Genomic DNA, 576,716 nt, shown 5'->3' on the forward strand with positions numbered 1-576,716 from the left:
TTACTCTGTTGAATATATACGCACCCCCGGGAAGTGATATTGGTTTCTTTCAGAAAATTACTGATATTATGGTAACAGAAACAGAAGGTCTCCTGATATGTGGGGGAGACTTAAATTTACAATTACAACCAAACTTAGACTCTTCCAATAGAAAAACCTATGAAACAAAATCTTTACATAAGAAAGTCAATACACTTTTTGAGGATGTTGGTTTAATTGATATATGGAGAGACCTTTTCCCTGACAGAAGGGATTACACTTATTATTCTGCTCCACATTCTGTATATACAAGAATAAACTATTTCATAACATTTGGAAAAGACAAAGACAAAATAAACACCTGTGGAACTGGGACAATAGATGTAAGTGACCATGCACCTATATATTGAACTGTTGATTTTGACCTACAACCAAAGAATACTATTTGGAAACTAAATTCAAGTCTACTCAATGATCCGTACTTTAAGGAACAAATTAAAAAAGAAATTGGTCTCTACTTAGAACTTAATGATAATGGAGAGGTTTCACCTCCCATTTTATGGGATACTCTGAAGGCGGTCTTAAGAGGGAAAATTATAGCGATATCTTCATGTAAGAAAAAAATAAGGAATAAAACATTAGAGGAATTACAAAATAGGCTGAAGGAACTAGAGAAAAAACACAAATTCAATTTGGCACAGGATACATTAGGGGAAATTAAAAGAATTAGGAATGAAATAAATAATTTGGCTACGCAAGAAATCAGGAAAAACTTACTGTTTCTGAAACAGAGACATTATGAAAGTGGATTGAAATCTATGAAAATACTGGCATGGAAACTGAAAAAAAAATAGCAGAAAATACAATTCATAGAATTAGGGACCCAAGAACAAAAATGATAAAAAAAATAAGCTAAGTGAAATTCAAGAAGCTTTTGAAGTGTTTTACAAAACTCTATATGCCAAAGTTCCAGGGGGAAGCATAACCCAAATTGACACCTTCTTGAATTCTCTAGAGTTACCCACTTTAAGCAAAGAACAAAATAGAATGATGAATGCTGATATAACTGAAGTTGAATTAAAAGCTGCAATTAGTAGGCTTAAATTAAGCAAGTCACCAGGATCAGATGGGTATATGGCAGAGTGGTACAAAGAATTTAAAAATGAGTTAATTCCTGTTTTAATCCCCACACTGAACTGGGCTCTAAAAAGGCACAAATGCCACCCAGTTGGAAGGAAGCGATAATCTCAGTTATACCAAAGGAAGACAAGGATAAAATGGAATGCGGGTCATTTAGACCAATATCCGTTCTTAATGTAGATTATAGGTTACTTACCTCCATCATGGCCAAATGATTAGAGGAGTTTCTACCCATACTGATACGTAATGATCAGACAGGTTTTATACGACAACGCCAGACTCAAGACAATATACGAAGGACACTTCACATTATAGATCATATACAAAAAAATAAAATCGAAGCAATAGTGATAAGCGTGGACCCTGAAAAAGCATTTGATTTGGTTAATTGGAATTTTCTTTACAGAGTTTTACATAGATTTGGTTTCCAAGATACAATTATTAAAACTATACAGACACTATGTGACAATCCTACTGCTAGGATTAAAATCAATGGATATTTATCAAATAGTCTTACCCTAGAAAGGGGCACGAGACAGGGTTGTGCATGGTCACCACTACTCTTCACGTTATATCTGGAACCATTAGCTCAATACATCAGACAAAATGAAGATATCAGGGGAATTACTATTAAAGGGACAGAGCATAAATTGGCTTGTTATGCAGATGACATTTTGATCTATCTAGGGCAACCAACATACTCTTTACATATATTGATGCAATCCTTTGAACAATATGGTCAATTATCAGGAAACAAGATCAACATAGATAAAACCCAGTTACTTTCATATTACTATAGCCCACCAAGAGAAATTGAAAGTCGATACCCCTGGGCATGGCACACAGAGTCTTTCAAATATTTGGGCATCATTATGCCAAAAGATTTGGCAAAATTATCAGAATGTAATTATCAGCCTTTATATAAAAAAAAATTAAGGAAGATGTGCCAAGATGGAGCCTGATTCCTTTTTTCAGTCTCAGTTCAAGGATTGAGTCTATTAAAATGAATATACTGCCCAGACTGTTATATCTCTTTCAGACCCTACCAATAGAGATTAATCAAAATCAATTCAATGAATGGAACAAGATGCTATCAAGGTATATTTGGCAGGGTAAAAGGCCTAGAGTTCATCTCAAAACTTTGCAATTAGCAAAGGAAAAGGGGGGATGGGGATGGGGCTTGCCTTCTCTTAGAGATTATTATTTTGCAGCACAGTTGAGAGCTGTGATATGTTGGTGCAACCCATCATATGACGCTCAATGGAAAAACATTGAGGAGCAGGTACTTCCTATCCCCATACAAGCAATGTTGGCTGATAACAACCTGCAAAGGTACATAAATACTATTGATAACCCATGGGTGAAATTGACTCTTAAAATATGGACAACTATTATAAAAGAATATAATCTAGAGGGAGATATTTCAATTCTTAAATGGTGTGCATATGACTCTGATTTTACACCAAATAAATTGGATGCTAGATTTAAGGACTGGACAGCTAAAGGAATAACAGTTCTTTGCAATATAATGCAAGAAGGAACACTGTTCAGTTTTGAAATGCTTAAAGAGAAGCACTTATTAGAAAAACAAGATTTTTATCAGTATTTACAGATGCGACAATATGTTAATAAGATGCTTAAAAATGTAACCAAGGCAAATACATGCTTGATAGAGCTCTTTAGAAAAGCATATAGTTCAGATAATGGTAGTAGAATCATTTCAAGCATGTATAAGGGATTGTCAAATCTTAAAACACATTTGACTTCATACATTAAAACAAAGTGGGAGAAGGAAGGAGGGATAATTATATCTGAGGAAGAATGGACAACAATATGGAGATATCAATGGAAGTGTACCAATTCACAGAAATGGAGGGAGTTTGGATGGAAAAACTTGATAAGATATTTTATTACACCCTTTCAGAAATCCCATTATAATGGTAACCTCCCTGTTCGCTGGAGAAATTGTGGAAAACAAATTGCAAATCATTATCATATTTTTTGGGACTGCCCGTTTATCAAAAACTATTGGAAGGGGATACACAATGCCCTACAAGACATCCTAAAATGTGAAATACCCTTGGAGAGTAAGACCATATATTTTGGATATATACCTCAAGAATGGTTGAAAAGAGATAAATATTTAATGAATATACTGTTGGTAGCTGGTAAAAAGACTCTTACTAGGATATGGTTATCACAGGAGAGCCCAACTTTAAATACATGGATGGAGATTACAATGGACATTTACAAAATGGAGAAGATAACAGCAGCTGTTAATCATAAGCTGGAACAATTTGATTCATACTGGGAAAAAATGGTTTAACTACATAATGCCTCATAGGCCTGATTTTATTCTCACAAATCAATGAATCTGTTGTAAAAAAAATCACTCCCTACTTGTACATAGTTCTTTCCTTTTGCTTGTTTTTTCTTTCCACTCTTTTCTATAAGTGTATACCCCGGATAAATACTTTGTGGAGATTTTGTGATATATATGATTATATGATATATATGTACAATGTCTGAAATACATCTTATGGAAATGTTTGTTTGATGAACTTCAATAAAAAAATAAATAACAATTTTTTTTTCCAAATATGTTAAAAATAAAAGGGAAATGAGATTGGATATAGGACTGCTAGAAAATGAGGCAGGAGAAATAATAACGGGGGACAAGGAGATAGCTGATGAACTAAATGAGTATTTTTGCATCAGTCTTCACTGTGGAAGACACTAGTAGTATGCCTGATGTTGTAGTGTATGAAGGAAGAGAAGTGGGTGCAGTTTCTATTACAAGAGAGAAGGTCCTCAAAAAGTTGAAAGACCTAAAGGTATACAAGTCACCTGGACCAGATGAACTGCACACTAGGTTTCTGAAAGAGGTAGCGTGAAAGATTGTGGTGGCATTAGAAATGAACTTTCAGAAATCATTGGTCTCTGGCATGATGTCAGAGGACTGGAAAATTGCAAATGTCACTCCACTCTTTAAGAAAGGAGGAAGGCAGCAGAAAGGAAATTATAGACCAGTTAGTCTGACCTCAGTGGTTGGGAGGATGTTAGAGTCAATTGTTAAGGATGAGGTGATGGAGTCCTTGGTGACGCAGGACAAGATAGTACATAGTCAGCATGGTTTTCTTCATGGAAAATCCTGCCTGATGAACCTCTTGAAATTCTTTGAGGAGATTACAAGTAGGATAGATAAAGGAGATGCAGTGGATGTTGTATATTTGGACTTTCAGAAGGCCTTTGACAAGGTGCCACACATGAGGCTGCTTACCAAGTTAAGAGCCCATCGTATTACAGGAAAGTTTCTAACATGGTTAGAGCATTAGCTGATTGGAAGAAGGCAGCGAATGAGAATAAAAGGATCCTTCTCTGGCTGGCTGCCAGTGACTAGTGGTGTTCCGCAGGGGTCAGTGTTGGGACCACTTCATTTTATGCTGTATATAAATGAATGAGATGATGAAATAAATAACTTTGTTGCCAGGTTTGCAGATGATACAAAGATTGGTGGAGGGGCCGGTAGTGTTGAGGAAACAGATAGCATTGAGAAGGACTTAAGACAGATTAGGAGAATGGGCAAGAAGTGGCAAATGAAATACAATGCTCAAAAATGCACGGTCATGCACTTTGGTAGTAGAAATAAATGTGTGGAATATTTTCTAAACGGAGAGAAAATCCAGGAATCCAGGAAATGAAGAGGGACTTAGGAGTCCCTGTGCGTAAAACCCTGAAGGTTAACTTGCAGGTTGAGTCGGTGGTGAGGAAGGCAATTGCCATGTTAGCATTCATTTCAAAAGGTCTAGAATACAAGAGCAAGGATGTGATACTGAGGCTTTATAAGGCACTGCTGAGGCCTCACCTTGAGTATTGTGAACAGTTTTGGGCCTCTCATCTTGGAAAAGATGTGCTGGCATTGGAGAGTGTCCAGAGGAGGATCACAAGGATGATTCCAGGAATGAAAGGGTATTCATACGAGGAATGTTTGATGGTTCTGGGTCTGTACTCGCTGGAATTCAGAAGGATGAGAAGGGATCTCATTGAAACCTTTTGAATGTTGAAAGGCCTAGACAGAGTAGATGTGGAAGGAATGTTTCCCATGGTGGGAGAATCTAGGACAGGAGGGCACAGCCTCAGGATAGAGGTGCACCCTTTCAAAACAGAGATGCGGAGAAATTTCTTTAGCCAAAGGTTGGTGAATTTGTCGAATTTGCAGCTGTGGAGGCCGGGTCATTGGGTGTATTTAAGGCAGAGATTGATAGGTTCTTGATTGGACATGGCATCAAAAGTTACAGGGAAAAGGCCAGGAACTGGGGTTGAGGAGGAGAAAGTAAAGGATCAGCCACTATTGAACGGTGAAGCAGATTCAATGGGTCAGATGGCCTGATTCTGCTCCTATGTCTTATGGTCTTATAGACAAAGGGATCTAGGAATACAGATCCATAATCCTTTAAAAGTGGCATCACAGGCAGATAGGATCATAAAGAGATCTTTTGGCACATTGGCCATCATAGAGCATTGAGTACAGGAGATGGAATGTTATGTTGAAGTTGTATAAAATATTGGTGTGGCTGAATTTGGAACATTGCATGCAGTTCTGGTCACCTACCTACAGGAAATACGTCAATAAGTTTAAAAGAGTGCAAGGAAAATTTACAAGGATGTTGTCAGGTCCCTTTGTTCTACCACGCACATCATTGCCCTACCATTCACAGTGTAAGACCTACCCTAGTTGGTCCTACCGAAGTGCAATACCTCACACTTGTCTGCATTGAATTCCATCTGCCATTTTTCCAGTTGATTCAGATGTCTCTGCAAGCCATGGTAGTCTTTCTCGCTGTCCACTACACCCCAATCTTAGTGCCATCTGCAAATTTTCTGAACCAGTTCACCACATTGTCATCTATATCAATGATCTGGATGCTAAACAACAATGGACCCAGCACTGATTGCTGTGGCACTCCACTAGTCACAGGCCTCCAGTCAGAGAGGCAACCATCCACTACCACTCTTTGGCTTCTCCTACAAAGCCAATGTCAATTGCCATTCATCTTGAATGCCAAGTGACTGAACCTTCCTAACCAACCTCCTACATGGGACCTTGTCAAATGCCTTGCTAAAGTCTGTATAGACAACATCCACTGCCTTCCCTTCATCCACTTTCCAAGTAACTTCCTCCAAAAACTCTATAATATTGGTTAGATATGACCTATCAAGGATGAAGCCACGTTAACTATTTTTAATCAGTCCATATCTATCCAAATATTATATACCCAATCCCTTAGAATACCTTACAATAACTAAATTTCAGTATATTCTGAAATTTATCCACAATACCTGTAAATGCATTTGTTACGCTGCAGACATCCTTTTGAATACCAAACCTTAAATATTATGATCAACTCACAGCTTTAGCTAACACTGACTATCTTTTTGCCTTCAATATATGATTCCTGGCCACTCATGGTCAGGATGTCACTTAATACACTATGTTTGATTTCAATATGTACTCCTCCTTTTAGCACATATGTTCTTCCTTAATCTGTTGATGAGGCATATTTAAGAGTATAGATAAAGAAAGGGAGAAACTATTATTAAACAGCATTGGTAAATTCTATATCAAACAAAATATTTAATCTACATAGTTAGAAACAAGAGAAAATATGCAGATGCTAGAAATCCAAGCAATACACACGAAATGCTAGAGGAACTCAGCAGGACAGGCAGCATCAATGGAAAAGAATACGGTCGATCTACCTGGCTAAAACTATCACCTTGTGTTTCTCCCTCCCCTCCCCTGCCCCCACCTTTTAAATCTACTCCTTATCTTTTTTTTTCTTCCAGTCCTGCTGTAGGGTCTTGGCCTAAAACGTTGACTGTACTTTTTTGCATAGATGCTGCCTGGCCTGATGAGTTATTTTTTATGTTATGAGCTTTTTTTTCAATAGACAATAAACAATAGGTGCAGAAGTAGACCATTCGGCCCTTCAAGCCTGCACCGCCATTTTGAGATCATGGCTGATCAACTACTATCAATACCCGGTTCCTGCCTTGTCCCCATATCCCTTGATTCCCCTATCCATAAGATACCTATCTAGCTCCTTCTTGAAAGCATCCAGAGAATTGACCTCCACTACCTTCCGAGGCAGTGCATTCCAGACCCCCACAACTCTCTGGGAGAAGAAGTTTTTCCTTAACTCTGTCCTAAATGACCTACCCCTTATTCTCAAACCATGCCCTCTGGTACTGGACTCTCCCAGCATCTGGAATATATTTCCTGCCTCTATCTTGTCCAATCCCTTAATAATCTTATATGTTTCAATCAGATCCCCTTTCAATCTCCTTAATTCCAGCATGTACAAGCCCAGTCTCTCTAACCTCTCTGCGTAAGACAGTCCAGACATCCCAGGAATTAACCTCGTGAATCTACGCTGCACTTCCTCTACAGCCAGGATGTCCTTCCTTAACCCTGGAGACCAAAACTGTACACAATACTCCAGGTGTGGTCTCACCAGGGCTCTGTACAAATGCAAGAGGATTTCCTTGCTCTTGTACTCAATTCCCTTTGTAATAAAGGCCAACATTCCATTAGCCTTCTTCACTGCCTGCTGCACTTGCTCATTCACCTTCAGTGACTGATGAACAAGGACTCCTAGATCTCTTTGTATTTCTCCCTTACCTAACTCTACACCGTTCAGATAATAATCTGCCTTCCTGTTTTTACTCCCAAAGTGGATAACCTCACACTTATTCACATTAAACGTCTTCTGCCAAGTATCTGCCCACTCACCCAGCCTATCCAAGTCACCCTGAATTCTCCTAACATCCTTATCGCATGTCACACTGCCACCCAGCTTAGTATCATCAGCAAATTTGCTGATGTTATTTTCAATGCCTTCATCCAAATCGTTGACGTAAATTGTAAACAGCTGTGGTCCCAATACCGAGCCCTGTGGCACCCCACTAGTCACCACCTGCGATTCCGAGAAACACCCATTCACCGCTACCCTTTGCTTTCTATCTGCCAACCAGTTTTCTATCCATGTCAATGTCTTCCCCCCGATGCCCTGAGCTTTGATTTTACCCACCAATCTCCTATGTGGGACCTTATCAAATGCCTTCTGAAAATAGTTCAAAGTAATTTTGATTATTAAAGTACATATATGTCACCATATACAACCGTGAGATTTATTTTCCTGTGGGCATATTCGGCAAAGAAAGAAAGAAAGAGAAGAAAGTAGAAAGGGTGAAATATACAATTGCTAATCTGTAGAATGTAAACATTTCCACCAGCAGCAGTGCAGATGGAGGCCCACAAAGACCTTTTTTTCCCAGTTTCATGCTAATCTTAACAGCCATCTGGTGCATGTCACATAGCAATAAATTGAAACTTTAAAGAAACAGGATTCTTAAAATTAATTCATTTCTCAAGAACTGCATTTCACTGACAAGACCAGTATTTATCGTTCATTCCTTATTACACTTTAGAAAGTGATAGTGAACCCCTGGAGTAGTATAGCTTATTGTTTACAACTGAATGGTTTGATAGACATTGCAGAGGTAAGTTTAGAGTCAAATTCATTGTCATTGGCTTGGAGTCACTTAAAAGCTGGACCAGGCAAAGATAACACATTTCTTCCCCTGAAGGACAATATGGAATGAGATGGTAATACCAGCTAGAAATGAAGAAATATTTGAAAAACAATTTCCCTTAATGACCATGCTGTGGATAAAAGGGTTGTGACAATTGCTCAGTAATTTATAAATATTTTAAGAAACTAAGCAGATGGTCTTTCACAGAAGGAAGACAGGTATTGAATTGTTTCCTCTTAATTTGAATAAGTTGTACAGGCTGTATATTGAAGTCAAAGGTTTCTGCTGATAAAAATAATCTCTGTGACCTTTGAAAAAGAAACAATTAATATATAATCCCATTACCTCCCTCTGGTTCTCCTCCTCCTTCCCTTTCTTCTATTGTCTACTCTCCTATTAGAACCCGAAATGGCGAGATGCTGTGTTGAAGCACAGCAACATGTTCAAGTTAAAACAACAGCGCAGCAGAAATGGTCAAGTTAAAAAAAAAACAGCACAGCATGTGCTTCTTTAGAAAAGGAAAGGTGATACAGTTTAAAAAGGCAGAAAATGGACAAATTTATGGATTCATAAACGGTGAGTACTGGGTGATAATCATAAATTAAAAAGAAGTGGAAATGGCTGGCTACATTGGAAAGATTGACATGTTCAATTGCCCAACAGATAACTAGCTCATGTATACTGAGCAAATTGAGTGGTATTTTGAAGCAAATTGAATAACCAATGAACAAAGAGCACAATGAGTACATTGCATTTAAAGACATACAATTTGCCTAGAAGTTTAATGCCTCCAACCAAACCTGCTGAAATGAACTTTGCTGATATTTTGAAAGTAATGCAGGAACATTTAGAGCTGAAATCATTGTTGATTGCAGAACAATTTAGGTTTTATAAGCAGAATCAAATGGAAGGAGAATCCATTTCAGCATACGTAGCTGAATTGAAGAAGTTCTCTGAGCATTGTCAGTTCAGTAATGGGCTTAATGATGCACTGAGAGATTGTTTAGTTTGTGGAATCTTGCAAGAAAGTATTCAAATATGGCCCTAACTGAACCACAACTTACATTCAAAAGAACACTTGAAGTAGCTGTATCAACGGAAACAGCAGACAGAGACACAATTAAATTAATATCAGGTATGAAAGTGAGCATAAACAAAATTGCATCATCTAAACAAATTGTGTTACCATTGTAGCACATACACCAGGGCAATGCAGATTTAAAAGCAAAACTTTCAGAAATGCAACCAAGTAGGACACATACAAAGAACATGATGGGAAGACAAATTGAGATTTACAACCTGAAAACTAGCAATTGACAAGAAATATGACTTACATCACAGGTAAATGGCAAATTAACTAAAATGGAATTGGACACTGGCTCTGCTGTTTCATCATTCCACAAAATGAGTTTGAATAGCATTTCAAAGATACTAAACTGAAGCCTGCAGAAATCCAGCAATCAGAATCAGGTTTAATATCGCTGGTATATTTAATAAAATTTGTTGATTTTGCAGCAGCAATACAATGCAATACATAATAATAGAAAAATCATGAATTACAGTATATATTTAATCAATAAATTAAGTAAGTATTGCAAAAATAAAAATGAAAATGTAGTGAGGTAGTGTTCATGTGTTCAGTTTTCCATTCAGAAATCAGGTGGTAAAGAGGAATAAGTTGTTTCACACTCCTGTCCCTCCTTCCTGACAGTAGCAATGAGAACAGGGCATGTCCTGGGTGATGAGGGCCTTAATGATGGATGCCACCTTTTTCAGGCATTGGTCCTTGAAGATATCTTGAATATTATAGAGGCTGGTGGTGCCCATCATGGAGCTGACTAAATTTACGACTTGCTGCAGCTTATTTCAGCCCTGTGCAGTAGCCCCCCTCCACCCCCCATCCTCCTGCCAGACAGTGATATAGCCAGAAAGAATGCTCTCCTTGATATATCTCTAGAAATTTGCAAGGGTCTTTGCTAACATATGAAATCTCCTCAGACTCGTAATGAGCTATAGCCGTTGTTGCTCCTTCTTTGATATATTGGGCCTGGGATAGATCCTCAAGAGATATTGACGCCCAACAATTTGAAATTGCTCACTCTTTCCACTTCTGTTCCTTCTATGAGGACCGGTGTGTGTTCCTTCGTCTTACCCCTTCCGAAATCCACAATCAGTTCTTAGGTCTTAGGTAATGTTGAGTGCAAGGTGTTTGCTGCAATACCACTCAACTAAGTGATATATCTTGCTCCTATGTGCCCTCTCACCACCATCTGAAATTCTGCCATCAAGACTTGTCACCAAACTTACTACTGGCATTTGAGCTGTGCCCAGCCAGGCAATCATGGGTGTAGAGGGAGTAGAGCAGTGGTCTGAGCCCACGGAAGGCTGCTGGACCAGACAACATCCCTGGTAGAGTGCTCAGAGGATGTGCAGACCAGCTAGCAGATGTTCTCACTGACATCTTCAACATCTCCCTGAGCAGCGCCACCATTCCAACGTGCTTCAAGGCCGCCACCATCGTCCCCGTGTCGAAGAAGTCTTCAGTGTCCTGCCTAAATGACTACCGTCCCGTTGCACACACATCCATCATCATGAAGTGTTTCGAGAGGCTCGTCATGAGGCATATCAAGACCCAGCTGCCCCCCTCACCGGACCCCCTGAAGTTTGCGTACCATCCCTACTGCTCAACAGATGACGCCATTGCCACCACCCTCCACCTGGTCCAAACCCACCTGGACAAAAAAGACACATACGTTCAGATGCTGTTCATAGACTTCAGTTCAGCATTCAACACAATCATCCCTCAGAAACTGATTGGAAAGCTGAGCCTATTGGGGCTGAACACCTCCCTCTGCAACTGGATCCTAGACTTCCTGACTGGGAGATCTCAGTCAGTCCGGATCGGGAGCAGCATCTCCAATACCATCACACTGAGCACGGGGGCTCCCCAGGGTTGTGTGCTCAGTCCACTGCTGTTCACTCTGCTGACCCACGACTGTGCTGCAACACACAGCTCGAACCATATCATTAAGTTCACCGATGACACGACCATGGTGGGTCTCATCAGCAAGAATGACGAGTCAGCTTACAGAGAGGAGGTACAGCGGCTAACGGACTGGTGCAGAGCCAACAACCTGTCTCTTAATGTGAACAAAACAAAAGAGATGGTTGTTGACTTCAGGAGGGCATGGAGCGATCACTCCCCGCTGAACATCAACGGCTCCTCGGTAGAGATCGTAAAGAGCACCAAATTTCTTGGTGTTCACCTGACGGAGAATCTCACCTGGTCCCTCAACACCTGCTCCATAGCAAAGAAAGCCCAGCAGTGTTTCTACTTTTTGTGAAGGCTGAGGAAAGTCCATCTCCCACCCCCCATCCTCATCACACTCTACAGGGGTTGTATTGAGAGCATCCTGAGCAGCTGCATCACTGCCTGGTTGGGAAATTGCACCATCTCGGATCGCAAGACCCTGCAGCGGATAGTGAGGTCAGCTGAGAAGATCATCGGGGTCTCTCTTCCCGCCATCACGGATGTTTACACTACACACTGCATCCGCAAAGGAAACAGCATTATGAAGGACCCAAATGCACCCCTCATACAATCTCCTCCCTCCTGCCGTCTGGGAAAAGGCTCCGAAGCATTTGGGCTCTCACGACCAGACTATGTAACAGTTTCTTCCCCCAAGCTATCAGACTCCTCAATACCTGAAGCCTGGACTGACACCTTGCCCTGTGTCCTATTTATTATTTATTGTAATGCCTGCACTGTTTTTGTGCACTTTATGCAGTCCTGTGTAGGTCTGTAGTCTAGTGTAGCTTTCTCTGTGTTGTTTTTTAAAATTATTACGTAATTCAGTCTAGTTTTTTGTACTGTGTCATGTAACACCATGGCCCTGAAAAATGTTGTCTCATTTTTACTATGCACTGTACCAGCAGTTATGGTCCAAATGACAATAAAAGTTGACTTGACTTGATATCCCTGAGGTGCACCAGTATTGATTGTCAGTGAGGTGGAGCTGTTATTTCAATCCACAAAGATTGTGGGTTTCTGGTTAGGAAGTCGAGGATCCAGTTGCAGAGGGGATGTACAGAGGCCCAAGTTTTGGAGCATTTTGATCAGAAGTGTAGGAATGATTGTGTTAACTGCTAAGTTGTCATCAATAATTAGTAATGTAATTAGTTTTGCTACAACAAGTGTATGGGACATTGGAAAAAAGTTGAATTTCCCCATGGGGATGAATAAAGTATCTATCTATCTATCTATCTCTATCTAAACAGCATCCTGACATAAGTATTTGTATAATTCAGGTGATCCAAGGTCACACGAAGAACCAATGAGATCGCATCCACCATAGATATAGTGTGGGGATGGGCAAATTACAGTGGGTCCAGGGTCCTTGCTGAGACAGGAGTTAATTTTAGCCATAGCCAACCTTTCAAAACACTTCATCACTGTAAATGTGTGTGCTACTGGACAATAGTTGTTAGGGCAGCTCACTCTGCTTTTCTTGGGCACTGACAAGATTGTTGCCCTATTAGGAACTTATACCGGAGAATAGATAACTCCCGTGGGAATGACATTCATACCAGTGAAATACAACATTCAAAAAGTCACATTGAACTTGTACATGGTAAAAACAGGAGGGCCAGCATTGTGGGGACGTGAGTGGCTGAGACAACTACAACTTGATTGTGGATTCATCCACCATCTGCTTGCCACATCCTCTGCAACAGAGTCAACTGGAAGTGAATTAAGGACGGTATTGGATGATGCAACAGCAGTGTCAGGGATGGAATTGGAAAACTCAAACATATCAAGGGTAAAATTGTGTTAAATGAAAATGCTGCACCCAAGTTTTACAAAGCCCATCTGGGTTCCTTAATCTATCTCTGATAAAATAGCCAGTGAGCTAAATCGCATGGAGGCTGAAGGAATTCTTTCCAAGGTTGAATGGAGCCTATGGGCAATACCAGTGGTCCCAATAGTCAAGAAGAATCTGTCTGTCAAGATCTGTGGTGATTTTAAGGTCACCATCAACCCAGTACTGAAAGTAGATCAATACCCTCTGCCCAGGATAGAGGATATCTCTGAAAACCTCTCTGGAGGAAAACACCTCAGCAAAGTGGACCTCAATGAGGCCTACCTACAGTTAGAGATGGCAGAAGTCGAAAGCTTTTCTCACTATAGATACTCACAAAGGGCTTTATCACTATAACAGGCTTAATTTGGAGTCGCATCTGCATCTGCACTCTGGCAGAAAGCTATGGACCAGGTTCTGCAAGACTGGCCTGTCACTCAGTGTTACCTAGATGATGTCATTGTTACCAGTAATGATGACAAGTGTCATCTCCAAAATCATAAGACAGTGTTAAAAAAATTATAAGATTATAGGCTCAGAGCACAATGTGACAAGTGTGCTGAGAATATTCAGGTTGTGGTTGATGCCCCAAAGCTGAAGCACATGTCACAGTTGCAGTGTCTTTTTTAGGGTTTGTCAATTACTATATCAGGTTCCTGCCAAACCTAGTTACTGTTTCCCACCCCTTGAAATCGTTACTGCAGATTGACAGAAGGACAAAGCAGCGTGAGGTGGCTTTCCAAAAGCTAAAGGAAATGGTGACATTAGACACCATACTCACACTCACAATGTCATGTGTGCACTTTTCTCTAAAGTAAAAACTGAACTAAATCCCGCTCACCTGGACTCCTGTCTTTTTCCTGCAGTTAGTTTTATAGCTTGGAGTTACAAAACATAACACCCACCTTCCTGCTCACCTGATCTCACCTGCCAGCTTGTGCTCCTTCCCCTCCCCCAACCTTCTTATTCTGGCTTCTGCCCCCTTCTTTTCTTGTCCCGATGAAGGGTCACGGCCCAAAAACATCCACTGGTTATTCCTCTTCATTGTGACTGCCTGACTTGCTGAGTTCCTCCAGCACTTTCTGTGTATTGCTCAAGAGTTACATCTAGAGAATCTCTTATTTTTATAATTAACATACTGTATAATTTGTTCATAACACAAAGGCAGTTATTTTCAATATTTTAAAAAAATCAGTAGCAAAGATTGTGGAAAACTTACATTTCAACTCAAAGACTGTGGATAATTGACATTTCCCATGCAACCCTTAGAAGTTAAAATTACTGCTCTGTAAAATATTGAAAGGGATTCATAAGCTTCCATTTTATTTATTCTTATCTGGCATGCAAAAAAGGTGAAAGAGCTGTATTTATTGCACTTTTTGTTGGTCCCATGTACTTTTTTTCCAGTTGGTCAAATCTGTGCCATCTTGCACAAGATCATATTGAACCCACCATGTGATTTTCAAACTCTATCAAAAACATTAGGTTTAATGTGTTTACGTTCTAAACTGAAAGGCGAGTAACCTATTAGCAAGGACTGTTCATATCTGGAACCCCTACTGAAATTATTTAAGTTTCTACTGAATTTAGATATGTGGATAGTCATTATTTTTGAATTTCCCAAAGTGCCCAGTCACATGGTTTCTGTTGCTCTATCATTCTAGTTGTGATATCTGAATGGAGAACCCTAAGACAATTCTAGGTAGGACTTTTACCTTTTGACTTGAGATACTTACTTACTGCCTATAATGCCACTGGTGTTTAGGGCAGCAATGAAAGTATTCCTTCTCTGGTGATGTTCAGGGCTTCCTTCATCATGTCAGTAGCTTCCTTTCAGTTTTCACTTCTGTCAGTCACGCAAGTCCTGAGTGGAGACTCAGGAATACCGTCACACTCAGATGTAGAAGGATTCTTCATTGCTGTTTCCTTAACGATTTTGCTTTACCAGTCGAGGTTGTTAGCCCTGATCTGAACCCCTGAACCTGGAGGGCCAATGGACCACTCTTAATCTGCTCTCTACCCTTTGACCTCTTTGGCATGGGTGACCCTAGCAAGAGTTGAAGCATAAAATCCTGACTCCAGCCAAAATAGCTCTCCGGGTCATTGAGGCACAGAGGCCTCCAAACCATGACAAGGTTGTGGTCCTCTTGAAGGCTTTGACTTGAGAAATACCAGATAAAATGGGCTTTGTAGATGAAGCAAGTAATTTTCACTTCAAATTTTAAAAAGGGAGTTCTAAATTCAACTGCCTTGGGCAAACAGCAAGATTAGTTTATCTGGGGAAGTAACAGGTAAGAGTGGGAAGATTTATTTTCTACTAGTTATGATGTAGATTTTTTAGGCTTTAGATTCATTATATTACAAATTGATTGCAAGGAAATCTGATTATCATGCGGTAACCTCCTTCAGCTGATGAATCAGTGTTCCTCAATGTTGAGCAACACTTGGAAAAAGCACTGAGAGTAGCAAGAACATAGAATGTCCTCAGAGTGGGGTACTCACCAAGGGAAGTTTGGTATCCATTAACCAATCAGGACAAGTCTTTAAGGACAAAGCTGTAAGATTATGTATGGGGCAGGTAACAAGTCAATCAACATGAGGGACAAAGCTGCATGATCTTGTACTCACCAGATATCCTTTCAGCAATCCCATTAACAGTGGGGTAAAGGCTATCCTTGAGCATGGTGGCACATATTCTAAATTTTTTCTATCTTCTACACAATGGAAGGGTCTTTACACCATGCTACCAGGCTCTCTATCTCCTTCTTGTACGCCATCTCATTGTTGTCTGAGATTCAACCTACTATGGTGGTGACATCTGAAAACTTGTGGATAGTGTTACAGCTTCACCTACTGCAAGGAACAAAGACAGCTGATGGATGGAAAATGCTGCTTCCAAGGCATACGCCATATTGACATGGAAATGTATTGCTGCTGCTTCATCATCACTGGACCTAAATCTTGGAATTCCCTCTCCAATAATATTATGAAAGGTCCTTCACAGAAGAACTACTGTGGTTCAAGATAATGGCTCACCATCATCTTATCAGGGGATAAGCAATAAATGCTGTCATCGACAACGAGTTTTGAGGGAAGAGGTCATAACTTGGCCGTGAAGTAAAATACTGGTGTTCAACCATTCTAAGGCAAGATTCTAGTCACACAAACTCAAGTGAAAGATAGTGCCATGGTAAGAAACTTCGAATAAATAGTTTAATACTTCCAGTAATTTCTAAGGATCGATGTATTTTGAATATTTTTTTCTGAAATGTTTAAAACAATTAAAATCACTTACATTTTGACAGCAATAAAAGGTCCATCATGGCATTATGTTCTGTGAAAGACTGTCAGGGTACTACAGAGCAGAGGCAATTGTACTGCAGTACACTGCCTGAGGACTTCCCATCTTTCCATCATTGCCTGACTCCAGGCTGCACCGAGTAAGTAAGATTGACTATTTTTACTAAAGCTAGATGAGTGAGAACATTTAGGGGTTATGAAAGCTTCTTTAGTTGAGCTGACCCAAATTTTGAAGGGGCTGCTCCCCAATTCCTGGGTTAACATCATCCACTTCTCCCAACATCTGGACATCTACGGTGGAATAAGTCTGAGTAACTTGGAGGAAGTCCTTATACCTCTGTGCAATATGCTATTTTATAGGTCCATTTTGGATATACAGCACCTCATGGTCATTCTGATGGCTGGTCTCTTTTCCTTGGATTTGTCCTCATCTGACAGTCTGTGAAGGAGGAGCATGTAGTATCTCCTAGAATTACATATTTTATTAATTAATGGGAAGCATGATTTGCTGGCAAGGATGATAGTTTTTGCTCTTGTGAAGATGCTGGTGAACAAACTTCTTGAACTTCTGCAGACAATGTTTGCAAATATATTAGGGAGAACCAAGATTTTGATTCAAAATACAAGTGATATAAATGCATACAGGATGGTCTGTGATTTGCACTAGGACATGTTGATGGAAGCTGCTGTTCTGGAGATGCTATTTCAGAAGTCCTGATGAGTTACTGCAGTACACCATGTAAATAGTACATGTTGCAGCTATGGTGTAAGCATAGCAGAGGGAATGTGAACACTTGCCAGTCAAGTAATGGTGATCTGTACTGGATGCTGTTGAGTTTTTTTCTTGTATGTTATAGCTATACTTACTTAAGGAAGTGGAGAATATTTCACAGCACTTTGATGTGTAATGTAGATGGTAGAAAGGGTTTGGGAAAATCAGAAGGTAAGTCACGCAGCATAGGATACCTTTGCCTTTCTTTCTTGGACACTGTGTTTATATCAAAGTTCAACATAAATTTATTATCAAAGTATGCATATGTCAGCATATACTACTCTAAGATTCTTTTTCTTGTGGACATTCACAGTAGAACAAAGAAATAAAGCAGAATCAATAAAAAACTACACACAAAGACTGACAAAAACAACCAAAATGCAAAAGAAGATAAACTGTGTAAATACAAAATAATAAATAATAATAATAAAGAGTAAATAAATAATACTGTGAACATGAGTTGTAGAATCTTTGAAAGTGAATTGATAGGTTGTAGGGTCAGTTCATTGTCGAGGTGATTGATGTTATCCATACGGGTTCAGGAGCGTGATGGTTGAAGGGTAGTATCTGTTCCTGAACCTGGTGGTGTGGAACCGAAGTCTCCTGTACCCCCTTCCTGATGGCAACAGCAAGGAGAGAGCATGGCCTTGATGGAGGGGATCCTTGATGATCAATACTCCTTTCCCGTAGTCTTTTATCTGGCCAGGTAAACATTCTGCTCAGTGCTATTCCCTAGGATGCGAATGCAGGAAGATTTGCTGATAGTAATCTCACTGAATCTCAAGAGGTTGGACGCTCTCTTGTTGGAATTGGTCATTAGCTGGCATTTGTTTGCCCACAATTTAACATATCATAGACATATCATTGAAGCCCCAATGTTGTCTAAACTTTCTCCTTGGGAGATGTTATCTGAGAAGTTGTGCATGGATACAAACCATCTTCAACCATGAGTAAATATCTCAACTTCTGTCCTCATGATGATGATCAACTGAAGCAGGTTAGGCTAGCGCCTATAACTGAGAAATTGCAATAATGTCCTGCAGCCGTAAGTAACAATTGACCGCTAAAAACCTTAGTTATCTTACTTTGTCTAAGGAAAGGTGTTTTCCAGGATCAGTGAGCATCACAGAGACTAGAGTATATTAAAAATATTGAATCTTTGGAAATACCCATTTCAAAAATCTATGGTTTGTAGTAGTCTTTGAATATATTCAAGACAGAGATTGACACACATTTTAACAAATAAGAGTTCAAGTAATAGGGGAGAGAGTTAAAAAATGATATTGATGACAAGAGTGAATCAGCCATAATCATGGAGAATGGAGGAGCAGGCTTAAGGAGATGACATGTCTGTTCAAAGTTCAAGGTATATTTATCATAAAAGTACATATACGATATACAATGTTGAGACTTGTCTTCTTGTAGGTAGCCACAAAACAAAGAAACACAATATAACCCATTAAAAAACCTCTCACAACGGAGACCATCAAACACCCAAAGTGCAAAAGAAATGAACAAATTTGTGTAAACAATAAAAAAGTAAACAAATAAAAAGCAAAACATTACCTGCAGAGTCTCTGAAAGTGAGACCACAGCCACGTAGCCAGTTCAGCACTGAGGCAAGTGAAAATGGAAGAAGGAGCCCGATGGCTGCAGGCCACAGCTGCAGAGTCAGTTCAGTGCTGAGTCGAGTGTCGATGGTTGTAGGCCACAGCCATGAAGTCAGTTCAGTGCTGAGTCGAGTGTCGATGGTCACAGGCCACAGCTGCAGAGTCAGTTCAGTGCTGAGTCGAGTGTCGATGGTCACAGGCCACAGCTGCAGAGTCAGTTCAGTGCTGAGTCGAGTGTCGATGGTTGTAGGCCACAGCTGCAGAGTCAGTTCAGTGCTGAGTCGAGTGTCGATGGTCACAGGCCACAGCCATGAAGTCAGTTCAGTGCTGAGTCGAGTGTCGATGGATGTAGGCCACAGCTGCAGAGTCAGTTCAGTGCTGAGTCGAGTGTCGATGGTTGTAGGCCACAGCTGCAGAGTCAGTTCAGTGCTGAGTCGAGTGTCGATGGTCACAGGCCACTGCCATGAAGTCAGTACAGTGCTGAGTCGAGTGTCGATGGTTGTAGGTCACAGCCATGAAGTAAGTTCAGTGCTGAGTCGAGTGTCGATGGTCACAGGCCACAGCTGCAGAGTCAGTTTAGTGCTGAGTCGAGTGTCGATGGTTGTAGGCCACAGCCATGAAGTCAGTTCAGTGCTGAGTCGAGTGTCGATGGTCACAGGCCACAGCTGCAGAGTCAGTTCAGTGCTGAGTCGAGTGTCGATGGTCACAGGCCACAGCTGCAGAGTCAGTTCAGTGCTGAATCGAGTGTCGATGGTTGTAGGCCACAGCCATGAAGTCAGTTCAGTGCTGAGTCGAGTGTCGATGGTTGTAGGCCACAGCTGCAGAGTCAGTTCAGTGCTGAGTCGAGTGTCGATGGTTGTAGGCCACAGCCATGAAGTCAGTTCAGTGCTGAGTCGAGTGTCGATGGTCACAGGCCACAGCTGCAGAGTCAGTTCAGAGCTGAGTCGAGTGTCGATGGTCACAGGCCACAGCTGCAGAGTCAGTTCAGTGCTGAGTCGAGTGTCGATGGTTGTAGGCCACAGCCATGAAGTCAGTTCAGTGCTGAGTCGAGTGTCGATGGTTGTAGGCCACAGCTGCAGAGTCAGTTCAGTGCTGAGTCGAGTGTCGATGGTCACAGGCCACAGCCATGAAGTCAGTTCAGTGCTGAGTCGAGTGTTGATGGTCACAGGCCACAGCTGCAGAGTCAGTTCAGTGCTGAGTCGAGTGTCGATGGTCACAGGCCACAGCTGCAGAGTCAGTTCAGTGCTGAGTCGAGTGTCGATGGTCACAGGCCACAGCTGCAGAGTCAGTTCAGTGCTGAGTCGAGTGTCGATGGTCACAGGCCACAGCCATGAAGTCAGTTCAGTGCTGAGTCGAGTGTCGATGGATGTAGGCCACAGCTGCAGAGTCAGTTCAGTGCTGAGTCGAGTGTCGATGGTTGTAGGCCACAGCTGTAGAGTCAGTTCAGCGCTGAGTCGAGTGTCGATGGTCACAGGCCACAGCTGCAGAGTCAGTTCAGTGCTGAGTCGAGTGTCGATGGTTGTAGGCCACAGCCATGAAGTCAGTTCAGTGCTGAGTCGAGTGTCGATGGTCACAGGCCACAGCTGCAGAGTCAGTTCAGTGCTGAGTCGAGTGTCGATGGTCACAGGCCACAGCTGCAGAGTCAGTTCAGTGCTGAATCGAGTGTCGATGGTTGTAGGCCACAGCCATGAAGTCAGTTCAGTGCTGAGTCGAGTGTCGATGGTTGTAGGCCACAGCTGCAGAGTCAGTTCAGTGCTGAGTCGAGTGTCGATGGTTGTAGGCCACAGCCATGAAGTCAGTTCAGTGCTGAGTCGAGTGTCGATGGTCACAGGCCACAGCTGCAGAGTCAGTTCAGTGCTGAATCGAGTGTCGATGGTTGTAGGCCACAGCCATGAAGTCAGTTCAGTGCTGAGTCGAGTGTCGATGGTTGTAGGCCACAGCTGCAGAGTCAGTTCAGAGCTGAGTCGAGTGTCGATGGTCGCAGGCCACAGCTGCAGAGTCAGTTCAGTGCTGAGTCGAGTGTCGATGGTTGTAGGCCACAGCCATGAAGTCAGTTCAGTGCTGAGTCGAGTGTCGATGGTTGTAGGCCACAGCTGCAGAGTCAGTTCAGTGCTGAGTCGAGTGTCGATGGTCACAGGCCACAGCTGCAGAGTCAGTTCAGTGCTGAGTCGAGTGTCGATGGTCACAGGCCACAGCTGCAGAGTCAGTTCAGTGCTGAGTCGAGTGTCGATGGTCACAGGCCACAGCTGCAGAGTCAGTTCAGTGCTGAGTCGAGTGTCGATAGTTGTAGGCCACAGCCATGAAGTCAGTTCAGTGCTGAGTCGAGTGTCGATGGTTGTAGGCCACAGCCATGAAGTCAGTTCAGTGCTGAGTCGAGTGTCGATGGTCACAGGCCACAGCTGCAGAGTCAGTTCAGTGCTGAGTCGAGTGTCAATGGTCACAGGCCACAGCCATGAAGTCAGTTCAGTGCTGAGTCGAGTGTCGATGGTTGTAGGCCACAGCTGCAGAGTCAGTGCAGAGCTGCGTCGAGTGTCGATGGTTGTAGGCCACAGCTGCAGAGTCAGTTCAGTGCTGAGTCGAGTGTCGATGGTTGTAGTCCACAGCCATGAAGTCAGTTCAGTGCTGAGTCGAGTGTCGATGGTTGTAGGCCACAGCTGCAGAGTCAGTTCAGTGCTGAGTCGAGTGTCGATGGTTGTAGGCCACAGCCATGAAGTCAGTTCAGTGCTGAGTCGAGTGTTGATGGTCACAGGCCACAGCTGCAGAGTCAGTTCAGTGCTGAGTCGAGAGTCGATGGTCACAGGCCACAGCTGCAGAGTCAGTTCAGTGCTGAGTCGAGTGTCGATGGTCACAGGCCACAGCTGCAGAGTCAGTTCAGTGCTGAGTCGAGTGTCGATGGTCACAGGCCACAGCCATGAAGTCAGTTCAGTGCTGAGTCGAGTGTCGATGGATGTAGGCCACAGCAGCAGAGTCAGTTCTGTGCTGAGTCGAGTGTCGATGGTCACAGGCCACAGCTGCAGAGTCAGTTCAGTGCTGAGTCGAGTGTCGATGGTTGTAGGCCACAGCCATGAAGTCAGTTCAGTGCTGAGTCGAGTGTCGATGGTCACAGGCCACAGCTGCAGAGTCAGTTCAGTGCTGAGTCGAGTGTCGATGGTCACAGGCCACAGCTGCAGAGTCAGTTCAGTGCTGAGTCGAGTGTCGATGGTCACAGGCCACAGCTGCAGAGTCAGTTCAGTGCTGAATCGAGTGTCGATGGTTGGAGGCCACAGCCATGAAGTCAGTTCAGTGCTGAGTCGAGTGTCGATGGTTGTAGGCCACAGCTGCAGAGTCAGTTCAGTGCTGAGTCGAGTGTTGATGGTTGTAGGCCACAGCCATGAAGTCAGTTCAGTGCTGAGTCGAGTGTCGATGGTCACAGGCCACAGCTGCAGAGTCAGTTCAGTGCTGAATCGAGTGTCGATGGTTGTAGGCCACAGCCATGAAGTCAGTTCAGTGCTGAGTCGAGTGTCGATGGTTGTAGGCCACAGCTGCAGAGTCAGTTCAGAGCTGAGTCGAGTGTCGATGGTCGCAGGCCACAGCTGCAGAGTCAGTTCAGTGCTGAGTCGAGTGTCGATGGTTGTAGGCCACAGCCATGAAGTCAGTTCAGTGCTGAGTTGAGTGTCGATGGTCACAGGCCACAGCTGCAGAGTCAGTTCAGTGCTGAATCGAGTGTCGATAGTTGTAGGCCACAGCCATGAAGTCAGTTCAGTGCTGAGTCGAGTGTCGATGGTTGTAGGCCACAGCTGCAGAGTCAGTTCAGAGCTGAGTCGAGTGTCGATGGTCGCAGGCCACAGCTGCAGAGTCAGTTCAGTGCTGAGTCGAGTGTCGATGGTTGTAGGCCACAGCCATGAAGTCAGTTCAGTGCTGAGTCGAGTGTCGATGGTTGTAGGCCACAGCTGCAGAGTCAGTTCAGTGCTGAGTCGAGTGTCGATGGTTGTAGGCCACAGCCATGAAGTCAGTTCAGTGCTGAGTCGAGTGTCGATGGTTGTAGGCCACAGCCATGAAGTCAGTTCAGTGCTGAGTCGAGTGTCGATGGTCACAGGCCACAGCTGCAGAGTCAGTTCAGTGCTGAGTCGAGTGTCGATGGTCACAGGCCACAGCTGCAGAGTCAGTTCAGTGCTGAATCGAGTGTCGATGGTTGTAGGCCACAGCCATGAAGTCAGTTCAGTGCTGAGTCGAGTGTCGATGGTTGTAGGCCACAGCTGCAGAGTCAGTTCAGAGCTGAGTCGAGTGTCGATGGTCGCAGGCCACAGCTGCAGAGTCAGTTCAGTGCTGAGTCGAGTGTCGATGGTTGTAGGCCACAGCCATGAAGTCAGTTCAGTGCTGAGTCGAGTGTCGATGGTTGTAGGCCACAGCTGCAGAGTCAGTTCAGTGCTGAGTCGAGTGTCGATGGTTGTAGGCCACAGCCATGAAGTCAGTTCAGTGCTGAGTCGAGTGTCGATGGTTGTAGGCCACAGCCATGAAGTCAGTTCAGTGCTGAGTCGAGTGTCGATGGTCACAGGCCACAGCTGCAGAGTCAGTTCAGTGCTGAGTCGAGTGTCGATGGTCACAGGCCACAGCTGCAGAGTCAGTTCAGTGCTGAATCGAGTGTCGATGGTTGTAGGCCACAGCCATGAAGTCAGTTCAGTGCTGAGTCGAGTGTCGATGGTTGTAGGCCACAGCTGCAGAGTCAGTTCAGAGCTGAGTCGAGTGTCGATGGTCGCAGGCCACAGCTGCAGAGTCAGTTCAGTGCTGAGTCGAGTGTCGATGGTTGTAGGCCACAGCCATGAAGTCAGTTCAGTGCTGAGTCGAGTGTCGATGGTCACAGGCCACAGCTGCAGAGTCAGTTCAGTGCTGAATCGAGTGTCGATAGTTGTAGGCCACAGCCATGAAGTCAGTTCAGTGCTGAGTCGAGTGTCGATGGTTGTAAGCCACAGCTGCAGAGTCAGTTCAGAGCTGAGTCGAGTGTCGATGGTCGCAGGCCACAGCTGCAGAGTCAGTTCAGTGCTGAGTCGAGTGTCGATGGTTGTAGGCCACAGCCATGAAGTCAGTTCAGTGCTGAGTCGAGTGTCGATGGTTGTAGGCCACAGCCATGAAGTCAGTTCAGTGCTGAGTCGAGTGTCGATGGTCACAGGCCACAGCTGCAGAGTCAGTTCAGTGCTGAGTCGAGTGTCGATGGTCACAGGCCACAGCTGCAGAGTCAGTTCAGTGCTGAATCGAGTGTCGATGGTTGTAGGCCACAGCCATGAAGTCAGTTCAGTGCTGAGTCGAGTGTCGATGGTTGTAGGCCACAGCTGCAGAGTCAGTTCAGAGCTGAGTCGAGTGTCGATGGTCGCAGGCCACAGCTGCAGAGTCAGTTCAGTGCTGAGTCGAGTGTCGATGGTTGTAGGCCACAGCCATGAAGTCAGTTCAGTGCTGAGTCGAGTGTCGATGGTCACAGGCCACAGCTGCAGAGTCAGTTCAGTGCTGAATCGAGTGTCGATAGTTGTAGGCCACAGCCATGAAGTCAGTTCAGTGCTGAGTCGAGTGTCGATGGTTGTAAGCCACAGCTGCAGAGTCAGTTCAGAGCTGAGTCGAGTGTCGATGGTCGCAGGCCACAGCTGCAGAGTCAGTTCAGTGCTGAGTCGAGTGTCGATGGTTGTAGGCCACAGCCATGAAGTCAGTTCAGTGCTGAGTCGAGTGTCGATGGTCACAGGCCACAGCTGCAGAGTCAGTTCAGTGCTGAATCGAGTGTCGATAGTTGTAGGCCACAGCCATGAAGTCAGTTCAGTGCTGAGTCGAGTGTCGATGGTTGTAAGCCACAGCTGCAGAGTCAGTTCAGAGCTGAGTCGAGTGTCGATGGTCGCAGGCCACAGCTGCAGAGTCAGTTCAGTGCTGAGTCGAGTGTCGATGGTTGTAGGCCACAGCCATGAAGTCAGTTCAGTGCTGAGTCGAGTGTCGATGGTTGTAGGCCACAGCTGCAGTCAGTTCAGTGCTGAGTCGAGTGTCGATGGTCACAGGCCACAGCTGCAGAGTCAGTTCAGTGCTGAGTCGAGTGTCGATGGTCACAGGCCACAGCTGCAGAGTCAGTTCAGTGCTGAATCGAGTGTCGATGGTTGTAGGCCACAGCTGCAGAGTCAGTTCAGTGCTGAGTCGAGTGTCGATGGTCACAGGCCACAGCTGCAGAGTCAGTTCAGTGCTGAGTCGAGTGTCGATGGTTGTAGTCCACAGCCATGAAGTCAGTTCAGTGCTGAGTCGAGTGTCGATGGTTGTAGGCCACAGCTGCAGAGTCAGTTCAGTGCTGAGTCGAGTGTCGATGGTTGTAGGCCACAGCCATGAAGTCAGTTCAGTGCTGAGTCGAGTGTTGATGGTCACAGGCCACAGCTGCAGAGTCAGTTCAGTGCTGAGTCGAGTGTCGATGGTCACAGGCCACAGCTGCAGAGTCAGTTCAGTGCTGAGTCGAGTGTCGATGGTTGTAGTCCACAGCCATGAAGTCAGTTCAGTGCTGAGTCGAGTGTCGATGGTTGTAGGCCACAGCTGCAGAGTCAGTTCAGTGCTGAGTCGAGTGTCGATGGTTGTAGGCCACAGCCATGAAGTCAGTTCAGTGCTGAGTCGAGTGTTGATGGTCACAGGCCACAGCTGCAGAGTCAGTTCAGTGCTGAGTCGAGTGTCAATGGTCACAGGCCACAGCCATGAAGTCAGTTCAGTGCTGAGTCGAGTGTCGATGGTTGTAGGCCACAGCTGCAGAGTCAGTTCAGTGCTGAGTCGAGTGTCGATGGTCGTAGGCCACAGCCATGAAGTCAGTTCAGTGCTGAGTCGAGTGTCGATGGTTGTAGGCCACAGCTGCAGAGTCAGTTCAGTGCTGAGTCGAGTGTCGATGGTCACAGGCCACAGCTGCAGAGTCAGTTCAGTGCTGAATCGAGTGTCGAAGGTCACAGGCCACAGCCATGAAGTCAGTTCAGTGCTGAGTCGAGTGTCGATGGTTGTAGGCCACAGCTGCAGAGTCAGTTCAGTGTTGAGTCGAGTGTCGATGGTCGCAGGCCACAGCTGCAGAGTCAGTTCAGTGCTGAGTCGAGTGTCGATGGTTGTAGGCCACAGCCATGAAGTCAGTTCAGTGCTGAGTCGAGTGTCGATGGTCACAGACCACAGCTGCAGAGTCAGTTCAGTGCTGAGTCGAGTGTCGATGGTTGTAGGCCACAGCCATGAAGTCAGTTCAGTGCTGAGTCGAGTGTCGATGGTTGTAGGCCACAGCTGCAGAGTCAGTTCAGTGCTGAGTCGAGTGTCGATGGTTGTAGGCCACAGCTGCAGAGTCAGTTCAGTGCTGAGTCGAGTGTCGATGGTCACAGACCACAGCCATGAAGTCAGTTCAGTGCTGAGTCGAGTGTCGATGGTTGTAGGCCACAGCCATAGAGCCAGTTAGGAGCTGAGTCGAGTGTCGATGGTCACAGGCCACAGCCATGAAGTCAGTTCAGTGCTGAGTCGAGTGTCGATGGTCACAGGCCACATCTGCAGAGTCAGTTCAGAGCTGAGTCGAGTGTCGATGGTTGTAGGCCACAGCCATGAAGTCAGTTCAGTGCTGAGTCGAGTGCCAATGGTTGTAGTCCACAGCCATGAAGTCAGTTCAGTGCTGAATCGAGTGTCGATGGTCACAGGCCACAGCCATGAAGTCAGTTCAGTGCTGAGTCGAGTGTCGATGGTTGTAGGCCACAGCTGCAGTGTCAGTTCAGTGCTGAGTCGAGTGTCGATGGTTGTAGGCCACAGCCATGAAGTCAGTTCAGTGCTGAGTCGAGTGTCGATGGTTGTAGGCCACAGCCATGAAGTCAGTTCAGTGCTGAGTCGAGTGTCGATGGTTACAGGCCACAGCCATGAAGTCAGTTCAGTGCTGAGTCGAGTGTCGATGGTCACAGGCCACATCTGCAGAGTCAGTTCAGAGCTGAGTCGAGTGTCGATGGTTGTAGGCCACAGCCATGAAGTCAGTTCAGTGCTGAGTCGAGTGTCAATGGTTGTAGGCCACAGCCATGAAGTCAGTTCAGTGCTGAATCGAGTGTCGATGGTCACAGGCCACAGCCATGAAGTCAGTTCAGTGCTGAGTCGAGTGTCGATGGTTGTAGGCCACAGCCATGAATCCAGTTCAGTGCTGAGTCGAGTGTCGATGGTTGTAGGCCACAGCCATGAAGTCAGTTCAGTGCTGAGTCGAGTGTCGATGGTTGTAGGCCACAGCTGCAGTGTCAGTTCAGTGCTGAGTCGAGTGTCGATGGTTGTAGGCCACAGCCATGAAGTCAGTTCAGTGCTGAGTCGAGTGTCGATGGTTGTAGGCCACAGCCATGAAGTCAGTTCAGTACTGAGTCGAGTGTCGATGGTCACAGGCCACAGCTGCAGAGTCAGTTCAGTGCTGAGTCGAGTGTCGATGGTCACAGGCCACAGCCATGAAGTCAGTTCAGTGCTGAGTCGAGTGTCGATGGTCACAGGCCACAGCTGCAGAGTCAGTTCAGTGCTGAGTCGAGTGTCGATGGTCACAGGCCACAGCTGCAGAGTCAGTTCAGTGCTGAATCGAGTGTCGAAGGTCACAGGCCACAGCCATGAAGTCAGTTCAGTGCTGAGTCGAGTGTCGATGGTCACAGGCCACAGCTGCAGAGTCAGTTCAGTGCTGAATCGAGTGTCGATGGTCACAGGCCACAGCCATGAAGTCAGTTCAGTGCTGAGTCGAGTGTCGATGGTTGTAGGCCACAGCTGCAGTGTCAGTTCAGTGCTGAGTCGAGTGTCGATGGTCACAGGCCACTGCCATGAAGTCAGTTCAGTGCTGAGTCGAGTGTCGATGGTTGTAGGTCACAGCCATGAAGTAAGTTCAGTGCTGAGTCGAGTGTCGATGGTCACAGGCCACAGCTGCAGAGTCAGTTCAGTGCTGAGTCGAGTGTCGATGGTTGTAGGCCACAGCCATGAAGTCAGTTCAGTGCTGAGTCGAGTGTCGATGGTCACAGGCCACAGCTGCAGAGTCAGTTCAGTGCTGAATCGAGTGTCGATGGTTGTAGGCCACAGCCATGAAGTCAGTTCAGTGCTGAGTCGAGTGTCGATGGTCACAGGCCACAGCTGCAGAGTCAGTTCAGTGCTGAGTCGAGTGTCGATAGTTGTAGGCCTCAGCCATGAAGTCAGTTCAGTGCTGAGTCGAGTGTCGATGGTTGTAGGCCACAGCCATGAAGTCAGTTCAGTGCTGAGTCGAGTGTCGATGGTCACAGGCCACAGCTGCAGAGTCAGTTCAGTGCTGAGTCGAGTGTCGATGGTCACAGGCCACAGCCATGAAGTCAGTTCAGTGCTGAGTCGAGTGTCGATGGTCACAGGCCACAGCTGCAGAGTCAGTTCAGTGCTGAGTCGAGTGTCAATGGTCACAGGCCACAGCCATGAAGTCAGTTCAGTGCTGAGTCGAGTGTCGATGGTTGTAGGCCACAGCTGCAGAGTCAGTTCAGAGCTGAGTCGAGTGTCGATGGTTGTAGGCCACAGCCATGAAGTCAGTTCAGTGCTGAGTCGAGTGTCGATGGTCACAGGCCACAGCTGCAGAGTCAGTTCAGTGCTGAGTCGAGTGTCAATGGTCACAGGCCACAGCCATGAAGTCAGTTCAGTGCTGAGTCGAGTGTCGATGGTCACAGGCCACAGCTGCAGAGTCAGTTCAGTGCTGAGTCGAGTGTCGATGGTCACAGGCCACAGCTGCAGAGTCAGTTCAGTGCTGAGTCGAGTGTCGATGGTTGTAGGCCACAGCTGCAGAGTCAGTTCAGTGCTGAGTCGAGTGTCGATGGTTGTAGGCCACAGCCATGAAGTCAGTTCAGTGCTGAGTCGAGTGTCGATGGTTGTAGGCCACAGCCATGAAGTCAGTTCAGTGCTGAGTCGAGTGTCGATGGTCACAGGCCACAGCTGCAGAGTCAGTTCAGTGCTGAGTCGAGTGTCGATGGTCACAGGCCACAGCTGCAGAGTCAGTTCAGTGCTGAATCGAGTGTCGATGGTTGTAGGCCACAGCCATGAAGTCAGTTCAGTGCTGAGTTGAGTGTCGATGGTCACAGGCCACAGCTGCAGAGTCAGTTCAGTGCTGAGTCGAGTGTCGATGGTTGTAGGCCACAGCCATGAAGTCAGTTCAGTGCTGAGTCGAGTGTCGATGTTTGTAGGCCACAGCCATGAAGTCAGTTCAGTGCAGAGTCGAGTGTCAATGGTCACAGGCCACAGCCATGAAGTCAGTTCAGTGCTGAGTCGAGTGTCGATGGTTGTAGGCCACAGCTGCAGAGTCAGTTCAGTGCTGAGTCGAGTGTCAATGGTCACAGGCCACAGCCATGAAGTCAGTTCAGTGCTGAGTCGAGTGTCGATGGTTGTAGGCCACAGCTGCAGAGTCAGTTCAGTGCTGAGTCGAGTGTCGATGGTTGTAGGCCACAGCCATGAAGTCAGTTCAGTGCTGAGTCGAGTGTCGATGGTCACAGGCCACAGCTGCAGAGTCAGTTCAGTGCTGAGTCGAGTGTCGATGGTCACAGGCCACAGCTGCAGAGTCAGTTCAGTGCTGAATCGAGTGTCGATGGTTGTAGGCCACAGCCATGAAGTCAGTTCAGTGCTGAGTTGAGTGTCGATGGTCACAGGTCACAGCTGCAGAGTCAGTTCAGTGCTGAGTCGAGTGTCGATGGTTGTAGGCCACAGCCATGAAGTCAGTTCAGTGCTGAGTCGAGTGTCGATGTTTGTAGGCCACAGCCATGAAGTCAGTTCAGTGCAGAGTCGAGTGTCAATGGTCACAGGCCACAGCCATGAAGTCAGTTCAGTGCAGAGTCGAGTGTCGATGGTTGTAGGCCACAGCTGCAGAGTCAGTTCAGTGCTGAGTCGAGTGTCAATGGTCACAGGCCACAGCCATGAAGTCAGTTCAGTGCTGAGTCGAGTGTCGATGGTTGTAGGCCACAGCTGCAGAGTCAGTTCAGTGCTGAGTCGAGTGTCGATGGTTGTAGGCCACAGCCATGAAGTCAGTTCAGTGCTGAGTCGAGTGTCGATGGTTGTAGGCCACAGCTGCAGAGTCAGTTCAGTGCTGAGTCGAGTGTCGATGGTTGTAGGCCACAGCCATGAAGTCAGTTCAGTGCTGAGTCGAGTGTCGATGGTCACAGGCCACAGCTGCAGAGTCAGTTCAGTGCTGAGTCGAGTGTCGATGGTCACAGGCCACAGCTGCAGAGTCAGTTCAGTGCTGAATCAAGTGTCGATGGTTGTAGGCCACAGCCATGAAGTCAGTTCAGTGCTGAGTCGAGTGTCGATGGTCACAGGCCACAGCTGCAGAGTCAGTTCAGTGCTGAGTCGAGTGTCGATGGTCACAGGCCACAGCTGCAGAGTCAGTTCAGTGCTGAATCGAGTGTCGATGGTTGTAGGCCACAGCCATGAAGTCAGTTCAGTGCTGAGTTGAGTGTCGATGGTCACAGGCCACAGCTGCAGAGTCAGTTCAGTGCTGAGTCGAGTGTCGATGGTTGTAGGCCACAGCCATGAAGTCAGTTCAGTGCTGAGTCGAGTGTCGATGTTTGTAGGCCACAGCCATGAAGTCAGTTCAGTGCAGAGTCGAGTGTCAATGGTCACAGGCCACAGCCATGAAGTCAGTTCAGTGCTGAGTCGAGTGTCGATGGTTGTAGGCCACAGCTGCAGAGTCAGTTCAGTGCTGAGTCGAGTGTCAATGGTCACAGGCCACAGCCATGAAGTCAGTTCAGTGCTGAGTCGAGTGTCGATGGTTGTAGGCCACAGCTGCAGAGTCAGTTCAGTGCTGAGTCGAGTGTCGATGGTTGTAGGCCACAGCCATGAAGTCAGTTCAGTGCTGAGTCGAGTGTCGATGGTTGTAGGCCACAGCTGCAGAGTCAGTTCAGTGCTGAGTCGAGTGTCGATGGTTGTAGGCCACAGCCATGAAGTCAGTTCAGTGCTGAGTCGAGTGTCGATGGTCACAGGCCACAGCTGCAGAGTCAGTTCAGTGCTGAGTCGAGTGTCGATGGTCACAGGCCACAGCTGCAGAGTCAGTTCAGTGCTGAATCAAGTGTCGATGGTTGTAGGCCACAGCCATGAAGTCAGTTCAGTGCTGAGTCGAGTGTCGATGGTCACAGGCCACAGCTGCAGAGTCAGTTCAGTGCTGAGTCGAGTGTCGATGGTTGTAGGCCACAGCCATGAAGTCAGTTCAGTGCTGAGTCGAGTGTCGATGTTTGTAGGCCACAGCCATGAAGTCAGTTCAGTGCAGAGTCGAGTGTCGATGGTCACAGGCCACAGCTGCAGAGTCAGTTCAGTGCTGAGTCGAGTGTCGATAGTTGTAGGCCACAGCCATGAAGTCAGTTCAGTGCTGAGTCGAGTGTCGATGGTTGTAGGCTACAGCCATGAAGTCAGTTCAGTGCTGAGTCGAGTGTCGATGGTTGTAGGCCACAGCTGCAGAGTCAGTTCAGTGCTGAGTCGAGTGTCGATGGTCACAGGCCACAGCTGCAGAGTCAGTTCAGTGCTGAGTCGAGTGTCGATGGTTGTAGGCCACAGCCATGAAGTCAGTTCAGTGCTGAGTCGAGTGTCGATGGTTGTACGCCACAGCTGCAGAGTCAGTTCAGTGCTGAGTCGAGTGTCGATGGTTGTAGGCCACAGCTGCAGAGTCAGTTCAGTGCTGAGTCGAGTGTCGATGGTTGTAGGCCACAGCTGCAGAGTCAGTTCAGTGTTGAGTCGAGTGTCGATGGTCGCAGGCCACAGCTGCAAAGTCAGTTCAGTGCTGAGTCGAGTGTCGATGGTTGTAGGCCACAGCCATGAAGTCAGTTCAGTGCTGAGTCGAGTGTCGATGGTCACAGACCACAGCTGCAGAGTCAGTTCAGTGCTGAGTCGTGTGTCGATGGTCACAGGCCACAGCCATGAAGTCAGTTCAGTGCTGAGTCGAGTGTCGATGGTTGTAGGCCAGAGCCATAGAGCCAGTTAGGAGCTGAGTCGAATGTCGATGGTCACAGGCCACATCTGCAGAGTCAGTTCAGAGCTGCGTCGAGTGTCGATGGTTGTAGGCCACAGCTGCAGAGTCAGTTCAGTGCTGAATCGAGTGTCGATGGTTGTAGGCCACAGCCATGAAGTCAGTTCAGTGCTGAGTCGAGTGTCGATGGTTGTAGGCCACAGCTGCAGAGTCAGTTCAGAGCTGAGTCGAGTGTCGATGGTCGCAGGCCACAGCTGCAGAGTCAGTTCAGTGCTGAGTCGAGTGTCGATGGTTGTAGGCCACAGCCATGAAGTCAGTTCAGTGCTGAGTCGAGTGTCGATGGTCACAGGCCACAGCTGCAGAGTCAGTTCAGTGCTGAATCGAGTGTCGATAGTTGTAGGCCACAGCCATGAAGTCAGTTCAGTGCTGAGTCGAGTGTCGATGGTTGTAAGCCACAGCTGCAGAGTCAGTTCAGAGCTGAGTCGAGTGTCGATGGTCGCAGGCCACAGCTGCAGAGTCAGTTCAGTGCTGAGTCGAGTGTCGATGGTTGTAGGCCACAGCCATGAAGTCAGTTCAGTGCTGAGTCGAGTGTCGATGGTCACAGGCCACAGCTGCAGAGTCAGTTCAGTGCTGAATCGAGTGTCGATAGTTGTAGGCCACAGCCATGAAGTCAGTTCAGTGCTGAGTCGAGTGTCGATGGTTGTAAGCCACAGCTGCAGAGTCAGTTCAGAGCTGAGTCGAGTGTCGATGGTCGCAGGCCACAGCTGCAGAGTCAGTTCAGTGCTGAGTCGAGTGTCGATGGTTGTAGGCCACAGCCATGAAGTCAGTTCAGTGCTGAGTCGAGTGTCGATGGTTGTAGGCCACAGCTGCAGAGTCAGTTCAGTGCTGAGTCGAGTGTCGATGGTCACAGGCCACTGCTGCAGAGTCAGTTCAGTGCTGAGTCGAGTGTCGATGGTCACAGGCCACAGCTGCAGAGTCAGTTCAGTGCTGAATCGAGTGTCGATGGTTGTAGGCCACAGCTGCAGAGTCAGTTCAGTGCTGAGTCGAGTGTCGATGGTCACAGGCCACAGCTGCAGAGTCAGTTCAGTGCTGAGTCGAGTGTCGATGGTTGTAGTCCACAGCCATGAAGTCAGTTCAGTGCTGAGTCGAGTGTCGATGGTTGTAGGCCACAGCTGCAGAGTCAGTTCAGTGCTGAGTCGAGTGTCGATGGTTGTAGGCCACAGCCATGAAGTCAGTTCAGTGCTGAGTCGAGTGTTGATGGTCACAGGCCACAGCTGCAGAGTCAGTTCAGTGCTGAGTCGAGTGTCGATGGTCACAGGCCACAGCTGCAGAGTCAGTTCAGTGCTGAGTCGAGTGTCGATGGTTGTAGTCCACAGCCATGAAGTCAGTTCAGTGCTGAGTCGAGTGTCGATGGTTGTAGGCCACAGCTGCAGAGTCAGTTCAGTGCTGAGTCGAGTGTCGATGGTTGTAGGCCACAGCCATGAAGTCAGTTCAGTGCTGAGTCGAGTGTTGATGGTCACAGGCCACAGCTGCAGAGTCAGTTCAGTGCTGAGTCGAGTGTCGATGGTCGTAGCCCACAGCCATGAAGTCAGTTCAGTGCTGAGTCGAGTGTCGATGGTTGTAGGCCACAGCTGCAGAGTCAGTTCAGTGCTGAGTCGAGTGTCGATGGTCACAGGCCACAGCTGCAGAGTCAGTTCAGTGCTGAATCGAGTGTCGAAGGTCACAGGCCACAGCCATGAAGTCAGTTCAGTGCTGAGTCGAGTGTCGATGGTTGTAGGCCACAGCTGCAGAGTCAGTTCAGTGTTGAGTCGAGTGTCGATGGTCGCAGGCCACAGCTGCAGAGTCAGTTCAGTGCTGAGTCGAGTGTCGATGGTTGTAGGCCACAGCCATGAAGTCAGTTCAGTGCTGAGTCGAGTGTCGATGGTCACAGACCACAGCTGCAGAGTCAGTTCAGTGCTGAGTCGAGTGTCGATGGTTGTAGGCCACAGCCATGAAGTCAGTTCAGTGCTGAGTCGAGTGTCGATGGTTGTAGGCCACAGCTGCAGAGTCAGTTCAGTGCTGAGTCGAGTGTCGATGGTTGTAGGCCACAGCTGCAGAGTCAGTTCAGTGCTGAGTCGAGTGTCGATGGTCACAGACCACAGCCATGAAGTCAGTTCAGAGCTGAGTCGAGTGTCGATGGTTGTAGGCCACAGCCATAGAGCCAGTTAGGAGCTGAGTCGAGTGTCGATGGTCACAGGCCACAGCCATGAAGTCAGTTCAGTGCTGAGTCGAGTGTCGATGGTCACAGGCCACATCTGCAGAGTCAGTTCAGAGCTGAGTCGAGTGTCGATGGTTGTAGGCCACAGCCATGAAGTCAGTTCAGTGCTGAGTCGAGTGCCAATGGTTGTAGTCCACAGCCATGAAGTCAGTTCAGTGCTGAATCGAGTGTCGATGGTCACAGGCCACAGCCATGAAGTCAGTTCAGTGCTGAGTCGAGTGTCGATGGTTGTAGGCCACAGCTGCAGTGTCAGTTCAGTGCTGAGTCGAGTGTCGATGGTTGTAGGCCACAGCCATGAAGTCAGTTCAGTGCTGAGTCGAGTGTCGATGGTTGTAGGCCACAGCCATGAAGTCAGTTCAGTGCTGAGTCGAGTGTCGATGGTCACAGGCCACAGCCATGAAGTCAGTTCAGTGCTGAGTCGAGTGTCGATGGTCACAGGCCACATCTGCAGAGTCAGTTCAGAGCTGAGTCGAGTGTCGATGGTTGTAGGCCACAGCCATGAAGTCAGTTCAGTGCTGAGTCGAGTGTCAATGGTTGTAGGCCACAGCCATGAAGTCAGTTCAGTGCTGAATCGAGTGTCGATGGTCACAGGCCACAGCCATGAAGTCAGTTCAGTGCTGAGTCGAGTGTCGATGGTTGTAGGCCACAGCCATGAATCCAGTTCAGTGCTGAGTCGAGTGTCGATGGTTGTAGGCCACAGCCATGAAGTCAGTTCAGTGCTGAGTCGAGTGTCGATGGTTGTAGGCCACAGCTGCAGTGTCAGTTCAGTGCTGAGTCGAGTGTCGATGGTTGTAGGCCACAGCCATGAAGTCAGTTCAGTGCTGAGTCGAGTGTCGATGGTTGTAGGCCACAGCCATGAAGTCAGTTCAGTACTGAGTCGAGTGTCGATGGTCACAGGCCACAGCTGCAGAGTCAGTTCAGTGCTGAGTCGAGTGTCGATGGTCACAGGCCACAGCCATGAAGTCAGTTCAGTGCTGAGTCGAGTGTCGATGGTCACAGGCCACAGCTGCAGAGTCAGTTCAGTGCTGAGTCGAGTGTCGATGGTCACAGGCCACAGCTGCAGAGTCAGTTCAGTGCTGAATCGAGTGTCGAAGGTCACAGGCCACAGCCATGAAGTCAGTTCAGTGCTGAGTCGAGTGTCGATGGTTGTAGGCCACAGCTGCAGAGTCAGTTCAGTGCTGAGTCGAGTGTCGATGGTCACAGGCCACAGCTGCAGAATCAGTTCAGTGCTGAGTCGAGTGTCGATGGTCACAGGCCACAGCTGCAGAGTCAGTTCAGTGCTGAATCGAGTGTCGATGGTCACAGGCCACAGCCATGAAGTCAGTTCAGTGCTGAGTCGAGTGTCGATGGTTGTAGGCCACAGCTGCAGAGTCAGTTCAGTGCTGAGTCGAGTGTCGATGGTCACAGGCCACTGCCATGAAGTCAGTTCAGTGCTGAGTCGAGTGTCGATGGTTGTAGGTCACAGCCATGAAGTAAGTTCAGTGCTGAGTCGAGTGTCGATGGTCACAGGCCACAGCTGCAGAGTCAGTTCAGTGCTGAGTCGAGTGTCGATGGTTGTAGGCCACAGCCATGAAGTCAGTTCAGTGCTGAGTCGAGTGTCGATGGTCACAGGCCACAGCTGCAGAGTCAGTTCAGTGCTGAATCGAGTGTCGATGGTTGTAGGCCACAGCCATGAAGTCAGTTCAGTGCTGAGTCGAGTGTCGATGGTCACAGGCCACAGCTGCAGAGTCAGTTCAGTGCTGAGTCGAGTGTCGATAGTTGTAGGCCTCAGCCATGAAGTCAGTTCAGTGCTGAGTCGAGTGTCGATGGTTGTAGGCCACAGCCATGAAGTCAGTTCAGTGCTGAGTCGAGTGTCGATGGTCACAGGCCACAGCTGCAGAGTCAGTTCAGTGCTGAGTCGAGTGTCGATGGTCACAGGCCACAGCCATGAAGTCAGTTCAGTGCTGAGTCGAGTGTCGATGGTCACAGGCCACAGCTGCAGAGTCAGTTCAGTGCTGAGTACGAGTGTCAATGGTCACAGGCCACAGCCATGAAGTCAGTTCAGTGCTGAGTCGAGTGTCGATGGTTGTAGGCCACAGCTGCAGAGTCAGTTCAGAGCTGAGTCGAGTGTCGATGGTTGTAGGCCACAGCCATGAAGTCAGTTCAGTGCTGAGTCGAGTGTCGATGGTCACAGGCCACAGCTGCAGAGTCAGTTCAGTGCTGAGTCGAGTGTCAATGGTCACAGGCCACAGCCATGAAGTCAGTTCAGTGCTGAGTCGAGTGTCGATGGTCACAGGCCACAGCTGCAGAGTCAGTTCAGTGCTGAGTCGAGTGTCGATGGTCACAGGCCACAGCTGCAGAGTCAGTTCAGTGCTGAGTCGAGTGTCGATGGTTGTAGGCCACAGCTGCAGAGTCAGTTCAGTGCTGAGTCGAGTGTCGATGGTTGTAGGCCACAGCCATGAAGTCAGTTCAGTGCTGAGTCGAGTGTCGATGGTTGTAGGCCACAGCTGCAGAGTCAGTTCAGTGCTGAGTCGAGTGTCGATGTTTGTAGGCCACAGCCATGAAGTCAGTTCAGTGCTGAGTCGAGTGTCGATGGTCACAGGCCACAGCTGCAGAGTCAGTTCAGTGCTGAGTCGAGTGTCGATGGTCACAGGCCACAGCTGCAGAGTCAGTTCAGTGCTGAATCGAGTGTCGATGGTTGTAGGCCACAGCCATGAAGTCAGTTCAGTGCTGAGTTGAGTGTCGATGGTCACAGGCCACAGCTGCAGAGTCAGTTCAGTGCTGAGTCGAGTGTCGATGGTTGTAGGCCACAGCCATGAAGTCAGTTCAGTGCTGAGTCGAGTGTCGATGTTTGTAGGCCACAGCCATGAAGTCAGTTCAGTGCAGAGTCGAGTGTCAATGGTCACAGGCCACAGCCATGAAGTCAGTTCAGTGCTGAGTCGAGTGTCGATGGTTGTAGGCCACAGCTGCAGAGTCAGTTCAGTGCTGAGTCGAGTGTCAATGGTCACAGGCCACAGCCATGAAGTCAGTTCAGTGCTGAGTCGAGTGTCGATGGTTGTAGGCCACAGCTGCAGAGTCAGTTCAGTGCTGAGTCGAGTGTCGATGGTTGTAGGCCACAGCCATGAAGTCAGTTCAGTGCTGAGTCGAGTGTCGATGGTCACAGGCCACAGCTGCAGAGTCAGTTCAGTGCTGAGTCGAGTGTCGATGGTCACAGGCCACAGCTGCAGAGTCAGTTCAGTGCTGAATCGAGTGTCGATGGTTGTAGGCCACAGCCATGAAGTCAGTTCAGTGCTGAGTTGAGTGTCGATGGTCACAGGCCACAGCTGCAGAGTCAGTTCAGTGCTGAGTCGAGTGTCGATGGTTGTAGGCCACAGCCATGAAGTCAGTTCAGTGCTGAGTCGAGTGTCGATGTTTGTAGGCCACAGCCATGAAGTCAGTTCAGTGCAGAGTCGAGTGTCAATGGTCACAGGCCACAGCCATGAAGTCAGTTCAGTGCTGAGTCGAGTGTCGATGGTTGTAGGCCACAGCTGCAGAGTCAGTTCAGTGCTGAGTCGAGTGTCAATGGTCACAGGCCACAGCCATGAAGTCAGTTCAGTGCTGAGTCGAGTGTCGATGGTTGTAGGCCACAGCTGCAGAGTCAGTTCAGTGCTGAGTCGAGTGTCGATGGTTGTAGGCCACAGCCATGAAGTCAGTTCAGTGCTGAGTCGAGTGTCGATGGTTGTAGGCCACAGCTGCAGAGTCAGTTCAGTGCTGAGTCGAGTGTCGATGGTTGTAGGCCACAGCCATGAAGTCAGTTCAGTGCTGAGTCGAGTGTCGATGGTCACAGGCCACAGCTGCAGAGTCAGTTCAGTGCTGAGTCGAGTGTCGATGGTCACAGGCCACAGCTGCAGAGTCAGTTCAGTGCTGAATCAAGTGTCGATGGTTGTAGGCCACAGCCATGAAGTCAGTTCAGTGCTGAGTCGAGTGTCGATGGTCACAGGCCACAGCTGCAGAGTCAGTTCAGTGCTGAGTCGAGTGTCGATGGTCACAGGCCACAGCTGCAGAGTCAGTTCAGTGCTGAATCGAGTGTCGATGGTTGTAGGCCACAGCCATGAAGTCAGTTCAGTGCTGAGTTGAGTGTCGATGGTCACAGGCCACAGCTGCAGAGTCAGTTCAGTGCTGAGTCGAGTGTCGATGGTTGTAGGCCACAGCCATGAAGTCAGTTCAGTGCTGAGTCGAGTGTCGATGTTTGTAGGCCACAGCCATGAAGTCAGTTCAGTGCAGAGTCGAGTGTCAATGGTCACAGGCCACAGCCATGAAGTCAGTTCAGTGCTGAGTCGAGTGTCGATGGTTGTAGGCCACAGCTGCAGAGTCAGTTCAGTGCTGAGTCGAGTGTCAATGGTCACAGGCCACAGCCATGAAGTCAGTTCAGTGCTGAGTCGAGTGTCGATGGTTGTAGGCCACAGCTGCAGAGTCAGTTCAGTGCTGAGTCGAGTGTCGATGGTTGTAGGCCACAGCCATGAAGTCAGTTCAGTGCTGAGTCGAGTGTCGATGGTTGTAGGCCACAGCTGCAGAGTCAGTTCAGTGCTGAGTCGAGTGTCGATGGTTGTAGGCCACAGCCATGAAGTCAGTTCAGTGCTGAGTCGAGTGTCGATGGTCACAGGCCACAGCTGCAGAGTCAGTTCAGTGCTGAGTCGAGTGTCGATGGTCACAGGCCACAGCTGCAGAGTCAGTTCAGTGCTGAATCAAGTGTCGATGGTTGTAGGCCACAGCCATGAAGTCAGTTCAGTGCTGAGTCGAGTGTCGATGGTCACAGGCCACAGCTGCAGAGTCAGTTCAGTGCTGAGTCGAGTGTCGATGGTTGTAGGCCACAGCCATGAAGTCAGTTCAGTGCTGAGTCGAGTGTCGATGTTTGTAGGCCACAGCCATGAAGTCAGTTCAGTGCAGAGTCGAGTGTCGATGGTCACAGGCCACAGCTGCAGAGTCAGTTCAGTGCTGAGTCGAGTGTCGATAGTTGTAGGCCACAGCCATGAAGTCAGTTCAGTGCTGAGTCGAGTGTCGATGGTTGTAGGCTACAGCCATGAAGTCAGTTCAGTGCTGAGTCGAGTGTCGATGGTTGTAGGCCACAGCTGCAGAGTCAGTTCAGTGCTGAGTCGAGTGTCGATGGTCACAGGCCACAGCTGCAGAGTCAGTTCAGTGCTGAGTCGAGTGTCGATGGTTGTAGGCCACAGCCATGAAGTCAGTTCAGTGCTGAGTCGAGTGTCGATGGTTGTACGCCACAGCTGCAGAGTCAGTTCAGTGCTGAGTCGAGTGTCGATGGTTGTAGGCCACAGCTGCAGAGTCAGTTCAGTGCTGAGTCGAGTGTCGATGGTTGTAGGCCACAGCTGCAGAGTCAGTTCAGTGTTGAGTCGAGTGTCGATGGTCGCAGGCCACAGCTGCAAAGTCAGTTCAGTGCTGAGTCGAGTGTCGATGGTTGTAGGCCACAGCCATGAAGTCAGTTCAGTGCTGAGTCGAGTGTCGATGGTCACAGACCACAGCTGCAGAGTCAGTTCAGTGCTGAGTCGTGTGTCGATGGTCACAGGCCACAGCCATGAAGTCAGTTCAGTGCTGAGTCGAGTGTCGATGGTCACAGACCACAGCCATGAAGTCAGTTCAGTGCTGAGTCGAGTGTCGATGGTTGTAGGCCAGAGCCATAGAGCCAGTTAGGAGCTGAGTCGAATGTCGATGGTCACAGGCCACATCTGCAGAGTCAGTTCAGAGCTGCGTCGAGTGTCGATGGTTGTAGGCCACAGCCATGAAGTCAGTTCAGTGCTGAGTCGAGTGTCAATGGTTGTAGTCCACAGCCATGAAGTCAGTTCAGTGCTGAATCGAGTGTCGATGGTCACAGGCCACAGCCATGAAGTCAGTTCAGTGCTGAGTCGAGTGTCGATGGTTGTAGGCCACAGCTGCAGAGTCAGTTCAGTGCTGAGTCGAGTGTCGATGGTTGTAGGCCACAGCCATGAAGTCAGTTCAGTGCTGAGTCGAGTGTCGATGGTTGTAGGCCACAGCTGCAGAGTCAGTTCAGTGCTGAGTCGAGTGTCGATGGTTGTAGGCCACAGCCATGACGTCAGTTCAGTGCTGAGTCGAGTGTCGATGGTTGTAGGCCACAGCTGCAGAGTCAGTTCAGTGCTGAGTCGAGTGTCGATGGTTGTAGGCCACAGTTGCCGAGTCAGTTCAGTGCTGAAGTGAGTGAACTTCTTGGAGTAGTGAGCTGATCACCAGTTCATCCTTTGCTCTCGGCCTTTACACCTTGATCAAATCACACAAATAGTAAGAAAAAGTAAACCAAAGCACGTGGAAGATGAGCTGCAGAGTTCCCGAAAGTGAATCCACAGCTGCGGAGCCCGTTCAGTGCTGAGGTGAGTGAAGCCCGTCCAGGAGCCCAATGGCCGCTGTGCATCTACTGCTCCTGAACCTGCTGGTGTGGGACCCAAGACTCCTGCACCTCCCACCTGACAGTGGCAATAAGAAGACAGGGAGACGAGTCAAACGCAGGTGGGCAGTGCTGAGCACCTGTTTGTTTTCCACTCTTGTCCTCGACGATTTTAGTCTTGCTTGACACTTTAATCGTTGCGGAGTAATGGAGCCAGGCACGGGTTTGTCTTCCACCATCAGGCCTTGGTGCAGCATCCACTCCCAGTGATGGCTGCACTCGGGAGAGTCTAGTTTGCTGAATCCCCCGAGAGATCGGAAAAGTGCCAGGTCATTTAGTCAGTGAAAAGAACATCCTTTTTAGGCCAGCTATAGGCAGCAGACTGCAATGATTGGAGTTCAGAAGAGTGTCTAGAAGTTTTGTGAGCAGTCTACAAGACATCAACGTTGGTCACTGGTGCCATCTTGCCACCATCATATATTGTAAATGTAAGGGATTTTATTTAATTTGCTAAATTTTCCTTTTTTATGATACAGGTATTATTGGTTGTGGCATTTTATAAATTATACTTAATTTGATAACGTTAAGGAAATCATGTGATTCCTAAGGGTTATTTTACTACAACTGAAGGGCAGTGGTGGGTCCTATCTCCTATTGTCCTACCCTCTATGTACAGGTGTTTCAGCACCCAGATTCTCAGCTGTAACATACAATATTCAGTAAACTATATGTACTTTGGTAGTTGGAGAGATCTTGGTGGATAGGCACTAGATAGTGCAATATAAGAGGATTTTGTTCAATATCATTGATACACTGACAGATGTTCTAACCTATTACATTGCAAAAGGGTTTATTTAATTTTGCATAGAGGAATATTTGTTCATGACATTAAAATTCTTTTTTTTTAGTGAGAAAGTTGTCATTGTTTGATTTGAATGGACTAGGGCAAGGTATCTATGCCCACTACAAAGGGTGCCTTATTTTCAGTTCTAGAGTGGCAGACACAAGGACCAGTTATCATATGCAAGAATCCTTTGTTCAGTTTCAGAGCTGGGAAGGCAAACAATAGAATCTTCTGCAGTGCACAAGGAGACATCAGTTCATTTTCAGAGTAGTATGTACTTCCAGAGGACCACGATCACTATGAAAGAGGAGTGCTGAGCAATGGGTCTTTGTTCCGATTCAAGGTGGGGCCGTATGTATAGCACTAGGACCCTGTGAAATTTGGGAAATTTGCCCAGAACAAGAAGAGAAGTAGGGCAAATTTTGTTCAATTTCATGCTGGGGAAATGTTAGGATTAGGATCCCGCCTATTGGGGAGGAGTCGTTGGTTCCTCTTTAGAAAGAGCGGATTATAAAGCAAATTGTAGTCCGGATGCAAAGTGTCAGAAGAGCCTTTGTTCAGTTTTGGATTGGGGCGGGCAAAGTGCTGGCACTAGGACCCGTCGCAGGGAAGGAGGAGCCTTTGTTCAGTTTCAGAGTCGGGCGGATACCATCCCAGGCACTAGGACCCGGCGCAGTGCGGGGGGAGTCTTTGTTCAGTTTCAGAGCGAGCGCAGCTGCAGCTTCAGAGCCGGAAAGATCTCAATGGGAGCAGGGACCATGGCGCTCAATCTTAGTAATAACAGACTCGCTTTACTCACAGCCTATGAGGATGTCATCAACGAGAAGACCTCCACCGACTGGTAAGGGGATCTCGGCACAGAGCCGTCGGGATATAGTAGGACCAGGGGCAAGCAGTGGAACGGGAGTTGGGGATGGAGATGGAGAGGGATGCAGACGGTAAATCATAGCAGATTCCGGCTTTGGGGATTACCTCCTATTGCAGACTTGGGAAATGCACCAGCGCCTCGCTCCGGGCGAACAATAGGCCACAGCTGCAGAGTCAGTTCAGTGCTGAGTCGAGTGTCGATGGTTGTAGGCCACAGCCATGAAGTCAGTTCAGTGCTGAGTCGAGTGTCGATGGTTGTAGGCCACAGCTGCAGAGTCAGTTCAGTGCTGAGTCGAGTGTCGATGGTTGTAGGCCACAGCCATGAAGTCAGTTCAGTGCTGAGTCGAGTGTCGATGGTCACAGGCCACAGCTGCAGAGTCAGTTCAGTGCTGAGTCGAGTGTCGATGGTCACAGGCCACAGCTGCAGAGTCAGTTCAGTGCTGAATCAAGTGTCGATGGTTGTAGGCCACAGCCATGAAGTCAGTTCAGTGCTGAGTCGAGTGTCGATGGTCACAGGCCACAGCTGCAGAGTCAGTTCAGTGCTGAGTCGAGTGTCGATGGTTGTAGGCCACAGCCATGAAGTCAGTTCAGTGCTGAGTCGAGTGTCGATGTTTGTAGGCCACAGCCATGAAGTCAGTTCAGTGCAGAGTCGAGTGTCGATGGTCACAGGCCACAGCTGCAGAGTCAGTTCAGTGCTGAGTCGAGTGTCGATAGTTGTAGGCCACAGCCATGAAGTCAGTTCAGTGCTGAGTCGAGTGTCGATGGTTGTAGGCTACAGCCATGAAGTCAGTTCAGTGCTGAGTCGAGTGTCGATGGTTGTAGGCCACAGCTGCAGAGTCAGTTCAGTGCTGAGTCGAGTGTCGATGGTCACAGGCCACAGCTGCAGAGTCAGTTCAGTGCTGAGTCGAGTGTCGATGGTTGTAGGCCACAGCCATGAAGTCAGTTCAGTGCTGAGTCGAGTGTCGATGGTTGTACGCCACAGCTGCAGAGTCAGTTCAGTGCTGAGTCGAGTGTCGATGGTTGTAGGCCACAGCTGCAGAGTCAGTTCAGTGCTGAGTCGAGTGTCGATGGTTGTAGGCCACAGCTGCAGAGTCAGTTCAGTGTTGAGTCGAGTGTCGATGGTCGCAGGCCACAGCTGCAAAGTCAGTTCAGTGCTGAGTCGAGTGTCGATGGTTGTAGGCCACAGCCATGAAGTCAGTTCAGTGCTGAGTCGAGTGTCGATGGTCACAGACCACAGCTGCAGAGTCAGTTCAGTGCTGAGTCGTGTGTCGATGGTCACAGGCCACAGCCATGAAGTCAGTTCAGTGCTGAGTCGAGTGTCGATGGTCACAGACCACAGCCATGAAGTCAGTTCAGTGCTGAGTCGAGTGTCGATGGTTGTAGGCCAGAGCCATAGAGCCAGTTAGGAGCTGAGTCGAATGTCGATGGTCACAGGCCACATCTGCAGAGTCAGTTCAGAGCTGCGTCGAGTGTCGATGGTTGTAGGCCACAGCCATGAAGTCAGTTCAGTGCTGAGTCGAGTGTCAATGGTTGTAGTCCACAGCCATGAAGTCAGTTCAGTGCTGAATCGAGTGTCGATGGTCACAGGCCACAGCCATGAAGTCAGTTCAGTGCTGAGTCGAGTGTCGATGGTTGTAGGCCACAGCTGCAGAGTCAGTTCAGTGCTGAGTCGAGTGTCGATGGTTGTAGGCCACAGCCATGAAGTCAGTTCAGTGCTGAGTCGAGTGTCGATGGTTGTAGGCCACAGCTGCAGAGTCAGTTCAGTGCTGAGTCGAGTGTCGATGGTTGTAGGCCACAGCCATGACGTCAGTTCAGTGCTGAGTCGAGTGTCGATGGTTGTAGGCCACAGCTGCAGAGTCAGTTCAGTGCTGAGTCGAGTGTCGATGGTTGTAGGCCACAGTTGCCGAGTCAGTTCAGTGCTGAAGTGAGTGAACTTCTTGGAGTAGTGAGCTGATCACCAGTTCATCCTTTGCTCTCGGCCTTTACACCTTGATCAAATCACACAAATAGTAAGAAAAAGTAAACCAAAGCACGTGGAAGATGAGCTGCAGAGTTCCCGAAAGTGAATCCACAGCTGCGGAGCCCGTTCAGTGCTGAGGTGAGTGAAGCCCGTCCAGGAGCCCAATGGCCGCTGTGCATCTACTGCTCCTGAACCTGCTGGTGTGGGACCCAAGACTCCTGCACCTCCCACCTGACAGTGGCAATAAGAAGACAGGGAGACGAGTCAAACGCAGGTGGGCAGTGCTGAGCACCTGTTTGTTTTCCACTCTTGTCCTCGACGATTTTAGTCTTGCTTGACACTTTAATCGTTGCGGAGTAATGGAGCCAGGCACGGGTTTGTCTTCCACCATCAGGCCTTGGTGCAGCATCCACTCCCAGTGATGGCTGCACTCGGGAGAGTCTAGTTTGCTGAATCCCCCGAGAGATCGGAAAAGTGCCAGGTCATTTAGTCAGTGAAAAGAACATCCTTTTTAGGCCAGCTATAGGCAGCAGACTGCAATGATTGGAGTTCAGAAGAGTGTCTAGAAGTTTTGTGAGCAGTCTACAAGACATCAACGTTGGTCACTGGTGCCATCTTGCCACCATCATATATTGTAAATGTAAGGGATTTTATTTAATTTGCTAAATTTTCCTTTTTTATGATACAGGTATTATTGGTTGTGGCATTTTATAAATTATACTTAATTTGATAACGTTAAGGAAATCATGTGATTCCTAAGGGTTATTTTACTACAACTGAAGGGCAGTGGTGGGTCCTATCTCCTATTGTCCTACCCTCTATGTACAGGTGTTTCAGCACCCAGATTCTCAGCTGTAACATACAATATTCAGTAAACTATATGTACTTTGGTAGTTGGAGAGATCTTGGTGGATAGGCACTAGATAGTGCAATATAAGAGGATTTTGTTCAATATCATTGATACACTGACAGATGTTCTAACCTATTACATTGCAAAAGGGTTTATTTAATTTTGCATAGAGGAATATTTGTTCATGACATTAAAATTCTTTTTTTTTAGTGAGAAAGTTGTCATTGTTTGATTTGAATGGACTAGGGCAAGGTATCTATGCCCACTACAAAGGGTGCCTTATTTTCAGTTCTAGAGTGGCAGACACAAGGACCAGTTATCATATGCAAGAATCCTTTGTTCAGTTTCAGAGCTGGGAAGGCAAACAATAGAATCTTCTGCAGTGCACAAGGAGACATCAGTTCATTTTCAGAGTAGTATGTACTTCCAGAGGACCACGATCACTATGAAAGAGGAGTGCTGAGCAATGGGTCTTTGTTCCGATTCAAGGTGGGGCCGTATGTATAGCACTAGGACCCTGTGAAATTTGGGAAATTTGCCCAGAACAAGAAGAGAAGTAGGGCAAATTTTGTTCAATTTCATGCTGGGGAAATGTTAGGATTAGGATCCCGCCTATTGGGGAGGAGTCGTTGGTTCCTCTTTAGAAAGAGCGGATTATAAAGCAAATTGTAGTCCGGATGCAAAGTGTCAGAAGAGCCTTTGTTCAGTTTTGGATTGGGGCGGGCAAAGTGCTGGCACTAGGACCCGTCGCAGGGAAGGAGGAGCCTTTGTTCAGTTTCAGAGTCGGGCGGATACCATCCCAGGCACTAGGACCCGGCGCAGTGCGGGGGGAGTCTTTGTTCAGTTTCAGAGCGAGCGCAGCTGCAGCTTCAGAGCCGGAAAGATCTCAATGGGAGCAGGGACCATGGCGCTCAATCTTAGTAATAACAGACTCGCTTTACTCACAGCCTATGAGGATGTCATCAACGAGAAGACCTCCACCGACTGGTAAGGGGATCTCGGCACAGAGCCGTCGGGATATAGTAGGACCAGGGGCAAGCAGTGGAACGGGAGTTGGGGATGGAGATGGAGAGGGATGCAGACGGTAAATCATAGCAGATTCCGGCTTTGGGGATTACCTCCTATTGCAGACTTGGGAAATGCACCAGCGCCTCGCTCCGGGCGAACAATAGGGCATCATCGGATGCGAGGAAATATCATGATACAACATATAAATACAAATTTAATTAGTAGCAAGTTGTATATGCTGTATGTGTTATGAAATAAATATTTGAATTAACTCACTATAGTAATTTTATAACTGATTAAATATTGAGTTGTCTTAATTAATGGTATGCCTATTTAGGAATCGTCCTCGATACCCTTGAAATAACTTTGCTTAATATAACCGTGAAAAACCTGCAGTTAGTCATGCTTCTTAAAGTGCGATTTGTGATTTATTTATATTTACTGAAATATTTTTTATAGATAACCTTTAATTGTTTCAGTTGTGAAATATAAAATGCTGCTTGCAATGAACTAGGTAATCACTGGTGGTAATAGAGGGCGACGCCAGTACCTGCGGCGCCTGATTCGCTCTGCTTCTGGTCGGAAGTTGCTGTGTCGAAGAATATGAGCCTTAAGGCTGTTGTGTGATGGACAAATCTCTTCTTCCACCGCCCTGTGATTACCGATAGGTGACAGTCAGTGAAGCGCAAATCTTTTTCTTTGTTACATTGTAACGCAGACTGAAAGGATCACGTAGCTGATCAGATGCAAATCAGACCGCAATTTATGTCTCTGCCCGCCCACCGCCTTTCAACACTACCACCCACGCGCACTTTTATTAGGGCTCATTTCGGTACCTCAATATCTCTGCAGTGTGACCGATGCTTTGTGCGCCTTATCTATTCGCCATGTGCAACGTCTATTGCAATTGTTCATTTTAACGGAGTTATGAGACTATAATGGTTATTCCATTGACCCGCGTCTTCCGTGATTTATGACAGATAATGCAGTTGGTATGACTAATTATAATAGGACATGGAGATAAGATTGTGTGATTAGCAAATGATTTTTGAACTGCATTTCAAGCCTTCTCAGCAAAAGTAATCAATTTTATTTTTAAAACACGGAAAAACGTAGAAGTATTTGCATCACTCGTTGCCTAGGCAACCTAGTCAGTCTGTAGGGAATGTTATAAAAATTATGGCATTGTGTGTTGTACATGTGGTTTTCAGTAATGGTTAAATAATATGGAAATTGCTTTAGCAGCAAAGTGGATTACAGTCTTTTCCTGGGGCCCATGGTTTGTGTTTAAATGAAAACCACACAGAAGTACTTCAGTATTAAAGCTTCAAATGATTTGTCTGCATATTCTTAATCTCTGGATTAATAAGACCTTTATTCTATCTCATCAAAGTCACATCCATTTTGGAGAACTTTCCCATAAAAGGACTGGACAAGGACCTTCATATGGCAGAAGATCGGATGTGCATAACACATTGCTTGCTCAGCCCAGATTTTATGCCATTAAATTATATCCTATGGACCTAGTGCACAGACCTCTCCACCTGGTGCCAAATTTGGTTTTTGCAATTTTGCTCACTCTTAACTGGGGAATCATTTCTAATCAGCCTGTGTTACTAAGGCAAATATAATCAAGCTAAAATATGTTAATCACTTGAAAATTCAGAATAACAGAATTTGTACAAAAGTTCCTTCTATGTAAGTTCTTGTCATGTTTGCATCTCTTTATTTTTAATGCTTTCATGCTTTGGTCATTATTCTCACATTCCCTCACTGTCCTTACTCTTTACACTTTTAAATGTTGCTAAGCTGTCCACCTCAACAACTATTTTGAGCAGCTCGTTTGAAATGTGCACCATCCAGTTCATGCCTCCGAGATCCTTTCTCAGTTCCTCAGCTGGAACAGGTTCCAACATAGTGTTAGAATCAGTCAGATTTTTATGGAGAAAAGTTACAATGCACTTCTGTGTTTTTTTTTGAAAAGCTGATGAAAATGTGCAACTGATTTCCACCTAAAGCAGTAGGCTTTTCCATTAGAGAGCCATCATTTTTGTTAGTTGTTTATTGGTCTCTCCTGTTACTATTTCCCCTTGTCTACTTGTGTACTCATTCCCTGCCTTTTATCTTGTATTTCAGATTTTTTTTCTGAAAATCTTATTCATTCTATTCTCTGGTTGAATCTCAGGGTTGTACATATGTACTTTGATAATTTACTTTGAACTGTAATAGTAGCTTGTGTTTGTTTAGACCACCTTATTTGGTCAGGCCTTTCTTTGGCAAACATGATTTTAATTCTGAATCAATGATATTATTCATTATCAGCAATGTCTGCTTCATAGATCTTTTCTTGTACCTTCACCTGGATCTGCCGAGTCTGTGTAGCTTTCATTTCATTGACAAGCATATCCTTGCAAACTGCCTTAATATAAACTAACCTGATCTCTTCCATTTTACTTGATTGATTGGTATTTTGTGATTGATTCCTGTGATATATTGAAGTTTTTGAGTCTGCACTTGCTGTGGTGATTCCAGTATGGTTTGATCTTGGCTAAGTCCTGGGAGGTATTAGTGCATAAGGAAACTCTGGTTAGGCCTTTATATTAAAAAAAAATTGTACTTTGATCATATATTATAAAAATATACTCTGTCCTTACATGTGGACTTCGATTTTTTTAAAAATGTACAAAGACACGGCTTTTTTAAAATCGCAAGATTTTGTTTGTGTTTAATCATCTTCCTGTGCAACATTTTAACCATCATTTTGAAAATTCCTTAAATGAGAGTATTTGACCAAGATGTGTATCCTGTCATTATTTAGGAAATTGACTCTTTTATCAGAGACAGTCATCTTCCTGATGTGTAATATTTTAATGAAATATCATCTGTTCTGTATTTCACATTTAGAAATCAGATGCTTTTATGTATTTTGTAATGCAAGGGCATTCTCATTTAGATCTTTAGTAACTGACCTTGTGCATTATCCTTCAGCTTTCTTGGTCTCTGAGGCATTTAATACAGCATAATGGACAATCCTCCAATGCTGTCTTCCACAATCCAGCTGAGTATGACTTCCCTTTCTTAGTTATTAACTGCTCATACATACAGTAATCAGAGAATTTCCTTCAGTCATTTTCATTCTGTTGCTCCTTACAATTGCCTCTGTGTTGTCAAACTGCATTTCTGATATCCAGTCTTGAATGAGGCAGAGTTTTCTCATGCTAGTAACTGGGAGGACAAAAGCTTTTGTTATCTATCTTTTTATCTCCTTTCTGAACATCATTAGACAGGACCAGCTGGTTTAGGACTTCAGCATCATATTTGACATCTGAACTGACCTTATAACTATGATATCACCTTCATTCCTCTTAATCTCTCAGGGCTGAGGATGATTTATTTCCCCTCCAATTCTATGGGTTCTGAGGTGATAAGGCTCTTGACATGAGATCAATTACAGAGTCAAAGTTTTTTTATGAAGTCAGATAAGTATCAGATGATTCTGCTCACTGCAACTTCGAGTGTTGAGAGAAATCTCGGCTCAGATGGATGGAATTAACACGGAGAAAAGTTCTTTAATTACTCAAAAAAATTTGTTTAGTCGGACCCTTGTATTGACTTGCTCTTTTAGCCAACTGCAAGGAGTTCCTTCTGTAGTAATTGCATACAAATCTGTTCCCTGGGATGTCCTTCTCTTCAAAAGTATGCAAAATGTGAATTTGCATCGGCCTCTTGCCAAATTTTCGATGTTCGTGGATACAAAGGCCTTCTTGCTTTTCTATTGACGTATAGCCTTATCAACATTTTGTTGGTCTGGGGTGATCACTGTTCCCTCTAAGCTGTGCAGGTGCACAGCTGCGCAGTAACTGAAATGCTCCCACTCACGTAGCCTTTGTTGCAGTGTAACTGGAATTTTTTTAATGTAATGTTAACATAATTTTGAAATTATGCTAATATAATTTAAAAATTTGTTAATATAATATGTTACTGAATAATATGGCCTTGTGGCTATACCCACTCATGGGAAAGGCTTTGGGATTAAACCCTGAGGACAAATCTGGAGCTGGAGTTCCTAAGGCAGTCTGACATTGCCTTCAACCTCATTCTGGCAAATCCTGTGACGACACTGGTGCCAAGCTGTATCGGCCCTTGCCCTTCCCTTGGACAACATTGGTGTCGTGGAGAGGGGAGACTTGCTGCATGGGCAGCTGCTGGTGTTCCATACAACCTTGCCCAGGCCTGCGCCCTGGAAACTATTCCAGGTCTCGTGAGACTAACGGATGCCACCACCAAAGAATAATAAATGTACTACATCCTTGGAAACATTTTAGAGCAATATATTTAAATTATTAGTATTTCAAGTTGCAATACTGTTACAAATTGTAACAATAAACACAGAATGGAAGTGGGTAGCTCATTGTTAAACGGCTGGCCACTGAATGCCGTGCCATTCAGTCAAACCATTTTACTTTTGCTATTGTGCCTGTTAGTTATTTTGACTGCCCTTCATCGTTTGCTTGTGTTGTGAGTCATGGTTTGTATCTGCCTGTGCAGTTTTCAGACTGTTTTTTTAAAAATACATTCCTGCTCAGATCAATGTTTGCAAGCAGCTGTTTTAAAAAGAAGAGAGAACTTTGGGGGTAATAGTTACTGGACCAGATGGGATGTGTAGGATAGAGTCAAGCACTGAGTCTCTGGAGATGTTCTTTGAAGTGCTAATTCCTGCAGGCACTGATTCTAGCTTTATTTGTGATAAATTTACTTGTATGCTTTTCAATTCTTTTCCCTGAAATCAGTTTTCATTTTTATTAGATTCAAAGTATCTTTTTGGACATTTTATAAACTAGTAACTCAGTACTTACTTTTGCCATAATCTGGATAGTTTAGGAGCTGATGGGATGTATATCTGAATGCAGGAGATACAATTACTTGGCTGGTTGCCCGAGATTATATCATAGGGTTGCTTAGGTAATTTCTGTAACGTGCTCTGATTATTGCAGTGTGATTACATCATGAAACTAGGTGACTAACTAGAGTAATGGCATGTTTAAAACAAAAAATCCATAAAACTGACCTAGGAATGATTATTGGGGTTTGAGGATCTGATGGTATTACTATTATTAATCCAGTTATTTATCATGGTGGATAATACAAGGAAGGAGTATGGTGACAAGATAACCCTGATTAATTGCCGTAATGGTGTTGATAATGACAGGTAGAGAGATGACAGGTCAGTGGCTGAATATGCACTCTGCTAGTTTGAGTATTATAGCAAGTATTCACTGGTCCAGTCAGATAAGTATCTCATTTTGTTTATGACTTCAGATTCAGATTGTCATAAAATGATCCACTTGTCAAGAGTACCCAGCATTTGCCCTTCCCTTGCAGTCACAGTGCTTTGCTGTGTAATTAAACCTAGGGGAATGGGTGACAAAAGTATCCATGTCCTGCAACTTAAGTGATGTGACTATAAGTTGCTTAAGTGTTCTAATTGTTATCCATGACTTAAAAACGCAATAATTCCATAAATAAAACAAAAGGAGCAAAATTTGACTTTGCTTGTTGGAAGTCAGTGGAACTAAATATGCAAAATGCATATCTTTAGTGGTTACTAGTTCTGAAGTGTTTATGTTAGAAGATTAAGACAGGTTTTGATTCAGAGTTACATAGGCCCTTTGGCCTAACTTGTCCATGTTGATCACCATGCCTCTCAATGATAATCCATTTGCCTGTGTTTGTCCATGTTCCTCTAAACATTTCCTATCATCCGTAGTATCCAGGCCATCTTCAAGGAGCGATTCCTCAAAAAGGCAGCATCCATTAATAGGTCCCCCATCACCCAGGACATGGCCTCTTCTCATTGCTACTATCAGGAAGGAGATACAGAATTGTGAAAGTACACACGCAGTGATTTATGAACAACTTCTTCCCCTCTGCCATCTGATTTCTGAATGGACATTGAACCCATGAGTACTACTTCACTACTTATTTGGTAAGGGGTGGAAAGTTCAAGGGGGATTATTAGAGGAAGGTTTTTCACTCAGAGTGGTTGGTGCATGGAATGCACTGCCTGAGTCAGTGGTGGAGGCAGATACACTAGAGAAATTTAAGAGACTACTAGACAGGTATATGGAGGAATTTAAGGTGGAGGTTATATGGGAGGCAGGGTTTGAGGGTCGGCACAGCGTTGTGAGCTAAAGGGCCTGTACTGTGCTGTATTGTTCTATGTTCTACTGCTTCTACCTCTGTGGCAGCTGGTACCATATACTGTACCCACCATCTATTGTGTGTCTAGGGGGGGGGGAGGGGATCTTGCCCCTTCAAATTCCTTTTAAATCTACCCTGCCTGGACTTTAAATCTATGTTGCCTTGTTTAAGATTCCCCTACTCTGGGTGGGGGGAGAGCTTATACATGTTTACATATTATATCAATTTGTGGGAGGAAATTAAAATTGCCTATTTATGAAATTTCACTACGATCTAATCAAAAACCTGAAAAGTTAAAGTGTGCCATCCAATAGCGACTTTTGTACGTCCTCCTAATTAAAGTAGCGGAAATCTGCATCGGAGCTCACAATAGCCTGGTACTGAAATAAGTGGTAAAAGGATATTCTTTGACATTGTTTTTGCTACCTCCTTATTCACTCATCTTCACAGACATTGGAAGCTAATTAGTTGATCAGCTGATTCAAACTTTGATCAAATTTTATAATTGGATGTTATCTGCAGTTCAAAAAGTGTTTACTTGCACTTTTTGGCAGCTGAGGTCATGAAGCAATTGCTTTATTCAGACTGAAGCTTGGAGTTAGAAAAAAATGCCAAATACAAAAATGCCAAATACAAAGAATTCTTTTAAAGTCAAAAGACTGTTTGACTGCCTTAATTCTCCCATCCAGCAGACCCATCTAGTCCATACTGGTCTTCTGCCTAGTTCTATCTTGCCTGTACCTGGACCATAGCCCTCTAATCCAGGTATCAATCTAAACTAAATGGCTTGGCATTAGTCATGTAACTTTCCTCTTGTGCCAATGTTTGTTGAATGGTGTTTAATCTGTTGCCTACTGAACTTGGTGTTTTCAGCATGATTGTTGAGCACTGCATGTTGTAGCCACAGCAACAGGGTAAGTGAGAGGTGGGTGTTAGGTTAGATGATCCTGTGGATGTGGGTTGGTGTCAAAGGAATGGAGAATTGCAAATTCTACATCCATACTGGAAAAAGTAGTGCAAGAAGAAACCCAGCTACAATTTTGCTATTGGGAAGCTCTTGGAAACCACACTCAGAAACAGAATTAGGACTGATACGGACATGTGTGTTCTGATCAGATTTGTAAAATTAACATGTATTAAAAAAATATTTTTGTAAAAATAGTTTGTAGTGTTTGTAATTTATTATTAAGTTTAGATTCAGAGAATATATATGAAGCATACAGAATCTTTGACATTATGAACAGAAGCATAGAGTGCAAAAACCAGGAAGTCTCAATAAACCTTTTTAAAAAAAAAAGATTTACCCTCAACTGGTGTTATGAACGTAATACTTAGGAAAACTGTCAAGGCTTTAAAGAGGTCACAGAGTGAGTTGTACTGTGATTCCTTTGACTAAATCCCTCCTGTGCCTTTTCTAGAGGACTTTAGCTATGTGGATAGTTTGGAAAAGTTGTGTTCTTTATTGAACAGAGGAGCTTATGAATAATTTGGAATGCAGCAAGTTTGGGAGGAAGTGGATAAAAAGGGAAAAAAAAAATCCCATTGGTAAACAATCAGGAACCAGAGAGGGTAGAATGAGGTTAACTGGCCAAAGAATCAAATGTGACATGACAAATTTTCTTATGCAGTAAGTAGTTAGGATCCAGTATGCATTGCCATCAAAATAGTGGGGGCAAATTCTTTGTGCTGTTGAAAATAAATTGTTAAGTACTTGAATCAAAAGTTGGTTTTGAGGAGAACATGGATAAGGTAAGGCTAGCTGGAGTGATGTGTCCTTTGTGTTAATTTCAACAGTGCTGTCATTTTGCCATTTCTTGCCTTACAAATGTGCTGCATTACAGTTGGCCATGCTGCAATTCATCTGGTACAATTAAATCCATCGGTCCATTATATCAAGCTATTTTATGGTTCCAAGTTGGCTTCTTCAAATCTAACTGCACTTTCTCATTTAGAATTTTTTTTTATACAAGCTGCTGAATTATGTTGGTTCCAAAAAGTGATGGAATATCCAATATGCTTGTTATCGAGCAAGCTAGAGCTGTAAGGATTTTTAAAGCATTTGGATATCTGCCCTAATATTTACCTGTCAGTCATTTTTTATATATAATGCTGTTTAACATGTTGGGATGTTAGATGTTATTGCTGTTCTTGAGTGAAGTTCCAATGAAGTGGGTGTTTTGGTCAATTTAGTGTCAGTCCCTCAAGAGAACCAAACTGTGATGGTTTGTCATTTTCAATATTTAAGATGAGTGAGAGTTGGGATTCCATGCATTCTGAAAAATAAGAATTAATTTCAGTGCTACGTCTTTGAAGATGAGAAGGAATGGGTAGACCACAATGCTTGAAGGTTGGGAGGAGCAAAAGAGGAAAGTGCAGAAGTGATAGATTTACAAATTGGAAAAATGCCAAGATAGCAATCTTTCAGCTTACAGTTATACAGATATAACTTTATCAGATATACATTTATAATTTAAAAAGTTATATATTTGTAGAGCACATAAAAAGGTTTAGAAGTCTGTGTAAACTGGGAAGCTGTATTCTGAGCAGAGGGTAAATGAGCATCTAACAGGAAGATATAATGGTGGTGGGAGCAAAGCCGATATTCCAAAGGCAGTGGTAAAGTAACAGTGGAAAATAAACATTGCCTGGGTCATATTGGCATTACAATTGGCATTGTAAAACTATATTCAACAAAGTCACTATTGTATAGGTAGTAAAATATCAGTTTGATAATTCATGAGTGCATGTCACAATTATAATCTGATAACTCTTTTCAATTGTGTCCAGTCCTGGTCATTGAGGCTTAAAAAAGAGGTATTTAAACCTGGAAGTGGTGTAAAAACAAGCCATAAAATGATATTAAAATATAGAAATTTCACTGATCAAAGCAGTCTTGAAAATCTTTTTAGCTCTGAGAAAGTATTCTATTGTGTTTTATTTATCTTTAATCCAGGTAAAAAAGATAAATCTGTATAAGTAATTGTTAAAGTAGAAGACTGATATTTTCTGATCAAAGCTTGTAATGGGCCTGGACCAGGCTAGCAAAGACAAGCACTTGAATTATACAGCAGCCATATTTATGCTGCTGTTGGCCACTTGACAGCTAAGCTACAATAGACTGAATTGCTGACTGTATCTATTTTGTGATCTTGTGAGTCCTTTCAGACTGAATTGTTTTTCTCTGAGGTATGATTGTGTATCTATTTCATTTGATTGCTGTGAATTAACACCCTTCATTCACATTGCATTAATATTTTGAATGTTACATTCAGATATTGGAATTCCTACCGTTCTCAATTTAGGCCTTAAAGATACACGTGCAATATTTCATGTTGAGAACATTGAACAGTACAAGGCCTTTGGCTCACGACATTGAATTGACCTTTTAATTTACTCTAAAATTAATCTAACCCTTCCTTTCCACATAGCCCTTCATTTTTGTTTCATCTGTGTACCTATCAATGGGTCTCCTAAAGTCACTAACGTATCTGCATCTATCACCACCCCAGCAGTGCATTCCATGCACTAACCACTCTGTCTGGGGGGAGAAAAAAGCCTACCAGTGACATCCTCCCTATACTTCCCTCAGATAACGTAAAAATTGTTCCCTCTCATATTAGCAATTGCTGCCTGGATGAAAGATGCTGGCTGTCTATTCTATCTGGGCCTCTTATTATATACACCTCTATCAAGTCACCTCTTGTCCTACTTTGCACCAAAGAGAAAAATCCTGGCTCACTCATCCTTTCCTCATAAGACATGCACTCTCTTAACAAGGCAATATCCTGGTAAATCTCCACTCTACCCTCTCTCAAGCCTCCAAATACTTCCTATAATGTGGTCTTAAAAGCCATCCATCATGGCTTTTGAACTCCGTGTCCCAACTAATGAAGGTCAATGCATCTTGCATCTTCTTAACCACCCTATCAACTCGTGCAGCAACTTTGAGGAATCTATGGATGTGGAGCCCCAGGATCCTTCGGCTCCTCCACACTGCTAAGAATCTTGCCATGAACCTATTACTCTGCCTTCAAGGTCAACCTTCTAAAGTGCATCACATTTTTTTTTCTGGATTGAACTCCATCTGCCACTTCTCAGCCCAGCTCTGCATCCTGACTTTGTCCTGTTGTAAACAGTCTTCTTCACCATCCACAACACCACCAGCCTTCATATCATCTGCAGAGGTATTAACCCATTCTTCCATTTCCTCATTAAAGTCAATTTATGGAAGTCACAAAGAGCAGAGATCCCAGAATGGATCCAAGCAGAACACCACGAGCCACGGATCTCCAGGCAAAATATGCTGCATCTGCTACTACCATCCTCTGCATTTTAAGGGCAAACCAACTCCAAATCCATGCAGTCAGGTTTCCCAGGATCCCATGCCTCTTGACTTTCTGAATGAGCTCATCATGGGGAACCTTGTTACTAAAATCCTTGTACACCCCATCTACCACTTGACCATCATCACTTTGTTTTGTCCCTTGTAAAAGTCAGTGGGGCTCATGAGGTATGATCAGCCCCTCACAATGTAATGCTGACTATCCCAGATCAGGCTATGCTTCTCCACATGCTCATATTTCTTGTCTCTAAGAATACTCATTGGTCTATAATTCCCAGGATTATACCTATTACCTTTCTTGAACAAAGGAGTAACATTTGTCACCCTCTAATCTTTTAGTACTACTCCTATGGTCATTGAGGACTCAAAGACTCTTCCCTTACTAACCTGGGGTATATCATGTCTAGCCCTGAGGATTTGTAATGTTTTCAAACATTCAGCACATCCTTTTTCTTAACCTCGAGATCTAGAATTCCTTCTGTGCAGTTCTGAGTTGAATGTTCAATTCCCAGGTATTTCATGAGTTAATATTCTTGTTTTTTAAATTTTTTGTTAATTTTTTAAAAATTGCTCTTTGGTTTGGGACTTGCAATTGAAGTTTTTGGTGCTTTATATCAACCTTTATACCAAGGCTGAACATAAATTGATTGTACCTAAACACTTCAAGGGTAAATCATTGCTACCTGCACTGGTTATCCACTGACATTTTTTAGATATTCAATTTACAGATAACAGAAATTTTTGTAGCATTAGGTTACTTTACTGTTTGTTCATCCATGAATTTACTTATTCAAAAACAAGTGGCTGAAAGGATGTTAGTCTGCCAAGGAATGGATAAATATCTAGAACTAAAGTTGAGGGGGGAAAATGGCATTGTAGGAGGTGCAGAGGTGAGTGGTGCCAAGATGTGAACAACACAAGAAATGCTGAAGATGGGAGAGGAAAGGAGTGAGGACAGTCAATTGCCAATGTTTTCAATGATTTAATAATAGCTTTGATGTACTCTTTCTTTTTTAAGAACTGTGTAATAATGAAGTTACTGAGGGTGCAAAGTTGCCATGGAAACAATCCCCAGACTTCTGGTTTTGCATAGCTTCAGTGATGTCTTGGTTCTTGGGGATGTGGTAAAGGAGCAAATATTTGCATTTGCTATAGTGCTTTGTGGTCTATGAAGTGCATTTTGAATGCAGTCACTATTGTGATGTATGTACAGTATCTGTGGCCATCAATATGTATTTAGCAAGCTCTTAAAATTGTGATAGTAATCTGTTTCAGTCATCTTGATTAAAGTATAACTATTGGTCAGGAAATAGAGGATAATGCCCATACTATTTGAATTATTCCAATGGAACCTTTTAAAACATTTTCATTAAGCAATGTGCTGTAGAACATTTTTGATAGTGTACCAGAGTGTCAATCTAGGTTTTTCTGTTCAGAATCTGTGGAGTGGAATTTGAACCCAGGACTTGTGAATCAGCTGTGACTGCTGCAAACTGAAGCACAGCTGACACCCAGGTGCTTGGGGGGGAGTTTTTATTCAGTTTTTAAAATATTAATAAGGGCCAGAAGAGACCAGTCGTTTAGAATCTCTGTAATTACCAATTAATTGTTGTTTCCAAGGGCTTCCGTTGGATGAGTGCTTTAATTGGCCAAGCAGTGTGTTTTTTGCATGTTGATCATCATCACTTTCTGCATCAGGGGATGAACGTAATGCTCTACTACCGCATAATCTTTGATTTGAAATCTCATCATCTTCACCCATACTTTTCCTAATCCATTTAAAACAGTTAACTGTGTGAGATCTTCACCTTACATTCATCGAACAATTGCAGCAAATTCTCAGTGTAAGAAATATCTAAAGCAGAGTGCAGATATATGCATGCTGTGGTGTTGATGAAATCTGAGTCACATGGCCCACTGGTACCATGTGTTTAGCATAGTCAAGAAAAGGCATTTATCAGTATGCTTGGAGAAACTGCATCTGAGTAGCCTTTTATTTTCTTGCAACATGATGCATATTTCATGGTGACAATACACATTTTAGTATTAGGAATGAGGAAAAAATTAACCCTTAAATCTAATTAGCTTGTTTTGTAATTGTTTATATTTTCTGCTATTGGCACTTGTACAGTTAATCTGGATTGAATTGCCTTTGGAATTGCTGCTAGGGCAGTGGCTCATGTAAATCAATATTTCATCTGCTTTGATGGTGTGACTGAAAATCCTGATGGGACGACTTCCAAATATGAAAGAAGGTCATTAGGACATTGTGCAACTGCAGATCTAAAACTAATAACACCGCCACATATGAGGAACCAGATTCCAACTGTGCACAATGCTCATCTTGCTATTTCTTACGTAAAATAGAGGTGAAAGTACTGCATATTCTAACAGCTGGATAATGCTGTCAGTGTCCATTGTGAATAATGACAATGTGATGCTGTTGTCAATTTAACTGTAAATTGATTTCTTCAACCTGTAAATCTGACCTAGGTATGCTTTTGCATATTTTAAGATTTAGATGTGCAATAGTAATGTTTTGTGAAAGTACTTTATACATCTTGATTATTTTCAATGATATATTTAATAAATTATATCATATAACTGCCAGAACCCTAACCATGTTTTTTCAGTAGAGTGTTGCAGATACCATCTCCTGTTGTATCATTTGGAGTTAAATACCTTTTAACTTGCCTTTTTATTAGAGAATTTAAAAAAATTGTATTTTGTTTTGCTATTCAATGCTTGTATTAGTAATAGAATCAAAGGGACGGGCCCTTTGCTCTACTGAATACATTTTGATCATTGCTGGTCCCATTTTATTCTCCCAATATTCTTATCAACTGTTCTTAGGTTCTAAACATTGCCTGCAGGCTATATGCAAATTACAGAGCTAAGTTGGCCTATACACTAGTACATTTTTGGGAGGTGGGGGGAACACACATAGTCACAAGGAGAATATGCAAACTCCAGAGAACACTGGAGGTTAGGATTGAACCTAGTCTGTTAGAACTGTAAGGCAGCAGCTCTGCTAGATGTGCAACTGTGCTAAGTATCAGTTCTGTATGTTTAGAAAAAGACTATTTTCATGGTTCACGGTTAAACATGGGTCAAGGGAAAGGCCTGGAATAACACTGCCTTGCTCACTTCCTCCTTTCAACTTCATTTTCTATATGTTTGAAAACTGATTATTTTTGATACATTAAACCTTGCTTTAGATACCCCTGTTAGAGTCGTATACTTTAATATTTTCTTCTCACCAGTTCCTTTCCCAACCCATTCATCTGCTCAGATTCAGAAAAGGGTAAAGCATCTGGTCATTGATGATCATGAACTGGTGAGCTAAATAACGGGTCCACAGGTGTCATTATCTTTCCCTCTACTGGGGGATTGTTTTGTAAATTGTGATTATCTGAGCGCAAAGGATGCCTTTTGGCTATGTTATTTGCTGGTCCATCTTACTGGGTTCCAATTTGGAATTGTCTATGGTATTAAACTATTCCAATGCTAAACTTTGCCGACTGGTGCAATAATTATATCACCTGATACATTATTTAAACAATGGTCAAAAACCCAGACTTGTTATAGTAATTAATATAATGTAATATCTTAACAGGAAATACATTGTATTTGGCATCTACCCCCTTCCTTCTCAGTCCTGAAGAAGGGTCTCTACCTGAAATGTTGACTGCCTACTCACTTTCATAGATGCTGCCTGACCTGTAGAGTTCCTCCAGCATTTCGTGTGTGTTGCTTTACATTGTCTTGAGTGGTTTTGTTCAGTTTCATCTCCCATGAACAAGCAGCAATATTGAAGTGCATGCTCTGTTCCAAGAATAGTACAAATATTTTGGAGAAAGTCCAGAACAAGTGATTCCTTTTTATAACTCATTTCACTAAGTTGTAACAGAATTAGAGACTTTTGGGGAAAATAGAAAATCAATTTTCTGAATACTAAAGCTGTATACTCTACACAATATGTACAATGAGGTTCAGCCATCTTGGGTCAAAATGGATATAAGAAAAAGAAAGCAAGCAAGGCCTATGAATTAGTTCTTACTTTCAAGCACTTCGATTTTGCTTTTAATTTTTCAGAAAAGTTTAAAAGACACATTTATTAAAATTAAGCTCTCCAGTCTTTCCAAAGCTTAGCAGGTAGCCTTTTTAGCAGAACCCCAACGAAGAATAACATCACAAGTACCTGATCCAGGAACAGACAAAAAAACTATCTGAATAATGTATTCCCACAGAAGAGGTCAATTCAGCCTTTTCCTCCTGGTGGAGGAATTATATCAATTCTGTTGCAAACAGTAGCTCTTACTGGTTAAACATCTTTCTTTAGGCACTCTGTCTCGAATGAGAAGAGGACTGTCTGAATCACTGTGTCAACGGGTGATTTAATACACATTCACAGGCCAGGCTCACAAAATGAGGTTTTTTAACAAAGTAGCTTTGTTTATTTCAGATATTCTAAACTTGCCAGAAGTATTAAATATATTTAGATCTGGAACCAGCTGAACAAGGACCTGGAAGTGAACACAATTATCTGTCTGTATTGTAAATGTCAAACAATCTGCTTCATCAGGGCAAAAATATTTGAGACATGCAGAATGATGCTGAGTTCTGTGATGTGAGAATTAGGATGTTGTAGAAGTCTTTAGTCATTTCTTGCAATACTTTGTATGCTGAAGTTTATCACTGCAAAGAATCATAGATGTTTATGGAAGTGAAGGAAGTCATTTAGCCAGTTAAGTCTGTGGCCACAAAAGAGTGATTCAGAATCATTTCACTTCTAAACTGTCATAGGTTGCAACATGTGACATGTCACCCCTGTTCTTGCTAAATGAAATGAAGACTCCTGCTTTCATTTTTGTTTTAGTAAGCTATGGAATTCGTCCTTTGGGGTAAAAGATTTCTGTAACAAATCCTTTCACTAATTACACCCAAGTAGAAGATGTATTTACACATATCAGGTGTTTCGGCCTTTCAACATCAGATACTGTCGCCCAGGCAACCCAGCCAGGGTGGATCAGGCCCTGGCTTGTGTCCCAGCAGCTTTGGTCCACGGGTCACACCTCTTGATCGATAGCCATCTGGAGGCTCACTCTGCAGCTACTGTGACTGTTGTGATGGCTCTTTTCATTGCAGCCCTCCGTAATGCTGAGGAGAGAGTAGGTTCTACACACCACCTCTATACGCTCACATTGTACCCTCCACCCCTGTCTCTGGCACTGCTCTACCAGCTCCTGCTATTTTGACTTTCTTAAATAACCTATGCAGGACACTAACTTTAAACAATTTGATTAATCTCCCTGTAGATTCCAAACCAGCTAATCTTTTCCCCTTGATTAAAATTTTTCTTAGTCCTGGCAACCTTGTCATAAATCTCTGCTTCACCCTCAAGCTATCGCATTACTTGTACAGGACAGCTGACTTGTCCTTAACTAGTGTTCCACAATTCCAGTACAATTTACCATTTTATGAATTCTGTGCCTTGTTCAATAAATGGAATGATATTGATTAGTTGGAAAGATGGTCAAAGCAATGGATTTATGTCTGCAAAAAAGAGTGAGGTGATGTGTTTTGGGAATCCGAATAAGGATCCTAGTGAAAGTTGGGAAGAGAGGGTCCTTTGGTGTATGTGCCTAAGAATTGATAAAGGGCAGCAACACTTGTGCTTTACTTGTGATACTTGCCTTAATTAGGCAAGGCATAAATGTAAGAGCAGGTAGTCCATGATACCACTACATAAGATATTAGTTGGATCACAATGTGCATTTCTGGTGGCCACATGATAGGAGGGCCATGACTGAACTGGAAGGACACAGAAGAAATTCACCAGGCATGGAGCGTTTTGGTTATAAAGAGAGACTGGATAAACCTGGTTTCATTTTCCTTGGAGCAGAGAAAACCAAGGGGGAAACCTGTTAGAGGTATACAAAATTATCCACAAATTGTTTTCTTATTGGGGCATGTACTGAGGTACAGTGCAAAAACTTTGTTTTGCATGCCATCCATTCTAATCTTTTCATCAAATTAGGATATCAAGGTAATACGGCAGACTAGCAACAGCAGAATGCTCCATTTCCTGCACTTTGGCCCTCACCCCATCCTCCTGTCACCACAACATGGACCGAGTTCCCCTTGTCCTCACCTACCACCCCACCAGCCTCTGGATCCAGCATATTATCCTCGGCAACTTCCGCCACCTTCAACAGGACCCCACCACTTTTCCTTCGCTACATTGACGATTACATTGGTGCTGCTTCCTGCACCCATGCTGAGCTCATCAATTTCATCGACTTTGCCTCTAACTTTCACCCAGCCCTCAAATTCACTTGGTCCATCTCGGACATTTCTCTCCCCTTTCTCGATCTCTCGGTCTCCATCTCTGAAGATAGACTGAAGATAGTGCTAGACCTGTCCCTACACCTCCTCTCTTACCACCATTCAGGGCCCCAAACAGTCCTTCCAGGTGAGGCAACACTTCACTTGGAGTCTGCTGGGGTCATCTATTGCTCCCGGTGCGGCCTCCTCTATATCGGCGAGATTCAACGCAGATTGGGGAACCGCTTCGTTGAGCACCTCCGCTCCGTCCGCCACAACAGACAGGATCTCCCGGTTGCCACCCACTTCAACTCTGCTTCACATCCCATTTAGATATGTCCATACATGGCCTCCTCTACTGCCATGATGAGGCCAAACTCAAGTTGGAGGAACAGCACCTCATACACCGTCTGGGTAGTCTCCAGCCCTTTGGTATGAACATCAAATTCTCCAACTTCCGGTTAATCCCTCCCTCTCCCTTCTCCCTTCCCAGTTTCACCTCTGCCTCCTCCTCCAGCTGCCTATCACCTCTCTCATGATTCTGCCTTCTTCTACTACCCATAGTGCTTTCCCCTTACATTCCTTCTTCACCTCTCCTGCTTATCCCCTTCCTGCTTCCCCTGCCCCACTCCTTGATCTTTCCTCTTACTGGTTTTTCACCTGGCACCTACCAGCCTTCTGCCCACCCTGCCCTCTCCCTCTCGGCCCGAAACGTTGATTGCTCATTTCCACAGCTGCTGCCCGACCTGTTGAGTTCCTCCAGCGTGTTGTACGTGTTGCAGTAGAATGCAGAGTACAGCGCTACCGAGAATGCGGTGTAGTCTTAGAATTTGGAATGAATGATTGTATAGAAGTAATAAGGCTTAGAAAAGGAATGACTATAATAGAATAAGTTGATCTGCAAGGGTAACTTGCAACATGTTGTCATGTTACAGCGCTATGTTGCAATGTTTGTGAATTATAGATGGTGAGAGTTTTCTTCCCCTTTAGATTTAGAAAGGATGTTTTCATCAAGGTAGTATAGGTTTGAGGTAAAGAGTAGGATACTCAGAGAGACAATTAAGGAAGAATTGTTTTCACCCTGAGAGTGGTTGAAACCTGGATACACTAGGTGGATGGTGAAGACAGGTGCATTAACAACTTTTAACAAGTCTTTAGGTGAGTACTTATGAATTCTATAGTTTAAAAAAAAGACTGTGTTGCAAAATGGGATTGGCATGGATGGATACTTGATGGCTGACATGGAAACAGTGGGCCAAAAGGCCTGTTTCCCTGCTGTATGTCTCCTTAGTGAAATTTCTTAATCTATAATCTGCCTTTGGCCGTTGTTCTGCTACGTAATACAAATGTGCATGAAGGAATCAAGCCAAAGTAAATCTGTTATCAAAGTATGTATTGTATATGTCACCAGAGATGCATTTCTTTGTAGGCATTTACAGGAAAATAAAGAAATACATATTAAAACTGTACATAAAGACTGACAAACAACCGATGTCCTTTGAATTTTTGCACTGAAAAACGTGGAAGTATTTCCATCACAGTGTCATTAGTTTATGATGCCCATCAGTTGGAACAGGTACAAGAGATGTTTGGGAACTTTTAGTCTTTTGAAATATGGCTGTTTTATCTAATATTCCACATATGAAAAATAGAATGAGCATTCACCCCTCTCTGTAGAGTGAATAGGGTTGGATGGAGGGGGAGGTTCAGGGGGAAATAGTTTCTGCAAAATATCCAGGGTAAAGTGAATGTAATTACAGTGGAAATACCCTGCCAAAATCCCCTTTCACTAAAACAGAGTTGTGTAGTGAAGTGATTTGCAGAACTGGGTTTAGTTTGATATGAAAGCCAGGACTTGTACAAAAATAGCTCTGCAGTTTTTCTTTTTCTAATAAACTAACCTTAAGTTTGCCTCTATCCCATAGTCTAACTCATCTATTGTTTGTGTGCAATTCTAACCAGCGCTGATTTTTCAGGGGAGGAATTGAGGTCTGACCCAGGCATCAGGTCCTCACAGAGTATGAACAGTACTCCACATAATCCAGTTTGAACTGATACTGGGTCATTAGGCAGTCTTTCCAACAAGAGTTACAAAGACTTTCCTGCTGCCATCCTTTTTCCAAAGAGGTTGCTTCATTTATTAAAAAAATTATCTCAACACATTGGCCATTATATTTGGATTTACAGGGCAAGCAATGGGACAACCTACCAACTTGGTGTGATCAGGGGAAAGACAGTAATCCCAATCTTATTGAAGGTACCTTTTTCCAATAACATTTAAGTTTTGCTTTTTCTCTGGGTCCCCAGCAATCAGGAGAGTATTTAAACACAAAGTATACTGCAGATGCTGTGGTCAAATCAAAACATACAAACAAGCTGGATGAACTCAGCAGGTCGGGCAGCATCTGTTGAAATGAGCAGTCAACGTTTCAGGCCGAGACCCTTCGTCAGGACTGAAGGAGGAGGGGGCAGGGGCCCCATAAAGAAGGTGGGGGGAGGGTGGAAAATCAATCAGAGGAAAGATCAAGGGGTGGAGGAGGGGAAGCAGGGAGGGAATAGGCAGGAGAGGTGAAGAAGGAATGTAAGGGGAAAGCACTATGGGTAGTAGAAGAAGGCAGAATCATGAGAGAAGTGATAGGCAGCTAGAAGAGGAGGCAGAGTGAAAGTGGGAAGGGGGAAGGGAGTGGAAGGGAATTACCGGAAGTTGGAGAATTTGATGTTCATACCAAGGGGCTCGAGACTACCCAGACGGTATATGAGGTGTTGCTCCTGCAACCTGAGTTTGGCCTCATCATGGCAGTAGAGGAGGCCATGTATGGACATATCCGAATGGGAATGTGAAGCAGAGTTGAAGTGGGTGGCAACCGGGAGATCCTGTCTGTTGTTGTCAACGAAGTGGTCCCCCAATCTGCGTCGGGTCTCGCCGATGTAGAGGAGGCCGCACCGGGAGCACCGGATGCAATAGATTACCCCAACAGACTCACAAGTGAAGTGTTGCCTCACCTGGAAGGACTGTTTGGGGCCCTGAATGGTGGTAAGAGAGGAGGTGTAGGGACAGGTGTAGCACTTACGCTTACAGGGATAAGTACCAGGTGGGCGATCTGTGGGGAGGGACATGTGGATCAGGCAGTTGCGGCGGGAACAATCTCTACGAAAGGTAGAGAGGGAAAGATGTGCTTAGTGGTGGGGTCCTGTTGAAGGTGGCAGAAGTTGCGGAGGATAATATGCTGGATCCGGAGGCTGGTGGGGTGGTAGGTGAGGACAAGGGGGACACGGTCCCTGTTGTGGTGACTGGAAGATGGGGTAGGGCTGAAGTGCGGGAAATGGAGGAGATGCGGGTGAGGGCATCGTTGATGACGGCAGAAGGGAAACCATGATTCTCAAAGAAAGAAGACATTTGGGATGTCCTGGAACGGAAAGCCTCATCCTGGGAGCAGATGCGGCGGAGACAGAGGAACTGGGAATAGGGAATAGCATTTTTACATTTGGCAGGGTGTGAGGAGGTATAATCAAGGTAGTTATGGGAGTCAGTGGGTTTAAAGAAGATGTCAGTGGACAGTCTGTCTCCAGAGATGGAGACCGAGAGATCGAGAAAGGGGAGCGAAGTGTCCGAGATGGACCAAGTGAATTTGAGGGCTGGGTGAAAGTTAGAAGCAAAGTCAATGAAATTGACAAGCTCTGCAAGGGTGCAGAAAGTAGCACCAATGTAGTCGTCAATGTAGCGAAGGAAAAGTTCGGGAGCAGTACCAGTATAGATTTGGAGCACAGACTGTTCCACATAACCCACCAAGAGGCAGGCATAGCTGGGGCCCATGCGATTGCCCATAGCTACACCCTTGGTCTGAAGAAAGTGGGAAGAGCCAAAAGAGAGGTTATTAAGTGTGAGTACCAGTTCCTCCAACCTGAGGAGTGTGGTGGTGTTGGGGAACTGGTGAGGTCTATTGTCAAGAAAGTAGCAGAGGGTTTTAAGGCCTTCTTGATGGGGAATTGAAGTGTATAAGGATTGGACATCCATGGTGAAAATGAAGTGGTCGGAACCGGGGAACTGGAAGTTATTGAAGAGGTGGAGGGCATGGGATGTATTCCGGATGTAGGTAGGCAGCGACTGAACTATGAGTGACAAAATGGAGTCCAGGTAGGCAGATACAAGTTCAGTGGGGCAGGGGCAGGCTGAAACTATGGGCCTACCAGGACAGTCAGTCTTATGAATCTTGGGGAGGAGGTAAAACCGAGCTGTGCGGGGTGTGGAAATTGTGAGTTTTTTGGCTGAGGATGGAAGATCTCTGGAGTTGATAAGGGGAGACAATGGTTTGATGTTTTTTGGTGGGGTCATGTTCCAGGGGTAAGTAAGAGGTGTCAGAGAGCTGCCGTTTGGCCTCAGTGAGGTACAGGTCCGTCCGCCAGACCACTACAGCACCACCTTTGTCTGCAGGTTTGATGGTGAGGTTAAGATTAGTGCAGAGAGAGTGGAGGGCAGTGCGTTCAGAGGGAGTGAGGTTGGAAAAGGAGAGAGGAGTGGTGAAGTTGAGATGGTTGATGTTTCGGCGACAGTTGGAGTTGAAAAGATTGAGTGCAGGTAGAAGGCCTGGTGGGCGTGTGCAGGAGCAGGAAGAGGGTTGAAGGCGGGAGAAGGGGTCATCAATAGGGGGAGGGGAATCCTTGTTAAAGTAGTACCCTCGGAGACGTAGGTGATGGAAGAAGAGTTCAGCGTCATGCTGGGCACGGACTCACTGAGGTGTGGACGGAACGGGACAAAAGTGAGGCCCTTGCTAAGCACAGAACGCTCTGCCTCAGAGAGGGGAAGGTTGGAGGGGATGGTGAAGACATGGCAAGGGTTGGGGCTGGGGTCAGAGGAGGGTAAAGAGTAGGAGGTCTCAGGAGGGAGAGGGGGGTTAGGATGTTCAGGGAGAGCGGGCTGAGGGGAGGGTGAGGGATCAGAGGGGTGGAGGGAAGGTTGGGAGTCACGGGGAGGATGGGGCTAGTAGAGGAATAAGACGAGCGGTAGGACCAAGCGGCAGTAAGAGCGGTCCCGGTCTGGATGGGGTCAGGAGCTCAGTACGAGCTGGATCTAGAGCTGGGGGTGGCCGAGCCTGTGGCATGCAGGTTGCAGAACTGAGGTCTGAATCAGAAGCGAGTGAGTCCATGGCACGCTGGGGGCTGATTGCCCATGTTTGGGAGGCCGTGGTTACCAAATCTATACTGGTACTGCTCCCCAACTTTTCCTTCGCTACAGTGACGACTACATTGGTGTTGCTTCTTGCACCCATGCAGAGCTTGTCAATTTCATTGACTTTGCCTCTAACTTTCACCCAGCCCTCAAATTCACTTGGTCCATCTCGGACACTTCTCTCCCCTTTCTCGATCTCTCGGTCTCCATCTCTGGAGATAGACTGTCCACTGACATCTTCTATAAACACACTGACTCTCATAACTACCCTGATTATACCTCTTCACACCCTGCCAAATGTAAAAATACTATTCCCTATTCCCAGTTCCTCTGTCTCCGCCGCATCTGTTCCCAGGATGAGGCTTTCTGTTCCAGGACATCCCAAATGTCTTCTTTCTTTGAGAATCATGGTATCCCTTCTGCCATCATCAAAGATGCCCTCACCCGCATCTCCTCCATTTCCCGCACTTCAGCCCTCACCCCATCTTCCCGTCACCACAACAGGGACCGTGTCCCCCTTGTCCTCACCTACCACCCCACCAGCCTCCGGATCCAGCATATTATCCTCCGCAACTTCTGCCACCTTCAACAGGACCCCACCACTAAGCACATCTTTCCCTCTCTACCCCTCTCTGCTTTTCGCAGGGATCGTTCCCTCCGCGACTACCTGGTCCACACGTCCCTCCCCACAGATCTTCCACCTGGTACTTATCCCTGTAAGCACAAGTGCTAGACCTGTCCCTACACCTCCTCTCTTACCACCATTCAGGGCCCCAAACAGTCCTTCCAGGTGAGGCAACACTTCACTTGGAGTCTGCTGGGGTCATCTATTGCATTCGGTGCTCCCGGTGCGGCCTCCTCTATATCTGCGAGACCCGACGCAGATTGGGGGACAGCTTCATCGAGCACCTCCGCTCCGTCTGCCACAACAAACAGGATCTCCTGGTTGCCACTCACTTCAACTCTGCTTCACATTCCCATTCGGATATGTCCATACATGGCCTCCTCTACTGCCATGATGAGGCCAAACTCAGGTTGGAGGAACAGCACCTCATATACCGTCTGGGTAGTCTCCAGCCCTTTGGTATGAACATCAAATTCTCCAACTTCCGGTTAATCCCTCCCTCTCCCTTCTCCCTTCCCAGTTTCACCTCTGCCTCCTCCTCCAGCTGCCTATCACCTCTCTCATGATTCTGCCTTCTTCTACTACCCATAGTGCTTTCCCCTTACATTCCTTCTTCACCTCTCCTGCCTATCCCCTCCCCCACCCCTTGATCTTTCCACTGATTGGTTTTCCACCCTCGCCCCACCTTCTTTATGGGGCCCCTGCCCCCTCCTCCTTCAGTCCTGACGAAGGGTCTTGGCCCGAAACGTTGACTGCTCGTTTCAACGGATGCTGCCCGACCTGCTGAGTTCGTCCAGCTTTTGTATGTGTTGAGGAGAGTGTTTAACTCTTGGAGTGGGGCAGAGAGACCAGCATACTTTAAAAAAAATGTTTGTTGAGGGACTGCGTGGGCAGTGTTGGAAAGAACAAACCTCCAAAACTGCATGCTTTCTGAGAACCCGCCATTTCATAAGCAGTGCTAAGATGATCACTTAACCTGGGGTACCTTCCAGCTTCCGCCTGAGTTTCATGTGTCTTTTGTGTAGGGAAAAAGCGGTAAGTTAGAATTATGAGGGGTGCTTTGATGCAATTATTGAGTGAATGAATGAATGTGCATGTGTAGATGTAAGGGTCGGATTGTGTCTGTAAAATGGGAGTACTTTGTGGGGTCTCGGCCGCCACTGAAATCTACTGGAGTGCACAAACTTGTGTATATGAAACATAAGGAATTCCAACAAAGTACATGTCGTTTATTCACGGGCTCATCACAGGCTATTTCTGGAACTCTGTGCAAGGTGTTGTTGCAACCCAGAGAACAGTTATTCATAAGCTACAGTGCATAAGTGGGTGATAATCTTAAAGAGATAATTTTCATGTATTATACCTAATATTGCATGTGCTAGTGTTTAAGTACCTACTTTTAGTTACACTAATCCCTCCAGTACCTTTTGAAATTTCTCAGAGGGATTTTCTGCAGTTTTGAGCTAAGCTGACTTAAGAACATTTATAGGTTTGCATAAGGGGGACGGGTACAGTACAAGTAAGCATTTAAAGTAATAATACACTAAATTTGATTAGTTATCAAGTATTTTATTGCATATATTACATTTTCTTTTCATTTCATTCTGAAAAATTGGGTGGGAGGCAGCAGCCATTATCATTCTTGTGCTTACCCTTGCCCAACCAGCAAGTGCTGGAAGGTGTGTCGGGGCAGCCTGGATAACACCTGGAGTCAGACTCTTACCCCCTCCTTTCCCGCTCACTGCCTCATCCTTTGCACCATGTGATGAATCACAATTCTGTAAGGTGATAGAATTGCGTCATTCACATCATATATTTCACACAACTATTACCCTCCAGATTCCCTTTCTCTTATGTTAGATTCCTTCTTCTCCAGCAGTTGACCTTTCCCACCCACCTGGCTTCACCAAACACTTTCTAGGTAGCCTCCTTCCCCTCCGCCTACCTTTTTATTCTGGCATCTTCCCCCTCTTTCTCAGTCTCGATGAAGGGTTTTGTTACGAAACATTGACTATTTATTCATGTCCATAGATGCTGCCTGACCTGCTGAGTTCCTCCAGCATTTTGTGTATGCTGCTATAGTGTCTGTTTTTGTAGCCAAGAAGCAGAAATTCTAATTGGGGACCTTTTAATGTAATTATAAAGTAAAATTTGTTATCCACTACATGCAGAAACAGTAAGGTTGAAGAGGTATGTTTTAAGGGGCATCTTAAGGAAAGAAATAAATGAAGGTTAAAGGCCTGGCAGCTGAAAGCACACCTGCTGCTGGCAGACTGGTTAAAATGAAGGGTAAGCTGTGGTACTATCAACATCACTGAGCTGTCTGACCAGGTAACACCTTTTCTTGATGAAAACGCTGGAAGACAACTTTGCTCCTTGTTCACTTATTTGTAGATCTTTACCTCTATCTGGACCAGTATTTTGATTATATTGTTAAAAGTAGCTACCAGTCCCATTGCAGGAGCAGCACCCAACCTACAAACTAAAAACATTTCTCCTGAAGTTTCAAATTAAAAACTACCAGAAAATGGGGAAAAAAAATCTGCACCTGTCAGCAGAAGGCTAAAATATGAACAATCTTAGCAGGTATCTGGCCTACTGCACGTATCACAGTGCCACACTGTGTGGTAAACTTAAACACTCAAAAATAATTTCATGTTAAATGGACTTTAGCTGGAGATGAAGAGCAAATTGAACTGCAGGCCAATTATGTGGAATCATTAAGTTGGAAAACGGGAAGCTTTAGGTGGAATCTTACAAAGTCAGTGACTTGAGTAGTAATATGCTGCAGCAGGTATTGGCAGCTTTCCAGTAGGGCACTCATGGTTATTTTAATGTAGGAGATTGTTTGTTGAGTGTTGCTGAGTTAATTGACCATAAGGGACATTATTAATTCTGTCCTTGCCGAAATGCCACATTCCAGTGGGAGTTAACGGTTTCATTTCCCAGTTTTATGTACGAGGTCAGTGAAGAAAGTTATATAATAGCTAAGGAAAAACCAACCCTCTGCATGCATTTCAGAGCAACAGCACAGCCTAGAAATTGAATGACTCTGGTAGAGATGCACAAGTGTTTCCTGCTACTGAATACACTTGGCACATACAAATGCTTCTGTTTGGTGAATGTTGCCATTCTGGGCATAAAGTCAAGATAGATCTTGATGTGGGGTGCGTTGGCAAGAGTGGGAGTGCTGTGGACGGGGGGGGGGGGGGGGCGGGTTACTGAGGGAAAGAGAAGGGTTTGGAATTTATAAGGCAGTCTGGGATTGGTAAGGAAAGTTGACAGATGATTTGAGAGCCAAGGTGAGTATTTATGGACAGTAAGAAATGTTTTGGGATTCAGAAGGGCTGGGTCTGATCAATAAGTTGTGGTTCTGTCATTTGATGGCGTATAGGTGTTGAATAAAATGGACAATTGGTGGCCAGGGATGTGGTGTTAGTAGAAGATCTGAAGATGGTGGGGATGGAATGCAGTGTGGGCCTGAGGGAGAGCTGGACAAATGTTACTTCAAGGAAATCTAGGGATGCTTAGTGCTGTATCAAAATTGGTCATTGGGTAGCGGCATAAAATTGAAATTGATATTTCATTTGTTGAAGAAAGTATGTATTTTCCCTCTCAGTCCCATTCTCCTACCTTCTCCCATAATCTTTGACACTCTTGCTAATTATGAACCTATCAGCCCCCAGTTTAAATAAACCTAATGAATTGGTCTCTGCAGCTGCTTGTGGCAATGAGTTCCACAGATACACCACCCTCTGGCCAAAGAAATTCCTCCTCATCTCTGTTCTAAAGGGACATCTTTCTATTCTGAGACTGTGCCATCTGGTCCTAGACTCACCCAGTATTGGAAACATCCTCTAGGCCTTTCAATATTAACTTCCAATGAGATTCTGTCACTCGCCCCACCCATTCTTCTAAACTCCAGCAAGTACAGGTCCAGAGCCATCAAACACTCATACATTAACTCTTTTCATTTCCAGGATCAGTATTGTAAACCATCTCTGGACCCTCTTCAATGACAGCACATCTTTTCTTAGATACGGGGCCTAAAACTGCTCACAATATTCCAAATGTGATCTGACCAACTCCTTATAACTCCTCAGCATTATATCCTTGCTTATATGTTCTAATCTTTTAGGAATAAATGCTAACATTACATTTCCCTTCCTTGCTCTCAAGTCAAACCTGCAAGTTAACTCAGGGAATCCTGCATTAGGACTCCTAAGTCCCTTTGCACCTCCATTTTCTGAATTTGCCTTTATTCCATCTGCCAGGGAAGAACTATGGTATTGATAGTTGGTTATGAGTGTAATCTGATTGTGCTAGTATTGATTTGGTTTTATAATTTCCCTTTAATAGTGCCAAGTTCCTCAAATCTCTTAATTCCCCAGAGAATTGCTCTCAGTCTAGTATATATAATAGTTTATTTACAGTAATTACAAGTGCAACCTTGAAGGATTATGTGATGTGACTAGCAGCTGTCGAGTTGCAATTATGTGTAGACATCCACATACAATGCACTCTATTGGAAGTCAGGAATGTACTAAACACATTTTTTACATGGGCAACAAATAACCTACTTGAAGAACTCAACTGGTCTAGGAGCATCTGCAGGAACAAAAGGAATTGTTGTCCGGGGTTGAAATCTTGCTTCAGCATCAGGATAACGATGTAGGATTTCAACTGGCAATTTCTTCACCCTGAAGTGCGTCATAGTAGCATAGTGGTTAGCGAGACACTATTAAAGCTGGGGCGTTCTGGAGTTTGGAGTTTGATTTCAGCGCCGTTCTGTAAGGAGTTTGTACGGCTTCCCTGTGGAGTGCGAGTGTTTTCCCTGGGTGCCCGAGTTTCCTCCCACCGTCCAAAGACTCATCCTGAGGGTTAATTGGTCATTGTAAATTGTCCTATGATCATGTTGGGGTTAATCGGGGTTGTCAGGGATTGCAGGGACAGCGTGGGCCGAAGGGCTTACTCCCTGCTGTATCACTAAATAAACAAAATGTTGCTTGACCCACTGACTTTTTCCAGCAGATTGTTGTCCAGGTTCTAGCAATGCAATCTCTTGTGTCTCTGTTTACATGCTACTCAGTTTCTCATGTTCCTAGTGATTCCTGTGTTTTTTTTTGTAAATTCCTGAATAATAGCTACTGCTTCGAACTACAAACAGGCATTCTGAACTCCAGAGACCCAACCTTTGTTGTAGTAAATGTAATAGACTTACTCCAGGAACCTCTCGAGCCAGTGAAGTTAATCCTATGAACTAAGTTTGTAGGATCTAATAAATATGGTGCCTGTCTGTACTTTCTGTTTCCTAACTCTCTGCTGTTGCTGCTTCTATTATGAATGGCTGTAAGGAAATGCTGCACCTGCTTCTTATTACCCCTCACTCCTAGATGGAATTGAGGAAGTGGGGGAAGAGGATGTTGAAAACCTTTACAGCCTCCGAAATTCTAAGAACCATTTTGTGTGTAGGCAACATGCCAACAAAAATTGCTCCAAGTAGAACTAATTTCCAACTGAGAAAACTAGGCACAGAAAAGCACCATCCTCCTCAGGGCTAAAAATTTGTCACCTTCAGTAGCCTTTAATTGAGTCTGGCAACAGCTACAAATTTTAAGTTGGCCTAATTTATCCTGAGTGATTGTGGATGTACAAGACACCATTGTGAATGAAGTATGTCCGTTACCACTGGCAGGACATGGCAGCATTCACAAGAAAGGTGATCAAAATCTGTTTAGGGCTGTTATATTCTCCATTTATTTAATAGCAAATTTTTCAAGCAGTTTGGGTCACAAAGAATTTAATAGTTTGAAACACAATGCAGGGATTATATTAAAAAAACAATCAAAACTGCTGTTTAGATTTAAAAGTGTGGTGCCATTGGTGATGGGCCATAGTAGAAATAGAAATTTGATGTTGGGATAGTTTTCATATGTTACAAGCAGATTAAGGGAGAGCTTCAAGATTCTTATTATTTAAGTAAGGTAACAATTGATTATTTGCAGTGTTGAGTGTCATAGAAATAGGGCCACAAATTTAACATCATTGACGAGTTAGAGGACATTAAAATATTCTTTATATAGAAGATTACAATGTTGAAAATATTGTGATAGAATCAATAAATTAACAATAGCTGTGGAAAATCCTTGAAGAAAAACTGAAATGGATGAGGTAAATGGCACTATTCCATGCAATGATATGGGTTGTTAGAGGACACTGCTTGAAAATATAATCTTTTTTAAAGTTCCAGTGTGGGGTTTTGTTCAGATACATCTAGGTCTTGCTTGTTCAAAATTTGCAGTCATTCATATTTCTGTATGTTGAACACTTGCTGTTTTCTGTTCTGGGGAAATCTGTTTTGCAACAATTCATTAATAGTGTGAAACCATTTGGTTTTGTCTCGATTTGCAAATTCACTCATGGAATCAACTGCATTTCTCGCTTTCATTGGAGTAGTATTTCCACCCTCATCTCTGGTATGCCACTGTCCAATTAAAATGGCCTGAAGCAAGTGGCATTTCTTTTCCTGGAAATAGTTGGTCACCTTCTCATTCAGAGGATTGTTCAAGACATTCCCTTGAACTGGTACAAGTATTAATGAAAAGACTGATAGAAGAGGTTTGTTTTATTGAGAGTCACAAATATCCTTTCCTCAATTCACTCCCATCAGCAATAATGAGGGCTAATAATAATTCAGGTAAGAGCAACTATCCTACTCTTTAAGCCTAGTAGACTTTCTTTGCCAGCTCAATTTAGAAAATTTAATCCTATTGCAGCTGATGGTTAATTTCCATGGCTGCACCTGAAGTCAATGCCATTTCTCCACAGAATGTTAGACGTGCTTTAGAAGTGAGAGTGAAGAAATCCCTGGAGACCTTATTAACACAGTGGTTCCTGTCATTCACCGAAATGATCATTACAGTGTTGGGCAGCAGCTGCCACTCAACTCCTATTCCAGTCTTGCTGTGTAGAAATAATGTTAACCCATACTCTTTTATGTATGTTCCAGACCAAATGCACATATGGTTACTTGGGAACGAAGGCTTCTCTCACTGGGGCCATTCTGTTAATTGACGCCCTAACAAGAAAAGCTAAGCTAAAATTAATTCTCTTCACAGCTGCTCTATAGCAGGAAATGTGAAAACTGAAAATGCCACAGTTGGAAAACGGTTGTCTGGACAGCACAGAATTTGGATGGAATGGGTTTGTTTTGCAGAATAAATGTTTAAATCAGGTTTTTAGCCAGGGAAGATTAAGTTGGAGGTTGGATGACCTGAGAGATTTTTTTTTTGGAATTGATTATATTGCCTTATTTTGAATTACCTTTTTCCTTCATTCAATCCAATAATACTATTTGAATTAGAAATCTATTTTCTTTTTGAAATTTGGGCACTGGGAAATTGAGATGTATAATGGTAAGAATTTAATTAAATCTTTTAGAAATATGAAAGTAATATAACTAGTTATCAGCTACTACAATATACGCAAATTATTTTGACAAACAGTGAGAATAGATTGCCACCCGGTTTTGGCAGATGTCCATCCTCTTCGTATTTATTAAAGATGGCTTGCAGAGCAGCTGCCGCTGTCACGGAAACAGCATTCTTTGCAAGTGAAATTGTGCCTCTGCAGTAATCCCAGGAGTTTAGAAGCCATTACAGGATATTCAGATGTAAGAAAAAGTATTGCCTACCTTCAAAATGTTGTGGGAAATAGATTATTTCTTCTACTGATATTTATTAATACCATAATGAGGGGGAAAAGCCCCAACATATAGAATGAGCTACAGTCATGGATGAAGCTTGTGTGACTACGTTGTATATGCAAAGTGCTTACTTGCAGTGCAGAAATGTAAAAGAATGACACTGATCAGCAGGCAGGACAGTATCCAAGAGAGAAACAGATGCAACATTTCAGGATGATGAGTCGAACTGGGAGAAACTAAAGGTTTTGGGCTGCCAAGAAAAGGGAAGAAGAGCTGAGAACAAAAGGAAATATCTGAGATTGGAGAGAAAGCAGGAGGGAGTAATCAACATGAAAGAAAATATGGTCTGAAATGTTAACTTTGTCTCTCTATATACAGATGCCACCTGACCAGCTGAGTATTTCTCACACTTTCTGTTTTTATTTTAGATTTTCAGCATTAGCAATGTTTATCTTTTGATTCACAGGCAATTCAATTCAACAGGCCCCAGTTTCCTCCCACCCTTCTTATTTCACCCTTTCCACCTTGTCACTTTTTGTTCGGTTTATGAAGGTAAAAGGAAAATTATTTAATGAACAGTTTAATAGCTGTGATTGATAAATGGGGAAGCAATAAAAGGTTCAGTTTATTAAATTATTCGTGTACAATACAACTCTGATACTCATCTTCTCTAGATAGCCATGAAATACAGGAAAACCATGGGTGTTGTTAAAGGAAAAGACATCAACTCCCCTTTCCCCCTGGCATGAAAAAGAAACAGAAGCAAAGCTTGCAAGCCCCAAAACCCCCCACACCCTCCCCTGCACAGAAAACTAACAGACAGCCCACATGGAAAACAGCAGGTGAAACACCAAAAATCCCAATGCCCTTCCTCGCAAAAAAACAGCGACGATAACATCAAACCCCTGACCCACTCCCTTGCCAAAAAGAACTGCGACAATGGCATCAAAACTCCCACCCACCCCCCACCCTCACACACAAAAAACTAACAGATCACCCACAAAAAAATGCCAATAAGGACATTAGACCCCCAAATCCCCAGCTCCTCCCTCTCACAAAGTTTGAATGTCACCCACCTGCCAATCGGCTATAAGAAAGAAAATGCCAAAAACTGACGGAGACCAATATAAAGTGCGGTCAAATAATCAAATCTTAGAATATCAAAAACATCCTCCCATCAACAGTCAGAGTGTGGCCGCATGAATTCAGTTCTTCTGTGAAGAGTAACTGCCATACCGGATCTGAACGCTGCTGACCTGGCTACTGCCCGCCGTTACCCCCATGGCTTCTGAGAGTGACCTCTGACCTCCCCTGCATTCACCTCTGCTTCAATCTTCCTCGATGCTTTGAAATGGAACTGTTCATGACCCTGTGACGCACCTCTGGTCTTTTCCACGAGCCTCTGTCCTCTTATGGACCCCGTTTCTGATTATCAAATGAACCTGGATGGTGGAAAAGAGGTTTCCTAAATTCACTGGAAGGACTTGCTTATTTCCTGTTACACTGCTGATGTATAGGGCAGTGATGAAGTCCTCTGTCTGTCTGTAGCCATCTTCTCTATTGCGTCCCAGATATGATTCAGAGTTCTCAGTTGCACACAGATATAATAGGGTTCTTCATTGTTGTCTCCATAACAATTTTTTTTTTTGACCATCAGGGTTTTTAGCCCTGAGCTGAACCCGTGAACCTGGTCAGGTGGGCCACTATTATTCTGGCTTCCAGTCTTTGACCTGTTGGGTGTGGGTGGCACTACTAGGAGTCAAAGCATAATACACTGACTCCAGCCAACATAGCTCTCCGGGTCATTGAGGCACACAAGCCATCAAACCCTACGACAAGGTTGTGGTCCTCCTGAAGGACTGGAAGGACAAGCAAACCAATCTCAGCATCCTTGCTTTGGCTAGGATCTGCAATACTAAAGACTTCGATACTAAGCTAGTTCGTGAGGCCATATCAATTACATGCCAGACACGTATCTTGTTTCTTGCACTGTCATGGGAAGGGATTACCTGCCTGTCAGGTGGGAAAACAATCTTAGGATATCCTCAAAACTGTCTTGATTAAATGCAACATCATCAAAGACTCGTATGAATTACTGATCCTAACCCCTCGGTGTAGAAGAAGCAATTGGGATGGTGATGAGAACTTCAAGACCATGGATCAGGAGTGCAAGTTACTGAAGGAATGAAGCGGCTCAGAAGTTGTCCATCTGCCTGTTCCACCTGTAACTACCTGTCCCATCCAACTTGGAGTGGAAGTCTGCCATCCTTGATCCTGAGACACTACCCAAGATGTCACTATAATAAACACTCTGGGAAGGTCAGTTCAGGGAAATGATGCAAAGTGGTTGCTATCACAAAGCAATTCATTTGCAAACTTGGCTAGAATATTGTTGTAGCAAAAAGCGTGTTCAATTAGGAGTTTGAGTAGAGATTTGAGAAAACAACAATATCAAAAATTAGATGAGATTTTTGTGTAAAGCACTTTTCAAAGATTTGTCAGTGGAAAGTTAAAAATGAGGGGAGTGATGCCTAATTGCAGGGCTGTACGAATGAGGTAATGTTAAGAGCTCTGGGTGGGGGAGCAGTTGTTCTCCGTCCCAGTGACTAAGAAATTGACACTTGATTAATGTTTGAAACAGAGAAGAGTTTAGAAAAGGGCTGTCTGGAGACGGTTAGCCCTGGCAAAAGAATCAGTGTGCACAAACTGTACGTTAGTTTTAAAGAGGCAGCAGCTTGATGATAAGATAATGCCCCAGGGGTGCAAGGAGAAAGCAAACTAGAAATGTTTGCAGAGGGAAGAATCTGAGGAGATCCAACTTTAAAACGTCTAAGGTGATAACCAATCTTGGTAAATTGAATCTGAATATTAATTGAGAAAACCACAAACTCTGTTGCTGGGAAGAACAGAAGGTATGTAAGTGTAGCCAGAATGTGGGGTACAAATTACAAAGGGAGTTGCAATAATTACAGATGTATTGGTATCACACTGGAGTGAACGGACTTACAGAGGTATGCAAGAGGTGCTGGCCTCTTTGATTGGAAGGGGATACTAGAAGGGATGATGGCAAAGCAGCAATGGCTGGAGTTTCTGGAAGTAATTCAGAAGACACAGGATTGGTTCATCCTAAAGAAGAAGAATTATTCAAAGAAAGATAATACAACTGTAATTAACAAGTGATTATAACATGGTTAAAAAGAAAATTAGTGGAAAGCTGGGGGTTTGGGAAGATTTAAAAAAACAACAAAAGACAAATTTTAAAAAACTATAATGAGAAATAAGATTAAATATGAAAGTAAGCTGGCCAATAACATAAAAGAAGATAGCAAAAAGTTTTTTTTCAGATATATAAAGAGTAAGAGGGGCAAGAGTGGATGGGATATTGGACTGCTGGAGGAGCAATAATGTGGGATAAAGAAATGGCAGACAAACTAAATAAGTATTTTAAGTCAGTCTTCACTGTGAAAGCAGTCAGCAGTAATGCAGAAATTTGAGAGTGTAAAGGCACAGAAGTGAGTGCAGTTGTTATTACCTAAGGGAAAGTGCTTGGAAAGCTGAGCAGGCTGAATGTAAGTAAGTCACAGGGACCAGATGGACTATGTAAGACTCTGAAAGAAGTACTTGAAGAGAATGTACTGGTATTAGTTGTGATCTTTCTGGAGGACTGGAAAATTGTAAATGTCAGTCCACTCTTTAACGAGGGAGGCAAAAGAAAGGCAATTATACAGTAGGCCAGTTAGCCTGATTTTCAGCGGTTGGGAAGATGTTGAGTCCATTATTAAGGATGCAGTTTCAGGGCACTTGGAGGCACATGATAAAATAGTGTTGAGGAAACAGGGAGTCTGCAGAAGGATTTGGTCAGATTACGAAAATGGGCAGAGAAGTGGCAGATAAATTATAGTATAGGGAAGTGTATTGTCATGCACTTTGGTGGAAGGAATTTTCAAAAGGAGAGAGCAAATTCAGAAATCAGAGATGCAAAGGGACTTGGGAGTCTTCTTGCAAGAGTCCCTAAAGGTTAATTTGCAGGTTGAAATAGTAATAAGAAAGGCAAATGCAATGTCAGCGTTCATTTTGAAAGGACAAGTATACAATAGCAAGAATGTAAAGCTGAGGCTTTAGATAGATAGATAGATACTTTATTCATCCCCATGGGGAAATTCAACATTTTTTCAAATTTATCAAAAATTGTTCAGGCCACATTTGGAGTTTTGGGCCCCATATCTAAGAAAGGATGTGCTGGCATTGGAGAAAGTCCAGAGGTGTTTTATGAGAAATATTCTGGGAACAAAAGGGTTAATATTCAGTGGAAGGAGTGTTTGATTGCTCTAGGCCTGTATTTACTGGCGTTTAGAAGAATAAGGAGATCTCATTAAAGCCTATTGAATATTGAAAGACCCAAATTGAGTAGCTATTGACAGGATATTTCTATTGTGAAGGAATCTAGGACGTGGGGGCACAGTATCACAACACAAGGATGTCCCTTTGGAACAGAGATGAGGTGGAATTTCTTTAGCCAGAGGGTGGTGAATCTGCAGAATTTTTTTGCTACAGATGGCTGTAGAGGCAAGTCATTCAGTATATTTAAAGTGGAAGTTAATGGGTTCTTGATTAGTGAGGGTGTTAAAGGTTATGGGGAGAAGGCAGGAGAATGGGGTTAAGAGGGATAATACATTAATCAAGATCAATGTCAGAAAAGACTTGATAGGCCAAAATGACCTAATTTTGCTGCTATGTTTTTATGGTCTTATATGAGGAACTGCCTGGGGTGCATTGAGAGAGTACTAAAGGTCTGTATAATGTACATTGGGTTAAACGCTGGGATTTGGCTGATGGACTGCCCTGGTCCTTTCAAATTTTATAAGTCCTTCTTTGCCTTTGAATTATAATTAAGCACATGCCATTCTGTGTCTGAACATCTGGGATGGTGTATGTATTTGTTACCTTAACCTAAAATGAATAACTTTATTTTTGTGACAGATCGGATTTCTGCATTCCTAGTTATTTTCTTAAATTGACTGAGTGTAGTAATTAGGTCCTGTTGATGAGTTTGTTTTACAATGCAGTGGTAGTAACCATTTCAACTTTGTTGCAGCACGTATCGTAGTCAGGGGATTTAAAGCCTTCTGTGAGAGTTGAATGCATAGATTGGGCTGACAATTCAGTACAGTAATGTGGGAATGCAGTGTTGTCTGAGGTATTGTCTTTCAGATCAAGCATTAAACTTCAGGTCCATCTGTTCTCCTGGATGGTCATGAGAATAGGAGAAGGGTCTATTCTTCGATCAATCACATCAGTGGCATTTACAACAGTAACTTGAATGTAAAATACTTCAGAATTTCTTGAAGCCTTGAAGGTAGAAATAAGCTCTCTCTCTTTCAGATTCAACAATGAACTGAGTTAATATGCACTTATTTTATTTGTTGGGGGAAAGTATATTGACTGAGTGAACTCTGGCCTTATTTTACTAATGCCATGGGATATTTAATGACTCTTGGAATTGACAGACTCTAATTAATATTTCATTTGAACAGCTGTGCAATGCTCCATCTATGGTCCTCTTGAAAAATTTGCTTAAATTGCGCAATCAAATTATGGAGCAATGCCGAAATCAGTCTCTGACAGAGTCACTGAATGAGTCAAAGCATCATGCTGTTATTACATGTACTTGCACCTGGTGTTTCTCTACATGTGCTTCTGACCTCAGCAGTTGTTAAGGAAGAGGAGATCAGCCAAGAGGGAACACCAGGTGGTTCAGCTCTAGAATACATTAATGTGCAGTGATACTTCAAATCTTTAATTAATGATAAATATTTACACAAGTAAAATTGAAAGTCTTTTTTATTTTAGGAAGTACATCTGTGGAGATTTGAAAGCACTTGGCCAGTTAAATGAGTGATAATTTTGGACCCGTGTCAGAGTGGGAATAAGGTGAAGTAGGTGAGACTGCTAATTTTTAAGACACAGTGTACTGGTGCAGAATATGTTAATCATTTTAAGGTACTTGAAACAAATTTGAGGTTCTTCAGGTGTGTCCATTTCCTAGTCAAATAATATAGTTGGTTACTGAAGCTCCCAATTTATACTGTGCTGTATCTTTATCCAAAGGCAGAATTCTTTTCTACAGATTTCATTGAACTTCGAAATCCAAATGGTCTGTTTTTTTTGTGTAAATTTGACATGGTGATCGATAAGTATGACATTTCCAGTTAAAACCATAAAGATGAACTTAGCAATATATGTGACATATCCCTTTATAAAACAACTTGGACAAATGATATTTAAAATATGGGAAGACAAATTTAGCTGCTCAAGGTTAAGCTTGAATTTTGCCTTCAATGATTCCATTTAATATCAGAGTATAAAGTATACAACTTGAAATTCTTACTCTTCAAAGTCATCCACGAAACAAAAGAAGAACTCCAAAGAATGAATGACAGAAAAATGTTAGAACCCCAAAGCCCCCTTCCCCTCCCACAAAAGCAGCAGCAGCACAGCATCAACCCTGCCCCCTCCCCACCTGCCTCGGTAAAAGCATCAGCCCCCCCACCACCCACAATGTAAGTAATGGCAAAGCCCCCAAAGAGATCATGATTTAGAGTCCATCAAAGAAAAAACACTGGACATCCCAATACTTCGACACCTCACAGGCTCTCTCTGCCACTGATGAGGGAAAGAGGGGTATCACTCCTGCCACAGCGAAAGGGGAGGACAACAGCTTGCTATTTTGATGTTACGATTTGCAGCATTGTTTATTTCAACAGCAGCGTGCATTGCTGTCTCAATGCTCTGATCTCCCGCGACGCCTCAGTCAGCGACACCAGCCTTAGAACAAGTATGAAAATGTAGGACTCAATAGATGAAGTAAGGAAGAATTTGTAGATTAGGCAGAGAATTTTATATCATTGGGGAAGGAGAGCCAATGCAAGGTGGGAGGACAAATGTCCAACAGGAGAGCATTCTGCTTCAGACAGAATTCAGTCTGTACGGAAAATGACAATAATTAGTGATGAGCTGGGGTGATTTCATCAGGAGTAGTGAATGATTTTGGTTGAAGCTGTACATTATTTATGAGTGTAGATAAATAGCGACCTATCAAAGAGCAAAGATCAATTAAACCCACAAGTTTTCTGGTTTTGCCCTGTCTTATCCTGTGACCTGTTCAGTGCAGAATAGTTGTAAGGGGCATTGTCATGATGAAATTCTATTCACAGATGTTTCACACTTTGTGGAATGGCTTCTCCTCCTCCCTACACGGTCATGCTTAGACTTCTTCAAAGGCACTTTCCATGACCGGTGTCAGATGCAGCACATTTGGCAGAATTCTCCCCACCAAGAAGGATGTGGATTTAAGTTTCATTCCAGATGCTTGTGCACAAAAATTTAAGCAAGTACTCTAAGCAGTGCTGAATTGTTGGAGCTATTGTCTTTTCATTGAGCCGCTACACAAAGGCCATTTTGACTATCTCAGGTGTGATTTGATAGGCAAATTAGCTGATTTGTCTTTTCTGTTGTAATGGTGACTACATTCTACTTAAACAATATTTCGCATGTTCTGAGGCACATTGAAGTGTCCAGAATGCAGGAAATGTATTATATTAATGAGTTTTTTGCATTTATTTTGGTATCAGTCAGCACTATATCACATTAGCACTTAGCACTTAAAGCACTTGATATCACATACTTTACCAGCTTTAGCCTGACTATCCAAGATAGTAGGAGAGGCGCTGAAGCTGTCCTTGCCAGATACATCTGGATCCTGAAAAACTAAGTCATGGACAATACTGATAGTTGTTATTAAAAGATTTTTTTTTGAGGAGTAAAGGAACAAGTGAAGTTGTGAGAGAAAGTAATTTGGAAGGAATTCTGAAATTTGGGAATTTATTGCAGAAAGCACACTGTAAATTGTGCCATAGTAATTGTTTTAAATTTGGAGATGCCCAGGAATGTAGTTATACCCACAGAGCGTGGCAGGATGATCATTTGAAATTCTAGTTGTAGCTTCACCTAGAGCCCATGTTGGTCAACAGACACAGTGGCCATGTGAACATTACTTGCTGTGAGTTTGGATACTAGCAGTAAAATCTTGAATCAGAGCATGTTTATGGAGAATAGAGTGAGGAATCATCAATGGGAGCTTTGAATTCATTTGTATCCAAAGCTAACAAAAGCACAGGGAACTCAAGGCAAGGCCCCTATTATTTCCATTCTGATTTCTTGATAGCTTTAATCTTGGTTTCTCCAGTGTCTAATTCACTACAGAATGGAAAGTTTTATTCCTCTATTTTGGTCCATTTAAGCTCCAGTTGACCATATCTTTATGAAAGTACAGTGGCTTCAACACATTTCATTTTAAATCCTGGATTCAGTTCCTTCCATAACTCCAAACCTCCAGATCTGCAGAGAACCTATTTTGTCCTTCAACTCCAGCCTCTTGCATGTCACCTCCAAAAAAAAAAAAATTCTGGTATTTCAGCCTCACAGTGAGCAACCAATCCCCATAGAGGGATCAGAAGTGGAGAGAGGGGGCAATTCCCAGTTCCTGGGTGTCAATATCTCTGAGGACCTAACCTGGATGCAACATATTGATACAGCCATAAAGAAGGCAAGACTGCGGCTATATTTCATTAGGAGTTTGAGGGGATTTGGTTTGTCAACTAAAATACTCAAACTTTTACAAATCTACCATGGAGAGCATTCTGACCGGCTGCATCGCTGTCTAGTATGGGGAAGGGGCTACTGCACAAGACTGAAATAAGTTGCAGAAACTTGTAAAATTAGTCAGCTCTATCATGGGTACCAGCCTCCTTAGCATCCAAGGCATCTTCAAGGAGCAGTGCCTCGGAAGATGGCATTCGTCACTAAGGATCCCCAGCACCCAGGACATGTCCTCTTCACAATGTTACCATTGGGACGGAGGTACAGAAGTCTGAAGGCACACACTTAATGATTCATGAACAGCTTCTTCCCCTCTGCTATCAGATTTCTAAATAGCCATTGAACCTATGAACACTACCCCACTACTTTTTCATTTCTGTTTTTTTGCACTACTTATTTTAGCTTAACAATTTAATAAACATTATATTAGACTTAACTATTTAATAGACATTAATGTAACAGATTTTTCTCTATATATTTATCATGTATTTCATTGTACTGCTGCTGTAAAGTAAACACATTTCATTACATATGCTGGTGATATTTTGATTCTTTCCTTAAAAGTTTTCACTTCCAAATTCCTCTATTATTTAAAAATTCCCTGAAAATCAAGCTATTTGAGTAACCCTTCAATTAAATCAATATCCCCCCCCCATATGCATTTATTCCCCTTTTCTTAAATACTTGGGATATTTTATTGAACACTACACATAAGTTGTTTCCAATGTTAACTATCTTTGTGTTTTATGTAGAGTGATGCTGTAAGAGTTTACTGCAGTATTTCAAGGAGGAGCTAGTTGTATGACCTCCCATGAATATGGGTGATCTAAAGTTGTTGGATGCAAGTAACTTCTGAATAAGTTATGGAGAATTGCTTGATTGCATAAAGAAATTACAGCCTCCCTAAATTTGGATTTTAATTTGTATGGTTATCTGAGCAGTTGGGTGAAAAGAGGAGAATATTGGTCTATGTAACTAGTCTTTAAAGTGGACAGACAAGCCTCAATATTGTCTTTGTGTGTTTGCTCATTGATTGCACACTCACCTCCAAATTAGTTTAGACCATAAGACAAAGGAGCAGAAGTCAGCCATTCGGCCCATCAAGTCTGCTCCACCATTTTATCATGAACTGATCCATTCTCCCATTTAGTCCCATTCCCCCGCCTTCTCACCATAACCTTTGATGTCCTGGGTACTCAGATACCTATCAATCTCTGCCTTAAAATACCCAAATGACTTGACTTCCACTGCCACCTGTGGCAACAAATTCCACAGATTCACCACCCTCTGGCTAAAAAAATTTCTTCGCATCTCTGTTCTAAATGGGCGCCCTTCAATCCTTAATTCATGCCCTCTTGTACTAGACTCCCCCACCATGGGAAACAACTTTACTACATCCACTCTATCCATGCCTTTCAACATTCGAAATGTTTCTATGAGGTCCCCCTCATTCTTCTAAACTCCAAGGAGTACAGTCCAAGAGCGGTCAAACATTCCTCATATGTTAACCCTCTCATTCCCGGAATCATTCTAGTGAATCTTCTCTGAACCTTTTCCAACGTCAGCACATCTTTTCTTAAATAAGGAGCCCAAAACTGCACACAGTACTCCAAGTGAGGTCTTACCAGTGCCTTATAGAGCCTCAACATCACATCGCTGCTCCTATACTCTATTCCTCTAGAAATGAATGCCAACATTGCATTCGCCTTCTTCACCACCGACTCAACCTGGAGGTTAACCTTAAGGGTATCCTGCATGAGGACTGTCAAGTCCCACTGCATGTCAGAACTTTAAATTCTCTCCCCATTTAAGTAATAGTTTTCCTGTTTATTTCTTCTACCAAAATGCATGACTATACACTTTCCAACATTGTATTTCATTTGCCACTTCTTTGCCCATTCCCCCAATCTATCCAAGTCTCTCTGCAGACTCTCCATTTCCTCAGCACTACCAGCCCCTCTACCTATCTTTGTATCATTAGCAAATTTAGCCACAAATCCATATATTCCATAATCCAAATTATTGATATACAACATAAAAAGAAGCAGCCCCAACACGGACACCTGTGGAACACCACTGGTAACCAGCAGCCAACCAGAATGGGAACCCTTTATTCCCACTCTCTGTTTCCTGCCAATCAACCAATGCTCTATCCACATATGTAACTTTCCCGAAATTCCATGGGCTCTTATCCTGTTTAGCAGCCTCCTGTGCGGCACCTTGTCAAAGGCCTTCTGAAAATCCAAATACACAACATCCACTGCATCTCCCTTGTTTAGCCTACTTGTAATTTCCTCAAAAAATTTCAACAGGTTTGTCAGACAGGATTTTCCTTTAAGGAAACCATGCTGAGTTCTGCCCATCTTGTCGTATGCCTCCAGGTACTCCGTAACCTCATCCTTGACAATTGACTCCAACAACTTCCCAACCACCGATGTCAAGCTAATAGGTCTATAATTTCCTTTTTGCTTCCTTGCCCCCTTCTTAAATAGTGGAGTGACATTTGCAATCTTCCAGTCCTCTGGAACCAGGCCAGAATCTATCGACTTTTGAGAGATCATTGCTAATGCCTCCACAATCTCCACTGTTACTTCCTTCAGAATACGAGGGTGCATTCCATCTGGTCCAGGAGATTTATCTACCCTTCGACTATTCAGCTTCCTGAGTACTTCCTCTGTTGTAATTGTGACTGCGCATGCTTCTTTTCCCTGACACCCTTGAGTGTCTGGTATACGGTGATGTCTTCCTTAGTGAAGACTGATGCAAAATACTTGTTCAGTTCCTCCGCCATCTCCTTATCTCCCATTACAATTTCTCCAGCATCATTTTCTATTGGTCCTATATATACTCTCACCTGTCTTTTACACCTTATATACTTGAAAAAGCTTTTAGTATCCTCTTTGATATTATTTGCAAGCTTCCTTTCATAGTTCTTCTTTTCCCTCTTAATGGCCTTCTTAGTTTCCTTTTGTAAGCTTTTAAGAACTTCCCAATCCTCTGTTTTCACACTAATTTTTGCGTCCCTGTATGCCCTCTGCTTTGCTTTTACTTTGGCTTTGACTTCTCTTGTCAGCCACGGTTGCATCCTTTTTCCATTTGAAAATTTCTTCTTCTTTGGAATATATCTGTTTTGCACCTTCCTCACTTCTCGCATGAACTCCAGCCACTGCTGCTCTGCCTCCTTCCCGCTGGTGCCCCTTTCCAGTCAACCTTGGCCAGTTCCTCTCTCATGCTACTGTAATTTCCTTTACTTCACTGAAGTACCGACACATCGGATTTCGGCTTCTCTTTCTCAAATTTCACAGTGAACTCAATCATGTTATGATCACTGCCTCCTAAGGATTCCTTCACCACAATCTCTCTAATCACCTCTGGTTCATTACACAATACCCAATCCAGTACAGCCGATCCCCTAGTGGGCTCAACAACAAGCTGTTCTAAAAAGCCATCTCGTAGATATGCTACAAATTCTCTCTCTTGAGATCCAGTGCCGACCTGATTTTCCCAATCCACTTGCATGTTAAACTCCCCTACAATTATCATAACACTGCCCTTCTGGCAAGCCTTTTCTATTTCCTGTTGTAATTTGTAGTCCACATCACAGCAGCTGTTAGGAGGCCTGTATATAACTGCCATCAGGGTCCTTTTACCCTTGTGATTTCTTGGCTCAACCCATAAAGATTCAGCACCTTCTGATCCTATGTCACCTCTTCCTAATGATTTAATATCATTTCTTACCATTTAAGCCACGCCACCCCCTCTGCCTACCTCCCTATCCTTCCGAAACACCGCGTATCCTTGGACGTTCAGCTCCCAGAGACATGCATCCTTTAGCCACATCTCAGTGACGGCCACAATATCATACCTGCCAATCTGTAACTGTACAACAAGATCATCCACCTTATTCCTTATGCTGTGTACATTTAAGTATAACACCTTAAGTCCAGTATTTGGTACTTTTTGCTTTGATTGCACTGCAACTCATCCCAATGGCTGCAAATTTGCCCCATCACCTGCCTGTCCTTCCTGACATCTTTACTGCTCACTATCTTAGATTTATTTCTGTTTTCCCTCTCCTCCGCTCTATCATTCCGGTTCCCATCCCCCTGCCAAATTAGTTTAAACCCTCCCTAACAGCTCTGTTAAACCTTCCCACCAGGATATTGGTTCCCTTCAGGTTCAGGTGTAATCCATCCTTTTTAACCCTTCCCCCAAAAGAGATCCCAATGATCCAAGAATCTGAAGCCCTGCCCCTTGCACCAGTCTCTCAGCCACGCATTCATCTACCTGATCCTATTCTTGCCCTCGCTAGCACGTGGTACAGGTAGCAATCCTGAGATTACTACCCTGGAGGTCCTGCTTCTCAGCTTCTTTCCTAACTCCCGGAAATCTCTCTTCAGGACCTCCTCCCTTTTCCTCTCTATGTCATTGGTACCAACATGTACCAAGACAGCTGGCTGCTCGCCCTCTCCCTTCAGAATATTCTGGACCCGATCCGAGACCACCCATACCCTGGCACCTGGGAGGCAACACACCATGCGTGTATCTCTATCAGGCTCACAGAATCTCCTGTCTGTTCCCCTGACTATGGAATCCCCTATGACTACTGCATTCCTCTTCTCCCTCCTTCCCTCCTGCACAACAGTGCCAGAGACCCGGTCACTGTGGCCGTCCCCGTCAGGTCATCCCCCTCAACAGCATCCAAAACAATATACCTGTTGCTGAGGGGGGCAGCCACAGGAGTGCTCTCCACTATCTGGGCATTTCCCTTCCCTCTCCTGACAGTCACCCAGTTTTCTGACACCTGTAGCCTAGGGATGATTACCTCTGTGTAGCTCCTGTCTATCACCTCTTCACTTACCCTAATAAGCTGTAGGTCATCAAGCTGCAGCTCCAGATCCCTAACATGGTCTTTGAGGAGCTGAATCTCGGTGCACCGGGTGCAGATGTGGCCACCAGGGAGGCTGGAGGTCTCCCAGGATTCCCACATCTGACACCCTGAACAAAGCACTAACCTTGCAGACATGCTACCTAATCCTACAGGAATGAAACAAGGAAAAATAAGTCTACTCACCCACTTACCTTGCCAAACACATGAACTTTTTAAACCGTTACCTGTGTGAGCCCTGCTGTTCCTCCATCTGTCCGGGCTGATACGCCAGGGGAAAGAAAGAGTTGGTGCCTTGCTCTCATCTCTTCCCATTACCACTTAAGCCAGTTGAGCCAAAGCCCTACACTCTGCTGCCCGCTGTATAGTGTGCCGCGCTGTCCTGTCTACGTCATGCTCCTGCGCAGTCTCACCCTTCTTGTACTCGAAGAAGTCTTTTTAAAAACTGCTTTCAGAATTTAGCTCTCACGCTGCCCTTCTTGTCCCAATCCAAAAAAAGTTTATGGGTTCATGACCCAAACTGGATCACAAGTTCATAATCTAGTCTGATGTTTTAATGTTGTGCAAGGAGTGAACTGCATTGGTGTTAGGATTACTGCTGTGCTTGTCTGCTCAGAGATACTGGTTAGAAATTTGACCTTGGTGATTGCCTATTGTATATTATTCTCAAATTCCATTGCTTTGTTTTCTGTTGAAACAACCTGCCACATCAATTCAACTTCCTATCCAGGTGGCTTTCAAAGGAGACTTTGACAAGACAACATTGGTTCAGGCTGATACTAAAACTTCCATGCTCTCTATGAAATATACTCTGGCTGGATTTCCTCCCTGAATATAATCACTGAAACAATGCCAGGAATTGGTTATTTGTTTACCTGTCTTTTTCAGGATAATGGCAGGTGATTTTTTTTTTCCTTTCCTTCCTACTCAAAGCCTCTTCAGTTAATAGTGTTGATGCCAATTCATCCCATGAGCCCTTTGCTTTCCAGCAGCTTACTCAGAAGATCAAACCTCCAAGATCCTGTCTCTATAGAATATCAAACTGATAACTCATGCACCCTCTTTTATGATTTGCAGTAAAGCAGCGAAAGAGGCTTATGGGCAAATGTGGTTCAATAAGAAAAGAAACAACAAGCCACTTAAGAAAACCAGTTAAAGTTCCAATTTAGTAAAGTATATAGAACATAGAACAATACAGCACAGTACAGGCCCTTTGGCCCACAATGTTGTGCCGACCCTTAAACCCTGCCTCCTACATAACCCCCCATCTTAAATTCCTCCATATACCTGTCTAGTCGTCTCTTAAATTTCACTAGTGTATCTGCCTCCACCACTGACTCAGGCAGTGCATTCCACACACCAACCACTCTCTGAGTAAAAAACCTTCCTCTAATATCCCCCTTGAACTTTTCACCCTTTGCCTTAAAGCCATGTCCTCTTGTATTGAGCAGTGGTGCCCTGGGGAAGAGGTGCTGGCTGTCCACTCTATCTGTTCCTCTTAATATCTTATATACCTCTATCATGTCTCCTCTCATCCTCCTCTCCAGAGAGTAAAGCCCTAGCTCCCTTAATCTCTGATCATAATGCATACTCTCTAAACCAGGCAGCATCCTGGTAAATCTCCTCTGTACCCTTTCTAATGCTTCCACATCCTTCCTATAGTGAGGCGACCAAAACTGGACACAGTACTCCAAGTGTGGCCTAACCAGAGTTTTATAGAACTGCATCATTACCCCGCGACTCTTAAACTCTATCCCTCGACTTATGAAAGCTAACACCCCATAAATTTTCTTAACTACCCTATCTACGTGTGAGGCAACTTTCAGGGATCTGTGGACATGTACTCCCAGATCCCTCTGCTCCTCCACCCTCCCAAGTATCCTGCCATTTACTTTGTACTCTGCCTTGGAGTTTGTCCTTCCAAAGTGTACCACCTCACACTTCATCGTGTGGAACTCCATCTGCCACTTCTCAGCCCACTGCTGCATCCTATCAATGTCTCTCTGCAATCTTTGACAATCCTCAACACTATCCACAACACCACCAACTTTTGTGTCATCTGCAAACTTGCTAACCCACCCTTCTACCCCTACATCCAGGTCGTTTAAAAAAAAATCACGAAAAGTAGAGGTCCCAGAACCGATCCTTGTGGGACACCACTAGTCACAACCCTCCAATCCGAATGTACGCCCTCCGCCACGACCCTCTGCTTTCTGCAGGCAAGCCAATTCTGAATCCGCCTGGCCAAACTTCTCTGGATCCCATGCCTACTGACTTTCTGAATAAGCCTACCGTGTGGTACCTTGTCAAATGCCTTACTAAAATCCATGTAGATCACATCCACTGCAATACCCTGATCTACATGCCTGGTCACCACCTCAAAGAACTCTATCTTTAACATGCTAGCTAATAATTGAAGCAGATTATAGTCACACAGGGTGGACCAATCTGGAGCCTGTATATATTCAGCTACTTCAGTGTTATGGAATCTATTTTGAACAAAGACACTAAATGCAATGCACCATGAAGTGTATTGCTCTCTTTACATTATAAGAATTATTACTCTTGTGTGATTCTGCATATTATGTATGCCATGGAATGAGAAATCTTCATAGTATGCATCCTGGCATTATGCAGAGTACAGCACTGCAGTGATTTTTTATAGTAAAATTAGCAGAGGTTTAACATAGATCCGGCTGATTAATTATTGTTTATGTCCAATCCATTGGCTTTCTAGAAAAGTCCCTCAAGCTAGCAATATGTTATTGTTTTGTGTTGGTTAACTCTACTGTTCACTACACAGCATCTTTTGTTGTTAGAGTTCAGCTTATTGTGATTCAACGGTTCACATGTATACTGCCAAACAAAACAATATTCCTCTGGGCCGATGAGCACAACACAGTACTTGTAACTCACAAACATAACACAAAGTAATATTACCACTAGTAAATTAACAAACAACAAAGTGCATCTACAACACAAGTTTAAAAAAAACCCAATATGTTACTGGCGCTTCATGTGCGATGAGTTCTGGGTGGTGTCATGGAGTTCAGTAATCCTGTGGCCTGAGGGAAGAAGCAACTTCACATCCTAACAGTTTTTATCCTAATGTTACAGTATGTCAACTTCATTAACAGTTAACAAATAAGCATTGGTTCCAGTTTAAAAATAAATGCTAAATGTATTTTCTGTTTAGTTGGTCAAACAATTTACACATTGTAAAATCATAGCATTGACATCTGAGCCAAGTCTCAATATTACTGTGCAGCAAATCAAGCTAGCTTTTTGTGCCTACCTGCATGTGACTGCTTTGCCATCTGGTGCTCTGTCATGTTTGATAAGTTAATACTCAAGTGTTTTCTCTTCCATTTTATTAATATTATTGGACGTAATAGATGATTCCAGTTCAGGAAACTCTGTACCAGTGAAGGAATTATGTGGCTGATATTTCAGGCCAGTTCAGTACAATTCTGCTCACCTGTACTTGGTGATGACCTCATAGCAACTATTGTAACTTAATAGGTATATTTATGTTAAGGAGCAGAATATTAATTTGGATGTCCTGTAATTAAAATCATTACAGAGCCTTGGAAAAACTATTCAGCCCACAACCTTTTTGTTCACAAGAATGAGATTATGACCGGGGACTTTGATCAATTTAATACAGAATTTTTATCTATGAGTTGCATGCTCTCTTTTTCACAGTAGAGCCCAAAAAAAGGAATATTTAAAAGCATGAAAAACAAAAAAATTCAAAACTGAAATATCAGCAGTTCAAAAGCATTCATCCACATTTGCTCCGCACCTAGTTGTACCACTATGTACCCATAGTATTTTTGGGTAAGTCTTTATCAGCTTTGCAGAATGTGATGGAGAAAGATTTGCTCATTCCACCTTGCAAAATTGCTCAAGCTGTGCCAGATTAGTTGGGGAGCAGTGGTAGACAGCAAACTTGAGGTCTTGCCAGAGATGTTCAATCAGGATAGGTGCAGACTCTGACTCGGCCATTCAAGGGCAACATATTTCTTCATTTGAAGTCGTTGCATGGTTGCTCTGACAGTCCGCTTTGGGTTGCTGTCCAGCTAGAATACAAACTTACTCCCCAGTCTAAGCTTTCCGGCAGAGGCCAGCAGGTTTTTGTCCAGGAACTCTCTGTATTTTGCAGCCTCCATCTTCCTATTTATCCTGCCCAGATTTCCAGTCCCTGCTGCTGAAAAGCATCTCCATAGCATGATCCTGCTTTCACCATACTTTACTGTAGGGATGGTGTTACCTGACTGATGCACAGTATTAGATTTACGCCACAGGTACCACTTTTTGAAAAAAAACATGCCCTTGGCCATAAAGACTTCGCAAATTGTCACGTAAACTGTAAAGATGTGGAAGAACGTTGTGTGGTCGGATGAAACTAAAGTGAAATATTTTGGTCTCAACACTCAATGGTACATGTGATGTGAATATAATGCTGTTGATCAATGAGAGAACATGTCCTTGAAGGCAGAAAGTGTGGGCAATATCCTAAATGAGAACTTTGTTTCAGTATTTGCCAAAGAGAAGAATATTGAAAATGGTGAGATCAATAATGTTGGGTCTCTTGAAGGATGTTAATTTGGATAAATTCCCAGGGCCAAATGAGATTGTTGGGGTCTTGACCAAGATATTTATGTCCTTTCCAGCCACAAGTGAGATTCCAGGGGAATGGCAAGTAACTAATGTTATTTCATTACTGGTGTAGGGTAATGCAATTGGGAGAAAAGTACGTAATTCACAACCACTGACATTGAGTTGGGCTTTCACTTTAAGAGGCTGGTCTGACATGATGATGTTTTATGTAAAGAGCTTTAGCACATTTTTGTGTGTAGGTTCAATAAAAGTCACCAAATGTAAAGTGCCTTACTTTGTTTTATTTGCGAAAACCTACACTGATAACTATAGACTTGAGTTTCACATCAGTGGCAGGGGAGTGAACTATTGGAGAGAGTTTGTAGGTATATAATTTATGAGCATTTGGAATTGTCAAATTAGGGACAATTGGTGGTCTTTCTAGCTTGATTGAGTTTTTCGGGGAGGTGACAAAACTGATTGATGAAGGTAAAGCTGTTAATGTTGCCTACTTGGCATTTGATACGGTAGGAAGGGTTTAATATGAGATTCAAAGTTGGCTTGCCCACAGAAGACAGAGTAATGGTCGATGGGATTTATTCTGGCTTGAGGTCAGTGATTATTTTCCATGTAGATCTATACAAGGGGCCCTACAGTTTGTGATCGGTGGGTTAGTAGGTTTGCTGATGACACAAAATTGGTGGTGTTGTAGCTAGTGTAGAAGGTTATCCGAACGATACGGCAGGATATAAATAATTTGTAGATACAGGTAATTGGAGAAATGGCAAGTGTGTAATGTATTGCACTATCAGAGATCAAACAAACATAAAGGACTGTACACTGTTAATGCAAAGACCTTTAACATTATTGATATATAGAGGGATCTTGAGTCTAGGCCTAGAGCTCCCTGAAAGCGACTGCACTGGTAAGGCTTGCTTCACTTTATTAGTTAAGGCACTGAGCTTGAGTTAAGTTATGTTGCAGTTTTATAGACTTCTGGTTAGGCCACATTTGGAGTATTCAATTGAGTTGTGATCACCCCAAAAAAGAAAGGGTTTGGAGTCTTTGAAGAGAATGCATAAGTGGTTTACTGACTTGCTGCCCAGATTAGAGGGCATGTGCAATAAAGAGAGGTTGCACAAACTTGGGTTGTTTTCTCTAGAAGTGGTAGAGGCTGAGGGGTGTTCTAATAGAAGTTGATAAAATTATGAGGGGCCATAGAGTAGATAGCAAATGCCTTTGTCCGGAGCGTGAGATGTTTAATACTAGCAGGCATGCATTTAAGATGAGAGGAGGTATATTCAAAGGAGATATGCAGAGGTTTTTTTTCATACAGACTTGTGGGTGCCTGCAATGTGCTGCTAGGGGTGGTAGTGGAGGCCAATCAGATGGGGGTGTTTAAGATGCTCTTGTATGTGTAAAGAATGCCGGTATATGAACCTGAGTAGCCAGAAGTGACTAATTTAATTAGGCATATAATTACTAGTTTAATTAGGAACAATATTGTGGGCTGAAGAGCCTGTTTCTCTACAATACTGTTCTATGTGTGAGAGAAGCAAGAGTAACTGAAGGAAATCATTATTAGTAAAGAAATATTGCCAAGGAAATTTAATGGCTGACAAACACCCAAGGTACATCCCAGATTATTAAAAGAAGTGGCTAGCGTTTAAAGGTTTAAAATTTAACTAGTTTAAAATTCTTGAAAAAGATAGACTTCATTGAAAAATAGAACAAACATCCAGGAGAAAAGTCATCCATCTGTAACTGAAGGAAGTTAAGGATGGGATTAAATGGAAAGATGATTCTTAAAATGGTGACAAAGGTGCAGCAAACCTGAAGGTTGTGAGATTTTAAACACACAGTACTGAATGATTGAAAATTGATAAAAGTGGAAAAATAAAGTAAGAATAACATTTTGAAGTTGTAAGAGGCATCATTTGAAGAGTTTCTGTCACCATGGAGATAAAAATAGTGTCTCAGTGGGACCTGTGTTTATTTTTGACAATGGCAGAAGAAATTATAGTGTGGAATAAAGAAGATGGCTGAGGCATTAAACATTTTAAATCCGTCTTCATTGCAGGTTATATAATTATAGAAATGGAAGGAAACTTGGGTTGAATGACACCAAGAAACCAAAAGGTATTTAATGTCACCACCAAAGGAAAGACGATTGGGGAAATTAAAGGGAATGACTCTAGAAAATCCTGATGACTGGCTCTTGAGGTTTGGAAAGGAGGTAGTTGCACAAATAATTGTCTAATCTAGAGTTGACAATTTCTTTGCTTCTTAATCAGTGCCAGCAGATTGTAAGGAAGCAAATATTACCCTCTGAAGGTAGAAAAGAAGTATATAGGTTTAGCCTGACTTGCTGACACGTTGAAAAAAATCATTGTAGTTATGTAGATATATACAGTGAATTTCTGTTCATTGGTTCACATTGGGATCAGTACATTTTGCCCCAATTAATCACCAGGTCACTGGACAGCATCTACGGAGAGAGAAACAATGGATGGTCAACAACCTTGTATTTTAACTCTATTTTTCTCCCCATACCTATTGTCTGACCTGTGAGGACTTCCAGAATTTTCTCATTTGTATTTCATGGTCCCCATGGTATTAGATCTGAGCAGAATAACCACTGAAAGTATTGAAAATTGGCTCGATTAAAATACAGTGGATTCTGATTAATTGGGACAAACTGGGAACAGTATATTTTGGCCCAATTGAGTGGTTGCACCGATTAACTGAATGTGTATTAATACTGTGCATTAGTTCCTAATATTATTGATTGAGAAGCTCATCTGCCACATTCTTTGTTAGAATGTAAATGAACAAAATTAGTGGAAGTGCCTAGAGTAGATAATCAACTTATTTCATACAATGCCATTGATGATTTCCTCTTCCATATCTTCATTTTCATTGTAACATTGAAGGTGATTGTTGATTCCTTCAAATTCATTGTAGTTCCTAACTTGAAGTAGTGAAAGTGTTTCATTTTTACTCCTGGCTGTTTCTGGCAAGGGGTAAAGGTGGGTTACTTGTACCTTAAAACCAGTTGTTTCAGGCAGATTGGGTTCGGCCATAGTTGGCAGCTCATCTAGGAAAAGGAAAATTCTGACCTCAAACATCTTGCTTGCGGATAGATCTGGGAAAAGCTTCAGGAGTAATCCCCAAGGGAAAAAATCTAGAACTGGAGTCCTTAAGGCAGTCCTGTCTGGCAATTCCTGTAATACTGCTGATGCCAAAATGTATCAGTTTCTGCAATTCCTTTGGATTCATCAGCTGCATGGAGAGGGTGAGCCTGATGCATGGACAACAGTTTGCTCTCCATATTGTACTGCCCTTCCTTGCATATTATGTCGATAGCTTGGATGCAGCATCCATGGTCAACCCCAACCATCAGAGGTCCTCCAAGTGCCAAAGAAATTGAACATTAAATACAAATTGGTGTCCTTTAAATTTCAATTCATCTATGATTTTTTTTGCATATTGAAGTAAATTAGAAATATCTTCACTGAAAATATTTTAGCACAAGTTGAAAGAAGCAATTGGGAGCTTGGGTTGTATTTCATTTCCTGTGTTTCACTTCTGTTTTATTGAGTTACAGGGAAGTGGGTAGATGATCTCATCTGGTTGCTCCCACTGAGAAGTTTGTGAATATATTTCCTAATCCAGTGAAAAATATGATCAGTCGCAGCTGTGGTAGAAAAGTTGAGTCACTTGCTAAAAGTTGAGTTTGTGATTTTTGTTTATCTTGAAGTTGTTCAGTTTTCATTGTGTTTTGGACTTTGGATTTCCATTTGTTCTCCTGTTGGTAAGTGGAAGAAAAGGAGAAAAAAGGAATAAAACTTTTATTCCTGGCTCTCTTGCTGCTACACATATTCTTCAAAACATTCCAAATTCCAACAATTACTGTCTCCTGTGTCTCCTCAGCTTCCTGGAAAATGCACTAACAGAGACATTACGTTATTCTGAAAATTATAATGAATGCATTCACTTACTGTTGTCATGAGTTTGACCTCAATTTCAAGAATCAATATAAACCAACACTCATCCTTTTTGTTTGCTTTGGGATATCTTTAAGGCAAGTGTAGTATCTTCTCTGATTAATGTGCCACCCTCATTGTTCTGAGCATTTTCTGATGATGGTATTTCATCTACCAGTTAGTTCAAATTCAAAAATTTGTTGATATCACTTGAGAAGTTATAGCAAATAAGTGACTGCATTGCATGCTCCTACAAGGTTTTGTCACTGAGGGTTTTGGTGGGCATCAGCTTCTGTAGAGAAATCCAGAATAGGAAATGGTGCTTTGCACATTACAAATTCTTTTATTAAACAAATTTTATTCATTTAAGTTACCAGTTATCATCTAGTACCATAAGGAGTGTTTTTTTTTCAAAAAAAAAGATAAAATTTCTAATTTCAGCTGAGACCTGGAACTCGTCTGAAGATTTCCCCTAAATCACTTCTGTATTTTCTGTGATATACATGGAAGCTATTCACCATAACTTGTACTAAATCTCTGATAGACACATCAATCCCCGTCTCCCATTTTTTTTCTCTTCCTGGTTGGTTACTTTGTCTCAGTTCCTTCAATTTCCCCTGATTGTCCAGCCATCTATTTATACTCTGGGCAATTCACATTAACACACTTTCAACTGTTGTGCAATCTTATTTATTTGTATTTATGACACTATCTCTCATTCTGGCCACTATCTAAAGTTGCATCAAAATTTCTATTTTCATAATTGTAAGTATATCAGGCTAATTACCTTGTCCAACTGCAGGATGACTACAGGTACACGTTCCCTTCCCGTTCACAATATAGCACTTACAGCACGTAGCCTTTCTGGCTTCCTGCAAAAACTCGACTTTACCAAAATAGAATGACGCTCAGCATTTAAAGGTTTGTATTGATCAACCTTATTGAAGAAGTGAGAGTGTTTGGTTAATTGACAGATGGTAATGGAACTGTCTTCCCCTTTTCTCACCAGTTTTGGTCCTTGTGGTTGGAGTTCGTCAAACTTCCTCAGTTTTGCTTAATAATGTCTGTTAATTTGCTGCTGCTGTTCCTAAATATTGTGACTCGAATGAAAACAGTTCAACTTGTTTAGTAATATAATTGTACCTAAGATCTGGGGCTTGAACTGATTGCAACAAATTCAGCTGTTGTGCAGTGTTATTTCTTTGCTTTGCAACACTCTCTCTTCCTGGTCATTGCCTAAGGCTGAATCAAATTTGAGCCTAAAATGAGCTTTCATCCATCCATCTAACCTTGTATTCATGATGTTTCCTGTCTCAGTTTGAATAATACTGAACCAATCACCAATCTGTTTAATCCCTCTTAAAACATACCATTTTTAAATATTGACTATGTATTTCTTCCAAAATACTATCTCTATTGTGTTTCTCTTTGAGCTCAATTTGTTCATTGGCCTGCCAGATTTTTTAAAAAAATCTTGTTTTTAAATTCCTCCTTCACTTCTCCAGTCATCCAAGTTCCCAAGGGCACTGACTCTGGAAGAACTTCTGTAATACAAAGGAACATTGCATTAAGTTACTTGATTCACAGTCCGGAAAACCAAATTCAAGGTTTAAGACTATGTAATTTCCTGTACACAAGTGTAAGGAGAATGAAATAGTTGCTACTCTGGATCTGATACAGCACAAAAAACCCCCCACAAAAGATAAAGAACACTATAATAATATAAACAATAAATATAAATAGACAAGATTGTGTGTGTATGTATATGCATGTGCAGATATATAAAGTGATGCTAGACTGTACATAAGGTGACTGACAGGGAAAATAAAGTAGCGGTGGTGTTACTGGCTGCAGGTATTGATCAGCCTTACTGCTTGGAGAAAGTAACTATGTTTGAGTTTGGAGTGGATGCTATGTGGCCTCCTCCCTGATGGGAGTGGGACAAACAGTATGAGCAGGGTGGGTGGCATCCTTCAAGATGTTACGGACCCTTTTCCGGCACCCTTCTGAATATCTGCCTTGATGATAGGTAGCTGGTGCCAGTGATGTGTTTCGCAGTTTTTCACTACCTATTGTGGAGCCCTCCTGTCTGCCGCAGTTTCTATATCAAACAGTGACGCAGCTTGTTAGGATGCTCTCTACTGAGCATCTGTAGAATGAGACGAGATAGATTCTATTAATATTCCACTGCGTCGCCTTAGAATTGACCATAAAGAGAAGCTACTGATGTGGTAAATCCCATGATGATCCTTGTAGGAAATGTGACCTCCTTACCCGGTTTTGATCTGTGCTGGGGTTTCATTTTTGTGATTGACTCTGCAATGGCCTGGTGAGCCACTTGTTCAGGGAAATAAGGGATGGGCAGTACATGCTGGCAACAATCTGGAAAGTGGGAAACCTCATCATTCGGCAAAACTTTGTCACCTATCTAATTTTATTGTTTGTGGCTCAGTTCAATTTTTATGTCATGCTTTGTCATTATTAATTGATTAAAGATGCAGTGAATTGATGAAGTGTTTTCAGAACTAAACTACTCTGGTCTTGATGTTGCTTGCATTAGTGCTGAGCTCTAGGCATTGCTTAGATAACCCATCACGATCTGATAGCAGGTAGTCTAGTTGTCCTGAACTAGAAATAAGAGGTGGAAGATGGAAAACACAGGAGAGGAGAGAAATTAGCTGTCATCATGTCTTTTGACGTTATGTAACTGTATTTTTTTAAACATTGACATTTCTTTTTCCTCACGTACCAGATTTTGTTTTTAGATTTAGCATCTCAAATTGCTCCATTGGATTAGCCATCACTTTCTGTAAATTAGAGTGTGCCTCTTGGATTGCCAATTTCTAGATATTTTATAGTGATCTCCGAGATTTGGAACACATTTTTCACAATGCAAAAGTGAATTTCAAAAGGTGATAGAATAAACATTCAATTAGATTATGTCTTAAACTATAAACTGTTAATTGAATTTTGTTAATAACTGGAGAATTAGCCTGTGACAAAGGGTTGGAATAAAATTGGAATTGGTTTTAACTATTAAAAATTCAAGGTACATTTATTATCAAGGAATGTGTGCAGTATACAGACCTGAGATTCATCTTCCCCATAGACAGCCACGAAACAAAGGAAACCATGGAACCCGTTCAAAGAGAAACAACAAACCCCCAATCCTTGCAAAAAATCATGCAACTGGCAACAAAAAAGGTGTGAAAAACACAGAATATAAAACACAAAATTGAAAGAGTTTTAGGCATATTACTGCTTGGAATAGTGGATTGAAACAGTTATATATCTGCCATGTTAAATAGACTCAAGTTCCTGGATTTGCTCCCCTAGTGGTTCATTTTGAGAGATGATGCATTGTCAATAACATTTAAACACTTCCAATGGACTCATCAAATGTTATTCTGGCTGAGATAAATATTCACATTTTAGCTAACAAACTAAATTAATTTTAAGTCAAATAGATTTGCCAATCAAGCTTGCATCTAAGCAAAATCTGCAAAATGTTTGTATTTTAATTGAATGATTGTTCACTCTCATTTAGCTATCTGGCACAGCTTTTCTACTTATAATCCAGCAAATCTTTCCTTCTGCCACCCACCACACCAAGACATCCTGCTAGTATGGAATTCAGTGCACCTCCACCCGTTTCATTCCTTTCTCTAAATCACTGTAAAATAAGAACTAACAATTAGTGAAATGTATGCCTTGCTATTTCTGTTGCAGGATATTTTTTTCATGTCTGCTAGGTATGAACACAGATTTTAGCCACTGGTAGGTTGGAGGGATCTAAACTCGGAGCAGGCTCTGTCATTAAATCACTAATTTGGCGATTGATGAGTGAGTTTCATTGATATGCAAGATGAATATGACATAATTTGACTATAATAAAGCGATCTCTTATTTTCTAATAAAGATTAATCTAAATGTTGAGACTTAACACCTTTCTTTCCCAAATTTCACAAGTTTACAATTTGCATTCACGAATTTTAAAAATAAATCACAAGCTAATGAAATGTTTTAAATTGTACATTTAGTTCCCTTCTTGTAAATACAATTGCAGGTTTAGCATTGTTTGGTATGTAGTGTTGTTTTTTTATATATGTATGTATACACACACACATGCATAAACACTGGAGTACAATGCAATAGGCTTCACATTATTGCTGGTTCATTCAACTACTACCCCATAGTTACCTCAAACTTAATAAATTACTTGGTATGTAATTGTTTGCTCAGCAGAAATACAATCCCATTTCAAGGGCAGTAGGAGTGCCAAATTGATTCTTTCTAAGCTAATCAGTAGCTTCCCTCAATGTCATATTGAGATTTATTACTCTGCATTGTGCTGATGCAGTTTAAAGATGTAGTACTGAGAGAATACTGCATAAGCCTGCTCACTGCCCATTGTCTCTATTATACAAGGTACATTTTTTTTGCCTTTTTTCCCCATTTGTTTCTTTGAACTTGTTTAGATATTTGTATTCACTGATATGAGCTCTGAGTTTGCAAGTGAAAGTAACCTTAAGTACTTTGTACAAGAGACCAATTGGTGATTTGGCAGAAGCCATTGACAGAATTACACCTACAAGTGTGATTATCATCTGAAATTGTTAACACACAATTTATTCAATGGATCATTGAAATATAACAAGGAGGTAAGTGTGGTGTATTTAATATTCCAGTAATATTTGAGTGATATTGTAAATACATTGTTTGATTAAGCATGCTTTGTTATTTACATAATTCATTAAAGGTTATATGTAAAAGTATGTGAATGGCATACGTCACTATGCCACCAAGTCATACTTACTCACTAAAGAGAAACTAAGTACACAAGTATCTCTGGCTTCTGTGCTTTACTTTGGATTACATTTCTGGAGTTACAAAACATAACAGCAGCAACGAGGAAGTTTTAAAGCGAACCCCAGACAACTACCTACCTGCTGAAACACAGCATGTTTTTTATCTTTGGAGGGTGTTATATTTGCTCTTAATAAAGACAAACAGTTTTGATAAAGGCTAGAACATTTTATTACTGAACACTGTACAACACTGATTGCATGTGACTAGGTCTCCTTTGAAGCTTCCAGTTCTGGGTGAACTGCCTGCATTGCACACATAGCAAAAAGAAGGGCAGAGAGATGTTTGTGTTTTTTAAAAATAGTGTAGCACATATTTATTTGGAAGGGGAGAGATTCCTTGAGTTTTTTAAAAATAGGGCAGAAAACAAATGAAATTCATGGGTTCATGGTTGAGTACTGGGTGACAATAAATTTAAAAACAAAAGCAGAAATGACTGGCTACTTCATAAAGATAGATGCATCAATTTCACAATAGATAACTGGATGATGTACAAACATATATTGAATGTGTTCAACAGTATTGTGAAATGAATGAAATAGCCAATGAGAGATGAATGCCAGTTTTGCTGAGTACAGTAGGTGAAAATGAATATAATTTGCTTAGAAGTTTAACTACTCCAAACCAACCAATCAAAATGAGCTTCTCTGATATCATGAAAGCAGTGCAGAAACCATTGTTGAATGCAGAATGCAGGTTTAAAGGTAGGACACGTACAAAGAGCGTGTTGGGAAGACAAAAAATGGGCACAGAGAAGAGATGAAGATAAAAATCAAGTTGCAGTTTCAAAGAGAGCACTAATCTGTATGCTGTTGATGGAAAAATCTGATGATGATGAGAGTGACACTGGACTGAGTAGCTTTGAGATTTGCAATGTGAAACCTAACAATGGATGAGCAATATGGCTTACTCCAGAAGTGAATGACAAATTAATTGAAATGGAATTAGACACTGGCTCACTGTTTCAGTCATTCCACAAAATGAGTTTGAATGGCATTTCAAAAATACTGAACTGAAGCCTGCAGATATCCAACTAAGAACTTGAACCAGAGAAAAGATAACTCCTGCAGGAATGACATTTGTAACAGTGAAATACAACAACCAACAAGCCACATTGTGCTTGTATATGGTAAAAGCAAGGAGGGCCAATATTGTGGGGCATGATTGGCTGGGATAATTACAACTTGATTGGAAATCCATCCACCATTTGCATGCCACGTCACCTGCAACAGAGGTAGCTTAAGGCTAATTAAGAAAGGTACTGGTTGATGCCACAGCGGTATTCAAGGATGGCAGTGGAAAACTCAAACATGTCAAGGGTAAAATGGTGTTAAATGAAAATGTCACAAACAAATTTTACAAAGCTTTCCTGTTCCTCATACCATCCATCATAAAATAGCCACTGAGCTAGATTGCATGGAGGCTGAAGGAAGTCCTTCGAAGTTTGTGTGGAGCCAATGGTCTCAGTAGCCACGGAAAGTGGGTCTGTCAGAATTTTAAGGTCACCATTAACCCAATACTGAAAGTAGATCAATACCCTCTGCCAAGGATAAAGGATATCTTTGCTAACGTTTCTGGAGGAAAACACTTCAGCAAAGTGGACTTAGCTGAGGGCCACCTACAGATGGAGCTGGAACAAGAGGGAAAAGTGGTTCTCACCATTACGAAGGGCTTTATCACTACAATAGGTATTTTTGGAGTAGTATCTGCACTCTGGCAGACAACTACGGACCAGGTGCTGCAAGGCTGTCCAGGCACTGTGTTACTGAGATGACATCACCGTTACCGATGAGGATGACAAGGAACATTGCCAAAATCACAAGACAGGACTAAAAATATTAGAAGATTATGAACTCAGAGCACGATGTGACAAGTGTGAATGCTTTAAACCAAGCTTCACCTACTACGATCACACTATTGACCCAGAAGAATTGCATAAGTCAAACAGTGGTGGATGCCCCAAGGCCAAAAAGACGTGTCACACTGGTGGTCCTTTACAGGATTTTACAATTAGCATAAAAAGATCCTGCAAAACCTGGCTACTGTGCTCCACTCTTTCAACACGTTACTAGAGATCGGGAAGATATGGCAATGGACAAAACAGTGTGAGGTGGCTTTCCAAAAGATATAGTAAATGGTGACATCAGACTCTGTACTCACAAATTATGACCCACATTGTCCACAGAAGCTTGCCTGTGACGTATAGGTGCAGCATGTCACATGTTATGAGCGATGGAAGTAAACACCCCAAAGCCTTTGCATCATGTTCCTTTACCACTGTAGAATAAAAAAAATGCACTGATTAACAGAGAGGCTGTCAGTCTGGTTTGAAGTGTAAAATGTTTCAACCATTGTATGGAAGAGAATTTACCCTCATTACTGATAATCAACCACTAGTGTCCATTTTCAATCCATAGAAGGTTGTTCCATGACAGCCACAGCATAAACACAGATATGGGCTCTTTTTTTTTTGGAGGATACAATTACAAGATTGAATTCAAGAGGATGACTAATTGTGGAAGTGCTGATGGCTTGTCCCAATTACCCTTGTAAAAGGAAATAGCTGAAAAATTTACAAAAGAGGACACTCCTCTTGACATATGCTCCCTAACACAAATCAACAGCCTTCCTATTCCTATTCCTATCCAAAGTGAAACCAGAAAGATCCCACACTCTCAAGTCTATCTGGCATCCCAAACTGACTGGAATGTGCAGCAGAAATCCCAGCTCCCCAATTTTTACCAGGGCTGTGATGAACTCGCCCTTGACAGGGATTGCTTTGTTTGGGGATTGAGAATTGTTGCACCATCCAAACTGAGAGCTAAAGTGTTGGAGGAGCTACATGCTGGTCATCAAGGTGTGGTCAAAATGAAAGCTTTGACTTGAAGCTTAGTCTGATGGCCTTGGCTAGATCAGTAGATGGAGCACACTGTTGATAGGTGGAGAAACCTCTTCTCAAGGTCTGGTGTTCCAGGACACTTAGTGACAATGGACCACAGTTTGTTGTGTAACAGTTTCAGTCATTTCTGAAAATGAATGGGATAAGACATATTACATCTGCACTGTACTTCCCAGCTACAAATTGCTTGGTGGAAAGGTGTTTCCAGACTTTGAAGAACACACCTGCAAGCAATGTCAGCAGAACACATTACACAAACATTGAATCAGAAGCTCTCAAATTTTCTCCTTGCACCTCGCAATGCAGCCCACTCCATTACCAACAACTCACCAGCTGTGCTGTTCCTGCTTCATTCCTTGCACTCACACTTGGATCTCCTCAACCCCAGTCTCTGAAGGAGTGTGTAGGACAAACAGCTGAGACAAACTGAGGGCTTCTCAAACAAGGAGCTTCAGCGTTTCACTCCTGGACAAGTAGTCCTGCCAAGGGACTGCAGAGCTGATCAAAGTGGGTATGTAGAAAGATTAAGGACAGAACTGGACCACTCTGCTACACAGTGCAGATTGCATCTGCTATCATCTGGTGAGGACACATTGATCAGTTAAGACCAGAGTCAATTGTTAGAGAAAAAAAGGTGTCCAGAGCTGTCAGAACTTCCTGCAGTCCCAAAGTTAACACCTACAACCACCACTGAGAAGGTTCCAGAACCTGAGATTGTTTCACAGCCACAGGGTCACTCTGCTTGGCGGGTAAGAACCCCTTGTCAGGAAAGAAGTTAACCAATAAGAATAAGCAATCCTCCACAGTGATTAAATCTTTAGACCTCAATAGAACAATTTAAAATTTACAATGCTGTGAATATCTATATTGTAGTTGTGTTGTGTGATATACTGCGTGAGAGAGCAATATGTTAAATATTTCAGTTGAGTTTCATTCCACCTTGACTTGGAGTTTATAGCTAAGCAGAGAGAAGTATGGTGTATTTAATAATTCAGTGATATTGTAAATGTTTGATTAAGCATTCTTTGTTTACATAATTCATTATGCGTTATATGTAAGAAGTATATAAATGGCGTACGTTATTTGACCACCACATCATGTATGTGCACTTCACTAAAGAGGAAGTAAGCACACTAGTAACGAAAGGTTGTAGAGAATTTTTGCTGTTCTGCATGAAGCTAGCTTTCTTACTGTATTAAAAATAAATTAAGATATTCCAACTGAGACAGCATGCTCATTACTATGTTTAGTATCGTACTCAACATCAGTGCCTTTGGGGAGACTGGCATGCTTTGTTTTTGGCAGTGTATATCCTGCTCAATTGGACTGGTGATCAGATGAAAGCTAATGATTAGTTGTATCTTTTCAATATCAACTTTAAAGATAACATACAATAATAGAGAATTTTGTATTGCAAGCTGCAATTGTATTGGATAGAACTCTGCAAGTGGACTTTGCTGTTGACATTTACAAAAGACTGAATAAAATTCTGCCCATTTCCCCAGGTCAGTTGACATAACTCTCAATTTCTGGCAATTTTCCTGCTTTGCATATGTTAAGCATGCAAGTTATAATAGCACAACAAGGGTACAAAAAAACTTTTTTTTTAAATCTAAAATTTCCAGCTGCTATATATTTATTTATTGAGATACAACACTGAGTAGGCCCTTCCAGCCTTTCTTGCCATGCTGCCCAGCAACCCAAGCCTAATCACAATTAGCCTACGAATGGGTATGCCTTTGACTGGGGTAGGAAACTAGAGCACTTGGAGGAAACTCATGCGGTCATGGGAAGAATGTGCATGCTCCTTACAGGCAGCGGTGGTATATGAACCCAGGTCGCTGGTACTGTAGAGTGTTGTGCTAACCATTACACTACCGTGCCACCCAATTTATGCACTTGGTTTAATGTGGATTAGAAATTATACAGTATCTAAAGGTGTGTTAATCTGAGAATGGAGACCATATCCATTTCAGGTGAAATACATAAAAAGTGAATGTTTATCATGCACAAGATACATCGTGTGATAAAATGTCTGGTACTGACTTTCTAACTCAGAAGTGGGTGGGGGTAGAGGGAGGGATGAACTAGATTAGCGAGACCAGGATGCTATAATTCAATGAGGTAACTTGACCAAGCATTTCCCAAACAAGTGTCCACTCACACCACAAGAGCAGCGTGAATTTCAGGGTAGTATGTGGTGACATATTGTATATGTACTTGGAACTTTGAAAGCAATTATTGATAGGTAATAAACGATGACCTTTCTGTGATGCCCAGGTTATGCAAAGTCAATAGATAAAACAAAAGATCCCGATTAAGGAGAAGATGTGCAGGCACTGGTTCGAGGTGGATGGGTAGAATGATTTTGGAACTGGGATTGGAGCTCAAGTTAGAGAGGAGAATTGGGGTCAGAGAGGGGAGGAAGGTAGAGGATTAGGTTAAGTAGTACTGGAGTGAAGGTTTTGGTCCGTGGAGGAGTAGGACATAGTACTGGAGTCACAATGCCACTTGTGAGTAGGGATGCAGTCCATGAGAATAGAAGCAGAATGTGGATGTTTGGCCCATCAGGTCTGCTATGTCATTTGATCATGGATGATTTATTTTCCCTCTCAACTCCATTCTCCTACCGTCCTAATCAAGGACACTCTTACTAATCGAGAACCTATCAACGTCCACTTTAAATATACCCATTGACATGACCTCCACAGCTGTCTGTGGCAATGAATTCAACAGATTCACCACCTTCTGCCTAAAGAAACTCCTCCTCATGTCTGTTCTGGAGGGACATCCTTCTATTCTGAGGTTGTGCCCTCTGGTCCTAGACTTCCCCACTATTGAAAATATTCTCCCTGTGTCTATCCAGACCTTACAGTATTTTGTAGGTTTCAATGAGTAATCCTTAATTCTTCTAAATTTCAGTGAGTGCACACCCCGAGACATTGAACGCTCATCATGTGTAACTCTTTCATTCCCAGTTTAATTTTTGCAAACATCCTTGGCACCCTCTCCAATGCCAGCACATCCTTTCTTGGACATGGGGCTGAAAACTGCTCATAGAATTCAAAATGTGGTCTGATCAACGTCTACTAAAACCACAGCATCGCATCCTTGCTTTTATATTCTCGTCCTTTCAAAATGAATGCTAACATTGCATTTGCGTTCCTTACTAATGACTCAACCTGCAAGTTAACATTTAGGGACTCCAAGTCCTTTTGCACTTCCAATTTCTAAATTTACTCCCCATAGTAGAAAATAGTCTACGCCTTTATTCTTTCTACCAAAGTGCATTATCGTACAATTCCCTGCAGTATATTGTATCTGCTACTTCTTTGCCCATTCTCCTAATCTGTCTAAATCCTTCTGCAGACTCCCTGATTCCTCAACAGTACTTGCCCCTCCACCTTTCTTTGTATAGTTTGCGAACTATACAAATTCTGTCATTCAAATAACTAACATAATACATGAAATGTAGCAGACCCAATACTGACTCCTGCGGAACACTAGCGGTCACTGGCAGCCAACCAGAATGGGTAACTTTATTTCCACTCTGATTTCTGCCAATCAGACAATCTTCTATCCATGCTAATATCTTTCCTATAATATAATGAGCTCTTGTTTAGCAACCTCATCTTTAATAATGGATTCTAACATCTTGCCAACTACTGAAGTCAGTCTAACCGCCTATAAATTCCTGTATTTTACCTCCCTCCCTCCTTAAAGGCTGAATGACATTATGATACTTCAGTCCTCTAGAACCATTCCAAAATCTAGAGATTCGAGAAAGATCACTACTATTGCCCCCACAATTGCTTCAGCAACCTCTTTCAGAACAGTGTGTGGTGTAGTCCATTTAGTCCAGATGACATATATTTTCAGACATTTCAGTTTTCCAAGCTCTTTTCATTAGTAATAGTGACTGTACTCAGCTCGGCCCCTGACACTCTGGAATTTCTGGAGTACTGCTAGGGAATTTCTGGTGCACTCCTCAGTAAAGACATGAACAAAACATTGTTGAGTTCATCTGCTATTTATTTGTCCTCCATTACTATCTCTCCAACATAATTTTCCAGAGGGCTAATGTCCATTCTTGTCTCGCTTTTACTCTTTATATAACTGTTAAAAACTATTTTTTGTTACTGGATATTTCATATTTTCTCTCATTATTGTTTTTTGTTGGTTTTTTAAAAGCTTCCCACTAATTTTTGCTATATTTTACACCCTCTATTTGCTTTTATACTGTCTTTGACTCCCCTTGTTAACCACAGTTGCCTCATCCTCCTTATAGAATTCCTCCTGTTCTTTGCGATGATCAATCCTGCATCTTCCCTGTTATTCCCTGAAACTCCAGCCATTGCTGTTCTTCTGTCATCCCTACTAGTGTCCCTTTACAGTCACCTTTGGCCAGCTCTTCTCTCATGCCTACATTGTTACCTTTACTCAACTGTAAATACAATACTTCCAATTTTAGCATCTTCCTCTGAAACTGCAGGATGATTTCTGTCAAATTATGTTCACTGCTACCTAAGGGTTACTTTACCCTAATCTTCCTGAACAAATCTGGTTCCATATGCAAAATTTTGTATGGAATTGCAGTACAGAATTGTCTTTTTAGTTGGCTCAGCCACAAGCTGGTCTAAAACGCTATCTCATAGGCATTCTGTAAATTCCTTCACAGCGTTTACCTCACTTTCCTAATTTACCTGAGTGAATTGCTGCAATCTGGGGTTAGTAGTGGATTAAAAATTGAGAATGGCTTGGTTGAATAGTTGGGATTTGCAGGGAAGATGTGACAAAGTGGTCAATTGAATCGGCATTCAAAATCATCAGCACTAGCAGGCTATAGTCAAACTAGATTCAATAAGGGGGCATTTGGATGGCTGTAGTTCTGATTAGTTGCCCTATAAGTATTGGCAGTGAGGGGGTGCAACGAGAGTTGACCTGAGGCAACACCTTACAGACATATGTCAGATTTTGTCATCATTAAGACTGGCTATATTCTTCCAGATAATGCCAGCTTCAGTGTTAGTAGCCCCATCCCCCACACACTCAGCTCCAAAAGGTGAAAGTTGCAAGAAGAAGAGGAGATAAAAGAATTTTGAACACAATGGAGAGGAAAGCTCACCAATATCGAATAGTTGTGCTGAGCACTTTTGCTGCAATGTTATTAGTGATCCTTACCAGACTGTCCCAATGCAGTGATAACTCTGTCGCAGCAGAAAAGAAATTGTCAAGGTACGCAGGGCAAGTCTAGCCAATTACTTCTCCAGTAAGCTTACTCAATCATCAATAAAGCAGAAGATGTTCTTTTTTTAAAAATTAAGCTGCTCATATTCACCAGTAAAATTCTTCTAATGATTGCCTTGTCTTCCTTTCGGACTACTTGGCTCCAGGCAATTCTGGTCCAGTTTTAGATATAATATTTGAATTGCAGAGGAGAAATGAGAGAGCCATGTGTTACATACCTCGTAACTGGGTCACTTACCAGCAAAGATAGAGAGGTCCGTTGAAGTCTTATGGTACTATTTTTAACAGTATTTATTGGTAAAAATACACTAAAATAATATCAATGCAAACATACAGATAATATATGTTGTCAATACTAACTCTAAAAGTGCAGGTATAATAATAATCAATAAGAAATAAGCTCTATCGTTGTCTAGGGGATAATGTATTGTCCGATGGAAATATAAAAGTCATTCAGCTCATGCAGGCTGCAGCCTTTGGTTGGAGTCAAGAGAGAGATGTTTGAAACTTGCCAGCTTTTCCTTTTTATGATGTCGATCCTTCGAAATTTCGTTGGTGTCCATTTCTTTAGCTGAGCCGTTCTTCCGTGGTAGGGCCCCAATCCCGGCAACGGGAAAGGACGCACGTGGGCCCTCCACCGGCTGTCGCTATTAAACGCTGTCACGGGATTTCTAGCGTTTCTCCTGGTGCGTCTGAAGGGGTTGTTCCCCAGACCCTCTTTTATCCTTACTCACGGGGTCTCAGATGTCAATCAGGTTGGGATGATGCAATCCCTCAACCAGCCCACTCTGGTCATTCCCTGAGGGCTTCAATGAATAGTACAGTGCTCAATACACAATTCCGTCTCCAAGAGACAATGGCCGTTATCCGTGGCTTTGTATCGCTGAGGGGCCAGGACACATTCCAAAAACCTTGAGAATTCTCTCTCATTTCCTGGGTCCCAGACCCGGATTAATAGCGATCTTGCGATACTCAAGAAGGAGGGGGCTACTTTGTACCCTTCGGCCCCTCAGAGTTGTGGCACATTCGTAACACCCCCTTCAAAGCGTTTTTACCATCGGTGAAAACGAAGTAATACAGAGTCTTACAGGATTTTAGAATCTAACACAATACAAAAGTTTTTTTTTCACTACAGAGTAATACAGTTATACATTCAATTCAGCATCTAAACAGTTAACAATTACATTGTCACTTCCTTTAATATCGTAACATCTTGTACCTTACTAAAGTCTTGTAGCATCAGACTCCAATTTAATAACCATCTATTTTTATTCCTTCAGCAAACAAAAAACTAAAGAGTTGTGATCTTAGCTTACGTGTATACTACAAAAGTTCATGCAAATACTAATCTTTATGTTACTTTCAAACTTAACAGTCAGTCTTCCATGGGGGTTGTCTTTATTATTCACATGCTTTGTCAAAATCCCTTAGAACTGGATTCTGCTATTTAAAAATGGCATCCCATCAACCCTCGCCCCTTTTCCATTTAACTCCCACGTGGTGAGCTTGTGCACCATGGCGAAATAGGCTTTTGCCCGCTCCTTTCATAGGAGTTATTTTATCAACAATGTGTTCCAAACTTAGACCATTTTCCGAATTTCCACACGATTCTTTAATTTTAAGCAAGTTGCTAGTTTTCTCTTCAGGACCCTTCAGGCTATTAGTTCTCAATTTAAGATCTGAAAGCGATCCCCCTTTGTTCAAACAGCATTTCAAATTCTGCTTTTTCACACCACACTCTTGAATAACAATAGCATGTGGGGCACCTTTACATTCCAACTCAACCTGTAATTGATTCGCAGGCACCGCGCACTGCGTGACCAAGCCATTGTCTCTGTAGCCTGGTTGCTGCTTCTGACATCAATCCAGACTTTAAAATTTCTTCATTCAATTTAGGAACTACACTTTTCCCTTTTCCTTCCATAATAAGATTCACATCACCACCTTTTATCTCCTCACTAACTTTTAACACACCTTCGAACACAAACAACTGGGAATTCTCATTTCCCACTATTACCAAGGTTAACCCTTTCTTCACTGAACCAAGTCCATCTGACCCACAAGGACTGCATTCCTTTTCAACTGAATCAAATACCTCAGACTTTTTCTGAGCTCCATTACTAGGTTCAGTACCACGTGCATCCACATCTTGAACACACTCAAATGGGACATTTGCCTCTTCCAGGCTTTCAATACCCGTACCCTTTTCAAATTCTAAATTCCCCTGATCCTCCCAGCTACTCTCTGGGCAACTCCCTTCCGGAGTAAACTCAACCCCGCGGGCTGAAACAACCTTATCTGCCAACCCAGCAGACTTCTTCAAGGTAAGGGCATCCTTTTCATCTAGGACTGCCCTCATTTCATTATTGGGAACACCTTTAGAATTTTCAACTTCTTCAAACAGTTCTGCCAAACCAGACAGATCATCCATGTCCAACCCTGGACCTTCTAACAGCTTTATCTGTTTCTCATCTTTACTTCGTGCCTCTATAAATTTTCTCCTGGCTAAGGGAAGGACTACGTCCTCTCCCTTACTCTCTTTCACTTTTCCATTCTCCGTTTTACCACCCTTTAAACCCTCGTGGTATAGGGTCGGTAAAAATGTCTCAGCCAAATCGATACTGGCCGGATTTAAACTGCTCTCATTCTCAGCTGCCTTTCTCGACATGCTGCGAATGATCGCGCATACGGGATAGATCTTGGAATCTAGGGGCGGGACTGGCTCGTCAGCTTCATTGCTGACCAAACCTTACCACCGGCTAAATCGTTACCAAGAAGGACGTCCGCGTCAGTTCTCGGGAATTCTGATCGCACCCCTATATCAACTGGTCCAGATACCAGCTCACAATTCAGAATGATCCTATGCAAGGGCACCACTTCAGTCCCTTTTCCTATTCCTTTCAAAGCTACCATTCCCGTCTTGCGACCAAAATCCAGTACCTTACTGCTAATCAATGACAGTTCAGCTCCCGTGTCTCTCCAGATCCGCACTGGAACTGGTGTGTTTCCGTCTCTCACAGACACGGTTCCTTTTGACATACATGTCTCAGACCCTTCTCGTACTCTGTCTACCTGGGGCTCTCTCGTCGATTTACTGACTACCACGGCACATCCTATAGGGACTGCTGCTTTCCATTTTCCTGTCTCCTTCCTCGGAGCAAGGCACCTAGATGCAATATGTCCCCCCTTTCCACAATTAAAACAGGTCAAGCCAGGAAATCTCCTGCCGTCTTGCCTCTCCTCCTCAATTTTACTACTAGCTCCCGGTGGAACCTCTGCCTCAGCTGGCGGACTTTCTCTGCCATTCCCACGGACTCCCTGGTAACTTTTATTCGAGGAAAACTTTGTCTTGTGGGTTAGGGCATATTCATCTGCGAACCTAGCAAATTCGGAGATGGACTTATTCGGCTTCTCATTCAAATACATCCGGATATCATCCAAAACACAACCTTTAAATTCCTCAATCAGAATTAACTCCCTGAGACGCCAAAAATCCTCTTCCACTATTTCTGTTGCACACCAACGATCCAAGAGCACAACCTTCTCATAGGCAAACTCGGTATACGTCTGATTCCACCCTTTTTTTTAAATTTCTGAACTTTTGTCTATACGCTTCAGGTACTAATTCGTAGGTCCGGAGAATGGCCTCCTTTACTTTTTCATAATTCTCCGCCTCTTCCTTCTCCATGGACAACGCCGCATATGCCCGTTGTGCCTTCCCTTTTAACACACTTTGTAACAACGCCACCCACAGCTCTTTGGGCCACTTCTGATTCACTGCCACCTTTTCAAAAAGCAAGAAATAACTATCAACATTCGTCTCCTCGAACGGAGGTACTACCCTCAACTCCCGACTAACATTAAACCGCTCCTCTCGGTCTGACCCTTGAGCTCTTCGCTCTTGCCTTAAATTCTCCATATCCAAGTCATGTTGCCTCTGTTTCTCTGCCTCCCTCTCCTTCTCGGCTCTTTCCTTTTCTTTCTCAGCTCTCTCCCTCTCTTTTTCAGCTGCTTCCAGCTGTTTTAACTGAATTTCATGCTCCCTTTGTTTCTCAGCCCTGTCCTGCTCTTTTTCAGCTCTTTCCTGCTCCCTTTTCACCTCTAACTCTTTTAGCTGGAGCTCATGCTCCCGTTGCTTTTCGGCTCTTTGCTGCTCTTTTTCCTTTTCGGCTCTCTCCTTTTCTCTCTCGGCCCTTTCTTTCTCTTTCTCGGCTCTGTCCTTTTCCTTTTCAGCTGCTTCCAGCTGTTTTAACTTAATTTCATGTTCCAACCTTAATTTCTCCAACTCTAACTGAGCCGTCCCACTGGCTGGTGCCTTTTCAGGGATATTTTCCAATACCTCAGCAGAAAACACATTCTTCACAATATAATACTGAGTTATGGCCCTCCACACCTCCCGCTTTTTCATCGACAACCTCACCTCTGCAAGGTTTAGTCCTTTTGCAATATTTATTAATTCCGACTTTGTGGCCGCCCCTAGCGCCTCCAGAGTCGGGTTTTCTCTAAATTCACCCACGTCCATCTTTGCTGGTTTCCCGTCTGGCTACCTGCGCAACCAGATCCAAGTTTGGACTTACAAGCCCGATTCACTGGACCCCCCAATTTGGTATCAAATCCCGAGACGAGAACCCCAAGTTGTTACGTACCCCGTAACTGGGTCACTTACCAGCAAAGATAGAGAGGTCCATTGAAGTCTGATGGTACTATTTTTAACAGTATTTATTGGTAAAAATACACTAAAATAATATCAATGCAAACATACAGATAATATACGTTGTCAATACTAACTCTAAAAGTGCGGGTATAATAATAATCAATAAGAAATAAGCTCTATCGTTGTCTAGGGGATAATGTATTGTCCGATGGAAATATAAAAGTCATTCAGCTCATGCAGGCTGCAGCCTTTGGTTGGAGTCAAGAGAGAGATGTTTGAAACTTGCCAGCTTTTCCTTTTTATGATGTCGATCCTTCGAAATTTTTGTTGGTGTCCTTTTCTTTAGCTGAGCCGTTCTTCTGTGGTAAGGCCCCAATCCCGGCAACGGGAAAGGACGCACGTGGGCCCTCCACCGGCTGTCGCTATTAAACGCTGTCACGGGATTTCTAGCGTTTCTCCTGGTGCGTCTGAAGGGGTTGTTCCCCAGACCCTCTTTTATCCTTACTCACGGGGTCTCAGATGTCAATCAGGTTGGGATGATGCAATCCCTCAACCAGCCCACTCTGGTCATTCCCTGAGGGCTTCAATGAATAGTACAGTACTCAATACACAATTCCGTCTCCAAGAGACAATGGCCGTTATCCGTGGCTTTGTATCGCTGAGGGGCCAGGACACATTCCAAAAACCTTGAGGATTCTCTCTCATTTCCTGGGTCCCAGACCCGGATTAATAGCGATCTTGCGATACTCAAGAAGGAGGGGGCTACTTTGTACCCTTCGGCCCCTCAGAGTTGTGGCACATTCGTAACACATGAAACAGTATTTTTGTGTATAACTTAGAAGACCCCCCCCAAAAAAATATTTGATGTGAATGGAAGTTACATTTTATAAATGTCCAACAATGACCATCTCCTTCACGCTACCTTGACTTCTTATGACATAGGAGGCAATTTCACCCATTAGGTCCTTGCTGGCTCCCAGGGAAACAATCTTATCAGTCCTATTGCCTATCACGAATTCGTTGGAACAACTCTGATATGCTCATCAAGTCCTCTTTTGAGTCTTTTGCCTTTTATCTACATTGAGGGGTAATTTATAGTGTCCTGTTAGTCTACTAGAGCATCTTTACGATGTGTGATGAAACTGAAGCAAACTCTCAGACAACATTGGAAGTTGAGATTGAACCCAGTTCCTGGTGTTTTGAAGCAGCAAAATTAACTGTGTCACTATACCAGTATCCTGGGAGTTTTTTCTTTCCATGAGCTCCAGCAGTTCACATATAAAACTTAGTTAACTTGAAATGGTGATGAATACTAGACTTTCCCACAATTCCCAAGCCTTGTGCATTTTCTTCTCTTCAATGGCTTTGATAACTTCTGATGGCATTTACTTTATTCCAGAATTGCCTTTGGGGCATATACAGTACAGAGGAAATCCTCCCCTGTGGTCTTAACAGCTTTATTATTCCACATCCATCTGTTTAGAAGCTCTTGCTTAATTCATTATTTCCTCCTCCCCTCTCCTAAGTATAGGATTAAATGTTACTTCATGTTGAATTAATGTTAGTGTGTATAAAAGGAGGATCATTATGTATATGCACGTGCATACGTGTGTCTAACAATGAATCCTATCCTGTGTGTTCATTGGGTCATCTGAAGGTCAGCAATCCAGATTTTTAGAGTACTCGCTCTCATTCCCATTTCAGCAGTCTTGTTTATAATGAACTCAGTCATGCAGATATTGAACCTTTCCCCACAGATATTATTATTTCAACGATAACCGAAGCTGCCATCCCTTTCTCTAATTAATTTAAAATGTTTAAAAAATTTTGCAGTAAGATTTTCTACAGGTTTAACACAAGCTAGTTTAAAGAATGAGGGAATGAATTGGAGTAGTTGATATTTGTGAACTATCTTTGCATATCTAATTCAATCATCAACTTCAACAGAACTCCCTTGATAAGTAATTTAAGGAACTGACCTTTTTTTAAAAAATAAATTTCTGACTAACTTCCCATCCCTTCAAGCTGGAAATCATGGTAAATGACGGAAATTCCTATAAATACTGACAGGAGTTGTGGTTCTAGGTTCTTGGAATTACTTTAGTGGGAAAAGCAAGATTGTGAAAGGAAGCTTAAAAGCTTTCATATGTGATCTTATGGAATACTCCTGCACCAGGTATAAAGTTTAAATTAATAAAATGTTCAGAAATTCAATCAGGACATGTTTTTCCCCCTTTCCAACTGAAGTCCATCAAACCAGACCTGGATTACTGTATACAGTTTTGCTCTCCTTGGTTAGAGGAAAATTACTTGCAGTGGAAGTTCAGGGAAAGTCCATTAGAATGAAGAGATTTTATGGAGAAAGATGAGGTGCCTGGTCTTATTGAAACATGCAAAATATTGAGGAAGCTTGATAGCAGAAATACTGAAAAGATTTTTCATTTCACATGGGATTAGTAAATAAAAGGATGTGATTTCAGAATACAAGTTTGTCTCTTTAAAATTGATAGGGGAGAATTTCTTTCAATGATTATGAATCTTTTAGAACTTTCAACTCTATTGAGCAGTGAGCATTGAATATAATCAACTGACTTATAGACATTGTCCAAGATAGCATCAATCATGATCTTATTGAATAGCAGAATCTATGACCTAATCATCTTGGTCTTCCTTATGTCCTAATAGTGCAGGAAATCTGCAAGGATGTAGTAATTGTGATGACTACATCTTCTTTGTTTTAATTTCCAGAAGACCAGCTTGCTGCATGCCGCATATGTTTTCTCTCTAAACCTGATAACTTGGTCAGTAGCTCCAAGCTTACCCCATCAGAAAATTCTCCTTTGTCCTATTTGTCCTTGCCTCACCCTCTTTGCAACTTGAAATTCTTTCTTTTTCACTTGTTTACCACTGACTATGATCTCAAATATTAATTTGTTTTCTTCCATAGATGCTGCTGTGTCTACTGGATGTTTCCAGTGTTGTCTGTTTCTATTTCAGATTTTCAGCACCAATGTTTTTCCATTGATTTTCTTGAACTCTCCTCATCTCTTTGGTGTGCACTGTAAACTGTTGCTAGACTGAAGGAAGCCACAGACTCTCAATGTCAGACAATCTTTGGCTGTCCATTATATTTCTATTTTTCTCATGGATCTTATAGTATTTCCATTCAGTTGTTGAATGTTTAAGTATTTGGGCATAAGGAGCAAATGATGTAGAGAATAGCTCCTATCCTCCTCAATCCATCTCTCTGAGTACTGCTAGGCACTGAATGTGTTAAGTTTATTTTTCTGAAATGTGTTGTCAGCATAATGAGCATGTTTTGATTTACAATGACCTTTGAATAGAGGGAATGGAAGCCTTTCCTGACTGAATTTGGGTTTTTTTTAAAGGATGTGCTTATGGTGTGCAGTTAATGGCTGCCAGCACTTGTGAGAAGTCAATGTTCAAGATGGCACCTGTTCACTGAAATCAAAGTAGTGGAGGACTAGGATATTCCCTGCAGATGGGTGAATTGGTTGATATCTCTAATGAAGTAGTGAGCAGTAAGTTGAAAGACGATGGAGAGATCTGTTGCGGCCACTTGGATTGATCCTGTGGTGAAAGAGTTGAGGGTTAAATATTACTTGACAGCTGTGGAGAGAATAGTTGAAACATGAGAGCATGGCCCATAAGATATCTTAATGATTGCATATTTGGAAAACCTGAACCTGCCTTCAGGTTGCTCATCTCACAGGTTCCAGTAGGGGATGAAGACTCTTCTGTGAGTAGGGTTGTTGTTCATGCGCAGGTTCCAAAGACAAGCCCTGTTGTCCTCGGGTTAAAAATGGTACCTCCTGTAAAAAAAAAAGTGCTACACTAACAAAATCACTACTAAGGCCCTAACTGATTCATTATCACAGAAGTTAAATACTGGAGAAAATGAACTCTCCCTGTTGGTTGCAGCATATTCTGTGCTTGACCAGTCTGCAGCCCCTTTTGGAGCTGCCCAGTCAAATCCTTCAATATTAGCAGAGTTTTCCACTGAATTCTGTAACAAACAAGCAAAATATAGTCCTTTTCAAACAAGGAGCATTACATGATAGCTGTAGCGTGGAGTTTTCTCATGATTAATATCAATGTAAGCAAGATTAGCATTAGGTGATGACTATTGTTTGGCACGGTGCACACTGCTTCTGGCATCATATTGCTTGGAGATGATCTCCAGGGTGATCATCTCACAGGGAAGTTAAAATTGACTACATTGTCCCTAAAAATAAGTGTTACATAATCCAATACCATGGTTACAAATTCTTTGCATTCTGCTGAATCAAAAGTAATATTTCCGGGTTCTTTAGCAAACATTCATGCCATTGCTCACGTAATGTGGTTCTGCATAAACTGACCATATACATCCACTGTACAAATTTTCCTTCCTTTAGATCATAAAAGCATAAGATATAGGAGCAGAATTAGGCCTTTCGGCCTGTCGAGTCTGCTCCACCATTTCATCAGGGCTGCTCCATTTTCCCTCTCAGCCCTAAACTCTTGCATTCTCCCTGATAAGACGATAAGATATCAGTGCAGAATTATTTATTTTTGTTAACTTGGCTCTTATTTTCCCTTCCTCTTTTTGATTCACTGACTTGATCTCTTTTTTTGGGCCTGTTAATACAAAGTGTTTCCACTCTCAACTAGACACTTCACAGTCTTACTTCTGCCTTCTCCAGTTTCCCACTCTAAACAAAATGACCAGTGCTGGGATTCCACATTTTTTTCCTGTTTTTTCTGTATCCTTGCTTATGACATTAACTCTTGGAACTAAAAAACTGCTTTGCTGATGGATTTTTTTTCCCACTTGATTTTTCTGTCAGACAATGGACCACCCTGCTGTTGGCAACGTAATCTCTAGCTCTTGTGATTTGGATCAAATCCAATTTCATCATGTACTGAAGGGATGTGGTCAATATTTATTTTACTTGTGTAGAATATAACAAGGGAGTAGGAATCTGTTGAAATACATTTGTAGCTCAATAGCAGCCAATCTGATAGAAGGGTCCAGAACGTCAGGAAATAGTAATTATTGTTTGATTGCTAGCCTCCTGTGACTCTGGCAGATGCTGTGGTTTAATTTGGCATCTGGCTGTTTGGCTGCCGTTGGTTGCTTCTGGCATTTAAACAGGCACAATGAGATGTGAAGGAAGCCTCCACAGTGAATCATTTCTATTAGCACAGACCTTATGAGTACATTTTGATGCAGCCTGTTCAGACTTTAGGCTGAAAGCTAGGCAGTGATCATTTCAGCCCTCACCAGAAAATAACTGAGCATTGATCACAGCTGCAAACCATTATTCTTTATCATTTAAATTACACTTAAAACAAATGCACCAAAATCTTTACTATTATATTTCTGCAGATACTCTGAATTAATCATGTCAATGACTCCCACCACTATCACCTTGCACATAGTATTGATGGCCTTATGATTTAAAATTGTCCTTACTTACACAAGAATTAATTTTGTTGCAAAGTGTTTTTCCATTGCACAGGAAATTCACATCAATCATTGATAAAATCACAGCCACAACATAATGCAGACTGCCTTGTACTCATTGTTGATCACCTACTCTGTAAATGCTCCCTTACTTTGTATATGCTCTATAGAATGAACTTTCTCAAGCTACAAATTTAAATTGTTTCATTGTCTTTGTTAGTCCTGTGAAGAATTCAAGTCCAGAGGCCCAATAATATACGGAATTATTAGTGCTAGGAGGAAGTGAAATGTGTTCCTGCACACATGGGTTGTTCTGAAAATGTTTGGAATTATTAACATTGCTACAAAGTAGCAGAGAAAATTTTGGTTTAGCTCTGTGAGCAGCTTTGAAGTGGTGTTAAAATAAGTCTGCAAATGGTTTTGCAGATTACTGAGATGCTGATATTTTCATTATCTTCACTTGCTAGCTATCTGTCCTAGAAAAGTGATTTCTTTTTCAATATTCACACTGTTTTAATAAATGTTATTCAATAATACTACTGAATTCACATACAAGCCAGAACAACATCTTATGGCAGGCCATCTGTACTAAATGAAAGTGAAAAATAGGATGCCAGCATTAGAAGCAGTCGATACCACAGTTAACGCGATACTATTACAGCTTGGGGCATCAGAGTTCATCAGGTGCTGCCTGTAAGGAGTTTGCCCATGACTGTGTACGTTTCCCCTGGGTGCTCCAGTTTCCTCCCACAGTCCAAAGACGAACCAGTTTGTAGGTTAATTGGTTATTGTAAATTGTCTTGTGATTAGGCTAGTGTTAAATAGATGATTAGACCATAAGACATAGCAGCATCGAGACCCATCGAGGCTGCTCCACCATTCAATCATGGTGGATCATTTTCTCTATCTCCTCCTCAACCCCAGTTTCTGGACTACTGCTCATAACCTCTATGCCATGTCCAGTCACGAACCTATCAATCTCTGCCTTAAATACACCCAATGACCTGACCTCAACAGCTGCATGTGGCAACAAATTCCACAAATTCACCACCCTTTGGCTAAAGAACTTTCACCATATTTCTGTTCTGAAAGGGCGCCCTTCTATCCTGACACTGTGCCCTCCTGTCCTAGATCCTCCCACAATGGGAAACATCTACTCTGTCTAGGCCTTTCAACATTAGAAAGGTTTCAATGAGATCCCCACTCATCCATCTGAATTCCAGCGAGTACAGACCCAGAACCATCAGATGTTCCTTGCATGATAACCCTTTCATTCCTGGAATCATCCTTGTGAACCTTCTCTGGACACTCTCCAATGCCAGCACATCTTTTCTAAGATGTGAGGCCCAAAACTGTTTACAATACTCAAGGTGAGGCCTGAGCAGTGCCTTATAAAGCCTTAGTATCACATCCTAGCTCTTGTATTCTAGACCTCTTGAAATGAATGCTCACATGGCATTTGCCTTCCTCACCACCAACTCAACCTGCAAGTTAACCTTCAGTGTGTTCTGCACAAGGACTCCCAAGTCCCTCTGCATCTCCTGGATTCCTGGATTTTCTCCCCGTTTAGAAAATATTCAACACATTTATTTCTCCTACCAAAATGCAAGACAATGCATTTTCCAACATTGTATTTTAACATTGTATTTCATTTGCCACTTATTGTCTATTCTCCTAATCTGTCTTAAGTTCTTCTCAATGCTACCTGTTTCCTCAACACTACCGGCCCCTCCACCAATCTTTGTATCATCTACAAACTTGGCAACAAAGCCATCTATTCCATCATCTAAATCATTTATATACAGCATAAAAAGAAGCAGTCCCAACTCCGATTCCTGTGGAACACCACTAGTCACTGGCAGCCAACCAGAAAAGGATCCTTTTATTCCCGATGGCTGCCTCCTTCCAATCAGCCAATGCTCTAACCATGTTAGTAACTTTCCTGTAATACGATGGGCTCTTAACTTGGTAAGCAGCCTCATGTGTGTCACCTTGTCAAAGGCCTTCTGAAAGTCCAAATATGCAACATTCATTGCATCCCCTTTATCTATCCTACTTGAAATCTCCTCAAATAATTCCAACAGGTTCGTCAGGCAGAATTTTCTCTGAAGGAAACCATGCCACCTTTGTACTATCTTGTCCTCTGTCACCAAGAACTCCATCACCTCATCCTTAACAATTGACCCTAACATCTTCCCAACCACTGAGGTCAGGCTATCTGGTTTATAATATCCTTTCTGCTGCATTCCTCCTTTCTTAAACATGTGGCCATTGTAGTTCTTCAGGGATCTCATCCGCTCTGGCCAGTGACTTCATCTATGAGGTCCTTCGCCCGGTGGTGCCCTGTTGACACCACAGCCTCGCATCATTTAGTTCGCTAACTGAAGTGGTGTACCAGGGTGTGCCACTAGGAGGTACATGTGAGAGATTTAGGAGATGGATGAAGACCAGAGATCCCTGTCCACCCTACCAGGTAGAGTGCAGCTGTCAGACATCAAAACTACAACCTCTGGGTGTCAAGATCTTTGAGGACCTAACTAGGGCCCAATATATCAATGCAGCTATAAAGCAGGCAACTATACTTCGTTTGGAGTTTAAAGAGATTTGGCATGTCAACAAAAACTTCTATAAGTGTACCATGGAGAGCATTCTGACAAGCTGCATCACTGTCTGGTATGAGGAGGGTACTGTAAATGATTTTCTTGTTTATTATTATCATTTTTTCTTCTATATTATTTATTGCATTGAACTGCTGCTACTAAGTTAACAAATTTCATGACACATGCCGGTGATAATAAACCTGATCCTGATTCTATCCAGAGTTCCCTACACCAAGAGTATGAATCTTTTATCATGATTATACATGGTCAGTTTGCACACTGCACAAATGTACTTTATCTTCTTCATGCAAAATACTGTATGGTCTGTTGTACTTTCAGTAAGTCTTGTTTACCAGCAGAATGAAACTGTCTTGTCTCCTGTGCTGATACCTCACTTCCGAAGTTCAGTCAACAAGGATTGGGTCTGATAGTGTTATTTTTCACTTCAGGCTGCTACTGAAGCACTTGCAACTTCATAAGATTTTGGTTATTTTGCAGCTAACTAACTGTATGCAGTCAGTTTGCCACACTAAAGAGGGATCTACAATGGACAAGACTATAGAGGAGATGGACCAAGGTGTTAAGTGGTATGGGTCTTTCAATGATGAGGAGAATCTTTTTTGCCCCATATTTGTTTTATTTTGGAGCAGTTTAGAGGAAGATTTTTTTTTTCACCCATAAGATTGTTTTTCAATCCTCTTGGGTGGAGTCTTTCATTGACTCGATTATATTTCTTAGATTTACTGAGTATGCTGCAAGAAAACAAATCTCAGGGCTGTAAATGGTGACATACACAGTATTGTGCAAAGGTTTGCACTGTGCTGCTGCTGCCAAATCAAAAACACATTTCACGTTGTACGTGATTCTGATTCTGCAGTGTGGACTGAAAGTGAAAAGGGGTTAGGAAGAGGGGAATCATGGTTGAGAAAAGGGGAAGGGAGGAGGAGGGAAGGGAAGCACCAGAGAAACATTCTGTAATAATTAATAAACCAATTGTTCAGAATCAAATGACCTTGCCTGGTGTCTCAAGGCTGGGTGTGTCTGCACCCACACCATTCCTACCCTGGCACTCCTCCTCCTCTGCCATCTGTCCCACACCCTCTCCATGGCGCCCCACCCTTGCCATTCCCAGAACCTTTTGCTTTTGCAGACTTACAAACTCACTCTCCACTCCATGTTGTCAAATACAGTACTGTGCAAAAGTCTTTGGCACCCTAGCTATATACTGTATATGTGCCTAAGACTTTTGCAAAATACTGTATTACAGTACTTTGATAATAAATTTACTTTGATCTTTGGTGTATTTGCCTGCCTTCGATAAGGAATATTTTAAAAATAATTGTTCATTGGCAATCTGAATTGTGCCATGCCAAACCTGATTGGTAGATTATTAAAAAAGCAATCTGTTTAATCTCCAGTCAGGATTTATTCTCCCATTCCGTCTATTCCTATTTGTTTGTGTTTCATACGCTGACCCTGAAGAGGATGTACCTTCAAATTGCGTTGTCAAACACTGACTCCGGGAGGATTTGTTTCTATTTCTTTTCACAGATTAAACATATCCATCCAAAGTAATTGTACAGTATTTGAAAAGAACTGAAACTGTGTGGTGTTTGAGGCAGGAAGAGTTAAATCATTAAGGTGATCATGTAAGCAGGAGGGGGATGGAATGCATCTGAGTTCTTTTCAGAAGAAACTGGATTTCCCTGTTTAATCAAGTACTCGTGGGAGGGGGGTCACAATAATGAAAGATGCATATTTCAAGTTGTTGTGGTTTTAAGGAGCAATAGGTACTGCAAAATATTTAGACTTCAATAAGAGTCTGCAAAATCACATATCACAGTCAGAACAACAATGCACCCACCACAATTCATTTCGATATTTTTAGCCAGGGGAGGAGAAGACTCCTGCTGCTGATTGTTAATCAGACTATGAGTGACACATTTGTAGTTAGTCATGATGTTCCAGTTAGACTTGGTTGTGCCTTCCTACAGGTCTAAATGGCCAGCTGACATTTGACTTGGGTTTAAGATCAAGTTTGTGATGGCCTGCAATGGGACGATGGCACATTTTGATCTGTGTTCCATTAAAGGAGATTCTTGAGGTGGATAACTGATCAGTGTAGCGACAATGATGTTGGCTGAACTTGACATTGGATATTGAATGAGGGTAATATGGTACTCCATTCCCATTGGATAAATCAGACCATAGCCAAGGCTACACACGTGCAGATAAATGTGCAAACAGAAGAATAATAATGGGAAGGATGGTTGTTCAAGTCTTTATGGTCTGCATTTGTAAAGAAGGTCTAGAGAAGAATGCTAAATGCCTTGTCACAGCCCCGTGATTGACAAATTCTTATTCAGTTTGTCCTCCATTTCTTTGTTCCCTCATTACTACCTCTCCAGCATCACTTTCCAGTGGTCCACTCCACCCTTTCTTTTAATCTTAAAGAACTTCAAGTATCCTCTTTTATTGGCTAGCTTACCTTCACATTTCATCTTTTCTCTCCTTACTGTTTTTTTAATTGTTTTTTTTAAATTTCCTACTCCTCTAGCTTTCTAATGAATTTTGCTATATTACATGGCCTTCAGACACAGTTACCTCATTCTTCCTTTAGAATGCTGTTATTCTTTGCAATCGGCCAACCTTGTAACTTCCGATTTACCTGCAGAAATTCTCGTCATTGCTTCTCTACAGTCATCCCTGCTTGTGTCCCCCTCCCATCAACTTTGACCAGCTTTTCTCTCAAGCCTCTGTAGTGACCTTTACTCAATTGTGATGCCGATGACATTGTCAGCATGAAGAATGTCATGCATCTCTATTGACCATAATTAATGGTTGAATGTGTTTAATCTGTAGAAAATTTTCAACTTATCCTCTCCAACCTTCTGAGGGAAGCCCCCTAATAACCATCAGATTATCTTCATGTATGCATTAATCTGAATGCATGTTGATAGATGAAATTTGCATACACAGTGGATTCTGGTTAACTGGAGCAGCTGCTTATTTGGAAAAACTCTTAAAGAACAAAAACTAATCACGAAACTAACTGGGATTCCATTTGTTTGTTGAGGATACTATACCTCTTAATTGGGACAGGAAATGAAACAGCCAGGAGTGAAACTGAAACAATTTCACTACATCAAGTTGGGTACTACGAAGAATTTGAAGGAACCAACAATCATCTTAAATGCTACAATGAAAATGAATATTTTGAGGATATGATTATTGTAAACATTTTGAAAGCATTATATGAAGGCAGTTCATTATTTGCATTAATCGTTTGCATTGAATTCATTCACTTACCGTTGATCAAAAGAACTTGGCAGCGTACACTGGATGAACTCCTCCATTGATAACTATTAAGAACTAATAAACAGTTTTATCGTTCTGCAGTAGTATTGGTAGTGTTCTCATTTGTTCTCTGTTTCATGTAAATACATAACATTTTACTTAGTTAAATGGTAGCTTGTCCTTTTATACCTTTTTATCGATTTCCATGAAACTTTGGTTGTGCTTAATAGGGATAAAATGCACTGGTCCCAATGTATCCCAATGAGCCGGAATCCACTATATATGATTTTATAGCAATTAGATCAGTAGTTATCTGTGGTCTTCTCCTGGCTTTCTATCATTCCTGGATAGAAACTCTATTCCAGCTTCAAAAAAAGATGTGATCATTGTTGATGTAGTAAAACAGTTCTTTTATTATATAAATTTAAAATGCTAGTAATAATTAGACTGTATTAATATTCAAAAAGTGGGTCACCTTAGGCCAGAGCATTCCTCAGATACTCTGACATCAATGAACTCCTATTTTAAAACCTATGCTGAAGATAGGTTATAGTTATTAGATGATTTAGCTTTAAGGTGAGAGGGGAAAGTTGAAAGGAGATTTACCCAAGTTTTGTTTTATGTAGAGAGTGGTAGGTGTCTGGAATGCATTGCCAAGGAAAGTATTTGAGGCATTTAGACAGGCGTGTGAATAGGCAGCGAATTGAAGGATATGGACTATGTTTAGGCAGATGTGCAGTTTAAATTGTCAACACAGACCTGATGGGCCAAAGGGCCGGCTCCTGTGTTGTATTGTTTTATATGTAACTATACCACTGACTTTTTAAAGATGGCTTTGTTGCTTTTTTTGGTTGGTGCAGCAGCAATTTTATTAATTTTTAGATTCATGCTGACGATGGTCCTTTTATTTTGTAAGTACATCATGGAGTGAGTTGAAATATGGAACATATCCAAGTTTGCCTAATTGAAGGATTTTGCTAAAGTTCTTTAAGATGTATAAATTATGTATGTGCTATATTAATAGACCCATCTCCAAATCTCTGAGCTGTCAGGGTGTTCAGTATTTTGTGCAGACCTTACTGCCTGCCTATTACTTCACAAAATCCAACCACTTGAAATATTGTATTAAGTACATCCTACTTGCTGCTGGAAGGATTGGTCTTTTTAATTAGAGGCTTAAAAAATGAACGGGATAGCAAAGGTTTCTTCAGAGCTAATTGGTCAATCTATTTCAAGGTAACTGATGCTTTAAAGAAACAGTTGGAGACTATATTGTACAAGTACCGTTAGACCCTTATGAGTTGGCTACAGAAGCAAAGACAAAATAGGCAGATTTGCTACTGGTAAGACCAAAAGATGAAGAAGGCTTGTAAATTCCTGAATCACCTACTTTTAACATACCTTAATGCCAGCACCCTGACCCAATACCAAATTGTTGACATTTTATTTATGATGCCACGTGGTTCTATGTCCTGCAAACCATTTTCCTCTGTTTGGGGAAGGAAAGATTGGACCACTGACCAAGATATTGTTCACATCAGTATGTAAATATATTTTCATTGTACACTTAGTATGATGTTCTTGATCCTTAATATACACTACCAATTCAGCTAGTTCTTGGTTGGTCAAAAAGTGTCACTCAGAAACCTTGCATTTTCATAAAAGGTCATAAATGTTAACGTTATTTCACTCTCCACTGAGCTGAGTATTTCCAATATCTTCTGTTTAATTTTAATTTTGTTTGTGATTTTCCTATAACATGTCGGTAGCAAGTTATTTTTTACCTTCGGCCAGGTGTTTGTTTAGTTTAAAAAAAACAATGATCAGCTTACCCTGGAGCAGACTAAATTTGTGATGTCTATATGTGATTATCACCCATCAGGAGGTTTACATATCTCATTTATCTGCAGCAGTTTCATTTTTCCTAGTATATTATTTCTAGCATGAAACTTCCTCCAAATGTTGTCAGCTTGAGCACAGTCCAGGATGCAGAGATATTTTCAATCATGCTGGTTGGAAATGAAAACAGCTAGACCATATAACATAGGAGCAGAATTAGGCAATTTAGCCCTTTGAGTCAACTCTCCCGTTCGATCATGGCTGAGTTAATTTTCCTTTCAATCCATTTCTCTTGCCTTCTCTGTAATCAATGCCGGTAGTAATCAAAGACCTGTCAACCCAATGATGTGGCCTCCACAGCTGTCTGTGGCAATGAATTCCACAGATCCACCACCCTCTGGCTAAAGAAATTCCTCCTTACCTTTGATCTAAAATGTTGCTGTCACAAAACAAGCATCTTGTACTTAATCATCCTCTAAAAGACCAGTCTGCCCACACTGAGATCTCTGACCACAAATGCAGCATCGCACGTGACTATTAATTGGCAAGATGCAAGATTGTTAATGTCATTTCCTGTACACGAGTGTAAGGAGAATTAAATAATTTTTACTCCAGATTTGATGCAGCATTAAAAAAAAACCCACAAAGATGAACACAATAATACTACTAAAAAATACAGTAAATATAAATACATAAGATAGCTTATGCGCATTGATTGTCTGTCCATAAAGTTGCGGTAGACTGTACATAAGGTGACTGATGGGAGATAATAAAGTAGTGGTGGAGTTAGTGGGTGGAGGTGTTGCTCAGTCTTTCTGTTTGGGGAAAGTAGGCAGGTGGTCTTGGTATGGATACTACGTCGCCTCTTCCCTGATGGAATGGGACAAGCAGTTCATGAGTAGGGTGTGTGGGATCCTTTATAATGTCCTGGCCCTTTTCTGGCATCCTTCTGTATATATGTCTGAAGGCTGATGCCAGTGATACGTTGACCGTTTTGACTACTTGTTGTGGAGGCCTCCTGTCCACTGCAGTGCAGTTTCTGAACCTAGCAGCGATGTTGGGATGCTCTCTACTACACATCTGTAGAATGATGTGAGCATAGATGTGCAAGTTCCAGCTCTCTTCAGCTTTCTCAGAAAGTCAAGACGTTGATGAGGTTTTGTGATTGTGTCGGACGTGTTCTGGGACCAAGAGGGTTTGTGCAATACGTGCACTCCCAGGAGTTTGAAACTGCTTACAGTTTCCACTGCTACACGGTCGAAGTAAGGACAGGTGCATGTTGTACGAGTTTTCCCAAAGTTGATAACCATCTCCTTTGTCTTGCTGATGTGAAGGAAGAAGTTATTTGCCTGGCAACTACCTCCTCTGTGTAGACCATCTCATTGTTGTCTGTGATGAGCCCCACCACTGTGAAATTGTCAATGAACTTGACAATGTAGTCATGTGTGAGCAGAGTGTACAGCGATGGGCTCAGTGCACAGCCCTGGGGGCACCCGTTTTGAGGATGATGTGAATGGAGAAACGGCTGTGCGTCCTGACTATCTGAAATCTGTTCATTAAGAAATCCAAAGCCCAATTGCGCAGTGGTGAATGAGGAGTAGGAGTTTGTTCACCAAGGTCTGTGGGACAATATTGCTGAATGCCAAAATGAAATCCAGAAACAGCATTCTGACATGTATCCTTGTTTTCTACGTGTGTCAGAGCCAGGTAAATGACAGATGCTGTGACATCTGTTGTAGGGTGGTTCTGCCGGTAAGCATATTGGTGAGAGTCCAATGTGGCAGGAATGGAGAATTTTGTTATGTGCCATTATCAACCATTAGGAACGAGCATTATCATTCTCCAAACTCTGGAAGTTCAAAGAATGCAGTTGTACCTTTACAGAGGCATCCCTGTCACTATCCTGGGCTCTAGACCAGTCTGGTCTCTAGCACCCTGAAGGGACGGTTTTCACCGGTAACTTGAAGTCCCTCCGACCCCTGCAAACACTCCCACCTAACAGTGTAGCATTCCTTCATTCAGTAGCAATGCTCCCCAATACCCGAGTGAACAGGCAGTAAGATCTAGGAGCAGAATTAGGCCATTTGGTCCATCGAGTCTGTTCCATCATTTCTTCATGGCTGATCCAATTTTCCTCTCAGCCTCAATCTCCTGCCTTCTCCCTGTATCCCTTCATGCCCTGACCGATCAAGAATCTACCAACTTCTGCCTTAAATATCCATAAAGACTTGTCCTCCAAGGCTGCCTGTGGCAAAGAATTCCACAGATTCACCACTCTGGCTATAGAAATTCTTCCTCATCTGCATTGTAAAGGGACACCCCTCTATTCTAAGGCTGTCTTCTGGTCTTAGACTCCCCCACCACGTGAAATATCCTCTCCACACCCACTCAATCAAGACCTTTCTCCATTCAATAGGTTTCAGTGAGGTCAACCTTCAGTCTTCTGAATATTGCTTGCATTGTACAATGTCCCTTTAAGAACTGCCTGTAACAGTAACGTCTGTTGTGGTTCGTGTTGAGGGCAAACAGGACTTGCAATACATAAACAGGGAACACTCCACTAAGCCAATAATGCTCATTTCAGTGCATCGTTACACAGAGAAACACAATATCATCGCTCTGTGAACCTCAAATTTAAATCCCCTTTCTTAATGTGACTTTCACAGACAGCATTAAGGCTTTAATCCCGAAACAAAATGATTTCAAGTCTTGTTAAGGGTGAAGTGAAGCAGTAAATCTTCTATCTGTAGGTAGCTGCACCTTGATATTGCTTTTCCATTAGGCATAAACCTGTCAGCCTGTGGATGTATTTTAATTGTAGTCTGTAGCCATGGAGGTCACAGCTTTTCATGCAGTGAATTTGTTTTAAATGCTTGAGGATCTCAGGCAGTGTATTCTAGAGCTCCAGCCACCTCTGGATGAGATGAGCTGTCCTCGTCACCCCTTCTACCAGTTACTTTAACTCAACACCATTTTTTTGCCCCTGCTAAGGGTGTGCTAAGCAAGTCAAATGAATCAAAGTGCCTTATAATTATATACCCCCTCAATTAAGTATCACTTTGGTCTCATTTATTACAAAGAATACAACATCATCTTATCCAATCTGTTAAAATAGCTGTAAATTCCTTGTACTGGCATAAGATTTTATTCAAAAATCTCCTCTGTGGCCTCTCCAAGCTAATAACATTTTCCAAAAGTGTATGTACAGAACTCAAATTAATGACCTACTAGACTTGAATATGGTTTCGCTGTAACCTTCTTGTTCACATGTTCTGCAACTTGGCAGAAAGTACCCTGCAAGTGTTTTTAACTGCTTTCTTTCCCTATCCAGGTAGAATTTTGAAAGATCTGTATATTTATCATATTCCAAAGTCCCTTTCTTTCCCGCACCACTCAATATCCTGTCATTTCCATTAAACTCTGTTAATCCGGCTCACTCAGAACTTCAGTGGTGCTGGATTTGCAGATTTACTGGAGAGCTGGATGTTATTCCCTTTAATAACTCAACACACATTTAATTTGTTTTTTTGTTAGATATTACATAGTAATCATAGTAATATGGTCTATTTTCTAAGAACCTGGGAAGTTTAAAATGAGATGGGAAATAGCGTCACAGTTAAATTATGTAGAGCATGGGAAACATTGCCTGGTGAACCAGTCACTAAACAATCAGGATTTCCAAGTGACCAGGCAATTTATATCTTCTGAAGTCTAAGGACTTGCCAACCACAGCCATTTTTTGTATCAGTTGCAAAATTCTTTATCCCAAATAAATAGTATAAAAAGCAGGAAATTAAATACTATGCCCCCTGGAACCCCACCAGCAATAACTTGCTGTTACAAAAAGATACTTCAGCCACTACCATTTATTTCCCGTGACTCAGCAGATATTTGATCCATTATTTCACTCTTTCATGGGCTTTGTTTTTTGATTAAGCTTTGCCAAAAATCCATGTAGGTGAAATCAAATGCACTGTCCACATGTATATTCCTTTTAACCCAGATGAAAGGTTTTGACTGGAAATCCTGCCACAGCTGCTGCCTGATCTGCTGGGTTCTTCTTGTTTATTGCTTTAGACTCCAGTATCCGTCTCTCGCGCATCTCCTTCCTACCTTAAAAGGCTGGCAGGTCAGGAGAGCATTGGAATTGTTGAGTTGAGGTAGAAAAGAAACGCATGAGGTATTCAGCAGCAGAGGGGCTGAGGCGGAGCCAGTGTTGGACTTTCCATTGGAGCTCCCCTCAGCAATGGCACAGATGTGTGGCCAACATAGAGTTAAGCATAACAAATGAGATGCTGGAACAACTCGATGAGTCGGGCAGAAACTGTGGAGGGAGATGCATGGTTGGTTTTTCTAATTAAGACTCTTTCTCTGTCCTCATCTTGCCCTCAGTAGATGCTGCCTGACCTGCTGCGTTCCTTCAGTGCCATATTTCCCCAAATTCCAGCACTTGCAGCCTATTGTTACTTTATGGAGAGACAGTTTGGTTACAAGCATCCGTTCTACTTTGATACACATTCCAGTAATTGAGCAGAAGGCATAACTACTTCGTAAAAATGTGATGATGTACTTACAAATGTCATGAAGTGTGTTAAAATCTGGATTGAGGCACATTTTTTAATAGTACAAGCAATTATAAGAATATTTACAGCCAATAACAAGAGTTGCTTCAGCTGCATACCATGGAGAGCTGTGAATTATTTCTCTTTGTTATTTATTTTCTGTCATTTTAATCTCCCTTCATTCAGTGGGATTCTTGCATGATTATGTAATAGCTTTTTATCATTGGACAAAACAATTTGTGTCATGGGAATGGCATGTCCTATTTTAGCTTTACTGTGTTTGGAAGTGCTAATTTGACCTTTTTCAATTAGCATCGTGCTATCTTGAATTCAGGGTTTGCAAAGAAAGTAGGAAGAGTGAGTATGTCATAAAAAGCAGTGTGTCAGGCAGCATCTATGGTGTGAAATGGACAGTCGATGTTTTAGGTACAGACCCTTCATCTGGATGGGGCTATGAACTGCTGAGGTCCTCCAGCACCTTGGCTTCAGATTCCAGCATCTGCATCTTTTGTCTCCATCTGTCTCTCGTTTTGTTTACTCTTCACCTTCCCCTGTCCTCAGAGGACCTTTCAATATCAATTTACTAATTAACCATCTCATTACACAAGGGGAATTCTAAGAAAGCATGTTCCCAAATTAATAATGAATATACTGTTACAGAATAGTTTGGAATGCATTCTATGACCTCTTCCTCCAAACTACTGTTAATTTTATTTTCCCTGGTGTATATGGATTAAAATCTCCCATGATTATTGTGTTTCCTTTGCTACAACAATTTATCATTTCCTAATTAATTCTTCTTTTCTGTAATTGCAATGCTGATGTTAGGATGTTTGTAAACTAATCTAACCAAGTTGTCAAAAGCTCTGGATTTCTAGCATCTGCAGAATCTTTTGTGTTTATAAGTTGTCAAGTGACCATCTATTGTTGGGCTCGCCTGGGCACTTAGTTTTAATCCTGTAATACTGATTTCAGAGGCCAGCAATTAGCAAAAGAGGATAACTGAGGAGAGGATAGGTCCAGTCGAGGATAAAGGAAGGAATTTATACTTGAAGTCAGAACAAATGAATGCGGTAATACGTGAGTACTTTGTGTCAGTATTTACTGAGGAGGATGATTTAGAGGATGGTTGTAACAGTGGAGCATTTTGAAATGGTGGACGTAATGCTACTTCTTCTGAAAAGCATTAAGGTGGATAAATCCCAAAGCCTGATAGCATATATCCCAGAACATTGAAAAAAAACAACTGATTGTTTTGCTGGGCTTTGACAAAGATAATTTGTGTCCTCATTAACAACAAGTGAGGTCCCAGATGATTGGAGAGTAGTAAATGTTGTGCCTTTGTTCGAGAAAGGAAAGAGATAATTATTGTTATGTTTTGTAATTCCAAAAGCTAATCGAAAGGAAAACATGGGAGCCCAGAATACTTACGTACTGAGTTTTTCTTTTTCTTTTGTGAGACATGCATATATGACATGGTGGCATAATGAATTATGTAAATGAATAAAGAATGCTTAATCAAACATATTTGCACTATTACTGAAATATTAAATACGCTACAATTATAAGCCAGTAAGCACATCAGTGGTAGGTAAGATATTGGAGAGGATACTGCAGAGTAGGATATACACATATTTGGAAATCATGGCCTACTTGGGTGACAATCAACATGGTTTTGTATGAGGCAGGTCAAGCCTTGTAAACTTGATTTTTTTGAGGAGTAGAGATAAAGGAGGTTGATGAGGGTAAGTCAGTGGTTATTATCTGCATGGACTTCAGTAAGGAATTTGATAAGGCCCCTCATTGTACGATGATCCAGAAGACAAAAATGTATAGGATCTGGGGTGAATTGCAAGTTTGGGTTCAGATTGGTTTCCCCATAGAAGACAGCGAGTACAGGTGGAATGCTTTTACTCTGGCGTGAGGTCTGTGATCAGTGGTGTTCCTCAAGGATCAGTGCTGGGATTTCTGTTGTTTGTGACACATATTCAAAGATTTGATTAAGATCTGAGAAACTGCTGGAGGAACTCGGCTGACCAGGCAGCATCTAGTACATTTGATGTTTCAGGCCGAGTGCCTCCAGCGTTTTCTGTGTACGTTACTCAGACTGGATGAAAATGTAGATAAGTGGATTAGTAAATTCACAGACATTGTAAAAGATTATCAATAAATACAATGGAATATAGATCAGTTAAGATATTGGCAGAGAAGTGGCAGATGGACTTTAATTCCAGCAAGTATGGTTGCATTTTGGGAGGTCAAATGAAAGGGGAAAATAGACATTAATGATAGACATTAATGGTAGACCCCTTAATAATGTGGAATTACAGAGTGATCATGGGGTCCAGGTCAATAGCTCACTGAAAGAAGACAATGGTCTTGCCCTCATTGGTAGGAGTGCTGACAAGAGTAAGGAAGCCATGCTGCAGTTATACAGAATAGTTAGATGGAATTTGGAGTATTGCATGCAGTGTGATTACCCCATGATAGGAAGGAAGTGGAGAGGGTGCAGAGGAAGTTTACCAGGATAGAGGCTATGAGCTGTAAGACTAGATCTGACAAACTTGGGTTGCTGTCCCTTAGCATCAGAAACTAAGGGGAAACCTGATGGAGATTTTTTATAATGATCAAAGCCATAGATAAGCAGCCATCCAGAATCTATTCCCCTAAGTTGAAATGTTAAACAGTAGAGGACATGACTTTAAGGTTAAAGTGGTGGTGGTGGGATTGGGGTGGGGGTGGAGTTTAAAATTGGCATGAGGGGTAAGTTCTTTACAGAGAGAATGCTTTATACCCGCAGCGGGTTACCATAGGTCATGAATCAGACAGTTTAGTGCAGGGTTTCTCGACTGGGGTTCTGTGGAACCCTAGGATTCCACAAGATATAGTGATTTTAAAAAAAAAACATCATTTTTTGAACTTCACACAGTGGTGGTCAGAGACCGACCAGCCCTGTTAGCAATCTTGTTAGAGGTCCCTCAATCCAGTAGGACTGTGTTATTTGGTTGATTCCATTCTCAGTTTTTGACATGAGAGAGGGGAGGCCATTGATAATTAGTGAGCGCTGTATTGCACAGAGGGGAGGACAGTACGTTGATGGAGGAATGTGAAGTGTGGCTTCTGAGCATTGAATGGACTCGCCCAACTTGGGCTGTGGTGTCAGCCTCTCCCTCCTGAATTAGCTCTCCCAACTTCCCCTTGCACGCCACTGACTGACCTGTGGGAGTGAGCAAACTCTACAGGTGCAGTAGACAATTGCAGGGAAATTTTCATTCTAAACGAACTCTTGAGGCTTTCTGAAAACCACCTAGAGGAACTGCAGAACAAAGCTGAACAGTATTTTCCTCCCTTTCAAGTATCTGACGGTGTGAGGGACCATTTGTCTGAATCTTGTGCTCAGCCTGAGAACTGGACTTTGAGAGAAAAAGAACTTTGTGAGCTGCAGTCTGATCATGCACTCGAGATGAAATTTACTGACTTGCCCCTGGACATGTTCTGAATCTTCATACCAAGCCCAAACAGATTAAATTTGACAGGTCATCATTCTCTTCGTACTGCTGCTGTTAATATCTACAGAAGCATGGCATGATGGTGTTAAATTGTACAGGAGATTGAAGACACACTCTGAGTGTTGTGGTAGCTCATACCCATACCAATCCAGCCAACACGATCTCATGTGACAAGCACCATTGGGGTCATCAATATTGGCCTGGCTGAGATGGCTGTCAGATTTAACCTGCTTGGGCTTGGTAAGAGGATTCACTTCCACTGTGTTGAATGTTCAGACTAAAGGGTGATGTGTTTTCAAGCACAAGGCCTTTCTCCATTTTGAAAAGAGGAAATTATCCCTTTAATGACTAACACTGTTAACTGGAATTAATTTAATTTTCTTGATATTAAGTGGAATTGCCATTGCCCATTTTCCCACCATAAAGATCCCGAGACTTTCAATTGACAGAAACCGGCCTGATCATTTATATACTGTAGGTCCGAAGGCTAGACTGTGGGAATGTAAGACCTCTCACCATTTACATATCAAAACTAATGAAAGTCCTCAGCAGAGCCAAAAACTCATGAGTGGAGAGCCAGAATAAGGAAATTTTAACTCATTTCTGCAAAAAAAGCCCCAGAAACCCTCCAATCTGTTAATATAGACTGAACGTTTCTGTTTTTAATTATATATAATTTAGATTATGGATAAAAATTATTGATTTGTTTTTATTTCTTTAAGGGTTATGCTATGTGATTCAACATTTATCGGTGTCTAACAGAAGAGGTCTATGATGAACTCTTTAATAAGGAGGATAAGCTTTGTTATGATGCACAACCATTTGTTTCTACAACGAATGGACTTCATTGGATATTTGTGATCTACAGAAAACATGTATCCCACATATTCGGAAGCTTTTCAAGTAGCATTAGCACAGGTGATGTGCTAGGGGAGGTAATTTATTTGTGCTCAGCAGGTATGCACTGAATCCAGTGAACTGCATTATCTTCATCAGTTTTCTGTGACTAGCAGTACTTGATAGGGTGATAGAAATTGGCTTGTACAAGTTATTTTTAGCCTCGTGGAAGCAGTGCGGGTGGTTGAGAGGTATTATTTCCTGTAGTGATACAATCCTATGGTGGCTGACGTTATATAGGATGAATAGGTTAAAACTGAATAGCTCTTGACAAAGGCTGTTCTTGAAACTCTAAAATGGAAGGGCAGACGCTTTTGTTTCTCTAGAGAGGTGGTTTTCATCAAATTCATTCATGACTGTTACATTCCAATTTCTGATTTATCGTCTGCTGTGCAGCTGCATGACACGCAGTGTTGACTCTCAGATTTTTATGGTAATATTTAGAATTGCATTATCTGTTTTTGTTTGATAATAGTATACATTCTGGAGATATTTTTGTCATTCACAAGATTTCATCTGACACCATCAACCTTAACTGATAATGCATGCGATCGGTGGAAGCCAAAATACAACTGTGTGACGGTGCCTAAAAATACCATATTACGGCTTAGAAACCTGATCAAAGATGATTTGAAGCAGCAAGAGTTACTGAGACCAGAACTAGATGTTGCCATTCTTATACTTTGAAAAGGATACCATACATTATTAAATATTGCCAATTCTTATTGCAGTTTGACAAATAGTGATCAGATTTTGATTAACATATCATTAGTACGTAAAAGCATAAAATTTACTTATTTGGTCTGATACTTCACAACTGGAAGGTTTCAGATTCATTCCTTGGGGCTTTTTTTTTGCAGCTCTAGGTTTTGGAAGTGGAAACATGAATATATTTTCTCTGTAGACATCAGATGGAACCTAACCCATACCATTGTCAAGAGTCAAATGGCATGGTTCGGTGAAGGCCCTAGCATCTAAATCCATCTATCCCGAGAGCCCAACTCAGTCTGTGTGATCCAGTTGCCATATTTAGAGTGTCTAATCCATCTGCAGAAGCAAAAGTAAATATCAGCACTGGCTACCAAGATTCAGTAAACTGAGACCGACACTAAAATGTTTTGGAATGAATTATCAGGCAGATTTCAGAGGATGGATTTTGGACTGTCAGGGTGCAAAGGAATGGAGGGAAGGAGTGATAGGAGAGGCCAGGTTGATGGGACGGTGAATGTGGGGTGGAGTGAGGAAGAAATGTTACTTTGATGGGTTGGGACTAATTGTTTGAAGAAGGTGGAAGTAAGGAAATGCTCATCCTATTAGTGCACTGGAAATGCTGGAAAAGTACTTGACTTTTGGGTTCTGCCGTTCCAACCTACTCTCGGTTGTGAGGTTTCCTGAATTTTCGTGCCATTGATAGAAACATAGAAAACCTACAGCACAATACAGGCCCTTCGGCGCACAAAGTTGTGCTCAACATGTCCCTACCTCAGAAATTAATAGGCTTACCTATAGCTCTCTATTTTTCTAAGGTCCATGTACCTATCTAAAAGTCTCTTAAAAGACCCTATCATATCCACCTCCACCACTGTTGCCAGCAGCCCATACTTTGCACTCACCACTCTCTGAGTAAAAAAACTTACCCCTGACATTTCCTCTGTATCTACTCCCCAGCACCTTAAACCTGTGTCCTCTTGTGACAACCATTTCAGCCCTGGGAAAAAGCTTCTGACTATCCACACGATCAATGCCTCTCATCATCTTATACACCATATCAGGTCACCTCTCATCCTCCGTCACTCCAAGGAGAAAAGGCTGAGTTCACTCAACCTGTTTTCATAAGGTATGCTTCCCAATCCAGGCAACATCCTTGTAAATCTCCTCTGCACCCTTTCCATGGCTTCCACATCCTTCCTGTAGTGAGGTGACCAGAACTGAGCACAGTACTCCAAGTGGGGTCTGACCAGGGTCCTATATAGCTGCAGCATTAACTTTTGGCTCCTAAGTTCAATTCCACAATTAATGAAGGCCAATACACCGTATACCTCCTTAACCACAGAGTCAACCTGCGCAGCTGCTTTGAGCATCCTATGGACTCGGACCCCAAGATCCCTCTGATCGTCCGCACTGCCAAGAGTCTTACCATTAATACTATATTCTGCCATCATATTTGACCTACCAAAATGAACCACCTCACACTTATCTGGGTTGAACTCCATCTCCATCTGCTACTTTTCAGCCCAGTTTTCGCAAAAAAAAACAAAGTGAGGTGTTTTATGGTTAATGAAACCTGTAACTCCAAAGCCTAAGCACAAAATTGCACTCAAAATCTTTATGTAAGAATGTCATCATGTCAGATCCGCCTCTTAAAGTGATGCCCCAACTCAATGTCAGTGGTTGTGAATTACCTGCATTTCTCCCAACTACGTTACCTACACAGGCCCTCCCCAGATTCACTAAAACCGGCATTGTGAGCTTGGATGAGCCACCTGGCTCGGGTCCTGTGTTCCATGCGTGGAGAAACAACAGGTGCTCTGGCTCGTCCACAGGTGGGTTGACACATTCATGGCCATATTGTGACGCCAGGGGCACGGCAGCGGAATACTCCAAATCCTGGTGGTGATCTACCAAAACACGTACAGGTTTAATGTTCTTGCGTATGATAAAAGTCTTTTCTCCCCATTCCAAAACATGGAACAGGTGAGGGGAACTCAGGGGGTGTCGGTGGGTGTCATGGCGGATGAAAACAAACGAGGTGGAATGTAGGTCAACAGGAATCCAAGATTGTTGTACGCCATCATGGGAAGTAGGAATAGGGGAAAAGGAATTAAGTTTACTGAGGAGGGTGGAATGCTGTTGAAAGGCTGACCAGATGGACATGGCGTCAGGAATGAAATCACCTGGCTATCCATATACCAACTCAGCCATGGACAAATGCAGATCCTATTTTCAATTAGTTCTGAGCTCTAGAGGACCCATGGGGGACAATCATGCCAACACTCATTGGTCAGGGAAGCCCTCAGAGCAGCCTTTAAGGAGCAGTGAGACCACTCACATAGGCCATTGGACTGTGGGTGATACACCATGGTATGATTATAGCCTAATGCCCAGGTTCTAAGCTATTGCATCCCAGAGGTCTGAAATGAATTAGGGACCACGATCTGAGGAAATATCAGATGAATTGTGAAACCTAGCAACCGAGTTGCTGATGAATACCCACGCTACATCTGTGGCCATTGTCAATGCTAGAGGGATAACCTTTGACTACCTGGTGGTACAGTCCAACATGGTAAGGAGATGCGTGAAACCGCAGGAGGGGAGAAGAGCACCAGCAAGGTCCACAGTGACGTGGTCAAACCATCACTCAGGAACCTCAAAAGGTGCCAATGATACTGGTTAACTTTTGCCTTCCAGCACTCCATGCAGTCTGTAGTCCAATCATGCATGTCCTTTCTGAGGCCGTGCCGCACAAAATTCAGTGCAACCAGTTTCTGTGAGGCCTTCTGGCCCAGATGCGAGAGGCTATGTATAGAGCGAAAAACAGTCTGCCTCCAATTTGCAGGCACGATGGGGTGAGGGCAACCGGTTGAGACATCGCACAGGAGAGCAACCCCAGCTCCCCTGAACTTAATGTCAGCCAACTTCAGTCCGTGACCGCTGTGCGGTAAGCTCGGACCTCTGGGTCAGTAGTTTGGTTGGCTGCCATGCTGGCATTGTAAACCCCTATGTGTACGGCCTCAACGGCTGGCTGCGAGAGGCAATCGGCCATGGCATTATTTTCCCCCTTGATACATTGTATATCAGTTGTGAACTTGGATGTCTAGGCCAGATGGCGTTGCTACTGTGCCGACCAAGAGTCTGATATTTTGCCCATCATATGCACGAGGGGTCTGTGGTAAATGAATGCTTGAAATAGCGGCCCTCTAGAAGAAATCTAAAATGACAGATAGCCAGATAGAGACAGAGAAGCACACAGTCAAACATGCTGTACTTCCTCGTGGCTGAGGAAAGAGAGCGGCTGCCACACGCCTCCGACTAACTGTCCATGCTCAACACCCACAACGTAGTCTGAAGCTTCAGACGTAATACCTATGGGTGCGTGGAGTGTGGCTGTGCCAGTAAGGTTATGTTAGAAAGAGCTCATTTGCTATCATCCAATGCGCTAGTCATGTCCCCTGACCAGTCAAGTAGTTGATTAGGGGTTTTGCCTTTAAGGAGCATAAATTCAGCAGCTTGCAGAATGAAGTAGTGTTAGAAATTCACCATACCTGAAAACCCTTGTAGTTTTCAGTAGTGCGGGGTATTGGAAAATCCATAATAGCAGATACTTTTGATGGGAGGGGGTTTCACACCTTCTGCAGAGATGTGATGGCCAAAAAGTCAATGGTTGATAACCAAAACTGGCATTTAGCAGAGTTAATAATCAATCTGTGCTTGCTGAAGTGTTCAAAGAGTGTGCAGAGAAGAGACATGCTCCAATTTGGACACACTGGCAACAAGTATGTCACCCAGGTAAACAAAGAGAAAATCTAAGGCTTTTATTGCAAAGTCCATCAGCCATTGGAAGGTCTGTGCTGCATTTTTCAGTCCAAACGGCATGTGCAGAAACTCAAAAAGGCCAAACAGCATTATCACAGCTATTTTGGGAATGTCCTTCAAGCACATTGGCAACTGATTAGCCCCTGACTAGATATTCTTTGGAAAAAATGAACTTTCTGGCTAAACATGCTGAAAAGTCTTGAATGTGTGGGACTGAGTACTGATTGAGGGTGGTGGTCTCCTTAAGGCATCGCTAACCACCACCTGGGCAGCAACCATCATCGGACTTGGGGACTATATGGAGGGCAAAGCCCGGGGCTATTCAACTGGCTTACAATCCTGAGTCTTTCCACGTTGGTAAACTTGGCCTTCACAGTCGCTAGCTTTTCTGGATCCAGTCTATGCGCGCAAGCATGGACGGACGAGCTAGTGTGGGAATCTGGTGCCCAACATGTTTTGTGATTTCAGTGGAGAATGTGGACTTGGTGAGGTTTGGGAATTGGCCCAGCGGTCGAGTAAACTCCCATGCGGTGGTGCACACGCTTGGGAGTCATTGTAGTGAACTTACATGGGGCAGCAGGGTAATGACCAAAGACTCTGGAATCCAGATCTTAAGATCAACTCAGTCTTTTGACGCACAGGAAATCTGCACCAAGCAGAAGTCTAGCCACTTTAGCAAGGATGGAGCCCCATGTGTAATTTTGCCCACTGAAGCAGAGCATCACCGTTGTGTCCCATAAAACTGGATTCTGCTGCCGTTGGCAACCTTCAACGAGATTTAGCTCCTCATTAATAGGCAATGCTTGCAGTACACTCACTTGAGCACCCTTGTCACACAGAAATCGTCGCCCTGAAAGAGTGTCCGTAATGAACAGTAGACGACCCTGGCAGCTGGATCCCACGGTGTTCACTGACCTCTGAAGTCCCGACGTGATGGCACTTTAGAAGCTGCAAGGGGGGGTCAGCACTTTCTAGCATTCATACCAATGGTAGGTACCAGTCATCTACTTCACAGCCACGTGCATCCTTTTATTGAGGGCCTTGTAACTGGGCTTATTGAGGTAGAGAAAGGAGGAATGATGCTCCACTGCCTGGCTGAGTGTAGACCATTAGCCATTTTAGCAAGCTCCCTATAGTCCCTCGTGGGTGCATTACCAGGGCTATGTGAACTTGATCAGGCATTTGCTGCACCAAGGGCTCTTTAAAACTCAAACAAGGATGGTCATTTCCTTGACAGCATGTGGTCCATTAGCTCTGAAGGCCTAGCATCGCCAAGACTGGGTAATGAGAGTAACTGCTTGGCCCGCTCAGACTCCGATAGCCCTAAAGTCTGTAAAAGGTGAGTTTTTAGTGATCAGTGTTTATTGTGCTCAGGCAAGTGTTCTAGTAGACTCACCACTCTCACAGCCGTGGAGTTGCTGAGCAATGCTACTACATAGTAATATATGCTGTTGTCAGTGGTGATTTCTCAGCTGGGCCTCAGCTTGTACAAACCAAGTGATGGCACTTTGCTCCCAAAATTCTAGTAGTTTCAAAGCGACTGTGTTCGCCAACATGTTCAATAACTCTGGAATCATCCTAGAGCATCAGGGTCACCAGTGTAGGTTTCACAATTAAAATGAAGTGAGGCATTTTATTTTAATGAAACCGTAACATTTTTTTATTGAACTCCAAAACCTAAACACAAAATCACGCGAAAAAGCTTTACATAATAAAGTCATCATGTCAGACTGCCTTCTTAAAGTGAAGCCACAACTCAGTGTGGGTGGGTATGAATTATGTACATTTTTCCCAATTACATTATCCTACACCATCTTAAATTACTGGTGGCAGTGGGTTAAATCCAGACTTAAGCCAAGTCAGGTCAGAGCAGAGGGTAAAGTCTGCCCATGGCCCACCTTGAATCACACGTACACATGTATGGTTTCAACTTTGGTCAGTCCAAGCCTCAGGTCAGCTTTTTACTAAAATACGCACCAGAATCTTAAATACATGCATCATTATAATATTCAAATAATTTCCACTGAAAGGAGGGTTGGGTTAGTTGAGATTTATTAGTGGTTATAGTGACAGAAAACACACAGATGTGGTGTTTAAATGCTTTTCCATTCCCCTACTTGAAATCTACTTTCCCCATCCATATTTGAATTCAACAGTGTTAACCTGGGCCCAAATACTTCCAGGCCCAGAGATTCCTGCTAATCCACTAGGCCCCATAGTCAGGTTAGCTGGCAGGAAATGCTAACTGAGCATATCAAATCTGGCAAGTGTATGGTGGATAATTTATGGTTGTGTGAGATCTACATCCCCAAAGCCACTGCTCTGAATTTATAAGAACAATAAACAGTAGCTTCTCTCCATTTTAAGTGTGTTGACATGTGACTTTGTTATTGAAATGAAGCAGCAGGCTGCAGGATTCCAAACCTCCCGTTCAATTCCTCCAGATCACAGTCTCTCCTTGCATCCCTGCACCCTCCACTAACCTGTTCAGACAATAATTTAAGATTCAGATTCAGATTCGAGGTTGTTTCATGTCATTTGCTGAACACAAGTATAAGGAGAATGAAATAATTGTTACTCCAGGCCTAATGCCGCACCAAACAAAACCCTCGAAGGATGAAGATCACAATAATCATAATAAATATAAATACATAAGATGGCTTATACACATTGATTGTATGTCCATTAAGTGACACAAGGTCACTGGTAGGAAATAATAAAGTAGTGGTGGAGTTAGTGGATGGAAGTGTTGATTAGCCTGACTGCTTAGGAAAAGTAACTGTTTTTGAGTCTGGTAGTCCTGGTGTGATTGCTACATATCCTCTCTGATGGGAGTGGAGCCACGAGTACATGAGCAGAGTATGTGGGAGGTTACTGGCCCTTTTCTGGCACTTCATTGTATAGATGTCCTTGATGGTGGGTATGCTGGTGCCAGTGATGTGCTGGGCAGTTTTGAATACCGGTTGTAGAGCCTTCCTGTCCACTACCGTGCATTTTCCTTACCAACCAGTGATTCCTTTTGTCAGGATGCTCTCTACTGCACATCTGCAGAATGACACGAGTATGGATGTGCATAGTCCAGCTCTCTTCAGCCTCCTCAGAAAGCATGGGTGTTAGTGAGCTTTTTTGACTGTCAAGGATATGTTCTGGGACCATGAGAGATTGTGTGAAATGTATACTCCCAGGAGATTGAAAGCTCCACAGCAAAGAATTGTCATTTATAGATTAGTCTCCGAAGACATCATTGTGATATTATTACTGTTCCATAATTCAATGCACCAGACAGGATCTTTATAAGCTCCACAGAAAGGGTGATATGTTGGCAACAAGTACACTTCTAGCTTCAACACATGGAAACACAAACTGTACAAAAGGTCAGCCACCAACAATAGACTCGAGAAGCCAGGTATTTCAGCTTTCTGTGAATACACTACTGGCTTTGTAGAGAATAGTATATTGTACAACTCCGCCTGTCTTTAGTAGGCCTTTGTACATCTGATGGAGAACGAAAGCAATCTATTCCACAGTGACTTGCTGAATCATGAACAAATTTGCAGTGCTACAGAAGCCACATGAGGCCCACACTTCCAATGGCAAATGTTCCCCTTATTAAATGATATTCCAATGGGACAACTCTGGCAAGCTTGTATAAATATAGCCAGAGAAGTAAAGTTGACTTGGGTGATTTTTAGCGCACTCTCTACCTGTGTGATGGTATTGGATTTACTGACCGTGTAATTCTAGACGAAAACAAAGACCTTACCCTGTTTCCCAAAGAGCCTGAACTGCTCTCTACATTTATACAGTTTCTCTTCCACTTCGGTGACTTCACACGAATATGATATTTTCTCAGATACCCTTCTAACACAAAAGGTCTAAAAGTTCTTGGAAACATAGATTTCAGCTTTCCACCATTAATGCTGTAAAGCTAATTTCCTTGAGCACATAAAACTGTCAACATTATCAGATCAATTATTTATATAATATGCTATTTCTCTCTATCCACCTTCTCTGTGCACGTTTTTTTTGAACTGAGTAACTTAGAGTCAACCACGAGGGGGGAAAGATAGTGGTTGGTTATGTTCTTCCTATGGGAGTGAACACCCATTGGTCGCTCTAACTTAACATTCTGATACCAATCATACCACCTGCATAATTTTCTTCCCATTTTAGTGATTCAGGACTCTGGGTATAATTGTTCAGATTTTTCCCCTTTGTTAAAAATTGCACCTAACTGAGAAGAACTGACACATCTTCCCAACTTTTGTGTTTTCCCAGAAAACTGTAACTAAACAAGGCTATTCAGTCAGTCCTGTCAAACCAAGGGATTTTATCAACCAAGTATACAAATTGTTCTAGTAACATAAAGTAGGACATGAAGAGCAGTATTAAAAAGTCTAATGGTCCCACGTGTTGCATTGTAGAAGTACCACATATGCAATATATTCTTATACCCAGATAGTAAGTAAAGCACATGCAAATAGTTTAACTTTGTGAAGCATTAGGATTACTTCACTGCTTCTGAAGAAATTGCAACAAAATAGATTTTTAATAAGTTATCAGGGGTATAGGGCTCTTCAGGGGTAGCTACCTTTCTCCTCTGGGTAAGTCTTTACCCAGAAAAACTATAGTAAGTTGGATGGTTTATAAGTGAAAGGTGTAAACCATGATAGAATAATGCCACCCTTAGCAGTGGACAACACATTTACAAAGTATATTATATAAAATCTTGAGAAATATAGATGGTTCTTAAGATTTTACATAATGTACCTTGTAATTATAAAGTTGCCCATGTTAAAAAAGTAAATAAGTAACATCCAAATAGGCAAGTGAAAAATAACATTTGCTATCTCATTATTCTCTGGGTTTGTGTTATTAGCCCAATTATTCATGACAGACACATCTCAGCACCCTTCACAACGAGGAGAGAAACATGCATCCCTTATGCAGTGTTAATGATCAGGACTAGGAAAAGGAGAGGGGCAGTCCCTGCTCTTCACTTTTCCAGCATTGATGATGCACCAGAGGAATAGGTAAAGAGATGAATACAAGCAAACCAGACACAGTCACATGAGAGATACCTTCTCTACTATAGGTTTAGATATTGGAGTTAATGGAGTCTTAGGAGTGCACCGTTATATGAAAAGCAGGAGTCAAACTTCCAACCTTGCAAGCTTCAACACCAGTAAAAAGAGCACTACAAAAACAGTAATTCTAATGGCTAGGGGAATTGTCCATCAGAAAACTGAAAAAAAATCCTTCAACGCAATTTAAAGTAGTGTCAGCACCCCCGGAAACTGTATTTACTACTGCGGAAGTTATATTTGCAACAGCTGGAAAGGTCTTAGCCATTGTTTCAGCTGGAGCATTAAGCTAGTCAGGGGCTTAGTATGAGTCTGCAGAGGAAACTTGTGAAAGAATTGATTTGTGTCAGTTCAGTTACTCTCAATGTACAGAAAAATGTGTTTTTCATTTGTATTTCTTCTAGCCATTGATGAATATAAAGTCCTTCTAGAATATTCTTTGTTGTATCTATCATAAATCATTCCTTAAGACTGGGCTTGTGTTTCTGTCTTGAGATACACAACATAGATTAAATCATCAAATTACTCCGAGTCATTTCCTCTATAAACCTTACAAATGTCAGACATCCTCTTGATAGTAGTACAGTATGTCTGATCAGCTTTTGTCATCAGAAATATCTACCCTCCAACTGAACTAAAGGATTATGTCAGTGCTATTATGAGAGTGAGCACTGTTGACGCATGACTGTACAGGCAATTTTATTCCAATTATTTTTATATCATGTAAATTGTTTAGAGCTGAATCATGTTTTATTCCGCCTGTTGATAACACCATGCAACTGAATCCATAGCAATAATTGAAAGATTGTTTATGTGTGTAACATTATCTATTTAAGGGTAATGTTATCAGTGTAACCCCAAACTTTGGCATTCTCAATTGATCTCCCACAGTAAAATATGTCATGGGCACGTTTCCTTGTTTTTCAACCTGTAGTAGAAGTCTATCTGATATATAATTGAATTCGTAAGGACACCAATAGTTCTGAAGTAATTTTCGTTGCCAGATATTATTTGCACTATAGTGTGAACTATTCATGACTGTTTGATTAAGGGCAAATAGGAAATCTGAGTAAATCTCTAAAAAGGTTACTAAACTTATCAATTTCAGTTGACCAGGGAGGAAAACATTTTCATTTTATCTTGGCTTCTGCTTCAGTACATCTTTCCATTTTCTCTTGCAAAAACCTGGAACAAGTGCTTCTCTGAACCATTTAGAATATAACCCAGAGATGCAGAAAATTGCCATGTTACCCCGACGTTTAACAATGGAGTGGAACTGTGGCCACAACTAGAGAAATGGAAATGTCTTACATCTTTGTAGTAAGTATGTTCATAGATTCATAGATTGTTATCCAGAAAGGGAAAGTACAATAGGGTATCTGTCTAATGAAGACAATTAAAATGGTAACAATGTTCTATCTAGTCTAACAGTTTTGATATCTTCCTATGAGTGGCACCATTCAATGACGTAGCAGTGTCTATACTTCAAGTCTAGTGGGATCCATGTCAAGGGATTCCTCTATTAGTTTACCTTCAGTAACTGGGCTGGTATCTTTCAGTTTTGTTAGGGTGTTACCAATCATTGCTGTGTGATTCTTTGGCTTGCTGTGTGTCCATGTTCATTTCATCTGCAATGCTATCAGAGTGTTTGTGTAAGTGGACAGGAAGAATCAATTTGCTAGAAGCAAAGATTTAGGGTTTCAGTGTATTAGTTCACATATGACCAAAAGATAAGGGCCATTTAAGTAGTATCCAACCTCATGACATGAATATCGATTTTTACTTCTGGGTTAAAAATAATCCCTCCCCCTCCCCTTTTCTTCTACTCCCCACATTGGCCTCTTATCTCTTCTTACCTACCCATCTCCTCCTCCTGGTGCCTTTTCCCATACAGTCCACTCTCCTCTCCTATCAGATTTCCTCTTCTCCAGCCCTTTACCTTTCCCACCCACCTGGCTTCACCTGTCATCTTCTAGCTAGTGCTCCTTCCCCTCCCCCCACATTTTATTCTGGCATCTTCCCCCTTCCTTTCCAGTTCTAAAGAGTGATCTTGATCCAAAACAGCAACTATTTGTTTATTTCCATAGATGCTGCCTGACCTGCTAAGTTCCTCCAACATTTTGCGTGTGTTGTTCCGGCCATCGATGCTGCATGACCTGCTGAGTCCCTCTAGCATTCTGTGTGTGTTGCTTTGGGATTGCAGCATCTGCAGAATTTCTTTGTGTTTAAGATCTAACATCCCTGTGTACTCCTATTTTCACAATTGGCACTTTTTTTTTTAACAGACAGTTGCACTTCAGGGAGAAGTTTAGTCTACTTTGCCTCTGGAGTAGACTAGTTTTGCCAGGCCTCCTCAATCTCTCAATTCCTTTGCCCCACGATGCCACTCATTTGTAGCTGGAATGCAGCTGGTGTGCTCCACTTGTATGCCTCTTTGTTCACACATGGCTTGAAAGCCTTTACCACTGAAGGAAACCCCTCAGTCAGCATGTATATAGGCAGGCATGTAGCAAATGGGAATGTGGACTTTTGGAGTGCTAGAACCGATGCAGTCTCACTACATGAGGTTGGTATGGGATATACTGTGTATCAATTAGCACAAGGATATACTTAATAGATTTCCAATAAGATGGGATGCCAGAAATAGACCTATTTAATCAATTTGCCATACCTGCATTGGTGCATTTAGTTTTATTTATCTTATAGGAGGTGGGTTTATGACTGCTTCTTTATCATAGGCCAGGCACTCTTCGCTATTTGTAACAAATCGCGTACAATTACTCAAGGTGTAAGGCCGCCACATAACCTGGTTAAATTCACAGCTGGCTTGTCCACCACCATGATTGTGTCTGAATCCTTGGTGGGCTTCTTGGATCAGTGCTTCCTGTTTGTGGCAGGAGGTATTTGTTCATAGCTTTTTTTGCTAGAGCAGCACACCACACAACCACATCTTACCTCCTTCATCAGCTTGTATTGTGTTGAAGATCCTTTGGAATTGGGTTTGTTAGTATCTAGGAGAATACTTCAGACATCATTCTGGTTATTTTTATTTGTGACTATCAAAACCCGGGCCTCCCTTACTGTATTAACATCCATCCTGACAGCTTGTTTGTGCTTGTTTTTACATTTTGTTTATTGCCATAGCTCTGTAAGAGGCCTGCAGTATATCCCAGGATGTGTAACACCTGTACTGATGATCTAGTCAATAAAAATTCATAAATATTCTTCCATGTGGACAAATGTGGAAACAGTTTATCTCTATGCTCTCCATCTGGTAGCTGATCAGGTGGGAAGATTTCTTTCTCTGCATTCCCAACATTATTAGAGTCAGTTCATATCAAGGCTGGTTCTGTTGTATTTGCTTGTTTTAGCTTCTGCACATTGAGCTGTATGATTCTCTAAAGAATGTGCTTGCAACTTGTCATTCCAATTCAGTTTCCGATAACCATTTTCCCCTTATAATCAGGAATTGTCTGAATTCTCACTGCTGATCCATCACGGTACCAGATTTGAGAACGGCGCTATAAAATACGTAGTGCTATAATTAGGTTGTAGAGAAGATGAGTCTGCACCCTCCATGCCAGGTGCACATAGTTCTCAGGAACATATTCCCACTTTAAGGTGTTGTATTGTAAAAGTATTTGCTATTCGAATTATAGGAGCGCTCCATTCATTTGTTGGTAATTTTCAAACTGCAAGCTGTGTTTGTGTAATAATTGGTTTGCCCCCTTGCTTTGGTCTTACTGCAGTAAGTGCGCAGAATACCATAGTAAGACATCGTTCGAAAGCAGCAAGTTTCTGTTCTGTTGGGGGAGGTTATATGAGGCGTAGTGCATGGGGGCTTGTATTTCTTCTCCCTCAGTATAGTAGATGGCTACAGTGGTTTTTGGAGAAACAGGAATTCACAGAACAAGAGATTTCGTTTGGTCTCTTGTCTGGAGGTCTATTGCTTCCTAAACTGCATTAATCAATTTCTCTAGTGCTTCATATTCTTCTGTGGGTAAAAACAAAAGGCTTTACATTTTTCTGGTTAATGTCTGTCATACAGTGGTTTTAACAATTGAGCGTAGTCAGATATGAAAGCTCTAGCATAATTCAGTAGGCCTAGGGTTGATTGTAAGGCTTTTGTGATTTTTTGGTATCCTACTTGAACAACTTTTTGTCTAAATTCTGGAGTTAAACTATGTCCCTGACTGGTTATAGTCATATCTAGGAAATGTATTTTTGTACAATAAAGCTGAGATTTTTTCTATGTTAATTATATGGCCTCTGTCACTTTCAAGAAGTGAGTGTGACCAGAAGACATTAGCCAGATCCATGCAAAACTTATACTTTTTTAGTCGACCCTTGTAACACTTGTAATAACTGTTGCTGTATCAAAAAGGCAGGGGTGAATTTTGCCAAAGATATGAGCTTTGGCATATGGAAAGGTGAGACCAGATATACCTATATCCAGTTCGTCAGATAGAGCATTTTGATTAGAGTTGTTCCTGAAAACCTCCTGTGCTATTTCTGTTACATTAACATTGAGCTTCTTGTTCTTTATAGTTTGTTTTCTCTGAGATGCAGAGGAGGGAGTGGACAGTTTGGATGGGCCCTGTCCCTCCGTATATTTAGAGCATGAAGGATAAGTCAGGCCTTGTGGTGTGTGCTCAGTTTCATACTCTTCTCTGTAATCTCAATGGGGCCTCTAACTGTTCTCTCCGTCCAGCAAAGAGTATTTTGGTCTAAGATTTTGTTCCACAAAGGAAGGGGGTCACGGACTAGTCCTAGTGTCTAGCCATCTAGGTTGTGGGTGACTATCTCTTCCCAAGGCAGGAGGTCCCCAGGGAACTTGTTAGGTTTATTGATTCCATCTTCCCTGCAGGAGAATATTGTGAACGTAATCAACTGGATGAATGAGGTTAGATTGAGGACTTCGCTGCTGAGCCTACATGCTCTGTAGAGGGGAAAATGGAGGACAGGCCAGCACCTCATTGCCCTTGTATGGGAACGAGTGGTAACCTTGCTACCACTCTGTGGGTGGGCAGGATCTCTTCAACAGCCTGAAATCATTCATGTGTCAGTGATGAATAAGGACGATTGCACACAAGCTGCGGAGGTTTTCACTAGGGTATAGGGATAACATTATAGAATGAACTATGTTCAAGGCTACCCTTGCCATTTGTTCACCAGACTTTTAAGCTATTATTAAGTCCGGGATTTTCAGTACTTTACTCAACACAATACTATATCCTCCACGTACATCTCCACCGTTTATTTGTTTTTCAATCTACGCATAAATTCAATATGGATTTCCACACTCATGTGAAGATGGTATCAAGGCTATGGGAAATTCCATTAATAAGAATTGCTGAATATGTTGGGGAGCTTGACTGGCCCAGAAGTCTTTAACCTCCTGGCATTCTGAATTAGCCTCTTCAGAATCAGCTAGAAACATTGCACATACCGCCTGCAAACTTTGAATAGGCATTGGTCCAAAAACTTGATGAGATGTTTGTACTGGGGAAGCTGCAGCAGCTCCCTGTACAGGAACCTGTCCCTGCATGCGTCTTTTACTGGTTATAGTCAATCTTTTTGGTAATTCTAGTGCATATTCCTAAGCATCTTTAGTACATCTTCCCCTTCCCTTTCCCTCTTCTTTTTATTCTGACATCATCCCCCTTCCATTTCAGTCTTGAATAAGGGTCGTGGCCTAAAATACTGACATTTCATTCATTTCCATTGATGCCTGCCCTGCTGAGTTCCTCCAACATTTTGTGTACGCGGCTTTGGAATTCCAGCATTTGTAGACTTTCTTGTGATGATTAGTACGGCTAGTTTTTACTGGTGTGGGTGCTACCTCGTGGGCTTGGAAAGAATACACAATATCCCTATGCATCAGGATTAAGTGAGTCATCGAGTTCTATCATGTTAAACGTGTGGTTTCCAACCCAGTGCTTGGTTTCTATCTAAAAAGGAGCTGATTTGTTGTCTCAAATTGTTGCCAAATTGCTGGGATCTGTACAAATTGTGCTGCTCTGAATCCAGCAGGTCATACCATTGGGTTTGGTCTGTCTAATCTGCATCCAACTGTATGTTCTATCCTTTCATCCTTCCAGCTTATGACCCGAAGAATAAAATATTCATCACCTTCAATTTGAGGAGCAGTCGAGGTATTATCCCATATTTCTGCTACATCATTAACACATTCATGATATCAACCAGCGTTTGCCTGGATATCAAATGTCGGTCATTTTATAGTCTTCGGAGGGATGTTATAGAACTTATCAAGAGCTCTCTGAGTTGGACTACTGTTAAATAATTATTTCTAAAATAATATTTTTGGTATAACGTGAATACATTGGGCACCAAACGTGGTGTTATGTTTGCAAAGCTCTAAACTTAAATGCCTTATCGAATATAAATAGCTCCACTAAAGAGAGATTGTACTGTAACTACCCAATCTTCAAAGACTAGTTTACTCTCCACAGCAAGTTCAGCTGCCAATTTCTAGTATTCAAGTGGTGGTCTATTTTATCATGTGCCTTCAAGTACCCTGAGACCTTATCCTTAATAATCAACTCCAACACCTTCCCAACTACTGAGGTCAGACTAACTGGCCTATAGTTTCCTTTCTTCTCCCTCTCTTCCTTCTTGAAGAGTGGAGTGACATTTGCAGTTTTCCACTCTTTTGGAACCGTTCCAGAATCTAGTGTTTCTTGAAAGGTCATTACTAATGCCTCCAAGATCTCTGTCAGAACTCTGGGGTGTACACCATCTGGTCCAGGTGACTTATCTACCTTCAGACCTTTCAGTTTCCCACGATCCTTCTCCCTCGTAATGGTAACTTCACACACTTCATGCCCCCTGACACCTGGAACTTTCACCATATTGCTAGTGTCTTCCTCAGTTAGACTGATGCAAAATACTTAATTATTTTGTCCACCATTTCGTTGTCCCCATTACTACCTCTCCGGCATCATTTTCCAGCAGTCCAGTATCACTCTCGCCTCTCTTTCACACTTTATGTATGTGAAGAAACTTTTGGTATCCTCTTCAATATTATTGGCCAGCTTACTTTCATATTCCATTTGACCTTCTTAATGACTTTTTTTAGTTGCCTGTTGGTTTTTAAAAGCTTCCCAATCCTCCAACTTCCCACTAATTTTTGCTCTATTATATGCCCTCTCTTTGGCTTTTATGCTGGCTTTGACTTCTCTCGTTAGCCATGATTGTGTCCTCTTTCCTTCAGAATACTTCTTCCTCTTTGGGATGTATTCTGGCAATTGCGTGCCTTTCCAATTGCTTCCAGAAATTCCATCCATTGCTGCTCTGCCGTTATCCCTACCAGTGTTCTTTTCGAATCAATTTTGGCTAACTCCTCTCTCATGCCTCTGTAATTCCCTTTACTCTACTGTAATACTGATACATCTGACTTTATAGCTTCTCCTTCTCAGATTTCAGGGAGAATTCAATCATATTATGATCACTTTCCTGTAATGGATCTTTTGCTTTAAGCTGTCTAATGAATTCTGATTCATTGCACAATACTCAGTCCAGAATAGCTGATCCTCTAGTGGGCTCAACCATGAGCTGCTCATAAAAAGCCAAACACGAGGAAATCTGCAGATGCTGGAAATTCAAGCAGCACACACAAAATGCCGGTGGAACGCAGCAGGCCAGGCAGCATCTATAGGGAGAAGCACTGTCGACGTTTCGGGCCGAGACCATTCGTATAGGTAGAAGCACTGTCGACGTTTCGGGCCAAGACCCTTCGTATAGGGAGAAGCACTGTCGACGTTTCGGGCAGAGACCCTTCGTATAGGAAGAAGTGCTGTCGACGTTTCGGGCCGAGACCCTTCGTATAGGGAGAAGCACTGTCGACGTTTCGGGCCGAGACCCTTCGTATAGGGAGAAGCACTGTCGACGTTTCGGGACATCTTGTAGGCACTCTAGAAATTCCCCCTCCTGTAATCCAGCACCAACCTGATTTTCCCAATCTACCTGGATATTGAAGTCCCTCATGACTATTGTAACATTGCTCTTTTGGCATGGATTTCCTATCTCCCATTGTAATTTGTAGACCACATCCTTACTACTGTATGAGGGTTTGTATACAAATCCTGTCAGAGTGTTTTTACCCTTGAAATTCCTTAGCTCTATCCACAATGATTCAACACCTTCGAACCCTATGTCACCCCTTTCTAATGATTTGATTTCTTTTTTACCAATAGAACAACACAATCCCCTCTGACTTCCTGCCTATCCATTCAATACAGTGTGTCTCCTTGGACATTCAGCTCCCAGTTATAATCTTTCGGCTATGATTCAGTGATGTCTACAACATCATACCTGCCAATCTGCAAATGTGCTTCAAGTTCATCTACCATATTCTATATACCGAGTGCACTCAGATACAATGCCTTCAGTCCTGTATTCAACCTTTTTGATTTTGTCGCACCCTGCTCAACCTTTTCATTCCTAACTTTATCTGAGGTCTTACCATCTGTCTCCACAACCTCTTCACTAACTGTTCTGGCATTTTGGTTCCCATCCCCCTGCAGCTCTTGTTTAAACCCCACCGTGCAGCGTTAACAAACTTTCCCACTAGGATATTAGTTCCCCCTCCAGTTCAGGTGCAAACCGTCCCTTCTGTACAGATCCCACCTTCCCTGGAAGAGAGCCCAATGATCGAAAACTTTTAAGCCCTTCCTCCTACACCAACTCCTTAGCCACATATTAAACTGTATAATCTTCCTAGTTCTGGCCTCACGAAATTGTGGCACAGGTAGCAATCCTGAGATCACAACCCTGGAGGACCTGCCCTTTAACTTGGCACCTAACTCCCTGACCTTCCTATGCAGAATCTCATCACTCGTCCATGTCATTGGTACCTACATGGACCACAACTTCTGGCTGTTCATCCTCCCACTTAGGAATGCTGAGGACTCTATCTGTGATATCCCAGATCATGGCACCCGGGAGGCAACGTATCAACTGGAATCTTATTCTCACCTGCATAACCTCCAATCTCTAGCTAACGATTCCCTTATCACCACAGTGTGTCTCTTCCCCCTTCCCTTCTGAGTCACAGAGGCAGGCTCGGTGCCAGAGACCAAACCACTGTGATTTTCCTCTGTTAGGTTATCCCCCCCGATAGTATCCAAAGTGATCTACCTGATGAGGGGGTGGCTACAGGGGTACTGTGCACTGGCTCCTAGACCCCTTCCCCCTTCCTGACTGTCACCCAGTTTCCTGTGTCCTGCATCTATCTATCACCCCCTCAGCCTCCCAAATGATCGGGTGTTTTTTTTATTATAAATTTTTTTTTTATTGAATTTTCAAATAGGTTACAGAAGGAAAAAAAATTGTAAAAAAAATTATCAACCCTTCCCCCTCCCCTTAACCCCTCCCCCCCAACATATCCCTGTAGAAAGAGAAGAAAAAGAAAGAAAGAAAGAGTGCCTGGATATCGGAAGATCCCCACATGCTCCATGGAGTTCATAATAGCTTTAGTATATATATTTATTTATTTCCCCAGATAACCAATAATTTTATCTTCGGAGCACTACTTGGTCTTGTTGTAAAATTCAACCTTTTTGGACAAATTTAAGAGTTTTACTGGAACAAATTATTGGAATACAACTTCCACATAATCCAACATTATTTTTACTAGGCGATATTGAAGGGATAAAATCGAAATCCAAATTGAATAAATAGCAGAAAGAATTCATAAAAATTGCATTGGCAGTAGCCAAAAAGGCTATTGCAGTTACTTGGAAATTGGATTCATACTTAAGTATAGATCGTTGGAAGAATGAAATTTTTAGCTGCATTCCACTTGAAAAAATTACTTATAATTTAAGAGATAAATATGAAATATTTCTGAAAATTTGGCGCCTTTATTTACAAAAGATAGGATTAAATGATCTGGTGTTAATCCAGTTCCCACTCCATCTCCTTAATGCAGTTAGAAGCTGCAGCTGAGTGTACTCCTCGTAGTTGCAGTGGTCAGGGATACTGGAGGTCTTCCTGCTTTCCTACACCCTGCAAGAGGAGCATTGCACTATCCTACCTGAGCAGATATAAAGAAGCTTTTCTTTCCTTTGCTTTCACCGAGTGATGCCTCTCTTTGCTGAAGCCTCGAAGAACCCCACTCTGACTACGTCCACTCAAACGGTGGCTGCTGCGATGATGGCTGCTGTGCTTACCCCCGCCTTCCTTTAATTTGCTCTTACTAATCAATCCCAAATGCTGATTGGCCACTAATCGGAGCTCTATTACACTGCCACAACCCGCTCCTGCCTTTTATCCTCGGGCAATGGACCTGATTGTCTCCAAACCTCTGATTCGGATTGGCTGCTGGTCAAAGCTTCTGTCCTTTGAGAAATGTATATAGTAGTGCATGATTTGCAGTCTGGAGAGAACAAGAATAATCTCAAGGAAAGAGCTGTTATTGGGTAAAAAAGAACTGGCATATTACAAAGAAGATGTATCACTGCACTGCTGAGAGAGGCCATTTGCCCCATCAGGTCCATTCGAGCTCTCAGCAGGTCAGTGCTCCCTCCAACTTTCCTATAGCTACCCCTTCTTTGCCTCAAGCTGATCAACTCCCCTTTGATGCTTTTACTGCTTACCTACAGTATTCAAAGGGGTAAGTCACAGTGGCCACTTAACCTATTAGCCCATAGAACATGCAAACTCCATACTTCCATATACGGCACTAGAGGTTAAGGCCGTGTACAGTTTGCTTGAGTTGTGAAGCAGCAGCATTACCTGTTGTGCCACAAGGCAGTCCTGGCGTGGATTCGATATACTCTCTATTGTTGGTAACTTCACATTATCACGGGTCCTTATCTTAACAGGCATGTGTTTCTCATTGTTAAACATGGAATTATAAAAATTATCTTTTTTAAATTCCATTGCGCAGGCACAGATACGTGTGCTTTCTCTCCACCAGCATACGTGCACCCGAACAATGGATTTTACATGGTAAATGACACCTGAGTGGCAAATAAAATGAAAATTGTTGGAAACACTCATCAGGTCATGCATAATCTATGGAAAGAGAAGACTTTGACTTTCTTGGAATCACACGTTCGTTGCCATTTTTGTTATTATCTGCGTTTCTTGGTTCATATTTGTTCAGGGAGTAGATCAATTAAGTTTTATTCTAATTTCAATGGTACATTGACAGATAAATACAGATGTCTAAGGACAAGGTAAAATTCATTTCTTTTAATGTCAATGGGCTATTAAATCCAATCAAACCTAAGAGAATTTTATCCAATTTGGAACAATTTGATTCATACTGGGAAAAATGGTTTAACTAAATAATGCCTCATAGGCCTGATTTTATTCTCACAAATCAATGAATCTGTTATTAAAAAAAAAATCACTCCCTACTTGTACATAGTTCTTCCCTTTTGCTTGTTTTTTCTTTCCACTCTTTTCTATGTGTATACCTCAGATAAATACTTTGTGGAGATTTGTGATATATATGATTATATGATATATGTGTACAATGTCTGAAATACATCTTATGGAAATGTTTGTTTGATGATGAACTTCAATAAAAAAAATTACAAATATTAACCCGATTTGTCTTTCCAAAGTTACTGCCTGACCAGCTTACTGAGTGTTTCCAACATCTAAGAACTTTTATTATTTAAGACTCACAATGTCTGTATTTATTCCCACCTGTCTGAAGCCTGCATTACTGTTAGATGAATGGAACATTTAGCTGAGGGTTTGGAAATGCAGGATTAAGCTGGGACTCACAAATCATTCAGGTCCAATATGATAGAGAATTTGTGCTTTCACCTTAGTGGTGAATTTGGGATTTCAGAGAACGATTGTGATGCAATTAACTGACTCTCAAATAATTTCAAAAAGGTATTTGGCTGAGCAAGCTCTTAAATGAGTGTCACCTTATTTCCACCTTTTAAAGAGGGGACTGGTGAACCTCCCACAGTATTCTCAGAATCAATGAATATATTCAAAACTTTAAAATCACACGATGTATAATTGTTTCTCTCTTGAATCATAAAGACCATCTTTCAGATGTGCATACTATTTAGAGTAATTTTCATGAGAAAATCTGCCTAATCAGAAATGGGATATTAAAGTGGTGGATGTTGTGGAAAGTAAAAGACCACCAGTCAGAATGGCTTCATTATCTAGTTTGCAGAAACAATTGTGATGTTTTCAGTGCAAGCTTGCTGAATGATAGTTAACAATTGACAACTGATTGTTGTTTTTTGATATATTACACAGTCATCACTATATATCACCTGGAGGATGTTGTATAGATTAGCTTTTAGAAATCAAGATTCAGATGCATAACTTCATGTGATAGAACTATACATTCTGAATTGGATTCCACTGGCTTAAATTCTCACATTCCCGATGAACTACAGTAGATTCTGGTTAATTGGGACACATCAGGACCAGTATATTTTGGCCCAATTAAGCACCTGCCCCAATTAGCCAAAGGTTCGTGGAAATAGTGAAAAAGTTATAAAACAAAGACAAACTAACATTAAACTGAGTAACAATTTATGTATTTAAATGAAATGAGATTGCTACCTACTATCATTGTACTCTAAAACTGTGTATTAGTTCCTACTAGTTATTGACAGAGGAATTCATCCAGTGTACACTGCCATGCCCTTTTGATTGACTATAAATGAACGAAATCTGTGCAGACACCCAGTGCAGATAACGGACTGACTGTATTCTTCAAACCACAAGCTTCCCTCCCCCCATCTTCTTACTCTGACTTCTCATCTTTTTTCCAATCCTGATGACGGGTCTCAGCCGAAACATGGACTGCTTATTCCCTTCCATCAATGCTGCCTGGTCTGCTAAGTTCCTCTAGCATTTGGTGTGTGTTGCCTTGGATTTCTTGTATCTGCAGATTTTCTCACATCCTTCAAATATTCATTTTCATTGTATTTTAATTCAAGCTGATCGTTAATTCCTTCAAGTTCTTAATAGTTCCTAACTTGCTGAGGTAGTGAAATTGTTTAATTTTCATTCCTGCCTGTTTCTAGCACCTCCAAGCCTGAATGCTTGAAGCTATGGTGAGCAAAAGGGTTCCAAATTGTCTTATGACTTATTTCTGGCCAACCATCAGTGAAAAAATCACTGCTTTTTGAACCTCTTAAAATTGGAACAGTAGCTGGCATGATGAGAACTGTAGTAGCTCTTTATATGTGATTCTGCAGTCAGCAGTACAATTAGGATTTAGCAATTAAACCTTGAGCATATTTTATATAGAATTCTTGTAAACATGAAAAGAAGTTATAAAGTGGGAAATGACGCAACTCAGGAACTGTGTTCCAATCCTTCAATGTTTTATATTTCATGGGGACATTATGCCCTAAACTCCACAGCCAACTGTGCTTTCAATGTTTCCATTTTTTCTTTCAGTTTTCAGGTACAAGTACTCCTTTTACTCCTTTGTTTTCCTCTTAATTTAAGTGAAATTATTTTGGGTGGTGCTTAAGAATGCTCCTGTAAACTAAATTTCACTTGTCAATGGCTTAATGTTGCAACAAGTCCACACTCTGGTTGCAGGAGCAATACCATATATTTTGTGTGGATAGCCTCCAACCTGATGGCATGAACATCGATTTCTCGAACTTCTGGTAATGCCCCCCCAACCATTCCCCATTCCCATTTTCCTCTCTCACCTCATCTCTTACCTGCCCATCACCTCCCTGTGGTGCTCCTCCCGGTTACCTTTCTTTCATGGCCTTCAGTCCTCTGCTATCAGATTCCCCCTTCTTCAGCCCTGTATCTCTTTCACCAATCAACTTCCCATTTCTTTACTTCAGCCCTCCCGGTTTCATGTTTCGTCCTCACCTTCCCCCACTTTCTTACTCTGACTCCTCATCTTTTTTGTCCAGTCCTGATGAAGTGTCTCGGCCCGAAATGTTAACTGTACTCTTTCCATGGATGCTGCCTGGCCTGCTGATTTCCTTCAGCATTTTGTGTGTATGGCTTATAATCAGGCTGTTTTTGGGTGGCAGGGTGGTGATATGTCTCTACAAAGGACATGTAAGGTACTCCTTCCCTCCACTATCCTGCAGGTCACACTTGGGCAAGGTGTAGCACCACTTAGTCCCCCACACCCCCCCACCTGATCAGGGTCACGTGAAGTCATGGGAGCAGCTGGTGCATACCACAAGTCCCGGTTATGTGACCACTGATGCCAGGCAGACAATCTCTGAAAAATGTTGCAATTGGTTGGGGTCAGCCATTTTTGGAAAGACACCGCCCAGAAGAAGGCAATGGCAAGTCACTTCCAAAGAAAAATTTGCCAAGAACAGTCATGGTCCAAAGACCATGATCACCTACGTCATACAGCACAGCACACGATGATGATGATGTTTTTGACTTGCCATTTACTAGTTTTTTTACCATAGCATATATAATTTAGCTGCCTAATGATCTGTGAGAATATATGCCTGAGTTTTGCCGGCATGGCTAATTTTCTGTCTGTGATAAAATGCTGCCCTATCAACTAGAGCCAAGCTTTGGCCTGTTCTCCCCCACTGCAACACTAATTCATCTTATGGGGACCTTCATGTTGTTAGGGCCTTCATGATGGTATTCAATATTCTGATGGAATAATCTTGCTTTACTAGATGGGGTCAGTAGTTTTCTGCTTTCAATAGTTGGAATATCCTGGACCAGAACAAATGTGGTGAGCTAGTGGAGCTGCTGCCTCACCGCTCGAGCAGCCTGAGATCAATCCCGACCTCTGGCGTCCGTGTGCAGTTTCTCTCTTCTCCCTGTGATACGTGTGTTTCCTACGGGTCTTCCAGTCTCATTCCACATTGCAAAATATGTTGCTCAGTAGTTTAATTGGTAATTGTAAACAGCCCCTACCATGTAGGAAAGCGGTGGAATCTGGAGGGAATTGATGTGAACAGGAGAAGAATAAATTAGGAATGGTACAGGTTTGTTGTAAATGGATAGTCAATTTTTATCTGTTTATTTATTCATTGTGATATAGTGTGGATAGGCCCTTCTGGCGCTTCGAGTCGCACTGCCCAGCAAACCCCTCTAGCCTAATCACAGGAAAAATTACAATGATCAATTAACCTACCAATTGATTCCATGATACCATTAGGACCATGGAAGGAAGCTGGAGCATGTTGTGAAAACCCATGTAATGATGGGAAGAACGTACAAACCCCTTACCGGCAGTGGTGGGAATTGAACCCAGGTCACCTGTACTGTAAAGCATTGTGCTAACCATGCTACTGTGCTGTCCCACTAACAGCTGGTTAGTGTGGAGTTAGTAGGCAGAACAGCATTTTTTTTTTTGCACTATGGTCTAAATTGACTTTTCTGTTGAATACTTGAAATTAAAGAGGTGAAACAGTGTTTTGTGAAAAAAGACATCTTCTGTCTCTATATTACAATGAATGCTAATTTTATATCATTGTGTTAAAGGATGGAAATCTGATATCAAATCACATCAGCTTTGTGCACTTAGCTGACCCAAGAGATTGTTTTCATGAGTGTTGCTGACTTGAGCTTGGCTGCTTTTATAGTATCATTGGCCTCTTCTACTTCTGGATTCAATTGTGATAAAACAGAACCTTTGGCAAGGCAGTGTAAAGGAACACTTCTACAATGCGCACATATTTATTAATCAGATAAAGTCAATCTAAGCAGTAGTTTTATTAATTATTGATCATGTATATTTGATGCACCATCAATAACCCTCGGAGACGGGAGGCGAACGATAGGCTTTTATTAGCAGCAAAACGGAGCACAGCATCTCGGAGACTGAGGGGGGGAGCAGTGCCTCCAATTGCCTTTATACAGGGGTCTGTGGGAGGAGCCACAGGAGCAGTCAGCAGAGGGGCGTGTCCAGACAGGTATACATAGTTTACCACAATATTTTTGTTTGCAGGGGAATAACAGAGTATGGTTAGGTAACTAGACCAGAAGCCAGAACCTGGGTCATTAATTCATAGGATATTGACTCCCACCTTGGCAGCTTGTGAATATAAATTTAAATAATTAAATCTGGAGCTTTTGTCCCAATGATGATGACCAGGAAACAGCTGGATTGTTGTAAAACTCCTTTCAGTTCACTAATATCCTTAAGGAAGGAAATCTGCTATCCTTACTTCTGGGCTGTATGCAACTCCACAGACACCAATGTTTTTGATTTGTTTTTGATTTCAAATCAGCATTTGGTAAGAATAGACAATGAATAGTGGCATTACTGGAGATACCCACCTTGCAAAACAATATTTTGTTTATTTTCTACCCTGTGCCTGTAGTCTAAAAAAATTGACCTTGCCCTTTGGCAATTTGCAAGAAGATTCACACCAAGCTAAGTATAGTTTTCCTTCCTGACATTACTCCAGTTTTGTACCACCTCTTTCTGGTAACAGCTGACACCAGGAGCTCAATGTCAATGATAGTTTGGGTGTGAACCTGGGTTATGCTTCTCAATAGTATTGGAGACTAATTTGGAGGAGTTTCCTAGTTCTCAATAGAGTGTTTCTGTTGTAACAACAACCTTGCACTCAATGTCAGTAAGACCAAGGAACTGATTGTGGACTTGAAGAAGGGGAAGTCTAGGGAACACACACCACTCCTCATCAAGGGATGAGCAGTTCCAAGTTCCAGGGTGTCAACATCTCTGAACATCTATCCTGGGTTAAAAATATTGAACAATTACAAAGAAAGCATGTCAATGGCTATACTCCATTAGGAGCTTGAGGAATCACCGAAGACTCTTTCAGATTCCTACAGGTATACTATTCTAACTTGCTGCATCACCATCTAGTGTGGAGAGGCCATTGCACTGCACAGGATTGGAAAAAAACTGCAGGAAGTTGTAAATGCAGCCAGCTCCATATGTTCATGAGTTTCCCCAGCATCAGGGACACCTTCAAAAGGTGATGCCTCAAGAAGGCAGCATCTGTCACTAAGGACCCCCACCACCCAGGACACGCCCTCTTCTCATTGCTACTATCAAGGAGAAGGTACAGGAGCCTGAAGACACACACTCAATGATTCAGGAACAGCTTCTTCCCCTCCTCCATCAGATTTCTGAATGGACATTGAACTCGGAAACACTGCCTCAGTATTTTCCCTCTCTTTTTGCACTACTTATTTAATAAAGACTATCAATTACAATAAGTACTAATTATAAAAAAAGAAAGTTAAATTAAATAGTATTTGATTGGAGTTTTCATTGCATTTCTTCTGCTTTTCATGTGGGTTACAATGACACAGCAGATAAAGTCATGTCACTGCTGAAGGAATTGAGTATGAACCTGCCCGTGTGGAGCTTGTACATTCTCCGTGTGCTCTGCTACCTCCTGAGAGGTTTCTTTCCATATCTTAAAAATGAATTGCCTGGCTGTTTCAAATGAACTCTTTGTGCAGGTGGGTAGCAAAAGAATTGGAGGTGGGGGGTAAGCGTGTGATAAAGAATTGGTATTAGTGATATTCAAGAGCGAAATGGGGCTCGCAGAAATGCTTTGCTGGGAGCTGGCATGATCCCAATCGACTGAATAATCTTTTGTGTTGTAATAAGTGAGAATATCTGCTGTCTTACAACTTGCTTCTGAATGCCTCAATTATCCTGCCATATTTACCTCCAGCATTGCTGAGTGGCTGTCTTTCTGTGCCTTGCTCAGGGAGCCTATCTTGAAAGTGTGAAGACAAAGAAGGTCGCAGGCACTGTAATCTGGAATGAAGCCAGAATGCTACAGAATCTCAACATGTCAAGCAGATGCTGCTTGACCTGCTGAGCTCTTCCAGTGTTATGCTGTTATTCTACCTGAAAGCAAGGCTAATACAAATGGAATCATCCTGACAAGGGCAACTATATGATTAGCAATGCAATTTTCTGGGATCTGATCTTGCGGAAGGTATTCCACAATGCTGTACTAATGGTGCATGGTGCCAAGGTAAATCAAACTTTGGAAGTATAGTTAGCATACATTCAGTATAAGTGAGGTATCATCAAATTTTCATTTGACATCCTAGAAAAGATACCAATTCAACTGTGACTAGACCCTTTCTTTTATTTTTACTGCAGTACAAACTCATTTACTGGTAATCCTCACTTATTCTAAAGTTTCCTGGAAGAGGTTTTTTAAGAGCACCAGCTACTACTCCTGAGAAAGACTAAGGAGACTATAAGTAGCCTATCTAGCTCTGCATTACTTACCGTTCTTAAAAATTCTGAGAGCACTGTAAAAGGTAAACATAAACAGGTTATATAACCTCGATTCTGAATGTAAAATTAGAATATACAATACAAAATTGGCAAATTCCCAAGAATAAAAGTTGCCTTTTCCTTTCCACAGAACAATAGATTACAGCCACTGCCTGTAAGGAGTTTGCACGTTCTCCCTGTGACTGCATGAGTTTCCTCTGGGTGCTCTGCTTTCCTCCCACAGTCCAAAGACATACTGGTTGGTTGGTTAATTGGTCATAGTAAATTGTCCTGTGATTATGTGAAGGTTAAATCAGGGGTTAATGGGCCAGAGGGCCTATTCCACACTGTATCGCAATAAGTAAATAAATGGACTTGCAAGTATTTGCTCCTGCTTTTTGATTAAATGTTAAACAAACTGAATAATTACCTGATTAGGAACAGGATGAAAGATGGTAATTATAAGCACAGAGTGAAATGATAAAACACGCGATAGACTGCAATAATTCTTCAGCAGCTGATGCAATCAATGGAAATGTCAAATATTGCCAAATGTTTAGTCAATCGTAATTAAGGTTGGATGGATACTCTGGAGTTTCACTGAATGATCCTGGAAGAGACTTGATAGAAAATTCTTCCAGGAAATTAAACAAATTAAACCCAGATTGCCCATCTCTTGGTCTTCATTTCTTAAACCCCTTTATGTTCATTGACTGCATGGCCTTGGATCAAAGAGGTTTTATTTGATATAACCCAGATCATTCCCACTTCTCTCCTTCCAAAGTTTGGTGAAAGTCTCTTCATCATTTACTGAATTCAACAATACAATCTTTTCTTTCTATATCTTTGGTTCTCTGATTATTTCATGAAATGTTTTGAGATGTTTGATTTTACGAAGGCTTTAAAATTTAAAATAACGTTATTGTTTTATCCTTGTTGTTCATTGCACACTACCTAAAATTAATAGACCAGTTCACGCTCTATCCGCCAGAGAAAGCAGGATCTCCCAGTGCCCACACATTTTAATTCCATGGCCCATTCCCATTCCTATATGTCAATCCATGGCTGCCTCTACTGTCAAGTTGAAGCCACACTCGAGGTTGGAGGAACAACACCTTATATTCCATCTGGGTAGCTTCCAACCTGATGGCATGAGCATTGATTTCTCTAACTTCCATTAATGCCCTTCCTCCCCTTCTTACCCCATCCCTTATTTATCTATCTACCTACCTATCTATTTATTTATTTGTTATTTCCCTTTTTTATTCTCCCTCTCTCTCTCCCTCTCACAATCACTCCTTGCCTGCTCTCCATCTTCCTCTGCTGCTCCCCTCCGCCTTTCTTTCTCCTAGGCCTCCCGTCCCATGATCCTCTCCCTTCTCTAGCCTTGTATCCCTTTTGCCAATCAACTTTCCAGCTCTTAGCTTCATCCCTCCCCCTCCTGTCTTCTCCTATCATTTCAGATCTCCCCCTCCCCCTCCCACTTTCAAATCTCTTACAATCTCTTCTTTCAGTTAGTCCTGACGAAGAGTCTCGGCCTGAAACGTCAACTGTACTTCTCCCTATAGATGCTGCCTGGCCTGCTGTGATCCATCAGCATTTTGTGTGTGTTGCTTGAATTTCCAGCATCTGTAGATTTTCTCATGTTCCAGTTCATGTTCAAAGCTTTCGGATATTTGAGTTTATTTGAGCATCAATATGAAACAGTTGCACATCAGATTGAACTTCCACTGGTTTGAAAGCCTTGGCTTCAATCAAAACACTTTGTTCTTAACCTATTTCCTCTGCCTTTATCTTTGAAAAACAACAGATCAGGGAATTTGGAACAAAGTGTTAGAAGAACATTTGTAAAGAGCACATGGTGTTGATTTGTCAGTAACTTATTGCACCAAATTTTATAATTATTCTTTGATTTGAATGGGCTCCATGTATTGAGATGGCAAAGCTGATTAAGTGGTCTGAATTCTTTTTCTCCACAGGGCCCTGTACACTTATGAAGATAACACTGACAACCTGAAATTAGCGGATTCAGGAGGTATGTGACTAATGTAGGCTAGATTTATGCCTCTTGTTAACATTAGACTATTCCAACTGGATTTGATCCAGACTTGCCATCATTTGTAAGTTAAAATTGCAGTATAGTCTGCAGTAAAGCAATTAATAACACTGTTGTAAAGAACTGTGTGCCTGCCTAATCTACAGAAGGCTTCAAGCACTTGCACTCCATGAATTCTTGCTATTGATCTGCAGAAGATGTAGATAATGACAGTCTTGAAATAATCTACACCTTTAATTTCAAGCTGTTGCATTGCTGAGATGCGTGATGCATTGGCAGATAGGTAATTTTAAGAGTCCACAATCTTCTAACATCCTTTTTAATGCATCAGTGTTTTGTTATATGTCATTTTGTCCACAGATGAACTCAACACGTAGATGGTTAAATAAAGTAAGAATATGGAAAAAAGTAGATTAGGTGAGCATATGTGATGAAGAGTACCTCTCACATGGGAAAATAAATGCTAACAGTGTAGTTTCTTTACTGTACCTGCTTCCACAATTTGATGTCAGCAGTTTCATAGTTATAAATAATCTGCTTTTTTAAAAAAGAAAATCAGTTAACTCTTCTACACTGAATGTTACATTGCCTGAGGTGTATTTTCCAGTCTTTAACAGATTCAACATTCTTTATACCAGGAAAATATTTTTAGCCTTGGATAAGTCCCTTGAATGCCCTGAGAGGTGAGGTCATAAAGTTTGTGGCCACTTTTGCAAACTTGAAAGCAGTGAAGCTCAGTAAAGTACTCGAACTGTCCATTCTTTCAAAAGAGAATAGCGAGGAAATTTGATAGTACTGAAATGAGTGTTGATCAATTGCAGTGAAGAAGTGAGAGTTCCAAAGGTTAGAATGTGGAGAGGTAAGTTAGCACGAGAAATGTAGAAGATGAAGATGTTTATGTTTGATGAAAATAAGGGTATTCATTGTTTCTTCAAAAAGGAAAAAAGTAAAATACAGGGCATAAACAGAGGGGAAAATAATTACAAACAGATGTGATATTAGCTCAGTTCAAAATTCAAAGTAAATTTATTACTGTATCAAAGTACATGTATGTTACCTTATATAATACTGAGATTTGTTTTCTTGTGGGCATACTCAGTAAATCCAAGAAACAATAGAATCAATGAAAGACTGCATCCAACAGGACAGACAAGCAGCCAATGTGCAAAAGACAATAACCTGTGCAAATACAAAAGAAGAAATAATAAATAAATAAATAAATAAATAAATAAGCATTGGGAACATGTTATCAAAGCTGAGTCCATAGGTTGTGGGAACAGTTCAGTAATGGGGTGAATGAAGTTATTTCTTCTAGTTCAAGAGCCTGATGGTTGAGGGGTAATAACTATTCCAAACCCTGTGGTGTGGGCCGCCAGCATCCTGTACCGCTTCCTGATGGCAGCAGTGACAAAAAAAGCATGATCTCGGTGGTGGGGGTCCTTGGTGATGGACGCTGCTTTCCTGCGACAGTGCTCTGTGTAGATGTGCTCAATAGTGGGGAGGGCTTTACCTGTGATGCGTTGGGCCGTTTCCACTACTTTTTGTGGGACTTTTCCACCCAAAGGCATTGGTGTTTCCATACCAGGCTGTGATGTACCAGTCTAGCCACTTTACATCTTAATGACTTTGTTCTGAATTACTTTCGCAGTGATAGTCCACGGACTCGGAGTTAATTCAGGAGGACATTTGTATTTTCAATAATAAGTAAATCAAATATTTTTTATTCTTTTGCATTTAATGTTCATTTATATAGCACTTATAAATGTTCCAGGGCAAATCGTGGCAGCATTTCAATCAGAAATATTGATGTTTTGACATAAGGATAAATTACAGCAGTCGAAGCCTGGGGTGGAAATTTCAGAGATTGGTAGATTGCAATGATGACTGAGTAAATATGGGGATGCTGGAGAGACAAGAACTGAAGGGATGTAGATTTCTTGAGATTATAGAGCTAGGGGAAATTGTAGAACCAGGGAGGGCAAAATCAGGAATCAATTTTATAAACAAGAATGAATATTTAACTATTGCACTGTTTTGTCAGGATCCAGTGTGGTTTATAATAGAAAGGTTTCAGAGTGAACAGAGCTTGGAATGAATAAGTGTTTGGGCAGCAGAATCAAGAGCTCTGGAGGTACAGATCCATAAGTGAAAATTTCAGCTACAAACAGCCAAAGATGAGGCGATCTTACAGAGGAGAGAAGTGTAGATCATGCTTTTGGCTTCAGTACAAGGTCTGGAATACATTTTAGGCCAAATATGATATAGAGAATGTGAACAGGTGGGTGCAGGTTCAGACATTTGCCATGGAAAGGGATGGGCATTTGAAAGAAAAAAATTTCTAAACATGAGCAAGTCTGCAGATGCTGGAAACCCAAAGCAACACACACAAAATGCTAGAAGAACTCAGCAGGCCAGGTAGCATCCATGGAAATGAATAAACAGTCGAGGTTTTGGGCCAAGACCCTTCGTAGGACTCTGTTGCAAAGGGAGTGCCTGGTCTACTGAGTTCGTCCAGCGTTTTGATTGTGTGTTACTAATGTTTCATGGCAGCTACTTTTCATAAAATAGGAATGGAACTGGGCAAGTACGGTGCCATCCAACTTGAAAGATGTTGTCATATTTTCCATTTCATTATTCTTTATTGTGAATGCCTTAGATTTTAAGCAGATGTGCCAATCTTCTGTTCTTTGTTAACTTGGGTCTCATTCTTGTGCCTTTTATTCTGCCAATAATTGTTGTTTTCCATAATGGCGTTGAATTGTCCTTTTTTTTTGGAAGGGAGTGGGTGTCTGCTTTTAAATCATCAATTGCAAATTCTCCACCTGACTGCCTTTCTGCTGCCTAAGAATGGTAGTTTTGCAACTTGGATGCAAGCCTCAGACACGCCTAAGATGGCTTCATTACCTTTTACCTTTTCACTTAGTTCCAATTTTTCAAGCTAATCACTTTGTATCTGCAACAAGATAAATTTATTGTTACACAGAATACAGTTTATTGCCTGTAAATGTCATTAAACATAGCATTTCAATGGCTGGATTTATCATGTAATTATAAAATTAAGATTAATTGCTTGACAAAACAACAAATTAATTGGTGTCTTCTATCTGAGGCAAGTATAGTAAGGCTAACTTGATTGAATCAGAACAATAGAATTATTACAAAACAGAAGGAGGGTATTTGACGTATCAAGCCCTTGGTAAGAAAATCCAAACACTCTCATTTCCTGAAGGAAGATCTCAGCCCAAAATGCCAACTGTTTGTTTGTTTCCATGACCTGCTGAGTTCTTCCCGCATTTTGTGTATGTTCTTTTGGGTTTCCAGCATCTTGTATTCCTGTTCCCTAACCTTTTTCCATCATCACCCAATAATACCTCTATATTCAGTTTCCCCTGGGAAGCTGGAATTCTGTTGACACAGTGAATACAGATCATAACTGCAAACAGCGTGAAAAGATGTCTCCCTTCCCCATCTCACTTGGTTCTCTTTCTGGTTAACATTAAACTGCATCCTCTGATTCTGGACTCTCCTACCAATGGAGACAACTTCTCTTTGTTCTCTATCGTTAGAGTTGTTAATTTGCACTCCTTAAAAAATGCTTCTCAACATGAAATTGAAAAGCCCATCTTCTCTAATCTATCCATATAACCGAAGCCTATCATTCCTCAGTCCTACTGCTGTGAAATTGAATCCATTAGTACTCTCATAATGCCCATGCCTGGCCTCTGTTCTCTTCCTTGCTCTACAATCCTGTCCATTTATGGTCTTGTGTCCTTTTTTTTATCTCTGAATCCCCTTGGCTTTTACAGTATTTTGCCTGATCTTCACTTCACACATCATTTAATCCTTTCTATTCCTACTCTTTTCTCATCTACTGAGGTGTTGTCCTATATTTACCCCAGGTAGTTTTGTATCTACAAGGTTCCAAAATCATTCTTTCCACTTCACCAGATTTTGTTTCCATTTTCAGTGAAATGAATCTGCCCTTTTTCCAAGTGCGTATTTTTACCTGCAGTTGCACGATGTTACTTTTCATTCTGAAATAAACCTGATAATGATACATAATCATTATTCACACAGTCATACCTGCTCCACTTAAACCATCTTGTATCTCGGAACTAATGCAGCAGTGCCACCGTTTATTGATTGTTTTACCCTCTCCATTAGCACGCCTGGCTTGCTGGCCATTTGATGCAGCCCTGGATTTAAACAATTAAGAGTGCACAAAGGTTCATTAAATACCCTTGACATGAGATTAAGAGGTAACATTTCGCAATTCTCTTTAGCTTTCATTTTACGTTTTCTGCCTTTTCTCCCAGAATGCCAACCGACTTTAACTGTGTTTCCAAGTTTTACATCATCTGCAGATTTTGATTTTTTGTTTCGTGTATCTTTGCCCAAATATTACCTGGCGAATGCCCCTATGCTGCTGTCAATAATTAGCTGCTCACCTCTCCTCCCTGTTTCCCTCTCTTGAGCAAGTTTACTATTGACATTGCCTCTGCCCCTGTTGTTCCATGGGCTTAAGTTTTACTCAAAAATCTGCCATCTAACCTTACCAAGCAACATTTTTTAAAGCCCACATTTCCCGATTCATTCCTTTGTTACTTCATCAATAAAATTCAATCAAGGTGGTGAAACAAAGCTTTTAACAAAATAGCAGTGTTTTGCTTGCATTGGTCAATGCATGTCCAAATGACTGTTCATTTACTTACTGCCCATTATGCCACTGGTGTTTAGGACAACAATGAAGGTCCTCCATCTCTGGCTGTGTTCATGGCTTCCTTCATCATGTCAGTAGCTCGGTTTTCAGTAGTCAGTCATGCAAGTCCCGGCTAGAGACTCAGGAATACCATCAAACTTGGATGTAGAAGGATTCTTCATTGCTCTTCCTGTAACAATTTTGTTTTACCTGTCAGGATTGTTAGGACTGAGCTGAACCCCCAAACCTGGAGGACCAGTAGACCACTCTTAGTCTGTCCTATATCCTTTGATCTGTTTTGCATGAGTGACCCTACCAAGAGCTAAAGTATAAAGCCCTGACTCCAGCCGTTGGGTCACTGAGGCATGTAAGCCTGCAACCACGACAAAGTTGTGGTCCTCTTGGAGGACAATTAATTTAGTTCTATATCATTTCTTATTCCTGCTCCATCACTGAAGTTAATGATGGGCCAGTAGCTAAGGTGTTTATATTGCTTTCTTGATTCTATGAAGTTGGAACATTTGTAGTTTTCAGAATCAGAATCAGGTTTATTATCACCAGCATGTGTTGTGAAATTTGTTAACTTCGCAGCAGCAGTTCAGTGAAATAGCAGCAGCTCCTTATCATCATCCCTGTGTCCAAATACTGGAGAATAATGTGCAGGTTTGCACTCCTGGTTCACTGAGCAATCTAGCATGCATTCCATCTGGCTTTGGCAAAGATTTTCAGTACCACCTTTCTATTAAGTTTTGCTCCATCCATCCATTTTTGCAGCTCTCTGCATCCTTTTTTTAAAATTATGAATTCAGTAGCATCTTACTTTATGCAGTTAGATGGAAAGAACTGGATATAAGATGTTTTTAGAACCTCTTTTGCTTTGTTGTTGTCATTTTTCATTCTTCCTTTGATTGCCCTTTATTTAAGCTTTCATGTATTCTCATCCAGATATTGGTAATATTGCCCTTATGTTTGTTTCATCTCACTCTTGATCTCTTTTGTCACAAAGATGCACTAGCCATGTCTCGTTCCCTCTTGAAAAATGCATCCTGAATAATTTGCTTTATAAATTATTGAAAATGATGGCCAAAACAAGAATGCAATTTTTACAAAAAACGTTGGTGTGATCAGGAACTTTGTAAAAGGGTATCGTGCATGAATCCAAGGAATTACATTGGGCAGTCTCCAAGAGACAAGCTGATTACTATGTCCGGTTATAAGGTAAAGATCTGTAAGCCTTGGAGAGGGTGCAGAAAAGATTTGCTGAAATATTCCTCAAGGTCAGAGACTGCCATTGCCCATTCAAACTTGTTCTTGGAGCAGAGGAAGGTGAGCAAGTATCTTGATACAAGTAATCAAAGTCATCAAGTATCCAGACAGAGTAAATAAAGAGAGACTGCTTCTATTAGGACAAGGTTGAAACCCAAAACCCTATCAAAAGCAACAGCAGTGACAGAGAGAAAGCTTTTTTTGCATGGTGAGTAAACATGATTTGGAATACAGTGCAAAACTGTACTAAGAAAATAAATTCAGCTGTCGCTTTTGGAAAGAAATTGGTTATGTGCTTGAGGGAAGAAAATTGCATGGCTTTGAGAAAGATGTGGAGAATGGGAATAACCAGATTGTTCCTGCAGTGAGTGAACAAATTCCTGGTGGGCCAAAAGGTTTTTGTTATTCTTGTTGCCCCCCTGAATCAATTTCCCAACCCTTTGAAATCCACCATTGTCCACTTAAATACTTTACTCTGCATTTCTCCTGCACCCTTCCTCTTTGTAGATTCTAGACTAAACCTCTTATCCACTTCTTCAAGGTGCACCATGGCCTTGCCCTCTACATCTCTGAAAGCTCTTCCAGGCCTACGTATGAGAATCTGATCCCCCATCCTGCTTCATCATTAGCAAGTTTGACCTTGGTCATCTGCAATTCCTTTCCTAAACACCTCAACTTCATCTTTTATAGTCGCCTGCTTCAAAGTTTTCCCCTCAAAAATGTAATAAACTTTCAAATACACCCTTTGGCAGCATGGCAACGAATTGTGCCAAATTCTGTTCTTTGAATCACCTGGAAATGTACTGCCGTTTAATTGCAAGCTACTATTAAAAAGAAAATGCTGTCCAGGCACACAACTAACATTAATAAAGTAACATTTTGAGAGTTTCTTTCAGGCCCGGTGATTTATGTGACTCTGAACTGATTTCTACAGGAATGTAATCTAGTCTGATGTACACCATCTGCCATGAAAGTCCAAGCTGTCAAACAGCATCTCACACTGACTTCAGTTTGTATTTTGAGCACAGTCCCTCTCTTTCCTACCAGCCTCCTACTGCTGTCGACACAACCTCAGTCTCTGTAGCGTGGCAAGAAAACAATTTTGTGTGACAGAGAGGATTTATTCTGTTAGATTAATGTAATTTTAGAAGGCAATGGTTGTTCTTTTAAGACGGGTGCTAAACTGCTGTGTTTCTTGGAAGCCTTTAAAGTAACTGTACTTTGATCTGTACTTCAATTAGCACTCCACAGGCTATTTTATGTGACCCGTTGAAATGTAAATTGCCTTCAACACATTGTTTTAAAATGTTTTCAGTATTTGTCTGTGGTCCTTAGTCAGTTGAAACTGAATTGCAAACTCATTATGCTGTGTGGATGCCTGAGTCTGTATTGCTGAATGTATGATCTAATATTTCTGGTATTGTTGCCCGGAGGTGCATTTAGCAAGAATAAATTATCTGTCTGAAATACTGAGCTCTTTGATCTCAAGCTAGCTGAGCAAGTGAAGTTCCATTGAAAGAGAACTTTATTTGGACTGTTTGCTGCTGGCACAATTAGCGTAGTAACAGAAATCGGGAAGACATTTTGTTTAAGCACGGGGAAAAGATCATTGACATTGTTTTGCAGGTCCAAACCAGCACTGGCAAACTTGCTGATCAATGGCAAGTGACATTCTTCCCTAGACAATGTACATTACCAATAAGTGAGATTATAAACCAATTGTTACTGACGTTCAATAGGAATGCCGTCACAAACTGTACCATCAAAGCATTGGGAGTCAGAATTAAGCAGAAAGTTAACTGCGCCAGGCAGATCAGAGCACGGCTATCTTGTACCCTTGACTCAGTTTCAGCATCCTAAAGTTTTTTTTTATCAAACAAGAAGGCATAAATTAAGGGTTGATTATTTCCTACTTCTCTGGATAAGTGCAGTTGCAACTAGAATAAAGTCCTTGCATTACCCTGCCCCAATCCCATTGATCATTGATTCCTTCCACCATTGGAATGTGGCTGAATTGTAGACAACCTACTGAGTGTGCCACAATTACATACCCGTGCTACTCTGGTAACTCCAAATCCTGCAGCCTTTATCACCAAGAAGCACAAAGGCAGCATGCAAATGTTGTTCTCCAAGTGTTTCTGACATTCTGTGAGCCACAGTCCCCTAGAAGACATTGGATTGTGTAGCGGGAGAGAGAGAGAGTTCAAATAAAGTGAGCAGGGGCAGGTCAGGTCACTTGGATTGCATTGCTTGAGAATGAATTCAAAAGAAGTGAGCAGAGTAGTTGGGGCATTCTGCATTCCACTGTTCCCGAGGAGGGGTTTGGTTATGTACAATTAGGCACTTGGCAAGGGCCAGTAAAAAGGAAGTTAGGTTTAAGCGGAGTGGCCATTGTGGGAGTAGGCCAGTGTGGGAGTAGGCCAGTGTAAGGGTGGGGATTTCAAGCTTTAGCTCCGGGAGGCTTCAGTGAGGACAAGTGAAATCTGTAAGTAGATTTACTTTTTGTCATTTAATTTTTCTTTCCCTCTTTCTTGCACAGTTAGAGCAGTGGGGATGCCAGGCAGGATAATGGAATGCTCCTCCTGTAGGGTCTGGGAAGGTAGGGAGATCTACAGTGTCCATGAAAGACTACAGCTGCAAGAAGTGGATCGTGTTAGAAAACGTGTTAAGGAACTGGATGAACTCCAGATCATTCAGGAGGCTGAGGGGTTAATTGAAAGGACATGCAGGGAGGTACTTACACCCAGGGTGTGGGTCGCTAGTAACTAGTTGATTGTCAGGAGAGAGAAAGCAGATAGACATCCATTGCAGAGTACCCGTGTGGCTGTTCCATTCATCGACACTTTGATACTGTTGGGTGGGGGAGAGAGGAATGACCGAGCAAAGGAAAGTCATGGTGGTCCGGTCTCTGGCACTGAGTCTGGCTCTGTGACTCAGAAGGGAAGGGGGAACAAGAGCCAAACTCTAGTGATAGGGGAACAAAAAGGATGTTCTGTGGATGAGAATATGATTTCCAGATAGTATGTTGCCCCCAGGTGCCCGAGTCACGGACATCAGGGATTGAGTCCACAGCATTCTTAATTCAAGGGTGAGCAACTAGAAGTCATGGTCCACGTCGGTACCAATGACATGGGTAGGAAGGGTGACAAAGTCCTGTAAAGTGAGTTTGGGGAATTGGGTGCTAAGTTAATGGACAAGGCCCTAAGAGTTGTGATCTCCGGATTGCTACCTGTGCCATGTGTTAGTGAGGCCAGAAATAGTAAGATCATACAGTTTAGTATGTGGCTAAGGAGATGGTGCAGGAGGGAGGACTTAAGAATTTTGGATAGTTGGACTTTATTCCAGGGAAGGTAGGACCTGTACAGAATGGATAGTTTGTACCTGAACGGGAGGGAGACTAATATGCTTGCAGACTGTTTTCTAGGGTTATGGGGACATTGGGGTTTAAACTAGACTTGCAGAGGGATGGGAGTCAAGGTGCCAGTGCAGATAGTGGAGTGGTTGTGGAGAAAGCCTACATAGAAAGTCAGGAATCAAAAGGTTGAGCATGGTGGGACTAATATTCTGAGTTGTGTACATGTCAATGCAAGAAGTATTATAGAAAAGGTGGATGAGCTTAGGGAATGGATCAGCACTTGGAATTATGACATCTATTGTTTTAGACATGGTAGAGGGAGGGGGTTGGCATTACTAGTCAGGGAAAATGTAATGGCAGTGCTCAGGCAGGATGCACAGGAGACCCTCATCTACTGAGGCTGTATGGATAGAACTGAGAAATAAGAAAGGGATGACCACGTTAATGGGATTATATTATAGACCACCCAACAGACCACAGGATTTAGAGGAGAAATTTGTAGGGAGATTGCAAGACTGCTGCAAAAAAAAGGTTATGATAGGTGATTTTAATTTTCCATATTTTGCTGGGGTTTCCCATTCTGAAAAAGGGTCGATGGGATAGAGTTTGTCAAAATTGCTCAGGAAATTTTCCTGTATATAGAAGTCCCAACTAGAGCGAGTGTGATACTAGAGTTCCTATTAGGGAATGAGACAGGGCAGGTGACAGAAGTTTGTGTAGAGGAACACTTTACGTTGACTGATCATAATGCCATTAGTTTCAAGATAATTTTGGAGAAGGATAGATCTAGTCCTCGGGTGAGATACTAAATTGGAGAAAGGCCCATTTTGATGTTATCAGAAAGGATCTGACAAGTGTGGATTGGGCCAGGTTGTTTTCTGGCAAAGGTGTACCTGATAAATGGGAGGCCTTCAACAGTGAACTTTTGAGAGCACAGACTTGTATGTTCCTTTTCGAATAAAAGGCATAGATAACAGGTTTAGGGAACTTTAGTTTTCAAAAGATATTGAGGCTTTTAAGGGAAAAAAATGGAAGAGGATAGCACATACAGACATGAAGGAGCAAATAAGGTACTTGCAGAGTATAAGAAATGTAAAAGAACATTTGAGAAGGGAATCAGGAATGTTAAAATATAAGACATGAGGTTGCTCTAGCAGACAAGGTGAAGGAGAATTCTAAGGGCTTCTACAGATAAATTAAGAGGACAAAGATGGCAAGGGACATAATTGGTCCTCCTGGAAGATCGAAGTTGTCACCTATGCATGGAGCCAAAAGAGATGGGGGGAAATCTTAAATAGACACAGTCTGTAGAATTGAGGCAAAGCAGCTATGAGGTCATGGACCCTCTACAGATTGCTGACGAGGACGTGCATACTGTCTTGAGGCAAATTAGGGTGGATAAATCCCCAGGGCCTGATGAGGTGTTCCCTCAGACCCTGTGGGAGGCAAGTGCAGAAATTGAATGGCCCTAGTACAGATATTTGAAATGTCCTTAGCTATGGGTGAGGTGCTGGAGGATTGGAGGATAGCTAATGTGGTTCTGCTGATTAGGCATAGTGGACGTGGCTTTGTGCGTGGTAGGTCTTGTCTAACCGAACTTATGGGGTCTCTTGAGGAAGTTACCAGGAAAGTTGTTAAAGGCAAGTAGTGGATATTGTCTACATGGACTTTAGCAAGGCCTTTGACAAGGTCCTGCATGGGAGGTTGGTCATGAAGGTTCAGTTGCTTGGCATTCAAGAAGAGGTAGTACATTGGATTTGACATTGGCTTTTCAGAAGAAGCCAGAGAGTGGTAGTAGATAGTTGCTTCTCTGAGTGGAGGCCTGTGACTGGTGGTGTGCTGCAGGGATCAGTGCTGGGTCTGTTGTTGTTTATCATCTATATCAATGATCTGGATAATAATGCGGAAAACTAGTTTGGCAAATTTGCAGATGACACCAAATTTGAGGGTACAGTGCACAGTGAAGAGGACTATCAAAGCTTGCAATAGGATCTGGACAAGCTGGAAAAAAGAGCTGAAAATGGCAGATGGTAAATGGCATGAGGTGGCACTTTGGGCAGACAAACCAGGGTAGAACTTGCACGGTGAGTAGTAGGGCACTGAGGAGTACAGTAGAACAGGGATCTGGGAATAAAGATCCATAATTCCTTGGAAGTGGCATCACTGTTACGTAGGGTCATAAAGAAAGCTTTTGTCACATTGGCCTTCATTAATCAAAGTATTGAGTACAGGAGTTGGGATGTTATGTTGAAATTGTAAAAGACATTGGTGAGGCTTAATTTGGAGTATTGTGTGCAGTTTTGATCGCCTGCCTACAGGAAAGATTTAAATAAGTTTGAAAGAGTGCAGAGAAATTTACAAGGATGTTGCTGGGACTTGAGGTTTTGTGTTATAGGGAGAGGTTAAATAGGTTAGGACTCTGTTCCCTAGAACATAGAAATTTGAGAGGAGATTTGATAGAGGTTACAAAATTGTGAGGGGTATAGATAGGGTAAATGCAAGGAGGCTTTCTCCACTGAGGTTGGGTGAGACTACGACTAGAGATCAAGGTTTAAGAGTAAAATGTGAAATGTTTAAGGGGAACATGAGGGAGATCTTCACTCAGAGAGTGGTCGAGTGTGGAACGAGCTGCCAGTGGAAGTGGTAGATGCAGGTTTGATTTTAATATTTAAGAGAAATCTGGATAGATATGTGGGAGGGGGTTATGGAAGGTTGTGGTTTGGGTAAGGGTTGATGGGACTAGGCAGATTAATAGCTTGGCTCAGACTAGCAGGGCCTGTTTCTGTGCTGTAGTGTTCTATGACTCTAAGTAATGTATCACCTTGATTTGGAAATATATCTTCCATCTTTCACTATCATTGGATGTTCAACAGCATCAAACAGTTACCTTCACTAGAGAATTGTTATGGCTCAGAATATAGCTTTCTCAAGGGCAATAAGGAACGGGTAATATACTGTCTACTGCCCTGGCAGTGCCTATGTTCAAAGCTATGCAGTGAGTAAAGCACCTTCTCAAATATCACTTGAACTGGAAACTTTCTTCCGGATTTCTAGTGAGATCTTACTTGTGAAACTGCAGAATGTTAAGTGAAGTGCGTATTAAATTGAATATTGAATTGCCCCATGCCTGACTATACGAATACTGTTGATTATTCTCACAGTTGATGTTAACCAAGGTAATACATACACACAACACTCCATAACTGTGCTGTATAAATAAGAGCAAAGTCGGGGCGCAATTAACAATAAACATAATACAGTCAATTCCGGTTAATTAGGACACATCAGGACCAGTACATTTTGGCTCAGTTATGAATACCCCAATTAGCCATGTTTCAGGAGCATAATTAATAAGATACAAAAAAGAGAAACTACTGTTTATTGAGTAACAAATTGTGTAACGTCGACTGTGCTCTTTTTCTACATGCTGCCTGGCCTGCTGAGTTCCTCCAGCATTTTGTGTGTGTTGCTCAGATTTCCAGCAGCTGCAGAATTTTCTCTTGTTTGTAACAAATTATGTATTTAAATGAAACACAGAATAAATTAGAACACTTATCAATACTACTACAGTACTTTAAAGCTGTCTATTGGTTCCTAATAATTATTGACAGAGGAATTGCTGTTACGTTCCTTTGATTGACTGTGATTGAACAAAATCAGTGCAGACATCTGGTGGAGATAGTGGACTGCCTCCATGCAATGCCTCCGACGATTCCAACCTCCAAATCTCCATTTTCATTGTAACATTCAAGACGATTGTCAATATCTTCAAATTCTTTGTAGTTCCCAAGTAGTGAAATTGTTTCATTTTCCCTCCTAACCGTTTCTGGCATCCCCAAGCCTGAATTCTTGAAGTAGTTTTGAATTGTCTTCCTGCTTATTTCTCGCCAACTATCAACAACAAAAATCACTGCTTTTTGAACACAAGCACACACAACTGACGCTATTTAAAAACTGTTCACTCTAAACACAGTGTATTGTGTCCAACGGCCACACAAGTACAGGCAAAAGTTTCCAGCCAAAATTAAGTGGTGTAATGCCCCAAATAAATGAAGGGAATCTTAGCTATTTTCTTGAATTATTTTTGTTAAAAGTTGTCTCAAATAAGAGTTTGGCCTGATTAACTACTAGCCCAATTAATCGGAATCCACTGTACTTCCTTCAAAATATATCTACTATATGTTTACCAATATTAACAAAAACTTAAGACTCGCATATTTTGCTGTTTCAAGGTCAAAATAAGAGAGGATGGAGATGGATGACTGTCACCGGGTGCTTCAAATTGAATCCAAGTTAACCCATACAAGGAATAATACAAAAACAGCTTGCATACAGGAAGTGATGTTCATAGAAAACAAACTGCCTCTAGAGGCCAGAAAATACTGTTTATGTTAGTTACGTCACCAACGGCCATGTTCCATACATGGAAAAAGAACTTGGGAATAAGATCATATTTTTCATGTTAATTTCAAAACACTAGTTTATTAGAGGCTTTAAGAAGTTTGAGAAAAGAAAAGCCCATCTTCAGTATAGCAGTGGCATTACTAATCCTATCTCTGAATTGAAATTGGGAGGAGAAATACTGCAAAATCCACTGCCTAGAGTTAATCCAAAATAGAGAATTTGTTACCTCAAAATGTAGTTCTATTTGAGGATAGTATAGTCAGGAGAATAGACACAATTCTCTTTTGCAAAGTTGCAGAGTCTTGAAGGCTGTGTTGTCTGTCTGGAGACTGGGTCTGTGATATCTCATGTGACTTGCAGAGGAATTTATACAGGAAGGAGAAGGGTCCAGTTCTGGTGATTCACATGGGTGCCAATGGCAGAGGAAAAACAAGGAACGAGGTTCTGCTGACAGAATTTGGGCAACTAGTGACTAAGCTAAACTGCAGAATGAAAAAGGTAAAATCTCTAGATTGTTACCCAAGTAAAGAGCAAATTGGCAAAGTGTTGCTAAGCTCAGTGAACTAAGTTCACTGTTTGGTCAAAGTTTGGTGTGGGAGGAGTGGGTTTGAATTTGTCAGACTTTAGCACCAGTGTTGGAGAAGGAGGAAGCTGTTCTGATAGGGTGGGTTCCACCGGAAGCGTGCTGGGACCAATATCCTGGCAAATCGTCCAACTAGGGTTGTGGATAGGGCTTTAAAAGTAAACAGTGGGGGAGTGGGTTCAACAGGTTGGAAAAGTAAAGAGTGAAAGGGAAGGAAAGTGTAGGAGAGGTTACGGAAGTTTCTAGCATAATGAATAAGAACAAGTTTAGAAAGAGATAAGAATTTAACTTAAGACAATATGGAGACAAAATTCAAAAGAAGGATGAATAATATTCAAGTGTTATACTTGAATATACACAGTATACAAAGTAAGATAGTTGATCTTGTAGTGCAGTTAGAAATTGGCTGGTATGATGTGGTGGGCAATCACAGAGGCATCACTGAATGAAGTTCCGAGCTGGAGCTTAATATCCAAGGATGCATGTTATAGTGAAAGGACAGGCTGGTGGGTTAAGGGGGTGGGATGGCTTTGTCAATTTAAAAAAAGGAAATGAAATCCTTAGAAAAAATGACACAAGCTCAGAAGGTGTGGAATCCTTGTGGATAGAGTTAAGAAGTTAAGAAGCATGGGTAAGAAAGACCCTGACTGGAGTAGTATACGGGCCTTTGAACAGTAGTCACGATGTGGGGTAGTAATAGCATTTTGGAGCACCTTTTGGTCGAGCCCTCTAGAGAAACGACATTTCTGGATTGAGTGTTGATCAGATTTGATTAGGGAGTGTAAGATAAAGGAACATAGGAGGCAATGATCATAATATGATAGAATTCTCCCTACAGTTTGAGAGGGCGAAGCTAAAATTTGATGTATCAGTGTTTCATTGGAGTAAAGGTAACTACAGAGGCATTAGTAACAAGCTGGCCAAAGTTGGTATGAACTCCCAAATCCTCAAGACCTTCTACAGGGGCACCACTGAGAGCATCCTGACTGGCTGTATCTCTGCCCAATACAGGAACTGCACCAACGTTGATTGCAGGGCACAGCAGAGAGTGGTACAGACAATGCATCTGTGGATGCAAATTTCCCTCCAATGAGGTCATTTACAGCAGCAGGTGCAGAGAGAAGGCCTGGAAGATCATCAGGGACACCAGTCACCTCGACCACAAACTGTTTCAGCTGCTTCTGTCTGGCAAATGGTGCCACAGCATTAAGGCCAGGACCAACAGGCTACGGGACAGCTTCTTTCTACAAGCCATTAGACCTTTAAATTCCACATGTCTGTACATTGCGACAGAGTCATAACACAAAGATATTTACTCCTCATGTTGTGGGATGGATGTAAGATTTAAATAAATTCATAGTTGATTAGAAGGGGACACCAGCAGGGATAACTATAGTGCAGCAATAGCTGGAGTTGTTTCAGAGTAATTCAGAAGAAGCAGAATTGGTTTATACCAAAGAAGTAGTATTTTAATGGGAGAATGAGGCAATTGTGGCTGACGAGGGACGTCAAAGATAGCATATAAGCAAATGAGATGGCATAGAATATACCAAGAATCACTGGGAAGCTAGAGGACTGAGAAGCTTTTAAAAATGAACAGAAGACAACTAAAAATTGAGAGAAAAGATGAATATGAAGGTAAGCTAGCCAATAGTATGAAACAGAATACAAAAAAAAATTCAGATGTGTAAAAAGTAAGAGGTAAGAGTGGACATCAGATTGCTGTAAAATGATGTTGGAGTTGGAGTAATAGACAAGAAAGAAACAAAGGATGAACTGAGTTAAGTATTTTGTGTCACACTTCACTATGGAAGACATCAACAGCATGCAGAAATTCGAGATTGTCAGGGGTCGGAATTGAGTGCAGTTGCTATTACTATAAAGAAGATGCTTCAGAAAGCAGATAAGTCACCTGAACCTGGTAGACTACACCCTAGGGTTCTGAAAGAGGTAGCTGAAGAAACTGTGGAGATTAGTAGTGATCTTTCAAGATGCACTAGATTCTGGAATCATTCCAGAGGACTCAAAGATCGCAATGTCATTCCACTCTTCAGGAAGGGAGGGAGGTTCCTTCGTTCCTTTGTCCCTAACACATCTATTCCCAGGATGATGCTTTCCTTTCCAGAATATCAGTGATGTCTTCATTCTTCAAAGAACAGGGTTTCCACCATTGATACTGCCCTCACCTACATCACCTCCATTTCCCAGACATCTGCCCTCACCCCATCACCCTACTGCCTTAACTGGGTTAGAATTTGTCTTGTCCTAACCTGCCACCCCACAAGCCTCCACATCCAGTGCACCATTCTCCACAATTTCCACCATATTCAATGGGATCCTACAACCAAACACATCGTTACCTCCTTCCCACACTCCACTTTATGTAGGAATATCTGCTTCTGTGATTTACTTGTCTATTTCTCCCTTCTGGCACTTACCCCTGCATGCAGAAGTACTTGACCTGCCTGCTCACCTCCTCCCTCACGTCCATTCAAGGCCCCAAACAGTCCAGCCATGTGAGGCAGCACTTCACCTGCAAATCTGTTGGGGTTATCTACTGTATCTGATGCTCCTGATGTGGCCTCTTCATCATCGGTGAGAACCGACGTAGATTGGGGGACCGTTTTGTCAAGTACCTTTGCTCCATTCCCAACAAGCAGGACTTTTCTGTGGGAACCATTTCCCACTCCCATTCCAACATGTCAGTTCCTGGTCTCCTGTACTGCCGCAATGAGGCCACCTTATTCGGACTGCTTCCCCTTTCAGTTCTGATGAAAGGTCTTGGCCTGAAACATCAACGATTTATTCCTTTCCATAGATGCTGCCTGACCTGCGGTGTTCCTCCATTATTTTGAACATGTTCCTCTAGATTTATAGCATGTTCAGCATCTGGTGTTTGAGGGAGTCAGAAAGCTAGAAAGATGTTAGAGTTCATTATTTAAGGATGAGGTTCTGGGTGACTTGAATGAACATAGTTAAATAGGCTGAAGTCAGCATGGTTTTTTTAAGGTGAAATATTGCCTGACAAATTAGTAGGATAGACAAAGGACGGTCAGTGGATGGTGTTTACTTGAATTTTCAAAAGTCCTTTAATAAGGTGCCACACATGAGGCTGCTGAACAAGATAAAGCCCATGATATCATTGGAAAGATACTAGCACAGAAAGAAGACTGGCTGACCGGTAATGTTCTGTCTAAGGTGTGCATGTGCACACATCTTTTGCTACTAGTGCACAAAGGAATTTAAATTGTGCACAAAGGGTTGTCATCTTTTTGGCATCTTAAGTGTATTTCATGATCATAAACAATCACGTTTCCTTTTTCTGGTTTCTGATGTGGACGATGTTGACCTTGTGGAGTTTGCAATGATTTGCCTGCAGATTTTAGCTTATTTATACAGATTTTTATTGAAGAAGTTATTGAATCACTATGTCAAATTCCAAAGAAGCAAAGGGCAAGAGGTGCAGAGGAACTGCTAGTTCATTTAAAGTGGACTGGCTTAATGAAAGTGGACTGGGTTGTTTATTATCCTTAGAATACCTTCAACTTTATTTCTACTTAAAAACTCAGTGTACACATGTTGTTGGCACTGCACAAAAAGATTGCACAGCACAAGATTTTTGCACTCGCTAGTCACTACAGAATAGAGCAAACGTTGCTGACTGGCAGAAGACCGTGGAAATAAAGGGAGCCTTTCTGCTTGGCTGCCGGTGTCTAGTGATGATTCACAGGGGTCTCTGTTGGGTCTGCTACTGTTCACATTATATGTCAAATGATCTTTGGCCAAATTTGTGAATAGTGCAAAGATAGGTGGAGGGGCAGGTAGTGTTGAGGAAGTAAGGAATCTTCAGAAGGATTTGGATAGATTAGGAAAATAGGCAAAGTGGCAGATGGAATATACTGGTGGGATGTATATGGTCATGCACTGGTAGAAGGAATAGAAGTATAGACTATTTTCGAAAGGAAGCAAATTTAAAAATCCAAGATGCAAAAGGGCTTGGGAGTCCTAGAACAGGATTCCCTGAAGATTAACTTGCAGATTGAGTTGGTAGTAAGGAAGTCCAATGCAATATTAGCATTCATTCCAAGAGGACGAGAATATAAAAGCAAGGGTGTAATGTGCTAAGGTGTTATAAGGTGTTAGTCAGACCACATTTGGAATGTTGTGAGCGTTTTTTTTTTGTTGCCCATATCTGAGAAAGGATGTGCTGGCAATAGAGATGATCCAGAGGAAGTTTACAAGCATGATGTTCCTTCTACCAGAGTGCAAGTTTTAATGTATAAAGAATGGTTGTCTCTGGGCCTGTATGCAATGGGGTTTTGATGAATGGTGGGAGGGGATCTCATTGAAACCCATCAAGTATTGGATAGAGTGGACATGGAGAGAATGTTCCAATAGTGCGACAGTCTCAGAATAGACAGATTTCCCTTTAGAACAGGGATAAGGAGATAAGATATCTATGCACATGGTTTGTTTCATCATCATTTCATTTATACACACATTCTTACAAGGCTTGATGGGGTTAATCTAAGGTTTCTTTCCTCTAGATGTGATGTCTGAATCCATGGCTCATAGTGTCAAAATAAGTGGGCTTCCATTCAGGACTAAGGTGAAAAGAAATGTCTTCAGCCAGAGGGTGGTAAATCTTTTAATTCACCACCCAGGAGAACAGTAGAGGCTAGGCCCACCATTTGTATATTTTTAGACATTAAAGAAATCAAGGATAAGTACATTAAGACTATGAAATCTAGTTTACTGAAGTGAAGCCGGGTAAGCCTGTGCAAACAGTGATGTGAAGTCTCCGATCCCAGCGACCTCCTGCCTTTCATGTGGTAAATGTCCCATTTACCACTGTTTTATTTAGCTGAGAGTTGAGCTATGCCAACAGTTCCTGGTTTTTCTTTAACTCTGTGAGCCCATGAATTAAACAGGGAGGTTGGGGAGTGATCGGTTCATTCCACAGATGTGTAATGACTAACTTGCTGGCTGTATTATTTCAAAGTGGGATCCAGCTCCGTGGAAAGGCTAAGGTTTCAATTATAAACAGCATTCATTATGTGCTCTTAAACTCTGACAAGTTTTTCCTTCTCATTGTTCAGCGGGTGGTCTGCAGGAAATCGCCACAAAGTTTGACAATCAAAGTGTGATGTATGGATTCTGTAGCATCAAGGACTCTGGTTCTGGTCTGCCCAAATATGTCCTGATAAACTGGGTAAGCAATTTTTCATGTCAGTTGCACTGTTTTTAAAGGGTTCAAATCACCAAAAATTAGTGTCCCAGATAACGTTGAGTACGGACAACCCTGCAAGTGTTCTTGCTGAAACTGAAAGCCGCAGGGACTGTTATGCTTGTGTTGGCAATCCCAAAGCTGGGGCTGGGTGAACCAGCGTGAATATGCAGACTGTTCTATTTGGAGCATTTGACTGTAAACTGAAGGAAATCACGTCCATTTCATATACTTCCAGAAAAAAAATTAACACTTAGTTATGTTAGGTCAAGCAAGTTTTAAGATAATAATTATTGCTAATGACCTATGTGCTCTAAAAATATAATTACTAGCAAGTTCTTAGCATCATCAGTGATGCATAGCCTGCTGTTAATGATGACCTACAAAAAGGCTTCAGATCTGCCTTGTGCAATCACCTGGCTGAAAGGCGGTGCTGCCCACTGCAGCTTGTTTAGGGGTGGTACCGCACTTATCGGTAAGTACTGCTGCATGCCAACTCCAGGATTCAATCCTGACCTCTGACCTTCTATGTGCAGAGGTTACATGTTCTTCCCGATTGATGGATATTCACTTCCCAGGGCCCAAAAAGATTAATGCTAACCTCAGCTTTTTAAAACAACAGAAAAACCTTTCCAAAGGGGCAGAGTTGTTCATAGCAAAGTTGAACTTCTAACCCTGGAATTCCCAACCTTGAGGTCCATGGACCCCAGGTTGGGAACACCTATTTCAACCAATATTCCTTGCTCAGTAAACAACCAAACAATTAGTTCTTGTAGGCTCAGGTTTAAGAGAATAGCCTTATGTTAATTGGCCTGCATCAAACCGGACAACACTAAGTGTGACTGACTTCAAGGAAGCTTGCAGACCAGATTGATTTTGTCACTTTGTACATCAGATATGGTCACAGGTAGAGTTGAACAATCAATAGTTGGGATATTTATGTATTCAGAGGGATAGCCCCCACAACATTAATTTTGGGTGTCTGTGATCTCTATCACTAGAAGTTTTAAGATCACCTATATGAATTACTTTGTCCCGGCAAAGGTATCTGAAAAATATCGCAATGCAGATGATGTCAACTGGTAGCAAATCAGTGTTAGAAAGTTTGTGAGGAATAACAGAAAGACATGGCAACAGAAAGAATGTCTAAAATTTATTCTTTAAACTTCAGTTTCTGCGACGGATGACTCATTCATCTGCAATGCTTTGTACATACTTTTAGTTCATAAGAATAGCACCTTTCTTTGTAGTTTCTAAATCTTTTGTAATTCAGAAATCTTTTATAAATCGGAAATCCCCAATGTTTTAAATGCGTGTTAAGAACTATTTGTCTAAATTTAAATGTGAATTATTAAAAAGAAACTAAACTATATTTAAACAACTTAATTTGCCGGAAGCATCTCCTCCTTGGTAGAGAGATGGAGCCCAGCACTCAAATAGTGGATATTGGCAGCTGAACCTTATTGCAGAGATTAGACAGGGATGGAAGGTAAACTTTGAAGAGTGGGTTAACACAATATAACCTCTCTATAATGAAGGTACCCATAGATACCTATATTGGATAGGGCTTAAAATCTCCTTTTGAGTTTAGGCTTTGCAGATGGTGAACCCTGATGCTGTGTAGCTTTTATCCCACACCCCAAGACTGCGCTGGTAAATTACTGTAAATTGCCTTGGAGTGGTATTAAGTGGCAAAAGAATTAAAGAGGAGATCATGAGCATGTGAAAGGGAACAATTTGCTATATGGACAGTGGATAGACGGGGCCTACGCACAAAAAGATGGAAAGTTACTGTTAAAAACTTTGCACAGCTTTTTAAAAGACTTAAGTAACTGAAAAGTTGGTCTAAAGCATTAACATTAAAACATAAGATATATGAATACGAGAGCTTGATTTGGTTGCCTGCGAATAAAATATGCCAGGTCCGATCCCTGGTTGTTCATGAAGAAGTTTCACTGTAATGTTGGCACAGTGGATTCCACTGTTGGGACGTAAAGAAAGAAACACTGATGAACAGGAGTGCTGCAGATTTTGGGCTTCCTCATTCATAGACATAGGCAGGAACTGTCCGTGTGCTGTAATGTTCTGTGTTCTAAGTGTGCTCTTATGTGGGCAATTGGATGCAGAGCCATTGGCAAAATACCAAAACATTATTTCAAATTTTTACTCTATTAATTATGTGCCTTTATTTTCCCTAACAGCATGTGACAGCAGTAGTTTTAAGGGAAATTATTTGTTACAGGGATGACTTGAGTTTGTGGGACATTTCCAAACCAGCCCTTAAACATTTCTGTACCTACCCCAGAGCTGGCCCCTTGGTAACTGAGGCTATGGCTGCTTGCTGCCCCTCTCTCAACATCCTCTGAAAGACTCACCAGACCTCATTCCATCATTCTTCTTCTTTCACCAGTCTCCTAAATTAATTTCCAATCTTACCGATTAATTTCACCAATCACCTAAAGGCTAATTTACCTTTCTCCTTTATGGTCAATGTGGACAATTGATTGATGTGAGAGTGGCCAGGGAGATTAATTCCCTATAAACTGCTGCAAAGGAAATTGTGTAGTTGTTTATCCGCTGCTTTGGCGCAGCTTTCACCTTTTAAATTTCTTTTCCTTAGGTGGGTGAAGATGTGGATGATCATCGAAAATGCACATGTGCTAGTCATGTTCCCACAATTGCAGACTTCTTCCAGGCAAGTGTGCTTCTCTGCATTTTTCAAATTACCCTTCATTTTGCTTAAGTAAACTGCCCGAAATACAGTTCAGTCACTGACAATGCCTAGTGAGATCAGGGAAATGATCTCCTTCACAGTTATTCAATTCATCAAGGTAAGGCACTTTACCTTGATGATGAGGCACATTATCCCTTTTTGCTCCTCACCAACTGTTCACTGGCTACTTGTTTAATTGTAGTCTGCTGCAGATTGATGAACTAAATGATTAAAATGAGAGAAACAAATTAAAATATATTTCAGTCATCTTGATCATTGGGAGCTGCTGTAATTGCAATCGTTAAGAAGCAAACCATCAAATCAATAATTAAAAGGTTTAGAAACTTTTTAACTGCTGGTTAAAGTGTATGCCTTTAAAGACCCAGGATCTAACGCTATCTGTTTGTGATGCTGCTGCAATTAAGTTTTTCATTGCACTGTACTTATGCAAATATCAATAAAGCTCAACTTCAACTTTGATTTTAAAATCTTCTGGTAATTGCTGACATAAGCTGGGATGTATAGAGTTGGTGGAGGAGTTAGTCTAGTTAGAGATTTAGTTTTATTTATGGGATGGATTTGTTTTGGGAAGATGGATGCAAGCACTCAGCTGCAGTACAATACTTGTGAAATATCTGATACTTTCAATGCTCGTTCATGAAGAGTAACTACTTGTGCAAGTAAAAAGAAAGCAGTAATAGGTTATTTGGTTGTAAAAGCAGAAATTGCTAATCATTTAAATCCTGGGCAATATTCTGCTTTGTTATTGTGATATAAAAGGAAGGTATTTATCCAATGTTGTCTCTACTGGCTCTCCTTTCCTTTACTATTTCCTTGTAGCATATTCACACTTGAATGTGTGTTGCTCCCTGATTCTCCTATTTTTCACCTGCATTTATAGTAATCAATTAACCCTATTTTTACAATAAGCAAAGAAATGTGAACTCCTGGGAGAAACTCACACATTAAGAGAATGTATAAACTTCATGGAGATGACACTCAAAACTAGAATCAGACTTGGGGTCATGGGTGTTTTTATGACAGGAGCACTTACTAGCTGTGCCAATGTATTTTGGCTCCATGTCCCTTAAATTATTCAGTATCCAAGAATGTATTGGTCTTGTTATGAAAAATGAAGCAGCTTCTCATTTAATTTTAATCTTAAATTCTCGACTATGTATTTTGAGCTGGTGATCCTAGTTTAAGTCATCTTATCTAGGGGAAATATCTATCATTTTAGGATATGCATGATTGCAAAATATCATCCTTGTAAACTCTAGAAAATATGGATATGGTCCAATCAATTTCTCCACTTAGTACAGTAGTCTGATTTGAGAAATTGATTCCAGTCAAGCTACAGTGCACTATCTAAGTTCTTCCTTGGATATGCAAGTTAAATTACACACACTACTTCAACTCACAGTCTGTAAGCTCATATCCAGTTTTAATAAAAACTACATTAAAAGGCTAAAATTCCTGCACAAGGACTTTTTGATATTAGTATCAATATCGAAAAGTCTCCATCCACTTAAAAATATTTTACTACTCCTTATCTGAAATTCTATTTCCAAAAACCTCTGAAATTTTTTTGTGTGCTGACTTGACATCACAAATGGAAAATTCCACAAGATGCTGGGGAAGTTCCCAGGCAACGTGCAGGTCTCTGCACACCACAGACAGTTCTGAGGAGTGAACTCACATATGTCATGAACTTCTGTTCATTATAAACTGTAACAAAACAGAAAATTCTGCATAATTTGAGAAAACCATCTCAATCATGTATTGTCAGCATCGGAGAGAACATATGCTGCGTAACAATAAGCTGATCATGAAACAAGCAAAGATCTATCACGATGAACTGCAAATTGAAAGTAATTGTGAATATTCAGCAGGCTGTTTGCTGAAATTTTAGAAAAGACATGGCATTATTTTTTAAGGCATCTGCTTATCACAAAAATCTAGCATCAGTAGAAGTCTACAATGCTGATTGGTTTTTATACCTTACATAATGGCATAAATTTTTAAAGCATTGCTGATAAAAATCTAGCATCAGAGCAAGTCTATGATGCTGATTGTTTTTATACCAAACATAAAACCGTAAAAAAAAAAGTAAAATACAGTATAATCAAAACACAACGTTGTAGGTGGTGACTGAAAGCTCGTTGCTGTTTGTTGTTGTTCAATAGTTGATTCAGGTATTCTCCTACTGCTGCTGTGCTCCCATTGTTACCCTGCATGCTTTATATTTTCATTACATTAATGGTGTGTAGTAATTTTTACTGTTTACATATGTTTGATGAACAAGTGTAAGACAAAGTCTGTTCACTGGTAGCACATAAATTCAGAGTTAGAAATGATGGTATGATTATTTATATCAAAATCTGAAAAATCCGAAACACTTCTGGCCCCAAGCATTTTAGATAAGGGGTCCTCAATCTGTACTTTATTTTTCCTTTGAAAATTCATATTTCTCCACATTTAATTTCATTTAATCTGTGTATGCTTTAGAACATAGAACAGTACAGCACATTACAGGCCCTTCGGCCCACAATGTTGTGCCGACCTTCAAACCCTGCCTCCCATATAACCCCCCACCTTAAATTCCTCCATATACCTGTCTAGTAGTCTCTTAAACTAGTGTATCTGCCTCCACCACTGATTCAGGCAGTGCATTCCATGCACCAACCACTCTCTGAGTGAAAAACCTTCCTCTGATATCCCCCTTGAACTTCCCTCCCCTTACCTTAAAGCCATGTCCTCTTGTACTGAACAGTGGTGCCCTGGGGAAGAGGTGCTGGCTGTCCACTCTGTCTATTCCTCTTAATATCTTGTACACCTCTATCATGTCTCCTCTCATCCTCCTTCTCTCCAAAGAGTAAAGCCCTAGCTCCCTTAATCTCTGATCATAATCCATACTCTCTAAACCAGGCAGCATCCTGGTAAATCTCCTCTGTACCCTTTCCAATGCTTCCACATCCTTCCTATGGTGAGGCGACCAGAACTAGACACAGTACTCCAAGTGTGGCTTAACCAGAGTTTTATAGAGCTGCATCATTACATCGCAACTCTTAAACTCTATCCCTCGACTTATGAAAGCTAACACCCCATAAGCTTTCTTAACTACCCTATTTACCTGTGAGGCAACTTTCAGGGATCTGTGGACGTGTACCCCCAGATCCCTCTGCTCCTCCACACTACCAAGTATCCTGCCATTTACTTTGTACTCTGCCTTGGAGTTTGTCCTTCCAAAGTGTACCACCTCACACTTCTCTGGGTTGAACTCCATCTGCCACTTCTCAGCCCACTTCTGCATCCTATCAATGTCTCTCTGCAATCTTTGACAATCCTCTACACTATCTACAACACCACCAACCTTTGTGTTGTCTGCAAACTTGCCAACCCACCCTTCTACCCCAATATCCAGATTGTTAATAAAAATCACAAAAAGTAGAGGTCCCAGAACAGATCCTTTTGGGACACCACTAATCACAACCCTCCAATCTGAATGTACTCCCTCCACCACGACCCTCTGCCTTCTGCAGGCAAGCCAATTCTGAATCCACCTGGCCAAACTTCCCTGGATCCCATGCCTTTTGACTTTCTGAGTAAGTCTACCATGTGGAACCTTGTCAAATGACTTACTAAAATCCATGTAGATCACATCCACTGCACTACCCTCATCTATATGCCTGGTCACCTCCTCAAAGAACTCTATCAGGCTTGTTAGGCACGATCTGCCCTTCACAAAGCCATGCTGACTGTCCCTGATCAGACCATGATTCTCTAAATGCCCATAGATCCTATCTCTAAGAATCTTTTCCAACAGCTTTCCCACCACAGATGTAAGGCTCACTGGTCTATAATTACCTGGACTATCCCTACTACCTTTTTTGAACAAGGGGACAACATTCGCCTCCCTCCAATCCTCCGGTACCATTCCCGTGGACAACGAGGACATAAAGATCCTAGCCAGAGGTTCAGCAATCTCTTCCCTTGCCTCGTGGAGCAGCCTGTGGAATATTCCATCAGGCCCCGGGGACTTATCCATCCTAATGTATTTTAACAACTCCAACACCTCCTCTCCCTTAATATTAACATGCTCTAGAACATCAACCTCACTCATATTGTCCTCACTGTCATCAAGTTCCCTCTCAGTGGTGAATACCGAAGAGAAGTATTCATTGAGGACCTCGCTCACTTCCACAGCCTCCAGGCAGATCTTCCCACTTTTATCTCTAATCAGTCCTACCTTCACTCCTGTAATCCTTTTGTTCTTCACATAATTGAAGAATGCCTTGGGGTTTTCCTTTACCCTACTCGCCAAGGCCTTCTCATGCCCCCTTCTTGCTCTTCTCAGCCCCTTCTTAAGCTTCTTTCTTGCTACCCTATATTCCTCCATAGACCCATCTGATCCTTGCTTCCTAAACCTCATGTATGCTGCCTTCTTCCACCTGACTAGATATTCCACCTTACTTGTCACCCATGGTTCCTTCACCCTACCATACTTTATCTTCCTCATCGGGACAAATTTATCCCTAACATCCTGCAAGAGATCCTTAAACATCGACCACATGTCCATAGTACATTTCCCTGCAAAAACATCATCCCAATTCACACCCGCAAGTTCTAGCCTTATATAGCCTCATAATTTGCCCTTCCCCAATTAAAAATTTTCCTGTCCTCTCTGATTCTATCCTTTTCCATGATAATGCTAAAGGTCAGGGAGTGGTGATCACTGTCCCCCAGATGCTCACCCACTGACAGATCTGTGACCTGACCAGGTTCGTTACCTAATACTAGATCTAGTATGGCATTTCCCCCTAGTCGGCCTGTCAACATACTGTGACAGGAATCCATCCTGGACACACTTAACAAACTCTGTCCCATCTAAACCCTTGGAACTAATCAAGTACCAATCAATATTAGGGAAGTTAAAGTCACCCATGATTACAACCCTGTTATTTTTGCACCTTTCCAAAATCTGCCTCCCAATCTGCTCCTCGGTATCTCTGCTGCTACCAGGGGGCCTATAGAATACTCCCAGTAGAGTAACTGCTCCCTTCCTGTTCCTGACTTCCACCCATACTGACTCAAAAGAGGATCCTGCTACATTACCCACCCTTTCTGCAGCTGTAATAGTATCCTTAACCAGTAATGACACCCCTCCTCCCCTTTCCCCCCTCTCTATCCCTTTTAAAGCACTGAAATCCAGGAATATTGAGAATCCATTCCTGCCCTGGTGCCAGCCAAGTCTCCGTAATGGCCACTACATCATAATTCCATGTATGTATCCAAGCTCTCAGTTCATCACCTTTGTTCCTGATGCTTCTTGCATTGAAGTACAAACACTTTAGCCCTTCTACCTTACTACTTTTACACCCTTTATTCTGCTTCTCTTTCCCCAAAGCCTCTCTATATGTTAGATCTGACTTTACTCCATGCACTTCTTTCACTGCTCTATCGCTCCGGGTCCCATCCCCCTTGCAAATTAGCTTAAACCCTCCCGAACCATGCTATCAAACCTACCTGCAAGGATATTGCTCCTCCTTAAGTTCAGGTGCAACCCATCCAATCTGTACAGGTCCCACCTTCCCCAGAAGAGATCCCAATGGTCCAAAAATCTAAAACCCTGCCCCCTGCACCAACTCCTCAGTCACACATTCAACTGCCATCTCCTCCAATTCTTACCTTCACTATCACGTAGCACTGGCAGCAATCCTGAGAACGCCACCCTTGAGGTCCTGTTCTTCAGTCTTCTGCCTAGTTCCCGAAACTCACACTTCAGGACCTCATCCCTCTTCCTGCCTATGTCGTTGGTACCAACATGTATCACGACTTCTGGTTGCTTTCCCTCTCGTACCAGGATGTCATGCACCCGGTCAGAGACATCCCGGACCCTGGCACCCGGGAGGCAACAAACCATGCGGGTGTCCTTCTCATGTCCACAAAATCCCCTGTCTGCTCCCCTGACTATAGAGTCTCCAATGACGACAGCTCTCCTCTTCTCCGTCCCACCCTTCTGCATCACAGAGTCAGACTCAGTGCCAGAGACCCTGCCACCGTGGCTCACACCTGGTCGGTTATCCTTGCCAACAGCATCCAGGACGGTAAACTTATTATTCAGGGAAATGGCTAAGGGGGTGCTCTGCACTACCTGTCTACTCTCCTTCGCTTTCCCCCCTTGGTCTGTCACCCAACGACCTGCTTCCGGCAGCCTAGGTGTGACTACCTCCCTGTAGCTCTCATCTATGACTGCCTCATTCTCCCTTATGAGTCGAAGGTCATCCAGCTGCTGCTCCAGATTCCTCACACAGTCTTCCAGATCGCCCAGCCGCATACACTTCCGGCAGATGTGACTCTGCGGGAGAAGGGAGTTCCCCCAAGACTGCCACATCTCACAGGAGAGGCACATCATCGTCTCAAGAGGCATTGTAAAGACGAACTGGGAGCAAGCACGTCCTCCGCCTCTTCTCGTCGAAGCCTCTCGAGTCAAAGCCTCAAATCTCCACTCCTTCACTGGTCGCTTTCCCTTTACAGACCCCTTGTGTTCCCCTGACACCGTCACTTTCCAACCTGGCCACCCACCATATTTTTTAAAATTCATTTTTGGGGGATCTTGACATTGTTAGCAAAGCCAACATTTAATGCCAATCCCTCCATGGCTTTCAGAAGGTGATAGTAATCCATCCTTTTGAATGACTGAAGGTGTTCCTACGTTGCCATTGTTTAGGATTTGAACCCTGTGATGATGAAGAACCAGAAATGTATTCCCAAAATCACAATGGTCTGCAACTGGAAGGAGAAACTGCAAGAGGTTTTGCTCTCGTGAGGTGGCCTTGTCCTTATTGGTGGTTGAGATCCCAGTTTTGAGAGATATAATTTAGATAATTTATACACAGTACCTTCATTTAATAAATTTAAGTAGGTGAGCCTCAATTGCTGATCCTTGCAGAATCCCAAAAATATTTATTCCAATCTGTTTGCCAGTTAACCAATGACAAACTCTTGACTGCTAAGTTAGTGTCTACTTGTGCACTACCTTACTGAATGTTTTATGGGAAGTATTGGGTTGCCCTTAATACCACTCAAAAATTTCTTCACAATCTTGCTTTCATAAATCTGTGGTTATTTGGTCAGTCATATTTGCAGATGTCCTACTCAAAAGAGATCCCTAGCATTTGTCCTGCTATTAATGTCAATGTAAAGTAAATGAAGTTTAGCAACATCCTCAAGCAAGAATCAAGTCTTTCAAGGTGTGGAGATAATGAAAGACAATCGGCGGGAAGAAGTTTTATTCAGTACTTTCCAACTTCCTTCAAAAGTTTCTACCTGATATTTACCCTCTTTACCTACTCTTTTCCCAATTCCAATCAGGGGGCAAATGTTATTGTTAATGCCAGCAGTCCTGAGGATGTGGATTCCACCGCTATCCGGCAGAAGTTGACTAATGGCACGATGCATGTTTCAAGCCCAGTCTTGCGCCGACTCCACCTTAAAGAGGATGAAGACTTGTTGGGTCCAGTGGTGAGTAAAAGACAGTATCTGACGATAGCCAAGGCATAAGGTGCTGGAGACTGCCAGTGGAGCTTTCGAAGTGCAGGTTTTCGGTTAATAAAAGTTATTAGCTTGAATGTTAAATAAATATCCTGCATTCAAAAGCAAGCAACCATGGCATATATTCAAAGATAATAGAGCCTGAGTGAAAAATGTTCCATTTACTGTTTGACTGTATTTAACTAAAGTGTATTGGGAATGGGAAAGGTTGAATAACCAGTTTATAGAAACAACTGGATTTTACTTTGAACTTTGAAAAACTAAGCACCTTGGGAGCAGGTGTGCTATTAGTGCTGAATTGTCTCAGTATTATTTGTGTAAGGGGATAGCTAAGGGGTCACTGATTTGGAAAATTTAGTCTTTAAATTTTAATTCTTTAAAGTGTGATGATTGTGATTGTGATACATTTATCAGTCTCGAGGTATTCAACAATGTACGAATTAGGATTCCTAGTACCTGACTTCAATAATAGAAGTCTATCAAAGTCTAAATAGGAGGTGTGTAGAACCAGAGATATTTAATTTCAACTTATTTCTATATATCGAATGCCTGTAGATTAAATAATTAAATTTGAAAGTCCCACTATTTCCTGCAAACAATTTGTCTTTCAGTGACAGTAATCTGCATCTTTCAATGACAGTTGGGTTTTTTTCCTTCCTTTAATATATGTTCCCTGTTGTAGGGAACAACATACCAAAAGACCAATGCTGCAATTGAAATGAAACGAATCAACAGAGAATTATTCTGGGCACAAGCAAAGGTACAACTCATCATAATCTTTAGACATTTACCAACTGAGAGAAATTTCATTTTAGTAAAGTTCAGATTCTTTATTACCTTTCTGCTACATAATGTTGTTTCATTAAAATTCTTGTCTAAGGAATATAAGGATTTTATTAAAGTCTGGTCGAAAGAATTAGCACTTTCTTTAGTAACTTTTGCTGACTGGATTTTCTGCATTTGCCATGATTAGTTGTTTGTCGCAGATCTGATTTAAGCTTTTTGCACTTGTTCCAAATATGTTCATAAATTCAGGCACATAATCAATCGTTTTACTTTATGACTTTATATAAGGATGAACTTTCAAAATGATTGCAAAACACAACTAGCCATTGGCACCAGTGTGGTAGATTAATTTCATCTGTGAAACTTTGTGTCTAATAATTCTTATCGACTTGAATAACAATTTCCTTAAGAGCCAGAGCGGATCCCATATCACTGCATTTATTTAGAAGTGTGCACTAGATTAAAGATTGACTTTAAAGATAAGTGATTGGAAATTGTAAAGTCACTGTGACAATGTGTGGCATAAGTGTAAAGTACGCTGTTATTATTTGGAGAGGCTGATTAACACAACAATCAGAGTGACAGTGCTTAGCAATGTATTTAAACCATTTTAAAGTTGGAAAGGATACCCATATAATTTATTTGATGACAGTAGAAACCATGATATTTGTCTCCTCCTTTATCTCCCAACCCTCACTGGAAAACTTGCAATGTTTTCTCGAATCTAGTTTCTGGAACTACTGCTGTATCAGTCCAATTCACACTTGCTCTTTTTGTTTTCTGAAAATGCTGGATTGTCATTAGAATACATGGAAGCATTTCGGTAATGTCAAATGGACCCCACAAGCATACGGCACAAGCTATAAAAATGTCCTCACCATGTTTGACATCTTCCCTTATGTTTTTCACTAAATTTTCCCTTCACCAGTACATTTGGGATATCAGATGAATCTCTAACCTGATTGGTGAAAGTTAATAATTAGAACAGAAACAATCAACCTAAAATTTAAATATAAAAATGCTGTTAACAGTCAACAGGCCAGGCAGCATTTGTGGGGGTAAAAGAACAGAATTGATGCCCCAGATTGGGGCTCTCTCTCTCTGTGGAGCTAGTGGGATCATTGTTGTCTAGTGGAGCAAGGTTTGAAAGCCAAATGCCCTCCACCTATTTTTGTCTCTCTGTGAAAGTCAATTTTAAAACTGCAGATGCTGGAAATCTGAAATAAAAGCAGAAAATACAAGAAAAACTCAGCAGGTCAGGCAACTTCTGTGGAAAGAGAAACAGTTAACATTACATACGTTGGGCCCTTCAGTGGAGGTGTACCAGATCTGAAACACTGTGCTATATGCTCTGCCAGGTTCTCTAGAATCTTCTGATTTTATTTCTGTTTGGTCTGTCAATGCAAATCATTTTCCTTCCATTAAGTATGAAGTAACTTCTATTCTGTCTTGAAAAGTGCACCATCCATATATCGTTGGCCCTTTTCTCTTGAACTACTGCACATTTCACTTCCAATCTCACATGTTTTTGCTATTTTCCCTCTCTCTAGAGAGAGGAGGAGCTGAGAAAAGAAGAGGAGCGCAAGAAAGTGATTGAAGAAAGAGAAAAATTTGAGAGAGAGAGAATGGAGCAAGAGAAGAAAGAGCAAGAAGATAGAGAACAAAGATACAGAGAACGAGAGAAACAGATTGAGGAAGAAAGGTATGGTTTATATTTGGAATGCATGTTCTAGACATATGGATAATTGTCTTGAAGTCAGTGCTGTGAGTTTCTGAAATCTTGATGTCTGTTTCCCAGAGTTAATCATCTCTGTGCAGTAAAGCTACTTTGAGATGGCTGATAATAGTTCAGTGATTCTGAAGAGAGAGGGGATAACAGCATGGAATGATTATAGGCTGGTCTACTTTGCTTGAAAGGGTGCTGAGATCTTGTGACTTTTCTGACATCATCCAATGACAAATAGAAATACTTTTTCTAAGCTGTTGTAATCTTTTAAATTGCTGCCAATAGTTATTTGTGATTCAAACACAAAAACACTTTTTCCTCTGTTTTGCTTAAATGTCCTTGTGCAAAGTATGTCAGACACGTAGGAAATTAACTGATGGTCCCTCAGGAATAGGAGTATCCAATCAGCCCATGGCTATGTGCTGCCTGCAGATAAGCCTGATCACTCTATGTAATTAGTTCCAAAGTAAGTCATCGTTAGCTGCACACATCAGGAAGCCGAAGATCATAACATGTTGGCATTACTTCAAGTTAGGAAATGTGTATTGTACCTCAGGAGGTGCAGGAAGTGAATCCAACCCAAAAAGCAGTGAAGAATGATACCTCATGAGAGATTTATGGAAAAAGGAGATGCCCGATAGCTACGTGGGTAGGTGATACTTCCAACCCACAGTTCTTGGCTACTATGAGTTAATAGCTGTGGAATTCAATGGCAGAAGTCTAGCCCTGAGACCTGGATGTGTGCTAACCTTTGGGTATTTTAGTCCCTTTTAAACAGTATTGGTGATGGTTTCTTTGTGAGGCCATGAGAAGGGTATAGCTGGCGAGTTGATTTCCAGAATTGTGGAATTGGTGCCAAATCAGCACATTCGCTAATCAATATGATCTGTCTAATATGTAAATATTCTATTCTCATTAGCTTTATGCGCACTTGTGCTTCCACCCTTAAGGCATGTGGCAGGATATGTTCTGTACATGGTTTTCACAAGTACGTATGTGTAATTGACCAGCACCTATAGTACCAATCATCAGGCACTGCCAAGTTCGATTTTGACCCACTGGAATGTACAGCTAGACAGTCGAGCTGGTGGTTAATACAACTTGCCAGGCAGGACTGAGTTATCTCTAGGTCTGAGAGGAAGTTGTTATTGTATATCAAGTCATAAAACAGGGCCTTCAGCCCAAAGTCCAGGCCAAACATGGTGCCCACCCATCTAGTGCCAATTTCTGGCAGTCGGCCCATAGCCTCTGAGCCCCACCCCTCCATGTACCTGTCCAAATGCTTCTTAAATGATACTTGCCTCAACCCCTTCATCTGGCAGCTTGTTCCACATACTCGCCATCCTCCGTGTGGGGAAATGTTGTCCCTCAAATCCATTTTAAATCTTTCCCCTCTCATCCTATATCTATGCCCCTTTGTTACGAATGACAAAGATCCCAACACCATTCCCTGCGGCACACCACTTGTCACTGGCCTGTGTTCCGAGAAACGGTCTTCAACGACTGCCCTCTGCCTCCTGCCTCTGAGCCCTTTTTTGATATCTGAATGCTTGACACCGTGCGAGTTTATTCCCCAGCATTACACTTTATTCATTCATCATTCTGTTCACGTTTTCTCTTATTGTGTATTCACGTGGGGCGGCGCGGTAGCATAGTGGTTAACACGATGCTTCGCAGTACCAGCAACCCAGGTTCAATTCCTGCCACTGCCTGTAAGGAGTCTGTACGTTCTACATTGCATGCATTTCTTCTGGGTGCTCTGGTTTCCTCCCACAATCCAGTTGATAGGTTGATTGATCATTTTGGGAGAATGCCGGACGGCGTGACTTGAAGGGCCTAATCTAAATAAATAAAAATATCTACTTCAAGTTCTTATAAAGACTAAATGCTTGAAACTTGTTATGGTTCTTAAAATCTAACTGCTTCTCTCCCTCTGATCGAAAACCAGTGATTTACTCCTATTGCCCAGAACCCAATTAGACATGCAATTCCTTTGATTTTAATAGTATTCTGAATTAATGTATGATTTCTTAAAGAATTTGATTGAATTTGTGCTATGAAAACAGATATTTATCTTATCATATGGTTGAAGCAGGGAAGTTTCTTACACCTGTCTGGAATATTATATTAACGTAATGGATTTATTATTAGATAAGGAGAGGCAGAAATGTTTATCATCATGACACTTGTCTGATCTGTACTTACTGTCCACTATGCCACTGGCATTTAGGGCAGCAATGAAGGTTCTCCATTTCTGACAGTATTCAGGGCTTCCTTCATGTCAGTAGCTTCCTCTTGGCTTTCAGTGCAGTCAGTCACGCAAGTCCCAGGTAGAGACTAAGGAACACTGTCGCACTCAGACGTAGAAGGATTCTTCATTGCTGTTTCCATAACAATCTTGTTTAGCCCTGAGCTAAACCCCCAAACCTGGAGGACCGGTAGACCACTCTTAGTCTGTCTTCTACCCTTTGATATATTTGGCATGGGTGACCCTACCAAGAGCCAAAGCATAAAGCCCTGACTCCAGACAACATAGCTCTCCGGGTCATTGAGGCACACAAGCCTGCAAACCACAAGAAGGTTGAGGTCCTCTTAGAGGTGACTGGGTTCACTGAGGAAAGGGCCACTGGAATCGGCTGAGGTGGGAATCAAAATGAGAGCTTGAAGTATCTGTAGTCTAAGTATGCAAGTGTATTACTGCAAGTATAGCCCATGAAAGACCAAGTAGGGAATGTGAGTATTTGTCTGTTGTGGAACATCAAAAACACAAGTTTATGAATCCATAAATCCAAACCAATTTGTATTTTAGCATATAAATGTCATGTATTAGAGATTTAATGCAGAGAAACGATGGAATAGAAAAGATAATCCGGCTTCTAAATTGGAAGGAAACAAGGGAGGAGGAAGACAGAAACTATGTTGGAATGAAAGAGTTAACAGTCAGAAGTACTGCATATCTGCAGTATTGTTGGTGATAGATCATCATGGAATGAATTGACTAGACATTTCCTTGTGCAACTCCACAAAAGAAACCTTTGCTCTTCTGTTACAAATCAGCTCAATCCAAGGAGAGCAATATTGCACACATTTCTTAGTGTCTAACCACCTATCGGGAAATTTAACTCCTGACCTCTCAGTGGGATTTTCAGTTGTCCTTTGACCTTTTCTCTGGTGTAAGCTGTAGTACAACATCTAAAACATGTGTCCATTGTCATTTTACTGCCATAGTGATCTGCAAAACAATATTTTTTATTTACTCACTGAAAAACTACATTTTACTTACCCCATTCTTCCTGAAAACATGGTTATTAAAAGGACCAAGACCTAAGCTGCATCTTTGTTCTGACTGAGTGTGGTGCATTCCTTTCAGATTTCCCTATAGAGATCTTGGTTCCTAGGCCAAATGCTGGCAGATGAGGGAAATTGTAATAGGTAAGCAGAGTAGGCCACTCTAAAGCAGGCATAATATGGTCTTACATAGGAAAGCCTACTCTCTCTATTACTGTGAATATCTCAGTTGAAGATCTTAATCAGTAGAGACGTATGACATTGATTTAAAAATATTAAATGGTTTTAAGTCATTTCTGGACAAGTTGGTCCATTGGCTTCTAGGGGATCAAAGTTCAAAGTAAATTTATTCTTCAAGTACATGTATGTCAAAGCACAGGTTTGCAGGCATATTCAATAAATACAAAAAAAAATAGAATCATTGTAAGACCACACTCAACAGTACTGACAAACAACTAATGTGCAAAAGACATCAAACTGTGCATATACAAAAAGAAATAACAATAATAAACAAATGTAATAAATATCAAGAACATGACATGAAGAGTCCTTCAAAGTTAAGTCCATAGGTTGTGGGAACGGTTTGGTGATGGGGCGAGTGAAGCTATCTTCTGTGGTTCAAAAAGCCTGATGGTTGAGGAGTAATACCGTAGATTCCGGACTACAGAGTGCACCTCATTAAAAGCCGCAGGCTCTAATTTTAGAAATAAAATCAATTTTTTAATTGTAAAGGCCGCACCGGATTTTAGGCCGCACCGCTACTTTTAAATATACATACGTATCGGTAACACAAATTACGTTGCATATACTTTTTTACTGAACAGCACGAACAACATTCCAATATCTCCTAGCGACTGGTAAAAATATATATACTGCAGCCTACCAGGAAAAGTTATTGATCGACTTTAACTTAAAAGCAGCGTTTTCGCTCGGGTCTAATCGGGTCTGACGCGCTTGCGCAACGCGATCGGGTCTAATCGGGTCTGACGCGCTTGCGTAACGCGATCGGGTCCAATCGGGTCTGACGCGCTTGCGTAACGCGATCGGGTCCAATCGGGTCTGACGCGCTTGCGTAACGCGATCGGGTCCAATCGGGTCTGACGCGCTTGCGTAACGCGATCGGGTCCCATCGGGTCTGACGCGCTTGCGTAACGCGATCGGGTCCAATCGGGTCTGACGCGCTTGCGTACGCAATCGGGTCTGACGCGCTTGCGTAACGCGATCGGGTCCAATCGGGTCTGACGCGCTTGCGTAACGCGATCGGGTCCAATCGGGTCTGACGCGCTTGCGTAACGCGATCGGGTCCAATCGGGTCTGACGCGCTTGCGTAACGCGATCGGGTCCCATCGGGTCTGACGCGCTTGCGTAACGCGATCGGGTCCAATCGGGTCTGACGCGCTTGCGTACGCAATCGGGTCTGACGCGCTTGCGTAACGCGATCGGGTCTGACGCGCTTGCGTAACGCGATCGGGTCTGACGCGCTTGCGTAACGCGATCGAGTCTAATCGGGTCTGACGCGCTTGCGTAACGCGATCGGGTCTAATCGGGTCTGACGCGCTCGGGTCTTGCTTTTCTTCGAGTATTTTCCATGTTGATGAGGATGAGTACAAATGACTGATTTACAATAATTTAATTGTGAAAGTGCGCTTGATTTATCGTACAATTTCATTGGACCTCTGTGAACTACTCATCAATTTTATTGGTCTACTGTTACGAGGCAAAATGTTTATGAGGCGGCATGAAAAAAAACCATGTATTAGCCGCTCTGGATTATAGGCCGCAGAGTTCAAAGCTGTTCAAAATGTGGGAAAAAAGTAGCGGCTTATAATCCGGAATCTACGGTAATTGTTCCAGGAGATGATTCTGATTCAATGATCTTAGAGGCTGCAAATTATGCCACATCAGCATAATAGATGGCTTTTTACATGTTGAATTAACTGTTTCTTGTATGTGTTTTTTTTTAATTTTAGGAAAAAACTACAAGGCCTGGAAGTCAATGAAATCAAAGACGTATTGAGCCAGAACAGCAACAGGGTCAGTGAGGTTTCTGGTTCTCATTACTGTATTATTACTAACTGCATGCTGCAAAACAATTCACCTCTTCATTGTGGCTTGAAACTAAAGAGAGGGATGAGCCAGTTTAGTGAGATTTCACACTGGCCACAGGCATTTGCTCACTCTGCAGAACAAATAACGAAAGCCAGGACCCATCCCACTGCTCCCTGCCCCCTTGCCCTTAACACATGCACATACAAATGAATTGAGAATAGTATAAGGTTATGTTGTATCATCACAACAAATGGCATTCACTGACCTGCTAATCTGTCTATTGCCTTCTGATAGCTTCAACCCTTTGCAGTGTAGTTATCTTGCATTCTAGCTGCAGTCAACATAATTTCCTAGTACCATCACTTTTTATGAGTTGTGCATGATGCTGTTATGGCAAGTTCATGTTCAGATTTATTGTTGTCATGGGCACAGATACACAGGGGTATAAATGGCATGAAAATTAGATTTTACAACAACAGCAGACTACATTACAGGGGCAAACATATCAACATAAACTTAAATTGACATATTATACAAGACTTAGACATGTGCAAAATTAATTACAATGAGTGACACTCATGCAAGATATTTTGCAGCTGGCTCCCAAGCGAATACCAAAATATTCCCATTCTTATCATTTAAATAAATCCATGGACTGAGAAGGGAGTTAAGAATCAGCCACCTTGGTGGGCCAAAAGTTGCATGAAGTCCAGATGACAGATTTCTTTTCCTCAAGGAGGTTAGTGAACCAGATGTTTTATTTAACAGCAATCCTTTTTTTTGTAGTTGAATTTGAAATTCCCTATTTGCCATTGCAGAACTTGAATGATCCTGAACACTAAGTACCAATCCAGTAATTTAATTGTAGAATGGTGTTCTGCAGATAATAACTTTAATATTTTTATTGTGTATGTCACTTAGTCTTAAAGCAACAGGTTAAGCTAGTGCAGAAGCTGAATAGAACAGCTTCTAGTTTTTTTCTATATAAATACCCTTCATTCTTAGTGAATTTCACAAAGATTTAATGTTAAGTTTTGCATGCTAATTGTCTGGTCTGTTAAAAAATATTGCCTTCACAACTAAGGTATTTTGAATAGATTTCAACCCTAGTTACTTACTTTCAGTATTTTTAATATTTCAAACATCAGTTTTAAAGAACAGTGTATTTGCGAGGTGGAGCTAGCAAAGTGGGGGCATCAGGTGGTAAATTCCCTCATAGTTATCCATGGTCCAGGGAAAAATTATACCAGGACAAAAGGTTAGCCATTGAGAAACTACTTTGCAAGAGAAAATCTGCAGATGCTGGAAATCCAAGCAGCACACTCAAAATGCTGGAAGAACTCAGCAGGCCAGGCAGCATCTACGTAGGAACAGTACAGTCAATGTTTCGGGCCAAAAGCAGGACAGGAGGGGAAAAAATGAGGAGATTTAAAAGATGGGGGGATGGGAGAGAGAAACACAAGGTGATAGATGAAACTGGGAGAGGGAAGGATGAAGTAAAGAGCTGGGGAGCTGATTGGTAAAAGAGATACAGGGCTGGAGAAGGGGGGAGTCTGACAGGAAAGAACAGAAGGCCATGGAAGAAAGTAAAGGGGGGATGAGCACCAGAGGGGGGTGTTGGGCACGCAAAGACATGAAGTGAGAGAGGGAAAGGGGGATGGGGACTGGTGAAGGAGAGGGTGGGGGGGCATTACCGGAAGTTGGAGAAATCTATGTTCATGCCATCAGGTTGGAGGCTACCCAGACGGAATATAAAGTGTTGTTTCTCCAGCCTGAGTGTGGCCTCATCACAACAGTAGAGGAGCCCATTGATTGACATATCAGAATGGGGATTGGAAGTGGAATTAAAATGGGTGACCGCTGGGAGATCCCTCTTCTTCTGATGGAGAGAGCGTAGGTACTCAGTGAAATGGTCTCCCAATCTATGTCAGGTCTCATTGATGTGCAGGAGGCCACACCGGGGGCACTGGATACAGTAGATGACCCCAACAGACTCACGGGTGAAGTGTTGCCTCACCTGGAAGGACTGTTTGGAGCCCTGAATGGTAGTGAGGGAGGAGGTGTAGGGGCAGGTGTGGCAATTACTTTCATTTACAGATAATACTTATGGCTGAAACTCCCTAAGAATATTTTTATCAGATAAATAAAACTGCCAGTGATCACGTCTCACTATACCTAGTCGCAGGAGTGAAGTGGAATGTACTTCTGCCTTGCTCCAGATATCTTTTACACAATTTACTGATAATGCCACAATTGAGTACTTTGTGCCTAGCTTCTAAACTTCATATCTTGTTCATCCTGCACACTCCTTCTACACTGCATCTGCCTCTGAAATAACAGCTGAAAAACGTTAAAAAATGATGACAATGTAGTCTGTAGATAGACTTCATTCTTCATAGTTTAAACATTGGTGTACTTGATGTTAAGCACTTTAGATTCAAACTGTGGTCAGTCAACTGATGGGAAACTTGATAAATAATTCCTTCCCTCCGCCCCGAATGATCCCATGAAGAAATACTGCTAGCGAACTCTGTGGTGTATTTACTATCCAGAGTAGAGGATTCAAGTCACTGCTGTCAGCCTTTATCTCATATCAGAATAGATAAACAATATCACTGCTATCACCTCAGCTACTTGCTTTGCATCAAGTCAGCTGACTATTTGGACACTTTTAAGAATGTGGCGATATTGACCTTACATCTGATTTGATGTGGTTAAGCTGTAGATTTCACCTCTATAACTAACATCCCCTCCTCTTATTTCCCCCATAATGACCATTTCTCCATGCTCCAGCTCACTCTCTGAAGAAATGCTCATCCAAGGCTTTGTCACAACTAAATGTGACTATTCCAATGGTTTTCTCTGCTCCATTCTTCACAAACTGAGTCCATACAAAGCTCTGCTGCCTTCATCCTGACTCGCATCCAGTCCTGTTCCTTCATCGTACAGTGCACGCTGATGTTTGTTAGTTCCAAGTTCAAAGTAAATCTTATTATCAAAGTCACCATATACAACCCTGAGATTCATTTTCTTGTGGGCATACTCCGCAAATCTATAGAATAGTAACTCTAACAGGACTGATGAAAGATCTACCAGAGTGCAGAAGGCCAATGTACTGTATAAGTAAATAGCAATAAATAACAAGAACATGAGATAAAGAGTCCTTGAAAGTGAGATCATTGGTTGTAGGAATATTTCAATGATGGGGCAAGTGAGTGTTGTTATCCTTCCTGTTTAAAAGCCTGATGGTTGAGGGGTAGTAACTGTTCTTGAATCTGCTTCTCTGTTTTACAACATTTCAGCTTTGAAAGCCTCACCTTGCTGGCCTTTCGGAAACGTGGGTAATTCATTGTACTAGACCGTATAAATGCAGGTTATTGGAATGTGTCCACACATCAGTCTAATGCTTTCAGATTATGATCTCTGCTGTAATCCCGTGCTGATCTAATATGTTTAATTTGATATATTTTAGCATTTTGTTTTGCATTTCTTAATGATGATAATTATTACCTTGCTGCACCTACACGTGCCCACCCAGATTTAACGTGGCAACAGATGATAGCAGAATTGCTGCTGAATAAATTATTGCTGCAACATTCAAATGGCTATCAACCTGTTCATTTTGAAACAGGAAGCACAGAGGGAGGGAATGGAAGAGGATGAAGAGAACAGAGGACCCAAGATCAGTGATTCAGCAGAGAAAGCAGCAGTGAGTAATTAATAGGGATCAAAATGTGAAGCATTCAGCATTTTAAAACTGGTCTGTGTACGGATACCAAAACGAAAGGCATCATAGATGCTTTAATCGCTAAGCCTTATATAGTGACATAATGGTGTTGAAAGGTGCTGAACCAGAAAACATGAGATCTGACAGCAATTTGTGAGGATTTAGCCAGTGGCTGAGATGAGTTCATAATACAGCCTATTTCTGTCAGACTTTCAGTCTCTCATTTTAATTTTTACTGGTTTTTCTTGCACATGGTTTTCTTGTGCAGACTACGGTATTAGCTCTGAATGTGGCATGATTGGATGAGTGATGACAGTTATTCAAACCTCAACAAATTCTAAATCAGTTGACCCTGGTTCTGTTAAGCGGGTGTGCTATGACAAGGTGGGCAAAACACAGCCAACCTCTTCTCAAATAGCTGCCTCCCGGCTGTAACGTTAGAGAAGTGTGAAGATTGAATTCCAGGACCTAAAGCCCATATTCTCAGGCTGCATGAAGCAATTTGCCAAAGCATTAAACTCGTCACACTGGAATACAGACCTAAAACAGGATCAGAATCTAAACAACGGCTTGGCGAAAATTCCATCTCATTATCGACATAACCCCCCCCTCCCCCCACAGTGCAACCTGCATTCCCAGCAATGTTTCGAAGTTTGCAGAATGTTTCTGAGAGGTTTCAAATGTGTGATCTCTGTTCATTGAGGAGGTAGCCTTGGTGAGAATGATCAAATAATGTAAAGATGCCTTGAAATGGTCGTAAGGTTCTCCTTTATGATTAAAAATCTCTGATTTAAAAACATGATTTAATGTTCTAGCTCACCTCCATGATCCCCTAAAAGGGATTAAGCTGAGGATTTAAGTGAGATAAAGCAAGCTGCAATTATGTCACTGAATGTTTTTTTCCCATTTGGTTGAGATTGCTAAACAATCTGTGCACAGAGTACAGGAAAATATGGGAATTGTATCCTATATTGCAACAGTTTTGTACATCATCCCTGTAGTTGACTTGACAAAAAATATTAGAAAGGTGATTAATGAAGTGGTATCAATGAAGAGTTTTCTTTTTGGATTGCTTACCTTTTACAACCATAGAACATTACAGCACAGGAAAAGGCTTTTTGGCCCTTCTTGGTTGTGCTGAACCATTTTTCTGCCTAGTCCCACTGACCTGCACCTGGGCCATATCCCTCCAAACCCCTCTCATCCATATACCTGTCCAAGATTTTCTTAAGTGTTAAAAGTGAGCCCGCATTTACAACTTCATCTGGCAGCTCATTCCACACTCCTACCACTTTCTGTGTGAAGAAGCCACCCCCCCCAATATTCCCTTTAAACTTTACCCCCTTCACCTTTAACCCATGTCCTCTGGTTTTTTTCTCCCCTAGCATCAGTGGAAAAAGCCTGCTTGCATTCACTCTATCTATGCCCATCATAATTTTATATACCTCTATCAAGTCTCCCCTCATTCTTCTACGCTCCAGGGAATAAAGTCCTAACCTATTCAACCTTTCTCTGTAACTCAGTTTCTCAAGTCCCAGCAACATCCTCGTAAACCTTCTCTGCACTCTTTCAACCTTATTAATATCCTTCCTGTAATTAGGTGACCAAAACTGCACACAATACTCCAAATTTGGTCTCACCAATGTCTTATACAACCTCACCATAACATTCCAACTCTTATACTCAATACTTTGATTTATAAAGGCTAATGTACCAAAACCTCTCTTTACAACCCTATCTACTTGTGACACCACTTTTAGGGAATTTTGTATCTGTATTCCCAGATTCCCCTGTTCTACTGCACTCCTCAGTGCCCTACCATTTAACTTGTATGTTCTACCTTGGTTTGTCCTTCCAAAGTGCAATACCTCACACTTGTCTGTATTAAACTCCATCTGTCATTTTTCAGTCCATTTTTCCAGCTGGTCCAGATCCCTCTGCAAGCTTTGAAAACCTTCCTCATTGTCCAAAACACCTCCAATCTTTGTATCATCAGCAAATTTGCTGATTCAATTTACCACATTATCATCCAGATCATTGATATAGATGACAAATAATAATGGACCCAGCACTGATCCCTGTGGCACACCACTAGTCACAGGCCTCCACTCAGAGAAGCAATCCTGCACTACCACTCTCTGGCTTCTCCCATTGAGCCAATGTCTAACCCAATTTACTACCTCACCATGTATACCTAGCGACTGAATCTTCCTAACTAACCTCCTATGCGGGACCTTGTCAAAGGCCTCACTGAAGTCCATATAGACAACATCCACTGCCTTCATCCATTTTCCTAGTAACCTCCTCAAAAAACTCTAACGGATTTGTTAAACATGACCTACCACGCACAAAGCCGTGTTGACTCTCTAAGTCCCTGACCATCCAAATACTTGTAGATCCTATTTTTTAGTACTCCTTCCAATAATTTACCTACTACTGATGTCAAACCTACCGGCCTATTATTTCCCAGATTACTTTTTGAGCCTTTTTGAACAATGGAACAACATGAGCTATCCTCCAATCCTCCAGCACCTCACCCATAGATACCGACATTTTAAATATATCTGCCAGGGCCCCTGCAATTTCAACACTAGTCTCCTTCAAGGTCAGAGGGAATACCCTGTCAGGTCCTGGGGATTTATCTACTCTGATTTGCCTCAAGGTAGCAAGCACCTCCTCCTCTTTAATCTGTATAGGTTCCATGACCTCACTACTTGTTTGACTCATTTCCATTGACTCCATTCCAGTTTCCTTAGTAAATACAGATGCAAAAAAACCCATTTAAGATTTCCCCCATTTCTTTTGGTTCCATACATAGCCGACCACTCTGATCTTCAAGAGGACCAATTTTATCCCTTACTATCCTTTTGCTCTTAATATACCTGTAGAAGCTCTTTGGATTATCCTTCACCTTGACTGCCAATGCTACCTCATATCTTCTTTTAGCCCTCCTGATTTCTTTCTTAAGTATTTTTTTGTACTTTTTATACTCCTCAAGCACTTTATTTGCTCCTTGTTGCCTATACATGTCATACATCTCTCTCTTCTTCTTTATCAGAGTTCCAATATCCCGAGAGAACCAAGGTTCCTTATTCTTATTCACTTTGCCTTTAATCCTGACAGGAACATATAAACTGTGCACTCTCAAAATTTCTCCTTTGAAGGCCTCCCATTTACCAATCACATCCTTGCCGGAGAACAACCTGTCCCACTCCATGCTTTTTACATCCTTTCTCATTTCTTCAAATTTGGCCTTTTTCCAGCTTAGAACCTCAACCCGAGGACCAAATCTATCTTTATCCATGATCAAGTTGAAACTAATGGTGTAACTGGAACCAAAGTGTTCCCCTACACACACTTCTGTCACTTGTCCTAACTCGTTTCCTAATAGGAGATCTAATATTGCATCCTCTCTAGTTGGTACCTCTATACTATATATTGATTTAGAAAACTTTCCTGAACACATTTTACAAACTCTAACCTGTCTAGACCTTTAACAGTATGGGAGTCCCAATCAATATGCGGAAAATTAAAATCCCCTACTATCACAACTTTATGTTTCCTGCAGTTGTCTGCTGTCTCTCTGCAGATTTGCTCCTCTAATTCTCACTGACTATTGGGTGGTCTATAATACAAACCCATTAATGTGGTCATACCTTTCCTGCTTCTCAGCTCCACCCATACGGCCTCAGTAGACAAGCCCTCTAATCTGTCCTGCCTGAGTACTGCTGTAACATTTTCCCTGTCTAGCAATGCCACCTCCCCACCCCCCCCCCCCACCCTTCATCCCTCTGCCTCCATCACATCTGAAACATCGGAACCCTGAAACATTAAGCTGCCAGTCCTGCCCCTCCTGTAGCCAAGTTTCACTAATGGCTACAATGTCATAATTCCATGTGTCAATCCACACCCTCAGCTCGTCTGCCTTCCCCACACTACTCCTCGCATTGAAATAGACGCACCTCAGAAGATTATTACCACCACACACAACCCTTCTATTTCTGACTTTGCATGAAACTTTAACATCATTTATTTTCACCCCCGCTCCACTATCTACTCTGTCACTCTGGTTCCCATCCCCTGCAAATCTAGTTTAACCCCCCCCCCATTGCACTAACAAACCTCCCTGAAAGGGTATTGGTCCCCCTGTAGTTCAGGTGTAACCTGTCTCTCTTGTACAGGTCCCACCTGCCCCAGAAGAGGTCCCAATGATCCTGAAATCTGAAACCCTGCCCCCTACACCAGTTCCTCAGCCATGTGTTCATCCTTCAGAGCATCCTATTCTTACCCTCACTGGCACGTGGCACAGGTAGCAATCCTGAGATTACCAACCTCGAGGTCCTGCATTTTAACTTCCTACCAAGCTCTCTATACTCACTCTTCAGGACCTCCTCACTCTTTCTTCCTGCATCATTGGTGCCGATGTGTACCATGACATCTGGCTGCTCACCCTCCCACTTCAAACTGCTGTGCACGCGATCAGAGACATCCCTGACCCTGGCACCCAGGAGGCAACAAACCATCCAGGAGTCTCTGTCGCGACCACAGAACCTCCTGTTTGTACCTCTAACTATCGAGACCCCTATCACTACCGCTCTCCTCTTCTTTCCCTCTCCCTTCTGCACTGCAGAACCAGACTCAGTGCCAGAGATCCGGCTGCCACAGCTTGTCCCAGGTACGTCATCCCCCCCCCCCCCAACAGTATCCAAATCGGTATGCTTGTTGTTGAGGGGAATGGCCACAGGGGAGCCCTGCTCTGTCTGCCCTTTCCCCTTCCCTCGCCTGACGGTAACCCAATTACCCGTGCACCACTCCTTTGGCGTAACTACCTCTCTGAAGCTACTATCTATAAACTTCTCATTCTCCCGAATGATCCGGAGGTCATCCAGCTCCTGCTCCAGTTCCCTAACGCAATTTGTTAGGAGCTGCAGCTGGGTGCACTTCCTGCAGGTGTCGTCATCAGGGACACCGGAGGTCTCCCTGACCTCCTACATCCTGAAAACAAAACTTACTGGAACCTACCCTCGCCTCTGCCGGTTCACGCCGAAGCCTGTCGAGCCAAAGCCGTCCCACTCCGATTCAGTCCGCTCTGACTATGGCTGCTGTATATGGCGGTCTTTTTAACCTACGTCACACGCCTGCGCAGTCTAGCCTCTTTGCCCTGATCAGTTAAAAAAAATGGCTTCTGTCCGCATCAGAAGCTTCTGTTACTTTTTCACTCTTCACCTATTTTATCAAAACTATGATTTTGATTGAAATAAGTATTCAAAGCTGTACACAAAGAAGGGAGCTGGAAGGAAAGAATAAAAGGAGGTTCTGTGTTATGGTAAAGGGAATGAGAGATTAAGTAACAAGAGGTAATAGAATAAAGGGAAAGGTAGTGCTAGTATGGCACATCAGATTAGCCTTAAGGAAGACCAAATGAAGAATATGTATTTAAAATTATTGGTGTGGTGACTGCTGAAAATCTAAAGTAAACATACGAGAGAAGGTCTGCAATTTTTGAGTCCTGCAGTATTCAGAGGATGTGCCTGTAGGAAGGTGAGGTGCTGCTTATCGAGCTTGTGTTGAACTTTGTTGGAACAGTGTCAGAGGCCGCAGAGAAGGGGGTATGGTGGTGGGATTGTGGTGAGGTGAGACAACAATGTCTGTGCTGGTGGCATCAGATTGGAGGCGTTCAAAAATGGAGAATTCTTTAATAGATGGGAAAGTTGAATGGATGGAAAGTGAAGACAAGGTGAAACCTATTCTGAAATTGGCGGGGAGGAGTAAAGGAATATTAGAAGAAATGCAATCCAGTTAAACCTGTAGTGGATATTGGTTGCTAAGCTATTGCCTGGAGCAAGTAGAGAAAAAGCGAAGATGGGACTGGGCTCCGAAGGGGACCAATGTGAAGGTGGAGATCAGCAGCAGAGTTGATGAAGTTTTCTACTTCAGGACAACAGCAGAAAGCAGTGCAGATAGAGTCATCAATGAATTAAATAAAGAGGTAAGGGAGTGGACTGGAGTGGGACTGATACAATAGATGTTCCAGGTAGAGCACACCACAAAGAATGGGATTGCTGAGGCAATCAAGAACAGATCTGACAGAAACTTAGCTAGGAACTGCAGCTGAATTTGGAATGAAGCTTAGCTCTGTGATGCACCCTGCTTCTCATTTTGACTGGTACAAATTGCCATCGAAAAACTGCTGTTACATACAGGTTCCCATAACAACACCTTTAATTTGCAGAACTTGAGTGGTATCGAAGATTTTTTTCTGTGTGAGACTGATTCAACCCAGCAGAGAAGGATAGGGATGGAAGAGGAGAAGATGAACCTCTGATTAAGGGAAGAACTATTCCTCCCAGAATGCTTTGGTTCATTGTTCATCTCCACCAGTACCGAATGCCTCTTTCAGGTCAACTGCGTACAGAATTACAGGAGATACAACAGCTTCCCTTCTACATCCTTGTTTTCCACCTGGGCTGAAAAAACCTTTTCAGATGAAGCAGTGATTTGTACTGCTTCCAATGTAGTGTTCTGTATTCGATAAAGTTGACTTTTCAGTGGGGAAACCAAATAGAATCTAGCTGACCACTTCATGGATCTAAGTTAACAAATTTCACAATACATGCCGGTGATAATAAACCTGATTCTGAACTCCATTAATTCTGCAAATGTGATCCAGAGCCTCCAGTCACCTGCCACCTTTTCCATCCAATTCCTACTCCCAAGCTCTACACTCTTCCAGTAAAGTTCAGTGCAAACCCTGCGAACAGCACCTCGTCTTCCATTAATGCATATGGCGTGAAAGGTGATTAGCCAAAGTTTCACAACCAAGCGTATAAAAATGGCAGAAATGTATTAAGATAGCCATTCTCTGTTCAGTAGGCACTCTGCTTCTCACCTCTTACAGGAAGCTGCCGCCCTTATTGCACTGAGAGATGGAAATCCGAGGGAATTTTTTAAGCAGCGAGAAAGAGCTATGACAACGAGTTTTGAGACTTCACATATTTCAGGCCAAAGACCAGGTATGAAACTATCTCTGTGTTCCCATTGCACATCTTCAACCCCTCATTCCCTTGGGCCTCTCATTCTCCATGAAAATTCCTTCCCTCGAAATGGCAGAGTTAATGGTTCTGTCGGTTCTGTTATCATCAAATCCTATTTCAAGATCAGTAAAATTAAGATGGCTGTTCACATTGCAACCTACTTAGATGTTTTTTGAAATTATTGTGATGAGGTGATCAACATCAAGATATAAGCTCTACAACATAACAAAACCATCTGCCACTCACAAACCACTAAATATGTGTAATTAATATTTTTGTCTTGATACTTGATTGCTGCAGACAACATCAATGATTCACTTGGACTATAATCACATCAGCCAAATGAGAGTGGCATGCAGTAATATCTGATTGTTTTTCAATCAACTAAATAGTTTGGACGGCCAGTGAAGTAACCTATGTAAGGAATGGAATTAATCATGTTGAATGACTTGGTCTGGAATTATGCAGAGTGCTGTGATTGATGATAGGTAGAACATTTAAAATTGGCGATTGAATCGAGTGATTCAGCTGAAAAAGCTGAGGGAAAACCAGAAGGACATAAAGGGAAGAAGAACACTGTTATCTCAAGTGAAGTAATAAAACATGGGGTGATGATGTAATCAGCTGGACCAACTGATGTAACTGAGGCTGGGATGACTCGTGCATAGATATGTGATGGTTAGTTTAACTGGTTAAAGTTGAGCCATTTGTGGACAAGGTGAACCATGTTTGGAAAAGTTTTAATGTTAATTGAGCAACCCAAAATGTTCTCGCACAGTGTGCACTTTGGGCCATTTTTCATGGTACAATTAACAAGTGAAATTGCGATTCCAAGTTCTGATGAACAGGGCTCCACTGTATTAAATATCTTCCTGATGTAAAGGTTTATGGTTGGAGCAGAAGCAGCACTCAGTCAGCTCTTGTTGAAGTTGCTGCCCATTACTCTACACCTGAGTTTATAACAAGGTCATAGTACTGTATTTTTTTAAATAACAGAGAGGTACTTTGAGGGAGGAAGATGCCAACAAGAGGCAAACTATTAATAAGTGTAAATAATATAAAATAATGAAACCCATCCTTCTGTGCTTTTCTTCAGCACTGTATGTACGGTTTGGTTTTATGATACATCTCAAACTGAAAATGAAGGAAACTGATGTTTAAATGTATCAATGTCTGATAACGTAACAAACCTTCTGGTGATGTAAACTGTTTTGACATACTTGGTTGAAGTATGTCAAACCTTTGGAAGGAGAAGTATCTTGGACCATTCTTTTAATAGCAGGAAAAGAATCCTTATCGCCCCCATTCATCAGTGGTAGCTTCAACCCTACTTTACATCACTTGTCTTGACTTTTTCTCTTCATAGTGATGCTGTCAATGGAGTGAGACTCTAAATATGCAACAAACACAACTTTCCCAAAGCTGTACTCAACGATGAGACATCCCTATATTTAGTCTGGGACCCGTTTCCCAATACTACTCAGCTATTTAGGACTCTCTCATTAACATAAGGCCTTCTCCACATCTTATCTATAGTTAGAGTGTGGGTTTCACCTATAATTAGTATGTGGGTTATCCATGCTATTTACTGTCCTGTGATGGAGCATGATTTTCTTGATGATGTAATATGTGAATACTGGAAAAATGCTTTAAACTTTGGGCTATTTTACTGTTGGTTCTCACTTAAAGTTACATTAAGAATCATATCCACAATTCCATGCTGTTTTCCTATCATGGAAATTAGTAATCTGATTATTGTATAATTTTCAATCTTATCCTTTTTGGTATGTTGCATAACTACCTATTCTGTCAGATTTTTGTGCCACTCAATGGTCTTCTGCAGCCAAAACCCACTCCTCAAATCCACAATCAATCTTATTTTCTTAGGCAGTCTCTTGGAACTAAGGGTGACTTGCGTTCACTCAGGTTTAGTGGGTTCTGAAGTGGGGACCACAGTCTCTTCCACATGTGGGAAGATATGGTGTCTGACTGCGGGTTGCTGCGTGGTTTGTCACATGCTGCTCTGCTTTTGCCACTTACATTGGATATTTTTGGGCTTCAAGGTTCCGGGGTCAGGGTTTCCTGAGAATCAGTAGGGATGTTACATTTTTCAAGGAGGATCGGAACACACCTTTGAATCATTTCACTTCTGTCCACCTAATGATCTTTTCCTTTCCTAGAGATTGTAATGAATGTTAGTGTCCATCGTCTGACATTGGGCAAACAAAGGTATAACCTGACCAAGAAAGCTGACAGGGTACAACTAGGGCCTCAGTGCCAAGTATGCTGACTTTGGTTCACATATTCTTCTGGTAAACTTGGGGAATTTTGCAGAGATGATTTTGGTATTTTCCCTCGAGGTACCATCAGCAGTGTGTAGGAGAACAGAAATCAATCCTGCCCAGCAGACTACGTTGCTGCCAGGGTTTATCCCAGCCAGGGTAATAGAAAGTCTGATGATGGCAGTCTATATTTATGATGCTGGATGTTTGTCAACTTCAACAGATTGTATTCATTACTATACATGACAGCATATCCAGCTAAGTCTACAAGGGATACTCTCGTTAGCTAATTCCATTAGCTAATATTGTGACCAAGTGATTTTTTTTATTCTCTGGGCATTGTTTTGTTGGGCACACCCTCTGCTATGGACCTCTGCTATGGACTGTCTACTGCTCTGATCATACTGTGCAGGAAGGATCAAAAGGATGGAAGTGAAAATTCAATATCTTCCCTCAATCTCATTGACAGTGATTTTCTTTTGTTTATATTTTGAAAAGCTCTTTAACAAGTGCAGCCCAAACAATTCAAAAATTGTGCAGTAACTTCTTGAAAGCAGAACACTTTTCTCGCAGTGGTGAACAGGCATTCACACGTTACCTAGAGGGATATAATGATTTCTAGTACAGTGGAGCAGTGTTATTATCATACCTGGCTTAGAATGGTTGGAACTGACTTTATAAACTAATAATAGAAATATTGGAAAGCCAAAAACTGTGAAAGTGATTGCATCAGAATGTGAGTGGGGAGTTGAGGAAATTAGAGGGTGAAAGTAAATGAGATAATGAAAGGGGAACTAAAGTAGCTAAGAAAAGGGGATTTAAAAAATTTAACAGTAGAAAATGGATATGGGAAAAATATGGTAAAAGAGGAAACCGATGGGTAAGGGGAAGCCATGAAAAGTGTATATACAAGGAAGGGGAGAGTATTAAAACACGTAATTTCTAAGACTGTGATGGTTTGGAACAATTTTGGTGCAAAAGATATTAAGTAATTCTTTAGTAAGTGGTAGCAGCTCAGATTTAATGTTGTTCCAAGATAAGGTGACTGGTGAATTAAGCAGCTTTAAGGGAATAGCCAAAACGTTTTCAGTAACAGCAATAGTAATGCATGAAAAGTGTCATCATCTTTTAATTATATACTGTCTTTGGAATGGTATGACAATAAATGAGTTACACTGTATTAGTTGCATTAACCACCTCATCAATCCCTTTTGCTACTCCTTAACTCTCTTATTTGCTGTTGTGTGTTACTGACTGATGTGACACATTCTCCCCACAGGTCGAGTGAACAGCCCTTTCCTTAAGAATCAGAACAGTCTGCCCGAGCGATCATGGTCCCCTCCAAGATCCCCTTGCCCTCGAATTGCTGCTAGCCATAGCCCCTTCCAGTCTTACCCCTCATGTATGTATATACTTTCTAATTAAATATAGAGTATCATGTTTCTTTGAATAGAAGCATGCACGTTCTACAGTATGGAGACTCTTATGGGCTTCCATACACTGTGCAGCTTCTAGTTTACTAAATAGCTTTGCATTTAAGAAATGATGCTTCAGTTTTAAATCAAATTCTAATGCCCCTGACTCGGAGCCATAGGAAAACAGAGAGTGGTCTACTATTGAAACAAGATGAATTATAAGGAGAAAATTAAGCAAGCAGATTTGGCTATTTTTTTTAAATACTGAAGATACAGCACATAGCTCTGTTCCCAATGTCCTCTTGTCAGAGAAAGTCACTGATCTTCCACAATGCTGCAGGTGCAGAAGGAGGAGAGGATCTATGTCAGGAGCAGTAAACACTAGTCAGTATGGACTGAAGTTATTGTTCTGATGATGTTGCAAGATTTGGATTACCCTTTGCTTTTATCTGTGACAAAGGACCATGTCTGTCCCTTCTGGTGGATGGAAAAGGTCTCTGAGCAGGTAGATGTATTCTCTTACAGATAATTGATATTAATCTTTCACTCAACAGCACCAAAACTGCTTGGTGTCCTCCATTTCTGTGCCTGAGTGCACTCATCTGATTTACTGCAAATACACAACTTAAAAGATCAGAGCTTTGAAAAGAATTGAATATGTGCATACCTTTGATATGGCCATGTCTTCTTGTCCTCATGCTTTTTGTTCATCAAGCCTTCTGTCTCAATTAATCTCTGCCAATGAAACCACCCATGCTTCTCACACTCGTGCACAAGCTCCCTCCAACTGTAATGAGTATATGTGGCTTTGTACTCTACTACTCCTTGTGCAATTTGTGATAATGTATAAATCACACTGATAATTGAAATGGTTCTCTGAAATGGTTCTTAAATTACCCACTGGATTGTTGTAGGTTAATAATGATTGAATGAATTCTATTTAGAATTTTCAAAAGTTAAATTGTCGGTTGAAATATAATAGTGTGGGTTTGACTTTTCCTTATGTACAATGTTTATTGATGGCCATTTGAACCCATTTAAATTTGGACATATTCTTTTGAGAAGTGGGCATTATTTGACACTGGAAACTTGTGTGTAATTCTGCAATATCTAAGTAAAATTGTAGCAAACCTAACAAGAAGCAGCATCAGGAAAAAAAGTCAATGGATTTTCTACTACCATTTCCCATTCCGTGTCTATTTTAATGATTAATTTCCTTCTCATTTGGACAATGAGGTTTGATCATGTCAATGCCACTGTTATTTCTCATGAGGTGTTGCTGTGTTTCACTCCACTGCAATAGTATTGGCAATTTAAAAAGTACATAATTGGTTTTAAAGAGCATTTGAAAGTTCAGGGTTCTTGAAAGACACTATACAATCTGGCTTGCTTTGGTCCTTGTTAGTCTTTTGGTCACAAATTGTTATTTGCTACTGTATGAAATTTGCTTTTAATGAATTAGTGCTTTGTCAGCAACAAATGCACACCAACAACAACTCTCGTGTACAGGATATTAATAAGAAAATGTCATTATAGTTTTTCAGCTTGATAAACACCTTATTGTAGGTAACTCACTCAATTATAGATCCAACCTTCTGCTCCAAAAGACTGAACATTGCTAACATGTCCAGGAGCTAGGCAAAAATTTAGCCAGAACAAAGGTTTTCTGTCTTTGTTATAGTTAAATAATTTCAGATTATTCCAAACTATTGCAATTTAATTTTTAAGTAGCTAGTCTCTAAAAGGTTCCTATAAATTGAAGATCATAAGGGTTCTATAAAATTTAAATAGGGATTTGTTATGTATTCAGACAATGTAGCTGGTACGTGATTTTTGTAATGTTTTCTATTGTACATACATAGTAAAGAGCAAAACTGCGAGATGTTCCCTCTCACACCCCTCTGTGCTTAGTCTGCCATAAAATCACAAGATGTTGCACAGCAAAGACAAAATATTAGCTTTAGCCTTCAAAATGATATTTGCCTTATTTATTAAGCTGGGGAATTCTACTGAATAAAAGATGATGCAGCATCATAAGCAGAGTTGTATTGAATTTAACAGAGCAACATCAAACAAAAATATGGAATTTCTACTTCTATTTGTCGTAGCTTCCATTTTTACAAGTTGTATCCTTCTCATTTGGATAGTAAGACCAACCTATGACATATTGTCTTGCACAAGAGGGTTCAATGAATTTACCTGGTATTTTAATGCCATTGTACCAGTAAGAAAGAAGTGGGCTTTTTATTTATTCATATTTCAGGAGACGGATGTCAATTAGGCAAGGCCAGCATTTATTGTCCATCCCTAATTGCTTTTGCTTTTATTTTTCTTGAACCACCATAATCCTTCTGGTGAAAGTTCTCCCACAATGCTGTTGGGGCATAATCTTTCAAGATTTAGATCCAGGGACAGTGATGGAATGGCAATGTAGTTCCTTCTCAAGATGCTGTTCAACTCAAAGAAACAGCAAATGGTGGTGTTCCCATGTGCCTGAATTTCTTGCCCTTGTGGTAGATGTCATGAATTCAGGAGGGATGTAGTTTGGTATAGCATGAGCAATTAAATGTGGTCCATTTGTAGAAGCTTAGTTAATTAAAACCTCACCAACTACCTACTACACACTGCAAAAGGCAACCACGGTAATGGATGAGATATTAATCAAGTGGGCTTCTTTTGTTCTGGGTGGTATCATTTTTCTTTGGTGTTTTTGGGTCACAAGCATCCATGCCAGTCTCAGATGCTCTATGATGGCTGCTTAGTGTCAGATATTGGCAAAAGTCTATAATCCTGAAAGTTGTCCACTTGCTTGGTAGGGGACTTGTGCAAATCCCAAAACGCTCTGCAAGACAGAAGGAAAGTTAGTCATTTTTAAAAGTTATTTAGATAGCTACAAAGGCATTTTAATTCTAATCTGCATTAAAAAAAACTTGCATGTATTGAATTGTGTTGAAAAAGGTGTTAAAGTGAGAGAGTAATAACAGACAGGGTGGGTGCAATAATGAAAGTGGGGCTTAGGAGATATTGCTTTATCTTTCCTTGGGCCAGCGCTCTTTCAGATTAAAACTCATGTACATGACATAAAGGGTCTCAGCCTGAAACATCGACTACTTGTTCCCCTCCGTAGACCTGCCGAATTCCTCCAGTTTTTGTGTGTTGCTCCGGATTTCCAGCATCTGCAGAAGCTCTTATGTTTATCATAAACATGTGTAAGGTTGCATTTTTTAAAAAAAACTTGTTTAAAGCATTTGCTCTGTTTCTTATGGTATTTCAGCTCTTGTTATTTGCACACTTCACCACCATCTCTCAGTCAGTACCACACTACTGCTTTCATTCAAGGCTCCATCCTATCACAGGCCTTCCATTTTTGCTTTCATTGTCTTTGACTTAAAAATAGTTTCATTTCTAATTTGTCTGTTTTGACAAAAAGTCATCAACTTGAAATGTTATGTCTGTTTGCTTCCAATTTATAGATTAACCGATGCAAATCAAATTCCATCCATCACATTAGTGGTGCTGCATAGCTATGGTGTGTCCATCTATAACATGCATTGGAGCAATTTACCAAAACCTGTTCATCAGCAATTCCAAACTTTTAACTGTCTGCCAGTGGATGTGTGAGACCACCACCACCTGCTGTTTGCCCTCCAGAGTGCCTACCATCCTGACTTGATAATGTTTTAGCAATCCTTCACTGATACTGGCTTCCTCTAACAGCACTGTGGGAGTATGTTCAATACAAGAGCAATTCAAGGTAGCAGCTCACCATCACCTGCTCAAGAATAATAAGAGATGGATAATGAATTCTAGCTTTGCCAGTAAAATCCTGTATTCCACAGAAGAGTTAATGTCCATGTTTTAAACTTTAAGACGGTGCAGGAGTACTCAGGCTAAACCTTGAGCTTCAATTCTGAAATATGGTTGCTGATCAGGCAGCTTTAAAAACATCTAATGAAATAGTTTCCATGATTCTTTCCCAGTTTCACAACTAAGGCCCGTGGAATGTCACGAGAAATGCTCCAGAGAGATGCTAATGTGTTTAATTGTGGATTCCACTAAAGCATTGACTGCAGTCAGTCACAAAGTACATTGTGTTTGGAAAGAAACACATACATTTAATAAAGAAAATGTTGGGGTTGATAAAATAAGTTGTTTCTGTATTTTGAACAGAAATGCATAATGTAACCAAGATTTCTTTGGTGCAAAAAGGGGTCTAATGTTTGGAGAGGTTCTATGGGTAGCATCATGTTCAGGTACTTTACCATCTAACTTTTCTCAGTACACAAACCTGCATAGTAAGTTTGGATGATTTACTCATTTTTTGGAAGCATCATAGGCCAACCTCTCTCTTGAATCCTAGCTTCCAACAGAAAATATGGAAGAATGGCCAGAAATAACGCTTCTGATTAATTCTCTTCCTGACATGGGTAAAGCTGTCCTAGTCAAGAGCATGTAACTCAAGGACAAAACTTGCGGAATTTCATGCTTCAGTTCTCCTCTTTTATTAGTGCATTTTTTACTAAACCATTCAAGACCACCTCTAATATTTCTAATACATCAAGCCACTGTTTTGCATACAGTTATTGCTGTTTTTACAGCCACCTCGTAAGTCAAACACTGCAGGGAAAATCTTGAGGTGACAAACAATATTAAATGCTACTTTGAAATGTGTCAGGGAGAAAAATGTGGAGAGGTTGGGTGAACTGGTTCAGGTATGTGACAAAAATGTCTTTCAGAGCATCTATCATCGCTCATATCTGAGCTTCCAAATTAAATACCGTCTTGTGAAGAGAAATTGAATGTGGGAGGATTTATCCAAATTAATACATACTTTGAATCTTCTAAGGAGATACAACCTGTGTTTGATGTTAATCATGGTTAAAATGATTGGAAAGAACAACTGAGTTAAAATTATGGTAAATATGTATGCATACTACTTTCACTTAGTCCCTCAAAGTGGAAAATGTTCATTTATGGAATATTAATGGCTGGTAAGTTAGAAATTTCTAAAAACAAAATAACTTTGTTGTGGAAGTTCCAGTGATGCAATCTTCATTTCATCATCAATCCTACTGTTCCATGGTACAATCTGTTGGCTCTAGGAGTATCTATGTATGTACATGTGGCTCACTTGAAGCTTGCCCCCATCCCTCATTATCTCTCTCAGCTGCTCCAGTGATTCTGCTTTTTGTATGTGTTAGTGCTTCATTCAGCTGTCCTGCAGTCCGTGATGTTTCCAAGAAGCTTTGCATTTCCACTTTTCTTGTCTCTAGAAAGTACTTTCATATTCCTATGATACACATATGTGGAAACCAGTTGCATTTTCCTCTCCTGCATGCTACAGGAAGTGAGTTCCATCTTCCTGTTTTTGTTTACTTCAAAGTAAGTTTCATCTTCTCTGTGAGCCAGAAATGCAGCTCCATCTTTGTCTTCTGTTTGTGCATTAGAAGGTAAGGTCCATTTCACTAACTTTCTGAAAAGTACCTCTCCCCACATTCTCTCTCGAGTTCTGTTCTGTTCTCTCGAGTGCCCCTAAAGGTAAGCTGTCATGTGCCTCAAAAGCAACTTGAACACCGATCTGGCCAGTAATTTTATATTACAAGTTTCACTTGATTATCATCCTTGCATGTTGTTTGTGTCCAAACTTTTATCTTTCAAGATGAATTTGGATTCTGACAATGCAAGAAGAGATGTTCATGAATCAATTCCCTGATATTGAACAAGGCAAAAGCAGTCTTTTATAATCTTTAGTCCAGGCTGCACTAGAAGAATTATTCTGCATCATCTTCTATAATGGGTGCAAAGTAATTCATTTTTATCTTTTTAATCAATCCTTTAATTAAAGGCAAAACCATACAAGAATAAGGTATTTCAGTCCTTAATTATTACTCTTTTAAAAAGAAAAATCCTCTGGCATTCTCCAAAGAAAATTTTGATGACTGCTTTCAGAAAATTAAATCCTTCTTTGTATGTAAACATGAATAAATAGTGGCTGGGAAATATGCTGCTAGGTTGTTATTTTAAAAACAATTGCTCATTTAATCACAGCTCATTCAAAATATCATTTTGAATTCTACCAGTTGTGGGTGACAGCATGACCATGTTTAACTACAAAATATTCCACTGCTAAAGCCCCCTTATTGGGTGAATTGATCATTTACTGATCCTTTTGAGATCAGTCAGTCCCACGAGTTTTCTATGGTTGCATTATCAAAAGTCTAATTCACATTTTCTGCATAATTGACAAAGCAGTGTCTAGATTTTAAAAACATTAAATTATGTTTCATAGTTTTTTCTCTTAAGTTTGAGATTTGGTAGTTACTCGAGTTTTAAATGAATTTTTACATTCAACTCTTTACAGACTACCAGACGCAGTTTGAATCCACAAGACAGGAAGATGTAACATCCTTCAGTACTCCAGATCCAAGTATTGTTGCAACACCGATATATGAGGAGAATGAAGAGTCTGTAGAGGAAGAAGTTCCAAACTTAATTCCGGATGCAGGTATTGTTGAAGCATGGATCATATTATGAAAGGCATGCAAAAGAAGCAACGTTATGATGGTCATGGAGAATTTCAATATGCAGGTAGATTGGGAAAATCAGGCTGGTGCTGGATCCCAAGAGAAAGAATGTGTTGAATGCCCAAGGCGTGGCTTTTTAGAGCAGTTTGTGGTTGAGCCCACTATTGGAAAGGAAATACGTACTGGATTTTGTGATGTAAATAAAACAGATTTGATTAGGGAACTTAAGATAAAGGAACCTAAGGGAGAACCTAACGGAACCTTAGGAGAAGGTGATCATAATATGATAGAATTCATCTTGTACTTTGAGAGGAAGAAGCTAAAATTGGATTATCAGAATTACTGTGGAGTAAAGGGAACTACAGAGGCATGAGAGAGGAGCTGGCCAATGTTGACTGGAAATGAACATAAACAGGGATGACAGCAGAGCAGCAATGTCTGGAGTTTCTGCAAGTAATTCAAAAGGCAAAGGACTGGTTCACCTCAAGGAAGAGGAAGGATGAGGCAAACATGACTGAGAAAGGAAGTCAAAGACAACAAAAAAAGCAAAACAGAGAGCATACAATATAGCAAAGATTAGTGGGAAGCTTTTATAAACAAACTGGAGACAGCTAAAAAAAGTCAATAAGGAGAGAAAAGATTAAATATGAAGGTAAGCTAACTAATAATATTGAAGAAATTTCTTCACATATAAAGAGTAAAATAGAGGGAAGACTGGATATTGAACCACTAGAAAATGATGCTGTAGAGTTAGTAATGGAGAACAAAGAAGTGGCAGGTGAATTTATTAAGAATTTTGCATGACTCTTCATTGTGTAAGATCCCAGCAGTATGCCAAAAGTTTGAGAATATCAGGGGCAGAAGTGAGTGCAGCTACTTTCCTAAGGATAAGATGCTTGGGAAGCTGAAAGGTCTGAAGGTAGATAAGTTGCCTGGATGAGATGGACTACATCCCAAGTTTCTGAAGAGATTGTGGAGGCATTAGAAGTGTTTTTTTTTTTCAAGAACTACCAAATACTGGAGTGGTTCCAGAGGACTGGAAAATTGCAAATGTCACTTCACTGTTGAAGTAGGGGAGGGGAGCAAAATAGATGAAATTTTATGCCAGTTAGCCTGACTTCTGTGGTGGCAAGATGCTAGAGTTCATTATTAAAGATGAGATTTTGGGGTACTTGGAGACGTATGATAAAAATAGGTCAAAGTCAGTTTGATTTCCTTAACGGGAAATACTGCTTCATTATCTGTTGGAATTCTTTGAAGAAATAACAGTCAGGAGCAACAAAGGAGAGTCAGTGGATGTTGCTTACTTGGATTTTCAGAAGGCCTTTGAAAAGGTGCTGCACATGAGGCTGCTTAACAAGATGAGAGCCCAAGAAATTACAGGAAAGCTACTAGCATGGACAGAAGATTGACTGACTGGCAGGAAGCAAAGAATGGGATTAAAGGGAGCCTTTTCTGTTTGGCTGCTGGTAACTAGTGATATTCTACAGGGGTTTATGTTGAGACAGGTGCTTTTCAACATTTTTTAAAATTATGTTAATAATTTGAAAGATGAAATTGATAGCTTTGTGACCAAATTTGCAGATGATACAAAGATAGGTGGGGGCATGCAGTGGTGAAGAAGCACAGAACCTGTAGAAAGATTTGGACAGATCAAGAGAATGGGCAAAGAAGTGGCAGATGGAATACAGTGCAGGGGAGTGTATGGTCATGCACTTTAATAGAAGGAATAAAGATTTAGACTATTTTCTAAATGGAAAACGCATCCAAAAATCAGAGGTGCAAATTGACTTGGAGTCCTAGTCTAGGACTCCCTGTAGTTTAACTTGCTAGTTGAGTTGGTAGAAAGAAATGCAAATTTAATGTTAGCATTCTTTTTGAAAGAATTGGAATATCAAAGTAAGGATATAATGCTGAGGCTTTATAAAGCATTGGTCAGATCACATTCGGAATACTGCAAGAAGTTTTGGTCCCATATCTAAAGATGTGCTGACATTGGAGAGGGTCCAGAAAAGTCTACAAAAATGGTCCAGAGGAGGTTTACAAAAATGATCCTGGGAATGAAAACGTTAATGAATGAGGAACATTTGATGGTGCAGGGGTTGTACTCACTGGTGCTTAGAAGAAAGAGGAGGGATCTCATTGAAAGCTCTTAAATATTGAAAGGACTAGATAGAATGAAGTTCAGAGGATGTTTCCTATAGTAGGTGTGCTCAGTCTCAGAATACAAGGACGTTCCTATAGAACAGAGGTGAGGAATATCTCTAGATAGAGGGTGGTGGATCAATGTCACAGATGGATTCACACAGGCCAAGTCATGCGTATATTTAAAGTGGAGGTTGATGGTTCTTGATTATTTAAGAGTGTCACTGGTTATCAGGAGAAGGCAGACAATTGGGGTTGAGAGCCACGATCGATTGGCAGAGCAGACTCAATAGGCCAGCTGGCCCAATTCTACCCCTGTCTTATGGTCTTTGAAAAATATGGATAGTTTAAACACCAATGTTTGTTTGTAAATTTGGATTCCTGCCTGATGTGAATCTATCAAACAAAGCTTACAGAATGATAGAGAAGTTTTCTCTGTTTCATCTAATAATAGCCTTTTCTCCTTTTGTTCTGCTGTAACTCTGCCAAACATTCTGCAATCTGTTTAAATTCCTTTACAGTTAAAGAGGACTCAGAAACTCAATGAAAACACAACATGGAAACTAATAACAAATTAAGTCATTGGCAATCTAGTATGGCTATTAATGGATGTCACAGTATCATAGTGATCAGCACAACACTATTTCAGCTCAGGCAGTCAGAGTTCGGAGATCAATCCCGGCGTCATCTGTAAAGGGGTCTGTACCTCCTCCCTGTTAAATATGCAGGTTTTCCCGGGAGCTCCGGTTTCCTCCCACAGTCCAAAGATGTATAATTGGGCATTGTAAATTGTCCGGTGATTAGGTGAGGGTTAAATCAGTGTTGCTGGGATGGTGGGGCTCGAAGGCTCGAGGGGCCTACTGCATATTATATCACTAAATAAATAAATGTAATCCAAAATCTGTGTCATATAAAGGATGGCACACTGCCATGAGTAGTGGCATCTTTATCGGCCATTGCTTTGGAAGTCCTTCTCATAATTTATTTAAACTCATAAACATTGAGGCTGTAAATTTTAGCAATTGCACTGATTTTCTCTGTGAAGCATGCCATTCTAGTAAGTTGATGAAATCTTAGAGAAGAAATCTGAAAAGAATCCTCAAATGTATGTGAGGGTTGTCATCATTCTTGCTCAAAGTGACATGCTATCACTTATCTTCATACATGTAAACTCTAATTTGTTTTCTGGAAAAACGTTTAAGTATTCAACTAGGAAAAAACTCGCTTAACCTCAGCAGGTAGGGACTTTGTTTCAGGAGTAGTAACACGACTCAGAAGGACTGGGAGGATAACAGCTCATTGAGAACCATAGCTGGATTAGTTCAAAGTTAAAAGTATATTTATTATCAAAGTATGTATACATTATACAACCTTGAGATTCATCTCCTAACAGGCAGCCACGAAACAAAGACACCAAAAGGAACCCATTAAAAAAACCAAAGACTGTCAGAACCTAATATGCAGAGAAAGAAGACGAATCATGCAAGCAGCAACGCAAGCATGTAGTGCTCTGAACTGAAGTCCATAAAGAGAAAGACCGGCCACAAACCCTTTGTTCAGTACAGAGCAGAGCAGCAATCCGAAATGGCCCGTCCCTCACCTCAGGCCCTAATACCTTGACCTTTCCCATTCAGTCCGGTGCTTAAATCATTATCGGAACATTGGTTTCAGTCCCTTCAGTACGCTCTGGGCTCTGGTACCCCACCACCTTGGTTCAGTGTGTACCCGACCTTTCCAATTCGGCCTAGCACTTCAGTCGATCAAATCTTGGGTCTTCCTCGCTCTCGGCGATGGGCCCAGTTCTGGCACATCGAATTTCCTCCAAGTCCAAAGGGAAGTTACAGGCTAATGTCTGTGGTGATCATTTGCCAGAAAGAAAGATTAATGAAGTATTTATTTGTTTTATTTTAAATTTCATTGGCCACCAGCCAGAAGTCACTGAGATTCACCAGCGCCATCTGAAATCAAACCTTTCTAACAGATTATGGTTACAGCAAACCTACTGTATTGCTCTCGTATGTTTAACAAGCATAGCAGTTTTCAGTGGAATGTGTAGCTTATTGAGTCTGGCTATAAATGGGGGGAATGTGAATCTCTCTATTTAAAAAAAGTTCATCAGTGCACAACTAAATCCAAAAGTAAGAATATTAACTAACTTTTAACAAATCAAATGTTTAGACTCAGCTATAACATTGCATTACGTTCTAGGTACCAAACAGATGAAACCAGGTCTGAGGAGGAGATTTACCAGAATAACTTTCAGAGTCAGAGAGTTCATTCTTAAGAGAAAACTAGAGAAACTAGAGTTGTTCTAATTAAAAGCAAATAAATATGATTAATATGATTAAGTGTTAAAAATATAGGGTTTTAATATTGAGGACAAGTAGCAATATCAAATACAAGGGAAGAAGTTTATGGTGACTTAGGCTTACGGGCATCTTAAGGGTAAAACTTCTGCACAGAGATTGCTACCAACGTGCTGCCACTGAAGGTGGTGGAATCATATACAATCCCCATGCTTAAAAGGACGTCCTGATATAGGCATACAAAGATACAGTCCTAATGTGGACAAATGGGATTAATATAGATGAGCGAAAAAACAAAACTGGCGTAATTGTGACATACTGAAAGGCTCGTTTCAGTGCTTTGTGCATGACAGTCAGTCACTGTTTGCACCGTCAGGTACTGGTAACCAGATCATTTAACAACATAACTAGAGTGAGCACTCCGAGAATTTATACACAATTTAGCACAATCAGCAATGTTTTGCTCATAAGACAAGGGAGAGATGAATTTAGTTGTAAATTTCTAAAGGGAATAGTATAAAAATTTCACGGAAAAGATCAATGTTATGTTAATAGCTCAGGGGAATGAGATCAACTGAAGAGCTCTAAGAGCTGGCAGAGACATGGTGAGCCAGATAGCCTTCCTCTGTGCTGGAAGATTCTGTGAGAGGGTCAGAAGAAAGGTTAGCATTTAATTCTTAAGATACAGAGAAAAGAACCAGAGTACAGTTGTGAGCCAGGCAGGAAGGCCAGTACATGGCCTTCTTGTTGGTGGGCAGAAAGAATGGTGTAGAACATGTAGTTTCATTAAACTAGACCTCACAGTGTTGTTGCATGTCCTCCTTCAAAGAATGAAGAAGTGTTCGGATACAGGTGACCTATGAATTCAAACCCCTGTGCTTTTTAAGTTTTCTTTGCCTATGCGATCAAGTCTACAATCTATTTTAGTATGATGTATTCTAATGGGTGGAGAGTGGCAAGAAATTCAATACAGCAAAGGTGGAATAAGTAAGTGGTGGACCTGTACCCAAAGAGTCAATGGTGTTATCAGGAAAATGTAAATTGGGGAATACCCTGCATTTAATATCATGATTCTCTTTATTTGTGGTCAATCTAGACAAGGCTGCACCTAGCTTTCAAGAAAAGCCACCCATTCTCTGTGAAGAGCCGCTGCCAGCACAGATTGTGCCAAGCTATACTGATGAAGCTGGTCTGGTAGATGTGGATGCTCCAAATCCAGTATGGCCTGAGGCACCCAGCTTTGTACATACTGAAGAGTCGGTGCACGTTGAGCAGGGAACTTTCACAAGTACTAAGGAACAAAGCCTTGTGGACATTGGGAAGCCACAAACAAATGATAATTTACCAGAAATGAATGAGAACTTACTGGACCTTTTGGAGGCCAATGGAATAGATCAGCTGCCATCAGAATCACACAGTGAGATAGCAGAGAAGCCACTGATCAATACCAGTACTGATGAAATGGAATTGATTTTGGATATGAAAAGGCCACCACTGGATGAGACACTTGCAGACATTGATGCAAATAGCCAGCCACTTGTGAACTTGCAGGAGTCGGGGCAGTATGCGGAATTAGAGCCCATTGAACGAGGGAAACAGCAGCAGCCACTGAACAGCAAAGGCAATGACGAAGACAACTTGCTGTGTTTTGATAACAATGAAGGGTTACCAGCGCCACCTCCAGACTGCCTTGATTCACAGAATTGGGAGAATATTCCAAGCCTCATAGAGCTCGAAGGCTCACAACAGATGAGTGAAGACTTTTGCTTTGGGATGCAGGAATTGCCCAAGCCCCAGGATGTAGAGGTAAGCTGGGGTTAAAAGGATAGTTGCAGTGCCAAAGGACCCATTGTTGTGTTTGAAAGAAGAAGGAGGACATTTTATATTTTGCTTTAAGCTGCAGCAAGTGTATGGAGTTCAGCTTCTTGATTTCCTATTTCTGGCTCAATGATATTAATCAAGATATGCCACAGTGTCAGATTTACATTAAGATACAACATAATTGGACAGCGCCTCATACCAACAGAAAAGCAGTTTGCAAATAGTAAGGTTATAGTAAGCAAATCTCTTTCCCTAAGATTGAGCCTTGAGCATCATCATCCTGTACCCTTTCATTTCTTGATTGGTAGGGATCATATCTGAAATGACTGAAGATTTCTACAGGGTGTGAGCCGAGAGTGTACATCTGTATGATTCAACACTGCACTGTCATTTATTCAGATTAGACATTTATCTTGTGTTAGGAATAGAAAATATTATGCAGTACATCATACGGTTCTAAAGATTAGACAAATTGTTGAGGCAGAATAAACTGTGGTGCTGAAAATACCATAACCCTACGTGAGTGCATCCAACACTAGCACTGTCTGTACAGAGCAAACATTCTATGAAAACATCAACTTGCATAAATAAACCTAGAATAAACAAACCCTTCTGCCTCAAGATGTGACCTGATACAATCTAGTTCACTAATACCTGTACTCATTTTGTCCATTTGTTTGAGGGAAGAGCTTTCTGAACCCTATATCTGTGCATCTATATCCAAATGGGACTAAATAAAATGTAGAAATTTTGGCAGTATCTAAGCCAGAATCTGTTCTCAGTGCTTCCAACTATAATACAAATATAAAATTAATTGCAAAATTGATGGCTGAAATCTAGAATGTCCTGCTTGAAAGATTGCTAGCAGCAGCTTTAATAGTAGCTTTCAACAGGGAATTTCCTATAGATTCGAGCTTTGGAGATTAATTAGAACACCACAAATTGGAGCATGATGCATTGGCACACTATTAACAATACTTCAAAGAGCCACTACTGGCAAAATGAACCAGCAGCTGTCTCCTGTGATTCTATTTCAAATCAGAGGAGGGTGGAAGTGGTAGGGAGGCAGGTGCTCTATGCCGAGTCACAGATGGGGACAGGAAGGGTGCTAAATTTCTATATTTTTCTCATTTTTAAAATCTCACCCATTTGATCTGTTTCTTTTCTTTCCTCAGGGATATATTTTTGACGGCGCAAATTGCATTAACGAATAAAAAATAAATTAAAACCACAGTTAGAAAATTTGCTTCCAAGTTAAATAATCCTATAAAGCACTGTTTTTATCTGAATAATTTTAGACACACTTCAGTCTAATATCTTGCTGCATCTTCTAACTTAAATTTTATGGTTTATATTCTATAGGCAGTTGAAGATTTTTTTAATCCACCACAAGATGAATATATTAAATTCCAATCACATGTAGAGGAAACTGGCAGTAAAATCCCAGGTGAGAAGCTGGCTTTGTTTCATTAGCAATATTGCTTTGTATATTTTGAATGTCCCAAAAGCCCTTGGATTACCATGCTACTTTACACATTTTTCTCAATCATCTCAAACATTCCATTTTCTTGAAGTCCAAAGAAGACTGATTAGGGTGTCTAGGATATTTTTTGGCTTCCCACCTCCTCAGTCAAGATATTCAGATTTTTTGGATGATTTGGAGAAGATGCCAGACTAATTTTGAGTCCAAGCCAAATTTGTAAACCACCACACCCCTAATTATGCTTCTATTATGAAATTCAAAGCACAAGGAATTTTGTCCGGATGGAAACTGATTATTCAGATGCTCCCTCGATAATTTGGGATCTTCCCTGTCCTACATTTGTACCTGCACTTTTCACCTTTGTTTCAACCTTTCCCTATCCTCTTATTGTTTTTGAGACTTGCCTCCTCTTCCTTTCACACCATTTTCACTCGATGGTTCCCTGGCCTGGTGCTGCAAGTGGCTCCATTTCATCATCTTTGTCCTGCCACCCCTCTGCTGAACCACCTCTTCAGGAACAGTTATGACCTTTCACTCGCCAGACTCCTGAACCAGTGTGGATAATTTCACTCACCTAAACTCAGAATTGATTTCATAACCTCTGAATTCACTTTCAAGGACTCTACAACTCATGTCCCAAGTATTATTTATTTAATTATTTTTAAAATTTGCACAGCTTATCTTTTGCACATTGGTTGTTTATCAGTTTTCTATTGATTCGATTGCAGGTCTCTCTGGCTCAGATAGGAATGGGGGAGAGGCCGAGTGCAGTAGTGATACAGGCTCAATAATTAGAGGAGCAGAAAGCAGATGCTGTTGATGTGAAAAAGACACCCAGCTGATCTGTTGCCAGGGTCAGGGGTATCTTGGACGAGGTCCATGGAATTCTAAAGGGGGAGGGTTAACAGCCAGAATTCATGGTACAAATTGGTACCAATGACATGGGCAGGAAAATGGAGGAGATGCTGAAGAGAGATTGTAGACGGTTAAGCAGAAAGCTGAACTGCAGGACCTCCGGAGTAATAATTTCTGGCATACTATCTGTACCAGTGAAGGTAAGAATAGGATGATTTGGCAAATTAATGCATGGCTGAAGAATTAGTGCAAGGGGAATGGTTTCAGATTTCTGAATCATTGGGATCTCTTGTAGGGAAAGTATGACTTGTACAACAAGGATGGGTTATACCTGAACCCAAGGGGAACCAATATCCTTGTGGGCAGGTGGGTTTAAACTAATTTGGCAGGGGGATGGGAACTGGATTGTTACGGCTGAGGATGGGGAAATTGGTATGCAACTAGATGTAATATATAGTGAGACTGTGAGGAAGGAGAGGCAGATAATAAAGCAAAATTGCAGTCAGTGAGTTTAAGGTTAACAGGCAGCCAAAATCAGAAAGGGTGATAAATGCAGGACTGCAAGTGTTATATTTGAATGCATGCAGTACGTGGAATAAGGTAGATGATCTTGTGGTGCAGTTGGAGATTGGCAAGTATGATGTTGTGGGCGTCTCCAAGTCATGGTTGAAAAAAGAAAATAGTTGAGAGCAGATCACCCAAGATCACACATTGTATCAAAAGGACTGGCAGGGAGATGGAGAGGGTGGAGTGGCTCTATTGCTAAAAAATGAAATCATATCCATAGAATGAGGTAACATAAGACTGAAAGACGTAGAGTCCTTGTGGGTGGATTTAAGAAACTGCAAGGGTAGAAGATCCTGAAGGGAGTTGTATACTGACCTCTGAACAGTAACCAGGATGTGGACTACAAATTACAACAGCAGGTAGAAAAGGCATGTGTTGTGAAAATCACATGGGATTTCAATAGGCAGGTAGCTCGGGAAAATTCAGTTTTTACTAGATCCCAAGAGAGGGAATGTGTAGAATGCCTATGAGGTGGCTTTTTAGAGCAGCTTGTGGTTGAGACCACTAGGGGAAAGGCAATTCTGGATTAGGTAATGACCCAGATTTGATTTGGAAGCTTAAGGTAAGGGAAGCCTTAGGAGGCAGTGATCATCGTAATATGATAGAATTCCCCCTGCAGTTTGAGAAGGTGAAGTTAAAATCAGATGTATCAGTATTACAGTGGAGTAAAGGGGATTACTGAGGCATGAGAGAGGAGCTAGCCAGAGTTGATTGGACAGGGACACAAATAGGGATGACGGCTGAACAGTAATGGCTGCTGTTACTCTAAAGGGAAGATGAACTGTTAAGGAAACAGTAACAGGGCATTTGGATAAACATAGCTTAATAGGACAAAGTCAGCATAGCTTTACAAAAGGGAAGTCATGTTTGACAAATTTGTTGGAGTTCTTTGAGGACATAACATATAGGGTAGATAAAGGGGAACCAGTGGATGTGGTGTATTTGGACTTCCAAAAGGCATTTGACAAGGTGCCACACCAAAGATTATTACTTAAAGTAAAAAATCATGGGATTGGGGATAATATTCTGGCATGGGTGGAGAATTGGCTTTCTAACAGAAAACAGAGAGTTGGGATAAATGGTTTATTCTCAGACTGGCAGTTGGTGACTAGTGGTGTTCCGCAGGGGTCGGTGTTGGGACCCCAACTCTTTACAATCTATATTAATGATTTGGAGAAAGGGACTAAGTGCAACGTATCGAAGTTTGCTGATGACACAAAGATGGGAGGGAGTGTAATGAGTGCGGAGGACATTGAAACCCTGCAGGGGGACATAGATAGGCTGAGTGATTGGGCAGACATTTGGCAGATGAAATATAATACTGACAAGTGTGAGGTCTTGCACTTTGGCAGGAAAAATAATAGAGCAAGTTATTATCTAAATGGAGAGAAACTGGAAAGTGCTTCTGTACAAAGGGATCTGGGGGTCTTGGTGCAGGAAACACAAAAAGTTAGTATGCAAGTGCAGCAGGTGGTCAAGGTGGTCAAGAAGGCCAATGGAATGCTGTCTTTTATTGCTAGGGGGATGGAGTATAAGAACAGGGAGGTCTTACTGCAGTTGTACCGGGTATTGGTGAGACCACACCTGGAGTACTGCGTGCAGTTCTGGTGTCCATATTTAAGAAAGGACATACTGGCTCTCGAAGCAGTGCAGAGAAGGTTCACTAGGTTAATTCCGGGGATGGGTGGGTTGATGTATGATGAGAGGTTGAGTAGATTGGGACTCTACTCATTGGAGTTCCGAAGAATGAGAGGCGATCTTATTGAAACATATAAGATTGTGAAGGGGCTTGATCGGGTGGATGCGGGGAGAATGTTCCCAATGATGGGTGAAACTAGGACTAGAGGGCATAATCTTAAAATAAGGGGATGCCGTTCCAGGACTGAGGTGCGGAGAAATTTCTTCACTCAGAGGGTAGTGGGGCTGTGGAATTTACTGCCCCAGAGAGCTGTGGAAGCTACTACACTCAATAAATTCAAAACAGAGATAGACATTTTCCTGGATAAAAATGGCATTAGGGGATACGGTGAGCGAGCAGGTAAGTGGACATGAGGCTAGGTTTAGATCAGCCATGTGATCTCCTGGACCAGTTTTCGATAGACTGGATGGGTCGGAGAGGAATTTTCCAGATTTTTTCTCCTCAATTGGCAACTCGGTTTTTTTCCCCGGGTGATCACATGGGTTTGGGCGGGATGAATAATAAAATAAAATGGGCGGCATGGTGCCCTGTTGGTTGGCACTGTTGCCTTGTGGGATTCGGTGAAAACTAGAGTTAAGATTGGATCAGCCATGATCTTGTTGAATGGCGGAGCAGGCTTGAGGGGCCCATTGGCTTACTCCTGCTCCTATCTCTTATGTTCTGAGGCAACCGTGGCTGACAAGGGAGGTCAAAGACAGCATAAAAGCAAAAGAGCGGGCATATAATAGAGCAATAATTAATGTGAAGTTAGAGGACTGGGAAGCTTTTAAAAGCGAACACAAGGCATCTAAAACAGCCATAAAGAGAGAAAAGATGAAATACAAAGGTAAGCTAGCCAATAATATAGAAGAGGATATAAAACATTTTTTTCAGATATATGGTAGAAGGAGTAAAAGAGAGACAAGAGTAGATGTTAGACTACTAGTAATGGGGGAGGAACTGAATAAGTATTTTACATCAGTTTTCACTGTAAAAGACACTAGCAGAATGCCAGAAACGTGAAAGTGTTAGGGGGGCAAAAGTGAAAGTTGTTGCTATTACTAAGGAGAAGGTGCTTCAGAAGCTGAAAGGTCTGAAAGTTGACAATTCACATGGACCAGATGGACTATACCCCAGGATTCTGGGAGAGGCAACTGAAGAGATACATGGAGGCATTAGTTAATGATCTTTCAGTAATCAATAGATTCTGGCATGGTAAATGTCACTCCACTATTTATAAAGGGAAGGAGGCGGAAGGAAGGAAATTTTAGGCTAGTTAGTCTGACTTCAGTGGTTGGGAAGATGTTGGAGTCAATTATTAAGGATGAGGTTTCAGGGTACTTGGAGGTGCAGGATAAAATAGGGCAAAGTGAGCATTGTTTTCAAGAAATCTAGCCTGACAAATCCGTTGGAATTCTTTGAGGATATAACAGATGAGAAAGACAAAGGAGAGTCAGTGGATGTTGTTTATTTGGATTTACAGTAGGCGTTTGACGAAGTATCATATGTGAGCCTGCTTAACAAAATAAGTTTCCATGATATTATGGGAAGGTTCTAGCATGGATAGAAGATTGGCTCACTGACAGAAGTAAAAGTGGGAATGAAGGGGCCTTTTCTGGTTGACTGCCAGAGACTAGAGGTGTGCCGCAGGGCCAGTGTTGGGACTGATTCTTGCCGTATTGTGTGTCAATGATTTGGTTGAAGGAATTGATTGCATTGTGGCCAGGTTAATGGATGATACTAAGATGGGTAGAAAGCGGGTAGTGTGCAGAAAGGGTATCTGCAAAAGGACGTAGACAGATTGGACAAAGAAGTGGCAATGGAATATAGTGTTGGGAACTGCATGGTCGTGCACTTTGTTAGAAAGAATAAATGCATAGATTATTTTATAAATGGAGAGAAAATTAAAAAATTAGAGGTGCAGAGGGAATGGGGAATCCTTATGCAAGATTCCCTGAAAGTTAATCTCCAGGCTGAGTCAGTTGTCGGAAAGGCAAATGTAAAGTTAGCATTCATGAAATACAAAAGCAAGGATGTAATGCTGAGGCATTTGTCAGACTATACTTGATGTATTGTGAGCAGAAAGGATGTGCTGGCATTGGGGAGAATCTAGAGGAGATTAGAGTCATAGAAAAGCATAGCACAGAAACAGGCCCTTTGGCCCATCTAGTGAGTGCTCAGCCATTTAAACTGCCTACTCCCACCGACCCTCTATTCTGAGGCTCTGTTCCCTGGTCCTAGACTTACCCACTATAGGAAACTGCCTCCTGACACTTGAATTTCTGGCATACAACTGGTATCTTCCAGAGTGAACACTGACACAAACTATTTATTGAGTTCGTACCTATTCAAATAAAATACTTATTCAGTTCGTCCAAAATTTCTTGGTTCCCCATTACTACCTCTCCAGTGTAATTTTTCAGCAGCCTGATCCACTCTCACCTCTCACATCTGAAGGAACTTTTGGTATCCTCTTTTATATTATTGTCTAGCTGACCTTCATATTTCATTGATTTTCTCCTTACTGCTTTTTCAGTTGTCTTCTGTTGGTTTTGAAAAGCTTTGCAATCCTTCAGCTTCTCAGATTTTTGCCACATTATCTGCCTCACTTTTGCTTTAATGCTGTGTTTGACTTCCCTTGCCAGCCACGGTTCTTCATCCTCCCTTTAGAATGCTTCCTCTTCCTTGAGATGAATCTATACAGTGGCTTCTGAATTGCTCCTAGAAACTCCTGCCACTGCTGTTCTGCTATCTTTCCTGCTAGTGTCCTATTCCACTCAGCTTTGGACAGCTCCTCTCTCATGCCCCTGCTGTTCCTTTTACTCCACCACATTATTGATACATCTGAATTTAATTTCTCTCAAACTACAGGGTGAATTCTACCATATCATGATTATTGCCTCCTTCAGCCCCTATTTATCAAATCTGGTTAATTCCACAAAAACCCAATCAGGAGTTGCCTTTTCCCTAGTGGGCTCGACCACAAACTGCTTATAAAGCCATCTCGTAGACATTCTACAAACTCCTTCTCTTGGGATCCAGCACCAACCTGATTTTCCCAATCTATCTGCTTTTTGAAATCTCTGACTATCATCACATTACCCTTTTGACATGCCTTTTCTATCTCCCATTGTAATTTGTTCTCCACATCCAGACTACTGTTTAAAGGCTTGTATAAACCTCCCATCAGGGTCCTTTTACCCTTGGAGTTTCTTAACTCTATCCACAAGAATTCTACATCTTCTGATCCTATGTCACCTCTTTCCAAGGTTTTGATTTCATTTTTTACTAACAGAACGACCCCATCTCCTCTGCCAACCTGCCTGTCCTTTCAAAACAATATTCACCTTGGATGTTAAGCTGCCAACTATGATCTTCTTTCAGCCGTGACTCAGTAATGCCCACGATGTTATACCTGTCAGTTTCTAACTGTGGTACAAGTTCATCTATCTTATTCTGTATACTGTGAGCATTCAAATACAACACCTTCAGTCGTGTATTCATCACCCTTTTCAATTTTACTGGAAGTTAAATTCTTAATCTTTTCTAAACCTTTTACCTTTATTTAGTCTGGAAACCTTTGTAACCTCTCCCTCCCTTTTACTTTTTTCTCATTTTTCCAAACTTTTGAACCTACTATTCAGCTTAAAGACACACTTTAACCCATCCTACGCACAACAATTTTGCCCTATCAACTGCTTATCCTACCTCACAGTCTCACTATACACTGCATCTACTTGTATACCAACTACCCCATCCTCATCTTATCACTCTGGTTTCCTTCCCCCTGCCAAATTAGTCTACATCTTCTTCAACAGCACTAGTAAACCTGCCGACAAGGCCTTTGGTCCCTTTCAAGTACAAGTGTACCCCATCCTTTTTGTACATGTCATACCTCCCTAGAAGAGATGCCAGCTGTCCAGCATGCTGTGGTCCTGATCCAAGACAATCTTGACCCAGGCATCAGGGAGGCAACATACCATATAGGTGTCTCTTTCCAAATACAGAATCTTCTGTCTGCTCCTCTTAAATATTAGATACCCGTAACACCACTGTACCCCTCTACTCCCCCTTCCATTCTGAGCCACAGAGCCAAACTCAGTGCCACTGCCAGAGACCTGTTTGCTATAGCTTAGACCTAGAAGGTTCCCTTGCCCCAACAGTATCCAAATTGGTATACTTAATATCGAGGAGAATGGCCATAGAGCTACTCTGCACTATCTGCCTATTCCCCTTCCCTCCTTCAACAGTCACCTAGCTACCTGCCTACTGCAACTGAGCAGTGAATACCTCTGTGTAGCTCCTATCTGTCACCTCCCCATTCTCCAGTATGAGCCGAAGGTATTCCAGCTGCGGCTGCAGCTCCCTAATATGTTTGTGAGGAGCAGCAGCTGGATGATCCCGTGCAGGTATAGTTATCAAGGAGACTGGAGGTCTAACAGGGTCCCCACATCTCACATGAAGTACACACCGCTATCCCTGGACCCATTCTCTCTGCACTCGCTATGTACTAATAGACAAAGAAAGTAAGAAACTTACCATAAGTTTCCCTTGGCCTTCATCTCTTCTCACCTAAAGCTCTTGAGCTGAAGCCTAATCACACTAACACTGGTCCACTCACACAACAGCTGCTCCACTTAAATCTAACTTCTTTTTTATTTTTAACCTCCGCTCCATCTTCTACAAGTGGAACTTCCCAGTGGACAAGTATTTTAATTCCATTTCCCATTCCTGTTCTGCCATATCAGTCCATGGCCTCCTCTTGTGCCAAGATGAGGCTATCCTCAGGGGTGGAGGAGCAACACCTTATATAATATTATAGCACTATACTATGGTGTTGGTGCATGGCCTAGTGGATAAGGCATTGGTCTAGTGATCTGAAGGTCACTGGTTCGAGCCTCAGCTGAGGCAGCGTGTTGTGTCCTTGAGAAAGGCACTTAACATCACATTGCTCTGCGATGACACCGGTGCCAAGCTGCTTGGGTCCTAGTGCCCTTCCCTTGGACAACATCGGTGGCGTGGAGAGGGGAAGGCTTGCAGCTTGGGCAACTGCCGGTCTCCCATACAACCCTGCCCAGGCCTGCGCCCTGGAAATCTTCCAAGGTGCAAATCCATGATTTCACGAGACTAATGGATACCTATAAAAAATTATAGCTCCAATGAATATAAATTTCTCCTCTTGGTAAAAAATTCCCCCCTTCCTCTCTTCCCAACTGAGCTTTTACCTCTTCTCACCTGCCTATTACTTTCCCTGAGTCCCCTCCTTCCCTTTCTCCTATGATCCGCTCTGCTCTCCTACCAGATTCCTTCCTCTCCAACCCTTGACTTTTCCTACCCACCTGGCTTCACCTAACACCTTCCAGCTAGCTCCCCCTCCGCCTTTTCATTTTTACGTCTTCCCCATTCCTTCTCAGTCCTGTGGAATGGTCTCAACCCAAAAAGTCAACTGTTTATTCATTTCCAAAGATGTTGCCTGACTTGCTGAGTTCCTCCAGTGTGTGTTGCCCCTTTTATTGACCTTTGCCGAGAGCCTAGTTAACAGCAGTGACTGAAGCCCGTGGAGAAGTCCCAAAACGCCCTGAGCCCTTAAAATCTCACACTGCCTCACCAAAGCAAGCAACTGCTCACAATGATTGAAGCCTGCTGGTTTGCTAGAGGATCTATTTAAAAATTGCCTGTTGGTGGGGAACAACCCAGAAATTATTATGATGGTATTTCACTCAGGGGGAAAGAGTCCATTTTTAATTGCACATAGCAGAAATAAACATTGCCACCTACACCTTGAACCAGATGATGGGAATGAAAATCATGAAATCATTAGATAATTTTTGCAAACGTGATTAGCAATTTGTTACTGTTGATCCAAACTGCTTTAGTCTTCATTTATCTGCTCTCCCTTGTTGTAGATTAACTGCTGCCCTCTCTGTTCCTGGATTGAAAAATACTCTTTCCAACCATTCCTCCTCACCCCCCACGCACTTTGTTTTAATCCTCTCTCCCACTGCCTTTCCTTTTCTCTCTTTCAAAAATCACGTCTCCTCAGTGTCTATGAGCATTCAGCCATTCTAGCATCATATCTGAGACCTGGTGATTTTTCCTGACTACAGACTGTTATAAATAAGCTATTTGCATAGCTGCAGTGTAACCATGGAAACATCTTACTGTTTCTCCTTTTGTTTTTAGAAATTGATATTACCTATTGCGACAATGATACTGATACAGACCCGGATCACTCCCCTGCAGACTGAGTTCATCCTGTGAAGCTCTTCACTATGACAATTATGCTTCAAGTAAATTAAAATGACAAAAACTGCTAAGTTTTAATTTTAGTCTGTGTTTACTATTTTTAATTGTAATAATTTGAATGTATTATTTTCTACATTAACCTTATTGTATATTAATTCCACTCACAGCTGCTAGGTATAGTCTGCTGAAGCTGATATTATGTGACTAGCAGTGTTAACTATCACCAATTGCTTTTCAAGTACCATTTTCAAAAGCACAAATTTTGTGAAATGCTGATTGCTGTTGTATGAAAATAAACAGTTTCCGAAAATCCAGTATTTCAAACAATAACTCATTTGTACTGACCTCACAATCCACCCTTATTGTTCTTTTCCTGTACTATTTCTTCTCCAATTGGTGAGGTGTGTGGAAAAAAATACAAGATGTAAGCTGTCCATTGAGTATTTTCACTTGTTCTGGGTTCCAGATAAACACTTGTAGCTTACAATACAACAACAAGATAACCACTTCTGAGTGCTTTAATGTTAGTTCAATCCTTGCCTTAACTCAGCTTATTCTCATGTAATAGCAGAATAGAATAAATAAGAAACAATTTCCAGAAGGAAGAAAGATTGGGAAGCAAGAAAAATTTGCACCTTTTTCAATGTGTCACCATAACATGAAGGTACTGGCTGTTGAGGAATCAAATTTGTTAGTAAATTTAAAAGGGAATTGAATACAATTGACAGAATATTGCCTGCATAGCAATGAGAAAAGAACAAAGCTTAAGAATGCTCCTAGAGCCAGTTGACTTGCTATTTCGAACAAGAGTACATTGTTATTTGTCTTGGATTTAACTTCTTTGGTACTGTTTAATAATTAACAAAATAAAGCAATAATAACATACTTCACTACTTGTTAACCTCATTAGATCTTTGAAGAGAAACTTGTCACTAGTCACACAATCCAAAGTACTCAGTACCTCTTTTAAATTCTTTTAATTATTTTGAATTTAAATGGCAAATGATGAGATCAAATTGCACAAATGAGTAGAAATCTCTCACTGGCTGCAAGCACTGGAACTAAATTTCAGATTTGGAGTTAAATGAATGTACACTAATATAATTGCTCATTTGGCAGTTGTGATAGAAAAATTTTCATCTTTGATCAATTAAATCTGATACAATCACTTGCTGCTTTGTTTACTGCAATTCCAATAAGCCAAGGTCCAATTCTTGCTGACACCCTTCATAAGCATGTCTTTGTTGATGGTCCCAAGGCTCTGTGGAGATTACAATTTGTTGTGCAATCCCTTTCACTCTGTCTCATCATTTGGAAGATCTTGTGATCTGGCAGGTTATGCAAAGCACATGAAACAACTGGGTGAGTAGAGCTTGTTCCATGGTCCAGAGTGTGTGGGGAACATCTGCAGAACAAGCACAGAGATCTTGAAGAAAGCTCATAGTTATGGAAATTCACAAATACTTCAAGTTGGGAGCAGAATCTGATAAATATTCTATATGTCAATTTTTAACAATTTAAACTTTGATATCTGAATTGATTACAAAAGCAAAGTAGTTGCATTTTGTGACAACGTGCATGTCTCTAGACATAAATGACACCACAAGCCAGAAGAAGCACAGCCTATGGGAAAGCTTTGACAGGAGGTCAAATCATGTCACTAGCTTAGCTGGTTATCCAGGAAATACCCTGTTTGTAAGGGTTTTTGTTCTCACTACAAGTGCCTTCTCCAAGTGGCATACACTCCAGTGGGGCTCAGATGGCAGACATAACTCTGCTGACGACTGGATCACAGCCAAGCTACTTAGTCCTTTGCATGACAATCCAGAAATGAGAGCATTAGTAAAGCAATCCAGAGCATTGCCACTGCATTCTGCCTCTCAGGAATTAGTTATACAGCGATCTCCTTGTTGCAACTAAAGCTGCACTAGATGTGCGGTCAGTTCAGTTCAACATTTAACGTGAAGGGACCAAAAAAAATCTCAAGGAACAAATACAGAAAATGTAAGAAACAGGGAAAAAAATGAGATTTTGTACGTTTTTTACCTTTATTTTGATATTCCATTGATATTCTTGGCTATTTAAAAGACCCAATGATTGCAGTGTGGAGGTGGATGCATGGATTGACACAGATGATGAGTAATGATGTACTTCAGGCAGAATTTATTCAAGAGAAAGATCACCTCTGTGCCTTTACATCCCTGCTATGGTTTCCTCCCCCTGGGCTTGCTGCCAAGCTGTAAAACTGAACTACATAACCATGTGGCAAATTCACTCAGGATATTACAACAGCTCCTCCCCATTGATGCAATAAAAGTAACTGTAAGAAACGAATAGTACCAGCTCAATGGTCTATAGTCCTCCTTCGCTTTATGTTCTTAAGATATGCCAAAAGTCTCCAACAAGTTAAAATAACTATTCAGAGTGTCATGTTCAAAGGTGGCATTGAGCCCTGCAAACTGCCATTGTTTGTGGCATGTTTTCCAAATGATCTTCAGAATGATTGATGTTATTGCTAGTTTCCTGAAAGGATCCCATTCAAACACAGGACTTTCACGTACATATTTCAATGGTGTTTCAAGTATTGCAAAAGGGAGATGGCCTAACAAGTGCCTTAAACAATATAGCAGTGACTACATTTCAGCAGTACTCCCGGCATAGAGTTCCAACATGACACTGGTGTACCCAATGTCAAATCAGAGCCCAAATTCGAACAGGACCACGATGGGGCTTCCGACAAGTTAAACTGAAGTGTTATGTTCTTAAGTAAGGCTCATGTAATCTGTATTTTTTAAAAAAGCTCAATCTTTGTTTATGACGGATTTGAGATGTAATTTTAGAATATATGCATCATTGTCCATAAGCTCTGGAGGCGAGTGCTTCCTGCTATGGGATAACACAGCATGTAGGATGGAGGGGGAAGTAATGACCGCAAAGCTGACTTTTAGAAGCATAAACTATATCAAAAATCTCTTGCAGAAATCATTCTAGAAGTAAATTTCAAGGAAATGTGGCATACGTGAATTAATAAAAATAATTTATTCAGTGATATAGAAACTCAGAAAACCTACAGGACAGTACAGGCCCTTTGGCCCACAAACCTGTGCCGAACATGTCCTTACCTTAGAAATTACCTAGAGTTACCCATAGCCCTCTAGTTTTCTGAGCTCCATGTACCTGTCCAGGAGTCTCTTAAAAGACCCTATGGTATCTGCCTCCACCACTGTCGCCGACAGCCCATAACATGCACTCACCACTTTCTGTGTAAAAATCTTAACCCTGTCATCTCCTCTGTACCTACTTCCAAGCACCTTAAAACTGTGCCCTCTCGTGCTAGCCATTTCAGCCCTAGGAAAAAGCCCGACTATCCACACAATCAATGCCTCTCATCATCTTACAGACCTCTATCAGGTCACCTCTCATCCTCCGTCACTCCAAGGAAAAAAGGCCGAATTCACTCAACCTATTCTCATAAGGCATGCTCCCCAATCCAGGCAACATCCTTGTAAATCTCCTCTGCACCCTTCCTATGGTTTCCACATCCTTCCTGTAGTGAGGCGACCAGAACTGAGCACAGTACTCCAAGTGGGGTCTGACCAGGGTCCTATATAGCGGCGACCTTATCTCTCGGCTGAAACGCAATCCCATGATTGATGAAGGCCAATGTACTGTATGCTTTCTTAACCACAGAGTTAACCTGCACAGCAGCTTTGAGTATCCTATGGTCTTGAGCCACAAGATCCCTCTGATCCTCCACACTGCCAAGAGTCTTACCATTAAAACTATATTTAGCTATCATATTTCACCTACCAAAAGAACCATCTCACACTTATCTGGGCTGAGCTCCATCTGCCACTTCTTAGCCCAGTTTTGTATCCTATCAACATCTTGCTGTAAACTCTGACAGCCCTCCACACTATCCACAACACCCCCAACCTTTGTGTCACAGCAAATTTACTCCACTTCCTTTTACTTCCCCATCCAGATTATTTCTAAAAATCACAAAGAGTAGGGGTCCCAGAACAGATCCCTGAGGCACACCACTGGTCACCATGCAGAATATGACCCGTCTACAACCACACTTTGCCTTCTGTGGGCAAGCCAGTTCTGGATCCACAAAGCAATGTTCCCTTGGATCCCATGCCTCCTTACTTTCTCAATAAGCCTTGCATGGGGTACCTTGTCAACTGTCTTGCTGAAATCCATATGCATTACATCTACTGTTCTACCTTCATCAATGTGTTTAGTCACATCCTCGAAAAATTCAATCAGGCTCGTAAGGCATGACCTGCCTTTCACAAAGCCATGCTGACTATTCCTTATCATATTATACCTCTCCAAATGTTCATAAATCTTGCCTCTCAGGATCTTCTCCATCAACTTACCAACCACTGAAGTAAGGCTCACTGGTCTATAATTTCCTAGGTTATCTCTACTCACTTTCTTGAATAATGCAACAAAAACCCTCCAATCCAATGGAACGTCTCCTGTCCCCACTGATGATGCAAAGATCATCATCAGAGACTCAGCAATCTCCTCCCTTGCCTCCCAAAATAGCCTGGGGTACATCTCGTCCGGTCCCAGTGACTTATCCAACTTGATGCTTTCCAAAAGCTCCAGCACCACCTCTTTCTTAATATCTACATGCTCAAGCTTTTCAGTCCACTGTAAGTCATTCCTACAATCGCCAAGATCCTTTTCCGTAGTGAATACTGAAGTACTCATTAAGTACTAATTAAGTACTTCTGCTATCTCCTCCAGTTCCAGACACACTTTTCCACTGTTACACTTGATTGGTTCTATTTTCTCACGTCTTATCCTCTTGCTCTTCACATACTTGTAGAATGGGGTTTTCCTTAATCCTGTCCAACAAGGCCGTCTCATGGCCCCTTCTGGCTCTCCTAATTTCTTCCTTAGGTTCCTTCCTGCTGGCCTTATAATTTTCTAGATCTCTATCATTACCTAGTTTTTTGAACCTTTCATATGCTCGTCTTTTCTTCTCGACCAGATTTACAACAGCCATTGTACACCACAGATCCTGTACTCTACCATCCTTTCCCTGTCTCACTGGAACGTACCTATGTAGAACTCCACGCAAATATCCCCTGGACATTTGCCGCATTTCTTCCCTACATTTCCCTGAGAACATCTGTTTCCAATTTATGCTTCCAAGTTTCTGATAGCCTCACATTTCTCCTTACCCCAATTAAACGCTTTCCCAACTTGTCTGTTCCTATCCTTCTCCAATGCTATGGTAAAAGAGATAGCATAGTGATCACTATCTCCAAAATGCTCTCCCACTGAGATCTGACACCTGACCAGGTTCATTGTCCAATACCAGATCAAGTACAACCTCTCCTCATGTAGGTTTATCTACATGTTGTGTCAAGAAACCTTCCTGAACACACCTAACAAACTCCACCTCATCTAAACCCTAAGCTTTAGGGACATGCCAATCCATATTTTGGAAATTAAAATCTCCCAACACAACAACTCTTATTATTACACCTTTCCAGAATCTGTCTCCCTACTTGTTCCTTGATGTCCCTGTTACTATTGGGTGGTCTATAAAAAAAACACCCAGTAGATTTATTGACCCTTTCATGTTCCTAACCTCCACCCACAGAGACTCCGTAGACAATTCCTCCATGACTTCCTCCTTTACTGCAGCCATGACACCATCTCTGATCAGCAGTGCCACATCCCCACCTCTTTTGCCTCCCTCCGTCCTTTCTGAAACACCTAAAGACTGGCACTTGAAGTAACCATTCCTGTCCCTGAGCCATCCAAGTCTCTGTAATGGCCACAACATCATAGCTCCAAGTGCTGATCCAGGCTCTAAGCTCATCCGCTTTGTTCCTGATACTCCTTGCATTAAAATGGACACATCTCAAACCATCCGTCTGAGCGTGTCCCTTTTCTATCACCTGCCTATCCTCCCTCTCACACTGTCTCCAAGCTTTCTCGATCACCTGAGAATATTGACTGGAAGGCATGCACCGAATATTCCTTATGTACTTGAAATAACACAAAATTTATTCAACTGCTGGAAAGAGGTACCTTGGTTTATTAGTGTTCTCCTCTCATGACTGGTTGATGCCTGTTTCCCTTTGTTTAGAATACCTTTATTTTACTGTTTGCTGGACTGCTGATTTCAGAAAGATCGCTTCAAGATTCAGAAGGAGCCTGCTGGGCACAAATTGGTTTATAAAACATAGGAGCAGAATTAGATCATTTGTCCCATCGAGTCTGATCCACAATTCCATCATGGCTGATCCATTATCCCTCTGAACCCCACTCTCCTTCCCTCTCCCTGTAACCTTTGCACCCTGCAAAGAACCGATCACTCTCCGCTCTAAATAACCTGACCTCGACAGCTATCTATGGCATTGAAATCCACAGATTCACCACCTTCTGATTAAAGAAATGCCTCCTCATCTCTGTTCTAAATAGATGTCCTTATATTCTGATTCTGGTTCCCTGGTCCGAGGCTCCCCCACTACTGGAAACATCCTCTCCATGCTCACTCTATCTAGACCTTTTGATATTCAATAGGTTTCAATGTTTCCGCCTCATTCTCCTAAATTCCGGTAAGTATAGGCCCAGAGCCGCCAAATGCTCCTCATAGGTTGGAGTGGCACAGCCAGACTCACATCTGTGCCCTCTCTTGGCAGAGCTGCAAATGCTTTTTCTTTTCAGATACCTAAGTAGGCTTTTTGTTTTACATTAGACGTGACTGTGCATTCCAGGCCATAACCATTCACATGGAATAAAAATAATACTCATGCTATGTGTGCTTGTACCATTTGCCTTCATCCCACATCCTCTTGGCCTTGTGCTGCCACAATGGGAACAGCTTCTCTTTGTGCCCGTCGTGATGTTAAATACTTTTATCTGATTTATTCAACTCCTCACTGCGGGGACAACAACCACAGCTTCTCCATTCTACCTGCACCCTCATCCTTCAAATTTCTCCTGCATTCTTCTTAAAGTCTTTACCTCTTTCCCGAAGTACAACACTCAGAACTGGACAATATCCTAAATGAAGTATACATTGGAAATTTTATTTATTTATTGACATACAGCAGGGATTAGGCCCTTCTGGACCTTCGAGTTGCTTTGCCCAGCGACCCCCCAATTTAACCCTAGCCTATTCACAGGACAATTTACAATGACCAATTAACCTAACAACCGGTAAATGTGGGAGGAAACTGGAGCACCCGGAGGAAATCCACGCAGTTACGGGGAGAACATACAAACTCCTCACAGACAGTCACTGCTACTGCAAAGCATTATGCTGACCACTTCGCTATTGTGACGTCCCTTTTTCTAAAATTTCTCCTTTACTTTCCCCAGCTATCGGGCATCCATTCCCATGGGACCAGGTGTTCAATGCACCTTAAATGCAGGTAGTTTCTAGCCCATCCTCAATCTCAACCTTACTTTCCTTTCTGAGGCTCCTAATTGAAGACCAACGTCAAACATTAGACCATTACTTTTTCTTCATGCAGGTATTTCCTTATTAGTCACTGATCAGCCCATTTCCTTCATGCATCTTTCTGTTCAATCCAAGAATAAGCATACTTCTTCAATTCCTTCAGGACGTTCCACTATTCTACTTAATCAACTAATAATACCACTCTTTACCTCTTCATTTCTATACACTAGGAAAGTAAAAAGTTGTTTGAAATTCCTTCCAACACAATCTTGACAAGAGTGTCTTGCCTAGAAGAAATAATGCAAATTCAGGACTGGCAAAATTTGGAAAGTTTAACATGTGGCTAGTTATATATAGTTCAATGGCAGACCGCATTATACTTTGTAACTTCAAAACATTAAACTAATTCAAAGGTAGACACGGGAGTCTGAAATGTCTAACTTCAATCACATATATAATACAATCACTATGTACAGACATCCACACTATAGTAAATTTTAAACTGTCCCATTCAGGCCTAAAGATTTAATCGCTCTGGAGGATTTCTTACTCTTGTGGGATAGCATCTGTCCTGACAAGGGGGATCTCTTTGTTTGGGAGGAGAGACTTGTGGCTATGAAACAATCTCAGGTTCTGGAGTCTCCACCATGGAATTTGTAGGAATTGTCTCTGGGACTGCGGGAAGTGGTTCCGACAGCTCTGGCCACCTCCTTTCTCCAACAATTGACTCTCCTCTCCTCAGATGATTGATGTGTCATCTCCAGGTGACATCAAACACAATCTCCACTGTGTAGAAGTGCAGTCCTGTTCTGTCCTTAATCTTTCTGAGTACCCACTTTTGATCACCACTGTAGTCCTTTGGCAGGACTGCTTGTCCGGCAGTGAAACATGAAGTGTCCTTGTTTGAGGAGCCTGGCATTGCACAGTGTCTTCTTTAGACTCTGGACAAGCTATTTGTAGCTGAGTGGACCATACTTACTCTATCCTCGAGTTCATATCCAGTTTTACACAACATGACTTGAGATGTAAAATCAAAACATAAAATTCTGCAAATTCTCAGCAGGCCAGGCCGCTTCTATGCGCCAAGCTGAAGACCTTTCATCAGAACTGAGGAGACAAGGAAGCTTGTTAGGCTGCAGGGAGAATTTACCTGATGGCGCACAACTGAACTATCACATTGGTGATGGTCTCCCCTACTTCAGAGGCACCAAACGCAGACTGGGTGACTGCCAGGCAGGTTCTTGTGTCAGTCCTCAGTGTGACCCTGAGCGCTCTCTTTCCCACAACTCCAATTCCCTAATGGCCTGTGGCCTCCTGCACCGTTACAGTGAGGCCCAACACAAACTTACCGAACAACACGCCACCTTCCATTTGGGGACCTTGCGGCTTACTAGACTCAAAACTGAATTCCATAGCATCAGTCAGCTCCATGTTAGTTGTGATGTGGGGTCAGATTGTTGTTTATTTTCTCCCATTTTTTTCCCCTCTGGAATGAGGACTTGACCTACCAGGTATGTTTTCCTACTCTGTATTTCATAACCACTACATACTTTTGTTCTGTTCTTATTCTCTGTTGCCATACACATTGACTGGAAAACTTTGTTTACAGCTCATTCCTACGTTCACCCCAATTTTACCCTATCAGAGTCACTTGTCCCCACAATTTCACAAGCTTCTTTGTTGCCCTCCCAGTTCCGATAAAGGGTCTTTAACCTGAAATGTTTTGTCTGTTCCCCTCCCAACAGATGTTGCCTGACTTGAGGGGCTGTGGTGAACTACATATACCTGTCTGGACACGCCCCCCCCCCCCCCCCCCCGCTGACTGCTCCTGTGGCTCCTCCCACGGACCCCGGTATAAAGGCGATTGGGGACACCGCCCCGGCCTCAGTCTCCAGGATGCAGTGTGGTGGTCAATTGCTGCTTGTTCTTTCTTCCAGCCAATAAAAGCCTATAGCTCGCCTCACGTCTCCAAGAGTTATTGATGGTGCATCAGGGGCATTTCCAGTTAAAAAAAAAATTTTTAATTGAAAATTTCTTCAGTGAGAATTCTTTTGGTATCTACAAGGACAGTGGTTTGGTTAATTCAAATAAAGCTGTTGGAGACCACTCCACCAGAACAAACTAGACAAAGTAGTTCCTCCAAGCTTCATGGACTTTCTGAAATTTGATGTTCATGGGTTTTCACTCGACAAGTATCAAGTATTTGCCATGAGTAATTGAAAAGCTTTCTCTTACATTCCCCACTAGAGATTTCTTAAAGTAACACCTTTGAGATGCCAAGATCTTGGGGAAGGCTGACTGAGCATTGTGTTCCAGCAAAAATTATTTGCCAATTCGGAAGCTGATCTGACATTGCAATTGCAGAGTAGAAATGCAATCAACACGCTAACTACATGATAGAACCATGTGAGGTGAAGTCTTCTACTGGGAAGCTGCGTACTGCTTGGATAATGAATCGCGTAGGGTGGGAGAGTAAAGGGAACATGGATACACAAATCACTTAAGTAGAAATGGAGGGCAACTTGGCTATAAAATTTAAACCATGTCTGTGGGTTAAATGGAGAAGTTCTATTTAATTTGTGCTGAAGCAGACCCATCTTAGAGCATTGTGTGCAATTCAGACATTTACTTTATGCAAAGGTAGGAGGAGAAGCAGCAAAACGAATTGTGGGGGTGATACCAGAATGGAGAAGGATAGACTGGAGGAAGCTCTGATCTATCAGAAACAAAGCATGGGCTTCACTGAAGTTTTTAAGGCTATGAATCCTGATGAAAGGCCTCAGCCTGAAACACTATTTATCCCTTTTCAAAGATGCTGCCTAAACTGCGGAGTTTCTCCAGCATTTAGTGTTTTACACTGGCTTTCCAACATCTGCAGAAGACCTTTGGGTTTGAGACGATGAAATGTTTTGATAGGGCTGATGTTCAAAAGAACTTAGAAGGAATTTCTTTACTTAACAGGAGATTACCAGCATAACAGCACAGCCGGTAAAAATTCTGGGCACAGTGCACTGCAGAAGAGAAATGTAATCAATGATTGGCCATTTAATTAAAGCTTCATCCATCAGAAGACTGAGAACAGTCTGCCCTCTGGTGGACAACTACAAGTTAAACTGATGATCCACGGGGAGACTTTTCAGTTCACAGGGGATAAATATACTGGCGGTAGATTGCTAGTTAACCTTGGGCATTGCACTGTGAATCATAAAAAATAAATTGTGCTGGAGGGTGGGAAGGAGAAAGCTGCTGCCAATTGGATCTTTTCACTAAAGGGGCAGACTCTAGCTGCCAAAATTTGAACTGAGGGCCGCTAGGTGGCAATGCATGTGCAACCATTTGTAAAGAATACCTTGAACCATTCAAATCAGAGGAACCTTTGAAGTTTCCCCACCACCACTCAGTCTGCACTGGCGTGCATTTACTGAACCAAAATATGCTAAGACGGTAACAAGTTTCAGGCTCACACTAGCATTGCCATATAATAAATCCAAGAAGTTCGGAGGAGTTGCGTGTTTTATGAACCACATGAATTTATCAATTTACCAATAATCTCACAGATCATGCCATCATGTTCTCAGAAGTATCAAGAAATTACTGGGGTTACGCTATCATTAGAATCATCACAAAGTGAAGGCGGCCTTGCAGTGGACCACATCAATCTCCTGGTCTCGGCAACCTATAAATACAAATCTCTCTCTCTCACTCACTCATTGGTTTCCAACTCACCCCATTTGTTTATCCTTACTTGCTAATGTTTTATTTCCTCCATTCTTAAATTTTATTGGTTCAGGTCTATTGCTTTCATTGTTCGCCAAGCAGCTTGTTATCACGTTGCACTTTGAACAGCTCACTGCACAAAATTAATTTGATCCGAAGGGGGAGGAATGAAGTGTAACTTGTGCAGCCTAACTGCACAAGATTCAAGGCCTTTCTTTGAAGAGTCCATGCAATAGCTGACATTTTACTTCTCGTCTGATGTAGTGGAAGCTCCAATATAACTGACATCATCTAAACTGTTACTGATAATGACAAGCGCAGCTTTTAGAAATGTCAGGCAATAGCCATCTCCAATGAGAGAGAACATTTAACCATCAATCGTTCGGCATTCTACCTGAGCACCACTGAGAGGCACAGTCCTCCTCTTATAATCCGATCAAAACTGCGTGTTCCCCACTTATCAACAAACCAGATAACACAGTGTGGTGAACTACATATACCTGTCTGGACACGCCCCTCTGCTGACTGCAGACCCCACAGACCCCTGTATAAAGGCGATTGGAGGCATTGCTCCCCCCCCCCCCCAGTCTCCAGGATGTTGTGTGGTGGCCTCTTGCTGCTAATCGTGGTCTCTTGCAGCTAATAAAGCCTATCGTTCGCCTCCCGTCTCCAAGAGTTATTGATGGTGCATCACACAGACAGAAGGATAAATTACAAGTGTATCTCTGTAATCCAAAAGGAGGAATAAACTAAAAAGTAGGACCACAAAGGTAATAATCTCTGGATTACTACCAGTGCCACGTGCTAGTCAGAGTAGAAATAGGAGGATATTTCAGATGAATACGTGACTTGAAAAATGGTGCAAAGGGGAGGGATTCAAATTTCTGGGGCATTGGAACCAGTTCTGGGGGAGGTGGGACCGGTATAAACAGGACGGTCTGCACCTGGGCTGGACTGGAACCAATGTCCTAGGGGGAGCGTTTGCTACTGCTGTTCAAGAGGCTTTAAACTAATGTGGCAGGGGGATGGGAACAAGTGCAGAGAGACAGAGGAGTGTAAAATGAGGGTAGAAGCAAAAAGTAGTAAGGTGAAAAGTAAAAGTGGCAGGCAGGCAAATCCAGGGCAAAAAGCAAAAAGAGCCACTGTTCAACATAATTGTATAAGGGCTAAGAGTGTTGTAAAAACAAGCCTGAAGGCTTTGTGTGTCAATGCGAGGAGCATTCGTAACAAGGTGGATGAATTGAATGTGCAGATAGTTATTAATGAATATGATATAGTTGGGATCACAGAGACATGGCTCCAGGGTGACCAAGGATGGGAGCTCAACATCCAGGGATATTCAATATTCAGGAGGGATAGACAGGAAAGAAAAGGAGGTGGGGTAGCATTGCTGGTTAGAGAGGAGATTAATGCAATAGAAAGGAAGGACATTAGCCTGGAGGATGTGGAATTGATATGGGTAGAGCTACATAACACTAAGGGGCAGAAAACGCTGGTGGGAGTTGTGTACAGGCCACCTAACAGTAGTAGTGAGGTTGGGGATGGCATTAAACAGGAAATTAGAAATGTGTGCAATAAAGGAACAGTAGTTATAATGGGTGACTTCAATCTACATATAGATTGGGTGAACCAAATTGGTAAGGGTGCTGAGGAAGAGGATTTCTTGGAATGTATGCGGGATGGTTTTCTGAACCAACATGTCGAGGAACCAACTAGAGAGCAGGCCATTCTAGACTGGGTATTGAGCAATGAGGAAGGGTTAGTTAGCAATCTTGTCGTGCGAGGCCCCTTGGGTAAGAGTGACCATAATATGGTGGAATTCTTCATTAAGATGGAGAGTGATATAGTTAATTCAGAAACAAAGGTTCTGAACTTAAAGAAGGGTAACTTTAAAGGTATGAGATCTGAATTAGCTAAGATAGACTGGCAAATGATACTTAAAGGGTTAACGGTGGATATGCAATGGCAAGCATTTAAAGATCGCATGGATGAACTACAACAATTGTTCATCCCAGTTTGGCAAAAGAATAAACCAGGGAAGGTAGTGCACCCGTGGCTGACAAGGGAAATTAGGGATAGTATCAAGTCCAAAGAAGAAACATATAAATTAGCCAGAAAAAGCGGCACACCTGAGGACTGGGAGAAATTCAGAGACCAGCAGAGGAGGACAAAGGGCTTAATTAGGAAAGGGAAAAAAGATTATGAGAGAAAGCTGGCAGGGAACATAAAAACTGACTGTAAAAGCTTTTGTAGATACTTGAAAAGAAAAAGATTGGTCAAAACAAATGTAGGTCCTTTACAGTCAGAAACAGGTGAATTGATCACAGGGAGGTTCTACTGCAGTTGTACAAGGCCTTGGTGAGACCGCACCTAGAATATTGTGCGCAGTTTTGGTCCCCTATCTGAGGAAAGACATTCTTGCCATAGAGGGAGTACAGAGAAGGTTCACCAGATTGATTCCTGGGATGGCAGAACTTTCATATGAAGAAAGACTGGATCGACTAGGCTTATACTCACTGGAATTTAGAAGATTGAGGGGGGATCTTATTGAAACGTATAAAATTCTAAAGGGATTGGACAGGCTAGATGCAGGAAGATTGTTTCCAATGTTGGGGAAGTCCAGAACGAGGGGCCACAGTTTAAGGATAAAGGGGAAGCCTTTTCGGACCGAGATGAGGAAAAACTTCTTCACACAGAGAGTGGTGAATCTGTGGAATTCTCTGCCAGAGGAAACAGTTGAGGCCGGTTCATTGGCTATATTTAGGAGGAAGTTAGATATGGCCCTTGTGGCTAAAGGGATCAGGGGGTATGGAGAGAAAGCAGGTACAGGGTTCTGAGTTGGATGATCAGCCATGATCATACGGAATGGTGGTGCAGGCTCGAAGGGCCGAATGGCCTACTCCTGCACCTATTTTCTATGTTTCTATGAATGTTAACCATCACCAAAGAATTAGAAATTAGCCTGTCAACTCTCAAAGTAACAAGAACATTGAATAATTCTGTAATAGTATTATAACTCAGCGTATTTATTTTGTTTAAACACTGATTACAGTTTGCTACCATTTAGAGTAAATAATACTTCACAGTATCACGCGTCTAAATAAACTAAAAGTAAATGCAAATTAAATCTGGTAATTTGAGTGCAAGTCAGCTAGCAGTTTTTAGGGCTGCTTTATTGGCATTATATTCCCAACTATTTTGCTCTAATACTTGTCCCCAGCTGCTATTTTACCTTTTGAATAAATACCAATCCACTGTGAGGGATTCAATTACATTCCATTGTCTTTCAGTCCCTGGTGTATTGTAGTTAATGTAATTAATAGTAAAGCATTAAAAAATTCTACTAATATTTCATAGTATTGTGCACCTACTTAAAATCACAAGTGTAACATTATTTGACACAGCACATTATGTGACACTTTTCTTTCCAATTATTTGTCAAAAGCAAGTTATCTTGAATAAGAGGGGAAATCAGAGGGGATCTATAGGATAAATTATTCCAGACTGACAAGACAACAAACTGCATATTATTTTAAATATGAATTATACTGGAAACTGTCAGTCATACAATATGAAACAGGTCCCTCAGCCCACAGTTTCATGTCAAACGCAGCTTTTTCTCCCCCCCAAACTGCTACAATTTTTATCAACTTCACCAGGATTCTATTACTTCTCTCCACCCTAAGAAAAATTTACAATGGCCAATTAACTTGCCAGCCCACACCCTGAGTCACAGAACTCTACAGCACAGAAACAGGCCTTCAGGCCTATCTAGTCCACACCGAACCATTAATCTCCCTAGTGTCATTGACCTGAACCTGGACCATACCTCTTCAATACCTCTCCCATTCATGTACCTATCCCAATTTCTCTTGAATGTTGAACTCAAATCTGCATGGACCACTTGAGCTAACAGCTCTGAATGAAGTACCCCCTCACATTCCGCTTAAACATTTCACTTTTCACCCCTAACCCATGACCTCTATGTTGTAGTCTCACCCAACCCTCAGTGGGAAAAGTCTGCTCACATTTACCCCATCTATACCGCTAATAATTTTGTATACTCCCATCAAATTTCCCATCAATCTTCCACATTCCAAGGAAAACAGTGCTAACCTATTCCATCTTTCCCTATAACTGTATTCCCAGATCACTCTTCAGTGCCCTACTGTTCACTGTGTTAGACCTACCTTGGTTGGTCCACTCAAAAGTGCAACTCCTCACACTTAGAAACATAAAAACATGGAAAACCTACAGCACAATACAGGCCCTTCAGCCCACAAAGTTGTGTCGAACATATCCTTACCTTAGAAATTACCTATGGTTACCCATAGCCCTCTATTTTTCTAAGCTCCATGTACCCATACAGGAGTTTCTTAAAAGATCCTATTGTATCCACCTCCACCAATGTCACCGGCAGCCCATTCCACGCACTCACCACTATCTGTGTAAAAAACTTAACCCTGACATCTCCTCTGTACCTACTTCCAAGTACCTTAAAACTGAGCTCCCTAATGCTAGCCATTTCAGCCTCAGGAAAAAGCCTCTGACTATCCACACAATCAATGCCTCTCTGCCTCTCATCATCTCACACATCTCTATCATATCACCTCTCATCCTGCGTTGCTCCAAGGAGAAAAGGCCAGGTTCACCCAACCTATTCTCATAAGGCACACCCCCCAATCCAGTCAACATCCCTATAAATCTCCTCTGCACCCTTTCTATATTTTCTACATCCTTCCCGTAGTGAGGTGACAAGAATTGAGCATAGTACTCCAAGTGGGTCTGACCAGGATCCTGCAACATTACCTCTCGGCTCCTGTACTTAATCCCACGACTGATGAAGGCCAATGCACTGTATGATTTCTTAACCACAGAGTCAACCTGTGCAGCAGCAGCTTTGAGCATCCTATGGACTCGGACTCCAAGATCCCTCTGATCCTCCATGCGGCCAAGAGTCTTATCATTAATACTATATTCTACCATCATATTTCACCTAACAAAATGAACCACCTCATACTTATCTGGGTGAAACTCCATCTGACACTTCTCAGGCCACTTTTGCATCCTATCAATGTCCCACTGTAACCTCTGACAACTATCCACAACAGCCCTAACCTTTGTGTCATCAGCAAATTTACTAACCCATCCCTCCACTTCCTCATCCAGGTCATTTATAAAAATAACTAAGAGCAAGGGTCCCAGAACAGATCCCCGAGGCACACCACTGGTCACCGATCTCCTTGCAGAATATGACCCGTCCATATCCGCTCTTTGCCTTCTGTAGGCAAGCCAGTTCTGGATCCACAAGGCAATGTCCCCTTGCATCCCATGCCTCCTTACTTTCTCAATAAGCCTTGCATGGGGTACCTTATCAAATGCCTTGATGAAATCAATATACACTACATCTACTGCTCTTCCTTCATCAATGTGTTTAGTCACATCCTCAAAAAATTCAATCAGGCTCGTAAGGCACGGCCTGCCCTTGACAAAGCCATACTGACTTACTTACTTAACTTTATTGTCACCAAACAATTGATACTAGAGCTTACAATCATCACAGTGATATTTGTTTCTGTGCTTTGCACTCCCTGAAGTACAAATCAAATACAATAAAAATTTAAATTATAAATCATAATTAGAAAATAGAAAAGGGAAAGTAAGGTAGTGCAAGTCAGGTCCAGATATTTGGAAGGTATGGCCCAGATCCGGGTCAGGATCCGTTCAGCAGTCTTATCACAGTTGGAAAGAAGCTGTTCCCAAATCTGGCCGTACAAATCTTCATGCTCCTGAACCTTCTCCTGAAGGGAAGTGGGACAAAAAGTGTGTTGGCTGGGTGGGACTTATCCTTGATTATCCTGGCAGCACTGCTCCGACAGCGTGCAGTGTAAAGTGAGTCCAAGGATGGAAGATTGGTTTGTGTGATGTGCTGGGCTATGTTCACGATCTTCTGCAGCTTCTTCCGGTCTTGGACAGGACAACTTCCATACCAGGTTGTGATGCACCCTAGAAGAATGCTTTCTACGGTGCATCTATAAAAATTAGTGAGGGTTTTAAGGGACAGGCCAAATTTCTTCAGCTTTCTCAGGAAGTAAAGGCGCTGGTGGGCCTTCTTGGCAGTGGACTCTGCTTGGTTAGATCAAGTCAGGTCATTTGTGATATTCACCCCGAGGAACTTAAAGCTTTTGACCTGTTCCACCTGCGCACCACCGATGTAGATGGGGTCGTGCGTTCCGCTACTCCTTCTAAAGTCAACAACCAATTCCTTCATCTTGCTGACGTTGAGGGATAGGTTATTGTCTTCGCACCATGCCACCAAGTTCTTAATTTCCTCTCTGTACTCAAGACTCATCATTACCCAAGATTCGGCCTACAATTGCGGTGTCATCAGCAAACTCATATATTGAGTTTGATGGAAGCTTGGCTACACAATCATGGGTGTACAGCGAGTACAGCAGGGGTCTGAGTACACAGCCTTGTGGGGCACCGGTGCTCAGAGTGATTGTAGAGGAGAGCTGGTCCCCTATTTTTACAGCCTGGGTCCTATCTGTGAGGAAGTTGAAGATCCAGCTGCAGATCTGGGTGTTAAGACCCAGGTTCCTAATCATATTATGCTTCTCCAAATGTTCATAAACCCTGCCTCTCCGGATCTTCTCCATCAACTTACCAACCACTGAAGTAAGACTCACTGGTCTATAATTTCCTGAGTTATCTCTACTCCCTTCCATGAACAATGGAACAACATCCGCAACCCTCCGAAACCTTTCCTGTCCCCATTGATGATGCAAAGGTCATCGCCAGAGGCTCAGCAATCTCCTCCCTCACCTCCCGCAGTAGCCTGGGGTACATCTCCTCTGATCCCGGTGACTTATTCAACTTGATGCTTTCCTAAAGCTCCAGCACATCCTCTTCCTTCATATCTCATGCTCAAGCTTTTCAGTCCGCTGCAAGTCATCCCCGTAATCGCCAAGATCCTTTTCCGTAGTGAATACTGAAGTATTCATTAAGTACCTCTGCTATCTCCTCCAGTTCCGTACACACTTTTCCACTGTCACACTTGATTGGCCCATTTATCGCACATCTTATCCTCTTGCTCTTCACATACTTGCAGAATACCTTGGGGTTTTCCTTAATTCTGTCCACCAAGGCCTTCTCATGGCCCCTTCTGACTCTCCTAATTTCATTCTTCAGCTTCTTCCTGCTAGCCTTATAATCTTCCAGAACTCTATCATTACCTACTTGTTTTGAACCTTTCATAAGCTCTTCTTCTTGACTAGATTTACAACTGCCTTTGTACACCACAGTTCCTGTACCCTACCATCCTTCCCGTCTCATTGGAACGCATCTATGCAGAACTCCACGCAAATATCCCCTGAACATTTGCTACATTCTTCTGTACGGTTCCCTGAGAATATCTGTTCCCAATTTATGCTTCCAAGTTCCTGCCTGATAGCCTCATATTTGCCCCCTTACTCCAATTAAATGCTTTCCTAACTTGTCTGTTCCTATCCCTCTCCAAAGCTATGGTAAAGGAGATAGCATTGTGATCACTATCTCCAAAATGTTCTTCCACTGAGAGATCTGACACCTGACCAAATTCATTTCCCAATACCAGATCAAGTACAGCCTCACCTCTTAGGGCCCCTGCCCCCTCCTTCTTCAGTCCTGACAAAGGATCTCAGCCCAGAAAGTTGACTGCTCGTTTCAACGAATGCTGCCTGACCTGCTGAGTTCCTCCAGCTTGTTTATACAGCCTCTCCTCTTGTAGGCTTATCTACATACTGTGTCAAGAAACCTTCCTGAACACGCTTAACAAATTCCACCACGTCTAAACCCCTCACTCTAGGGAGATGCCAATCGCTATTTGGGAAATTAAAATCTCCCACCATGGCAACCCTGTTACTATTATACCTTTCCAGAATCTGTTTCCCTATCTGCTCCTCGATGTCCCTGTTCCTACTGGGTGGTATATAAAAAAAGCACCCAGTAGAGTTATTGATCCCTTCCTATTCCTAACTTCCACCCACAGAGACTCCGTAGACGATCCCTCCATGTCTTCCTCCTTTACTGCAGCCGTGACACTATCTCTGATCAACAGTGCCACACCCCCACCTCTTTTGCCTCCCTCCCTGTCCTTTCTGAAACATCTAAAGCCTGGCACTCGAAGTAACCATTCCTGCCCCTGAGCCATCCAAGTCTCTGTAATGGCCACCACATCATAACTCCAAGTACTGATCCACGCTCTAAGCTCATCCACTTTGCTCATAATACTTGCATTAAAATAGACACATTTCAAATCATCTGTCTAAGCATGTCCCTTCTCTATCACCTGCCTATCCTCACTCTCGCACTGTCTCCAAGCTTCCTCTATTTGTGAGCCAACCGCCTCTTCCTCCGTCTCTTCAGTTCGGTTCCCACCCCCCAAACAATTCTAGTTTAAACTCTCCCCAGCAGGCTTAGCAAACCTCCCCATCAGGATATTGGCCCCCCTGAGATTCAAGCGCAACCTGTCCTTTTTGTACAGGTCACACCTGCCCCAAAAGAGGTCCCAATGATCCAGAAATCTGAATCCCTGCCCCCTGCTCCAATCTCTCAGTGACATATTTATCCTCCACTTCATTCTATTCCTATTCTCACTATCACGTGGTACAGCCAGTAATCCTGAGATTACAACTTTTGTGCTCCTGCTTCTCAACTTCCTTCCTAGCTCCTTGTAGTTGGTTTTCAGGACCTCCTCCTTTTTCCTACCTATGTTGTTGGTACCAATATGTACCACAACCTCTGGCTGTTTTCCCTCCCACCTCAGGACATCATGGATGTGGTCAGAAACATCCCAGACCCTGGCACCTGGGGGGCAAACTACCATCCGTGTTTCTTTCCTGCATCCACAGAATCGCCTGTCTGACCCTCTAACTATAGAGTTCCCTATTATTGCCACCATCCTCTTCCTTTCCCTACCCTTCTGAGCCACAGGGCTGGACTCTGTGCCAGAGGCGCAGCCACTTTTTCTGCCCCCAAGTAGGCAGCCCCCCCCCCAACAGTACTCAAACAGGCATACTTATTGTTACGGGGGACAGCCACAGGGGTACTCTCTAGTCTCTGACTCCTGCCTTTCCCACTCCTGTTACCCGCTTACCTGTCTCCTGAGGCCACGGTGTGACTACCTGCCCATAGCTCCTATCACTTGTCTGCATTAAATTCCATTTCTGATTTTTCAGCCCATTTTTTCCATCTGGTCCATCTCCTGCTGCAAGCTATAAGTCTACCTTGCTTGTCCACTACACCCCCAATCTTGAAAACCTCTGCAAAGCTTGCTGACCCAGTTTACCACAGTGTCACCTATATCAATAATCTGGATGATAAGCAATGGACCCAGCACCGATTCCTGCAGCACACCGCTACTCACAGGCCTTCAGAGAGGCAACCATCTACAACCACTCTCTGGCTTCTCCTGTATCTATATCTAATATCTAACCCAATTTAGTACCTCATCTTGAATACCAAGTGACTGGTCCTCTGTACTTCAGCAATCACTTCCTCTCAGTGGTGGGGAGAGTCTGCTGCTGATTCTCAAGTTGGAGACTCTCAGAAGAAAAAGCAACCCAGCAGAGCAGACTGCAACATAACAGCAACTGTTTCTCAGTCTCCCCTTCCCTCGTGAAATGGGTGACATCTCTGTGCCCCTTGTTAGTGAGAGAGCGAGCCTGTGGCACATGCAACTCTCAGGTAAACAATAGTTTTTCTTGACTGAAGATCATGGTATCTTCTTGGGGGCTTTGCTGTTGCTTGAAGGGTGGTGGGCGCTTATGCTTCCTACTGAAATGGGTGTTGGGGGGAGGGAGGCTGATGCTCTGCTGCTATTTGTGAACAGGAGGGGAAGGGGGGGTTTTGGGGTTCTAATGTTTGTCTGTCACTCAGTCTTTTGGGGTTCTGTTTTCATGGATGTCTGTGAAGAACAAGAATTTCAGGTTGTATACTGTATACATTCTCTGATATTAAAAGGAACCCTTTGAACATCTCATGCCAGACCACGTCAAAGGCTTGCTAAAGTTCACATAGACAACCTCCACTACCTTGCCTTTATCAACTTTCCTGGTAACATCCTGAAAACTCTTAAGATTGGTTGGAGATGAGCTTCCATGCAAAGGCCCTGTTAACGATCCCTAATTAGCCTTGTCAATGGCTGCTGATGGCTGATCAGGTTATTGAGACGTCTTCCTCCTGGTTTCGCTGCTCACCCAGCCCAGGAGCAGAGCTTGTGTGTCTGGAAGTCTGGAAGGCCATGCTTATCATAGTAGTTGGTGGAATGCAGGAGGCAAGTGTTTATGCCATTGGCAACTGGGCGAATCGGAAGAGTGTAGGGTGGGGGAAAAGTTTGAGATCTCTAATGACGTTGCTGCTGGCCACAAAGTCCACAAGTGGTGCATCCATAATGTCCAACACTCTTCAGTTGAGGTCTGGGTGGCGAAGGCTGATGTTGGAACTGCACCTGACTTCCCCCCCACCCCACAGCTTTTCTGGGTTGTTGGTGCGAATTATGTGTCACCTACTGCAGCAAGAGAGAGTTGAAATTGGGAGGGGCATCATGTGAGATATCTCTGTTATTTGCCTACCAGAGCCAATGAGCTGGCACTGGTCAGAACTCATGAGATGTGGGACTTTAAATGCTATAAACAGGGACATTTTAAAGTTATAAACAGAGAGAAGTTATTGGTAATGGAGTGATGGAAGTGCATAGCAGAAAGGTGGTTATGAGTGTGATCAAGCATTTAATGGGACATTGTGTACATTTACAAAGTTGTTAAACACCCAAAAGCGCTGCATCCAAATTCTGCTACAGTTCCTCACGTTGACCTCCACCTAATACCACACGATTATGGCTGGAGGACCTTCTGTTCTTCTAAAGGAGACACCCTTCTCGCCTCTCCGCCTACCAAATCTCATTACCCTCTCCAGCCATGATCAGCAACATCAATGTTCAAGCCCCAGAGACCCCACACAAAGCACCTCCCCTTTAATTGGCATCGGCTGGCTGTATAATCAGTAATAGCCAGTTGATGCTCACGTTTACCACCTAATTTTTTCTAACAGTACCTGATTTACCTCAGGTCTCAAAGCTGCTGTGATTCCCCAGGATACATTATTATCACAGTACGATCTAAGTGCAAGTATTTGTCAGATCCCAGAGGTCAGGTCTCCTCTTGCACAGTTTATGCAGATCAAACACAAATCTGGTTAACAATTTTCCCAGCTAGGAAGGATGAACATCAAAAGATAACTATGTGGGACAGCCAGAGTGTGTGGCAACCATTAAAGACATAACTGAAATACAGGATCTTCAAAGCAAACAGTTTGTGGTCTTAAACAGCCATAGGAGCATTAAATGGCATAATATTTCTGTTATTACATAATAGCTATTATGTGAGTCAACATGTAATGTCAAGTCTAATCATAAATAAACGTTTAAAAATTAGTGTTATTTTCTCTTTCAACAGTCAGCTGTTCAGACTCCCTTCTCCAGCTTGACTCCAGTATTTAGATCAGAACAGTCAAATAGTTCAGGAGATAATGGTACAAAAATTCCACAAATATCTTTGAGTAGCTTTACACTTCAACTGGAGGAAGTAACAATACAACCATATTCCTAAACAGGGCAGAGGTTGGTTTGTGAAATACGTACAACTCCCTTCTCAAAACACAAGCCAAGTTAGTTGACTATTTGGATGCCATTGCAGTCCCATTCTTACCCGATATGCGGTGCGGGAGGGCGAGTGGAAAACAGAATAAACGGCCACGAGGAAAACCAGCAATTTGCAGATCTCACAGCAAGTTGGATGGAATTGCAGAATTACCAATACACATTCCAACTCAAAACACAGTGGAAGTCGCAGAAAACCCCACAGTATATTATCAAGATAGTCGCTTACTTGCGCTCATTGTGAGCCAAGGAATGACAAATGGGCAGATAAAAGAACACCAGGCCTCAGGGTGGAGATACACACACACAGGAACTTCAACAAAGGAGGTCTTGATTTAAATCTTTAGAAAACAATACACAATGAAATGAGGAAATGTATATCTGCAATAAATCTCTCCCATATTCAGTACAATAATAGTGCCATTATTGGGCAGGTCAGATAATTCTCCACGGAAATTAAGAGACAAGGGAGAAAGAAATAGATTATTATGCTTTCCAAAACTTCTGGATTTTACAATCAATAAGCCAAAGAAAAGCATAGCCAAATCTGTAATGTCAGAAATCAACTGTCAATTTACACACAAGCTCTCATGGAAGTGGTCATGATTTGTTTCGTGATGTTGAGGACAAGAATCATACAGGAAAAACAAACTCTTCAACCTTTTCAAAGCAGTGTTTTGTGATTATTTACTCATTTTATTCCAATGTAGCAAGGCAGTTGCCCAGCTAAACCTGTGCTGGTTGACAGAACAATCCCATCGGTCCCATAATCCCTCTTTTTCTCTTCCACAAGCCGTAAAGTCCAGTAATCACATACACCAGGGGTAATTTGCAGTGGCCAATTAACCTGCCATCCACCACATCCTTTAGTGTGGGAGGAAACTCAGCCACACAGAGCCCAGAGACCGTGCAAACTGCACACAGATTGGAGCAGAGCCCAGGTCTCTGGAACTGAGACCGCTTCCGTTTGTGGGAATGCACTGCAAGCGTATCCCCGGTAGACACAAGTGTCAGTAATGAAACAAGTAGCTGAAGTTTGGCCTGGTCCTGTAAGATTGCTGCTCAGATCCTCAAGATACCAAAAGCAATGACAGCATGTGTTGCCCAGACCACAGTCTGTGCAGTTCAGAAATAACATCTCCACCCTCGCTGACAATCAACACTGGTGCACCTCAGGGATGTGTGTGCTTACCCCACTGCTCTACTCCCACGACTATGTGCCTAGGCACAGCTGAAACACCATCAATAAATCTGCTGACAACACAACTGCTGTTGGCATGATTTCAGATGGTGACAAGAGGGCGTACTGGACTGAGATTTACCAGCTGGTTGAGTGGTTTTGCAGCAACAACCTTGCACTCAGTAAGACCAAATAACTGATTGTGGACTTCAGGAAGGGTAAGACGAGGGAACACGCACCAGTCCGCGGAGGGATCAGAAGTGGAAAGAGTGAGCAATTTCAAGATCCGGGTGTCAATATCTCTGAGTAACTATCCTGGGCCCAACATTGAGGCAGCTACAAGGAAGGCACGACAATGGCTATATTTCATTAGGAGTTTGAGTAGAGCTGGTATGTCACCAAAGACACTTGCAAATTCGTATAGATGTACCGTGGAGAGCATTCTAACTGGCTGAATCACCACCTGATATGGGGCGGAAGGGGGCTATTGCAGAGGATTCAAATAAACAGAGTTGTAAACTTAGTTAGCTCCATCATGGGGCCTAGTCTCCGTAGCATCGAGAATACCTTCAAGGAGTGATTACAAAACACAAGGAACAGAATTAGGCCATTTGGCCCATTAAGTCTGCTCAGTCATTCAATCCTGGCCAATCCTTTTCTCCCCCTCCTCAGCCCCACTCCCCGTAACCTTTGACGCTGAGGCCACTAAAGAACCAATCAATGTCCGTCTTAATACACCCAAAAACCTGGCCTCCACAGCTGCCTGTGGAACAAATTCCTCTGGCTAAACAAATTTCTCCGAATGCTTTAAACAGATGCTCCTCTATCCTGAGGCTATGCTCTCTTGTCCAAGAATCCCCCACCATCCTTTCCACATCTACTCTGTCTAGGCCTTTCAACATTTCAGATTTCAATGAGATCACCCTCATCCTTCTAAATACCAGCGAGTACAGGCTCTTGAGCCATCGAATGTTCCTCGTATGGTAATCCTTTCATTCCTGGAATCATCCTTGTGAACCTCCTCTGGACCCTCTCCAATGCCAGCACATCTTTCCTTACATGAGGAGTCCAAAACTGTTCACAATACTCAAGGTGAGGCCTCACCAGTGTGTTATAAAGCCTCAGCATCACATTCCTCCTCTTATATTTAAGACCTCTTGAAATGAATGCTAACATTGCATTTGCCTTCCTCACCACCCACTCAACCGGCAAGTTAACCTTTAACTTGAGTGATGCCTGCAAAACCTGCATTGATCATTAAGGGATCCAAGACATGCCCATTTCTCATTGCTACCATCAGCAAGGAGTTACACTGATACTCATTTTTTTTCTATTATGTATTGTACTGCTGCTGCAAAGACAATAAATTTCATGATATATGCCAGTATATTAAACCCGATTCTGATTTTAAGTAGCAGTGTGTAAAATGGCGTTAACACCCTTTATAGTAAAACAGCTGTCATGTGACTCACAGCAGACATTAGCACTATTCTATAATAAAAGGATATTTTTCTTTCAATTATTAACTGTAGCAGAAGCTCTTCAAAACAAAAGGCAACAGAGCACCTAAATAACTTGACATGCCCCACAAATCTCCCATAGTTTTTTTGAGATGTTTAAACTCTTCAATACAAGGAAGTAAAATTTTAACCGCATACCAAAATGACAAAATGGTTTGTTTATTTAAATCCTAAGATTTTCTCACTCTCATTTTAACCATATAACAATTACAGCACGGAAACAGACCATCTCGGCCCTTCTAGTCCGTGTCGACGCTTACACTCATCTAGTCCCACTGGCCTGCACTCAGCCCATAACCCTCCATTCCTTTCCTGTCCAATATACCTATCCAATTTTACTTTAAATGACAATACCGAACCTGCCTCTACCACTTCTACTGGAAGCTCATTTCACACAGCTACCACTCTGAGTAAAGAAATTCCCCCTCGTGTTACCCTTAAACTCTTGCCCCCTAACTCTTAAATCATGTCCTCTTGTTTGAATCTCCCCTACTCTCAATGGAAAAAGCCTATCCACGTCAACTCAATCTCTCCCCCTCATTATTTTAAATACCTCTATCAAGTCCCCCCTCAACCTTCTACGCTCCAAAGAATAAAGACCTAACTGGTTCAACCTTTCCCTGTAACTTAGGTGCTGAAACCCAGGTAACATTCCAGTAAATCTTCTCTGCACTCTATTTTGTTGATATCTTTCCTATAATTCGGGGACCAGAACTGTACACAATACTCCAAATTTGGCCTTACCAATGCCTTGTACAATTTTAACATTACATCCCAACTCCTATACTCAATGCTCTGATTTATAAAGGCCAGCATACCAAAAGCTTTCTTCACCACCCTATCCACATGAGATTCCACCTTCAGTGAACTATGCACCATTATTCCTAGATCACTCTGTTCTACTGCATTCTTCAATGCCCTATCATTTACCATGTATTAGAAAATGTATTTGATTGCATTCTTGAAAACCACTAATTAAAAAAAGAGCCTGATGTGGGTAGAGACTGGGCAAGCCATTACATATACTAAAGTATCATAATTATGGAATTTTTACTGAAATAAAGAGCAGAGTGACAGGTAACACACCTCTCTCCCCATCTAACATGCTCACCACCATTTTCAACCCAGTCTCACAATCCCATACAATGAAGCAGGATTTGATCTACTCCGTTACTGTAAAGCAAGGCCAATTATAAACCAGAGAAAATCTGCATATGCAGGAAATCCAAGTCTCTCTCTCTCTCTCTGACTCTCACACACATACACACCCCCCCTCCCCCAGCAGGCCAGGCAGCATCTAAGAAGAAGAGTAAACAGTCAGTGTTTTGGATTGAGACCCTTTATCAGGACTGGAGAAAAAGAAAAGATGAGGAGTTAGAGTAAGAATTATAAATGGGCAGAATCCTCTAGAGAGATGTTATATATCCAGGAGTCCTCTCACTAAAAAGATGGGCTTGACTCAAAGCTCTATAAAATAAGGAGCCCTCAAAGCCAACATGAGATTGCAACCAATAGTCGCTGCACAGAGAACATCGCAATGTCCTCAAGGTGTGAATTATATAACAAAATGAAAAGCTACGGAAAGGAAGAATTTGTATGCTTAGAAGTGTCATTTCACTAACTGACACTTTACAGTTGTTTTGAAGCGTGGTCTTGTTTGACATTTAGCAAAGCAACAGTTAATCTAGACAGCAAGCTCAGATGCGATAATATTTAGATATACCGATTCTAAGTGATTAATATTTGATGGATAAATATTGGGCAGAAAACCAAAAGGGAGTTCCCCCACTCTTCTTTGAAACAATGCCATCTGATCAGTAACATCCACCTGAGGCAGTAGGAATGTTCCCGTTTTAGCACTTCAGCTAAATCACAGTCGGTATTCCCCCTCCATTGATACAGTACTGGTCTTGATTTTGTGTTGTTTTCCAGTGCAGGACACGAGTTCAGTATAGAGAGAGGTGCCACCATCAGTCCACAGCTTGGGATAACACACTGATACTCACTCACCATTTCTGGGACTGATCAAATCCATGGAGTCGTTAGAGTAGTACCCTGCCATTAAGTTGAAGTCATCTCACAATTTAAAGCTTATGTGGAGGGATACTGACCCTGTTTTACAATTTGCAATAGGATGAGGTGCAACTTGATCCAATTTTCAAGTGAGCGCAACGCACACAAAATATTTGAGGGACCCAGCAGGCCAGGTGGCATCTATGGAAAAGATACAGTTGATGTTTCGGCAGAGTCCTGATAAAAGGTCTTGGCCTGAGACGTTAAATGTTTACTCTTTTCCATAGATACTGTCTAGCCTGCTGAGATCCTGCTGCATTTTGGGAGAGTTGCGTTGGAATTTTCTGCATCTGCAGATTTTCTTGTGTTTCTAATTTTCCAATGTGCACAACTTCAACAAAAGTAAAGCCCAAAACACTTCAAAATGTGGCCAGACTGCATATTATGTTCTGTGAATGAATTTTTAAAAAAATCAGGCACTAACTATTTTCCTCTTTATACTAGTGGGACACATCCATCCTTGCATAATCAAGCCTCCAAACAACTGATAACACTGATCACTCACTAACAAAAGATTGCTGTCAATTCCACAGATAGCAAAACCGCTTTTGGAGAAAGTTTCCAATGAGCTGCTATAGAAGGACAAAGAATCAATTGAAAAGGCATGAAAATATCTTTATAATTTTTAATACGATTACATTATACTGGAAAAGAAGAAATCATACAAAAAGAAATCAGTTAGTAATCGAACCGTAAATATTTTTTATCAAAGTTATCTGTATAATGTAGTGTGAAAATATAAGCAACACATCTTACAAACTATAAGAATATTATACAAAAATACTTTGAAGATTCGCACAGTTCCTAAGGAAGTATTCCAAAGGATACTGTCCTCCATACATGCTCCCATTATATACAGTACATTTCTTTATCTGAAAGTCGAGGAAAGACAAGTGTCAAGATTTCAGAAGCAGTGCATTTGACAGCATTTAGTGAAAACAGCATTTATCAATCCACAGTATTCCCCAATCCAGTATGAACAAAAGGTTAATTCACATGTCTTACAGTAGCATGCAAAAGTCTGGGCACCCCGGTCAAAATTTCTGTTACTGTGAATAGCTAAGTAAAATATGACCTGATTTCCAAAAGGCATAAAGTTAAAGATGACACATTTCTTTAATATTTTAAGCAAGATTACTTTATTTCCATCTTTTACAGTTTTAAAACAACAAAAAGGAAAAGGGGCCCAAAGCAAAAATTTGGGCACCTTGCATAGTCAGCAATTAGTAACACCCCCCTTTGGCAAGTATCACAGCTTGTAAACGCTTTCTGTAGCCAGCTGAGAGTCTTTCAATTCACGTTTGGGGGTTTTCACCCATTTTTCCTTGCAAAAAAGCTTCTAGTTCTGTGAGATTCTTGGGTCGTCTTGCATGCACTGCTCTTTTGAGGTCTATACAAAGATTTTCGATGATATTTATATTGTATCATCTGGCCTTTCCTAACGATGACTGTGAACAAGCCATAGCCCTAACAAGCTAATTAAGGTCTGAGACCTTGGTAAAAGTTATCTGAGAGCTCAAATCTCTTGAGGTGCCCAAACTTTTGCATGGTGCTCCTTTCCTTTTTTTTCCCCCACTCTAAAATTGTACAAAACAAAAATAATACACTAATCTTGCTTAAAATGTTGAAGAGTGTTTCATCTTTAACTTTATGATGTTTGGAGATCAGTTCTCTTCTACTCACTTAACTATTCACAGTAACAGAAATTTTGACCGAAGTGCCCAAACTTTTGCATGCCACTGTATAAATATTGTTAACTAGTTTTTAGAAATGCAGAGCCATGGCTACATGTGATGCAGGCCACATATTTTTCATTCTAATTATCTGCTCGTTCTATTATCTATGGCTTCACTATTTGGAAAATCAGAATGACTAAAGGAGGATTCCCAGAAGCTACAGGTCCTTACTACTTAATGGGCTTCAAATAATCCCATGAATTAACAGTGTTGTAACAAAAACAACCTGTATTTGTACCTGAAACAGATGCACTGGATAAAAGTGGTGACCTCAGAGCCCATGGCACTCGGGGAGTGATAGAAATAGAACACTTCAGTTGCTCAATGGTCACCCTATCAAAGTTCCAGCCAAAACTGGAAACTTACCTACAACACTTGAGAAATAGTGAAGGGCAGGAAGAGGAAGAAATGAATGACTGGATTCCTGTGCATCTTCTCTAACTTCATTCAAATCTAACAGGGCTCTTCCATTGTACGACATGAAAAACTGGGTGAGCTGCCCGAAATTATACTGAATAAAGTGAGAAATAAAGTCAGCTGTAAAGTGGTTTGAGATCGCAATGTTTGAACATATGTGAATGTCCAGACCAGCCTTTGTAAGATACTATGGACAAGCATTTAGCAGCAGAACAATGCAAACAGATTTTTAATCAAGGTCATTTGTTAGTCATACACAAACTTTCACCAGGCCGGATTAAAGCACTTCATTGAAAACTATTGCCAGGAGGCTGCTAATTTCCCAATCAACTGAAATTGGGGAGGGAGTAAGGACGAGTGACGGGAATGGTGCGCGTTATTGCGATAGTTCACAGCAGCTGGTTTTGGCAAACAATCATGGTTGGTTTTGATGAAGTGAGTTTGAGCTATGTGACATTCAATTTCATTGTGTTGATCACTCTAACATAAAAGAACATTTATCCATATTTCTCAAGTCAAGTGAGGCAAAACACAACAAGTTTCAATCTGTCAATCACAGCAAAAACTCCTAATGACTCAGTTTCTGATCCGTCAATTCAAACAATTGAGATTCTGGTTGGGCTTGTATGTCTTGTTAAACTGTATGCATTATTTTAAGCCAGGAATTTACCATTTAACAGCACAAGTAGACAAGTACATTAGCAATTCTTGTGCCTATAGCACCTGGCAGTTTAAAGCAAACCTGCACCTAAAAGTTAACTCTGTTTTTCTTTTCAATGTACTGTACCACAAGCAAGTACAAAATTAGAATCACGCAATTATCACACCAACAGAATGGAGGACAACTTGCATCCAATGGAATAGATTAGTGCAAAAGAGCACAACGTACCTGTATGTCTAATTCAACACATTTGCTCTCCCTCCCTTGCACTTGACAGAATAATTCAATGGCCAGCAAAATACTGTATAATAAATAACTGATAGATCATTGTTATAATATTTTACATAATTTGGATAATTAGTTGAGCAGAGCTGCAACACAACTTAAAACAAGGGTTGGAATAGAATCCACTGGTAGATAATACTGGCCAGCTTACTGTGCATTTTGTTCTGAGTAAGAACAGAGATCTGCCTGATGGCAGCAAGGCTGGAAAATATGAAATTTCAGTTTGCCCTCAGAGCACAGAGATCTATTTAATTTGGGAAAAGAACAAGGTTCAAGATTTAAGAGGTTAGTTTTGGAACCATTCATTACACACAAGGGTTCAAAAGCAATTTTGGAAATCTATTGACTCAACATGTACCATGAAGAAATCTGTGGTCAAACATCTAAATTATCTGCACCTCAGTGAGAGGGGACATTTGCATTTGTGTACTCATTTTATTCACAACTTACTGTGTGACAGAGCATGTTGAAACGTGGTTTCACAACTCCAATTCTGCCACTGTGCTAATTCCTGCCAAATAGCTACACCTGAGAATATTAGAACAAAGCCTTTTCCTACTGAACGCAGCCAGGAATAATTATAAATTTGTAAAAAAAAAAAGTGGAATATGACAAACTCCATCATATAAATATAGGCCTTAGACTGCTTGGCTGTCTGCACCAAAAGTGTTAGCAACAATAAAATTTGAGTTTTAAAACTGTTGCCTATAGTGTGGTTTGATCATAACAATTCATCTAGTTAACAAAGGTAAGGAGCTAAACCTACTTTGCACACTTTTCTAAATTACTAAACCCTTTTTTGTGCAATTTTCAATTCTGTTTGGGATTGAAAGAATGAAAAAGGGCATCAGGAATGTGAGTGTTTGGATTACAATCACCACAAATCAAGACTTTTGATAGTTCTAAGACTGGTTCTTTAAAAAAAACTTTTCAGTCCAATGTAAAATAAAATTCGATGATTATTCAGTGGAGAGGATTTCTAAATCTGAAGGCAAAAAAATGTAACCACTTCACAAATAATAGTTAACCTTTTAAAACAGAACTTGGGGTGGGGGGGGGGGGGAGGGAGTTATTGCTAAATAAATAATGATAATGTTAGTGACCATTTTGAAGTCTTTCTTCTTTTCAGCATCTCAGTCCAAATTTGTAACTGAGTAACATGCCTAGTGAACTCTTAAAAATGTAACTATGTACACTTCAATTCTTTGAAAAAGTAACCAGCAGAGGAGGGACAACTAACATAAACTGCAAGCAAATCCTAGTGTCATTTGTACATGAGAATGAAATCTATATCTTATATTATTATCTTTGATCCACAACTCCTTAACAGAGAGTAGCTGGGCAAACAAGATCCACACAAGATAGCTGACTATTTTCAGCTATACATACAGTACTTGTATCTAGAAATATCCCAGAGGATGGCAGACACATTGCTAAGCAGTTTACACAAAGTATCTTATCCTTTTAGTTGCTTCTTTCCAAAATTTCCCAGAGTATATCTGTATTTTTGCTTTGATAATTTTAATAGGTGCAATGAGCTGCAAGTACCTGAGGGAATCATTACTGTACCTCTATTGCCAGAGTAATGCAGAAAGTAATTTAAATTCAGCTCTGCAAATTAAACATTTAGATACTGAAGTTAGATGAAGTTAGTATTTAAATGGGATTTGTATTGAATTAAAAAAGTAAAATCTGGTGCACAAGGCCAACTCTGAAAGTAAAAGGCAGTGTCCTAATGGTTCAAGAGTCCAAATTCTGGTTTCCCAATAGCTTGAAGAGGTGGTATCAGATGATTTGTGTTGGAAAAAATATCAAATCTGACAAGACCTCCATACTGTTTCTTTGATGCTTTGTTCAAATTGACCCAGTGCATTTTTCTGTCCTGCAAGTCCTGAGGTCACTTTTTTAATGTGATGATTCAGTTTCATTTTACACACTCTGCTACACCAATACATTGGACAACTTTTTCTAGAAAAAGGTTCAATGTCATTTGCACACCATCTATAACATATATTCCAGGAACAGGCGTATTCCCTTTCCAATGGGCAAAGCACATCTTAAAACTTTGGAAAAATGCTCTAGACAAACCAAGAGAAACCTTTCTCTCTTTTTTCCTTTCTCTCCATGGGTGTCTACCCCATGTACAATCAATAAACAAGGAAATTCCACAAAGCAAAGGACATACAGAATTGAACAAGTATCCCTGATAAGATCAGTTTCTGGTTTAAGGTCAAGTTGTCTTCTTTGGCAAATCTAAGTTGACCTAGTCAGAGATCCACAGTATATAGTTAGTCATGTGTGTGTGCAACAGCAGGCACGTCAACGATACAAAAAATCCACACCAAACTTTCTGTAATCTGGGACCACAACAAGGGTACACAGAAGGATTGAAAGAGGCTGGCCCTTGCAAAAGGGATTCCTTCTTACTGAGAGCAGGTCTGAGGGTTTCCTACTCTCAAATCCTTGAGCAGCACCTTGGACCATAAACGTGTGTTTACTTCACAGTATCTTTTCAGAAGATTCGTCCCATTGTTCACACATAGGCAAAATACTCCATCACAGTGGTGACAAATTGCAATGTTTTAACACTTCCAACCCTAGGGCACTCAAGGACCATGGAACAGTGAAGTTTATAATTCCATTCGATCAGGCCTGTGAGAGCAGGTTATTCTACAAATCCCTCCCCTGAGTACAACTCCCCATTTTTCTCTCCGCCAAATATGTATTAACAGTAGTATTATTTGTATTTTTTCTCTTTAAAGGAAGCATTTTCGTGTTCAAAGTCTGACAGTCTTGAGGAGACTGGACAATCAATGCCAGATCAGTTGCTCCTACAAGGGCCACCCAGGACTCAAACTCCCACAGGCTTCAACGCCAGCAGCACAACGGGACCGTCAGATGTCCTCGACAGAGCCGCAAGGTAGGACTCGCTCTTCCCCACAAAGTGAGAGGGCAGGAAAAATAAATCAGAACGTCACCAGATCATTTCATGTAGCCTCTCACCGCTAGTTCAGAGTGGCCAGGATGCAAGGCTGAAGGTTGCTTAACGTCCTTTCCCTCTCAGACAGAAGATTTGTTGCTTAAAGAAATTTGGAGAGGTAGGAAAGGAAATAATTTTAACACTACTTTATTTCACCAAATAAAAAGGTAAAGTATACCAAGTGCAGGTGCAGTCCTGTATATTGGAAGACAGCATTTGAGAGCTATATGACAGATGGACGTTGGACAAAGCCCGATCACATTCGCTTCTCGGGGTAAAACAGTAGACAGGTGAGAGGGAGAGAGAGCTGACGGGCTGGAAGGACAGTCTGCGCATTACCCACCTCATCGTAAGGCAGCACCGAGGTTCGCAGGAGGTGGCTGTACGTTTTGCTGTGAGTGGGAAGACAGCAGCTGTCGATGCTGCACAGAGCCTGGAACCATAAACGCGCGAAAACAGGTAGGCCCGAGGATAATACTGGCATCACAACCGAATCAGACTTGCCCTTCCTCCCTCAGCGTTTTTTATTCAAATCAACCAAACTGAAAAATGGGCTCCAAATTTTTTCCGCCACGTTCTGAAGGTCTGGGCAAGAGGTTCCATTCAGGTAGGAGCCCGGGAGTGCCCCTTTCTTGTTATCCTCGTCACCACTCGAGGGACAAATCCTGATGATTGGGACAGAATCTGATTCTTGGTACTTCAGAGGCCTTTTTTATCTTGGCCGACTTTGGGCCAAGTTAGGGACATTAGTGGCTTCTTTTCTCGGTGGCTCTTCGTTCTCTTTCCTCGGCTCTTCCAGGCGGTCTAGAGGGCAGCTTTGCTCAAGCTGGTATCATGCTGCTGAAAGAGAACTGTCCTCCTTTCAGTGTTGTTTGGAGATGCCATCTTGGACAGCTCTTTGCTTGGTCTAAAATTCAGGGATGTTCCAGAAGGCACATGAAGATCACTCTTTGCCGGAGCTCTCCAAATGCCATCCAGGGGAAGTGGGTTGCTTCCGATACAGCAGGAAAATGAAGGCAATTTAGGTGGATCAGTCAAGTGTTTTCCCTTTTGCCTCAGAGTCAAAACTAGCTCTTTTGTCCTGAGGGCTCTCGTTATTGACTGCAGAATGATCTGGCTTCTGGGTCTTTAGGGTATTTGTTTTTTGGTAGACTTAAGTCTGGTGGGCATATCATCAGACCGTAACTCAGAAACCTAGGCCTCAGGGGCGATGAACTAAGTGACTCCACACCAGAGCTATGATCTGAGTGAGTAGAGTCCCTCTTCCCTGGCCAATCCCCTCGGTGTAACAGGAATCTAGTCGCAGCTTCTTGATTGGTTGCTCGTTTTTTCTTATGGCTTTCCCTGTTCTCACAAAGATTTTGCCGAAAACTGGGGAACTGGATAAACAGAAGTACCCTTCTGTGATATGCAGGACTGATGCATCCATGAATTCAGCAATTCTCTTTCCGGATGAGCCCTTATTTGGACTTGCTGAGGTTCAGTGGAGAGGACTGCTCCCTGTACCGTATAGAAGGCTCACACTTTGGTGGTAAACTGTTTGTTAGACAAATTCTGAGGTAAAATCTCATACAGTTGCCCATTAGGATCATATATAGCTGCAGTCCTTGGATTTGCTCAAAATTCAAAACCTTCTTCTACCAAACCCAACTTCATCGGGTTGACCCAGCAAAGCTCCCACTGCCATTACCTACACGTAGAACCCAATGGTCTCAAGTTCAGTTCATGCTCTGCTTTGGAATGTTTGACTGTACTTGAATTATTTATTGAGGGTGGCGTAGATGAATTTCCCTTCACCGGTCGAATTTCCATTCAGTTGTTTCGAAACTAAGCCTCTTTGCTGGCTGAGGGACACCTTTAGATTTCTTTTTGCACAAAGTCCTGCCACATGCTGCACTCCAGGCTCTCGCAGAGACGTGGTTGCAGACTTTGATCTTTTGACCATTTGATGCAATACCCTGAGGCTGTTCTGCCTTGAGGTGCCTGTGCAAAGTAGGTTTGGATAGATCCTTGGAGGTGGCCAAACCAAGCCGGCTTTTGAGAACATCAAGAGGCGAAAAATGCCCTCCGGCAACTGGGAAGTTCAATATTCCAGAGGGAAGATGTTGGAATATTGCAGACTGAAAGATGGGTTTTACTGCCCTCTGTGCCCACGTGCAGATTCTGTTTAACACTGGGGCCACCGGACAAAGTCCTGAGGGGTGGAGGGGTGACTTCTGTTTCTTCCCCACATTTGGACACCTCTCGATTTTCCTGGTTTTTTTATTTTGTGTTCGTGTGTTTCGAAATGTTTTGGCCTCCGGTTTCTCACTTGCGTTCTGTCCTGTGGGAGGGCAAGTCTTGCTTCCAGAACATTCCTCTACATTCGACGCAACATTGTCCTTCCCTTTTTACATTTTTAGTGTTTGCATCTGTTTGTCTTTGGGAGTTGTCCTGAGTATTTAAGTGTTGAGCAGTGATAGTCCCTTTGTCTGTTCTCCTGGCATTTCTCACCCCTTGGTTGCTTATCCTGGAAAAAAAATGGAGAGAGTGAATCAGAAATCAAGTTTATTATCACTGACATACGTCAGGAATTCATTTTTGGTGGTAGCAGAACAGAACAAGATATTACCAAGGGGAATAGTGAGGAAGTGTTCATGGACTATTCAGCCACCCTCTCCAGTACAATAATACAAATCGTCTGCTTAAGCACCAATTCTTACTACAGTATAGTGGGCTGAAACAGCAATAGTTATCACGGAACCTCATTAGAAAGCTTTACAATTCAGGTGCCCATCATTCCCAGCTGTGGGAGATGTTCCAGCGGATTCCAAAAACTACTACAGTCAATTGTTTGACAGCTTTGAGTTTTCCAACTAAGATTAACCAAAAAGCAGGGATTGGACAGATGTGGAGACAGAGCAAATACCACTTTTTTTTTAAAAAAAAAAAAGCAGCTACAGCAAAATATGTCACTAAAACTGGTATTATGCTTAAGAAATGTGAGAAAAATAGCATGCAAGAAAAAGTTAGCATAAACTGGACCAAAGTCCACATAGTTTTTTTTCAGAATCTACACAAGTCCAGACTACAAGGCAAAGCTCACCTCCTTCTCTAACATCTGAGTCACATCTTGACCTTTCTTCACTTTTCATGTTCAGCTCCCCATTTTTAGTTTTTAACATCTTTCTCAGAGTCCTCAGACGTGCTCGTAGTGTGCTTGCGCGGCTTGGCTGGCGGCAGTGGTTTGTGCTCCTCCCCTTTGAGGTAGCGTTCGTACGGAAGGATAAGCCTGCAGGTAAACAGCACCAGCTCTCTCTTATCACACTGCCAAGGATCAACTTCAAACATTACTTACTCGCCGCCCAGCTTTCCCCAGCTGCCGTAGCGCACAAGCTTCTCCACGCCCAGAAAAGAATTTGAGACTGAATTTTAATTATAACCAAAGTCCACTTTTTACACCGGAAAACTGCCTCCAATATCTGACTTTATTGTAAAGGTAAAATGTTTTGAACATCTTGACTAAACTAGCTAACATGTGATTAACAAGGCATTCAACTTTCTTTTAAATAGCTTTGCCCATCTACAATGTTCAAAAGGAAGAGATGCTTAATAATAAAGGTATACAGAGCAATATTTTATTCACACACACACACACGCACGCACACAGGAATAGCTTTTCCCTACAAAAAATAATCGTCTTCGTCTCCTGTTGGACCCTGTACTCAGAAGCCAAACCATTGCAAAATTACACGAAACAGGATTTGTACTGCAGAACGTCATTTTCATCTTGAACTCTTCTACAGAAGAGAACAGTGATTTTGTGTGTTAAGTTCTCACAGGAGGAGGAAAGGATTCAGTTCACTAATGAAAACAGAGAGCCTTCACCATACCCATTTTTAGTTGATGTGTTCCAAAGTTGAAACAGAATGACTGAAAAATTCTTTCCATCAACCCCGCATCACCCCCTTACATTCAGAAACATGCAGGACTGTTGCTGAAGTAGTTACAGGCTTTGGTGCTGGTTAGAGTTCCAGGAGTTGAGGCCGCCAGTGAGCTGCAATGTACCTACCTCTCGTAGTGTCTCCCTGGTACAAGTGGCAGCACTAGTGCTCCCTGGGTTACCACCCAGCTCATCATAAATATGTTTCCACAGGCCTGCGAGCGGTTACCTGCAACAGGCAAATTGAAACGTTTCATAGACGTTCCAGGAAATGCTGGGATAGCACAACAGTAAAATTTAAGTTTAATGTTATTTGTTATTTTAAACAATGTCTTTTTTCCACAAAAGATCCAAGCGATCAAACTGTGGATCAACAGCATTCTAGTACATATGGACTAAGTCTGTCAGGAAAACCAGCGTTATCTTTATATGTAATTAGGTCAGTGCACATGGAGCTCCTAAGCACAACAATAATAAACTGTTTCCTATAGTTAGTGGCGACTTATTGGGGGAAGAGGGTCCCAGAGGGTGGGCTTCTTTGAGTTCACCCGCAAAAAACAGCTTTATTTCTTCATTTTTGTCTCTTTTCTCCCCCTTTTCAAGGGTGGGATGGGGTTCTGTTGGAGTCCTGTGATCTACAGCTGCACTCAAAACTGTGGGCTTCTTTATGGCTGTGGGTCCTGGTCCTGCTCCTCGGGCTCACCGACCGTCTGTTTTTTCCAATATGCCAAGGACATGGCCCTGGAAGACGAGCACCTCTGGGGCAAGGTCCTGCAGCCCTGTGGACAGGCCGGTGTCAGTGACTCACACCGTGAGAGAAAACTGAACATTGCCAACAGCGGATCAGCTGTTGGAGGCCTCTGTTACTCAGAGAATCACTCTTTACTCTTTGGGTGTGGGGAGAGTCTGCTGCCACTTGAGTTGGGAGGACCTCAAAATATAAGTGGCATGGTAGACCTTCAACATCGTAATCAGCGAGTTGCTTTGTTTCTGGCCTCCCCTCTCGCTGTGGGAAGCCCCTTCATTAGGGAGTGAGGGAGTCTGTGTCAAATTGCAGGGGGGAGAGAGGGGGGGAGAGAGGGGGGGAGAGAGGGGGGGAGAGAGGGGGGGAGAGAGGGGGGGGAGAGAGGGGGGGAGAGAGGGGGGGAGAGAGGGGGGGAGAGGAGGGGGGGAGAGAGGGGGGGGAGAGAGGGGGGGAGAGAGGGGGGGGGAGAGGGGGGGGAGAGAGGGGGGGAGAGAGGGGGGGGAGAGAGGGGGGGGAGAGAGGGGGGGGAGAGAGGGGGGAGAGAGGGGGGGAGAGAGGGGGGGAGAGGGGGGGAGAGAGGGGGGGAGAGGGGAGGGGGGGGGAGAGAGGGGGGGAGAGAGGGGGGGGAGAGAGGGGGGGAGGGGAGAGAGGGGGGGAGAGAGGGGGGGAGGAGAGGGGGGGGGAGAGAGGGGGGGAGAGAGGGGGGGAGAGAGGGGGGGGAGAGAGGGGGGGGAGAGAGGGGGGGAGAGAGGGGGGGGAGAGAGGGGGGGAGGAGAGGGGGGGAGAGAGGGGGGGGAGAGAGGGGGGGAGAGAGGGGGGGAGAGAGGGGGGGAGAGAGGGGGGGAGAGAGGGGGGGAGAGAGGGGGGGAGAGAGGGGGGGAGAGAGGGGGGGAGAGAGGGGGGGGAGAGAGGGGGGGGAGAGGGGGGGGAGAGAGGGGGGGAGGAGAGGGGGGGGAGAGAGGGGGGAGAGAGGGGGGGAGAGAGGGGGGGAGAGAGGGGGGGGAGAGAGGGGGGGAGAGAGGGGGGGAGAGAGGGGGGGAGAGAGGGGGGGGAGAGAGGGGGGGGAGAGAGGGGGGGAGAGAGGGGGGGAGAGAGGGGGGGAGAGAGGGAGAGAGAGAGAGAGAGAGAGAGAGAGAGAGAGTGTGTTCGTTCTAATATTTTACTGTCATTCATTCTTTGGGGTCCTCTTGTTTTCCTGGGTGTCTGTAAAGAGTAAGAATTTCAGGCTGTTTACTGTATACATTCTCTGATATTAAATGGAACCACCAAAAGGCAAAGGATGATTGTTTATTTTGGCGACTCCGATGAATATGTAAAAATGGCAAACTGAACAAAGACAACACTAGGAATGTAGATTCAAGTCAAAAGAGACAGTGCGTGGGCAGGAGGGGTGGGGTGGGAAGAGAAAGGTAATATGGCAGTTTATTCTGAGATTTATCTTTATCGCGCACTGCAGTTCACAGAAGATGCATTCCTAGACAACTTTTCACATGACTCTCCATAACATGAACTCTTGACAAAATTTAAAGCAACCATGTCATTACCTCTTCCCTCCCCTCTGCAAATAAATTCTGAAAGAAAAAAGCACTTTTCCCTGCATCTCAAATTTTTTTTGGCAGTAATTTGTGAATCACAATATTTCAAAAATGGGTTGTGACCAATTACGTATGCGTAGGTTAACAGTTCAGTGCAATCAAGGAGGAAACTCACCGCATCATATCCTCCCAGGCGCTGTGTTACAGTGAACATTACAAACAGATCAACTGCAGAAAAGGGAAACAAACCAAGTTACAGTGGGTGAGCAACAGCTTGAGGAAAGAAAACCCAATCACCATACTCGGAGACAGAATCCTTCATCTGGAAGCCTATTCGATACCTATTTGAGTGTGTATGCCAAGTAAAAGATAAAGGATGGTGAACACGGTACATTCCTCACTTTAATCATCCATATATCAAGAATCACTTCCTTTAAGAGGTGTCAAAACTACTGCACAAATCACCCTCAGTGTACACGCAAGATAATATTTGTAAACGATTCCCTGGAAATGGTTTAGCAGGGTTAAATGGCTGTCTGCACAGCAAATCGTGTGCCCCAGAGCTACAGAACTGTAGGAAAGAGGCGGAGGGTCAAGTGCTGTGACGAAGCACGGGACAGCTCAGGGACACAATCGTACCCCGTGTGTTGGGTAGTGTTTTTAAAGTAATACGCATGATAAAGACAGTGTGGGAATTTACAGTGATTGCCTTAAAATAAAGCTGCAAAACCTGAATGAAATTCAGAAATGCAGGACAAACAGATCTGATTAAGGATCTCTGACTTGAAGCATTATTTTATTGTTCTGTATTAGATGCTGACTGACCTGCTGAACGTTTCCTGCACTTTGTGTTTTATTCCTTTACAGTGCACCATGTAGTTTTCAATACTTTCAGTGTAACATTCTCCTTATAAACTTAAAAACAAATTATGGAGGTCACAGATCATGATATTCCAACTCAATTTATGTTATTTAGTAATTAAATGTTGTGACCGTCAATGTCATCGTGAGGTCATAAGATACAGGAGCACAATTAGGCCATTTTGGCTCATTAATTTCACTCCACCATTTCATCAGGGGTGGTTCATTTTCCCTCTCAGCACCAGTCTCCTGCCTTCTCCCTGTATCCCTTCATGCCCTGACTAATCAATAATCTGCCAACCTCTGCCTTACATATATCCAATGACTTGGCCTCCAGAGTCACCTGTAGCAATGAATTCCACAGATTCATCATTCTTCGGCTAAAGAAATTCCTCATCTCAATTTTAAAAGGACTTCTCTCCCCATTCTGAGGCTGTGTCCTCTGGTCTTAGACTCCCCCACCATAGGAAACATCCTCTTCTCATCTATCAATGCCTTTCACCATTCGATAGGTTTCAATGGGGTCACTTTTCTTTCTTCTGAACTCCAGTGAGTAGAAGCCCAGAGTCGTCAAATTCTCTTCATGTGATAAGCTTGTCATTCCAGAATAATTTTGTGAACCTCCTTTGAACCCTCTCTAGTGTCAGCACATCCTTTCTCAGATAAGAGACCCAAAATTGCTCAAAGTACTCCGCGAGGCCTCACCGGTGCCTTATAAAGCCTGAACATTACATCCTTGAGTTTATATTCTAGTCCTCTTGAAATGAAGGCTAACACTGCACCTCCTTTCCTCCACACAGACTCAAACTGGAAATTAACCTTTAGGGAATCCTGCACAAGGACCACCAAGTCCCTTTGCACCTCAGATTTTTGAATTTTCTCTGTCATCGCAGACAGAGAAATAGCACAGGCAAATGAATTTGTAACAGGAGGCATCCACTTTAATTTTTTCAGTGGTGGGACATCTGCTGTCAATGCAGTATTTAAACACTGTCTGCACTAGAAGTTGGCAATGAAACGTATCAACTCCTGCCCGAGAAGGGACTTAGATCCACTCCAATTCACCTACTGGCACAACAGCTGCCATCTCTTTGGCTCTTCACTTAACCCTTGAATATCTGGACAGAAAAACATGCATAAATCAGGATAACACACACAAAATGCTGGTGGAACACAGCAGGCCAGGCAGCATCTATAGGGAGAAGCGCTGTCGACGTTTCAGGCCGAGACCCTTCGTCAGGACTAACCGAAAGGAAAGATAGTAAGAGATTTGAAAGTAGTGGGGGGAGGGGGAAATGTGAAAAGATAGGAGAAGACCGGAGGGGGTGGGATGAAGCTAAGAGCTGGAAAGGTGATTGGCGAAAGTGATACAGAGCTGGAGAAGGGAAAGGATCATGGGATGGGAGGCCTCAGGAGAAAGAAAGGAGGTGGGGGGAGCACCAGAGGGAGATGGAGAACAGGCCAACAACTAAATATGTCAGGGATGGGGTAAGAAGGGGAGGAGGGGCATTAACGGAAGTTAGAGAAGTCAATGTTCATGCCATCAGGTTGGAGGCTATCCAGCCGGTATATAAGGTGTTGTTCCTCCAACCCGAGTTTGAATTCATTTTGACAATAGAGGAGGCCATGGATAGACATATCAGAATGGGAATGGGACGTGGAATTAAAACGTGTGGCCACTGGGAGATCCTGCTTTTTCTGGCGGACCGAGCGAAGGTGTTCCACGAATCAGTCTCCCAGTCTGCGTCAGGTCTCGCCAATATATAAAAGGCCACACCGGGAGCACCGGACGCAGTACACCACACCAGTCGACTCACAGGTGAAAATCATAAATCAGGATGCTTTTTATTGACCAGAGCTCAGCATTCAATACAATCATCCTCTCAAGACTAATCAATAAGCTTCAAGAGCTGGGTCTCAATTCCTCATTGTGCGATTAGATCCGCGGTTTCCTCACTTGCACACCCCAGTCAGTTCGGATTGGCAACATCTCCTACACAATCTCCATCAACAGAGTTGCACCACAAGCATGTGCTTAGCCCCCTGCTCTACTCACTTCACACTTCTGAATTTCACGCCACATACCGGTGATAATAAACCTGATTCTGAAAGTGCGGCTAAGCACAGCTCCAATGCCATCTTTAAGTTTGCTGACAACACCGTTGCCGTAGGCCAAATCAAAAGTGGTGACAAATCAGCACATAGGAGGGAGATTAAAAAAATCTGGCTGAGTGGAGCCACAGTAACCATCTCTTATTCAATGTCAGCAAGATCACGCAGTCTCATTGGCTTTAGGAAGAGGAAAGCAGAGGTCCACGTGTCAGTTTCATTGAGGAAAACAGACGTGGAGAGGGTCAGCAATGTTAATCTCCCAGCTGTTATTTCAGAGGGCCTGTACTGGGCTCAGCACACAAACACAACTATAAAGAAAGCACAGCAGCACCTCTGTTTCCTTAGGAGTTTGCATACATTCAGCATGACATCTAAAACTTTGACCAATTTCTACATCTGTGCGGTGGAGAGTATATTGACTGGCTTGCATCACAGCGTGGTATGTGAGCACCAATGCCCTTGAACAGAAAATCCTACAGAAAGTAGTGGATACGGCCCGGTCCATTACGGGTAAAGGTCTCCCCACCATTGATCACATCTACATGAAACACTGTTGCAGAAAAGCAGCATCCATCATCAGGGACCCCCACCACCCAGGACATGCTCTCTTCTCACTATTGCCACCAGGAAGGTACAGGAGCCTCAGGACCCACACCACCAGGTTCAGTAACAGTTATTACCTCTCAGCCACCTGGCTCTTGAACCAGAGGGGATAACTCAACTTCACTTGCTCTATTATTGAACTGTTCCCACAACCTATGGTCTTAACTTTCAAGGACTCTATCACACGTTCTCAATATTATTTATTTCCCTCTTTCTGTATTTGCACAATTTATTGCCTTTTCCACATTTGTTATCCACCCTGTTGGGTGCAGTCTTTCATCAATTCTTTTATGGTAATTGGCTTTATTGAGTATGTCAATATAAAAATGAGTCTCAGGGTTATATATGGCGACTTATGTACTTCAATAATAAATTTACTTTGGGGTGGGGGGGGAGGGAAGGAGCAAAAAAGATCTGATTTCTGTTCATCCCAGGCACTTAAATTTAAGTACTAATACAATATTTTAATACCAAGGAGAGGTTTACCTACAAGTGACCTGGTACAATTGCAGCACAAAACCAAACCCAGCCTTTACAAAATTAGTGTTGATGGAACTCCAAAAGAGCAACAGTCATTGTCAAGAATTCTAGGAATAATGTGGGAGAAGTGTTTGTGGGTAGAACATCAGTTAAGAGTAGCCTGGCTGAGAGAGGGTTAAGGCGGGAACAGACCAAGATCTATAGCCCTGACTGGATTTCACAATCAAGTCAAAAAAAATGTTGCAGTGCTGAAAACTAATTATATCTATAGATATCTATAGATATATAGATAGATAGATATAGATATATATACCGTAGATTCCGGACTACAGAGCGCACCTGATTTTTAGCCGCTGGCACTAATTTTAGAAATAAAATCATTTTTTTAAATGTAAAGGCCGCACCGGATTTTAGGCCGCAGGTGTCCCACGTTGTAATATGAGATATTTACACAGAAAGATATTACACGTGAGGATTTTTTTAACTTTTAATTAAATCCATATGGTAACAAAAACAAATACATATTGCAAATGCTTTTTTTCGAACCGTGCCCGTACGCGGCTACTTTTAAATATACGTTGCGTATACTTCTTTACTGAACAACATTCCAATATCTCCTAACGACTGGTAAAAAATATATATACTGCAGCCTACCAGGAAAAGTTATTGATACCTTTAACTTAAAAGCAGATTTCGCTCGGATCCAAAGCCGCTCGCGGAATCCGCTCCCCCCTCCTTTCCGTTTCATCGCAAACGGCATTTAAAAGCAGATTTCGCTCGGATCCAAAGCCGCTCGCGGAATCCGCTCCCCCCTCCTTTCCGTTTCATCGCAAACGGCATTTAAAAGCAGAGTTCGCTCGGATCCAAAGCCGCTCGCGGAATCCGCTCCCCCCTCCTTTCCGTTTCATCGCAAACGGCATTTAAAAGCAGATTTCGCTCAGATCCAAAGCCGCTCCGCCGCTCGACCCCCTCCGTCCCGTTTCATCGCAAACGGCATTTTCCCACAAGACGCCGCGAAACCGGGTGTGTCGTCATAGCATCCCGCGATGTAGTACAGAAAACAAATATAGTTAAAACTAAGAGGGTAGGTAGCACAATGCTTCGAGTGTTTTCCATGTTGATGAGGGTGAGTACAAATGACTGATTTACAATAATTTAATTGTGAAAGTGCGCTTGATTTATCGTACAATTTCATTGGACCTCTGTGAACTACTCATCAATTTTATTGGTCTACTGTTACGAGGCAAAATGTTTACGAGGCGGCATGAAAAAAACTTTGCATTAGCCGCTCCGGATTATTGGCCGCAAAGTTCAAAGCTGTTCAAAATGTGGGAAAAAAGTAGCGGCTTAAAATCCGGAATCTACGGTATATAAAAAATTTAAAAAAAGGAAAATAAAATCCTTGGATGCCAACAATTTTTATAATGGGATGACATATGAAGTAATGACTTTCATATGTCATCCCATTAAACTCCTATTCAAAACTTCACAACTTTCCACCATGCTAGGGGAAGCACATACAGTATAACAGGGTTCAGTCAGCACACAGAGTGCAAACTTTTTTAGCATATTCAATGAATTTTGTTTAATCAAAACAATATTTCCTCAGGGGTCAATATTGCCTCAGGAATCCTGTGCACCAAAGTCAGACAGTGGTAAGTCACAGAAATTCTAATTTTACCAGCCCTGTGGGAAAGATTTTCATGATGCTAAGTTGCTCTCTAATGGAATGCACAAAATAAGCAACACACACCAAATGTTGGTGGAAAGCAGCAGGCCAGGCAGCATCTATAGGAAGAAGTACAGTCGACGTTTCGGGCCAACTCTGTATCTCTTTTGCCAATCAACTTTCGAGCTCTTAGCTTCATCCCTCTCCCTCCTCTCTTCTCTATCACTTCTGATCTCCCCCTCCAACTTTCAAATCTCATACTGTCTCTTCTTTCAGTTGGTCCTGACGAAGGGTCTCGGCCCGAAACGCCGACTGTACTTCTTCCTATAGATGCTGCCTGGCCTGCTGTGTTACACCAGCATTTTGGGTGTGTTGCTTGAATTTCCAGCATCTGCAGATTTCGTGTCTGCACAAAGTAAGAATAGATTTCTCTTCATCCCTCAACAGTATCGCCTCTAGTCTTCATTTTAATTCTGAATTAACAGTGTTTTGGCATTCACCAGAGAGGACATGATAATGATACTGGTCTGCATGCCTTAAATATTCCACTTGAAAGTTTATGAAAAGGTCTAATTAACCCTACTTACAATTGGTGAAGGTTTAAAGTTCTCAACCAGTGCTTCAGCAGTTCCCTCCTGCTACAACCTGGAATAAATCCTATCTGGGCCTTGGAATTTATCCACTTTTAAGCCTGCTGGCTCATCAAGAACCTCCTCTTTATTACTGAAGACCTGCACTAGTTTTTCACCCACTCCTTCACTGAGTTCCTGAATTATAAAGTCTGCTTCCTTTCTGAATACTAAGGAAAAGTATTTAAGATCTCACCTATACCTTCCAGTTCACACACAAATTTTCCCCGTTGACCTTAATGGGTCAGACATTCTTTCCTAGTTTTTTTTTTGCTTTTAATATACTTGAAGAATGCTGTCAGATTTACCTTAGTCTTATCTACCAGAGCTATGTTCAATGCTCTTTAAAAAAAGTGGGTAGAATCAGAATTTGGGCTAATCCTTCATAAAAGAATTTGGAATGTACCCAACATTCCAAATACTGGGGTAAGTACGGGTACTCACATAGGTTAACAAAGCCAAGAAAAAAATCTTCAATTCAAGAATGAAAGAAATCCATATTCTGCTACTTTAATCCTGAAATCAGTAACATTCATTTGTGAAAGGGACTTATGGATATACCAAGCCAGGGAATGAAGCTGCGTACAATTCAATTGAGCTATCACAGAATGGTATACATTTGCTTCTATGGAACAGCTGCAGTACTATGCTACCAGTGCAAAGACACGACATACTTAAAGGCTTAGAAAAGGTGGTGGTGAGGGACAAAGTGAAAAACCAAAACTGAAAAAAAATTGAAGCAGCACTGCTAAACAAAGATGGTTCCATTAACCATGTGCCCATTTTTAAATTTTACTGCACAGAATAGGCCTATCCAGCCCAGCCAACCCCTGATTTAATCCTGGCCTAATCATAGGACAATTTACAAAACCAATTTACCTACTAACTGGTATATCTTTGGACGGTGGGAGGGAACTGGAGCACCCGGAGGAAACCCAACTAGTCACAGTGAGATTGTACAAACTCCTTACAGGCACCGGTGGGAATTGAACTACCTTCGCCTGTACAGTAAAGTGCTGTGCTAACCACTATGCTACCGTGCCAGCCCCATTCCATTCTATTCTGAAAGGACTAAATAGTCGAAAGCAAGGCTGTATCAACGTACAAAGGAATTGGTGAAAAAAATGCATTTCCAGTAAGTGTTTACATTGCATTAAAATCAAATGGGTTTTTAGTATATTATTTTTAAATCAGCCTAGTTAACCATCTGGCATCCAAATTGGGAGGGTTGCTGCAGACTTCCTAACTACAGAATTATACTTAAAGGCAAAGTCTTGCATTGCAATTCTTGTGCGTGTCCTGTCTGGCTGGATATACTCCGAAGGGCAGTGGTGTGGTGGTACACAGGCAGGAGTGGATACTCCAAACTCAATGGCATTCCTTAGACTGCACAGTGAAAAAAAAGGAAAATTGCTGGGGAGTGCACAATATTCAGTCCCACTTTCAGCACCTCAGCAAATTAACTTGTCCATCCCCACATGCAGTAAGACCTAAACAGTCAAGTCTGGGCTGATAAGTGGCAGACATCATTCAGACCAAAGTACCACACAATAACCTTATATCCAGCAAGAGAAAATCAACCATTAAAAATCAATAGCATTGCTATTGCCGAGTCTCCTTGCATTAAACTAGGTTGACAAACAACCAGGGACTCGCGTGGACCAGCCATATAAATAGTGGCCACAACAGCCAGTTAGAAACTTGCCTTCTAAACAGCAAGAGACCTTTCCACCATTTACAAGTCACAGATCAAGATGAAGATGGAAAGTTTTTACTTGTCTAGATGAGAACTACTTCCACAACACTCAAAATCAATAGCATCCAGGACAACTCAACTGGTTGGCACCTCATCCATCATTCTAAACATCCACTCTCTCATTACCTGCACACAGTGGCTACAACTGCAGTTCCTTGCCCAGACTACTCCAACCTCTCCGAATCCCATGATTTCTGCCATCAACAGTCCCAGAGAACAGCACTACTTCAACCTGCACACATTCAGATTTGCAAATGTATCATCGAGTCTAGGTCCTGGATGATGTGGGATTATTCCCAACAGAAGGACTGCAGAGCTTCACAAAGACACTTCAAGACCCAATAGGGATGCAATGAACATTGGCCTTGTTCAAGATACTCATTCCAAAAGATGATTTTTTAAAATTACAAGATAGATGAAGATATTTATCCTCCTTGTTGTCTGTATATCACATTGAACTACATTAAAAACTTGCATTTTAATCCAACACAGGAAAAATAATTTGAAAAAGCCATAGAAATGGAATACAAGGCCCCTCAGAATAAAGGCAGGACAATATGAAGCAAACAGAACTCTTAGATAATCTGCCTGACTCAAGGCATCAGTGCAGGATAAAAGAGGAGCAAATTTCTGCCAGTGTCAGAAATCTTTCATTCAACAGAGTTCCCAAAGATATGAAACTACTTTTGTTTAAGAATGATCCAATTCCGGATTATACCAAGTGATTTCACATTCTGCCCAAAAAAATCTGTTTAGGAAAATTGATTTGAGGCCTATTGCAGTGGTCTCATAGAGTCAAGAGAAATACATTCTTTTTTACTGGTTCAGGGATCCTTTGAAAATCGTGTCATCCTAATGTTCATTAACCAAGTGCTGACCACAATTACACAAGAGTGTTGACCACAAACACACTGTGCATGCGGAGATGTGAAGCCTCCCTCTTTTGATGTATTAAGTAACAGGGCAACATCCACATTTGCTGACAGAAGTAATTACCAACTTGTCTGGGAGTTTGGGGTGGGGGTGGGGAAGGCTTTCTCATAGGATTTAATGTTAGAGAATTAATTTAATTTGAATTACTAACTGAGCAAAGCCAAGCCAGTAGGGTAACAGTGAATAGAGCTGCTGTTTGACAGCACCAGCAACCCAGGTTTAGTCCTGACCTTGGATGCTGCCTTCGCGCAGTAGGCATAAGACCACTCCATCCACAGTCAAAGATATGCAGGTTGAAACTTTATTATCAAAGTACACATATGTCACCATATACAACCCTGAGATTCATTTTCCTGTGAGCATACTCAGCAAATCTATAGAACAGTAACTATAACAGGATCAGTGAAAGATCGACCAGAGTGCAGAAAACAAACTCTGCAAATGCAAATATAAATGCATATCAATAAATAACGAGAACATCAGATAGTGAGATAAGGAGTCCTTGAAAGTGAGATCATTGGTTGTAGGAACATTTCAATGATGGGATAATTGGGTGCAGTTATCCCCTTTTATTCAAGAGCCTGATGGTTAAAAGGTAGTAACTGTTCTTGAATCTGCTAGTACGAGTCCTGAGACTCTTGTACCTACTTCTTAATTGCAGCAGCGAGATAAATGCATGACCTGGGTGGTGGGGATCTCTGATGGTGGATGCTGCTTTCCTAGGACAGATGTACATGTGCTTAATGGTTGGGTTTACTTGTGATACTGGGCTGAAACCTCTATCTTTTGTAGGATTTACCAAAGGGATTTATGTTTCCATACCAGGCCGTGATGCAGTCAAGTTAATTGGACACCTTAAATTTTGCCTCATGTCCTAATGTGAAGGCAGATTCAGCAGGGGTCATTGACAAATATTGGAAAATGAAAAAAATGGGATTAATTAGGATTACTGTAAAAGGGTGCCAAATGGTAGGGCTCAGGAGAGAACTATTTCCATGCTATGTGATTATGAATCCAAAGGGAAATATTTTCAATGGATAATAGGTATTTTCCCAATCAATTTTTAAATCAAAATAAAAATAAGCATAAAGCAATAGTTACCTACTTGCTTCTGTGTCACACCAAATCATTAACTCTCATGATAATATTAATATCTCAAACCCTTTAAACCTTAACACTCCATCTTCTATCATAATATTAACAAGAGGGTTAATGACATGGAAGTGAGTAGGTAGCCATTTCTACCAAACAAATCAGAATCACTTCCATAACTTTGTCATTGGTTACGGTCATTTCCATAAACAATGAGACATTTACCAAGACACAAACCCATGGCATCCCATTATCATGACTACTTTCAAACATCCATTTTTCTGCCATCTTTGATATTGCAGAAATGTTCTGACTACTCTACGGCATTTTAAGGCACAAGCACCACTGGCTAAGCTACTATATTCAGGATTAGAGGCCAGGATTAGAGTGTAGCTAGTAAGGGTATGGCTGGAGGAAAGTACACTGATAGGGAGGGCTCTTGGAGAGAATTGAAAGAAGAATTTAAAATTTGATTTGTTGCTCAATTTGGGGACAGTGCAGATCTGCAACCCAGGGATGTTGTGTGAACATCACTTTGTGCAAGTTCGGACTGAGACAATTAACTTGAAGTATTTCAAATCTTAATGAAAAGCAGAACTTGTGGGAGAGTCACGAACAGGGCAACATTGCTGCAGTAAAAGAGGCTGGTCATTTACCACCAGGTATGGAGATGTTTCTATGGGTTTTGGGTTTACAGATAGGGATAGAGCCAGAGCAGTCCAGACCCAGATGAATGACGACAGAGGTGTTGAAGATACATACCATGGGCAATCATGTTAGATCACACCTTGATCAGGCATTCTATGAACTTGTCACAGAAGGGTAACTATGAAGAATTCCACCAGATTCATTTCCCTTATGACATTTCATTGGAACAGGTGAGGGTTAGAGATATACAGACACATGGGATTAGTGATCACGGTCATCATTGACATGGTGGGCTGAGGGCCTGTTTCTGTACTGCACTGCTCTATGTTCTAACAATGCACAGAAGGGTACATCTTTCAGACAGCACTGATGAATCTGGTTAGTGAAGGAGGAGACACAATTTCAAACTCCTGACTACCTGGCTTGGTGCAAGAGTGACTAATGGCAAAGATTCATCTCTACATTTACCACTTACATTACATTTACAACTTGGCATAATTTACCTATTATTATTTAATTATTTATGGTTTTATATTGCTGTATTTCTACACTATTCTTGGTTGGTGTGACTGTAACGAAACCCAATTTCCCTCCGGATCAATAAAATATGTCTGTCTGTCTGTATTTAATTGGTCTTTATGACTCTAGAAATGTCCTTTGCTCTCCACAGGTCTTGGTATGCTTCTAAAGCTAACAAACTGGAATCTTTGGATATCACAAAAATTTTTCAACAGCAGAAGGAACTGCACAATTTTGTAATGCAGGAGCCCAAGGTAACATAGTATTATCAATAATGAGGAAACATATTATCATATATACTACATTATCCCCAAGCCTGTATCAGTAAAGCTGTTTAATAATTCTTCAAAAGTTTGTTATTGTTAAAATATATCACTGGGATTAGCTAGCTTGTTTTAGGCAATGCATGTAGCATTCTCTGAAAAAAGCAAATCAGAATCATTTATGGTCAAAGTTCCAAAGGTTACAGTAGGGTTTAACTATTAATCTGAACAAATATGCATTAAGTCAAAGGTTATGCATTTGGTAATAAGCTGATGAAACCTGCAATATCCAAGACACAGGAAACAAAAAAAAAAATTCTGGACCCCATCACCAGGAAACAGCTGCAAAACTGCGTCTGTGAAAGCTCTTGCCTACATTTCAATCAGAGATTTCTATACAAAAAAATCCACACATTATCCTTGCAAGCCCACGTTCAGTGATGGGGGCGTGCAGAGTTAAAGCCTTGAAGTGCACTTTGAGAAGACATTTTTAGTTTGGGCACAGGAAGAAATTTACTCACCCAAGTGTGCAGCCCATCTAAATTTTGCTTCGCACTGAAAAGGGAGCAGATGTGAAAGGTTTCCGTAGACACCACGGGGGTGCCCATTCCCATCTTGGCAGCAGTTTTATTATATTACAACGTACACCAAGGCGTCTAAAAATGGCTCACTAATCCTAGTGATATGCTTCATCAATAGCAAACCACCACAGCTTGACTTCTGAAGAATTATTAAACAGCTTTACTAATGCAAACTTGCAGCCTCCACCTTAATTGGCAGCTCTTCTAATGTGGAAAAGACAATCATCTTGTTGTCCATTGAGAAAAGCAATGGCATTTGTTTAGATAATGGTTAAACCTGTCTCTCCTAACAAAGTCAGAACAGAACCCTCAAGATATTACTCAGCAAAATTAATTGCCTGATTTATTTTCCACTTTAAAAAAATAACCAACTGAAATGTTACTTTAGGATGAGGTCAATTGTAAATTAATTCTTGTGATTTCACTGACTACACGCAGAGCAACACAGAAGGGGCTCCTCAGGTTTTCGCCAGCATTTTCTGTTTATATTTCAGATTTCCAGCACTTGCATTTTTGTTTTTTATTGTTAAAGGCTGATTAGTCAATATCTAGAAAGAATGGCAAATAATGAAATTTAACCTCAATCAATATAATAAATTGACTATAGGAGAGAGTCAGCAACTTAAAATTCCTCAGTACTGTCATTTCAAAGGAGCTGATGTGGGCCCAGCACAAGTGCAATTATGAAGAAAGCACTTCTGCTTCGTTAGAAGTCTGCAAAGATTTGGCGTGTCATCTAAGACTTCTATAGAGATGTGGTGCAGACTATATTGACTGATTGAATCAGAGCCTGGTGTCGAAACACCAATACCTTTGAATGGAAGAATGCTACAAAAAGTGGATATGGTCCAGTTTGTCCCCAATAAATCCCTCGGCACCACTGAGCACATCTACATGGAGCCCTGTCATAGGAAAGCAGCTTCCATCATCAAAGACGCCCACTACCCAGATATGCTCTCTTCTCATGACTACCATCAGGACCTCAGGATCCACACCGCCAGGTTCAGGGACAGTTATTACCCCTCCACCATCAAGCTCCTGAACCAGAGGGGACAACATCACCAGCCCCATCACTGATCTGTTCCTGCAACCTATGGACTCGCTTTCAAGGAAGGAATCTTCATCTCATGTTCTCGATACTTATCACTTATTTATTTTTTCTTTTGTATTTGCATAGTTTGTCTTTTGCTCACTGGTTGTTTGCCTGCTTGTTGGGTGCGGTCTTTTACTGATTCTATGGTCTTTATTGTATTTACTGTGAATACCTGCAAGAAAATGAATCTCAGGGTTGTATGTGGTGATATATATGAACTTTGAACTATAACTCTGGCTCATATTAGGGTAAACAACATTTTGGGCATTATAGGCAAAGTCCCAATTTAAAGTGACACAAGTAATGCTTCATGCAAACTAACGATGTTGAACCCAAGAAAATATTCAAGCTGTAAGCCTGACCTAATATTTGTACAAATACCAAAAATTCCCCAGTAAGCATTCTCGTAACAGACAACACCATATAAAATATGCAGAGAATCATTTCAACTAAAGTTGGGAGCAACATTAAAAGGAGCACGCATTAGAGCCCTTTCTCTCTAATGTGCAGAAGCTATAGGTGACACATGGTAAAAATCTGAAGCACTCATTTTAAACAGGACCACCATCTGGCTTTCCTCGCAATGACTGCTTGCCTTTTGCCTCCTGCTGGACCGTCCCTTATATGGAATAAACAGACGCTGGAAGAATTTATTGGTCAAGCAGCTTTCATGAAAGCAGAAGAGGCAAATCTCCACAGATACTGCTTGATCCACTGAGTTCTTCTAGAGATTTTTTTGTTCCAGATTCCATCTGCAGTGTCTTTTGTGTCAAGTATCCAATACTGTTTGGTCATATTCTTCAGATGGCCCTCCCTGTATATCCATGACTGTATCGCCAGCCACAGCTCCAATCTGCTAATTAAATTTGTCGACGACACTACATTGATTGGGCTCATCTCAAACGATAATGAGGTGGCCTACAGGGAAGGAAGTCACCTCTCTGACACAGTGGTGTCAAGAAAATAACCTCTCCCTCAACGTTGCAACAACAAAGGAGCTGGTTGTGGATTACAGGAGGAATGGAGACGGGCTAAGTCCCATTAACATCAATGGATCTGGGGTTGAGAGGGTGAATAGATTCAAATTCCTCAGCATCCACATCACTGAAGAACTCATGTGGTCTGTACACACCAGCTGTGTGGTGAAAAATGGACAAGTGACTCTTTCACCTCAGACAGTTCAGGAAGTTTGGTACGGGCCCCAAAATCCTAAGAACTTTCTACAGGAGCACAATTGAGAGCATCCTGACTGGCTGCATCACTGCCTGGTATGGGAACTGTACCTCCCTTAATCTTAGGACTCTGCAGAGAGTGGTGTGGACAGTCCAGTGCATCTGTAGTTGTGAACTTCCCATGATTCAGGACATTTACAAGGACAAATGTGTAAAAAGGACCCATAGTATCATTGGGGACCCAAGTCACCCCAACCACAATCTACTCCAGCTGCTACCATCCAGGAAGTGGTACCGCAGCACAAAAGCCAGGACCAACAGGCTCAGGGACAGCTTCTTCCACCAGGCCATCAGAGCGATGAACTCACGCTGATTTGTGTGTACTCTATATTACACTGACTGTTCTACTTATTATAAATTACAATGATTGCATACGGTACATTTAGATGGAGACGTAACATAAAAGATTTTTACTCCTCATGTATGTGAAGGATATAAGAAATAAAGTCAATTCAGTTTAAGTTCTCACCAGGGCGAGGCACTGGAGGAGCAGTTTGTTGCTGCACCAAGCACCTCTTTCACATAGTCACTAAAATAGGTGGCCGACTCTTGAAAGATTAGCTTACTGACCAGCAATAATTAACACAGCTGTCTGCTGATGGGAGTTCCCATAAACTTAATCCGTTAAAAATACAATTAAATACCCTTCAATAAAGCCATCCCTTCTGACTTGTCTGGGTCTATTTTTCAATTTTGCATATCAATCATAAGAACAATTATTTTGTCATGGCAAATATTCTGCAATTTACCCCAGGGAATACCACTTTCCCTTTCATTCCCTGCATAATTTTACTCAGCGGAATGTTCTAAAGGAGCAGTATCAGCTTGTTCAGGAACCATGTCCATTTACATTTGATTACATTAACATAATTGATCCCCTTCATTCATCCCTTATAAAAGCAGTGAAAAGTCAATATGCACTGACTGCACAAAGTAACTTTTAAAATGACCCACAGGGATTACAAATTAAATTATACAATACTGAGACATCTTTTAGTTTTACCAATGAGCAAGCAATTACAAATTTTATGATCACTTAGAAAATTACTCCACCCCTCAAGTGTACCAAAAAGCAGAACACTTACATTTAAGCATGCAACAAATTAAACTTAACATGCCACCAGAGGTAGAAAATCTGTTAATGATGCCAAAAAAATCCTACAAGTTTTAAGCTTTCTTTTGGTTTTCATCACATCCAATCATTTCCTTATTCAAAAGTACCCAGGCATTTCCCCAGGCAGAAGACAACAAAATTTAATACTAAGATTAGTTTTAACTACACATCCAAGGACCTAACCAAACAGGGTCAGCACAGACAGCCATTTCTTTGGTGCAAGTAACAAAACAGCAATAACTTTGGGAATAATCTAATGGTGGAGGGCTAAATTCAGACAACAAACATATTCTCATCCATCAAATGCGAACCCATCAACCATGATGCATTTACCAAATAGTGCAAGATTAAATTCATAGCATCGTGCCTTACTTTTCTTGAAGCCCAGGTGTGGTATTCTGGCAATGGGAGTATTGCGATCACACATGAAGCTGTGCAAAGCCTTTAGGAAGTGTTGCTCTGCAGAAAGCAGCTCACTTGGATTGTCAGGCTGATACGCTTGACCATTTCCAGCTGCCATATTTTCTGATTCAACTTTATCCTAAAAAGAAATTGTGTCACAAAAATCAGAAATTAAAAAGCAGAACCATCCCGTAACAATATTGATGTATTTACCAGTACGTTGAACCCTGGAACGTGCCTATTGGAAGTTCACTAAATCTCATGTGTATTGGGGACCTGGAGCCTCGCATTGTGGTGGAGAAAGCAGGTAGCTTTTGTATTTTTGGTGCAGTAGTGGCTAACTGGACGGGGAGGGGTGAAAAGGAACGTGAAAGGAAGGTGAGAAGGTGATACTTCAGTAGTGGGGAGGATGCAGCAAGCTCTTAACTTACCTGGTTCATTGCCCAGTCTGCTGTTATACTGGGAAGACTTAGAATTGTCCCAACTACAGTGACCTCTTAGGACAATGTGGTCAAAATTCGCTGAAATGCTCCAGAACAAGGAGCGATCTCATTGTGTACCTCCAAAGCAGAACTTTCACCAGGGAAGCAAGGGTGAAGAGGCTGATGAAACTTGAAAATCAGCATATGGTAACCCAAGGTGGCAATTTCAATCAGGAAAAATAATAAACTGCACAACACTGGCAGGAAAAAATGCCTTCTGCAATTGAATTTCTGGACTAATACATATTATGAATGTAAAACAAATCAGGAAGCAAAATTCCAAACACATGTTCAGTGAGTTCATTAAAACGCAACTGAGGAAATCTTAATTACTTGTAGAGTTACCAGTCAATCAAGAATGGTAACGTAGTAGTTATCATTCAACCAGATTGGAATATAGCCAAACAAAACTGTTTCTCTGGCACCAAGGTGCAACACACATTACTAAGAGCTCACAGCCCACTATATAGTACATAGCACAAATGGTTACGGATTTAGAAAAACATCTCAAACTCAGGTCCAGCTTATTCTTTCACCGAACAAGCAGGGAGGACCGCATCAGCAGGATGGGCCAGCCGCCAATCCAGAACGGATTCCAGCGCACCAACGGAAGCCTCTCCCATACCACTTCAGCATCTCCTCCCCTGGGTAACTGCAACAGGTGACCTCATGGTTTAGACCTAATCCTCGCCATAGCCAAAGCAACATGGCTCCCCCGTCATCAGCCTTGAAAATGAACCAGTGAACTAGACTTACAGCATTCTACGTCACCAAAGACAGCAGGGTGTTGCAATCACAATAACAATGCCCAGGATTCACTCGCTCCTCTTTTTGGACCACGCACCGTCCAATGGTACACGGCAAGTCGAGGCTACAACATTACAACGGTATACAGTAAGCCCAGCTCTATCTCTGTCGAGCTGATGTGAGGGTCCTGCAGTACCCGATGTTCTCAGTACCCAGCAGCCACTTGCGATCGTAAAAAAGGCACAGAAGACGAAGATGATCACCTCTGATTGGACCTGGAGTGGCCAGAGTCCAAATGTGCCACCATCTCATCCGATGTTCAACCAACACTGTCTGAAGTAAGTCTGCATATTTGACTTTACTCCAGGCATTTCCTCCCAGAGTTTAAAAGAAACAGTTAAAGTCAGTAAGTTGTGGCCATACTATGTTTGCCCTGGAAGTGTGGCAAACTTGTGGGCTGCCCCAGCATAATCTTCTGTGTTTGCTGATGCAACCAACGCTTTTCACTATATGTTTTGACAAATAAACATGTGACAAATAAAGCTAATCTTTGATACTTGCTGAAGCTGACTACTGCTTCAGTATTATTTTGAGGTGTGTGATTTTTGTCCTCCATGAAATGCACTAAGGAAGTGTTAAACAAATCAGGTTTAATAACTGTCCCACCAACATATACTTCACAGGCCAGCTCATCAGCTGAGGTAACACAAGGACGCGAGGCTTCAGACAGCAGCACCACAGCAGCAGAGCGGAGTGGGGTGAAAGGGTTGGCCAGTACCGAGTTTCACCTCAGTACAAGCAGCACAAGAAACTAAAGAATGGGAGATGTGTTGAGCCAAATCAGATTGAAATAATTATCAGCAGCAGACGGCTGTCAAATATGCCAACAGAGACCTTAAAGCCATTCATTGTTCTTTCAAGAGACACTATATACATAATTTTTTATGAAAGAGAAATACTTAACTAAGCAACTTGGAACAACAGGGAGTGAAAACTATGCCATTCAAGTAGCTGATTATCACTCAGGGCTCAGTATCATGACTAACATTGCAGGATATCAGGCTGAAATTTTAACTCTCTTCACTGCTGATCCTCCGATGATTACTGGCTCATGAACCTGTGGTTCCCCACTCCTGAAGTTCCTTGGTCTTACTGATATTCAGTAAGAGGTTGTTGTTATTGTTACGCCACTCAGCCAGATTTTCAATCTCCCTCTTGTACGTTGATTCATCACCACCTTTGATACGGCCCACAACAGTGGTGTTATCAGCAAACTTGTATATGGTGTTGGAGCTGTACTTAGCCACACAGTCATAGATGTAAAGTGAGTAGAGCAGGGGGCTAAGCACACAGCCCTGTGGCGCTCCTGTGCTGATGGAGATTGTGGACAAGATGTTTTTGCCAATTCAAACTGACTGGGGTCTATAAGTGAGCAAATCAAACATCCAATTGCACAAGAGGCCCAGGTCTTGGGAGTTCACCGATTAATTTTGAGGGAATGATGGTATTAAAAGCTGAGGTGTAATTGATGCTGTAAGCCACTTTGCTGTCCAGATGCTCCAGGGTTGTGTGAAGAGCCAATGAGATGGCATCCACTGCAGATCTGTTGCTTCGGTAGGCAAACTGGAGGGGATGCAAGTCATCGCTCAAACAGGAGGTGATGTGCTTCAACACCAGCCTCTCAAAACACTCCATGACTGTGGCCGTAAGCGGCACTGAGCAATAGTCACTGAGGCAGATTACCATGCTCTTCTTTGGCACCAGTACGATTGAAGCCTGCTTGAAGCAGGTGGGTACCACACACTGCCGGAGTGAGACATTGAAGATATCCCTGAACAGCAGCCAGTTGGCCAGCACAGATCTTCAGTATTCGGCTCGGTACTCTGTCTGGATTCACTCTGTCAAAGGCAGCCCGCGTGTCATCCTCAGATACTGGAGACTGAAGTACCATTGGGAGGCATGGAGGGCGTGCGACAGTTCCTCCCTATACTCATGGTCAAAGCGAGCATAGAAGGTATTGAGCTCTTTCACAAGCGAAGCTCTGCTGTCTCCAATGTCACAAGACTTAACTTTGTAGGAGGTTATGGCATTCAAACCCTACCACAGCTGTCAAGAATCCCTCATTGATTCCAGTCTAGTCCAGAATCTCCACTTCACCTGTGAGTTGGCTTTCCAGAAATCAAACATTCACCTCTTGTAGCATTCTTGATCTCCAGATTGAATGCCTCTGATCTGGCTGTCAACAAATTCCAGATTTCACGGTTCATCTAGGGTTTCTGATTGAGGTAAACCCTGAATGATTTCGTGAAGACATATGAAAGAAGAGAGGAAGATGATAAATAGGATAAAGGAAGGAACATGTGCCTCAAGATGGAAGACACGGGTGAGGCCCTAAATGCGTACTTTCCATCAGTATCTTCCGAGGAGAAGGACATGGAGGGTAGGGAGATCAGTGTGGAGTATGTGAATATCTTATGGCATTTTGAGAAAAGGGAGGTAGCGCTGAGTTTCTTAAAGAACATTAAAGGTGGGTAAGTCTCCAGGGCCTGATAGAATATACCCCAGGTTATTGACGGAAGCAAGAAACAAGACAGGGAGAGCCTGTCGCTGCGCCCAGAGTGTGCTGCCCAGGTTTTTACTGTGCTTTGGATGTGGACGTGGACTGTAGACTCTTTTTTCCTATAGTTTTTATAGTTTTTATATTGTGCTTTGCTGCCTGGTCTTCTTGGCATTTTTTGTGCAGGGAGGAGGATTTATGGGTCGATGTGCCTGATCCGTTTCGTTCTTTTTTCTGCGTGTGAAGAGGGATTTGGAGGTCGATGAATGCGGCAAGAAAGACGCACACAGACACACTGGGGCGGTAGTGGAGGCAAATATGATAAGAGGTATTCAAAATACTCTTAGATGTGCACGTGTTGTGCAGGAAGTGGAACAGTCCAGACATTGTGTAGGAAGAAGGGATTAGTTTAGGTTTACATTTGATTACTCAGTTTCACACAACACCACGGGTTGTTGTGAGGCTGTACAGATCTATGTTCGATTTCTCCTTACATGGTGTTGCTGAATATGTCCTGCACTGTTTGTTTTTATTTCAAGTTTTTATGCAGTCACATGATTTGGCTTTTGTATTAGTTCTGCAAAAGTAACTGATCAAACCAGTTTATCCATCCCTGATGGTTTCTAACTCATTAAATTACTGTGGAAAAAAATAGTCAACCACAAAAATTAAGGTATACACACTGAAACAATCATTTAACTTCCTGAAATAGCCTATTTACAAACAGGTGCTCATTCATTCAATAAAGTGGAGACTTTACTGTGATATTTTTAGAAACAATGTACAGAAATGCCACAGGCTGGTCTCACAAACACAATCAGCTTTTCACTATGTAATGGTTTAGAAATTGATTTGAGCATGCATAAGCATGACTTAGCAATAGCATGAATGATTTTAATTGAGCCTTTGGAGTGTGAGTATCGCGAGGGCAGAAAGGAGGGGTAATTAGAATCTAGATCGCTACATCTGCCAGAACCAAACAATAAACAAAAACAGAAGTTAATCCCAATCCCAGAGCAAACTTGTAATCCAATGATGCACAATGTGTGCAGGTCTTCCCCCCACCTCCCCCAAGTTTATTTAAGTAGAAATTGAAGAAGTTTTAGTTTGAAAAGTTAACAAGTCTTTGAACCCATTTAACAGACTGCCACAACGCATTTACTGATTGAGATACAGTGCAGAATAGGTTCTTCCACTAAGCAACCCCCGATTAAACTCTAGCCTAATCACGGGACAAGTAACAAATACTACCTAACTGGTACTTCTTCGGACTGTCGGAAAACCTATGCATTCCCAGGAAGATATACAGGCTCCTTACAGGTGACGGTGGAATTGAACTCTGATGCCCCAAGCTGTAATAGAGTCACGCTAGTCACTTTGCTACTGTGCCACATTTATTCTAGAATGGAGGTCTTTGCAGCAGAGAAACCACGGGACTTGCCCGGAAATGTATAAAGCCTCCTGTTTCTTACACGTGTTCTATCTGTACCTTAGGAATACCTTATAAAAATCCATCAGGTTTCAGACACACACATATTAATGAGGCAGAAGTGTTCTCCTCTAACCTTTAGAATTTGCCAGGATTCTAATATTGTTACTACTGACCTGGGCTGGTGGACCAAAACCAGTACCCTTTACCATCTTGCTGGGCTAACAGATCAAACCACTACCCCACCATCGCCAGGGCCTGATCTAGTTATCTAGGCTGGTGTGGTCAAGCCTGTCAAACAGGGACGAAACCTACCAATAACATTTTCACAGCACACAGGAAGACATCTATAAGACTCCTGTACTTCCTAAGCAACAGGCACAAAAAGCTGGAGGAACTCAGCAGGCCAGGCAGCATCTATGGAAAAGAGTACCGTCGACGTTTCCGGCTGAGACCCTTCTTCAGGACAGGAAAGGAAGGGATAAGTCAGTAAGGTGGGGGGAGGGGAGGAAGTAATCTTGTTTGAATTCCCATCTCCATCACCTATTTTCATCCCTCTCATTAAACACTGAACCTGAAAAGTGAACTTTTGAACCCTTGCCGTCATGTTGTATTTGACTGCAATGAATTTCTGGCCACATCTCTCCAGCATCTAAATTCAAAACAGACATCAAGTTCCTCGCACTAGCTACAATTGGTTAAAAACCTAATCACTATGCTCACAGTTCATCAAGTTTGAAATTTGCATCTTTGCTTTCAAGTTGGTCAATGGAGCTGCCTATGCTGACCTCCAGGACCTCAGGCATCTTAGATTTCTCAGCTCTTCCCTTCAGCAATTTAAAAAAATCACTCAACCATTGATACCCATACTTCCAGCTATTTTTGTCATCAAGTTTGGAATTTGCCCCCTGAACACACATCTTTCTTCTTCTAAAATCCTACTGACAAGAACACATTATCAGACACCCACAAATACCTTCTAAAGCTCACTGTGGAGTTTATTAGCAACTGTCCTGATTGCTATGTTGCAAGCTCCTCTTACATGAATGCCATCTTGCTGATAATAAGTGTTCAGATACGTTTGCCAGGAACTGGGAATGTTTTTACTTTGTACCAGAGAACTCTGGAAAGAGCCCTCCTTAACAACTGGCCAGTGATGGTAAGTTCTTACTTTCTGAAAGATTACACAACAAACTCTCTCCAGATATTAGCAATCACCAAACTGGTATCTACATAGCTTAAATAAACAGTCCACGGCAGGAAAAGATGGTTGGAAGGTTCATGCACCTGTCCCAAGCTCTCAGTACTTATGAAGGACCCCATGCACCCCTCTTACAATCTCTTCTCCCTCCTGCCATCTGGGAAAAGGCTCTGAAGCATTCGGGCTCTCACGACCAGACTATGTAACAGTTTCTTCCCCCAAGCTATCAGACTCCTCAATACCCGAAGCCTGGACTGACACCTTGCCCTACTGTCCTGTTTATTATTTATTGTAAATGCCTGCACTTTTTTTGTGCACTTTAAGCAGTCCTGCGTAGGTCTGCAGTCTAGTGTAGCTTTCTCTGTGTTGTTTTTTTATTACGTAGTTCAGTCTAGTTTTTTGTACCGTGTCATGTAACACCATGGTCCTGAAAAACATTGTCTCATTTTTACTATGCACTGTACCAGCAGTTATGGTCCAAATGACAATAGAAGTGACTTGACTTGACATAACCTACAAGGGATGAGAATGAAATTTCTATTGCTGAACAGAAATTCTACAAATGTTTGTTTTTGCTGAAGTTTGGGTTCAGAGACCAAACATACCATCTGTGGTTTGATGGCAATATTTTTGCCTTTTAACTGGGCCCATGTGACTATAACAAACACATTCACTAGTAAGCCAGGAGTATCATCCTTCCCATCTGTCCACCTGTGATACTTGAGAGAGTGCCTTGCACTCGAAATCAAGCCTTCCTAATATCCTGACTCAATCTCTCAAAATACCTGTTCAGGTAACATCAAACCACCAAATCAAATTAAATGCCAAATCTGAAATAGAAACAAAAAACACCACACTGCATTGTATAGTTTACTGATGCTTTCCCCCACAGATGCCAGGAGAGTACTTCCAGCATTTTCAATGCTTATTGTCCTTTGTGTGAGCTTGTTCTGCATAAACTGATGGACTCCCTCACAACACAGACAACTCACTTCAAACTGAGTCAGAGCCTCCCCAAGATTTTGAAAAGCACGTATAAATATTATTTACCCACAATTGCCTAAACCCCCTGAAATTCAAACCACCTGTTGTGACTGAATAACATTTAAGTCCTCTTTTTATATATAACATTGAAAAATGAAATCTAATAGCATAAAGTTCAGTTACAATAAGAGATATTCAGTTGTAAGGCCAAGCAGGAAACCAGCCTGCACAATCCCACCGGGTTTGGGGAGTGCTGTAACTGGAGTTTCAGTTGCCAGTTTGTGCAGAAGGGCTTGTAAGGGACAAAATGTCCAGGGCCGCGGGGAAATGCTCAATGCAAACGGCATAACAAACCTTTTCTTCCTTGGCATCCGACTGGCTGGGCTGTCGGCTTTCTCGCGAGGGGCTCTCGTCGCCCTTTGTAATCCTGGGCTTCTTCTTTCGACTTCGCCCTTTGAGGTCGGTTGCTGGAAGGATAAAACCAAGAAAAGCGTCAGTAGAACAAGTCGCTGTACCTGTACATCGTGTCTCGGAGCGTAACCCGGGTTTCTCATTGTTTTTAAATTGATGCTTTCCGCCCCGAACACACAGAAAAAAAAATATAATGGGTTCGGCTCCAGACAAAATATCGCCTGCAACCGTTGATACTTGCATGCAGTTAGTTCCCTTTAAATGTTTTCTTTCTCTCTGCCTGCCCCGAGTTGCCTCCGGGAATTTCAATAAGGGAGGAGCACAGTTTAGCCAGGCATTCTCGAATAATTTAGACAGGAATAGAGCAACAAATAACGAGAGTATTACAGGCAGCACAACTGTTCCTCATTCCACGCTTAATATTGAACCCGAGCCTTTAAGATCCATCCCACGTGCTGACATTAAGTTTGCGGCACTCGGCCGCGTAGTTCAACGTTACTCTCCGAATTACATTGATAAACTAATTAACTTTACCAACTGAACAAAAACATGCCATGAAGTTTTGCTGCAGGGATCGGTAGGCGAAACCTCCTTCCTGCTGCCTAATCGATTCTAATTACAACGCTGAAATGTAAAAAAAATCTACAAGCGAATGTTGGTCCTTATCTCCACTGCCGTCAATATGAGCTTGTCGACACATGCCTGTGACCAACCCCCCACTTGCTTTGTTCCACACTGACCGACTGCACGCAGTACATTTAACAAGGGACGTTTTGTGCACAAGTATTTCAATGCAAATGACAAGTCCGCCAAAACAATCGCAACACCGAGTCACGCCACTTAAATAAAGCGGCGCGTAACGTAAACAAACCGTACGTTAATCTATACCAATCCCTGAACACTAACGCTCCCCCTAAAATATGTGCACTTCCAACTACCTATCTACATATCAATCTATTTCCATCTAGTTATCCTCCCATCTCCCATTCCAATCCCATTAAAAGAGCACACGGGCCAACAGTAATTACAATCGTTGCACAATCCTTCCCGGACTGTAAACTGATTTATAATTAGTTTAACAGCGCTTCCCGTCTCTTTGCAATAATATTGTATGACTATTGTTTTGTTGTTTATCAGTTAACTTTCCCGTTTTATTTGTTATTATAATTGCTTTGCTCAACTCCTTTGTAAGTCTTCAAAAACAATATTTAAAATTTAAAATTCCTGGAAGGAATGGTTATTTCCTGTTCATCTCCAGTTCTGTCGACGTTTTGGAATTAATTTGCATTGTTTGTATAATTACTTTCTGGCATGACTGTTGGTTGATACGCACATGTTTTTACATTTTCCCGGCCATTACTGGTTCGGAGTCCACTGGCTGGTGGATCAAAAGTGCAAATTCCATTCCGTCCCCAAGAGTGCAGTTCGACCCGGGATTGGGGGTCTGCTGTGGTTGCAGCGACTATACTAGAAAGGTCAAATTAAAGCGGCTACTGAAAGTTCCTAGCCCTCGGCCTGTTCTTTATTGTCTCGTAAAGGTACCACCCTGCCCTTGGACGCGATCACTAATGCTCTCCCGAGATATATACACGCACACATTAAAATCAGCCAGTTCAAATCGCGTCCGAACCAGCAATGTATCGAATAAAACAATCAATTTACTGAACACACCGAAGCTGCACTTACACCTCCCGCCCAATGAGAACAGTTAGGGGTTTCCCCCGGCTCCTTGACCAAAATTGTGCATTAACCCAACCAGCGGTTTCATCTTAAAATAATCAGATCATCTTCAGTCAAAAGTCTAATTTCAGGAATGTTTACCGACCGTCAGCGCCGCTAAATCTACTTGATTTGCATAGCCTACTGGGCTGCATGAGTACTAACAGAGCCACTTGGCCTTATTAGCCTTCCTATAATAAAATGAGCCAGCACCAACCCAGCTCCCTTTATTTCTAATCTGAACAAATAACTACTTAAGCAATGAATTCGGAGTCATAAACAAGAGGAAATCTGCAGATGCTGGAAATCAAAGCAACACAAACACAATGCTGGAGGAACTCAGCAGGCCGGGCAGCATCTATGGAAATAAGCCCAGTCCTGGTGAAGGGTCTCGGCCGGAAACATCGAATGGTCACTCTTTTCCATAGATGCCGCCTGACCTGCTGAGCTTCTCCAGCATTTTGTGTGTGTTGATTAGATCAGAAAGATGTTTAAAGATATGTTTTATTTGTCACATCAAAACATACAGTGAGATGTGTCATTTGTATCAAGGATCAATAATCTGAGGGTGTGGTGGAGGCAACCTGCCATTGTTGGCATGCCTCCAATGCCAACGTAGCATGCCCACAACTCACTGACCCTAACCCTTTCGAATGTGGGAGAAAGCTTGGGGAAAGCCCACATGGTCACGGGGAGAAAGTACAAACTCCTTACAGACAAGCAGCAGGAATTGAGCCCCAATTGCTGATCACCAGTGCTGTAAAGTGTTCCATTCTACCATGCCACCCCTAAGAGTGATGTCATCAAGACTACGCATTGCCCAAAAAGGACATTTGGCTAATGGCTTCCAGGGCAATCCTGTTCCACAAATTATTTGCATCCTATTCTCTCATACATATCCAAGCACTAGCTCACATGGCCTCTGCTCCCTAGGGGTGATTTACATTTGCCATTTGACCTAATAGCTAGCACATCCTTAGGCTACAGGAGGAAACCACAGCACCCAAGAGAAACCCACATAGTTTCTGGGAAACGTGCAAAGTCACACAGAGAGCAGCAGAGATCAGAACAGAATGCAGGGTGCTGGAATTATGAGAAAATGGCACCACCAGACTGAACCCCAAAACCCTCTCCAAACACAAGGTCTGTCTCCCTCTCCTACTCTGATGAGGGTCATGGTTATCTTTCCAAATGTCACCTTGGTAATGCTTTCGATTATACATTTGCCAGGGAAAACTGCTGTAACTGACGTCCTGGGGTTCAACTGCAACAACTAGATATTTGTCCTGCTGCATCTAATTTAGTGCATCTTAACTGCTACACTAGGGAATATTCAGATAACGGTAGTAGAATCATTTAATGTATAAGGGTTTGTCAAATCTTAAAACACATTCGACTTCATACATTATAACAAAATGGGAGAAGGAAGGAGGGATAATTATATCTGAGGAAGAATGGACGACAATATGGAGCTATCAATGGAAGTGTACCAGTTCACAGAAATGGAGTGAGTTTGGATGGAAAAACTTGATAAGATATTTTATTACACCCTCTCAGAAATCCCATTATGATAGTTACCTCCCTGTTTGCTGGAGAAACAGTGGAAATCAAAATGCAAATCATTATCATATTTTTTGGGACTACCCTGTTATCAAAAACTATTGGAGGGGGATACACAATCTTTAATCTTTAAATGTGAAATACCCTTAGAGAGTAAGACCATATATTTTGGATATATACCTCAAGAATGGTTGAAAAGAGATAAATATTTAATGAATATACTGTTGGTGGCTGGTAAAAAGACTCTTACTAGGAAATGGTTATCACAGGAGAGCCCAACTTGGATGGAAATTACAATGAACATTTACAAAATAGAGAAGATAACAGCATCTGTTAATCATAAGCTGGAACAATTTGATTCATACTGGGGAAAATGGTTTAACTACATAATGCCTCATAGGCCTGATTTTATTCTCACAAATCAATGAATCTGTTGTTAAAAAAAAAATCACTCCCTACTTGTACATAGTTCTTTCCTTTTGCTTGTTTTTTTCTTTCCACTCTTTTCTATAAGTGTATACCTCAGATAAATACTTGGTGGAGATTTGTGATATATATGATTATATGATGTATATGTACAATGTCTGAAATATATCTTATGGAAATGTTTGTTTGATGATGAACTTCAATAAAAAAAATAAATTACAAAAAAAAGAAATATGTCCTCATATTTCATATCACAGTAAGTGTCTTCGTTCTGAGATATTTGACCACTCTTTTCCCCCATAGATGCCGCTTGCTCTGTCTTTCCGGCTTATTTATTATATAATTTTAAACACTCTTGAGATTACAAGAGGCTCATTGTTTCCCCTGGGTCCCAACCACAATTACTGACTGAATTGAGGGGGAGGAGGTGGTTATTTAAGGCAGTTCTGTCTTCCGTGATAAAGATCCAGTCTAAAGTTCAAAGTAAATTTTTTTATTATCAAAGTACAGATGCAAGAAGTTTGTGAACCCTTTGCAATTACCTGGTTTTCTGCATTAATTACTCATAAAATGTGGTCTGATCTTCATCTATTGCACATACACGTCATCATATACAATCCTGAGATTTATTTTCCTGGGGGCATACTCAGCAAAGTTATAGAATAGAAACTATAACAGGATCACCCAGAGCGCAGAAGACAAAAAAATGTGCAAATGCAAATATAAATAAATAGCAATAAATAATGAGAACATGAGATAATGAGTCCTTTAAGTACCTTAAAACTAGTTGTGGAACCTTCCAATGATGGAGCGAGTGTAGTTATCCCTTTTCATTCAAGAGCCTGATGGTTGGGGGTTAGTAACTGTATTTGAACCTGGTGATGCAAGTCCTGAGGCTCTTGTACCTCCCACCTGATGGCAGCAGCAAAAAGAGAGCATGACCTGGATGGTGGGATCTCTGATGGTGCATGCTGCTTTCCTAGGACAGCATTTCACGTAGATGTGCTCAACGGCTGGGAAGGCTTTACCTGTGACGTACTGGGCCGACCGAACCCACTACCTTTTGTAGTGTAGCACTGGTGTCCATTGCAGATTCCACACAACCCTGAAGGGGCTGTAGCAATGGTGGTGATGGGGGTCAGGGGAAGATTGCACATTGAATGATTTAGTTCAACAAGAATGATTAACCTGATTGCTAGCAGAGTTCAGGGACAGAGATGTGAACAATAAAGCTTTCTGACAGTAACCTGTTTACATGTGTTGATTGGCAAATAAAACTCAAAAATATATTTTAAGATCTGGCTTGCAGTTCTAGTGATCAGATAGATGCAGAACATGTAATTTGGCTTGGTAGCACGTGTCTTTTTTTGGGTGATAGGTGTGTTTTGGAAATGGCAACGAAATACACCTCTGCTGCAACATAGAATCATAGAAATTTACTGCACATTACAGGCCCTTCGGCCCACCACGTTGTGCTGACCATGTAACCATGAAACTGCCTAGAATTACAATTACCCTACCGCATAGCCCTCTATTTTTTCCAAGCGCACCAAACTCCATATTCATGAATGCATTGGTACAAGGTGCAGAGATCGCAAAAGAGAAAGATTCTTTGGACAGTTCTGGTCTGAAAAATAACTGTTCCTCTGTCCACAGATGTTGCCAGATTTCAAATACACAGATGAGTTGCCTTGAATTGAAGGCCAGGGCCCATCTCTAAGCCTTCCACTGATTTTCCAGTCAGCAAAAAAATTGGTGTGCCAGGTAGCAATGGACTTCTTCTTGACTTTAGGTCCTCTGTGCAAATCTGTTGCTCCGGGATGCAGATGCGTTACACATTCCAAACAGAGTGGGTGCAAGGAAAAGGGCTTTCGTAGGGTGGTGGAGGGGGGGGGGGGAAGGAGAAAAAACAAAAGTATCATTTGGTAGAGAATAAAGCTCTCAGCAGGGGATGAGGTCTTCCCAGTGTGTTCGGTTCAGGTAACGGCACCCTCCATCAACATCAGCAAAGAACAATATACTAGACAACAGTGCTTCAGTAAGGACTTCAGTTCACAAAGGCCCTGGATACATAGGCCAGGTGTGGTGGTAGAGACAGATACATTAGGGGCATCTAGAAATTCTTAAATAGGCACATGGATGATAGATACATCGAGGGCTATGTAGTATGGAAGGGTTACACTAATTAGTAGGGAAGGGTAACATTGATTACAAGAGTGCATCATCAAAGGGTATTTAGTGTGTTGTAATTTTCTATTTATGTTCTACTTGCTCCAATATTAAAGCTCATATCATGACTCTGGCACAAAATTCCTCTATGCATACAAGGCCCATAAGAGCAGTAAGCAGGTCTTAAGCAGACCTGCACCATCTACTATAGCACTAAGTTTACTGGCTGCACCCTACCTGGACAATCCAAATCTTTCATCTTCCTCCAAGCAGATGTTTCCATTAGATGATTATAGATTACCCCCAGCTGTCAACTGGTCCTCAGCACTCACTTCCACCACTTACCCCATCATCATCCTCAATCAACTACAGAATTCACTCTCCAGACCATTACCCAGTCATCTGCCCAACATGTCGCATGGTCCCAGAACACATCCTACAAAGTCAGGAAAGCTCACCAACACCTACACTTTGAGGAGGCTGAAAAGCGCTGGACTATACACAGATGTACTCGCGTCCTTCTGCAGGTGTTTAGTAGAAAGCATTCTAGCATGCTACCGCTCTGCAGCAGACAGGAAGGCTCTGCAACGGGTTGCCAAAATTGCCCAACACACCATTGGCACCAGCCTTCCCAACAAAGGATACGCACATATACAGAAGGGTGCTTTGGCAGGACCACCAGCCTTAAAACCAGTTGGTATGATGGCTGATGTTCTAAGCTTCCATGGAAACACATGCAATAATTACCCAACGCCTCAATGTGGAGATGGAAGCTAGGAATGGTGTGCTGCAGGGTCATCTTCTAGATCAAGGGTTCCCAACCTGGGGACCACAGACCACTAAGGGTAAAGGTAAATGGTAGGGCACTGAGGAGTGCAGTAGAACAGAGGGATCTAGGAATACAGATACAAAATTCCCTAAGAGTGGGGTTACAGGTAGATAGGGTAGTGAAGAGAGCTTTTGGTACATTGGCCTTTATAATTCAAAGTATTGAGTATAAGAGTTGGAATGTTATGGTGAGGTTGTATAAGGCATTGGTGAAGTGAATTTGGAGTATTGTGTACAGTTTTGGTTACCAATTTACAGGAAGGATATTAATAAGGTTGAAAGAGTGCAGAGAAGTTTTACAAGGATGTTGCTGGGACTTGAGAAACTGGGCTACAGAGAAAGGTTGAATAGCTTAGGACTTTATTCACTGGAGTGTAGAAGAATGAGGGGAGACTTGATAGAGGTATATAAAATTATGATGGGTATAGATAGAGTGAATGCAAGCAGGCTTTTTCCACTGGGGTTAGGGGAGAAAGAAAAGAGGTCATGGGTTAAGGGTGAAAAATTTAAAGGGAACATGGGGGGGGGGGGACTTCTTCACACAGAGAGTGGTGGGAGTGTGGAATGAGCTGCCAGATGAAGTGGTGAATGCAGGCTCACTTTTAACATTTAAGAAAAACTTGGACAGGTACATGGATGAGAGGTGTATGGAGGGATATGGCCCAGGTGCAGGTCAGTTGGACTAGGCAGAAAAACGGTTCGGCACAGCCAAGAAGGGCCAAAAGGCCTGTTTCTGTGCTGTAATGTTCTATGGTTCAATGGTCCATGGCATAAAAAGGTTGGGAACCCTTGTCCTGGCTATTGGATTATGGGGGTTTAGTGGTTTGTTTCTATAATAAATCTACAAATGACCTTCAGCACATTACTGGGTTCAATGAGACCACTCTCCAGAGCACGAGAGCTGCTCCTGAGAGCACAAATCGGTCAGTCTCAGAAGGACAACATTCTTCCTGCAGCTCTGCTGTCCCATCCTTGCTGATGCCCGAGAAGCAGCTCGCCCAGCTCTCGGCTGTCCATGATGGTTTAGTCCACACTCTGCACTTCTTGACCCAGGGTTGCTTGAGAAGGCCTTCTACTGCCATCTATCTGTAGGCTTCTGCACTGAATGATGGCAGCCACCAAGGTAAAATTGCATTGAAGAACTAGGACTGATGAAAGCACACAAAAAGGTGAACAGTGAAGAATTGCACATTGGCTCCAATAGGTCCTGGTTTGATTTGATTAGTATTTGAAGGTGTCTGAGGAAAAGAAAGAGTTCTTTGCCTACAGAAGTAACTGGAATAGAATACCTGTTAAATTGACCTCGGTAATTGCCATCTCCCAGTCACCAGAAGCCTCACTGCTTCTCTTCCCACTGCAGCTGTTCATCATCTTACCAATAATCTGAATATAAACACCAGCACTAAATAGATACAAAGGTTCTTCAGTGATCTCTGCCACTTGGTAGTTTGCCTCCCCTCCCCCCACCTTCTAATTCTGGCTTCTTCCCACTTCCTTTCCAGTCCTGATGAAAGGTCTCAGCCCGAAACGTCAACTGTTTATTCCCTTTCATAGATGCTGTCTGAGCTACTGAGCTCCTCCAGCACATTGTGTGCTTTGCTCTAGATTTACAACATCTGCAGTACCTCGTGTCTTTTCAAATGCTCGGGCCTCTTTCTGTCAAAGTCCTGCCCATTGGGTAAATGGACATATGGATCTCCCCGATGTGATTTATCCCAACTTTTATGTCATTTCCTGGTCACATTTTGCAAAGAATGATGATGTCAGTGATAATCATGGCCCTCGGTAATTCTTACTGACGGAAAGTGGACCAAAATGTCACAACTTATAACCCTTTCAGTGAACTCAAAATTCAGTGAATTTACTGAATACTGAATAATAATGAAAGTAAGAAACTATGCTCGATTTAATACTTTCCATGATCTTGTCGTTCAAAGTTAAAGAATTGTCCTTATTTTGACTGGTATAAAAAGTTGTTGCTAGATTGCCTTGGTGATCAAGGCTTCTGCGAACTGATGGCCTGAATTTGTGACTTGGGTTTTGCATTCATTCATGCTTGGGTGGGTAGGGGGTTCTGTCCAAGGAGACCCTTGCACCATTACTCTACATTCCCACCTTCCCAAATATGTCTATTCTCACCATCCGAAATCTTTGTGGCAGCTTCAAACTACCATGGAATGATTGATTTAACAGCATGACCCTTTACCCAGTACACCAACAGTATATGCCTATGTGGCAAGCAATTCTGTGTGCAAAATACACAGTTCAACTTTTAGTGCTTCATAAATGGAATAATAACAATTTCTTAAAGCAATATTGTGATTCTTGGCAACTTCCTAAATGGCATTAGTACTACATGAAGGGTCTATTTAGTACACCTAATTAAAGGGAAATAAATTTTTTGACATACATTTCATGTAGTCACATTCTATACAATTTGTGATACTCTAAAACAGCCCAAAATATGTGTGTAATCTGAAAGCCAAATTATTCACAGACGAGCACTGTTAAAGATATATAGAAGACTGTACAATCTTGCTTACTTGACCACTATTCATCAGGAACCTAACTGGATTAACCATGCAGATGTTAAAATTCCAACAGCAGCTTTGACTTAGTGGACTGCTGGAGCAAAACATTGACACACAACTCAAATCCAATCCTTTTATGGAATATCTTATCCTATCCCAAGCATATTTTTAAGCCCTGCTTAAAAAAAACTGTCACTGTAAATGTAACAAACCTCAGGCATGCCACAAGACTAAGTAAATCACCCTGACCTGGATAAAATACTGTGCCAAATCTGAATGTCTTATCCATCACATGTAGTTAGGTGTAATACAATTAAAAACCAGGTGTAATACAATTAAAAACCAACAAGGTACCCAGGTAACACCCAGGAGGGGATCACAATCATGTAGACATTTGTACATAACTAGTCAGTAAAAGCTCCTTATAAAACCACACACATTTGGTGAAAGTCAAGCAGCTTATGAGAAGGTCCTTCAGTGGCACACACGCACGATGAAGCTTCTTGGTTGCACCGAGCTACGGTCAAGTACTGTAGGTTTCAAGCAGCTAAAAAAAAAAAATCTGAATTCTGTTTCAGAGTCAATGCTATCATAATGATAAGGAGAAATTCCTTTCTTGCAACGCCCTGCCTTTTCCAGTTGCATAGCCTCTCCAGTCACATCCTCCATTTGATATCTGCCTTATGAGAACAGCAGATTCAGCAGTGAAACAATGCACGAGGGCATTCAGATCAGCGAGAGATACCAGGCAAAGAAAAGGTAAAATTGAAGTTACGATCAGCACAGAGTGAGAGTTATGTAAGTACTTTACAGACTAATCATTAAAAACATTTGTATTTTCGACATTTAGAATTAATGGTTAGTGCTATTTTAACTGGACATAATTATAGTGAAAAGAAAGCTTTTAAACAGCCTCAAATCTTATATAAATTTAGTTAACCGTCAACCATTTTTATGTAGTTCCTATACCACATAGGAACACAAAATACTTTGTACCTTGGAAAACTAAATATGGTAGAATGCTACCCACTGCTCAGGTTTGAGGCCTGAAGCACAGTTGGTATCTCCACAGTAACACTGTGGATTCTACAGATTTCCTTCAATGGCTTGTGGTGGAGGAATCTTCCTTTTCCACATGGGCCTCATTCACTACCTCAGAACACACATTAACAGAATGGATGCCAGGCAGCCTCCATCCTGAAGGACTCCATAGGAAGGAAGTCCTACGTTGCTGCAGAAGTTCTGACCACAATCTTTCAATTGCTCTTGCTGTTATAAAGTAGACTAGGACTGAAAATGGTATATTTCTGTTTAAAAAGGAACAGAGTTCATGTTTTCCAATCTTTTCTAATGAAAATTTCTAGCTGTGCAGAAGATTAATTTTGTTTCTCCTTCATATTCTGCCGGAATCAGAATCAATATCACGGTATACGTTGTGGAATTTGTTAACTTTGTGGCAGCAGTGCAAAGCATTACATGATAGAGAGAAAAAGAAAACTGAATTAAAAAGAAAAAAATGATATAATATATAATTATAATGCATATAAAATTATACTATATACACATACACACATATATATATATTAAAAATAGTTAAATGAGTAGTATGAAAATAAAGATACATAGTGAGATGGCATTCATGGGTTCAATTTGCATTCAGAAATCAGATGGCAGAGGGGGATGAAGCTTTTCCTGAATCAGTAAGCATGTGTCTTCAGGCTCCTGTACCTCCTTCCTGATAGAAGCAATGAGAAGAGGGCATGTCCTGGGTGATGGGGGTCCTTAATGATGGATGCCCCCTTTTTGAGGCATTGGTCCTTGAAGATGTCCTGGATAATACAAAGGCTAGTGTCCATGATGGAGATGACCAAGTTTACAACTCTCCGCAGCTTATTTTGAGTAATTCTAACATTTCTTTTACACAGAAGGTGGAGAATCTACAAAACATTAATTTCAAGGAAAACATTACCTGGTATTTAGAAAAGAATGGATTAACAAGGGACAGCAGTCACAAATGTTAAATGGCAAAGTGTGGCTGACTAAGTTTGGAAAAGGCAAATGAAGGTCCAAGTTACCATCATTGGTAAAATAGGTCAGGAACCAGATTAAGTGGCCACAAACTAAAAGGAAAGGAGGGGCAATGTTTTCATAGAGAACTATAATGATTATGAAGGAGGATACAAATTCAGGAGGAAATTGGGAAGCATACATGAAGAGAGCTCATTTTCACGTTTTGTGGGGAAGTTGAGCGTGGGATGAAATGGACAGTTTATTATAGAAGCCAACACAAACATGATGCTGATTCCATGCCATTAGACTCTGTGTTCCATCTATCACCCAATTGCAGCAGTGGCCTACATACAAAATTAGCAAACCAAATCTCATCCCATCACAACCCATTTTGCAGTGACAAGAAATGCGAATGGTCACTGGAGAGTCAAAAATGCCATTTCTTATCCCAGGACTACCTGAAACCCAAATTATACCCTTCACGCCTTGCTACCCTGTGCATTTTATTCCATACAGCATTAAAATACGTAACTCAATACTTTTTGCACGCAAAAGTGTCAACTTACTGCCTCAGGTTTCCCTCAGCTTGATCACTCCAGTCTCTGACAAAGTTGTTTTAGCAGCTGCACTCATTGGGAATGAGAGCCCAGTCTTTATAACAAATTGGATAAGCTTCATTACCACTACATGCATTTTCATGGAAAGCTAACAACTGTTTCAATCAGGAGGCCCTGCTGCACAGGGTGGTGGAAGGATGAGGGGACTGGTGACTGTACATTCATTTTAGGGTTAGGCTTTCCTTTCTTGTCAGACAGCATCCAAAATGGAATTAATATATTTCATCAGAACTGGAAAAAGTTAGAAAGCAGGTATGTTTTAAGTAGTAGAAGAGGAGCAGAGGGAACAGGGGAAATTTCATTCAGGGTGTAGAAACTCTGAGCTAAACACCAAGTTAAACCATAGCCAATGAGGACAGGATCGCAGTAAGATTAACCGTTTACTGTTCACTCTTCCACATTAACGTATTGTGAAAACTGTTGATAAAACAATACAAAATATATACAGAAAAACACAAAATGCTGGCAGAACTCAGCAGGCAAGACAGCATCTATGGGAGGAGGTAGTGACGACGTTTCAGGCCGAAACCCCACTCGTGATTAAGGGTTTCGGGCTGAAACGTTGTCACTACCTCCCCTCATAGATGCTGTCTGGCCTGCTGAGTTCTGCCAGCATTTTGTGTTTTTATTTATTTCCAGCATCTGCAGATTCACTCGTGTTGCCAAAATATATACAGTATCTGTTTCCTTCTTGGCATCACATTTACATCATAAATACTTGTAAAAGTAAAACTACAACAAACTATATTACATTAAAGTCTCATTAAAGTACAACATACAGTCAGAATCTACCTACACCATCAACAACTTTAAATACACTTCAACACAAACTTTCCAGCAACACTTTCAATAGCACAAGAAAAAAAAACTTTATCAACTGTCATTTCTTTTAACAGAATCAGCGTTAAAATTTTTACTTCAACGTATCAACTGTCATATGAACTTACGGCGTTGCTTCATTGCTTCTATGACGTTTCTTAGTGCGTAGAAATGGAATTTTTCTCACACTGATCCTGCATACACAAGCCCCCGCCTTCCCGTTTCTCCAAACCTGGTATTTACCCACAAGACAGGGCAAAACCGGGAGTGACGTCATTACATGCCACGATACATCACAGATAATGAACAACTGTTCAACAACTACAATGTAGTTATCAACCTTAACTGTAACTAGAAAATAATTACAAACAAATTATTAAAGCGAAAATGCAATAAAGCTAAATAAATGCCTTAAGGGCAACACAGCAGGTATGTTTTAAGTAGAAGAGGAGCAGAAGGAACAGGGGAAATATCTGTGATGGATGGAGAACAGGATGAAATAGCTGATGCAGGTTTGTTGCAGCTGAATGAGGATGGTGAAGACTAACTGAACACAGACCATCCATACGAGAACGAGGCAGAGAGTGGAAGAACAGATTCTGAAAAGTTGAACTAAAAAAGTGCTGAGAAAGCCAAGCTGGTCAGGCAGCTGAGGCAGATTGGAAAGCTTGGTTATCGGAAACTTGAATTCAGTATTAACAAAACCCCTTGCCAAAAGATGAGCTACCGATCCTCAAGATTCCAATGCATATCATTAGAACAGTGTAAAATGGTCAAGACAGTGTCTAGATTGGGATGAAGAATTTAAACAGTCTCCATTTAATTATCCACTTGATGACTAAAACTCTCATTTTCCATCCCCTCTCAGTCTGCAAATCAAACAAGTGTGCAGATGCTAGAAAACTGAAGCAAACACAGAACATGATAGATACACGGGAGTCAAGCACCATTTGTTGGAAGTGATCTTTTTAGGTTTGTGATCTTTCATCAGGACCGGGAAAGAGAAAAACTAATTGGCTTTCCAGGGGGGAGGTGGGTAGAAGGGATGGCTAGAACAGAAGGAATTATCTCTGAGAGCAGGACCTAAGGGTTTCATGAGAGCAGTTAGATTAAAGATTAGCTTTATTTGTCACATACACATCTAAACACAGCGAAATGCATCATTTACATCAATAAACAACAAAGATGTGCTGGGGGCTGCCTACAAGATTTGCCATGCTTCCAATGCCAAAATAACATGCCCACAACTTATTAACACTAACCCGTACATCTTTGTAATGTAGGAGGAAATGATGTACCTGGAGAGATCCAACAGGTTTACAGAGAGAACATACAAACTCCTTACAGACAGCAGCAGAGCTGGACCCCATTTAATGTTTGTTGGCACTGACTGCTACCATGTTATTCCAATTAGAACAGAATTAATGGGAAGCACATTCTGCTTCTTTGTCTGACAGGTTGCAAAGTGAGGCTATTGCACATGTCAGCAGGCTGGACCATACTAAAAGGAAAATAGTTGTGTCTGCTGGGTATATGTTTACCACAAGTCGATGTGCTTGTTACAGCAGATGCAGGCAACGTAAAACTTACAGCAGAGTCCCTTGGGCTAACTGGTCTATGAGAATGGTTCTGTCCTACTGAAGCATCTCACTCAACTTCACAGTTCAAAGTAAATTTTATTATCAAAGTACATATACGTCACGGTATACAACCCTGAGATTCATTTTCTTGCGGGCATACCCAACAAATCTATATGGAATAATAACCATAACAGAATCAAAGAGAGACCAGCCGACTAGAGCATTCAAACAGGGTGCAGAAGACAACAAACTAAGCAAATGCAAATACAAATAAATAGCAGTAGATTATGAGACCATGAGATGAATAGCCCGGGACAGTGATAACATTTCAAGTGGAGTGAAGTTATCTCTTTTGTTCAAGGGCCTGATGGCTGAGGGATGGTAACTGTTCCTGAACCTGGTAGCTCTGGCAACTGATGGAAGCAGCGAGAAGAGAGCATGACCTGGGTGGTGGGGATCTCTGATGGATGCCTCTTTCCTGCAACAACACTTCATGTAGATGTGCTCAGTGGTTGGGAGGGCTTTATACGTGAGGGTCTGGGCTGAATCCACTACTTCTTGACCTTATGTAGAATCTTGAACACAATTTTAGTCAGCTCTTCTGTCTTTTCCAATACGTTATATTACACACCCTATATGGTCATCTGTACTGAAAAAGAATCATTAAATTATTTCCAAATGTGCGCATCACCAAACAAAGAAAATCCTTTCATGATATTTAAACCAAAGAACAGTCTGGCTCACTCTGTGATACACTTCATGTAAATTCATCCAGTCACAAGTAAGGCCCAATGAGACACAGTCAGTGTACATGGGTGCAATAATGATGTCACTACATACTTGCTAACATTTTGAAAGATAAAATAAAGGATATGCAGCAAACAAATGAATAACAGGAACTTATGCAGAACAGGGCAGAGACAGGATTTCTAATTACCTTAACCCCATGGTTTTAAGCAAATTGTTGTGTAGAAACTGCCCCTGGCATCAGGGCAACATTTTTTCAATCTTACTCACATTCCTCTTAATAAGTACCTCGATGTTGCTGCTTGCTATCGACAAACTGATGAAATCTCAAGTGACTGTTGAGCAATGTGGATTAGACGGGCAAGGCCAGCAGAGAAATACTTTCAAGTCCATTTTTATCTTCAGTCAGCTTCTATCATCAGCCAATTCCTCTTCTGATGCAGCCATTGTGCTATTGAAAGTCTATCAATGCTTTGCATCTTACACTTAGGAGACCTCTGAATTTGTACACATGCACCTCTCGTTGTCTGTGCCTGGGTATGGTGGCTAGAGGGTGAAGTGTACTGGTATGACGAGCCAAGGAAGCACAAGGATTCACTTGCTGGTAAATGCAGACTTCTGACAGAGCGCTTCGACGTGAACTCTCTCAGGATGCACAGGTCATACGTACTTCATGAAAACATGGCAGTCACCATGAGGAAACTGTCCTCATCACTCAAAATGACTTGCAATTTGAGGGGTTGCAAACCCTTCTTGCTCAGAAAACAAAGTTATTTGGGAAGAATCTTTATTTGCATATAGGCTTAGCTATTCCATTGCAATTCTGTTTGCAATGAAGGAAAATCCCAGTGTCCAAAACAGTGTTCAAAGAAATCAAAATAGAGCCTACAGACATATTCTGCCAGAATAACCTCTGTGACCCTACATCAAACAGCAAGTAGGAAGACATCGTAGAAATCTGGAAAGATCATTTACTGAGAAGCTAAGAGGCATTGTGACTTTAATCTCCTCTGTGGAGAGCAGTCTAGTCATGATGGGGTGTCTGAGGTTCTTCCCGTTGAACGCCAGTCAGCACAGAGATGCATCTTAGAAAACGCAAAACTACATGCATTGTCAGAGGTGCAAGTGGAATGGTGTCCCTAAAGGCATGCTGATGGGAATGTTTGTATCTCCTCTCCCAATCATCCTGATCCCCAAAATGGCCAGATATACTATAATGATGTTTCCTTTAAAAGAACACTGCTTGCAGCGTCACCACTGAGGTATCCACAAAATTAGTATTGCAAAATACAAGTGCCTGGAGAGACACAGCAACTTGATGGGCCAAATGGACTTGTGCATGTTGATGATTCAGTTTACAAGCACACTACATGACAGAGTCCTAAGATCCAAATCTGCACCCAAGATAAACTGACTTCAAACTATCCTGGAGATTGCCAAGAATAGAGCTGGCCGAGGGAGATCATGGGAAAATCATTTCAGCTAACTTCTTGGACTGTCATCTGGCTTCTCAGTACTCATCTCAATTTCCAGCTTCAGCCCCAATAACTTATGAAGTCTCAAGCTCTAATTTCTGAATTCTTGCTCCATCCTGGATTTGTGTCGCTCCATAATTAGCAGCTCTGTTTTTAGTTACTCAAGTCCCGCTCTCTGAAACTCTCCTTAAACATCTTTTGCCTTCCTTAAAACATTAAAAATCTACCAGTTGCCTTAACATCTCTTGAAGATGTTCATGAAGTGCCATGTGTATTTCTCTATCCTGGAGGTGCTATAGAAAGTTATCGGCATTCCACATTTATTTCAATTTGTTAATTGATCCTGTTACTTACCCTCAATGGAGAGCAAGAGAAGGAAAATAAACAGCAGAATCCCAGATCAGGTTACGTGGGGTGATTGATAAGTTCGCGGCCTAACGTAGAAGGAGATGAGTTATACAGCTCTCATTACATGCATGTGCAGTTCAACTCTTTGAGTGATTATGCAGAAAGTTTGAAGTTAATAGTTCATCTCCTTCTACCTTAGGTCACGAACTTATCAATCACCCCGATGAGTTATTAACTTCAACCTTTCTGCATAGTCAAAGAGTTGAACTGCGTATGCATGTAACGAGAGCTGTATAACTCATCTCCTTCTACCTTGGGCCACAAACTTACCAATCACCCCTGCTGTGGACACTTTCTGGAGGTCCAAGATCCGTATGCTCCATGACCGCTGGACTAAGTGTGTAAACTATATTGAAAAATAAATGTGCTAGGTTTTCTAAAATTGACTCCTTCTACCTTAGGCCACAAACTTATACCCCTCGTATACTGCACAGTTCTTGTGGTGTCCAAACGAGAGTCATACGTTGGTTAAGAGCCATTGTTAAAAGGGAAACAGATCATACATGGTCCCTGGGTCAAAGTATGAGATCAGTGGGTCACGATCATCTTCTATTACCAGCTAGATGTACCTTCGGTATTGGGGATTTAAAAAAAATAATTTCACCAATTTCAATTGTGAGACAAAGTCTCAAGTGAAGATAAAGCATGTTTTGTAACAGAGAAGGAAAAGAAATGTCAGATTGTCAACACAACCGAGATGATAACCTTACCTCCTGTCAGCTGATAATGCAGTAACGTGAGTGACTGTGGCCGTGCAGTGATTTGCAGTCTCGTGCGCACCACCCTCCCGGCTGAAGTACGTGTCAAAACACGAGGTGCTGAAATGGACACACAGAACAGGTTACTTAAATACAGGCCTACAGTTACACTGGGATTTAGTGTAATAAGGTAGCGAGAGATTTCCAAACCCTTTATCAAACTTAGTGAAAGAACGGTGAAAAGTCAAAAAGGCCTGAAGCATTTCTTCAACATTTCAACTGAACTTGCCATGCTCCAAGAAAATTCCACTTCTTAAAGTTTATATTAAAAATGTTATTTTTAGAGTTTTATCACAAATGAGAAATTTGCAGATGCTGCAAATCCAAGCAACACACACAAAATGCTGGAGGAACTCAGCAGGCAAAGAGGCATCTATGGAGAAGAGTTCAGTTGATGTTTTGGGCCAGAAGCTTTTTAAGAGTTATGATTTCTTTTAGAGCTGTAGGACAGGTGAAATTTACAGGAAGGCAGATTGGATACAAACTGTAGCGACACCAATTTCCTTGCCTGGAGGTTTGCTAGTGCTTCTCAGAAGGGTTTAAATTAGCATGGCAGAAAATAAGGAACAGAGCAGTATGTCACCAAGTGGAGGGAATGAGAAGGTAGGGGTTAGATCAGATAGGTCTGAACAGAAAGGCAGAGCCATGTTAATTAACACAGTGGGTTGATGAGTTAACATGTCTAAGTGTCTTTATTTCATTTTAGAAAGTATTAGAGGTAAAGCAGATAAACTTGTGGTCTGGTTTAGTACATGGAACTACAATGTTGTAGCCATTACAGAGACTTGGTTGAGAAAAGGGCAGGGATGGCAGCTCAATGGTCCAGGATACAGATGTGAAAGAGCAGGATGTAAAGGACATGGGGAAATTTGACTTCTCACCAGGGAAAACATTACAGTGGCAATTAGAGAGGGCATTCTGGAGGAGTCATGCAGTGAGGCAATATGGATACTTTACTTCAGTATTCACTATGGAAAAGGATCTTGGTGATTGTAGTGGTGACTTGCAGCAGACTGAAAAGCTTGAGCATGTAGTTATTAAGAAAGAGGATGTGCTGGAGCTTTTGGAAAGCATCAAGTTGGATAAGTCGCCGGGACCGGATGAGATGTACCCCAGGCTACTGTGGGAGGTGAGGGAGGAGATTGCTGAGCCTCTGGTGATGATCTGTGCATCATCAATGGGGATGGGAGAGGTTCTGGAGAATTGGAGGGTTGCGGATGTTGTTCCCTTATTCAGGAAAGGGAATAGAGATAGCCTTGGAAATTATAGACCAGTGAGTCTTACTTCAGTGGTTGGTTAGCCAATGGAGAAAATCCTGAGAGGCAGGATTTATTAACATTTAGAGAGGTATAATACGATTAGGAATAGTCAGCATGGCTTTGTCAAAGGCAGGTCGTGCTTTACGAGCCTGATTGAATTTTTTGAGGATATGGCTAAATACATTGATGAAGGAAGAGCAGTAGATGTAGTGTATATGGATTTCAGCAAGGCATTTGATAACGTACCCCATACAAGGCTTATTGAGAAGGTAAGGAGGCATGGGATTCAAGGGGACATTGCTTTGTGGATCCAGAACTGACTTTGTAGACGGGTCATATTCTGCATGGAGTTTGATGACCAGTGGTGTGCCTCAGGGATCTGTTCTGGGACCCTTACTCTTCGTGATTTTTATAAATGACCTGGATGAGGAAGTGGAGGGATGGGTTATTAAGTTTGCTGATGACATAAAGGTTGGAAGTGTTATGGATAGTGTGGAGAGCTGTCAGAGGTCACAGTGGGACATTGATAGGATGCAGAACTGGGCTGAGAAGAAACCCAGATAAGTGTGAAGTGGTTTATTGTGGTAGGTCAAATATGATGGCAGAATATAGTATTAATGGTAAGACTCTTGGCACTGTGGACGATCAGAGGGATCTTGGGGTCCGAGTCTGTAGGACGCTCAAAGCAGCTGCGCAAGTTGACTCTGTGGTTAAAAAGGCGTACGGTGTATTGACCTTCATCAATCATGGAATTGAATTTAGGAGCCGAGAAGTAATGTTGCAGCTATATAGGAACCTGGTCAGACCCCACTTGGAGTACTGTGCTCAGTTCTGGTTACCTCACTACAGGAAGGATGTGGAAGCCATAGAAAGGGTGCAGAGGAGATTTACAAGGATGGTGCCTGGATTGGGGAGCATGCCTTATGAGAACAGGTTGAGTGAACTCAGCCTTTTCTCCTTGGAGCGACGGAGGATGAGAAGTGACCTGATAGATGTGTATAAGATGATGAGAGGCATTGATTGTGTGGATAGTCAGAGGGTTTTTCCCCAGGGCTGAAATGGTTGCTACAAGAGGACACAGGTTTAAGGTGCTGGGGAGTAGGTACAGAGGAGATGTCAGGGGTAAGTTTTTTTTAAATATAAACACAGAGAGTGGTGAGTGCGCGGAATGAGCTGCCGGCAATGGTGCTGGAGGCGGATATGATAGGGTCTTTTAAGAGACTTTTGGATAGGTACATGGAGCTTTAAAAAAATAAAGGGCTATGGGTAAGCCTAGTAATTTCTAAGGCAGGACATGTTTGGTACAACTTTGTGGGTCAAAGGGCCTGTACTGTGCCGTAGGTTTTCTATGGATAGAGCTCAGGAAAGGTGCAACCTTAATAACTATAGAGCTCCTGATACCTAGCAGGAAAGAGGAACACATCTTTGCTCTAATAACATGAAGGAAACATCTACAAGTAACAGGGTAGCTTCAGTGAGTGCCTTTAACGCCCTCAATACTGACTGGGATTCATTTAGTTCCAGGACGCTTAAATAGGGCAGAATTTATTCAAGGTATCCAAGAAGGTTTCTTGACACACTATGCAGATAATCCCACCAGGGAAGAGGCCATATTAAATAATTAAACTTCATAAGTTTTCAGACTGTTATGGATAAGGATAAGCCTGGACCTTGGGGAGAAGGTACTAAATTGGGGATAAGCTAGTTATAACAATATTATTAGACAGGAGCTGGCACAAATAGATTGGAAGCAGTTGCTTTTGGCAAGTCACATTGATACTTAGAGATCATTCAGGACCAGTTGGAGGAAGGAGGGCCAAGGACGGCACAATTCTGTACTTTAAATAACAAGAGAAGTTACTAATTTAAAGCTAGCAGGAGAGAACTTGAACAGAGATTCAGAGGGCTAAAAGGTACCATGAAATATCCTTAGCAAATAGAACTAAAGAAAAACCGAAGGCATTTTATAATTATATTGATAACAAGAAGATTACCAGAACCACCCAAAGACAAGGGAAGGAATTTAATCCTGAAACCAAAGGAAGTGGGGGAGGTACTGAATGAGCACTTGTATTGAAATTCACTAAGGAGAAGGACTTGGAGCATTGAGATATTAGAGAAGGGTATGATATCAAGGTAGTGGTGTTGGGAGTCTTGAAGAACAGGGCATGATAGTATATATATCCCAGCTTACAGAGAAAGGCCGGTGGTTGCTTAGGCTCTGACTAAGATTTATAAACCATAGGCAAGTTCCCAGTGGACTGGAGAATAGCTAGCGATGTTCCTTTATTTATGAAGGCCAATAAAGACATACCAGAAAATCATAAGCCAGTGAGCCTTACATCAGTGGGAGCATGTTCTTCAGGATTGGATCTACTTGCATACTGGCAGTCAGCATGGCTTTCTGTAAGGGAGATCCTGTCTTGATTGATTTTTAAAAATTTTTTGTGCTCAGCATAACAGAACTTTCAATTTCCAGATACATTTACATTTCTTCCCCTCACAGATATCAGCTATCAGAACAATATAGATGTCACCACAACATCCTATACAAAAGCCTTTATTAGTACAGCAGACATGTTTGATTGATTTTTTTTTAAAGGAAAGGTTAAATATGATCAGTGGGGATTGAACAGTAATGTTATATACTTGGACTTAAGTAAGGCTTTCAAAAAGGTTCTTCAGGATATGCTGATCCAAAAGAGTAAGGCACATGGAATCCAATAAGTCTTGATGATAGGATTCAAATCGGCTTGGCCATAGAAGACAGAGTAATGGAGGATGGGTGTTATTCTGACTGGAAGTTTGTGACCAGTGGCATTCTCCAAAGATCCACACTGGGACCTCTATTGGCTGTGATGATTTGGATGAAAATGTAAATGGACGGGTAAGGCTGCAGATGATTCAAAAAATTGTTGGCGAATCGGGCAGTGAGGACAGTTGTCAAAAGATTCAGCCGGACACAGGCCAGTTGGAAGTGTTGGCTAGATGGAGTTCTATCTGAAAAGTTGTGAGATATTCACCCTGCGAAGTCAAATGCAAGATTTATATAAATACATGGGGCCCTTAAGAGCACTGATGTACAGAGGGATCTTGGGATACTACTCCAAAGCTCCCTGAAAGTGGCAACACAAGTAGATTATAGTGGTAAAGGTGGTGTATGGTATACTTGTCTTCATCAGTCAGGGCAATGAATACAAAGGTTGCCAAGACATATTGTAACTATGTACAGCTCTGGTTGCTGATTACAGGAAGGATGTGGGGGCTTTGGAGAAGATGGACAAAAAAGAAAGAAAGAAAGAAAGGAAGATTCGCCAGGATGTTTCATGGATTAGAAAGTATTAGGTATAAGGAGAGGTTGGACAAACTTAGATTGCTTTCTCTGGAGAGGCTAAGAGACTAGAAAAATTTATAAAGTATGAAAGGTTAAATGAGGTAGACAGAATCTTTTCCCCAGGGTAGAGTTGTCAAATACTAGAGAGTATACTTCAAGGCAAGGAGAAAAGGGGGATTAAAGATTTATGAGGCAACTTTTTAAAGAAAGGGATGACAGTATATGGTTGGAACGTGGTGTCAGGTGAGTGGTGGAAACAGGTGGGGGTGGAGGGATAGAAGCCACATGCAGGCAGATGCAAATAGTTTGAATTGTCATCATGGTCAATGTAAGCATTAACTGGCTGAGGGGTCTATTTCTGTGCTGTATTGTTCCAGGTTCTACACTAAAATCTCTTTTCACGCAGTTTCACACATGATCAAAAGAATACAGGAAAAGTCGCTTGGCCCAGGCTCTCTAGAAACATGAGACATTACATGCCCACCAAATCTGCAAAGACCATAACTGTTGCACAGATCTGAAAGGAGAATGATCAAGCGCAGTGTGTGCAGTCTTGATCAACTGTTCTAGTATTTCTTCCCCTGCCCCTTAATTCTTAGAGACCCTGCTCAAAACTGTGCAACCATTCCACTCTAGAGCATCTCAACAGGAGCAATTCCAAACCTGGGCAAAGGAGATTAACTCTCATCATGGAATAAGAGCTGTTAGTTAAATAAATCTGGAAAACATATTCTCACAGGAATAAAGTCATGAACTTCCAGCACTCACCAAACTCATCACAAATAGACTTGTTATTTCCCAGCGTCGGGTGTTCAAATGTTTCTCGACAATAAAGAATCTTGGTATTCTGATTCATCAAAAGGATGCCTCCGAGGGCCAGCAACTGTGCTTCATCGACACACCTGGCTGAAGCTTTCTGAATTCTCTTTCGAATGGCCCGATAACGGCAATACTGGGGGTAGCTCAGTATTTTAACTTGTGGTAGATCATCTTTATACCCTTAAAGACAAATGGGTGGCTTAGTATCATATACTCAGCAGTCCCAATTCATTTTGTGTTATAAATCCCAAATTCAGCCCGATTAGATACAGTCAATAAATGCTCAGCTCTTTTTGGAATATCTAAATCAGCAGATTCTTGTATCATTCAAACAAAAGTGGAAATGTCTCCCACATGAACCTTACATGATACTCAAATGCACTGGTAGAATTGGCAATTAAACTGTTTGGTTTAAAGAAACAAAAAGTTATTTTATAAGCAAAATAGACAACTTAAACATTATCTCATTGATATTGTGGGAGCTTGCTGTGTACAAATTGGTTGTTATATTTACAACAGTATTTTTCAAAAGAGCTTCATTGGCTAAAAAAACACCTCATGAAGGGATATATTCAAGCAAAAAGTCAAACAAAATAGCTCCAATAACTTGCTGAAAAGTGAAGAGTTAATAAGTTGAAATGAGAGTCATAAAATGCTGTGAACATTCAGTGGCCAGACAGCATCTGTGGAGAAGGAAGTAAGTTAAAGTCTCAGATCAGTGATCCTGTTCTGATTACTGATCGATTGAAACAGTAACACCAAAAGGTGCAATGGTCCACCCTCAATCTGTGATGCTAATAAATCTTATGAAGGATTGAAGTCATTGGTACAAGTTGATTCTAATATTGAAGTGCTGGGTGGGGGGTGGGGGGAGGAAGAGAAATGCTAGATTCACCAATCCTGACAGCTATCAGTATGCTTGGCTGGAAGGTGTTAGTTCATAACAAAGGCAAAATTATGCTCTATCTCAGCTCTCATCAACCCCAAATAACTTTCCAACACTCACACAAGCAAAATTTTAACCACATTCTGAAGAGAGCAAATTAAAATAATAACTTGGAAAAAAACAAAAAGAGAGGACCATGGAATGGATTTAAATGAATAAAGTTACTGCTATTGTGATAAAGTTACTTCAGAAACCTGTGCAACTTTAATTTTTGTTAAACCAGTATAAAGATATAACTGATAACAGCAGGAGCGGAAACAAAGCAACATGATTACATGTATTAAAGCCAATAAAAGGACAGCTGTAATATTAAAATGAACAAGAGATGGTGCTAGCAGGTGTGGATTATCTCAAGACATAGGTGTGATATTGTGAAGGGTGCATTTCAAAGAACAAAAGGGAGGGAAAAGCTGAAGCAATAAGGGCAAGTATTAATAACAAGGTCTGTAAGTGATGCCTGTCATATTTTTGACTGCTGGCTCAAGATGTACAGATAATATGTTGTTTGAGCACGCAAAAGGCTCCAGGAGTTATGATGTGATTATCACAAGAATTTTACTATCCCCAGAGGTAAATTATTGATTCAAGAGAAAGCAATTTCATGAAATGAGTCACTGCTTAAAGGGGAATGCTGCACTACATTCATTGTCAGTTGGCTATGTTCCAAAATTGTACCAGTTAAAATTGTATTAAGTGTATTTACTGCACAGATTATTGGATTTACTAATAAAAGAATGAAAGTCAAAATGGTGTTGAAATACTGGAATCTGAAATTGCATTGGAAACAAATCACACAGCCAATCAGGAGCAAATTGGTATGTTTTTCTAAGTGTGCTATCTAGTCTAATTCTGCTTGTGTGCTCAATCACCTGATTAATGATTGTATAGTTTTACACTGAGAAGTAGCCCATTCAGCACATCTCTATCCTGCTAAAGAAATACATCTGCACTTACTCAAAATTCCTTGCCCATTTAAACTTTTCTTTTATGCTTAGCTCTTCCAGCAATATAGCTGCTTCAGAATCTTGGTCAACTGTAGGATCTGGTAAAGAATGCCAAGATCAAATACCTGTGTTTAAAAGCACACACACACATGCACGCCATTTCTCTTTAATATATTCATGGAGTTATTTACTTCTCTTTGAAAAGCTAGACAATATTGTAACTCTTTCAATCATCATTTTAATTATCTGTATAACCAATGTATATTCACTCCACTCCTTTGAATCAAACTGGAAAAAACAGGACATAAAAAATTGCACAGTTCCTCTCTTCTGCTCCATACAGTTTGGCTACCACTGACAAAGAATTAAACTCAAAAGAAAATTATTCTGGATAAAAGGTCATTTTTCTTCAGTGAAATTAATTGTGGAGAAGAAGTGTTATTACCACTCTATACATGCTTATTCATCTGACAAGATTTTTCACAGAAAAATTAAAGATGACCCAGAACTGTGTGTCCTTGGCATACAGAAGTGTAATTGAGATGCTTTGTAAATGAAACCCAAAGCGTGCCTTGATTTAATTCTTTCAGAACCAGTCAAAATTACTATACACAAGGACATGACTACATTCAAGAATTTGAAAAGGGTAAACCTGCTGAAAACAAACATGACATCCATAGATCACAACAGCCTATTTGTCTTCAATTTCCCCCAAAGTGCATGCCTGGTGGCCACAGCAGCAGCCCACTCTACCCTAGAAAGGCCATTATTAGACTGATGGACAACTGGGGAGGGTGAAGATATGCAAGGGTATCACAATCAGATACATGACTGCAAATGGACTTGGGATGGAAATCAGAGTTGGTGGACAGAGAGGATGAGTGCATTGGAGAGGTAAGTAGATGAGGTGACCCATATTGGAATGGTTGTAAAAGACATCAATTTGTTTTGCAGGAGAACGTGGTCAGTGCCAACCAGTGAGCTAGAAGGATATGGTGATTGGGTTGTGGAGGTCTAGAGTAAAAGCTAGGAGTTGATCTTACTTTGCTGGTTACAGTTCAGTACTATACTGTGACCTACCCAGGAACTAGCGATAATGGGCCGTCCCAGGCAGCATTTTTAAATTTCGTTGACAATGTTCCAAACTGAGAGTTGCAGGGAGAGTACCATAACCTGACCTGCATCCAACAGGGAAGCAGAATTCCTCGAGGATTGCCAGTGTCACAACAAGTTGGAAAATGGTAATCATTGTGCTTCATTTCTAGTTATGTATATTTTTAGTAATTCAACTGCATGATCTAATTTCTACATTCTTAGCCCAAATCTAGAGATCTAAGGCACATGCTAACTACAGAAAATTTCTGGGGCCAGCAGCTTCACACAGGAATTTGGCTAAAGTTCCAGCAGCTACGTCCAGGAAAGTCAATCACCAATGTTCCAGTCCTGCTGTAGATCATTCTTGCCTTCATTGATGAGACCAAAAATCAATCTGCTGACTTCTTTCCTCCGGTGACTGAGAGTGCACTCGAGTATGCTTGGACGCATGAGCTTGAGTTGTATAGTTAGCAAGATTTGACCAACTGAGATGAGCATTTTGAAAGAGTAAGAAAAGCCATGGTAAGGAGTAACACAGAATTCTTTGTCATTTATCCAGCTTTTGCAACACAACAATAGAATAAGTTAGAGGATCCAAAGAGAGGTTTCTCTCTGTGACGAACTGAAGTGATTCACAAGATGGCTACCTTTACCTTAAACTGATCCTGAATAAACCAAGTGCCAGCACTCCCTTTAAATTTAATTGACTCCCTAGAAAATGTATATTATGCAGCATCTAAAATGTAATTAATAGTGTGCTGGGGGTATTAATAAATGTAACATCTAATAGTTGAACAATTAGACCAGTCCAGCACCAACATCCCCAGTATGATGGATTATCAGTTTCATGTACTTCCATTAAATATCAGAGTGCAGAGAATCTTGTGTGTAGTCAAAGCATGCTGTATTAAAGGAGGAAGTCTTGTTCATTACCTCAATCTGATCCCATAAGCATTAGTTACATACCAGTATCCACCAGATGATCAAGGAATTTGAGACATTTTACAGTCAAAGTTTCAAGAGAAAAACAGAATCAATGATGTATGGTTTTCACATATAGCCTGGACAGCAGGTTACAGGCACATCTCATAAAAAATAGAGCTATACCCAGCATTTCAATTGCTTTTCCTACCAAGCAAACTAAGCCTATGCTCCTTAGAGTTTAAAAAGAACGTGAGGTGTACTCACCAAGACATACAAACTTCTTTTGGATATTGACAGAATAGATGCAGGGATGAAGTTTCCCTTGACAGACGTAGCAAAAGCCAAGGGTTACAATCTTAAAGTAAGGAATTTAAGATTGAGACAAGAAGAAATTTCTATACAGAGAGCACCAGTTCTACGGAATTCTGAACCCAGTAGGCGCTGAGGCTCAAGTGAGCACATTCAAGATAAAAAAAATTGAAATATTTTTAGATATTAAGGTAATCAAGGGATATGGAGTGAACTCAGGAAAAGTGAGATAATTGAATGGTGCACAAGAAGCCAAGCTGCCCAAATCTGTTCCTATTTCTTAAGTTCTTGTACATTGGTGCATGCATAAGTGCTTGGTCAACACATCTTGAGAAAGGGTATTTCATCCTGAAAGCAAGTGTTAAAAACCACATTAACTCAAAGACAGAACTGATCAGTGCAGCTTTCTTAAGACCACTACCAAAAATTGGTAATTCACACTGCAGTGTCTCCAATGTTTCACTGGAAAGTAATCACAGATAAAATCAAAGTGCTAAGTTTCAGAAAAGTGCATGCAATCTAACAGGAAGGTAATTCTTTGTACCTAATACAATATTCCATATAAAGGACTGGAACCACCATATTACAACTTGCGCCTGACACAAAATTCCCCAAGAAAGAATGAAGAACTGGTTACATAACGTTGAGCTGTCCCACAGTCTTTCCCATTTGCTGGGTAAGCAAGGTTCAGGGACAGTTAAATCCAGGGTCCACACATATTAGTTCTATGATTCAATATTCCTGAATGTTTCTTTGTTTAATGACAAGACTGACCAGGTCTCCCTTTAAAACTTGCTGCTGGTATCTATGCTTTGCCCATGTTAACCAAATGTGCAAGAAATGCTGCAACATTTTTTTTTTAAAGTACTTTATTACTCCAAGGATTGTCAAAGTGTCAATTACAAGCCCCTTGATCAAGTAATGGAGCCCTGCATCAAATTCCAAGTCATGTCCATAGGATTCAGTAAACTATTATGGAAATATACAATGCTTGATAAGCGTTACCAACCAATCTTCTGGACAGAAGACTTCACTTAACTTCAAAAGATCTCACTTTTGACTTTGCTGTTACGCAACTTGTATAATCTAAGACGACGAAGGTTGGTTATCTGTAATGATTTTTTTCAATTACTTCTGAACACTGCATTCCAAATAAATTAGTAGTGAGTAAGACTCAGCATATTGATGTGAAAGGCAGTCTGTAATTGGGCATATGTGCCCGACTGGCTGAGTCAGAGATAAGTTCAATGAAGACATCCACTCATGAGGATAAACATTCCTGCATTATTTGTCACATTTTGACCAACAGCCTTATTAGGCAAAAACCCAGCATCGCTACCCTAATGCTATAGAAACTGTCTGGCCAAAATAGATGAACTTTAACCTATTTTTGGAAATCTGCAATGGAAGATTCACAGGATTGAGAAAGGGAAGGAGGGCATTCTCATATGGCTAGTTAATCGTTGACTCAGCTAGTTTATATTCAGCTCACATACTATCCAGAACACTCCTTACCTGAATGTTCACATTCATTTCCCACATTTGAGGTGAGGTGGCAGTCTGATGGTGGGCTGGCGTGCAGTTCAGAATCCTCATTGTCTTCACTGCTGTCCAAGTTCATAGTGTCAGGTTTGGATTCCTGTGCATTTGTAGCCCATTGTGAAGTCTTGGTACAGACCCATTTCGCCAGATCTTGCAGCCGGATAATTACCTTTTTGGAAACTGCAATTACCTCATCCTAACACAAAAAGAAATGGTAAAACACACTCAACCTTTACTAAGCTTCAACTGGATATTTATTAACAAGTAAACTCCTTGTCAGGACTTCACACGCTTGACATTAAACAAACGATTTTTGAAGTGTGGGGTATTGTTTGACTGAACATTGTACACTAAATCTTGTAAGCAGTAAAATGAACTGCCAGATGCAAAGCTGGACAGAAATCTACAGAATAAAGCCTTAAAAAAGCACCTATTTTGAAGGATGACATCTTCAAAAACGAAGGGCCTATTCAATACTCTTCTGGAGTACTGTCTTTACTGGGTGGTGTGTTCCCAGGCTCCTGATTCAGATGTAACAATGGCACCAAATAGAAACCAATTTTAGAAACTGGATATGCATTGTAGTCTTTCAATCAGTGCTTCTCTGAAAAGGTCTGCTATTATAAACTTTGGCTGCTCTCAAAGCATCACCAATAATGACAGCATGAAGCACAGGCAATTGTTATTTGGTAAAATCATAATCTCGGCCGAGTCAGCCAATCTCATCATCAACCCACACTGATGTAGAACAGAGAAAATAATCCTGATCAGATTTTGTTTTGATCGTTATCCTGTGACTCCTGTCACAAAACAATAATAGCCAATGTCAATATAAATTCATTATTTCCTTGCAACAAGATACCCTCATTACATTCAATATTCAGGTTTGCTCATAAAATATATGTTTTATTAAAGCAGGAAAAATTTGTGATCACAGGTCAAGAAATAAAGATACAAAAAATATTCTAACAGATCAAGACTTCTTTTCCACTACACATGCTGAATGAGGAGCCTTACATACTGACAAATTCCAATAGCTGCATTGTGATACGAAGGGAACATTAAAATTGGAATTGAGAAGACAAGAATCACTTAACTGGTCGCCAGCTTTGAAGATTTAATAGTTTCAATCTTATAGGAAGAATTGTTAAAAATGCCTTTTCCAGTATTTCATGGAATTTGGATGATAATCTCATCTTAATGTTGTTCTCTATAACAAAACCTCATTCCATTTTCTATGTGTCACTTTTTTTTTGCACTTTGGGATACTGCAGTTCATTTCATTACCAATCTCACTTCATTCTTTCCCACCTTCTCTTTTCAAATTCCTAACATTTTTGTTCAAACAGACTCCCCGCTTTACATCAGTCTAATTGTCAAATGCATGTGCTGTGTTTTCACTGTGTTCTTCCATCAAACTCTACCAAAGGACTAAGCAAGAATCACTAGAATGCTAGATTCACAAGCTTAAATGCTAACTAAACATTGACAAAGCAAACTTTGGAATTGGCAATATGCCTGGACTCTTTTGATTTTGTGTTTTATATTCTGTTTTTGTCCTTTTTTTAACAACTCATTTTGGGTTTTTTTTATTCGCGGGGGGGTTGATGATTTTCTTTGAATTGGTTCCTTTGTTTTGTGGTTGGCTGTGGGGAAGACGAATTTCAGGGTTGTGTACTGCATACGTACATTGATAATAAATCTACTTTGAATCACTGAAGAATATAGCTATGTTTGAGATGCCATTTTACAACATCCTTATCAGGTCTTAAAATCACAAGACATAGGGGCAGGACCAAGCCATTCAGCCCGTTGAGTTCACGGCTGATCTATTTCTCTCTCAACCCCATTCTCCTGCCTTCTCCACGCAACCATTCATGCGCCTCCAAGTACCCCGAAACTTCATCCTTAACAATCGACTCCAACATCTTCCTAACCACTTAGCTCAGGCTAACTGGCCTATAATTTCCTTTCCTCCGCCTCCCTTTCTTCTTCAAGAGTGAATGACATTTGCAATTTTTCTGCCCTCCGGAACCATGCCAGAATCCAGTGATTCTTAAAGATCATTACTAAAGCCTCCACAATCTCTTCAGCTACCTCTTTCAGAACCCTGGGGTGTAGTCCATCTGGTCCCTGTGACTTACCTACCTTCAGATATTTCAGCTTCCCAGCACCTTCTCCCTGGTAGCAGCAACTGCATTCACTTCTGCCCTGTGACACTCTTGAACTTGTGGCATTCTGCTAAAGTCTTCCACCAAAAAACCTTTGGTATGCTCTTTGATATTATTGGCAAGCTTACTTTCATAATTCATCTTTTCCCTCTTTGAGGTTTTTTAGTTACCTTCTGTTAGTTTTTAAAAAGCTTCCCAATCAAATTTCCCATTAATCTTTGCTCTATTATACACCCTCTCTTTTGCTTTTATGTGGTTTTGACTTTGCTTCTCAGCCAAAGTTTTGTCGTCTTACATTTAGAATACTACTACTTCTTTGGAATGTATCTATCCTACACCTTCCAAATTGCTTCCTAAAACACCACCCATTGCCTCAGTGCTGTTATCCCTGCTAGTATCCCCTTCCAATCAATTTTGGTCAGCTTCCCACTCTGTAATTCTCTTTATTACAGTGATACTGATACATTCTGCCTTCATTTTCTTCCTCTTAAATGGTGGGGTGAATTTTATCAGGCTATAATCAATGCCTTCTAAGGGTTCCTTAGGAAGTGGAACAGAGTGATGATGTTACTAAACGGAGACACCTTTGCTTGCATCTTCGGAAACAGCTCTATTTCCATTGCTAGTATCTCTATTTTTTCCCTTTTGGGTTCTTTGAAAACCCTGACCTGGAGTTACACGCTGATTACAGTTCTTTGCGGGAATGGGACCCGCTTTCGGGGTTTCATATCTGGCCATTGTTCGGCATGCTGAGGGCTCGGCTCTGGAGGCCTGGGATCTCGGGGCTCTGGAAATGGGCGGATCGAGGGTCGGTGTCACGGCAGAGGACCCGTGTGTCTTCAGGGGAGTCGGAATATGTATCTGCGGCTGTGTGCCCAGAGACTCAAGATCTTTGCTCGAGAAAAGCGACGCAATGGACTTTTAACATCGTGAACCAGCGGGATGTTTGTTATGTCTTCCCGCTCGCTGTGAAGATGGAGACATCTCTTTCTCCCTTATTAGGGAGTGAGAGACCCTGTGGTACGACGAATGCTGTAAACAACGTAGCCTCTGCGGGTAACTGCAAGTCTGTGTCTTTATCGTTGCTTTGCTCACGCTTGAGTGCTCGGTGGCGGGTGCCGATGCTTTTTTTGCCAGTGGGGGGGGGGGGGGGGAAGGGGTGATTGTTGCTTGTTGCCGCTTACACGCGGGAGGGAGGGAAGCTGGGGATTTTGGGGTTCTAACATCTAACTGTCGTTCATTCTTTGGGGCACTCCTCTGTTTTCGTGGATGGATGTGAAGAAAAAGCATTTCAGGATGTAAGAAGAAAGCCCTCAACTCCGAGTGGAGTCATCGGGACACAGTCGTGACGGTATTTTTTTTTAGCAGGCTTTCTTGTTTTTATGAGGCTAAGTTGCTAGCTCAATGCTCAACCCAGCACGGATGGAAAGTGGGGCCGGCTGGATTCGAACTTGGGAGCCTTCGCTCCGAAGTCCGGCACTAAAGCCACTACGCCACCAGCCGGCTGATCTCAGTATGTATATTGCATACATTCTCTGATGTTAAATGTACCTTTGCAACCTTCAGTTCCCTAATCAAATCCAGTTCTTTACACAACACCACTGATCCCCTAGTAGCCTCACACCATAAGCTGCTCTAAAAAGCCACATCGTACGCATTCTACAAATTACCTCTTTGTATACAAAATCAGCATCAGCCTGATTTTCCCAGTCTACCTGCATATTGAAATCCCTTATGACTATCTCAACATTGCCCTTTTAACATGCATTTTCTATCTCCTGTTGTAATTTGTAGCCCACCTCCTCCCTTCTGTACTAAGGCCTGTATATTACCCCCATCAGGGTCTTGCTAACCTTGCACTTCCTTAACTCTACACAACAACTCTACATCTTAATCTCTTAAAAAGTCATCCATGATTCAGTTGATAGCAAGATAGCAAGATTGCCCCAATTCGGAGTGTTGTAGGTTTAAGTCCTCCCATTCAGTGTTAAAGACGTAGAAAGACAGAAAGATATGGCTGAAATCCATGATTACTTCCTTTTAGATGAGCTTTTACAATAAAGGTCTGTCTGCTCCCGTAAATTAATGTAAAAAGCCAAAGTCGAGTTTATTGTCATACGCACAACTGTAGATCTGCACAGGTACAGTGGGAAACAGCATCACCAGCACGTAGCATGACATAAACCCCATTCAGAACAAAAACGTTATACACAATTTTTACAATGAAGAATACAATTGGAACAAAAATAGAAATTGTTGTTTGATCGGTTGCCTTACATAGATAATTCCTTGGTAAATGGCAAAGCAATCAGAAGAGAGTTGATGAACAGGTAAATAGGTTTAGGTTGCCTGGGATATATAGAAAACACATGAAGGGACTGATGTGATTGCTCTGCCTGGAGCTGGTGTGTACCAAAAGAGCTGATTGGCCACTCTGTGACGGAATAAATCAAAGATTCCATTATTTTTAAAAAGCATAGGATTAAATTTTGAAAAGAACTAACTGAAAGTGAAAAATAGCAAGTTGAGACAGGTACACACCTGTCTTCATTTAGAACACATTACATGACAGCAAAAGTCAAAAAGGAGATTATTGATGAAGTTAAAGGGTTTCTTTTTGTCCTGGACAATGACACAAATCAATGAATGATCATGTTGCAGTTTGTAGGAAAATCCTAAATTCATTAACCCACAAAGATCAAAAATAATGTAGATGCTGCCTGGCCTGCTGACTCCCTCCAGCATTTTTTTGCGTGTTGCTGGCAGTATTGTTCTTTATGTCACTTGCCTAAGGTTGAATCTGACATGATCAAATCTAATGTAATTTTGAACTAAAAGTAAGGTTCATACTACATCGCGTCATACAGCATGGAAGTAAGCCTACTGTAGTCACTCCGAGTTGATTATCCTGTACCCATTTTCACTAATGCCCTCTGAGAACCTGTCACCCTCCTGTACACCAGGGGCAAATGACAACTGCTGAACTGTATGTCATTGGGAGTGCAATAAGAAACTGAAAGACCAGAAGGAAACCCATACAGTCAACAGGATAATGTGCACTCCACACAGGATGCACCAGAGGTTAGGATGGAGACCAAATTTCTGCAAGTATGAGGCAGCAGTTCTGCAAACTGTATTGGTCTGTCAATATCTATACCATCCCCAAGTCATTCATTTCCACCACCAACTGTTCCTTAAAAAAGCTCCTCATTTGGCAGGGGGTGCTACACTCTTATTAAATGTAGACATGAGCACTGTGTGGGTATGCTGATCTATATAGGCAAGGTAAGCATCAGCTAATTCATTTGTTTTTACATTGTAATGATGAATGCCCAGAAGAAGAAACTGGTCAGGAATTTTGCTGCAATTAGATTTTGTGTACTTGTCCAGCTTGATCACATGAACAATTGTTTCTCTAGCAGGTAGAGTTATGTACCTACAATAATGGGAAGGCAGCTAAATGAAAACGAGGCAAAATTAATGTCCAAAAGTGAAAAATCTACTTTTTGTTTCATTCTCAATCACGTCGCTGTCAGCATACAACAAATACTTTTTTGGATCTTTTAAAATTTGTTGAACATCAAAACCTTGAAATAAAGGTAGGATAAGTTTGTCATATTAGGCCAAACTAAATCTGTGGAGACAGGAACACGATTAATGTAATTGGCTAATTTCAGTGTTGTGATGTGTAATCTAATCATGTGCACTATATAACGAGGAGTCTGAGATTACTGGCAATTAAGAAGCTGATGAGCAAGCCTTCCACTGCATTTCCACTGTGGAAGACAGAACTCGGTGCATGGAGCTTAGAAAAATAGAGGGCAATGGGTAACCCTAATAGTTTCTAAAGTAAGTACATGTTCAGCACAGCATTGTGGGCCAAAGGGCCTGTATTGTGCTGTAGGTTTTCAATGTTTCTAAGTTTTTAACTACAACATACTCTGGGTGTCCTGATAGGATGAGAAGGTACTGTGGAAAACACAAGTTTTTCTTTCTTTGTGACAGCTCTTCATCCTACCAATGTCCTCACAAACCAATAGCAACAATGACTGCAGGAGTTGTACGCTGGTGCATTAGAACCTGCCAAAGCTGATCCCTGGTATGACAGTGCTCCAATGCTCCAGTGCAGTTGGGCTATCTGTTGGCTGCTAATATATTCTGTTCTGGCATCCTGACTTCATAAAAATTGTAAATGTAACACCACAAGAACTAAAATAACATATTATTTTTCAATACGCAGGGAGCTAAACAGAATGCTCTCGCCCTCCTGCTTGGACTGTCATGTAGTTTTACAGCAAACTAAAAACAGATACTCATTTTGCATCTATTACTTTATTTAGCTGTGCAGCTCTTCTTACTAATTCCTAATACCCAAATCCATTAAGTTTCTCATCTGCCATACCAGTGGGAGGATCCAGCCTCTAGCTTACCGTCTCAGCAAGCCACCTGAGCTGCTTTTTAAAAAAAAATGACGTGCTCATCAGCTTGAAACTTTAATAATTTCTCTCTTCACTGATGCTTCTAAATGTCTCCAACACATCATTTTATTTTATTCTAAAAATAGCTCTGTTCTGATCCTCATACACGAGGAGGAGGCAAATGATCACAAGTTGCATAAATTTATTATGAAACCCACAATAATGTGAATGCTTCATCACAAGAGCATCCTCCAAACCTACTTCATTTCCCTCAATTTAAACATCCTTTTTATTCCCCTAGTCCTCCTACCCTTCCCAACCTGACTTGTTAACCAGGCATGTTATTCACCTCTAAAACAATTATTACCAACACACTCCATATTCTAACTATTTTCTATAATATATTCTTGATTACCCGGTTTTGAACTCCTCAGAAATGATGATCGTTTTTAAATTACTCCATCAAACCCCTTCAGTACTTTGAAGATTGCCGGTCAATTCCTGGCCAACATTAACAGTTCACTGAGTCAGAAGACCATGGTTGAGTCCTGTTGTGGAAACTTAAGAACATAAATCACCGACACTCTGGTGCAGCGGACGGGGTAAAATGATCCAGAGGCAACCAGCATGTTGAATGCCAAATTAAGCACAAAGTCCTACCCAAGATGGTTTCTTTGTCACTAGTAGATTCAACTACGCTTCAAGTCACAAAAAGTGATAAACAATTGAACTAGCATTAAATGCACACAGTGCTGGACAACATGCAAATCCACTATTTGGGCAAATCTCAAACAGAGATCCCTCTGCCAAATTATCTTCGCTCTCTCAGTCCTACATAGAATCTACAGTCGACATTTCGGGCTGAGACACTTCTTCAGGACTGTCCTGAAGAAGTTGATCGTTTTCTCTGCCTGACCTGCTGAGTTCATCCAGCATTGTGTGCGTGCTCCTTTGGATTTCCAGCACCTGTGGACTGTTTCTACATAGAAGACTAGGACCGAACATAAAATACACTGGGTTCCAGTTAACTGAGACACAATCAGGACCAGTACATTTTGGCCCAATTTCGCAGCTGCCCCAATTAGCTGAAGTTTCATGGAAATAGTTAAAATGGTACAAAGAAGACAAACTTAGTAACATGTAAGTGAAATACAGAACAAATTAAATTAGAACACAATCAATAGTACCAGTGTATGCAATTAGCAAAATCAGCACAGGCACCTAGTTCAGATAATGAACACCCTTCATACAATGCTTTTGATAACTGCATCCTCCAAATTTTCATGTTCATTGTCACATTCAAGACAATTGTTAATGCCTTCAAATTCTTCACAGATTCTAACTTGTTGAAGCAGTAAAAATTGTTTTATTTTCACTCCCAGCTATTTCCGCCTTCTGAAGCCTGAACGTTTGAGCCACAATGAGTAACTCTCATTGCCAACTATCAGCAACAGCAAAAAAAAATTCACTGCTTTTTGAACAGAAACACACACAATTGATGCTATGTAAAAACTGCTTACTCTAAGCATGGCGTAGAGTCCAACAGTCACACAAATGCAAGCAACTGAAGCTTGTTCGAACCAGTTGGGCAAAAATCCCCTGCCTTTAATTAATCAGCATAGTGTCCCAAATAAATGAAGGAATCCCAATGATTTTCTTGATTAGTTTCTGTTCTTTAAGAGTTGTCCCAAATAAGCAGCTACCTTGATTAACCAATGGCCTAATTAACCAGAATCCACTGTAATCTAACCTTAGTAAGATCATAAGGTATAGGGAAAAAACATGAAAGTAATGAAATTGGACTCGAGAAGAAACCTCAACAGAACTGATACAGCCATCAATCAATGTTTAACACTGGCAATTAATTAGCTTATTCAATTCATTCACAGGAACCATTTCAATTCAGTTTCCTTCAACACGACAATTAGTAACAATTGAAACACGCAAGGGAAGAAAACAGAAATACCTTTCGACTCCAGTAAGTCCTTCTAAATCCAGACAGCAAGTGTCCCTCTCAGAATCTGCACTGCACATAAAAACATTCTCTGAACCCTTCAAGTGCAAAGGTTTATAGAGAGACCATCTGAGCCTGATTTCAAAAAGATATTTTTTATATTTAAATCTATTTATTGTTCCATTAATTTGAGGAACTCTATACAGAACAAATGAATTGTATTATTAAGCTCGGCTCCTCATACAAATAAGCTTTTACTCAATATCTTTAGAAATGTTCCCACTGGGCAACTCTTGTCAGATCAGTGGATTACAGCTATTGTTAAAAGCTCTCGCTGCCATGGAAACACTCTGGTCTTAACATTAGAACTGGGGCAAGTATGCAATTTCAGTTCCATGCATGAGATAAGCACTAATCTATTTGTGGGATTTAGTATGTGCCACAATACACTCCTTTTCAAACCTACAAGTAGCATTTGGTACATTCTTTCCTGCACTTTCTTCCCAATGTACATCTAGCCTCCTTCTTACATTTTGATTAACTCAGTGAAGGCCAGGTTGGTTATTTATAAGAAACACCACTTAACCATTCTTAAAAACCTGCAGACATTTCTCCCATTACCAGCTACTAGGTTGCAACACTGAATGTCAGCAGTTCATTCTGATAGGACCAGACTGCGGTTTTAGCTGTGTTCTTTTCCACTAACAGGGCAAATCAAAAGTGAAATTTTGGGCCAAGTCTGAATTACTCCACTGCATAATCTCCTACTGCTTTTTGTTTTGTTGCCCAGATATGGATCTTACTGAAAACAGTGAGAATTTCCCAACATTTCCCAGATTTTTTCCAAAATCTCTGCAGCTTTCATATCATCCCACCAAGGGCATGCAATAATGCTAGAGGCAGTGACAGGGATGGGTTTCTTTAAGAAAACCTTTTAATAGAATTTGAGAAAGCAAGCTACATATCACCTCATGATTCTTTATCTATTGTTCATTTTTAGAGATGGGCAAAATGGCAAAGAGCTACATGCAGTGGCCATCCCTCAGTGACCTTCAAAAGCTGGTGGTGATTTCCCATCTTGGATGGTTGTGGTCCTTGTAATAAAAGTAATCATTTAAATCTCTGGACTACAGAGTTGCATTAGTTAAACCCAGCACGACTGAAGGAATTCTTCTGAAGCTCATCACCCCTACTGGGCAGAGGCCACTGCCAGCAGCTCGCCAGAGTGCTCTGTCCTGGGGCCAGTCTTCCAGGCGAAGACCCTTTCTGTAAAGGAATGAGGTGGTTGGAACTTCTGCTGGCATTTCTATAGCTCTGGGATTTGACGGGATGGTGTTGCTTGCCCCATGCCCAACCCCCCTCCTTTCACAGCCAGCCATGGTGCAGTTATCAGTGAAGGAAAAGCAACTCATTTTCAAGTCAGAATATTCGGTGATATTGAAGGAAAGTTAGAGAAGATGACACACCCATGTAACTGCTATACTTGGTCTTCCAGTTGTTACTCTCTCTCCCTGTCAAGATGTAAGTTTCTAGATGACGTACTCTGTAGTCACACTGTACCAGTGGGAGGGAGAGAACATCTTGGGCAGAAAATTGTTTGCCTTTTTAAATACACGAGAAAGTCAGCGGATGCTGGAAATCCAAGGCTACACACACAAAATGCTGGAGGAACTCAGCAGGTAAGGCAACATCTATGGAAACGAATAAACAGTCGATGTTTCAGGCTAGGACTCTTCTTCAGGACTGAGAAGGGGGAAGGAGGCTGGCTGGAAGGTGATAGGTGAAGCCAGGTGGCTGAGGAAGGTAAAGGGCTGGGGAAGAAGGGAATCTGATTGGAGAGGAGAGTGGACCATAGGAGATAGGGGCAAAGTAATAGGCAGATGAGAAGAGGTAAAAGGTCAGAGTGGGAATAGAGGAAGAGGGGAGGGAATAGGCCACTTTGTCCTGAAGGTGCCAAGGTTTCTGAATGTTGGAACTGTTCTCATCTCGTCTATTCCATCACATTCCTGACACGTACTTTGCAGCTTCCGAAAAGGCTGCAAGTCACACCGTAGAATATCCAGTGTCCGGTGCTGGAATTGAACTCTGAACTCCGAACTCCAGAATGTCCCAAGGTGTGAAAGCATTGTGCTAACCGCTACGCTACCGTGGTGTCTGTACGATTGATCTGTATGCAAGAAAAGCTTTTCACTGTATCTTGGTACACGTGGCAATAATAAACCAATATCATAGGTAGGAATCTTTATTAATAATTGCACATCTGGTGTTGGGAAGGTCATTAATAAAGCAACTGGAAGTGGTTAGGTATGAAACACTACCCCGAGGGATTCCTGCAGGGATGACTTTATCCAGGAGCAAGCCTCTTTGGTCAGTATTAAGACCCCTTGATACAACATTTAGTCAAATGCAGCATCTCTTGCCCACTTTTGTACCAAGGCTATGATCAGAAATCTGGGTTTGAATCTGGCTGACTCTTTGCACGCTTTCCTTTTGTGCTGGGCTATGGATAGAGTTAGCACTCTGCCTCATACAAGACAGACAAAATGCTAAAGAAACAGCAAAGTTGCCACCCAATACTCCACAAGGCGTGGAGAGGAACATATACATGATGATAGGAAGAGCCTGATGCCCCTGGGATGGCACAAATTCGTCAGCCAAAGTTGGGCTCAGGGAGCAAACAATATCACAAGACCATAAGACATAGGAGCAGTCTGCTCTGCTATTCCATCATGGCTGATCCCAGATCCCACTCAACCATATATACCTTCTTGCCATATCCTTTGATGCCCTGACCGATCAAGAAATGATCAACTTCTGCCTTAAATATACCCAAGTCTTGGCCTTCACCATAGTTTGTAGCAGAGCATTCCACATAGTCTCTGGCTAAAAAAATTCCTCCTTACCTCTGTTCTAAAAGGTCACCCCTCAGTTTTGAGGATGTGCCCTCGAATTCTGGATACCTTCACCATTGGAAACATCCTCTCCATATCCGCATTATCTAGCCCTTTCAACATTCGGTAGGTTTCAATGAGATCCCCACATATTTTTCTAAATTCCAGTGAGTACAGACCCAAAGCTGCCAAAAGCTCCTCATATGTTAACCCCTTCATTTCCAGAGTCATCCTCATGAACCTCCTCTGAACTCTCTCCAATGACAACACATCTTTTCTGAGTTATGGGGCCCAAAACTGATGACAATACTCCAAGCGCGGCCTGACTAGTGTCTTATAAAGCCTCAGCAATGTCTCCTTGCTTTTATGTTCTGTTCCCCTTGAAAGAAATGCCAACATTGCATTTGCCTTCTTTACCACAGACTCAACCTGTAAGTTAACTTTCTGGAAGTCTTGTATGAGGACTCCCAAGTCCCTCTGCACCTCTGATGTCTGAACCTTCTTCCCATTTAGATTATAATCTGCACAATTGTTCCTTTTACCAAAATGCATTATCGTACATTTCCCAACACTGTATTCCATCTGCCACTTCTTGCCCATTCTTCCAATTTGTCTAAGCCCTGCTGCAATCGTATTGCTTCCTCAGAACTATCTACTCCTCCGCCTACCTTTGTATCATCCACAAACTTTGCCACAAAGCCATCAATTCCATTAACCAAATCATTGACAAACAATGTGAAAAGTAGCAGTCCCAATACTGATCCCTGAGGAACACTAGTCACCAGCAGCCATCTAGAAAAGGCCCCCTTTATTCCCACTCACTGCCTTCTGCCTGCCAGCCATTTCTCTGTCCATGCCAGTATCTTTCCTGTAATGCCATAGGATTTTATCTTGCTAAGCAGCCTCATGTGTGGCACCTTATCAAACGCCTTCTGAAAATCCAAGTAAATGACATCCACTGCCTCTCCTTTGTCCATCCTGCTTGTTACTTCCTCAAAGAACTAAAAGATTTATCAGGCAAGATTTCCCTTTACAGAAACCATGCTGACTTTGATTTATTTTATCATTAGTCTCCAAGTACCTTGAAATATTGTCCTTGATAACAGACTCCAAAGCTTTCTACAATTTCCTTTCTTTGGCTTTCCTCCCTTCTTAGAGTGGATTGACATTTGCAAGGTCTTGCCCTTCATTCCTGGAATCATCCTCGTGAACCTCCTCTGAACCCTCTCCAATGGCAACACAACCTTTCTGAGTTATGGGGCCCAGAACTGTTGACGATATTTGAATATCCTTTATAATTTATCCTTTACGAATTTATAAGACAGCCTGATTACTGTCTTATAAAGCCTCAGCAATAAACTAATGTGTAACCAATGAAGCCATCTTTGAATCAACAGAAACCTGTGAACTTGAGGCATCCCGATCCTTTGAGAATGTATTCATGTCTCCGGCTCTCATCAATACAACTTAAAAAGCAGATCATGCCAAACATGTTTAGACTTAAATACAATACAATCAATACAACTTAAAAAAAGAAACCTGTCTTTTTTTATACAAATGTTACTTAAAACATAATCATGGAAAGTAGGAAACTATTAATATTTCAGGTTGAGACCCTTCACCTGGACTGGCTTTGACTGTCCATTTCCCTCTATAGATGCCACCTAATTTGCCGAATGCCTCCAGCAGTTTTAGTGTTGCTTGATGGTTTGGAGTTGGGTGCACAAGATCACGTTTCCCAGGTTTCTGATGACACAAATTCTTAAAGTCTTACAAACTGCGAAAGAGTGGGAGACAAAGACAAGCTGGTGAAATTGGGCAGTGAGGGGGAAGGTAGGTGATGGCATCTCAAAGCAGTTGAAATTAAATGCTGAGAAACTCAAGCTGGCAGAAAGAATAAAAAGAGGCGATATAAAAAGTTCAAAGTGCATTATTGATATATACATCAAAGCAGATAGAAAGAAACCGCTTCAATTGACGGAGGCCAAGAACCAGGGATGAAGAACAGTGGTTATCAAAAGAACTGAACAAAACATAAAACCAAAAATTTGCACAGCAAGTGACTAGGAACTGGGATGTGCTGCTTGGGATCGTAATGGAGACAAATTTTACAGCATTCAAGGGAGGTGAGTAAGTGTTTGAGTGGAAAGAGTAAATAACTGAGCAGAAGGAACTTGCAGCTCTGTGGCAAAAAGGCAGCGGGGAGAGACTACCAGGATTGCTTTTGCCAGGAGCTGGTACAGACACAAATGTGCCCAAGTGGCCTCTTCCTACATCTGAACCATGCTGTGGTCAAAATATAAACGGTAACAAAATTAAATTATTTGTTTTGGTAGATTGTTATCCACAGATCTAGATTTTAGGTTTCCAAATATTGTCATGAAGATGCAAGGCTGGAACAAAATTAACAATAATTACTGGTCTTCTGCCTATATAATTCTTTTAATCAGTGATAAATTAGCTTTCTCTTCAGTTTATCATTAAACTTCCCTGACTAAAGTAAGAATGCTCAAAATCCACAAATAATTTCTATGGTTAATCACAGCACTGCAATTTAACCATCATCTCCAAATATTAATATTTTCACCTGAATACATTTAGCTGAACACATTGTTAAAATATTTAAACAAGTGTGTCAAAAGGTCTCTAATTATACAGCAATAAGTGTAGGCAAGTTGGTTTGCGTCTTTTACCAGTAGCAATTTTCTTTTATGTACTATCTTTAACTTTGTAACACACTGCAAGACACTTGACACAATTTAACCAGAGAAGGCCAAACTGGTTTGTCTTCCTGGCCTTAGTACTAACTCATTGTGCAAATTTCCTTGCTTATGTCAACATGCAGAATCAAAAAAACAATAATTGGCAAGCCACATAAGTGGAATTCCTACAAATTGTCCAGTTAGGCTTTTCCTAACTTTGGAAAACAATCATTGGAACAACATAAAATGGCTATTCCTTTAGGCATAATATTTTCCTGCAGTTGATTTAGTATTTTTGGTGCACTGTTTCTTATCATTCTTGACACCCTCATGTTGTATAATGCTGTGGATCCATTCTGCCATTGGAATCGTGGTGGGCCTGAAGTTACTTCAGTTAGACGTGGAAGCTGAAATCACTGGGAACCGAACTCCAGAGTACAGCAAGTTCTTGGGTGGGCAAAGATGAGTCTCGGCCCCCATAGCTCATATAACCCTTTGACAGTGCTCTTCCATCCATCAAGATCAAGGCTGATCATCTTCCTCAGCATCACCATCTCCAGAACCCCTGGATGCCGTCATGCCCAAAAACCTAAATAAACACAACAACGGTCTCCACAGCCCTCAGTAACAGAGAATCCAGATTGTTCACCATCTCCTGTCAACGTAGCAAATATTTTCATTTGTCTCAAGAGGCCACCATCAGAACATGTTTCAAGAGGGTGACCCCTCACAAGGCATCAAGCCCCGATGGAGTACCTGGTAGGACACTGAAAATTTGCACCATCCAACTGGCTGGTGTGTCCAAGGACATCTCCTCACTGCTGCTGTCGGAGGTTCTCACCCACTTCAAAAGAATGTCAAATATACTGATGCCCAAGGAGAGCAGGCTGAGCTGCCTCAACAACAATCGCCCAGTTGTACTCACAACCATTGTGATGAAGTGCTTTGAGGCATCGATCATGCTAGAGTTAACTCCCACCTAAGCAAGAGACCTGCTGCAATTTACCTATGGCCCCAAAAGCTCCACAGAGGATGCAATTTCACGGACTCTCCTCTCAGCCTTGGACCATATGGACAACAGCAATACACAAGTCAGGCTCCTGTTTATTGATCACAGCTCTACATTCAACACAATGAACCAATTGTGCTAATCAATAACCGCAAGGAAGCCGTGTTGCCTCGGTTGTGGTGAGGTCTGGGCTGCAGAATCTCCTGGGATGCAGTGGCCTATTCCAATTGCCCAGGGAGGAGAACCGAAGTGGTGTGGGAGACAGCACGTGCCCTCGTTGGGCACACTGCAATACATGCTGGTTTGAGAGCTGGCATCTCCCATCAGTGCTGCCCTCTGGTGCTCACTCAGTGGAAGAATGATCTGCACCAGGACAATCTACAGTCATGCCACTCCGGCACTTGTGACTGTACATTTTCTGAAATCATAACCATATATGCTGTTTGGGCTACGTGCTGTGTTTTGCACCCTGGCCCCAGAAGAACACTGTTTCATTTGGCTATATCCATGTATAGTTGAACGATAGTTAAGCTTGAACTTGAACTTGAGTTAGATCAGCTGGTTGAGTGGAGTCACAGCAGCAACCTCTCACTCAACATCAGCATGACCAGGGAACTGATTATAGACTTCAGGAAGGGGAAGTTGAGAGAACACACACCAGTCCTTATCGATAGGTCAACAGGGTAAAGGGTGAGCGGCTTCAAATTCCTGGGTATCTGATCTCTGATCTATCTTGGGCCCAACATATTTATGCAATTACAAAGTGTGCACACCAGCTCCGTCATGTGCATAAGCCTCCCCACCATTAGGAACATCTTCAAAAAAGCAATGCCTCAAAAAGATGACATCCATAATTAAAAAACCCCACTACCCAGGACATACCCTCCTCTCATTGCTAACATCAGAGAGGAGGTACTGGAGTCTGAAGATGCACACAATGCTTTAGGAACAGTTTCTTCTACTCTGACATCAGATTTATGAATGGACAATGAACCCATAAACTCTACATCAATCTTTTTGATTTCTTTTTGCAAATATTTTATATATTTATAATATACTTATGTATTGCACTGTACTAAGGCAGTAAAGCAACAAATTTCACAACGTGTCAGTGATAATAAACCCAATTCTGATCAATATCTAAACTTCATTGACGGGGAGAGACTTTTTAAAAAAGTGATAAAACTGAAGCAAAGATACAAGTCAAAACATTTTTAAAAGGTAAAAGTTAATTAAAACAAATCTCATTCAAACACTTAAAATTATCTGAAATGTTAAACTGAAATAAAAATCAAAAACTGATTCTCTTTTCCTTCCCAATTCCCTAATGAATGTCAGATTGTGCTCCAGCTCTGACACAGTAGAACAAAGGGAAGGGACCTGGGAATACAGTTCCATAATTCCATGAAAGTGGCGTTACGGATAGAAATGGTCGTAAAGAGAGCATTAGGCACATTGGCTTTGAAAATTCTAAGTACTGAGTACAGTGGTTGGGATATTATGTTTAAGTTGTAACATAAACAACATTGGTGGGGTCTAACTCGTAGTATCGTGTGCAGTTCTGGTCACTGACCTACAGGAAAGATATCAATAAAATTGAAAGAGCACAAAGAAAATTTACAAGGATATTGCCAGCACCTGAGGAACTGAGTCAGAGGGAACGGGCAAATAGGTGAGGACTTTTATTCCCTGTAGCATATGAGAATGAGGGGTTATTATATATTAAGTATATTTAATATAGGTATACAAAATTATGAGAATTATAGATAGAATAAATGCAAGTAGGCTTTTGCTGCCCCCCGCCCCCCCCCCAGTGGTTGGGCAAGACTGGAACTAGACAGCATAGGTTAAGGGTGAAAGGTGAAACATTTTACAGAACCTGAGAGGGAGTTTCTTCACTCAGAGGGTGGTACGAGTGTGGTAATGTGCTGCCAACAGAAGTGATGGATGCAGGTTCAAGTTGCAACATTTAAGAGGAGTTTGTATATGGATAGAAGGGCTATGGTTCCAGTCTGGTTCGATGGGACCAGCCAAAACAACGATCAGCATGGACTAAATGGTTCAACAGGCCTGTTTCTGTGCTGCACAGTTCTATGACTCTGTGGCAATCCCCTGCCAAATTCCGAGAAACTTCTAGCAAGACTTGGATTTGCCACTGGACTCCTAGTGACGTTCGGTGTCAGATTATCATGAAAAATGTGGTGTCATCCAAGACTCAGAGTTCAGCTCTCTCAGCTTCTGTACGAGGCTATGTATTACTTCTGTCTGTGCTGCTGGATGCTGACAGTTTCCTTCGGAACTTCGAGCTGCAGCCAGCTAATTCTGCTTAATCTTCTTACGAAAAACTTTTTGAAATGTTGCCATCGATAATCTGACCTAATAAGCAGTCACTTTAGTGCTTAAACTGTTCAAAGCAGAAGGTTATAACTGAAAAGAGCATCATTATAGTATCTCCACGGACTCCATATGATCAAACAGTACTTTCGTATCAAAGAATTTACACTTTTTAATTGCTATAATTGCAATTTCAAAAGCCCGCACCCAAATGCTCATGGATGATGAAACCCCTTAAATGGTTATATCAAAGTTCATTTTGCATTGGATGCAATGTTAGAACAGCCCTGTACAGGCCAATTGACCCACTCTGTTAGACCGATCTCGATACTAATTTATACTGTGTTCTCCTGGGTATCCTATCCTTCCACTTACTTTATATTCATGTGTCTACCTAAAGTCTTCTTGAACTCCATCAAAAGGGAACCTATTCCAGGCACCTCCTAGTTTCTTTGTGCAAAAAAAACTTTCTGCTTACTTCACCTTTAAACTTCCCCACTCCAACCTTAAAAAGCATGTCCTGTCATCCTTGACATTTCTACCCTATCAAAGATTCCAACAGTCTACCCTATCTATGACTATCATAGTTCTAAAAAACAACCCTGTTATCACTTTCCTTACCCTCTGATGTTCCAGTGAGAGCGACCAAAGTTTGGCCAACCTTTCCTTAAAGCTCATACCCTCTTATTTAGGAAGTACTGCAAAACTGCCCTCTCTCCGGTCTCCACATTTTTCTTTTAATGGGGCAAAAAACTGCATACAATACCCCAAGTGCAGCCTGATTAAAGTTTTATATAACTACAGCATGACTTCCTTATTCTTTGACTCATCATCCTTTCCAATTAAGGTAAGTACACCATAAACCTTCTTTACTACTTTATTCAATTGGAGTCCAGGTTCATAGAACCATAACTACAGCACAGAAAACAGGCCATTCTGCCCTTTGAGTCTGTACCGAAACTTTATTTTGCTAGTCCCAATGACCTGCACCCAGTCCATAACCCTCCAGACCTCTCCCATCCATGTACCTATCCAATTTATTCTTAAAACTTAAGAGTGAGCCCACATTTACCATGTCAGTTGACAGCTCGTTCCACACTCCCACCACTCTCTGAGTGAAGAAGTTCCCCCTATGTTCCCCCTAAACCTTTCCCCTTTCACCCTAAAGCCATGTCCTCTCATATTTATCTTTCCTAATCTAAGTGGAAAGAACCTACTCGCATTTACTCTGTCTATACCCCTCATAATTTTGTAAACCTCTATCAAATCTCCCCTCATTCTTCTACGCTCCAAGGAATAAAGTCCTAACCTGTTCGATCTTTCCCTGTAACTCAGCTCCTGAAGACCCAGCAACATCCTAGTAAATCTTCTATGCACTCTTTCAATCTTACTGATATCCTTCCTATAGTTAGGTGACCAGAACTGCACACAATACTCCAAATCTGGACTCACCAATGTCTTAAATAAACATCACCATAACATCCCAGCTCCTATACTCAATACTTTGATTTACGAATGCCAGGATGCCAAAAGCCTTCTTTACAACCCCGTCTACCTGTGTTGCCACTTTCAGGGAATTATGTATCTGAACTCCCAGATCCCTTTGTTCTTCCACACTCCTCAGTGCCCTACCATTTACTGTGTATGTCCTACCTTGTTTTGTCCTTCCAAAACACAACACCGCACACTTATCTGCATTAAATTCCATCTGCCATTTTCTGGCCCATTTTTCCAGCTTACTGAAAGTCGACACACATTCCACTTTCAGTTAAACTATAGACCTCATACCTCTCTACCTCATTCTATTAAGAGGTCTGCCAGTATATACTCCCCCACCCTTTCATTTGACCTTCCAAAATGCAACATCTTACACTTGCCTGGATTAAATTCCACCTGACACTTCTCTGCCCACATCTGTAATCTATCTATATCCTGCTGTATTCTTTGATAGTCATTTATACTGTTCATATCGCCACCGATCTTGGTGTCATCCAGTCATGCTAATCCACCTTTCCACTTTATCACCCAAACCAGTGATAACCATCACAAGCAGCAGAGGTCCCAGCATCAATCTCTGCATGGCACCACTGGTCATGGACCTTCCACCTCTACATTTTCTATGTCTCGATCTTCTATGGGCAACCCACTTTGGAATCCAAACTTGCAATTCACCTTGGCTCCCATGCATCTTTATCTTTTGAATCAACTTACCATGGGGGACCTTATCAAATTCCTTAGTAATGTCCATGTCAGCCAACATCCACTGCCTTACCCTCATCATTTGTCTCCTCCTCAAAATAAATAAAGTTTGCAAGATGTGACTTGCCCTTCACAAAGCCATGCTGATTGTCCCCAAGTAGGCCACATCTTTCCAAATATACATAAATCCTGTCCCTCATTATCCTCTCAAATAGCTTCCCAACCACTGACATGAGGCTCACTGGCCTTTAGTTACTCGGATTATTCCTATTTCCTTGAACAAAGGCACAATATTTGCCTCTCTCAAGTCCTCTGGGACATCGCCTGGTCCTAGTGAGGACAAGATGATCCTCCTCATAGCCCCAGCAATCTCCTCATTTGCTTCTTTCTGTATTCCAGGATACAAGCCATCAGGTCCTGTGGACTTAACCTTAATGTTTTCAGAAGGCCCAGCACTACTTTCTCTTTCAATCTCATAATGTCTCAGTACATATTCATATCTCATTCTGCATCCACTATCCTCTCAATCTTTCTCCTTGATAAATGCCTCATTTTGTACCTCAGCTATTTGCTCTGACTCAAAGCACAAATTCTTCCCTTGCCTGGGCCTAACCTCCTCCTTTGTTATTCCCTCTTTTTAAAAATGAAGGTCTACAATGCTTTGAGATTCTCTTTGATCCTGCTAACCAAGGAGACTTTCATGGCCCTCTTTCACTTTCTAACTCCTGCTAACTTTATCTTCCACAAGGGCCTAATCTGATTCAGCTTACATATGATTCCTTTTACTTCCTGAGCAAATTTAGGACCTCTAGGGTCATCTGAGATTCATTTAACCTTACCATCATTGTCCTTGCCCCTTACCAAAACCTCCTGATCCCGAACTACGATCAGCTGGCCTTTAAATAACTCCCACATGTCAAGACATGTGCTTCTTCCCATCAATGCTTTCGTTTCTGACTTATCTGTCATAATTTGCTCTTCCCTCAAGTTAGTATCTTCCCACAAGATCTGAGTTGATGGTTACCTTTCACTGTTGAAGCTGCAAGTTTGTATCAGCCCTTTCCTTAAACATCACAGGAAGACAAGGGAGCCAGAGTCAAGGAAAAGCTCCTCAGACAGCAGCTATGGAGCAGAAGAAAGAGTCAATGATTGGGGCTGAGGCCCTCATCAGATGAAGGGTTTTGGCCTGTAACTTTGGCTCTCTATCCCCCTCCACAGATGCTGCCTGACTTGCCGACAGTGAGTGTGTTACGTTACTCTGAACTACAGAGATCACTTGGGCTCAGAACAGTTGCCCACAAGTGCAGCAATCTTTTTCCAGGTTCTTGTCCTCCTTTTCGCTTATTGATCCCAGTATTAAGCCAGTACCAACGAGATCAGTCCCAGAAGCCTATGCAATGGAATTACGTCGAAAGGCTGCAATTTACCCCCTCCCTCAGCTGTGAGGGATCCAAATTACTGCCAACCACCGAAGATTCCTTTTCCAATGCTAGTCCTGAAGGGAACAGAAGAATCCCATCCCTCAAGGAGGGAAAACACAATTTTATTAAGTGAACATTACTGAACAAAACAGCTTTGGCAACTTTGCCCTATGTTACCACATGCATGTTATAACACGAGGGTGGTGATGCAATTCAAATGTCAGCTTATCACACTCAAAATAAAATGGACACTCTCAGAACAAAGTCACCTATGCATTAGAAATAAAGCAAAGAATTTGGTGAGTAAAGGTGATCATAATAGTTATGAACTCTAAGAAAGCAGCTTGTGATTTAAGCATTAGGGTTTGGCTGAGAACAGGTTACTAAATGCATGGCACGACATGAAAAATTAATGACATTCTTTTAAGACATTATTCTCAGTATTAATAGCGTAGCTGCAGTTTATACAAAACATTCTTTTTAATATTGTTTGATCAATTTCCTTAAGTGTCCTACTTAAGCATTTAACATCAAGAATACAGAGTTCTTCAAACAGAAACCTCGTGATTTGTATTCAGAGTGGTGAATACTTGTTCAGATTTAATTTTACCTGTCTCCTCTTCTCACAATTAAAAAGTGTTTTTTGGACTGTCTGGGCCTAAACATGCCTGTACTATAGCTTCTGTTGAACAAGGAGGAACAGAAATTTTAGGAATGACAAATATGCCACAGAATTTACATGCAAAGGATCTGGGCAGGTATTCTCAATCATATGCAAGAGAGCACAGCAATCAATTTCAGATCCCCGAACACTCAAGTTAAATAAATGAGATGGAACAAAATTTAAAAAACAGCTTTGATCCCACAGCAATATACAAAATGACATATGGCGTATAATGTGATATGACAAAATATTGTAGGTTTTAAGGTGATGAAGAAGCCTGTGAGAATTTGCACAGTATGCAATATCTGGTAATAGCTCAGAGAATATTATTGGATTAAAGTCTCAATGGGAATTTACAGGAAACACCAGGGTAAGACAGCCAAATCCAGGATGTGCTCATTCCTATTTAGACCAGATGACATTAGACCATTTAGCCCATCAAGACTGCTCCGCTATTCCATCATAGCTGATCCTGGACCCCATTCAACCCCATACACCTGCCTTCTTGCCATATCCTTCGATGCCCTGGTCAATCAGGAAACAATCAACTTCCACCTTAAATATACCCACAGACTTGGACTCCACCGCAATCTGTGGCAGAGCATTCCACAGATTCACCACCCTCTGGCTAAAAAATTCCTCCTTACCTCTGTTCTAAAGAGTCACCCCTCAATTTTGAGGCTGTGTCCTCTAGTTCCGGTTACCCCCACCATAGGAAACATCTTCTCCACGTCCATCCCATTGAGGTCCTTTCAATATTTGCTAAGGTTTTTGTTGTAATGTGAGTATTATTAAAAGTAAGTTAATACTAATCGGGAAGCTGTTTGTAACAAGAGGCGGGTTCCGGGGTTGGCGGGGTCTTTACTTCTGCTCCTTTTACTCCCAGTATGCATTGTATATAGTTCCTCCACCCATGTCGCACGAGGTACTGGGAAGCCTCTATATTGTAAATATCATTTGCCGTCCCAGATAAAGATGCTCTTTTGGCCATAAAATTGTCGAGTGGGCTTTTGTAAAGTAGAAGTTATCACATATTTTTGGCAATGAGGTGAACTGGTTTTGTGGACGGGTCGGCCCGTTTCGAACAGGAGCTGTGAGCGGACAAGGAGCCTCATGTTTGGATGGCTACGTTCAGGTCTATTGGTGCATTCGAGGAGCAAAACGAGGAGTGGCCGGAGTATGAGGAAAGGTTGGGACACTTTTTCTGTGCTAATGGAATTACTGAGGAGGCTAAGAAGCGCTCTATTCTCCTGAGTGTGTGTGGGGCAAAGACTTACAAGTTGATAGTTCTAGTACGGCGAAGCAGTGATCCAGCTCTTGTACCACCCGCCCAGTTACAGCAAGGCACATCTCAGCCTGATGATCCCGTTAACAGGAACCTGCATGTGAAGCCAATCGTAACAGTAGCAAACGGGGCACCTGCAGACAATGTAAGAACAGAGCCTCCAGGACCACCAGACAAGCATTCAGAAAACACTTCAAGTGATTTGACAAAGAAAGTAGAATTTTCTGGAGGCAGTGGCCCCCTGGGAATCCATGTGGTGCCTTTTAACTCTACGCTGAGTGGAAGATTCCTTGGCCTGAGTATTTGTGGTATTGGAGAGAACAGCCATTCAAGAAAAGAGAACCTGCTCCAGGAGAATGAATGTATCATCAAAATCAATGACCGTGATTTAACAGACAAGACCTTTGTTCAAGCACAAGAGGTTTTCTGAAATGCACTGCGATTTCCTGCTGTTGAACTCCAGATAGTTCCAAGTTATAACAAGGAACTCTATGAAAAACTTGCAATTGGGTCTATTCTGAGCCACGGTTTTTGATGGTTCAAAAACCAAAGTTCCTGCTTCAGTGTGTTCCAAGCCAGGTGGCAAACCTGCAGATGCCATTTATCCCAATAATGCTGAGAATAGCTCACCATCGATTTCAAAGAAACTCAGTAGTCCAAAACAGTTAAGGAGCAATGACCACCTAATGCATACTAGGAAAGCATGTCCACCAGTGACTTTGCCAGAGGGAGAGACACTGGCAGAGGGGGCAGAGTCCCCTGAAGAGGATGGACATTCTCACACAGAACCCTCTCATGTCCCCAACACCAGATCCACCCAAAACATCCTCACCAGCGGTGCCTGCTGGGTCACCGGGGGTAGTGCGTAGATCGCAGCGCCCTTACAAACCTCCTGACAGACAATCTTTGATTGGATAGTTTCTTTTGTTGTTAGATTGAACGTTGAATTTGCCACTTTTTTTTTTAATATAAAGGTGTTTTGTATTGGTAACCTGTTGCTAATGATAGCAGTGTTTTTATTTCCCAGTTCTATATTTGGGGAATGTTGGATTTTAAAGGGGGAGAAGTGTTGTAATGTGAGTATTATTGAAAATAAGTTAATACTAATCAGGAAGCTGTGGTAGCAAGAGGCGGGATCCGGGGTTGGCGGGGTCCTTACTTCCGCTCTTTTTACTCCCAGTATGCATTGTATATAGTTCCTCCACCCATGCCGCACGAGGTACCGGGAAGCCTCTGTATTATAAATATCATTTGCCGTCCCAGATAAAGATGCTTCTTTTGGCCTTAAAATTGTCGAGTGGTCTTTTGTAAAGCAGAAGTTACCACAGTTTTAATGAGATTTCCCCCCCCCCCCCCACTGTATTCTTGTAAATTCCTGTGAGTACTGGCCCAAATGCTGCCAAATGCTCCTCCTTAACCCCTTAATTCTTGGAATCATCCTCGTGAACTTTCTCAGGACTCTTTCCAATGAAAACACATCCTTTCTGAGATAGGGCCCAAAACTGTTGATAACACTCGAAAGTGCTGCCTAACTAGTGTCTTATAAAGGGTCAGCATGATCTCCTTGCCTTAAGACCATAAAACATAGGAGCAGAGTCAGGCCATTTGGCCCATTGAGTTTACTCTACCATTCAATCATGGCTGATCCTTTTCTCCCCCTCCTCAGCTCCATTCCCCGGCCCTCTCCCTGTTATCTGTGATGCCGTGGCCAATCAAGAACCTATCAAGCTCGCCTTCAATACACCCAATGACCAGGCTTCCACAGCTGCCTGTAGTAATAAATTCCACAAATTCACCACCCTCTGGTTAAAAAAATTTCTCCGCATCTGTTTTAAATGGACGCCCCTCTATCCCAAGGCTGTGCCCTCACATCCTTGACTCCCCCACCATGGGAAACATCCTTTCCACATCTACTCTGTCTAGGCCTTTCAACAGTCGAAAGGTTTTAAACAGAAACCCCCTCATCCTTCTAAATTCCAGTGAGTACAGACCCAGAGCTATCAAACATTCCTCGTATAATAAATCTTTCATTCCATGAATCATCCTTGTGAAGTTCCTCTGAACCCTCTCCAACTTCAGCACATCTCTTCTTAGATGAGGAGCCCAAAACTGGTCACAATACTCAGGGTGAGGCCTCATCAGTGCCTTATAAAGCCTCAGCATCACATCCCTGCTCTTGTATTCTAGACCTTTTGAAATGAATGCTAACATTACATTTGCTTTCCCCACCACCGACTCAACCTGCAAGTTAACCTTTAACCCTTTGCATCTCAGATTTCTGGATTTTCTCCCCATTTAGAAAATAGTTTGCACAATTATTTCAGCTACCAAAGTGCACGACCATGCATTTTCCAATATTGTATTTCATTTGCCACACTCTTGCCTATTCTCGTAATCTGCCCAAGTCCTTCTGCATCCTACCTGTTTCCTCAACACTACCTGCCCCTCCACCAATCTTCATATCATCTGCTGTTATGTTCTATTCCCTCGAAATAAATGCCAACATTCTATTTGCCTTCTTTACCAGACTCAACCTGTAAATTAACCTTCTGGTGGTCTTGCACAAGGACTCCCAAGTCCCTCTGCACCTCTAATGCTTGAACCTTCTCCGCATTTCCTCTCACCAAAGTGCATTATCATACACTTCCCAACACTTTATTCCATCTGCCACTTTTTGCCCATTCTTCCAATTTATCCAAGTCCTGCTTTCTCAGCACTGTCTGCTCCTCCACCTATCTTTGTATCATTCACAAGCTTTGCCACAAAGCCATCAATAAAAGGTTAACAGAATCAAAGGGTATGGGTATGTGCAGAAGAGTACCAAGGCAACATGATCTTACAGCTTTGTGGGCCGAAAGGCCTGTATTGTGCTGTAGGTTTTCTATGTTTCTATCTACTGAGAGATGGAGCGAACAATAAGGGCCAACTGGTCTACTCTTGTTTCTGTTACTCATGTTCCTTTCATCATATTTTTACAAAGCTGAAAAAAATGTCAAGACTTCAAACACGTTAACCTATAGATGTGTATTAATGATGGGACGAACTTGAAGGAAATTGCTGAAAAAGAGATATCTGTCTCCCACTCCAGTATGTAACCCCATCCACCTCAGCAGCCCCCACCCAATATCTCACTATAGCATTTCCTCCACTCTAAATCTAAACCTTATTGATAAATCTCCATCGTTAGCAAAGTTTCAGCAAATATTACAAGAGGGGTGCAAAACAAATCTTTTTTAAACTCAGCCCGAAACATCGACTGTACTTTTTTCCATGGATGCTGGCTGGCCTGCTGAGTTCCTCCAGCATTTTGTCTGTGTTGCTTTTTTAAAATTTATCTGCATTCAATGCCTGAAGGGAAAATGTATATAGAATTAATCTATACTTTGAAATGAAATTGGTCAACCATTTAAGGGAGAATAGTTTGTAGGGTTACCGGGAAAAAGAATGGGACTCATGGCCTTTGTCACAAAAGGACGATGTTTCTTTAAACCTTCTATTTTATAGTCAAACTTAAAAGAATTGAGGGAATAATGTAATTTTCAATAGGTACATTTAATGTCAGAGAAATGCATACAATATATATCCTGAAATTCTTTTTCTTTGCAAACATCCATGAAAACAGAGTACATGGAAGAATGAATGACAGTCAAATGTTAGAACCCCAAAGCCACCCCCCCCACAACGCACAAGCAAGGCAACGACCCCCCCCCCACCAGCAAAAAGCATCAGCGTCCCCACTGAGAACTCAAGCATGCAGCAAAACATCAGTAAAGACACAGACTTGCAGTACCCCAAAGACTACTCGTTCACCCGGTAATTCGGCATACCACAGGCTCTGTCTCTCCCTAATAAGGGAAAAAGAAGTGTCCCTGCTTCACAGCGAGGGGGAAGACATAACAAAAGAACTCACTGATTACGATGTTAAAAGTTTGTTGTGTCACTTTTTCTGAAGAACTCGGGTCTCTGGGCACACAGCCAGTCCTACAGAAGAACAGTCATTTGGAGCCCGCATAAACCTGATGGTCTAAATAGCTTTCTTCTGCACCATAAAAGTTCCACAATATTTTAACTCAATAACAGAACACCTGGAGTAATGAAAGAAACATTTCACGTGATGACTCTATGGTTAGTGAGGAGGTCCCACTCAAAAGGCATGGGTCAGGCAGAAAGCCACAACGATGCACCCTCAATTCATCAATCTTTATTCCATAAGCGCAGGGTCTAGAAATCAGCTTCCTTTTGTCATTACTATAATGAAGTGTGCCCACGCAAGAAGATTAATTATCCGCAGCATTATTCAGGCACCGATTGCACTGCATTACATTTTTAAATGTCACTTCATTTCAGCATTGTTTTATTTCACCCGTTTCCCAATGAAGCGTCCAAAAACAAACCATAATGGGAAGGAGTCAGACAAGACAGTAACTGTAACCCCATGAACAAAAGAATTTACATTGTTCAGTCTAGCCAATGGATAGCACAAGGTATGGCGGACTTGGAGGTGACAGGCTGTAGATTCAGTGAACTTCAAAATACAAAGGCAGCAGGCAGCATCTTGGCCATGTACTCCCATGATCTGGAAGATTAGACGGCCAGATTAATCGTGGCCGTCTGTGGGGTAGATGAATCCCAGGGTTAAATTCTGTTAATAAATCCACTTTGAGTCTCTGAGATTACCAGATCATGTAATTGATGTACTTAAAAGGATCCCACAGGCAAAAAAATAATGCAATTGGAGAGTTTTAGCGTTTGGAATTGACATCAAGAACAGAAGGATAGTGACAGGCCGGATCAAGAAAAAAAGACAATGTTTGAATGTCTAACCTCAATTTTTGTGACCCTAATTGACAATGGCAGGCCTCTTCCTTAAGCCTTTTGATTTGGTGCTAAGGAAGATGCCACAATAAGCTACACACTTCCACTTGCGGAGTCTGTCAAAGAACACACCATCCCAATGAGGACATCAGTGCAGACACAGCTTACAATCACAAGGGTGCAGGGTTGACAGCCTCTGGGATGCAAATCTGCTGCTTCCTACTTTAACGTTTCAGCAAATTCCCTCTCTCAACACAGCACCACGAGCATGGGTAAATGTCTGGGAAGGTCCTAACAAGAACTTGCTAGTTTCCTGCTGATTGATTGAAACTGGCTGTAGCTTCCATTGTACAAGGGCTTGGCGTTTATATGTTGTTAATTGAGAGTCATAGAAATGTACAGCATAGAAAAGGCCCTTTCACCTCCACCTCATCCAGTCCAACTGTGATGCCTATCTACACTAATCACACCTGCCCATATCAGGTCTGTATCCCTCCGCCCCTATCCAAATGTGTCCCATTGCCTTCTAAATACCAATTCTATCTGCCTCTGGCAGTTTGTTCCAGATACTGCAGTCTGAAAAACTATCTCCTCAGATCTTGCCCTTGGTGCAAGATTATGACTATCTAATCTAGGCCTCTCATAATTTTAAAAACTTCTATAAAGTCATCCCTTAGCCTCTGTTCCAGTGATAATAAATATCCATTCTTTACTTTGTCAGAAGCAACATCCTGCTGAATTTATTCTGTAATCTTGCTATTGCTCCCACATTGATCCTGCAGTATGGCTGCCAGAACACAATTTAAATTTCTGATGTGTACAGAGGGTACTATGGCAGGTATACAAGGAATTCTGTGCTGATTGAAGTTTATCAGAGAATTATTGATGAACATGGGACCATTAATCAGAACGAACAGCGAATTCCAGTTCAATAGGGCCATCAGTTAATTGGGGCAGCTGCTTATTTCAGACAACTCCTAAAGAACAAAAATTAACCCATTAAATAGCCAGGATTTATTTTATTTATTTGAGAAACTATGTTACTTAACTGGGTCAGGACACTGCTGCCGAACAGCTTCTAACTAGTGTCAATCACATGCACTTGTGTGGCCATTAGGCACCACACTGTGCTTAGAGCAAACAGTTTTTAAAATAGCATCAGTTGTGTGAGTTTACATTGAAAAAACAGTGATTTTTATCACTGATCATGCTGAGAAATAAGCAGCAAGACAATTCTGAACTGTATTGCTCACTACGCTTTCAAATATTCAAGTGTGGAGATGCCAGAAACGGCCGGGCGTGAAAATGAAATGATTTCATTACTGCAACAAGTTAGAAACTACAAATAATTTGAAGGTATTGACAATCACCTTGAATGTTACAATGAAAATGAAGATCTGGCAGATTCAATCATGTATGAAACCACTGTATGAAGACAGTGTTCGTTTTAGTTCATCAAAAGAACATGGCAGTATACACTGGATAAATTCCTCAGTTGGTAACTATTAGGAACCAATACAGTTTTAAACTACTGTAGTAGTATTGGCAGCTTTCTAATTTGTTTGTATTTCATTTAAATACACAATTTGATACTCAGTTAAATGGTAATTTGTCTTTTTTAAAAATACCTTTTTAACTATTTCCAAGAAATTCTGGCTAATTGGGCCAAAATGTACTGGTCCCAATGTGTCCCAATTAACCAGAAACCACTGCTTTTAGACTACAGTAAAGCTGGGAGAGTGTACAGAGGGAACACCGAGCAAGGAGGGAGGAGGAGTCCATATCCATCCAGAGTGTTGAGTAAGTAATTTTATTCTCAGTATCTCAATGAGGAATAATGCCTGAGGTATCGCTGCTTCAATAGGATCATCGCCACAGAACTTCCCCCCTCCCCATCTTCAATTACAATGCAACCTCAGAACAGAGAAAACACTGGGTTTCTAGCAGACGTTGAGATGTCCTGGGTGGTGAATCAAGCTCTTTCCAGGCTGGATCTCAAGATTGTTCTCACAGCCTGCTATTCATTAATGTTCACGGAAGGTCACTGATGCTTCTCACTTCAAGAGTGCCGAATCAATTCCGACACATCAACGAGCAGCTGATGGGGTGGGGACAGCTGTCCACAAGAACTGTAGAGGTTCCCGAAGTGCACGGAGCAACTTGCAGCATTTTATTTTGTAAAGACCATCTTGCTGGACTGAAAACTGTGTTTCTGCACACGTCCAGATGTTTTGCACACCGGTCCTCAGTCAGGGTGCCGAGCATAGGAGCGGGGATGTTATATTATAGTTGTACAGCACATTGATGAGACTGCACCTGGAGTACGGTGTACAATTTTGGTTGCCTTGTTTTAGGGAAGATAGCATTCAATTGGAAAAAATGCAGAGAAGATTTAAGAGAATTCTACCATGCATCAAGAGGCCAAGTTATGGGGAAAAGTTGAGCAGGTTAAGACTTCATTTTTCAACAGCAGAGAGGGAACTAAAAACTAGAGACAATGGGTTTATGATAACAAATGAAAGATTTAAAAGGAACCCGACAGGCAGCTTTTTAATGCAGAGGGTGGTGTGTGTGTGTGGAATGAGCAGCCTGAGAAGGTAGGTACAATAACATTTAAATGACATTTGGATAATAACATGAATAGGAGGCGTTCAAAAGAGGGACATAGATCAAATACGGGTAAATTGGACTAGTTTGGTGGGCATATAGTCAGCATGGACCCGTTCAGCTGAAGCGCTCATTTCCACGTTGTATTACTCTATCAGAACCACCAGCAATCATGTTGACTACTCACTCCTAGCTTCAGTGCACAGTGTCATCAATAGCAGGAGACGACATGGACAATAACTCTGATTCACAACATGAGCAAATAGGGGCAGCATGAAATACTGAGCTCAAGTAACACCAATGGTGCCGGAAACACTCAAAACTGTATCCAGGTCCAACATGACCTGATACATTTTCAGAGATTCAGGGCATTAGATAGCTGGCTGGTGGTGTAGTGGCATCAGCACTGGACTGCAAGGCGAGTGATCTCGGGTTCGAATCCAACCGGCTCCTTGTGTGCTTTCCATCCGTGCTGGATTGAACATCAAGCTAGCAACACAGCCTCGTCAAAAAACAAGACAAATGCTAAAGAAATGGCAACCAGAGTGCGGAGAGGAACAACAGGAGCATTAGATCTTCTCAGCATCTGGATAGAGAGCAGTTGCGGAAGAGGAGGAAGAAAAAGGAAAGAGACAATATATTTGGTCCTGAAGGAGGATCTCAGCCCAAAACATTGACTGTTTACTTTTTTTCCCCCATAGATGCTGTCTGATCTGCTGAGCTTCTCCAGCATTTTATGTGTGTGTGTCCTGGCAGGCTATTTGTGACAAAGTTATTCAAGTATAATCTGCATGAATTCAATCCCAATCTCCTTTTGCTAGTTATCCTGGGGCCTTCTCACATCTATCTTTTAATGACGATACTAGCATTTATTCAGACACATACAAAAATTCTATTCAGAATAAAATTTCAAGCCACTTTTTTTTCTAAACAATGATTACAGTTTTGCACTAAAAACTTTAAGCAATCACTTCTGTTGTGGGATCTTTGAATGTCTTCTGAACCAGGATTCACCCCAGAACCAACACCCTACCACTTGCACAGGAGCTGCAAAGCATTTCCCCTTCAAGTCTAGCTTTAAGTGGTGTCAGCCAATCACAATGTGCCTGCAGCAGTAGATGAAGCATCATCAACTCTGCAAGCTGTCTGCAGCAGATCGAAGAAAACCTTCGGTTAACTGCACAACATAATCCTTCTCGGAGGATAGTCACTTTGCCACGGTGAGGCTTGGGAGTTCCTGAGATCCCGAAAGGGATGCTGGTAGGGTCTCCCATGGTGGAGAGGTCAAGAAGCAATCCAACCAAGAGCTCAACGGAGGAACTGGTGGAGATGACGGCAGTGAAGGTAGAGGAAGGCAGCAGCAGTGAAGGGTCCCTGGTCATATTGCATTCCATACTGCTGGACCCTGACCTCAATCTGTCAAGGACGGTGCTGGTGGCTTTCCACGTATCAGTCTCCCCACATTAAAGTCATGCACAGGCATTTTCCATTAAGGGCAACCCCTAGGAGTACATCATGTTCGACTCAAATGATCGCACTACTAACACGACAATGCAATCCCAAGCCTCTTTTTGATTGTTATTCATTTCTGCTCTCAAGTTCTCTACTTCATATGCTTGCTTTCAGTTTTTGATTAAAATTAGTATCGCTTCTCCAATTTTAAAAAAAATTTCTCTTCTTCTTCCTCCCATAACTTTCACAAAAATGAAGTTTTGTGTTCACCTTCTCTGGAACTTTTAGTTTGAGTTCAGTCCTGATCTTGCCCTCAGCACTGAGTTTGTCAAATCTACCACAGACATCCTGAATAATTATGAAAACCATCTCTTTCATCTCTCTAACCCACCTGCTGCTTATAACACTGTTAACCCCATTGTTCTCATTCAGCAAGGTGGAGTCTCTTAACTCAATTCTATTCATACCTCAACTGCAGTGGTCAAGGAATTTCTGGTGTTAGCTTCTCCTGGGTCCATCCTTGACCCTCTCATTTGTAAGCTACATGCCATCACCCATCAGCAACATCTAAAAACAGTAATTTTCATGTGTAGTTATGAAATCTGCTTCACCACCATCTTCCTTAGCCCTTCAAGTAGTTTACAAATTGTCAGTAGTAGTTCAGCAGAAATCTTCTCTGGCCAAGTACAGGTCAACAACTTCAAATCCAGCAATCAGTGATTCGGTTCCACTGCTGTTTCAGACATTTTTTTTGCCAGCCTAGTTTCAAATTTCCCACACCACCACATCTATTTTGGTGGCACCATTAGCAGAATCAGTTTTGGCACGGTCTTTAAAAGAAGTCATTTCTCTGTATTATTTTGCATTTATTTTTTTTATAACCTGTGCTTATCTAGTCCTAGTTGTGTCTTCATTGATTAACGTAACTGCTCCTCATGGTGTAAAGTGCAAAACACCATATCTGTTCTGAAAAAAATTGACAATGGTATGTCTGTGAAAAAGTTGTATAACATTGGCTCTTCCACATTTATGTCATAAAGAAACAAAAAGAAAAGTTGCTCCAGTTCTTTGTTGACAGCGAATCAAAAAAAAACACAAATGAGCACAAGGAAAGCAATGAAAGATGGAAGATGGATAAAGTTCTCAAAGTGGTTTAAACTCCATGTCAGTACAGGTGCAGAACTGTTAGGAGAGATGGTGAAGAAACAAGTGAAATAATCTCATGAAGAATTAGGACTGGGTTATGAGTGTGATCACAGTGAATTTCATGCAGTGTGTGGTGAAAAACGGTCAGCTGATAAGGAAGCAGCTGCTGAGTTTGTTGATGACTTCGCTAAGTTAGTCTCTAACGAAAACTTAAGTCTCAAGCAGGTCTACAATGCAGACAAAACCGCCTTGTATTGGCACTATACTCCAAGATGAACACTGACTACGGAGAAAGCAGAATATCCAATAGGTTATAAAGCATCAAAAGATCGTGTACTCTGTTGGCCTGCTCCAACGCTGTAGGAACCCACAGGTGTAAGTTGTCAGGCACTGACAAAAGTTTACATCCCAGAGCTTTCAAAGTTATGAAGGAGTTTCCAGTAATTTACCGTGTCAACAAAAAAAAAGGATGGATTACAACTGACACTATATTGAAATGGTTTGATCATTACTTTATTCTAGAGTGAGAGCTCACTGTGACTCTATTGGTTTGGACAAAAATTGTAAGATAATGCTTAATTCAGGTGTCAGCCTTCTGATGCAAGTAAATTCTACATCTTGCAAGGTATTTTATCTATGCAGTACTGTACTTCAATCAATTTCAATAAAATCGCTCCCTCTCAACAAATTTCACCTGCTTTTCATTTGTTGTTTCTTTTCAAGGGTGAGGTTTCTTTTTATTATTCAAGTGGGTTAAAGGTGTTTATTTATTTAATCCTAACCTAATCACCAGTAATTTTCAGCAAAAATTTAATAATCCGGCACTGCACAGGTCCCAAACATTCTGGATCTGTGGTGGTCAAACTGTGTTGGAAAAAATTGAAGTCACCATCTTCAAACACTTTGAGCAGCTGGTTATCGATCACAATATCTCCCATCTTTCTGCTACATTGGACCTTTCCCTGTTTACTTTACACTCAAATCAGTCTTATTGACAACACCAGAGCTTCTGTCCTGCCCTGCCTGGAAAATGGTGCCTCATACCCAAGAATACAGTTTATCAACTTTAGCTTGGCATGTAATATCATCTCTCAGAAACTGGTGGGTAAACTGTTCTCAATGGGTGGATGCTCCTCTCTCTGAACCGCATCCTGGACATCTCAACAGAAAGATTGCAGTCAAATCATTTTGGCAGCAACAACACGCTGAGCACCAGAACCCCACCTCAGGGCTGCGTACTCAGTCCACCGCTGACACACGCCTGTACTCCTAAATGCAACTCAAACCAAATCATCAAGTTCACTGAGGACACAACAATGCTCGGCCTCATCAACAACAACGATGGACGGCACATAGGGAAGCCGCGACCACCTTGTAGAACAGTGCAAGCACACCAATCTGTCTCAAAACGGACTTTTGATTGTGGACTTTAGGAAGGTACAGGCTGACGGCTCCTCAGTACATATAAATGGCTCACCTGCAAAGAAAGTTAGGAGCACCAAGATTCTGGAAGTACGTATAACAGATGATCTCACCTGGACCCTCAACACCACCTCTTTAGTCAAGAAACCACAACAGCATCTCCACTTTCTGAGGAGACTGAGGCAAGTGAGCCTGCCTTCATCCTAACTATTTTTTTTATATATACAGGAGCACCATTAAGAGCGTCCTCATCAACTGATCACTGTCTGGTAGGGGAACTGCAAGGCACTTGACCTGACAAAGAATGGCAAAGACTGCTGATTGGAATCTCCCTTTCATCCATCAGGAATGCTGCCTATGCAGGGTCCTTAGCAATGAAGGATCCCTCCCGTCCATTCAATTATCTCTTTGACTCCCTAACATCAGGCAAGAGGTACCATACTATTAGGACAAGGACTGTTCAGGTGGGAAACAGCTTGTTCCCAAGGGCATGAGCTGACTGAACTCCCTGCCACCAGACCGATCTCATTACCTATGGTGCCAATAATGTTGTAACTGTATTGTGTCATAAATGCAACTTATGCTAAATGTCAATTTTCTGAAATACATTTTTAATTGTTTATTTCTTTCTGACAATATTACTTTATGTGTTGTTTGAGAATTATATGTACTGTGGTTCCAAGGTTGTCAAGCTGAGGAGTGGTAGTGGGGACAAGCTCCCACTACCTAAAAGTGCTCCTCACGTCGTGCGCCTCAAACAGCCTCTGACAACCAAGTCCAACTCCTGGCCTTCTCGTGTGGCTTAGCCTCTAAGCCCGGCAGAACTGTTTCTACTGACAGGAGAAGGGGCGAAGGCGGGTCCTGGCGCCTTAAAACCAGAGCTTCGAGTAGATGGAGCTCGTCAGCCTGGGAAGGTAGTCCATCTAAGAGAGGGAAAACTCTGATTTCAAACCTCTGCTGCCTTGCGGCCACACCCACTCATGGGAAAGGCTTCGGGAGTAAACCCTGAGGACAAATCCGGAGCTGGAGTCCCTAAGGCAGTCCGACGTTGCCTTCAACCTCGTTCTGGCAACTCCTGCGATGACACCGGTGGCAAGCTGTATCAGCCCTTGCCCTTCCCTTGGACAACATCGGTGATGTGGAGAGGGGAGGCTCGCTGCATGGGCAACTACCAGTCTCCTGTACAACCTTGCCCAGGCCTCACGAGGCTAACGGATGCTACACACACCTATGTACTGTACTGTGCACCTTGGTCTGGAGGAATGTGTTTTTTGTTTGACGGTGTACATGCGTACGGTTGAAAGACAATGAAATTGAACTTACATTCTGTGCTTCTTGGTCATTGTCTAGATCCTTTTCAGTGGTATCAGCCCAAATATAGTCATATTGTTCACAGACTCATTTTCGACCCCACAATCTCCTTAAACATCACATCCATGCCAACAATGACTACACCCATTTTTATTTTATACATTACCCTATTCTACCCTGGCTGAATTAAATCCTTACACACACGTTACCTCTCAATGAAAATGGAGAGAAAAAGTTATGAAAATCCGAAAATAATAAAAACACAAATTGTTGAAAATACAGTCAGGGAGCATCTTTGAAAGGCAAACGTTGTTCACATTTCAAGTTTAAGACAGTTTTAACAGGATCTAAAGCTGACTTTTCCATTACCTCCAGAATTGACAATTCTTGTACACTCCAGGCCGGAGTCCGTAAACTCCATCTTCTATAATCTGGTCTCATCCGCTCATTACCCCAAGACTTGAAGACTAACATTCATTTATACAAGTTTTCCCCAATCAGAATGGATTGGGCGAATCCACCAATGGATTGGATGAACACGGATCCACGGATGAACAGAGAGGTTCGCCTCCTGCTCAAAGCCAGAGATTCAGCCTTCAGGTCTGGAGACCGGGAGGCTTACAGCTCAGCCAGGGCCAACCTGAAGAGGGGAATCTCTCAGGCTAAACACACATACAAACAGAGGATCGAGGAGCATTTCAACTCTTCAGACCCGCGGCGCATCTGGCATGTTATACAAGTCATTACAGACTTCAAACCATCTAGTACTGCTCCTCCTTCCAGCTCTGCTTCCCTCCCTGATGAGCTCAATTACCTCTACGCTCGCTTTGACTGAGGGAACAAGGGGGAACAAGAGATCCTCAAAGCGGATCTCCCACCTGGTGAACTGCCTCTCTCACTTTCCACCTCCGATGTTTGCGCCACCCTGAGCAGGGTGAATGTACGGAAGGCAGCTGGTCCGGATGGAATACCTGGCCGTGTACTCAGAGTCTGTGCAGGGCAGTTGGCCGGGGTTTTCACCCCGAGCAGGGTGAATGTACGGAAGGCAGCTGGTCCAGACGGAATACCTGGCCGTGTGCTCAGAGTCTGTGCAGGGCAGTTGGCCGGGGTTTTCACCCTGAGCAGGGTGAATGTACGGAAGGCAGCTGGTCCAGATGGAATACCTGGCCGTGTGCTCAGAGTCTGTGCAGGGCAGTTGGCCGGGGTCTTCACGGACATTTTCAATCTGATCCTGTCCCAGGCAGTTGTCTCCACAAGCTTTGAGATCACCACCATCGTGCCAGTGCCGAAGCATTCCACTGCCACGGGCCTGAATGACTTCCGCCCAGTTGCACTCACCCCCATCATTGCAAAGTGCTTTGAGAGACTGGTTCTATCACATCTGAAATCCTGTCTGCCCACTACCCTGGACCCCCATCAATTTGCCTATCGCACCAACAGGTCAACAGAGGATGCCATCTCCACAGCACTTCACTCTGCCCTGACCCACCTGGACAGCCCCAACTCTTACGTCAGAATGCTGTTCATTGACTTTAGTTCGGCATTCAATACTGTGATCCCCTCCAAGCTGATAGCCAAACTTCACCAGCTTGGTATCAGCCCATCCCACTGCAATTGGACCTTGGACTTTCTGACTTACAGACCCCAATCCGTTGTTAGACAACCTCTCCTCCTTCATTCTCACCCTGAATACTGGCGTGTCTCAAGGCTGTGTGCTGAGCCCTCTTCTGTACTCCCTTTTCACCCATGACTGCGTTCCTGTACATGGTTCTAACTCCATAATCAAGTTCGCAGACAACACCACGGTGGTTGGCCTGATCAGAGGGGATGATGAGATGGCCTACAGGGACGAGGTCCAGCGTGGTGTGCCGACAGCAACCTGGCTCTTAACAGCCAGAAGACCAAGGAGATCATTGTGGACTTCAGGCATGCTAAGAGCCACACTCATGTCCCCATCTACATTAACGGAGCTGTAGTGGAGCGTGTATCAAGCTTCAGATTCCTGGGTGTCCACATTTCCGATGATCTCACCTGGTCCTTGAACTCCTCCATTCTGATCAAAAAGGTGCAACAGCACCTTTATTTCCTGAGGAGCATCAGGAAAGCTCACCTCTGTCCCAGGATACTGACTGACTTTGACCACTGTACCACTGAGAGCATACTCACTAACTGAATCTCAGTGTGGTATGGCAATTGTCCTGTATCGGTCCGCAAAGCACTCCAGCGGGTGGTGAAAACTGCCCAGCAGATTATCGGCACCCAATTGCCCACCGTTGAGCTCATCTACCATAAACGCAGGGCGAAAAGCATTATCAAGGATGCATCTCACCCTAACCGTGGACTTCTTGCTCTCCTCCCATCCGGTAGGCGCTACAGGAGCCTCCGCTCCCGCACCAGCAGGCACAGGAAGAGTTTCTTCCCTGAGGCTGTGACCCTGCTGAACCTCACATCACAGCGCTAAGCAGTATTGCCCCCATATTGTACTGTGTTAGTACTTTTATACTGTAGTATTTTTTATTCACAGTTATTTTGTAAATAACACTATTCTTTTGCACTTCTGGTTAGATGCTAACTGCATTTCATTGGCTTTGTATCTGTACTCAGCACAATGACAATAAAGCTGAATCTAATCTAATCTAATCTGTTCCCGCTTGGTCAATAACTCACTATTAAATTTCCATCCTGATTTTCAATCCTCCTTCAATATCCTTCTGTTTATTCTGTAATCTCCTCCCACCCTATACCATGCTGAAATATTTGTATTCTTTTATTTGGCCTCTTGATCATCCTCAAATTTAATTGTTTACCATTAGGAGTCCATGGTCTTATTTTCTGGGCCACAATCTGTGAAATTCCCTCCTTAAACCTTTCTTCCTCCTTCAAGCCTATTTCTTGACTAAGACTGCAACCGTTTAGCTAGATACTTCATGTCAGTCAATCAAAATTTTGCTTGCTAATGCTCCCATGGAGTATTTGTGAACCTTTGTCATATTGAAGGCACAGTATAAATATAGATATTTTAAACAGGGACAGAACAGAGACTGCAGATGCTGGAAATCTGGAGCAACATATAAAATAGTGGAAGAACTCAGCAAGTCAAGCAGCATTTATGGAGGGAAATGGGCCCTCAACATTTCAGGTTAAGATCCTTCATTGGCTATTCATAACCATACTACAGATATACTAACGATAAATAAAAATGTTCTTTAACACTGCTATTTTATCCCATCCAAACAATCCCCTGCTTGAATTCTCCCTCACATTTCGTCACTTCAAATCTCTCATGCTGCTGGAAGCTTTCCAATTATCTTCCAGCCCTCATACCTGTTCCTGATCCTTACTCTGTTCTTCTCCTACCGCCATGCCTCTTTTTGTACCCATATACAAATTTCACATAGATTTACTTTATCCTCTTACACCTTACTGATTTCCTTTGATCTCAACAAGAGATCTCTTTTCTTATGAGTTTTTGTTTAGCTTATCTGAACCTTTCCTGAACACAAAAAGGATTATGAAACAAAAGGGCTCTTTTAAAAAAATATCTTTACTGAAAGCAATAAAAGAGGATGAAAGCTCAATTGAATTTGCCTTTCCCAAACTGAACAATGTTCAGTAGTTTATGAGATACTTCCTCTTCCCATCTAAAGACACTTTCAATTCTGGCACATTATTTTAATGTCAGTGCAATTTACCACTAAAGAAAATCTATTTATGACTACAAGTAGAACTGAGCAAAGTCATGAAATGTTGCTTGCCAGAACCTTGAACTTTGTCTTTTTGAGATGCAACCGAATCCATGAATACTTCTTCTGGTACTCTGATTTTATAATATATGCTTCTTATTACTTTCTAAATTCTTATCTGCTTTGTAATGATATATTTTCCACATATATTTCTTCTAGTTTTAAGACCCATTATACTGCAGGGTCTAGAAATTGGAATTCACCCATTTCCTGTGCACTGTGTCCCAAGACTGGCCCTAATGCCAAATCAGAAACCACCAGAAACAAAACTTGAAAATTAAGACATTCTTCCTTTATGAAGATGCACTTGTTTTTTCTTTACTGCTTAGGAAGGAATAAAAATTGATCGATGCATCTTGTGCACTCCGACACATACTAATTAGAAATAATGACAATGGTGTGCCAACCAGTTAGAAAAGGAGTCATCTTCCCATACCAGGCTCAGGTTACCATGGAGACAGAGGTCAAATGAGGAAAGTTGAAACAAAGTGGAAGTAATCTGACCGTGGATGTGGGGAAGAAGGAACTAGCGACACATCAATCTTGTGGGGAAATGTGCCCAAGAGGCATGGCCGATCATGCTCCTTGACTGCAGATGCTCCTCAGCCCCCGCAATCATGGACATGTCGATGAAGGGAAGCACTCCACAGCCACACAAGAACTCCTTTTTAACTAATAACTGTGCCAAAGTTTGCTCCCTGCACATGATACAGACCAAGGTTTTTCAAAACTTTCAGATATCTTACTACCCTGCACCCCACCCCCACACCATCCAGGCCATGCACCCTTCTCGCAACTGCCATCAGAAAGAGATACAGGAGCCTTATGTCCCACACCACCAGGTTTTGGAACAGTTATTACCCTTCAACTACCAGGCTCCTGAACCAATGTGAATAACTTCAGTCACCATTACTTTCAACTGATTCCACGACCTTTGGACTCACTTGCAAGAACTCAAACTCATGTTCTCAGCATCATTTATTTATTCATGATTGTTATTATTTGGTTTCTGTATTAGCACAGTTTGTCTTTTTTAGCACATTGGTTATTTTTGTTCATGTTGTTTTTCATTGATTCTATTGCATTTCTTTGTTCCACTGTGTAGAAAATTAATCTCAGGGTGGTATATGGTGATTATATCCTTATTTTGATAATAAACTTACTTTGCACTTTGAATGTGAAAGATTTGCTGTATATAACGCAAGTTCTTTCTAAGCTATATAGAACAGCTCAAGCCACACCTCGTATTTCATTTGCTTAACCTTCAAGAAAACTTTGCCATTGCTGAACAGAATGAAAGGTGCATGCCACGCGCCTTTTCAATTTGTTCATAGTGATAAATCCAGGATGAAGTTGGCTTTCATCAGGACCACCAGCACCAAAGAAAATAATCAAATCTTAAAAGTCGCTGACTAGATTATGAAGGGGCAGAAACTGCTTTAGGGTCCCTGATGCAATAAACTACCAGTTTACCCATTGATTCCAAATGGGGACTGGGTTTGTCAGTGCAGGGTCTCTGGGCAGGTACCATTACCTTGCGATGTCCTCCTGCGAAAATTCAAAGTTTTACCCACTCGACCGGGGGTTCCCAACCATTTTTTTAATGCCATGAACCCCCTACCATTAACCGCGAGGCCTGTGAATCCTAGATTGGGAACTCCTGCACTTGATCTTTTCTTACAGAGAACCATTACCTGCATCCGGTTACCAACAGCAAAATGTAAATGCTTTGGGTTTCTGGATTACCTGAAGCAAAAGCTTGAACACACCACTTCCAAGGAGAAAGGAAAATTAAAAGGAAAGATTCTTTACACAATATGTGGATAGGTTGATTAGAGGAGAGCCCCTACTGGACCTGGTACTGGGCAATGAAAGTGGTCAAGTGACAGATATCTCAGTGGATGACCACATCTCCCTGACCTTCAGCATAGCTGTGGACAGAGATAGGAGCGGGCAGTAAGGGAAAGTATTGGGGGGAGGGGGTGGTTAATTTTGTTACTATTAGGCAGGAACTTGGGAGTGTAAACAAGAAACAGATGTTTTCAGATAACTATAAAATGGAAAATGTGGAGCTTGCTTAGGGAGGACTTGGGATGGGATTCTGGATAGGTTTGTCCCATTGAGGCAGAGAAAGGATGGTATAGTGAAGGAGCTACAGTTGACAGTGGAAGTGGAATATCTAGACAAGAGGAGAAATGAAGCATACTTAAGGTTTAACAAGAAAGGATCAGATGCAGCTCTTGAGAGTTATACTTATAGAGGAGGTATGTAAAGTTATGAAAGAATGGAGAACAGAGAGCTATGTGGAACTGGCAGGGAAGAGTTGAGACCTGGTGCAATCAACCATGGTCATAATGAACAGGCTTGTGGGGCCAGGTGACATAAATGTACTCCATTTTCTTTGTCAATTTGTTATTGTATAATAATTACTAAGATTTTATTGGTGCATAGGTTGAGAAAAGGGCATTTTATCTTCATCAGGATGTTGCTACTGAAAGCCTGAAAATTTTGAGCATTAGCATTTAGACTCTGACCCTGGTTAGTGTGTTGATGTCTGATCTCCTAATCGTGCTCTCTTCATTGCACAATTGGCAGACAGCAGCACCACAGGAATTAATTACATTCCAGAGGTTTAATGGTTTCACGATTTCCTGAGATTAATTTTAAAGTCATAGTGATAAGTGTTCACCAGTGGAGGGGCTATTATGTTAAAAGACTGCAGCAAACATTAGTAAATACTTTGCTAAATTATGTTAATGATCTTTACCTCGATAATCAGCACACCCTCATTAACTTTTATTTTGGTGACAAAGTCATTCAAACTCTTCCAGCCTTCCGAGGACAATACAGAGTCTTTGATCGCCTGTTACTAATTTACCAAATTCAGTGAAAATAGTTGTTCACTATGCAGCTGGTTTAGGGGGTTTAAAATTAAGAGTTCACCCACACCTCCATTATGTTTACTTATTCCACTGTCAAACTCTATTTTGGAGCACACTTAAAATCACATTGCTTTTCACCTTTACTATTATTCTATTGAACCATTTACATTTTATGGCTTGACGACTATTGCAGTAATGTGCTGTTTAAAAACTACATATGGTATTTCAAGAGTTGCCCAACTAATTTACTCCATATCATTGCCTTTGTTGTTAGCCAATATGAATAAGTCCTGATACCCCTGATTTGCATGCCTTTGCTACCTGTAATCTCATAAATACCCGGCAATCTCAACGCAGCTTTTTTTGCTGCTCCTGATTATTTGGTTGATATTTCTTTTCACTATTCCCTTTCTCAAGGTGAATAACTTCACATTTCTGCATTGAGCTACAGCTGCCAACTATTTGTCCTGCTGTATTCTTTTCTGTAATTTGATCCCACTAGCAAACTTCAGCATTATTCCTCATGTTTACGCACAAATCACTAATAATGAAAGATGAAGCAGGCCCTGGAGCACATCTCCAAAGTACAAGAATTTTCAAATCCCACTAATCTGGAAAAAGCTGTTTCAACTGTTTCCTTTCCTCAACGCATTCCTATAGCTACACTTTAGTACTAGTTCAGCTTATTTTCATAACCAGTCACCTATTTGATGGCTTATTTAACTCCTTCTGAAAGCCAACCTGTATGAATACAAAAGAATTCTTTTCTTCAACACACCATGTGATTTCTCTCAGTTCAAATAAACTGGATGTCTTTTGTAAGATGATGTTAATTGCCCGAGATTAGCCCATCTTTCAAAGAATGTATTAATTTATTCTACATTATGGACACTCAACTGAGACGCAACTAGGATATATAAAATTTTCTGCCTTACTCTATTCCCTGTATTTCTTTGAGAAAGCCTTCCAAAGAACAACTGAAATTTGTGTTTTCTTGTTAACATAGAAAAACATTCCAAAGCACTCAAGCATAAACAGACAGGGACACCAGCAAAGAATATTTTCAAAGAAGTTTGGAAATTATATTTATGGCTTGGACTATCCTCTTCAATAATCCTGTGGTCAATTTCCATTATAATGCAGTTTATAAATGAATATTTTCTTTATTCCTGTCATACCAGCAGGCATTCTTTCCCCTTCTTATTCAGGTGGTATTATGTAGACTATTAGTCTTTCATTTTCTCAGCTTGTCTCTTTTGCTCAGCTTTATTTCTTTAACTTCTACCTCTGTCATAGTTCTATTTTGTAATATCCTTCTGCCTTAATGCATACATTTTTTCTGATTAAATTGCTTATTAATAGGTTTCTGCCTCCAATTTAAACCCTGATAAATATATTTAACCCATAATTTATTCATATCTTTATCGTTCTTTTCTATACAATTAGTTTTCTCCTTTGCTTTCCAATCTGCTCCCCATACTGACTCCTCCTTGTGTTTAACATTTCAAATGGATCATAGTTCAGTGACAGCCAAAACATATTCATCTGTCTGCTTCTCAACTGCTTTCCTTGCTTCCTTAGCCAGGATCGAATCTAATGTATTTTGTCTCACCTTTTTGGATTAGCAGCAAGTAGACCAAAGACTCACTGTTTTGCCTCTACTTCTTGAGTATATTTAAAGAGTTCTTTGTTTCATTCTTTCACACAACGTTTAAATTATCTATCATCTTGTACTTCATTAATAAAATTAACATTTTCATTATCCCTAATGAAAATGTTCTAGTCTAAAGACAATCAATAATATTTCAGTCATGATAATATCATCATTTATAACTTTTCAAATGAGTGCCTCTAGTTTCTAGATTTTATTCCTATTGTCCTTTTGTTTGAAACGATTGATCCATTTATAACACTCACTGCTCTTTCAATTTTCTCTCAAGGGACGCCTTTCCTGCCAACTTCTATTTGTCTTTATTTCATGGCTTTTCTGATCCTATTTTCCCCCTCCCTGAATCCATTCCAGTCGCTATAGATGATTTTGCTCTTCGCTGTTGATTCTTCCTCTACCATTTTACAAAGTAACATTCTCCCGCATTATTTACATAAAACTTTATTAAAGGCTGTGCCTTCAGTTATCCAAGTTCTAAACCTCTCCATCTCCTTTGCTCTATTGTCATGAAAGGTCCAGTCATAACTTCCCAAGTATTGATGGCCAAGGACTGGAGAATTGCAACTGTTATATCTTTGTTCAAAAAAGGATGCAGGAGTCCAGTCAGTCTAACCTCACTGGAGAAAGGTTTAGATTGATAAAAATGGAACAGAATTATCCACTATTTGGACATGTGCTGATTGATTAGGGAGATTTAGTAAGGATTTGGCAAAGTGGCAAAAGGTGCTTCGAAGTAGGTACAGAGGGGACGTCAGGGGTAAGTTTTTCAACGCAGAGTGGTGGGTGTGTGGAATGTACTCCTGGCGCCAGTTGTGCAGGCAGGTACCATAAGGTCTTTTAAGAGACTCCTGGATAGCTAAATGAAACTTAGAAAAATAGAGGGCTATGTGGTAGGGTAATTCTAGGTAGTTTCTAGAGCAGGTTACATGGTTGGCACAACACCGTGGGCCGAAGTGCTGTAGATTTCTATGTTCTATGTTCAAATCATGTCTTAAGGAACTTGGTAAGAATTATGTTTATTAGTAACAGAAATTAAGTGTGGATGATGTGGTGGATGGTAACAGACTTAAAGGAGATAAAGAATGGCTGATGGGATTATGATGAAATGTAATTCAGAAACGTGCAAATTTACAGTTTAGTAGGAGGAACAAGGAGAGGTAATGTGAATTAGAACAATTCAGAAGGCATCAAAGAACAGATTCTGAGAATGGAGTATGTGGGCATAGGACATTGAGACAGGGTAGTCTGAGTCAGGTTAAAAAAAGCATATGTGATCTTGAAACTTAGAAACAGAGGAGTAAAAAAAAGCGAGGAATAGGTAATCAATTTTAAAATCACAACCAAAGCAATGTTATAATATATTTTAATGAAGACCAAGAAAACCACTGATCTGGTTGGAAATCTGAAATAAAACTAGGAAATCCTCAGTAGGATTTTTTGTAGAACCATTGTGGACTCAAAGGACTGAACGGCCTCTGTCGTGCAGTAACTTGTTCAAAGTTATGTGACAATGTCAACTTGTGTTCAATAAGGAGCTATGTGCTCTTTTAAAACATATCATAGCCTGTGTGAAATTGTTTCAGCTTAGTTGTTCAGTTTTGTTTTAGAATATAGACCAGCAGAGCACAGTATAGGCCTTTATACTTTACTCCAATCCCCTACTTTATACTTATACCCCCATACTTTATAACATTCATCTTCAAATTATGTCCCCTTGTACTAGCCTGAGAAAAAAAGTGCCAGCTGTCCACCCCGCCTTGCTCAGCCTTTCCTCACAAGACACATTCTCTAATCCAGGCAGCAGCCTGGTAAATCTCCTCTACACTCTAAAGCTTTCACATCCTTCCTTTAATGAGGTGACCAATACTGAACACAATACTCCAGGTGTGGTCTAACCAGAGTTTATAAAACTGCATCATTACCTCGTGGCTCTTGAATTCAGTTCCCCGACTAATGAAAGCCAACATGCCAATTGCCTTCTTAACCAGCCCATCAACCTATGCTTCAACTTTGAGGGAGCTATGGATGTGAACCCCAAGATCCCTGCTGTGAATCTTGTCATTAACCCTGTATTCTGCCTTCAAGCTTGACCTTCCAAAGTGCATCACTTCACACTTCTGGATTGAACTTCATGTGCCATGTCCCAGCCTCGTTCTGCATCCCGCTAATGCCCCGTTGTAATTGATGACTATCTTCTACACTAATCACAACAACACCAATCTTCGTGTCATCTGCAAACTTATTAACCCACCCTTCTTCATCCAAGTCATTTATAAAAATCAAAGAGTGAGGTTACAGAATAGGTCCCTGTGGAACACCACTAGTCACTGATTTCCAAGCAGAATGAGCTCCATCTACTACCACACTTTGCCTTCTTTGGGCATGCCAGTTTTGAATCCATTCAGCCAAATTTCTCTGAAATCTCATTCCTCCTGACTTCCTTATGAGCCTACCATGAGGAATCTTGTCAAACACCCTACGAAAACCCATATACACCACATCCATCTTCATCAATTTGTTTTGGCACTTCCTCGAAAAAGTCATCCAGGCTTGCGAGCCATGACCTGCTCCTCACACTGCCATTCTGACTTTCTCTAATTAGCCTACGTGCAAAAGAAGACAAACTGTGCAGAAAATAATATTGAGAACATGAGATGTAAAGTGCTTGAAAGTGAGTCTGCAGGTCATTCAATCAGTTCAGAAATAGCAGTGAATGAAGTGAGTCACACCTGTTCAGGAACCTGATTGTTCCTGAAGTAAGTGGTGTGGCACCTAAAGCTCGTGCATCTCAATTCTGATGGCAGCAATAAGGACAGGGCAGGCTGTGGATGCTGCTTTCTTGTGACAGCTCTCCATGTAAGTGTACTCAATGGTGGAGAGGACTTTGGTACACTGACCACTTAACCGATCAAGCCCCCTTACACAATAGACAATAGGTGCAGAAGTAGACCATTCGGCCCTTCAAGCCTGCACTGCCATTTTGAGATCATGGCTGATCAACTACTATCAATACCCGGTTCCTGCCTTGTCCCCATATCCCTTGATTCCCCTATCCATAAGATACCTATCTAGCTCCTTCTTGAAAGCATCCAGAGAATTGGCCTCCACTACCTTCTGAGGCAGTGCATTCCAGACCCCCACAACTCTCTGGGAGAAGAAGTTTTTTCTTAACTCTGTCCTAAATGACCTACCCCTTATTCTCAAACCATGCCCTCTGGTACTGGACTCTCCCAGCATCTGGAACATATTTCCTGCCTCTATCTTGTCCAATCCCTTAATAATCTTATATGTTTCAATCAGATCCCCTCTCAATCTCCTTAATTCCAGTGTGTACAAGCCCAGTCTCTCTAACCTCTCTGTGTAAGACAGTCCAGACATCCCAGGAATTAACCTCGTGAATCTACACTGCACTTCCTCTACAGCCAGGATGTCCTTCCTTAACCCTGGAGACCAAAACTGTACACAATACTCCAGATGTGGTCTCACCAGGGCTCTGTACAAATGCAAGAGGATTTCCTTGCTCTTGTACTCAATTCCCTTTGTAATAAAGGCCAACATTCCATTAGCCTTCTTCACTGCCTGCTGCACTTGCTCATTCACCTTCAGTGACTGATGAACAAGGACTCCTAGATCTATTTGTATTTCTCCCTTACCTAACTCTACACCATTCAGATAATATTCTGCCTTCCTGTTCTTACTCCCAAAGTGGATAACCTCACACTTATTCACATTAAATGTCATCTGCCAAGTATCTGCCCACTCGCCCAGCCTATCCAAGTCACCCTGAATTCTCCTAACATCCTCATCACATGTCACACTGCCACCCAGCTTAGTATCATCAGCAAATTTGCTGATGTTATTTTCAATGCCTTCATCCAAATCGTTGACGTAAATCCCGTTCATTTCAATTTGATTAGCCCCACACTTCTACAAGCACATTTTTCCCCAAGTACTTTCTTAAATAAGAAAAATATTACAGAATATTAGGGAAAATGTTCTTGCATGATCTCAACTGCAATTAAATTCAAAGGTTCACAAAATACAGTTCTTTTATCAGAGCTCTTTCATCTCTGCAGGTGACTAGAATTACACAAAATCATTGTGCTCCTTTGATGGGTTTGCTTCTAATGCATCAAGGAGAAGTGTGGCATTACTTCCGGCTAATGAAGCAAGAAAACTATTTGAGCATTAACTATCATCTATTCAAAGTACAAGAAGAAGACTTAAGTTCTATTTGATGCTATGTATGAAGCACTTTTTGAAAACCTACTGCAAAGAAAACCACCCTTTTAGTGTACCTCCAAAAGGTGTGGGTGCAACTTTTGAGTTAACCCTACAACATACATTTCAAAAATCAATAGTAGCCACAATTAATACAAGTTCAAACACCAGCTCCTCATTACTTCCCCAAAGGCAATGTGACAGCAAGTTTTCCCCCCATTAACAATGATTTTCCTAAATGCTTTACAGAATTGTTAAATTAAATGTTAGATTTGTTAAATGTTTGTTAGATTTGTGGCATTTGTTAAAAAAAAGATACCAACTGAAAAAAAAGGAACTAATGGAAAACAATACAGAAGTTTGAGGGTCTCTAGAACCCTAACCCACGATGTTGAATGCGCTTAGCGGCTCTCCAGAATCAGACAGTCAGTATTTAGTCCATGGCTAGGCGACTGAGAAGGGAAATAATTCTATACCCGTTATTTAAAAGGTTATTTAAAAAAAGATCTTCCCCAATAATGCCAGCCAACTTGTCATGGGCACCCATTACCACTGCCAGTAATGTATCCAGGCAGAAGTGTAATTAACAGATCTAAAAAAAAAAGTCATATTATTTGCTTTAGTACAACCACCATTTTTTTTTAAATGCTATTAAAAACAGAAAATAAGAGCGTTTTTCATGAGAAAGGCGATTTCTTAATTTGTCGGCAAAAATATCACTCGTTTGTCAGGAAGTACTTGGCTTGGAGCCAGAGGAACTTGCTCCAAATCCCAAATTACAGGGAACACAAAAGGAGCGCGTTATTTATATTTCATTTTTAGAAGCCAATGTCAGCATAATCTTTTGTTTTATGCAACTGTTTTTGCATGAAAGTAGATAATGCTGATTTTTTAAAAAAGAAATGAATTACTGTGTACATAAATATTGCTGACAAAGGAAGGGATGAGCGATCCCCGCCACTTCTCACAACGGCACCAGCGCAAATCTACAACAGATTTGGACTATCCGAAAATATCGCTAAAGTGGTGTGGCGCAAACAAGATGCTGAATTTGAGCAATCGCCGACCCCATGGAGCTGTTAATTATTTCAAGAGAAACAGGCTATCATGCTGCTGATTGTTACTCATCATTTCTGAATTTAGCCCACATTGAGGAAACGGAGCGTCACCCACGCCCTTTGCAACAGAGATCAAGCTACAGTTAGATCTTAGTCATTTTAAATCACGGTTAAGTAGGCCAATCGCTTAAAGCCATTTACAATTTTGAATGCCCGCCAATAACATTATTATTCGGACTGTTTAAGATCCCAAAATCAAAGCATACCAGCTTTCAGTTTACAAATTTCTGGAAACAGCTCTCTAATTTCTCCACCCAACAAAGGAAACATTCCACATGTAAAGCTCCGAAAGAAGTTTAAAGATATTTTATTAAATTATTTTGATGACCAGCTCAGTCTGCCAATGCTTTGGGTATATTTCCCTTATTCAAAATCAAATATGTCTCCCTTAATCTCTCACCAGTTTTTATTAACCTCTGTCGTAAGCATATTTCACTGAAGTTTCAGTGAAGTATTTGCCCGATTCTAATCGTGTTTGAGCAGAGATCATCTGACCTTGAAGCAACATTAACAAAGGGATCAGAGAAGTTGCAGGCGAATTAAGGAAAGTTTAACGCCCTGCAAACTGAACTCACCCCAGAAGGAAACAGCTGCACAGACAGAGTGCCCTTTTGCCTCCTTACCTGACCGTGGTGCAGGTTGCGTCCTTGCGGGGTATCCTCCGGGCTGAAGTAGAGCCTGGTGCTGGCCAGCAGCTGCTGGCGGCTGCGGTCCTCCCACAGGAGCTGCAGCTCGGCGATGCATTCGGGCTCATGGGGCTGGCATCTGACAAAGAGGAATTGGCCGAGCCTGGCCGTCAGCGTCCTCGGCGCCTTCCCTTGGCCGGAGGAGCCGGGCTCCGGCAAGCTGAAAGCCCTGTAGAAAGTATAGGGTCCGTGGGAGCCGCAGGGAGAACCGATCCACTGGAGAGTGGATGAGCAGACGGAGAGCGAAGAGAGAGACAGGGGAAGAGAAACAAAGGAGCAAAGCCATTAATAACAAGTATCCCTGAAACAAAACACATTGTATGAAACTTCACTGCATTCCCCTCTAAATAAGCCAGCAAGAGCCCTCTGGCAACCTCCCAGGCTGTCTTCTCTCAGACACACAGTTCCTTCTGCAATCCAAGTTTCGCTTAAACTTTCTTCCCCTGAAGTAACTCTCAAAGGAGAGAGAAAAAAAAAACTTTTTAACCTTTCTGTGAGTGTGATTTTTTTTACCTCGATTTTCAGCGGCTCCATATCTCCTCCGGCAGTCGGCTGAAACAGCTAGGTCCTGGCAGCTGCGCGCCTCGCTGTTTAATTTACAACAACACGAGAATACGGGAGAGAAAAAAAAAACAATAAGAGGGGGAAATTTAAAAAAAACGTCAACAACTTCCCGCAGAAGTCCAGGGAAAACAAAGAACAAAGGATAATGAGCAAACCCGGAAACAGTTCTCTCAATTTCAAACTCAGCAAGTCCATCCATCCCAATGCATAAATAATATCTGAATATTATTAAATACCCTGGCACTCCTCCCACGCCCTCCTTGTTTTTGGACACGCGGAATTTCCTTACATCGTTTATTTCTCCAGTTAAGGTCCAAACTTTGTTATTGCTGTTATGCCTTTCTTGAAAATAAAGTTTTAAAAAATTCTACCCAGCTGCAAGGAAGGCGTGACGTCACGGGGTTGTTGCGAGGGAATGAGTTTCCAACAGGCAAACTTCAATTGGGAAAGGAATCCCTCTAAAGAAAATAATGGGAAGTGGAAAGCAGGATTTTGTTTTGCTGGGATTAGGATTTAGTCCGAGTGAAGAACGAGACAAAAGGAAAGGAAATCGGGAACACGGGACGAGCGGAGAATATTGCTGTTGAACCCGCCCGTACCAGGATGATAGCTTATTCCGGAGAGAATTCCTAGAAATCTGAGACAAAAGTAGAAACTATGAGGAAAGATCCCAGGAATGTGAAATTCAGGACACTGTATGTAAGGAAACTGGAATTGGCCGTGCTCAGAATCTTTTGTTTTCGCAGGGTGCCCTTTGAACGATTTTCTTCCCCGCTAGCATGTCTTCTAAAGACCGGCAGGAGGGACCAGAATGAGCAGGTGAGTAGTTTGTGAGATAGTGCACTCGTTTATACGTAGCCCAGTCTAACAGACAACAAAACCGGTCTCTTTTTCCATCTACTATGTCTACACTTCTCATTACCTTGAGAAAGCAGTCAACATGGTTTAGAACCCTTCCCGTTCCTGTCATTCGTGCTTTTACCCTCTTCCATCAGGTAGAAGATACAAAAGTTTGAGAAAACTTCCCACCAGGCTCAAGGCCTGCCTCTGCCCTGCTGTTATAAGACTCATGGACGGACCTTTTACTTCATAAAGGTGAACTCTTGATTTCTCAGTCTATTTTATCATAGCCCTTGCACTTAATTTCTCTACCTGCACTGCACTCTAACTGCAACAATATATTCCGCATTGTTATTAATTTCTTTTTTGTACTACCATAATGAGATGATTTGCCTGGATGGCGTGCAAACAAACGCGTTTAATAGTATACATGAGGAAATCTGCTGATGCTGGAAATTCCAGCAACACACACACAAAATGCTGGTGGAACACAGCAGGCCAGGCAGCATCTATAGGAAGATGTACAGTCGACGTTTCGGGCTGTGACCCTTGGTCAGGACCCTTTATCCTGACAAAGGGTCTCGGCCCGAAACGTCGACTATGCTTCTTCCTATAGATGCTGCCTGGCCTGCTGTGTTCCACCAGCATTTTGTGTGTGTCGTTTAATAGTATCATTACAATAATAATCCAATTATCATGCAAGAGCCTTGTCTGCACTTTCAGAGAGCCTAGTAAAAAAAAAAACCATAATCACCTCCTGATCAACAGTGTGGTTGTCTCTTAAATGCCCTCTAAAACCTCTGACAAACCAGTTAGTTCAAGAATAGTTAGGGCTGGCCTTGCTAGCATCCCAGATTCCAGAGATAAATTTTTAAAAAATAGATGACCTTTTGCTTTTATCTCATTACTATTTATGGGATTCTGCTGTATTGTGTTTTCCTACAATGCTGGCTTCTTCTAATAAATAGTTCATTGTCTAGAGTGCCCTGTATAAATGCAAGTTATTTCCCCCCCCCCCCTGTAATTGTGAATGCTCCCAATAAAGAGTGCATCTGAAATTAATTTTATTGGAAATAAGGCTGGGAGTTTATAATCTCAGTAAAGAGTAAAATAATAGATTTCTAAAAATAATATTGAAGGAATGCAATGTTGGGAACCTAAAATTAGTAATATCCTCCTTCAGTGTGTATAATCCCAGCAGAGATGGGAATGGAACCTAGTTTACGAAAGAACTAGCTGATGCAAATCATGCTGTGATCCCAAGTTTGATAATAGTTTCTCTGAAAACAAATCTGTCTTTGAATCTGACATTGGAAATGCTTTGTTTGCAAATAAGGTTGAATAATGTGAGGCCAGGAATGGTATCAGGTTCTAAATAAAATAATAGAACAATAATTTCTGTTGACAGATGGCTAGGATTCAGAAATATAGACTGTTTGCTGTAGATTTACGGGTAGGTGTGGGCCAGTACTTTACAAGATGTAAAGAAATGTGCTTCTCACAGGGCAGGTATGCCTTTATAGAGCGAGGCTTGGAAATGTACAAATGAAATCCCAATGAAGGGTCTCAGCCCCAAATGTTGCCTGTTTATTTCCCTTCATAGATGCCGCCTAATATGCTGAGTTCCTCCACGATTTTGTGTGTGTTAATCCGACTCTTAATATGTCATTTGTAGAGTGGGGGAGAGGGTTTTCACAGAATTAAAGTAGGGATCAATTTGCTGTATTTGTGAGTGGTATGGGATAAAGTCACTCATTGAGAAGGTTAGTCATGGACTGGAAATATTCTTCCAATAGTGAATAAAACTGGCATTTATTTCTCAGACAGGCTGACGGGGAACTCTACAGAAAGTTTAGAAATTTGCACCCTCAGCAACACAGACAGCTTGTTGTAAAGGGAGACGGGCAGAATGGGGGGGGTGGGGGGTCATAGCATTGGAAACATAGGTCCTGTGGATTGAAAGTGGTGGAGGCTTTCTCAAGAGGAAGATACATTAAAAAAAACCCTAGAGTGAGATATCTGATGTCACAAGCCAAAGCAAGTAACTAAAACTGGAAGCAGCTTCCTGTGGAAAAATGAGTACATGGTTTGAATCTTTGTGATCTGTGACGAATGATCAACATGCTGGATCTACCTGACCTCAGTTGTAACTTCCTACTATTGTCATGACTTGAGCAAGAGTTGCAATTAACATTGATAAATATTTTACTGCATCTCCCAGGCTTTCCTATTTATCTACCGAGTCCATGTTACCCGTAGTTGTAGAATATTTCTAGCAGCACTTTTTATTGCTGTCACATTGCAATACTTACCATGAGATAAAACAATGTAAAATGAATTGTGGTTGGCTCTGCCGATGTGTCCTTTAAGCAGATTGCATGGTTTATGGAAAATCTCTGGAAGCATTCCACATTGAAACCTTATCAGTTAAACCAGACTTTTCAGCGGAGGGAGCTTGCTGCAATTTATATGTACATTTTAACCAAATTTTAAGTGATACTTTGTGACCAACTAATCAATACAGTAAAGGTCGTGACGTGGCAGCAAATTTCTGGATCCAAAATGAAGAATTTTCAATTTAATGTAGGGCACTTTGGTTTGTTTGTTGACAAAGGTTGGTTAAATGAAGTGAATGACCTTTTTCTGAGCTGTGCTTTGTTATTGACTTGTGTCCTCACATGGCAGAGGCTTGTATGTAGTTACCAGCAGCAAAGGGGCTACCAGGGATCTGTGTGCTCACTACACCCTCAAGCACCAACAGAGAGAGAGAGAGAGGACACACACACACACACACACATCCCCCACCCCCATGGTTCAATTTAATATAAGAGAATGCATAGAATAAATTTTTACTCTTCAGAGTTGCCCAACCCTTGCCAACATGGCCTCTTTTCATTCCAAACTCCAGGGCAGGAATACTTGCAACATGAAGCAAAATACCAAATCAAAATGTTTTAAATAACTTGGCATGCATTAAGTGGTAATAGATTAATAAGTGCAGGAACCTGCTGAGCTAAAGGGAAATGAGTTTGGTTATCTCTATCGTGTTCACAGCTTGTTGCCCAGGGTTTAACTGTGCTCCAGGACATAACTATTGGTCAGGTGGTGCTCAGCAGCAGAAAAAGAAGTGTTCCTTCAGCTAAAGACATTTTTCCATGATCTGTTCGTATGGGTGCTGGAACGGTTTCCCAGAAGGAAATGGGAGGACCACAAATGAACCAACTGTGATTGAGCAACAGTAAAAACAAAATGCTAGAACACAGCAGTTAATACAATGAACAAACTTTAGGTTATGGTTTTATTTGTAATTACTGTTGAATGTGCTAATAAGTGGCACTGCTCTCTAGAGAGAATGGGGTTGTTATATTGACTTTATATTTAGGAAGTTGCTGTGCTGCAGACACCCGAATGATGAGAAGTGGGCACAATTGACATTTGTTTGTTATAGCTCTGCAGTGCTATTTTTCTTTTAAGTGTTAACTGACACGTTTTCCAATACATGGAGGAAGGAGGAATGTAAAAACTGCTAATTCTGTAAAAAAAATTGTAAAAACATCTAGAGAACATGGAAACTTAGGGAGAGGTTCTAAATGTTACAGAACTAAAGGCATCAGGAAATTGAGAGCTTCAAAATTCTCACTTTACTGTGACTCCACCTGTCTCAGACAGAAATGTAACAATGGAAACAGTCAAGAAACTATCACCAAGCTTTCATAAACATGAGCAAGTCTGCAGATGCTGGAAATCCAAGCAACACGCACAAAATGCTAGAGGAACTCAGGCAGCATCTATGGAAAAGAGTACAGTCAACTTTTCTGGCCGAGAACCGTTATCAGGACTGGAAAAAAGATGAGGAGTCATAGTAAGAACGAAACGCCAGTGGTGTTTTACCTCTTCTCACCTGTCTATTACTTCCCTCTTGGTTCACTCTCCTCTCCTATCAGATTCCTTCTTCTCCAGCCCTTTACCTTTCTCACCCTATCACCTTCCAGCTAGCCTCCTTACCCTCCCCCCATCTTTTTATTGTGGCATCTTCTCCCTTCCTTTCCAGCCCAGCAGAAGGATCTCAGCCTGAAACATCAACTGTCCATATTCATTTCCATAGGTGCTGCTTGACCTGCTGAGTTCCTCCAGCATTTTGTGTGTATCCCTAAGGTTTGTTGGTTACCAATTAATTGATAAAGAGAAAATGATTATTAACTTAGAAGAAATCTGATGTATATTCAAAATGTTACTGTAGTGTAAGACAAGTTTTCACAACAGGCTTCTGGGACATAGATTAAATATCTTTCATTATACTGTTGCCATAGAATTATAGAGAGATACAGTTTGGGAACAGCCCTTCAGCCCATCGTGTTCATGTGGACTATCAAACATCCAGCCTAGGCCCATTTTATTCTCCCCACAACCCCATCTACTTTCCTGGATTCTACAAGTCAGCTACCAACTAAGGGTAATTTACAGGGGCAATTGAACATCTTTGGGATGTAGGAGGTAACTGGAATACTTTTGAGAAAACCCATGTGGTCACAAAGAGAACTTGCAAACTTCAGACAGCCGATCACGTTGTCATATGGGCAAAGTCTAATTGATAGGAGAGTCAGCATGACATTATCAAAATTTTTGTTTTGTCAGCCGACTTACAGAAATATGAGCTCCAGTTAATATTACTGTCATTTCATTTTAGTATTTCCCAGAGTACAAGTTGTATGAACTTTTAGCCACAGGTTACTATCGATGCAATGCTCCTCAGACAGGTTGAAGAGGTCAATACTCCCCAATGCCATTAGGCTTTACAATTCAACCGCCAGGACTTAAGAACTTTTTAAAAGCTATTATTAATGCTTTTTGAGATAGTGATTTAGATGCATATCATATTTTTTTACTGAGTTAAGTATTGTATGTAATTAGTTTTGCTACAACAAGTGTATGGGACATTGGAAAAAAAGTTGAATTTCCCCATGGGGATGAATAAAGTATCTATCTATCTATCTATCTAAAATTAATTCTTGGGCATATCATGTTTCTTTTAAGTCTTTGGTTATGGATTTGAGCTTGGTTCAGAATCACAAAGCGATGAAGTGTTTTATTATTCAAAGGTTCAAAGGTCCAATTTAATGTCAGAGAAATGTATACAATATACATCCTGAAATGCTTTTTCTTTGCAAACATTAACAAAAACAGAGAAGTGCCACAAAGAATGAACGACAGTTAAACATAAGAACCCCGAAGTCTCATTACAAGTCCAATAACATCCTACTAACAAGTTTCTCTACCTACGTTTTCTGCTGAAGTTAGTCAAAGCAATCCAGAAAGGAAAAATAAAGTAGAAGGTGCTACATTGTAGACACTAAACATCTGAAATAAAATTAAAAATGTTGTAAGTATTAAGGCAGCACCAGTGGAGAGAACTAGGGTTAATGTTTCCAGTTAATGACTTTTCATGAAAACTAGATGTTGGAAAACAAATGTGTTTTAAATTGCAGAAAGGAGAGGGGTGGTGAGAATATGGCAAAAGAGGCCAAGAAACTATGGTAAAGAGGGGAGAAAAACTTAATCCAGGGAAGATCTGCTGGGAGAGAGAGAGGTAGTAATGAATTCAATAGTAATGAAAAAAATCACAGATGCTGGAAATCTGAAATAAATGAGAATGGTTAAAATACACAACAGGTCAGTTAATGACTGTTGAGAAAGAAACAATTATTGAATGATTTAATCAGCTGATGCTTCAGTGCCTAATCTCTAGAGTATCATTTTATTGCTGACTCATAATTTCATTCTGAGTCAGCACAAGTGTATTTGTTTATACAGGAAATATATTTCACTTCAACTTGAACACTCTGTTCCAGTCTTTCTTTTGTAGAGATGGACTCATAAAGACCATAGAGCAGGGTTTCCCAACCTGGGGTCCACGGACCCCTTCTTTAATGAAATTGACCCACGGCACAACGGTTGGGAACTTCTGCACTAGAGAGACAAATCCTTGAGTTCAAGTTCACTATAGACATTTTATTCACGTTGAATATCTTTAAAAGGCCTAGTTGTTGTATCTAGTGTTCAGCAGGGATTTCTTCTAGTTCGATATTTACTGTTTAGGGCAGCCATGCAGGTCCTGAAATTCTGACTGTCCTTGTCCACTCAGATGCAGAAGGATTCTTCCTTTCTGTATCTGTAACAATTGTATTTGTTAGCCCTGAGCCGAACCCCCAAACCAGGAGGACCACTCTGGCCTGTACCCTTTGCCCTGATGTTATGAGTGACCCTACCAAGAGCCAAAGCATAAAGCCCTGTCTGCAGCCAATATAGCTCTCCGGGTCATTGAAGCACACAGACCTTCAAATCGTGGCAAGGTTGTGGTCTGGAGTTGCTCCACAGCAAATTAACCCAGCTAGCTGTACCCTACGGTATCTGTCAGTGGATTATGAACTTCCTGACCGAAAGGAAGCAATTTGTAAGGCTGGCTCCTCCTTGACTGATCCGATGTCTATAGGCATAGGCTCTCCCCACAGGGTTGTGCTCTTTCACCCCTCCTATTCTCACTTTATACTCATTTCTGTACCTCCACAGACAAAGCTATTCAAATCCTAATGTTTGCGGATGACACTGCTGTGATTGATCTCCTCCTCCCTAATGATGTGATTTGCTATCAAAGGGAGGTAGACTGTCTTGCAGCATGGTGTGCTCATAACAACTTGGAGCTTAATGCTATTAAGACAGTTGTAATAAGGATTGACTTCCACCAACAACACCCTACCTGCCCCACTTAGAAATTAATGGCCAGGCATTGTCTGTGGTCGAATCATTCAAATTCTTGGGGACAACCATTACCAATGTATCGAAGCATCATGCTCTTCACTCGGAAAGCCCAGCAGAGATTGTTCTTCCTATGCCAGCTTTGGAAACCTAACCTCACAGGGCATACATATCCTGATGATGAATTTTTATTCAGCCATTGTTGAGTGTCGTGTCAATATTTGGTTTCCTGCTGTCTCCTCCCTCTCCAAGTCTAGGTTGCAGTGAGCGGTCCCCTCAGCGGAGAAGATTGTCGGCTAACAAAATTAAAAGAAGAAAAGAGCCGAAAAAATTATTGCCAACTCCACCCATCCTAGCAGTCACCTATTCACCAAATTGCCATCAGGGAGATGCTACAAGTCCATCACCATCAGAACTACATGTCATCTCCGAAGCTTCTTTCCTGTAGCTATCCAAGCTTCTCAAAATAACTCAGTCAGGTGAAATACCCTAACTGTCTCTGCACAACATCTGTTAAATGGTCTTTCCTGCTCTCCTTGGTTTGTTTATTATTATTGAGTCTGTTGATATGTTTACATTGATTATTGATGCTTGCACATGTGACAGTTCTACTAAGTGTTGATTGCTCATGGATGTTTGCACTATTGTCTTGTAAAGTGTTGGTTACTATTGCATTGTCTGTTATAGTATGGATCTGTGTTTTATGTTTGGCAGCAAACCACAATTAATTTTGGTATGTTTCACATACTGACAATAAAGTGATTCTGATTCTCTTGGAGGCTTAGTTTGATAGTTTTGCTTTTAGTAAATCTGCTCTGGTTACAGTCTGTCATGCCATCTTATAAACTATTTGTTCTTTACTTATCCAAAGACTAGAATAACAAGAAGGGTTTGTATTAATGTCAGTGAGCAATTTACAATAACAAGGGTACTCTTAACCCAGAAAATGTTCAGTCCCTCAATAAAAGACTGAACATGGAAGTTGACATCTCAGTTAGTAGGAGACCAGGACTTCCTATCAGCAGTGATGCTAAGAAAAATACATGATTGAGAGACACCCTAAAATTATATCCAGAATAGCAAACTAAATTGTATTTTATAAGTGATAATTTGCCTGATGTTGAACATAATGTATCAATGTCAAAGTGCATTTTTGGCAGTGTATGTGCTCCATTATCCTCACAAATTGTGAATGCTTTCCAGTCTTATTACTAAATCACCAACAGAGGCAATATATAGAAATGTGTTCAAGGTTAGGCAAAGGACACTGATACCCTGCTGAGTTTGACTCCTCAGAGTGCTGATTTTCTATCGTATTCTTGATCCTCCAATCCAAACACTCACAGCTACGTCAGGTGAAGTTGCATAAGACTAAAACAAAATGAGCAGGTGATGCTGAAGTCTTAATTGGTAATACTGTTAGTGAAGCTCTCTATCACTTTGTTGATCATTGAAAGTGACTTTTGAGATTGATTTGTTTTGGTATTTATGGACGATGCATCCCAGGGTGATTTTCCACTTTGTTGGGTAGATGCAGATATTGGAACTCAGTCAGAAGAGCTTGACTAGATACATGACTAGCTCTAAAGAAGAGCTTTTAGCAAAATTTTGTTAGAGCCAGTAACCTTTGTTGAATTGAGTTCAATTAATCATTTCTTAATACCAATTGGAGTGAATCGAATGGTTCATTATCCATTCAGCAGTTTTGGCTGAAGAAGTCAAAAAGCAAACCGTTCAGGATTATCCTCTGCATGCACATGCAGGTTTGTAAGCAGGGATGTTCGTGCTTCATCTTGATGTGCTTATTAATTATCCTAATTCACCTGATCTGAATTATTGGTTCTGTGGCCAAGTTTTACAGAATTATTACATCTTTAGTACATCTGGTCCAAACTGGTATCTCATTGGATCAGAGCCCTGTGAAGATTGGAAGAGCAAGGCGTTTAAGTTACAAACTGCAGCGGAGTACTGGTGCTGCCTGACAATACTTTCTGATTATATCCATTCAGCATTCTGGTATTGTCTGGTATGGAGTACCTTTGGTGTGAAGGCCAGACAGTCTTTACAAGTACGCATAATGTCCTCCAGTGCCCTCATGCTCAAATATACATGTGACCAGCACATGCATGAGATCAGCTAGTTTTCATCAGGTAAGTGACAATTCTTTATGTTATGTTCCAGCTAAAACCATTATTTTTGGCTCATACAAGAACTCTATTCCCTGATCACCTATTTCATCCTTCACCATGGTTCCTGCCAATTTGCAACTCAGTTCCTGACTTCTTATTTCTGTCAGAAAAATCATTCCCTTTTACCTCTGTAATATTGTCCCTCTTTGCTTACCTGTTGAAATCATTCAACTTACTTTATTGACCCCATGGCTTAACAGTTCCAGTGATCTGTTGCTCAGAACACTTTCTCCATGGTCCAAACACTCTGGTCATTGAAAACTCTGCTCTCCTTTTCACAATCTACACCACAATATACTTGTGTTCATTTATCTACATTGGTGTCAAGTCTTCCTAGTGCCTGAATTTAAAATATTAATCTTTCTAAACTTCTCTATAACTTGCTTCACAGTCCTGTAATGCTCCAAGAAGTTAACAATTCTTCAAACTCGCACATCCCTACATGCTTTATTCTTTTGTTAGGATATTTAAATACTAAACTTCTGAAATTATTTAGTTTCTGCATCTCTCTCCTCCATTAACCATCTTGCTTCTCTGATAAATCCTCAAATCTCCCACTTCCAATATCCTTTTTGTCCGAATATCAAACTATCGAGTTTAGATTTGAAAGTTTCTAAGGTACTACTCTTTAACTACACAACTAGGTAGTTTGTTCCATGTGTCCACAACTCGCTGGGTAAAGAAATACTTCCTGATGCTAGTCTGCAAGGACCCCTTAACCTTTGTCCCCGTATTCTTGATGATGGATTAATTTTGAAGTAGCAGGTGGCATCCACTTTACATATACCCTTAATGATTTTGAACACTTCAATCATGACTCCTCTCATTCTACATCTACTTAGGCTAAAAAGATTTAATTCTTTCAATCTTTGTTCATAGCTCAAACCCTGCAGACCTGGAATGAATCTAGTCGCCATTCTCTGAACCCTCTCCAGTGCCTTCACAACCCTCACGCAATATGGAGACGAAAATTGTACAGTTTTCAAGGTGTGGCCTCACAAACACATTACACAGCTTAAGGAGAACGTCTCTTGACTTGAACTCTGCTCATAGCCAAACATTCTATTAGCCTTCCTAATCAATTCTGTGCACTGTATAGATGTTGATAGTGATGAGTTTACCAGGACTCCCAAATCCTTCTCATACAGTGCACTTTCTACCTCAAGGATCCCCCCATTGTATATTTATATCTATATTTCAACCTCCTATATGTAATACTTCACATTTACTTAATTTCATCTGCCATTTATCTGCCCACATCTGGATTTTGTTTAGATCCAACTGTGTTGATTCTGCTGCCTGAATGTTGTCAGCCCATCCCCCTAATTTTGTGTCATCGGCAAACTTTACTAGTTTATGAGTTGTGTGCTTATCCAAATCATTAATGTAAATTAAAAACAGCAGTGGCCCCAAAACTGATCCTTGCAGAATCCCACATTTAATATCTTTTAGGTTTGAAAATGATCCTTTTACCATAAATCATTGTTTTCTGTTTTTGAGACAATTCTCTGCCCATTTGCACATCTTACCCTGAGTTCCTACCTCCTGTAATTTGATTATTAATTTCTCATGGGGTACCTTGTGAAGAGCTATCTGAAAGTTCAGTAAATGATATCAACTGCTCTATTGTTATCATAAATTTTAGTTGCCTCTTCATAGAATTCCAGTATATTAGTAAAACATAATTTTCCCTTTCTGAACCCATGCTGGCTTTCTGCTAACATGCTTGAGTTTATCAACTGCTTTTTCATCTTATTTTTCATTATTGTTTTCATTATCTTGCCTACAATACACATTAAGCTTACTTGTTTATAGTTACCAGGGTCAGTGCATCAACCTTCTTGTATACTGGGACGACGTTAGCCCATTTCCAGACCTCAGGGATTTCACCAGTCTTCGTTGACTTTTGAAAAATAATTGTTAAGGATTTGTATATATAGTCACAGACCTATTTAAGTATCCTTGGATATACGTTGTCTGGTCCTGGAGATTCATAACTTCCAGCCTTTTCAGCTGAAGGAGGACCTCACTTTCTAAGACCTCCAGTCACTTAAAACAACCTATTTTTCTCTACACTTATTGGCATATTGCTAACATCTTTACAGGTGAATGCTTTAGCAAAACATGAGCTAAGAGTATCTGCTATGTCCTTTTCTGCATAATTTAACAACCCACTATTATTGCTAATACACTTAACTTCCTCCTTGACTTTTCTTTTACTACTAAAGTAATGAAATAAATCGCTTGGGGTCAGTCTTAGAATTATCAGCAATATCCTTCTCAGCCTGTCTTTTGGCAATCCCAATTTCCCTCTTGACTATAATTCTCCCATTTTCATATGCCCTATGGTTAACAACATTATTTTTTCTGCAATCCTTCTGTCTTTGCTTCAATTGATTTTTATGTATATCTTTATTCATGCATGTAGTCGATCTATTGTTTTTATCGCTTCTCCTGACCTTGGGTATGGACATTTCCTGCACCATGTCTAATTTTGCTGCTGTGAACCAACTTAAATCAGAATCAGGTTGATTATCACTGATTAACGTATTGTGAAATTTGTTCCTTTTCCAGCAGCAATACAGTGCAAAGGCATAAAATTACCATAAATTACAAAATAAATAAATAAATAGTGCATAAAAAATGAATAATGAAGTTGTGTTCATGGATTGTTCAGAAATCTGTTGGGGGAGGGGAAGGACCATTCCTGAGTCACTGAGTATGAGTCTTCTAACTCCTGTACCTCCTCAATGGTAGTAACAAAAGACAGCATGTCTGGATGGTGTGGGTCCTTCATGATAGAAGCCACCTGCTTAAAGCATCATCTCTTGAAGATGTCTTCAATAGTGCGGAGGGTTTTGCTTGTGATGGAGCTGGCTGAGTCTACAACAGTTTTCAGCCTCTTTCAATCCTGTGCATTGGAGCCTCCTTACCAGGTAGTGATGTGACCTGTCAGGACGCTCTCCGCAGTACTTCTGTGAAAATTTGCAAGTCTGTGGTAACTACCAAATCAATGCAAACTTTTTTTTTGTAATTTAATTTTTATTGAAGTTCATCAAACAAGCATTTCCATAAGATATATTTCAGACATTGTACATATACATCATATAATCATATATATCACAAATCTCCACAAAGTATTTATCTGAGGTATACACTTATAGAAAAGAGTGGAAAGAAAAAACAAGCAAAAGGAAAGAACTATGTACAAGTAGGAAGTGATCTTTTTTTGACAATAGATTCATTGATTTGTGAGAATAAAATCAGGCCTATGAGGCATTATGTAGTTAAACCATTTTTCCCAGTATGAATCAAATTGTTCCAGTTTATGATTAACAGATGCTGTTATCTTCTCCATTTTGTAAATGTCCATTGTAATTTCCATCCATGTATTTAAAGTTGGGCGCTCCTGTGATGACCATTTCCTAGTAAGAGTCTTTTTACCAACCACCAACAGTATATTCATTAAATATTCATCTTTTCAACCATTCTTGAGGTATATATCCAAAATATATGGTCTTACTCTCCAAGGGTATTTCACATTTAAAGATTTCTTGTAGGGCATTGTGTATCCCCCTCCAACAGTTTTTGATAACAGGGCAGTCCCAAAAAATATGATAATGATTTGCATTTTGATTTCTACGATTTGTCCAGCAAACAGGGAGGTTACTATCAGAATGGGATTTAATGAAGTAAAGCCACTGGTGTGCCTTCTTCATGATTATCAATACATTGGGCCCAAGAAAGATCCTCCAAAATGTTTATGTCCAGTAACTTGAAGCTGTTCACCATTCTTACTGCTCACCCTTCAACGAGGATGTGTATATGCTCTCCGTACTTCCCTTTCCTGAAGTCCACAATCAATTCTTTGGCCTTGAAGTTGAGTGGAGGTTATTGCTATGAAACCACTCATGCAGCCAACCTATCTCAGTCCTGTACATCTCCTTGTCACCATCTGAGATTTCATGGGCAACAGTGGTGTTGGTGAAGGATTTTGGTTTATTAAAAGTTTTATGTAAATTCAAATCGTTGTGCCTAGGTCCAACTAATTGCACTATAGTTGTAACTGCAGTGAAATTTTATGCTAAAACATGCATATTTAAGTTGAATTAATGGAAGCTTAATACTTCACGGAAATTTACATAACAATGAAAAAAGAAATTAATTAATAGTCTAGAGTACTAATTTCCTTACAACAGTTTAGAAGAATACCTAGGTTAATAATGGCTAGGTTTGAAAAATCCACAATGCAGAAAATATAAGAATTATAAAAAGAAGGCATGTTGGAAGATATCCCAAAACAACACCATTATGAGAGTAGGAGGCGAGCTTGTCCCAGAAAAACAAAAACTAATCATTGCCAAAACAGCCCTTACATTTTATCCTTATGAATACATCAGATCAATAGCCTGTAATCTTTCATTAACATTTTCATTTGAACCCTGTTGCTCACAATAAAAAATATCAATCCCATGCCCTGCATGATTTGGATGCCAATATCACATTCCATAAGATATTAATATACATACTTAATGTCTGCTGCCTGTTTTTATCTGCATTCCATGCATTGAAAACTTAATTTTATGCAGCCATCTGGTTTAAGACAAAATTCTTCAAATGATGAAATAATATTTGCTTATTGAATACGTTTCAAGAAGCTTTTGAAACCCAACAATGAATATGCTGTTCGGAGCTAATTTCTGAACAAGTGTAGTGGAGCATCTGTTGCAATAGACAAGGATCAGCTGATTAAGGAAGTGTTTATATTAAAACTGAGGTCACTGATGTTGGATTGGTTAGCACTAGGATTTTAAATGCAATTCCAGTATCTGGAACACAGGGGACAAGTGGAGCTTGGCAATGATAAGTTTGCAGATCAGTGGTGGATGATGAGGATGCAAGCAAGAAGTGCTTAGAGGCAGGTACATTAACAGCAATGTAGACATAAAACATTCAAGTAATAGATGTGTGAATACTAAATTAAATTTCATGGGGAAAAAGGTTTACAATGCACAGTACCAATCTTAACAAAATCTTAGTTGTTTGTCAAATGCTGGGGTCAGGGCTGTGCAGTACAAAGAGGTTATTGCTGTCTGAGTGTTGGAGAAGAAAATGGAGGCCATCCTGATGTTTGCTGTGATGTAGAGACATCACCAACTTAACAATATAAATTGCTGCAGTTCAGCTTTGGGGCCAGATGTTTGCAGGCTGTTAAAGCAGTCACAGATTTTGGGGGCAGAGCTCATCATTCCAGCTTCTCTGCCGGATACCAGGACTTTGCTAACGAGCAAATTGATTCCTCTGCCTGTTGTTCAGGCACGGGATGAACATTCTAGCAATTGAAGAGAGACTGTGCCAGCAAGGTCAAACCCAATCTTATTCTATTCTTTTACGGATTCACTTTCCAGCAAGTGTCACTGGGTTAACATTGAAAATCTAGCCTAAATTCTTCCTTTATTGGCTCCAATCCCACCCCTGCTGAAAATACTGATTCCAATTGATACCTCTACAATTAGGCAGCAGTTGCATTAATCTATGAAAAAAAAACCGTAGGATTTGGTGTTGCAGAAATACTAGCTGTTGGTGAGGCTGCAGTGGGAGTATTGTGCACAGTTTTAGTTACACTGTTATCAGAAATACATTAAGCTGGAAAGAGTGCAAAGACTTATGAGAATATTGCCAGGACTTAAGGGCCTGAGGAGCACTGACAGAGTGAATGCACAAATTCTCTCTTCCCCAAAGAGAATCAAAAACATAGAGTCATAGAGCACTACAACACAGGAAAAAGTTCTTTGGCAATATGTAGTCCAAGTAGACCTGTTTTTCTGCATAGTCCCATCTATCTGGACCCAGACCACAGCCTTCCATACCTCTCTCATCCATGTATTTATCCAAACTTCTCTTAAATCTTCCAATCAAACCCACATCTAGTACGTCAGCTGGCAGCTCATTCCACATGAGCACCACCCTTCTAAACCTATTGGATGCAGTGTCACCCAACCTCAGGGGAAGATGTCTTCTTGCATTTACCCTTTTGTACACCCCATAATTTTGTATAACCCTATAAAATCTCCCCTTATTCTCCTACTCTCTGGGAAATAAAGTCCCAACTTATTCAACTTCTCCCTATTACTCAGGTCCTGAACTCCTGGCAACTTCGCTGTAAATTTTCCCTGCATTCTTTCAAGTCTATTGATAACTTTCCAGTAGGTAGGTGACCAGAATTGCACTAAATACTCCAAGTTATGCTTCACAACATTTTATGAAACCTCACCATAACATCCCAACTCCTGAACTCAACGTGCCCTGATTTATGAACGTCAATGTGCCAAAAGCTCTCTTTACGGCCCTCTATACCTATGGCACTACTTTCACTGATTTATGGATTTCTCTTCCCAGATTCCTTTGTTCTGCTGCACATCTCTGTGCCCTACCATTCATGTCAATGGAATGTTAATGGTTTGTCCTATGAAAGTGCAACTCTTCACATCTGTCCACATTAAACTCCACAGATTTTTCAGCCCATTTTTCCTGCTAGTCCAAATCATGCTGAAAGCTTTGATGACTTTTAGACTGTACATGATGCCCCCAATCTTGGTGTCATTTGTAAATTTACTAATCCAGTTTACCAAATGATCATCTAAATCATATATGTCAAACTCAAGGCCCGCGGTGGAATTATCTTTGGCCCGCGAGATAATATCTAATTACTATTAAAGCTGGCCCCAGTAATCGAAGCGCCTATGGCGTATGATATGGCTAATGCTGAGTTTATTCAGGTACCAGGTTTTCAAGGTTTTTAGTGTTTATTCGGCAGTCTTCTTCATAAGAAACGGAATTTGTAAAGTGAAACACTTTGTAGTTATAGCAGAGACTGAGACACATGAGAGCAGGCTGAAAAAACGGAGGCAACGAAAGCTGCGTTCGCACGCGTCCGACTGATCCGGCCCGCATGAAGCTGCATTTTGCTCAATCCGGCCTGTGACCTAAAATGAGTTTGACACCCCTGATCTAAATCATCAATATAGATGATAAATAACAACAGACCCAGTACTGATCCCAGCAGCACATTGCTTGTCACAGACCTTCCAGTCAGAGACACAACCATCTACCACCACTCTCTGGCTTCTCCCACTAAGCCAATCTGAATCCAGTTTACTACTTCATCCTAAATACCAAGTGATGGAATCTTCTGGTCAAGCCTCCCAAGCGGAACTTTGTCAAAGGCCTTGCTAAAATCCATGTACATCCACTGCCTTTCCCTCTTTCCTGGTAACCTCCTCAAAAAAACTCTGCAAGATTAGCTAAACATGACCTTCCATCTACAAACGTTTGTACAAAGTCATGTAGACTGTATCTAATCAGACCCTATTTATACAAATAGTTATACTGTCTCATCGAATACCTTCCAATAATTTAACCACAACTGACATCAGACTTGCTAGTTTATAATTTCATGGCTTATTCTTAAGAGATTTTCTTGAATGACAGAACATCATTTGCTATCCTCCAGCCCTACCATGTCACCCATGGGGGACTATGGATGTTTTAAATATCTTTGCCAATCTGTGGACCTGAAATTTCTACACTAGCCTCCCATTACGTCTGAGATTTATCAGGCCCGAGGGACTTATCCACCCTAACTTTGCCTCAAGGCAGCAAGCATCTTGTCTTCTGTAATCCGGATACGGTCTGTGACCTCACTACTCTTTTGCCTCAGTTCTACAGACCCTGTGTCTATCTCACAGTAAATGCAGAAGCAAAAAAAATCACTTAAGCTGTTCCCCATCTCCTTTGGCTCTATGCATAAATAACCACATTGATTTTCAAGGGAACCAATTTTATCCCTTGTTATCCCTTTGCTTTTAATATATCTGTAGAACCTCTTAGGATTCTCTTTTACCTTGTCTTCCAGAGCCACTTCATGTCCTCTTTTAGCCATCCTGAATTCTCTCTGGAGTTCTCTTATATTTCTTATACTCCTCGATCACCTGATTTGATCCTGACTGCATGTACCTGATATGCATTCCTTTCTTCCCCTGATTGGTTCCTCACTCAACACTGGAGCATCTGGACAGCAAAAACACATACATCAGGATGCTCTTTATCGATTACAACTCAGCATTTAATACCATCATCCCCTCAAAACTAATCAATAAGCTCCAATACCTCTGTGCAATTGGATCCTGGATTTCCTCACTTGTAGACCCCAGTCAGTTCAAATTGGCAGCAACATCTCCTCCGTGATCACCATCAGCACAAGTAAACCGCAGGGATGTGTGCTTAGCCCCCTGCTCTACTCGCTTTATACCCAATTGACTGTATAGCTAATACCATATTCAAGTTTGCCAGTGACACCATTGCGTGGGCCAAATCAAAGGTGGTGATGGATCAGCATGTAGGAGAGAGATTGTAAATTTGGCTGACTCTCACTGAATGCCAGCAAGACCAAGGAACTGATCGTAGATTTGAGAAGAAAACCAGAGGTCCATGACCTAACCCTCAACTGAGGTGGAGAGGGTCAGCAACTTTAAATTCCTGGGTGTTACTATTTCAAAGGACTTGTCCTGGACCCAGCACGTAAGCACCACTGCGAAGGAAACATGGCAGCACCTCTACTTCCGTGGGAGTCTGCGGAGATTTGGCATGACATCTAAAACTGACAAACCTCTATAGTTGTACAGTGGAGAGTATATTGACCGGATGTATCTCACTCTGGTATGGAAACTCTGATGCCTTGGAATAGAAAATCTCACAAAAGGTAGTAGATTCAGATCAGTACATCATGGGTAAAGCCCTCCAAAGCATTGAGCGCATCTACATGAAACGTTGTCGTAGGAAAACAGCATCCACCATCAGAGATCCTCACCACCCAGGACATCCTCTTTTCTTGCTGCTACCTCCAGGTAGAAGGTACAAGAGCCTCAGAACTCACACCACCAGATTGCAGAAGTTACTACCTCACAACCATCAGTTCTTGAACAAAGGGGTTAACTACACACTTGCCACATCATTGAGATGTTCCCACAACCAATAATCTCACTTTAAGGACTCTTTATCTTGTTATTTCATATTCTTGTTATTTATTTATATTTGCATTTACGTAGTTGTCTTCTGCACTCTGGGTGATCTTTCATTGATCCTGTAATTGTGGCAACTTGATTGCATTTGGAGAAGAAGTTTAAATCTGGAAGGTTGACACGTTTTAAGATTTGTGGAAGAGATCTAAAAAGTTCTAATGGCACTGTTCAATATTGTATGACTGACGATAGAAATGCCAATGATAACGCAAGAAAATACAAACAAAGGGCCAAGACGGGATAATTCCACAGAATTTATTTGGAGGAAGTTAGAAAACCCAACTCAACTCATTAGATAGAGACATACAGCACAAAAACAGACCCTTCACTCCACACTTGTCTGTGTTGACCATAAATTGTGCATTTACACTAATTTTAGGCCATTTGACCCATCGAGTCTGCTCCGCCATTCCATCATGGTTGATCCAATTTTCCTCTCAGTCCCAATCTCCTACTTTCTCCCCTTATCCCTTCAAGCCCTGACCAATGAAGAATCTATCAACTTCTGCCTTAAATATACATAAAGACTGGACCTCCACAGATTCACCACTCTCTAGCTTAAGAAATTCCTCCTCAATTCCATTCTAAAAGGAGACCCTTCTATTCTGAGGTTGTGCCCTCTGGTCTTAGACTCTCCCACCATAGGAAACATCCTCTCCACATGCTATCAAGGCCTTTCACAAATTGATTGGTATCAATAAGGTTACCCTGCATTCCTCAGAATTCCAGTGAATACAGGCCCAAGGCCATCAAACGCTCTGCATATGAGAAACCATCTAATCCTGGAATTATTTTTGTGAACCGCCTTTGAACTCTCTCCAGTTTCAGCACATCGTTTCAAAGATAAGGGGTCCAAAACTGCTCACAATACTCTAAGTGAGGCCTCACCAGCGCTTAATAAAGTCTCAACATTATATCCGTGCTTTTAATAATCTAGTCCTTTTGAAATGAATGCTAACATTGCATTTGCCTTCCTCACCACAGACTCAACCTGCAAATTAACCTTTAGGGAATTCTGCACAAGGACGTCCAAATTCCCTTTCCTTTGCTTCTCAGTTTTTTGTATTTTCCCCATTTAGAAAATAGTCAATCCTATCATTTCTTTTACTCAAGTGCATGACCATTCACCTCCTGACACTGTGTTCCATCTGCTTCCTCCTAATGTGTCACCATGAGTCACCAGCAGCCAACAAGAAAAGGCTTCCATTATTCCCACTCTTTGCCTCCTGCCAATCAGCCACTGCTTTATCCATACTAGAATCTTTCCTGTAATACTATGGGCTCAAAGCTTGTTAAACAGCTCATGTCAAAGGCCTTCTGAAAATCCAATTACACATCAGCTGATTCTCATTTGTCTGTCCTGCTTGTTATTCCTTCAAAGACTTTGATTAGATTTGTTAGGCAAGATTTTTCCTTGAGGAAACCATGCCTATTTTATCATGTGCCTCCAAGTACCTTGAGACCTCATCCTTAAAAATCGACTCCAATATCTTCCCAACCACTGGGGTAGACTAACAGGCCTAAGTTTCCCTTCTTCTGTCTCTCTCCCTTCCTGAAGAGTGGAGTGACTTTGTAATTTTCCAGTCTTCTGGAATCCTTCCAGAATCCGTTGATTTTTGAAAGATCATTACCAATGCCTCCATGATCTCTTCAGCCACCTGCAGTGTACACCATCAGGTCCAGGTGACTTATCTACCTTCAGACCTTTTAGTTTCCCCAAGAACCTTCTCTCAAGTCATATATTTCATGCCCCGACACCTGGAACTTCCACTGTGAAGACTGTTCCAAAATACTTATTCAGATTGTCTGCCATTTCATTGACCCCATTACTACCTCACCAGCATTCTGATATCCACTCTCACCTCTTTTTTACACTTTATGTATCTGAAGAAACTTTTGTTATCCTCTTTAATATTGTAGGCTAGCCTTACTTTCATATTCCATCTTTACCTTTTTAATGACCTTTTTAGTTGCCTTCTGTTGGTTTTTGAAAGCTTCCCAATCTTCTAACTTCCCATTAATTTTTGCTGAATTATATGTCTGCCCTTTGGCTTTTATGTTGGTTTTGGCTTCTCCTGTTAACCATGGTTGTGTCATCTTTCCTTTAGAATACTTCTTCCTCTTTGAGATGTATATATCCTGTGCCTTCCAAATTGCTTCCAGAAATTCCAGCCATTGCTGCTATGTCGTCATCCCTGAGAGTGTTCTTTTCTAATCAATTCTGGCCAACTCCTCTATCATGCCTCTGTAATTCTCTTTAATCCACTGTAATACTGATACATTTGACATTAGCTTCTCCTCAAACTTTAGGGTGAATTTGATCACTTTCCCTGACAGGTTCTTTGACTATAAGCTCTCTAATCAATTCTGGTTCATTGCACAACATTCAATCCAGAATTATTGATCCCCTTGTGGGCTCAACCACGAGCTGCTCTAAAAAGCCATCTTAAAGAGCATTCTAGAAATTCAACACCCACCTGATTTTCCCAAACTACCTGCATATTGAAGTCCCCCATGACTATTGTGACATTGCCCTTTTGACATGCATTTTCTATCTCCTGTTGTAATTTGTAGGCCACATCCTTACTACTCTTTGTGGGTCTGTATATAATTCCCATCAGGGTCTTTTCACCCTTGCAGTTTGATAGCTCTATCCACAATGACTCAACACCATCTGATCCTATGTCACCTCTTTTTAACGAATGGATTTTATTATTTACCATCAGAGCAACGTCAACCCATTTGACTTCCTGCCTGTCCTTTTGATACAATGTGTCTCCTTGGACATTAAACTCCCAGCTATAATCTTTCAGCCATGATTCAGTAATACCTACAACATCATACCTGCCAATCTGCAACAGTGCTGCAAGTTCACCAACCTTATTCCGTATACTGTGCACATTCAAATACAATACCTGCAATGAAGACGGTACCCAAAGGCAAGACTAAACTCAGATCGCTGGTGTTGTGAGGCAGTGCCCATTACTGTGTTGATAGTGATCTTTACAAGCTGGTAAAGACAGTAAATGGGGATAAATTAAAGATAGCTTTCTGATATCTGCCAGTTGTAAGTCTGACAGTGTGGAGACGTGAAAGTATAGTTGTTAGTATACACATGGAAGAAGACCTTGCTGTTATGGATAATATTGCAAAGAGGCAGCATACAGGTAGGTAGGAGGAGGCTGAAAGAATACAAATGTTTAGTAATTATATTAGCAATTGCAGGAGTTACAATTTGTAACAAACACGTGCAAAGAAAATGGCTATTCTGATCAATGTTGAATGTTGTAGAACTAAGAACGATGTTTCAGAGAGGATATACGTAGTCTCACTGGCAGAGTGTACTGCTGCAGGGTTCAAAAAGGAGCTGTGTTTTAGAGATTATGAGATCTTCCAGAACTTTAACAAGGGAGACTCAAGATTGAGTACTGACTGGTGAAGGAGCTTTAAGATAGAATAAGTTAGTATGCCAAATGCTCTAGGAAGGAAATTCAGATGACAATTATTGGCAAATGTTCTTCAGGCACATTTGCTCAAGATAAATTTAAGCTCCAGATGTATTTAAGTGAAACATAAACTTCTTACATTCTATAGTAGACTTGCATCAAGTCCATCTTTATCCCTTTCAATATTCTTCACTTTCATCCAGTCCTTGATCTGGGATAGTTTCTTAAACATTCCTATTGAAGTTTGTTGTACAACTTTGCCTCTCAAATTAGGGATAATTATTCCCCACTGAGTTGAATTAAAATCAATCTAAACAAGAGAACTAACTACCCAATGAATTCTTTATTTCCCCTAAGAGAAACTCATTTTCTCAAACAAGCTTTCTGTATTAAGGAACCACAACACAAATTGGTAAAATTAATTTATTTCTACTATAATAATCTGAAAAGTTAAGAAATAAATACAATGAAGAAATGCTCTGAATTTGTAGTTTCCATTCAATAATACTGATGTATCATCATCCATTTTTGATGGTCCTGTATTGCAAATCATTGTAAAACACTAAAATAAACCATAAGTTTAACAAATTGTTCTGAATTTAGGGTCACTTACAGATATTCTATACATCCCATTCACAAATACCGAATGATAGGAGACACTGATATTGCCACTGCTGTAGACCTGCAGCAGTCATTAATGCATAAGTATCCTTACAAAATGTTCTTAAAAAAGCAAACTTTGTGCCATTAAAATGCTCAATACTTTAATAAAATTGAATCCTTCAATGAATAAAGAAACAGATCTGTCAACATTTCATGATTCTCTTACTATGAATCTGTTTCAATTCATTCTGTTGTCTCCCCACACAGATCCTTGGCCACTGTTCACAATTTATTTTAGAGAGATGATTTTTACAGGTTAAGTAAAATCCCAACCCCCCCCCCCCCCCAAAGAATTGTAACTCATGGATTACAATACAATTTCAAAGCAGAATAAAACAAAAAAAAAATCAATGAGATCTGAAGATCTCTTCATCCCTCTCTTATGAATATCAGAATCATACAGATCCTGGAAGTGTCCATCCATGTCCATATTATACAGTGATTAGGAAAGCTGATTGTGATTCATGATGTAGTACTACTCATATTCCACTGGATGGCAGAATAATCAAGGCTTATGCTTTCTGCATTACAAACGAGAAAATCTGCAGATGCTGGAAATCCAAGCAACCAACACGTACACACACACACACACACACACAAAATGCTGGGGGAACTCAGCAGGCCAAGCAGCATCTATGGAAAAGAGTACAGTCAACATTTCGGGCTGAGACCCTTCATCAGTCTTAAAACGTCGACTGTATTCTTTTCCAAAGATGTTGCCTGGCCTGCCGAGTTCCTCCAGCATTCTGTATGCTGCTTTCTGCATTGTTCCCTCTCATTGAACAGTTCAAGGCAAGAAGACCCCCAAAAACAGGAGCTGTGAAATCACGTAGCCAATTATTTTAATTAATAGCTTGAGAGGAATTATCAGTTAAAATTTAAAACAGACTGTTCTTTACCTTTAAGTTGAGATCATTCCCATCTTCTCAACTTGGCTTGGAATGTAGCTTTTCTAACTGTACAGATAGTAACCAAGAACATCGCACTGGCCAAGTTCAAAATCAGCATGATGAATCCGTCAACTAGTTGACAGCAGTAAACGCGTTTATCATAATGTCATAACCATGTTCACTGACAAATGCAGACAAATTGATATGGAGATTTCAATATTCTTTGTAAACTTCTGTTCCATCATTCCATGAACAAGAGGAGAATCCATTGGTCTCTGAATTGTAATGCTAGGGTTGGCATTGTTTCTAAAGTGGGTATCACAAGATTTAAAGGTCTTTTTACAGAAAGGTAACAGATGATGTTGTTCTGCAATATTGGCAGAAGGCCTCTGCTTCCTCATTGAATTGACAAAATACAGTCCATCAAGAGAACACTTAAAATAGGTTATCGGCTATGACCTTAACAAAAAGATAAGGACTTGGAGAAAAAACAGATTTTGCTAGTTTATGAGCAACTTCCCATGAAGAAACTTTTAAATTGCTAAGCACTCAGACTCAGAGATTCTTGTAACCAACTTGTCAAATGCAGCTAAAACCTGTAACATTGATCAATACGTCACCCATAGACTATTCCTATCCTATCCCGGAACTTGGTACCACATCGTGTACTGAGAGCATCACCAATAGAAACTGGTACCCAAAATCACAGAGCGATATGTCTATCCACATAGTCAGCAGTTCCATATCAGCTAGAAGAGATCCAATCATTTCTGTCTTATATCCCATCAGTTTATTACGCACCACGGTGTTTCGTTCAGGTCACATTCCAGTAAGATGTTGATGATGGTGCAGTGCACCCCTGCGATCGTCAGCTCTGTTCTCGACCCAACACTGTATCTCAAGTTCCTTAATCCACCTTCTTTGTCCACTTTAAACTGTTCCTGTTAATAGATAAGAGAAGTGGGGAATGGGGGTGTAGGGGTTAAAACAGATGTGAATCAATAATTCTAAAACCACTGTCACATCAAACCTCAGGAAAGAAAAGTCATATTCACCATTAATTTTCTCTAACCTAACCTCCCCACACTCTCATCAACTTCCACTGGAATCAACTATTCACCTGCACACTTGGGGCAATTTACTATGTTCAATTGACCCTATCAACTCTTACTGTTTGAGAGAAAACTGGAGCACCAAGGGGAAACCCACATGATCACAGAGTGAATGTAAACTCCATACAGAAAGTGCCAAGAGGTTCAAATTGAAGCCAGGTTGTTGAACCTTTGAGACTGCAGCTCCATCAGCTGGATACTGGTCCATTAACTATTTACCATTACTTTACAGTAGCAAGTAATAATAATATGCAATTATTCCTTCTTTCTACTGCTTTAAGCAATGGCAGGACTACCTGGAAATGTTTTCAGTTGTTGAAAAATAACAGGACCCCCCCCCCCCACCACCCATCCAGAACTATTTATTCCTTTGAAGAATTGAGATACGGTGAAACAGGCCTCAGCAGCTTTCTGGAATCCAGGCTGTGACCATGTACAGGACTAGATTGAGTATCTCTCTATTCACCTATGGACAACATCACAAAGGCAGTCTGATTCAAACCTAGGTGCTTGGTACAACATTCAGCAGCTGTAACACTCATTTCCTCCTCTTAATCTAGCTTTTGTGCCCCTGACAGTTGTGGTTTGGCAACCTAGCAAAGGGCCTTTTAGTCTGCACAGTTTAGCAGCAGGCAGGAAGTCTGTTTAAGCGGTTTTATCAGCAGCACACACCAGGAAATGTTAATACGGGCCATTCTTTTCCTGGATGCAATCCTTAGAAGCAAATGGGAAATGACATCTAAATTTTCTCAAATGGCAACTTCCAAATCTGAACAGCACCAGTTAGTTTCCCAACAGGGAGAGAAAACAGAAATCATCCATTGTAGTTATCACTGCCTACAATGATAGAGAGTGACAGTGAGATTAACATGCAACAATAGCTTGAACTATGGGCAACCTGTAACTGTTTAAATTTTAACTAAATAAGTTACTTTCATTCTGATCAAAACTACTGTATTATTCCCAGATACACACTGAAACTGATGAATACGGGACACTTACACATAACTCAGCAGAGCCCTCTTGGAATTAACTGCAGCCAAACCACATCACTCTGACACTCTGCTATTAATGACGATGGCATTTCTCCTTTCTCAAGCCATAGTCCCTATTCATGATGACTGCCGTGTACTGCCTGTTCTCGTTGGTAATAATAAATGCCTGGATAATAGTAAATACCTTGTCAGGCCAAACAGCAGTGACAAGTTCAGCGGAGAACATACTCAGCTGTCTGCCCAAATGAACAGCAAAACAAAGAAAAAATAAAAATCAAGCGTGGAAATCTGAAAAAGTTAATGCTGGTAACACTCAGTAACATCACTAGGGAGAGAATCAGAGCTAACCATTCAGACATGACTGATCATCAGAACAAATAACCTATCGTTGTGAAACTTTATCTGTTTCACCATTCATATTTTCTGCTTCTACCATCCATACTAATAAGTTATTTTTCAATACTAATAAGATCATTGTCTCCTACTGATACCAGTAGTGGAGAAAAAGCTCACTACTGTTGATTGGACTATATAAAAATATGTATGTGCTGGAGCTTGTCAGTAATTCAGGCAGGATCTGTGGAGAAAGGTTTTTATGGTTTTGGGTTGATGCGATCTGTTGTGACTACTTTGGTGTTACAATATTCAGTGAAACCCAATTATTTCAGCTTTAAACCTCTCACACCCGCTGGTAACTATGGGAGTTTAATCTGTACCTGCTTCTGTCCTGACACTCTCTTCTGGTCTCGCCTCCTCCACGCTGGATCATGGAAATGTTTGAAGGTATTATATCCTGTCCGAATTCCAGTAGGACGGTAAAGCTGCAAATTCAAAGTAAAATACATTCTTTCAAAAGATCAAAAGACAGAAAATGCTGGAGATTTTAAATAAAAATCGAAAATGCTAGACATACTCAGCAGGTCAGGCAGCATCCATGGAAAGAGAACAATTCATTTTCTGATCAAAAATCATTTGAATTTTCATGGGGACTTGGAACTGAAATTTTCACAGATGCTCTTTCACAGATGCTCTTTCCACAGATGCTGCCTGACCCGTTGAGAGTTTCCACCATTTTATATTTTAAGTCTGCTGTACAGCAGAAGGTGCTTGCCTTCCCATTTAGTGTTTGAGACAACAAATGAGATTTACTCATTCATATCAGAATCATCCATTAATTTTTAAAGAGTGGAGTTGAACAGTAATTCGTCAGCTTAGACCATAAAACAAGATCTAATTCCTTTCAGCAGCAAAAAGATATACTATGCACTCAGCATAAAATATATAACAACCTGAATAAGTTAACACTTGTAACATACTCTATCTTAAAAACTGTAAGCAAGACGGCTGAGAAATCATAGCAAGATGCAAAAGTTAATAATTGCACTGTTTTGCAATTATAGAAATATATGCATTCCACCATTAAATTAAAATTACATTACACATTCCCTCTGTTGTGCAGCTCTACAATATTTTGGGGAATATGTGTCTCAGTCTTTATAGCAAAAATATTGTTTACAGCTTATAAAAATCAGTATCATTTGTACAAGGCTAGAACTGTAGCTAAACTCTTGAACAATACAAAACTCAAAAGTCCTGCAAATGTGAAAAAAACTGAATTATTTAGCAAATCAAGTAGCAAGTGTTCAGAGAGAAAGGAGTTAATGTTTCACACTGATGACTTTTCATCAGAATTGGGGGGAGAAATTTGAAGTAAAACAACATTGTAAATTGCAAAGAAAGGAAGAATGACAGGAGGAAAAAGGAAGATTCATGAAAGAAAAGAGCTTAAAACGAAGACCAATGGAGTTCAGTGGAATAGATGACGTTATTAAATGTAAAAGATATATGCAGAGAAGGTAAAAACAGGAAGAGAAATAAATGAGTGAGATAACAAGTCTGAAAATAGTTGCTATTGCCAAAAATCCAAGGTATTAACATAGAAATTGCTGGCTAACTGATATTGAATTCATCATCAAGTATATAATTTGTAATCTGCTTAGTTGAAGGACGCAATGTCACTCCTCAAGTTTGCTTTGGGTTTTGATGGAACACTAAGAATGGCCAAGTTCTGTGTTTAAATAAGCAAGTTCAAAGTGGGAGGAGGTTGGTGAATTAAAATGTTAGGCAACTACATGTTCAGGAGTCATGTTTATGAGTTAAAAGGTGGTGTTCTGAAAAACTATCAGCCTATCTATGCCCTGAAACTTGATCTCTGTCGTCTACCTCTCTTGTGATATGCTCAGAATTTCCAGGATATCCTCCAATGAAATAATGTATGCGGTTTGGCTACCAAATATATACATTTCTTGTCAATCCGACCTCAGAATCCAACTTTAACAAAACTGTAAAAAATCCCATCTTGGAATTTCATATTCTACACTTCATACATGAAATTCTTCATGAAAACTTTGATACAAAATAGCATCAGAATTTCCAATCTGAGTTGCGAATATCAGAAAGAAACAGAAGCCAGAAGAAAATATCCAGGCTGAAGAAAGTGAGGAGCTCTCATCAGCTATCACTTTCTTAGGCGCTAAACTGGAAACTAGAACTACTTGAACCATCACTTTAAGTGAAGCAACCTTTTGCAAAGTTTATTCAGCACCATTTACCACACGAGCCAAACCTGTGCCGCAGTTTGAAGAATTTAAAACTTAAGACATATTCAGTACACACTTCATGCCAGTTTAAACAACACTGGATTGGAATCTGGCCATGTTCACAAAGCCTTCTCACATTTAGCACTTCGGCAAGTTTCATTAATTCTCCCTATTTGCAGCATTTAAAATTAGCTATTTTCAGGCACTAATGGACAAATTTTAAAAATAATAATAATTAATTTACTCAGAAATTGAACCATTTCAATGATACCAGTAACTGGCTCTGTACGTTTTTTTAAAAACTTTGAATTATTTAAAATTTGTGTTTCCAATGGCGTTTTCTCATTTCCGACTATATTTATAGAAGTATATTGAAAATGCTACAGCATTGTATTGCGAAAGTTTCTATGTTCAGTGAAATGTTACTTGTTGACAAGAGACTAAGCAGAACAGGCAGGCATTCACCAAAGTCTAACAATAGAAGGTCTCAAAGAAATGTGTAAAATTATAAGAAGGGTTAACAGGATAGATGCAAAGAAGCTACTGACATAGGGAAACATGCCTTCAAGATAAACAATCAGCTATTTAGTGCTGAAGAGACCACTTTTCAGTCAGAATTTATGAGTCTTTGGGAATTCCTTAGGTCGAATAGATGCTCAGTCATCAACTATATCCAATAACATTAGATCACAAAAAGAATCGGGAAATGTCAATAAAGTGGGAAATTTAGACACTATCTTATTGAATGGTTGCACAGTCTCAGGAGATTTTATGGCCTAATCTTGCTCCTGTTTTTATGTTCTATTTGAAAGTGCTATTATCATAATGATTGGAGGGGGAAAAAAAGCCTTATTGAAAGAACATAATGTACAAATGCAATGTTCCTGACCTCCGGCAAGACCCTGTCGGTCTACATCACAAGAACTGGTGTGTGAACACCTTGATAGTAATGGTCCACTGCTCATTGCAGATAAGTTTTTAAATGGTGAAGTGCAGACCCTTCTATTTGCCCAGGGAGTTCACTGCCATTGTGATTACTGGTGTTTATCGCCCCCTGTGCTAATGCTGGGGAAGTGTTGCAGCTCTACGGGGCAATGTGCAACCTCAAAGCCACTCACCCTGATGCTTGTTGTTCTTCATTGTTGCTAGTGACTTCAATCATGCCAACCTAAAAACAGCCCTGCCTGCCAAAGTTCCACCTGCATGCCAAATTTCCAACCAGAGGAGAGAGTATATTAGATCTGGGTTATGCTAACATCTGTGGGGCCCACAAGGCTATCCCCTGTCCTCTCCACAGATACTCAGACCATATATCCATTTTGCTAATCCCTGCATACAGACCACTGGTTAAGTGAGTCAAACCAGTTCAGAGGGAGATCAGGACCTGGCCAGAAGGTGCCACCTCAGTGTCGCAGGACTGCTTCAAAAGCACAGACTGGAGCATGTTCAGGGATGCAGCTACCCAAGATCATCACGTCAACATTGACGAATATGCAGGATTGGTGACTGGCTACATAGGAAAAGGCATTGAGTATGTTACCATGATTGAACATTACACTACCAGGGCAAACCAGAAACCACAGCTGACTACAGAGGTTCGTGTATTGCTTAGGAATTGGAACACTACCGTCAGATCGGGGACAGGACGACTCTAAGGTCAACAAGAGGCACACTCTCCCATACAATCAAGAAGGTAAAGTGTAAGTATGCACAGGAAATTCATAGACACCTTTGTGACACTAGGGACACGAGGCGCATGTGGCAAGGTATGCAAACCATAAGCAATTGCAAATCCACTCCGTGTGTCAACAACAGCAAAACCTCCCTTCCTAACAGGTTGAGTGCTTTCTATGCATGATTTTACCAAGTTAATTATGTGACATCAAGGACAGCAACCTTGTCTGGCCATAGCTGAGGCTAAGAGCATCCTAGTCTGGGTAAACCCACGTAAAGCTGCAGAGCCTGAAAACATACCTGGTCAGGTGCTGAGGGACTGCGTGGTCTTACTAACTGAGGTCTTAATGGACAGCTTTACTAAAGAGTCCAGTCCCTGCAGGCTTCAAGGCAGCCACCATCATTCCAGTGCCCAACAGAGCAATGGTATCTTGACTAAATGATTACCTCCCAGTGGCACTGACTTCAACAACTATGAAGTGCTTTCAGCAGTTGCTAATGGATCATATAATGTCCCACCTTCCAGCTACATTGAACTGTTTCCAGTTTGCCTACCGCTCAAACCGCTCCACTGATGATGCCATACCTTTGGCCCTCCACTCCGTCCTGTCCCACCTAGAAAACAATGCCTTGTATGCCAGGGTGTCCTTCATCGGCTTCAGCTCAGCGTTTAACACGACTATCCCTCAGAGGCTGGTGGATAAGTTGTCCTCATTGGGACTCAATATCTCTCCCTGTAGCTGGATCTTGGACTTCTTGACTTAAAGACCTCAATGAGTCCAAGTTGGCAGCAACATCTCAAGCTCCATGATGCTAAGCACTGGTGCCCCCCAGCGTTGTATGCTCAGCCCACTGCTGTTCACACTGCCAAATTCAGCTCAAAGTGCACCATCAGGTTCGCTGATGACACCGCAGTGGTTAGTTTCTTCAGCAACAGTGATGAGTCGGCATACAGAGAGGTGGTAGAGAGGATTGTCAAATGGTACAAGAACAATCACAAAGTACACTGCAGATACGTACAAACAAGCTGGATGAACTCAGCAGGTCGGGCAGCCTCCGTTGAAACAAGCAGTCAACATTTCGGGCCGAAACCCTTCGTCAGGACTGAAGGAGGAGGGAGCAGGGGCCCCATAAAGAAGGTGGGGGAGGGGGGAAGGCGCCAGGTGAAAAACCAATCAGAGGAAAGAGCAAGGAGTGGGGGAGGGGAAGCAGGGAGGGGATAGGCAGGAGAGGTGAAGAAGGAATGTAAGGGGAAAGCACTATGGGTAGTAGAAGAAGGCAGAATCATGAGAGAGGTGATAAGCAGCTAGGAGAGGAGGCAGAGTGAAAGTGGGATGGGGAAAGGGAGAGGAAGGGAATTACCAGAAGTTGGAGAATTCGATGTTCATGCCAAGGGGCTGGAGACTACCCAGACGGTATATGAGGTGTTGCTCCTCCAACCTAAGTTTGGCCTCATCATGGCAGTAGAGGAGGCCATATATGGACATATCCAAATGGGAATGTGAAGCAGAGTTGAAGTGAGTGGGAACCGGGAGATCCTGTCTGTAGTGGCGGACAGAGCGGAGGTGTTCGACGAAGTGGTCCCCCAATCTGCATCGGGTACTCCGCAACTTCCGCCACCTTCAACAGGACCCCATCACTAAGCACATCTTTCCCTCTCTACCCCTCTGCTTTTCGCAGGGATCGTTCCCTCCGCGACTGCCTGGTCCACACGTCCCTCCCCACAGATCTCCCACCTGGTACTTATCCATTGTGTTTGGAAAAATAGGACAATTTGCACAAACTCCTAAGCTAGGTTAAATCCTTTATACAATACAAATCCATTCTTTACCGATTTTTATACTGAAATTGATATCTGGTTCTGTATAGTGCTACACCTATCCCTACACCTCCTCTCTTACCACCATTCAGGGCCCCAAACAGTCCTTCCAGGTGAGGCAACACTTCACTTGGAGTCTGCTGGGGTCATCTATTGCATCCGGTGCTCCCGGTGCGGCCTCCTCTATATCGGCGAGACCCGACGCAGATTGGGGGACCGCTTCATTGAGTACCTCCGTTCTGTCCCCCACAACAGACAGGATCTCCCGAATGCCACTCACTTCAACTCTGCTTCACATTCCCATTCGGATATGTCCATACATGGCCTCCTCTACTGCCATGATGAGGCCAAACTCCAGTTGGAGGAGCAACACCTCATACACCGTCTGGGTAGTCTCCAGCCCCTTGGTATGAACATCGAATTCTCCAACTTCCAGTAATTCCCTCCCTCTCCCTTCCCCCATCCCACTTTCACTCTGCCTCCTCTTCCAGCTGCCTATCACCTCTCTCATGATTCTGCCTTCTTCTACTACCCACAGTGCTTTCCCCTTACATTCCTTCTTCACCTCTCCTGCCTATCCCCTCCCCCACCTCTTGATCTTTCCTCTGATTGGTTTTTTACCTGGCACCTTCCACCCTCCCCCCACCTTCTTTATAGGGCCCCTGCCCCCTCCTTCTTCAGTCCTGACGAAGGGTCTCGGCCTGAAACGTTGACTGCTCCATTCATCAGATGCTGCCCGACCTGCTGAGTTCATCCAGCTTGTTTGCACGAGTTTACAAGAACAATCACCGGTGTCTCAACATAGACAAGATAAAAGAGATGGTTGTGGACTTCAGGAAGGCACATGTAATCATTTTCCATTGCACATCAATGGCTCTGCTGTGGAGAGAGCGAGGAACACAAAGTTCCTTGGTGTGCACATAACAGATGATCTAACCAGGATTCACAACACCTCCTCACTAGTCAAGAAAGCACAGCAATGTCTACATGTACTTTCTAAGGAGATTGAGGCATGCAAGGCTCCCTGCCCTCATTCTAACAATTTTCTGCAGGAGCACGACCGAATGTCCTGTCTGGCCACATCATTGTGTGGTACAGAACCTGCAAAGCATTGGACTGCAATACCCTACAGAGGGCAGTAAAAACGACCAAGAGGATCCTCAGAGATTCCCTCTCCCCTATTCATGACATTTACTGAGAGTGTTGCTGATGAAAGGCCTAGAGCACTGTTGAGGATCACTACCACCCAACCCACCATTTATTTGATCCACTACCGTCAGGAAGGAGGTACAGAAGCATCAGGACTAGGACCGCCAAACTGGGTAACAACTTCTTCCCTCAGGCTGTGAGACTAAGGAATACCCTGTCACCACCGAGATCTTGTCAATAGATCAGCAAGCTGTTTACTGTTTACCTGTGCTGTATTTTACTTCAAGCATTTTGAATGATATTATTAACATATTTATAGTATAATAATTTGGTTTATGTGCTCTGTGTGACATATGCTGTGTGAGTGCACTGTAGTCCAGAGGAAAGTTGTTACGAATGGTTGTATATCTGTACAGTCAGATGACAATAAACGAACTTGAACTGAAAGTTTACTGCTTACTGCCACTTCAGTCACCAAAGCACAATGGGAATATTTTAGAAAACATGTCCCATCAACAATTCTCAAGTGGTATTTTGGCTTCACCTTATTTCACGAAAGGAGATCACAGGTTGAAAAGAGTATATTAGAGTCACAGTCAAGAAAATGAAGAAAATAGATCAAACAAGAATTTCACAACAGAGTTTTAACCTGCCTAATATTCATACTGAGTGTTGCAAGTCTCTTGTGCATAGTGGTACGAGATGATTACCTGAAGTCCTGCTGCTGTTATTCTACGATAAAATTCATCATCCTCCCGTCCCCATCCCCAAAACCGGTTTGACATCCCATTGCACTGCAAAGGAAATACATTGAGTTTGGAAAAATAGGACAATTTGCACAAACTCCTACGCTGGGTTAAATCCTTTATACAATACAAATCCATTCTTTACCGATTTTTATACTGAAATTGATATCTGGTTCTGTATAGTTTCAAAGCCAACTGAGTGCTCACAGTCTTCGTTTACATTTCCAGCTTCTAATACAAGTGCAGTAGGTTACAACTCTTAATTATATAAAGTGTTCGAGAATTATATTCTGAAATACTGTGCAACTGCTCTAGCTCATGAAACTTAAATTTCACTTTTCTTTAAAGGACACAGAGAGCTATTCAGCCCTTTGGCTTAGTGATGTCTTACTTCCTTATTTACATATATTCTTATAATTCCGTTTCACAGTTTAAAATGGTGATGAGCATTAAGCACTATGATAGCTGTAGTACTTCTTTTTACTTGGTCTCCTTCAAACAGTACTGTTACTCACCAGTTCAAAGTGTTGCTTGGTGAGGAGGAGTATCCCTCCCACATAGTTCTTGTAATGATAGAGCGGGTGAAGTTCTGGGGATGCCACATGAAAGGGTCCTTTCTCAGGATACCCATAGTCCAGGTCTTCATTCTGGGGCAGCAAGTCCACATCATGCATAGCAAGGTAGTCGGTATCATTCCCACTCTCCAAGAAACCAACGTTTATCAAAGAGGCACGATTAAATCTGGGCAGAAAGTTATTAACATGAACACACACAGGATCCCAAAATGAAAAAATAGGATCCTTTGGTCCTTTTTCTAATTTGTTTTTTTTAAATATTTTTAAAAAACTGGTCATTATTGGCTGCTAAAATTAATTAAGTGATCCATATAGAGTACATTTTCTGTAAGGCTAGAAACTATTATTTTCAATACCATGGTTACTAAATAGTCATCAAGTCACAGGCCTCCCTGTATTCTGAGAGATTAAATGACTAGCAGGGGAGCAAAGTTTAAAGGATGTGGAGCAGAGCCAAATTACAAATTTTGCAAACTTGCCCTGAGAAAGGAAAGATCTTTGTACTCTCACTTCTTGTTCATGTTCAGGTATATGTTATAGCAAGATCTGGTGACTTCTTCCACCACCTTGCTGATAATTGCCCAATACTTTGTGCATTGAAATACTGGGCCAATCTACCAACTGATTCTCAAAATGACAGTCAGGATATTTTATAAAACTGGATTTAGACTGTGGTAAGCAGTTTTCAGCACCAACATGGAATGCTATCAGGATCATAATTATTTTTCTATGCAGTGTGCATTCAATTAAACAAAACATGAAAGTAACTAGATTTTTATACATAATCTTAAGAGAAAGCCACATATAACTATGCTAACGAAACTTCCACATTGAAGGCATGTGCAGGTACTTCAAACTTCTCAAACTCATTTTCTAGTTCTTCCACAGTCCCACCTCATTTTCTCTTCAGTATTCTTGAGCTATGTGTTCCTCCAATTGTCTTTCTGAGTGTTTCTGATCTTAATAGCTCCACCTACAGGAGACATGATTTTAACTGCCTGCGTTACAAACTCTGGAGTTCACTCCCTAAACCTCTTGCTTTTATCTCTCTTTCTTTCTTTAATACTCTACCGAACACCTCACCTGACCTAAGATCTTATAAAGGTTGCAGTCAAATTTTATTAGATGATGTTTCTGTGAAGCAGCCCAGCATGGTTTACAAGTTGTTGTTGCCTGTTGCGATTTACATACTCTTCTCCCAAAGTAGTGGAGGAAGGCATCCCCATTAAAATTCATCCTCTAATTTATCACCTGGCCACTCACCAGCCTGATTGAATGCATTATGGTCCAGCTTTATTCTGAATCCACTGGCTTTGAGAATGGTTAGAATGAAATGGCTTTGAGAATGAAATGACGAAAACAGTCAAACAATTCAGATTTTGGCACTTAACATGCAGGCATCTCTTTGCCTTAACTTACATTGGGTCAGTGCCTTATTCCACCTAATGCTGATGCTGGTCTTGGCTCCCCAGCCCCCATTCCTATTCCCAGCTTCCCTGAAATTGCCTTCTCTGGAAATCCTGCTACTGTATTCTAACACAATACAGACCTTTGGAGGGTACTCAAAAATTATGTCTATAGACATTTTCTTTGAATACTAGATAAATATGAGACATTAGGAATGACACAAATGCAGTTATTCTAAAAATTGCCAAAATATATGGTCAAGTATTACTCAACAAATTGGAGCTAATATCAGGTCAAATACATGCACAAATTATACGTTTGTCTCTGCTTTACATTTACTTTGAATATTGGCACTAATGGATTACAGATCACTTTCTTTTCTTGCTACTGTTTTGTTTTCCTGATGATTAGTTGCTGTCAATTTATACCACTAGCCAGGCCCTGCTGCTTAACTTAAAACACAGTCTATTAACAGTATAAGTTTAAACAAAGTTGGAATTCCCCTGGGTTTCAGTACTGCTGCTACAAAGATTTAATTTAGCTTTTTTATAGGTTAAGAGAAGCACAATTCATGATCTTGGGAAAGGAGTCACTAACATACCTACTGACATCAGAAAATTATGTAAAAACAGTTTGATTACAATACTGAAGAGTTCCCAGTTACATCAGACAGCTTTGATGAACCTTGCTATTGAAAATGGAAATTCTATTATTAAAATCCAGCAACGCACACAAAACGCTGTTAGAGCTCAGTAGCTCCGGCAGCATCTATGCAAAAGAATAAAGGGTTGACGTTTAGGGCCAAGACCCTTCTTCAGGACGGAAACTTCCAATATTTATTCTTTTCCACAGATGCTGCTTGACCTGCTGAGTTCCTCCAGCATTTTGTGTGTGTTGCTTTAGATTTCCAGCATCTGCAGACTTTCTCTTTTTTGACTTTCCATAAATACTATATACAGTAATATGTACAAGATGGATTCTTACTATGTGATATAACAACCTACAGCGATATTATGTAAATATTATACCTTTTAAAGCCCAGTACCTGAAGTGATCGACTTGGTTGATTACAAGAATCTTGTGTCTGATTTTCTTCTTCTTTAAAAATGCATGCATATATGGGACAAAACTCAAAAGTTCTTCAAAACGCTCCCTGAAGGGAACAATGATGGCAATTTTGTGAGGGCCCCAGCTTGGATCATCGGTTTCCTCCTGGCAGGACACATGCGCTGAAGCATCATCCTTGCTGCTTTGACTGCTGCTTATTCTACAGTTATACTGCAGCCACATGACAGAGAAGAATCCAAGGGCTACAAACGTACAAAACAATTTAAAGATGGAACATCTCCTGGGTAACATCCTTAGTAGCAGGCCTGACCTGTAAAGGACCACAGCACAGTTACTTTATGAAGAGTTTACCAAAGCTGCCCTTGGCAATGAATTCCACAGATTCACCACCCTCTGGCTAAAGAAATTCCTTGTTCTCTGTTCTAAATAGACGTCCCTCTAGGTCTCAATAACATTCGCGTATGCAGCACAAACATTATTGCACGTACTGGGTGGTCATTACAAATGTGCCTTTGTAATACTGATACATTCAGGCAAGACACTGGGTGCTCAGCAGTCCGGACCATTCCGTACATTTGTAAACCAGCACGTTAGAAATACTTTAAAACCACACGTTCATTAAGTGCACATTTAGTATATTTGGATAGTCATGCACACTTTACAACTGATATCCACATATTATAAAAGACACACAAACACACACACACACGTATACATACAGAGCAAAAAATACATGACACTCACAAATTTGACTGCTCTGTGGAGAGACCAACTAGAGCAGGAGCCCTGCCAGACAAAACAAGACAATCAGGGGAGAGGTCACTTCGGGTGAAGCAGATTGCCATGATTACATTCTAAGGCAGATCATGTTCAGAACCATCTTAGAGGATATCACAGTGTTACTATGAAATATAATTATTTAATTATTAATTATAATTAAATTATTAAATATAACTGGGTTAGTAGTGTTCCATAACCACCACCCCTACCATTTTTAATTTATTCTGATGAAGCAACATTCCAGCAGGAATGATAAGTTAAGGCATTTATCCTTTAATCTCCTCTGTAACTTTATATAGTACTTCCTCCTTTAAGGCTATTTAATTACTTTGCTGTAAGTGTATTCTGACTACCTTAGCTACTAAAAGTGTTGGCCAATTGACGTAAAATGCACATTTATACATGTAAATCCTTAGAGAACTAAAAGCACTTAGTTAAAATTGCTGGAATGGCCTCATGAATATGCTGTAAAAATTGCACAGTCTCCTGAAATTAGTTTAATTATAAGTAACTAAGGGTTCAAGAGCCAGGAGGTAACGTTGTAACTCCATAAAACTCTGGTTTGACCACAAAGACGAGAAAATCTGCAGATGCTGGAAATCCAAAGCAACACACACAAAATGCTGGAGGAACTCAGCAGGCCAGGCAGCATCTATGCAAGAATACAGTCGATGTTATGTGCCAAAACCCTTCACCAGTGCAGAGTCATTTCATATTCACAGCTGGCTGTTTCTGGCATCTCCAAGCCTGAAATCTTGAAACCGCAGTGAGCAAAACAGGTCTGTATTGTCTGACTGCATATTTCTTGCAGACTCTCAGTGACAAAAATCGCTGCTTTTTGAACACAAGCACTTGCAACTGACGTTATTCAAAGTGTTTGCAGTAAGCACACTGTAGTGTCAAACGCCCACACAAGTGACGTGTCTAACACTAGTTGGAAATTGTTTGGCAACAGCCTCTCCTGTCCCAATTAAGTGCCATAGTATCCCAAACAAATGAAAGGAATCCTGGCTATTTTTTCAATTAGTTTTTGTTCTTTAAGAGTTGTCCCAAACTAGTGGCTGCCATGATTAACCGATGGCCCAATTAGCCAGAATCCACTGTACTTTTAGGACAGCATTACAGTGAAAGGAAAATATTTTTAATGAAGAATCAATAGCTAAATGAAAGGAATGAACGGTTAGGGTGGTGAATAAGGAAACAATCAAGCAGGCTGCTTTGTCCAGGATGAGGCCAAGGTTGTGGGAATTGTTGGAGCCAAACTCATCTGCCCACATACAGCATATTCCATTATGCGATTGACTTCTGCCTTGTGATTGACGTAGAGGTTTGAAGCATCAGGAGATGAGTTACTCGCTGATGGATACCCATCAAAGATTGTCTCACTGCTATAGTTTGTACAGGGCTGACCCAGTTGAATTTTTGGTCAATGGTAATCCGCAGGACATTATTGTTGGGGTAAAACTGAATGCCAGGAATTGGTTGTTAAACTCATTGTCTGGCACTTTTGTGACAGTAATATTAGTTGCCAATGAATTACTCATGCCTGAATGTTTTTTTTTTAGGTATTCCCACATTTAAGTACAGAGGAGTTTTTAATGAAATTGAATTTTGTGTATTTTTTTTTAGCAAACATCCCTTTAGATAACAAGAAGGTCATTAATGAAACAGATGAAGATATATTTTGCTCTGAGGAACCCATGTAGTGATGTCTTCCTTGGTTTGTGATGACTGACATACAACAACTACAATCATTTTTCTTTGTAGGAGCTATGACTCTAAACAATGGAGTATATTCCTAGATGTCCACTGACTTCAGATGTACCACAGCACATGGATCGCATATTCAGCCAAAAGCTGATTGATGTCTCACCTCATTTCTAGAGATTGGGCCAAGGGAGCGATGAGGTCTGGATCAGAGCGTTCCTGGTGAAAGCTAATCAATAAGCAGCGAAGTAAGCACTTCTTGCCAGGATTGTTGATAGCACCTTCCATCAATGTGCCAATGAATGAGAGTAGACTGATTGGGCAGTAATTACCCAGACTGAATTTATCCTGTTTATGCGAATATGACATACTGGGACAATTTTGCTAGATCTCACCATTCTTAAGGAAGTTCTTGGAACCTCATCTACTGTTTGTCTTCCATTATTCATGATTAACTGTGCTGGGATTACAGAGTTTTGATGGGGTTGTTGGTTGTCAGATTTCTTATTTTGCACCTAGTATTTGCTACTTAGTACACATAAAATCCTGTTTTGCAGCTTCATAGACAGGTGTCGTATTTTTGGACATGTCTGGTGCTGCACTTGTCATTGAACTACCGATCACCCCTTCAGTTGATAGTAATGGTAGAGTGAGGGGTATCCCACACAAAGCAATGCAGAGCAACCTTGGTAGGAAGACAAGACTTATCACCACCAGGACAGTGCAATGGGCAGTTCTGTTAATGCTATGGTGAAGGATACATCTGCCACAGGTAGACTGATGCGCATGTGGTCAAATTGCATTATCCCTTGTGTTGGTTCACTCACTACCTGCCAGAGATCCAGTCTGAAATCTATGTCCAGTGCTGATGTACATTGGTCCCTGCCCAGATTACACTATGTCCTTTCTATGTTCAATATTGATTTCAAATGTGTCCAATGTGGAGGAACAATGATTCATCAACTCAACGGACGGTGTAGATTAAAAGATAGTTTCCTTCTAACATTTGACCACATGGAACTTTGTGGAGTCTGGAGTCAATGCTGGTGACTCAATGGACTACAGCCTCATGCCCCATATGTGTCACCATCATACAGCACATATCATGCCACTTCTTCTGATGCGTCTGACCTTCTGGTTGAACAGACCTATCCATGGATTGTGATGGTATTTTAGATAAGGCATGATTCTTTGAGTATGAGCATGTTGGGCTGTTTCTTGTATAGTCTATGGGACAGCTCTCCCAATTCAGATACTGGTTCCCAGATGCCGTGAGGCGGAATTTCTGAGGTTGACTCCGCAGGCCTCCACTTTACCATGTATGAATTTACTGCTGTGGTTGCCCCTCAAGTATAATTCTATCTGTGTTTGATTCTAACAATAATGGTACAATTACAAATCTTACAAGGCCATTTAAGAATCAATCCAACAGGATGGGTCTGCAGTTCTATATAAACTTCCACTCCTCAAAGTCCAGAAGGGTTTTTAAGGGAGCAGTCCTACACATCCTAACTTTGAATAGTTGCTTGTGAAAAATAGGAGGCAGTCGTTTAAATCAGAAATCCAATTATACTTCATGAAATAGCCTTCACCTTTATCCTCATTTGACTTGAAGGATTTCTACTGATGCAAACACACTGACATGATATCACAATATTATACACTGGAAGCAGTGGATTAAAATCTGCCCCAGCCTGATGTACTTAACAGCTAGAAGTATGGGAGTATTAAAATCTGTCAATAACAGACTTGAGAAATGATGATCAAAAATCCCTTTTGTAGCTGTAGTGTAGTCAATAAGTTATGTAGAACATTCAAGTTTCAATAACCAATGCAGACAGTAAACTCAGGGACAACTCAAGATCTTCAGAACAAAGTTAAGTGATCTTTGAAGCTTTTCATTTTCATTTAAAATGGTTTACACAAACATAAGAAAATAAACAGGGACAATAAATAAAAGGAGTGAGACAAAGCACCATTCCTGTCCCTGGGTTGTCAGTCAGTGAAACAGCAGATTATTCTCCTCAGTGCCACTTTCCTGAACTAACTCCATCCCTTCTGAAGTGTTAGTTTATGTAATAATTTATACAATTATTTTCCAATACATTAGAGATATTTCAAAGTCAAAAGTACATATACCCAATTAGTTTTAATAGATTTTACGAAGACCTTGATCTAAAATGCTGAGGTATCACAACATACTTAGTCACAAGAGATTAATAATACGACAAATTTAGCATGTAAGAAATTAATTGTTGGGTTAATTAATTAACTCAGTGGTCTCTACACTAAATGTAGTGCTGGATCAGTGACCAGCTAGTGCATTGAAGAATATTACACTATTTTAGTACAATAAATTTAGATATGACAAATAATAAAATCCCCAGTTTCTCATATTAAACATTATGTTTACCTGCTGTCCTCCTTGGTGAAGTAGAGAATGGGTTTTCGTCTGGACGAGTACATCATTTTCTTTCACTCCTTAGCTCTCAATCTCTCTCTGGCTGTGTTACATAGTCTATCGGCAAAAGATGTGGCGGATCTGCAGACAAGCCTCGTATTCTCAACAGTCCTTCCAAATATGACATACATTCGGAAACCAGCTTCAAACTTCGAGTCCTGCCTCAACAGATCAGTGCACTCAATGACCACAAAGGCTTGTCGGCGGAGGTACGTTAGTGGAGCTCTTCGGGCATTGTCATTTGGAAGATGCAGCCAAAATCCTTACAGCGATCATCGAGTGCAACTAACTAGCCGCACAAATCCTCAACTCCCGGACTCTCAGCCCCGTCGGGAGTCACCCACAGCCCCCAGGACTCTCTTGCCCGGTGTAACGGGACGTTTACAGACTAGGAGCAAGCCGCCATCTCTCCTTCCCACAATGGAATAAGCAGGGTCTCAGACCCCGGGGATCCCTCGGCGCCCTTTCTCTATGCGGTTACCCCTCCCCCTCGGCTCCGGCTCCTGCTCCTGCTCCTGCTTCCCCTCACCCCTCCGGGACCCGGCGTCCCCGGCGGCCGCTGAAGGGGCTCAACCCGAACGCAGGCCGGACGAGATCGGGGGCAGGGCTTTGGCAGGCGGCGGAGGTCCCGGGCCTGAGACCTGGTACGGAGGGGTAGGCGGGTATCCGAGGCCTGAGACGGGCGGCGGGGGGCAGGATCCGATCCCCGGCACCGCGTTGGAAAGTTCCTCCACGCTGGCCGTGGGTGCCACCTCATTCACCATCCGGTGGATAAACGTTCCGCAAAAACATGTTAGTCACTACGGTGCATTTCTTCTCAACTGCAGAGGAATAAATATACTTATATATACTTTATGGCGCAATCTTCAGCGTATAATCATAAAACTATGTTAAAAAAAAGCAAGAATTCTGTAATAGTCGGTAAAATTGCACCGTGTATGCGAAGGGTATTTACACCCACAGCGTTTGAAACTATAAAGTATTCAGAAAGCGCAAGATCTTTATTTTAGATTCTACATCTGCTACAATAACTTATACAGTGAACGTTTACATGAGAACATGGTGTAAGTGTCGCTGACATTTCACGTGACATTTTCCCCACTGTGTGACTTGTGTGATTTCTTGTGTAATGTGTAAATGTACTGTGTGTTGTAACTATGTGATTGCAACCAAGTTTCACTTTTCACTGTACCCCGCTGTATTTGCGCTATGTTAAATGTAATGGAAAGAATCAGTTTATATGTTACTAATATTCTATGCTATCGTTTTGCCACAACTTTGTATATCTGTGTTAGATAGGATCTTGAGAACATGACACTGATTTGAATGGCTTAGAAACACATTTGTTTAAGTAAAAATAGAGCAAACTACTAGAGGAAATCAGCAGGTCAAGCAACATCTGTAGAGGCAAATTGATAGTCAAAGTTTCAGGTCCAAAATAAGCCTTCTCAATTGCTAATCAGCCTGCTGCATTTCTCCAGCAGCTTGTATGCTGCTTCGGATGACAGCATCTGAAATCTCTTTTGTCCCTTTTCCCCTCAAATTTCCCTTAAATATTTTACCTTTCACCCTAAACCTTTGGCCTCAAGTTCTAGTTTCACTCAAGCTGGGGGTGGGGGTGGGGGTGGGGGGGGGACCTATATGCCTTCATCCTATCTACAGTATACCCTTCATAATTTTATATACCTTTACAAGATACCCCTCATTCACCTGTGCTCCGAGTTATAAAGTCCTCATCGATTCAACCATTCCCTATAACTCAGGGCCATAATTCCCAGCAACATCCTTGTAAGTTTTCTCAACACTCTTTCAAGCTGATTGATATCTTTCGTATAAGTACTTGACCAGGCTGCACTCAATACTCCAAATTCAGCCACACCAAAGTTTTGTACAATTCAGAATCGGAATCAGAATCAGGCTTATTATCAGTAATATATGACACCAAATTTGTGGCTTTGCAGCAGCAGTATCATGCAATGTGTAATTAGTATTACTAGCTTATGCTGTGAAATTTGTTTTGCAGCAGCAGTACGTGCAATACTTAATAAAGCTAGCATGAGAAATGGATATATAAAAGTGGTGCAAGAAGAGAGAAACCAGTGAGGTAGTGTTCACAGATTCATGGATTGCTCGGTAGTCTGATAGTGGAGCGGAAGAAGCTGTTCCTAAATCATTTAATGATGGATGCCACCTTCTTGAAACGTTGCCTTGTGAACATGTCCTTGATAGTAGGGAGGCCTGTGCCCATGATGGGACTTGATGTGTGTATAACCCTCTGGAGCTTTTTCTGATCCTGCCCATTGGCACGTTCGTATCAGGAATCTCTTCTCAGTACATCTGTAGAAATTTGCTAGCATCCATGTCAAATATTCTCAACTGACTTATGTACTTGGGTCCTTAGCTCCCAGTGGACGACCTCCCGTCTCCATCACCCTCTGGAGTCGACGGTATGGTTGGAGTTCAAACGGCGATGCACAAACTGTGGTTTGCCTGTCGGGTAGTTCATTACCCAGGATACAATGGAAATGCCAATCTGCATTAAACAGAACTTTTCCCCCAGCTATGAGGGCCATATGCTGTTGAAGGCATTTGAGAAATGAAAAAAAACGTGATCCTCACAGTGCTGCCCTGCTTATCCAAATGGCAGTAGGCCCTGTTCAGCAGATAGATGACAGCAGTGTCGACGCCAATGCACTCCTGGTGGGCAAACTGTAGGGGATTGAGGGCTGATCTGACCAGGGGGGTCAGAAGTGAGCCAGGACCGGCCTCTCTAGGGTCTTCATGATGTGTGAGGTCAGGGCCACTGGACGGTAGACATTAAAGACTTTCAGTTGGCCCTTCTTGGGTACTGGGAGAACACATAATGTTTTCCACACAGTCAGAACCTTTTCCAGGCTGAGACTCAGATTGAAGATGCACTGGAGAACTCCACACAGCTGCTCAGCACACTCCTTCAGGACCTTGGGGTTCACACAATCAGGTTGGTGCTGGATCCCAAGAGATGGAGTCTAGAATGCTTCCAAGATGGCATTTTTTAAAACATCGCTTTATTGCTTTTTCAGAATGAAAAGAAAACACTTTAAATCATTCATAGGTTTGAAAGTGCAACAAAATTAAAGAAAAGGGAAAAATAAAATACATAAGAAATCAAAAGAAAAAAAACACAGAAAAACAAACACCCCACCATTAAAAAAGCAGTCAATTCAGTTTGTTACTTTCATCATCCTGAATATTGTTCTCCAGAAACTTGTAGAAAATGTCCCAAATTTCCTGAAGTTTGCCAAGTTTGTGTTTTGTAATGTAGCTTATCTTTTCTAGAGCAAGATAAGAAGTCAGTCCTTTCGGCCACTGTGAGAGTCCACTGGTTGTTGGTTTCTTCCATGAATAGACTATGCAGCGTTTGCCTTCCAAAAAACAAATATTAAGCAGAGACCTTACATTGTTGGAGGTTACAAAGTCCTTTGGATAAATGTTCAGAATACATAATTTAGGATCAAGGGACACTTTTTTTCCAATAGTTTGACTAATCAAATCCAGCACCTTCTTCAGAAGCAGATTATTATTGCATCTTTTTGTTGATGAAGAAAAACCGGCATGGATTAGAATAGAACTAGATAAGATAGGAGAAAATGTACCAGAAGATTTTATATATAAATGGGAATCCAAATGGATACAGGGAAAGAAAGAATCTTTTGTATTAAGACATATGATTGATTTATGGAATAAGGTAAATATGAATGATGAGATAAAGAAATCTTTATTAGCAAAAAGAACCTTAATTCAAAATAGGCTTATTCCTTTTACAATGGATAATAAACTTTTACATAATGGTTTCAAAAGGGGATTAAATATATAGGTGACTGTTTTGAAGGAGGTATATTGATGTCATTTGATCAATTAAAAAATAAATATAAAATATCAACCAACACCCTTTTTTGTTATTTTCAATTAAAGGCCTATTTAAGAGATAAACTGGGTCAAACAATGTTGATGCCAAAGCCTAATGAAATAGAAACTTTAATTCAAAAAGGAAAAATTTAAAAATTTATATCTTATATGTATAATTTGATACAAAAACAGACAATTAAACCAGGAATTCATAAATCAAGACAAAAATGGGAATCTGATTTAAATATTAAAATTGATGGAAGAAATTGGTCAAGATTATGTTTTGATAGTATGAAAAATACAATAAATGTCTGACTTAGATTAGTACAATATAATTTTTACATCAATTATATATAACACCACAGAAAATAAATAAATTCAAATCTATCTGCCCAATGTTTTCGATGTAATCAAGAAATTGGTACTTTTTTACATTCTACTTGGTCTTGTTTTAAAATTCAACCATTTTGGATAAATTTAAGACTTACTGGAACAAATTACTGGAGTACAACTCCCACATAGTCCAATATTATTTTTACTAGGTGACATTGAAGGGACAATACCAAAACTTAAATTGAATAAGTATCAGAAAAAATTTATAAAAATTGCGTTGGCAGTAGCCAAAAAAGCTATTGCAGTTACTTGGAAATCAGACTCGTATTTAACTATGGATCGTTGGAATAATGAAATATACAGCTGCATTCCACTTGAAAAAATTACTTATAATTTAAGAAATGAATATGATATATTTTTGAAAATTTGGCACCCCTATCTACAAAAGATAGGATTAAATATATAGGTCCTTTGTAGATAAAATTATAAAGTAATTGGGGAAAATTAAAATTAAAATTATTTTGAACTCCATGGAGCGTGTGGGGATCTTCCGATATCCAGGCAATCTTCTTTTTTCCCCCTCTTTCTTTTGTTTTCTTTTTTTATATAAGAGTTTAAGGGGGGAGGCTTAAGGGGAGGGGGAGGGCTAGTATTAATTTTTTCACTTTTTTTTACTATTCCAACATTCTATTCATTCTATGTAATTCTCTTAAAATGTAATAAATAAATAGATAGATAGAGAGATAGATAGATAAATAAATAAATTACTAAATAACTAACTAACTAACTAACAGAAGCAGATTATCTTGGGTCACTCCCACATACAATGGAACAGAGACCCCTTTTGGTGATTACACTTAATGCATGTGTCTGGAATGTTGGGGTTAAAGTGATGCAGTCTGTCTGGAGTAATGTACTGTCTGGTTATCCATTTGTATTGTAGTAATTTAGAATGAGTGTTCACTAATTGCGTTTGAACCAAGGAACAAGCTTCTGACCACTCTTTTTCTGACAGATTCTCATGCAGATTAGCTCTCCATGCTTGTAGTATGTTGCTTGATGACTCCTTACATTTACTTGCAAATAAATTGTATAATACAGACACATGTCCCCTAGCTTCAGATAATTTCAGAGTGATGTCTTCTAGGTAGATAAAGGAGGGAGCTTCAAACTGTAACCTTGCCTGGACATAATAAAACTTCACAACTGAAGGTATTTAAAAAAGTATTTTGTTGGAATTACATATGTGGCCTTGAGTTCTTCAAATGACATAAATATATTGTCATTATAAAGATCAGACACCTTAGCTATGCCTTGGATCGACCAAGTTTTAAAATCAGGGTCTGATCTGCCGGGCTGGAGCTATCATTACCGAAGATAGGAGTAAACTGGGATAACTGCGATGCCTCTCCCAAATACGCAAGAGCCTGGTGCCAAACCAATATTGTATTTTTTAAGAAGGGGTTTTTAGTTTGTTTGTCCAGTTTTTTTTTCTTATCTGCTGAATACACATAAATTTCTAGAGGGATATTGATCGACTGGGATTCCATTGCGACCCAAGTAGGGGAGTGATCCTTAACAAAGTAGAACATTCCTGCTCTAATTTGGGCCGCCCAGAAATACCATATAAGATTTGGTAGCTGTAGGCCACCTCTATCATACAGCAGATATAACAGGGAAAGCCTGAGTCTTGGATGTCTATTATTCCAGGTAAAATTAGAAAAAATTCTCTTTAATAAATAAAAGAAAGATGATGGAGGAGAAAGTTGGATTGATTGGTAAAGGTACAGGAACTTCGACATGTTTAGAACGTTTCTGCGTCCAGTCAAAGATATGGGCACTTTTGTCCATCTGTTTATAAGTTGAATAACTGAGTCTGTGAGAGGGTTATAATTAGTTGGGATAATGTTATCAATAGTAGGAGTAATTTTAACACCCAGGTATGTAAAACCCTGTTCTGACACCATAAACGGAGTTTGAAGTGGGGGTTTGAGTGTCTCATCTTTATCCATGAATAATATTGCAGATTTGTTGTTGTTTATTTTATAGCCTGCAAAAGTACTTATCAGGTCAATTAAGGCAGGTAATGTTTGTTTCAAGTTGGAACAAAACAAAATTACATCATCCGCGTACAGGGCTGTGGGATGTTCTATATCTCCTATAGTTATTCCTGCTAAGTTAGCCTGTTTCCGAATTTTCCCCCATACCAAATCTTCCTAAGATTTTAAATAGATACTGCCACTCCACTCTGTCGAAGGCTTTCTCGGCATCCAATGACAGAATAGCACTATGAGAGCTTCCAGATTTTTCATGAAGTATATTAAGCACTCTTCGAATGTTGCGGAAGCCCAGCCTTCCCTTAACAAATCCATTTTGGTCAGGGTCGACCATTTTTGGCAAGAGTGTCTCCAGCCTCCTAGCTAATACCTGACAGAGAATTTTGAGATCATTGTTCAGAAGTGAGATTGGCCTACAAGATCCACATGGGGACGGTGGTTTGCCAGGTTTTAACAGTAGTGTAATTGCTGCCATATTAAGAGAGGGGGGGAAGGGACTCAGTGTCAAATGATTCCTGATACATAACAAGCAAAGGTAGTATTAATTTGGTCTTAAAGATTTTATATATTTCAATCAGAATTCCTTCGGGCCCAGGAGTTTTCCCTCCCTTCATATTAGTTATAGCTTCAGACAATTCTTTAGCCTCTAAATTAAATTCCAGCGAGGTCAAGGACTTGTAAAACCTAACAAGTCGAGAAATTCCTTTTGTATTTGTGAAGCTGAATCTGAATATTCTGAGCTATACAGGTTTTGGTAAAATCTCAAAAAGATATTGTTTACGGTATTTCTTTTGGGTCAACAGTTGTCACCCCTCATCTGATTGTGTGGAGTTTATTGCCCTTTCAGTTTGTATCTGTTTGATGCGCCAGTCCAAGAGTTTACTAGCCTTTTCACCCTGCTCAAAATAGGATTGCTTCAGTCTCATCAAACTTTTTGTTGCCTTATTAATGGACAATACATTATATTTAGCTCTCAGTTTGTTAACTTCTGCAAATAGCTGCTGAGAGGGATTTTGAACTATTTTCAAGACGATTTTTTACAGCAGCTTGCATTTGGGCCCACTGCAGGAACAGTAATTCTGGATTGGGTGTTATGTAATGATCCAACTTTGATTAGGAAGTTAAGGTAAAGGAAACCTTAGGAGACAGTGATCGCAATATGATATGATAGAATTCACCTTGCAGTTTGAAAAGAAGCAGCTAAAATTGTATGTACCAATATTACAGTGGAGGAAAGTGAATTACAGAGGCATGGGAGAGGAGCTGGCCAATGCTGATTGGAGGGGAACTCTAGTAGTGATGATGGTGGAACAGGAATGGCTGGAGTTCCTGGGAGCAATTCAGAAGGCACAGGGAAAATACATCCCAAAGATGAAGAGGTATTCTAAATGGAGGATGAGGCAAATATGGCCAACAAGAAAAAAATCAGACAGCAAAAAAAAAAGCAAAAGAGAGGGCATATAGTATTGTAAAAATTAATGGGAAGGTAGAGGATTAGGAAGCTTTTATAAGCTAGCAGAAAACAACTAAAAAAGCCATAAGGAGAGAAAACATGAAAGATGAAGGTAAGCTAGCCACTAATAGAAATTAGGATACAAAAAAGATTTGTCAAATATATAAAGAGTAAAAGAGAGACGACTGTGGTTATCAGACTGCTGGAAAATGACGTAGGAGAGGTAGTAATGGGGACAATGAAATGGAGGATGAACTAAATAAGTATTTTACTTCAGTCTTCAATGTGGAAGGCACTAACAGAATACCAGAAATGCAAGAGTGTCAGGGGGCAGAAGTGAGTGTCGATGCTATTACTAAGGAGAAGGTGGATGAAAAGTCTGAAGGTAGTTAAATCACCTGGACTAAAATGGACTACACACTAGGGTTCTGAAAGAGATGGCTGTAAAGACTGTGGAGGCACTAGTAATGATCTCTCAAGTATCACTAGATTCTGGAATGGTTCCAGAGGACTGGAAAATTGCAAATATCACCCCACTCTTTAAGAATGGAGAGAGGCAGAAGAAAGGAAATTACAGGCCAATTAGTCTGACTTCAGTGGTTGAAAAGATGTTCATCTATTATTAAGGCTGAAGTTTTGTGGTATATGGAGGCACAGGACAAAATGGGTCAAAGTCAGCAAGGTTTCCTGAAGGGGAAACCTTACCTGCCATATCTGTTGGAATTAGAACATAGAACATAGAAATCTACAGCACATTGCAAGCCCTTTGGCCCACAATGTTGTGCCGACTATGTAACCTACTCTAGAAACTACCTAGAATAAATTCTTGAGGAAATAACAGGCAAGATAGACAAGTAGAGTCAGTGAATATTGCTTATTTGGATATTAAGAAGGCCTTTGACGAGGTGCTACACATGAGGCTAGTTAACAGGGTAAAGTTAACACCCTGTGGTATTTCAGGAAAGATGTTAGCATAGACAGAAGATTGGCTGACTACCAGAAGGCAAAGATTGGGAATAATGGGAGCCTTTTCTGGTTGGCTGCTGTTGACTAGTGGAGTTTCACAGTAGTTGGGACTGCTTCTTTTCACATTATATGTCAATGATCTGGGTGAAGGAATTGATGGCTTTGTGGCTAAGTTTGTGGATGATATGAAGATAGTTAGAGGGACAGATAGTGTTGAGGAAGCAGGGTGACTGTAGAAGGACTTAAACCAGAGGTTCCCATCTTGGGTTCCACAGACTCCTGACTGAGTGGTATTGGTCCATGGCATAAAAAAGTTTGGAAACCCCGGACTTAGAAAGATTGGGAGAATGGGCAAAGGAGTGACAGGTGGAATATAGTGTAGCAAAGTGCATGGTCATGCACTTTGGTAGAAGGAATAAAGGTGTGCACTATTTTCTAAATGGGGTGGTGAGAAGAATTCAAAAATTAGAAGGACCGAGGGACCTGGGAGTCATCGTGCAGGATTTCCTAAAGGTTAACTTGCAAGTTCAGTCGGTGACAAGAAAGACAAATGCAACGTTAGCATTCATTTTGAGAGGAGTAGAATACAAAAGCAAGGATGCAATGCTGCGGCATTATAAGGTATTGGTCAGACTCCAGTTTGAGTATTGTGAGCAGTTTTGGGCCCCTATTCAAAGAAAAGATGTGCTGGCATCCAGAGGACATTCACAAGAATGACACCAGTATGAAAGGGTTAATATATGAGGAACATTTGATGGCTTTGGGCCTGTACACACTGGAATTTAGAAGGATGAGGGGAATCCATTGAATCCAATTGAATGTTGAAATGCCTAGGAAGTGTGAATGTGGAGAGAATCTTTCCTATAGTGGGGGAATCTAGGGCCAGCAGGCTCAGCTTCAGAATGGAGGATGAGGTTTCAGGGTTCTTGGAGACTAATGATAAAATAAGTCAAAGTCAGCATGGTTTCTGTGAAGGGAAATCTTGCCTGACAGATCTGTTAGAGTTCTTCGAGGAAGAACAGGGTAGAGAAAGGAGAGGCAGTGGATTTTACTTAATTGGATTTTCAGAAGGCATTTGATTAGGTGCCGCATATGAGGCTGCTTAACAAGATAAAATCCTATGGTGTTACAGGAAAGATACTTGCATGGATAGAGGAATGCCTGACAGGCAGGAGGCAGCGAGTGGGAATAAAGGGGGCCTGTTCTGGTTGATTGCCAGTGACTAGCAGTGTCCCTCAGGGGACAGTATTGGGACAGCTACTTTTCATTGATTGTCTATAATTTAGATAATGGAATTAATGGCTTTGAGGCAAATTTTACAAATGATATGAGGATAGATGGAGTGATAGGTAGTGTTGAGGAAGCAACGCGATTGCAGCAGGACTTAGACAAATTGGAAGAATGGACAAAGAAGTGGCAGATGGGAAATGTATGATAACGCATTTTGGTAAAAGGAATAACAGTGCGGACTGTTATGTAAATAGGGAGAAAATTTAAACATCAAAGAAGCAAAGGAAGCAAGACTCCCAGAAGATTAATTTACAGGTTGAGTCTGTGGTAAAGAAGGCAAATGCAATGTTGGCATTTTTTTCAATGGGAAAAGAATTTAAAAGCAAGGAGCACACACTAAATGCTGGTGGAATGCAGCAGGTCAGGCAGCATCTATAGGAAGAAGCACAGTTGACGTTTCGGGCTGAGACCCTTCGTCAGGACTAACTGAAAGAAGAGATAGTAAGAGATTTGAAAGTGAGAGGGAGAGGGGGAGATTGGAAATGATAGGAAAAGACAGGAGGGGAAGGGATGAAGCTAAGAGCTGGAAAGTTGATTGCCAAAAGGGATACAGAGCTGGAGAAGGGAGAGGATCATGGGATGGGAGACCTAGAGAGAAAGAAAGGGGGAGGGGAGCACCAGAGAGAGATGGAGATCAGTCAAGGAGTGATTATGAGAAGGGCAGAGAGAGAAAAGAGAGAGAGAAAATAGAAAAAAAAGGAATAAATAAATAAATAAACAAGTGATGGGGTTAGAAGGGGAGGAAGGGCATTAATGGAAGTTAGAGAAATCAATGCTCATGCCATCAGGTTGGAGGCCACCCAGACGGAATATCAGGTGTTGTTCCTCCAACCTGAGCATGGCTTCATCTTGACAGTAGAGGAGGCCATGGATAGACATATCAAAATGGGAATGGGACGTGGAATTAAAATGTGTTAATGCCCCCTCCTCTTCTTACCCCACCCCTTATTTATTTATTTCCTTCTTTTTTTTCTCTCTCTCTCTCTCTTTTCTCTCTCTGCCCCTCTCACAATCACTCCTTGCCTGCTCTCCATCTCCCTCTGGTGCTCCCCTCCCCCTTTCTTTCTCCCTAGGCCTCCCATCCTATGATACTCCCCCTTCTCTAGCCTTGTATCCCTTTGCCAATCAACTTTCCAGCTCTTAGCTTCATCCCTCCCCCTCCTGTCTTCTCCCATCATTTCAGATTTCCCCCTCCCCCTCCCACTTTCAAATCTCTTACTATTTATTTTTCCCATTAGTCCTGACAAAGGGTCTCGGCCCAAAACGTCGATTGTACTTCTTACTATAGATGTTGCCTGGCCTGCTGCATTTGGTGTGCGTTGCTTAAAAGCAAGGAGATAATGCAGAGGCTTTATAGACACTGGTCAGGCCACACCTGGAGTATTATCAACAGTTTTGGGCCCCTTATCTCAGAAAGGATGTGTTGCCATTGGAGAGAGCCCAGAGGAGGTTCATGAGGATAATTCTGGGAATGAAAGGGTTAACATATGAAGAGTATTTGGCAGCTTTGGGCCTATAGTCCTTGGAACTTGGAAGAATGCGGGGGGATCTCATTGAAACCTACCAAATGCTGAAAGGACTAGTTAGGGTGGATATGGAGAGAGTGTTTCGTATGGTAGGTGTATGTAGAACTAGAGGACACAAACTCATAACTGAGGGGCGACCTTTTAGAACTGTGGTAAGGAGGAATTTTTTTTTGCCAGAGGGTGGTGAATCTGAAATGATCTGCCACAGTCTGTGGTGGAAGGTGAAAGTTGATAGTTTTCTGATTGGTCAGGGCATCAAAGGGTATGGCGAGAAAGAAGGTGTATGAGGTTGAGTGGGATCCAGGATCAGCCATGATGGAATGGCCAGCAGACTCGATGGACTGAATGGCCTAATTCTTGTGGTCTTATACCATGGAAACAAGCCCTTCAGCCCAACTTGTCTGTCCTGACCGAGATGCCCATCTAAACTAGTCCTGTTTGCCCACATTTATCCCGTAGCCTCTAAACCAGGAGTTCCCAGCCCTTCCTGATGCCATGGAGTCTTACCGTTAACTGAGGGGTCTGTGGGTCCCAGGCTGGGCCCCCTGCTCTATGCAATAAGTCTGAGTGCTTCAAACACTTCCTCTGGCAACGCAGTTATATACACCCCACCCTCTGTGTGAAAAGGATGCCCCCTCTCCCATCAATCTTTATCCTCTCACTTTAAACCTATGTGCTCTAGTTTTTCATCCCATTTCCCTTGTGTGCTTTCACCCTACATATGTTCCTCATGATTTTGTACAACTATAGAAAGCCCTAGCCTGACCAGCCTCTCCCTATACCTTAGGTGCTTAAGTCCTTGTAGATCTTCTTCAAGCTCTTTCCAGCTTAATGATGTCTTTCCTAATATAGGAAGACCAAAAGTGTATGCAGTATTCTAGGCCTCACCAATATCTTGTACAACTGTAACTAACATCCCAACTCTCATAGTTAATGTCCCGACCAATGAAGGCCAGTGTGCCAAATGCCCTTTCACTGTCCTATCACCCTGAGTCTCCAGGTATTTATCCATAGACACCACCTTTTTGCCTAGGAATCCAATATTCAAATAGAGGCTTTTGAAGATTTTGGATTTTGATTTCTAGACCCTATAGGAGCCAAAATTCATAAAATGTTTCATTATAACTATTTCAAAAGGGGGAAAACAGATGCTAGGCATTACTGGAAGATAGATCAGCCGGATGTTGTGGGTTTTTGTAACTGGAGAAGGAAGCAGAAAATGTGGGTGAGGAGGTCATTAAAGATTGACAGTAAATGAAGGCAATTCTAATGATCATTTAAGTGGAAAAACCTTGTTTTAAGTCATTGCACAAAGACAAAACTTCAGATAATAACAGCTCAAGTGCGTAATATTGGTGAGTTAAATTGGTGAGTCTGATGAATGTTGGTTTGATAAAGTGCTGAGATTGGGCATCTAATGGTTCTGGGATGGAGGCCGGAGTCACAATAGAAATGAGTATTGTGAGCAATTACAGAGAAGCTGATCTGGTTGCAATGGGCTCAGAATGAGCTTCTGGTGCAGACTGAGGACATTTGTGCTTATTTTAACTCATCCTTTGGTCCCATTGTCTGTTTGCTTATGGCACAAGATTCAGAATTTATAGACATTTTCTGATCCTGTTATTTATCTTTGAATTTAACTTTCTTTGGTAAACACACACTAGTTTATCACAAGGACATAGCTATGGGCAATTTAAATTCACTTAATGGAACACAAATGCTGTAACCATCTGCCATGTGTGGGAGCTGAGCCCACTGTAACTAGCTATAACGAGTTTGGTGAAAACTAAAAAATAATGTTCAGACATGTTAAATTACTTTACTTGTAAAGATCTCGATTAGTAATTTTTGATTAAAGTGCACCACCCACTAGCAAAGACAAGCCATTGCAAGTGAAAGTTATTCAAATGTTTGGAATTGTTGGGCATTGGTAGATATTCAAATGTGCTTTTCTTTTTTCTCTGAATTCACTGCCAAAGGCATCAGTCGGAGCAGGTTAACGTTAATTATTATTGGCTGCTTGTTGCAAATTGGAAATAATTCACTTTGTCATCTAAGTAATAATCCACCCGAGGGCCAGACAGAAACAATCATAACTTTGCAAGTCCTAAGTTTGCATCATCTGATTCCTGTCAAAGTATGTGGATGTATGCCAGGTGGCAGGCAAACCTATTAAATGAAATAAACAATTTTCAGTCGCAGACATCTGACACATATGATGAAGAGTCCTAGTAGAATCCTGAGGGGGAAATGCAGTTTTCATTAATTGTCTTAATTTCTGGATATATCTTAAAAATTAGAATTATACATCTGAACACTGTCATAAGAATTGGTTATAGTCTAAAGCTATTTAAAAAAAAAGTGTGTGCTCCTTTGAATACCTGACATGTTTCATAATACAAGACATTAACATTCATTTTCAGGGAGCAGGTTATCTTGAAATGGAGAGCAGTTTTGTATTTGACGCATGGTGCTGAGTTCAGAAATCACTGCAAAAGCTCAGCTTTGCACTATTTATATTCCTGTATTATGTTAAATAAAATAACTGTTGTTTCACCGGTTGAATTTTGATCTGACTGTTGTGGAGAATTCTGAGATAGAAAGAGGTACCCTTCTGGAAGTTCATGTTGGCAGGGGTTCTGTTTTATCAGAGGCTTCCTGTTGTTTACTTAATTGCTGAACAGGAGATTGTGCAACTGAATTCCTCCTATGGAAAAGGTGAGTTATGAAATCAATTTGAAAAACTGTGGAGTATGTGAATGTGGGTGTACCTTTAAGAACATGAGTGCTGCCTGCTTTCATCAAAGGAATGTTTTGTTGGTTGCTTTCTCCATGGGAGTTGGTGCAGTGATCAGTATGGAAGGCAATGCTATTCCCCAGTTGAGGACTGTCCATTTGGAGGGGAATGTCAAAGCTGGGCAAATGAACAAGTGCAGAGCCTCCCAAGAAGGCAAGGAACACTACATGCATGGGTTGGGTGCCGAAGGGATTGCAAAAGATAAAGTGATGTCATCAAGCCTAGGGCTGTATGGAGTTGCATTGCTGTCAATGGGGAGATGATATTCCCACAAGCGGTGTAGTTGCACAAGTACGTAACATCGCCAAAGCATTTGCCTCTCCTGATATTAATAATGTATGAAGAGCATATTTGAACTTAGGGACTTGCAGTTTTTCTGTTTGCCTGCCAGGAGGAAATGTGCGTGTTTTCCCTTCTCTGTGGGGCAAAACAAACACTGCACCACAGTGACAGACATAGACGGCTGGAGGAACACAGCAAATCAGGCAGCATCCACGGACAGGAGAATACAGCTGGCGTTTCGGGCCGAGACTGTTACTCCTTTCCACAGATGCTGCCTGACTTAATGAGTTCCTCCAGCACTTTGTGTGATTCCAGCATCTGCAGAATCCCTTGTGTTTATGATTTACAGTGCTGCAGTGGTGGGGAATTATTGAGCAGGTGTCTATAGTAGAGTCCTCTGTAGGGGCTACCACAGGGGGCGAAGTTACAGAGCAAAGTATAAAGCAAACTCTCACTTTGAAGGGCTAACTATTTTTCACTAGGTAGAGTTCAGAGTAGAATTTGGATAATAATTTGCCATCCTTTGAACAGCAGGAATGTTTGCACTCAGTAGCAAGCAAACTGGAAATGGATCTAGATTTGTTTTAATGATACAAGATAACTCATTCCACAGAGTGCGAGGAGAATACAAGAATCTATCAATAAGGTGTGGAGCTCAGCACGGTGTGTGACAATTTAAATATGTATATAGATGTTGGGTTGTATGAGTTTGTAAGCAACATGGTATATATGAAAGATACATTGATATATATGGAGCTTAACTCATGCAAAGCAGCATTCTCTAACTGTATGTGCCCAATGGAGCAGGCTGCTTCTCCAGAGTGATAAAGTGTCTTTGAATGTTCTACACTGAAAATGTATCATCAGCATACAGAGAGCAAATGGTCACGTTAAATTCTTAGCTGTATTACATGCTACATCCCTCCTTTAATAGTGAAAAAGAAACAAAAAAAGAACAGAAGGAATGTAATTCCTATGCAAAATAATATTCACTTTACTACAATGACTTCAGCCATCAGCATTCTCTCCAGATCTGGTCCTTTGCCAGTTGTGGACTCCACTTTCTGTCGTGATATTATATGATCTGGGATGTGGTGTGTGTCAAATCAACATTGCCATCTTCCATGTCAAGTATCAGTCTGATGTGGGCTTCAAAGCTCAAAGTAAATTTATTATCAAAGTACGCATATGTCATCTTACACCACCCAGAGATTGATTTACTTGTGAGCTTTCACAATAGAAGAAATACGACAGAATCAAGTCAAGTCACTTTTTATTGTCATTTCGACCATAACTGCTGGTACTGTACACAGTAAAAACAAGACAATGTTTTTCAGGTTCATGGTGCTACATGAAACAGTACAAAAACTACACTGAACTACATAAAAACAACACAGAAAAAAAAACTACACTAGACTACAGACCTACCCAGGACTGCATAAAGTGAACAAAACCAGTGGTCCCCAACCACTGGGCCGCAAAGCATGTGCTACCAGGCCGCGAGGAAATGATATGATTTGTCAATATGAAACGATATAAGTCTGCTGCACTTTTCCTCATTCCGTCATGCCCACTGTTGAACTTGAACACACGCGAGGTCATCAGTCGCCTAAACGCAGTGATACCCTCGTGCCCGGGATCACTGGTTGGCCTCGGGTAACCGGCCACCTTGTGCGGCCGGCGAGAAGTGCCGTTGCTGCTGGCCTGGAGCATGGACAGATGGGCGCTGCCTCTGAATCTGTTTGGCACACCAAATGTTCGTGGGGAACCCGGTGCTAAAATATTCGCAGACAACCTAATTCGGGCTCAGGCTACCTCGCTGCAATCTACTGAAAGTCATCCCTTGAGCCAAACTTTTGTCGGCCAATAGATCCTACAAGGGGGGCAGGCACGCACCCCGTCACACTCCTCCGTCGGTCGGTCACTCTCTCCGGACCGCAACCACCGTGGCCTCGGTACGGGGACCTCCGGCCCTTACCTTGTCCTCTCACTGGTGTGTTGCAATGACTTTATATGTTCATACGAGGAAAATAAGCACTGTGTGTTTAATATCCAAACGTTACTTAAAACGTTATGATGCTATTGACTTATACGTGAGTTATAATTGAATTATCACTATGCTCGTGCGAGGAAAATATGCGCTGTGTGTTTAATATTAAATTCATTAGAAACAAAATTGAGTGTATTAGCCACTTATAAGTGACGTATAGTTGACTTATCACCTATATACCAGTCATGATTAACACCCCCTTCACCCCCCATCAGCCGGTCCGCAAGAATATTGTCAATATTAAACTGGTCTGTGGTGCAAAAAAGGTTGGTGACCCCTGCACAAAACAGTGCAGGCATTACAATAAATAAGACAATAGGCACAGTAGAGGACAGTAAGTTGGTGTCAGTCCAGGCTCAGTATTGAGGAGTCTGATGGCTTGGGGGAAGAAACTGTTACATAGTCTGGCCGTGAGAGCCTGAATGGTTCTGTGCCTTTTCCCTGACGTCAGGAGGGAGAAGAGATTGTATGAGGGGTGCATGGGGTCCTTCATAATGCTGTTTGCTTTGCGGATGCAGCGCGTAGTGTAAATGTCTGTAATGGCGGTAAAAGAGACCCTGATGATCTTCGCAGCTGACCTCACTATCCGTTGCAGGGTCTTGCGATCCGAAATGGTGCAATTTCCAAACCAGGCAGTTATGCAGCTGCTCAGGATGCTCTCAATACAACCTCTGTAGAATGTTATAAGGATGGGGGGTGGGAGATGGACTTTCCTCAGCCTTCGCAGAAAGTAGAGACGCCACTGGGCTTTCTTTGCTATGGAGCTGGTGTTGAGGAAACAGGTGAGATTCTCCGTCAAATGAACACCAAGAAATTTGGTGCTCTTTACGATCACTACCAAGGAGCCGTCGATGTTCAGTGGGGAGTGGTCGCTCCGTGACCTCCTGAAGTCAACAACCATCTCTTTTGTTTTGTTCATATTAAGAGACAGGTCTTTGGCTCTGCACCAGTCCGTTAGCCGCTGCACCTCCTCTCTGTAAGCTGACTCATCGTTCTTGCTGAAGAGACCCACCACGGTGGTGTCATCGGTGAACTTGAAGATATGGTTCGAGCTGTGTGTTGCAGCACAGTTGTGGGTCAGCAGAGTGAACAGCAGTGGACTGAGCACACAACCCAGTTTGTAGTTAAAAACTACAAAGGCTGATAAACAGCCAATGTGCAAATTAAGACAAACTGTGAAAATACAAAATAACCCAAATAGTAATTAATTAATTAGATAATATTGAGAACATGCGTTGTAAGGTCCTTGATAGTGAGTCCGTAGGTTGTGGAATCAGTTCAGTGTTGAGCTAGGTGAAGTTATCCACGCTGGTTCAGGAGCCTGATGGTTGAAGGGTAATAACTGTTCCTGAACCTGGTGCTGTGGGACCTAAGGCCCCTATACCTGCCTCTTGATTGCATCGGGGAGAAGAGAGCATGGCCTGGATAGTGGGGGTCCTTAGAACATAGAAAACCTACAGCACAATACAGGCCCTTCGGCCCACAAAGCTGTGCCGAACATGTCCTTACATTAGAGCTACTAGGGTTACCCATAGCCCTCTATTTTTCTGAGCTCCATGTACCTGTCCAGCAGTCTCTTAAAAGACCCTATCGTATCCGCCTCCACCACCGTCTCTGGCAGCCCATTCCACGCACTCACCACTCTGTGTAAAAAAACTTACCCCTGACATCTCCTGTGTACCTACTTCCAAGTACCTTAAAACTATGCCCTCTGGTGCTAGTGTCACAGTGTGGGGGCAAGGGTGCTGGGGGAGGACCCAAGTGCAGGACACAAACACGTTTGGTAGGGTTAACTAAATAGAGTTTATTACTAGTTACAAGGAGAATCGTGATGCAAGGATAGAACAGGGAGAAATCAAGGAGAGCAAAGTGGAAGCGGGAATAGACATAATGGACAAGGACTCAGGCCTGGACTAGGCCAGGACTCAGGGTCTGGGCTAGGACTTGGAGCTCGGGGATCGGAGCCAGGATTCGGAGCTTGAGGATTGGAGCCAGGACTCGGAACACGGACCTCGGAGCCAGGACTCGATACTCAAACCTTGGAACCAGGACTTGATACTCGAACTTCGGAGCCACAACTTGATACTTGAACACAGGACAAAGAACACTGAGCTGGGACTCCTCCTTAGACACAGCACATGGAGCCGGGACTCTTCTTATTCACGGGACAGACTCAGACACAGGACATAAAACACTGAGCCGGGAATCCTCCTTAGATACAGGATGGAGTTGGGACTCTTCTTAATCACGGGACAGACTCAGACACAGGACATAAAACAGTGAGCCGGGAATCCTCCTTAGACACAGGACAGAGTCTTCTTGACACAGGATCAGGACCCTTCTAGGATACAGGGCTGGGACCCCTTTTAAACACAGGACACAGATACGGAGACCACACAACAATAGACGGTACTACAACTGGGCACGAGTTTGCTCCAAGCAGCGGTGAGCTCCTGACTCACCCTGGCAGTTAACCTTGCCAGACCTGCTCAGGCAAGGGGAGGCGGCTTGCTGGCACTTGCTTCGGGAGGAGTCTTGGCTCGCTCTGGCAAGAAACTTAGTTGGCTCTGACTAGATGACTTTGGCTCGCACTAGCTTCGGTGACTTTGTTAATGCTCTCGCGCCGAACGGCTGAAGCCGGAGACTTATAAACTGTCGGTTTGGTCGAGAGTAAATTGCCTTTAATCACCAAGCCCAAGGGACACAGAAAAACAGGGAATTAAAGGAAAACATGGAGTCAATGGTCCGGATTATAACACAAACAAGGTAAATTTAAGGGGAACCCAATCTGGACCATGACAGCTAGCCATTTCAGCCCTGGGAAAAAGCCTCTGACTATCCACACGATCAATGCCTCTCATCATCTTATACACCTCTATCAGGTCACCGCTCATCCTCTGTCGCTCCAAGGAGAAAAGGCTGAGTTCACTCAACCTGTTTTCATAAGGCATGCTCCCCAATCCAGGCAACATCCTTGTAAATCTCCTCTGCATCCTTTCTATGGTTTCCATGTCCTTCCTGTAGTGAGGTGACCAGAACTGAGCACAGTACTCCAAGTGGGGTCTGACCAGGGTCCTATATAGCTGCAACATTACCTCTCGGCTCTTGATGATGCTTTCCTGCGGCAGTGCTCCTTGGAGATGTGTTCCTTTGTGGCAAGGGCTTTTCCTGTGATGGACTGGGCTTTAACCAGTACTTTTTTGTAGGCTTTTCCATTCATGGGCATTGATGTTTCCATACCAGGCCATGATATAGTCAGAGAGTACCATGCATCTGTAGAAGTTTGTTAAAATTTTAGAAGTCGTACAGAATCTGCTCAAACTTCTAAGAAAGTAAGGTGCCACTGTGCTTTCTTACATGTTGGTCTAAGGACAGATCCTCTGACCCTCAGGTGAAAGATCTCAATTACAGTCGTGTACTGTCTTCCGACAGCTGCCTTCATTTTTTTTTCAGCACCTTTTGTAATTCCGGTTCCTATGAGCTGCCCAAATTGCTTGGTTTAAATAAGCTTCCCTAATCCACCACGATCCCATCTGCTGGACTGCATTACTTCCAAATGCAAGTGTGATATCATTCTGGTTTTCTGTAATGAAATGCATATCATAGTTCTCTTTATTCTTTTGTTTACTTCCTTCAGTGAAATTTCCCAGAGAGCTTCTCCGTATGGATGTACATCAATAACACATGACTTTAGTTTTAACAGCACCATCTTGAGATTGATGGCATGCTTCAAGAGGATATATTAGACATTGTTCCTGAGTCAAATTGACATGTCAGTAGTTTCCCTTGCACTGGCATCTTAACTTAGACGGTGTTTCTTCTTCTGAATTGACCATGTTTGAACCTGGTACTCTGACCTCATCTTTGCACGGCTCATTTCATGATTGTTTACTGTGCTCTTCAACGTGTACTGTCTGTAGAAATGATCTTCCAGTCCTCATTTTGCACACATCTTCCTATTGACAGGGAATTCCTTCTTCAGCCACTTAAGCTGCTCTCCACAATATTTGCCATATCTAGGCCACATCTCCTGTACTTTCCCTGTGGTCTTGTACTTCAATATATTATCTTCCTTCAGCTGAGCACAAATATCACAAGTATTAATGGAGCAAATGTGCCTGTGACCATGTTTGATGTGCTAAGTTACAATGTCAATCTAATCTGCAAGCCTCCTTGAACTGGGTAAGAATGTTGTGAAATAACTTAGCTGTGGTTGCCTGCTTTGATGTACAGTACTCTAGGTCAATTCACACACCCTTCTTGTCTTGCGTACAGCTGACACACACAAGAACATCTCAGGGTCACTTTGCAAATCATATCTCTTGGTGAGCCCGGTTGTAGGCCAGGCCTGCAGCCTGTGCTTTGTAGGCAGAGTTGCCTGCTTACAAAGCTATCCTTTAACTTCAAACTGATTACAGTATTGCTTGTAATTTACAATAAGAGCTGAACACTGGTTCTTGTTTGAATAAATTCCTACTATATTCACATAATTTCTTAACTCCTGAATCACTAGCAGGTTGAATGTGAAGAACAGGTAATGGTCAACACTTTCACATCTTAGCTCAATGCAAAATGCAGTTGAAACGTTGTCCAGAATCTCATTTGATCCTCTCCACTTGTAACGAACAAGATACAGTAAAGTTTATCTGTTCTGGTGTATCTGCCATAGCCATCTTTATGTAGAGTCCATATCCTTTCAGCAAGTTACTTGTAAATCTCATGGCTTGAGCAGCCTTACTGTCCCAGTGTGTACCATCTTATCGTAATCACACAGCTCAGTATCTCTTGGCGCCTGCCCACAAACGATCCCCACGGAGTGGGATCACAGATGATACTCGATGTTCTCATTCATTTACTAGCACTCCGAACACTATGTCTTTTCATCTTTCTGTTATTCATTCATTTGCAAAGATGTGGCAGGATAATTGGTTGCTTGTAAGAATATACAGTTGTTTATTAAAGAAATTTTATTTTACAAAGCAGTATCTTTTATCCTCTGTGTGCCTCATTCTGTACGGGCGGGCAATATCTCATCAGAGGTAAGCAAAGAGCATTTGAAAGTTTCTTCTCTGAAGGAGCACACAGAGGGAAACTGATGACATACTACACTTGTTAAATTAGTACCAACCGATCTTATACCTTCTTCCCTTATGAAAAGATACTGCTTCTATATGTAGCGTGGAAGTGCAGGCAAATTTGACAAAACCTGGAATTGTCAGTATACATATATTTTCCATGACAATTAAATTTGGAGTGCTTTTGGTCAGACAATAAATAAATATGGTTTTTAAGTAACAGCAACAAATTTCAAGTTATAAGCTTAATGTACAATAAATAAATTATAAAAAATTGATCAAGAAGTGAATTGGAACCAATGTTGGCTCCAGCGTCATAGATCAAAAAGCTCACTCTTCATCCAGTGCTAAACAAAAGGAACCATCGTCTTAAAGTCAATAGCTATAATCAGCTTTACTGTTAAAAACTACAATGTAACCGTGTCAGTTGTGCTCATGTTCACACAAAATCTAGATAAAGTTCCTTTAAAGGGCATATTGATAGAACAGTACCAAGTTTCTGTGCTTTGTTTAAACAAAAATCCTAGAACGTACTACATCAACAGGTACGTGGGGTCATTTATAAATAAGACACTTAGTTTCTCCTTTCCAAGAAGAATTTTATATTCACATTATTTTCGTGAGATCTAATCTTTGCAAAAGAGATTGGTCAATTCTATTCTTTCCAAGTACCTTTGGGTGAAGCTCACTAGTCAGCCTCTGTTTAAGGGAGAAAGAAGCCCCTATGACTTTCACACTTCAGTGTCCATTAAGTTTAAAGTTTGACAGTCAGCCAAACAGCTGACTGCAGAACAGGCACCTGGATGCAGCTCACCAGACTAAAAAGACTGTACCAGCTTTGCTGCCATCAAATTAGGCTGTGACTCCAGAGGAGCCCTGAGGTATTCTGCGTTAGCAACAGTACAGATTTGAGCCTTCTAGAAAATTGTCATGTGGAATAATTTTCCTGTTACAGAGGGACTGTTTAAGTTGACCCTTCAGGCTTGATAAAGTTCAGCCAACTGCCCCATCAGTGTTGATTGGGCAGTACTGATATAATGTCCATTTTACCATCCTGATAGTGGCAGAGGAAGGTACTTGAAATGGACTCCATCAGTTGTGCTCGAATGTTCCTCGGTTGTGACAAACAACCTTGTAATCAAGGTTAGTCATTCTAGTCTCCAGAGAGAAGGTAATGTTCAGTTAATTGGATGGACTGTAATGAACAGGTAAAATTAAGTCCTCCTGGAGTTCAAAATAAAGAAGACAACTACTGCAACCAATGCAATAGGCAACATCAATGCTATCAACGCCATCCGTGATCGCCTGGACATGAGATGATAGGACGCTACCATCTGACGGATGCCATTTTCATGGCAATAACAGTCATAGTTGCCGAGGACATTTTCTGTCACTAGGAGTCCTGAACTATAGAAGTCGATGGTAATGTTCTTGTTGGGAGTCAGCCATTCACAGTGGGCCTTTGAAGAGGAGGGCTTGCAGTTGAGCACCACATCCGAACGGTGATCAGTGACCAGAACAATTTCTTCTGCAGCTTCTAAAATGGATGAAAATATTAGCAAAGCAAACTTGAAGATGGGGAAAAAATTTAAAATATTAAGAACAAACATCTGCAGATGCTGGAAACCCAAGCAACACAAGCAAAATACTGGAGGAGCTCAATAGGCCAGGCAGCATCTATGGAAAAGAGTGAACAGTCGACATTTCAGGCCGAGATCTTTCATCAGGAATAGAGAAAAAAAGATGAGAAGTCAGAGTAAGAAGGTGAGGGGAGGGGAGGAAGAAATACCTGGCAATAGGTGATAGGTGAAACCAGGAGGTGGGAAGAGTGAAATAAAGTGCTGAGAAGTCGATTGGTGAAAGAGATACAGGGCTGGAGAAGTGGGTATCTGACAGGAGAGGACAGAAGGCATGGAAGAAAGGGAAGTGGGAGGAGCACCAGAGGGAGGTGATGGGCAGGTAAACTGACAAGGTGATAGAGGGAAATGAGAATGTGGAATGGTGATGGGGGGCCATTACTGAAAGTTTGAGAAATTTATGTTCATGCCATCACGTTGGAGACTACCCAGACGGAATATAAGGTGTTGCTCCTCCAACCTCAGCGTGACCTCGTCGCAGCAATGGACTGACGTGTCAAAATGGGAATGGGAATGGGAAGTGGAATTAAAATGAGTGGCCACTGGGAGATCCCACTTTTTCTGGTGGGCAGAGTGTAGATGCTCAGCGAAGTGTTCTCCCAATCTACGTCATGTCTCACCGATATGCAAGAGGCCACACCAGGAGCACTGGATACAGTAGTTGATCACAACGGACTCACAGGTGAAGTGTTGCCTCACTCGGAAGGACTGTTTGGAGTTCTGAATAGTAGTGAAAGAGTTGTTGGAGCTGGTGTAGCACTTGTTCCCCTTGCAAGGATAAGTGCCAGGAGGGAGATCAGTGAGGAGGGACAAATGGATAAGGGAGTTGCATAGGGAGCGATCCCTGTGGAAAGCAGAAAATGGAGGTGAGCGAAAGATGTGCTTGCTGGTGGGTTCCCACTGGAGGTGGCGGAAGTTACGGGGAATTATGTGCTGGATGCGGAGGCTGATGAGGTGGTAGGTGAGGACAAGAGGAACCCTATCTCTGGCGGGTTAGCAGGAAGATGGGATAAGGGCAGACGTGTATGAAATGGAAGCGATGCAGTTGAGGGCAGTGTTGATGGTGGAGGAAGGGAAGTCCCTCTCTTTCTAGGAGGAGGACATCTCCTTAGTTCTGGAATGAAAATCTTGATCCTGAGAGCAGATGCAGCGGAGACGGAGGAATTGAGAGAAGGAGGGTGGCGTTTTTACAAGTAACAGGTTGGGAAGAGCTATAGTCCAGGTAGCTGTGAGAGACAGTAGGTTTATAAGAGACATCAGCAGATAAACTGTCCCCAGAGATACAGACAGGGAGATTGAGAAAGGGAAGGGAGGTGTCAGAAGTGGACCAAGTAAATTTGAGGGCAGGGTGGAAATTGGTGAAATTGACAAGTTCAACATGGGTGCAAATGCACTACCAATGCTGTTGTTGATGTAACTTAACATTATTACGAATACTATTCACTCTGAGTGCACAACGGTATTTGTGTCACATTTTAAACAATCCCAAATTACAAACTCCACCCCTGTAAAAGTGAAGAGTTCAACAGTGGAAAGTAGAAGAGGGGCTATCAAGCTTATTCTTCCAGTGTCAGAGTAATTACTAAAATACCGTAGTCAGAAACAAGGCTCTGCAGATAAAATCTGAACATTTGTTGCACTATACAACAGTAGGGAATGGCTTTAGATAGATAGATAGATAGATAGATAGATAGATAGATAGATAGATACTTTATTCATCCCCATGGGGAAATTCAACTTTTTTTCCAATGTCCCATACACTTGTTGTAGCAAAACTAATTACATACAATACTTAACTCAGTAAAAAATATGATATGCATCTAAATCACTATCTCAAAAAGCATTAATAATAGCTTTTAAAAAGATCTTAAGTCCTGGCGGTTGAATTGTAAAGCCTAATGGCATTGGGGAGTATTGACCTCTTCATCCTGTCTGAGGATGATTTAAAACTAGATTTTAAAAAAAGTTGTTAGAAGCCTACTTCACTTCAAACATTTCTCAATTGGAACCAAATGTTTTGCTGTAGCTCTTAATCTGCTCAAATGGTGTGAATGTCAATCTGCTGGATTTAGTCTGAACTGGAATTCAAAATTAAAAGGTGTTTGAACTTTTGGATAAGCAGGATAATACTCAATTACCATTTAGTTTGTGTTGAAGGGGCAGGGGGTTTGCAGAAGAACTTGGACAGATTGGGAGAATGGGCAAAGAAGTAGCAGACAGAATAATTGTGTCAGGAAGTGTATGGTCATGCACTTTGGAAGAAGAAATAAAAGTGTAGACTACGTTATAAACGGGGAGAAAATTCAAAAATCTGAGGTGCAAAGCGACTTGGGAATCCTTGAGCAGGATTCCCTAAAGGTTAACTTGCAGGTTGAGTCGGTGGTGAGGAAGGCAAATGCAATGTTAGCATTCACTAGAATAGAATAGAATATAGGACTAGAATATAAGAACAAGGATGTGATGTTGAGGCATTATAAGGCATTGGTCAGACCGCATTTGGGAGTATTGTGAGCAGCTCTGGACCCCTAATCTCGAAAAAAGAAGTGCTGGCATTGGAGGTGATCCACAGAAAGTTCACGAGAATGATTCCGGGAATGAATGAAATGGTTAATGTGTTTGATGGCTCTGGGCCTGTATTCGCAGGAGTCTAGAACAATGCTGGGGGGGAGGGGGGGCGGGTGGAATCCCATTGAAACCTATTGAACATTGAAAGGCCTAGACAGAGTGGATGTTGAGAAAATGTTTCCTATAGTGGGTGAGTCTAGGACCAGAAGGCACGGCCTCAGAATGCAGGGACACATCCATTTAGAATAGAGATGAGGAAGAATTTCTTTAGCTAGAGGGTGGGGAATATGTGAAATTCATTGCCATAGACGGCTGTGGAGGCCAAGTTGCTGAGTATATTTAATGCAGAGGTTGATAGGTTCTTGATTAGTTAGGACATCAAAGGCAAGGAGATGGAGGATGAGGTTGAGAGGGATAATAAATCAGCCATGATGGAATGGTGGAGCAGACTCAATGGGCTGAGTGGCCTAGTTCTGCTCCTATGTATTATGGTCTTAAATTCCCATGGATCATAACGACCCAGCTGGGTTGGAATTAGAACCAGGTTCTGAAGACTGATTTCCAAGTTACTACAAATCCATTCACCATCAGCATGACAGCTAATCCCTGTATATGTCTGGGACCATGATTTATCTCAGGTTTTGCAGGATATTATTCCTGCATCTCTGTAACCACTTTTACCTTTGTGTGGTGGGCACAATTCTGCAGCATTGCCTTTCTTAACGTCTTGTAAGAAGTCACTGCAAAGAACAAGAATATTCAGATTCAATCCAACATTATGGAGTCTATTTCAGTATCATGAGAAGTTTTTCAGTTGCCATACCACCTTACACATACTGATACTGCTTTCAATGAATTCACTAAGAAGTCACGCCAGCAGTTCTATTTCATTATGGAGATTTGGTGTGTCACCAATGACTCTTATAAATTGCCACAGGTGGATAGTGGAGAGCATTCTGACTAGTTACATCCCAGCCTGCTATTGAGGCTCCAGTGCACGGGATCAAACGAGGCTGCAGAAGGATTATAGACTCAGCCAGCTCCATTGTGGGCACAACTCTCCCCACCATTGAGGATATCTTCAAGAGGTGGTGCCTGAAGAAGATGGTATCTATCATTAGAGACCCTCACTATCTGGAACATGCTCTCTTCTTGTTATTACTGTCGGGGGAAGTACAGGAGCCTGAAGACCCACACTTAATAATTTCAGAACAGATACCCCCACCATCAGATTTCTGAATGCTACCTTGTAATTTTTTTCCCACTGATTTTGTAATTTAAAATGTTGATCTCTCTGCACTGTACTGCTGTCATAACAAGAAATGTCATGTCATGTCAGTGATATTGTGATCCTGATTCTGAGTGGTAATGATTGAAATTCTAAAGCACCAGAGGAAAGGGTGCAGAATTGTAGCCAAATCTCAGACGTGCAAACATGTGTCTCCTCTGTCAACTACACAAGGATCCAATACTGTCAACAAATCAGCGGTCTTTAACTCAGAGATTAAACAGAGCTCTTACTGGTGCTGAACAATTGCATTATCAGAAATACAATCCTTGGAATGCAAGTCCCAAACTCTCCTCTGCAATAAGAGTAAAGTTACTAGCCTGGTAACCAGAAATAACCATATTAAAAATCTAGTGCCCGCAATGATGACAACTGGTGTGAAAGCACATCCACTTAAATAATGTCCAACCATCCTTATTCCGTCTGAATCAAATAAATCATATCCACAGTGGAGACTCTTAAATGCCTTTTGAATTAGTTTAGCAAGACATGGGCAACCAGGGAAGAAACGCATATGTATGTGATTTTTGCGTGACTATGTTTTTTTTGCTCGCTATTTTGAATGTGCTGTGTATGTTCTGCATCTTGGCCCCAGAGGAACACTATCTTATTCAGCTGTATTTATGTATGGTTGAATAATTAAACTTGAAATTTGGTTTGATTTGAATGGGCATTAGATGATGCTAAACCAGTAATATGTATATCCCATGAATAACAATATCATGGGCAGTTTCAACTTGCACATATGGAAAAAAGATTTTAAAAAAGCTCAAGTTGGATGTATATTTTACAACAATAAATTATAAAAAGCACATGCATAGTAATATTTCAGCCACTAGGTGTAGCAGTCAGTTCAGCAAAGAAACAGCCTCCAGCTGTCTGAGAATATACTTGCTCAACCATATGTATTCTCGAATACTTTTCCAATAATTGTCCCCAGTGTCTGACTTTCCTTCATTACCCTTAGCACGTTTTCTATGGTGTCATGAACATTGGCAGTAATGGCCTGGATCTTCTGATATTTAATTAGGCAAGGCATAGTAAGATAGGGAATCATAGAAAAGTACAGCACACAAACAGATCCTTCAGCCCATCTAGTCTGTGCCACACCATTTAAACTGCCTAGTCCCAAAGACCCACACTGGGACCATAGCCCTACCATACACGTACCTATCCAAACTTACCTCAGACATTGAAAATGAGCTCACGTACACCATTTGTGTGGTAGCTCGCTCTATAATTTCACAGCCCTCTGAATGAAGTTTCCCCTCATGTTCCCCTTCAACATTTCATCTTTCGCCCTTAAATCATGATCTCTGGTTATAGTCCCACCCAACCTCAGTAAAAAAAAAGCTTGCTTACATTTACCCTTTCTATACCCCTTCATAATCAAATCTCCCCTCAATCTTCTACGTTCTAAGGCATAAAGGCCTAACCTATTCAATCTTTCCTTATTGCTCCGGTCCTCCACACCCAGCAACAACCTTGTAATTTTTGTCTGTACTTTCAACCATGTTTACATCTTTCCTGTAGGTAGTTGACCAAAACTGCACACAGTACTCAAATTAGGCCTCTCAAATGTCTTACGGAACTTCAATATAACATCCCAACTCCTGTACGCAGTACTTTGATTTATGAAGGCCAAGGTGCCAAAAGCTTTCTTTAAGACCCTATCTACCTATGACGCCACTTTAAATGCATTAGGGCTCTATGGAGATATTGTCCTAACATGATTAGTGTAGAAGCTTGCCATGGACAGGGTGGGCTGAGAAGGTTGTACTATGCCGTATTGACTTCATAAGCACATGGGTTTCCTTCAGGTACTCTGATTTCCTCCCACATCCCAAAGGTGTGTGATTGAGTAGGTTGTTTGCCCACTGGTTATTGCTCCTAGCATGTGGGTAATTGGTAGAATTATGAAAATCAGTGAAGATGTGATGGTTGGTGTGAGTTGAAAGGCCTCTTTCTAGGCTGTATGATTGAATTAGTCCGCCAGCACTGATTAATAATATCGTGCTTCTTAGTTTCCAATCAGCACTGTGTACTTTGTACAGAATGAGGTGCCATTCTTTATTGTGCAGGGGCTTGGGTTTGACGTTTCTCTCTGAATGACTTTCAGATTCTTTGTTTCATGGCTATCTGGAGAAGACAAATTTCAGAGTTGTGTATGGATACATGCTTTGATATTAAATGAACCTTTGAACCTGAAAGTGAAACAAAGAATGGAACTTTTCTTCACTTCCACAGCTTCCTCCCTCTCCCAAGCTTTCCCTGCCCCACTCACCGGCTCCTCTCAATAACCCTAAATACCTGCGGTCTTTGCTTTGCTCCACCCTCCACCGCCACTTTTGTGAAACATTGCCAGGGGGCAATAGTACAGTGAGGGAAATTAAGCGAAATACTGTGAATGAGATCCTGCAACTAAGGCAGACAGGACCTCCACATGCCCACTCTTAACAGTTGGATTCCCATTGTGTTCCATCCCATATTGGAATCACTCAGGAATTCTCAGCAGGAACACAGGAGAAATCTCCCTTTCTGTACTGGACTACAAAAATCACTGAGAATTATAAGGAAATTGCCCGAACTATTTAAAAATATAATTGCAGTGACTTGGAATGGAACAGGATAAGGGCAAGTACAAATGGCATCTGATGTTTTAGCATTTAAGCTGGTAGCCAAAGCCAACTCTATCTTGTAAATTTTCCAAAGCAGAACATGAATTCAGAGATCAGCAATTTTTGAGGAGCAATGAAAATCAAAAGCCGCAGATGTTGGAAATTTGAAATAAAAGCAGGAAGTGCTGGAAACACTCTGCAGGCAACACTGAGTGTTTCTTTCTCAGATATCGTCTGACCTACAGAATGTTCCCAGAATTTTCTGGTTTTAATTAAATGGGACAATATTTTCAGTATTTAAGCACTTTAAACCTCCATCTTTTGGACACCTTCAAAAAGCGATGCCTCAAAATGGTGGAATCCATTTTTAAAGACCCCTTTCCCCCAGGACGTGCTCTCTTCTCATTGCCACTATCAAGGAGGAGGTACAGAAGCCTGAAGACACACACTCAACATTTCTTCCCCTCCACCATCAGATTTCCAAATGGACAATGAACCCATGAAAACTTCCTTTGTATTTCTGTTCCCCTCCTTTTGCACTGTATATTTAATGTACTGCTGCCACATAACACTTTCATGACATATGCCAGTGATATTAAACCAGTTTCTGATTCTTCTAATTTAAAGTTTTCACATGTGTTATCAGTGGAAGTAGCCATTCCTAGACCAGTTGCTGGACCGTACTAATCTCAAGTGTCTTTGGATTGGCTAAATCCGTCTGGTATTAGATATGTGGGAATAACTGATGATAGAAAATGCACCCATTCTCCCACATGGTTCGATTTTTTGCCATTAGTTTTGCTTCAGAGCCAGACAAATATATACTTACTTGTTTAATGAATGTTTCTTGTATAACTTGCAGCGAGATGCTGACTTACTCCAAACGCAGTAGGGATCCCGGGCGTAGATACAGTCGTAACAGGTCTTGTACTGTTCGCAATCTGCCTCTGCAACCTGAGTAACTTCACTGGGAGAACCAACATAAACAAATCCCTGGGCAAGAGTAAAGAGAATGTTGATAACTAAAATAAAAACAGAAAATGCTAGAAATATTCAGATCAGACTGAAACCTATTTCAAAATTAATCTTTGCTGAGCCACACCGCAATCTCTCATCAGTTTACAGTGGGGCCTGCTGTTTTATTTCATTTGTGATCACATTCCTCATGATGTGAGTGACCTTGGTGCAATTCTATGTGTTGGACCTGTTCACCCAGTGAATGGCACCACACTGAACTTTGATTCCCTCCTATCCAAAGGCCACTGGATAATATCTTCCATCCCTCTCTCCCTCCCTCCCACCCGGTTCATGACCGCTGAGACTGACTGTAATTCTTGGTTTCAAATTTAATTTTCGGGACACGGCCATTCCTGGGAAGGTGATAATTTATTGCCCATCTTTACAATTAACTTTCAGTCAGGTTATGATGGTTCTTCCTGAAACACTGTCTCCTATCTGGTGAAAGTGTATGCACAGTGCTGTTTAGTTGGAAGTTCTGGTTAGAAAGAAGGAATGGTAAAGGTCAGGATAGCTTGTAAGTGGAAGGGAACCTGGATATATGCAATGACAGAGCGTGTAGGAACTGCTGCCTCAGAGGAGACAAAGGAAAGCAAATATGAATAAAGAATTATCCCACCAACAATTAGTCTATTTGTAGAGATGGAACTTTTAGGAATTCCAATACTTCATTGTAACTCATTATGTTGTGAGGATATTCCTGATTGAAACCACATGGAATTACAACCAAAACTACAGATTTTTCAGCTGCTGACAGATGTCTCAGTCCAGGTTATTCTTTTGCCCATGTGAGTGTAACTGATCTCTAAATATCTCACTTGCAATAAGTTGGCCATCATTAACCATTGTATCCTTTCATCAGCAAGTGATGGACATTATGATCAGAACATACTGATTCAAATAAAGATAATCAGAGGCTGGCTCTATCCTCATAGCAAGTCCAGGAGAGTGAGAAGAGTCACAAAAAGCAGTTCTTATGCAAAAAAAACTGGACGGTGGGTTCCCTTCCCACACCTTCGGAATCAGATGAGTAAAATTAGAATCCTGTGATTATTTTCATACCTTATAGTAAAGGAGATTTTGAATGGGTTGAATATTTTTAAATAATTTCTTCTCCTCTATGATATAACTGCGGGAACCAACCAATACAGCTTTGTGCAAACGGCCATCATCTGCAGGAGATAGAGAGACACAGTTTATTGAACCTAAAGAGTTGGTTCAGAAGAGTAAAGGACCATCATATGGACACTGCAACATCATTACTCAGCATCACAAATCAGCCCTAGATGATTCAACTAGGAAGGTGAGACTTTGTTACCCTTCCCTAGATAATCTCCAACCAGGATATGATGGTACTTCCTGAAACACTGTCACCCATCAGGCAAGCATATTCATGGTGCTGTTAGGTTAGAAGTTCCAATAGCAATGAAGGATGGCTTATAACCGGTAAGGAACATGGAGGTGATACCTACCATCCTTCGCCAAAGCCTGTCCTCCCACTTCAGTAGCATCGTGGGGATAAGATTATTGGCCTTCAACAGCCATAACCATGCTCCTTCATGAAATGAATGATGCAGCATTAGATTCCTCTTGATGTCCACTGACTTCTGTTTTACCAGAGTGATTGATATCAAAGGGAGTCACTCCCTTCTTTAGAATTCACCTATGTGGTCCACATTTGGCCCAAGCCCATTGTGAGATCTGGGATCAAGTACACCCGGGTGAAAGCCAAACTTAATGAGGAGGTTACAGGTGAATAAGCGCTGCTTGCCAGAACTGAATCTCTCCGTCACATTGATACAACAAGACAGATGGGATTTGTCAAGTGTTTTGTGGATAGAACGCACCCGGGCAATTTTTTCAATTTATTGGGTAGATGTACTGGAACAGCTGTTCCTTAAGGTTATCATAGCCAGTTGGGGTGGGGGCAAGTGCAGTTGAGGGGATAAGCTCCTCCCACCACCTATTCAATGCTCCCAGTGGCGTGTGTCTCGAATAGCCTCTAACAACCAAGACCAGCTCCTGGCCTTCACATGTGGCTTAGCTACTAAACCCAGCAAGGTGTTTCTACTGACGGGAGAAGTGGCAAAGACAGATTACTGGTGCCTTAAAACCAATTGCTCCAAACAGATGGGGTTCATCAACCATAGTTGGCAACTCACGTAGAAGAAAACCTCTGACCTCTAACTCCCGCTGCCCTGTTGCTATGCCGACTCATGGGGAAAGCTTTGGGAGTAAACTCCAAAGAAAAATCAGAAGCTGGAGTCCCTAACGCAGTCCTACGTTGAGTTAAAGGCTGACTAGCAATTCCTGTGATACTGTCGGTGCCAAATCGTATCGGTCTCTGCCGCTCCTTTGAATTGATCAGCTGCTTGGAGAAGGGAAGCCGGACGCATGGGTAACAATTTGCTAGAGAACAGGATGTTGTCCAGTGACACTGCCACTGCCGTACACAGTGTTCTCAGGGTTTAATGGTGAACAGTCAACTGACTGTCTGAAGTCTGGTTTCTATAACAATATGGGATAATAGGTAGAAGTACAGATGGATCACTCACACATCACTCCTTTATGAAAATGCTTCATTCTTGTTTGCAGACAAATCACTTTTAAGAATGGGGATGTTGTAGAAGCTTCCTCCTCCCTACGGTTTAATTATCTGCTGCCATTCACATCGAGGTGATCAGGACTGTTGAGATTTGACCTGACCGGTTGCTGCCTTTGCAGTATAACACTAACTGTGTTGTAGTTTAATCAAGTTGGCATCACAATTTTGAGGAATTTTGCTGCTATTCTTTTGAAGTCTTTCTGCATTGCTCATTAAACCCAGGTTGGTCTCCTGACTTGATAACAATGGTAGAGTAAGAATTATACTAGGCAATGAGGTTACAAACACATTACTGTATGCATTACTACTGCCGCCAATAGTTTGTGGTGCCTCACAGCGGCACAGTTAGTACAGCTGCTTCCTCTCTGCTCCAGTGATCTGGTTTCAAACCTGACCTCCAGCGCTGTCTGCGTGGAGTTTGCATGTTCTCCCTGTGACTACATGGGTTGTCCTCACATCCCCAAGGCCTCCCAAAAGGCAAGTTAATTGCCCACAGCAAATTATACTTGCTGTGTAGGAGAGTGGTAGAATCTGAGAATTCTAGCCCTTTGGATTTAAAAATTCCAAAGTTTCCTCACACTCTGGGTGAAGAAATTTATTGTTCCTGAATGGCCTGCCCCGAATTCTGGATAGTGAGCCCCGCTTCTAGATGAGTCAGCCAGGGAAAATATTAACTCTGCATCGACTCTGTCAAACCCTGTAAGACCCTCCTCAAACCCTGTCAAACCTTGGCATCTGGCATCTTTCCCCTTTGTTTTCAGTCCCGGAAAACTAGGCCCAAAACATTGACTGTTTATTTACCTCCATGGATGCTGCCTGGCCTACTGAGTTCCTCCAGCAATTTGTGTGTGTTGCTCAATATGATGCCTGCTGCATCTTGTTTTGTCAAATAAAGAGGATGCTTCATGTCGACCAGTATTATTCTCCAGTGACTTCATTCATGCCACAACATATCACATTCCCTTTATCCCAGAAATATTAGTCCTTTCTCTCCCAGATCTTACAAAAAGCCTGATGTTTTTACAATGCCACTGCTGACGCACGACTGTGTCGCAGGATCCAGCTCAAACCGTGTCATCAAGTTTGCGGAGGACACTGCAGTGGCTAGCCTTATCGAGAACGATGACGAGACGGAGTATAGTGAGGAAGTAGAGTGGCTGGTGGATTGGTGTGAGAAGAAACAACCTAGGCCTGAATGTAGCGAAGACAAAGAAAATCATTGTGGAGTTCAGGAAGGTACAGACGAATACATTTACGTGGCTCCTCCATAGAGAGAGTTAAGTGCAGCAAGTTCCTGGGAATTCACATCACAGATGACTTTGCCTGGTCCCTTAATATCACCTCCCTGAACAAGAAGGCACAGCAGCACCTCCAGTTCCAAAGCCAATTGATCAATTGAGGCAAGCAAAGCTTCCCCACCTCCCCCCGCCATCTTAACTGTGTTTTACAGGAGCATCATCGAGAGCATCCTGACAAGTTGCATCTCCATCTGGTATGGGAGGAGTCGAGGATCAGACCGGAAATCCCTACAAAAGACTATGAGAACAGCTGAGAGGATCATAGGGGTCTCCCTACCATCCACCAGGAACATTTATCAGGAGCGAGGTGTACACAGGGCCCTTAGTATTACTAAGGATTCCACCCATCCATCCAGCATCCTCTTTGACTTTCTACCATCAGGCAGGAGACACCGATGCATAAAAACAAGAATGGTTGAATGGAAAACAGTTTCTTCCCCCAGGCCATCAAGCTTCTGATCTCTCTGCTGCATCGTATTTGACGTGTCACTGGTTAATCCATTCTTAACCTTACAATATTTAATATTAATTCACTTTAGTTTGTTACTTATGTGTGATTCATTTGTAGATTTTATCCTTACCTTCATAGTTACCATGTGTTATGTGTACTACTACATTATCTTGTTTCTATATACATTATTTCGTTATATATGTTGTTACGTACCCCGTAACTGGGTCACTTACCAGCAAAGATAGAGAGGTCTGTTGAAGTCTGATGGTACTATTTTTAACAGTACTTATTGATAAAAATACACAAAATAATATCACTGCAAACATACGGATAATATACTTTGTTGATTCTAAATCTAAAAGCGCGGGTATAATAATAATCAATAAGAAATAGCTCTATTGTTGTCTAGGGGATAATGTATTGTCCGATGGAAATATAAAAGTCACTGTAGTTCATTCAAGCTGCAGCTTTTTGGTTGGAAAGAAAGACGGGTTAAAACTTGCCCATTCCTTTTATGATGTCAATCCTTCGAGAGTCGTTGGGAGTTGATTTCCCCGTTATTAGCTAAAAACCGTTCTTCCGTGGTAAAGGGCCCACCAATTCCGGGGCAAACGGAAAAGGACGCACGTGGCCTTTCCACCGGTTTTTGCTATTACGGGATTGCTAGCGTTTCTTCTGGTGCGTCTGAAGGGGTTGTTCCCTAGACCCTCTTTTATCCTGACTCACAGGGTCTCAGATGTCAATCAGGTTGGGATGATGCAATCCCTCCACCATCGGACAATACATTATCCCCTAGACAACGATACAGCTATTTCTTATTGATTATTATTATACCCGCGCTTTTAGATTTAGTATTGATGACGTATATTATCTGTATGTTTGCATTGATATTATTTTTGTGTATTTTTATCAATAAATACTGTTAAAAATAGTATCATCAGACTTCAACGGATCTTTCTATCTTTGCTGGTAAGTGACCCAGTTACGGGGTACATAACAATTGGGGTTCTCATCTCGAGATTTGACACCAAATTGGGAGGCCAGTGAATCGGGCTTGTAAGTCCAAACTTGGATCTGGTACGCGGGTAGCCAGACGGGAAACCAGCAAAGATGGACATGGATGAATTTATAGAACACCCGACTTTGGAGGCGCTAGAGGCAGCCACCAAATCGGACTTGATAAATATGGCGAAGGAGCTAAACCTCGCAGAGGTGTGGTTGTCAATGAAAAAGCGGGAGGTGCGAAGGGCCATAACTCAGTATTATATTGAGAAGAATGTGTTTTCAGCTGAGGTATTGGAAAATATCCCTGAAAAGGTACCAGCTAGTGGGACGGCTCAGTTAGAGTTGGAGAAATTAAGGTTGGAACATGCAATTAAGTTAAAGCAGCTGGAAGCAGCTGAGAGAGAGAAAGAGAAAGAAAGGGCCGAGAGACAAAGGGAGCATGAGCTCCAGCTAAAGAAGTTGGAGCTGAAAAGGGAGCAAGACAGGGCTGAGAAACAAAGGGAGCATGAAATTCAGTTAAAACAGCTGGAAGCAGCTGAAAAAGAGAGGGAGAGAGCTGAGAAAGAAAAGGAAAGAGCCGAGAAGGAGAGGGAGGCAGAGAAACAGAGGCAACATGACTTGGATATGGAGAATTTAAGGCAAGAGCGAAGAGATCAAGGGGCAGACCGAGAGGAGCGGTTTAATGTTAGTCAGGAGTTGAGGTTAGTACCTCCGTTCGAGGAGATGGATGTTGATAGTTATTTCTTGCTTTTTGAAAAGGTGGCATTTAATCAGAAGTGGCCCAAAGAGCAGTGGGTGGCGTTGTTACAAAGTGTGTTAAAAGGGAAGGCACAACGAGCATATACGGCGTTGTCCATGGAGGAGGAAGAGGCGGAGAGTTATGACAAAGTAAAAGCGGCCATTCTCCGGACTTATGAATTGGTACCTGAAGCGTATAGACAAAAGTTCAGAAATTTAAAGAAAGGGTGGAATCAGATGTATACCGAGTTTGCCTATGAGAAGGGTGTGCTCTTGGACCATTGGTATACAGCAGAATTAGTGGAAGAGGATTTTTGGCGTCTCAGGGAGTTAATTCTGATTGAGGAATTTAAAAGTGGTGTTTCGGAGGATATCCGGATGTATTTGAATAAGAAGCCGAATAAGTCCATCTCCGAATTTGCTAGGTTCACAGATGAATATGCCCTAACCCACAAGACAAAGTTTTCCTTGAATAAAAGTTCCCAGAGAGACCATGGGAACGATAGAGAAAGTCCGCCGGCTGAGGCAGAGGTCCCGCCGGGAGCTAGTGGTAAGATTGAGGGGGAAAGGCAAGACGGCCAGAGATTTCCGGGCTTGACCTGTTTTAATTGTGGAAAGGGGGGACATATTGCATCTAGGTGCTTTGCTCTGAGGAAGGAGACTGGAAAAGGGAAAGCAGCAGTCCCTATAGGATGTGCCGTGGTAATCAGTAAATCGACAAGAGAGCCCCGGGTAGACAAAGTACGAGAAGGGTCTGAGACTTGTATGTCAAACGGAACCATGTCTGTGAGGGAGGGAGACCCACCAGTTCCCGTGCGGATCTGGAGAGACACGGGCGCTGAACTGTCATTGATTAGCAGTAAGGTACTGGATTTTGGTTGCAAGACGGGAATGGTAGCTGTGAAAGGTATAGGCAAAGGGACGGAAATGGTGCCCTTGCATAGGATCATTATAAATTGTGAGCTGGTATCTGGACCAGTTGAAATGGGGGTGTGATCAGAATTCCCGAGAACTGACGCGGACGTCCTTCTGGGTAATGATTTAGCCGGTGGTAAGGTTTGGTCAGCAATGACGCTGACGAGGCAGCCGGTGGAGGTCCCGCCCCTAGATTCCAAGATCTATCCCGCATGCGCGATCACTCGCAGCATGTCGAGAAAGGCAGCTGAGAACGAGAGCAGTTTAAATCCGGCCAGTATCGATTTGGCCGAGACGTTTTTACCGACCCTGTACCACAAGGGTTTAGAGGGTGGTAAAACTAAGAGTAGTAAAGTGAAAGAGAGTAAGGGAGAGGAGGTAGACCTGCCCTTAGTGAGGAGAAAAGTTCTAGAGGCACGAAATAAAGATGAGAAACAGATAAAGCTGTTAAAAGGTCCAGGGTTGGACATGGATGATCTGTCTGGTTTGGCAGAACTGTTTGAAGAAGTGGAAAATTCTAAAGGTGTTCCCGATAATGAAATGACGGCAGTCCTAGATGAAAAGGGTGCCCTTACCTTGAAGAAGTCTGCTGGGTTGGCAGATGAGGTTGTTTCAGCCCGCGGGGTTGAGTTTACTCCGGAAGGGAGTTGCCCAGAGAGTAGCTGGGAGGATCAGGGGAATTTAGAATTTGGACCGGGTACGGGTATTGAAAGCCTGGAAGAGGCAAATGTCCCGTTTGAGTGTGTCCAAGATGTGGATGCACGTGGTACTGAACCTAGTAATGGAGCTCAGAAAAAGTCTGAGGTATTTGATTCAGTTGAAAAGGAATGCAGTCCTTGTGGGTCAGATGGACTGGGTTCAGTGAAGAAAGGGTTAACCTTGGTAATAGTGGGAAGAGAGAGTTCCCAGGTGTTTGTGTTCGAAGGTGTGGTAAAAGTCAGTGAGGAGATCAAAGGTGGTGAGATGAATATTATTATTGAAGGAAAAGGGAAATATGTAGTTCCCAAATTGAATGAAGAAAATTTAAAGGCTGGACTGATATCAGAAGCAACAACCAGGCTACAGAGACAATGGCGTGGTACCACAAAGCCTGTGAATCAATTACAGGTTGAGTTGGAAGGTAAAGGGGCCCCACACGCTATTGTTATTCCAGAGTGTGGTGTAAAAAGGCGGAATTTGAAATGCTATTTGAACAAAGAGTTTAAACTGAAAACTAATAGCCTCAAGGGTCCTGAAGAGAAAACTAGCAACTTGCGTAAAATTAAAGAATTGGCTGGAAATTCGGGAAATGGTCTAAGTTTGGAACACATTGTTGATAAAATAACTCCTATGAAAGGAGCGGGCGAAAGCCTATTTTGCCAGGGTGCACAAGCTCCCCACGTGGGACTTAACCGGAAAAGAGGCTAGGGTTAATGGGGACGCCATTTTTAAATAGCAGAAGCCGGTTTTACAGGATTTCGACAAAGCATGTGGATAATAAAGACAACCCCCATGGAAGCTTGACTGTTAAGTTTGAAAGTAACATAAAGATTAGTATTTTGCATGAACTTTTGTAGTATACACGTAAGCTAAGATCACAACTCTTTAGTTTTGTTTGCTGAAGGAAAAAAAAATAGGTGGTTATTAAATTGGAGTCTGATGCTACAAGACTTTAGTAAGGTACAAGATGTTAAGATATTAAAGGAAGTGACAATGTAATTGTTAACTGTTTAGATGCTGAATTGAATGTATAACTGTATTACTCTGTAGTTAAAAAAAAAGCTTTTGTATTGTGTTAGATTCTAAAATCCTGTAAGACTCTGTATTACTTCGTTTTTACCGATGGTAAAAACGTGTTAAAGAAAGGGGGTGTTACGCCTGTGCCCCCTCCTTTTTGAGAATCGCAAGATCGCTATTAATTCAGGTCAGGAGACCCAGGAAATGAGAGAGAGACGTTTGGAATGTCCTGGCCCTCAGCGATACAAAGCAACGGGAAGCGGTCATTGTCTCTTGGAGACGGAATTGTGTATTGAGCGCTGTGCTATTCATCAATGCCCTCAAGGAATCAGGCAACGTGGGCTGGTTGGGGGATGGCATCCTCCCCAACCTGATTGACATCTGAGACCCCGTGAGTAAGGATAAAAGAAGGTCTGGGGAACAACCCCTTAGACATGCACCAGGAGAAACGCTAGAAGTTCCATGACAGCGTTTAATAGCGACAGCCGGTGGAGGGCCCACGTGTGTCCTTTCCCATTGCCCCGGGATTGAGGCCCTACCATGGAAGGCGGCTTAGCTAAGGAAGAGATCACCACCGACGCCATTTCGAAGGATCGACATCATAAAACGGAAAACCGGGCAAGTTCTAAGCCTCCATCTCTCTCTCCAACCAAAAGCTGCAGCTTGAATGAACTTGAGTGACTTTTATATTTCCATCGGACAATACATTATCCCCTAGACAACGATAGAGCTATTTCTTACTGATTATTATTATACCTGCGCTTTTAGATTTAGTATTGATGACGTATATTATCTGTATGTTTGCATTGATATTATTTTTGTGTATTTTTATCAATAAATACTGTTAAAAATAGTACCATCAGACTTCAACGGACCTCTCTATCTTTGCTGGTAAGTGACCCAGTTACGGGGTACGTAACACAAGGAAGACCCTAGTCTGTGACGCTTGTTCATACCACTGGACCTGGATATCTGAGTTCAAGGGAGTGGATCTACCCCAGTGCAACAGCTTTTCTACTTCAAAAACCTTTCTTTCCTATCATTGTCCAACACAACGGACAACCACCATTTTATACAAAGGAGGAAATGGTGGGAGAACAGTTGTGACCTGTTTCTGCAGTGTTGGAGGTCTAATCATCCTTAGATAAATTCCTTTACTGGCCTTAAAGTTCGTGTGGAATAATTCATTTATATAAAATGCTAGTGAAAATGGACAGCATGAAATTCACTGGAGAACTTTGTAGAAGACTATGAAGTCAAGCCCTTGGTCATTTAGGTATAAATTTCCTTCAATAAAATAATTTATAATGACAAATAATGCTACCACTGTCCTAGTCTGAGAAATCAGTTTGGAACTTGCAGTATCATCAGTTTCAAAGCAAAGGATAATCAAAAGATAAGGTGAAAGGTTATTTCACAAAAATAATCAATAAAAGGCACAGCCAAGCCTATGCCTGCAGATTCCTAACATCACCTGCAGTCCTCACTTTGTTAGGTTGTCAGGATGTCTTGAGATTCCAACCAAAATCTGTTGTTTTCCCAGCTGCTTCTAGCACTAATCACTAAGAAAGCTAATTCAAAAGGTACCAGGTGTACTTACTTGTTCCGAGGAAGAGAACTTCGTACGTTCCATCCATTGAGCTCACTTGCACTGCGACAATTTTGGAATACTGTGCATTTCTGGTTATCATCCTGGGCTGACCATTCATCGGGTAGACAGCTTGCTGCATGAGCGGGTGACTTCGGCTGAAACGCAGCACGTCGTCAGGTAAATGCAGTGAACTCTCGATCGAATGGTTCCTATGCCAGTTAGTGATACACTGTGAAGGAAAGAGAGGATAATAAAAAGCTTGGATTTTCAGTGTTACATCCTGCTCTTTCTCCAACAAAGCTCAGACGGTGTTAGCTTGCAAACTGGCAATTGTGTGCTGGAGAAAAAAGACAGTTAAAAGTTTGGGTATTTCTTTGCATGTATCGATATGTCATCTACATGCATGTCAGTATATGCAGTATTTGTCCATGTATGTTCATGTGCTCACTCAAATGCTCAGTTATGCTTGTACTCATATGTTCTGTGTTACACTAGTGGATGAATGAACATGCACAGAGATACTAATTCATGATTCTTTAATCCTTTATTGAGTGTGTTTCTACTGTGTTAATCTGTTTGCCCTTTTATGGGCATTATCGTTTTGCTAATATGAAATACCTACCTACAGATGAAGTTTGCTCTCCTCTGAGAAAAAATTAGAAGATAGAAGTCAGTAAACGATAGATCCATTAGCCTAATATCTTGTTAGACTCTATAATAATGTACAGTGCTAACTTGAGAAAATGGAACTGATTTATGAGACTGAAATGGTGCTTTAAGTTTAGGTCATATTTAATGAGCTAAATTGCATTTTATTCAAATAATTAAGCAGGCAGGCAAGAAAGACTTGCAATTCAGAAGATCAAATATTGAACTGAGCACCATATACACTTTCCTGCTTTTCTTCAGAATTGGTACCATGGATTTCTGCACCCAGAGCATTTGGCGCCATGGTTAATGGTTCATGGTGCAGCTCGAGGTTCAAGTCTCACTTTACTTCATTGTCACCAAACAATTGATACTAGAGCGTACAATCATCACAGTGATATTAGATTCTGTGCTTCGCAGTACAAATCGAAGTCAATATAATAAAAATTTAAATTATAAATCATAATTAGAAAATAGAAGCTTTTCAGTATCTGAACTGGGATTTGAACCCACAGCCTTTTGACTCAAAAGTGCGACAACTACTAATCAGACACTATTGACACTTTAATGACGTATGCTACTTTAGCTGGAGGAGTGATCGTCGCTGCAATTTAATGACTCCAGCTCCTGGCCTATACAAAATATAAACAGAATGCATATCAGATAACAACTGTTGGAACCATGCATCTGTTCTCTATCTGCATTGTATTCTGCGTTGCACGTTTATTATGGTATCTACTCACACGAGCGGGGCGTGGTAAAAGCAAAGTGACTAAGTCACATATTCGTGCTTTGCTTGTCGCAGTTTGTCGTAGCTGGGGGCCGACAGATGTTGTGTCTTTTTCTGACCCCTCAATAATGCTCAATTATGCTTAACTTACTCTTAAGTTTCACCGCCTCAAGACTGTATGTTTGCTAATTGCTAATAAGGGATTGACTACATATCCTCAACTTTTGGATCAATCATTATTGGAGTGAAGACACGTCATGCAAGTGTAACAAATCCACAAGGTCACCGTCAGCGGCAACTGTTTTGGTTTGGCCACTACAAAAACCCTTTTAACCACAGTTAAAATTCCTCAAACTGAAGGCATTGCTAAGACAATGGCTAAGCAATCAAAAACCGAAAATAGAAATAAAGGTTATTGTATTTGAATTGGAAGGTACTGTGTTCATTTTTTTTATAGTTACTCAGGTAACGAAGTAGAGAATGTCAAGTCCAAGATGGCAATGATACAATATAAAGTATAATATAAAATGAGAGTGAGAGACACTATGAATTAAACAAATGAACTAAATTATTGCAGATGAATTTCAATTTAGATCAGTATGAGATCAGCCATTTTTGGTCTTAAAAGGATAGATCTGTGTACATTTTAAATGCAGGGACATGACAGGCCCAAACAGATTAAAAAGTCAATATACACTAAAATGTTGTGGTCCAGAAAATTATAATCAGAATGCTCATGAGACATCAACCTTCATAATTAAACGCTGGAGTAGGAGTAGGTGAGGTTTTGCTGCAGTTACAGAGCCTGGGTGAGCTTCCACTGGTGTACACCTGCAGTTCTGGACACATTGTACCCTGATAAAGAAAAAAAGCACAGCATAAAACTTTACCAGGGCTTCAAGTTAAATCTCAAAGAAACATAAATTGGACATATTCCTGGGATGAGAGAATCTAGGCTTTATTGTTTTTAAAGGAACTGATGGGATCTAAGAGGAGAACGTTTTCAGTTGGTGGAAGAATCCATTACAAGTGGTTATATGACTGAAACATTCTAGAGAGAAAATGAGGAGCATTTCAGCATCAAGGTGTGTCGGAAGAGTGCACTCTCTCCCAACCAAAACAGGGGATGCTAACTGAACTTATAAAGTTGTGAAAAGGGCAGTTGATAGATCCTGGATACAGATCTCACTGAATGACAGAACAGATTTGAAGGGTAAATGGTTTACTTCTGTTCGTAATAGTGGATGTGCACCTGTGACAAAATCTGTTTGCTCGTATTATTGCCTTTTCAGTCAGTGCATACAAACACTCCGTGACACTTTATTAGGTACACCTGCTTGTTAATGCAAATATCTAATCAACCAATCACGTGGCAACAAAATGCATAAAAGCAAGCAGACATGGTCAAGAGGCTCAGACCAAACATCAGAATGGGAAAGAAATATGACCTTAGTTTCAGACTGTGGAACGGTTGCTGGTGTCAGACACGGTGATTTGAGTACCTCAGAAGGATCTTCACACACAACAATCTCTAGAGTTTACAGAGCAAGAAAACAGAAATCATGCAGTGAGCGGCAGCTCAGTGGGCAAAAAGGCCTTGTTAATGAGAGCTGAGAGGAGAACGGTCTGACCAGTTCAAGCTGACAGAAAGGCGATAGTAACTCACATAACCACACGTTACAACAGTGGTGTGTGGAAGAGCATCTCTGAACACACAACACACTGAACAGCAGCGGAAGACCACACTGGATTCCACTCCTATCACTAATGAAGAGGCCACTGAGTGGATAAAAAATTATGCTGATGCTTTTAATAAACATATTGACAATAATAAATTAAAAGCTAAAAAATTAATGTCTCATAAATTTACACAACTCTGCTCTATACTTCCAACCCTACTGCACTTCCATCTTTTGATCAACTGGTTGATCACCACTGCAACAGCTATCCAATCTGAACAGTTCATTCTCATTTACTTAATGTGTGTCCCTTACCGAGCCGGGTCTTGGAAATGGAACTTGCCCTTTATACTGAACAAAGGCAGAACAGTCGGTTTTGTATTCTTGATATGGTCCATCCAGAGCTGCACGGATACTTTTGATGTCATACGTACAAACTGCAGACAGAGAATTGCTCCTAAAGTTGAAACAGCAAACAAACAAAAAATCAGCAAAGTTAGAATTACGAGAAGGATGAGTTTCATTTGTCATGTATACATCAAAACGTACAGTGAAACGCATCGTCGGCAGGGAGGACTGTAAATCCAGCCGTGGAGGATTTTTCTGAGCAACCTGCCATGCTTCCAATGCCAACAGAGCAAGCACACAACTCACTAACTATATGTCTTTGGAGTGTGTGAGGAAACCCACGATGAAGGAGGCAACGCTGTGTGGGCTGAAATTACAATGTTAAAATTGCCCTTTCTCCAACTCCTAGCCCAGCTATTTCATTTGCCATGCACCTGCCACTGTCATTGTGTTTTCGACATATACACTCTGATGTATATCAGCAGGTGGCCCTTCAGCCCATCTAGTTCATGCTGAACCATTTAAACTGCCTACTGCCGTCCACCTGCACTGGGACCGTAGCCTTCCGTATCCCAACCATACAAGTACCTATCCAAACATCTCTTAAATGTTGCCGTCAAGTTCATGTGCACTACCTGCACTGGAGTTCATTCCACATTCTCAAGACCCTCTGAGAGAAGACGTTTCCCTCTTGTTTCCCTTTCACCCTTCACCCACGACCTCTAGTTGTAAACCCACCCAACCTCAGTGGAAAAAGCCTGCTTGCACTTACCCTATCTGTACCCCTCATAATCTTGTTTACCTCTCTCAAATCTCCCCCTCAGTCTTCTACGTACCAAGAAATACAATCCTAACCTATTCAATTTTGCCTTGTATCTCAGGTCTTCCAGCCCAGGCAACATCCTTGTAAGTTTTCTCTGCACTCCTTCAACATTATTTACATCTTTCCTGTAGGTAGGTGACCAAAACTGCACACAGTACTCCAAATTAGGCCTCAGCAATCTCATATACAACAGCAACATAACATCCCATCTCCTGCACTTAATATTTTGATTTATGAAAGCCTATGTATCAAAAGCTTTCTTTACAATCCTATCAACCCATGGTGCTACTTTCAATGAATTATAGATCCGTATTCCCAGATTCCTTTGTTCTACCTCACTCCTCAGTGTCCTACCAAGACCCAATCTGATTGGTCCTACTGAAGTGCAACACCTTGTACCTGCCTGCATTAAATTCCATCTGCCATTTTCAAGCCCATTTTCCAGCTGATAAAAAAATAAACAGCATAGCTCTACTGATGCTTCTTATGTGATGAGACCTGGGTGATGACAGGGAGTTCAGTAGTCTTACAGCCTGGGGGAAGAAGCTGTTTCCCATCCTAACAGTGCCATGATACCAGCTGGGGACACTATAATCATGCTCCTATAATAATTGGTTAAAATGGTTGGGATGGAGAGGGAAGAGCCTTCCTCACCTCAGTCTCCACAGGAAGTGTAGATGCTGCAGTACTTTCTTCACTAAAGAGGAGATGTTGAGGGACCAGATGAGATTGTCAGTTATGTCCACTCCCAGATACTTGATGCTCCTAACACCCTCCACAGAGGAGTTGTGTATGTATCGTAAGAAGTGGTCAGCTTACACCTTCCTAAAGACCACATTCATCTCTTTGGTCTTGTCCACCTTAAGGCTCAATTTGTTGCATTCCCACCTTTTTACCAGCCATTCTACTTGCTCACTGTATGCCATCTCAAGCTTGGCTGTGGACTACTCAAGGTAAATACATATACACAGATTTTTTTCTCCATTCCTATGCTTACACCTCTCCTGGAGCTAATCCCTGGGGTTTTGATGTAATCCTCCAAAATCCTTCTCCAGAGCTAATGAGAGTGGGGCAGAAGAGGGCTGCATGTAAACTAAATGCCAGAGTTCAACAACAAGGCTCAGGACACTGTTTTACCTGTGGTCTATTTACACCCAATGACTTGCAATGTGCAGATGGTCTAGCCTACTCTACCCACTGCAGCCTTACCGCATTACAACCATCTCCTGAGGTTTTCCAGTTAACCAAGAAGCAATAGTGGAATAAGACAAAAGAGAAACAAAGACACTTCTCTAATTAAGTCTCTCATGTCAGACAGTGGCACCACAGGGTTAGTGCAGAGGCAGGATGTACAAACAGGGAATTGCTGAGTTGCCTGCAGATGGAGCAGAAGAAATGGACAGTGCTGTTCCTGAGAGGCATAAACATTTCTGCTCCAGATGTTTCATCCACTAGAAACAGTGCAGAGACGAAGGCTGATGAAATCTTTGAGGCATCTGTTGACTTGCCAGAAAACTTGTTTGTAATGTAAAGGAACCTAGCTTTGGGCGAGGGAAGTGAAATACTCTCCTGATTTGTGCTTGACCTCACTACAGCGGTTTCCACTCATCATCACCATTTTATATCTGTGCCACCCCCCCCCCCCCCCACTCCCCACCTATCGTCCCCCAGGTTCCACTTATCACCTGTCCTGCTCACCTCTTTATACCGGCTCTCCTCCCTCTCTACCCTCTCTGTCCTGATGCTATGTCTTGACCCAAAACATCAGCCATCCATTCACCTCCACGGATGCTGCCAGTCCTGCTGAGTCCCTCCAGCAGCCTGCGGTTTTTTTTTGCTCCAGATTTCAAAACTGCGATGCCTTGTATCTCCACTAACTAGCTGGAGTCACTCCCCATGTTTCAGCTAACATGGGGAGAGTGCTGTACATTTCCCAACTGGCACAATGTGTATGCAGGCAGTGGCACCCACTACCAGGGGTGAGAAGAGCTTGCTTGGGGAGGGAGGGGGTGATGATGGCAGTGAAGGCTATCAAAGATCCAAATCTCATTGTGCTTGTAGCAACAATCCTGGGAGTTGCCACTTAGCAGACATGTTAAGATTTTAACCTTTCCCAGCAAATTAGACGGTGCTGCCATGCTGCAAGAACACATTGCCTGGAGAAAATTCTCACATCACACTTGTCCCAGCTCTATTATCATTCTCCCCAAAGATAAGAAATAGGTTTGCTGCTGACCAAATATTTACCTCACAACTATTTCTGAAAAACCAGAGGAATGTACTTCAGGTTGCTGACAAGCTTTTTTTTAGTGTTTTGGTATTTTTAACTCAAGATCACAAGCATCATATAAAATCCTCTAGCTAAAGACTGGAAGCAGATAGTGACTTCTGCTCTCTGAGGGTGCCCTTGCAGTTCCTAGTGTTCACTTTAGCCCAATTTCTGAAACCTCATCTGCTGCTCTTTCCACAGATCATCCTGACCTGCAGTGCATTTCTAGTTGTTTGTTTGGAACGTGTGCCTCCAGCCCTGTCATCATCACGGCCCAAGAGGACCAGGCTCCAAACCTGCATTCGCCAGTGATACCAGCAGAGGGAGAGAACCTGCTGAACTCTGAGCTTCTGCTGGATCTCAAAGGAGAGTAGTGGGTGCGTGGAAAGGTGGTCGAGGCAGATACAACTGGGTCTTTTAAGAGACTCTTAGATAGGTATATGGAGCTTAGAAAAATAGAGGGCTATGTGACAGGGAAATTCTAGGCATCTTCTAGAGTAGGTTACATGGTTAGCACAACATTGTGAGCTGAAGGGCCTGTAATGTGCTGTAGATTTTCTATGTTTCTATGTTCTAAAGGGTTTGTAGGAGCCAGGTATCTATTTTCTGTCTATTTGTAGTGTTTTTGTGATGTGTGTTTTGTAATAGGTTACAATAATTTACCACGTGAGTTGGGGTGTGGTAGAGTAAATGAATATTGCCACGTACAGTGTCAATTCACTCAGTCTCAGATTTGCTTTTTCAAGCAGCTGCTACAGGGTTTGTCAAGTGATGTACACACCTGTCATTACTCAGGTAGGAAGGTGGCAAGGGGCAGGTCAGACATTCACACCCGTTTTTCTCTTTGTAATTTAAGGCTTCCGCCTTGATGAAGCTGCTTATCTTTGTCACTTCATGTTCCTGTCCAGGACACCACACAGCAAGAAGGGAATCCAGAGTCTTCCAAACACTTTTAAACTTACCACTGTGAGCTGAATACTGCATAAAACACAGTGCTGGTCCAGTTCCCAATGTCTCGCTGCAACATAAAGATGTCCTGAATCACATCGAAGTAAAGCTTGTTCGAAGGATCACGGCATACGAGTGAAGTCTTCTGGAAACTTGTCCACCGCCTCTGTAGATTCTTCAGCCCACCAATATCACCCTGCGGACAAAGGTCAATAGAGATTCTGAGAAATAAAGTGGGACAGTTAGTGTTAACAGTTACGCTGATTATCACATGATTGTATTAACGGTGGTGTGCAGATGTGTCCACATACAGAACAGGTTTGATTTAATCACGGCTGGTTTGTGACCCATCTGTCTATTTTACACTACAGTTTAAAAGATATACTGTCAGCTTGAAACATTCTCTGTGCTCACCCTGCAGTCTACAATACTTCCTATGTGTCACACTCCCTGTGTTTACCTAGTGACACTTGCTGTGTTTACCTGGTAGTTTTCAATTGTGCCTGAATGGAACACACTGTGTTGGCCCCGAGTTTCATCTCTCCATTTTACTGATGTCCATTTTCACTTCACGAAAACACATCAGCTCAGCTTCACACTTGCCACTGATCCTCTGTGTTCTTCAAAAGCAAATCTGTGAAGCTGGAACTGAGACCATTTCCTCCATCCAACCCAACCTCACCTACGGGCAAAGCCACATCCCAGGGAAGGAAGCCAAACTATCCCATCAGCACACCATTCAATATATGACCTACATATTCAGGTATTTCTACAAGTCTCTGACTAAACTGGGAATGCCTTATGGAGATATTTTCCTAATGAGAAAGTGTATAGGAGCAAGGTATATCAGCTAGTTGAGCGGTGTCACAGCAACAACCTTGCATTCAACATCAATAAGATCAAAGTACTGATTGTGTACTTCAGAAAGGGTAAGATGAGGGAACACACACCAGTTCTCGTAGAAAGATTAGAAATGGAAAGAGTAAGCCATTTCAAGTTTCTAGGTGTCAACATCTCTGAGGATCTCGATGCAGTTATAAAGAAGGCATCAGGAGTTTGAGAAGATTTGCTATGTCATCAAAGACACTTCCAAGTTTCTGTAAGTGTACTGTGGAGAGCATTCCAACTGGCTGCATCACTATCTGGTATTGGTGGGGGGGCACTGCACAAGATCAAAATAAGCTGCAGAAAGTTGTAAACTCAGTAAGCTCCATCATGGGCACTAGCCTCCCCAGCATCCAGGAAATCTTAAAGGAGCGATGCCTCAAAAAGGTCACATCCATCATTAAGGACCCCATCACCCAGGACATGCCCTCTTCTCATTGCTATCATCAGGAAGTGGGTACAGAAGCCTGAAGGCACAAACACAATGATTCAGGAACAGCTTCTTCCCCTCTGCCATTAGATTTTTGAATGGACATTGAACTAATGAACGCCCAATCTCTTACTTTTTTTTCTCTTTTTGTACCATTTATTTAACATTTTAAAAATAATATATGCTTCTTACTGTAATTTACAGTTTTATTATTTATTGCAATCTACTACTGCATAACAACAAATTTCATGATTTATGCCAGTGATGTTAAACCTGCGTCCGATTCTGATTGCATTCATGATGCTGCTAATTTAAAGGAGAATGGGTTTATCTTCATAATATGTTTATCATGTCACACTTCCAAAAGAAATCTTATAATTGTCTAAAATATAAAGAGCTGACAAAAAAATACAAGAAAATTAAGTTGCATCTAATTGATTACCACATCTTTAATTACTCATCTTTTTCTTGCCAGGGAGTCATTGAGTGAATTTGAGAACCAAGTGCCAATAGAAAGGAACTGTTGAGAATTGTTCCCAGCAGCTGATTGATTACCTTGCAAACCTTGACAACTCTGGAGACTCGCAGTTTAGTGTAGTAGTTAAACTCCTTGCTGACCTCGCTGAAGAAAAAATATAGTTTGTCATCATCGCCCACTTCACTTCCTAAACTCTCCTTCACCAGAGCTGAGCCAATGAAAGCTGGTTCTGCAGGAGTTGGGGAAAGGCATCTCAGTTTCCATTGTTCATGGTGCACAATATGGATACATATCAGAGTAGCAGTAAAATAGGAGGTGTGGAACCATAATCCATCTTAAGTAGAAACATGTATTTTATTAAAGTCTGAAAGCTTTTTATTTGCAAAGACAAATGAATAGTAGGGGTGACAGAGACTTGTAAAATAATGGCAGGTTTTTTACAAGTTCCACAAAACTGCATTACTTTCAGTTTTTCAGTTCAACTTTCAGTTCAATTTCAGTTCAACCAGCAGCTCTTGATCAATTGCACACCTCTCAGACTACCGATGCACCCCACAGCCACATATAGTATTGTAATGTCAGTGCAGCCCCAGCACAAGGGGTCCATCTGGAGCCACGCGTGGGCCAGACTAGACAAAGATAGTAGATATCCTCCACTGAATGATGTTAGTGAACGAGATTAGCTTTTATGACAATCCAGTAGATTTTCATGCTGACCTAATTCATGTCCAGATGAAGGGTGTCGGTCGAAAGCATTGGCACATCCTTCACACCCACAGATGCTGCCTGGCCCACAAGTTCCTCCAGCAGATAGTCTGTTGCTCCAGATTCCAGCATCTGTTGTTCTTTATCCACCCCTCCCTCACTGAGCTCTTGAATGGTCCTCTTGTACAATAAAATAGACTCTTGACTTCACAATCTACCTCGTTACGATCAGCCACCTTGCTGTTTACTTGCACAGCACTTTCTTTGTATCCTTTACACTTTATTCTGCATTGTTATTGCTTTACTCTGTTCTACCTCAATGCATTGTGCAATGACTCATTCTGTATGAACAGTATGCAGACAAGCAAAAGCCTGTATCTTGGTACATCTGACAATAATAAAGCAATTCCAATTCCCAGCCCAGGTTCAAATTACTACCCAGATTTAAGTTCCACAGTTGCTCAAATGCCATTTGAATTCAGATCTCAAGACTGTTAGTCCAGATCGTCAGACTAGTCCATTTTGCTATCAATGTACACTGACCTTACATGATATTTTTCACTACAAGAAAAAAATCACTGATTGGTCTGTAAATTGACTCAGTTTGCTGATTCTGGTGAGGTCAAAGCAGCTGTGATGCAATACTGGTCATACTGGATTGGTGACTGAAATACTGCAGGGTGAGTGAAGGAGCTGAAGATGATCTCATGGGAATACAAAGAAACCGTTCCACAGACAAGATTCCCCAAAGCATCAGCAACAGTGATGATGTTACAGTAAAGCTCTGACAATGCAGTAGACTCAGGACTTGGCTGATGCAAGTCTGGCAGATTTTCCAGACTATTATAATGAATGCTATTCAAGCCAAATTTAATTATTTCCTTAATGGCTTTATCATAAATGTTTGCAGTGAGGCATAACTTTCAGGGGTATGCAGAAGTAAAGCCCTAGTGGGTCTTGAGGTGGGGTTGGGGGTTATGGTAAAGGTTTGGGTTCCGGGGGTTGGAAGCTGAGAGTTTGAGGGACACGTTACTTCATGAGGTAGGTGCCAAACCACTGGGTTATCAAACAAGTCAGAGAGCAAATCACTGCAGTTTTCCGGCACTTGTTGTAAGGCAGTGCTTCTGGAGTGTTGTTATAGCAGCCAATTATTTTCATAATGAAAGAAATCTAAACACAAGTCAATTCTTACCATATGGGTGGCATGTCAGCGTAATGGTTAGCACAATGCTTTACGGTACGGGCGGCCCAGGTTCAATTCCCGCCACTGCCTGTAAGGGGTCTGTACACTCTCCCTGTAACTGCATAGGTTTCCTCCCACAGTCCAAAGGCATACCGGTTGGTGGGTTAATTGGTTGTCGTAAATTGTCCCATGATTAGGCTAGAATTGACTCAAGGGATTGTTGGGCGCCATGGCCCGAGGAGCCAGAATTGCCTATTCTGCACTGTAGCTCAATAAAATTTTGACAAAGTTGGAAGTGATGAAGGGTATTTTGAATCTATAGGGCTTGCTTATATCTAGTGTGTTGCAACCAATGAGGAACTGAGCAGGAAATGTAACCACAGAACACAATGTCTGCTCTGGTGGTTTGCAACCAAAAGTTGACCTTCCTGGGAATGAAAGTGTTAATGAATATTTTATGGGGTGTTTGCATATAATTCTGCTATCACTCTGGGGATTTCCCCACAGAGTGACACTCAGCAGGAACTCGAATGAGATAAAATGATCTTTCTGGTAACTGCCTACTTCCCCAAACGACTTCACTTCAGCAATATTCGTTACTCCCCCCGCCCCACATCAAAACACCTCAATCCCTATCAAAACTCTTGCTCACAACTCTCTGAATTACCATTCTGTTGATCTTCTAATGTCACCATAGGAAGCTTTAATCTCTAAACCCTACACCAATCACTTCAACTATCCTCGAGTGTGAACCCAGCTTTTCCACCACCCATGATCCCTGGCCGATCATTGGCCTAATTCTGGGACTCAAGTTAAGATTCTTCATTCATTCCCCCAGTTCCCTGACCCAAGGCCTGGCCCAATGATTTCCTCCCTCCTCCGACACCAATGTCGGTAGCCAAATGCATTTGCCCAGTGTTCCTCCCTCTGACCCAAGAACACGAATCAGCCTGATCATCCCTCTCGTCCTCCACAACCCAAATCTAACACAAGCCAAAAATAAATTTTACTACTGCCATTGGTTCCAATTTCCTCCTCCCTCACCCCACCCCCACAACTCAGCCTCAGGCCCAAATACCTAGCACCACTCCCCCGAAAGCTGCAACACCGAAGACTGAATTACATGCAGTTCTGCTCACCGTGCCTCAGAAAAGATGTGATAGTGCTCGGCAGAGTACAGAGGACATTCACCGGGACATTGCCTGGGATTGAGCAGCTCTGCTATGAGGAGAGACTGGAGAGTCTAGGACTGTTCTCTCTGTAGCTGAGAATGCTAAGCGGGGATGTGATTGAGGTATAGATAGGGTAGACCGTAGGAAACCTTTCCCTATTTCAGAGGTAAATAAAAATAAAGGATAAAATTTAAGGTAAGGTGGGTAAGATTCAGTGAGGATCTGACAGGGACCTTTCTTCACCCAAAGAGTGTTGGGGACTTGGAATACATTGTGGAGAAAGAGGTGGTAGCGGAGTTGCTGATAGCATTTCTGAGATGTCCAGACCAGCACCTGAATTGTCTAGTCAAATAAGGCATTGGACCAAGTACTAGATGATTGGATTGATGTAGATAGGTACCTACTGATGGTATGGACATATATGAGGGACCAATGGCCTCTTTCCATGCTGTATAGCTCTATGGAAAGGAACTTGCCTAAGATTGAGCTCATGATGCGAACTGTGGTTGGTGTCACGAAGGATCTAATGCCCCTGTAGGAATATTTTTTCCTGCTTACTGTGCCTTCTGGGTATGGATGCTCCATGAGGGAGGTGCGTACCGACATTTTCTTTACTGTTTGGATTTGCTATTTGGAAGAAAATCTAAATCAGATTTTTTTTTGCCTTTCAGGAAAGGAGGTCTATATGTAACTTACTCACATCAAAGGGTGTTAACAAAAGCAGATAGGAAACATGAAATTATCTGAAGGAGGCAACAAATTATAATACCCCTTGCTGAGTTCTTCTAGTGCTGAGTGTTTGATGGAAGGAGGGAAGAGATCTTGTACCTAATGAAGTGGTCACCGAGTGTAAGCTTGTGATCTTCTGCGGCTGTAGCTCATACGCTTCAAGGTTTGCATGTTGTGCATTCAGAGATGCACTATTACTGTCACCTTCCTGTCAGCTTGAACCTGTCTGGCCATTCTCCTCTGACCTCTCATCAACAAGGCCTTTTCGCCCACAGAACTGTCGCTCGCTCGATGTCTTTTGTTTATCGTACTAGTCTCTGTAAACTCTACAGTATGCTGTGCATGAAAATCCTTGGAGATCAGTAGTTTCTGAGATGCTCCACACCAGCAATCATTCCGTGGTCAAAGTCACTTAGATCATATTGGGTCCCCATTCTGATGTTTGGTCTGAACAACAATTGAACCTCTTGACCATATCTCTATGTTTTTATGCACTGAGTTGCTGCCCCATGGCTGATTAAATAATTGCATTAATGAGCAAGTGTTCAGGTGCACCTAATAAAGTGGCCACTGAGTATATATCTCATTAAAATTAATTAAAAGCTCACCTTTCAGCCAGGAATCTAATGCCTCTGTTGTGATCTGCTGGTTGAAAGGACCCATTGCCCTGGAGATGAGGAACTGAATCCCTTGGAGGTCGAAAGCCATTGCAGCATACAGAATTCCATCTGCTCATGCCAATTGGTAAAGGAAAGGGTTGGTTACTCATTTACTCCCACACATAATTCTACAGTGCGTGCACCTCTAATTAGCTTCATTACATTCCACTTTTCAATTCAACAAAGATTTGTTCTTAATCCACAATATGAAGAGGGTAGCAGGAATTATCCTTGTCCATTCCGATGTTTCATCAGCAACACACATAGCTCCTCATTTGAGAAGATGGACAGAAATGCTGATTCTTTTCAGGGCTCTGCTAATGTTGCCTTTGAGTCAGCACGAGTCCTAAGATAGTTTGGATTGTTGCTCATATCAGAAGGAAGAAAATCTTTTCGGTTTTATCTTCTTCCACTGGTGTCTAATTAACCCAAGATTAAGGATTCAGGTGCCTCAGTGGCCGCTGAGCTGGGAGAAAAACCAAATCATTTTTACAACGACTACACTGGCCAGGGGTAAAAGTAGGTAGGTAGATACTTTATTGATCCCAAAGGAAATTACAGTGTCACAGTAGCATTACAAGTGCACAGATATAAATATTAGAAGAGAAAATAAGTTACCACAAACAGTCTAACAGGAGGGGGGGGGGGGTCACCACTTTCCAGTCTATAGGTTGACTCATTATAGAGCCTAGTGGCCGAGGGTAAGAATGAACTCATATAGAACTCTTTGGAGCAGCAATGTTGTCATAGTCTATTACTAAAAGTGCTCCTCTGTTCAGCCAAGGTGTCATGCAGAGGGTGAGAAACATTATCCAAAATTGTCAAGATTTTCTGTAGGGTCCTTTGTTCTACCACAGCCTCCAATATGTCCAGTTTGACTCCTTTAACAGAGCCAGCCTTTCTAATCAGTTTATTGAGCCTGTTGGCATCACCCGAGTTATGCCATTGCCCCAGCACACCACCACATAGAAGATTGTACTGGTGACAACAGACTGGTAGAACATGTGAAGAAGAGGCCTGCATACTTGAAAGGGCCTCAGTCTCCTCAGGAAGTAGAGGCATCTCTGGCCCTTCTTGTACACAGCCTCTTTGTTGCTGCTCCACTCAAGTCTGTTCTCCAGGTATTTACAGGTCCTCACCACATCCACATCCTCACCACATCCATGTCCTCACCATCAATGAGCAATGCAGGCTTATTCATCCTACAGTCCATCACAATATCCCTTGTCTTACTGAGTTGAGTTGTAAATGTTTCAGCTTGCACCATTTGACAAAGTCATCCACCAGGGCCCCGTATTCATCCTCCTGTCCTCCCTTTAAATTCACAACTATTGCTGAGTCATTGAAAAATTTTTGCAGATAATTTTTGGTAGGTCAAATATGATGGCAGGATATAGTATTAATAGTAAGACTCTTGGCAGTGTGGAGGATCAGAGGGATCTTGGGGTCAGAGTCCATAGGACACTCAAAGCAGCTGCACAGGTTGACTCTGTGGTTAAGAAAGCAGACGGTGTATTGGCCTTCATCAATCGTGGAATTGAATTTAGGAGCCGAGAGGTAATGTTGCAGCTATATAGGACCCTGGCAGACCCCACTTGGAGTACTGTGCTCAGTTCTGGTCACCTCACTACAGGAAGGATGTGGAAACCATAGAAAGGGTGCAGAGGAGATTTTCAAAGATGTTGCCTGGATTGGGGAGCATGCCTTATGAAAACAGGTTGAGTGAACTCGGCCTTTTCTCCTTGGAGTGACAGAGGATGAGCGGCGACCTGATAGAGGTGTATAAGATGATGAGAGGCATTGATCATGTGAATAGTCAGAGGCTTTTCCCCAGGGCTGAAATGGCTGCCACAAAAGAGTACAGGTTTAAAGTGCTTGGGAATAGGTACAGAGGAGATGTCGGGAGTAAGTTTTTTACGCAGAGAGTGGTGAGTGCAACGGTGGTAGAGGTGGATACGATAGGGTCTTTCAAGAGACTTTTGGATAGGTACACGGAGCTTAGAAAAATAGAGGGTTATGGGTAACCCTAGTAACTTCTAAGGTAGAGACATGTTCGACACAACTTTGTAGGCTGAAAGGCCTGTATTGTGCTGTAGGTTTTCTGTGTTTCTATGTTAACATGACTCAGTGTGGTATTTAAAGTCCAGGGTAAACAGGAAAGGAGACAATACAGTCTCCTGTGGGGCCCCAGTGCTGCTTATAGCCATGCCTGACACACAGCTCTGAAGCTACACACACACAGTGCTCTGCCAATCAGGTAGTCCATTATTCAGGATACAATGGAAGTGCCAGTCTGCATTGAATGGAGCTTTCCCCCAGCTATGAGGGCTGTATGATATTGAAGGCACTTGAGAAATCAAAAACATGATCCTCACAGCACTGCCTAGCTTATCCAAATGGGAGAAGGCTCTGTTTAGCAGGTAGATGACAGCATCATCGACTCCAATGTGCCCCTGGTAGGGAAATTGTAGGGGACTGAGGGCTGGTCTGACCAGGGAGGTCAGAGGGGAGCCAGGACCAGCCTCTCTAGGGTTTTCATGATGTGTGAGGTCAGGGCCACTGGACAGTAGACATTCAAGACTTTTGGTTGGCCCTTAAGGTAAAAGTAACACAAACTTCTTAATGGCACAGTATCACTATAAATACTGCAGGTTTAATCCATTTAGATTTAGTGCATAACTACTTTTTCATTATACACTGGACCAACCTATATCAACATACAATCATGCCTGATGCTAACGCACATTCCCTATCACTGAGCACGCCAGGCCAGGAGAGGAAGAGTCAACTGGTACGCTGCCATCTTCAATACTTGCTCCCTGATATGGTCAAATATATGTATTTGAGAAACTGTGAGAATCGTAAATATAAAATATTCTCTCAACTACCACTTTGAGGTGCTCATACTGTACAGCCCCAAACACTACCTCCTCTTGCCCAATATCAAATCATAAACCTGTGAATGGGACTGCTTCAGCCCCAGAAGTGAGGGGTGGTCCAAGGGTTACATTTATCTTCCTCTTATGTAACACACTGTGGCATCTTCACAACTGGTGGTTTGTGTTGAGGAGCACCTGTAGCATTCCGCTCTGAGATGCTGACTTCCTCCTCTTCCCTTCACACCTCTGACAGAAAGGCCAATCCTTCTACCATGGCTCCATAAGGCCAGCTTCAGAGACTGGAAGAAATGAGCAGTGAACTGGAGATTTTTTACACGGACAATGCTCACTCTTTTGGCTATCCTTTCTCCTGTGAATAAAGATTGTAGAAACATTTGAGGTTACCCGCCACCACAGTGCTGTGCTTCGAAGCTGGGTCGTACGGACACCGAGCCTTCCCACTCTCTGTCAGTATCTCCCCATTCTCATCCTTCAGCAGCTCGAATTCAGAGACCTCCTGGAAAAAACACGTTAGGCATTCCATTAGTGATATTGTTATATTCCTGACACACTACTGAGCACCAAACCCTCTCAACTGCTGTTCACCCTTCACCAGCCCCCTCGCTCTCTGTTGTGCACTGACCAGCCACTCCCACACCGATACACATGACATCCTTAGTCTTCCAGTCACATGGCACACGCTGTGAATTTTGTGAAAGGTCATGTGAGTGGTTTAGTGCCTGTAACCACATGTTAACCAGGTCACATGTGAAGGACCAGTGACCACTGTTTGCATTCTTTGATCTATGAAGCCTCAAGGAGATCTCTAATCCAGTAGGTCCTCCACAGGCAAAAGCACTTCCCTCACACATCCTACAGTAGATCAGATACAGACAAGGGTCTGATTTGGTGAGAGATTTAGGATGGATGTACCATGGTGTGGGGGATGGGGTTGTGGGAGATTGAAGGGGAAAGTGAGACTTCAGGTCACAGGGACCTGGACTTCCAGGTGGCTTATCTCGAAAGCAGTTAGTGATCTCTGTCTCTGGGATGTAGACAATGTAGATCACGGGTTTGCAAACTTTTCTTTATGCCATGGACACATTAAGGAATGGGTCTGTGGATCCTAGGCTGAGAACCCCTGATCTACATTGTCTACATCCCAGAGTCAGTGACAATGAAAGCACGAGACTGTCGCCACCAGGTCTGATTACCTGAGGGTGTTGAGAATTGATTCTGGAGAAGATAGGGCTACAGCAAGAACTGGGTGGAGTATATAGACAAAGAGAAACAGTGCGAAGTTAGGACTGGGGAAATTATTAGACTCTCTTGGTGTCGCTGCAAGGGGTGTTGCAGTAGTCTGGACCCTGCTTCTGCTCACCAGCACTCACTTACAACATCTTACAGTTTATCTAAAGGTCTGTAGGATGAAGTGATCAGATCTCCAGAGGAAGGTGGGGGGGGGGGGGGGGAATTGTGTTGAATGCTGAACTGAAGTCTATGAACAGCGTTCGAACATATGTCTTTTTTTGTCCAGGTGGAGGGTGGTGGCGATGGCGTCATCTGTTGAACAGTGAGCCCAGCAGCGTCCCTACTTTCTGCGAAGGCTGAGGAAAGTCCATCTCCCACTCCCCCCCCCCCCCCCCATCCTCATCACATTCTACAGAGGATGTATCGAGAGCATCCTGAGCAGCTGCATCACTGCCTGGTTCGGGAATTGCACCATCTCAGATCGCAAGACTCTGCAGCGGATAGTGAGGTCAGCTGAGAAGATCATCAGGGTCTCTCTTTCCGCTATTACAGACATTTTCAAGATTGCCAAACGTCATGTGGATTTTCTAGTGTAGTCTGTTTTGTCATATGCTTTTGTGATATCATTCTGGAGGAACGTTGCCTCATTTTTTAACTGCATTGCATTTGTGGTTTCTAAATGACAATAAACTGAATCTGAATCTGAATTTACACCACACGCTGCACCCACAAAGCTAACAGCATTGTGAAGGACCCCACACACCCCTCACACAAACTCTTCTCCCTCCTGCCATCTGGCAAAAGGATTCGGGCTCTCACGACCAGACTGTGCAACAGTTTCTTCCCCCAAGCCATCAGACTCCTCAAAACCCAGAGTCCAGACTGACATCTACATCATTTATTATTATATTGAAATTTGTCTTCTACTGTGCCTATTGTCTTGTTTATTAATTATTGTACTGCCCTGCACTGTTTTGTGCACTTTATGTAGTCCTGTTCAGGTCTGTAGTCTAGTGCAGTTTTTATGTTGTTTTATGCAGTCTAGTGTAGCCTTGTGCTGTCTCACACAGTCTAGTGTAGTTTTGTGTTGTTTCATGTAGCACCAGGGTCCCAGAGGAATGTAGTTTCGTTTTTACTGTGTACTGTGCCAGCAGATTATGGTCGAAATGACAATAAACTTGAATTGACTTGACTTGATGTAGATGGAGCCCCCACCACCTTATTTGATAATCAGGCACCTACACAAACAGATCCTCTCTGAATCACTATAGATCGAGCTTTACAGTGTGGGCCACACGTAACAACACTGTATTCATACAAGCGGCGTCCAGTGTGCGCTGCGGGTTGCAGGGCTCACTATAAATGTCTAGGGCCCTCTGAGCATTTCAACCAGATCCACTGAAGATTCTGTTGGAAAATTCAGACAACTCGTGGTTCATGGAATTCACATCAAGTTCTCCATTTCCCATAATGATTTACATTTTCTTGACTAAAACTGAATTGTTTACCATAGAAAAAAAACATTGCACACTCTAGTCACATCCTTGGCAGACTTACTTAGTGGCTCATTGTCAATGTGAGGTACGTTAACCTGAACCTCAATCTCAGCTCCTTGGTGCTCTGAACGAAACCCATGGTAACCGGTACAGTCACCAGATGGCCTAGAGCTTCAGTTGATGTGGTACCCTGAACATTCTATTGCAAAACAAAATTTTAACGCGCAAAAAGTAATAGAATCTGCTGATTGACAAAATGATGTAATTATTTCTTATGTAACGCCCTGGTTGAGATTTTTATTGCTATGCTGTAGGTATTTCATTTTAGCAGTTCCGTAAGAGCAGTTTTCTCCGGGTTTGAGCTCAGATAAAAGGCTTTGTTGTTCAACTTAGGAATGTACTGTCAGCCAATCAGGATGGTGGAATTGGGAGAAGCTTCTGGAGAATGCTGGGTTGAGGTAATTTTGTTTTGGCAGGAGCTGGGAGAAGACTGGAAGGAAGATGGCTGAGGATGCTCAAGGTCCTTTCAACAGATGAATGGCTTCAAGGGGGAAGGACCAATACTCCCGTGGGAGACCCGTTTGTACGAGATGGATTTTGAGCGACATTTACAAGGTGGGGTGTGCTTTCACGCAGACCGTCAGTCCAGCACGTGAGTTAAATAACTGCAAGATAAGCTCCAACTTAAGTGTATATTTGACTGTTTAAGAATAATGGGTCCTTTCTGTTTTTTCCCCTTTCCTTTAATATCTGTTTGCTTAAGTTAACATTCTCAAATATACTTCTTTATAATTGTATGCAGTGTTTGATCTGTTATTCTCTGCAGGGGCAGCAAATCACACAGCATTCACACACACAGCAGGGTTTGGGTGGGAGAGAATCCCAACCTCAGGGATTTGGCAGGACCAGAATCGTATACACCCTAGATGTAAAGAGTCTGAGAAAGGTGGGTTTATCGCTGCAGAGTCCAGTGGCAGTTAGCAAGTCGCATTTCTAGAGACGCCCAATAAAAAAGGGTTTCATTCACGTTAAGAATGGGAGATTATGTGACAGGTGTCCAGCACCACTCCCCTTGTTCCCCATTTGGCAATCAGAAAACCATCAGAACTCGGCTGGTCTAACCAACACAAGAGCCGTACGCTACCATACAATATATGGGCTTAGCAACAGAAGCAGATTTCTCTTACAAGGTAGGTGCACTGCGGGTTAAAGGCGAATGTTCCGCACGTGAAGACGTGTGTGTCATTGAGGTATTGCAGAACAAGGATGAAATTGTTGCATTCTTCCTGCAAGAAAATAGACAAAGTGATTCCAATTTCATTGATCAGGCTTTCTCACACAGGCGCAGTGCAGATATTAGGAAACTGTTGCATTGTTCTCGTCACTGAGAAACTCAGTGAGTTAAAAAACCATTTGCACCTGTATTACTGTGCAAGTCACATGCAAAGGAATACTTCTTTCTCTTTGAATAATTACTGCCCACTTATGGAATAACTTAGGCTCATCAAGATCCTGTTTGGAATCACTTTGTGATGGCTGTTATTGACCATCATGTTCTACACATGGTGCTGTCATCAGTGTGCACAGCACGTGTTTTTAACACAATGACTGAAATTGGATCGAACATGACCTTTGATTGTATGGTAAGGGAAAGAGCAAACCACACCACGATTCAGACGTGTATGTCCGTGCTGCGATGTCCATTTCATCATTTACTTGCTCGTTGATTTCCATGTCCTGCCTTTTCTTTTCTACCAGGCAATAACAATCAAAACTGCAGCTTAGAAGTACTCAGTGCAGTGGGCCGTGATGTTTGGTCCCAGCGATTATTTATTGAGATACAGTGTGGTGTAGGCCCCTCCAGCCCTCTGAGCCACACTACCCAGCAATCCCTTGGTTTAATTCTAGCCTAATCATGGGGCAATTTACAATGACCAATTAACCTACCAACCAGTATGTCTTTGGACTGTGGGAGGAAAGCAGAGCACCCAGAGGAAACCGACACGATCATGGGGAGAACATACAAACTCCTTACAAGCAGTGGTGAGAAATGAACCCAGGTCACTGGCACTGTAAAGCGTCGTGCGAATACTGCATCATGGCAGCATTGTGTGGGGGCCCCATCATTATTGATGTATCCTCATCATTAAACTGCACCATCTAATTCTTCCCAGTCCATCCCAATTTCCACCCGTACTCACCTATCTGCTCCACCATTTCCATTGCTCCCCACCCCCACATCCCTTTGATTTCCTTCTATCCTGGTGACCAACATGAAGGGCTCACCAGATCCATCTCAGAAATTCATTCTCTATGCTTTGGAGTTTAGAAGAATGAGGGATCACGTTATTGAAATGTACAAGATTCTCAGGCAGGATGATGGTAAATACTGAGAAGGTTCCACTGATGGGAGAACTTTGAACGAAACGACATAATTATAAGAAAAGGAAATGAATGTTTAAAGTCAAGGTGCGATTCCTTGGAAGTCTCTTTCCCGGAGCATTTTGGAGGCTGGATCATTTGGGCTACTTTAAAAAGGAAGTCATTAAACTGTTGAATGTTCAGGGAAAGGGGGCACTGGAGAACTAGCACACAAGAGGAGATAAGACGTGGAGCAGCTCAACCTTGTTCATATCAAATGGCAGAGCATGCTTGAGGGACCAAGTGGCCTACTCCTCCCACTTTCTTCAGTTCTTATGTCTGTTCAGCCAACGGCTCATGAATGAGGTGACGGCTGCCCCTCGTCTGGTCAGCAGCCAGCTGTGAAGGACAGCCCGGCTTCTACCGCTTATGAATGCACTAAGTCACAACTGTGATGTCTTGAGGCCAGCTGGCCCATAAGTGTGCTGGTGATCCTCTGATTTGACACTTGGCCCAGAAGCTGCACCCACACTGCACCCCAATAAGAGGTGAAAGCTAAATTTCCTGACAAATAAGCTTTTCTCGGCTTTTTGATTTCCTCTGCTGTGAATGAAAATGGACTCCGTGGTTTTAGAAATCATTCAAATTAAGTTAGACAATCTAGCCTTTATGTTCAACATCCTACTTAGCTGATTTATTGCTGCACAACTTAATGTTATGTTCCAAATGCATTCCCTTTCTCAAACTGCTTTCAATTTCCTTCAGTTATTTTCCCCCAGCATTTCTGCCTATCTTCATTTCTTTATTTCTCCATTTCTCTGATGATTTTTGTTGTGTTTCCTTAAATCCCCTCTTTTCCTGTTATATTTTAGCTCACAGTTTCTTCAGGTCCCAAATCCTCCCGATTGGAGGGGTCAGGGTGACACAGCAATGCAGCAGATGGTGCTGTTGCTCCCTAACTCCCGCAAACCAGAATTCCCAGCTGAATATATCGGGTTGGGGGGGTGGGGGGAATGCCTTGATGGGACTATGGGAAGAATGAAAGCAGGATTAGAGTAGGATAAGTGTAAATGGGGTTCTTGATGGTCAGCACAGATTTGACGTGCTGCAGGACTCGATCTGCTCGCACTTCTAGAACAGGTCAGCTGGTGATGCAGCTAGAGGAGCCTCTCCTCATGGTAAGAGAGATCTAGCTTCAGTCCTGGCCTCCAGGGCAGTCCATGACAAGTCTGCACCTTCTCCCATTTGCCACACAAGATTCCTCCCGGTGCTCCAGTTTCCTACCATAACCTAAAGATGTGTGCATTTGTGGGTTAGTCGGTCTCTGTAAATTGCCCCATTGGTGGTCAAATCTAGGGGACATCGCTGAGAAAGTGGGGGAAATAAAACAAAGGGTTTAGTGTAAATACTGCAGGTGTTTGTTGGCTAAATGGATTTGATGGGCTGATGGGCCTGTTTCCTGCTGTATGATTCTGTAACTTAGTCTGAGATAAAATAAAGTTTCATCCCCCTTTCCTTAAGCCAGTCCCATTCCTCCTCTTAGCTAACAACAGAGCAACAACACTGAGAAGTCTGGAAAAGCAAGTAGAAAGAGTGATGTTGAGTGTGTAGAGTCACAGAAACAGGCCCTTTGGCCCATCTAGTCCATGTCAAACCAATTAAACTACCTACACCCATTGACATGCACCTGGATCATAGCCATCTATGCCCCTCCCATTTAGGTATCTATCCAAACTTCTCTTAAACATTGAAATCGAGCTTGCATGCACCACTATTTCAGCAACTCACTCTATGCTCTCAAGACCCTCTGAGTGAAGACGTTTCCATTCATGTTCCCCTTAAACTTTTCACCCTTCACCCTTAACCCATGACGTCTGGTTGTAGTCCCACCCACCCTCAGGGGGTAAAAGCCTGCTTGCCTCAGGTTTATCTATATCCTATCTACACCCCTCTGCTTGAATTCAGTTTCTATTTGATTTACTTTCTTTTTCTGGGGGTTGTGTGGAGGGAGGAGGGAGAAGGGAAAATAAATACATACCCTCGTCTTGCCGATTGCAGTGCAGTCCACCCTCTCCTTTTCTGAAACTTCCCACGTGATCTGTCACAGAAACAGATGCCTATGAGTTGAGGGATACAAAGAATGCAGAAAGCAAATAGAGAATAGATTTGTCAGTGCGATGTGAGCAATTTGTCTCTGACCTTACCGACCCGATTCAGGACACACAGAGCCTTCTTAAAGAGTGAAATAAAACTGTTACTGCATTGATAAAGAAGGAAACGCAGGACTTTTCAATGCACAAATAGATGTTTCAAACTCGGACCGTCCAATGAAGAAAAGGACAGATAATTCTGGCGAGTCATTGACAACTTGTTAAGGGTGAAAAGAGTAGAGGATATTGCCTCTGGGAACATTTGGAATTTATGGACACATACTATTCACCCCCAAAATGGATGCCCACAAACGGTCTGCAGGTTTTAGAGCAAAGAGCTGCTCAAAGTTCAAAGCAAAATCTTATTATCAGAGTGCATATACAAGATGTCACCAAATACAACTCCGAGATTCTTTTTTCTGTGAGCATACTCCACAAATCTAGAGAATACTAAAAGTTAACAGGATCAATGAAAGATCTAGTAGAACATAGGAGACAACAAACTGTTCAAAGGCAAATATAAATAAATAACAATAAATAATGAGAACATGAGATAATGAGATGAAGATAGAGCATCCTTAAAATTTGATTATTGTTTCTGGGAACATCTCAATAGACGTTGTCCGCTTTTGTTCAAGAGCCTGATGGTTCTAGGCCATCGACTGATCCCGTGCTCCATACATCACAGGAAATCTGCGCAGTTCGGCAGGAAAGGGGACATGCGACCGTTCAGCCAAACCCGTTCCAGAACTCATGGAGACTTTCACACAGGGACAGTGGGTCAATGGAACATACTGCCAGAGCGCAGGAGCAGTTACACCGATTTTAAAAAGCAGTAGGATAGGTAGACGAATAGGAAAGCTTCAGAGGGATACGACGGCTGGTGGTGGTGTGGCAGCAGCATTGGACTTCGAGGCGAATGGTCCCGAGTTTGAACACGCCTATCTGCTCGCAATCATTCCATCCGTGTCGGGTTGAAGGTCGAGCTAGCAAATCAGTCTTATGAAAGCAGGAGTGCACAAGGTGTGAAAAGGAACAACAAAGAGGGATATGGGTATATGCAGCAAAAGAAAGGTCTTGTTTAGGAAAATTCCTTGCTGAGCACGGATGGGCCAAAGGACTGTTCCCATGTTGGCATGTCTGGTCCAAAGATGGAGAGTGCAGCTAAAATCCCAGTAGGTTTCATTCGTTTTATCGTCAGGTACCTGATGGTGTAAAGAATGAAACCAACTGGGCTTTTACCTGATCCCTGCTGTCCAGGAATAAATACAGAAACTGCCGCAAACATTCAGCAGGCCAAACAGAGTCAGAGTTAACTTTATAGTCCCAACACCCAATGTCAAAACTGAGATAGAACCTCTTGGACTCTCTACCAGTGTACGCAGGGACTGGCTTGAAGCTCACTAGCCACGAACACCGCACTTCAGGGGGGAGAAAGCAGATGTATCAGCACCTGAAGGCTGAGGTTCAACAGAAGTTCCGTGAACAGATGGATGGAAAGGGAACAGGATATCCAGTGACTCGCGGGCAACACGCATGAATTCTTCAATGCTGTCAGAGCCATCTGTGGCTCAAACAGCCAGGAGTCCTCACTGACCAGTGAGAATCGCTGCTCCACAGCTGCTTGAAGTGCAGAAGAAACAACCGGGGAGGGACTGAGCACCTCAGGTTTTAACTGGAGCTCAAACAACCCAGCCATCTACTTCATAAAGCTTCCTCTGCCCCACCTGTAGCAGAGTCTGTGGACTCCATAGAGGGCTCAAAAACCCTCAGCTCCAGGGCAGTGTTCAGAAGTTCAAAGTTCCATGTACATTTATTGTATATATACATTATACAACCTTGAGATTCACCTTCTTGCAGGAGCCACGAAATAAGAAAACCAAAAGAACCCACACAAAAACACAACAGACACCCAATGTGCAGAGAGAGTAAAAAGAACAAATCGGGTAAACAATAAAAGTAAACAAGTAGCATTTAAAACAAGAGTGAGTCCTCAGACATGAAGGCCAGAGCAGGCCCACAGCCTCAGCCTCTGTTCATGACATAGCAGAATAAATGCTGCAGAACCCACAGACGTGAAGCCGGGAGCAGCCATAGCAGGCCCACAGCCCCAGTGCAGCGAAGAGCGGAGCAAACATCGCGGGGCAGCGAGCAGAACCGGCCCAACCCTCGCCCCTGGTCCCAACACCCTGCTTTTTCAATCCATCTGGCCTGGCATTTAAATCGCCCAAACATCAGGTCATCCCTCACTCTAGGACCTGGACCCTGAGGCTTCGGTACGCCCTAGGACGGACCTCACCGTTCACATTCTGGCTGGTATCCAACCCTTCCAAACCTCACTCTTGGTTTGGGTGAATGGCCCTGAATCGTCTCTGCTCTGACTTTTCCCTGCTTCGCCTGCCCTGACTCTGACTCGAATAAGCCTCCACCTTGCTCCAACCCGTCCTCGAACAGGCCTCGACCTCTCTCTGACTCTATCCCGCACCTGCACGCTTCGACCCTCGACTCAGCCCCACCTTTGCAGGCTTCTTCAATGTTGGCGGTGATCGTCTACCATAATCATCGTTTACCATAATCTTTTCCAGAAAGAGTGTTATTAATAAAGAATTTGCTGGTTTTGAGAACTGCAAGTTGTCGCTTGCCTTCAGCAGCACCATCTTAAACTGGAACCCACAGAGGGCCCAAAAACCATGGTTTAAGAGCCAGTTACCTTCAACTCCAGGACAGTGCCTAAAGAGAAGAGGACACAATGTTTGGCAGTAGATGCCTGTGTTTCAAACAATATACATTAAACTGCTGAGTCAGTTACAGTAGATAGGTTTTGAATGGAATACCACAATCGATTTAGTATGTGCTGTAGTTCACATTGATTTCTATTATAAAGAATATAAATACACAATGTCAGTACACAGTTGTGTCTCTTGCTATTCTATCAAACATTCAAAGGTTCATTTACTATCAAAGTACTCATGCAGCATACAACTCTGAGATTCATCTATTCCCGATTGTCACGAAACAAAGAAAACCTTGGGTGTCATTCAAAGAAAAGCATTAACACCTCCTCCCTCCTGCACAAAAAAACTAGCCGATTGCACCAAATGGCAAGAAGAAAGAATGGGTGATACACAGAATGTAAAAAAAAAGACTAAAGAAAGATAGGTCGATGTCAATGATATGCTAGGCTTCATCTGGAAGGTCAAAATGACTTGTTGATGAAATGGAATGTATGATTCAGCCATATTTTGGGCAAAGAATATTCTGCCTTCTGTCCTCTTTCTTTCCAGTCCTGATGAACGATCTTGGCCTAACATGTTGTCTGTTCATTTATCTCTATAGAGGCTACCTGATCTGCTGAGTTCCTGCAACGCTTTGTGTGTGCTGCTCAAGAATATTGTTGGTTCCCTCCATGACCTTTGTTAGCTTAGGAGTCGATCAGTACACATATTCAAATCATGATCAAGTTAACAAGTCTAAAGCACTACCTAATGGTCAAAACTGTACACTGCATGCTCTCACAGCCACATTTCAATGATTATTCACCTGGGTACAGTGGTTGCTATGGGAAGAGTAGTACTCTGCCACAAAGGAGAGTGAATCTCTTTGTTGTTAAAAATACATGGTGTGTTAGGTCACGTGCTGCTCCCACTCTCCGGTTAGCTAAGAACATAAAATACAATAGATTTTACTAATTCCACATGTATCAGGTAACACAGTTCAACATAAGGACATCTGATTAATATCAGTACAATGGAATGCTGAGCTATAAATTTGTACTGTATACTTAAAAAATTTGTAGCAGCTTTGAAGTTAATGTTGAGAGTGCTCAACAGAAGAACAGTATTCAAGGGTAGAATAATAAAGTTGAAAAGTGCAAATTACCTATAAATCTGCAGTTTTGAATGCTCTCTTCGTAGAACGGGAATTGAGCTCTACCAGGATTGTAGATAACTGAAACAGACTGGAGAAACTGGGAATGATGCTTTAGGACCAGAGTGCCAATTTCACAGAGGATATAAAAATTATGAACCGTGTTAATAGGGTAAAGAGTGACAGACTGTTTCTTCTGCTTAGAGCGAGGAAAATAAATTCTTTAGAATAGTGATTGTATGGAGATTGAAATATATTGCCAGAGGGAAAGTGATTTAGCTGGACACTATTGTATGCTTTCCTGAGTGGAGAAGGAGTCAAACCACCCTCCCAGGTGGGGAGGATTCAAATTAATCGCACATTGATGATTTAAACATTTACTTGCATGGCAGGAAAAAAAGGTCACTGTGTAGATAGTTCTGGATGGAGCTGCCTTTTTTACTGAAGCAGCATCTCTTAGATTTGGGCTGTTATTTCACCCATTGATGTAAGCCTGAATTTCATTTTCTTAGTCCCTAACAATATCTGCACAGCTCTGTTTTATTCAGCAGCTGACAATTACTCAAGAGTTCATCTACAACATTAATTCTCGAGCTTCAGAACTATGAAACAAAAAGGCCCTCTGTTTAAATATTGCCTTCAGGAAACAGGGTTTTGATTCATCTGCCTCTGATAAGACTAAAGTCTTCTATTCTACTGTGGGGCCAGGAATTCAGGGGAAAGGAAGATAAAAATGCAAGAAATATTTTACAAGTCTGGCAACATCTGTGGAGAGAGTAAGTTGTTTCAGGTTGATGAATTTACAAAAGGGTAGTTTGAGGTGGTGCAACCTTTTTTTTTAAATACTGGGTTTCTGTATGCTCCCAATGCACAGACTTGGGGTACAGAATGCTCCTTCTCCACTTTGAACCATACAATGGTGTCCAGATAAATCATTTTCCCTCTGGCAATGCAGTTCAATCTTCATACAATCACAAGTTAAAACTGTTATATATTGCATCTGTTGTTCTTTGTCTAATGACATCAGTCGCTGAAATATAACAAATCACACAGAGAAACGGAGAGCTGCTACAACCAGTGCATTCTTGTTTCACAATCTAACTATTCAGCACAAATCACACATTAATGCACTCTACTTTCTTCTTTTTCCAAAGAGCGATTCAGAAATTCATACTATTTGCAGAATTAACCTATTAAGAATCACATGAGATTCATCAGATGCTGGAAGTTTTAAGCAACACACACAAAATGCCAGAGGAATTCAGCAGATCAGGCAGCACCTATGGAGGGAAACAAACAGTTTCTGAATCCTGATGAAGGGACTTGGCCCGAAACATTAATTGCTTGTTTCCACAGATTCAATCTATTCATACGATTTCTATCGGTGTTTCACTTTCTCGTCAGAACAGTTTTCTGTTATTTCCATTTCCGAACTCACGTCTTTAATCAAGTCAGTAGAATCTTGTGATGTTTCTCCTACAATCTCCTCAATGTTTTACACTAGAACACATTCATGATCACCTGTCTCTTCAACATTTACTTGTACAGTGTAGTTCTCTTGCAGAACAGAAGTGAATTACGTGTAGAGTAATTCTACATGTAGAGTTCAGAGTAAATTTATTAGCAAGCATACTCTGTAAATCCAAGAACCATAACAGAATCAGTGGAAGATCACACTGACAGGATGAACAATCAACCAGTGTGCAAAAGACAAGAAACTATGCAAAAGAGAAAAAAATAACAATAAATAAATAAGCAATCAATATCGAGAACATGAGATGAAGAGTCCTTGAATGTGAGTCAGTTCAGTTGTTGTGGGGATATTCAGTGATGGGGCAAAATGAAGTTGAAGTACTGGTTCAACAGCTTGATGGTTGACTGTTCCTGAACCTGGTAGTGTGGGTCCTGAGGTTCCTGTACCTTCTTACTGATGGCAGCGGTGAGAAGCGAGAGTATGGCCTATGTGGTGAGGGTCCCTGATGATGGATGTGGCTTTCCTGCAACAGCTCTCCATACGGATGTATTCAGTGGAGGGGAGGGCTTTATCTGTAATGGACCGGGCCTTATCCACTACTTCTTGTAGGATTTTCCATTCAAGGGCATTGGTGATTCCATATTAGACTGTGATGCAACCAGTCAATATACTCTCCACCACACATCGATAGAAGTTTATCAAAGTATTAAATGTCATGCTGAATCTTCACAAACTTCTAAGGAAGAAGAGGTGCTTTCTTTGTAGTTGCCCTTATGTGCTGGACCCAGGACGGGTCCTCTGAAATGATAACACTGAGGATCTTCCAGAACGTCTATCTTTGAATCTTAGATTGTCAATATCACATCATTGTATCTCTACTCAATATCACTTTTGCAAGGTGCGGTTAATAAACATACCCTATCAAGTATCTTAGTCACAATTTCATTTCTATCTCAACAGCTTCTCTTCTAATGTTCCTTTTCAACGTTCCAGCAATATTTGCAGGAACTAAATTCAAACATGTTCCAAGTCTTGCATACCTTAGTAACTTAAACAGAATGTATTCCATTAAGGAACTGGTAGCATTCAGTGGTTTAGCCACTAGTTTTCTAATTAACTTTAAATTTATGCATTCTTATCAGACTTATTTCTTCAGTGCTTCTTTGACAATTTTCACATATCTCTCCATTCCACCAGCCTCCATAAGTGAAACAAAGGTGTGGTTAATACTGTTTTATCTACAAAGTCCCTCAAACTTAAGTGAACAAAACAAGGAGCTATTATCCAAGACAAGTTTGTCTGGTTGCCATTACATAACAGAAAGAATTTTCAATCACTTGTTGTTTTGCTGTTTTACAGGAACCAAAACATTTCACTGCATTATATTGAGTGACACTGTATACCAGGAGGTCTCAAAATAATTCCTTTTCCACAATAAACAATGTGAACTCTTTCAAAGGTTGTGTTGGCCATTTTTATCTCTCAATGGCTTGGTACTACAATATAGTTATCTTCTAGCAAGGTTATTCTTAAAGCCAGACCAATAAACAAAGCTTATGGCCACAGTTGTTGTGCACGCAATTCCTGAATATTTGGTGTATAACTCTCCTAAAATTTATCTTTTTACAACATGTCAGATCCAACATGTCAGATTTGTCAGAATGTCAGATTACTAATCTTGGCTGAATTCATTCATTGATTAAACCACAAACTCATCATACTGAGCATCATCCGCAAAGTTTCAATGTACTTCAACGAATTTACAAGCACTTGGAGAAGCATTAGAGTTAGTCAGCATGGCTTTGTGAGGGGTAGGTCATGACTCACAAGCCTGATTAAATTCTTTGAGGAAATGACCAAAAAAAATTAATGAACATAAAGCAGTGGATGGGGTAAATGTGGATTTTAGTAGGGCATTTAAAAAGGTTCCCCATTGTAGGCTCATTCAGAAAGCCAGGAGGTACGGGATCCAGGGAGACTTGGCTGCATGGATTCCGAATTGGCCTGCCCGCAAAAGGCAACAGTTGGTAGAAGAAGGAGCATATTCTACCTGGAGGTCAGTGATCATTGGTGTTCCACAGTGAACTTGTCTGGGACCCCTGCTCTTTGTGATCTTTATAAATGACTTAAAGGAAGATGTGCATTAGGTGGGGTTAGTAAGCTTGTGGATGGCATGAAGGATGCTGGTGCTGTGGATAGTGTAGAAGGTTGTCATAGGTTTTAATGGGGCAATGATAGGGTACAGTGCTGGGCTGAGAATTGGCAGATGGAGTTCAGTCTGGAAAACAGTGAAGAGATACACTTTGGAAAGCTGACATTGAAGGTTGAGTACAGGGTTATTTCCAGCATTCTTAGCAATGTGGAAGAACCAAGGGATCTTGGGGTCCTTGTCCATAGTTCCTTGAACATTGCCATGCAAGTTGATAGGATGGTTAAGAAGGCATGTGGTGCGTTGGTGTTTAATAGTTGGAAAATTGATTTCAAGAGCTGCAAGGTAATATCGTAATTCTATAAAATGCTGATACAACCACACTTGTGTTCAGTCCTGGTTGCCTCATTATAGGAAGGATGTGGAAGCTTTTGAGGGGAAGCAGAGGAGATTTACCAGGGTACTGCCTGGATTAGACAGCATATCTCATAAAGAAAAGCTGAGTGAGTTTCGGCATTTCTCTTTGGAACAAAGGATGCAAGGTGACTTGATAGAGGTGTATAAGATGATAAGACTCTTAGATTTAGTGGGCAGTCAGTGTCTTTTTCCCAGGACAGAAATGGCTAATAGAAGAGGGCATAATTTTAAGGTGATTGTTGGAATGTCAGAATTAGGTTTTTAACACAAAGAGCGGTGGGTGCATAGAACGCATTGCTGAGGGTGGTGGTAAAGACAGCTACATTGGGGACGTTTAAGTTACTCTTGGATAGGCACTTAGATAAAAGAAAAATGTAGGGTTATATGCGAGGGAAGGGTTAGATTGATCTTAGAGCAACACACACAAAATGCTGGTGGAAAGCAGCAGGCCAGGCAGCATTTATAGGAAGAAGTACAGTCGACGTTTTGGGCAGAGACCCTTCATCAGGACTAACTGATAGAAGAGATAGTAAGAGATTTGAAAGTGTGAGGGGAGGGGGAGATCAGAAATGATAGGAGAAGACCGGAGGGGGGGTGGGATGAAGCTAAGAGCTAGAAAGTTGATTGGCAAAAGGGATACAGAGCTGGAGAAGAAAAAGGATCATGGGATGGGAGGCCTAGGGAGAAAGAAAGGGGGAGGGGAGCACCAGTGGGAGATGGAGAACAGGCAAGGAGTGATTGCGAGAGGGGCAGAGAGAGAAAAAAAAGAGAGGGAAAAAAAGGTGGGGGGGGAAATAAATAAATAAAAAAGGGATGGGGTAAGAAGGGGAGGAGGGGCATTAATGGAAGTTAGAGAAATCAATGCCCCTCCTCCCCTTCTTACCCCATCATCTATTTATTTATTTATTGATTGATTGATTAATTAATTAATTATTCTCCTCCTCCCCCCCCCCTTTTCTCTCTCTCTGCCTCTCTCACAATCACTCCTTGCCTGTTCTCCATCTCCCTCTGGTGCTCCCCTCCCCCTTTCTTTCTCCCTAGGCCTCCCATCCCATGATCCTTTCCCTTCTCCAGCTCTGTATCCCTTTTGCCAATCACCTGTCTAGCTCTTAGCTTCATCCCTCCCCCTCCTGTCTTCTCCTAACATTTCGTATCTCCCCCTCCCCCTTCCCACTTTCAAATTTCTGACTATCTTTTCTTTCAGTTAGTCCTGACGAAGGGTCTCGCCCCGAAACGTCGACTGTACTTCTCCCTATAGATGCTGCCTGGCCTGCCGCGTTCCACCAGCATTTTGTGTGTGTTGCTTGACTTGCCAGCATCTGCAGATTTCCTCGTGTTTGCGAGATTGATCTTGGAGTCGGTTATAAGGTCGGCACAACATGATGGGCTGAAGACCCTGTACAGAGCTGTACTATGCGATGTTTTATGTGCCAAAATCCTCCATGAGGCTACATAATAATTGATTGCCTTGACTAAATTCTCATACACAACTCCACACTGTTTCTGGGGGTCGTAGTGTTGCTAGGACCCTGTAACTGTTACACTACTGCAGTAACATATCTTTTGCGTTGCATGGTATTTGAAGATTTACTGAAGTACTGTACATTTCAGAACTTATTTCCTTTAACGGAATAGTTTCTGTGGAGTACTGTTTGGTACTGTTTCACACAGGTGCATTCTTACATCAGTTTCAATTCCCACGACATTATTTGTTCTGAAAGTGATTTCCTTTTCTTCTATTTCTGTACTGAAAGAGTCAAATGGTTGATCATATATCCAAAGCTTCCAAAGTAACCAGCTGGAGTTCAAACAGCCAATTTGTCCTCTTCTCCTTCCGATGTCGTTGCCCTCAAAGCTGACGATACCACAGCAGAATATGGAACGATTCCTACTGCTTGCTCTCCATTTTATTTGGCTGCATCATCCTTCTACAGAGCCTTTCTTCACGCAGTTCCAACAGCACTGGTCCATGAACCTACGAAAACTACCTTGTTATTCCTATTTTGCCCTATACATTTACTTACTGCATAATTTATAGTAGTTTTATATCTTTGCACTACACTGCAGCAAATTTCACATCATGTAGAGCAGTGGTAATAAAAGCCTGATTCTGACTGGAGCTGTTGGAATCTCTCTCATCTCGTCAGTTCGTACCTTCTCCCCGTGACTGTGTGGATTTCCTCCGGGCGCTCCTGTTTCCTCCCACTGACCAAAGATGTAGCAGTTGGTGGGTTAATTGATCGTTGTAAACTGTCCCGTGATTAGGCTCGGGGTGAATCGGGAGCTGCTGGGCAGTACAGCTCGAAGGGCCGGAAGGGCCAACTCACACTGTGTCTCAATAATAAATAAATTGATCGCAGCTGGATGAGCGGAAGCTCAGAAAGTTGGGCAGAATTTAAAAAATCAGAAAAACATGACCAGAAGATTAATTAAGTAAAAAATTAGAGTCAGCAATACAGCAAACCAGAAATAAATACAGAAATTAAGAATCACAAGATCACAAGACAAAGGAGCAGAAGTAGGCCATTCGGCCCATCGAGTCTGCTCCGCCACTCCACCATGAGCTAAACTATTCTCCCATCTAGTTCCAATTTCCGTCTTTTTCCCCATATCCCTTGATACCCTGACTAATTAGATACCTATCAATCTCCTCCTTAAACACACTCAATGATTGGGCCTCCACAGCTGCATGTGGCAACGAATTCCATAAATCCATGACCCTCTGGCTAAAAAAAAACTCTCTTCATCTTTGTTTTAAATGGGTACCCTCTAATTCTAAGACTGTGGCCTCTTGTCCTGGACGCACCTAACAAGGGAAACAGCCTTTCCACATCTACTCTGTCCAACCCTTTCAACATTCGAAATGTTTCTATGAGATCCCCTCTTATTCTTCTATACTCTAATGAATACCATCCAAGAGCCAACAAACGCTCCTCATATGTTAGACCCTGCATTCCTTGAATCATCCTCGTAAATCTTCCCGGAATCCCCAGATATTTAAGAAAGAAAAGTGTTAAAAAGTAATGCCAAAGCTGCTGGAGGAAGTCAACAGGTCAGGGAGCATCTACAAAGGGAAACCAACATCAGCATTTCAGATCAAGACCTTTTCTCTGAACTGGGAGATAGTCAGTATATTAAAAAAAAACATGCTTGCTGAACTAGTTGTTGACACAAAGATTGTCAGAAAAACAAGTTGCAGGGAGCACATAAGGAGGCTACAATGAGATAGAGATAAGTTAAGTGGTCATAGCTGGAGGCTTGCCCAACTGAATATCTTCCTTCAAGTTAATAGATTCCAATGCATCAACATCAGTGAGACATTTACTGAGTCCACAAATGACCAGAGTCTTACAAGATAGTTACTGTTTACTCACAGCTGCTTTAACCTCCTGGGTCACTGTAATAAGACTAAGCGCAAACAAGGCGCCTCTGGCTCCCACATACAGAGTGTTTTCCTTCTTTCCCAGCAAGAACGTCCTGTAGTCAGACACACCCTCCTGGGAGAAACGCTGGACAATGGGAGCCTGGAGATCTGCAACACCAAATAAATAGAAGATTTAGAAAGCAAAGCCTTTGCTATTTGTTGTGTATTTAATATTTCAGTAATATTTGAGTAATAGTGTAAATATATTGTTTGATTAAGCATTCTTTGGTGTTTACATAACTCATTATGATTTGCATGTAAAAGCACGTGAATGGCTTACGTCATTACATCACCATGTCATAAGCGTGCACCTCACTAAAGTAAAGAGCTAAGTACACACATCATTTCTGGCTTCAATTAGTTTTACGTTTTGGGGTTACGAAACATAATACTGTTCTAGTTTAATTCAGAGTGAACTTATCAGCCAATATGATGCTGGTGCCCTAAAAGTCCAGCTCTCAGGTAATGGCACATGACTTGTGGATTCAGAGCAGAGGAAACGGCAGTGAATATCTCCTAAATGTGAAACATGAAGTATACATTGTAAAAGGGCTTTGAATGCGAACAAGCAACCATTTGACTACTCATACTGAAACCACTTAAGCTATATATATATATATATATTTCCTCTGTGCATTAAGAGGAACATTTGTGGGTCAATAAAAGCAGAATGTTTGAGCATAATTATAGACATGTAACATTCTGTTTCAGACCAGGTGCAGCAGTACATAAAATATGTATCTGATGTAACAAGCTGGGCTCAATTGCGGATATCAGTAGAAAATTTGCATGGTGTGGTTATACTGGCAAAGGATAGGTTTTGACTGAAACATCTGTCTTCTTAAAAGCACATCCACATGGGTGGACGTTGTCAGTATAAAAGTTCAAGTGAAAACAGTCTGCTTGTGTAATTCCTGAACATGTGTCGTTCATACTTCAGAAAGCCTCGAATGCCGGGCTCTCACGTAGGTCGAAATTGAAATTCCGCCCACGTCTTTCATGGATTGCATCACATTTGGAAGGTTTTATGAAACACTGTGTGGTGGAAGTACGTTTTCACTTGGATGCAGATCAAATTCGCAACAGCCCGTCTGAAACACATTTGCAGTAATGAAGATGACCAGACAGTGATTAACGATCTGACTGGAAGGTGTAGCGAAGAGAACAGTCTGAGGAGATTGAATGGGAAGCTAATCCAGAAAAAGCAAAGTTCTCATCTCCGATGTGAGACTTTGAAAACCAGACAGTTCAAACTCCAGTTTAAACTTTAAATCCAATGCCAGAAGACCACCAGTGGGAGTGGGTGGGTCAGTTAATCATAACACTTTCCCTCAAGAACCCAGATTGCAGCCTCTATTAGGACTGTTGTTGGCTCCCAACTTAATGAACATGTGGTCAGACAATGATAACATTCACTCCAATGTACAGCTGGGGCTGCTTCAAGACTGTATGAAAGTTAGGAAAAAATGGAACAGGACAAATTGAAGTAGACTGCTTCTAGTCGGGGAGCCTGAAGTGGGGACAAAGACACATGCAAGATGTGTGGAAGAGCAATTAAGCCACTTTTCTTCACTCAGGGAGTTGCAATTGCTATGGGCTGAGTCAACTTTCCAGGGTTACTGATCGAGTTAGAATCAGTATCAATGTTGTACATTAAGTATATGAGAGAGAAAGGTTGGGCAAATTTGTTTAGAGCACTTTATTCAAAGAATCTATGAACCCTGACAGAAACTGACGGAGCAGGCTAGCCTGTTTCCATGGCCAATTTCTTCGTATGTCAGGTTCTCCAGAACAAGCAGCATTAAGTCAGCCTGCATCCTTCTCCCCAGCCAATCCCCTGTGGTCATCAGATACCAGGAATCCAAGGATGCAAGGTCCGCCCATCCTCATAGCTTTGATTAACACCAGCTGGAGGTGCCCACTGTGTAATCATTGCCTGACCTTACGCGGAGCATTTGGGGGAGTAAGAGTCTAAAATCTTGAGAGAAAACAAGTCTACTGATAGATTATAAAGAGGGAGGGTGAAGTGATGCCAAGACTTGTAACTTAGTTCTTGAACAATCAATATCGATGTGCTTCCACCATAATAATATGATATTATGCTGTTTTTGCTGTGTATGATCCATGGATGTAAAATAAACTAAGAATTAACATCTTAAACATCCTCACGGGCTTTAGGGTGTCTGAAACTGGAGCACGACTGTGATGTTCCAATGACATCCGAGTCAATTTCTTTAATTCCATTATTAAATACTCCTATAGCAATCCAGGATCTTTTAACCTTGCTTAAATTCCTGTTGCTGTTCATCAACTATAGCTCAGCATTTAATACCATCATTCCCACAATCCTGATAGAGAAGTTGCAGAACCTGGGCCTCTGCATGTCCCTCTGCAATTGCATCCTTGACTTCCTAACCGGAAAACCACAACCTGTGCAGATTGGTGATAACATACCCTCCTCGCTGACGATCAACACTGGCACACCTCAGAGGTGTGTGCTTAGCCCACTGCTCTATTTTCTAAATATACATGACTCTGTGGCAAGGCATAGCTCAAATACCATCTATAAATTTGCTGACGATACAACCATTGTTGGTAGAATCTCAGGTGGTGACGAGAGGGCGTACAGGAGTGAGATATGCCAACTAGTGAAGTGGTGCCGCAGCAACAACCTGGCACTCAATATCGGTAAGTCAAAAGAGCTGATTGTGGACTTCAGGAAGGGTCAGATGAAGAAACACATACCAATCCTCCTAGAGGGATCAGAAGTGGAGAGAGTGAGCAGCTTCAAGTTCCTGGGTGTCAAGATCTCTGAGGATCGAACCTGATCCCAACATATCGATGTAGTTATAAAGAAGGCAAGACAGCGGCTATACTTTATTAGGAGTTTGAAGAGATTTGGCACGTCAACAAATACACTCAAAAACTTCTATAGTTGTACTGTGGAGAGCATTCTGACAGGCTGCATCACTGTCTGGTATGGAGGGGCTACTGTACAGGACCAAAAGAAGCTGCAGAAGGTTGTAAATCTAGTCAGCTCCATCTTGGGTACCTAGCCTACAAAGTACCCAAAACATCTTTAGGGAGCAGTTTCTCAGAAATGCAGTGTCCATTATTAAAGACCTCCAGCACCCAGGGCATGCCCTTTTCTCACTGTTACTGTCATGTAGAAGGTACAGAAGCCTGAAGGCACACATTCAGTGATTCAGGAACAGCTCCTTCCCCTCTGCCATCCGATTTCCAAATCTTTGGACACTACCTCACTTTTTTTTAATATACAGTATTTCTGTTTTTGCACTTTGAAAAAAATCTATTCAATATATGTAATTTATTTATTTATTTATTTATTATTATTATTATTATTATTATTTTTTTTTTCTCTGCTAGATTATGTATTGTATTGAACTGCTGCTGCCAAGTTAAAAAATTTCACGTTATATGCCGGTAATGAACCAGATTCTGATTTCCGGTGTCAATTGGGTAGTAATAAATGGCATGTAGATCTTAGGATAAAACTCCATCTATTTCATCTACTTCTGTCCTTTCTATTTGCAGTTAGTGCAAAGGCACAATTTTAAATCGGTATCTCTGAGATTTGCGGGAGAGAAAATACACACTTAGAAATGCCAGTGCCCCAACGTAACTGCAGTCCACGGTCACTGCATGGTGAGCCGCACAACTATTTGGTCATGGCACTCACAGATGCAGAGTTCAGTCATGCCTGAGGCCTTGCATGCCTTCGTGGTGAGATGTGCCACCAGGAACTGAGCTAGGGTCTGTCAACTCAACCAAGAAGAGGTGTGGTGCTGATTGGAGCCTCCTTCAGAGCAAGCCTAATGATAAGAGGTGAGAGAGTGGTGGGCGCTGGTGGTATTTGTAAAAAAAAAATTGAGAGGCCATGAGGGTGAGTTGCCAGAAAGGTCAATGTCCAAGGTAGGAGGCAGTGATTCAGCAGATTGTGTTCCTCAGGGTTGAGTGGCGGATCCTGGGGGTGAGTGGTTTGCTGGAGTATGGGTCAAGGCTTTAGTCGGCCAGAGGGTCGGAGCTTGATCCACAAGACCATCATAAGGACAAGAATGGCAAATGCAGAGGGGGCGAACAAGCAAGCCCTTTGTTGTTTTGTATTTAAAGTATTCATTCAGATGGCCGATTAGGGAAAACTGGCTGATGTGCTGTTCATGGACTTTGATAAAATCAAACTACCAGAGGTATCTAAATAATGAAGAGTGTAGAGAGAGTAGATAAAAAGAACCTGTCCCATTGGCAGAAGGCCAGAGCACCTGACAACCCATAATGAAGAGAATTGTGAAAATAACTAAATGTGAAGTGAAGAAAGAAAAAAAGATTTTTTTTGCTACAACCTGTTAGGTCTGGATTGCTACCACCCAGGTGGGATAATGGAGGTTAGTTCACAGGGGAACTGGTTAAGCCTGTAAGAGGAAAACCTGCCGATATGTGGCAGAAGTATAGGGTGGGTGGGTTGGAATTCACTGGGTTTCTCTTGCCCTGAGGCACAATAGATTCAAATGAGCCAAATAGCCTCCTTCAAATCTGTAACCATTTGTGATTCAGCAACAGTGCATGCATGCAATGGGCTTTATAAACATTGAGGCATTTCTGTGTTGACCAAACCAAAGAGAGTCTGTTGACACTGCTGAAGGATGCCAGACTTGTTGAATGCATGATTGAATAAATCTCTGCTGCTTTCGATTAGGGACTTCCTGAAGTCTCTCTCAGTTGATCAGCCTTTTCATGTACTCTCATAGAAGACAATCGATAGGGAGAGACAAAGGGTTTGTAAGCTATGTAATAGTTTAATATCATTTCATTAAATGGCCCTCTTTCTATCTACCAAACTGGGAGTCAACTATGTTACACTGGTGTTCTCTTCTCTCCAAATTATATTTTATAGAATTAGCATTCTTGTCAGTGTCACCACCTGCATGAATACAATTCAGAAACTGTTGCTCAGCAATACTGAAAAACAGTTACATCAGCCCATTGGATTTCTTACGTCCGTGTGTCCATTCAAGGAAATGTATTTATTTATTTAGAGATACAGCGTGGAGCAGGCCTTCTGTCCCACCAAGCAGCCCATTGAACAGTAGCCTAATGACAATTGACAATGATCAATTAACCCTCTAACTGGTACGTCTTTGGATTGTGGGGGAAAACCCGAGCACCCGGGGACACATGGGAAAGAACGTACAAACTTAGAGGATGCCGGAATTGAACTCTGAACTTCGACACCTTGAGCTGTAATAACATTCTACTAATCGCTACACTACTGTAATATGAGTGACTTGTATTACCCACAATCTCAAACAGCTCACATGGAGCTGAAGGCATTTGCTTTATCCTGGAGGAGAAATATAGTGCTTTTTATGGAGAACAGAATGCAACAGAGCAAGTTAACATAAGTGGGCAAAAATTGATCAAAGACTGCAGATGATTAAAGAGACACAGGGAGTAGCAAAGGGATGGAGAGAATTAAAAGAATATCTATGTCAGTGTGAGGTCAGGGTTGCCATGGGGATAAAGCTGCAGACATAATCCAGCTGATGCGTTCATGGGGACAGCTAAAGAGGGAGTAAATGAAAAGCTTTGAAATAAGTTAGAAGGTAAGAACACACAGAAATAAAAAATCTGTCTAGTGCTGGTCGAGGGACAAATCCAGCAGGTCAGTCTGTGTTATACTTTATATTCAGTCTGGAAGACTGCGACCTGTCTGTGTGGAAGATGTTGTTTCTGAAACTTACATTTAGCCTTGCTATAACAGTGCAGGAAGTCACAAACAGGTAAAATAAAGTGAGAGTGAGATGACAAATTAAACGGCAGGAGATAGAAATCTGTGAGTCATTCCTGCAAACTGAATGCAGATGTTCTCTAAAGCAGTCTGCAATCTGCATTTGGTTCTTTTCGATGCAGCAGTGACTATAACATGAACACCAACAGCAGTAAATCAGATTGCAAGTGAATCCCTGCTTTGCTTGGAGAGAATGTTTGGTCTCTGGATGGTGGGAAGGGAAGAGATGAATAGACAAGTGTCACATCACCTGTGATTGCGTGGGAATATCCTGTAAGAATGAGAGTTGTAGTTGGTAGTGATGACAGAGTAGATCAGGGAGATTTGAAATGCTGAAAAGAAAGGGAATGGGGTGGGGTATCTGGTAGTGGAACATTGTTAAGCATGATCTGTGGAATGTGAAGGCTGGTTGATGGAAAACGAGGACTAGGGGTGCAGAAAGTAGTTGAGATGGAGCTCTATCAACCCTGGTAAAGGGAATTCATAGTTCAGGAAGAAAGAAGACACCCCAGAAGCATCTCTGTGGAAAGACTTTTCATCAGAACACATACAAAGAGGAGATGAAGAATAGCACTAAGTCCTTACAGGAGTCAAGGTAGAAAGAAGTATAATAAAATAGTAATGGGAGTCTGTAGGCTTCTAATAGATGTTTATGGTTACCGTATTCCAGGAAATGGAGACAGAGATTTACAAAGGGAAGAGGCAAAGTTGGACCATGCGTAGTTGAGATCATGATAGAAATTGGCAGCAGAACTTAAGAGTTTGACATGAGTGTAGGAAGCAGCACCAATCCATGTACCATTAGAAAATTTTTCAGTCCAACAAGGACTGTTCCATGTGTCCCATGAGAATAGAGATATAACTTGGGACCATGCAAGATGCCACAGCTGTACCTTTGATCTGGAGAAAGTGAGTGGAGTTGAAGGAGATCTTCAATGTGAGAATGGACGTGTATTGTAGATATTATGAACATAATTTAACCTTTATGCAGAACATTCTTTATTAACATCTACAATTTCGTGATATGCTACAGACAAGATATTTCACAGAGTGGTAACAAGTTATACTGAGTTCGAATGCAGATTGCTCCAACGTCCATGGACTCAGGGCCTTGGACTTTTTTTGTGTGACTGTATTTTACTGATATCTTATATGTGCTGTGTGCTATGCGAGCCTTGTGCTGTGTGTGACTATTGGTACTGTGTTTTGTACCTTGATCCCAGGGGAACACTCTTTGATTTGGTCATATTCATGGGCATTCATGTATGGCTGAATGATAATTACACTTGAATTTGAACTAAGAATTTTACACTTGCATTACTGGATTCCAGTGAGTATCTTCACAGGCAGGAGAATATTCAAGTTCCTACAAAAGGACTTGCTACTACCACTTGGTTACCTTCAACAAAGATTTTGTTTTCCTTATCAGTGTGATGACGTTACTGTGATAAAGGTATCATTGTGATGACAGTGATGATGGGAAGAACATACAGACTCCTTACAGACAGTGCCAGAAATTGAATCCAGATCACTGTTGCTTTAAAACATGAAGGTAACCACACACCAGCTCTCTTCTGACTAATCCCATCACTCCCATTCCCTCTCTATATTTCTTTGTGGCGGTGCAACTTAATCTCTCTTACAGGCTCATTAACACCTCTCTTATTCTTTTGCCACTTATAGCAGCCAAATAACCAACCAGAATATCTTTGGAATACAGGAGATAACTAGAGCATCTAGCGAATCTCCAAGTTGTCCCATATTGAACATGCAAACTCCTCACAGACAGTACCAAACCTGGATCCCTGGAGCTCTGAGCTCGCTGCACTAATTGTTGTGCCACCCTGAGCTTGCATTTAATTCAATCAGAATTTCACCTCGCTGCACTTTGTGAGTTGTTGATTAAACAGTTTCAACTGCGAGTCACGTTGGCATAGAACGTGATAAAATAGCACGTCTTCAAATCCCTCACCCCATATCATTTAATGTTTCACACAGCATTACATAATTCCTACATAAAATACAATCATGTTGCATTATTTTTAAACGTTTAACCCAAAGAAATGGATGGCCAGGCAGAAAAATGAACTTGCTGTGAAATGGGTAATTGAGGGATTTTGCGGTCACACTCTCTCATTTCTGCACCCAGGAATCAGGAGGAAGGGGCAGGTGCTCCTTTTGGGTCACCACCAACAATACTGACAACAGGTCCACCAATCTCATTCTAAGTTTCTAGTTCGGAGATCAGAACAAAGTGGGAAAGATACCAGAAAAAAATTTGTGGGAGTTTAGACATAACAGATTCTTTAAAACTCCCAGGGAACTAAAGAGTTTTAATATTTTTGTGGAAAGTTTTAGGCAGGCAAAAAATTGAACCAGCTTAATCTGACATTAATGTGTTGATTAATATTGTGTCCATAAGCAGATACCTAGATGCATACATGCACAGGGTGTTGAAGATAGGGCAGTGTATATCCTCCAGAATTCTGCAGAGCAGATCAAACATAATATCAATCAAAATGCAAAACAGGTGCAACACTAGAGCTCCAGAGTAGAAGAAATGTTCAGCAGGAAGGAGTCCTTTTTACCCAGCCCACAAATCAACCAATACTGTTTAATATGATTATGAAGTGTTTAAGGTTTGTTGCTATTTATTTTTTATGCAATTGCTGTGATTTTTCAAAGGTCTTCTGCTTTGCAAAGTTGCTTCAGGTTGTAAATGTCTACAGGGAATGGGGTAGCGAGTGTGTAAAGAAACATACTGACTTCAAAGCACTTGTACAATCCTGTCCCAGACATGTCAGCACAAGTGGTTATTCCCCCAAGAAATATTGCTAAGAGGGGAAATGAAGAAGTAGCACGCAGAGCAGATCAGGCTGCTAGAAGAGGAAGGAGGAGAAGTACTTTCAGCAGGATACCACATCCACCATGGTGTGCTGCAAAGAACATCACAAGTAAATGATGTGCATGATGCTGAACTTTAGGGTTATGGTTATGAGGTTATGGGGTCTTTGGGGAAGAGTGATCAAAATATGATCGAGCTGTATTTAAAAACTTGGTGATTTAGTTCAGTGTGAAACAAGAGGCTCCATCTTAAATAAAACAAACTACAAAGGCATGGAATGTGAGTGGGCTGTGATAGTTTGGATAATGACAATAAAAATGCTTAGCTAGAATTTAAGAAATTAATACACAATCTATAAGGTGAAGTGTATTCACTTAAAGCAAAGAGAAACAAAAAAGGTAATGTGCACAAGAAATTAAAGATAGTAAAATGCTTTTAAATGTTGCCAAAAAGCCAAAAGTTCTGAGACTTGGGAAGATTTCAGAATTCAGCAAAGGAGGACCAAGACATTGTTAAGGAAATGGAAAGTGAGAACAGCTCCTTTTTTAATCAGTGGGAGCCTTATTCCCACAATCCCTTTAATTTCCTTTCACTGGAAATTAGTTTATAATGCCATGCAACATCAAACATTTCCAAAGGAAATAACATTTAAAATTCAAGAAAGATCTGCTGGTCAGGCAACACCACCAACCAGCTTGACAGATTACCTGTGTTTTACACTGAAATGACAGATTACCTGAGTTTTACACTGAAATGACAGAATACCTGAGTTTTACACTGAAATGACAGATTACCTGAACTTTATACCGGAACAGCAAAATACCTGAGTTTTACACTGAAATGACAGATTACCTGAACTTTATACCTGAACAGCAGAATACCTGTGTTTTACACTGAAATGACAGATTGCCTGAACTTTATATCGGAACAGCAGAATACCTGTGTTTTACACTGAAATGACAGATTACCTGAACTTTATATCGGAACAGCAGAATACCTGTGTTTTACACTGAAATGACAGATTACCTGAACTTTATATCGGAACAGCAGAATACCTGTGTTTTACACTGAAATGACAGATTACCTGAGTTTTACACTGAAATGACAGATTACCTGAACTTTATACCAGAATAGCAGAATACCTGAGTTTTACACTGAAATGACAGATTACCTGTTTTATATTGAAATGACAGATTGCCTGAGTTTTTATACTGAAATGATGCCAGGTGAAAATCTGATGCATTCCTCTTTTTTACCTCTATCAGATAAATGCTGCTATACAAGCAGCAAATTCAACAAGGAAATGTTGATTTATTTTGAATTGAGGGAAGGTCTGAATATTCTATCTATTCATTCTTTAATTCATGCCAAATGAACTAACAGTGTTATTTTGTTATTGAGCTAAGGAATGCAAAATCAGCCTAACCTCGTAAAACGGCCAAAAGCGAGGGATCAACCGCCATCCTCACTGCAACAGATAAATACCCTATCAAGTCCACACCGGCTCACTTCAGAGTAATCCCACCACTCCCGTTCCCTCTCCGTATTTTCATTTCGTAGCCATGCAATTTACTCTCTTTAAAAGGTTCATAAACGCCCCTTTTATTCTTTTGCCCTTTAATTTACGATAGCTAGATAACCAACCAGCATATCTTTGGGATACTGGAGTTAACTGGAGCACCTAGCAAATCTCCAAGCTGACACACGGAACTGCTAACTGCTCGACCAAGTCTGGAGCGGAGCTGGAAGGCAGCTCCGCAACAGTGGGACATCTGCTACCACGCCCCTGCAAGTGCTATCTATTCAGATGCCAAAGTAAGATCTTATTTTGTAAACTTGAAACGATGTTAGGAAATAAAATATTGCAGTCTATGCGTTAAAAGGGTTAATCACATGTAAATCTGAGAATACACTGTGGTTATGGTGGTTAACTCACCCAATCCAACACTACATCCATCTCTGGAAATGGAACCGGTGTTATCCGAACAAAAATAAACAAAACAAGCCATGATAAACGTTGCATTTCGGTGCCGGCACAGACTGAAACACTCACCATCAAATTCCCTCGTTTTCCTGGGAACCTCGCCCACATCCAGTGCAAAGTTCTGAGTTTCATACAGAGCAGCAGGAACCAACAACAGTAAGACAGCTTGCTGGATTTTCCCAGTCATCCTGTTGCCAGTTCGTGCCAAAACGAAAAGCGCTAAAGCAAAATAAATCTGATGATCAATGTTTGTATTTGCCCCAGAACGGGCGACGTTTCTGTCCGCCTACTTTTTCATGAAATAACAGAGCTTATTGGATTTCAGTTTAAGTTTCCTCTGCAGAATATTCGCCCCAGTGCTCCGTATTTTTAAGCTGTGACGGGGGTTCGTCATAAATTGGCGGCGGCACTTTCTCCCTTCATCCTGACGCCTCATGCCTGAGATACTGAGCCCATATTCTCTTGGGGGCTGGCTCCTGCTGTTCGTCTGGGGGGATGCGCCAAGTGCGTTCTCTGCCTGCGACCCTCCTACATTTCTTTTTAAAATCCATTCTTCTGACTGCACCATGCAGAATATTGATCGCTCACCCAGCAACATACAAAGCAAATAAAACCTCGCCGATCCTAGCGCTAACTACCAGTGGGTGGATTTAGCCTTCAGTGCAGGATCCTGGCTGTTTTTGGCGATGGAGGTTGGAGACTTGGCGGTAACATGATGCCATCCACCTCGTCTTGTCCGTGCACCTTAGTGTGCACTGTACCTGGGCTGCAATTTCTCTGTAACACTATATTCTGCATTCTGTAGTTTTACTGTCTTGTTCTGTCTGGATAGCTTGCAACATTATTATTTTTTCATTGTCTCAATCAGGATGGGGTTTATTTATCTCCGACCTATGTCCCCTTGGTTCAGGCCCTTCCCACCTACATCCATGACGCTTCACGGGCTCTGGTTTTCCTCAATTCCCCCGGCCCTGACCCCCTCATTTTCACCATGGATGTCCAGTCCCTATACACTTCTATCCCCCTCCCCCCACAAGGCCTTAAAGCTCTCTGCTTCTTGCTCTACAAAAGACCCAACCAGTTCCCCCTACACTGCCACTCTTCTCCATCTGGCACAACTGCTCCTTACCCTCAACAATTTCTCCTTCAGCTCCTCCTACTTTCTAAAGACTCGGGGGGTAGCCATGGGCACCTGTTCGGGCCCCAGCGATGCCTGCCTCTTTGCTGGCTATGTAGAACAGTCCGTGTTCCAAACCTTTCATGGTGATGCTCCCCAATTCTTCCTGCAGTACATTGATGGCTATGTTGGTGCTGCTTCATGCACACATCAATGTACTCGTCAATTTCATCAACTTTGCCTCCAACTTCCACTCTGCCCTTAAATACACCTAGCCCATTTCTGACATCTCCCTCCCCTTTCTCAATCTCTCAGTCTCCATCTCTGGAGACAAACTGTACTATCTTTTATAACCCTACAAATTCCCACAGCTATCTTGACTATACCCAATCTTCCTGTTACCTTAACATGGCTAGAGTTCCTCTTGTTCTCACCTATCATCCCATAAGCCTCTGCATTCAACACATCATTTTCCACAACTTCCACCATCTTCAATGAGATTTTACCGCCAAACACATCTTCACCTCTCCCCTCTCCCCCAACTCAATGCTTTCCACAGGGATCACTCCCTCTGTGATTCCCTTGTCCATTCGTCCTTCCCCACTAATCTTTCTTCTGGCACACACCCCCGCATGCGACTGAAATGCCACACCTACCCAGTTACCTCCTCCCTTACCTCCATTCAGGGCCCCAAATATTCCTTCCAGGTGAGGCAACACTTCACCTCCAAATCTCTTGTAGGGGTTGTCTATTGTATCTGGCACTCCTGATGTGGCCTCTTCTATATTGGTGAAACCCAACATGAATTGGGGGACTGCTTTGTCAAACACCTCCACTCCATCCGCCAAGAGTGGAATTTCCCAGCGGCCGACCATTTTAATTCCCATCCCCATTCCCATTCCGACATGTAGGTCCATGGCCTCCTCTTTTCCCCTGATGAGGGTGGAGGAGCAACACTTCATATTCCATCTCAGTAGCCTCCAAGCTGATTGCATGAACATCGATTTCTCCTTCTGGTAAAAAAAAATTCTTTCCCTCCCCGTTCCCTCTTCTTCGATTCTCCACTCTTAAGTCTTCTCTTCACCTGCCTGTCACCTCCCCCTGGTTCTCCTCCTTCTTCCCTTTCTCACATGGTTCACTCTTCTCTCTTATCAGATTCCTTCTTCTCCGGTCCTTTTCTTTTCTCACACACCAGGCTTCACCTATCATCTTCTAGCAAGTCCTCCTTCTCCTCCCCCCAACCTTTTTATTCTGGCATCTTACCCTTTTCTTCTCAGTACTGAAGAAGGGTGTTGACTGTTTATTAATTTCTTTAGATGCTGCCTGACCTGCTGAGTTCCTCCAGTATTTTGTGTGTGCTGTGAAATTTGTTGTTTAGGAGCAGCAGTACAGTGTAAGGCATAAAATAAAAAAATATGTGCAAAAGACAAAGAAGGAAATAATGTGTTCATGGGTTCATGGACCGTTCAGAAATCCGATGCAGAGTGGTAGATTGTGGGTCTTCAAGCTCCTGTACCACCTCCCCAGTGGTGGTAATGTGAAGAGGGGAATTCCTGGATGATGTGGGCACCACTTCTTAGACCATAAGGCCATAAGACATAGGATCAAAATTAGGCCATTTGGCCCATCAAATCTGCCCTGCCATTCCATCATGGCTGTCTTATTATTCCTCTCAATCCCATTCTCCTGCCTTCTTCACATAACTTTTGATGCCCTTACTAGTCAACCTCCACTTTAAATATACTTAATAACTTAGCCTGACAAATCTGTTGGAATTCTTTGAGGAAACAGCAGGCAGGATAGACAAATAGAGTCAGTGGATGTTGTATACTTGGATTTTCAGAATGCCTTTTACAAGGTGCTGCATCTCAGGCTGCTAAACAAGATAAGAGCCCATGTTATTACAGGAAAATTATTAGCATGGATAGAAGATTGGCTGACAGTCAGGAGGCAAAGATTGGGAATAAAAGAGGCCTTTTCTGGTTGGCTGCTGGTGATTAGTGGTGTTCTACAGGGGTCAGTGTTGGGGCCACTTTTCACGTTGTATGTCAATGATTTGGACAATGGAATTGATGACTTTGCGGCCGCGTTTGCGAATAATACAGAGGTAGGTGGCAGGGCTGGTAGTATTTAGGAAGCAAGGAGTCTATAGAAGGACCTTAAACAGATTTGGAGAATGGTTAAAGAAGTGGCAGATGGTGTATAGTGTAGGAAGTGTATGGTCATGCACATTGGAAGAAGGAATAAAGGTATGGGCTGTTATGTAAACATGGAGAAAATTCAGAAATCTGAACAGTAGAAGGGACTGGGAGTCCTCGTGCGAGATTCCCTAAAGTTTAATTTGCAAATTGTGTCAGTGGTAAGGAAGGTAAATGCAATGTTAGCATTCATTTTGAGAGGGCTAGAATATAAAAGCAAGGATGTAATGCTGAGGCTTTATTAGACATTGGTTAGGCCATACTTGAAGTATTGTGAGCAGTTTTGGGCCTGTTATCTAAGATGTGCCAGTATTGGAGAGGGTCCAGAGGAGATTCATGAGGATGATTCCAGGAATTAAAGTGTTAATCTATGAGGGGTGTTTGTTTGCTTTGGACCTATACTTGTTGGAGTTTAGAAGAATCGGGTGGGGAATCTCATTGAAACCACTCAGATATTGAAAGGCCACCACAGCTGTCTGTGACAATGAATTACACAGATTCACCACCCTCTGGCTAAAGAAATTCCTTCTTATCTCTGTTCTAAAGGGACATCCCTCTGGTCCTAGACCTTCTCACTATTAGAAATATCCTCTCCACATAGATGTAGATTGGGCGACCACTTCGCTGAGCACCTACACTCCGTCCGCCAGAAAAAGCAGGATCTCCCAGTTGACAGTCATTTTAGTTCCACTTCCCATCCCCATTCCGAAACGTCCATCCATGGCCTCCACTGTCGTGACGAGGCTACACTTAGGTTGGAGGAACAACACCTTATATTCTGTTTGGGTTGCCTCCAGCCTGATGGCAAGAACATCGATTTCTCAAACTTACAGTCATGTCCCCACCCCCATCTCCTTCACCATTCCCCTCTCCCTTGTCCCTCTCACCTTATCCCCTTGCCAGCCATCGCCTCCTTCTGGTGCTCCTCCCCCCCCCCCCCCCTTTTCTTTCTTCCATGGCCTTCTGTCTCTTTCACCAATCAACTTCTCAGCTCTGTACTTCATCCCTCCCCCTTCAGGTTTCACCCCTCCCCTGGTGTTTCTCTCTCCCCTCCCCTCACCTTTTAAATCTACTGCTCAGATTTTTTCTCCAGTCCTGCCAAAGTGTTTTGGCTCGAAACATCGACTGTACTCTTTTCCATAGATTCTGTCTGGCCTGCTGAGTTCCGTCAGCATTTTGTGTGTTACTCAATGTTTTAGAAACAGCTTCTTCCCCTCCACTGTCAGATTTCTCAATGGACAATGAACCTGTAGCTGCTAACTCACTTTTTTTCACTTTTATTTTGCTCTCTTTTTGCAGCACTTTTTAATACAATTTTTAAAAATATATTTCTTATTGTAATTTATTGTTTTTTGCTGTTATTCTGTATGGAAATGTACTGCTGCTGCAAAACAACAAATTTAATAACACATCAGTGACGTTAGCCCGTATTCTGGTTTATTTATTCAGTAAAATAGTTAGTGTAGGCCCTTCTGGCCCTTTGAGCCACTCCCCCCCAGCAACCCCACAACCCCAAATAGCCCTAAAATAAACATGGGACAATTTACAATGACCTACCTGGTACGTCCTTAGACTGGAGAGGAAACTGAGGGTCTCAAAGAAAACCCACGCATTCCACGTGGAGGACTCAGAGTTTCTTTACAGAATGGTGCCGGAATTGAACTCTGAACTCCAGAGCATCCCAAGCTGTAATACCATCGTGCCAGACACTATGCTACCATGGCATCCCACTATTCTCCGATTCCTTTTTAATCTAATTCTTAAACTATTCTATGATTCTTGGTAATAGCAACTACACTCACTCTGTTCCTGACACTCTTGAATTTCTGGCATACTGGTGGTGTTTTCCACAGTGAAAACTGATGCAAAATTCTTTTTGCATTCATTTGTCATTTCGTTGTCTCCCATTATGTTCTCTCCAGCGTCTTTTTCCAGCAGTCTGACATCCACTCTTCACTCACACCTCTTTTTTACTTTTTATATATCTGAAAAAAGACCTTTGGTATCCTGTTTCATATTATTGGCTGACTTACCTTCATATTTCATCTTTTCTCTCTTTATTGCTTTTTTAGTTACCGTTTTAAAAGTTTCCCACTAGTTTTTGTTACATTATATGCCCTCTCTTTTGCTTTTGTGCTGTCTTTGACTTCTCAGCCATCGTTGCCTCATCCTCCCATTAGAATACTTCCTCCTCTGTGAGATCTATCTATCCTGTGCCTTCCAAACTTCTTCCAGAAACTATTGCTGTTCTGCCATATATCCCTGTTGGTGTCACCTTTCAATCAACTCCTCTCTCGTGCCTCTGTAATTCCCTTTAGATAGATAGATAGATAGATACTTTATTCATCCCCATGGGGAAATTCAACTTTTTTCCAATGTCCCATACACTTGTTGTAGCAAAACTAATTACATACAATACTTAACTCAGTAAAAAATATGATATGCATCTAAATCACTATCTCAAAAAGCATTAATAATAGCTTTTAAAAAGTTCTTAAGTCCTGGCGGTAGAATTGTAAAGCCTAATGGCATTGGGGAGTATTGACCTCTTCATCCTGTCTGAGGAGCATTGCATCGATAGTAACCTGTCGCTGAAACTGCTTCTCTGTCTCTGGATGGTGCTATGTAGAGGACGTTCAGAGTTATCCATAATTGACCGTAGCCTACTCAGCGCCCTTCGCTCAGCTACCGATGTTAAACTCTCCAGTACATTGCCCACGACAGAGCCCGCCTTCCTTACCAGCTTATTAAGACGTGAGGAGTCCCTCTTCTTAATGCTTCCTCCCCAACACGCCACCACAAAGAAGAGGGCGCTCTCCACAACTGACCTATAGAACATCTTCAGCATCTCACTACAGACATTGAATGACACCAACCTTCTAAGGAAGTACAGTCGACTCTGTGCCTTCCTGCACAAGGCATCTGTGTTGGCAGTCCAGTCAATGCCAATGTGTTGGCATTTATTCTACTGTAATGCTGATGCATCCAACATTCGCACTCTTCTCAAACTGCAAGATGAGTTATATTATAATATGATCACTGCCTCCTAAGGATCCATTTACCTCAAGTTCCCTCATCAAATCTGGGTCATTGTACAACACCTAATCCAGAATTGGCTTTTCCCTAGTGGGTTCAACAACAAGCTGCTCCAAAAAGCCATCTAATGGGGACTCTACAAATTCCTTCTCCTGGGACCCAGCCCCAACCAGATTTTCCCAATCTAACTCCATATTGAAATTTCCTGTGACTATCATAACATTGTCCTTTATGGCTTGTCTATCTCCTGTTTAAAATTGTACTCCACGTCCAGGCTACTCTTCAAAGGCCTGTATATAACTTCCATCAGCATCTTTTTACCTTTGCAATTTCTTAACTCTACCCTCTTTCTAACGATTTGATTTCAATTTTTACCAACAGGGCCACCCAACTCTGCTGGCTACCTGCCTATTCTTTCAATACAATGTACAAGGGGTGATTGATAAGTTCATGCCCTAAGGTAGAAGGAGTCAATTTTAGAAAACCTAGCACATTTATTTTTCAACATAGTCCCCTCCTACATGTACACACTTAGTCCAGCGGTCGTGGAGCATATGGGTTCCTTCTTTGTAGAAGTGGTCCGCAGCAGGGGTGATTGATAAGTTTGTGGCCTAGGGTAGAAGGAGATGAGTTATTAACTTCAAACTTTCTGCATTTTCACTCAAAGAGTTGAACTGCACATGCATGTAACCAGAGCGTCTTGGACCTCCTGGTGGTCCACAGCAGGGGTGACTGATAAGTTCACAGCCCAAGGTAGAAGGAGATTAGTTATACAGCTCTCGTTACATGCATGTGCAGTTCAACTCTTTGAGTGAAAATGCAGAAAGTTTGAAGCTAATAACTCATCTCCTTCTACATTAGGCCACAAACTTATCAATCACCCCTTGTATATCCTTGAATGCTAAGCTCCCAACAAAGATATTCCTTCAGCCACGGCTCAGTGATGCCCACAATGTTGTACCTGCCAGTCTTTCACTGAGCTACAATATCATCTACCTTGTTCTGTATACTACATGCATTCAAATATAACACCTTCTGGAAGATGTCCTCAATGGTGGAAAGCGTTGTGCCTGTGATGAAACTGACTGAGTCTACAACTCAGTATTGCAGGCTCTATACCAGATGGTGATACACAATACATCTGTAGAAGTTTGCAAGTTGCTGGTGACATACGAAGCCTCCTCAAACTCCCAATGAAGTAACCTTCTTGCTGTGCCTTCATGATGGCATCAACATGTTGGGCCCAAGACAGAACTCCAAGATGTTGCCTCGAAGCTTGAAAATGCTCAACTTTTCCACCACTGACTCGGCAAAGAGTGTATAGGCATCCATTAGTCTCGTGAGAGCATGGATTTGCGCCTTGGAAGGTTTCCAGGGCGCAGGCCTGGGCAGGGTTGTATGGCAGACCGGCAGTTGCCCAAGCTGCAAGCCTTCCCCTCTCCATGCCACCGATGTTGTCCAAGGGAAGGGCACTAGGACCCAAGCAGCTCGGCACCGGTGTCGTCGCAGAGCAATGTGTTGTTAAGCGCCTTGCTCAAGGACACAATGCGCTGCCTCAGCTGAGGCTCGAACCAGTGACCTTCAGATCACTAGTCTGATGCCTTGCCTACTAGGCCACGCGCCAACACTCAGCCAAGAGTATCGGGGTGTATTTTACAGACTTCCCCTTCTTGATGTCCACAGTCAATTCCTTGGTCCTGCTGATGTGTGTGAGGTTGTCAACCAGCCAATGTATATCTCTCCTATATGCCTCCTCATTGCCATTTTAGTTCCATTGCCATAATTTTTCTATTTTAACATTTGAAGAGGCTGTTACATATTGATTACTTTTATGGGGATTGTTCTCTCAGAGAGCTTTTACTTTACAGAGATATGAACAGACAGCTTTGAAGGGGTTTGTATCAACAGAGTTCATTATTCCAAAGAGTCATTAAACCCAGGCTCTGATTCCATTACGACAGTTGTTTTCCTGATAGCCACATGGAAAATCAAATCTTCCACTGTGGTGAACTACATATACCTGTCTGGACTGCTCCTGTGGCTCCTCCCACAGACCCCTGCTGACTGCTTCTGTGGCTCCTCCCACAGACCCCTGTATAAAGGCGATTGAGGCCTGATGCCCGGCCTCATTCTCCAGGATGTAGTGTTGTTCATTCTTCTAGTCAATAAAAGCCGATACCTCGCTTCTTATGTCTCAGAGTGAGTTATTGATGGTGCATCATCCACTAAACCACGAATGTATTGCTTTTGATGCTCACAATGCAGTCTTCTCTTCACTGGAGAAAGTAAATGCAGATTGTTTCTCTGCTCTGTGGAGAGGATGTTTCCAGTAGTGGGAGACTCTAGGATCAGTGGGCAAAGCCTCAGAATACAAGGACATCCCTTTAGAACAGGGATGAGGAGGAATTTCTTTATCCAGAGGGTGACAAATCTGTGGAATTCATTGCCATTGACAGCTGAGGAGACCAAGTCATTGGGTATATTTAAAGTGAAGGTTGATAGTGTTACAAAAATGGATTCTGCCGTCAGTCTGTGCAATCAAAATAGGCCCCCTTAATGCTGAATCTTTGCCTCCTGCTAGTCAGCCAAACTTCTATCTATGCTATTATCCTTCCTGTAATACTATGGGCTCTCAACTTGTTAAGCAGTCTCATGTGCGGCACTTTGTCCGAGGCCTTCTGAAAATCCAAATAAACAACACCTACTAACTCTCTTCTGTCTCTGCTGCCCATTATTTCCTCAAAGAATTGCAACAGATTTGTCAGGTAAGATTTCCCCTTAAGCAAACCATGCTGACTTTGGTCTATTTTTCATGTGCCTCCAAGTACTCTGAAACCTCATTTTTAGTAATGGACACTGAAACCTCATCCTTAGTAATGGACTCTGAAACCTCATCTTTAGTAATGGACTCTGAAACCTCATCCTTAGTAATGGACTCTGAAACCTCATCCTTAGTAATGGACTCTGAAACCTCATCCTTAGTAATGGACTCTGAAACCTCATCCTTAGTAATGGACTCTGAAATCTCATCTTTAGTAATGGACTCTGAAACCTCATCTTTAGTAATGGACTCTGAAACCTCATCCTTAGTAATGGACTCTGAAATCTCATCTTTAGTAATGGACTCTGAAACCTCATCTTTAGTAATGGACTCTGAAACCTCATCTTTAGTAATGGACTGTGAAACCTCATCTTTAGTAATGGACTCTGAAACCTCATCCTTAGTAATGGATTCTGAAACCTCATCTTTAGTAATGGACTCTGAAACCTCATCTTTAGTAATGGACTATGAAACCTCATCCTTAGTAATGGACTCTGAAATCTCATCTTTAGTAATGGACTCTGAAACCTCATCCTTAGTAATGGACTCTGAAATCTCATCTTTAGTAATGGACTCTGAAACCTCATCTTTAGTAATGGACTCTGAAACCTCATCCTTAGTAATGGACTCTGAAATCTCATCCTTAGTAATGGACTCTGAAACCTCATCTTTAATAATGGACTCTGAAACCTCATCCTTAGTAATGGACTCTGAAACCTCATCTTTAGTAATGGACTCTGAAACCTCATCTTTAGTAATGGACTCTGAAACCTCATCTTTAATAATGGACTCTGAAACCTCATCCTTAGTAATGGACTCTGAAACCTCATCTTTAGTAATGGACTCTGAAACCTCATCTTTAATAATGGACTCTGAAACCTCATCCTTAGTAATGGACTCTGAAACCTCATCCTTAGTAATGGACTCTGAAACCTCATCCTTAGTAATGGACTCTGAAATCTCATCTTTAGTAATGGACTCTGAAACCTCATCTTTAGTAATGGACTCTGAAACCTCATCCTTAGTAATGGACTCTGAAATCTCATCTTTAATAATGGACTCTGAAACCTCATCTTTAATAATGGACTCTGAAACCTCATCCTTAGTAATGGACTCTGAAACCTCATCTTTAGTAATGGACTCTGAAACCTCATCCTTAGTAATGGACTCTGAAACCTCATCTTTAGTAATGGACTCTGAAACCTCATCTTTAGTAATGGACTCTGAAACCTCATCCTTAGTAATGGACTCTGAAACCTCATCTTTAGTAATGGACTCTGACCACTGAAGTCAGGCTAACTGGTCTATAATTTCCTTTCTTCTGTCTCCCTCCCTTCTTAAAGAATGAAATGACATATACAATTTTCCAGTCCTCTGGAACTATTCCAAAATCTAATGATTCTTGAAAGATCATTATTAATACCTCCACAATCTCTTTGGCCAACTCTTTCAGAATCCTGGGGTGTACTCCTGCATCTGGTCCACATGACCTATCTACCTTCTACCATTCAGCTTCCCAAACACCTTCTCCTTAGTAATAGAAACAACACTCACTTCTGCCCCTGACACTCTTGAATTTCTGGCCTACTGCTAGTGTCTTCCACAGTGAAGAATGATGCAATATATTTATTAAATGCATCTGCCATTCCTTTATCCCCCATTACTACCCTATCCAGCATCATTTTCCAATGCTTCAATATCCACTCTCACCTCCCTTCAATCTTTATATATTTGAAAAAAACTTTTGGGATCTTCTTTTATGTTATTGGCTAGTTTACCATATTTAATTCTTTTCCTCTTTATGTTTAATTTAAGTTGCCTTCTGTTGGTTTTTAAAAGCTTCCCAATCCTCTAACTTCCTACTACTTCTGCTAGATTTTGTGTTTTTTTTTTCTCTTTTGTTTTTATGCTGTCTTTGACTTAACTTGTCAGCCATGGAAGCATCATTCTCCCGTTAGAATACTTCTTCACCTTTGTGATATATCTATCCTGCACCTTCTGTATTGTCCCCTGAAAGTCCAGCCATTGTTGTACTGGCGTCATCTCTGCTAGTGTCCCCCTCCAATTAACTTTGGCCAGCTCTTCTCTCATGCTTCTGTAATTCCATTAACTCCACTGTAATATCGGTACATCTGACTTTATCTTCTCCCTCACAAACTGCAGGGTGAATTCTATCATATTATGATCACTTTCTCTTAAAGACTCCTTCACCTTAAGTACCCTAATCAAATCTGATTCATTACACAACTCCCAATCCAGGAATTGCCTTTCTCCAAGCAGCTCAAGCACAAGCTGCTCTAAAATGCCATCTGTAGGCATTCTACAAACTCCCTTTCTTGGGATCTAGCACCAACCTGATGTTTCCAATCTACCTACTTGTGTCTCTGTATTTGGAGGAATTTCTTATCTATTCCCATCCTCACTAGGAGCACATCTAGCATATCCAGAGGGTTGTCAGACACATCCTTGAGAATAACCTTTAAGCTAAACCAGAGAAGTGTGAGTGTCAGTTTTGGGTTATATTCTCACTCTTTCCAGTGTTCAGATGGACCCACGTAAAATTCAGGCAGTCAGAGTGGCCAAACTATTTGCAGACAAACAGCACTTGGAGTTTGCAAACCTTTATCGTTGCTTCATTAGAAACTTCAGTTCTATCGTGGCCCTGATAAATTCACTCACACAAGAAGACCTCTGCGGGATTCTTTTGGACAAGTGAATCAGACTAAGTGTTGTCAAACTAGAGCAAAGCTTCACCTCTGCCCCAGTGCTGCTGCACCCAGACACATCCTGTCGAACCATCGTTAAGGTGGATACATCAGATGTTAGCTTGGAGCTGCTCTCCTCCAATGCTCTTCCTCAGATAACTGGCTGCCCCTGTGCCTTTCTTTCCCATTTCTTGACTCCGGCCAAGTGTAACTACAATGTTAGGAACCAAAAACTTCTGGAGGCCCTGGAACCATAGCAACAGTGGCTGGAGGGGGCAGAGTACCCCTTTTTGGTATGGAAAGATCACAAGAGCCTTTTCTGTGTTAGGACGCCAAGAGACCCAACTCCTGTCAAGCCCGCTAGACTCTCTTCTTCGCCCAGTTTAATTTCACCCTCGCCTACCATCTTGGCAGCACGAATAGCAAGGCTGATGCTCTCTCCCAGCAGTTCAACGTGTCTGAGGACAATGCCAAACTAGAGCCTGCCCTTTCTCACTTGCGCATTGCTGCACTGGTGATCTGGGGAATAGAGGTGGAGGTGAAGGCCGCCCAACAGTCAGATTGAGGCCCAGGTGGGGGACCTCCCAACCGGCTGTTTTTCCCTGCCATGGTGCACCCCGGACTGCTGGAATGGGAGCACTTCTCCCATCTGTTTGGATCTCCTGAAATTTATCAAGAGACAATTTTGGTGGCTACCTACATCCCAGGACATCCACAGCTTCATCTCTGCCTGTCCCACTTGTGCCCAGAAGAAGTGCCCTGTGTGTCTGTACTCTTTTGCTATACTAGGTATAGCAAAGAGGGAAAAAGGGAACCTCATCACCCTTCGTCCCACCTGTCTGTGGATTTCATCACTGGTCTTCCCTCATCTGATGGAAACTTTAGTATTCTGGTGGTTGTGGACAGATTCTCCAAGGCTGCCCATTTCAATGCTCTCTCTAAGCTCCCATTTGCTTATGAAGCTACTTCCCTCTTGGTTCAGAATGTGTTCGGGCTACGTGGCTTCCCTTGGGACACCATCTCTGATCAAGAACTACAATTCATGACCTGTTTTTGGAAGACTTTCTTTTCTCTTATGGGAGTCACAGCCAGCCTTTCATCTGCTTAAGAGTTCCAATCTAACAATCTGATAGACTGAATCAGGACAGGAGACAATCCTGCGCTGCCTTCTCTCTTCCAACTCCACATGCTGGCGTTCCTGCTGCTGAGCGATTGGTCCAATGTTACAAGCACACATGGAGATGGCTCAGAACTTCTCTGCTGCATGTTCAGAAACAACATGCCCAGCAGTCTGATTGGCTCTACCACCAGGAGAGGCCTCTCAAGCCAGGGAAGAAAGTTTGGCTGATGTCTAGGGATCTTCACTTGAAGGTTGACAGCTGAAAGTTTCCATCATGCTACATGGGACCATTTGTAGTGGAGAAGGCCATCAACAAGGTCTCATATAGATTTCACCTACCATCATCAATGAGGATTCACCAAATGTTTCATATTTCCCAGCTCAAGCCATTGACTACCTCCCCCCTTGTTCCCATCAAACCCACTCCCCCTCCTCCTGACTTGTTTGATGAGTCCCTGGTCTAGTTGGTTCAGCACCTCCTGGCATCTCACAGGGCAGGGTCCAGTATCTCATGGATTGGTAGGGGTATGGTCCTGCAGAACGTCCTTGGGTTCCATCCGTGACATCCTGGGCAAGTTTCTCATTCTGGGGTGTCAGGTAGGCACAGGTCACTGGCACCTAGGGAGGGGGGCCCTGTCACAACCACAGACTCTGCTGCAGGGTCTCCATGTCCTTGCATGTGGTCTACAGAATGGGCTCAGCAATGGTGATCGTGAGTATGCACGTTGCAGATAATTAGTGTTTCATTGTGTTGATATGTAACTCCCTCCCTCTCTTTTCAGTCTTGTCAAGACTTGACCAAAAGTCAATATTCCCTGCTTATCATTGTCCTGTCTCCAGGAAAGAACACCACCATTTAGACTGGCGCTGCTAAGAAGCAGTATTTATTTAATAATAAGCTACTACTGCCAAGCCAACGTATCAGCGCTAGCTTTAGTTTGACAGTTCTAGTTAACGGCCCTGTTGGCCTACCATTTATTGTTTTTCCTTTATTTCTGTACAGTTCTTATTAAAAGTCTGTGGACTGTAGATCTGCTTTGGTATCTCTCTCTCAGCACTTGGCCCATAACTGCACATGCATGTCAGTTAGGTTCTTGATTAGTAAAAGCATTAAAGGTTATGAGTAGAAAGCAGGAGAATAGGCTTGAGAGAGAAAATAAATCAGCCTTGGTCGAATAGCAGAGCAGCCTTGATGGGCTGAAAGGCCTAATTCTGCTCCTATGGCCTATGGTCTATTGGTCTTATCAACCATCTACAGTTTATCCTCAAGGAAACTCTGCCCTCGTCAGATTAAAGGTAACGGAGATCCTGTACATTTCTTCCTTACCCTCTTTGCTAGTTGATTTATCTTCATTTTTTTCCCTTTCTTTGACAAAGTGCCTTTGATTTAAAATATCAATTCCTTTTCTCTTTCCAGAAGGAGGCAAGTTCATCCGGGAAACTACAAAAATCCTGGCAGAACCACAAAACAAGAAATCAAGAGATTTCTTAGGAGCTTGGTTCTCAGTGAAGATTCTATTAACAAGCATGCTGAAGAGACACAGTTTATGAACCTGTGTATCTGCAGGATTGGGACCGAGGGATGAGCCGTGGACACCCGAGGGACCGATGCTCATAATTCAGCCAGGATCCAGAGGTGACTAGTGGCCAGCGTGACAGCCAACCGATCAGAACAATGAGTTGGACCAATATAAATGTGGGCACTCAGCAGAAATAACACTCAAATGTGCACTGATAATGTCACCTCGACTAGTGACAAAACATTTGCAACCTAACCTCCAGGTGTGGCGAACAACCCTACAAATAAACAGGTTACTTTTTGGATTGGTAGTCCATGGCTGGTGGAGTGACATGACGGTTGATACTGGGTTGATACTCCAGTTGCTCACAGTCTATACCAGTGATTTCGGTGAAGGGATCCAGGTGTAATATATTCAAGTTCTGAAGAGTGTGCGTGTTCCTGTACACATATTGTGAAAGTTGATGTTCAGGTAAAGCAAAAAATTTCTCTGGCTCTTCACTCTCTCTGGACCATATGGACAACAGGAGCACGTACACCAGTGCCCACTTTATTAGGTACATCTGTACACCTGCTCATTAACGCTAATATCTAATCACCCAATCATGTGGCAGCAACTCAATATATAAAAGCATGCAGACATGGTCAAGAGGTTCAGTAGTTGTTCAGACTAAACATCAGAACTGGGAAGAGATGTGATCTAAGTGACTTTGACTGTAGAATGATAGTTGGTGCCAGATGGGGTGGTTTGAGTATCACAGAAAATGCTGATCTCCTGAGATTTTCACGCACAACAGCATCTAGAGTTTACAAGACTGCATGCTTATCTCTCTGCTGTATTCCTTACACACATATCTGTGCAACTCAGCACAGTTCCACAGCATTTAGAAATTCACTGACAAGACTACTTGTTGGATGGATCGCAGGTAGTGATGAGTCAGATGATCAAAGTGAGATCGGACAAATGAATGAGTGTGCTACAACAGCAATTTTTTCTTCAACATAATTATGACTAAAGAGCCGATTTTTGACTATAGGAAGGGAAAGAAGAGCTTACATGCCCGTCTACATTGGTGGATCAAAGTGGGGTGAGTCAGCAGCTTTAAATTCCTAATCACGAGCATATTAGTTGACCCATCCTGAGCCCAGCAATAGATGCAATCACAAGGAAGGAGGGCCAGCATCTTTATTTTCTTAGGAGGTTAAGGAAGTCGGCTTGTCACCAACCATTCCATAGTGTCAAGAGGGGCCGGATGGACCCAAACGCAGGACGCAGGCACTGAAGTACTAGGGGGAGGACAGGATGGGGATACCATGGCACTTAAGGGTAGAGCTGGGGTTCAGGCAGATAGAGTTCTGGCGAGCGGAGCGGAGTGGGCTCCCGAAGTTCCGGCCGGCGGAGTGGAGTGGCTCCCGAAGTTCAAGTTCATGTAGGCAGGCTCCCGGGGTTCAGGCAGGCAGGTACACAGACAGGTCTAGGTGGCGATAGGCTAGTGGAGAGCCCTCCCTGGGCGGGCCGCATATGTCCCGGGTAGGGCCGCCTCCCAGGCAGAAACACAGGAAGCCTGGGCACGACGCAGACCCCTAGGCGGATGTGGGCACTATCCCAGAGTTCGGGCGGAAGAGAAGGAGGGGGCAGAACCCCTGCCGGGCCACAGCCCATCGGCCAGAGCCGTCCGACGGAGGCAAGGGATAGGAATGGGCAGAACCCCCGCCGGGCCACGGCCCATCGACCGGAGCTGCCCGACGGAGGCAAGGGATAGGAACGGGCAGAACCCCCGCCGGGCCACGGCCCATCGACCGGAGCCACCCGACGGAGACAAGGGATAGGAACGGGCAGAACCCCCGCCGGGCCACGGCCCATCGGCCGGATCCACCTGACCGACGGAGGCAAGGGATAGGAACAGGCAGAACCCCTGCCGGGCCACAGCCCATCGACCGGAGCTGCCCGGCGGAGGCAAGGGATAGGAACAGGCAGAACCCCCGCCGGGCCACGGCACATCGGCCGGAGCCGCCCGACGGAGGCAAGGGATAGGAACAGACATAGGTCCAGGTCGACCAACACAACAGCCATGACAATGGGAAATTCGGAAACGGCCAGCAGACAGCGCGACCGCGCAAAAAACAAAACCGAACAGAGAAGCAGGACCAGCGCATGGGAAGAAAGGTGGGAGAGCGGACCAACCTGGCAGTACTGGTACGGGCAGAGAAGCATGATGAAGAATCGGTCTGAGCCCGGGCGGGATAACAGAATGCAGAGACGAGTTCTGAGCCGGCGGAGAACAGGAAACAGAACAAAACGACCACTCCTCTGGTCCCAGTCCCAAGGCCCCTTATAAACACCTGCAGCTCAATGAGTTACAGGTGTGCCTCCTTGAACCAGGAGGGTCCTAACTAGATCATGAGTGACGGGAGGGACAACTGCAGGACCCGGAGTCCGGAGCCCCCGGACCAGACAAAACCCGGAATGCTGTTCCAGATCGGACCCTGACAGATAGAGGTGCTGTTTGACGTTCCCTGCCCGCTGCAACATGGTCTGGTACATTAACTTGATTGTGCAGGAATGTAATAAGCTACCAAGAGTAGTGGACTCAGCTCAATACATCACAGACACAACCCTTCCCACCATCAGAAGTATGTACATGAGGTGCTGCTTCAAAAAGGCAATATGTCATCAAAGATCCCTACCATCTCGGTCAGGCCAGCTTCTCACAGATACCAATAGGGAAGGGTACAGGAGCCTTGTCCCACACCATCAGGTTCAAGAGCAGCTCCTTCCTTTCCTCCATTCCGTTCATGAACCGCCCTGCACGACCCTAATCATTACCTCAGTATAGCGACTCTAGGACCACTTTGCACTACAATGGACTTGGTTTTTGTTTTGTTCTAATTATGTCTTTCCTCTATAATTTTGTGTAATTTATGTTTTATCTTCTGACTGTTGAGTTTCTGATGCTATGTGCTTGTGATGCTGCTGTAAACAAGTTTTTCATTGTTCGTGTGCATGTATGAGTTTGTGCATATGACAATAAAATCATCTTTGATTTGAAAAACTAGGAGAGCAAATAGTATTTTGGACTTTATAGGAAGAGAATTTTTCTGTGTATTTAGTATTTCAGTAATATTTGAGTAATATTATAAATATATGCTTGACTAAACATTTCTGTTTATTTGAATAATTCATTACTTGCTATACGGGAAAATATGTGAATGTCATATGTCATCACGCTATCACATCATACATGCGTGTCTTGCTAAATTAAAAACAAAACTAAGACACACATTCCGGCTCTATGTTTTTTGCTTTCGATTAATTTTATGTTTTAGCTTTGCAAAACGTAGCAGATTTGATGAGGTAGTTTAAGATGAACACAAGATGACTACCCTTTTTTTCTCCTTTGGAGTTGCACGTGCTTTTTTCACAAGCGCAGAAGACAGTTGTAATGTCCAGGATTAGTTTACCTGCCAGTCAAAATCTGCTCCTACTGTATTGGTCACCGCGTTCCAGGGGTGCAGCAGCTCTTTCCCATTGGTTGCCTTGCATTTCCAGGTGCCTCAGAGGTATGTGTGAGAGACTCGCTGGCTTTCCTTTGTCCACAGGGGCTCATCTTCACACTGAGGTCACAACCAGAGCTGAAGAACCATTGGGGAAGTATACTGCAGGTACAGGAGGGCCTACGTGCACACTAGCTAAGTATTTGTTTATTGAATGGTTAGTTTTGTAGTTTTATAATTAGGGGAGACTTAACATTAAGTACCTGTTGAGTTTGAATTGTTATTGAATGTTCAGTGTTGTAGTTTTTATAAATTAGGGTGGCTTAGATGAGTACTTGTTAGTTGAATGTTTTACTATTTTCTGTAAATAAATGGTTAGTGTGCTTATTTGTAATCAGTGTTCTCTATCTTACTCACCATATCCATTCATTTGCTTCCTGGTAACAATAGTTGATTTAAAAAGAAAGAGATAGCAAACGGTGAATTCATGGATTGATAGACAGAGAGTGCTCAGTGATAATCATAAATTTTTAAAAAGCGGAAATAGCTGGCAGCATTGGAAATATAGATGTGTTTGATTGGACAAATAATAAGTAGTTGATGTATACAGAATGAATTGAGCTGTATTTTGAGGCAAACGAAATAGCCAATGAAAAGCAAGTGCCAGTTATTCTGAGGGTATTGGGTTTAAAGGCATACAGCTTGCTTAGGAGTTTGATGGCTCCAAACAAACCAGCAGAAATTAACTTTGCTGATATTGTTGAAATAATGCAGGAACATTTAATACCGAAACCATTCTGGATTGCAGAACGCATGAGGTTTCATAAGTGGGACCAAAAGTAAAGGGAGTCTATTTCAGCGTATATGGCAGAATTGAAGAGATTGTCTGCGCATTGTCGGTTCAGTGATGGGCTTGAGGCACTGAGGGATCATTTAGTTTGTGGAACCTTACATGAAAATATTCAAAAATGGCCCTAACTGAAGCACAACTTCCATTTAAAAGAGCAGTTGAAATAACCATAGCAATGGAAACAGCAAGCGGAGTTGCAACACGCACAGCGCGCTGGAGGAACTCAGCAGGTGGGGCAGCATCCGTGAAAACGAATAGTTAACGTTTCGGGCCGAGACCCCTCGTCAGGACAGAGATGCAAAAGTGAGCATCAACAAAATTGCAACATCTAAACAAAAACTGGCCTGGCCGAATTAATTGTGTTACCGTTGTGATAGGGGCTCACATTTACCGGACTTACAGATGAAAGTTGCAGAAATATGCAACAAAATAGGATACATACAAAAAGCATGTCAGGCACACAAAAATAAATGGACTGCACAGGAAATAGAAAAAGAGAAGTCAAGTTGTAGTTTCAAAAGAGCACTAATCTGCATGCTGTTGATGAAAAATCTGATAATGGTGAGAGAGACACAAGATTGGGTACCTTTGAGACTTGCAATGTGAAAACCAGCAATGGACAAGTAATATGGCTTAAAACAGAAGTGAAAGGCAAATTAATTAAAATGCAATTGACTCTGGTTTTCTGTTTCAGTTATTCCACAAAATGAGTTTGAACGGCATTCCAAAGATACTGAACTGAAGTCTACAGATATCCAACTAAGAACTTTAATGGGAGAAAATATAACTTATGTGGAAAATATAACTCATGTGGCCTGCATGAGTTAAAAACAGGAGTGTTAGCATTGTGAGGTCATGAGTGGCTGAGACACCACAACTTGATAAGAGATCCATCCACCATTTGCATGCCGCACCCCCTGCAATAGAATCAACTGAAAATGAATTAAGAAAGGCACTGGCTGAGGCCACAGCTGTGTTCAAGGATGCCATTGGGAAACTCAAATATATCAAAGTTAAACTACTGTTAAATGGAAATACCACACTTTTTACAAAGTCTGTCCATTTCCTTATACCATCCATGAGAAATTAGCCAGTGAGCTTGATTGCCTGGTGGCTGAAGGAATTCTTTCCTGTCACGGCCTGACCGTTAATTCCCAATGTTCTCCTAATTCCCTTTGATTGTGGCACACCTGATTCTCATCTAAACCTGCAGCATAAATTTCCCGGCTTTGCATCCACTCATCGCAAGGTCATTGTTTTAGCCAGTGTGGTAATTCACGTTCCCGGCCACTTAGGATTGTGTTCTGAGTTTTGTTTCAGTGCTGAGGTTTACCTCTGTCTCTCTGTGTCAAGATAAGAATTGCCTGCTGTTTGCTGTTTAGCTCCAGTAACGCTCTGTGTCAAGTATTGCCTGCCACCTGTCTCCTGTTCGCCGTTCAGCTCCAGCCACGCTCACGCCCTCATCTGCATCCTAACTCTATCTCCGTGCCGGTGTCCTGCGTTTGGGTTCGCCCATTCTATGCAACATTTTCAAGGTCAACTCAAGCCCTTGGGCAACACCAGCGGTCCCAGTTGTCAATAAGAATGGGCCTGTCAAGATCTGTGTTGATTTTACGGCCATCATCAAACCAGTTCTGAAAGTAGATCAATATCCTCTGCCCAGAATAGAGGATATCTTTGCTAACCTTCCTTGAGGGAAATACTTCAGCAAAGTGGACGTAACTGAGGCTGAGCTACAGATAGAGATGAAAGAAGGGTTTCTCACCATAAAAACTCACAAAGGGCTTTATCACTATAAGAGACTTATTTTTGGAGTAGCCTCTGCACCCACAGTCCGACAGAAAGCTGTGGACAAGTTGCTTCAAAGTTGTCCCGGTAACTAGATGACATAATTGTTACCGATAAGGATGGCAAGAAACACCTCAAAAATCTCAAGATAATGTTAAAAAGATTAGAACGTTATGGGCTCAGACACAATGCAACTAGTGAGAATTCTTTAAACAAAGCATCATTTGCTGTGGTCATGCCATTGATGCATAAGCTTTACACAAGTGTGCTGAGAAAATTCAAGCAGTGGTGGATGTCTCAAGGCCAAAGGATGTGTCACAGTTGGACAAACCTGGCTACTCTGCTCCACCCTTTGAACTCATTACTACAGATGGGGGAAAAAATGACAATTGAAAAAGCACTGTGAGGTGGTTTTCCAAAAGATAAAGGGAGTGGTAATGTCAGACTCTGTACTCACACACTATGATCCACATCGTCCATTGAAGCTTGCCTGTAATGCCTCGCCTTATGGTGTATGTGTAGACATGTCACATTTATAAGAGATGGAAGTGAATGCCCGTGCATCACGTCCTCTTAATGGTGCAGAGAAAAATTACACACAGATTGACAGAGAGGCCTTGCGTCCGGGAGAATGTAAAACATTTCAACCTGTACTTTTACAGAAGAGAGTTTACCCTCATTACTGATCATCAGCCACCAGTGTTTTTTCAATCCAAAGGAAGGCGTTCCACTAACAGCAGCAGCATGAATGCAGAGATGGGCTTTCTTACTTGGAGGACACCATTACAAGATCAAACTCAAGAGGAGGACTAATCATGGAAATGCGAATGGATTGACCTGTGTACATTGGAAAAGAAAATACCTGAAAAAATTACAATAGATAACATTCCTCATGATGTATCATCCCGAACAAAAATCAAATGTCTCCCTATTTCCCTATTACAGCAGAGATGATCCAAAGGGAAACCCGAAATCCACATACTGTCTCAGTCTACATTGTACTCCAAAATGGATGGAATGTGCAGCAGAAATCTTAGTTCCCCCATTTTTACTAGTGTAATGGTGAACTTGCCCTTGACGGGCATGCCTCATGTGGGGATTGAGAGTTTTTCCATCCAAGCTGAAAGCTAATGTGTTGGAGGAGATACATACCAGTCACCTCGACAGGTTCAAAATGAAAGTGCAAACATGAGAAAATCTTCAGATGCTGGAAATTCAAGCAACACACACAAAATGCTGGTGGAACACAGCAGGCCAGGCAGCATCTATAGGAAGAAGCACAGTCGACGTTTTGGATCGAGACCCTTCATTAGGACTAATGGAAAAAAGAGATAGCAAGAGATTTGAAAGTGAGAGGGGGAGGGGGAAATGTGAAATGATAGGAGAAGACAGGAGGGGGAAGGATGAAGCCTAGAGCTGGGAAGTTGATTGGCAAAAGGGATACAAGGCTGGAGAAGGGGGAGTATCATAAAACGGAGGGCCTTGGAAGAAAGAAAGGGGGAGTGGAGCATCAGAGGAAGATGGAGAGCAGGCAAAGATTGACTGTGAGAGGGAAAGAGGGAAAGAAAGAAAAAAAATTAAAAATTAAAAATTAGGGATGGGGTAAGAAGGGGAGGAGGGGCATTAATGGAAGTTAGAGAAATCAATGTTCATGCCATCAGGTTGGAGGCTACCCAGCCGGTATATAAGGTGTTGTCCCTCCAACCTGAGTGTGGATTCATCTTGACAGTAGAGGAGGCCATGGATAGACATATCAGAATGGGAATGGACGTGGAATTAAAATGTGTGGCCACTGGGAGATCCTGCTTTCTCTGGCGGACCGAGCGTAGGTGTTCCACGAAACGGTCTCCCAGTCTGCGTCGGGTCTCACCAATATATAGGAGGCCACACCGGGAGTACCGGACGCAGTATACCACACCAGCCGACTCACAGGTGAAGTGTCACCTCACCTGGAAGGACTGTCTGGGGCCCTGAACGGTGGTGAGGGAGGAAGTGTAAGGGCAGGTGTAGCACTTGTTCCGCTTACAAGAATAAGTGCCGGGAGGGAGATCAGTGGGAAGGGATGGAGGGGGACGAGTGGACAAGGGAGTCGTGTGGGGGGGAGGGAAAGATGTGCGGGATGGAGATGGCGGAAGTTATGGAGGATTATATGTTGGACACAAAATGGAAGTATTGGCTTGGAGTTCTGTCTGGTGGCCTGGGAATAGATCAGCAGATTGAGCAGCTCACCGTGCACTGCTTGGGATTCCAACACGTCTAGAAGATCCCTGGAGATGGCCTGTATTGCCCTGGCAGAGGATTCACGTAGATTTTGCCAGACCATTCAAGGGCATAAATTGATTCATAGTTGTGGATGCAACTAGAAAGTGCCCGAAAGTGTTCCCAACAGCCTCCACTGGGGCCTTGCACACTTTACATGTGTGGAGAAGCTTCTTCTCAAGGACTGGTGTTCCAGAACGGCGACAATGGACCACACTTTGTTATGGCATGGCTTGAGTCATTCCAGAAAGTGAATGGAATAAGACATGTTACACCTGCACTGTACCTCCCAGCTACAAGTGGCTCGGTGGAAAGGTTTGTCCAGAATCTAAAGACACACTGATTCCGAAGCTCACAAATCTCATCCTTGCATATCAAAATGCAGCACACTCCACAACCAACCACTCACCAGCTGTGCTGTTTCTGGGTTGTGCCTGGAGTTCACACTTAGACCTCCTCAAACCCAATCTGAGAAGGAGGAAGCAGGACAAGCAGCTGAGACAAATTGAGGGTTCCTCAAACAAAGAATTTCAATGTTTCACTCCTGGATAAGCAGTCCTGGTGAGGGACCACAGAGGTGATCAAAAGAGGGTACTTGGAAGCATTAAAAAGGGAACTAGGGAGCAGAGTCAATTGTTAGAGAAGAAAGCTGTCTAGAGCTGTCAAAACCACTTCCTGCAGGCCCAGAGTCAACTCCTACAACCACCACAGAGGAGGCCCCAAAACCCGAGATTTTTTCACAGCCTCAAATCTAAACTGCCAAGCAGAGTGATCTCCCTTGTCAGGAAAGATATTATCCCACAAGAGTAAGAAATCCTCCAGAGCGATTAAACCTTTAGGCCTGAATGGGACAGTTTAAAATTTACTATATGATGGATGTCTGTATAATTGTATTATAAAGTATACTGCGTGTGTCTGGATATACAGCATGTAAGTGTGTGCGTGTGTATATGTATGTATATAAATTGAGATGCATTCTGTATTGAGTTGGACTATATAGCTAAGTAGGGAGGAGTTCTGTGCATTTAATATTATATTACTGTTGTAAATATATTTTTGATTAAACATTCTTTGTTGTTTAGATAATACATTACAGGCTATATGTAAGAGTAGGTGAATGGTATATGTCAGACTACCACGTAATACAAGCACAAAACTAAGACACGCATTCCCAGTTCTGTATTTTTGCTTCCAATTAGTTTTATGTTTTAGAGTGCAAAATATACAGATTTGAGGACAGAAGTAAAGATATCTCATGATAATTATGTGAGATCATGGTGAGATCACACCTGAAGTATTATTACAACCTAGGAAAGGGATAAGCCTGTGACAGAGGGAGTCCAGCTAAGGTGCACCAGATTGGGAGGGATTCACATGATTGTCATGTGAGTAGCAATTAAGCAGACCCTATAAATAATATGCTTTCTATAATTTAGAAGAAGAGCAATTAATCTCATTGAAGCATGCAGTTACCTATAGGGACTTGAGCATTGGGATACAAGTGATGCACCTGGATGGAGTGTCTGGAACCAGGCATCATATTCTCAAAAGAAGGGCATGTGGAACTGAAATGAGAAATTTCTTCAGCTGGAGAGGGTAATGAATCTTGAGAATTCCCCACCGTAGATGACTGTGGAGGCTCAGCCACTGATTATGTTCTAAATGGAGAGAGAACATGGATAGAAAGGGATTCATGGACTAAGTTAGGAAGATCGTGATGAGATTAAAGATCAGAGATTATTGAAAGGAGGATCAAGCCCAAGGGACCTACCTATTTTGTTTCTATTTTAAATGTTCACATGGATGCACGAACATCCAGGTGCAGTCACTCCTCTCTCATCGAGCAGAGAAATCGTTGTCCCTCATACATTACAGATTTGCACAAACAAGAGTTTAATTTTCAGTGGTTACTTTTCTGTTCTCAAACTACTAAAGGACAGATTACCAGAGTACTCAGATCCAAAAACATCACAGATCTTCATTCAGCTTTGGGAAGAGACAAATGTTTTAATTAACATCGACAATATTTTGTTAGCAACAATTTCATTCAATGTATAGTATTGAAAACCAGTGTTATAATGTGAGTTTTACATGATCTTACAAATCAAAGAAACATTTGCTTTCATGAGACAGTTATATATTTTATTATTTAGTAATGAAACAGTTTGATTAGCGGCCAGCGTACGATGTTTGCTGATTCCAAGAGGAAACATGAGAATTTTCTATTACATCATCCCATGTATAATAGGCAAATCCTTTGTGGTACCAACACCTCTGAGAGCTCACCATTTTCATTAAAAGAGAGTTGCTATGTTACAGATAATGCCTACAGCTCTTTGAATCTTATTTTTCTGCTGCTCATTCCTCATGGGGAAACTCCTCACATCTAGTTGTTCATCAAGAAAACATGAAAAGAATGGAAAATTAATGAAATAACTATGCAATATCAATTAAAAACAAAAGTGTACATTATGCACATCCTATATACATATATATATAGATATCAAAATACATAAGTAAAGGCCCTCATACCTTCCTCAAAAAAGTGCAAATCTACATTGACTCCTGGTAGTCCATGGCCCATGATCACTCAAAGTAGTGGAGCATTTGGAATGGTACTGAGAATCTCACGTCATGCATCAGGAAGATACAGAGGCAGAGGTAGTGCATCAATGCCCTGCCCTCCTGTCCCAGAAGATTGCTGAATAATCTGCCATTCCTGCTTTGGTCTCACCACAACATTTACTAGATCAGAGTGGAAGCTGATCATCTTCAACCTTGAGAGATGAACTGAGAATAAGATGACATACCAATTAGCAGATTGGGCATGGAAAAAGATGTGGAGATGGAGGTATTTCAGAAGAATGTGTAATGTAATGACTAGACTGACCTATGTAGAGCCACTGTGCGGTGGAACTCAGCAGGTGCAAATAATGTTTCATTTCCTATAGGACATTTGGAAGAAGCAATGGTGAAGAATAACTTGAGACTGAGTGAATAAGAATTTGAGACACAAGAGGCTTGTTTATTTTTTGTGGGAAAGGGATTTGCTTGGTTAGTAAATGGACAAATCATTGAGTGAAATGATGTCGCCCAGCCTTATGGCATCAGCACATGAAAACGTTACATTTATCTTTTATGAGCTATCATCGAAATTCAATTGAGACTGAAATTTACCTTCCAAGAAAGAAATGAAGATTACAGGTTTCATGACAACTCATTACAGTTTTGTTCATATTGTCCACAGGCTTCTGGTCAGTGCTACTGAAAAAGCAGAATCAAAGACAAATCCATAAGTGGCACAAGGTTAATATTTTAATCAAAGTCCTGAAGTAATTCAATCCTACAAGGATAAAGAATTGCAGAGGATGACCGCACATTAGGCTACTTTGAGTAATTTATTTTTAAGAGTTTTAATGGTTCTATCTGAGGTTCGGGGAGAAAAAAAACAGAGGACATGGGTTAAGGGTGAAGGGGGAGAAGTGTAAAGGGAACATTAGTGGGGGTTTCTTCACACAGGGAGTGGTGGGAGTGTGGAATGAGCTGCCAGATGAAGTTGTAAATATGGGCTTACTTTTAACACTTAAGAAAAACTTGGACATGTACATGGATGAGAGGTGTATGGAGGGATATGGTCCAGGTGCAGGTCAGTGTGACTAGGCAGGAAAATGGTTTGGCACAGACATGAAGGGCCAAAAGGCCTGTCTCTGTTCTGTAATGTTCTATGGCTCTATCTGTGCCACTTGAAACATTTTTTCAGAAATTCTGGACACTGATTTTTTTCCCGTTTTCTAATCCATTAAGGTGAAAAGTTGTGACCTCTTCGCTGAGCTTTAAATGGAGAGAAAATTCAAAATATGGGGTGCAAAGAGACTTGGCAGTTCTGATGCAGGATTCCCTAAAGATTAATTTTCAGATTGAATTGGTGACGAGGAAGCAAATATACATGTTGAGAGAATTAGAACATAAAAGCAAAGATGTAATGTTAAGGCTTTATAAGATGCTGCTGAGTCCCCGTTTGGAGTATTGTGAGCAGTTTTGGGCCCCTTATCTAAGAAAGGATGTGCTGACATTGGAGAGGGTTCAAAGGAGGTTCACAAAAATAATTCTGGGATTGAAAGACTAATCATATGAGGAGCATTTGATGTCTCTGGTCCCGTACTCCCTGGAATTCAGAAAGAAAATGGGGGGGGGGCATCTCATTGAAAGGCCCCTGTCAAATGTTGAAAGGCCTCAATAGAGTGGATGTGGAGAGGATGTTTCTTATGGAGGGGGAATCTAAGACCAGATTACACAGCCTCATCAGAGAGGGGTGTCCATTTAGAATGGAGGAGAGCAGGAATTCCTTTAGCCAGAGAGTGGTGAATCTGTGGAATTCGTTTCCACAGGTGGCTGTGAAGGCCAAACCTTTAGGTATACTTAAGGCAGAGGTTGATAGATTATTGATTAGTCAGAATAAGAAGGGATATGGGGAGAAGAAAGGAGATTGGGGTTCAGAGGGGAATGGATTAGCCATGATGAAATAGCAAATCAGATTTGATGGGCCAAATGGCCTATTTCTGCGCCTATATTTTATGGTTTCATGGTCTCATTGAACAGTTTTGTAGGGATTGTACTAACTTTTGCATGTTCTTTTTTATTCTCCCTTTATGCTTGCTATTTATTTTGACGTTTTTTTTGCTGGACTCACAGACATCAGAATCTGTTCATTTTTGCCTGATTTTGCTCTTCCATTTACCCTGATGTTATAATCTATCTGCTTAGTTGTCTATGACCGGGTTCTTAAGGCAAATAGAATTCTCTACCCAGGACTAGTTCTAAATCATGTTAAATCAATTTCCGAACATCGCCAACTGCTCCTCTGTGATTTTGCCCATAAGCAGATTTATAGAATTTACCATGAATGCTCTCTCATCAGACGGAGGTCACATTTTTCCAAGTTAGAATTAAGAAGCTTTTTGTCATATTCTTATCTTCCAAACTTGCTCGTGGTGAGAATACTATGAGACAGATGTTCATGCATGTTAGGCGGTTTTTGCCCGTTATTCAAATCTATATTTCATGGATGATTTTGTCATTGGTTCTATAATATCCTGAGCATGTTCCAGAAACTGGATAACTTTCATGCTTAAGGTAATATGCCTTCATGTAAATTGAAGTTCACTAATGATGTGATCACCTGGTTTCATCACGTTGTCTAACTCCTGTACTTTTGCTTTTTCTCTGGCACGGTTGCCATCTGGATCAGGGTCCAATCCACACTAGACTTTCAAATACTATTAATAATTCTAACTGCCCTGAGCCTTCTCACTTCTCATTCTATCACCCTGTAGCACAAAGACCACTTCCTTCCCTGCACTATTTTCTTCACCGTTCCTGTGGACACTATAATCAGAAATATTTAGTTCGCAGTTCTATCTCAGTTTGTCTCCAATGTTAAAACTGGGTCTGCAATTCATTCCGTTTGTTCATTATATTCTGTTTTCTTTTATAAAGATTGCTTATTTGCTCCCTTGGAGTAAGGCTAGAAGCCTTGACCTACTAACTATGAGGTAAGTACACTACCCTATCTTACCTTATGCAGGCAACTCACCGGGAAATAAACCCACTTTACAAATATTCTGATGCGCACAGTATAAGTGATATAGTTGTAACTTAGTGTTAAAATTTAGCTTAAGACCACTCTCACTGCTGTAGGACCTTAGTTAGAATCTGGTCCTTAATATCAACACCGTCCTCATTCCATGATAGAAACAGACAGGGAAATGAATAGGGTAAAGGATCAAATATGTACCTCTGAGAATTTAATTAGTAAGAGATAGATGAAAGAGGTTTACTTATTGCAGATCCTGTACAGAATAAGCTTGAGGAAGTTTTATTTGGTAATTTGATATTTTTTCACATTGCAGTTTTCCTGTGATGATGCCTGTCAGAATGAGGGGGCACATGAGTCGATGACTCTGGCTAATTCCTTAAGCACTATGTGACAATGACGTACTCATCAGATTGGCAGATCTCATCGAGGGTGAGACTAACACTCCATTAACATGCTTATGATGCACAACCACACAAAGTTCATCATGAGTATGATTGCTAGTCTCCTCTCATGGTCTCCTTCAGCAGTTCCCTCTGATCTGATCATGATACAGGCTGAAGGGATATCCATTGAAAGCATGGCTGATTATATCATGTGGGGTCCAACTTCAAAGTCCGGGAGCAAATCATATGTATCTTTCAGGAGATCATTATTCTGCTGACAGTGGAATTCAGGTGATTGGACAGATCTTCTGTGCACACTGAAGAACATCTCCAAGATTGTAACATGGACAAACAAAGGGCAAATAGCAGAAGTGTTTCAGATGATTTTGATGACCAGAAGGATATATGTACCAGTTTACAAAATTACTGGGTTCTGAGTGTCTTCTGTCTGATAAGCCAAAAATAATTTGTGTGAAAGGGAAATCTTTTTTGATTGACATGAACCCAGTTTGTTTACGGTGGCTTAGAGTAATAGCCTGTTGTTAACAATAATACAGTTCTAAGCATAAAGAAATAGGCCCAGTTCTATTTTGGGTCTGTCATAAACCTTAATTATAGTTTAATAGAAAATATTTTGAATATTACATATGTTTAATGCCCAAGTAACTTCAGGGATACTTTGGAGATTACTTTTCCACTAAGTATCATGTCCACCTTTCACCTCACAATCTTTTGTCCTTTTCTTCCCCTGTTGCTGTCGAGTTTTCCACCACTCTCTACCTTGCCTTCTCGTGTTTTACTCAATTCTACAGCGTATAGGTCAGATAGCATCTCATGGAAGCCAGGAGGAAACTTCGCTTTTGTGAGCTTTGAGACTTCATTGTTTGGGGAAGCCCCTCTTTCCTTAGTCTTTTTTTGATCAACTGTTGCGTACACATCAATTTTCTGATTGGCTAGACTATTTTTCTGGTCATCTTCCATATCTTGCTGACTCCATTCAGGTGCAATGTTTTCATAACTTGAGTCAGAAACTTCATTCTGATCTTCAATATCCTCCCCTGAACTTTGGCAAATTGGCCTTTCTATGTCTTTGGGGAAAGATGACTCCACCTTGAAGGAAAATGAGAATTTTCTATCAGAAATATTCTCATAGATTGGACTTGTTTCAGAATCATGATCTTTCCCAATTTCTTTGTATTCCATAGGATCAAGTGTTATGTTTTCCGTATTCTCTTTCTTTGATCTACTTTTAGAGTGATTAACAGTGGCATAAACTACTTGTTCTCTTTCTTCTGTAGAAATACCTTTGTTTTTCCCACCCATCTCCACATTTAATTCAACACCACAGGCTGAGCTACTGCCTTTCCATTCTTGATTTGATTTACTCTTGGATGTATTCGAACCTTTCTCAGTGTCTTGATCAATCTTCAATGCATGCCCACTTCCACCTTGAGATGTTTGGATGAACAAGTCTTGAGAGAAGCTTGCTGTGTTTAATTGTTTTCTGACAGATTCTGTGGAAGTCTCAGAGTTGGATTTCATTGACTGATGTTCTTTGTTTGATTCTATTGCTTTAACAACTGTGTCAACTTTGTTGTAAATTTTTCCAATTTCTTTTGCGTTGAATAAAAAAACCCCTTCTCCTGAATCACATCTTCTGCCTGCCTCGAACATGAATGAATCCTGCATAAAAGAAGATTTGTGTCAGACCTTGGCACGCTATAGAACTTCACAAAGCTATATCTGGTTTATATTATGTTATTGAAATATACATCACATTTTAGGTCTATCATATGTAACAAATCCAACTGCATGTGTTGTTCCCACTTCCAGCAAACTAAAAAAGGAGGCAACTTTGAACTTGAAACCATGTCAAGTCAAAGTTGCTTGTTATCCTGATTCCAGGTCACTGTTACTGAAGCCTTACTGATATCAAATGCCATGTCCTGTACTTACCCAATACAAGCTTGTAGGTAGTTCACCAGCTTGGCTCTAAAAGAAATCAAGGGTCTAGGGGTTTCATTTTATCAGAGACTGGGGACTAGGGCAAGCCATAGTAAGGTATCAGTAGGTAGGTTTAATCATCAGTTACACTGTGACAATATTTGGAATGTACAAGGTGGCATGCCACACTAATTATTCAGTAAAATTCTCACAGACAAAGCTACCAAGTAATCTCTATACTTAGGGAGTCTCAGTATCATTTGCCACTGCTTCTGTACAGGTTCTAGAGGAACCTCAGAAAAGAAGAAGCTTGTTGTAGAGAAGTAATGCATAGAAAGTGCTGGAGGAACGCAGCAGGCCGGGCGTCATCTATGGAAGAGAGTAAACAGTCGACGTTTCAGGCTGAGACCCTTCATCAGACTTGGAAAAAAGAGATGAGAAGTCAGTGTAAGAAGGTGGGGGTGAGGGGTGAAAGCGGGAGAAGGCAAAGGTGAAGTAAAGAGCTGGGAAGTTGATTGGTGAAAGAGATGAAGGACTGGAGAAGGGGGAACCTGATGGAAGAGGACAGAAGGCCATGGGAAAAAGGGAGAGGGGAGGAGCACCAGAGGGAGGTGATAGGCAGGAAAGGAGATGAGGTGAGAGAGTGAAATAGGAATGGGGAATAGTGAAAGGGGTGGGAGCAATTACTGGAAGTTCGAGAATTTGGTGTTAATGCCATTATATTGGAGACTACCCAGATGGAATATAAGATGTTGGTCCTCCGACTAGAGGGTAGACTCCACAAGACAAAAAGCTGTGGTAGAAGAATGGAAACAATATTGTGCAGAATGAGGAGTAAGGTGTCCCTTAAAGCACACAAAAGCCTTCATAGAAATTGGGAGATTGCCAGTGTGCACTTACGAATGTTACACTCCCTCACAATTAAGGTAAAGAGCAAGATGGATGGGAACCCTCAGATAGGGCGTAGGAAGTTACCTCTACCACTTGAAATGCAGGGTTTTGATGCGGTTGAGAGGAGGCATCTGCTTTTCAGTTTAGACTGCGCAGCATTGGGTGGACTATTTCCACACACCAGGTGTGGTCAGCACTAGGTAACTTGGGATGATTAGAAATGGCACATTAGGCAAGCTTGTAAAAATGGAAGTGGTTGTCCATTTGATGTTAGAGTACTCACTGTGCACTGAAACACTAGTAAGCATTCACTAATAGATTGTGACCAGCCTACAATGAAATACAAGAGAGGCCAAACTGGCCTTATTTGGCTTGAAATAATTTCCATTGATGGTATCAAATATAAGGGTTAAGACATCATGATGCAGTTGTTCAAATCTGTGGTTAGACTACACTTGACTATACCTCTTCCCACCCTATCTCCTATATCTCAACTATACCTCTTCCCTCCCTATCTCCTAAATCTCGATTATACGTCTTCTCACCCTATCTGCTGTAAAAATGCTATTCCCTTTTCTCAGTCCCTTTGTCTCCATTGCATCTGTTCCCAGGACATGGTTTTCCATTCCAAGACATCAGGGATGTCCTCCTTCATCAAAGAATGGGGGTTCCCTCCCTCGCCTATTGGTGCTGCCCTCACCCGCATCTCCTCTGCACTCACTCCATTTTTCCGCCGTCTTAACAGTAATGGAGTCCCCCTTGTCCTTACCCACCACCCCATCAGTCTCTGCATCCAACATCATCCTCCACAACGTCTGCCATCTCCAAAGGTATTCCACCACTAAACCTGCCTTTACCTCCTCTACAATGGTGAGATCTGTCGTAAATTGGGAGACCGATCCATCGAGCACCTCTGCTCCCTCCACCAAAAGTGGAACTTCCCGGTAGCCAAACATTTAAATTCCCATTCCGACATGTCATTCTGTGGCCTCCTCCTGTGCCAAGATGAGGCCACTCTCAGGGTGGAGGGGCAACACCTTATATTCAGTCTGGGTAGCCTCCAACCTGATGACATGAATATCAATTTCTCCTTGCGGTAAAAAAATACCCCCCCATCTTCCTCTATTCCCCCCTCTGGCCTTTTACCTCTTCTCACCTATCTATCACTTCCCTCTGGGTCCCCTCCTCCTTCCCTTTCTCCTATGGTCCACTTTCCTCTCCTATCAGATTCCTTCTTCTCTTGCCCTTCACTTTTCCCACCTACCTGGCATCACCTATCACCTTCCAGCTTTCCCCTCCCCGCCTTGCCTTTTTATTCTGGCATCTTCCCCCTTCCTTCTCACTCCTGGAGAAGGGACTCAGCTGAGTTCCTCCAGCATTTTGTGAGTTGCTTGTTGGGAACACTCACCAACCTACAGAGAGGACGTTTTAGCACCAGAATGCAGAAGCGGTTCATGAGGAATGTAGGCTGAAGTTACAGAAAAGGATTGGATAGACAGAATGCTTTCTCGCTCAGGAGTAGCCTTATAAATGTTTCTACAATTAAAAGGGGCATATATAGGATAGACAGTCAAAAGCTTTTTCCCTGAGCAGGGGAATTTCGAAGCTGAGAGGGGAAATTTAAAGGAGAGCTGAGGGGTAAGTTTTTTTTTTACATAGAAGGTGGTGAATATCTGGAATAAACTGCTGCAGCAGTTGGTGGAGGCAGATATAATGGCAATGTTGAAATGATGTTTGAATGGGTCCTCAGATAGGAAAGATGTAGAGGGATTCAGGCCTAATGCGGGCAAATGGAATTAGTGCAGATAAGCATCTTGGCTGGTATGAATGAGCAGGGCCACAAGAGTCTGTTCCTGGTGCTGCATGTTTCTGTGCAGACATTAAGATCCGTCCTCACTCACACAGAGCCCATCACTGATGCAGCCACATCAAGATTTGATTTGGGAGATAACAGGCATAACAAAACTGCACGTGGTCAGGAAGTGGGTTATTCTCTGGAAAGGCAATAAGATGACTGCTCCTCACCCTTCAATAGATGATGACCAGAAAGTGAAACCCAACAGGCAGAGATCTAACATCCACAATGATCCAAAAACCTAAAACTCCCAACATGGCTCCCTAATTTGTGTTCCAACATCAAACATGCCAGTTCCAACAGACAGTCCAGGGTTATATAAATAACATCTGGTGTTAAAATGACCTGGATATGAGAGCACTATGATGAGTTACCTTCAGCTCATTCTGAAATAGTCCAGATGTTAAAACCATCGGCAATATTATCTACAACAAAGTGGCCACTTTGTAGCACTATGCTTTTTACACCAATCATATCGATTACTCTGCCCTCTGCACTGACCATTGCACTGATGAAGAATTAATCTCAAACTGTGTATATCAAATTGATTTCAATCGGAACTGGCTGATGGCACTGATCTGGGCACATTTTATTTCAGAAAAGCCCTTGCAATTTGCTTACAATCAGAACAGGGCAAGAATGTAACACATGGTAAAATGAAGATAAAAATGCAAAAGAACTTCACCTCATCTGTTCCATATCTCCGCAGAAGTTGGTAAGGCCACTTATAAATAACTTTCTTAGTCACAGGATCTTTCAAGATCAGGCTGTCCTGCTCAACGAACAACGTGTACTTTCCTTGAAGATTACATCTGGTGGAAGCAACAGTCTTCTTCACGGTCACGGTGAATTGGTTATCAGGCGTAGCTGTGGAAAATACTACTAATGATTTTATTGCTTTTGATATAAAGCTTTAATATCAATGAAATAAATCTGACCTATTATGTGATTGCAAATAATAGTTCTGAGGTTCAGTTATTGATTATACAGGCTTGTGATTTTGAGTAACAGGGTGATAGCATTTTCACATTGCTTCCGTTTACAGGACAAGACCCGACAATCTATGCATGTATATTGTTGGCAACATGCCAGAGCTTTAACTCTTATTATGCATTTTTCCAAATAGCCACAGCACTCCTGTATAAGACATAAGCAAGAGGAGCAGAATAAGGCCATTCAGCCCACTGGGTCTGCTCTCCCATTCAGCATTGGCTGACTTATTATGCCTCTAAACCCCACTTTTCTGCCTTTTCACAGTATATAATGATGATAATGCATCGATAGTAGAGGGAAGGGGTGCTAGTCTAAAAAGCCTGACAGAAGTGATGACTCCCCAGCATCAAAAACACTATGAACTGACTAGGCATCTAAGGGTGACAGCTCTAACACGTTGAGCTACCTCTAAGTCATAGCTCTTCAACTATGCATCTAAATATTGTTTAAATGTGATAAGGGTTCGCTACAGTTCAAAGCCTCTACCACTTTTTTAGGGAGTAATTTGCGTCCCAACTTCACCTTCTCTGTGTATCCAAGCTTCTCTCCTTTAATCCAACTATCAATTAATTTAAACCTCCACTCTCCACTTTTTAACTCACCGCTAAGGGCAATGGGACCCTCCTAGCTGTTTTACCTAGGCCCATCATAATTTTCTGCATCCTGAACCTTTTCTAAGCCTCTCAAACTCCAACCCTCCATCTCCGTTGTGAGAGGTGGAAACAGGTAAGGCTGGCCAACAGGGCTCTGGTGAAGCTCCATACACCAATCCCGTGTACAGTGGATGCAATGGATTACAGAAACATTGATGAACTCCAACCATACCATCGACTTTGTGGATGATGGAGATAGGAGGCCATGGATGACCTATGCTCCATTGGGAGCTAAGGGCCCAAGAAGAAGGAAAAGAATCTTCTCTAAACCAAAGCAACTTTAGCTTGTCCAGGTCAAGTGTCATGGGGAACAGGCAGGAAAGTGGAACAGGCAGGATTAGGATCATGGCCGGATCAGCCATGATCCTAATAAATGACAGAGCAGTCATACAATCTACTTGTAATATCTTATAGCAATTAGAACATAGAGCATAGAAATCTACAGCACGTTACAGGCCCTTCGGCCCACAATGTTGTGCCGATCATGTAACCTATTCTAGAAACTGCCTAGAATTTCCCTACCGCATGGCCCTCTATTTTTCTAAGCTCCATGTACCTATCTAAGAGTCTCTAAAAACACCCTAATGTATCCGACTCCACTATCCTCGCCAGCAGTGCATTCCACGCACTCACCACTCTGTGTGGAAAAACTTACCCACAACATCTCCTCTGTAGCTACTTCCAAGCACCTTAAAACTATGCCCCCTTGTGTTAGCCATTTCAGCCCTGGGAATAAGCCTTTCCACATGATCAATGCCCCTCATCATCTTATACATCTCTATCAGGTCACATCTCATCCTCTGTTGCTCCAAGGAGAAAAGGCCAAGTACACTCAACCTATTTTCAGAAGGTACGCCCTCCAATCCAGGCAACATCTTTGTAAATCTCCTCTGTGCCCTTTCTATAGTATCCACATCCTTCCTGTAGTGAGGTGACCAGAAATGAACACAGATGGTCTAATCAAATAGGGTCAAGTGGGGACAAGTGTGGTCTGACCAAGGTCTTATATAGCTGTAACATTACCTCACGGCTCTTGAAGTCATTCCCACGGTTGATGAATGCCAACACACCATGCGTCTTCTTAACATCACTGTCAACTTGCGCAGCAGCTTTGAGTGTCCTATCGACACAGACCCCAAGAACTCTCAGATCCTTTACACTGCCGAGAGTCTTACCATTAATAACCGACCTCCACACAGAATAGGAACCATCAGCAACCACCCTTTGCCTTCTGTGGGCACGCCAATTCTGGGTCCACAAAGCAAAGTCTCCTTGGATCCCATGCCTCCTTAGTTTCTGAAGGAGCTTCGCATGGGGAACCTTATCAAATGCCTTACTGAAATCCATATACACTCCATTCACTGCTCTACCTTCATCAATGTGTTTTGTTACATCCTCAAAGAATTCAATCAGGCTCGTAAGGCACGACCTGCCCTTGGGAAAGCCATGCTGACTATCCCTAATCAGATTATGTCTCTCCAAATGCTCAAAAATCCTGCCTCTCATGATCTTCTCCAAAAATTTGCCCATCACTGAAGTCAGACTCACTGGTCTATAACTTCTTGGGTAACCTCTACTCCCTTCTTGAACAAGGGAACAACATTTGCAACCCTCCAATCCTTTGATACTTCTCCCATCCCTATTGATGAAGTAAAGATCATCACAGGAGGCTCAGCAATCTCCTCCCTCGCTTCCCACAGTAGCCTGGGGTATATCTCATCCTGTCCCAGTGACTTATCTAACTTAATGCTTTTCAAAAGCTCTAGAACATCCTCTTTCTTAACGTCTATATACTCATGCATTTCAGTCCGCTGTAAGTCATCCCACAATTGCCAAGGTCATTTTCCCTGGTGAATACTGAAGCAAAGTATTCACTAAGGGAATACCTCCTCCGACTCCATGCACTTGTTTCCACAATTGCACCTGATTGGTCCTGTTCTCAAACAGCTCATCCTCTTGCTCTTCACATACTTGTAGAATGCCTTGGGGTTTTCCTTAATCCTGTCCTCCAAGGCCTTCTCATGGCCCCTTCTGGATCTCCTAATTTCATTCTTAAGCTCCTTCTTAGCAGCCTTGTAATTTTCTAGAGCTATGACAGTACCTAGTTTCTTGAACCTTTCGTAAGCTTTTCTTTTCTTCTTAATTAGATTTTCTACATACTTTGTTACCATGGTTCTTTAACTCTACCATCCTTTCCCTGCCTCAATGGAACATACAGAACTTCATGCCGATATTTCCTGAACATTTGCCACATTTCTGCCATGCATTTCCCTGAGAACATCTGCTCTAAAGTTCCTGCCTATTTCCCCCATCCCAATTAAATGTTTTCCCAAATTGTCTGCTCCTATCCCGCTCCAGCGCTATGGTGAAGGAGACAGAGTTGTGGTCACTACTTCCAAAATGCTCTCCCACCAAGAGATCTGACACCTGACCAGGCTCATTTCCCAATACCAGATCAAGAAAAGCTTCTCCTCTAGTTGGCTTACCTACATCAGGGAATCTTCCTGAACACACCTAACAAACTCCACCCCATCTAAACCCCTTGCACTAAGGAGATGCCAATCAGTATTAGGAAAGTTAAAATCTCCCGTCAGAACAACCCTATTATTATTGCACCATTCCAGAATCTGCCTCCCTACCTGCTCCTTGATATCCCTGTTTCTATTGGGAGGGGTCTATAAGAATCACGCAGCCTCTTTCCTGTTTCTGACTTCCACCCCCACTGACTCAGTAGACCATCCCTCCATGACTTCCTCCTTTTTTGCAAACGTGACTCCATCCCTAATTAGCAATGCCATACCTTATCTCTTCTGCCTTCCTCTCTGTTCTTTTTGAAACATCTAAAGCCTGGCACACTCGGAAGCCATTCCTGCTCCTGAGACATCCAAGTCTCGTAATGGCCACAACGTCATAGTTCCACGTACTGATCCATGCTCTGTTCATCTGCCTTGGTTATGATACTCCTTGCATTAAAATAGATACATCTCAAACCATCTGGCTGAGTGTATCTTTGCTCTATCATCTGCCTATCCTTCCTCACAAACTCCTCACAAGCTGTCTTTACTTGTGCCCTATCCGCTGCCTCTTCACTTCAGTTCCCACCCGCCTGCAAATCTAGTTTGCAAAGCTATTAACATTTTTCTGTGATTAGGCAATGCTAGCATGAACAACAATGACATCTTTGTTATATGCTCTACAGAACGTTACAGTGGATAACACATGTATTACCAGACCTTGTGCTATCGTTGAGTAAAGCTCATTTTCTTTCATTGAAAATGTATCATTGGATAATGTGGAACCAGCTGCGGCAAGATCTTCATTGGCCTTCCTCAGGGTGGCATTCTGGCAACATACAGCCATCAAAACAAATAGATCAGAACAAAAGTTAAGGCTGAGTGTAAGTTTCTATTTCTATATAATATTGCTGCACTGCTATCCACTTTGTAACAGGGTAATCCTAGAGTGAGCCCAGGGTACTGTACAGCCAAGGCTGACTGCTGTGAATATTTTCATCGTGGTGCTTAGCAGCAACCTAGTGCATTATAGATAACACATGCTGTTTTTTAAATATGCTATCCAGTAAAGTTACCAATGCAACAATGGAATTGATTATTGCACAAGCAGACACAAGAACATACGAAGTATGAACCGAAGTTGACCAACTGGCCCATCAGGCCTGCTCCACCATTCATGGTTGATCTGGTCATTGACTTTTTCCATAACCCTTAACTCCCCTGCCATGTAAAAATCTATCTAACTGTGCCTTAAATATATTTAATGAGGTAGCCTCTACTGCTTCCCTGGGCAGCGAATCCCACAGATTCTCTACTCTGTGGAAAGGATTTCCTCCTCTTTTCATTTTTTTGTAAAACCTTATGGGTAATCTGATATATATATATTGACATTAGCAGCATTACATGACGAGCAATGTTGTAAAGACAATCCTAGGAATCTTCTAAGATTTTGTTTTAAGTTTGTTGTTACAACTGTGACTTCACTAAAAAATGGATTTAATTGACAAGTAAAGTGCTGGTGCCCTGAATGGAACATGAAAGGAATTTTATCATTGGAAGGCATTCTTTCATTAACTGGAGAAACAGATCCCTTTTCTTGCATATTTCATTAACATGCAGTGCTCTTGGTTCCAATGTGGCATGGCCAAGATGCAGAGAGAATCTCCCTCCACTCCGTTCTTCCTGCTACAGGAACACTCTGTACCATCTTTGGAAGAGCACATATGCAGTGCACGTACATTACTGTGCAGAAGTCTTAGGCAGCCTTAGCTAGGGTGCTGCATTTGTCAATGTGGAGCAAAGAGCACGTCTGTAAATCTGGCAGGAACAAAGGATGTTGGGAATGGCGTGGGAGGGGTGTGGGGCATTTGGCAGAGTAGGAGTGCCAGGGTTGGAGGGTGGTGCGGGTAAAGACCCGCTCTGCCCTGAGACACGAGGCAAGGTCATTTGATTCCAAACAACTGGTTTATTGATCATTACAGAAAGTCTCTCTGGCGGTTCCTGCTCCCTTCCTCTTTTCCCAACCATGATTCCCCTCTCCCTGCCTGCTTCCCACTCGCAGTCCACAGTAGAGACCCATATCAGAATCAGGTTTATCATTCATCACATATGTCATGAAATGTGTTTTTTTTTGCTGCAGCAATACAGTGCAATAGATAAAAATATTACAGTACAGTGCGAATGTCTTAGGATCCTGAGCTCTATATACATGCCTCAGACTTTTGCACAATATTGCAGTTGTAGTCTTGAATTTCCAACAACTGTCCTTGTGCCAATTGATGCTTTAAGGGGAAAATTTCTCTAGTATAGCCATATGACTATCAATCTAACTGAGAATTCCTAAACACATTTCACATTGAATCACAGAATCCTTACAACCAAAAACAAAGGCTCTTTCTATCCCCTCAGTACAGACTGAGTTGGAACCAGAATCCTGGTGATAAAAATGATTAGTTGCCCCTGAGGTGAACGAACTCTATGAGGGGAATTCGAATTAAATCTTCCTTATTTTGATTTATTTCAAGAGTTATAGGATCCCACCATTTAAAAAAAAATAGCGGCAAAGTACTGTACTTATTGCGCCATCAGTAGATCTAATCATAAGAGATTTAAGTTTTGCCTTTCTGTACTTTACCTACCTCAAATGCCAGCTCACAGAGGGAGTTGACCCATTCCATCAGCTCATGATTTGGAGCTGCCAATGTCCAGTTTTTATCCATGGTGTTAATGCAGAATGCAGTCATGTCTTTCGGAGTGTTTTCCCCTTGAATCTGACTGATGCTGACACAGTTGGACAGACGAATAACCCTATCCACCTTTTTAGAATTAGCTTTGTCCGAGGAGATGCCGCTTTCTTTTATGTCAGATTGTTTCAGCCTGGCAATGCTGTGTGAACTTCCTGGATACAACATAAACCAACTTTTCTTCCAAACTTTCTGAAATTACAAAAGGGGTTCAATCAACACCAGAGCATGAAGGAAAATCTGATCTTCCGAGTGCACTGAATACAGAAAGCTCATCTTTATGTATAGTATTATGCCAAAGTTGATTATATGATTGACATTGAACAGGACTGACTGAAGTTAACAAAATATCTGAATCAAATCAAAGTAGGAAACCCAGATGGAATTTAATTTAGACAGGTGTGAAGTGATCCATTTCAGTAATTTTCAGAGGTTTCAAAGGTACATTTATTGTCAGAGAAATGTACACAATATACATTCTGAAATTCTTTTTCTTCACTATCAATAACTCCAAAAGACTGGAAGTAGAGTAAATACTGAAAGGCTTTTATTAGCAGTAAAACAGAGCACGTCCATGCCGGATGACTGTGGGAGGAGCAGAGACACAATCACCTTTATCCAGGGGTCTGTGGGACGAGCCACAGGAGCAGTCAGCAGAGGGGCGTGTCCAGACAGATATACATGCAGCAACCATCCACGAAAGCAGAGGAGTGCCCCAAAGAATGAATGACAGTTAAATGTTAGAACCCCAAAGATCCCCCCCAGCTCCCCTCTCCCACGCATAAGAAGCAGCAAAGCAACGATCTCCCCTCCCCCACCAGCAACAAAAAAGCATCAGCGCCCCCCTTCGAGCACTCAAACATGCAGCTCTACCAAGTTAAACCAAAGTAGGACTTAAGCAATAATTGGCAGGGCCCCAGAGCACGTTGTAAAACAAAGACCTAGGGGTATTTGTAGATAGTTTCACAAAGCTGACAAGGTATGTGAAGGTGGTGAAAAAGGTGTATAGCATACTTAGTTGTGGCATCGAGTATAAGAGTTGGGAAGTCACGTTGCAGCTGTGCAAGGCATTGGTGAGACTGCGCTTCGCGTAGTCAGTGCAGTTCAGGTTGTTGTACTATAGGAAAGCTGTGGTTAAGCTAGCAAAAGTACAACAAAAATTCACAAGAACCTTGCCAGGGTTGGGGAGCTTAAGTTATGGGGAGAGTCTGAGTAGGCTGGGATCATTTTGTCTGAAACCAGTAAGGGATTTATAAAATCATGATGGGCATCGGTAAGGTGGGTGGTCTCAGACTTTTTCCCAAGGTAGGGAAGTCTAAACCTTGAGGGCACAGATTTAAAGTCAGTCTAAAACTAGAGGAATAGATTTAAAATGGACTTGGGGGGCAGGTTTGTTGCACAGCAGGTGAAGGCTATATGGAAGAAGCTGCCAGATGAAGTGGGAGAGTGGGTAAACTACAACCGTTTAAAACAGTTGACAAGTTCTTGGTTGGAAAAGGTTTAGAGCAGGAGTTCCCTCCCTTTTTTTAATGCCATGAACCAATGTCACTAAGCAAGGGGTCTATGGATCACTAGTTTAGAGGGATAAGGGCCACATTGAAACAAATGGAACTAGCTCAGGAAGAGAACTTGGTCAACATCGACAGTTTTAGCCAAGGGCTACCAGCTAGTTCATGCTTTTCTGCGAAAATGTGGCCAGTACCCTACGAGATGCACGAGGAATAAGGGAAGGCCAGACAGAGTGAAAATCTGTAGGAGATATGGTATAGCTAACGAGACTCAGGCGCACATCTCCGGGTGGCGTCTATCTGTCAAGAACTTAGAATCAAAAGGAACAACAAGATCGTGGATAAACTGAAAGAGAAAGCAGGGAACAGTTGTTGGGAAACGTTTGTTGAACCTCATTTAAGGGCAGAGGACCGATTGCTGTGGAAACCCGACCTTGTCTTTGTGAAGAAAAGAAGAGTGGTTGTAGTAGACATAACTATCAGGTATGAGGACAACCAGCAGTCCCTCAAAAAGACTTGGAAGGAGAAGGAGGATAAATACAAGCACCTGACCCAGCAAGTTAAAGAGTTAACAGGGGTGAACACAGTGCAATACTTGGGTTTTGTGGTGGGAGCGAGAGCTCTCTGGGAGGAAAAAAATAACAGACTGATGGCATGCAGGCCTAGGGATCAAGGGGTTTAAGATGTTTGTGAAGGACATTTGCAGCCTGACCATTCGGCTAACAATGGACATCTTACAAACATTTATGGACTTTTAGGATGTTATGGGGCCAGTCATAATACATCAGGGATAAGTGATAGACTGGTAGCCTGGAAAGATCTACAACTAGTGTCATACCTCCACGGCTTGTCCAAGGGAGGCAGACATAAAGAGTAAAATTCACGACAAAGGATCATTACCGTGTTTTTAGTCATGCCAATGTTAAAAAGTCTAAACAACCCACGCTCACGTTCACTATTACTATTCTAATTAGACACTGCTTCATAGCCCACAAGATTGGCATTATCTTAAATAAGAGTAATCAAGATCCGCTATTTTATAATTCACCTTGATTGGACTGCTGAAGCATTGGCATCGTACCGTTCCTTCGCTAGGGTAGGGACCTACTCATTGGTCAACAATGGACGCCACACGTAAATCTGCGAAATGTGCACTCAATCAGCTCCTGGCTGATGTGTATCTTATAGCTAAGTGCCTGGTCAACTAATTAGTGACACGCATGAATGGATGAACAAGACTCCCACTGTCCCTACCTACTATCTAGGGGCCTGTTTCCTTATTGATTAAGGTGGCCAAGCAACTCAAACTTCAGTGGACAATGTTCAGTCGTGGAGAAGGGGGTGAAGACAGTGGTGAGGTGGATAAACTAAGGGGAGAGAAAGAAAAAGAGGTGGTGAGAGTGGAAGTGATTGGGGTGAAGGTGGGGAATGGATTTGTGAAAGAGGTGGGAAGAAGAGAGGGGCTGAGGGAAAGGAGGAGAAGGGGGAGGGAACTAAGAAGAGGAGAGAGATGCCAGGAGCTGTAGACACTGAAATCTAGAGCCAAAAACAAGCTCCTTGAGGAATACAGCAGGTCAGGCAGCGTCTGTGAAGGCAAAGGGACAGTTTTGTTTATATTTCAAAATTAACTTTAATTGTAATTTTTAAAATCTATATAAAGTAAGAAGCAGTACAAAACTTTTCCATTCAAGGTAATTACAATCAGTAACATAAAGTTATGATTTAAACTGTAGCACTTTTACTACTCATTTGGCCCCCTGGCATGATAATGATACACCATTTCAATGTTTGAGGGGCTCCCTCCCCAACTCAGTCCCTCCGACCACTCATATAACCTTCGGTCATGATACACTATTTCAGTGATTGAGGGGCTGCCCCCCTCTCAACTCAGTCCCTCTGTGTGCAATAGTGGAAGGAGTCCATATTGTGGTCCTTCATCAGAGTCTTTGCACTGGCCACACGAAGCTCCAGTGCTTACCTCAGCATGTACTCCTGCAGCCTAGCCTGTGCCAGTCCGCAGCATTCCCTGACAGATATCTTGCAGTGTTGGAAGAGAAACAAATTTTGGGCAGACCAACTGATGTCCTTCACTGAGCTGATAGCCTACCAGCAGCACTTGATGTCTGCCCATAGGTCAGAGAGTCCCCTATTATGCAGCTGCTGGGGACGAACTGCGACAAGGATCCCTGCATCCTTCTCCACACGCTCTTAGTAAATCAGCAGTTTGCAAGGAGGTGGCTGACTTTCTCTTACCCACTGTAGTTGTCACAAGTGCAGTGTGCATTGGGGATGATATGTCATGTGTACAGTAAGAATCTGACTGTGATGATGCAGCTCACTGCCAGCCAAATGAACTATTGATGAGTTCTGGTGGTGAGGCATAATTTACTCAGTCTACCGCTTCCTCTGGCAGCTCCTTTAATAAATCCACCAGCCTCTGCAGGATAAACCTGCTTTTCAAGTCCATTTTAAAAGGAAAGAGCAGGAATCATTAAAAATGGCAGGTCTGGTTTCGTGTAAGTTTCACTTTGGAGTAGTGATAACAAGATCTGTGAAGGCTAGGAACAGCAGAAACAGGAGGTCTTGTTACGTGTGAGTTTCACTTGAGCTAATAAAAAGGAGGAAAGTTCAAGTGGAGCAGCCATTGCTGGAGTGGATCAGCATTAGCGTGCGGAACTGAGGCTTTGGCCCAAGAGGCTTCAGTAAGAAAAGGCAGAGCCCATTTTGGATTGGCCATTGTATGAGTGGGCTCTAAGTTCTGAATCTTTGGTTCAAACGGCTTCAACAAGTAGGCACAGGTGAGTAACAGGTAAGAACAGGTAAGCTTTATATAACTAGAAAGGTGCCAAATTACAGCAAATTACAAACGTAGATAAAATAAGGATGACGTGTTGCAGTTGCGTGATAAAGGAGATGGCAGATTCCATTGTGGTTTCTGGTGATCATATCTGAAGGAAGTGTTACTTGCTTGAAGAACTCAGGCTCAAAATTAAGACAATACACAGCAAAATTATGACCTGGAATCTGAGCTCCAAACACTGTAGTGCATTAGGGAGGGGGAGAGTAACCTGGACACTGTGTTTCAGGAGGCATTTTACATCCATTAGATTAACTACAACACTTCAAAACTGGTCTGTGTCAAGGGACAAGAGGGTGTGACTGCAAGTGAGGTAGGTGGGGGTATCCAAGAAGTAACGCTGGTGGAACTTCAGTCCCTGAGCTTGCCCAACAGGTCTGAGATTGCTGCTCCCGATGAGGATGAGAGTGGGGACTGTAGAAAGGATGAGTATTTGAACTGTGGCTCATGGTTCAGGGAGTCCTTGAAAAGAGGGGAGAGAAGAGAAATTTTGTTGTAATTGAGGAAAGTGTAGTCAGGGGTACAGACATAATTCTCTTTTGTAAGGAGCGAGAGTCCTGAAGGCTGTGTTGATTGCCTTTTGCCTGGGCTTAGGACACCTCATCTGATCAGCAGAAGAATTTGGAGTGCGAGGGGGATGATTCCATTATTGCGGTCCATATGAATGCAGCAAGAACAAGGAAAGAGGTTCTGCCAAGAGAAGTTGAATAGTCTAAATTAAACCACAGATTCAAAAAGGTAATAATCTTTGGATTGTTAACTGAGCCACATGGAAATTGGCACGTGTTAATAAATCAGAGAATGAACTGTGTGGCTCAAAGACTGGGTGTGGGGGGTGTGGGAGATGTGGGTTTGAATTCGTGAGATATTGGCTATTATTGGGAAGGAAGGGAGCTGTTCCAATAGGACAGACTCCACCTGAATTATACAGGGACCAATAGTCCTGGCAAGACTCATAACTAGTGATTATTGAGGATTAACTAGGGTGAAGGATTTCACCAGTTGCTGGTGAAGAATATTGGCCTTTCCAAGTCATAAGCACTTTACCAGTTTAAATCCAACCTCCACAAGAAGTCAAAATGATATTTGTGCACATGTTCCACACTGTGAATGGGTCTAATCTGGAGTGAGCTGTCATTTTGTACTGGGATTCTACCTCTCCAAAAATAATAGAGAGTCAGGTTACCCAGGCAATGAATAAAAACATGATTTCCTCAACATAAAAAATAAGCCAATGACATTGGTACACGTATTATGTGTTTTGCAATATCCTGTGTCATTTAACATCTTGGCCACCAACTCATCAGCACTACTACCCTACACCAGATGAATTGTACATTAGAGTATGGTTTGTATCACCATTTTCCCCCCGAGAAAACAATGCAAGTGTATCCAGTCTTTTATGATAGCACGAGCCCTCTAAACCAGGCACTGTCCTGGTAAACCTCTACGGCACCTTCTCCAAAGCCTCAACATCCTTCCTACAGTGGGGCAACCAGAACCGTACACAATACTCCAAATGTGGCCTAACCAGTGTTTTATAAAATTGCAAGCTAACCTCCTGAATTTTGAACTCAGTGCCTCAACTAATAACAGCAAGCATTCCATAAGCCTTTTTAACCACCTTATCAATCTGTGTAGCCACTTTCAAGGAGCTATGAACTTGGATCCCATTGTCTCTCCACAGCAACACTGCTGAGGACCTTGCCCTCAACAGTGTACTGATTCCTTGCATTTGCCCTACCGAGGTGCAACACCTCACCTTCATCTGGGTTAAACTCTATCTGCCATTTCTCAGCTGATATCTGCAACTGGCCTATATTGTACTGTATTCTTTGCCAGACTTCTACACTATCCACAACTCCACCTATTCACATATTTACTAACCCACCCTTCTACATTTTCTTCCAGCTCCTTTATATACATAACAAACAGCAAAAGTCCCAGCACTGATCCCTGTGGAACTCCATTAATTACAGACCTCCAGTTTGAATAAGTCCCTTCAACCATTACACTCTATCTTCTCTGTGCAAGCCATTTCTGAGTCCAAACAGCCAATTTGCCAAGGATCCTATGCAGCTTAATCTTCTGGATTAGCCTCCCATGAAGACTTTGTCAAATGCCTTACTAAAGTCCATCTGTACAGCATCCACTACCCTAACTTAATCAGTCCCTCTTATCACCTTGTCAAAAAACTCAGTCAAGATGGTAAGGCACCACCTGCCATGCACAAAGCCATGCTGTCTCTTACTAATTATGCAGTGGGCTTCCAAATGCTCATAAATCCTTTCCCTAAGAATTTTCTCCAGAAATTTCCCTATAACTGATGTGAGACTCACTGGTCTACAGGTTTTAAGATTTTCTTTTGTTCCTTTCTTAAATAGAGGTACAACTTTTTGCCAATTGCCAGACCTCTGGGACCTTGCCTGTGACTAGAGAGGACAAAAAGGTACTGGCCAAGGGCCCAGCAATCTTGTCTCTTGCCCCTTTCAATAACCTGGGGTACATCCCATCAGGCCCTGGGGACATCGACCTTAATGCTTATTAGGTGGCCCAACAATTCCTCTTTCTTGACCTCTAAATGCCCTGATGTGTTTAAACTCTAGGCATTGACCTCCTGGTCCTCCATATCCTTTTCCTTGGTAAATGCTGAAGCAAAGTAAGTACCTCACTCACATTCTCTGCATCCAAGCGAATGTTCCCTTTACTCTTGAGTGGTCCTATCCTTTCCCCTGTTATCCTTTTACTCTTGATGTAAATATATATATCCTACTTACCAAGGAATTTTCATGACCCCCCCCCCCCCACCCCCGCCTTTCCGAATTGCCTTGTTTAGTTCTTTTCTGGCTTCTTTATAATCCTATGTGCTTCATTTGATTCTGACTTCTGAAGCTTTACATGCCTTTCCTTTTTCTTCTTGACTAAATTCATCACCTCTCTGAACATCCAAGGTTCTCTCATCTTTCCATCCCTGTCTTTCCTTCTAGTAGAAGCACACATTTCCTGTTCTCTGCGTAATTGATCTTTAAACACCTCCACATGTCTGATATGGACTTGCCAGAGAAAAGGTGGTCCTAATTAGCCCTTCTTCATTCTTGCTTAATGCACGTAATTTGTCCTACTCCAATTTTAGGACCATACCAGTCCTTATCTATAGCTATCCTGAAAGATAAGGAGTTGTGGTCACTAACTGTTCACAGTAGTCAAGGTGAGGCCTCACCAGTGCCTTATAAAGCCTCAGCAACATATCCCTGCTCTTGTATTCTAGACCACTTCCTCACCACCAACTCAGCCTACAAGTTAACCTTTAGGTTGTTTGGCACAGGGATTCCCAAGTCCCTTTGCATTTCAGAGTTTTGGATTTTCTCCCCAATTAGGAAATAGTCTGCACATTTATTTCTTCTACAAAAATGCATGACCATGCATTTTCCAACATTGTATTTCATTTGCCACTCTCTTGCCCATTCTTCTAATCTGTCTAAGTCCTTCTGCAGCCTAGCTGTTTCCTCAATACTACCTGCCCCTCCACCAATCTTTGTATCATCTGCAAACTTAGCAACAAAACCATCGATTCCATCACCTAAATCATTGATACACAGCATAAAAAGAAGCAGTCCCAACATTGACCCCCTGCCCAATACCAAGTACTCCAACACCTCATCCTTAACAATTGACTCCAACATTTTACCATCCACTGAGGTCAGGCTAACTGGTCTATAATTTATTTTCTGCTGCCTTGATCGTTTCTTAAAGAGTGGAGTGACATTTGCAATTTTCCAGTCCTCTAGCACCATGCCAGAGTCCAATGATTTTTTGAAAGATCTTTACTAATGCCTCCACAATCTCTACCGCTACATCTATTAGGGGGTCTGTAGTTCAGTGTGATTGCACACTTCCTATTTCTGAATTCCACCATGGACTCAGTGCCTGATCCTTCCAATACATCTCCTCTTTGTGCAGCTGTGGAATTGTCCCTGATAAGTAGTGCAACTCCACTCCCTCTTTTACCTCCACCTCTATCTGTCTTTTTTTCAAGAACTATTACATTATGCCATTAAACAGGGTGTTTTTAAGGTGATTGAAAGAGTCAGCTGGAGACTCCTGATTGTCTGAATACATTGCCCTCATGGATATGTCAGACAATTGTAACAGGGTCTCGGTCTGAAATGTCGACTGCTTACTCTTATAGACCAAAAGACCATAAGACACAGGAGCAGAATTAGGCCATTTGGCCCATCGAGTCTGTTCCATCATTCAATCTTGGCTGATCCTTTTCTTTTCTCCTCCTCAGCCCCACTCCCCGGCCTTCTCCTCATAACCTTTGATGCCATGTCCAAATCAAGAACCTATCACTCTCTCCCTTTAATACACCCAAAGACCTGGCCTCCACAGCAGCCTGTGGTAGCAAATTCACCCACATCTGGCTAATGAAATTTCTCCACATCTCTGTTTTAAATGGATGCCCCTCTAACCTGAAGCTGTGCCCTTTTGTCCTAGATTCCTCCAACATGAGAAATATCCTTTCCAAATCTACCTTGTCTAGGGCTTTCAACATTTGAAAAGTTTCAATACTTAATTTGACTTTTACGACGGAGGACTGAATGAGGATTCTGAAATTGGTTAACTCTTCTTCAGTTTGTGCTAGTCATTCACTGATTCAATTTAAAATTGTACATCGTTACTACTTGACGAAGGAGAGATTGTCTAAAATGTTTCCTAATGTTGATAGTTATTGTCGTAGATGTAAAACTGAGACAGCTACACTGACACACATGTTTTGGTCTTATGCTATACTGGAACAGTTTTGGAAGTCAGTTTTTTCTACAATTTCTAAAGCACTTAAAATTAATTTACAACCTAACAAATTAACTATGCTCTTTGGAATAATTCCTCAAAATATCTGTGGTATTTCTTTGTCTGACCAACATGTTATTGCATTTGTTACATTGATAGCTAGGAGGGCCATTCTGTTGAAGTGGAAGGATACGTTGGCTCCCACTCTGTCACAATGGTTCTCTCAAGTGATGTTATGTCTTAGTTTGGAGAAAATTAGAAGTCGAACCTACGAACCTATGTTTGATTTTGAGAAAAGATGGGGTTCATTTGCTAGTTACTATCATTTGAGTTAATTGATAGATTTCCTCCACGATCTAATTGTAAATTTTGGTATAATTTATTTTTGTTGGTGGTTTAATGTTTAGCTTTAGAAGCTTTTTGAATGACGCATGACTCCAGGGTTGAACACCTAATGGGTGCTTTTTTTTCCTCACCTTTCTTTGCTTTAGTAGGGTTTCTTTTTCCTTTTCTTCTTTTTGTGTTACCACATTTTTCAATCTTTAAAACATTGTTTTTTCCCCTTTGAGACATTGCAAGTGTTACCTGCTTCAATGTACTCTTGCTATTTTGGATAATAATAATAATAATAATAATAATAATAACAACAACAACAACAATAATAATAATAAAAGATTTGAAAAGAAAGAAAGAAAAGTTTCAGTAAGATTCCTCCCTCCACTCATCCTTCCAAATTCCAGCGAGCACAAACACAGAGCTATCAAATGTTCCTTGTATATAACCCTTTCATTCCTGACATCATCCTTATGAACCTCCTCTGAACTCTCTCTAATACCAGCACACCTTTTCTTAGACACGGAGCCCAAAACTGTTCACAGTACTCAAGGTGAGGCCTCATCAATGCCTTATAATGCCTCAGAATCACATCCCTGCTCTTGTATTCCAGACCACTTGAAATGAATGCTAACATTGCATTTGCCTTCCTCACCACCAATTCAGCCTACAAGTTAACCTTTAGGTTGTTTTTGCATAAGGATTCCCAAATCCCTTTGAATTTCAGATTTTTGGATTTTCTCCCCATTTAGAAAATAGTCTGCACATTTATTTCTTCTATGAAAGTGCATGACCATGCATTTTCCAACATTGTATTTCATTTGCCACTTTCCTGCCCATTCTCCTAATCTGCCCAAATCCTTCTGCAGCCTACCTGTTTCCTCAACACTACCTGCCCCTCCACCTATCTTCGTATCATCTGCAAACTTGGCAACAAAGCCATCTATTCCATCATCTAAATCATTGATACGCAGCATAAAAAGAAGCAGTCCCAACACTGATCCCCTGCCCAATACCACCAGTCACTGGCAGCCAACCAGAAAAAGATAATTTTATTCCCACTCACTGCCTCCTACCAATCAGCCAATGGTCTAACCAGTAACTTTCCCGTAATACCACAGGCTCTTAACTTGGTAAGCAACCTCATGTGTGGTACCTTGTCAAAGGCCTTCTGAAAATCCAAATATACAACATCCACTGCGTCTCCTTTACCTATCCTACTTGTAATCTCCTCAAAGAATTCCAACAGGTTCGTCTGGCAAGATTTTCCCTTAAGGAAACCATGCTGGCTTTGTCCCATCTTGTCTTGTGTCACCAAGTACTCCATAACCTCATCTTTAACAATTGACCCCAACATTTTACCAACCACTGAGGTCAGGCTAACTGGTCATTAATTTCCTTTCTGCTGCCTTCATCCTTTCTTAAAGAGTGGAATGAAATTTGCAATTTTCCAGTCCTTTGACACCATGCCAGAGTCCAATGATTTTTTGAAAGCCCATTACTAATGCCTCCACAATCTCTACCGGTACCTCTTTCAGAACCTAAGGGTGCAGGTCATCTGGTCCAGATGACTTTCAGCTTGTTGAACACCTTCTCCCCAGTTATCGTAACTGCACTGACTTCTCTTCCCTCACACCCTGCAACATCTGGCACACTGCTAGTGTCTTCCACAGTGAAGACTAAAGCAAAATACTCATTTAGTTTATCTTCCACCTCCTTGTCCCTGTTATTATTTCTCATTTTCTTGCAGTCCTATTCATATTTGAAAAAGTTTTTACTCTCCACTTTGATATTGTTTGCTAGTTTGCTTTCATATTTCATCTTTTCCTTCCTAATGATTCTTTTCATTGCTCTCTGTAGATTTTTAAAAGCTTCCCAGTCCTCTATCTTCCTGTTAATTTTTGTTTTGTTGTATGCCCTCCCTCTGTTTTGTTTGTATGTTAGTTTTGACTTCCTTTATCAGCCACGGTTGTATTATTTTGCCATTTGAGCATTTCTTCATTTTTGGAATACACATGTCCCACACCTTCCTCATTTTTCCCAGAAGCTCACACCATTGCTTCTCAGCTGTCATCCTGGCCAGCAATGCCTTCCAATTTACTTTAGCCAACTCCTCTCTCATACCACTGTAATTTGCCTTACTCCACTGAAATACTGCTACATCAGACTTTACTTTCTCCCTAGCAAATTTCAAGTTGAACTCAATCATATTGTGATCACTGTCTCCTAAGGGTTCTTTCACCTTAAGCTCCCTAATCACCTCCAGTTCATTACATAACACCCAATCCAGTATAGCTGATCCCCTAGTAGGCTCAATGACAAACTGCTCTAAGAAGCTATCTCTTTGGCATTCAACAAACTCACTTTCTCAAGATCCATTACCAACCTGATTTTCCCAATTGGCCTGCATGTTAAAATCTCCCATGACTACAATAACACTGCCCTTTTGAGATGCCTTTTCTAGTTCCTGTTGGTCCACCTCTCAGCTATAGTTGTAAGGCCTATATATGCCATCAGAGTCCTTTTACCCTTGCCGTTTCTTAACTCGACCCATAAGGATTCAACATTTTCCGATCCTATGTCACACCTTTCTAATGATTTGATGCCATTCTTTACCAGTAGAGCCACCTCACCCCTTCTGCCTACCTTCCTATCACTCTGACACAATTGTAATCTTGGACATTCAGCTCCCAACTACAACCATCTTTCAGCCATGATTCAGTAATGGCCACAACATCATACTGGACGATCTGTAATAGTGCAAAAGATCATCCACCTTATTTCTTATACTCCATGCTTTGAGGTATAACACTTTGAATGCTGCATTTGCTACCCTTTTAGATTCTGCATCCCTAATACACTGATACTCACCCTGCTGGCTGCAATTTTGTCCTATCATCTGACTGCCCTTCCTGACAGCCTGACTGGATACTATCTTTGCTTTTTTTTAACCATCCATCCTATCGTGAGTCCCCTCACTCCGGTTCCTACCACCCCTGCCAAATTAGTTTAAACCCTCCTCAATAGCTCTAACAAGCCATCCCATGAGAATGTTGGTCCCCCTCAGGTTCAGGTGCAACCCATCACTTTTGTCCAGGTCATACCTCCCCAGGAGAGATCCCAATGATTGAAGAATCTGAAGCCCTAATCCTGTTGCTATCCTCACTGGCACGTGGCACAGGCATCAATCCAGAAATTACTACCCTGGAGTTCCTGCTTCTCAGCTTTCTGCCTAGCTCTCTAAATTCTCTCTTCAGGACCTCTTTGCTTTTCCTTCCTATGTTATTCTTACCAATATGTACCAAGACATCTGTCTGCTCTCCCTCCCCCTCCAAAATGCTGTGGACTCGATCCAAAACATCCCTGACCCTGGTACCTGGGAGGAAACATACCATCCAGGTGTCCTGTTCACACTCAAAACATCTCTTGACTGTTCTTCAGACTACTGAGCCCTCTCTCGCTACCTCTCCCCTCTTCTCTTTCTTTCTCTTCTGCACCACAGACCCATGCTCAGTAAGCTGGTCTCCGTGGCATTCCCCTGGGAGGTCATCCCCACAACAGTATCCAAAGCAGTATGCTTACTATTGAGGGGAATGGCCATGGGGGTGCTCTGTGCTAACTGCCTGTTCAAATTTCTATTTCTCCTGACAGTCACCAGGCAACTTAGGGGTGACTACTTCCCTGAAACTCTGATGGATTATCTCCTCACTCTCCCATACAAGTTGAAGGTCATCCAGCTGCTGCTCCAGATCCTTAACGTGGTCTTCAAGGAGCTGCAGCCAGATGCACTTCAAGCAGATGTAGTTCCCTCAGAGACTCTGGGTCTCCCAAGACTCCAGCATCTGGCATGAAGATCTCACAATGGTCATTTACTACACTAGATACAGTTAAAGAAATAAAAGGGAACTTTAACAGAAGCTTACTCAGAACCAACATCTCTTTCAAGCCAAAGCCCGACACTCCTACTCTCAACCATAAATGCTGCCTGGCCTGCTGAGTTCCTTCAGCATTTTGTGTGTGTTGTTTGGATTTCGTGCATCTGCAGATTTTCTCTTGTTTGTGAATATCTACCTCAGGTTGTTTTGTAATAGGATCTCCCATTTGTTCAGTTAATAGAAACTGATCTACTATTGCAAAGAAATGGAGGAAAATATCACTACGATTGGTTCTGGGTCTACAAGCTCCAGCAATCAGGGTTCATTCCGATCTTCGGGGCTGTCTGTGGGGTGTTTGCATGTTGCCTGTCATGATGTGGGATCCCTTCAGTGCCCCCGTTTCCTCACACATATAAAGATGTACAAGTCTGTGGGTTATTTGGCTTCTGTAATTTGTCCTTAGTGTGCAGGTAATGGTAAAATTTGGGGGGAAGTCGCTGAGAAGGATTGAAATGAGATGAGTGGAATTGGCTGCTTGGTAGTTGACACTGACTTGATGGGTTGAAGGACCAATTATCATGCTATTAAGACTTCTAATATGCACCAAGATGAAAACGTAGCAATTCTTAGGGATAGGATAGGATAGATGGGCATTTTCCCTAATTAGGGAGAGCCAGTATGGCTTTTTTTTTTTGCGGGGCAAGACGTGTCTTAACAAATTGATTGAGTTCTTTGACAAGGTGAGAAGAGAGATTGATGAAAGTGGAGAAATGGACATTGTCTATATGGATTTTAGTAAGGCATTTGACAAAGCCCCTCATGGACCTTTGAAAGATTAGGATGCATGGAGTCCACGATGAACTGCCTGTTCGGATTCAGAACATGATTGCGCATAGAAGACAGGGTGGTGGTCAAAGGGACTTATTTGAGTTGGAGGTCCATAATTACTGGTGTTCCACAGGGAACTGTACTGGGACCTCTGCTCTTTGTGATGTATATAAATAACCTGGATGAAAATATAGATGTGTGGGTTAGTATGTTTGCAGATAATATCAAGATTGGTGGAGTTGAGGATAGTGTAGAAGACTGGCAAAGAATTCACAATGATATAGATCAGTTGCAGATATGGGCAGAGAAATGGCAAATGGAGTTTAATCCAGATAAATGTGAGGTGTTGCACCTTGGTAGTGCAAATACAAGGAGACCGTATACTTTAGCAGCACGACCCTTAACAGTGTTGCTGAGCAGTTTGATATTGGGGTCCAAGTTCACAGCTCCTTGAAAGTGGCTATGCAGGTCAATAGGGAGGTTAAGAGGCTTGTGGAATGCTTGTTTTAATTAGTCAAGGAACTGAGTTCAAAAGTTAGGAGAATACATTGCAACTTTATAGAACTTTGGTTAGTCCACATCTGGAGTATTGCGTACAGTTCTGGTCACCCCACTATAGGAAGGATGTTGAGGCTTTTGAAGAGGGTGACAAAGAGGTTGACCAGGATGCTACCTGTTTTAAAGGGCATGTGTTATCACGCCCGTTTTGGTGGTAGAGGCAAATACATTAGAGACTTTTAAGAGGTGTTTAGATAGGCACATGAACATGAGGAAGACAGAGGGTTATGGACGTTGTGTAGGCAGGAAGGATTTGTTTTTGGATTTTTAAATTTAATTTTTGGCTGGTTTGGCACAACATTGTGGCTGAAGGATTTGTTCTTACGCTGTACTTTTCTATGTCCTATCTAATCATAGTCTGATGCACAAGTGTTTAAATTAGAGGGGAAGTACTTTTTTATCAACAGTTGTTCATAAAGATACGTACATACCAGAATTTGTAAATTTTTTTGCTCGCTGGTCTGAAAAAGAAGCGCGCTTCATGCCAATATTTAAAAAGGATTTGGAAAAAATCTCCAGATGAAATGATTCACTGAATGAATAAATTATAATTCTTAAATCATTAGGAATGCTTAGAATCTGAGAACACACTGGGACCCCACAGACTTGAGAGTTTGAAAACAATTTTAAATGCCGATCACGGTGTTATACCACGATTTGACTGGAGGGCCTCACAACATCCACCTTTAAACAAGGACATTTTTTTCAGCCTGTGTAGTTCGGTGACTCTCCAAGCTATCATTTTATTCTTGCCCTCGATATTTGAACAAGCTTTATCGATTCACTAAATTAAGTTTTAGTGATTACGGTGTCAGTCACCTAGACTTTAAACTCTGAAATTCCCTCCCTAAACCTGGTCAGTTTTTCCCCTCCTTTTAAGATCTATCTACCACCAAGCTCTTGGCCAAATGCCTTGTTTTCTTTTTCTGTGGCCAAGTGTTAGTTTTTGATCAGTAATGGTCTATTATTTAGCGACTTGTAATATGTAAAGGGAACTTTGTTACTGGAAATTGCTGTTGAGTCCAGACTTGATACATTAATGATCTAATCTCATCTCAATTATTGCTCAAATCTCTCAAAACTTAGAACGCAAATACCAAGAACTTACATACGAAGACAAACGAACTTACCTTCCCAAATTTGTACTGCTGTATGTGAAGTATCCCTTCTTTAATAGGCTTTTCCATTGCGAGTCTCTCAGTGGCTGGGTCTCTTCAACAGGCACTATGTAGTTAAATGCACTTAACAGAGCCTTCACTTCCTATAATCACTTCCTCATTTTACTTGACAGGACTCTCTATCTTGCCCTCAAAGGAAGCCTCATTTACATTCTCAAATGATGCATGAATGCGGCTGCAAAGCTAATATGCTAAATCTGTACTGGATGGGAGAAAGGAAGGCAAATAAATGTTTGCTCTTGGCAGGATCAGGTTTATTTGCATTTCCAAGCTGCAAGTTCAGGTCCGTCTGCTGTTCCCAAGTACACATGCTTCAGATCATCCCTTTTGTTTGTTTCTGCTTCCCCTTTTCTCCCTTCGAATGGTTAAAGTTTACTTCACCCTCATTTTTTACCACCAAAGATCATTAACGTGTATTGTTGAATCTATTTCTCCATAAATCTAACTGAAGGTTCTAGGATCTTCTCTTTGGACCTCCAACAGAAATATTTTGCTTTTGTATTTTGTTGCCCATCTGCCTGAGTCTACAAGAGATTTACTAATGTGGTTCCAAGGATAAGAGACTTTCTGTATGTGGATAGACTGGAGAAGGTGGTCTCGTTCTTGGAGGAAAGGAGGCCGCAAGAGGATCTGATTTAGGTACTTACAGTCACAAAGGATATTGACAGAATGAAAGAGGAAAAACGGTATTCTATTTGCAAAAGGGTCAAGAATCTGGGACATTTTCTCCTAATTAAGCAGACTGTTGCGATCAAGGATGATTTCTTCCCACTCCAGTTCCGAGGAGCAGAAGATGGCATTCCAGGGTTTGCTTTTACTGTTTAAATCCTAGAATGAGATCGTTTGGTAATTTCAACAAAAGGAAGATGAGGATACCTTTTATGCAGCGAGTGATGAGGATCTGTAATGCATTGTGGGGAAATTTGTTGGGGTAGATTTGATATATTCAGAAGGGATTTGGATCAGAATCTGAAAAAGGAGAACTTGCAGAGGTATGGGGAGGGGGCAGGAGATTAGCTGTAAATGGGATGCTATTAAATAGACTGCGCTTTCTGGGTGAAACTGATGGCCTCTTTCCATGCTGCAGCCACTCCGTGAACTTATGACTGCAGACAAGGTGAATAATGACGCATCTGGTGGTGTACTTTCTCATAGTTTTGATGACCCAGGTTCAATCTTGACTTTCATTTCCATCTGTGTGGAGTTAGCATGTTCTCCCTGTGATGCTGTTGGTGTCCTACAGGTGCTGCAACTTCCTCCTTTGTTCACGAGATATGCAGGTTGGAAGGTTAGTTGGCCACTGAAAGTTATCTCTTCTGCGTCAGTGAGTGCTAAAACCTGGAGATAATGTGAAGCATTTGTAGTCTGATGAGTGTAAAAGGGTGCTTGATGTTTGGTGTGGATTTGAAGGACCAAAGGATCTTTCTCAATATTGTGATACTCTATAACCTCTTGTCCACAATTATCTATCCATTGAAAAAAAGCATTCTATCCACCTAAACTGTTAATTTACAAATAACTTAGAAAAAAAAGTTGTAATCCATGCAATTAATGAGATATATTTATCTCAATTCAAGGAAACTGAAGACCAGTCCTGATAGAGTATCCAGAACATAACTAAATTTTTGTTTTAAGTTAATGTTGAAATGAGGGAATGGTAGTGCAATCTCTTGTGCGCTCAATGCAAACAGTAGTTGGAGGGAATCATTTCACAAACCTATGACCTCAACCCTTTTTCCCATAAAACTCTCCTTCCCCATCTATAGAAGAAAGAGTTGCTCCCACGTCGTCATTAACCTTAGCACCCACAAAATGAGTAAAAACAAATCATCCTGTCATGCAGAGACATTTCATGTGGCCAGAGCTTGCTTTACATGGCCAGGAAGGCGGATTCCTGTGGTCATTTTCTGGATATTACCATGGGGAGGATAGTCATTTGGTGTGAGATAAATTTAAACTTATTTCTGTGGTCAATGGCTTTGGTCATTTTTGTATGACAGCCAATTTCTCTGTTGCAAATAAGACACCATAAGGAGTCTTACTCAAGCCTTTACACACCACCTGCCTCCTTGTCTCCACTCCCACAGCCCACAATCTTCCCTTATTCCTGTTCTCCTCAGTGTTCAAGAACAGGAAGGAATTCAGTTACCTAACCATTAATGGAAGGAAATATGATACAGATATCACATCTTATTTCTGCTTTGTTGAATTCCATGCTACTGTGATCTGCAGCTTCCAAACCAATAACTTCATGCTTTTCAATGGATTCTCCTTGTGTTGCTGTATAGGTACTAGTGCTTACACACTGATGAGTACACACAAACTCTCGGTGGCCACTGAATTAGGTATGCCTGTATACCTGCTTGTTAATGAAAAAATCTAATCAGCCAATCATAGTTCAAAGTAAATTTATTATCAAAGTACCTGTACGTCACCACATACAACCCTGAGATTCAGTTTCTTGTTGGCATATACTGTAAATCCAAGAAACACAATAGAATCAATGAACGCACCCAAAAGGATGAACAAATAACCAATGTGCAAAGGACAACAAACTATAGAAATGAAAAAGGAAAAAATAAATAAGCAATAAATATCGAAAACACGAGATGCTCGAAAGTAGTGATGGGGCAAGTGAAGTAATCCCAATTGGTTCAAGAGCCTGATGGTTGAGGGGTAGGAACTGTACCTGAACCTTTGTGGAGTGGGTCCTGAGGCTCCCGTACCGCATTCAATTGGGAAGAGAGCATGGCCTGGGTGGCAGGAATCCTTGATAATGGATCTGCTTTCCTGCAACAGCACTCAGTGTGGATGTGCACTTTGCTGGGAGGGCTTTCCTCGTGATGGACTGGGTCACATCCACTACTTTTTGTAGGATTTTCCGTTCAAGGGCATTGGTGTTTCCATACAGACTGTGATGCAGTCAATATACTCTCCAACACACAAGTACAGAAGTTTGTCAAAGTTTTAAATGTCTTGCTGAATCTTCACAAATTTCTAAGGAAGTGGAGGAACTTTAGTGCTTTCTTTGTAATTGCACTTACATGCTGGGTCCAGGACAAATCCTCTGAAATGATAACACCAAGGAATTTAAAAGTGCTGACCCTCTCCACCTCTGATCCTATGGTGAGGACTGGCTCATGGACCTGCAGTTTCTCTTCCTGAAGTCAATAATTGTCTCCTTGGTCTTGTTGCCATTGAGTGAGAGGTTGTTGCACTCAGCAAGCTCAGCCTGCAGACACGGTCAGGAAGTTCATTTGTTGTTCAGACCATGCGTCCGAATGGGAAAGAAATATGATCTAAGTGGCTTTGATCGTGGAATGATTGTTTGTGCCAGACGGGATGGTTTGAGTATCTCAGAAACTGCTGATCTACTTGGATTTTCATACAAAGCAGTCTCTGGAGTTTACAGCAAATACAAAAAAATGAAAATATCCAGTGAGCAGCTGCTCTGTGGATGAAAGTACTTTGTTAATGAGACAGGTCAGTGTGGAATGGTCACACTGGTTCAAGCAGTAATAACTCAGGTAACCACACGTTACAATAGTAGTGTGCAGAAGAGCATTTCTGAATGCACATGTTGAACTTTGAGATGGATGGGCTACAGCTGGAGAAGATTGCAAACATACACTCACTTGCTACTTTATTCGGTACAGGAGGTACCTTATAAAATGGCTGCTGAGTGAAGATGCTAGCTGGCAGTTGTACATGCATTAACACACACACACACTTGTTTAATGTCTCCTTCCACCTGCCCATTTCCAATCTCATGGCCTTCAGCTCCTCATCCGGATGCCTGCTCAGCCACATAGTTGAGCATGGCTCTGTAACTTATCTACCCATAGTCCTGTTCTGTCTACTTTGACACTCATCCTTCACGTTGTTTGTAGGATCATCAATTGCAAAGTTATATGCCACATCCTATCAACTTGACAATTAAATT

The 576,716-nt window shown here is 41.9% G+C and overlaps 5 protein-coding genes and 2 long non-coding RNA genes across 14 annotated transcripts; 2 read left to right on the top strand and 5 right to left on the bottom strand.

Annotated features, from left to right (window-relative positions):
- The first annotated feature begins 45,996 nt into the window (after nt 1-45,996).
- On the top strand, nt 45,997-244,560 carry LOC140739453 (drebrin-like). Of its 2 annotated transcripts, XM_073067762.1 has the most exons (15): nt 45,997-46,295; nt 168,441-168,496; nt 187,924-188,036; nt 190,672-190,746; nt 198,139-198,288; nt 199,001-199,078; nt 200,655-200,806; nt 206,089-206,152; nt 209,799-209,876; nt 216,793-216,907; nt 220,490-220,612; nt 226,987-227,130; nt 232,697-233,406; nt 234,784-234,868; nt 244,188-244,560. In XM_073067762.1, the coding sequence occupies exons 1-15, from the start codon at nt 46,198-46,200 to the stop codon at nt 244,250-244,252; spliced, it is 2,106 nt and encodes a 701-aa protein (XP_072923863.1). In that variant the 5' UTR covers nt 45,997-46,197; the 3' UTR covers nt 244,253-244,560. The 2 variants fall into 2 exon arrangements, with proteins under 2 accessions (XP_072923863.1, XP_072923864.1); XM_073067763.1 differs by lacking the exon at nt 220,490-220,612 and having other exon boundaries at nt 46,001-46,295.
- On the bottom strand, nt 170,305-173,400 carry LOC140739456 (uncharacterized). The gene is made up of 3 exons (XR_012101647.1): nt 173,230-173,400; nt 172,601-172,713; nt 170,305-171,470 (listed from the first exon to the last, which is right to left on the bottom strand). It is a non-coding gene; the product is annotated as an uncharacterized lncRNA (long non-coding RNA).
- On the bottom strand, nt 222,283-387,592 carry LOC140739454 (AT-rich interactive domain-containing protein 5B-like). 6 transcript variants are annotated; one of them, XR_012101645.1, is made up of 10 exons: nt 387,408-387,589; nt 386,832-387,110; nt 336,748-336,970; nt 330,964-331,194; nt 325,555-325,662; nt 307,899-308,011; nt 300,115-300,283; nt 284,333-284,385; nt 282,007-282,106; nt 245,637-245,655 (listed from the first exon to the last, which is right to left on the bottom strand). XR_012101645.1 is itself a non-coding variant. In XM_073067764.1 (9 exons), the coding sequence occupies exons 1-9, from the start codon at nt 387,426-387,428 to the stop codon at nt 223,371-223,373; spliced, it is 1,341 nt and encodes a 446-aa protein (XP_072923865.1). In that variant the 5' UTR covers nt 387,429-387,592; the 3' UTR covers nt 222,283-223,370. The 6 variants fall into 6 exon arrangements, 3 of the variants coding, with proteins under 3 accessions (XP_072923865.1, XP_072923866.1, XP_072923867.1); XR_012101643.1 differs by lacking the exons at nt 245,637-245,655; nt 284,333-284,385 and adding exons at nt 280,352-280,464; nt 281,041-281,226 and having other exon boundaries at nt 387,408-387,591; XR_012101644.1 differs by lacking the exon at nt 245,637-245,655 and adding an exon at nt 281,047-281,226.
- Nucleotides 387,593-387,764: 172 nt separating this feature from the next.
- On the top strand, nt 387,765-395,827 carry LOC140739455 (uncharacterized). The gene is made up of 3 exons (XR_012101646.1): nt 387,765-388,277; nt 388,454-388,553; nt 395,309-395,827. It is a non-coding gene; the product is annotated as an uncharacterized lncRNA (long non-coding RNA).
- Nucleotides 395,828-410,720: 14,893 nt separating this feature from the next.
- On the bottom strand, nt 410,721-429,921 carry b4galt7 (xylosylprotein beta 1,4-galactosyltransferase, polypeptide 7 (galactosyltransferase I)). Its single transcript, XM_073067768.1, has 6 exons — nt 429,365-429,921; nt 424,442-424,774; nt 421,930-422,155; nt 421,379-421,462; nt 414,143-414,247; nt 410,721-412,260 (listed from the first exon to the last, which is right to left on the bottom strand). Exons 1-6 carry the CDS (start codon nt 429,418-429,420, stop codon nt 412,105-412,107), a joined length of 960 nt encoding a protein of 319 aa, XP_072923869.1. The 5' UTR covers nt 429,421-429,921; the 3' UTR covers nt 410,721-412,104.
- A 21,121-nt stretch (nt 429,922-451,042) lies between these two features.
- LOC140739458 (semaphorin-4C-like) lies at nt 451,043-516,977 on the bottom strand. Its single transcript, XM_073067769.1, has 14 exons — nt 516,432-516,977; nt 505,678-505,835; nt 494,285-494,344; nt 491,073-491,171; nt 487,544-487,655; nt 484,209-484,328; nt 479,889-480,040; nt 478,033-478,214; nt 473,946-474,087; nt 470,583-470,802; nt 461,317-461,426; nt 460,067-460,230; nt 456,013-456,071; nt 451,043-452,666 (listed from the first exon to the last, which is right to left on the bottom strand). The coding sequence occupies exons 1-14, from the start codon at nt 516,547-516,549 to the stop codon at nt 452,344-452,346; spliced, it is 2,019 nt and encodes a 672-aa protein (XP_072923870.1). The 5' UTR covers nt 516,550-516,977; the 3' UTR covers nt 451,043-452,343.
- A 24,418-nt stretch (nt 516,978-541,395) lies between these two features.
- On the bottom strand, nt 541,396-572,823 carry LOC140739460 (uncharacterized). Of its 2 annotated transcripts, XR_012101648.1 has the most exons (6): nt 572,726-572,823; nt 556,738-557,034; nt 554,819-554,927; nt 550,625-550,806; nt 541,803-546,932; nt 541,396-541,656 (listed from the first exon to the last, which is right to left on the bottom strand). XR_012101648.1 is itself a non-coding variant. In XM_073067770.1 (5 exons), exons 1-5 carry the CDS (start codon nt 572,780-572,782, stop codon nt 545,967-545,969), a joined length of 1,611 nt encoding a protein of 536 aa, XP_072923871.1. In that variant the 5' UTR covers nt 572,783-572,823; the 3' UTR covers nt 541,396-545,966. The 2 variants fall into 2 exon arrangements, 1 of the variants encoding a protein (XP_072923871.1); XM_073067770.1 differs by having other exon boundaries at nt 541,396-546,932.
- Between the last annotated feature and the right edge of the window lie 3,893 nt (nt 572,824-576,716).

This window comes from Hemitrygon akajei, chromosome 15, assembly GCF_048418815.1.
Source record: "Hemitrygon akajei chromosome 15, sHemAka1.3, whole genome shotgun sequence".
NCBI lineage: Eukaryota > Metazoa > Chordata > Chondrichthyes > Myliobatiformes > Dasyatidae > Hemitrygon > Hemitrygon akajei.

Bases quoted from the DNA above. Each gene is read 5' to 3' on its own strand.
- LOC140739453 (XM_073067762.1), top strand. From the start codon at position 46,198: ATGGGAGCAGGGACCATGGCGCTCAATCTTAGTAATAACAGACTCGCT. The intron at 206,153-209,798 runs GTCAGTGAGGTT...ATTTTGAAACAG, and splicing joins TGAGCCAGAACAGCAACAGG to GAAGCACAGAGGGAGGGAAT. The intron at 209,877-216,792 runs GTGAGTAATTAA...CACCTCTTACAG, and splicing joins ATTCAGCAGAGAAAGCAGCA to GAAGCTGCCGCCCTTATTGC.
- LOC140739454 (XM_073067764.1), bottom strand. From the start codon at position 387,428: ATGGAGCCGCTGAAAATCGAG. The intron at 331,195-336,747 runs GTAAGGAGTGTT...TTTGTCTTTAAG, and splicing joins AAATGAATGTGAACATTCAG to GGTATAAAGATGATCTACCA. The intron at 223,468-282,006 runs GTAGGTACATTG...TCTGTCTTGCAG, and splicing joins CCAGGGAGACACTACGAGAG to AGCGTTTTGGGATTTGCACA.
- b4galt7 (XM_073067768.1), bottom strand. From the start codon at position 429,420: ATGATGTACTCGTCCAGACGAAAACCCATTCTCTACTTCACCAAGGAG. The intron at 422,156-424,441 runs GTACTGGGCTTT...CTTTCTGCCCAG, and splicing joins AACCAAGTCGATCACTTCAG to ATTTAATCGTGCCTCTTTGA. The intron at 421,463-421,929 runs GTGAGTAACAGT...TTTCCTTTGCAG, and splicing joins CCAAGCAACACTTTGAACTG to TGCAATGGGATGTCAAACCG.
- LOC140739458 (XM_073067769.1), bottom strand. From the start codon at position 516,549: ATGACTGGGAAAATCCAGCAAGCTGTCTTACTGTTGTTGGTTCCTGCT. The intron at 460,231-461,316 runs GTATGAAAATAA...ACTCTTGCCCAG, and splicing joins AAAATCTCCTTTACTATAAG to GGATTTGTTTATGTTGGTTC. The intron at 456,072-460,066 runs GTAAGTATATAT...TGTTCTTTGCAG, and splicing joins AAGAAACATTCATTAAACAA to TGACTTCTTACAAGACGTTA.
- LOC140739460 (XM_073067770.1), bottom strand. From the start codon at position 572,782: ATGGAAAAGCCTATTAAAGAAGGGATACTTCACATACAGCAGTACAAA. The intron at 557,035-572,725 runs GTAAGTTCGTTT...TTGTAATTTCAG, and splicing joins AGCAGTACAAATTTGGGAAG to AAAGTTTGGAAGAAAAGTTG. The intron at 550,807-554,818 runs GTCTGGTAATAC...TATTTTCCACAG, and splicing joins TTACTCAACGATAGCACAAG to CTACGCCTGATAACCAATTC.